A 427,473-nucleotide genomic window follows, 5' to 3' on the forward strand; every position below is an offset into this window, starting at 1 on the left:
ACACATAACTACACTAATGAATTTTTTGTGTGTTGATTTCATATCCTGTAACTTTAGTAAACTTCCATATTACTTCCAACAGTGTTTTTGATGAAATCTTTAAGGTGATCCATATACAAGGCCATGTTGTCTATAAATAAAGCAGTTTGACACCCTCCTGTCCAATATAGATGCTCTTCCTTCCTTTCTTTTTTCTATCTGCTCTGCCCAAAAACTCCAATGCTATACTGAATAAAAATGATGACCATGCTGCCTTTTTTCTCTTAAAGCACGCAGCATTGTGAAAACTTTGGATGGATACATTGCTGTATGTTGATGTCTTATGAGTTGGAAAACATTATGATTGCATTACTTTTATTGTAAAATTAGAGGGGTTTTCCCTTTAGAGTCAATCTTGTTTTTATAGCTCTTAGAATTTCTTATTTATGGAATTATTTATTGTTCTGTTCTCAGTGTTTTTACTTATTCTTTGAGAATTTCATACAATATATTTTGATAATATTCCTTCCCCCAACTCTTCCCAGATCCTTCCTTCCTTCTTATACCTTCCCAACTTTATGTTCTTTCTATCTCTTAAAACAAAATAACACACACACACACACACACACACACACACACACACACACACACACACACACACACACGAAGTCAAATTTGTGTGACCAATTAATTGGTTCAGCATGGAACCCACCCTGGAGTCTAGTAAACAGCTGATACATCTAATGTCATTCTATTGGAGAAAACTGAAGGTTTCCCCTCTCCTGGAAGCTACCAATTAAAATAGCTTCTTGGATAAGGATGGGACTTCATGCCTGCTTCCCTTCCTCTGTGCTGGGATTTTCTCTAGCTTGAGTTTATGTGGGTCTCATGCCTGCTGTCACAGTTTCTCTGAGTGTGTACATGATTCTACCCTGTTGTGTCTGAAAAACGATGTTTTCTTGGAGTCATCCATCACCTCATACCATCTTCCACATAGATCTCTGAGCCTTGAGGGGAGAAGTATAATGGAAATATCCCATTTAAGGCTGAGTACTCCAGGCAGGCCCTCACTCTCTGAATGCTATTCAGTATGGATCTCTGTTTTCACTACTGTCTACTGAAAGAAGAAACTTCTCTGACATGGGTTGAACTATACAGTGATTCGAAGTTCTGGCTGGAACTCCAGTTTAGACTCCAAGCTATTTTTCAGTGTTTTTTGAGAGTTTCATCATACATCCCAGACTGGCCTGGAACTCAAAATCCTCCTATGTCAGAAATCCAATTGCTGTTATCACAGGCTTCCAACCACTATGCCATCAAACAAACTTCTTCTGATATGTATGACGATATATCCCATAATATATAGTACTCAAGTTATTCAGACATAAAAATGTATGAGAAGCAAATTGGCTGTGTATTACTAAAACATCTTGATGTTTAGAACTCAACATCTCTGAATCAGTCTTTATCAAAGAGTCAATATTTGATTCACAAAACTGCAGAGCTGAAACAGGATATTATATTGTTACAGTAAAAATTTTATTCAAGTATTATAGAATAAAGAGCATTTACAATAGTCTGGATGCATGTCACTCTGATACAACCTCGAAATTCAAGTAAAATGCTTTTAATTTCCAAAGAAAGTTTAACCAGTTCAAGTTAATTTTTTTTTGTAAACCAGCCTTTTTCATCTAAAAACCATAAAATGGAATGGACCATCTTTGTCACTCTCCAACCTCAATGTGCCAATAAATGGCCCCCTAGGTGCCCCTGTATATTGTTACAAAACCTACATCCTTTTCACCTCCTTTATAGTCCTCTTTTATGGCTATTAATTTTTAATTCTAGAGACATAGTCACTAGACACAGTCACTATTTCTTGTCCTCTGGTGGGAGATAAACGTGATTTAGATGCTGTTTTATGTATGCTTAGGACTGATGGCTCTGATTGTGTCTATTCCCCAAGAGAAAAATTGCTGGTTTCCACAACCCTTTCTTTGCTGGCCATAAAACAAATATTAAACAATGGCAATAAGCTGTGAGCCTCCTAGAGTGCTCCAAATTTTAATTAAATGATTGCTGATAAAATATGACCCAATACAGTTTGTATGGAGAACTCACTTGATGAACCTTTATGTTGACCACACACACTACTTAGCCCCTTGAGACCAAGTGCACATACAGAATCCTGAGCCATTTTACAACTTGTAGACTTCTGATGTGACAGCACAGTGGCTTAGCAAGTTGAGTTCTTTATAAACTGAATCTCAGATTCCCAACTAGAGTTGGTTATTGACTCGTAAATAAAGCAAACCCCTTATCTCTATTACCCTTAATAGTTTGTATTAGCAGCCATCTGATGTCAAGTCTGCAAAGAACCTACAGAGAAAAGTGATGAGTCTTAAAGTGCACATCTCTAGGATGATCTAGAACTGTTAGAAGCAGCCTCCTCTTAATCACTCATTGTTTAAAGAATGGCAATTCACCGGGTGTTGCCTGGTCCATCCTCCACAGACTGCCAAGGTTCTAGGGAAGGGGTAGAGAATCCTCTTAGGTAATGTCTACTTTTTTGTGTATGCTTTTCAGACTTTTTTTTTTTAAGAGAACTACTTGGTGTTTTTTTAGAGAATTGTCTTCTCTAATTCTCACAACTTATTGCTCCTTCAAAAATGCTTTTTTTTTCTTTGTTCAACATGTTCAAACAAAAATGTCCAAAGGCATTAGTGCACGGTTAAGAAGTAAGTCAAAGCTGGGGGTCTGCCACCTAACTGTGCTCCTGACTGCTACAGTGTAAACCCACTCTCCATTCTGTCTTCTATAACATGAACCAGACTGAGTGATGAACAGTCATCAGAGGCAGGGTTACAAAGATGGGTTGAAATTAACAATTTGCAAAATATCATGAGAACTGATTTTGTAAATAATTAATTTGTTGACTTCAAGCATTCTTGGTGATAGCACACTTTTGAATCCCAGTACTCAGGAAGCAGAAGCAGATGGATGTCTGTGATTTCAATGTCAGTCTGGTCTCCATAACAAGTTTCAGGCTAGTCAAGGTTACATAGTGAGACTCTATCTCAAAACCAAAATGGACATCCTGGGCATCACTCGCATCCTCTGGAGACCTGTGCTTTTCAAATTTCAACATCCATCCAAACTACTAAAAACTTCATGCTTGTTAAAAGTGTAGGTCTGGTGTGAGGTTCAAGATTCTGCATGTCTACCTAGTTCTCAGGTAAGGCCAGGGCTTGATGACCCTACTGGCTCTTGGTAGCACTAGGAGAGGTTTCAATGCTTCTATGTGCTGAACACACATTATTTATTGGATCACAGCACAGAGTTGTAAGTGCTGCTGCTGATGTCATTCCAGTTTCTCCTTTGGTGATAAATATATCCTCTGGGAATGCTTGTAGCCAACAAAGAGGACTGTAAACTGAATGACAGGATAAAACAAGCGGAGGGGAGAGTGATCCTAGAAAGATCTGCTGCACCCCCTCTCTTGGCTGTCACTCTTGATAAATGGCTCTATGCAGAAAGGTTGGACTCAACTGCAGTGATGACTTGCAATTAAACCCTCTATGTGTCCTCAGCCCTGCTCATTAGCATACTCTTCATAGAATAAACCATAACTACATAATACATGGCATATCAAGGTGGGGTCAAATCTTCATTTTGGTAGATGGTACAAACATTGGAGTCTACCTCTCTAGATGATGAAATTTAGTTTTATATCTTAAAGCTTACGTTTTTGCTTCATAAGGTCCACTTGAAACAAAACAGCAAATGCATATCACAAATTAAAATAAAAAGTGTGGAAACAATATCATCTTCTCCAAAGCCATCTGCTCATCATGTTCTCCTTTCCTTCATTTGTCTATTCATTCAACAACATTTACCAAGCCTGTACAGTATGGTCAGATATTGATTTGTGTTGTAGGGTAAAGCAGTGAACAAACATCACATACACACACACACACACACACACACACACACACACACACACACACACACACCTGGTTTATATATGCAGACTAAAACTTGGCAGGCAGAAGAAATTAAGGAAACAGCAAAGATAAAGCAAAGAAAGGATTAAGGGATCACGAGTGTGGGAGACATTTCCTATGGAAGAGGTGGGTGGTGATGAACACACAGGGCAGGGTGGGCAAAGAAGTGGGAACGGGTATTCGGGTGTACAGCTAAAGAGACAAGAAGCCAGAAAGAGGGGGATTAAGAACTGCAGTACTTTTGCCCAGAGCAGCTACAAGAATCTGGCCACCATTTTTCATTCAGTTTAAATTTATTTTTAAGACAGGTTCTTGTATACAGCTTGAGTTGGCCTCACTCTCACAATCTTCCTGCCTCAGCCTTCTGAGAGCTAGGGTTACAAGTACGTGCCAGCAGGGACCACTTCAGATTCCCATTTTAGTAAGGGTTTTATATAAGCAGTGAACAACCAAGAAGTAGAATGGGTGCTGGGTGCTGTTCTTCTAAATTCAATTTTCAGCTTATAGGGATAGAGAAATAGAAAAACAAGCACCATTATCTATGTGAATCCAACAATAAACAATCCTTTTAATTGTGTCAATATTTTCTATTATATATGAACCTTAGCCTTTAAGCTTTAGATATGTATGTATCAATCTGAATAAATACAGAAGTTAGATAGCTAGTAGGAACCAATGGGGAGGAGATGATCTCCCAAGGAAGGAGAATTAGGATATAGTGTTATGGAGTGTTAAAGGGAAATTAGAATAGAAGGATTTAGTAGGGAGGGGGATAGGGGAGAAACGTAAAGGAGGGAATATGGGGAGGGGCAACTAACACTAAAAGGCTTTTGGAAAAAAAGCATATGAAAACCTACTACTGTAGAAGCTTCCTAAAATACATACACATGTGAAAGGAATTTACATGCGGTCATTATATAATAGAAGAGACAATGTCCCAACTAGAAATCTTATGCCATGGACTAAAACCTCCAGTACCAGGAATGGGTTACATATTGAGTCATTGGCCGAAGGGGTCCCATAGACCACCCCCAAACACCACAGGATAATGTTAAGGTAATTGATTACTGTCTACAACCTAATGGTAAGACCCTATTGCTGAGGACAGAACTTGCTCTTGTCATCGAACATGAAGAACAAGAGAATAAGGGTTTTGTATATGACTTGGCAATTATACTTTTCAGTGCCCATGGCTATGAGGTAACAGGTATAGCAAAGATCAATTGGATATACACTTGTGGCTTCCTTAAAAGAATTTTGTGTAATTTGCTATAATATAATGTGAATATAATAGATTCCTATAATCTATTATATTCACATTTTACATTTTATTTTAGAATATTTTATCCTTTATTCATTTATTGATTTATTTTAACTCTTATTTTAGCATATAATACATCCACAATTCAAATCAATACATCAAAACTCACCAGAAAGATTATCTCAATAGATTTAGAAAAAGTTATGATAAAATGTACCACCAGAGAAGGACAACTTCCAGAATAGAGTAAAAACACTACTCCCTGCTCATCCTGCCAAGTACAGCTAACTATCCTGGCTGTTATGTGTTAAATAAAAGAAGACATGACTCTGGAAGCAGGGAGTGAAAGAGACTGGCTAGGAATCTTGAAACCAAAGGAATGACCTGGGGATGAGTCTCTTGAATTTTCTTTCTGCCATTTACATTGCAGAGTCAGAACTAAAGAAGAGCCTATGACCCAGAAACATCAGTAGTCAGAAGGAAAAAAAACCACCTCTCTAGCCAGAGTGGTTCATAGGCAGCCTAAGAAAATAGGAAGAGAAAGGTTGAGAACCACTCTACTCTGACCAAGTACAAAAAACAAAACTATGGTCAATCACAGCCTCACGGCAAAGACTGAATGGGAATTCTCTACTTCTATCCTTGAAAAGCTATAAACAAGTGCTTCAACACCTCACCATGATAGTGTCTAAGAAGGCCAGATAAAGGTTTGGAGCTTTCACTCACAATAGCTGCTAAAAAGATCTTTTCTCTCTACTTTCCTGCATCTGCCCAGACAAAGCTGGGAACCTGGACCTGGACCTCACACTGCAGGAATAAGGAGACCCTTTTGTCTCCTCACATTAGAAAGTATTACTGTCAGGACATATGATGAAGAATCACTACTCAGCTTCTATCCAGTAGTTATATGGCCACCTCAACAGTGTTATCAGTGGAAACCACGTGAGGAGCCCAAACTCCTACTTCCGCCCAGTAAAAACAAGAAAGCCTTCCAACTCAATGTCAGCAATAGGGTAATGTGGCTCTTTCTCACATGGCCTTATACTTATACCCTTCCAGTCCCCCAGAGTAATGCTGAAGAAAGGCAGCTATCTAAAATGGGGTTTAAATAAGATTCAGAGTCTTGTAATTTAAAAAACAAAACAAAACAAAACTGGGTCTCAGCTGGAAAAAAATCACTCTTCATGCCCAGAACCAGAAGGATTTCAAAAATTATAGATAAAAAAGAAACATTAAAAGTTGCTGACAGATCCATAGTCACACATGCTTGAAACATGAAAAGGCAGAAAACTCTGAGTGTGCTGGCATATGCATTTGTTCCCAGCATTTGAGTGGCAGAGCAGGTGGATCTCTATGATTTTAAGGCTATCCTGATCTACACAGTGAATTCCAGGCCAGCCAGGGCTTCACAGAAAGACCAACTCTAAAAATATAATTGGAACACTGCCTCAGAGAGCTAGACAAGGTCAAGAGGAATCAATTAGAAATTTTAGCAATGAAAACACTGTCGCTGAAATGGAAAGTTCAGCAAATGAGTTCCATACCAGAATGAAGTAAACAGGTACATAGGAATAGGGAAGTTGTTAGTGAGTGGCATAATAATAGAGAGCAGGCAGAAACTAGACTAAAATTCCTGAACAGATTCTATAACAAAAATTTAAGATCATGCAGTCAGTTTTTTCTTAGTTTTTGAGCCAAGGTCTCAACATGTAGAAGTGGCCAGCCTGGAATTTGCTATCTAAACCAGGCAGGCCTCAAACTCACAGAGATTCACCTAGTTTTGCCTTCTGAGGGTTGCAATTAAAAGGCATGAGCCACCATGCCAAGCTAGATTTTTGTTAGAAAAGAACTGAAAAAGAAACTGAGCAAGTAATGGCTATGAAGTTTACAAATTCAGCAAGCAGCATGGGATAGGGAGATGGCTTAGTCAGTAATGTGTTTGCTACGCATCATAGAACCCAAGTCTAATGCCCAGAATCCATGTAAGAAAGCCTGGTGTGGAACTGTACTCCTGTGACTGTACTCCTGTGATCCCAGAACTGGGAAGGTAGAAATGATCCATGGCATTCCTGGCCAACCATCTTACCCAAATCAGCAAGTTCCAGATTAGACAAGTGACCCCATCTCAAATAATAAACTGGAAAGCATTCGAGCAAGACGCCAGGAATTGAAATTGAATTTTTGGCTCCCCTCTCTCTCTCTCTCTCTCTCTCTGTGTGTGTGTGTGTGTGTGTGTGTGTGTGTGTGTGTGTGTGTGTTTATGTGTGTGTAAATCAAGAGAATTTCAGTCAATGCTGTAGATGTACTGTAATTAAATTCTGAAAAGGAAAGATAGAAAACAATTCTTATCCACATACACAATACATAGAGAAAACATTTTAAAAGCTGTGCAAATGGGGATAGAGTGATGACAGCTCAGCAGTTAAGAGTACTTCCCACTCTTCCAGAGGACTCAAGCTTAGTTCCTAACACTCACATTAGGTACCTCACAACCACTTGTAACTCCAGCTTCAGTGGTATCTGATGCCCATTTCTAGCCTCCTTGAACTATACTGACGTGGCATATGCTCACACAGATACAGACACATTCACACACATACACAGAAAAACAAATTTTAGAGCTATGCCAAAATAAACTAAAACACTATAGAACAATTAAAATAGAATTCTGGGGGGAAATGTTTATGTAACTGGAGTCAGAAAAGACAAGACAGAACAACCAAAACCAAAGAACAAGCAAGGTAAACCAACAGTGGCAGATTGAAGCTGTATTGGTTACTTTTCTTGTCACCAACAAATTATCTGTCGGAAGTAACTGAAGAGAGTAAGTTTATTCTACACTTGATCTTAGCCAAAAGGTCAAGAAGCAATGTAAGATTTACTTTGAATCACTGTTTTAAAAGTTTCTGTCCATCATGTTAGGAAGTAATTGTTATTTTCATGAATGATAAAGTGTGTGGCAGAGATTTCACAACATAACAGACCAAGAAATAGAGCATGGATTCAGAACTAGGAGTAAGTCCTCTGTTGATCTACTTTCACCAGGAAGGCTCCACCTCCTAAAAGTTCTTCAGCAAACTGAGGGCCAATTGATCAAAAGCATAAACCTGTGGAGAATATTTCAAACTATAACAGAAGTGAAATATCAATACTGACACTAAATATAAATGATACAAGTATCCTAGTCAAAAGATCAACAGACTAATTAGAAAATATAATTCAACTACATACTGTATGCAAGAAACTCACTTCAAATCCAATAGCATGGCAAATTGAAAATTAAATCACAGGAAAAGGTAAATCATATAAATATTAATCAAGTAAAACATGATTATACTGGGACCAGAGATATTAGAGTTCAGAAAAAATTACCAGAGTCAGGGAAGGCCATCATATGATGATAAAACTCCATCTTTTAAGAAAATAAAACTGATCCTAAATGTGCATATATGCCAACAACAGAGCAGAAAAATATGCAAAGGAAACTCTGATAGAACTTTCTGGTCTGGTAACTCATTCATGTAACCTGAGCTACTTAAGATGCTGGGACAAGAAAATCTTGAGAGCTCATGAGTTTAAGACAAACCTAGTCAATATAAGATCCTGTCTCAAATGAAAAAAATGAATAGAGCTGACTGACAAACAAGTCTATGATTTTAGTCTTACATTTATTGATTATTTATTAACAGGATATGTAGACATAAGTTATATAGATTAATTATATATAATTACTTGCTATACTGATCTCAACAACACTCTCTCAATAATGGGATACAACAATTAGACTAGCAATCAGCAATGATAGAGGACAATTCAGTAACACCATCAACCAGTATAAGCAAAAAACTATACTAATTCAGTTAATACCACCAGCAAGACACATCGTGTTTTTTGTGACCATGAAAAATGTATCAAGGTGTACCATAGAGCAAAAACACAGATACTCACATGTAAAAGAATTGAAATACTACAGAATGATTTCTCTAATCATAACAGAACAAACTAGACACCAACAACAGAAAAATAAGAATTCTCCAAATACTTAGAAACCAAAACACATAACTGCTAAATAATCCATGGGTCAAATAGGAAATCTTGAGGGAAATTTAAAAATACATAAAAATAAAAATATAGCATATCAGTGTTTTATGACATTAGTAAACCAACACTTAAAAGGAACTTTCTGATGTTAAATGCATAAGTTTTTAAAAAGGGAATGGTCACAAATTTTTAATCTGAAATCCTATCAAGGAAAAAAAGCAGACTGTAAAGAAGGAAATGTTAAAATAATACCAGAAATGAATGAAATTTAAGAGAGAAAAACTAGGGAATAATCACTGAGACAAAATGCTAGTTCTTTGAAGATTGCTAATAGCAGTAAGCCTCTAATGTCATGGGAACAGGAGGGGAGGGAGGACAAGAGAGAGGGGAATCACTATTTTCAGAAATTAAGAGGGGATAGCACTGCATACTCCAAAGAGTTTATGAACAAAAACCACATACATGTATTTAATAACATACATAATACACCAATTCCTGGATAAACACAAGTTATCAAAAAACAACTACTTTGAAAAAGATTTAGAAAAGTCCTGTAACTGTTAACAATAGTGAATCTATAATTTACATACTTCACCCAGAGAAATTTCTAGATAGTTTCACTGAGAATTCTCCCAAATGTTTAAGTGATTCACAGTTCTACACAATCCTCTCCAAAAATAGGAGCGACTACTTGATAACTCACTTCATGAAGCCTAGTATTATCTTGTCAAAGTCAGTGAAAAAAGAAAATTATTAAACAATATCTTTTCGAATTATAGACACAAAATCATTGTGATGCTATCAAAGGACTATGAATTAGTTCATGGTTAGGGCCCCTGTCTTGCACTCACATGGCAAAGTTTACTACCTATTCATGCAATACACACACTCATAATGCACACACTCACACACACACACACACACACACACACACACACACACAAATTTCACACTACATAAGAAGATTGATACAACATGAACAAGAAAGTGTTTTCAGCCCTTTATATCTATAAAACACAAGCATAGGTACAATTATTGCATCAACAATCAATTGAAAAAATATAAGTACAGTTCTTATGGTAATATATGCTTGTATACCTAACGTTGGGAGGCTAAAACAGAAAGAATAAGTGTCGGAGGTCATAGTGAGAGCACAGAGACCCTAATGGTAAAGCTGGGGAACCAGCATTGGACCGAACCAAGCCCTCTGAATGTGGGTGCCAGCTAAGAGGCCAAGACAGTCTATGAGACCTCTAAGAGTGGAGCCAGTGTTTATCCCTAGAGCACAAATGGACTTTGGGAGTCCATTCCTTATAGAGGGATACTATTGCAGCCCAGATACAGGAAGGAGGGCCTGGGCCCTCCCCAAATGATGTGAGAGACTTTGATGGACTTTGACAGCCTTTGTGGGCTTCATTATCCCTGGGGAGGGACTGGGGGTGGGTTGGAGGATTGGTGGGGAGCATGGGAGGATGGGAGGGTGAGGGAATGGAGGGATGGATATGTTAATAAGAGTGCTTCTAAAATAAAAATAATTTTTGAAAATTTTAAAAAGCAAGTTGGAGGTCAGCCTGGCTAAATTGTGAATTTCAGGTTATTTTGCCTTATGTAGCATGAACCTATCTTAAAAATAATAATAATAATAATAATACAATAATAAAATAAAATAATAAAATAAAATAAAATATAAAATAATAAAAATAATAAAAAACACAAACAAATAAATGCTTAAAAACAGAAAACATTACATGACTACAAAAATTATTTCTTCTTTTTAGTGTAATAATTTTATTAATTGTTGAGAAGTTCATATACACTTCTAGGGGATGCTGTAGCCTCGCCTGCTTAGGGTCTGGCTACAGGTGTGCCTGACCACGCCTTTGAGGGCGTGGTCAGGGAGACATAGAGTGAGGGCTGCTTTGGTGGCAGGATGCTTTCACTTTCATCTCTGGCTTGCTGGACTGCTGCCCTGCCAGCTGGCTAGGTTGCTCTGTAAGTAAGGCTTTTCCCTATTAAATTCCCTTGTATTTTTACCTGGCTCCGTATTGGTAATTTCCCACATTACACACTTACAATGTATTTCAGTCATATTAACCCTCCGGTCCACAGACACTTATTCTTTGTCCTTTGGACAGTTGTGAGGATCTATATTTAGCGCCATCCACTGCCTGTGAGTCTAGGGTGAGGTCTAAACAGTGCACTGATATATGAATATAAAGATAAAAATTTAGAGCGTAGTTTGACAATCTGTCCACTTAGCACCTTAAATCCAAGCAGTGTTTGGTTACCTGATAATATTCATGCCATAATTGCACCAAAGGCAGATCTCCCCACACCAGCCTTTCTTTTAGCTCATAGGGTTCACAGCTGGGCAAGACTGTTGATGACTCCTCCCCACCTCACCCCTGCCCTGGGCAGCAACAGAGTGGCTTCCTGTAAGTACTATGAGAGCTTGCCAGCAGGTCAAAGCTTCCTAATCAGTACCAATTTGATTTCTCCATGTCCTATGACCAAAGTGTACGGCATTTCAGCAATAAGATCTTACCAAAAAGTACCGGTGGACAGCTAAAAGCAATGGCAATATCCTGTTGTTTTCAGGGTCTCTGAGGCCCTGCTGACCAACAACTTAAGGAAAGATATTCCACATCTGGCACTAAGCTTTTTATTTGAAAATTCTAAGATTTCTGTGAGGAGGACCAGAGTAGCATGAATGAGAATGGTCCCCCATACTGAATTCTTGGTCCCTAGTTAATAGAGCTATTTGGAAAGGATTAAAAGGTGTGGCCTAGTTGATGTCCCTGGAGGGTGGGCTTTGGGTTTTCAAAAGACTTGTGCAATTCACTGTGCTCTCTCTTCCTCATGTTTGTGGATCAAATATGAGTCTTCAGCTGCTCCTTCAGTCTACCATCTAGGACTTTAATCACCTGACACTACGAGCCAAATAAAATGCTTTTGTTTTATAAGTTGACTTGGTCATGGTGTTTTATCACAGCAATAGAAAAGTGATAAAGACAAACATTATCTACTATTTAGGGTAACTAACTAAACTCTTTTATATGAATATATAGATAACGTAAGTATATCTATATATGAAGCTTAAAAATTGTAAGCTTCTGTGTAGTTTTTTTCTAACATTTTTAGTGTTAATTATCCTTCCCCGCCACCTTTCTCTTCTTCCCTACTCTCTCACTTAAATGGACTTAAACTTCCATTTTACCTCCAAGGTTATTGGACTGAAATCTTTACTCCCTCAATACATATAAGCCAAGGCTATCCAAAGTTCTTTGCCATAAGGACCTTTCTACTACACTAACTTATTCTATCATAGTATGAAGGCTGAAAAGAAAATAAACAGTTTTTTGTTCTTTGAAATATCTTAATAATTAGAAGTAAATTACTAGATTTTTGCACATGTTCAAAGATCACACAATACAGGAGAACTTGAATATCTGGAAATGGATGTCATCATTATAGTCTGAATACCACATTCCTAGTCATTTGGTCATGAAGTCTCTTATCAGACTCACCAAGATACCCAAATACCACCAGAATCTTGGCCAAATAAACCTCTTTTTTTATTAGCTAGTATTGGGTATTGTTAAGCAACAAAAGATGAGCATATGCTTTTAAGACTTGCCAATTAAAATTTTTAAAGAAAATAAACTATGATTAGTGATCATGAGTATGATTCCAGTTGTTAGAGACTGAGGCAGGAGGATTGAGTTTGAGGACACCATGAGCTCCAGAGAGCAAAGAGAGTGAGAGCAAGAGAGAGAGAGAGAGAGAGAGAGAGAGAGAGAGAGAGACTTCCAAGTAGATTAGTTTCACAATGTCATTGTCTTTTTTTTCTGGTGATAATTTTTTAAAATTCCTTCCCAAAATGAAGCTGTTTTTCTCCTCTATGAGATTAATTGTTGTTGTTGTTAGAAGCTATATGTAACATCAATCAGGTGATCAAATGTATCAGTTCAATGTTTTCTAGAATCTTTATGACTTCTACAAGGTTCATCAAACCTGTTTTGTGGGTAATAGCTAATAAAACTTTTGTTTCTCTGTAATCACTTATTAGTGTTCATCTTCAACATATTTCCAAACTAGAGAAAACCCTTCTTATCCTATACTTTGAGAACTAAATTGGGTATCTGGCTTCATGGTAGGCTAACAACTGAACATCTTTTCTGTGGTCATACTGGTGATCTCCATTTCATAAAGTTAAACATCATATAAAGATTCCTGCATATTTTAAGGAAAATAACAAGGAACCAAAACCTTCTACTGGAAAAGCCTCAATACCTGGAGCAAGCAGCCACACCCCTTGTAATGGCAGGTAACCATTTAGTGTGTTAGAGCTTCCATGACAAGTTAGGGACTGAATGGAGCTTGCATATATAATACATATCACGTATTATATTACATATATGGTGCTATATAACTATAAATATTTATGTAGACAGATGAAAAGAGCCTATTTGGTTCTTTTGATTCAAAGAGTCATTTGGTTAAGACATAGCAATAGTTCATGTGATGTTTCTTACAGTTCTTTTTTGTTGTTGTTAGGGTTTTTTTATTTTTGTTTTTTTGAGACAAGGTTTCTCTGTGAAACAGTTCTGGTTGTCCTAGAACTCACTCTGTAGACCAGGCTGACCTCAAACTCAAAGAGATCTGCCTGCCTCTGCCTCCCAAGTGCTGGGATTAAAGGCATGCAACACCACTATCCAGCAGCCACACACCAGACTTCCTACAGTTATTTTAAGGTTTCATATGAATTGTTTTTTAGGGATAGCTTGAAACTCCACCTTTAAGTCAAATTATCTAAGAGCAGGACAAATAGATTTTTGTTGTGCTTCAAAAATACCTCTGTATATATTTTTATTTGTTTCTGCTTAGCTTTGTCTGGTCGGTGTTTCTAAAATTATTTATTGGCCAGTGTCTAATTCTCTCATAGTGGTACCCTTCATCATGTTAACTTAGCTAAAATGTGTGCTTTCCAATAATTTTCTTCAAAAAGAATGTCTTAGTTAGGGTTTCTATTGCTGTGAAAAGCCCCCATGACCATAACTACTCTTATAAAGGAAAACATTTAATTGGGGTGGCTTGCTTACAGTTCAGAGGTTCAGTCCATTATCATCATGGTGGAACATGGCAGCTTGTAGGCAGACATGGTACTGGACAAGGAGCTGAGAGTTCTACATCTTTCAAGAAACATGACATGGCATGAGAGTCACACTGATTAAAGCTTAAGCAAAAGAGACCACAAAGTCCACCCCCACAATGACACACTTCCTCCAACACGGCCATATCTACTTGAACAAAACCATACCTCCTAATAGTATCACTCCCTTTGGGGGCATTTTCTTTCAAACCACAACAAAGAGTAACTTCAAAAGTGTTAAAATTACATGTACACATTTTAGCTGCTTGCTTAAATGAGACAGGGTTTTTCTGGGCTTTAGAGCCTGTCCTGGAATTCGCTCTGCCAACCAGGCTGGCCTTGAACAGCTAAAATGTGTACATGTAGCTACTGTTTAAGGACTATAAGGTAACTCTATGCAGTTTTAAATTCAGCTGTGCTAAGTTTCAAATATTTTACTAAGTTAAAACCAGTTACAGTCAGGCTGAAAATTAATTACAGAAATAAGACCTTACCTAGCCACCTGTATGCTTCTTGTGTGCTTAAGACAAGTAACTAAAACAGACAGACAGACCTCTAATGCTTCAGAGACCTGCAGAATATTTAAATTGTTATCTTTAAAGTTTATCAGAGAGACTGCCAGATCCTGACAGTGACCCAAAGTCTCCAAAGAAGATTATGAGGCACCCCAGTTCCTGCACCTGGACCAGTGAGCAAGATGCTCAGATGTGACACCTGCTGCCTGCCAGGACTTGACCAAGACTGTGGACAAAGCTGCTGGACACTGGAAAGTTGATTGCACCCCCTTTGCCTAGACAAAACAAGGTCAGTCTTTTCCATGTCCCTCTTCCACAGAGAGAAAAAAAAAACCCTCTCGCCTCATAGGCCTGGTGAAGATTGCTGTTCTTTGAGACATCTGCCTCCAGTGGTAATGGAGAGACTTGGGTATGGCTAACTGTATATGGACTGGCTTCTAACTGGCTTCTGTCACTTTTTAGTAGATTCGGATAAAATATATCCTTCTCAGATCTCTGAAATATTAATGGTTGTCAGCTTGACAGCATCAGAGAGTCAGATCCACTATAGGCTATCGTCAGCATGTTAGCTGATAAAGTAATGACTACCTACTGTTTAGTGACAAGTTCAAGGTTTTTAAGTTTATTTTGGTTGTCATTTAGGTATAAACTTAAAGGGCTTTTCATCAGGCCAAATGCACCTCTGTCCAATCCATACATGGCTCTCTGGACAGAAGAAAAATGTACATGCTTCTAGCCCAAATGTGTAGTCATAAATTATAAATATGTTCCTGCTGTTTGAACAGATATCCAGATATCTGCTTTTTCTGCACTGTGGGCTTCAGTAAATAAGTTTTAACCTCTGTTCCTAGTTTAAACATGTCTTAAACAGGTTTCTGCTTCTGGCAGACAACTCAGTTGGCCAGCAACTGAGTATCAGTTGCTGACTACAGGCTGTTCTAAGTAGACTGCGAGCCCTGGATTTACTGTGGATGTGAACCAGTCCAACTGCACCCCCTGTCTTTGCAACAGAGTCTGCCAACAGCCCCTGGTGGATTCCCCATTGCCTAAATTCCTTTTTTTTTTTTTTTTTTTTTTTTTTGCTTTTGACTAGCATTTCAACCTTCTGGGGTCCCTAACTTCATCCCAAAGTCAGCAGGAAGTAGCATGGGAAAGAATATGCCGTCCATTTTCCCTGGTTAAAATGCTAAGTCAGAAGGGACTCCCTTGCATGGGGATGCCAATATCTCTCACTCCCTGATGGGGGCGCTAGAGAGTCAGCAATTCCATGATTGGAATTTCAAAAAAAAAAAAAAAAATGGGGGAATGAAGGGACCAGCTTCCCATTTCGGCAGCCATAGCAGCTTGTCTGACCTTGTCCTAGAAAGTCAGATCCCTGCCTTGTGGCAAGGAACCAATCAGAAGTTAGCTGGTGGTGCTATGCTTTATGCCTCTGGGTGTGCTTTATAGACAAGTGCACAGCAATGATGCACAGAGTATAGCAACCACCCTGGGAGGGCCTATGGGCCATAACAACCAGTTGGCCAATCAACACAGAGCAAGCCCTCCAAGCCTGGAGGCACACCAATCCTGAGCCTGTGCATACCCCTAGACACTCCCCTTACGCTGACCTACAAGATCTCTATGCAGCCCCTTCCAGCTGTCTTTGCTAGCCATCCGCCATGGAGGGTGGGTGAAAGACCGGAGCTAACATGGGGTTAGCTCGTTAAACAACAATAAAGCCTCATGCAGTTTGCAAAAAAGAAAAAAAAAAAGTGTTAAAATTATTAGACACTCTATGATGAAGACTACATAGCAGAAAGTCAGATTTTATTCCTAAAATGAGAGTTATTGTTCTAATGTTTATTACAAAAAGAAAAACAAAAAGTCATTTAAGAAGCTTTTTTCCTTAAAAGGACAATTTTAAAGGATAATTACCTATGTTTACCTGAGTTATCCTTAAAAGTCAAATTGGAATCTCTTCATATCATCATCGTATTTCATTTGTCAAAGATTGACATTTGTTAATATTTTATGTAATTCATTCTAATTATGTATGCATGCCAATTTGTGTGGGACTTTGTTATTTCTCATTTTTAGCTATTTTGGGATTCCTATTAACAGACTACAAAGAAGAATGAGAAGGATTAGCAAAATAGGAAAGACGGATATAGTGGTGCCCGTAATCCCAAAATGCAGGAGCAGAAGGCAAGAAAATCATAAGTTCAAAGTCAACCTGAGACATATTACTAGCCCCCACCCCCGCATTGCTCCCCCATTCAAAAGAAAAAGAAAAAAATGAGAGAGGGAGAAAAGAATGAAAATGGGAAAGTAAGTTTAGTTCACTCCCTGATGTGTACTTTATTGTCCTTTTTATTCACTGGCTTTTCTTAACTGGAATTGCAGTGGTTCTCAACCCTTGGGGATCACATATCAGATATCCTCCCTACCAGATATTTACATTACAAATGTATAACAGTAGTAAAATTACAGTTATGAAGTAGCAATGAAATAATTTTTGCCTGGGGATCATCACAACATGAAAACCTGTATGAAAGGGTCTCAGCATTAGGAAGGTTGAGAACCACTGACTTGGAGGAAAGATGGACTGGTTAGTGAAGTTGAGAATGATGGATTAGTGAGGAACTCTGACATAATTCCAACTTTTGGTTTTCTATTTCCTCTTTGTTTTATGTGGTTATGGGCATGTCTACATTCCTTCTGGCTTTTTGTGACTGCTGATAAACTGAGATTAAAACATTAAATGTATTTCCAAAGCTACCAGGCAATAGGGTGAGAGCACTGTGGATGTGTTGGCTCAAATGATGTAATTGTCACTCTCATCAAAGGAATTGTCTTTCATTAGATTTAGCTCCATTCTCGATAAGACATCATCATAAATATGATATAGGATTCATTTCAAAAGATCAGACCTATTAAATCAGTTCTGGAGACTGCTGGAAGATATAATTTTAAAGTACATTAAACACTCTTAAACACACGACCTTTCTTCCCCCAGATACCTCTGAGAAAATGTAATTAAAATGTCTGTTTTTTTCCAAGAAAAAACTCATCAGTTCTTTACTACATTAGAATATTGCATACCACAAGTGTTTGACTTTATTCCACCAGACTCAACATTAAGTACTTATGTCTGCTTATAATGGAGAACCTGAAATGTGTGAAGACATGCTTCAAATGATGAAGAAATTGTAAATGCATCTAGTTTGAAGGGAAATAGACTATCTGCTAATTGCTTCAAGAATTGAGTGATTTGGAAGACCTCAGGAGAGGCTTCATTTCTCTGATTTGCATACACTTGGCTCCAGCTACCTGGCTTACTGTAAATGCTTTGATGATGCTGTGTGTGGAGTGTTCCTCATCAGCACCAGAGATTGAGAAGGACTCTGTGGCTCTGGGGACCAGAGGAATTCTTCCCTTTAAAGAAGCTGCTCCTTGTTGTTATCCAGCCCTTAGGAGAGCGGACTTCACATTATGACAAATGATCTGGTTTTCTGAGTCCATTGTTTTATTGTTGCTATTGCCAATAATTAATTGGCTTAATTTTCATGGTAAAGCCAGTTAATATAGCACTTCAGCTCTTGTGGAGATTTTCTCTTAAGCAGGCTAATATAAAAGGATAGGAAAAGAACTAACACTATTATTTTTGTTTCCTTTCAGAGATTTTAACACCCAACAATGTTAATAACCAAGGACTCTTCTGGCTGCAAAATGAAGTGGAAAGGTAGCTTGTAGCCTGACTTTTACACAAGTTGAAAATACAAACTCTTCCGAAGGAGATGAATGGTGGAGGAACTGGGGGGGGGGAGAGGACAATAGAAACAGTGAAACTGTGTTCCCAGACAATGGAAACAAAGGGGAGCTTCAAAAGAGGATAAAATCAAAAGGCAAAGAAAGAATCAAATTGGGGTGGAAGAAATAAGGCAGAGAAATTGAAGAGGGAGAAGCTAAAATAAAAAAAATGGAGCAGAGAGAAGAAAAAGGAAGAGCTACAAACATACACTGTGTGATACAAATCACACATTATACTACTTTACAAAATAAGCCCAATGACCAAGTCTTTGTGTTTGCCACAGTTTGCCTATGGATTACAATGAAAATCTGCCTCCATGTTCTAATGCATGAATTCTCAACTTCATATACCTGGACCTTCCACATAGAGACTATTATTGAGGCTTTAGAGGATTAGCTACCTCTGCCCATGGCATACAAAGCATAATCTTTATAATTTAAAACTCACCCTACAACCAGAGTTTCTGGGTATGTATGAGGATAATCAAAATGTTAGGATTTTTCATTTGTCTTGAGTACACAGCTATGATTTTAAACCATACAAAGGGTTACTAAGCATGTCAAAGATGAGATGCAATTTAAAAATTACAAGATTCATAAGGTTAACTTTAATTTCAGAGAAATCTGTTCAATATGAACGCAAAATGAATAAAATATAAGGTCATCGGAAAAATCATCCTGTTTTCATGAACCTTGATCACATAATAGACATTACATTTGTTACTGAAATGTGAATGAAAATAGAATTCTAGATAAGTTATTAATCATAATTAGAATGACTATGACAGGTCTGCGGTGACAAATACTTAACAAGTAGTAAGAATGCTTATTCATAACAAACCTCTTAATTCATTAAATTCTTCATTAAAAGGGCAACCTCTTAATAAGTTCAACATAAAGTTGATATAACACGCTATTTGCATTTCTCTCTTTTTATTTTCATTTTAGGGATGTATTGTTAACAAATTGAGATAAATCACTTAAAACATATAATTACTTGGATATGGTGGCATAGTAATTCCCTAAGCAATTGCACGGTTATAGGTTGTCAGTGTGCATATTAATCCATCATCCCACCAGCCTCATCTTCACTGATTTGCTACTCGCTGTTAGCAAAACAGATTAAGAAGCACATGCTGCCCTGCTCTGGAAGTTTCATTGAGGCACAAGTAGGGCAAACACTGCTTTCCAATTAGGATCCTGCTGTTTGCCAGGACTTGACAATGACTAATTACAGTCCTAAATGACTTATTATGTCTGTATGCATGATTATTTATAAATACATTTTAAGAGCTGTGTAAAATAATTGTTCATGGTTTAAAATATGAAAGGCTACTTTTGCACAAAGGGCAAAGACCTGTTGAACACCTTGAGGTCGAAGGAAAGAAGGCATTTTACTGTTGAAGTTGGGGTTTGCTGAGGCTGCCATTACCTCGAGATGGAGGAAAAAAGTAAGTAGTTTCTGATCATGAAGTTTTTAGAGATTCGGTGCTAGGTTTATGGCTCAACCCTACTGACTACCAATCTTAACATAGGATTTGGGAAGGCATTCACTGTTCTTAAATATGAAGTTGTCTTATTTAAGTCTTTTTTGAAAAAACGTAACATTTTATTTGTTTACTTAGTGTGTGTGTGTGTGTGTGTGTGCGCGCGCGCGCACGCGCGCGCATATGTGTGCATGCATGCATACATGCCATGTCAACACTCAGACTGGTGCCTTGACCACTGAAGAAATGGTTCTTTCCATTGTTGATCCTTTGCCTCTCCAAGTATGAGCTGTGTGACAGGTTCTGACAAGGAATAAAAACTTAAGATAAAATTTTAAAATATATAACTGTAGAATTTTGAGGTGTTTGGGAAAGTCATTTGGTCATTGATTATTCACTGTCTAGGCAGGCGATGCAAATAAAATGAACTCCATGTACAACTGCTGAAATGGGCTCCATAGTACAGTAAGTCAAACATATGGTAAAAATTGAGCAGAATAGGGCCTGGAGACATGAATTCAGGACATCCCAAACTCTCTTCCTGCTTCCTCAGGTAATCCCGAACATATATACGCATAAATTGAGATAATAAATCTTTGGGGCTGGAGATATGGCTCAGGGGTTAAGAGCACTGACTGTTCTTCTGAGTTCTGAGTTCAATTCCCAGCAACCACGTGGTGGCTCACAACCATCTGTAATGTGATCTGGTGTCCTCTTCTGGCACGTACTGTATACATGATAAATTAATTAATTAAAAAAGATAACAAATCTTTGAAAAATAAAGCAAAGTGGGACTATGGGTTGTAAATTTAAAACAATCTGAGTAGAAAAACTACTATGTGAAATGCCATGAGAATATAACAGCACAAGTTATCAAGTGCCATCTTTTTTCATTTGTTTTGCTTTGTTTTTCAAGACAGGATTTCTCTGTGTAACAACCATAGTTGTCCTGGAACTAGCTCTGTAGACCATGCTGTCCTTGAAGTCACAGAGATTCGCCTACCTCTTCCTCCTGGGTGTTGGGATTAAAGGTGTGTGCCACCTAAAGTCCCATCTTTTAAAATATTTTTACACACCCATATGGCAAACAACAGGAGCCACTGCTGATGTCCACCTTTGCACCCATGCTCTGGTGTAATCCTCTGCCATGACACAGAGGCAAAATTTGTGACTTCCTTCTAGTAAATGGAATATAGCAAAGATAATGAAGCCCCACCTTCAGTTTATGTTGTAATGTCCATCTTAGCACATTAAAGTGGATAATGAAGCAAGCTGTCATATTTGAAGAAACCCAATGACAAGAATCTAGGACCTGAGGGTCACTTTGAGAGATCATCTAGCAAATGCTGGGGCCCTCAGTCACACAGCCACAGCAAATAAATTCTACCACCACCTACGTGAGATTGAATTCAAGTACTTTCCCAGTCGAACCTGTAGATTAAAACATATTCTATCTGATATCCTTGATAGTAGTCTTATGGGTCTCTGAACAAAGAAGCCAGTAGGTTATGTCCAACTCCCAACTCTCTAGAACTGTCACCCAAGCCACTGTGTGACAATTTCTCGATAAACAAAGACAACCACTAATTCTAATGGTATTAAAAGTGCCTAAAGAAACAATATGGGGGTGGGGAGATGACTCAGTGGGCAAACTGCTTGCTGCACAAGCATGAGGACCCAAGTTCAGATCCTCAGTACCCACTGCCTGGCATGGCAGCTAATGCCTGTGATCCCAGTACTGTGAGGCCGAGACAGGCAGGTCCTAGAGGGACAGTGGGCTCTCTCTCCAGCCAGCCTAGCTACATTGGAGAGCTACAGGTTCAGTACCAGACCATCTCTCAAAAAGTAAGGTGGAGAGAAATAGGGGAAGCCAGCAATGTTGACCTCTGGTTTCTGCACATGCATGAACGCCTGCAGTACACACACACAACTAAAAGACATTATGGTTCTTATTGGCTGCAAGCTCAACAGTTACTATAAAACAGTTATTTAGTGTGTTCTCTTTGTCTTTAGAGAAAAGACGTATATAAACTTACAGAAATGTATCAATAACATGAAAAATGACTCAAAACCTTTTCAAAGAAATGAACATTCAAGTGTTGAGTGTATCCCACCAGCAAATAGATTAACGTGCTATGTAATCTACAAATTAAAAGCTACTTAATTATAGTCTAGGATATTTTTCATTATGGTTGTTTATTTATTTCTCTGCCTCCTCCCTCTCTTATCCAAACACGTGTGTGTGTGTGTGTGTGTGTGTGTGTGTGTGTGTGTGTGTACGTACACTTGTATGAAAATGAAACACTTATTCTCAAGAGTCACGTGTGGCTGATGACTACTGTAATGGGTAAATTTTAACAGAGTGAAATAAAATAAAAACTTCTCACAGAAAACAAGATCAAGTGTCTGTACCTTTGTGATACAGAAAGATATCAGTAATCTACAGAAAGAGCTCCCCCAAAAATGGGTACATAAATTAGTCTACAACAATATTAAAATTTTCTTCTACTTTTCAAAAGATACAGTTAACAAAATAAAAAGACAGATCCTTCTCTAGGACAGCATTATTCGTGACTCATGTGATTGACTAAGAGCTTGTTTCTACAACATACAAAAAGCATTTACTGGGGGCTGGAGAGATGGCGCAAAGGTTAAGAGCACCCACTGCTCTTCCAGAGGTCCTGAGTTCAATTCCCAGCAACCACATGTTGGCTCACAACCATCTGTTATGAGATCTGGTGCCCTCTTCTGGTGTGCAGATATACATGGAAGCAGAATGTTGTATACATAATAAATAAATAAAATCTTTTTTAAAAAAAGCATTTACAAATCAACATGAAGGAAAACAATCTAATAACAATTTCCTGTTACTAACTGTGGTGGTTTAATTGAGAATGCCCCTCATAGGATCATTTATTTGAATGCTTAGAACCCAGTTGGTGGACTGTTTATGAGGGATTAGGAGGTGTGGCCTTGTTGGAGGAGGTGTGTCACTAGGTGTAGGCTTTGCCTTTTCAAACACCCATAGCAGGACCAGTCTCACTCCTTTTATGTCTCCAACTTTTTTTTTATTCTTTTTTTTTTTTTAGATCAAATTAAGAACAAGTTTGCTTCACATGTCAATCCCTTCTCCCTCTCCCTACCAACCCCCATCAGCCCTCTCCCACCTGGCCTCTCCACTCCCCGTGGAGGGTAGGGCCCTCCAAGGGGGCTCCCCAAATTCCACAACATCATCCTGGGCCGGGCCTATGCCCTCCCCCATGTGTCCAGGCCAGAGTGCATCCCTTCATGTGGGATGGGCTCTCAAAGTCCCTTCTTACACCAGGGAAAAATACTGATCTACTGGCAGAGGCCCCATAGAGTGCTGAGGCCTCCTTGTTGACATCCACGTTCAGGAGTCTGGATCAGTCCTGTGATGGCCTTCCAGACAGCAGTCTGGGGTCTATGTGCTCCCCCTTGTTCGGGCCAGCTGTTTCTGTGGCATTCACCAACCTGGTGCCTACCCCTTTGATCTTCATTCCTCCCTCTCTGCAACTGGGTTCCAGAGTTCAGTTCAGTGTATAGCTGTTGTCTCCAACTTTTTGATCAGATGTAAACTCTCAGCTACTGCTCCAATGTCACGACTGCCTGCCACCATTCTCCCCACCTTGATGATCATGGAATTACCCACTCAAGCTGTAAGCAAGCCCCAATTAAATACTCTCTTTTATAAGTTGTATTGGTCAACAGAACAGTGAGTAAGACACCAACAGTTCCAGTCTTCTCCAGAGTTCTCTGCTGGGTTTGCTTGTAGGGGGGATTAGGCATACTAGGTTTCTATTCTCTTTTTAATTTAAAGTTGTTTTATTGTTTTTTTTTCCTCCCATCTTCTTTTTGCTCTTATTATTCCAGGCATTATTCTCTGTGCCTTTTAAGTGAGAGTAGAGATAAATGCACATGTGTTTAATTAGCTTATGAGTGCCCTCAACAAAATATTTAATGTCTTTATCTACCTACCTGTCTGCCCAAGTATTATGAGCTGTTCATGATCAGTAAGTTATTTTACTATCCTGTCTCCACTGCTCCACACACACTGGCAATGTGATGCCTGTTTGTTAACTGAAGGAACAAATGTCTACTTGAGGCACATGTGTAGAATGTCCTCTCCACGCCACAAGTTTAGCAAAAGCCAGGGTCTCATAAGCATTGCTTTGCCAAGGCATCCGTTTTTCCTAGTATGGTAGAGACTTACTTAGCATGCATAATGCCCCAGCTTCAGTGGCAGTACCACAAGCTAAATAAAAACTAAACAAAGCCCCAGGAACATTTGGCTAAAATCAGGTATAGATTTCTTATTGTTTAAAATAACATACTGTTGGCCAATAAAAGAGACATATACACACAAGGACTTCCCCCATCAAACATTCGGTTATAGTAGGTGTAATAAACTACATAAGGATGGATGAGCAGATTAATGTTCATGTTTATAAGCCTCAGAGTATCATATTTTCTGTCATATTTACTAATTATGCAATTAGCAGGGAATATATATTATATGTGAAAGGGTGGCCGGAACTTAATCACATCTATCAATAAAAGTCCCATTCACTACTTCTCAATTTCTGAGACTCCATTTATATGCATTGTCATTTTAACTATGTGGACATCACTGAAATCCCGAATGATAAGGGCCAATGCAGTCAGTTTATTAGTTTGATTCAAATCATTAGACATCAACTGGTGGAGAGCAACAATTCAAAAGTGGGAATAAAAAAAGAGAAAGAAATAGCAAATGACCTATCATTTAGTCATAGTCATAGGACCTTAGACGTGTTGAGAATTTAGAGTCCTTACCCAAACCAGGCAGGTTTGATCAGTATCTACTGCAGGCTGAATTGAGTAGCTACTCAATCCCATTGCCCGATTGCTACTAAGATTCCCATCGCTTTCACCAACTTTCTGCAAGCCTCCTCCATGACTTTCTTCTGAAATTTCTCAGAAAAATGAGGGAACACCTTTGTCTGTATTAAATCTCATCTCATCAGACCCCGTTTAGGAACTAATACATTGAATTCCATTTCATTTTTCATACATATAAGTCCTCAAAAGACAGATTTTTAAAAATGATATAAGAATTGCCTGTTAAGTTAAAAATCTCTAAACACAGCTGATGAGATGACTCAGTGGGTAAATGCTCTTGCTTTGCAAGCCCTACAGGTACAATGCCAACTGACTTCCCAAAATTGTCCTCAGATCTCTACACATGGGGCTGGAGAGATGGCTCAGCAGTTAAGGGCACTGGCTGCTCTTGCAGAGGACCTGGGTTCAATTCTCAGCACCCACATGGCAGCCCACAACTGTCTGTAACTCCAATTCCAGAGGATCTGACACCCTCACACAGGCATACATGCAGGCAAAACACATAAAATAATGCACATAAAATAAATAAATAAATCTTTAAATAGCTGGGGAGATGGCTCAGCAGTTAAAAGCACTGGCTGCTCTTCCAGAAGTCATGAGTTCAATTCCCAGCAGCCATATGGTGGCTCGAAACCATCTGTAGGGTGATCTGTTGTCCTCTTCTGGCATGCAGGCATACATAAAGCAGAACACTGAATTCATAATAAATAAATAAATGAATGAATAAACATTTAAAGAGAGAAAAAACAAAATCTCCACACATACTGAGTGGCACACATGCATCTGTGTGGTACGCACGCACACACATACACACACAAATGATAATAATTAAACTTTTTTTTTTTTGAGACAGGTCTCACTGTGTAACCCTGGCTGTCCTGGAACTCACTTCATAGAGCAAACAGGCCTGGAACTCACAGGGATCTACCCACCTCTGCCTCCCAAGTGCTGGATTTAAAGGTGTGTGCCACCACTGCCAGTCTCAGTTTTAAATTCTTAAACACATTTTACTTAACGCAGAAATGATGGTCAGCAAATAAACATTTAGAGAAGGATCTTTTGAGAAACAAAGACAAGCAGAATTTTGCTGCCTTATGTAACCACACAGGCATGCTTAGGAGACAGCTCAGTTCTGCTCAGTAGGAAGAATTGGCAGCTAGCTCCTAGTGACTGGACTTTTAAGTTAGGATTCTGTTGGTTTTGTTTTACTCAACAATTGAGCTATGTGGAGTTTAGAAACCAAAAATGAACCAGATCATATTAGAGGTGAGGGAGATGGTTTAGAGTCCTAGATGTATTACTCGTGAGTTGGAAACTTTCCTTCCTTTTGGGAATATTTTCTTTAATCCCAACGTGAACTTCTTACTGAACTTGGCTGTGAGATGATATAGGATTTTAATTAGTTACAAAGAATTTTTTGCCAAAAAAATGTCTGATATGATGATACACACATGTAATCTCAACACTTGGGAAGCTGGAGCCAGAAGATTACAAACTGGAGGCCAGTTCATTAAGAATAAAAAACCCCAAAAAACAAAAACAAAAACCAAATCATTAAATTAATGCTCATTTTAACTCAAAGACAAACCAAAGGCTCTCTCTTATATAACCCAGGCTGGTTTTGAACTTTTTTAAAATTATTTTTTTATTAGTTCAAATTAGAAACAAGTCTGCTTCACATGTCAATCTCTGCTCCCTCTCCCTCCCTTCCTTCCCCACCCTCCACCAATCCTCCACCCCATTCCCCCTCTGCTCCCCAGTGAGGGTAAGGCCCTCCATGGGGGACACCCAATGTCATATCATCCTGGACAGAGCCTAGGCCCTCCCCTGTGTCCAGACTGAGAGAGCATCCCTCCTCGTGGGATGGGCTCCCAAAGTCCTTTCTTACTCCAGGGATAAATATTGATCTACTACCAGAGGCCCCATTGAGTTTCTCCTCACTGACATCCATGTTCAGGTATTTGCATCAGTCCCATGATGGCCTCCCAGACATCAGTCTGGGGTCCATGTGCTCCCCCTTGTTCAGGTTAGCTGTTTCTGTGGGTTTCACCAGCTGGGTCCTGATCTCTTTATTCATCACTCTTCCCTCTCTGCAACTGGGTTCCAGAGTTCAGCTCAGTGTTTAGCTGTGGGTATCTGCCTCTGGCGCTCCACCTCCCCACTGCTGGGACTGGAACTCAGTATTTCACACATCATAGACAAGCACCCAATGAACCAAGCTATATTCCCAGCCTCGAGAGGGGTTTACAACTGAGGAGCTTTGTATCGCCCACACCTGTGCTTCTGTTAGGACCAGGCCCCTATTTGGTTGGGATTAGATTGTGCCCTCAGAGCTCTTTGTCAAAATTAATTAAAAATAAAATAAAATAAAAGGCTCTCTGTCAAATCTGCTCCCTTGGGGTTTATTTTAACTTTATGGCAATTTCCAGAATGCAAAAAAAAAAAAAAAGCCAGCCTTTGTTCTTAAATGCTTTCCTGTAATCTAGGGAACCACCTTTGTACCTCAGTTAACACACATGGTTGCTTTCTTGGTTGATTTTCAGTTTCTTTTTTAAAGAGAACCTTTGCAGGTTCGAGGCTTTGCTGTGCAGTATCCGGAAGCTGAGGTGGAAACAATGAGCAAGTTTGGTTTTGGTTAAAGAAGCTTTGGTGTATAAATGTCTCAGGTATCTCCAATAAATTGGAGGCCACCACAAAGGAACTTAGGGTAATAAATGCAGCCTCTGAGTACGCACACCCTCTGCCCAGCGGGGAGCCTCTGGGGATCGTTTGTCTGCTGGTCATTATCTTGTCTGCATTATTCAACAGCCCTGTTCTTGCTCAATGGGCTTCAGAGAGCCTTTAACAGCTGCAGCAGCTTCCAATTTTTACTTAAGTTCCCTTTTTGAAGGGGGAGGGAAAGCCAAGAAAAAAAAAAAAAAAAGATAGTGTGTCTTTGACAGCTAAGAGCTACCTGCGTGCCTGCATCCATATCAGAGCTGTTTGCTTGACTATTTTGCAGTAAATGTATCGTTGTTCTAGTGTAGGATTTGGAGGACCCAGAGAGAAAGCCTCCATTTAAACACTAAGAATATGAGGATAAAAAAATAAATAAATAAAAAATAAAAGTACCCATGCCACCCAAATAACAGAACAAGGAAGGTAAATGTAAATAATAAATGCTGGTTTCTTGTAAACACTAAGCTTAATCTCTTTTTAAATCTACTGTCCTATCAAAAGAGAGTATCTCTGAAGAAGGGAAGAAAAATGGTTTATTAGTCTACCCAGAATTTGATTTGTTTCAACTAGGACTTGTTTAGCTGATTCCCAAGTAGGCTATTTTTCAGAAAAGTTAGGATTATTCATGACACAATTGAATAATCGCACTCTCTTGGATCTATTCTCAAGCTGTTATGGTAAATAAGACTGAGAATGGTACTTCCTTTATGAACCAGATGATGGGTAAAAACAGTTTTTTTTCAGAGACTGGAAGCAGAGAATCCACTTACAAAACTGAAGGTGCATACAAACAGAAGTGCTAAAGATGGCTGGCACGAATAGATTGAGCACGGATTAAAACATCAAAGAAGCTAATGGGAGGATGTCAGGGATTTACCAAATGCTAACTTCACTTATCTGAGGGTCAGAGAACTAGTGAAAACTTTCTAATCGAGACTATGGGGCACTGTTTCCTACATTTCACGGGAAAAACTATTAAAAATCCAAAGATGGAAGGAAGACATCCATCCATAAAGCAGCATCTAGAGTTAGCACTGGTCTGTCTGTGTGTCTCATACAGAACCACGAAGTCACACCGGGACAGTGTTATTTGTTACTAATATAAACCATTCTTTAGTTTTCTATAAAGCCGTATGTTCGGCTAAAATGTGCAGGGTGGGAGTGGGGAGAAACACTTGCAGACAAAATATAAAGCCTTTAAATTTGCTCCTATGGCTCCTGAATTTTATCAAGAGAATAAAGTCTTCGGAGGTTACAGTCCGTGTGTAATAACAAGGAACTGCAATTTCTTAGCATTAGATCATCGAACTAAAAAGCAAGGAGCTTTTCGGCACCACCATTTTTGATCAGATTAAGATCCTTAGTTTTGTCCCAATCTCAGCCTGAAGCTTGTTAGCCACCCAAAGTCTGAAAGCGGTCTTTAAAGTGTCATAGAAATGCTAAGTAGTCTCAGGCACCTGAACAATGCCTGACTCCAAGGAAAATGAAAAGCCATCTCAACTATCAGCATATTTGTTACTTGGGGAGGAAAATCGAGATAATTAACTGAGTCTGTGATTGGAAATATGTAAATAAAGGCCTGAAACTTTTATCCAAATCCTTGATTTGGTTTTATATGCACATTAAGTGTTCCTAAAGCAAATATGACCTCTGTCACTTGCTCTCTAAGACTTAAGATGTCAGTACAACAAAACTACAGATGCTGTACACACGTGTGTACATGCACACACGCGCGTGCGAGCGCACACAGACACACACACACACACACACACACACACACACACACACACACTCTTTCCAAAATCTTTCTGAACTCTCTGAACTGATAAACGCCCCAAACTTGGCTGCCCTTCAGTCTTTAAATGTCAGTTTGTGACGGTTGAATTTGCTCTTGAGTGTCTGAGCCCATGCTACCTCTGCCTTATGTGTTAATTCCCTCCCTTAAAGGGCGTGTTTTAAGTAACTCCAGTCTCAGGATACAAATTCTGAGATTGTGTGAAAGTAAGTTCTCTGTCGCTGGGTATGGTGGCATATTTCTTTGATCACAGCACTTTGGAGGCAGAGACAGGCAGATCTGTGAGTTCCAGGCTAGCCTGGTCTACAGAGAGAGTTACAGAACAGACAGAGCTACACAAAGACACCCTGTGGGAAACCAAAAAAACAAAAACAACAACAACAACAAAAAAAGGTCTGTGTCTTGATTTTTGTTTCTGCATTTTTGTTTGTTTAATTTCACTACATCTTGAGTCTCAGGTTTCTACTGTAAGGGTAAAAAGAAATAGTCCTTTATTTTTTTAAATTTCCAAATTATTGATAATCTAGACAATAAGGAAACCCCAGACTGTCCTGAATGTATTATTTATACCCATGATTTCTTTTAAAGGAGATAAAGCTTACAATGTAAGAAAAGCTAAGCTGACTGATTGCATGTAGTTATGAAGACAGAACAGTGGAGAGGGCAGAAAGACCCTGGGAAGAAACCCTACCATGCTAAACTAAACCTTAACTCCACAGTTGTACCTGCCCCTCTCTGACCTTCACACCCTCTCAGAAAAGACGGTCTCTGACTTCATAGAAACTGCAAGCATTTTTTGATCAGTTAACATTTCCACAAATACTGCAGTAGTGTCTGCTTCACTTCTACTTCAATCAGTACAGGACAATTAAAGGGAATTTAGGAAAGGTGAAGAGAGATCAGGGAACTGTCCTTGAGGTAGTTCATGCTTCTTTTTGTCATTTTGTTTGTTTGTGTTTATAACACTGGGGATTGAACACAGGTCTTGTGCAAGCAAGCACCGTGCAATTGAACTAACTATACTCTAGCTCATGTTTCTTTTCTTCTTCTTTTAATTCATGTTGTATTTTTTCTGTGTATAAGTGTTTTGTCTGTATGTACGTCTGTACATCATGTGTGTGCAGTGCCTGCAGGGGCCAGAAGAGGGTATCAGATGCCCTGAGATGGGAGCTACCATGCAGGTGCTGAGACTAGAGCATGGGTCTTTTAACAGAGCAGCCAGTGTTCTTAACCACTTAGTCGTCTCTCCAGCCCCTGATGCTTTTTAACTGATAACTTTGGGCAGAGAAGTATCTGTGTGTGAAACAAATTCTCTCTCTCTCTCTCTCTCTCTCTCTCTCTCTCTCTCTCTCTTTCTGTGTGTCTCTGTGTGTGTGTGTGGTATTGTTGCTTCAGGATTCAAACTAGGACCTGTGTATACTTGCCAAGTGCTACAGCACTATGCTATACCTACACCCTTAGAGAGAAATAAGTTGTTAATGAATGTAGGTATCACTACAATTAAAGCTCAGAAGTTTGCATAAAGCTTTGCTGAGTATAGTTCAATTCCTGGTCTCTGTGGCCATCCATACTCACTGAGAAAATAGAGCATTTTTAAAAAGGAACTCAGACACAAAAAGACATATCTATCACATACTACACCTGGAATCTGCAAATGGTTACCCAGGAATCAAGTACAACCCATTGGCTGTATCACACAAAAAGTAATACAGTTTTATAGTTTTGTTTAGTTAAAGCTAATAAAAAGAAAAATATTCATGACCCATAAAATCAAATAAATCCAAATTTATATCTACAGTAATGTTTCATTGGGACATTGCTACATTTACTCATTTGCATATTGCTTTTGTACAACGTCAGAAGAGAACAGCTGCAACAGATGTCATCTGGTCAGCCCCATCTAAAATAGTTCTTATCTGGCACTCTACAGAAACAGTCAGTGGTCCTTGAGCTGGACACTATACTAGCATATACATATTTGTGTATGGATATGCATATATACAGATGTTTATATTTAAATATATGCACACATCTGAGTATTTATGTTTAAATACATGCATGTGTATATTTGCAGCTAAGCAGCTGTAGTTCCAAAGCATTATAGAATTTGAATACCACTATTGAATCATTCATATAGTTTAATTTCATTTCCCCCAAAGGAACATATTGTCAGGGCAAATAATTATTAAATTTATGATTACTAGAATAGTATAAAATACATACTTCCCTGTTTTTTATTTCTTGTTTTTACAATAATTTCTTTCTCTTTCTTCCTACTTCTTTATAGGCTTTATAAAATTGGTCTCTATAATAGTTGGAAAATTCCACAGCCCTCAGAAATAGTTGTTTTGAGTGTAGCTTCCTCTCAGGCAGGTGGCACTAAGAGTTCTGTAATATATATACTTTCCCAAACAAAGCTGCAAACTTGGCCACTGAAGCAGCTGTAAAAATGGAAATGCAATCACAGGAGGAGTTATCAACCTTATGAATTGAGGCGCCTTGACACTACTTGACATTCATTCTCAATTACCAAGTTCAGGCTTCCTGCCTCCATTGAGAAGCACTACAGAGTACTGCACATACATGAGTGGATGCTGGGCGGCCATGATGGTGCCAGGAGCCTGTTCTCCTCTTCAAAGGGCTTGGCTCAGCCAACAAAGCTCTAAGCACTAAATTATGTCTGACAGCAGCCACTGGCCTTTAGAATGGATCTCACCTCTCTCTTTCTGATGTTTATCTTTCAGTGAGAAACCACTCACATCTTTATTGCAGTCATAAAGTCTGTCGTGATGATAAAAATAAAAGGCATTTAACCTGTACCTACTCACTGGAGCAGAGCTCTGGGTATAACTGTCTCCTCTTTGACTTTCTTCACTTCTAAGTTACAAGGTGCCTGTGAAAGGTTCAGAAGGAAGCTATTGAATCTATGCAAGATTCCAGGATGTGACAAAGAAATTCTGCCCCCTGGAATATCAATGGAAATGAATAAAGAATGCTGAGCTTTAGCCAGACATTCATGGTTTTGTTATAATGTTTATAGTAACTGCAACAATTATAAGATGCAGAAATCTTCATGGCTTCTTTGGAATCTGCCACTTCATAACGCTACGCAATGCTAGAACCCCAAAGAACATTATGTTTCAGACATTATGTACAATTATTGTGTTCAATGATTTTAAGGAAAAGAACACAGTGATTTGAGAGAATAAGAATGACTGTTAAGAAGTAAGCAGTGTGGCTGTCAGCCTGAAGGGATTCTCTTGAATCCAACAACATCATTGCTATCATTGTCATTGTTGCATTGCTGTGGTCATCATTGGTCAACGTGTAAGGGGGGGGCTGCATGCAGGATATTTACCTACATAGAAGTTTCACTCTCCAAAGAGTAAGGTATTTACCTCTACTTTATTCTACTGGGCAACCCTATACCAAGGACTCCCGTCATCCATTAATTGAGCATCCTACTCCTCTCCCTGACTCTGACTCTCTGTGTCACAGTTCTTTACCAAAATCTACAAAATGCTGCATCCTGAATTTCAGGATGGTTCTGTCTTCTGGGAAAGTGTTTAATATTTTTTAAAGAAAATCCATCACCACATTTTAATTGGCCATATCCCAGACCTAGTATAACCAAAGAACAAAGAAACATTTGAGATATCCCGCAAATAATGGCCATTCAAAGAGGCATAATTATTCCAACTAAAGCTTAATGAAGGATGTGGAAGAGGGCAATGTTGCATGATGTAATTTGACTAAAGGCCTCGGGTTCCACAATTCCTTCCATTTGTGGCAGGAGGAACTTGGCAAAGACATCCAACCCAGGTGCCTCATCAATAGCATAGGGTCCATAGCTAGGGGCTGGGTAGTCAAAACAAACTTTTACAGAGGCCATGGCAAACAAACAAGGAGTGAGTGGTCACTTTGAGGGAAAGGAGAATGGGAGCTTGCTTTGTGTGGTTTGAATTTGAAATGTCTCCTGCTGGCTCATGAATTTGAATGTTTGGTATCCACCTTGTGGTCCTACTTTGAGGGCTGTGGAACCCTAGGAGGTAGAGCCCAGCTGCTTAAACACAGGTCACTGGGGCCCTTTGAAAAGTGTAGCCACCATTGGTTCAGAGTCTTACGCTCTCTGCTTCCCCATTTATCTCAGGTGAGGAAGCTTCTCCCATGCATTCCTGCCATCATGACTCCTAGCAAGCCTTCCCCTCTGTGATGGACTGAATCCTACCAAAACTAGTAGCCAAATGAAATCTTCCCTCCCATAGGCTGCTATCTATCGGGTGTTTTGGTAACCACAATGTAGAAGAAGACTAATAGAGAGTAGATGGATGCTTTTGATCTGAGAGACATGGTAAAGCCGCACAGAAAACAAGCCCAGTAGTCAGAAGGCAAAGGAATGTGTTGATAAATGGAATGTAATTCAGTTAAAGATAAAAATATTCAGACAGAAGGTATGAGGGTGCAGGAATGCTGTTTTTATAGTGTTCTGTGGCAGGTTCACAAAGTTACTGAATGTGTTATAGAGGGAAATGAACAGCATTTCTCATTCAGATGATTGTTTTAGAGAAGAGAAACTGATATCCAAATAGCTGGCCCAATAATATCACTTGTTGCGGACAGATACATCAAGCAAACATTGGAACAATTGAGTCTTACTCTGAGGTTGTTAACTTGTTTGTTACAGCTATTAACTGTAGCTGGGCAGTGGTAGTGCACGCCTTTAATCCCAGCACTTGGGAGGCAACGGTAGGCAGATCTCAATGAGTTTGAGGCCAGCCTGGTCTACAAAGAGAGTTCCAGGACAACCAGGACTATTACACAGAGAAACCATGTCTTGAAAAACCAAAAAGAAGGAAAGAAAGAAAAGGAAGGAAGGAAGGAAGGAAGGAAGGAAGGAAGGAAGGAAGGAATAAAACTAACTGTAAAGTAAGAGTATACATAAAGAAATAGTGAGAATAAAGTGTGTTCCTGGTTTGGAGACCTTAAAAATGGTGAAGAATAGATGGAATTTAAGAAACATCAATTCTTCAAGCCTAAAAGATGAATCTATAAAATGTTGGATTGCATATGTAGGTTGACATGTGTTAAAATTACACATGATTGTGTTTGGTGGAGATAGTGTTGATTTATTCTCTGCTAGAAGTAAGTCTGGAAGAGAGGGAGTGGGGAGGGTAGATAATCCCCCAGCTTGTTATGTAGGCATTTCAGTCATTTCCTTGGAATAGGGATGTTTAGTATGCTTAAAGAACATATTAAAATGTGAATTATATACCTACTTTCATGAAGACAGGTGGTATAACAGAACCCTATAGTGTCAAATTTCAATGCTAGAAAAATGAAATAAGTCCTACAAACCTCTTGAGGCTCAAGGATATTATTTCCCTATGTAATAAATAAGGTTTGCTATTGACACAAAAGACCTGAAGCTATTCATTTCTCAAGGACATTATTATGGGGTTTGTTTTATGATGAAATGTTTAAAGCAAGATTTTGGAAAATAAATAATAGACTGGCCCTCAGCTTCTACACCGTGTTCTTATTTCTTCTGTCTCCACTGTCTATTATTAAAAATGCATATTTACCTCTCTAGTTCAGATGACTATCATTTTCCACTTTTTCAATGTTGATACCAATAAGTAGCGTACATAATAAAATAAAAACCAGATTACTTATATGGGTTCAAAAATTAATATTTTTAAGATGTATTTTATTTTTGTTTAGGTGTGTGTGTGTGTAGAGGTCAGAAGAGCGCATCAGATCCCCTGGAGCTGGAGTTACAGACAGTTGTAAGCAGCCCAATATGAATACTAGGAACTGAACTCAGATCTTTTGCAAGAATATCAAGTACTCTTAATCACTGAGCTACTTCTCCAGCTCTTCTACCCAGTTTTCATAACACATAATGTTAATAGAGTTTAGAAAATACTTTAAAGGCTCTGCCTGAAATTCATGCCATATGCTTAGTTTAAAACATAATTTTGCAACTGGAGAGATAGCTCAATGGTTAAAAGCACTAGCTGCACCTTTATTCCCAGTACAGAAAGAAAGCTGAATTACAAATGAAAGAAAAATTGAGAAAAACTTCACTGAACTAATGAATTAATGAGAGTTAACATTGTAAATGTTGAGCAAATTACAATAAAACTAAGTAGGACCTAGTACAGAGTCTTGACTGAGCTCACTTCCTGAAGTGGCACATACTCCGTTTTCATTGAACACACACACACACACACACACACACACACACACACACACACACACACAGCTTTTAGAACCAGAAGTAACTTCCTATACATTTGGCATCTCAGTCTTCTTTTCTAGTTTCTGTTTGCTTGTTTATTTTTATAAAATAAGTATATCTCATATGAAATCTGCATTATTTAATCAACCTAAATCATAGGACTCATGAAAATTGAGGAAATGTGTCTATAAATTAATGAAATACGTTAATATTTAACTATAGGATACCATGGCTTCTTTCATGTGTCAGAAAAAGTCATTGTCTTATTACTTCAATTGCTTATTTTATGGACATAGAAAACAAGGCTCTAGAGGAAACTGCCAAAGTTGGAGCTAACTGTGCCTTCCTTTGTTAGCAGAATATATCATTCACTAAACTGTGCTGACATCCTAAATTTTGGCACTCCACTCAATAGATTTTTAGAAGCATACTATGTGGCTACTCAATCCAATATTTAAGCATGGTTCCATTTGCAGGGCTTGAGGGAGTGTCCATTCTGGCTGAGATACTCAGCCATTTGATTTTTGTTCGTTTTATTCAAACCTATATAGAAGCCAGTATCCAAATTTGTTAAAAGACAACAGGGAGTGATGATGATTAAAATACATTGAAAGTATATATGAACTTCTCAAAGAATTAACAAAAAACATTTTTAAATGAATAGTGAGGACAACAAAAACTTACTTTCATATCTTTAAAAATAAATTAAGACCATCCAGTTTTTCATACACCCAAAGTTAACATCTTTTATAACTTGCAATAAATACATAAAATGAACAAAAGGCTACAGGAAATAAATCTACTTTGAAGGCTAGTTGCATAATATAAACCTTAATCATGTGATTTCCTGAGACATATCTAATGAAAGATATCATTGCTGAGTAACTTCATAAACATTGGACAGTCTCCATTATTTGACCTTACTACACAGTAATTTTTTTATTAATCAGACAACAAGGTGATAAAGTGAAGAAAATTTTATCTTCCAAATAAACATACTTTATTGAATTCTATATGCAATCCTGAGATCATGTTTTACACTCATGCTTTACATGGTTATAAACATTTTTTTTCTTATTACTTCAGTTTTATATTCTTATTATAATGGTTGCATATTATGCTAACAAATATAGTTTTTAAGTATGACTTTAGCTCTTTAAGATGAACTGCAAAGGCAATACAGAAACATTGTTGGTAGTCCTTGAATGTTTGAAAGTATTCGATTCAAAGTCACTAAGAATATTTTCCAGATAGGTTTTTGCTGTTGTTTTGAGACAGAGTTTCTCTGTGTAGCCAGGCTCTGTAGACCAGGCTAGCCTTGAACTCACAGAAATCCACCTGCCTCTACCACCCAAATGCTGGGATTAAACACTCAAATCATCACCTGGCCCAGATAGTTATTTTTAATCTATGCTCTTTTAAAGCATTGTGATCCCAAGAGGTGAACTAACTGAATTAATCTTGGAACTCAGAAAGTACAATGAACAGAAAGTTTAAGTTTACAATAAACAGCAAATGTTTTGATGTGCTTAACATAAAATTAAGTTAGTATGCTACATGCTTGTTTAATAGATATTTTAATCCTTTACTTCTATAAGAAGAGATTAACCTTGGTAAAATCAGAATATTGTCAATTTTTAATGAAAAGAGTGAATTCCCTACTCATGGACATTATCATACTACATATGCTCTCCTAGTAAGATATCTAAATATAGCATCTGTGTGGTTCTGCAGCCCTGGGTTTTTTAATGCTTTCATTGCCACCATTGCTTCAGTCTAGATAACAGTATGATTTCATCCTGAGATCACACCCCATGTAAGCACACACTGAAGCAAAATTTCACATCTCCCAAGCACAACCCATTTTATTGAGCTCATTTGTACCAATGCAGATCATCTAGTGTATAATTGGCTATTCCTGTGCAACCCGTGACATTCTCTATTATTAGCAACAGGGCAGTGTTTGGAAATCCAAACATATAATTACATGCTGCAGAAGATAAACTGTTTTGGTAAGAAAGGATGTGTGAAACAAGTTCCTGTTCCCCACTTCGAACAGGTGGTGAGCAAAATGCAAGAGCTGCCATCCACTTCTCTTCTAGACAATTTGGAAAGACAGGGAGAGAAGGAAGGGGTGAGAGAAAGGCAGGGGGAGAGAGGAAGAGAACGGAGGGGAGAGGGAAACAGGGAGAAGAACTGGGAGAGGAAAAGAAAGAGAAAGGAAGGAAGAAGTGTCTTCTGTTTGCGGAAGGCAAATAAACAAAATATTAAAGAGACCCATAACCCACCTAATATTAGAGAAGATGGAAAATGAAATCAAAATATAAAATGTCAAAGGAAGACACTAGGAATAGATTAGGAAATTCAAAGCTTAGTTTTAAAACCATGTGAACCAATATGAGATATATTTTTTGCCTTTACCATTATCAAGATTAAAAGGAAATTTATTTTTCAGTGTGAGCAGTTCAGAGATAAATCATTTTTTGCCTGTGGGGTTTTGAATAAGAATGGTCCCCATAGGTTCCTACATTTGGATACTTGGTCCCATTTGGTGGAACTATTTGGGAAGGATTTAGAGCTAGCTGTGTCTTTGTTTGAGGAGGTATATCACTGGGGTGGTCTGTGAAGTTTCAAGACTCCTGCCATTCCCAGTACACTCTCTGACTTTCCTTGTAGACCAAGGTGAAAGATCTCAGCTGTTTCTGCCACAGTCATGAATCTATTTTTCAGAAATCATAAACCCAATTAAGTGCTTTATTTATAAGTTGTCTTAGTCATGGTGTTTTATCACAACAACAGAAAAGTAACCAAAACACTATTTTTTGGAGAAAATATAATCTCTGAGTGGAACTGGAGAATAAAATTCCATTGTTCAGACTCATGTAAGTATAAAATACTTATATAAATATGAAAATATGTATATGAGGATGCTCTTCGTAGATAGTTAACAGTCAAGAAAAGTTCAGGACAACCAAAATACATGAAACATTAAATAAATTGTCACATAGTCATACTGCAAAATAGCATGCATAAATCAGAAATAATTTTTAAAAATCATATAAAAAACTGTCTTGTAGTAGGAAGTTTTCTCTCCTGCCCATCAGTTCCTGCAGCTGCTTATGAAACAACACTGTGAGGTCTAATATCAACTACAATTGTTTGGCCAATGGCTCAGACATATTACTGGCTAGCTGTCTTTTATAAATTAACCCATTTCTATTAATCTATCTATTGCCATGAGGCTGTGGCTTATGGGTAATACTCTAGCATATTACTCCTTCGGTGGCTACATGGTGTCTCTTTGACTCCATCTACTTTTTCTCTGAAACTTTGTTTGGATTTCCCACCTATCTATATATTCCCTGGCCATTGGCCAACTCAGCTTTATTTATCAATCAATAAAAGCAACACATATTCACAGCATACAGAAGGACATCCTACATCACTCTCCAGTACTGGGCTGTAGAGATTGTTCAGTAGTTAAGAGCACTTGCTGCTCTTGTAGAGGACCAGGCTTTGGTTCCTAGAATCACATGGCTGCTTTTAGCCAACTGTGACTACAGTTTCAGGGATTCTAACACTCTCTTAGTCCTCCTCGGGTACCAGGCAGATGGTTACACACATTCATGCAATCAAACACTCACACACATAAATGCAAATAAATAAACCTTCTGCAAAAACAATATCTGGCATTGTAACCATGATGGTGCCATAAGTATTATAATAATGATGGTACCATGAGCCTACCCAGTACTAACCATGGTGGTGGGTACTTGTCATTGTGCATTTGTCAAACCCATAGACCATACAACAGCAAAAGTGAGTCCTAACATAAACTACAGACTTTGAGCAGTAATGATGTACCAATGTAAGCAATGGGCTGTAACAAATGTATCAGTCTGACTGGGGTGCTGTTCCTAGGGGAAGAAGACTGTGTTGGGGAACAAGGAATACAGGAGAATTTCCTGGAGTTTCTACTCTGCTATGAACTTAAAACTGCTCTAATTTTTTTAAACAAGTAAATCTCTAAAAATTCTTTTTTAAATCAAAGAATTATAAATCAGTAGTTTTAGAACTTATTTTCCATGCTGTACTAAGTTTACTCCTACAAGTGTTATAAGGAAACAAACTCATTTTTCAAGACTTTATTATGTAAGTAATGTTTTCATCTGAAGATGAGAAAACCTGAGTTGGAGACTAAACACATTGTCCAAGGATGCTAGTAAAGGCCAGACCTGAGTTCTAAACCCAACTCCTAGCTTTCAGAGTCCCAGAGTACTTGGAACTTATTAAGCCCCAATGCCAAGTGTTTTGTTTTTTACCTTTCTCTGTCTTTTTTCCTCTTTCTGTCTCTTTCCTGCCCTCCCTTCCCTCTCTTGCTTGTTTATTTCTATTTTTAATCTTGAGACAGAATCTTGCTATGTAGCCAAGTCTAGCTTTGAATTCAAGATCCTCCTGCCTCTGCCTTCTCAACACTTGGATTATAGGTATGTGTCACATTGTCTGGTCCAAGGTCAACTCTTAATCTAAATACTCAAAGTCTAAATTTTCAAGGTATAAAATGATCTAATATTAGAAAGAGGAATAACTTAGTAAACACACACAGAGAAAGCTATAATGTGTTGACCAACTGCTATCCTTTACCTGTATAAGGGGAAATTAGGGTCTTATGGCATCCTCTGTTTCTAGACTGTTCATGTTTTTTTGCAATAAAAGTCATTGTTTTATAATAAAATGCTTGCTGTCTTTAAAAAAAGGTTGCAAACAAGCACTCCAATATGACTGACATGCCTTTAGTCAGTACTGGGAACCTCTAAATGCAGGGATTCTCAAATACCAGTCCATGACTTCATTACATTCACCCAAGGAATATGTTGTTGCACACGCCTCGTCTTTCACTTCAGTGCGCATCCTACACAGTTCAGCACATCTGGGACAAAGCTCTGAAATTTATATTTTTTACAAAGTTCCCCAAGTGACCCTGATACTCAGGCAGGCATGGGAATCACTGTCTAAAGGAACATGATTTATGTAGATCAAATGAAGTAAAAGAAAACACACCATATGGCATGTTAATTATTTAATCACATTTCAAAGGTAGCTCTATATGAAAAGAACACTTAATTTAACACACACCTTGAGCATAGAAAAGGTGACTACAGTCTTTTTCATCTGGGATGTGTAATAGCTCACCTTTACCTTGCAATGGAGGGGACTTGTAAAGTTCACATAGGAGGTGACATAGGCCTAGGGTTAGACATTTAGACTAACACAGCAACACAAAGAGCACAGAAACATCACCTAGCATGGATCGGAGCTTGGCTTAGTATAGGAGTGGCCATGGATGGATGTAGAGGATGGCACTGTCCATCCAGTAGTCTCACTCCATAGGGAGCTGATATCAACATTTAGCAGAGTGTCTTGCATCACTTTCTCTCTCTCTCTCTCTCTCTCTCTCTCTCTCTCTCTCTCTCTCGTCTGTCTCGTGTGTGTGTGTGTGTGTGTGTGTGTGTGTGTGTGTGTGTGTGTGTGTCTGTCTGTCTGTCTGTCTGTCTGTCTGTCTGTCTGTCTCTGGGTGCGAATGCATGCATAAGTGTGGATTCCAGTGTGTCACGGCACATATGAGGATGACAAATTTGTGTGTCAGCCTCCACTTCTCACATTATTTGAGGCGAGCCTTCTTGATCACCACTGGCTGTCCTGTGAATTTACAGGGATCTGAGCTCAGGTCCTCATCCTGCACTACAAGAGCTTTACTAAGAGCAATCTCCTTAACCAAGTAGTAGCTTTTTCTAAAACAAAACCAAAACAAAACAAAAACCACCAGTTTCCTTTCACATATGACTTCATCTGGTCCTCCTTAGATGCTACCTCTCATTCGAAGTCCCTGTTCTCTGTCCTCTTTCCTCGGTTGTCTTTCATTTTCTGCATACCATCCTTACCATCATGAATGGTCTCACCAATTATCATGACTTTAACCACCAAAGACAAGAATCCTCAGGCCTATGACTTCCAGTGGAAGCCCTTTCCTGAATTCCAGACCCATATTTCCAAATCTTATGGTATAGGAATGGCATCTTGCATCAAATATATCTTCATGTAATCTTATTTCAATACTTGCTCTGTTGTAATTAATTATGAATGAAATCAATGACATCATGACCCAACAAATTCCCGAAGAACAAATTTGTGCATCTTTTATAACTTTATCCTTTCCCTGTTAACTGACCACCAGATTCTACAGTTTATACCTAACATATATCTGACAACTCTCACCCACATTATTGTTGCCTTCCCTGAGGTCCTTACCATTTTCACTCTTTATCTCTAAGCTTCTATCTCATCTCTCTGCTTTCTTCAGCCCATGGTCCCCTTTATTCATCACTTTCTAATATAGAATGATTCACCTTTAAATACAATTGGTTGAAAAAAATCAAGCCATATACGTTACTATCCCTCTTAAAAATTGGCTCATCAATCTTTCATAATTATGTCCAAGTTCCTTATGTGAGAAAGGATAATAACAGAAGACAAATTTGTCTTATTTGGGGCTCTTTGTGTTGTGGTTTTTGTTTCTCAGGACATAAAATTTGTTATATAGCCTGGGCTAGCCTTGGACTCCAAGATCCTGGAGCCTCAGAGAATAGAGAGTATGCATGGCCACAACAGGCTACTAAGGTGATTAACAGTAGCAAAGCTGGGGTTTGAATCCAACCCTATGGCCCATACTTGGTTTGAATGCCACTTCCCTGACATAACCCACACATTTACAGATCTGTCCCAAAAGTCGGGAATGGTGTCATGGTCTTACTTGTGTCCTGTGGCTTGCACAGAGCTTAGTGTGCGCTCATTTTCAGAGGTGGATGAAGAAGCAATGAAAGGATGGAAAGAAGTAATTGGGAAAGCAGTGAACGTGCTTAGAGAAGACCATGTTGCTGTTTAAATGTTGTAGGAATTGTCACATGAAAGCCTGCTTCTTGGCAGAGCAAGGGGACTTCACCAGGGAGCTGGGGACACAGTGCATTTCTCTGGGATGAAAGCCTGTAACTTTCATGAGTCTCATGAAGCTGTCTGTGATCCACCCTAAACATGTCAGAAATCATCTCTCCAGAGAAGCCAGTGAGCAGCTGTTACCAAGAGACCAATTTCAGATCTCTGAAGGGAAGAGATCAGTTAAAAGACAAAAAAACCTTTAAACAAAATGTCAAAAGTTCTGGACCCTGGAAGCAGTCAAGCAGAGGCCAGATAAACATAAGGGGGAAAATAAAAAGAAAGGGATTTCCATAGATAAGCAAGGGAGGAGCCAGGTGTAGTAGCACTGGCCTTTAATCCCAGCACAAAGGAAGCAGAGGCAGGTGGATCTCTACGGTGGTTGTCAACCTGTGGGTCACAACTCCTTTGGAGGCTGCATGTCAGATGTTTACATTACGATTCATAACTGAAGTGAAATTGTAGTTATGAAGTAGCAACGAAATAATTTTATGGTTGGGAGTCACCACAACAGAAAGAACTGACTGTATTAGTGAAGAGCCTCTCTCAAACAAAAAAGCATGATGGGTAAAGGCTACCTTAAAAAAAAAAAAAAGAACAACAACAGCAACAACAAAGGCCAATGAACTCCTTCATCCTCTAAGATTCCACTAATTCTATGATGCAACCTGTCTTAGTTAGGGTTTCTATAGCTGTGAAGAGACACCATGACGATGGCAACTCTTTTAATGGAAATCATTTAACTGGGACTGGCTTAAGAGTTTCAGAGGTTTTAGTCCATTGTCATCATGGTAGGACACGGTGGTGTGCAGGTAGACACAGTACTGGAGAGGGAACTGAGAGTCCTATATTTTGATCTGAAGGCAGCAGAAGGAAAAACTGCCACAAAGAGCATGGCTTGAACATATATAAAACCTCAAAGCCTGCCCCCACAGTGACATACTTCCTCCAACAAGGCCACAACTCCTAATAGTGCCACTCCCTCTGGATATATTCAAACATGAGTGTACCAGGCTTTCTTTTTTGGACCACCAACCAGCTCCCAAATCTTGACACAGATATCTTGTTAGTTATAATGCTCGGCCTAGCTTAGGCTCATTTCTGGCTAGTTCTTTTAACTTAAATTGACCTGTTTCTCTTTATCTACCTTTTGCCTCGGTGCTTTTTACCGTTTCTTTCTGTATGTCCTACTTTTCCTGCTTCTTCCTTGTCTTACTGGCTGGCAACTGCCTGGCTGGCTGACCCCAGGCATGTCTCTGTTTTTCTCCCTCATTCTTTTCTTCTTCTCTTCTGAGCCTAGATTTCTCCTTCTATTTATTCTCTCTGCCTGCCAGCCCCACCTATCCTTTCTCTGCCTAGCTATTGGCCATTCAGCTCTTTATTAGACCAGTCGGGTACCTTAGGCAGGCAAGATGAAACAGCAACACATCTTTTCATAATTAAACAAATGCAGAAGAAACAAAAGTAACACACCTTTACCCAGTTAAAATAATGTTCTGCAACATATACAAATATAACACATCTTCACGTAGTTAAATATTCCACAACACATGAGTCTTTGGGGGCCATGCCTATTCAAACCACCACACAACCCATAATAAATTTGTCTTTTGTCCCCCAATAAAGACTTTAATCTTTTCTAAAGTATCGTGGCATCATTTCAGTTAGTCCTAATAATCACTTTCAGGTTCCTTTGGATTTCTTAGTAAACCCAAACAACTAAATGTAAATTTTGCTGAATCTAAAGGGACTAGTGACTTGGTAATTTCTACTTCTTTTTTTCCTACAACTATAAACACAGATTAATTGCACAAACAAAAGAGAATTACTGCAGTATTTCTGTACAAGTGCATGCATGCGCTACCATGTCTACCTTCTCTCTCTCCTTCCCCCTCCTCCTTGCCAGCCCTGTTTCCAGTCCCTAGTAGTCCCTTTTCTACTTTCAGGCCTTTTCCCACAGATAGAACACAGGCTGTTCTTGCCTTCCTGCATCTGACCAATTTCACTTAACACAATGTGCCCCCTCCCACCATTTTCCATGAATGACTGCATTTCATTGTAATTTCTCTTGTTGGCACTACGTCATACTCACTCTGTATCCTGCCTAGCCGCCTGTCATGTTTCTTACTTTACAAGTTAGCAAGAGTTAGTTTATGTTATATTTATATCTATTAAAGTTTTGACTCCAAAGCACAAAGTATAAAACTAATTGTTCTATAGACCAAATCCAGTCCAGGTTACTGTACTAGGTGGAGCTTCTTTTTCCCCTTAAAAACAGATATTTAGCTCATAATCACTGGTGATATAACAAAACTCCCAAAACTTTTTATGTTTATTTTCTCCAAATTTTGCTTCATAGTACATAGGAGTTTCCCCAATAACTTCTGCTCATATGTATTCCATTTTATTTGCTTCCTCAGCAGTCAGCAGAGCCTGGCAGCCCAGGACTATGATCCTGCTCTTTGAGAGGTTGAGGTGGAAAATAGGAAATTCAGGGCCTGCGTGGGCTCAGCAAGAGTCTCTTTTAAGATTAAAAGAGGAAAGGATGGTGGGGAGGAGGGGTTAAAACATTTGTTTAGCAAGTGCAAGGCAGCTTTGGGTCAATCCTGGTTACAAAGGAGGGCAAGGAGGGAGGAGAGAGAGGGGAGGAGGAAAACGGGAGGAGGGAGAAGGGAGAGGAGGAGGGAATGGGGAGGGAGAGGGGATACAGGAGAAGAATAGGGATAGAGGAGTATAGAGAGGAAGAGGGAGAAGGAAAAAGAGGGAAGAGAGGAGGAGAGAAAGTGGAGGGGGAAGGGGAGGGGAGGAAGAAGGGAGGAGGGACAGGAGGAGCACCAGCAATAATACATTTTAAGATGGTGGATTTAGGTGAATATGGAAGTTATCCAGAAAATAATGTAAATATTTCACGTCCGTTTCTTCATGTCCTAATACTGCTACATCTTTACCTAAAGAGCAACAAGTACCTGTAGTTTTATCAGGGAGCAGCCTTCAGAGTAAAGAATAAAATAAATGATCCTTGTTTGGCACACTGTATAATCATGGAACACATTAAACCTTTTCCTTTGCTGTTTCACACAGCCAGCCTTTCATGATCATCCTTCCTGGAGGACAAGCCCATGCGAGAAATAGTGAAGGAAGCCAGTGGAAATTTCTTCCACTTCTTAGAGTCTTTTTTTTTTTACCTTTAGAAATATTTTATCAGGTTGGAGAGGTGGCTCAATGGTTAAGAACACTGTCTGGTCTTTCTGTGAACTCGGGTTCAGTTCCCAACACCGACATGGCAGTTCACAAGTATCTGTAACTCCAGTTTCAGGGGCTCTGGCACCCTCACACAGACATACATCAAGGCAAAGTACCGATAAAATAAATAATTAAAAATTGTTTTTAAAAGAAGCAAAAAAAAAGATACGTTTTATTGACCTATAATTATCATATACATTTGTAGGGTCATTGTGATAATTTGAAACAAAGGTCAGATACGGTAATTATCATTTGATCTATGGTTGTGGTGTGTCTTCTCTCCTAGTTTTTTATAAGACATATGATAATAACACTTGAAAAGCTGATGCAGAAGAACCACACATATGAGGTTTATCCAGGCTAAATAATGAGATCTTGACTCAAAAAAAAAAAAAAAAAAAAAGTAGTAAGTTGTCACTCTACTATTCTGCAGAATATTAGAAAAGCAATTCTTCCTATGCAGCTTCTTTTTCAGTACCCATTGCCTAGGCTCCCTCAGGACCTCTCTGTTTTCTTCCCCTCCTTCATTGTTTTTATTTACGCAGGTCAAAGAAAAATCAAAATTCTGAAGGTGTAAACTGGCTATCTTCTTGCCAATACTTGCTGCCACCTGCTGGCCAAAGCAGAAAACTGCAAAGAATGACTAAACGACTAAAAAAAAGTGTAGGTATGGTGAATTTTGTGATAGCCTTTATATGTAGCTGAAAGGGGCTAATTAAACAGAATAGAGCCTTTAAAAATACTGATATTCCACATTTATAAATAGTGCTAGTTGACTATTATAGAAAAGAAAGGAGTACATAGCTGATTGGTGTCTGCCCAGGGAATAAGTACTTTTCCTGTTCAGCTACTTCTTTATTTCAAGATTCCCCCTCACCTCCAAAGTTTCAAAGTCATAGAGAACATTTCCTAATTATGATGATCATGTTTCCTAAGATGTTGCCTCAAGGAAAAGTGGTTCCTTTTATGGGATATTGAAAATTGGAGGATTACACCACACCAGGGCCTAGACTTAGCATTTTATAAAAATGCAAGCATTAGTTTTAAACTAGGGAGCTCATATAAAACCCAGATTGATATATTCTGTAAGAGAAGTGGAAGACTGGACCACTGTGGACCCTGTTTCCACATGGCCATGACAGGATATGGCTGAGCTCAGGAGAGACAAGAGTTTTTCTGCCCACCACAGTCCCTACCACTTCCCGTTACCTCCATCCCAGAAGCCATGGTCATTTGCCATTCATCGTTCTTTTCTTTTATATTAATTTTTTAAATGGAAGCTTTTCTTTTAGCCCAGGAAAAGCAGCACCTACTAGTTCCCTAATTTTGTGTTCTACTTTTTGTCAGTAACTGACATCCATTGTCATGGGATGATACTGTTCTGACTAAACATTCTATTTCCCACCCTTTTCACACATTGGTAACTAAGGAAACACGATGACAAGACTTCTGAAGTAGTCTCTAAAGATGACTAACTTGATGCTAAGGAAATGACTCCCACAGACCCCCAACACATCCTTTCTTCGTCCTTTGTCTTCCTGCTCAAAGAACAGATTTGTATGATGGCAGGAGTTTGGGCAACTCTCTTGGATCCTAAGCATGTGATGATGAAGGCCCAGGGCTCAATTTGATGAGGAAAAATTGCATTTGTGGAACTCTCTACACAAGTTACAGGCAGATGGGCCAGCAGGATAGTCTTCTCTCCTTAGAAACTGTTACTGCTTGTATAACCTCCTGGAGGGCCTTTCTGGATCTTGTGCATTTTAGGAGCTTTCTGAATCTTGTAAGTTTCATTTACTTCCTGAGTCTTATGAACATCCCTTTCTTCCCCAGAGAAGGGAATGTTTCAACTCAGAGGAAATAGTTACAAAACACTCTAACCTGTCCTATGGCTCTTGCATTCATTCCATGCCTTTTTCATAAGGTGCTCTTGTTCTTGGAGTGAGTGATACAAATGTCTAATTTTCCTTCATCTATACCTGAGCATTGGACCCCAGTGTCTACAAAGTCACTTATTCTCAGAAATTTGAGTAGTTATGAGTCTCTGCAGTAACTATTGCCCATTGCAAATAATAAAAACAAACCTCCAAGCATGTTGCCCTTCATGGCCAAGATTGGCAGCGACAGTAATCTAGAGGTTTAGACACAAATATTTTAGATGGCAGTTTAGATACAAATGTTTTAGAAGGCACATCACATCAAAACAATAGCAGTCACTACCTTGCTGGGATCTATGATCTACTTAGTCATAGATTGTTGCCCTGTTTACAGAATCAGTTGTGAGTTCCCTTCTGTGGCACAGACCTTGAATCCAGTCAGCATGCAGTTAGTTGCATCCACAAGAGTTATGCTACTATTGCCCCAGTGAACCCATCTTCCCTGGTAGATTGGCACCATGGCATGCAAGGCCCATAGCCAAGCAGGACTTGTAGTGATAATTCTCCCCAAGAAGTCTGCATGACACCTCTTTATACTGTGAAAGCCTGTCAGAATGGATGGAGCCTCCAGCTCAGTCTCAGCCTTATTTTTTCATGTCCTATAGCCAAAGTATGGTGGGTTTTTAGCAAAAGAGACTCACCATCTAGTTCTGGAAAACAAAGTTAGCAATGTCCTCAGGGGCCTCACTGACTCCTAGGGAGGTAGCACACATGGCTCACTGAGGTTTTCATTCAATTGCCTTATGTATCTTGGAGTGTATTTTTCATGCTTACAGGTATATTCATTCAAACTCTTTCACTTCTCTTTTACTTTTATTTCAAATGTTTTTCCAAGTCTGTAAGACAGTCAATGCTTAGTATTTATTGTATTATATAACGAAACTTTTTTTTAAACAAAGCCTGGCCAGCATCTCTGAAGACCCACTATTGGTCACTCCAAGCAAGTCAGTTGCTCATGAATGGCTAAGCAGATAGAATACATCAGTCAATAAATAAGGATAAAGGAAGGAAAACCAAGTGTTAAAAGGATGAACACAACATGAAAACAAATTCCATCACATGTATCAAATGTTTGTTATTTATCACTTCTGTGAATTGTTGCTCAGGCTTTCAAACTTTCCAGAAGCTAATGCTGCATTTGGGGTTTTGTTAATTTTCCCCCAAGGAACTTCAGCTCTAGACAAAGCTTGCCACACTTGTCTTTGAGTGATCCAGGCAGACCTGCTCATATGCATTACCGTTATCTCACCTGCCTCTTGCTTGCCTTAACATTTCACAAACTTTACATTCCAATCTAAATTGTTCAGATCCACCAAAGTCTCTCCTACCTCATAAAAATCATGTCCCTCCATGGAGCTTAGCAAAAGCCACTAGATCCCCATTCTACTCCTTAGATCTTTACTGGGTTAGCCCCTTCTTCAGTTCTCCTATCTGACCCAATGAACTGGGCATCAAATACAACCTCTATCATGTCCAGTTTGGTCAGTAACTCCAGGCTTTCTTCTATTGTCTTCTAGTCCTTGGCATTCATAGAGGCCTCAGCCAGTGGCTTGCCACGTGTTCCTAGTGGCTCTTTTGCACCAGTTCATCAGAGACCAATTTCCTTTATAGCATCTCAGGTTATTCACCCTTTGTCTCATAAGGAGTGCACAGTTTTGCTCATTTTTTCCACTTTCTTACCGTCTACCCCTATTACTTATAGCATCACAAGCCAGGATATCTCTTTCATTGCTTGTTTAAAAGTCTTGCCCAATTCAAGTTGTTCAAGGGCAGAGTATTCCCTGATTACCGTGTTTTCTTGCACTGCTGTTATTGAGGCCCCATTTGCATGGTGAATCATGGGTTTTCCTCTTTTTCCCTACTGAAGGCTGGGACTGAGGAGTTTCTTCTATCACTTCTACCACGTTCAGTTCTTCCTCCTTACTTATGCCCATGGGTTCTGAGCTTTTGGATTCCAGGAGTGGCTCTTTAGCACAGATATAATTTGCACTCTCTTTTTTTGAATTCTGCCAGGATAAGAAATGGTAAGCCAATACCTCCATCCCCTTCACCCATCTTCTCCCTTCCACTGTGAAACCTGATGCTAACGCAGTGGGTAAGTTCTTTCTGGGAAGATAACTGAGCTTCAACTTCACATCTTGTCACTCACAACAAAGGCCACACACAAGTGATATGCTAGTCATCCAGTCTCATACTTGCCACCTTCAGGGACTTCCATATATTCTCCAGTCCATCAAAGACTTTGGCTATAATCCATACTGGGTGGTAGACCTCACTCATTGAGTAGGCATGCTATGAGAAAGAGGGCTAGCCTGTAATTCACTACAAGGTTACTCCATTCTCAGATGGTCTGGCCTTGGGTACATATCTTATTACCCCTTACAAGGAGTGCACAATCAACACTACAGCAAGCAGGCACACCATTCCATATCCATATGGGGAAATATAGCCATAATTGGACTGCCCCCTGGACCCTCCACCCTCACATGAATCAACCTCAGTTGTATAAATCAGCACCCACTGCAGGGACCATACAACCATTACTCCCCCATTCACCCTTGGTTTCCTCAGTTCCGGTTGAGGGGCCAACTGCTTGACTTTTCTGGAGGATGGAGTGGAGGGTGAACCAATGTCTATTCACCCCATATAGGACACCAACAACAGAGCAAAGAAATGATTCTAGCCAAGTATCCCTTAGTGAACCAATGAGTTTTATTGGGACTATTCACAGAAGAAGCATGAGCGAGAGATTAGTTACATGAGCATGCATGATTCAAAGGCGATGGCACTGTTGTTTCAGTTTACTTTTCTCTTGCTGTGCTAAGACACCAAGACCAAGGCAACTCATTCAAGATATAACCAATTGGGCTTATAAGTTCCAAGGTGGGTTTGTGACCATTATGGTGGGAAGCAAGGCAGCAGGCAGGCAGGCATGACACTGGAGCAGTGGCTGAAAGTTTAAATGTTGAGGGAATAACCTTAAGGCAGACAGAGAGAGATGGGGACACAAACTCCACCTCCAATGACACACCTCCTCCAGCAAGGCCACACCTTTTAATCCTTCCCAAACAATTCTACTAACTGGGAACTAAGAATTTTACTATATGAGACTATGGCAGTCATTCTCATTCAAATCACCACATACTACCAAAAAGTCCACACCAGCACTAGTGACAACTTACCATATGTAACATTGTCTGACAATCCACAGGCTCAAGGCAAAAGAACCTCAAAAAGCAGACTGCTGATAAACAAAATCCCTGGCTGAATGAAACTGACAGCTGGATCTCTAAAGCATGGAAGCAGCAAGTGTAGCAGACAAAGATCACTGTGGTAACCGGGAAGGAACAAAAACTTCTTTACTAATTTCCCCATCTCTGCATAGACAGAGACATGTAGATCTGACTGTGAACTTTTGACAACTTTTGGTAGGCTTGTTGTTCTTCCTCTCTACCACAAGATTTGACAGCTTTTCTCTAATTGGTTCTATTTTTTTTTCTACTTATTTAACTACATTGAGTCTATTAGGACCCATCTGGCTGACACCTTATAAATTTGGACACTTTGTGGTTTCAGAGACAGAAGCACCAAGAACTTGAAGTAAGATAAGACAAGGAAGCCTAATGCAGCCCAAGAGTTCTACTCTTCAAGGCCACCTCCAGGGTATTACAAAATATTTCAATACTTTCTGTCTTCTTTCTTATCTTTTTTCTTTCTTTTTTTGATCAGCAGCAATATTTAGTACATAGTTAACAGAAAGATATGAAAGTACCTCAAATTCTCAAAGAATGCCTTTTTCTCTTTTGGTCCATGTGCTGTCTCCAGTTCCACTGGGGAAAAAAATGTGAGATGTAGCTTTGCTTGCAGGAAGTTTATGGGGCATTATCTTGCTTATCAACTTGCTTATAAGGGAGCTATGGAAGGTTACAGGGCTGAGAGAGAAGGTTAATTGTTGAGCAACTGCAGCCAAAACATTTACTGGGCCAATCAAAGTGTTGAAGCTGGGACACTTTTCAATAGATATTCTCCATCAAAATGTTCCATTTGAACCTTCATGCCCTTGTTTTAACCTGTCAGCAGATGTAGGCTCTTCCTGGGGAGGGAAGTCATAGGCCTGGAAGAGACAGCTCTCTTCTGCCCAGGGGAATAGGCAATGGGCAACTCATTTATAAACCATTGGCGGTTCTCAGAAGCTAGGGGATACTCTTCATCCAGAGAGGAAAATGGACAGTTCCCTGCAGCATCCTCTTGCTATTACCTTTCTTTCTCTTTTCCTCCTATCTTCCTCCTTCCTTCCTTCTTTCTGTCCTTCATTCTTTCATTTCTATTTTCTGCCTTTTTGTTTGTGGTATGATAGTTATTTCCATTTCCTTCATGAGTCATAAGTAACTATTCTTGGTCCTTTGTTTCAAGTTCTTGGATCAAATACAGAGCTGAATTTAATTACTAGGATTAGTTACTGTGAACAAGCCAAATTAAATAGTAAGTTCTATATGTTCTACCCTTTTGTATAAAAAGAATAATGGTTATGAGTGAATAAACAAGGATTAGTTTAAATATTGTATTTGGAGGGCCAGGTGTTCAAGACAGACAGATACCAGTAATATGAAGCAACCAGGGACAAAGGAATGTTTTTTTTTTCCTCAAGAAAAATGCCTGCTGTGGTTCCCACAAGGCTTTCCTAATCCCTGACACATCCCTCACCTCCCATCATGATGACTGACATGCAGCCTCTGGCTCGCCTTATAATGCTCTCAGCTGTGCTACCTCCTTGCCTTCCTAATGATTCTCATATCGAGAAGAAACATGATTGACTTTCATTCATTTTGAGGCCAGAGCTCACAGTAGTAGTTTGTATTTCTAGCCAAGGTAAGCTTCCCCACCATATGGATGTTAATTACAGACTCATGTTAGCTGATTGATTTAAAGTGAGGGCAATTGAATATATCCATGGTTTTCTGCCGGTCCTATGCAATGCCTTTTAATTGCCTGCATAAATGTGTTTAATGGCCTCTTTAATGCAGAAAATGAAGCTTTAAAGTAGATCATTTGGGAAATTAGAGAGTTAAAGATTGAGGTGGAAATTATGGTTGAGTTCAACAGTGATTAAGAACCTAGTTTCTTTAATAGTATTAAAACAGAACACTTAAAACAATCTGTATATTAAATTATATATCTATTGCATCTATCATTTAGTTAGGGGTCCAGTGAAACAGATAAATAAATTCAGCTAAATACTGTTTATTTACAACCACATCCAAACATTTTTGCAGATTCATAGGATGAAATCTTTTAATGAAATTCCTGAGGGAAAAAACACTGAGATAGATGAAGGTATATTAAAATAACTAGCAGCACATTTTATCAATATTGTTTCCTTTATGAATCATTAAGCAAAACAGTGCCTCAGAGGTCCCATGGATCTCTGTCTTGCTTCAACAGTGTTTGGACAGAATGAACCCAAAGACCCCCTCTGCTAGCTTCCAGCTGCCTTTCCGTCTTCCCAGTCACAGCCTCTGGGACTATCTCCTCACCACCTTCGACTTTGAGGACCCGCCACACAGTCCCTTTACTGTTTGCTCCATACTGAAGATCAGCCTTGACTTCCCAGATTCATCAGAATGATTCCATTGAAATGGAAGCTGCAGTGAACTGCCTGGTCACCTTAGCCCTGTGGGCCTCCTACACCTATCTCTGGGCTACTATTTTGATCCGCATGACGTGGCTCAGGAGGGTGTAGACCACTTCTTCTGGTAATTGGCCAAGGAAGACTGTGAGGGCTCAAGTTGCAGACCAATCACAGGGGCGTGCGTGCACTCTCCCAAGATGTGCAGTGCACTCTTCCAGGATGTGCAGAAGCCATCTTAAGATGAGTGGGGGTAAAAACCCCACTGTGATGTCTTGGAAAACCACTTCCTGGATGAGGAGAAGCTCATCAAGAAAATGGCAACCACTTGACTAACCTCCATAGGTTGGCTGGGCGACAGCCAATGCAGACTGATGTGCCCCAGCCATCTCTGGCATAGGGTGGTTCACTCTCATGCACGTCTAGAAGGCCTCGCCTTCCAAGGGGCTCCCCCTCCTCTGCTCTGCTCTGCAACAGCCAGCCTCAGGACCTCCACCTGAACCTCTCAAGTCACTAGGCAACTTTGTGATCACCCTGGAGCCCCTCCAAAGCCTCGGGCCAAGTAAAAATAAAGCTTTTTGAAATAGAAAAACAACAACAAAAAGAATCATTAAGCATGGAGAGGGACTGGGAAGAAAAGAGGGAGGAGAAACTGAAGTTAGGATGTAAAATAGATAGATGATGGATAGATGGATGGATAGAGATAAATAGATAGATAGATAGATAGATAGATGGATAGATATTTTAAAAGAATCATTAAGCACACCTGGAATGTATGTACACTAAAAAAGATGGTGGTGATGGCCCAGTGAGGAAGGGCACTTGCAGTGCAATCCTGACAACCTGGGTTTGATCCTTGGGACCCATGTAAAGGTAGAAAGACAGAACTATCTCCACAAGGTTTTCCTCTGATCTCAACACACACGCAATGGTACATGTCAGTCACACACACGTCACATACCACACAGTAATAACTAAAATTAAAAGAAATACTTGATCATTAAGTGTTGAATGGTTACTGACTTTATTAATTAATAAAGTTAATTGTTACTGCCTGTGACTGACATCAGGAAGGCAAAAAGCATTCACTGAGAGCAGGACTTTTGTTGGTGTCCCAAGACCCCAAACAACTTCTGGCGTTCAGTGACAATTCTTATAAATATGTATTGAATGGGTAAATGGAAGGATGGCAAAATCAAGTACATAAATGCCAAAAGCCTTTGAGATCAATCTCTGGAATGTGACCAACCTGCAGCCTGTGGACCACATGAGGCCATAACCAGGTATAAATGTAGCCCAACATAAAATCCTGAACTTAATGTTTTTGAAGGTATTTTGTTTGTTTGTGTAACTCAGTTGTATGATTCTCAAGCATAAATTTCATGGATGACAATGTCATAATGACATGTCAAACAGTTGAACATGCTTGGATCATGGGAATAGCTGTGAAAGCTTGAAGCTGAGAGGGCGAACAGAACGACTGACTAAAAGCAATAATATAAGAACTGACACGAATGTTCAGCAGTTTGTTTGTGGTGGAGTCTTACTATGTAGCCCAAGCTGACCTGGAACCCATACTGCTCCTGCACTAATATCCCAAGCACTGGGATTATAGGACTGTGCTATCAAGCTCTACTGAAGGTTGTCATCATTGCCTTCCTCCTCCTCCTCCTCCTCCTCCTCCTCCTCCTCCTCCTCCTCTTCTCCTTTCTTCTTCTTCTTCTTCTTCTTCTTCTTCTTCTTCTTCTTCTTCTTCTTCTTCTTCTTCTTCTTCTTCTTCTTCTTCTTCTTCTAGATTTATTTATCTTGAAGGGTGGTGGTGAAAATCCAGCACTTGGAAGGCAGAGGCAGGCTGATCTCTGAGTTTGAGGCCAGCCTGGCCTACAGAAGGAGTTCCAGGGCAGTCAAGGCTACACAGAGAAACCCTGTCTTGGAAAAAAAAAACCAAAATGAAAAACCAAAAAAAAAAAAAAACCCGAAGATTTACTTATTTTATGTGTATGTGTGTGCCTGCTTGTCTGTATGTACATGCTGAGGCTAGAGGCACTGGATCCCCCTATAGTTGGAGTTACAAGCTATTGTGAGCTATCTAATATGGGATACTGGGAACTGAACTTTGATCCTTTGAAAGAGCTGCAACTGAGTGATCTCTTCATTACCACAACTTTCTTGTAAAGTGAAATCTAAAATTCCTGAATTAACTGAGTTTAGCTAATTTTTCTTTTTTCTTTTTTTCAATACAGGGTTTCTCTGTGTAACACCAATATCCTGGAACTTGCTCTGTAGACCAGGCTAATCTCAAACTCACAGAGATCCTCCTGCCTCTGTCTCCCAAGTGCTGAGATTAAAGGCATTAGCCACCACTGCCTTGCAGTTTAATTTATCTTTAATCTATAACTTTCCTTTATTTTTTAAGGTTCTAGCACTTAGAGCTTATGATAATTTCACACTGAAGGCAGGTGTCTTCCCAGCCTACAGGATACCTCCCTACTATGATTTCAAGGCTGAGATCTCAGTCTTGTCTATTGTGCATGTTGACAGGGATCAAGCTCCTTCCCGACAACCCCTTAACATCAGCTGTATATGATCCCTGCAATCTTGTAGAATGCCAAATTGTGGCCATATATCTTAAAGTTTTAATTAAAGTATGTATTGCATCTTGAGTGTATTGTCCAGGCATCTCCCACTCTTACTCCCTCATTCTTCCCCACTTTTGTTCCTTTTCTTCCCTGGACAGTTTCACTACTATTTCAAGTCATTTGTGATCATGTGATCATGATTGTATTCATCTACATAACATCTAGGAATGACAATGAGGGAACAATGGCTTAATTTGCTGAATATGACCATCTCTAATTGTATTCGTTTTCCTGCAAACAACATAATTTTATTTTTCTTTATGGCTAAAAAGATTCCATATATAAGGCACATTTTCTTTATCCACTGGACACTTAGGTTGTTCCAATACTTAGCTATTGTGAATAATGCTGAAGTAAACACTGATATGCTTAAGGGAGCAGGCAAAAGAATTCTGACCTGAGAAGGGAACCTGCAAAGGCATCTTGGCTTGAGTACGGCCATTTTGACTTCAGACTCCATTTTACCTGCAGGGTTAAATAAAGTTCAGGTTCCCAAGCCCTAGTGGAGTTGAGAACTTTCCAATGGCTGACCAACCCACTCCCTAAACTATAGAAATAGTCTTTAGTTCTCTAGAAACATTATGGCTCTTCCTAACAACAGAAGGAACATTAGATTCTGACTGGTTGGACTGAAAAGCTTGTGTTGTATGTCGGTTAACAGTTATGGAACACACAAGTACCTGATCTTTGATTTCTGATTAGTGAAAATAGTAACTGTTACTTTGTAACATGAAAAATAAAAGACCCAGAGAAAGATATTGGGGTTCAAGCTGAAGATCAGGAAAGCAAAGCAGCTGGCCACTGCTCTCACCTTCGCTCAGGCTGAAAGAGCTGATCCATGCAGCAGCCCTTCATCAAATCTTAAATTGCTGCCTCTCCTCAGTGTGGATGGAGAACCAATGCCTCATACTGCTTGCTCCTGTCTTATGTAATTCTCTAGTTCTGGGATTAAAGGTGTGAGCTCCCTTACACTTTTAGACTAATTCAATCTCATATATCCCTGAATATTCATGGACATGCTTCTCTTACTCCTAGTTTTATTGAAAATGATTTGAGGATTTCTTTTCCCATTTAGTATAAGCTTTGCTATGAAATGACCATATAATTTCTACTAAACTCAAAGAAGAGTGCAAATGTCTAACATAACCTGTGAACAATTAAAATTTCTTTTAGAAATTAATACACTAGCTATACAATATTGAAGTAAAAAATAAAGCCAAAACTAAGTTGCAATCAACTAAGACATTCCTTAATTCTACATGAGATATAATTCTACTTGAGAAGCATAAAGGTTCAAAGAAGAAAAAAAGAACATTATGCAGTAAAAATTAATTAAAATATTATAAATTAATATTAGCTTTGGCTTTCTAATCTGAAGTTTAGTTTTAAAAGATATTTTGAATTTATTTTATAAAGACTAAGAACTTATTTATATACCACTATCATTTAAAAAAGAAAGTTTAAATTGGTGATTATAGCCAGGTATGGTGGTATAAGCCTTTAATCCCAGTACTCTTGAGGCAGAGACAGGTGGATCACTGGGAGTTCCAGGACAGTGATGGATAAGTAGTTGGACCCTACCAAAATTATAACATAATTATAATTACTAATTTTAAAGGTGATGGCTTCAGTGTGACGAGGTGGAAGTAGTTTTATAAAACATTCCACTAGGCGGTGCTCTTTTAACTTCGTGGAGGGAAAATCTGCAGCAGTTTGAATCAGTAGCTGATGTCTAACATTAAATGAAACCAAGTTAGTGGATCTGACTCAGAATCTCCTTAAATATAAAAAGGAGAGTAGGGAATCTGAGAGTAGTATAAATGTGGTAATTAATTGAGATGGTTCTTCTGAGCAGTAACAGCATATTACCCTCAAGGCAGATATTCTGGGTCTATGTATGTGTTCCTTAAGAAAGACTTTTATAACATATCAACAATGGGGAGTTCTAGACATTAGTAGATTTTACTTAATTAGACTAAATCATTCCAGAAAAACACACTAAATGTATTCATGAGTTTCAACTATATCAACAGCCCTTTTTTATAATTATGAATACATCCTCTATGTCTGACATTGCACATGAATTACATAAAAGACAAAAGCTACCTCTACACGATATAGATTGCTTTATTCTTAAATTATCACAAAGCAAGGAACAAGAGCAAGGAAAGGAAATTGAGTTTGTTGTCAATATTCAAAAGGATATTGAATCAACAGAAAGTTCATTTCTGGGAAACCTCTCATCTGGATAAATTAAAATTGATGCAAATGTGGAGGCTGGTTAGACCAATGGCCAAGGCAGTCAGTATGATCATGGATTCAGTTCACAGAGGGATTCTGAGCACCATGCTCTTTGCCACATGACACTCAGAATGAGTTTTAGTACCTCCGATGTGTGGCTTACCTTCTTCATCCTTCACCTTCACATTCCTCACTTTGGCGTCTGATTTTTGTTTTTTGTTTTTTATTAGAAAGAAAATTATTTTACATGTCAATCCTAAGTCCCTCTCCCTCCCCTCCTCCCTTGCCCCCCCAACTAACACCCTACCTACCCCATACCCTTTCTGCTCCCCAGGAAGGGTGAGGCCTTCTATAGGGGGTCTTGGTCTGTCATATCCTTTGGGCTAGGGCCTAGGCCCACCCCCTTGCATCTAGGCTCAGGGAGTATCCCTCCATGTGGGATGGGCTCCCAAAGTCCATTCCTATGGTAGCATTAAGTACTGATCCACTACAAGAGGCCCCATAGATTTCCAAGGTCTCCTCAATGAGACCCACATTCAGGGGGTCTGGATTAGTCCTAGGCTGGTTTCCCAGCTATCAGTCTGGGGACCAAGAGTTCTCCCTTGTTCAGTTCAGCTGTTTCTGTGGTTTTCACAAGGCTGATATGGACCCCTTTGCTCATCAGTTCTCCTCTGCATCTGGATTTCAGTTCAGTTCAAGGTTTAGCTGTAGGTGTCTGCTTCTACTTCTACCAACTGCTGGATGATTTTTGATTCCCAAGTCCCTGGTCCTTTGACTTGCTACCTATTTATGTGCTGACAGTTGTTTTCACCTTTTTTTTTCTTTTCACCTTTTTAGATAAGTGTCTATGCTTATAATTGCTAGTTTGTGTGGACATCCTTGCTGAGATTTTGCAAAAATGGCCTAACTTTTTCAGAGTGACTACCATTTCACATTTTCATTGTTAGAAGATGAATGACCCCGATTCTCCATACTCTCACTAGCATTTTGAGATTCTATTTTAAAAAATCACTAGGTTAAAAATGGAAAGATATTCAGATATGTGATTGCATCTTTTTCATTTCTGCCATTTATGTCAAATAAGTTTTTATTCATTTATCTGTTGTCTTTAGTAAAATATCTGCTCAAATCAAGTCTTTAGGCAGACTTTTGAGAGTTCAAATCCATTTTTTCCTATCAATTTTCCAATGAGGTTTGACTATGCTTAGAAATGTCACTTGGCTCTAGTTCTGAAGAGACCATTTCCAAGTAGTTTTCCAAAGAGTTTATCAAACAGCACATGAATCAATAACAATTCTGGCAAATTACTCCACCAGTTTAGAAGGACAAATTCATATGTACCATAAACCATTTCAACTTCAAAAGAAAAAAAAGAGAAAATCACATTGTCAAAAGCTCTGTCATCTAGAGATCAGCATTATTGATGTTTGGGGAGTATATTTTCAGACTTTTGCATTTTCTGAACAATCAAAATAAGCTGACAACTCATGATGCCATTTTGTACTTTCAAGTTATGATCAATAACCTTTCATTTTATTTATCTTCATTACCATTTCAAAGCCAGCATTGTTAACCTAGTGTATGTGTGTATATCTTTACTATTAGTAGCTTCTCTACTAATAGATATTAAGTTTGCTTCTATTAGCAAAGGTTTAATAAATCTTATAAGGATTGTTTTAGGGATTTTTTGTAATTCTTTTCTTAGCTTAAATATCTGGAAGGATTGCTGAACCAAAATTCATACACATACATGTATATAAGTATATATACACTAACATGCACAAACATAGTTGTATTAGTTTGTTGATATTTACAAGTTGCCATTTATAAAGGTTGTGTCCATTTATATTCTACCAACATTGACTGTAAAATTCTAAAACTTCTCTCCTTGGCTTGCCTTTCCAACAAGCTTTAATTTCTTCCCTTTTAAAGATGGGGACACAGCCACATGGTGGTTATGCACACCTTTAAACCCAACAAGTGGGTGACAGAAGCAGGTGGATCTCTGTTCAGGGCCAGCCTGGTCTACAGAGTGAGTTCCAAGACAACCAGAGCTGTTACACAGAGAAATCCTGTCTAAAAAGAAAAAAAGAAAAAAAAAAAGAGATGGAAACACATAAGTCAAAGCAACTTATTATTATTTTACAATATTTTCAACCACGGTCTGAGGCAAGTTGCAGAAGTCAGTGAGGCTGGGTCAGTAAAAGTCTTGTAAAATGTTCAGTACATTTCCTGAGAATGTGGTGGCTTCAGTGACTTCATAATCTGATGGTCTGGCCTCATCACTAACAATGTTGACCTTGAACAGGGAATGAGAACAACTAATACACAGATGGCTTTTATCTGTGGACGGAGAAAGCAAGACTTCTGAGAAAAATGAAGACCATTTTCTGTCATATGTCCAAACTACGCAGATGGAAGGTTATGACATACAAGTTGAGCATAAAGCAAGTCCCACTGGCAAAAGTTAGAAGTTGATTGTAAATTGGAGGCTATTGAAGTTTAGGATCATTTGAATACTCCCCTCTTTTTTGATTTGACCAAGCAATGGAATACATCATTTAGATTGTGATATGGAGAAAAAATGACTTACATTGACACATTTCCAAATTTGAAACTTCAAAAAAAATTATCGTTAATTTGAGCTTATTTTTTAGTGCCCAACAGAAATTTGACTTAATGCACATGTCTATCTTTTTTTCCAAATGACATTCGTATATTTTTATTTATAAGTGTCCCCAGATGGATTAAGCAACACAATGACTAAATGCAAATTGTAAACTCTAGTGATTAGGAAATATTTATCATTTGCCACCTAAATTTAGACAAAAGTTTCAGTTACAATATGCATTTTGTTTCTTTCTACCTTTTTGAGTAGATTTTTCTCAATGCTATTTAGCAATTTAACTGCTCCCTTTGCCCCCGTTTTAAATCAGTATCCTCCAAATTTTTCCTTGATTGTAGAAAATGAATTCGAAGTTTTTCAAACTGCTAATTTGTTTTTTGAGTTCTGAAAGTTTTATAACTTTCAACTTTGGTGGGTGTTAGGACTCACAGTGGAAATTTTTAAGTACTGTACATTGGTGTCTTAAAAGTACAATAACAAAATGCCTCATAATCTGTGGCTTTGGCCTCTTCTAGTCTAGCCTCATTGAGTTTCTCTGCACCAGTACAAACTCTGAGGTAAATTTCCAAAGTTGGCTACAGAAAAAGGTGAATCAGGAAGTTCCAGTTCAGTTGTAACTTTGGAAAAATTGCTATTATCTTGGTATCTTTAAGATCAGGAAGTTGACTTAGAAACTTCATGAAGGCCCCTCAAATACAAAATTATGTGAAAATAACAAATGGTGTATCAAATAATCCAGGTGTGGTGAGCATTGCCTTTAACCCCAGCAGGCGCACCTTCTTGAGTTTGAGATCAACTCCGAGTTCTAGGCCAGCCACAGATACATTGTGAGATCCTGTCTCATAACAAGCAAACAACATGCCCCAAATAGCCTTGGAGTTTGTGACTGTCGTCCTAGCCAAGCATACTCCATCAAGTGGAGTTCAGCTATACTGTCTTGTAAAAGGATTATCTCAGCAGGTAGAGGGGTGTTTCCAGCTGCTCCCACCTGCTGTGATCCTGCTCATGGCCTCCTGGAGGGACTAGAATAAATACTGATGGAGAAGATGAGAGGAGTGGGGCTCCATCCATGAAGCCACAGCAGAGAAGCCTTCATCCCTGGTGGGCAAATGCTTTCCAGGGGTGGCCTTTTGGCAGAGGAGCACACACAACCCTTTAAGACCTCACCTATGCTCTGTAAGGAGGCCCAATAAACTCGTTGGCTCTCCAAAGTCAACTATGGTGGAATCATGCCTCCATTTGTCCTTGGGGACCCTAGGAAAAGTGGTACAGTGGTTTATATTTCCCCTGGGATGAAATTTAAGCAATAGGCTCAAGAGATGACTCAGCGGTAAACATCGCTTGATATTCTTCAGAGGACCCAAGTTCCAGCACCAGCCCGGTTCTTTGCTGCAGCTTTGGGCAATAAAACATGATCCACCAAACTCAACAAACCCACATGGAGTTTACTGGGAAAGGGAGCGAAAGGAGGGGGTAGGTATTAACCGATTGGGAGCAGAAATGGAAAGAGTGAGAACAGGCAGAAAGCACTTGTTTATAAAGGGAATGGGAGCAGTTTAGAATGAGTCTCAGCAGTTTGAGCTGTTGAAAGCTGCTGTTGGCCCAGCTCTGCACGGCTCCAGTTCAACATGGTTTCTGCATGCAGAGCCCTTAAGTAGCCACCTAACGCATGCACAACACAGCCATGCTACTTTTGACAGCTTTTGAGCTGTCAGTGAGGAGTGTTCAGTTCACCTGTCAAAGATGGATCCCTGGGTGAGGGAAGTTAACCTGGAGAAGAGCAATCCCATGGTGGGGAGAGAGCCGGAGGATTAGAGAGGCCCTGTGAACAGGAAAGGTTCTCTAAGAAGGCCCAGGCCCAGGAGAGGGCTTGTGCTGAGTGACAGGCAGGTGCTGAGGAGAAACCACTGGGGCAGGAGGACAGGAGTCAGGAGCAGGAACAGGGCCAGGTTGCCCAGAACCCAGGAGAGGGAAAAGCCACGATATCAACAGCAATCAACGTGGAGGCACACAACCAACCACCTGTAACTCCAATACTAGTGAGTTATTTCTGATGGCACCAGGCATGCATGTGGCACACAGAGAGACATACACTTATATACATAAATAAAATTCAAAATTGTGTGAAATAAAAATCTATACTTTTAGAATCTCGACTAAAAAATTCATGAAAACAAAAGGGGCCTATCTGGGATGAGGAAGGGGATCAGTAGAATGGAAAAAAAAAGGGTGATGGGCAATGAATATGACAAAAATATATTATATGCATATACTAAGATGTTATAATGAAACCCATTTTTGCATAATATATGCTAATGCATTATTTAAAAGCTAAAAAATATTACACTATTTTTGTTAGGCATTTTTCTTACAATCTTAAGCCTAAAATTTTGAAAACCCTGGTGACTATGCACAAAAATGTAGTCAGGATTTGCCATGCAGAAGAAAAAGTTCAGAGTATTTCTGCCTCTGAAATCCTTAGAGGATTAATTCTCTAAGCCGCACATCTGTCTTGTGAGCCTTTTGTCTATAAGCCCAAGAGTGGAGCGGAGAAGGCTCTACTTATTTTACATTGGCCACTCAGTGAAGGCTCAAAGGTGTCTAGTCTCTCCCATACTTTCTGGCAGGTTCTCTTTTGTCTCCGGACTGGCTCTCAAAGGTGCTACTCTTTGAAATGATCGGCTGCTTCCACATAAAGGGCTGTACCAACAGCAGTTGCATGTTAGGGTCTTGGAATTTCTCTTCCAACTTTACCCTCTTTCACCTGGCTCTAGCACAGATTCGCAGCTGGGGTAGGAAGTGAGTGAAGGCACTCGAAGGGCCATTTAGCATCCTTGTCAGAAGCTGGGGGAACTGCAGGAACAGCCTGAGGCGCCCCAGCACCAAGGCTGGCCGAACCTCACAACCGATAATGATGGGGGAAACTGCCTCAGGAAACTCCCCGCATCCGCACACCCAGCCGCACACCACCGTGGTCTTCTCTGGCGGAAAGGGCGTTCCCGTCGGTTAGCACCACGCCCCGCCACCGGCCGCGAGCCCGAGGCAGGTGCTCCGGAGGTCATTGCGGGGCGGGATCTCGAAAATCTCGCAGCTCTTGACTGGTGTCCCGTTGCTACGCGACATGTAGAAGGCGGGGCCGGCGGGAGAGGCGCGGCGTTCGGCCCTCGGGGCCGGCGGCTACGCAGCCGTCGCCCCGCCCTTCCTCCTCCCTCCCTCCCTCTCCGGGCCGGCCGCGCCTCCTGTTCCGCGTCGGCCACCCCCTCACGCACAGTTTGAGCTGCGCACGCGCCGTGCGAGCGGCCACCTTCCCTGTGAGGGGCTCGCGGTGAGGCTGAGTGGCCCGGCAGCGCTGGCGTCGCAGCTGGAGCCGGCCGGGAGCCGGTTAGCCGAGCTGTCTCGAGGGAGGAGCAGCGTGGGTACTGCCGCGGTGCCGTCCGCGGCTGAGGAAAATGGTCTTCGAGTCGTTGGTCGTCGACGTGTTGAACCGGTTGCTGGGGGACTATGTGGTGAACCTGGACAAGTCTCAGCTCTCTCTGGGCATTTGGAAAGGTAACGGGGTCGCCGCAGTCCCAGTGTCGCGGGAGATGGCGGCGTGGCTTCTCGTGGCTTCGGTCCGTGACCGGCCCGGCGCCACCACCTGCAGCTGCCCGCCTCGCCCGCAGCTGCCCGCCTCGCCCTTCAAGTTATGTAAAGCGGGGCGGCGGTTTTCGGGCGGGCAGCGCGGCTTCAGCCTCCCGTCCCGGTGTGGCCAGACGCTGGTGACCTCTGGCCTCTGCCGGGCGAGGAGGCCATCCCTGTCAGTTTCCCCACCCGGGGCTGTAACGAAGGCTCCGCCGAGCCCGCGGCGTGTCACACGCCGCCCCACACGTGAAAGGCCAGGCGCTGTCCGCGAAGACTCCCTTCGTCCCTTCCCGACTGCTCTTGGCCGTGTTTTCTAGGCGAGTTCCGGCCACTGAACTTGGACTTGGGGGTTGCTTAGCCGGGGTAGGCTGATAAGGAGGGGGACGGGAAAAAAAAAAAAAAAAAGGAAATCACCTTTCAGAGTAAAACAACACAGAGTTAGTTGCTTCTGTGTTCAGGTCGCAGCTTAACCAGGTGAGAATGTGGGTGTTTGTGGGCCCGAGTAAAAGACTGAATTAAAAAAAAAAAAAGGAAAAGAAGAAAAAGAAAATGCAGGAAAACAGACGGTCAAAATCTAAATGGGAGTTCGATATCTCGGTCAACTTGAAGAAGACATGAGCTTTCTCTCACCTCTGGAACTAAGGTAAAGCACTTTACTGCAGTGCTTTGCCTGATCTAGTTTCTTATTTTTAGTGCCTCCTTCTGTATTATGCTCTTGTTTATGTAGCTACTAGTAATTTTTGAAATGAGTGTTCCAGGTTAAAATTAGGGCTAATTATTTGTGTAAATGGTGTGCGCATTCTCGGATATGCAAGTACTTCCAGCTTTCTAGAAATACTCGTTTATCTTGAGTGTTCTCATTTTTGAAATAATGTAAGCAGGAATTTTAGTTTTATTAAACAAACACACCCTCTTGTAGTTTTAGTTACCTTCTACCATGATAAAGTGGGCGAACATTGATCCATAAGTGCTAGCACAGCCTTTTTGAGACCAGCCGCTTGCAGATTGCTTAATCTGTGCTGCTTCTCCGGTGCGAAGGGAGAATAACAAAACTGGCCTCTATACCTCAGGGAAAAAAGCCTTTAAAATACTTTAACGGGGGACTGGAGGCTTGGTTCCGTGTTTAAGACCAGTGGCTCGTTTTCCAGATGACTTGGGTTCAATTCCTAGTGACATCTCACAACTATCTGTAGTTCCAGTCCCAGGGCATTCGCCTTCCTCTTCTGGCTGGGGTGGGGTTGGGGCACTGCATGCAAGCATGTGGTGCACAGATATACACACAGGTAAAACACCCATACACATAAAAATAAAGGAAAAAAATAAAAAAGAACAAGAAAAAAACCTGCATGAACTGTGGTTTGATTTGTAGTGAAATGGTGCTTTTATATTCAAGGTGCAGGTTTGTGTAGAATACAGTTTTATCAAATTTATGTATTTAAAGTTTACTTAGAGTAAAATTCACCCTTGTTTATAGTTGTTTTAAAAATAAATGTTAAGCATATATCCACCATCCCAGTAATGATACAAAAAGGTTCTACAAGCCTGCAACATTTCCTCTTTTATTTCTTTGAAATTGATCTCTGGTCCAGTGGCAACTGCTGATATCCCCATCTCTATTTTGCTTGTTCTAGAGTGTCATAAATGGAATCCTTTGGCTATGTAGCTCTTCCTTTTTGAGATAAGATTTTACTGTGTATCCCTGCCTGGCCTGGAACTCACAGAGATCCTTTTTGAGGCCTGTGCCCCCCCACATTTGGCTTCGGTGTAGCCTGTTTTTGTTTTTCCCAGACAGGGTTTCTCTGTGTAGCTTTGGAGCCTGCCCTGGAACTAGCTCTTGTAGATCAGATTGGTCTCGAACTCTGCCCTCTGAGTGCTGGGATTAAAGGTGTGTGCCACCACCGCCTGATTTGGGTAGCCTTCTGAGCTAGGCTTCTTAACAGAATGCAGAGAAGTCATCCATGTACTGCTTACATCAACCTTGTCCTGCCATCCGTTTACTTCTGAGTGGTGTTTCACTCCATGGCTGTGTTACAAACATAGGGTTGCCATTTTTGAAGTATTTCCTTTTTGGCAGTTAAAAGGAAAGTTGTGTTAGGTTTTAGTGTGAACATAAATTAGTTTTTTGGACTAAATAGCTAACAGTGAGGTTGTGATTGGTAAATAAATATGTAACTTTATGAGAAGGGACATGTTATGATTTGGTTATAGTCTGATTGTATCTCCTGAAAGCTCTGTGTTGGAAGCTTAGCCCATAGTCAGGTGATAATAAGAAGTGGTAGGGTCTTTTAGAAGTAGGTCTAATGGGGCGGTTGTTATAGTGACCCCTTACTGACTTTTAGCTTCCTTTTGTGAGCTTAATCTACCACAGTGGGTGGGTCAAATATATTGCTTTTTCTGTAAGAACCAGTCTCAAGTATTTTATTATGGTAACCTCCCCCTAAGAGTCCACCCCCTCAAACTCAACTAATACACCCTGACACTGGTTTCTGAAATGGTTATATTATTTTGCACTTTTATCAGTTTTGTATCAGGATTTAGTTGTACATTATTCTCATGAACATTTGATATTTTCATTTTGATAAAGGTTTTTTTTTTGGGGGGGAGGGGGGTATGTGCATGTGGTATGCATGTATATATGGGTGTTTGCATGTGTGACCACTTGGTCCCTAGTTGGTGGACTGTTTGGGAAGGATTAGGAGGTATGGTCTTGTCACTAGAGCCTGACTTTGAGGTTTGAAAAGATCCCCAGCACCTCTGCCTGATGGTTGTGGATAAAGATGTGAGCTCTTAGATGTTCCCTTGTTCTCCCACCATGGACTCTTAACACATAAAACTAACCAGCTCACCATCATCTTAAATTTTTTTCTTCACAATCTAATTTCCATTATCAAAATTTTCAATAATTTTTTTAAAGCTTAGGTTTAACTAGAGTTGCTACTTTTGAAATTTTCAGGAGACATTTTTTTAAAGCTTTAATTTCATTTATTAAAATATAACTGATGTTGTGCATGCCTTTAATTCCAGTACTCAGGAGGCAGAGGCAGGCGGATCTCTGTGAGTTTGAGGCCAGCCTGGTCTACAGAGCAAGTTCCAAGACAACCTCCAAAGCAATACAAAGAAACCCTGTCTCAAAAAATAAAATAAAATAAAAATATAACTGATTTCTTACATCACTACATGACCTAGAAACTCCATTTATATATATTTACCACTGGGAGTTTTGTTTATTATTTGTTTTTTTTTGAGACAAATAAATAAAACTCCCATTGGTAAATATGTATAAATGGAGTTAAGATGATGGTGAGCTGGTTAGTTTTATGTCAATATGACATAAGCAAGAGTTACCTGAAAGGAGGGAACCTCAATTGAGAAAATGTCTCCATGAGATCTAGCTATATAAACCTGGGGGCGGTGGCACACGTCTTTAATCCTAGCACTCAGATCTTTTTGAGTTCTAAGGCCAGCCTGGTCTACAGAACAGGTTCCAGGACAGCCAGGGCTACACAGAGAAACCCTGTTTTTTTTTTTGGGGGGGGGGTGGAATCCAGCTGTATAGCATTTTTAAAATTAGTTATTGATGACAGAAGGTCCCAGAAGGTTGCTGCTGATGGGCTGGTGGTCCTGGGTACTATATAAAGCAGGCTGAGCAAGCCATGAGGAGCAAGGTAGTGAGCAGCACCCCTCCTTGGCCTCTGCATCAGCTCCTGCCTTCAGGTTCCTCGCCTTGTGTGAGTTCCTGGCCTGACTTTCTTTGATGATGAACAGTGATTTGGAAGTGTAAACCAAAACAAACCAAAACCAAACAAAAAACCTTTCCTCCTCAGATTGCTTTTGAATACAGTGTTTTATCACAGTAATAGAAACCCTATGACAGATAGGCTTAATATTTTATGTTCTAATGTCAGAAGGGCCCATTAATGGCTATAACTATGGTTTCTGTGTAATCCAGCTAATTTTATTATCATGATGCTACTAATTAGTTTTGAGGCAGCAGTAAATATTGCTTTGATATTTGTTTCTGAAATGGTTCCTTGAAGGCCAGAACCTATCGTCTCACAGAAACATTGTAATACAAGAAATAAGAAGCGTCCAAACAATTATTACAGAGTAGGAAAGGAGTGCCTTAATACTGGATCAACTACAGTAAGTAGACTGGACTGTCTTAGAACCATCTATTTGTATAAGGGGAAAAAGGAATTGAACTTCATTGCTACATTGATTCTTGGCAAATTTTTATATTGCTGTAGTTTTTATATGCTCATTTACATTTCTTCACCTTTCCCATGTATCATTTAGTTAGGAATTATTTTATTTCTTAGACTTGTGCTAGAGTCTTTGGAAATCTAGCATTTTGCTTGTTTCTGTCAAGATCTAGGCTGTGTTAGAATCAGCCTAGATGCTCCATAGAGTACACAGTTTTAAATCCCCCCTCAGCAATTATAATTCATTTGGAGTCAGACTTTTTTTCTTTTTCTTTATTTTTGAACAAATAACTGTAGAGTCTGTGATAAGAACTAACTGCATTTAGCTGGGCGTTGGTGGTGCACACCTTTAATTCCAGCACTCGGGAGGCAGAGGCAGGCAGACTCTGTGAGTTCGAGGCCAGCCTGGTCTCCAGAGCGAGTGCCAGGATAGGCTCCAAAGCTACCCAGAGAAACCCTGTCTCGAAAAAACAAAAACAAACAAACAAACAAAAAACTACCTGCATTTAAAAATTTGATTTAATTAATTTTTTATTTAATTTTGTGTATGAGTGTTTTGCCTGCATGTATGTATGTGTACTATGGGCATGCCTGACGCCCAGAGAAGGCAGAAGAGGATGACAGATCTCCTGGAACTGGAGTTACAGACAGTTGTGAGCCCCCATGTGGTTCTGGGAATTCCTGGATCCTGTGCAAGATCAACAACTGGTCCTAACCTCTGAGCTAGGTCTCTAGTCCCCCAGCTGCCTGCATTTTAAAAGGACACTGCAGTAAGGGTGGCTTCTGTTTTAGAATGATCATTTATAGTATATAAGGAACCAACAAATAATTCTTGAGATACAGGGAAAGCTTCCAATTCTAATTCCTTAAAATTTATTATTTCATGTATGTTCTAAGATGTTTTCATAGAATTTTAAATTATAACTTAATAAATATTAACTAATTGTATAAAAGAATGGGATTTATGGTGACATTTCTATACACTCATACCTCTCTTTTTCTCTCTCTCATAACCACTTCTCTTGTATATCCTCCCTTCTCCTTTGCTAATAGTCCCGCTACTATTCTCAGGCCTTGTTTTTGTGTTTTTCAGTTTCTACCTATGAGAGAAGAGCATATGTCATACTTGCCTCTTTGGGTCTTACTCTGCCTTATGAAGTCCTCCAGTTCCATCCATTTTCTTGCAAGTAACATGATTGCACAAGTCTATTTTCATCTATATTTATATCTATATCAATTTTCTTATAACTTATCTGTTGATGGATATGTAGGCTGATTCATACTTGGACTTTTGTGAGTAGTGTAGCAATGAACATGATTATTTATTTAGGCCCTTCTCATATTCTGGCCTCTTAGTTTGAATGTATTTGTTGTATAGCTGGTTCATATAATAATGCTATATTTAGTGTTTTTGAGAAAGTAACATATTGCTTTCCTTAGAGGCTATCCTAATAGACATTCTCACCAACATTACTTTTGTTTGTTTTGAGACTGAGTTTCATATATAGCCAGGGCAGCAATTTCTATTTGTTTGTTTGTTTGCTTGTATAACAGCCATTCTGGTTGAATCTCAGTATAATTTTTATTTGTATTCCACAATAGCTAAAGCAATTGAACACTTTTTATTGTATTATTTGCCATCTGTTCTGCTTAAAAGAAGTGTGTGTTCGAATCATTTGCCCAGTTTTGGACTGGATTACTTTTTGATTTGTGTGTGTATGTGTGGGTGTATGCATGTGTATTGTGCAGATGGGTGTACAGCTGTCCTTGCACTCCTGTGCCTTTGCTTCTAGAGGCCACAGGTAAACCTTTTGTGTGATTTAGCCTATGTCCACCTTTGTTTTTTTGAAACTCTTTGGGCCATCTCACACAAGATGGCTCCCTGTTGTTAAGTGCTGTGAGAATGTGCAGAGAACTTCTCCAGACCCATTTTGCTGTGTAGATCCAAATTACTTTGTCTGTTCAGGCTGTATTAATGTTAGGTGCCAGATGCCATGCTGAGATTCTCCTCCTTTTTCTTCCCCCACATTCTGTCTCTTACTTTATCTTGCACTATCCAAAATCTTAAGTTTTTCCTCTTTTTGTTTACTATTGAACGTCAGCATTCTCCCACATCCACCCATTATGATAAACCACTGTTTTTCAGTTGTTTTGATTGTATCTTGTGAAGTAATATGGTGAAAGGAGCAAGTATTGGTTAGCGATCTCTAATCTTTTATTTCCACATTGACTCCACTTTAAACTCAATCAAGAAATTATAGCACTCCACTTTAAACTCAATCAAGAAATTATAGCACGAATAATAAAAACCTAGAGACTGATGTTAGGGTTCAAGCCAAAGATCAGAAAAATAAAGCAGCCAACCACTAGAAAGTTCTTTTCATCTACCAAGCCTGGGGTGATCCTCTCCTCAGTGTGACTGAAGACTGAATACAGTGTACTCCCGTCTCCACCTGCCTTATATTCTTCTCTAGTGCTAGGACTAAAGGGGGCAGTGCCCAGCTTCTATGGCTAACTAGTGTGGCTGCTGAGATTAAAGATGTGTGCCAGCACTGCCTGGCCTCTATGGGCTGGGGCTAGCTTTGTCCTTTGATCTTCAGGCAAGCTTTATTTGTTAGATCATAAACAAAATATCACCACAAGAGATAGAACATGATTGTCAACAGGAAAACAATCTCTTCTGACCCTTTCCCCCAAATTGCTACTAATCCCCTGAGGCAGTTACTATTTAGCTTCTTAAAAACAAGTCATACACACATCTATTTTATTTTATTGAGACGGGGTTTTACTATGTAGCCTAAGCCAGTTCCAAATGAGCTTTATAGCTTGGCCAACCTTGAATTCATAACCACACTCCTGCCTCAGCCTCCTAACGGGATGTATATAGGTGTGCCTCATCAAATCTAACTTCTTTTGTACTTGCTTTAAATTTTTTCTCTTTGAAGAATATTCGTTGGATTTTGACAGACTGTTGATAAGATTACAGGATTTCTTCTTTGGCTTGTTGATATTATTATATAGATTATTTTCCATAGGTAGGACATTATTTTAAGGTGTGTTATTTTTGTTTATGCTGCATTTATTTAACTCTGAAGCTGTGTTACTGCTAAAGCTTTCTAAAGTTTATCTTTACTTACATTTTTTGGTAAGTTGTATTTCCCTGTGGTTGAAAATATTCAACAATTCCTTTCATGACTTCTTCAACCTAGACTGATTTTAGTTTAGATTGTGATTTCAGTATAATTTCTATTTTTTTTCAGACTTGTTCAGATACAGATCTGTTTTATAGACTGGAGTAAATCTTATCTTGTCAATGTTGCATATGTGTTCCAGAAGAATCTGTAGTTCTGCTATTGGATGAAATAAATGTTCCATAAATGTCAGTTAGATCCAGGGTTGGAATGCTGTTCAATTGTGTCTGTATTTTGCCCCCTAAATATGTGTATAACTCATACTAGTTATCTGGCTCTCTGCCGGTAATACTGGATTTGCCTTTCTCTAATTGTACTTCTGTCAGTTTTGATTTTGACTCATGTATTTTGATAGTATTGTCAAACAATGCAAATTAAGAAATGTGCTACATAATTTTCCTTGGGAGAAGAAAATAAATGCTTATTCACTCCAGATATGGCACCAGTGACAGTGACAGACTAAAGAAACGAAACAAGTCCACCCAAGTCTGATGTTCATGTAACCACAGTTCTTACTTCAAAGGGAAATATGAGAGATTATTCTGAGTCAAATATGAGTGACCATGGCCTTCAGAACAAAGACTTCTGGTTGCCTCAATGTGTTCAGTGTGAATGCTGTCATGTGAATTTTTATGGTTCCAGAACAAAAGAAAGTCATAAATGAAGGCGTTTGCAGTTGAGAGGTAAGGGTGTCAGTGTCAGATAGATAGGTAACAGCAGACTGTGAACAGTTCTGCTACAGATTTTATTTTACTTTAGTTTTAAGCAGAGCAAAGGTAGATATATTAAGGGAAAGGGAGGAAAACTCCTGTGAGTGGGAGGGGTTCTAGAGGATAAACACCTTCTGCTAGAGATTCTAGATTTTATCTGATGACATTCTCAGTTTTGGGGTTAGTAGAAGAAACTAGTGGTCCATAAACTCACTGGAAAGGTTGTAACTGGTGTTGAAAGGATCTTAGGTCAGGCAGAGGTTAGCAATTAATGACATTTAAGATAATTTACCTACTGATCTGCAAATTCTAGCTGTCTATTCAGCTTCCCTTGCAAAATCTTGAATTCAATTCAAGATTTTGAGTTTGTGACCTTTTTGAGGCACAAATTCATGTGTACAGTTCTGCTGTTGCCCACACATTGTCTCTGGGCTCTTGTGCATGTGAAGGCTGCCTCCAGCAATTGGAAAACCCATTCCTAGGATTTGGTAAAAATTACATTGAGGAGGCAGGAAAGAAGTCTTCAGGATAGAGAAAGGCTTGTAACCTTAATGGAACAGGCCCCTGGTGTCATAGTAACATTACTAGGAATTATGACCTGTGTCTAACTTTTTTTTTTTTTTAATTCTTTAAGTCTGACATAGCATTTATGTGGACATATAGGAGTATTACACCTAAAGTTAATCTTTAGTATGACCTAAAGAAAAACAGGCAGTTCAGGCAACCAAGAAGTCATACACCTTTTATTAGGCTGCATGTTTTTTTTTTTTTCCTGTGTGTATTGCTATTTATATACTATGAAATACTTGCTGCTTTAAAGTATTTGAAATAATTTGTTATTGTTTTAATTTTGTCATTCTATTGGACAATTTCATTTCATAACCAACCTCATGTGGTTTTAACTTAGGAAAGATTTTTTTTAAAGATTTTATTTAGTTATTATGTATATAACATTCTGCTTCCATGTATATCTGAACACCAGAAGAGGGCACCAGATCTCATAAGGGATGGTTGTGAGCCACCATATGGTTGCTGGGAATTGAACTCAGGCCCTCTGGAAGAGCAGTCAGTGCTCTTAACCTCTGAGCCATCTCTCCAGTCCCCAGGGAATATTTTTATTGTTCAAATTATTATGGTTGCTATTTGTGACTAACAATTTCATCTCTTATATTATTTTGGTATTTTACCAGATTCTAGTTTGGGGAAATAATTGTATAACTAAATTGTAGAAGAAATCAGATACTAGTACAGTGTCATTTCAGGTTTTTTTCCCCCAATAAAATTGACCTTTCTCCATACACCAAATATTATAGCAACAGGAGTAGAAACAAAAGGCTAGACTTTTGGGAAATCAGGATTACACAAAATTTTTCAGCATAATGAAATCATAGTTCTTATTTTACTGATAGAAAGGGAAATGGGACTCTGTTAGAAATTATTTTGTATAATATCCATGTACTTCTCATTGTTTATGACCATTTAGTATTTTGTCACCCTTGCTAATTGTACCATGCCCACAAGACTTGTGAAGTTGGGGCACATGGGCTCATAAGGTATAGTCTCTTGGGTTAAAAGTTCCTTAGTTTTGAAAAACATTTTCTCTATTTGTTCAATTTTTAAACAGTAATACTTTTAAAAGTGTATCTTTGTTATGACTAATAGCAAATTTAGCTTGTTAAGAAATTTTTAGATCAGTATTAATGCATCCAGAGAAGTTTGTTTGGGCTCTGGTGTCTGACTCGTTTTGATCCATGAATGCTATTGCCATTGGAGACTGTTTTTGGATAAAAAGGACCAACCCAAAATCCTAATAAGAGTTAATGTAGTTAGTATGAGATCTGGATAGGATACATGCTTCCCAGAGCCCTTAATTTATTGTCTTGTAACATTTTAATAGTGTTTTGCCAAGTTCGTGAGACCCCAAAAAAGACCACCAAGGAGCCAACTCACTGATGCAAATGCATAAGGTTTAATGTTAAGTTACAAGACTCGGCAGGGACCCTGTCCAGCAAACTGGCACAGCAGCTGCAGGAAAAGGGTGCCTGGCCTCAATTGCAAGGGGTTTTTAAAGGAAAAAGCCGAAAGCAGGGTGGTACATGCCTTGGCTGTTCAGGATTGGATAAGAGTAGGATAAGACCTTTGGATTCATTGATGTGGGGACTAGTGGAATTCATATTTTGGCAGTACAACCAGTTATCTTACATATTTTTATTGGTTGTCATTGGGAGGGAACATTCTATGGTTTCTGGGCTGCACCATGACCTTTTCACTTTTCAGGAAAGTGGTCTGGGATTTTTTAAATTTCTTGGAACAGGGTGGAACTGGGTAACTTCAGAGGTCAAGGTGGAGTTACTCTACTCTGAAAAAGTTGCTGAGGCTTATTTAATTTTTAACCCTTTCAAATAGTTTAAGCAATGTCATAATGTTATGTGCAGTTAATATTCTTCCCTTTTTCTTAATAGGAAGAAATTATATTGTTTTTGGCTGTAGTAGTTTGGATTTAGAGGTAACTTCTCCCCTCAATATAATTCCTTTTGAAAGATTTAAAATCTTAAAGTCAGTCTCTGTCAATCTGATAACTGGATTTAAAACTCAAATTACACTAAATATGACAATCTTTTTGTGGTAGTATTAAATAATTGGGATATCTTTAAATAGAAAGATTGCATTCAAGCAAAGTAGGACTGGTTAAGACATTTGTCATAACAAAAACATGATTAATGAGATTAGTAATAGTATAAAGCTTTTTTTTTTTTTTTTTTGGTTTTTCTCTGTGTAGTTTTGGAGCCTATCCTGGCACTTACTCTGGAGACCAGGCTGGCCTCGAACTCACAGAGATCCACCTGCCTCTGCCTCCCGAGTGCTGGAATTAAAGGTGTGTGCCACCACTGCCCAGCAGCTTACATGCACTTTTAATTCCAGCACTTGGAAGGCAGAAGCAGGTGGATCTTGGTGAGTTCAAGACCAAGGCCAGCCTGGTCTACAGAGCCAGAGCCAGATCTCTGTGTGGTTACACAGAGAAACCTCTTGACAAAAAAAGTATATGTAGCAATCTTTCTCTCTCCTCCCCCCCTTCTCTCTGTGTTCTCTCGGCATACTTGTTTATGTGAGTGTACCTGAAAGGTGGAAGTTGATGCTTTATTGATTGTTCCTGGGCCAGGATCTCTGATTGAGCTTGCAGATTGCTGATTCTGGCTAGTATAACTAATCAGTTAGCTCTGTAGACCCTTTTGTCTCCTAAGTGCTGCGATTCCAGGTTTAGCCTGCCTAGCTTTTTCGTTGGTTCTAGGGAACCAAACTACAGTCCTCATACTTGTACAGAAAGCACTTTCCCCATTGAGCTATCTCCCCAGTCCCCTTGTCTAGTTTCAGAGTATACCTAGTAGTTATTTTATAAAAAAATAAACATATTTTACAAGTGGGGTAGATCTTAGATTTAGAAGGATTAATAAGAAGAGCTTCAGTTAAGGAACCTGAAATCTTTATTTTAACAATTACAGACATTTTTAAGTGCCATTTGTTCATAACCACCAGTGTAGAAGATTGAAGACTGTAGGTACTATGAAAATTTTGTTCAATAGGCTAGATTTTACAAACATTTTAAACATTTGTCAATTAAAATTAATTCCATGATTATGTAAGTTAGTAGGCATGCCCCCCTTTTATCTGACAGTTTTTCTCCCATGTCAAGGCAAAGAAAACACAAGGAAAGATGTCAACCCAATAGGAGAGGATATAGATTTAGTATTAAAATTCATTTGTATTTGTTGGAGTATGATGGGGAATGTTCTTCTGTCTATATGTTTCTCTTATTGGTTGATGAATAAAGCACTGTGAACAATGAGGCAGGATAATAGGTGGGACCAGGAGACAAAGAGGATTCTGTGAAATGTAGGCAGAGTCAGTCATGATGTAGGAGGTGAGAGGAGTAACAGCTCTGGACTAGTAGGTATACATAGATTAGTAATTATGGGTTAATAATTAAGACAGAGATAGCCAATAAGAAGCTCTAGTTACCAGTCAACAGTATTCATAACTATTATAGTGTCATGTATTCATTTGGGGACTGATGACTCTGGGACCAGGCTGGTGAGAAGAAAACTCAAGTTACAGGAATAGGTGTTTGCAGCCATTCTTACTCCTTGCTTGTTGTCTTTGGTTGTTGGAGTCTATATACTCATGACAGAAGGGAGATTGCATCATTAGAATGAAACTCATGAGATTTTTGTGAAATTGAGTTAATGAAAATATAACCATTAAAGTGAAGAATGGAATTCATGTCCATGGAACAATCACAGGTGCAGAGGTCAGCATGAACATAGAACTTAAAAATATGAAAACAGGGCAGGAGAGATGGCTCAGCCTTAGACAAGATTTGGTCTCAAGTATTATGTTCTGGTTCTACAAGGTTGTCCTAAGAAGTCCTTGTGGCTTGAAATGACAATCGGGTCGTGGAATGGTTACTTCTGCCTGAAGATACAGACTTGTCCTGATGAACAATTCCCCTTATAATAGGGAGGCTTTGCTGTTCCTGAAATACATGATGGCAGCAGGTTTAGGATCATGATTTTTTTTCTGTTCCTGTTGCGTTGAAAGGAGATGAAATAGACTGGAATAACACCCTCCTTAAGAGATGCCCATGCGGAGTGAAGTGGGAATTGACACAGAACTAGAGCTGTGGAGTTAAACCATTTTTACTTCTCCCTCTGTTCAGGGAGTGATCCCACCAACATGGAATGCAGGTGGATCTCCTCACAGTAGTCCAGTTCTGTCAAGTTGATAAGGTTAAACTATCACAGCTGCTTAATTTGGTTAGGCTAAAAACTCTTGTTGGGGTTCTGCATCTTAAAGTAGAAACTTTTATATATTGTAATCTTAAGAATGTCAAATAATCCAAAGAAACTAGCAGCTAAACTAAGCAGGCACAATGACATACAATTATATTTAGAGTGTACTCTTAGAAACTAAATTTTGAAGACAGGAAGCCTAGCCTAATCATTAACAAAGCTTAAGGGGGTGAAGGTAGGTATGCAGAGGTAGGGTAGTATCTTTTCCTGCTTTAAGAACTAAATAACAGAGATGGAGACATGCTTATAAATAGAATTTTTTGATGAAAGTCAGAAAATCCTGTGTTTTTTTGTTTTTTGTTTTTGTTTTTTGTTTTTGTTTTTGTTTTTGTTTTTGTTAGTGAGATGGTAGAAAACTTACTTAGTTAAACACAGAGGTCCTGACACAACTCAGAAACCTTATGAAGTCTTTAACTCAAGTTTTTGTCCAGGGAGTACAGATAGTACAGGACCACTTCCCTATAGGTTTTATCATTAAAGCCCTTCATTTTTCCTTGGACAAAGCCTTTTGTTTCACTTTGGAATTACTAGAAAATAGAAGAACAGGATAAAGAAAGTAGAGAAGGCGTGGTTGGTGTTGGGCAGACACAAGTCAATAGGGATTGAGAACAGATTCTACAGGATTCATCTTTAGTTCTGACAAAGTCTTAAACACTTTTATTTCCTGTTCTTCAGAATCTTTTTAATAGAATATCCAAAGTAAACTAGTAATGTTATTATTTCTTCCTAGTTGTTCTTAAATTCCAGTTTGTAGTGATTGCTCATTTAGAATCTTTAGTTCTGTTGCATAAGATTTTAGTTTAGCTTGAAAAGAAACAAGCCAACCAAAAACAAAACAAAAATTAAGTTTGGGCATATCAGACATTCCTCATGTTTTCTAAATAACTTGCAGGTTAAATTACTATAATTATAAAATATAATACCTGCTAAAGTACTAGACGGTGTGTGCTCGTTTTTGTTGCCCCCCACCCACCCATCCAGCACTTTTTCCTCCTCCAAATTTCTACTTTCAATTTTGGTGTCTATTTATTTATTTATTTTCTTACTTTTTCTTCTCAGAAACTGTAATCTATGATAGCTGGAGAGGTTTGTGTTTTGGGTAAGATTTATGTGCCACTTAGCTCTGAAGAAGTTTTCTTTCATTCCATATATAGTTTATGCTGCACATTTATGGGAATATACCTGGCTGAGGCAGCAAAGTTTCATCCAAACTATGAGTGGAGTCTGTTGTCTTGGGCTTCCTGTGAGTTAACTGTACATCCTTTGGAGATCCCTGACACCGATGAAATGATCCATGGGAGATAGTTATTGTCTCTACAGTTAACCCAATTAAGAGTATAAGAATCCTTTAATAATGGCCAGACCAAGAATAGCTCACAGCTTCAAAATGTCTCTTGGTTGCAAAGCTCAGAGTTACAGTATTTTAAAAGACAAACCCACAAGTATATCAGTACTTGAGGGGGCTTACATAGTGAGAGTAGTAGTCCAGTAGCATCTGTTTTCTTTCAGAGCTCAGTAGTATTCTTCAGACACTACACTGCAATTAATTTTGATTTACCATTCCTCCTAGTTATTTTAACTCTATGTTTTATCTTGCACAAACATTATTTTGATTAAACACCTGGACCATGGTGAGGGTCATGGACATTCCCCCAAATGTTGCCAAGGTGGATGTGACATTGCAGGGTGGAAGGCTGAGGGGCATCTAGGAAGACACAAAATAGAGTTAAGACAAGGTAGTGTTACATGAGTAGTTTTACCACCACCATCTTGTGCAAAGGGAATAAGTACCTTTTGAAGATTCAGTATCCTCATAGAATGGGTGAGAGTGCAATGACACACAGGAAGAAAACAGACTTACATGTTGTAGGGAAGAGAGAAAATAAAGATCTAACAGTAACAGTCAAATGCTAGGGAAGGAGAGGTAATCCTTTATCCAAATACTCTGAGAGGATGTCCAGCCACCAGTTCAGCAGATCAGTAGACCATCAAATAACCAAAGGGGAGGTTTGGGTCTCTGAAAGAACTCACCAACATACACTTAAGCAAGCAGATTGAATGATTGGGCACAAAAGGCTTGCACAGGTACCTGTTGCCAATCCAGGTGACTTGTCTGGTGAAAACAGATTGTCCTTCCTTGGGCCCTTATTTTCAGGCCTCAAAACTGTTAGTTTATAAAATACAGCTCTTAATTGAAAGAGAAATAAGTTTGTTCTTAGCCAAGTATAAATGACCATGTCCTAGGAACACAGATTTTAGTTGCCTAGAATAACATATTCCAGCAGAGACAATTACATGTGCTTTTATCACACAACAAAAGTTATAGATAAGACATTTTATAGATACACTAGTGGGGACATGGTGTGTGTGAGCTCAGAGGACAGAGGAGGGCCTTAAGCATCCTTTCTTATTGCTTTCTGCCATTTTCTCTTGAATTTCATGGAGTCTGGAGTGTTTTTCATCTAGGTTGGTGGTAGGCAAAAGATTCTCCTGTCAGACCTTTTTAGACTGTCAGACCTTTTTAGACTGTACAGAGGAATGAACATGGGCTAGCAAAAGCAAAATCTAATTTATGTTATGACAATTATTTTTCTGTTGTCATATTTAAAACAAAGTATATTTAATTTAAAATTAAATACAGTTGAATACATTGTTTTCTTTCTTTTTTAAAGGAGCTGTGGCCCTGAAGAATCTTCAAATTAAAGAAAATGCATTGGTAGGTCTTGCCTATGAAAATTTATATTAGTGTATTTAATTAATACATTCATCTCTAATTTAATATGCCACCTTAAATTATCTATGAGAAAAAATTTGAAAGTTATTTTCATAAAATGTGAATTTGGCAAAGTAGATCTAAATTCTTAAAGATAGAAACTGACAGTGTAGTTTTTTCTTATTTAAAATATTTGTATTTTATTTATTTCTATATGGTAGTATATGTAGTGTTTAACTTCTTGTCTAATTTTTTAGCATCATTTTAGTATATTAAATTCCATGACATGAATTATATTCACAATTTTTTGCAACTCTTACTGCATCTATTTCCACAACTATTTCATATTGCCAAGAGAAACACTGTCCATATTCAACAATAGCTATTGGCCTCGGGAATTTTTCTTCACTGTACACTGACACTGTATTCACCAAATAATTTTCTAAGCCTGTTTTTCCATCCCCATAAATTACTTCATCAAATGGTACCATGTCGTATTTGCACATTTCTTCTATATTGTTTCACTTGGTGTAATGTTTTCTTGGGTCATCTATGTCATAGCATGTACCATGGTGTCATTTCTTTTTATGACTGATTATTCTCTATGTTTACCACATTTTTGAGTTTTCATTCAGCCTTTTTTTCCCCTCTGGTTTTTGATGAGCATTTAGGTTGTTTCAACCTTTGGGCTCTTTCAAATAGAGCTGCGATAGATACTGATGTTCACATATCTATTTAAGAACCTGCTTTCAGGTGTTGAGTGTATATTTAAGACTAAATTTCTGGTTTTTCTAATACATGTAGCCTTTTTCAGAGTGAGCCAAGGTGTTTTCTTTCTTTTCTTTTCTTTTCTTTTTTTCTACAGCTGTGAAATCACTTTGTATCCCTCCAACAAGTTCTAATGTTTTGACATCTCCCAGATCTTCAAAAAATTACTATTTTCTGTTTTACATATTAACTGCCATTTTAATAGATAAGAAGTAGTATCTCAATGTCTTTCTTGGTCAGCACTTATTTCCCAAATAACTATTATTTCCTGAATAGCTAGCTAGTGATGTTAAACATCTTCTCATGTACTTGTTTCTGTATCCAGATGTGCTGAGTTTAAAGACATTAAAGGCATGAATCATCATACCCAGCTTGCTTTTATTCTTCAAAATAGAAGTATAAAATTTATTTAAAACAACCCACAAAATTTTGCATAATCAACAATGATACAACTTGCAAATACTTAAGCAAATTCATGACAAAGATTTAAAATATATTTTCAATTACAGTATTGATTTAGCCTTATTCAGTTAGAACAGTTTTTTTTTAAAAAAGAAATTTTATGTTCTAAACAAATAAGACTCACAAAGTATAATAGACAATTTCCACAACTATTTTTGCATTTATTTTTTCAATTCTAGTACATTTCAACAAAGCATGGTATTTTAGTGCATTTTGCTAGTTACATGTGAAATCATTTACAATGACTATGCATCAAAATTTAGCTTAATTGGTCTTTAAAGTAACATGGAGTTGCAACTCATGAATATTTAAGTACTAATAGTGAGTGTTCTGTTGTATGCAAAGAATTCAATATTGATCATGTATTAAAAATAAATACACAAATCATCTATGATTATCTCTGCATTTTATGTGGTGAAATGCTTTCTTTCCCTAATTGTTTCCTTCATCTGTGAGTGTCCCAGTAAGGGTTACTATTGCTGTGTTGAAACACCATGACCCAAAGCAACTTTGGTGAGGAAAGGGTTTATTTGGCTTACACTTCCATATCTCTGTTCATCTTTGAAGGAAGTCACGGCAGGAACCTGGAGGCAGGAGCTGATGCAGGGGCCATGGAAGAATGATGCTTACTGAATTGGTCCCATGGCTTGCTCAGCCTACTTTTTTTGTTTTGTTTTGTTTTTTTTTTTTTGTTTTTTCAAAACAGGATTTCTCTGTGTAAAAGCCCTAGCTGTTCTGGAACTAGCTCTGTAGACCAGGCTGTCCTCAAACTCTCAGAGATCCACCTGCCTCTGCCTCATAAGTGCTGGGATTAAAGGCCTGTGCCACCACTGCCTGGCCACTCAGCATACTTTCTTATAGCATCCAGGACCACCAGCTAAGGAATGGCACTAATGACAATAGGCTGGGCCCTCCCCCATTAATCACTAATTTAAAAAAATGCTCTACAGGATTGCCTATATCTCCATCTTTTGGAGGTATTTATTCTACTTGGGTTGCCTTCTCTCAGATGACTCTAGCTTGTGTCAAATTGATATAACACGAGCCAGCATAACTGACCTCTTGTCAACTTGATGTAAAACCACGTCCCTGTTAACCCACAACCTTTCTTTTTTTGTTCACCCCCCCAGATTACACATTAGTAATGACATCACAATATAAAACCTAAATGAGTGAGAATGAGTCAAATAGAAATTCATGTTGATCTCTAGTGGAATCATACTACTTTCTCCTTAGGGAACATTTTATGGTTTTCTAGTAACTCAAATATATCATCATCCACTCACACATCACAATGCAAAAGTTGCCCATAGTTTTTGCTACAAAATCGTTTCTGGAAAAATCATTTATCTTAAAGGACTTATCACAATGTTAACTCTATAAAGGCTTAAAAATGACTATACATTACACAATATAAATAATTTATTCTTTCTTACATTGTAAAGTCAAATAGACATTTTATCATAGCACAAATAGGTATTGGTGAAGATACCAACATCATCCAGAATGGCTTATCATTTGAATATTCTGCATTATTTGACCAGTTCCCCATTTTCTTGTGACAAAGAATGTATTCACTAATAGTTAAAATCTACTACCTCTACGTAGAAAAGGTGATAAAATAACCTATACAGAGAGGCTACTAGAAATTACAAATATATCTCAGTATTCTTATATTTTTGATTGTGAGGCTAGCCTTTAATGGCTGAGCCATCTTCTCCAGCCCATATCTTAGTATTCTTAACTCTATAGGCAAAGATATATTTGCTCCAAATATTTTAATGTGGCTACAAACAAAGGCAAAAAAAATGACAAATGATCTAGAAAAGGTACAACCTATTGAAGATAACAATATTCATATTTCTCATGGAGGGCTAAGAACTAAATGTTCACCTAGCACCCATTTCTTCAAGAAACCTTCCTTTGAATATAATATAATATATATATATATATATATATATATATATATATACACACACACTTAAACACAAATAGATATTATTTTGATCGCAAGGAATTGACTGCAGTCTTCTTATAAGTCCTATTTAAAAACCAATTTGAGAAAAGCTTATTTTGTCTTTCTACTTTAATAGTGAAGGCATATTCTATTTTTTGTTTTGTTTTTTTCTCTCTCACTGAACATGGTGGTTCACACCTGATATCACAGTGTGAACCTGCCTTAAAAAAAAAAAAGTTTGGGCTTGGTGTCTCATGACTTCAGTCATAGTACTCAGGAGGCAGAGATCTGAGGATCTTAAGGAGTTTCAGGTTCCAGCTTGGATTTTTAAAAATTAGGTTTTGTTGGTCTGATTGAAAATTTTGAGATCTTTATTTATTCTGTATACTGGCCCCTGATTAACTACTTGATTTACAGTATTTTTCCTCTTCCAATGTATGGCTAATCTGTGATCGTGTCCTTTGATGTATCAGTGTTTTCCATTGCCTATGTTTTGTTTTCATTTCCATGATATCTATCATAAAGATTTTTTTCTTGTGTTTTTCTTTAAACCATTGGTTCTCAACTTTCCTAATAATACAACCCTTTAATACGAACACCTCATGTCACGCTGACCCCCTAAAATTATTTTGTTGCTGCTTCATAGCTGTAATTTTATATTATGAATCATAATGTAAATATGTGATATCTCCAATGGTTTTAGGTGACCCGTGTGAAAGGGTGTTAACCCACAAAGAGGTTGTGACCCACAGGCTGAGAACCACTGCTCTGAAACAAAGTTTTAGATTTTCTGTTTAGTTTCGATTTGTGTTGAGTTTTACATATGGTATAATACAGAGACCCAACTTCCTATTTTTACTATTGGCTATTACATTCCCCAGCAATGGTTATTGTAAAAACTGTTCTTTCTCCCAAAGATCAGGAAAAATAGTTTTGAAATTATTTGGTAGACTGCCAATTTTGGGAAATGAAGTCTTAATTTTTATAAAAGCTCTTCTGTTTAGTAATAAGTATATGCTTAACCATTTACTTTGAAAAGAGAGTCTTTTTGTAATTAAACCACTAAATTTAAGTGAATATAGGAGATAAAAAGAATATGCAAGGTAATTAAAATACCCATAAGTGTTTTTAGGAAGTAATCATCTATATTGTTGAACTTTATATGGATTAATTAATTTTTTTTTTTTTTTACAAATTTACTTTTCTGTATAGAGTGAACTGGATGTACCATTCAAAGTTAAGGTTGGTCATATAGGTAAGCCATATTTATCACTGGAGTGTTGTCATTGTTGGGCATGCTGTAATGTGATCTTCCTAATGTAGCATTAATTTAAAATATAATATTTGTATGTTTTTGTTAATGTAGAACTTAGTTGTGTAACTTGAAAATATTGTGGGTTAATGTACTACTTGAACAGTAGGTCTTGAAGTTGAGTTCAGAATCAAACAGCATCTAACAGACCTAAAGGAACTATGTTAGTTTCTGTGTTTCTGACTAGTTATGTTTGCTATTAAGTGATAAGTACGAAATGCATAACATAAAGGGTTTGGGTTACCTGGACACTGTAGCTAGGGACCAAATGAAACCTTAATTATGCTGTAGAAATTGTTCCAGGTTTTTTTTTTTTTTTTGGTTTTTCCAGACAGGGTTTCTCTGTGTAGCTTTGGAGCCTATCTTGGAGTCCAGGCTGGCCTCGAACTCACAGAGATCAGTCTGCCTCTGCCTCCCGAGTGCTGGGATTAAAGGCGTGCGCCACCAATGCCCGGCCTAAAGTATGAATTTAAATAAAATGTGAACGTAAAGTAGTTCACGTATTGGTAGAACAGAAACAAACTAAGAATTTAACATGTTTAACAAAGTCTCTTTGGATTCTTAGTTTGTGCTGTTATGCATTTATTTAAATGTCATAAAGGTTGATTGAGAGCATAATAGTGTCTTAAATCGAGTATTTGTTTCTTCCTTTCTGTCTCTTCCTATAGTAGAATTTATATAGTGTTGTTGAAGCTGTGAGAAACAGACATTCTCAAAGCTTACATAAAAGTACTGTGATGATGGTCTTTATAATTTCGTATATTATACTTATAGTTGGTATTATACCATATTCCACAGAAAATTTTGACATTTCTAGAATCTAAATTCTGCCTTGTCCCTCTAACGATAGTTTAGCATGATTAAGAAGTAGAAAATACCACCAGGTATTTTCCTTTTGACATCTTAATTATTATATGTTTCTGATAGTTTGGAGTGGTAATTTTTTTTAAAGACTTGTAACCATGGTGTAAGAATTTTTCATACCGACTTCATTTACTTCTTTACTATAACACAATCTGAGGAATACATAGTTGGGTGGAATAATCTTATATTGTAAGACAATTTTATAATAAATTTCTTGTATGTTGCTTTTAGACATTGTCCAGAAGTAACTTAAGTTTTACACTGATTATAATTGAATTTCAGTGTATGATGTCAGTGTAACCTCAATTCAAGAGAAAGTTAAAACTATACCAAGAGGGTAGAGAGTTTCACTTGTTCCTTTTTTCATTGCTATGACAAAGCGCCTGATACAAGCAAGTGAAGGAAGGAAGAAAGGGTTTATTTGGTTCCATTTCAGGGTGCAGTTCATTGTGATGGGAAAGGGATGGCAGCAGGAAAATGAGGTGGCTTGTCAACTTAGTAAGGAAAGAGAGGATGCTGGTGCCAGTTCTCTTTCTCTGTTATTCAATGTGGGACTCCAGCCCCTGTGGTTGTATTGCTCACCTTTACAATAGGTCTTCCCTCTTCTGTTAAACCTCTTTGTTTCATAGGTGATTCTAAATCCTGTCACATTGACCGTGAGAATTAATCATCACAGGTTTGATTCCAGCACCATCGAACAAAACTATATAAAAACAAGTATTTTATGTTTGTACACATATATAAGAAGAGTAGATAGACCCATTTTCTTTTAAGTTTGCCGCCTTTTGTTTTTCCTTTTTAAAGGGCAATAAGTTAATTTTCAGTTACTAGAAAGTTCACTAGACAATCAACCAACTAAGGTGTTATTTGTATTTTTCACATAGTTCCTGTCATTTTCTAACATTATATTTGTATGTTCCTTTTATTGTGTTTTTACTATTTAATATATTTCCTGATGTATTTGTTGAATGAAAAAGTACCCATTTTAAATGAGTTATATAGAAGTACAGTCAGTTTTATAGGACTGTATGATTCCTTTACACTGTTGCTTGATTTACTGATCTTTCAAAGATTTCTTTTAAAGCGTTATAGAAAGTAGATTGGTAGATGTATGCTTAATGAATGATATTGTTGTCTTTATTATTTCAATGTAGGTAGTCTTAAACTTAAAATTCCATGGAAGTACCTTTATACTCAACCAGTTGAAGCTGTTTTGGAAGAAATCTATTTACTCATAGTGCCTTCTTCTAGTAAGTCATTTTAAAGTTTATAATTTAAATTATTCTTAGTTTTAGATAGAAAAATCTTCATTATATATTTTTACTTCAAGTACTTTTGGTGGAGATAATTTAGAACTTTAAGGTTCAAATTGAATTGCTTTTTTTGTTTCAAATTTCAGTAAATTTTGTTTGGATTATTGATTATTTAAAGGTTAATTTTTGGAATGAGTATATTTAAATTTAAGGTAATTGAAATTTTTTCATGTTTTCTGTAGGAATAAAATATGATCCTATCAAAGAAGAAAAGCATCTCATGGAAGCAAAGCAACAGGAACTAAAAAGAATAGAAGAAGCAAAACAGAAAGTAGTTGATCAAGGTAAAATATCAATAAACAGTGCTAATAAAGGATGTAAATATTGTAGTAGAATATTGCTTTCCATTTCCACTGGATGTACTAAGATTATGGTTTTTTGTTTTTACTTTTTGTATGTTTTTTTCAAGATGATGTTTCCTTGTGTAGTCTTGGCTGTTCTGGGACTAGCTCTGTCGACCAGGCTGGTCTCAAACTCCGAGATCTTCCTGCCTCTGCTTCCCGAGTGTTGGGATTAAAGGCGTGCGCCACCACCCCTGGCTCTGAGATTATGTTACAAGTAGGAAACCATCTTATTACCAGGAAAATTACGTGGTTTGTGTGCTTTGTTACTTGTGCAGAAATTTTACCTTGCAGAAATTTAAGGCAAATAGTAGTTTCTTGTGAGGTAAAGTCAGTTTTTAATATTAGCAAGTTTATCAAGTACATCTTCTTAGCTTCCTAGCCTTTGCCTTTGTGTATCCCCCTTAATATTGATTATTTAATCTTGAATATACTCAGTCCTTTAATATGTTAATATTTGCTTTAATCTGCACCCCCCCTTTGGCTTCATTTCAGCCTAGGTCACATGGCTCATTATTACAACCCATTGATCATCAGTGGAAGTGTGTATATGGGAGGGAGTGAGGGAGGGAGGGAGGAAGGGGGAGAAGGGGGAGAAGAGAGAGAGAGACAGACAAGACAGACAGACAGACAGACAGACAGACAGACATGGTCTCACTATATATCTCTGGCTAGTCTACAACTCATGTATATTTGCCTGTCTTTGCCTCTTGAGTGCTGGGATTAAAGGTGTGTGCCACCCTGCCTGACAAATTTTTAAAAACCTTACCTTTCTTCTTTACTTAGTGAGTGAATACAGATGTGACTTCATTAGGAAGCCTTTTACTTACCTCTGTTTTTGTGTAGTCTCATCCTGTTCCCCATATACAGTTTATCAGATTTTGGAGCCTGTTAGGTCTGTTTTACCTGTGATAAACTCTTACACATGTTTAGTAGGCTGAACAACAAGGGATAGTTTCTTAGCCACTGGCTGGGAAAGGGTGGAGTCCTACACATTTGACTGCTTACTATACAGATATTAAACCAATAAATTTTAAATTTCTATTTTATGTGTAGTAATATTTTGTCTGCATGTATGTTTGTGCACCATTTGCCTGCATATGTCAGAAGCATTGGATCTTCTGTAACTACAGTTACAGTTTTGAGCCAATGTGTGGGTTTGAGCATTGAACTTGGGGCCTCTGGAAAAGCACAGTGGTTTTAAACACCAGTTGCCAATCCCCCTCTTCTGTTAAGGATACTCCTTGATTGCTGTCTCTGTTCTGTGTGACTTCAGGTCCCTGAATCTTTCAGAATCCTGGTTTTAAACTCTTATGATTGATTGACAACCCTATCCTGGGTTGTTTAGGATTTAAGTTTCTTCAGTGTGACTGAAGCCACCTGCTTTTTGTTGCTTTTCCCCAAGTCTTTTACCTTCTTCTGGCCTTGGGATTTGCTTGTTTTTTGTTTGTTTTTTTGTTTTTTTCTTTTACATTCATTATTTTTTCTTTAATGAGGCCTTACAGAGGAAAGGTAATGCATCCAATATAAACCATGTTTAATGGGAACTTTTTATTTGTACTTAGCTTCAAAATATGAATGTTTAGTCATGTATAAAATTCACTGGTGACACCTGACACCTTATTACTGGATGAAGTTTAAGTGCTTCAACAAGATAGATTAAAAGCTTATATTGCAGTGCTGTCTATTTCCCCTCCTTTATAACTGGCTCTGAATCCTATTGCATTTTCTCCCAGGCATATTGACTACTTGGTTGTTTACTAAATGTGTCAGAGTCTCATCTCCCCACTCTGCATTGTACTTCTTCCTTTGTTTATTATTGTTGTGAAAGTTTTCAACATTAGGGTAGTAGTTAAATATTTTAGGATGTGAATGAGGTTCTCGGCAGCAACAGTATAGAATGAGAAAAGAAGCAATTCTAGGATTGAGTTTTAAGGAAACCTGTCATCTAATGATTGAATAGAGGAAGAAGACACACAAAAGACTATTAAAAAGGATGGTCAGATAATAAGAGGAAAATTGAAGTTTATGGTTTCATGGGTAAGAGGCTCTATTAAGAAGCAAATAGTATACCAAACCCTGATGGAATATCAGTTTAAGGTGAGGATTATTACTTTATTCTTGATATCTGGGTCATTGGTTACCTTAACAGTAGTTGGAATCACGTGATGATGATGACAAAGGAGTTATCTTATAGTTTTACTTACAGATTTGAAGGCAAAGTCTGCCAGAAAAAGAGAGCTGTGGGAGTGTTTTTTTAAGCTTTGAGAGAATGGATGGAAGTGATATGCAGTTCATGGATGAAATTTTCAAGTAAATTGACTTTAAACATTTCCAGACCTCCTTCAGCTCTTCTTATGTTCCTTGTACTCCCTCTCAAATTCATGATCACTTTATTATTATTATTATTATTATTATTATTATTATTATTATTATTATTATTGTGTGTGTGTGTGTGTGTGTGTGTGTGTGTGTGTGTGTGTGTATAAATCCAACCTGCTGAATGCAATTAGTGTTACTCTGAGGTACACATGTTCAGGGCTGACCCCTTGAGATTGGATAACCTTTCATGAGGCTTGTCCCTGGAAAAGACCAATTCTCCCTTTCTTACCAGTCATTAATTGTCTGTAACTCCTCATCTAGGGGTAGGGCCTTCTGAATTTTCCCCTGTCCATGTTGACACGTTTAATGGTGTCATTGTGCAGGCTTTGTTTAGGTAACCATATTGTTAGAATTTTATAGCTGCAGTATCTTGACATTTATAGAAGACACTGCCTCATGGCAGATGCCCTTGTCCTCTGGCTTTTATAATCAGGTTAAAAAATTTAATCCCAATGAATTTAGCATCGTTGACTCTAATCTTCTGAGACAAGAAACTAGCTTTTAAACATTGTACATTTAGTTGCTTTTGTAAATCATTTGTTATGAGAGATTTTGGAAATCTCAAGTGATTTATTTAAAACATTATACATTTTGTTTATCAAGGCAATATGTTACTTTAACATATTTATATTATAAATTAGATATTTATAGAGTATGTGTTTCATTCAATTTAAAAAGGTTTATTTGCAATTTTAGAAAATCCTCCAGAGGAGAAACAGGACACTTTCACAGAAAAATTAATTACTCAAATCATAAAAAACCTTCAAGTGAAAATTTCCAATATCCATGTTCGTTATGAAGATGATGTAAGTATTTTTTCCTCATGTATGTATTTTGCTCTGTAGTGGCCAGCCTAGTAAATACTGGGAGATGGAATGACAGAGAACTGAAGACCATACGATCTTTTATTGTTACGTTTTTAATGAGTGCTTGGTTAAACTTTGCTTATTCAACCTTTGGGTTATGAAGGCAATGTCTTGGGAGTTAATGAATTTCACAGATTTTTTTTTTTTTTTAATCTCCAAGAAAGAATACTGGTTTAGGAATAAGTAGAGCTAACTTAACTTTTGCTCTTCAGTAGCGTATTGTTTTCTTAAATGTGTAATTAGTTTCTGTTCTAGGTTTTGGTTTTTCTATTGCTGTGATAAAATACCCCAACAAAAACATCTTTAAGGGAGAAATGGTTTACTGGCTATAATTCAGGTCATAGTCTATCATTGCAGAAAGTCAGGGTAGGAATGTGAAGCAGAGACTCTCATCCACAGCCAAAGTAGAGAAAGAATGAATGTGCATGTCTGTTCTCAGCTTGCTTCTGTCACTTTTTACAGCACAGGACCCAAACCTAGGGAATGATGCCACCCACTGAGGGCTGGGCCTCTGCATATCAGTTAGCATCATCAAGACTTTTCATTCGCCTTACACACACCTCACCTCCCTGACATGCCCATAAGTCAGCCTGATCTTAACAGTTCCTCATTGAGACCCTCTGCTCAGGTGATTCTATATTCTGTCAAGTTCACAATTAAAGATACCTCATTGAGACCCTCTGCTCAGGTGATTCTATATTCTGTCAAGTTCACAATTAAAGATAACCATCCCATTTGTTTTAAATGTTATCGAATCCTTTTAAAAAAGCATACTTCTGATAAATTCATCTACTCCTGTGTTGTAGAAAAGGCACAATTCCAGTACATGTGCCATAGAAAATTACATCATTAACCTGTTTTGGTCTTGGTTCTTGGAAGAAACAACTCCTTTAAAGAGCCTCCTTAGCTTCAAAATTATTTTTTAACAGTTAAAAACTTAACAAAAGGTTGGATTTTTACAATGAAAATATACATAAATCGTTGAGTGTATGCATCCCTTTTCCCCTTTAAAATAAAGTTATGTCCATAATACAAGTTTGTTGAAATAATGCTGCCACACCTTTGAGAGGTACTCAACATCTGTGGATGTGAGAGAGCTTACAGATACTGCTTAAAAGATGACAGAAGAGCCTGAGATTGAAACAAAACCAAAACCAGTATATACATGGGAAGCCCAAGTCTATAAAAAAAATGCTCAAAGTCGGTAGGTCTTTGAGCCCAAAGTATTTACTGTTATTTTATAGTCTAAAGTGCATAGGGGTTGGTATTTTTAAACACATTGCCAGAGAATTTATGTAAAAATAGAATATTTTTTTCTTTCTGGCAAAAGTTGGTGCTGGAATGCATTGGCTATTTCAGTTAAGTTTCAGTCCATCTCAGGAAGAGTCAGGGCCTTCTGGACTGTGCCTGTGCAGGTGATGATGCTGAATTCCTGTGTTTGCTTGGGTTTAATCTAGTGCTGCGACTGGGACCTTACATTTTGCCTTATTTGTCCTTAAGGAGAAAAGTAGTTATCAATACTGAGCCACTTACATATAAGAGTCAAATGTCTCCCTGGAGTAAAGGATTGTCCAAAGTTTCAGATTAAAGCAAAATAGGGCTGCACTTTGCCTTTGATACCTGACTTTCTCAGTGACACACAACTCAGTTTCACTCCCATTTTAAACAGATTACTGTATCAGTTTTAATGCTTTTACAAATTTAAAAACATTCTACAAATAAAGTATTTTATACAACACTAATACATTTTTTAAAATTAATTAATTAATTAATTGTGTGTGCAGCATTCTGCTTTCATGTATGTCTGCACACCAGAAGAGGGCACCAGATCTCACAGGTGGCTGTGAGCCACCATGTCGTTGCTGGGACTTGAAATCAGGACCTCTGAAAGAGCAGCCAGTGCTTTTAACCTCTGAACCATCTCTCCAGCCCCCCCCCATCATCAATACATTATTATTTAGCAGTTTGTTTTTAGAGAAAATAGAACAAAACTTATTCTGAAAATGTTTTTCAATATTTGAAATAAGATACTTCTCAGGTATTTGACTTTTTCTATGAAGTGACTTTTGTTCAACTGATAAACCATCTAAGTAGTTTACTTTGTTTTTCTTTAGATCACAAATCAAGGCAAACCACTCTCATTTGGTATATCCCTTCAAAATCTCAGCATGCAGGTACTTTGTTCAAAAAAGAAACATAACTTTTTACATTGTGTAGTAATGATTCTAAGAAATATACCAGGAATGTGTTTGGTTGATTGTGTAGAACTGGTCTGGAAAGCTATCAGACTGAATTTGGAGTAAGTACAGGCTCATCTTTGAAACTGTTGATTTTTTTTTTTTTAAAGTGGATTCAGATATTTTATATGGTTCTTCTGTAAGTTACCCTTTTCATTTTACTTTGTTTTTCACTTTTATCTTTGTAGCTACATATAGTACAATTCAACTGTACTCCAGTTCAGTATTACACCTATTTGCTTTTATGTATAGTTTTCTTTAAAAAAAAACATGGTTCTACAAGTGAAAAAGAAAGGAGGGTGGGAGAAGCCAGAGATATAAAGGTGGTTGGTGTCTGTTGTCAGTGCTGCTGGCCAATTAAAAAATGTAGAGAATCATTGTTTATTTTTGGTAATGTGAAAATCATTGGCACAATAACAACAGTGGTTTTATTTATTTAAAATACTTTCTGTGTATTTCTGTGTGCCTCTGTGTATTTATGTGCACCACATGCACATGACAGGAGCCCACAGAAGTCAGAAGGGAGTGTTGGATCCCTTGGACCTGGAGTAACAGGTGATTATGAGTCACTATGTTGGTGTTGGGAACTGAACCTTGCTCCTTTGTAAGAGTCATGCTTGTTTCTAACCACTGATTCACTTCTGAAACCCCACAAACTGTGGCTTTAATGATTACCTTTATCAGTTCCTGGAAACTTGTCTGCTATACCAGACACACAGAGCTACTCTTGTGTTGGCATCCTGATATATGTGTTTTTGCATTTTTGTTATCATTAGTTTTTGCAATGCCGGGTCTTTGGTGTGTTAGGTAAGCAGTCTACCACTGAGCCATATCTCCAGTGTGAAATCTGATTTAAAAGTCACTCTTGGTGATCATAATTCATGCTGAAGTTTGGGAACCACACTTGCCATCAATTCTTTACAGAGCAGTGTAACCATTTTTCCAAAATGAAGGATCTGGTGAATTCAGCATTCTAAGAGCTGAGGTAGTATCATGATTCCAAGTGCCTCTGGGACTGTTTGGAAAGAAAAATTCATATGCAAATAAAGATTTGATTACTGTAGTTCCCATTTTTTATTTTAAAAATTTTTAACTGTTTTGATTTGAAACTGGGGCCTTCTGCAACATTCCTTGATAAGTATTCTTTATTATACACTTGTTCTTGTCCTCAGTGACTTTGATTACCCTTAGTTTAAAATCCATATTTTTGTCTCTATATTGTGTATAAAACCTTTGAAATCTGACCCTAAGTAACATATTTGTTTTTTTCTGTTTTCATCCTGTGTTTTATTCTTTGACCATATCTTGGGCCTTTGTAAAAAAAAAAAAAAAAACCAAAAAAACAAATCAAAAACAAAACAAGCAAGCAAATGAACCAAACTGGAATTATAACCTTACAATGAGTATCATTTATTCATGGTATATGAACTTCCATGATCATAAGGCTGTTCTTTCTCGAGTCCTCTCAACAAGTGTACTATTTTATCTGGCATACCTCTGAGTTGGAATTTTTTTTTTTTTTTTGCCATGTTCTGTATGCTGTATATTGCTCTTCTAAAATTACCTGTTTGAAATTATTTGTGCTTGTTTTTCACCAGTGAGTTCCGTGAAAGTAAAGGGTAAGGGTTAGTGGTCTGATAGTAGTATTTTTTACTAAACGATATGTTTTCAAAGGCATTTTAGTGAGAAATTGGCCTTAAGGTGTGATAGATAATAACTTGTTTATTGTGTATATAATGGTCTCCTTTTTTTCCTCTGCAGACAGCTGATCAAAATTGGATTCCATGTTTACATGATGAAACTATGAAACTAGTTCGGAAGGTAAAATAAATTCTAACCCATAAAACAGTGAAAGAGAATTTTGGGAAGATGTCATGGTGATTATGATGATGATGATGATGATGATGATGATGATGATGATGATGATTTTGTGTGTGTGTGGTTTTTTTTGTGTGTTTTGTGTGTATGTGTGCATGCACAAACATGTAAATTATATCTATTTGCTTTATTTAGGGTAAGACTCAATTACTTGAGACTTGTGAGCATAGTAAATGTCAAAAGTTTTCAAAAAATTAAGACATTAATAAACTTTATTTGTTTTCAGCTACTCCGATTAGATAATCTCTTTGCTTACTGGAATGTGAAGTCTGAGATGTATTATCTGAATGATTATGACGAATCATTGGTAAGTAAATATTTGTATGTATACTTGTTGTATCATATTTTGTATAACATTTAACTCGAAGTCAATAATCCATCCTTATAATCAGTATTGCTTCTAAACAAAATCCAGTAAGATTTTTAGAAACAGAATCAACTGGAACCTTCTTTCATAGTAGTTAATAATACATTGCTTAGCCATTTTAAAATTTTATCCTGGTGAAGTGTGAATTATTTATTTACTTTTCAATGGCTCTTAACTATTCTTATAGATAATATAAACTTGTAGGATTAAGGTATATTTGTATAAATATAAATAAAAACAATTTATCTTTCAATAGGAAGCCTTGAGAAATGGTATTGTCAATGAAAATATTGTTCCAGAAGGTTATGATTTTGGTAAGTTATTAGATAAGATAAAAATATAATTAGCAAAATTAGCACAAACTATTACGTTAACATGGTTAATATACTGCATTATTTTATTTTACATTAAATTTTCTCTAGTTTTATATATATGTGTTTCTGTGTATATGTGTATGAAAATCAAAATATACTTTTCAACATATTTTTATTGTTGGAATCTTTGATTACATTTCAAAACTGTAGGAAAAATGTCTAACAAAAGAGAATGTTAATGAATCATATTAAAACTTTATGATTATCATTATCAATTATAGTGATGTTTATTAAGACATTTCAGGGCTGGGTGGTGGTAGCACACACCTTTAATCCCAGCACTTAGGAGGCAGAGGCAGGTGGATCTCTGTAAGTTCGAAGCCAGCCTGGTCTATAGAGTGAGATCCAGGATAGCCAGGACTGTTTCACAGAGAAATTCTGTCTTGAAAAACCAAAAAAAAAAAAAAAAAAAAATCAGAATCACAATTACAGTTTAATATAGCTACCTGATATAGCTGTAGTGGTATGATCTTTGTGTTTATAAAGTGTCCTAATAATATTTTTTTTCAAACGAAGGTCTCATTCATTAGCCAAGGCTTGCCTCATATTTATGACAATCCTCCTGCCTTACCCAAATGCTGAGATTAAAGGGAGGAACTACCTTATCTCACTTAAAATTTTTGGTTTTTTACTGTTCAGTTATTTTAAATGAGCATATATTACCCCCACTCTGTAGCCTTGGCTGTCTTGGAACTCACTGTGTAGTTCAGGCTGGTATCAAATGCACAGTTGATAGCTCCTCCTGCTCCTGCCTCTGCCTCCAAAGTGCTGGGATTAAAGGCATGCACCTATGTGTCTGGCCTATATATTAATTTTATAATGACAAGATAACTACTAAAATACAGTAGAATGAAATGATTTTAAAAACATTTTTTAGCCTTGAGATCAATTTTTAGTAGTTGACATCAATAAATGTCAACTGTTGATTCTTAATTTAGTTCTTGAATTTGGCTTTCTGACATTATAAGGCATAGAATATTCTTCTCATAAGTTTTCTTGGCATCAGTGAAAGTTTCCTTATGTAATGCTATTTGTTATGTGTGCTATCTAACCTTTTCATAATTTCCCCAAAGGCTGTTTTTGAAGTTGTCTTTATTTTTTGTTTTCAGTGCTAGGGGTCCCAGGCAGTCACTCTGTAACTGAGTTACATGCCCAGTCCTTTGTACCCAAAATCTAATTTTCATTATTTTGAAGTTGGCTTTTGTTCCTAATTCCTTCTTAGAGGAAATAGGAGGTCAGATAACTATCATGTTTCTGATTCTCAAATATGTTTAGATTTGACTTATATTTTCTGTGTATTAGAGTATATTGAAGAAAAAAATAATTTGTTAGAAGGGGATTGAAATAACAGGTTCAACCGCTTGAAAAGTAGAAAGAATGCAGATGTAGGAATGGTAAGATGAAAGGAATAAACCCTATGTTTGAGTTAAGGGTAAGTTTCTAAAAAAGACCCTCTGCCTCGTGGGACTAAAACTCAGACTTTGTTGAAAATGACATGAACATTATTGAGGTTCAGAATGTCTCTGTACTATTGTGTTAGCAAAACTTGTTGCAAATCCAACTGATGAGACTCATGGACTGTGTCTCCCTGTCTTTGCTCAACGTTGGCAGGGTCCTGGGGGAAGTTGTTTGCTGGCTAACATTAGTTGCTGTGTAGTACAAAAGGCTGAAGAAGTCCTTTATGCAGTAGGAACCAGACACTGGAGAGGTCATCTTATATTAGGGCAAGGTGTTAGTGAACTTTGCCTCTGTAGAAATCTGTTAACTGAACACACTGGGGGACCTGACAGTGTAACTCCCTTCTGTTGATTCTCTTAACATAGCATTAGGCCTGCTGGTAAAGGGGGAAAAAAATTCTAGAATACTAATGGCCTAAAACTGTGTTGTTTTCCTTTTCTTTTTAAAGCAAGTATTGAAAAGTGAATTTGGTGTTCGTAAGTTGATAGCTGCATACTAGGGAGGCAAGGAACACTGATCTGGGTCATTCCTTCTTGCAGTCTACTTCCTCTCCTTTCCTTTCCTTCTAGTTAATGGAAGAAATAATACTTTTTTATATGCTGAGGTAGGAATGATACAATGGAACATGAAAAATTAATGATACAAGAGATTTGGGAGGTTGTCTGTATTGATGTGGGAGAAGGGGTTAGTGTCTATTGCTTAAATGCAGAGGGTTTTTTTGGTGGGGGGGGGCAGGACATAATCAGTTCATCTTTAAGACAGTTTTGTTGTAAGAGACAATAGTATTGACTAGATCAATAGGGATGATAATAGGAGTTAACAGTTTCGCTTCAGAGTATGTATGCATGCATTTTTAAAACGTCTTAGGTGCCGAAGGCATTTGAAGAGAGAAACTATGAAATCGTGTGTAGAAGAGAGAGTAGACTGAATTCAGCATTGTTTTTGGAGTATGGTTCAAATTAGCAGCATTATCATCACTTGGAAAATTGTTTGAAGTACATATTTCTAGGCCTTTCCAGGGCCTTTTTACATCTTACTCTGGGGTGAGACTGGGCACTGGAGAGTGTAATAAGCTCTACAGGTGATTCTGATGAGTTCTCTGGTTTGAAAACCATTGGGCCTAGAGTAGGTTAGACACACAAAAGGTCATGTAGTCAGATATTTTACATTTTTCAGGCCAAAGATAATCTGGCACATATACTCCTTTGTTTTTCTAAAACAACCCTTTAAAAGTGGAAAAGTCATTCTTGGCTAACTGGCCATCAAGAACAGGCTGTGGCATGCATGGATTTGGTCAGTGTCAATAGAAACAAGTCAACCTTAAAAACAAAATTTAAAAATTAATTGGTGATGGATCTTTAGCAGTGTAAACATGGGCACAGGAAGTGCTGTGTTATCTCCCTCCACCCCCTGTAGCATTAAGAATTCACTTCATATTTACAGTATTAAAGTGAGAATAGTGAATATGATTGTGATCTTTTCTAGCCACATTGTGCTATTAGGTCCAAGTGTGGGTTTTGCTGAGTAAGTACTGATGTAGTAAGAAGGGCATACTTGTTGAGGGAATGGTTAAAATAACTGATAAGAGAGTAGAATTGGAGAAGAAACAAGGAAAGGATCATCATTGGGTGCAAAGTTACATTTAGTTGCAACTAAAGGTCCTGGGGTGCTATTCCACAGTAAACTGATTATAGTTAACAGCATGTGTATTTCAGAAAGCTAAAAAGTGAGGCTAGAGAAATGGCTTAGCCTGGTTGAGAATGCTTGCTGTTTAGTCATGAGGACTAGAGTTTGGAACCTAGCACCTGTGTGGGGCGGCTTACAAATGCCTGTAACTCCATCTCTACAGGACCTGATACTTTCTCTCAGCCTCCCAAACCCCTCAAATAATTTTTTTAGAAGTGAGGAAAAATACATTGAAATTTTAAATCATTATACCAATGTATAATTGTAATGTATGCATGTGTGAGAACAGTACATGGATCCTATTAATATGTGTAACTTTTATATTTATAGCTATTAAAAACAAGGAAGTAATAAAATAAGCTTTATTCTTAGTAGTGTAATGTTAGAACTGGGGAAACATGCCAAAGGTGAAGGGTGGAGGGGAGATGGCAGATCAGTGACCTTTTTTTAGGTCCATAATGTTTAAGTATTGATTTGTTTTCAAACAATATTTATGCTTAATATGTAAAAGAGGTTCTAGAGGTGGTTAACACAAACACATTATGTTATCTTTATATGCACCTTAGTTTATAATTCAGTAGTTGATCCTTGTATAGCTCTCCCTTTGCACATTTATTACTTCTGCTTGCTATCATTTGATCCAAGCAGATAATCCTGGACAAATTAGTATTCTCCTATCTACTTGTGCAAATTGAAAGTAGGACTAGTTTACAGAGAAATTGTCATAAAATGGAGTCAGTGATAAATATAATCTTAACATTTCTAATATTTTTAAAACAAATTAAAATAGAATTAAAAATTATTCTTCTCTACTAATTCCTGAAGAGTTTGTCTGATCAAACTCTTAGCATTGTGGGTATTTGGGATTGTGGAGAAGCTGTGAAAGAGGAGGTACAAAGGAGTATTTCTGGTTGGTCTCTTTAGTGCTTGAACATGTTTGAACTAAAACTCTAATTTTTTTCAATTTGTCTTATTTCCTAGTTTTTCGACCTATATCTGCTAATGCCAAACTTCAGATGAACCGGCGATCAGATTTTGACTTTTCTGAACCCAAAATAAACCTGGCTGTTGAGTTACATACCATAGTGCTTGAGCTTAATAAACCACAGGTGATTTTTTTTTTTTTTTGATGCCATTTAGACTGTGAGTTATTGTTTGAAAAGAGCAAAGTTAAGCTTTAAGTGTTTTCTGAAATTCTAAGTTACATAACATTCCCTTAAAAACTCAGCAATTTAACTTTTGCCTTCAGTAATGAACAGGAACCCTGAAACATTGAAAGGTTTATTTAACTTTGTTTCTCTAGTATTTCAGTCTCATGGAGCTCCTTGAGTCAGTTGACATGATGTCACAAAACCTGCCATACAGAAAATTCAAGCCTGATGTGCCTCTTCACTATCATGCCAAAGAATGGTAAATGCTTCCATTGGTTTGAATCATCTAAAAAATGTGAATTAATTTTGTTATTTCTAATATTTAAGATTGTATCAGAAAACTAAATTTACTATGCTTCTTAAAGCTATTCTAAGATTTAGTGAAACTGATTTGTGGCTAGGAATATATGTTGCTCCAGAAATTTTTAAAAATGCAATTTATGCCTAAAAATCTTAAAATACTATAGTTTTCACATACTGTAGAAGGATCAGTATTTTTGAAATGATTAAACTTAACTTGATTTGTTTTCTAACAGTGTCCCACCCCCTATCCCATAACTCTCCTTTTCTTCCCCCAGAGTTTCTTATTTGACTTATTAGACCTGTATTGACTCAGCTTGAATTCTAATACATGAGACAGATCTGGGAGACTTATCCATGTAACCCCATTTTTAAATTAAAAAAAAATTTTTAGAGTTGTAGTTCAGTTTCTAGAACTTGTAGGACTTGTTTTCCAATTATGCCTTAAGTTGTGCAGAGCTAATTTTTTAACAGAACTTAATGTTTTGTTTATTTTTATGTTGTAAGATATAGTGATAATTGATGAAATGTTGCTATAGAGTGTTCTGATAGAATATTATTTTAATAGTCTACTTATTGTAGTTACTCATGTTAGAGAAACAGAATCAATTGTTTTAGTATTTTTGATATCAATGTAATTATGTTATCTTTTTTTTTAAATAGGTGGGCTTATGCTATTTACGGTATTCTTGAAGTAAATGTTATTCCCCATTTACGGATGTGGTCATGGAAGCATATTAGAGACCATAGACAAAAAATCAAAAAATACAGAGAATTTTATAAGAAGAAATTAACAAGTAAGAAGCCATCTCCTGAAATTCTCATGTCTTTGGAGGTTAGCATTTTAAAACAATCATTGAATACTTTGCTGTGAATAATTTCTCCTTAGTTTTTTTTTTTATTTTTAAAAAAAATTGTGTTTGTGTTTGCGTGCTCACTATGGTGTTTGAAGGGAGGTCAGAGGACAACTTGCAGTCCGTTTTTCCTTCCCACTATGTGAGTTCAGGTAGTCAGACTTGGTGGCAAGCACCCTTATCTGCTGAGCCACCTCTTTGGCCCTTTTCCCAAGTTTTTAGTGACTGCCTCTTTTTAATTACTTAGTCTGCTTTTTAATGACTCTCTCTTATTTGGATATTTTTGTGCTTTTACTCTTTAGCTGTGTAATAAAAGGCCCGATGACATTCTGCAGTGAGCTTTTGAATTTAGATTATTTTCAGTTCAAAAGGATTTGGGTTCATGTACATCGTAATGTGAAGATTCATGTTGTATCTTTTGTAAGTCACAGAAGTGATTGCTATATCACTATTGATGATCTGGTCTATGATATTTCTGTTTGTATCATCTTACTGTGCCTTAATGGAGTTTGTTCTGTATGTGTAAGCTCCTTCTTAACTATGTGCCTGTGTAGCCCTGCTTAGGTGTGTCCTGTTGTCTCAATGTACTTTTACCTTAGTCTATCATCCTTACACGAACTTTCCTGATTTTCCTCTTGTACAGATAATTTGTATCTTACATTTGTAGTACGCATAGTTTTTATCAGCAACATATTATCTGCCTTGAGCTATAATACTTTTTTGTATTACTCTTGTCTTTTAGCCTTATTGTGTAATCTAAAAGGAACCTTTAAAAAAAAACAGATAAAGTATAGTTTGGACAGACTGGGGATAACTAACTTTTTGAATGTAGTGTAGCCCTTTTGGAGTCTAGCTGGATTTCTAATGGAAAATTCTGAAAAGATTGCATTTTTACATTTTCCTTTCAGTTTTAAGATAGATGACTTCCTGAAGACTAGGGATAATGAGGAATTTTGGAGTCTAGAGCCCTTTTGGGTGCTTTTGTAATTCATTACTTAGTTATGGTCCTAACCAAAATCCTCTGAGTGTACTGGGTAGCACAATTCTGAGCTATGCTGTTTTCTAGAGTAATAGTAAGTCCTTGTTGCTTCTTCTGGAGGAGAAAGTTTGAACCTAAAACTTGAAAGTAATCACAAGAAAGTCACAGATGTGATAGAAGTGTAGCTCTCAGATTGTGTTCATAGCTGTAACAATTTGAAAAAGCAGAAAAGTTAGAGTATTTTTTTTTAAAGATTTTTATTTATTTATTATGTATACAACATTCTGCTTCCATGTATATCTGCACATCAGAAGAGGGCACCAGATCTCATAACGGATGGTTGTGAGCCACCATGTGGTTGCTGGGAATTGAACTCAGGACCTCTGGAAGAGCAGTCGGTGCTCTTAACCTCTGAGCCATCTCTCCAGCCCCGAGTATTTATTTTTTTAGCAGATTTCAAGTACATATAAGCCTACTTGAAATATCTTAATGATATAAACTATGCATATAAGATGGATTTATTACATTATTAGTTAAAAATGGTTATGATATATTTACTTTTGTAATTAAAACCCTGATGAAAGAGATTTTAAACAATGCATGTATGTATCCTTTTGAATGTATCTCTAACGATGTTTATAGAGATTATAATTATATTCATTTGTTTTGGTTGTGAGCCTAGCCTTTAACGGCTGAGCTATCCCTCCAGCCTTATAATTATATTTATGACAGGGATGATTTCTCTGTTTACAAGTTACTCTGTTCTAATTTCCAAGCTCCTACATGTGTATATGTGTTTATGTAAGAAATCATTGCATCCCAGAATGTAAGAGATAACATATTGATGGTGGCCTGTTTTGTTTTTGTTTCCCACTGTATTTCCTTAATGTAATAGCTTATATTCTATAGTTGAATATGTAACATTACCATACATTTAATACCTTTTTTGCTTATATTTTTAGGAGCTGGAGAAAACCTTGGATGTTTTTAATATAACCATAGCTAGACAACAAGCAGAAGTTGAGGTAATTTTAGATTATCATTAAATTAATAAAAATAAATCAGATGTATTGATATGACAGGTAACTATCAATATTGTGTAAAATACTGTTTTATGAAGAGTTCAGATGTGCTTTTTGTGTTAAGAAAATTTGATGTATGTTTTTGTAACACTTGTTTAAATAGGTTGAAATTATTTGTAATTGAGCCTATGAAAATTTCAGAGTTCATATGTAGATGCAAAGCTAATACCCACAGCCTGCAGTTTGTATATCTTGTTAAGTCACAAGAAGAATCATCTGTTATTCCAAAGTCTTGTTTGGTAAACGTTATAGTTACCATGTTATGTTGTTAGTACGTACATTTGTTTACATTTATTCAACACAAAACAGATTTGTTTTGGAAATTTCCTGCTTCCATTTCTTTTGATTACTAAAACAATTTGTCATCTATTGGAAAACTTATTTATTTTAGGTAAAGAAAGCTGGATACAAGATTTACAAAGGAGGAACAAAAGATCCTGAGGATAAGGCAGGATGGTTTAGCTGGCTGTGGACTTGGTCAGAATCAGATGCTAAACAACAACTAGAAGTTAAACCTGGAAGTATGTTCTTTTCATTTTACATTAGTATAGTTAATCACCAAGTGCATAATCGTAAAGCTTTTAAAAAAATCTAATTAAAACAGGTTAAGTATATATTCATAATGATTAATTGATTAATTTATTATCAAACTTATAAAGTTACTGTTATTTTCAAATATATGTTCATAAATAGTTGAAACAATCCTCCTGATGCTGCAGAAGTACTTTACACTGGGAGTAGCACATGTGGCATAATAATTGGTAACTAGAAATCGCAGAATGCTTTAAGCCACTGGAAATTTTTCTTGAAGTTGCTTCTTGGAAGGATTTTTTTCCTTCTTCTCTTTTTGGGAACTGTATGAGTTTCGTGCCATGGAGTAAGCCCAGACAGGGTCTTGCTTATATTCACCACTGAGTTGCTGCTTTAACTCCTTTTTTTTTTTTTTTTTTTTTTTTTTTTGCAGATTTTTAAATTTGAATTAGAAACAAGATTGTTTTACATGTCAATCCCAGTTCTCTCTCCCTTCCCTCTTCTCCTATCACCCCCCACACATACACACTAAAACCCTACCTATCACATATCCTTTCTGCTCCCCAGGTAGGGTGAGGCCTTCCATAGGATGTCATCAGAGTCTATCATATCCTTTGGGATAGGGCCTAGGCCCACCCCCTTGTGTCTTGGCTCTATGTGGAATGGGCTCCCAAAGTCCACACCTATTCTAGGTCAACTCTTAACTATTTTAAATAAACAAGCTTTTTTTCTTTTTTTTCCTGTGAGGTCTCTCTGTGTTGCCACAGCTGAGTTTAATCTCTGTGTCTTTCTGACTCAGACCATGGATAGCTGGGATTACAGACAACATGCTATGGTGCCCAGTCAAGACTGTATAGCCTTGGATGGTTAGGACTGGACTTACACATCTTGGATTTGTCCCTTTTTGGTAGTGTGGCAAAGTTAGGTGTGCTAAATCTGTTTTATCCATCTGTAAATTGAGAGAAAATTAGGATAGTATATCTTTTATTTTGTATTGATTAACGTAGCGCCAATAAGTTCTTGCTTTATACAGAGACTGAAAAAAAATTATATTGTCAAAATTTGGTTAGTAACTTACTCAAGAATCATTTCTAAAATTGCCAACACGAATCTGGTAGTTATTACTTGTAAAAGATTCTACACTAACAATAAAATTTGTGGGCCAGCAAGATGTCTGAGTGGTTTTTGTTTCCAAGTTTGGCCAGCTGAATTTGACTCTTGGGTTCCATGTACTAGCAGAGAATCAGCTTCTTAAAATTATCTTTTGATCACCACTTAATATGTAACACATATAACTCCACATAATATACTTTGTAATATGCATGCACATATACACACTAAATAAAACAAACTATTTTTTGTTTTTTTTATAAAGCCAGGTAAATTATATTTGTTAGTAGCAAAACCATAAAGACACTTATTTATAATTTCTAGTTCTTGAAGAAATGTTGACACCTGAAGAAAAAGTTTCACTTTATGAAGCAATTGGTTACAGTGAAACAGCAGTTGATCCAACCTTGCCAAAAACAGTAAGATATTTTCTTGCTTTATATCTTTTCATGTTAGATGTGCCTGCTGTAATTCTTTAGAAATTATATGTTGCTAATTTTTTTCTGTGATTTTTTGGGGGGGGCTATAAATAGAGCATTTATCTTAATTCCAAAAATATGAATAAAAGTATTCTTTTAATTTTTAGGGCTATTGTAGTAATTCTTTGGTAAATGAAGGATTGTTTTAGAATTATCACTGGATTTGGGAATAAAGGAGTTGAATGAATAAGATAGCTTTGTTTATATATATACCCCGCCTCCACCCATCCTCACCTCTATCTTATTCTGGATATTCTCTAGTTTGAAGCCTTGAAGTTTTTTGTTCACTTGAAAAGTATGTCTATTATTCTAAGAGAAAATCACCAAAAGCCGGAGCTGGTAGACATTGTAGTAGAAGGACTTAGTACTTCGATTGTGCAAAGACCAGGAGCACAAGCCATAAAGTAAGTATAAATTTATTTTCTTTCACAGGTTAAATAGCGCTAATCTCAGTCTGAAATAGAGAATTTCAAATGTTTTGACTATTGACAGGAAAATCCACACCTGCCTTGGTGTGATGGATTGCAGTACAAACACAGGCACACTAAAAATATTGTATATGATTACCATTAGACTATATAAAGTATAAATAAATTCATGTTTAGATGTGGGTCCTGTCCCCAAGAGATCACATCATCTGCACACAAACACTCAAAAAATCCCCCAAATCTGGTATCAGGTTCCAAGCATTTCACATAAGAACACTCAGCTCGCTCTGTCTGTCTGTCTTTAGTCAGCCTATGTGATGAGGTCAAGGGAGGACGTCCATTTTGTGTACCTCAGGAGTACAAGTTTTCTAGCTTGGATCAGTTCACAGGTGGCACAGTGGCGACTTTAAATGGCATAATTATGTCATGTGCTCCTTTAGTGGCTAGAATGTAGCCAAAGACTCATAGGCTGGAGGTGAGGCCTCATCCATGTCTTTGTTCAGCTTATCAAGGTTTTCACATGTATATGTACCATGATCATTCTGGCCCATTCAGTGTAGTTCTGGTGTTTAAACATAGAAAAAAATTTCTTATTTTGTGGGGGCACTTAGATTTTTGAAGGGTCATTTAAACAACATGAATATTTTAATTATAGGTTAACTTTGAATCATTTTAAGTAGGGTAAAATGACTTCACTATGCCACTAACAGAGTTCTCAAACTGGTCAGCAATTTAAAAAACATACAAAACAACAACAGCAACAAACATGGTAGGTGCTGTTGGGCAAACAGATTAGTTGCCAAAGTATGCTGCACAAGTGGAAGGACCTGAGTTTGAGTCCAACATCTTGGAGAAAGCCGGGTGTGTTAGCAGCAGCCTGAAATCCTAGTGCTGGGGAAGAGGAGACAGGAGCATCCCTGAAACTTACTTTCCATCCAGCCCCATTTACTTGGTATGCCTGCAGTGCCAATGAGATACCTTGTCTCAAAAAACAAGGTAGATAGCAGTTCACGTTTTGTCTTAAAAAGCTTCACTCTAAGGTTGTAATTTAGGTTACAGACTTTACAGTCTTTTGTGCTGTGATTTAATGCACTCTTTGTGTGTCTAGGGACTTAGACTTTCCCCCATATTATGTAGTTTTTTTGGAATTGTTAATGTATTATATTTAATATAAAGTAGCATGTTATTAAAACAGAGCACTAAAGAAAAAATTAAAATTAGAATTTGACCCTACATAAAGAAACAACAAATGTTACCATTTCTAGCACAGTTCCATGGGCAAACCTGACTGGGGTGGTGAGGGAATGAAGAAAAGGCAGACACAGACAGACAGACAAACTGGGGTTGGGAGGACTGGACTCTTTGGAGAAACTGCAGCACCCCAGCAGCACATTGTGTATATTATATATAGTTTTTTCCCTTTTTCTTTTTTTTCACTTAGCATGATGTTTTCAGGGTTCATTCATGTAGAATGAATTTGTAATTAATTTTATTGCCTTTGTTCTGTTATTTGGAGACACTGTATTTTATGAGTCCATTATTTAACTGACAGATACTTGAGTTGCTTCTACCATTTGGCTGCAATGAATACTTGATATGAACATGGACAAAGTTTTATTTATAAATGGATTTTAAATTTTGGGGTTATATACCTAGGAGTAGACTTATTATCTTAAATGGTAACTGTTAATGTTTAACTTCAGTAGGAACTACCAGACAATTTCCAAAAGCAGGTACATTTGAAATTCCTACTACCAGTGAATGGAATTTCCAATTTCTTCATATTCTCATGATACTTGCTATTATTTGTTCTTCTGATCATGCTATCTTAGTAAAAAGTGGTATCTCACATATGGGGCTAATTTCTATTGGTGGTTAATGATTTTAGACTTTTTCTGTTTTTGTCCATTTTATGTTCATATTCATACCTTGTTTAGAGGAATGACCTTTAAGCTTCCTCTCCCTTTTGATTAATATGTATTGATTTGAATTCTTAACAATTATACATTCTTGATATGTGTCTTTTTCATAATCTTTCTGTGGTGGGGATCAGATTCAGGGCTATGTTTATGCTAGGCAAGTGTTTTACAGCTAAACTATAACCTCTCCCCATTATTTTATATGTATGTATATGTATATGTATGTATGTATACACACAGACACACACACATAAATATGTATATGTATGTTTAGGTGTGTGTGTGTCTGTGTGTATGGGTTTGGAGGTGCTAAGGATTGAACCCAGGGTACTTCATATGCTAGGCAGATGCTGTAACTACCCAACTATATCCTTACCCTTGCAGTTAAAATATTCTCATTTTTTTCTATTTAGTATCTTTTCTTTCTTTTATTATGTCCCTCGCAGCAAAAATATTTTAAATTTTGACCTTTGATTTACTTAGACTTTTTGTTGTATATGCATTTTAGTGTATCTAAGAGGTTTGCTCAGCCAAGTGTTACGATAAATCTTTTTCAAAAGCCACCTGAGCCCCATCCCACGTGTGAGCTTTATGCCAGCTGCCTGCCTGAGTTAGGGCCCAAATGAATACACAGAGAGACTTGTATTAGGTTCAAATGCTGCTTGGCCAATGACTAGGATTCCTCATCTGTTAGCTCAGTCTTAATTATCATAAATCTATATATTTTATAAGACTTATCTTATTGGATGCCTTATTGGCGTCCATCCTTGCCAGTGGCTCACATCCTGCCGCTGGAGGAGGAAGGGGAAAAAGAGGACACTGACTGTTTCCTCGCTTAGATATGAGTCGCCTTGCTATGTCACTTCCTGTCTGGATCACCACTTCTCTACTACATTTCCCAGAATCCCCTTTGACTCCTAGTCCTGTCTAACTTGCTGCCATTGGCCAAACAGTATTTTATTCAACAATCAATAAGATAAACATACACAGTACATTCCCTATCAGCCAAGGGTATAATGAATATCTTATGTATTTCTGTAAGTATTTTATATGTTACCTCTTTAAATTTAGTTTTGTGCCCTGCTTCAAGATACCAAATACTAGCTATCATAGCTTTTTAATATAAAATTCAATGTGAATATGACTCTTAGTGAAGTAATCTATTAAAATTCATAGGAATTGTATATTTTCTCTCAAATGATTTGAGTTAATATGAATGCAAAGAAAAATATGTTTACTGTGTTTTATAATTTTGCTGTTTGAGAAATTATTTATGATTATATTGACTCCCAATTCCTGTCCTTTTCTCTTACACAGATTTGAAACCAAAATTGATGCATTCCATATTACTGGTTTACCAGATAATTCAAAAAAACCCCACCTATTGTCTTCATTGGATGATATGTCCCTCTTCCAGATTACATTTGAGACCAACCCTTTAGATGAAACTGTTGCTCAGAGGTGTGTCATAGAGGCTGAACCTTTAGAGATAATATATGACGCGGTAAGCTTTTTCTGTGTTACTTATATAATGTACTTTCATTTGCTTTGAGTTTGTGTTTTATGTTAGTGGTGCTTATTTTAACAGAGGACAGTCAATAGTATAGTGGATTTCTTCAGACCTCCAAAAGATGTCCACCTAGCACAACTCACTTCAGCAACTTTGACAAAACTTGAAGAATTTCGAGATAAAACAGCAGCAGGTAAAGTAATTTGTGAATTACATAAAATATTAAAATTTTACTTTAGATGTATTTCTAGACTGGGCATAGTTCACCAGAAACTAATCTGATACTTTTTCAGGTAGATACAATAGTAATTATTTTGTATACACAGAGCTTATATTTAATAATCACATTTAAGTTAATTGAAAAATTTCATTTAGTTATTTAGATCTCTTTTTATGATAGTGGGCTTCCTGTTTTGATTTTTTTACTATGAAATCCAGAGTTTGGTAGATAAGGCTGAGAAATAAAAGTTCCATCTCCTGTCCTCAAGGATACTGAAAGGTGTTATAGATTTATAAAATATCTTTTAGTTTGAATTTACTAATACATTTTCAAGTTTGCTTATTATTTATTTGTGCTTATTCTTATAGTCTTTCCTACAATATCAGATTCCATTTGTAATTCAAATTCCTGAATTCCATTCCAGCTCATGTACTGGTGTTTATACAGTAGAATCCCAAAATATATATTAAGTAAAACCTCTCTTTCCATCAGTTCCTGTTATATAGACACACAGATACTTACAAATAAATGTGAATTCATTGTAATTAAATCCAGTAGTTAGTCAGATTGAGACTTTTTTTTATATCTTCAAGACATTTTTCCTAAGTTCTTATTACTCAACAAAAAGTACTAAAACAGTAAATGTCTGCTGTATTAAGTTCAAATGTTATAAAAAAAATTGTATCTTAGAAAGTACAAATCTCCCACTTTTTTAAACTTATTCATGGAATGTTTTTCCTTCTCCATCTATTGTCATTAAAATTTTTGCAGACAGAGCCTGGGCTGGCATGTGTGGTGTCTTTAGAGTTATATTATTCTAATGGGTTTGTCTTTGTTTCTTAGTCTTTTTCTCTTAAAGCTCTTAATATTCTTTTGTTCTGTATGATAAATATTTTGAATATTATGTGTTGTGAGGAATTTTTTTTGATCCTGTCTATTTGGTATTCTTGATGCTTCCTTGATTGGCACCTCCTTTTTTATGTTAAGAAAATTTTCTTCAGTGGGATTTTGTTTAAAATATTTTCTGTGCCTTTGAGGTCAGTTTCATTTCTTTCCTCTATTTCTGTTATTCATAGATTTGATCTATCATAGTGTTGCAGATTTCCTGAAATTTTTATTCCTGTAGTTTTTTAGATTTAACATTTTTCTTGACTGAGGTGTTCATTTCTTATACCTTGTCTTCTACCTGAGATTCTGTCTTCCTTGTCTTGTACTCTGTTGGTGAGTACAAACCTTGCCTCTGAGATTTTTGTTTGACTTCCTAAATTTTCATGTCCGTCTGGGGTTTCTGTAGGGATTCTATTTATATTGTCATGTCTTGAATTGTTTTCATTATATCATTCCATTCTTTGTGTTTTCACAGACTCTGTTAAGGGACTTATTCATATTTCTTTAAAGTCCTTGAACATATTCATAATTGCTATTTTCAATTCTTTGTCTTATTTTTCAGCAATACAACATTTCTCAGGTTCTTCTACAATTCTCAAGGTTCTGTTGGAGATATGGTGTTTTGGTCATTATTGTGTTTTTGTGCTAGTGTCTAAGCATCTGGGGTTGTAACAACTTGAGATAATTTTAGGTGTTGAATCTTGTTTTGTCTTTATTGGGTGGTTCTGTTTTTTGATTTCTATTGCCCTTTCTGGATCTTAGGAATGTATGATGGCTGTATGTGGTGATGTATTATTTATGATTTAATAAAGCCACTGAGATCAAAATGCAAAGCTAGCCACAGCCATTGAACCAGGCAGTGCTGATACACACCTTTAATCCCAGTAGTCATATTAGCTAGCCATAGAGATCAGGCAGTGGTGGTACATCCTTTAACCCCAGGACTCAGGAGACAGAGGCAGACCACGGATATCTGTGGGTTCAAGGCCACATTGAGCTACACAAAATTGATTCAGTCTAAAAGAGAAACAACTCACACAAGGGTGATCTCAGCACTTGAATTCACATGCCTTTAATCCCAGACAGGAGTGATATGGCTAGATGGAGAGAGCAATATAAGACAGTAGGAGACAGGAACTCAGAATTGCAGTCTGAGGCTTGGTGGAGAGCAGTGCCATCTGAGAATTTGTGGAGATAGGATGGCCATTTCAGTCTGAGGTAGAGGTAAGAGCTAGTGGCCAGCTGCTTTGCTTTTCTGATCTTCAGCTTGAACCCCAATGTCTGTCTCTGGGTTTTACTATTCATGTTACAGCTGTATGTTGCCTGATGGAGGGTGCTTCCTCAGGTCAGTGGGTGGCAGAGAGGCATAGAGATCAGCAAGTAATAAGGCCTGGGCAGGGCATCAGGAAGTAGCTAAGGGGAACTCGTTCAGTTCTTGAGGTAGGGTTCTCAGGGAACTGGGGGTGTGATGAGAAGAGGGAATTTTATCAGTAGGTTGCATTAAGGCCCAATTGTCCAGAGAGACAGGGAGGAAAGAGCCAGGGGTCGCTGGGTCTGACACAAGAGTTTGGAGTCTCCAGTGAATGGAGTTTAGATTGGAGGAGAAGTACCTGTAAGAAGTTATTTGGCTGAGGGTGACAATGAAGACATTGTGATGGAGGCCAGGAAGGATAGTTTGATTCACTTATGTATATCCCTGCCTGATGTGGCCACTGTGGTTGTCTGGCAGAGTGTTTCTGAGTACAGATGACTGACACAAAGGAATGAATGAGGGAGTGAGGAAAGCTGAATCCACAAAAAGGTTTGGAGGGGTACTCAGGGATTGTAGTGAGGGAGGAGAGGCTTGGATGAGCAGGCTGTCTTAGGACTGAGGAAGAGACTGGGGAGATTGTAGTAGAGGACAGGAAGGAGAGTGGAAATCACCTACTGGAGTCCATGTTGAATGTGGCTGATGTGATTCTTAGTTTTTATCAACTTCACAATTCCATACTTTGGGCAGCTATAAAACTGAAATGTATCTACTCCATTCCATAGACAGAAGCTGAACAGTAATTGGAACAGAATGAATTATTAGCAATAATGAGGGATTGTCTTACTCATTTAAAAAGTAACTTTAAAGGTAATAGGAAGGGCACTTACAAAGAATATTACAGCTGAACTAGCAGTATCCAACCTCCCAGCCTGAAGACCAGGCCTTATTGGAGAAAGTAACAGCTGTGACTTCCTAAATGACATTGTGGTTTCACGTTGGCAAAACTTTATGGAAATCTATCCTCAGGTATGGGAAAAGTGTTCTTGAGACAATGTCTTATTACATATATTTTATCCATAACTAATTTAGAAGGTCCAGAAGACAGATGCTTTTGGTTCTCCTATTCTGCCTGGTCTAATGTTGGAGAAATCCTCACTGTTGTGGAGGGAACACACTGACCCAGGAAGTGATACTCTTTCCTTCTATGGTGTGGTGTCTTGGTTCTGTCTTGAGTGCTAAGGAAAAACATTTACAATCCTTAGATGCACCTTTATAAAGCAAGCAAGTATGTGAATTTGGAGCTGAGTTAGGAAACAAATCATTAACAGATCCAAATGCTGTCAGAGCATTGGGATTGTTGGTGAGCCGGATTTAGTTTTAGAAGTGAGACTAGAGAATTGTCTCACTGAAGTAGTGTGAAGACTAGAAAGATTTATATTCATGGTACACCTAGCTAGCTTAAAGAGTCTTTGAGGCAGTGGTAAACATGGGAATATTCTAACTTGGAAAATGATTGGGGGAAATATGAAGGACTATGTTTTGATTCAGTTCTTCTACTATTTCCCTAGTTAATTAGATGATTGTCAGAATTCTTTGATCTATGGTCTGCATCATCCCTGGCCTTCACTTCACCTCTTGCCATTTTAAGAACTTTTTACCTGAATCTGTTTTATATAAGTTACTGGAAATGCAAAGACCCTTTCTTCCCCTCTCTATATAGCAACCTAGAGAGGTCCTTTGGACTTTCTTTAAAGTTTTTATAGTTTCTGTTTTTTTTGTTTTGTTTTGTTTTTTAAGGAAAAGCTGTTCCCAATAATGGCTACTTATTCTATACATATATAAGTATATATTTTAAGGTGTTTATCATCATCATCATCATCATCATCATCATTTTGAGACAAAAATCTTACTGTGTAGCACAGACTATCCTAAAACTATCCTTTATTCTCAGTCAATCTCCCAAATGGTAGGATTATAAGTGCACCACCATACATAGAAAATTATTATCAATTTAATTCTCTTTTTCTTTCACATGCATATCAAGCTAATGATTGCTGTATTTGATATTGGGTATCTGCTTTTTAAGCTTTATTTTTCTCTGTCATTGTATATATAATACATATTTACTAAAGGTACTGACTTTATTTCAGACATTCTTAGTAAATCCATAGTCTTAAAAAATTAAGTATGCTGATGTACTTTTTACTTTAAACCTTCATAATGATAAATATGGTATTACAAAACATTTAAATGATTTTTTTGGAGTATTTGCTTTTGAGAAAGGAAGTAGATCATGATAATAGGAGATAAAGGAGTTCCAAATACCAATGTGAGCTGCTCAAGTATTGAGCTTTTTGAATCAGTTCTTTTACGAAAATTGTACGACATATCTGAAAAATGCTCTGTGATTTAATGATTTTTCTTCTCATCTCATATTCTGGTGATATTTCCAAACCTAGGCATACTGTGACAAAAAGAAATTAAATTACATCTAATCTGGACCTGAGTACCAGGGCTTACACACTAAATAATCTGGATCACATTATCCTTTTCCATATATTATTTTTCATTATAATTAAGGTGAAAAATCTGGTTATGCTGGCTAGTTTTATGTTAACCTGACACATGCTAGAGATAGCTAGGAAGAGTCAATCTTAATTGAGAAAGTACCTCCATAAGATTGGCCTAGAGGAAAGTCTGGGGGGGGTATTTTCTCAACTGATGATTTGTGTGAGAGAGCCTAGCTCACTGTGGATGATGCCACACTTGGGCAGGTGGTCCTAGGTGCTATAACAAAGAAAGATGAGTTAGGCATGAGGAGCAAACCAGTAAACAGCTCTCTCCATGGCCTCTGCTTTGGTTCCTGCCCCAACTTTACTTCATGATGGCCTTTGATAAGAAAAATAAACCCCTTCCTCACCAAGTTGCCTTGGTCATGGTGTTTTATTACAGCAACAGAAATGCTAACTAAGACATCAGTGAAATATTTCTGTTGTAGTTTTGTCTTTGTGAGATAGGTGTCTTTCTACCTGTCATATCCTAAATTGTTAAAGATCAGAATGTGTTTTATTTGCTTAAGCTGACTTAATGACTGTTTGTACATAGAATATAAATAATTAGGCTTACAATACTTATAATATGATCCTGGCCTTAGAAAAATAAATCACATGAATTTAGTATGCTAATTAGATGCATAGGAATGAATTAAATTTATTAGTATACGATGACCTAAGTGAATGAAATATCTAAGTAATAGAGAACTGGGTTTGTTACCTTTTCTGGTTTACATGTGATTTTGTTGAAGATGACTTAATGACTGAGGGTTTTTCGCTGTCATAAAGTCATTAAACTTTGTATTACTGTTCAGTATGGTAGGTGTAAATGTTGTTAGATTTGTGAATTGGGAAGAAACCATACAAATTCTAATAGATACCAGTAAATGCTTTTTACTATCTGGCTTTATTTATTTATTTATTTATTTATTTATTTATTTAGGTGGCTATAGATGTGGATCATTTGATTCACAAGCATGAGGACATGTGTTTGGATACCCAGAACTCATTTAAAAAGCCAGATGTGACTGTGCACCCCTGTAATCACGTCAGTAGTGAGATGGGGTAGGGAAAAAAGATTCCCCCTTAGGATCTAGCCTAGCCCACCTGGTCATGATATGGGCCAGTAACAGTACTGTCTAAAAAGTAGAAGTTGTCGGTGGACCAGTAGCAGAAATTGTCCTCTAACCTCTTCAGTGCACATGCTGTACACCCACCCATCCCCGTCCCAGTGCCTCAGAGGCTAAGAACACTTGATGGTCTTCTAGAGGACTTGAATTTAGTTCCCAGCACCACTTGAAACTCTAGCTACAGGAAATCCAACACACTTTTCTTGCCTCTGTGGGGACCTAGAGACACACATTCACACTGACATATAAACACAAGTAAAAATAAAATATTTTTAAAATCCCTTCCCAAAGCCTCCATTTATTGGAGGTGAAGGATGCTCCAGTTCTGTTCTTTGATTTAATTAGTTTGTGAGTATATTGAACAGTAAAACTGTAAACTTATATTGTAAATTCTTTGCTCTGGGGTATTTTTTGTTTGCTTGTATTTTTTGTTTTTGGACATTGGAGCCTTACTGTGGAGCCCACAATGGGAACCTAACTTGTAGAGCAGACTAACCTTGAACTCACAGAGATCAGCCTCAGTCTCCCCAATTAAAGCCAACACACCTGACTTTTGTCTAAGGTATGTTAAAATCAGTACTGACTTTATGGATTTTTAAATTGCTTTTTTCATGTTTGTTGATTCTCAGCTTTATTTTCATAATGTAAGTTATGAAAAGTACTCATTGCAAGGATTTAATCTTTTTGCAGGTTTATTGTATATTATTGAAACACAGAAAGTTCTTGATCTCAGAATTAATGTGAAGGCTTCATATGTTATTGTCCCACAAAATGGAATTTTTAGTCCTACATCAAATCTACTTCTCTTGGATCTTGGTCATCTAAAGGTATACACTAATAATGTTTGATTGATGATAAGCCATTTGTGATATTCTTTTATTTAAAATTGATTTTATTAAGATTAATTTATATTGATTATATTGATTTATATTTTATATGTGAGTGTTTTTCTGTGTGTATACCATACCAGATTTGTGCACTGCTCAAAGAGGGCAGAGGTGGGTCCCAGATCTCTTGAAACTAGAGTTACAGGCTGTTGTGAGTCACCATGCAGGTTCTGGGAACTGAACTCAGGTCCTCTATAAGAATAAGAATAGCAAGTGCTCTTAACTGCTGAGCCTTCTCTCCAGCCCCTGAGTATATGCTGGTTTTAGATAGTTTGATTAGGTTCATTGATGTATAAATGTATAGCGGTACTAGGATCTGAGAAACAATCCTTGTGATTAGTGAATCAAGTTTCACTTCATCAGGTAGTTTTTTTCCTCCCTGTATTTTCTAAACCCAAAGTTTCATTTTAGCCTTACAAGCCAGTGATAAATATTAAGAATTGTATTTATAGACTTGAAAGTCATACCTAAGTTTTTTACTCTTCATTTTAAGTGTTATTTGATCAAGTGTATATAATGGGGACAGTTCTGGACAGAATCATCTTTCTGAAGTTTTTCATATATAAGTAGAAACTTTTTTTTAGACTTCTGCATCTAAACCAATCATTATAGTATCCATTAGTGTCATGTAATTATCAAAGTTAAAGAAAAATCAATTTAAAATAAAAAAATTCAACTTGTGTTGAGTGTTTACTAGTCAGAGCTGGTTAATGGTTGCTGTGATGGACAGTCCAGATGCAGAGTATTTCCATCATCGTTACCATTCTGCTCCTCACAGATGTTAAATGTAAAATACCTACAAAAGTCTGGATACCTTCCGTGCCTTTTGTCTGCCTAAGAACTTTGTTTTCCTGTTACTTTGCACTTGGTATTTATTTATATTATAAATAAACTTAAGTTTACATAGATAATTGCTTATGTTTGATTTTGACTATGAAATTATTTCAAGGGCTATTTAAAAAGAATGTAAGGATTAAGATTTTAAAGATTTAGTTTTGTGACATTAGCTAATTTGTCTTGCCTGTTATCTAAAATATATTGCCTTTCATAGATAATATTTTTAAAAAGTTTTAAAATTTAGTTTTATGTGTATGTATATTTGCCTGCATTATATATATATCTGTCCACTATTTAAGTACCTGGTGCCTGTACAGGCCAGAGAGAGGCATTGGAAAGGATTGTGAGCTGCCACTTGGGTGCTAGGAATCAAACTCATGCCCTCTGGAAGAGCAGTCAGTGCTGTTAACCACTGAGTCATCTTTCCAGCTCCAATCTTTTTTATGTTTATCTTTGTTTTTGAGACAGAGTCTCACTATATTGCCCTGGTATCCTAGAACTCACTGTGTAGACCAGGCCAGCCTCGATCTCACAGAGATTATCGGCTTATCCTCTCCCGAGTGCTGGAATTAAAGGCATATGTCATTATGCCTGGTGAGATAATCATTTTTGACAGTCTACTCCACATGAACTGTATGAAACAGAGTAAGAAATGTTAATATATGTGTATGGATGTATTTACATTTAAAGAAAAATTTGTTTTGGAGTGATCTCTGGAATATTTAAGAAAAAAAAATAATGTGCACAGTATTCCATGAAAGGGAAGATTAAAAAATATAGTGTGCTTGGAGCCACATAACAGACAGTAATAAGCCTTGTTCTTTTATTACATAACTACTAAAAATCTGTTGGACCAAACAATAGATATAAGCTACATTTTTCTCGTCCTGATCCTAATGGCTTTTCTTTAGATTTTAAGTTTTTGTAAAGATGTATTATTTTCTAAGATTATCTTGGTTCCTCTCTTTTGATATAAGTAAATTTAAAAATACAACTCATTTTATGAATGTCATCTTATACCCGTCTTTGTTGCACATCTGTTTTTAATAACTGTATATATCTGTCAGTGTATCCTGTCCTGTTAAATTTTTATGTTATAGAGCTAAACAGTATTTTTACTTTGAAGAACTTTACATGGTCTAAACTATTAAAATTAACTTTAAGGTGACAAGTAAAAGTCGATCAGGATTACCAGAAATGAAAACAAGTGGGGCCAGCCTTGAAGAGATAATGCATAAAGCTTATGATTCTTTTGATATTCACCTTACAAGCATACAGTTGCTTTACAGCAGAATGGGTAAGTACAAGAGATGTAATGGTTGATTTTTTTTTTTTTTTAACTAGTGATTCATTAGGTTTTTAGGTTCTCTGAAGATATGCTTGAAGACTTTCCCTCTATGTGCTTGGAACTTTCGTATTTGTATTAAAATTAACAGTAAATATTGCATAGTGAATGCAAGATAGTTGATAGTGAAAGTGTGAAACCTTAAACACAACTCCAGTGCTTCAGAATAGCCATTTACTAAGATATATAACTGGGCCCATGTGTTTGATTGGCGCTGTTAAACCAGCTGAGTGATTGATATTTTTATTTGTAAGATAATTACAATGATTTAATTTAAATAAGAAAATAAACATTGACTACTAACTGAACAAAAAAATGACTACTAATGTTTTCCTGGTTTGGAACCAGGAAATTTTGTTTCCCAGTCCATCTAGATAAAATTTTGTCTCTTACTGGGAACTGGGGCTTGCTCATTTGGCTAAGCTGGCTGATTGGTGAGAGCTCTAAAGATCTGTCCATTGCCACCTTCCTAGTGGTGGGATTTCAAGCATGAACCGCCGTGCCTTTTTTTTTTTTTTTTTTAAAGTGGGTACTGGGAGCCGAACTTAGGTTCTCATCCTTGATGGGCAAGCACTTTACAAAATGAGTTCTCTCTCCAGACTGGCTCCATCTATTTTGAGGCTGTAAATTAACTATTCTTTCACTCACTTGTAGCTGTTAACATTACAGTAAATGTTTCAGGTCATGTTTTGTAGGTCTACGTATGAATTTCAACTTTTGCATTTTAACTATAGGAAAGTTTTGATCCTGTTTTCTAAAATGAAATGATTACGATTCCTGGGAAAATTGAAAATCTTGACTAAATGGTGCCATTTATTAGTGGCTATCAAATGCACTTACACTTTTCTGCCTTTTTCATTGCCTTATAGTGGCATTATTTTGGTGGTAGAATATCTGGTTGGCATAGTGATTGTTAATAGGTACACTGTATGTTTGACCAAAACTATGCTACCTTTTAAAAAAACAGGCCTTTTTCTTTTGTAATAGAACATAGTCTGGTAAAGCAGTATGGGGGGAAAAATGGAAATGTAAAGACTTCCTTTAGATAATTTTAGGTTTTGTATGTTATAAAAATTAATGCTAACAATAAATATGAACTGTTTCTCTGATTAGGTGATAATTGGAAAGAAGCACGAAAGCTCAATGTATCTACACAGCATATTTTGACACCGATGCATGTCAATGTAGAACTCTCTAAAGCCTTGGTTTTCATGGATATCAAGATGCCCAAGTATGTATTATATGTCATCTGTTACACGTAATTGTGTATTTTCTCAGTAAATCTGTAATGAAAGAAACATTCTATTTCATTGACTTTATTACATAGAATGCATGTTACACCATTTGCTACTGATGCCACTTTTAATAGGTAGTTCAGTGGCGTCTTAGTAAATTCACATTATTATGCAGCCATCACCACCATCTAGCTCTAGAACTTTATTTGACAGTCTTCGAAGTTGAATGTTGTACTCACTAAATAATAACATTCCATTCTACTCTGCCTTTTGCCCCTGGCTACCCAACCCCCTTACATGGTATCTTTATGAATTTGATGGTTTTAGGTACTGGAGAGAAGTAAAATCATATAATTATTTGTTATTTCTTATCGATATTACTTCACTCACAGTGTACTTGGGATTCATCTATGAAATATATGAATAGTATTTTCTAGTCCTCTTTTAAGAACAGAATTTTTACTGAGCCCTGCCTGCTTCTTTCTATCCATTCTTGAAAGTAGGATGGAAGTTTACTACTATTGCTAAAAGTCCTTTTCTTCACCTTAGTTCTTTCAGTATTTAATTCATTGAACTCTGTTGTTTGGAATGCATATGTTTTTAATTGTTACTGTTATTGTTTAATTTGTCCATTTACTTCATTAGATAGCATTCTTTTTAAAATCTTCAGTAATAGTTTTTGACTTGTAATCTTTTTTTTACTGCAAGCATCCCTCTCTTTTGTTGATTGTTTAGGATATCTATTTTAATTCTTTACCTTTTGACATATGTATTTTCTTTAAAGTGAATCTTCTGTAATGATATCATATGGTTGGATCTTAATTTTTATTCATTCTGTCAACTTTTATGTCTTTTGATTGGGAAGGTTAAAACACTTAGGTCTATACACTGATATGGTCCCAGGTCCATCCCTGAGTGGGAGGTACTGGACCAGGAAACTCTTAGCTAACCAATGGTGATAAAGACCAGACACAGGCATCTTGCCATTTCAGGAGGGCTCTCAGTCCATGCTGGAAACTGGAGTCTCCAGTTTAATCTAGCATCCTCCTAAATAGCTTACCAACAGGGGTGGGGTGACCACAGAAGGCATCTACTATCATGTATATACCTGATAATCAAGTAATTATTTTAATTCAGGAGTCACCTAAACAGTCTCTAGGCACATAAACAAAGTTCTCAGCACAGGTGCAGGCACACTCAGGGCCTAGGTCTGTTGTAACTAGGAGACATTCTCCACTGAGGCCAAGCCATCTGGTGGCAATTTAGCAAGCATCTGCAAGAAAATTGCAGGATTCAGGCTCCTGGAAAATGGAGCTGAGGTTTGGACCCTGAGAAACTTTATAATCAATAATTTTGGTCCCTGACAACCATATACTTATTTTTATGTCTTAATTTCTGCAGAAAGTGATGAGTAGTCAAAACCCAAATCATAGCCCTTTTTAAATATTTGTCCATGCAGTTAACTGTACTGTGATGGCTAACTAGACAGATTTAAGATAATAAAAGGAAACTTGCTATTTAGTAAGTAACATTTTGAAGCCTACCCTCTTCACATTGTACATCTTGAATATTTTAAGGAAGGAAAGGTTTTGCTGCATTAATTGAATTGTCCTCAGCTGTGTAATTAAGTTAAACTACAGTGTGTGGAAATAGTTACAAATATTTAGGTTATTAGAAATAAAGCTTAAGATTTTCTGAAGGAATTTAGGTAACATTTTTAGAGACCAATGTTTGACAACAGTAATGTATCATTTGAAAAAAAAATCAGTTTTAAGGAAAAGTGGAGGTAAAATCAATGAGCTGAAACATTCTGTGTGAGGGCCATACCTTTTAAAAAATTCTTGTGTGAGAGTGTGTGCTCATGTATGTTTGTACATGTGGGCATGCACATGTGTATGGAAGCCAGAGGTTGATGTCATGAACCCCAAGCACATCGATTGGCTGGACAGTGTGGGAGCTCCACAGATGCACTTGTCTCCCCTCCCATCTCTTTCAAGTGTTGTGATTACAGGTGCGTGTCCCTATGCCCATCTTTTAGTTGGTACTGGTATTTGTGTCTGGTGGTAGGCATTTTTCCAATGGAAAATTTTTCTCAACCTCTCTTCTTTTTTTATTTTTAATTTTTGTATATTATGTGTAATTTTTAATGTTTGTATATTATGTGGAGGCCTTTCATATTCAGGCACTACCGTGTGCATGTGAAAGTCCAAAGGATACCTTGATGGAGTCAGTTCTTAACTTCCACCATGTGGGTTCTGGGGAATCAAACTCAGATCACTGGGCAAGTGCCCCTTAAGGGTAAGTGCCTTTACCCTCTGAGCTATCTCTGGGCCTAGCCCCCCTTTAGTTTTTTATCTTATCTGTAAGCAAAGGAGATTGGCAAGACAGAAGAAAAACAAATGAAATTTTGTTTTGAATTATGGTTTGGGATATAATATCTATAGTTACTTGAAGTTGGTAAGCTTCAGGTTTTCTTGTAGGAACCATGTGCATATAAGAACTTACACGTAGTAGGGGTTAGAAATAGGCTGTGATCCACATAGGTATGAGTACACAACAATGCCATATAAATACTGTAATGATAGTAACATAATAAATAATTGATAATTAATATTGTCATCTGTATTTGGCAAACACTAGAGAAACAATAAATGAAATAATAATTGGAAAATAAGCCTTTGAAAAGTATTAAGGCTGGTCCATCTAGAGTTTATAAGGTAAGCTCTAAATTATAGTGATTTGTAGTTTCAAATTTTTATTTTAAATATTAGTTGAATCTATTCTCCTTTATGGTTGTTTGGTTTTTGTTTTGTTTTAGCTAATCATTGAACTCAGGACCTCCTGCTTGCTCAGCAAGCCTTCTTTCACTGAGTCACCTCCCCAGTTCCCATTTTTTGTTAATTAGTGTACTTAAGCCAGAATGAAAATTACTCTATATATTCTTTATTCTCCATATACTCTATAATGATTCCTGTGTCTATAAAATAGGTTCAAGATTTCTGGAACATTGCCTCTTGTTTCATTACGAATCTCGGATAAAAAACTTCAAGGGATTATGGAATTGTTTGAAAGCATTCCAAAACCTGAACCCATAACTGATGTATCTGCCCCTGCCAGATCATTCCAGGTAAAAATCTTTTTCAGAATTAATGAAAGATTAAATTGAAAAGTAGATTTCAAAGTAGTAGATGAAATTACCACAGATGAAATTACTTAACAGTCATTTGAATTTTAAGCAGAATTGTAACTTTTACCCAACATCCCCATGGTGTCCATTTACATTATGGATATTTAAAATTATGGGGAAAAAGACTACTTTGACTTCATAAAAGAAAATCTGAGGAAAAAAAGAGACACTAGAATATGTGTGCACAGCAAAGACAAGTGAGGATGCAGCAAGAAGGTAGCTCTTTGCAGGCTAAACGTAGATGCTTTGAAACTAGTTTAAAATACCTTAATCCTTGACCTTCTGGCCTCCAGAATTGTTAGAAAATGCTGTTTGTAGTTTTAACCATTGATTTTGTGGTCTTTTGTTATGGTAGCCTTGGCAGTTTCATGCAGATTTTGATACCAAGAAAGTGGGGTTGATGCAGTAGTAACACTTAAAACTGACATTAGAACTGTATTACAGGTAAGATGGGAAGAATTTCAAGGCATATGTTAGAACAAACCTGCATTCTCCTCTGGAGGAAATTATTTATAGACACATGTGTTTTAAAGCTCCTTCTGGTGAGAACTGTAATAGAATCTACAAACATAGTTTTTTATATCTTAAAAAAAAAACTTATTCTGAGCTATCTCCCCCCCCTTTTTTTGTTGAATGTAGAACTTGTGATGACCTTGAATAGTTAGCTGATATGATGTCTAAACTATGAAGGGTGCAATATGTTTTTTCTCTCCATTATTAGAACATTTGAGAGGTGTAATGAAGGAAACTAAAACAAAACCACTGTGACCATTGTGCAGATGAAAAAGGAACCAGAACTTAGGGCTTTAGAAAATGGTTAGTTTATCCATAATGCAAAAAATAAGAGCATGTTATTTGATGGGGCATCAGGAGTGTTCTGAGATGATGATTTGATTAAAGAATTTTATGTCACAGATTCAACCATTCATCTCCTAGCGCGTGGACTAAAGGACTAGAAAGGGAAGCAAAGTGAAGAAAGGTGTTGCACCTTAAAAATTATATAGAATATGAGAGTACTGCTAAATAGCTGCAAGCACACATTATCCTTGAGCAGAAGAGGAAAGTAATGTCCTCTAGGTGATTCTGAGATCATGTGTCACAGCCCTTTGGTCTGAATGGTTCAAGATTCAAGGGATGAAGCAATCTCATTATCAGTGGACTGGACTGCTGCTGACCAGGACCTACAGACAGGGCTGCATTTAGTCTTTTCTTACTGAGTATGATAATGTAGACTTTTCTTAGACATCTTTCACCAAATTAAGAAATTACCATCTATTTCTAGCTCCCTGAGCATTTCTCTTCAATAGATATTAGGGTGCTATTTCTGCATCTATTAAGATCTTATCATTTGTTCCTTTAGTCTCTTAATATGATGAATGGATTAGTTTTGCATTCTCAATTACTATCTCATCTTTGATGGTATATTATTTTTCTGTATATTACAAGGTCTATTTGATAATATTAAGGTTGAACATCTCTTATCCTAAGTTGGTTAGGATTAGAAATATTTTAAAATTCAGACTTGGTCTTTTTCTTTTTTCTTTGGATGTTGAAATATTTGTTTAGACTTTTTCAGTTGAACATTCCTACTCTTAAAAATCTAAAATGCTTCAAAATCTGAAACCTCTTTAACATCATCTCACTGCTCAGAGAGTTTCAGATTTCAGAAGAGGAAAGCAACTAGCAGGAGTGTGAGGTATGTAGGAGAGGATAATGGGAATGAAAAACATCAAAATGTATGTGACATATGTGTCTATAAAAATATAATGATATTCATAGTTTTTATGGTAAATATACCCTATAAAGTGTAAAAATCTGTACTGGCTTATGCATTTGTTAGTTACTTAATAAAATTTTGAAATTTCTAATTTTAGGCCAATTCAGATACTACATTTTTAGATTAGCATCAGTGTACCTTATCTGAAGTACTTGTGGCTCGAAGTGTTTTGAACTTCTTGGGTTGTTTTTGTTTTTCCATTTTGGAATATTATAAATATCTAATGAGGTATTTTAGATGTAGGACACAGGGTCAAAACACAGAATTTATATATGCTTTATAGCCACATTATGTATACCTGAATGTAATTTTATGTAATGTCTTATTGTGGCTGAGTTTTGACTATGACACATCACCTGAGATCAGGTATAGAATGTTCCACAAGTGGGGTTCTTATTGTCTTCATAAATGTTTGGATTTTGAAACATTTTCAATTTCAAATTAGAGTTGCTCAATATATTTTGTAGGCATTGAGGCTTTAGTGTTTGTTCATGACAGATATTGGATCCTATTTTCTGTGGGTAGTTTAGTAATATTAGTGTCATGAAGTGAGTTGGGAAATGTTTCCTAGTCCCTGAGGTTTGGTAATATTGAAACTAGACCAAACAATAATGATATAATGGCCTCAAAAATATTAAATGATGCTCATACTTCTTTTTTAATTTTTTTATTTAAATTAGAAACAAGATTGTTTTACATGTCAATCCCCATTCTCTCTCATTCCCCTCCTCCCCTGCCTCCCACTGACACCCTACCTATCCAATACCATTTCTGCTCCCCAGGGAGAGAGAGGCCCTCCATGGGGGTAGTCTTCGAGTCTGTCATATCCTTTGGGATAGGGCCTAGGCCCACCCCCATGTGTCTAGGCTGAGGGAGTATCTCTCTATGTGAAATGGGATCCCAAAGTCCATTTCTACGCTAGGGATAAGTATTGATCTACTACAAGAGGCCCCATATATTTCTGAGGCCTCCTCACTGACACCCACATTCATGGGTTCTGGATCAGTTCCATGATGGTTTCCCAGTGATCAGTCTGGGGGCCAAGAGCTCCCTCTTGTTCAGGTCAGATGTTTCTGTGGGTTTCACCAGCCTGGTCTTGTCCCCTTTGCTCATCACTCCTCCTTCTCTGCAACTGGATTCCAATTCATTTCAGTTTTTAGCTGTTGGTATCTGCTTCTACTTCCCATCAGTTGCTGGATGAAGGCTCTAGGATGGTATATAAGTTAGTCATCAATCTAAGAGCAGCAAAGAAAAAAGACCAAGTAACATATAAAGGCTCATACTTCTTCCTAAATAAAAGCTTGGAAGTTACTAAGTTTTATGAAGAAGACATGTCCAAAGCTGATAAGCTGAAAGCTAGCCGTCTTATGCCAGTCAGCCATTCAGATATTGTTATTGTCTTAGTTACTTTTCTACTGCTATGACAGAGTACTATAACCAAGGCAACCTATAGAAGAAAGAGTAAATTGGGAGCTTGCTTACAGTTTCAGAGGGGTTAGTCCATGACTGTCATATCGAGAAGCATGGTGGCAGCAGGCAGGCATGGTGTTAAAGTAGTAGCTAAGAGCTTTTGTCTTGAGACAACGACCACTACCATTATTAGGAACAGAAAGAGACACAGAATGGCATGGGTTTCCTCCTCCAACAAAAACAACACCTTCTAACCCTTCTGAAATAGTTCTTTCAATTGGAGACCAAGCATTTAAACCTTAGAACATATGGGGCTATCTCATTCCTACCACCACAGTCATGTTGGACAGATCCAACATTAAGTTGTCCTCTGACCCACATAAGCATTCTGTGGTGTGAACACACTTGTGTACACACACGCAATACTTTTTAAAATTAAAACAAAAAGCAAGGGCAGGCCTTCTACCTTTCCACATATGAAAGAAAAAAATCCTTATAATGTTTTTATCATACAAATTGCTTATATCCAAAATACGTAAGGAGATCATCAGCTTAACAAATAAGGAGGGAAGTAAAATAAAAAGATGTCAACTTCATTAATTATTTGAAAAATGAATCCATATTGAAATACCACTAAACAATGATTAGGATGGCTAAAATTTTAAAAAGACACCATGGTGAGGTATGACATGATGAGAATTTATAACCTTTCATTGGTGCTATCTGTAACCCCTTTGGTAATTTTGTTTAAATAAACTTAAATATATACTTATTGTATGACTTAAGAATTCTGTATTTTTACCTAAAAGAAATGAAAATGTATGGCTACACAGAGATGTGGGTTAAAATGCTCAGTGGAGAGTTATTTGTAATATTAAAAAGTTGTGAAAATATAATTGTCAGGAAAGAACTGGATAAAAAATACAGTGGAATTTGTGCTGGTTAGTTTTTTTGTCAACTTAACCCAAGCTAGAGTTATCTTAGGAAGACAATGAAAATGCCCTCAGCAGCTTGGCCTGTAGGCAAGACTGTGAGTATATTTGCCAAAGTATCATTGAAAATTAACAGTGTGTGATCCTCAGTTCTTAATATCAGGCTTTGAGCTTGCTTCTCAAGATATCCTTGAGCTGGATTCTGGGCTAAGTACATTTTCAAGTTAGAACATAGCTCAGAATCCTAACAGATTCCCAAGGAATTCCCACAATTACACTTACCAACAGACTTCAAGTAATTATCACACTGGGTTATATGTAGCTGTTTTTATACAACTATATAATATACTTTGAACATATTACCTCTGTAAAAGCACTTCATTTTTTTTTTTTTTTAAACTGGCTCTCAGGTAGCTCAAGCTGGCCTAGAACTCTCTGTGTAGCCAAAGATGGCATAGATTTGTTATCTTTCTGCTTTCCTATAAGAAATGTTAGGATTAATGGCATGATCTACAATGCCTAGCTTTATGTGGTGTTTGGGAGTGCAGACCTAGGGCTTTTCAGTAAGCACTCTATACCCATTGAGAAACAATTCAAAGCACTTTAGCTTTCATACATCTTATAATTTTCTTGCTTTAGACCTGATTTCTTCTCGGAATGAATTAAGTAGCTTTTGTCAAAATTACCATATAAATTTGAATAAAAGGTCTTTATTCTGATTGACAGTGAGTTACTTTTGTTTCAGAATCAAGCATCTACTTCTTTGCCAGTATCACATATTTCTCAGAAGTTAATCCCTTTATTGGAACAGCCTTGTCATTCTGAAAATGGTAAAGTGAAACTGCTTAAGAGAATGTCCTTATTTACACATGCATAGGTGAAGTAGTTTACATTTGAGGAATGTTTACTTCAAATGAGTATGTTTAGGGGTAAAAATCATCTTTTAACATCTGTTTTTCTGTAAAGAGAATAATCAACAAATTTGTTAAAGTTTATGTCACGTGTTCAAAGGAGACATTCCGAAATGAGTCATTCAAGAAGTGATTAAAAGTTGGGTTTATATAACAGTTTTCATTGAACAAAAGAACTCAATACTACTCAATTTAAAACTGTTTTGATTGTTTTGAGCAGTTGATTAATGGAATCTTTATGTAGTTTTTTTATACTATGATTGAATACTGGTAACAAAAAATTACATTAAATGAAGCCATAGTTAAAGGGGTGCTTTATTAACATTTCTGGGCCTGGCCTCTGTTGCTAATATTACAGAGTTGTAAACTGAGTTCTGTTACACTATCCAGCTACAGGGAACATGGTAGCATGTTGCTTTCAATATTCATAATGACACAGTCATTGTTTTCAGTACATGGTATTAATTTTTGCTATAAGTACTTATTCAATTTTGAAATTGTCTAATGATTTTTTGAAAGTAGTTTTGTTTTTTTTTTTTTCATTTTTGAGTTGGGAGAGATAGCTCAGTGGTTAAGAGATCATGATGTGCTTGCAGAGGATCATAGCTCAGTTCCCAGCATCCACACTGGGCAGCTCACTGCTGCCTCTTACTCCAGCTCAAGAAAATCAGTTGCTCTTCTTTATACTCTGTGAGCACCTGTATTCACATACCTGTACACACATATATACATAATTGAAAATAAAAATTAATTTTAAAAAATGATTTTATGCCAAATATTAAATATTTTATCATTTCCATACTCATCATTTGCAATGTTATTAATTCAAAAGGAATTTCTGTATTCTTGTCTCTAGCTTTTGTGTTCAACTTTTAATATAAATCCATAGCATTTTAATGCTTACATTTATTTCAGAAAAATTACAAAAATGTTAAACATAGATTACTTCTGTTGTTGACTTAAAATATTTTGTGAAATTTAGACTCAGAGGAGGAATTTTTTGATGCACCATGTAGTCCCTTGGAAGCTCGTTCTCAAACTGTATGTAGAGGTAAAAGTTCTCGACAAAAAAAAGATTGTTTAATGAATTTAACTCAACTTGGGATGCGATTTGAAGTAGCAGAGGTATGTACTATGATTACGTTAATGTGGGTTATGTGAATTGTCATTTATATTTTGTGCAGTTTACTTACATAGTTCTATTATTAATAGATACTGTTCAAAGTATATGGAGACTAGGGATATGATTTTCCTCATCTTTTTTTTTTCAAGATTATTTTTCTTAAGAATTAGTATTTAAGTGGTATATTGCGGGCAGTTTTCCAATACATATTTTTTGTTGATGATTATGCAATGTAAGTATGCATTGGATGTGTGGGGAAATACAAAATCAATATTAAGTTTAAATTCCTAACATACTACATATATATCTTCTGTATTCATATATTGTTACCATATAGGTGACCTCTGTGTTTTGCCTTTCTTCTGCAGGTTTTGATTCAGTTTTATCACCTTGTGGGAGACTGTGAACTACCTGTGCTAGAAACGGGTGCTTTAGGATTGGGTACAGAAGTTGAGATTAGAACATTTGATTTGCAAGCAAATGCCTTTTTGAAAGAGTTGTGGGTAAAATGTCCAGAATACTTAGGTAAGACTATTAAAATATATACATTATTTTTATAATTTGACTACCTGTTGTAGAATTTTCTGTTCCTTAGACTTTGAATCAACACATTTATATTTTGAAATAGTCACAAAAAGAAAAGACTATTAAATTTAGGTTAATCTATTTTCTTAATACATTTTAAACTAAAATATACCACTTACCCTTTCCCTTCCTTCTCCAACACTTCCCATATACCCTCCACTTTCAAATCAATAGTACCCTTCTTTCTTTGAATATAACATATATGTGTGTATGCACAAATACGTAAATATAATCTGCTGAGTCTTTTTGTTGCGTGTGTATGAATGGCTTCAAGGCTGACCACTTTGTATTGAGTAACCACCATGGGGGATCATCCCTGGGAGAGGCTAATTCTATTTCTCTTTGCAGACATTGGTTTCCTATAGTTTTTTTTTGTCTAGGGTTGGAACCCTGTGAAATTTCCCCCATTCCACATTAGCATGTCTACTGATACTGCTATTGTTCTGGTCCTCTTCATGCAGCCATTTCTAGAAGAGACTCTTTCACAGCAGACTTCCTGGCTAATGTAATCTTTCTACTCTCTCTTCCATGATGTTCTCTGAGCCATAGATGTAGGAACTGTCATATCCATGCATCCATTGATCTCTGTGTTGTGATTTTCTGTGATGGTCTTCATTTGCTATAAACTGAAGCTTCCTGCTAAGCAGTGGTGGTGCAACCTTTAATCCCAGTACTTGGGAGGCATTCAGATCTCTGTGAGTTCAAGGTCAGCCTGGTCTACAGAGCTAGTTTCAGGACAGCCAAGGCTACACAAAGAAACCCTGTCTTGAAACACCCCCCACAAAAAAAATAGGAGGAGGAGAGAGGAGGGAAAAAAAAGGGGGGGTGTATCAGCACTTAAATCTAGATATTTGGGGCTTGGAACCACAGATGAAATCTTGGCATTTGGAACAAGGAACCACAGATGAGAGAGACCATGCAATATTTGTCTTTCTGGGTCTTGATTACCTCATTGCATACAATCTTTTCTAGGTCTATCCATTTAACTGCAAATTCCATGATTCACTTATCAACTTCACCAACTGTGTGATATGCTTGTTACATTTGAATGTATTCACATTGTTATCACCCCAAATCCATTTTTTAGATTTAAACATTTGTTAAACTTTTTATGTATTTGAAAAATATGTAAAGGGAAGTTTCTATGGTGGTATCATGATAAGCATGGTTTCACTGTGCTGAATATCTGCTGTCCTCCACTCCTTCTTCTATGGTACCTGGCATAAGATCATCTCTGTGTCTTCCATGCTTTACCCTTTTATCTGACTGTATGATTGGAATAATATAATATACATCCTTTTAAGGTTCACTTCTTTTAGTAATCTGTGTTTAAATCTTTCCTTTTCATGGCTTGACAGCTAGTTACTGTTGACCAACAAATCATATTCCTTTGTCTAGGAACATTATTATTACTTATCCACTATATCCATTATTGTTACCTATCCACCTATCCATAATAGGTATCCATTATGGGTACTTATCCACTCACTTTATAAATGACATTTTGATTTCTTTTCAGTTTTGGCAACTTTGTGTAAAGATGCTATAAATAACTATATGAAGATTTTGGTGTAGACCTAAGCTGTCTGTTTCTTTGGTTAAATACTAAGGAGCATAAGTGGTGGATTATATATTAAATGTATAACTTTGGTAATGAACCACCAAACTCTTCCAGTGGTTATATAATTTTTCATTTTTGTTGGTAATAAGAGTGATTATTGTACATTCTCGTCAGCATTTTGTTAGTGTCTGGGCTTGAGTCCTTCTAGTAGCTATATAATGGCAGTTTAAATTTCCCTGATGATATATGATGTAGGGAATCCTTTCATGTGCCAGTTTGTCATAGCTTTTTGGTGAATGGTATTTACCAAGTGCCCCAGATTGAATATCTGTTCCTATCTTATATACTTCCCTAGAGCTGGGATTAAAGGTGAGATTGCAAGTGCTGAGATCTCCTTTGTGTGAGCTGTTTCTCTTTTAGACTGATTCAATATTGCATAGCCCTGGGTGGCCTTGGACTCACAGAGATCCATCTCCCTTTGTCTCCTGAGTCCTGGGATTAAAGGTGTGTGCCACCACTGCCCAACTTCTGTAGCTAACTAGTATAGCAGGCTTTGCATTCTGATCCTTCAGGTAATCTTTATTAAATCATGAAATATCATCACTAGAAGTAGTATTAGTCATTGTTAATTTTTGTGTTTATGCCTTTTTTTCTTTCTCAAAGGTAAAGTATAAATAAAAACTTGCAAACAAAAAGCATTCTGTACCTTTTCCTAAAACAGTTTGTTCTTATTTCTAAAAATGAGTGAGTAGCAGAGTTTTGTGAGAAGCAAATGATCTGTTAAACAGCTATTCAAGAAGCTGGTAAATGTGTAAATGAAGTGTAGATCTTAAGGTTGAAAAATATAGTTAATACCTAAAATAGGAAGCTTGTTCATGTGCTTATAGTTTTTAAGTTTGAAGACTTGCATGGACATTGTGCCATATTTTCCTCTGCAAGACCAGTGTAATTAGTTTGTAGTCCTTTTTAGCACCCATAAGTAATTTGGTAATGTAGCATGAATTCTAATTGGTCTTAAATAACAAAAACTGAGAGTCAACTATCAGGGGATGAAAGCTGAAGGATCAGAGAAGCACAGCAGCCAGCCACTAGAGAGTTCTTACCTCTACCAATGCTAGAACCAAAGAGGCCATCCTGTCCTTAGACTGCCTCCTCAGACTTCTTCAGACTGACTTCACTGAGCTCCTGTCTTCCGCCTAGCCATATCACTCCTGTTTCCACTTTCCTACTGCTGGGCTTAAAGGTGTGTAATCCCAAATGCTGTGATCACCTTTTTGTGAGCTCTGTTTCTCTCAGACTAAATCAATTTCATGTAGCCAGGGTGGTCTTAAACTAAAGGATATCCATCTGCCTCTGTCTCCCGAGTGCTGGGGTTAAAGGTAGTTACCACCAGTGCCTGTCCTCTATGGCTAGCTAGTGTGGCCACCAGCTCTGCACTCTGATCCTCGGTTAACCTTTATTTCTTAGATTATAAACAAAATATCATTACATGATAATGATAGTTTTAGAAGCTATTCAGATATCTCTTCTCTAGCAGTTCTCAAATAGGATACCTTTTTGAACAGAATCAGTAATGTAACTAGTAAACTGCTCTGTGCTGCTAAGACAGATTTTTATCTAGAATGTAGAGAAATGTAACACTTTCTTGATGCATCTCAACAACTAATATTTTTAGAGATACTCACTGCTTTTTTTCTCAAGGCATTGTTATGACTCAATTCTAGAATTTTTAATGCTCTTTTATTACCACTAAAAGTGATTTTGTTTCTTCAACAGCTTGTTAGTTTTTGTCACTGCCTTGTCTAGATGTAGGAAGGTTTGAGATTTAAGGAAAGATACATTGTATGGAGAAATAATACTTCTTGTGTTTAAAAACAAAGAAACGACTTTATTGAGTAGAGTCTAGGGAAATCTTTTTCAGTCATAATTACTAATGCCTTCATTTATCTTAGTATAATTTTCCTACTAAGCATTAATCCTTAAACTATTTTTAGATGAATACAAGAAACCAATTTATTTGGTCACCACCCTGGATAACACAATGGAAGATTTGTTAACATTGGAATTTGTAAGGGTAAGCAGTTTTGGCTTCACCTAATGGGCATGCAAATGTGCTATTGAAATTTATAATTTAGTGTCCTTAATCCTTACTCTAATGTAACTTTGTCAGTTCCTCTGTTTTAAAGGTCTTTTTGTTTTGTCATTATTGTCCTGTAGTCTTGATTCACAAACACTTCATACACCACACAAAGTACCCTATGTTCTAAGGATCTCTGGGCTGACATTTTCAACCAGACTATTGAAAAAGAAACAAATGTTTAGTGTTGATGAAATTTCTTATTGTATGGGTGCAAGAGAATGAACTCACTTCATTTCTACTGTTGTATGGTTATCTACTGTTTTATGGTTTAAGTGTTAATGACTCCATTCCATTTATATTGATTTATAATGTCTTTTGAAATTTTACCAATCTTCTATGTACTGTGGCTTCCTTCTTAATTATTCTTTGTTTTAATTTGGCATTGTGTGTGTTACAATTATTTTGTAATAATTATGCCAAGAGAATATTACCATTACTTAAGACCATTTTTGCTTTCATGATTGTTGGAGATTTTTAAAGATTTTTGTTGTTTTATTGGTATCATGTTTTAGTATATACAAACTCTAAAGAAAATGAATAAAGTAATTGTGTTATATATGCATATTAAATGGATTACTATTCAAAATGGATAAATTATGCCATTTGCAACTTTATCAGTTTACAGGCCATAATGTTAACTGAAATAATCTACTCATGGAGAGAAAAATACAAGAGGATCTTACTTATATGTAGACTCCAGTAAAATTGAACTCATACATGTGTAAAGGCAATGGTGGCTGCTAGAAGATGGGACTACTGTGAAAGGAAAGAATGAGGAACTGTTAACAAAAGGAAATAGTTTTAGATAAGAAGGGGAAATAGATTTGGGATCTCTTGGATAACAGAGTAACTATAGTCAATAGTAATGTATATTTCCAAGGTAAATTTCAAATGTCTTGCAGCAATATATGGTAGATAAGCTAATTGATGGATATGTAAGTTACCTTAAATTAAACTTTTTACATTATATGCATTCATCAAAATCTCTGGTAGTGTACCTATAAACATACAATTATGTCATTGTCAAAGAGAATGTATAAATATTTGGAAAGAAAAGTGGATACTTCTGGATAATTCTGCCACAAATTTTGTTTCAAATACAGGAAAAATTAGGAAGTACCATTTAGAGCTTTTGAGGACCAAATGATTGCTCTCTATACTTGATACTATGAAACATTTTTTTTTGCCAGATAAGAAAAAGCGCATGTAATCTTAATTGAATACTTGCTATATACTAGAGAAGTCCATATTTAGCACGTTTTGTTTGTTATAGTAAAGCAGTTGCCTTGTTCTGGTCAAATAGTTGCTTGTTTGAGTAAATATATGTACACATATAGGTGTGTGTGTGTATGGATATAACATGCTAATCAACTCATCTTGAAAAATTTACAACTGTCATGCAATTGTAAACATAACATGTCTTCCTAACATATTCTAATAGATACATTTTCTCTTTGGATAGGCTGAAAAAAATGCACCCAATTTAAAAAGTACCTATAACAATGTTTTACAACTTATTAAGGTATGAGTATATAATTATTTATTTTAAAATTAGAAACTGTATTTCTATGTCTAGATGTCTTAACAGTCACTTTTTTTATAATTGGAATTATAAGATTCCTGGGGGAAAAAAACTTAAGATTTTAAGTCATGTGCTTTTTACTATAAAATATAGGGTATTTTAAAAGACCATCCAATCAGATGTTTTCTTGGCCTAGTACTAAAATCAGTTTTGTTCCATAGGTGAATTTCTCCTCTTTGGATATTCATTTGCACACTGAAGCACTTCTCAATACCATGAATTATCTTAATAATATCCTTCCACAATTAGGGGAACAATCTGTCCCAGTGTCTGTTGCAGAGACTGAAGACAAAGGAGATATCATTAAAAAACTTGGTATATTTCTTTAACATTTAAGGGGTTTTTTGTTGTTGTTGTTTGGAATTTTTAGGGTTTTTTTGTTTGTTTGTTTTGGTCACTAACTGGAACAGTAATTTTGGACTCTGGTGTTGGTTTTAATTACACAATTACCTAAAATGATTCATCATATGTCATGTTAATTTTATAGATTAGTGATAAAGGAAAATGATTACTGCTAAAGAAAAGATGTTTATTATGTAATAGATTTGAGTTGAAAGTTAGACAAATATTTGATTTAGATTAAAATAGATTTAGATTGATAAGACATTATATTTGGTTAGAAAAACTGTAATTGACAACATTTGAGTATTATCATGGTTGTTTTTTAATCAGTGCACATTAAGATTTGAGATCCTTCAAATCCAAAACTTCTTGAGTATAATGGCATCACTCAAAAAGCATTTTGGAGCATTTTGAATTAGAGATGCTCTCAGTTACCATTTAGAACTGTGGGTATTTGTGCTTTCTATAACGATAATTATCTCAAAGATTCATAGCTATTGGTTTAATTTCTTAAATGATTAGTCACCTCTAAGAGCAGTCTGATTTGTTTTTGTACTCATTAGATAACTCCTTTTTAGAGTTCTCAATTCAGTAGGGAATGTTCTCTCTTTGCTTATAGTTGAATTGTAAATCTGATGTTATAATTATTTGTGGTGATATTTTAGCTGCATAGGTGTAGTGTGGTAATTACTAAACCTTTCTTTGTGTTACAATATGATTTTTGTTTTGTAGCTTTAAAGCTACCCACGAATGAAGATATTATTACCTTACAGCTATTGGCAGAATTATCTTGTTTACGGATTTTTATTCAGGATCAGAAACAAAACATTTCTGAAATTAAGATTGAAGGTAATACCATCTCATAAAAATACATTTAAAATTATCAATTTGAAGATTAAGAAAAGCAATTATTCATTGTTTTATTCCCTTAGGACTTGATTCTGAGATGATTATGAAGCCATTAGTCACTGAAACAAATGCAAAACTAAGGAATATAATTGTGTTGGATTCTGATAAAATGGCTATATACAAAAAGGTGAGTTTTTAAAATTATTTTTACTGTTATTTCATGTGAATTGGTGTTTTGTGCATTTATGTCTATGTGAAGGTATCAGATCCTCTGGACCTAGAGTTACAGACAATTGTGAGCTGTCATGTGGGTGCTGGGAATTGAACCCCAGTCCTCTAGAAGAGCAACAAGTGCTCTTAATTATTAAGCCATCTGTCCAGCCCTGAGATTTTGTTTTTATTAAGTACTAACATATCATTAAATATGTAATTTTCATATCAGTTACATATGCAATATCAGTGTCTTATGCATAATGGATTTTAGAGTTAAACACAATTGATTTATTAGTTTTGATACTTAATATTTGTGTGATCCTTCAATTACCCAATCTAGTCTTTTATTTGTAAAATTAAGATTATGATTTTTCTAAGTAAATAATGCTCCAGGAACAGGTAGGCTTTTTGGGTGGTGGTTGGATGAAGGGTATTGATAATAATGCTTCTTTTAAGAACATTTAAAAATAGAAGTGCTCTATTCTTTAAATATCACGAGCTGTCTACTTCAGATAATGTTATTAGAGGGTGTGGTACATTTCAAGTGTATTGTCATGGATGCTTGCCACTCTACATATCTGTTAAAAATAAGAGAATCCTTTGAAGTTGATATAATTGGATAAACATTTTGTTAGTAATTCTCGATTAATAAGGAATTTAAGTAGAATGATGTATTGAAAGAAGTGATGACAAAATACTTACGTATAAGATCAGGAAAATCTGAAGGGCTCTTTGAATCAGGAAGTGAGCATTTAGAGTTTGACAAGAAGAATGAAAATTCTGTACATGACTGGTCCTAGTCTGTTATCAGTATTGTTAAAATTTTTATTTATTTATTTTTATTCTACATATATGAGTGTTTTGCTTGCATGTTTGTATATATACTGCATGCATATATTAACAGTGTGTCTTATGCATAATGGGGTTTGTGCTGCATGCATGTCTTGTGCCTGCAGAGGCCAGAAGAAGATGATGAATCTCTTGGAAATGAAGTTACAGATAGTTATGAGCTGCCATGTGGGTCCTGGGAACTGAACCCAGGTCCTCTGGAACAGCAGTGAGTGCTCTTAATTGCTGAGCTATATCTCTAGTTCTGTCATCATTATTGATATAGTTATCAGCTGAGTTTTATGTGAGAAATAAAAAATATGTTTATATATACATATGTAACAATAAAGAATAATTTACCACAAAAGTCTCCAAATATGCATGATTTACAGAAATAAGGAACAAGGTTATTAATAATACTGATGACAATTTCCAAAGTTATTATTTGCTCCTTTGTCACTTTTACTTTATGATTTATATATAGGACAGTGAGGGATAGGGCACAAGTTTTTATTTTTCTAGAAAGTGATGCTCACAGAAATAAAATTGTCTACTAAACGCTATACAGATAGTAACAGAAATGAATTATATCCCCGGGCATTGATTTTTTCCTTCTGTTTTTTTTTTTTTTTTAAATATAGCCAAATTAAAATATAGCTTAAAAGAGGTACAGATTGAAAAGTTTCTTTCTCCTGTAGTCTTGCTCCATTATCATTGTCCTTTAATTTTCTTTGGATTCCAGTATAGGTAGTTTTTTAAATGAAGTATGCCATTCACTAACTAGAACATCATAAGTTGTTATTTTGTTTGTTTGTTTGTTTTGCTGTGTATTAAAATGTTGTAATCATTATTCTGTGTTATACATACACTATTGATTGGGTTGAGGTTGGGTTGTTATTGATGAACTAAACTCATTACTGTTACAGATTGTAACTGTCAGAGCAAGTCATTGTGTACTAGAACAGCATTCTCCATTTACTAGTTTATTGCTGTTAAATACTATAATTACTGAAGACAAAAAGCTTCTGGCTTACCAGCATTTTGCTAGTTTCTTGTTTCTTTTTATATAAAGACATTTTGATAATTAAGTTTTTTTAAATACAGTTTTGATTGCTTGTTAATTCTGGGTGACAAATATAAATGTAATTTTAATTAGTTTTCTCTGTTTCTATATTTGTTATCAGGTTAATTATGACTTCATAAAATTAGTTGAAAAATGTTTTTTTTTTTTTAGATTATAGTTTTCTCTTACCCACACTAGACCATTCCCCTCGTAGTCTCTCATTAGTTCAGACTATTAAAAAGCATTTACTTGCTTTGACTGTAAGAAAACTTCAGCCTCAACCTCTTGATTCCCACACTGAATGCAACTTGGAATTACAACCCTACCCATATCTGATTTCTACCGGACTCCTCTTCCTTTGGTTAGATCATGTGGAATGCCTTCCCTTTTGTACCCTGTCAAACTTCACTGAAATTCATCGTGACCCATTATTCTTGGAATTGAGGCCTCATTTCCTTCAGGACCATGCCATGCCATCCACAAAGGCTATCTGTGTAATGAAGCTCCTCTTTGGACATGAAGGCTAGGCCCTCCTGCTTCTGGGCCAGATCATGGTTGCCTGTGACTGTCATGTTCCATCTCTTTCTGAATAAAGGTTTTCGGGACCTTTATTCATGCCAGCTACTTTTTACCAGAAATTTGTGAGACATATATGCTATTTTGTTCTTAAATGTTTGGTATGCATCAACAAAGATTGTGTTTGTTTAAGGCTAGGGCTTAATTTTACTTTTTTCATACATGATTAATTTTCTATTACTGCTTACTAGTAACTGTTATTTTAATTCAAATAGTTGTGGTGGTGGCATACCATGATACCCATGTTGAAGTCCTGGGAAAACTTGCAGGATTCTTTTCACTTCACAGTGTGGGTTCTGAGGATCAAATTCAGTTCATCTTCCTGGCCTTGTCCTAGGTATTTTTTTAACTGGTGAAATTGACACCTAACAATAACCATCTCAGAAGACTTTGACAGTCAGTTCTGGCTAAGCATTCTTTATTCTCAGGAATGGGATTTTCTTGAGGATCTGTTCTTCCTTGGGGAATCTTGATTGCTGTGCTTCTTGACTCCTAATGTAAGACTGAATGATTACCTTACTGAATCCAAGCTAAGGAGGACTTCTTGTGGCCTGCTTTAATGAAGGCTTCTTGTCTTCCTTTAGGTAGAGATTTCTTTGTCCTTATTTCTAAGATTTTGTATCTTGCTGCCTGAGGTCAGCAAGGGTTATTGCCTCTCTTTTTGGTCAGAGAATAATTCTGGTGATGCTTTGGGCCTTTGTAAAAAATTCACTTATTTATTTTTATGTGATGGATGTTTTCTCATGTCTTTCTGTCTGTGCACCATGTCCATGCCTGCTGCTGAGGGAGATCAGAAGAGGTTGTTAGATCCTATGGAATGGGAGATACAAACAATTTTGAGCTACCATGTGGGTGTTGGGAATTGAACCCCAATCTTTTAGAATAGTAGTAAGCGCTGGTATCACTGAGCCATGTCGCCAGCACTTTGGGCCTTGTATGGGATGGAAATGTTTTTCATTCTTCCAGAACTAATACCAAGTGAAACTCTAATTTTACTCTTACTTTTTTCTTGCACATTCTCAAGGGAAGATAACAAAAATGCAACTGAGGAGGTACTGTGTTTGTATTTCCCAGGGACTTTGTCTCCAACCGTGATGTTCAGTCAACCTTTATTTTTTAGCTGAATTGTTCTTACGTAACTTATGTGGTATTTGGTATCCCTTCCTCTGCAATCTTGTAATCATCTCTCCTTGAAGATACCTGATTTTTCTTAGATGATAGAGTACTTTTTTGTTATCTTCTTGTTATCTCATATTTCTAGTAGTGTCAAGAAAAAATTGTGATAGTTCATTAGCTGTTAATTTTAGTCTACTCTCTAACTTTGTGCTTCACATCCAGAAGTCTACACTCCCTTTCTTCTATTTTTTAGCCTTCAAAAATCTCTCCTATACTTTTGTTTTCTTGGGAACTGTGGTTGATTTCCTTGGTGGTTTTTCAATCCCTGGTTCTTGCTTCTAGAATTTAAGAGTTAAGAAAACTGTAAACTTTACGTTAATACTCTGTTCCAAATTAAAAAAAAAAAATAGTTTCCTGTTCCTTGTACTTTTAACTGACAGATATGAGTTATGAAGGTGGAAAGTGTAAAACCCTCCCCAATTCTTTACTAGTAATTAAAATGATTCTTAACCAACTAATGAAGAATGGGAAGTTTAAAATTGTGATATCCTACTAAAGAATATGAAAAAAAATGGTTCAATGTCCTCAGATATAAAGAAATGAGACACTGAGTTCAGGTAAATTGTTCATGTGGTGTGTTTTAGCTGAAAATTACTACAGAAATTTGTATTATGACTGCCATTGCAAGGCAGAAAATCAAAGTGAAATGCATATGCGTTCTCCCCCACTAAAAACATAAAACCTGGTCAAGGTAGACCTATTTACTTTCATGAAGTTCAAAGACGACAACAAAAATACATGTTAGGTAACAAGTTCTAACAAAGCAATTGGAATGGTTGTCTCATTGACTCAAGTACCTGGAAGATTTTCCAAATGCTAACATTTTATTATTATTTTGCTCTATTTTATTTTGATCTTGGAGTATACTACTTCAAAAATTGATTGTAATATTTGTGATTCTTCTCTCATTAAGGCTGTTTATATCACTGGAAAAGAAGTTTTCAGCTTAAAAATGATTTCTTACATGGATGCCACTGCTGGATCTGCATACACAGATATGAATGTGGTTGATGTTCGAGTTAATTTAACTGTTGGTTGCATTCAAGTAGTGTTTGTCACAAAATTCCTATATTCTATATTGGTAAGTATTTTAATAAATTATTTTTAATTCTAGGTATAAATTGCTGTTAAGCATAGAGACCCTATCTCAAAAAATTATACATGTATGAAAATTTCAGACTATAATATCTATTTAAAAACAAAACAAAACAAAGCATGGTCTCTGAACATGAAAATGGCTGACCTGGAACTTGTAAGTAGATCAGGCTGGCCTGGAACTTACAGAGACCCACCTGCCTCTTCCTCCCAAGTGGTGGGATTAAATGTATGTTTAACCATGCCTGGCCTAATAAAAATACATTTTACAAATTAAAGGATACTTATTCATCTTTGCTTTTTATTGCATAAAATTGATTCTTAGACAAATTATAATATATCTTCAGGCTAAAAATCACATTAGGTTAAAAGAAGTGCAAATAGAATAGATGTCAAGCTGGTTTTCCAGCCCACTTTGGTGGCATGAGAGAAAATGGCCCTCATAGACAGTAGCACTATCAGGAGGTATGGCCTTGTTGGAGGAAGTGTGTCACTGTGGAGGTGGGCTTTGAGGTCTTTTATGCTCAAGCTATACACAGTATAGCACACAGTTCACCTCATTTTGCCTGGGAATCAAGATGTAGAACTCTCAGCTCCTTCTCCAGCTTGTCTGCCTACATGCCACCATGAGGATAATGGACTAAACCTCTGAAATTGTACACCATCCTGAATTAATATTTTCTTTATAAGAGTTGCTGTGGTCATGGTGTCTCTTCACAGCAATAGAAACCCTAAGACACACACACACATTTAAAATAATTTGTTGAGTACCATTACAACCAAAATGTTTACTACCTTGTTTGTATAACATTTTGACAAATATTTTAGTTAATTGAAAAAAACATTCTTGGGGCTCTAGATATGGCTCAGTGGTTAAGAGCACTGACTGTTTTTCCAAAGGTCCTGAGTTCCATTGCCAGCAACCACATGGTGGCTCACAACCATCCATAATGAGGCCCTCTTCTGGCCTCATTTGTCATTTGTGCAGTCAGAATGCTGTATACACAGTAAATAAATCTTTTTTAAAAAAGAAAGAAAATTCTTTACATGTTAACATGTTAATATATAGTGTACTACATAAAATATATGAGTATATTATATATGTTATATGGTGTGCATTGATTGAATTTCTTATTGTTTAAAATCATTTGCATTTGGGCTGGAAAGATGGCTCAGAGGTTAAGAGCACTGACTGCTCTTCCAGAGGTCCTGAGTTAAATTCCCAGCAACCACATGGTGGCTCACAACCATCCCTTATGAGATCTGGTGCCCTCTTCTGGTGTGCAGATATACATGGAAGCAGAATGTTGTATACGTAATAAATAAATAAAATCTTTAAAAAAAATCATTTGCATTTTCCATCTTCCAACACAAAATATTTACTAAATACAGATGAAGTCACCAATAAGAAAAGTATGCTTTTGGTTCTAATATAATTCTATAGATAAAATTGACTTTAAGAAATTAGATTGAATCTTGAAATGTCTTTGCCCAAGTTTTTTTCCTTTCCTACTGTACCCTTGCTGTCAGCTATTTAATTTGTCTGGTATCATACTGATCTGTAGTCTCTGTTGTTGTTGTTGTTGTTTGTGTGTGTGTGTGTGTGTGTGTGTGTGTGTGTGTGTGTGTGCGTGCTTCTGTTGCTCTCTACTTTATATATTGGGACAGAGTCTCATTCAGCTTGCATATTTGGCTAGCTCTGCCTACTCTAAGCATACCCTACCCACTCTTCCTGACTGTTGAGATAAGGGAGCACCATACCTTCCTGGCTTTCTCAGTGGGGAGCTAAGGATCCAGCCTCCATCCTCACAGCTATGCTACCTGTGTTTTACCTTCTAGAACATCTCCTAGTCCTGTCTGTTTTGTGGCATCACTAATCTTCCATAGTACTGTTTCTGATGTATGAACTCTATAATCAAATCTAAAACAGTAGCATAGGCCAAGTATGGAGTTATTTTAAAAGAAAGAAGGGACTCATGTATTTATTTGACAGTGAGGAGCCCTCTTTTATTACTTAGGAATTTAGAACTCTGTCTAACTTGATGTGACCTTTGAAACCGAAGTTTCCATGAATTTTCCCCCAGAAGTTTTTTGTACAGCAAAAGCAAAGATGAACACTTTTTAAAAATGTTTTGAGAATTTCATAATTGAGTGCTATATTTACATAATTTTTATCCCTCCATCTCTCCTCTCCAACTCCTCCACACTCCCTTTCTATTTCATGACCTCTTCTTTATAATTGCTACTGAAGTGTGTGTGCGTATATTTCTGTATCTGTTTGTATCTAAAGAAAACAGATTCTTCTCTCTTAGCAGCCAACAATTGTAGCTCTTCGTCTAGAAGTAGGGCTTTGTCACAATCCCCTATCCACACTAGCATGTCAACTGGAGCTCTTCATTATGCAGGTCTTGTATAGGTAATTATATTGTAGAGATATCATGGATGCAGCTTCTTTGTCATCTATAGAAGACAACATTTAACAGCAAATGTCCTGGTCCTCTATCTCTTAGAATCTTTCCACCCCCTCTTGTACAATGTTCCCTGACACTTGGGTGTAGGAGTTTGCATTATAGATGTACCAACTGAGGTTGGATCCCACACCAACCCTTCAACTCTGCACTTTGGCTAGTTGTGGATCTCTATAATAGTCCCCTTGTATTGCAAAAAAGAAGCTTCTTGATGAGAAGTGAGAGATAATGCTATTTGTGGGTATAAGGCAGGTATTTAAAATATAGTTAGAAATTGCATTGATTTGATAAATTGGAGGGGCTGGGGTGATTGATCAGCAATTAACATCACAGACTGTTCTTTCAAGGGACCAAGATTTGGTTCCCAGCACCCACACAGTAGTTAATATCTCTAACTCAAATATCTGGGGATCAGACATTCTATTCTGGCCTTTACAGACACTGTTTGCTCTTGGTACACACACATACATGCAAGAAAACATCTATACATATAAAATAAGTTTTAGGTTTTTGTTTGTTTGGTTGGTTTTAAGAAAATTACAATAGTAGGTTTTCTTGGTGGGTCTATGACTTCTCAAATTTATGACTAGAAACACAGTATTAGGTATTCCCTTCACTTGGGTGGGCTTTAATCTTGAGTGCAACTAACAGCTGTGTAGTTGGATTACGGCCTGTCAATAGGAGGCAATCTGTGCCTAATATTGTGGTTTTGGCTCATAGACTTTGCCATTGGTTAGGACGATTGATTGCTTTTTCTCTTTAGGCGTCTTGCATAGCACCTTCTAATTCTATGAGAGCAAATCCTGAGAGCAGAGGCATATAGATCAGTTTCCGCTTGATTTCTTCAAGTCTTAAGTCTGAAATGTATGATTTCTTCCACAATAGAGTCCTACTGTCTTCAAGTTCTGAGAGGCAACCAAAGGCAATAGCAATAACATATTTGTTCTGGGAGTTTCTCAGACTCTCTGTGACCAGCAACCCTGAGGAAAGTTTACTGTGCCTGGCACTGGATTTTTTGTTAAATAAGCCATAGCTCTTGGAGAAGGCATTATCATGTCTTGTGGTATGATTCCATTTTAGTTAGATACACATACACTTAAAAGGCTTATCAAATAATGTTTCCCTATGACTTTAAAAATCATCATTAGTATTATTTAGCTCTTCTTCCTTCCTTTCTCTCCTTCTGTAATGTCCTCCTTCTCCTATTCACTTAAACACCCACCATCAATAATTTCCCTTCCCTTTCATAATATATATATTGCACTGTCTTCCTTCTTCCTGGTCCAGTCTCTTTATACTTCTGGCTTCTGAAGTTACTTGCTTTTATGTCATTAAATCTAAAGATTCAGAGATAGGATTGACAAATACAAGAGAACATGGAGTGTCTTTATGTGTCTGTGTTACTTCACTCAGTATAATATTTTCAAGTGCCACACATTTAGTTGTAAATTTCATTTTTTTACAATTGAGTATAATTCTATTGTATATATTTACCACATGTTCATTATCCATTCATCAATAAAGGACCTTAAGGTTGGTTCCATATCCTTGCCCTTGTCTATAGGGTGGTAGTGAACAAGGCTGAGAAATTATAACTATAGTAGGATATGGAGACCCCTCTTTTTCCCCTTTTCCCTCTTCAGATCCCATATGCCCAGCTATTCCTCTCTCTATTTCTCCCCCTACCCATTCAGTGCTACTATTATACTTTCCTAGTTTCTGCAGTATATGCTTTACTTTCCTGGTTTCTCCAGGATTTGTATTTATATCTGAAGATTTAGAGCTAGGAGCCTCAGATGAGAAGAGAACATGCAGTGTCTGTCTTTCTGAGTCTGGGTTACCTCACTCAGTGTTATCTTTTCTGGTTCTATCAATTTACCTGTGTATTTCATGATTTCATTATTCTTGATAGCTGAATAGTATTCCATAGTATATATGTACCACATTTTCATTATCCATTCAGCAAGTTGAAGGACATTTAAGTTGTTTCCATTTTCTAGCTATTATCAATAGAGTGCAATGAACATGACAAGTATTTGTGGAGTAGGATATCATACATATATGTCAAGGAGTGGTGTAGCTGAGTTTTTTTTTTTTTTTTAGTCTTTTTGAGAATTTTCCACACCAATTTCCAAAGTGGCTGTACCAGTTTGCAGTCCCAACAACAATAAATAAGGGCCCCTTCCCCCTCATCCTTACCAGCATTTGTTTTCAGTTGTTTCCTTAATCATATCCTTTCTGACTGGTGAAGTAGATGGAATCTACATTTCCTTAGTTGCTGGGGTCATTGAACCCTTTCTAAGATTTTTTTTTTTTTTTTTGGCTATTTTCATTTCTTTTGAGAACTCTGTTTAGAGCTCTACTCAGATTTGTTTGTTTGTTTGTTTGTTGGTTGGTTTTTTTTAAATTGGGTCTTTGAGTTGTTATTAGCTTTTTTGTTTTGTTTGAGTTCTTGGTATACTCTGGATAGTAATCCTTTATTGGATGTATAACTGGCGAAGATTCACATTCTGTGGGTTTCAGCTTTACTCAGTTGCTTGTTTCCTTTGCTATACAATTTTTAGTTTTTGGTCCCAGCTTAATTTTAGGTCTCAGTTGTCAGCTTTTGGCCACCTTTCCAGACCATTTCTTATCCATGAAGCTCCTGGAGACTGAACTTGGATTTTTACATTGGTAGCAGGTCACTTCTACACAGTGAACCATTGCACCAGTCCTGACAGTTCTTAAATATTTTATGATTTTTTTAAATCCATACTGTAAACTATAAGAAGTTCTTAGGTCTTAAACATTTAAGTATCATTTTTGCTTTGTTATAATGACCAGATTTTTTTATCATTGTGTCATGTGTTATTTTCCAGCAGAAAATAATAAGTATATAATGGGCTTTGTTGTAAGAAGTAAAAGTTTTACTTTATGGAGCTAAAATTAGTTAATTAATATAATTTGTAAGTAATACATTTAATGTTTTATTAAATGTGATATTATGTCATTTTTATCATCTTTATAGGCTTTTATAGATAATTTTCAAGAAGTTAAAAATGCCTTGGCTGAAGCAACTGCTCAAGCAGCAGGAATGGCTGCTGATGGCGTAATGGAACTGGCTAGAAGAAGTTCTAGGTTTGCACTGGATGTTAACATCAAAGCTCCTGTTGTGGTCATCCCACAGTCTCCATTGTCTCATAATGTTTTTGTTGCTGATTTTGGATTAATTACAATGAAAAATACATTTGTTACTATAACAGAAACCCAGAGTAATCTCCCACCTGTAATTGATTTGATAACAATAAAGTTAAGTGAAATGAGACTATACAGGTAAGCTTTTCAGAATGTATTTGTGTAAAATAATCTATTAATTCTTAGACTAAAGACTTGATATCTTTAGAATTCTCCTTATAGTGTGATTTTATTTTACTATTACTGTACTTTTTTTTTTCAAAGTGTCTTCTAGCTATATCACTTACTGTCTTTTAAAAAACAACCTAGAAATATTTGAAAACTGTTCCTTTGGTAATGATGAATACTATAAACTTATCTGAAGGAATTTATTTTCATGCTTTTGTAATTCTTTATAAGAATGAAGAAGAAATGGGGAAATTTGACATGAAATTCATATTCACTTTGCAACACATAGTTTTGCTTAATCTATTCTGTCAACATTGAATATTTTTAAGCAACTATTCTGAGAAATAGTTGACTTATAAAACATTTGTACTTAACAGCAAAAGTTGTTCAGAGTATTTAGTCCCTTTTTAGTCATTAATGTTCATGATATTCTCCCATTTCTTTTCTTGTTATATCCTTTTGCTCATCAGAATCAGTATATTAATTTTATGATTTCAAGGTTCCCGCTTTTTACTTCATTGTTTTTTCTTTTAATTATGTTTTATTTACTATTTTTCCATTTGTAAACTTTAGGTTCAGTTTTTCTCTTTGTCTGATTTTCTTTATATGGTAACTAAGATTATTTTATTTTGTTTTCAATCTAAATCAAACTTCCATAAATTTAGTTCCTCCCCAGCATTGTTGGTTCCTTTGGATTCTCATGGAATTCCCTGGCTTTGTCTTGGTTTAACTCTCTTTTTACTGTTGGTCTGTAAGTCATCTGAAAGCAATAGTAAATTGAAACAAGTCATAGGAGTAGCACCACCCACACTTCCCCACCCCCAACCTTCAGTGGTTTTCCCCCTCTTTTGGAAGGCATTTACCACAGGAATGTGAGTTCATCTCCATGGTTTTGGATAAGAGACTGCTTCAGTTGAATATTTAAGCATTTCTTTCAATTCTTAATGTGTATGAAGGGATAGGACCAAGTATAATTGTGAAAAAAAGTCTTTATAAGGGATCAGTAAGTAGTGCCTACTTGATTGGAATGTTGTAGTACATACTATTTTAGAGTGCTGGGAAAGCTGGTTAAAAGGAGACAAAACTGAAAGTCACACACCTAGGTGTCTTGTCTAGTGAGATGGAACATTTCATTGTGATAGGTAATTATTTTTCTCTTCACACAAACAAGTTGTCAATGTCTCCTATTTAATAAAGAACGATACATTAAAGTTAATCATACATCTGGTTTCCTGCCTGAATGCATACAAAGCAATTTAAAACAATTTATATTTCCTAATAGGTCTCAGTTTATGAATGATGGATACCAGGAAGTGCTGGACCTGCTACTACCTTTGAACCTGGAAGTGATTGTTGAACGAAATTTATCATGGGAGTGGTACAAGGAAGTTCCTTGTTTTAATGTAAAAGCCCATCTAAAACCCATGGAGGTAATGTTTTCATGGATTTTGATTTCTCTGTTACAGTTGACAGTATTATCTTAGCAACATAAAATTTCTTGGCTAGAATTTAGGAATAATCAGGTTGGTCAGAATTTTAATAGTAGCTTGTACACTAGAATTCATTTAATGTTCTCCATTCATTCTCTGTCAGATATTTAAGTGACTGATATGTGCTAACATTTATGCTAGATGTTAAAGATACATACAGTGACAGAAAAGCTGTGATGTCTCTGTCTTCAGTCTTTACCACCATGAACAGGCTTCATGGTGAAGGTAGTCTGTAATATGTAATATATAGCAAGGAAGTAAAGAAGGTTTAGGGAAACAATGCAGTGAGTGAAGCACTTGTGGTATAACTGTAAGAAAAGTTTTGTTCCCTAGACTCAGTGTAAAAAGAAGCTGAACAAGTACTGTGGTCACCTGTAATATCAGCACTGAGCAGGTAGAGACCAGACTATTGGAGAGCAAATTATCTGATTGGCAAGTTCTAGGTTCAATTAAGATAACCTTACCTCAGTAAATAAAGAGGAAAGCTGTAGTTGGTAATTTTTACTCTTTGGCTCATTGCTCTTCTTATTGGCTCCTGGTGTCTTCTCTCCTCCTCCTTCTCTTGCTCCTTGATCTTTTCCTCCCAGATTTCTCCTCCTATTTATTCTCTCTGCCTGCCAGCCCCACTTATCCTTTCTCCTTCCTAGCTATTGGCCATTCAGCTCTTTATTAGACTAATGCGGTGTTTTACACAGGCAGAGTAACATAGCTTCACAGAGTTAAACAAATACAACAAAAAAGAATTCATCATATCTTTCTATCATTAAAGAAATATTCCACAGAATTAAACTGTTAGGATAAGTCTTTACTCCATCTGCCAAAGCCCGCCACCACATGGGCTCCCAGAATAACATACACAGTCTTACATTTGTTTACAATGCTATTGGCCAAAATGACTAGGATTTCTTAAATGCTAGCTCAGTCTTAAGTATCAACCATAAAGACTTATCAGATGCCAGGTGCAGGCATCTTCTCTTGCCAGGATCACATGGCGGCTCCAGAGCAGACAGCAGAAGGAAGAGAAAAGGGAACGACTTCTTTCTTACCCTTGCTTATATATGAGTCGGCCTGCTATGTCACTTCCTGCCTGTATCACAAGACTTCCTTTTACTACATTTCCCAGAATCCTCCTTGACTTCTAGTCCCACCTATCTTGCTTTCCTATTGGCCAACAGTACTTCATTCAACAACCCTATACATATACAGAGAAGGACCTCCCCCATCAATAAACAAATGAAACACATCTTCAATTAATATTCCACAACAAAGAGCAATTGAGAATACACCTAACTTTGGACCTTTATATATACATGTGCACTTGTGCTTACATACACATGTATACCAAACATGTACAAAAAAACAGATATTTAACTAAAATAATTATAACTTGTAATAAATTACATGAAGGAAATATATTCTAGTTGATATATATGTCAGTCAAGAATTTATTGAAAAGTATGCTTGCAACATAAGCTGAGGAATCATGAGTGATATTTCACACTATTGTAATGTATGGAATGACTTAGCAAAGGAAGAGAAAGTTCTAGAATAAAGAAGTTGAATGTAGATCACCTCACACATCACTTTTCTTCCAAGTTGGTTGACATTGCTTCACTCTTATAGAACAGCTTACATTTGTATTTTTCCCTGTCGAACAGATGGAAATCAAAACTATTACAAGTTTTACTGAAATGATAGCAATATACAGTCTAGAATGTTTAAAAAACCTTAAGTTTACTCTGCTCCTTGAAGCTACAAATTCACTCTCTGTTTAGTTTTTATTCAGAAAAACATTTTAGAAATTTTAGACTTTTAAGTCAAAATTATATTCAGATCTTAAAACATGCTAACTCAAAATCTTTAAGATCTTAGCAGTAATGAGAGCTTTAACTTGAGTGGTTGAAGAGAAAAGTTTTTAAGGTAAATACCTATAAGTCTCTATGCTGGTAAGACATCAGAAGTTTATAAGTAACATCTTCCACTTACCAGTGGGAGAAATCTATGCTCTTTGATCAGTTATACGCAGATTTTTGTGTGGCAGTAGGATTGCTGATGTCCTTTACTCTCTCCCTGGAAGAATCCACATAAAATGTTGAGGTGATGCTACATCCTGCCTGTTAACAACTGGCAGTCTTCTGGAAGAGACTGATGAGGAAGATGCGTCTTCCCTCTGCCCTAATTCACCAATTCATTTAGCCGCTGTTGTCCTACACTCCAGAATAGATAAATATAAATCACTACCCCGTGGATCTTGAATGTCATAAAGAGCATAGAATTGAATTTGTTAATCTAATTCATACATACCAATTACTTCAATTTGTGAGTGTTCAGCTTGTGGTATTTTTTAGCGTTGTATTTATAGCTTACTCTCACATGTAGGAGCCTAGGTGATCATCAGTCCTATGGTTCTTACAGTCTTTTCAACATATCTAGCTGGTTGCTTCATAGGACTATAGAATGATGATGGTACTATTTAAGAGATGTAGTTTGTGATTGTACTAGTTGTTATTCTTGTTTTATAATAACCACAAATTAAGTGTTGTACTAGAAAAAAAGGAGTGCAAGTTTGCAAGCATGGGCTGTATAAATAGGTATATGTGGACTTTTTGAAAAGTAGATTATATCTTTGAAGTTCAAAGGTCAAGTGCAAATAACAGTTAAATTTCATGAGATTAAAATTACCCCATTTGAAAGTAGAAATTAAACATTTGGCAGCTTAACAAGTGAACAAAAATTAGTTAAGAAATAATTGAATTGAGTTCAGATCCCTAGAATTCATGCTAAAAAAATGTTTGTAATTTCAGCTCCAGGTTCCATGAGACCTTGCCTCAAAAACAAACAAACAAAAAGTATGATGTGATTAAAGATACCTAGTGTTAATCTCTCTCAATCTCTCTCTCTCTCTCTATGTCTCTGTCTCTCCCTCCCTCCCTCCCTCCCTTCCCCCCTCTCTCTCTATATATATATTATATGATATATATACACATATGCACCTATCTATACGCACACACACACGCACACGCACACACACACACACACATACATTTATCCCATTGCACACAAACCTATCTATCTATACACATACACATTTATATATATATATACACATTTATCCCCATCACACACATACACAGGAATGAAATGCTCAGTTCCTTTTTACCGTGTGCTTTCATATTAATCTCAAATCTCAAGAGAAGCTGAAACAAAACAAAAGTATGTGAGTGAAAAGGTAGTGTTTGATATAAGGTATTAATGTATAGATTATGAAGTTCAAAATTGGCAAGATAAGTCTCTAGGACATTTAAACAGAGGAAGTAGGTATTGCAGTCTGTTAGCAGAATTTTTGCTTGGGAGAGGTCAGGTTTTTTTCTAAGTAAATGCCTTCATATGGTGTTTTGAGTAAGAATGGCCCCCAAAGTCTGGTATATGTGAATGCTTAGTCACCAGGGGTATAGAATTCTTTGATAGGATTAGAAGAATTAGGAGGTGTGGCCTTGTTGGAGGACATATGTCCCTGGGGATGGGCCTTGAGTTTTCAAAAGCCCATTCCAGATAGTATCTCTCTTGGCCTATGGATCAGGATGTAGTTCTTAGCTAGTGCTCCAGCTGCATGCTTGCCTCCATGTCTCCCACCATGATGATAACGGACTAAACCTCTAAAACCGTAAGCAAGCCACAATTAAGTTATTTCTTTTGCCCATGGTGTCTTCACAGCAATAGAACCCGTGACTAAGGCACTTCACTTCAGTAGATTAGATGAGGCCTATTCATACTGTGAAGGGCAATTGAGTTTGCTCACTCTTTTTTGTACTAAACATTAACCCAACCTTAAAAAAATAACTTTAATAGAAACATTTTAAGTAATGTTTGACAAAACAAAGCCACCATGACACAGTTATCCCTCATACCGCTTAAGATAGGTGTTTGTTGTTGTTTTCATGCTATGTTCAAAGCAAAAAAGTTAACGTGTTGAATTAGTTTTTAGTCATTTATACAGGTAAGTATTTTATCCATATAGCCATAGCTTTTTATAAAATCAGAATTGCTTCTTTATATATGGAACTTTTGTGAAGAACAAATAAAATAATTTATATAAATCCTATTGTAAACTATATTTTTCATTACACAAATATATTTTATTCTGTATTTCAAATGTGCCTTCTGATTAAAATCAAAGTCTAAATAGTTAGATGACTTCACAAAAACAAAAGCTCATTTTAAAACTTTAAACTGACTGAATTACATACATAGTACATCCATATTAGTTCATTATAGGAATTGACATTAATCTATATTTTATAAACTACTAGTTATCACTTGGGCTGCAGATGACTGAATATTCAGTCAGTAAAAATATTTACAGCCTTAAAATTTGGTTTATAGAAAACCAAATGCAGGATATAGGACTTTAAAGAAAACAAATCTTGGGGGCTAGAGACATATCTCAATCTTATGCACATTTCACACTTCCAGAGGACCTGGAAATTCCTATCACCCACATGGCAGATTATAACTGATTGTAACTCTAGTTCCCAGGAATACAGTGTCATCTTCTACCCTATGCTGGAACCAGGCATGTGTGTAATGCACAGACTAAACAGTCACACACACGAAATAAGTTTTTTTTAAACCAATCCTTCTTTTAGGTGTGTAATTTCTTTTTGTAAAATCTTACTTCGTTTTTTTAACAGTTCATTCTTAGTCAAGAAGATTTAACGACAATTTTTCAAACATTGTATGGCAATATATGGTATGAACGAGATGTTTATGTCCAATCTAATGTAAATAAAGACCAGGAGATCGTGACTGGTGGAACAACCGGTGTTTCCTACCATTTGGGAGGTTTGTGTTTAAACTGCATTTCTCTCTGGCTTCGTTCTCCTTTCTCTCTTGCCTGTCTGTCCCCCAACTTTGTTTTCTCTAGTTCTTGATAAAAGAGGACTTAATAATTCTCTAATTAACAAGGCTCACTTAGGCAATTTTAAATGATCTGTTTTTGTTACTCTGCTGATTTTGCATGTATGTATTTATGTGTATATTGAATTGAAGTTCTTAGTCCGATTGTGATAAAAATTCTTAGGATTCTTGTTTATCTTCTCTATATGTCCTTATTTTCTGTTTTGCAGCATATATAATAGATGACTTATCTATTGATGTTTTAGGAATATCAGAATACTAGAAGTAAAACAATTGGGTAATCCTTGTAGATGATGAATTTTAACAAAAGTTGGAGGGTTGGATGGAAGAAAAATAATAAAGTAAATCATAATAGGAAAGAAACTTGTTTTCGTGTTGGTGGCAAGGTGCTATTTGAATGTGGCTGGTTCTAATGCAGCACTAGCACATGGAGAGTGGGCTTAGTGAGGGTGCTAAGCTGATTTTGAGGCTCATAAATAAAATTATATCCTCATTTTAATTTTTATAGGTGATCCCAAATTTGCCACTCTTAAAGTGAAATCTGATAATCCACAATGCCTGCTTCTCCAAAGCCCTGAAATATTTCACAGCTATACTACTCAGAATCCTACACAAAAGTCAATATAATATGAAACCCCATCCTCACTTGGTAGGGTAATCAACCCCATCTTTTATTAAATGTGAGTGGTTCAAAATGAAGTAAACCAATAGAACACAGGCATGAAAGAAACAAAACACATATTATTAGTGAAAATGAGGTGATACACTGAATGCAAATAAAAGCAGTCCAACAAATAAAACATATTTTACAAGAATTTGCTAAGAAATGAAAATAGTAACTAAATGGATCCTGCTATTACTGTCAATCTTCCCCTTTCAAAGGTAGAGGAAAAAAAATCAAAGGTAGAAAAAGAGTTCTTGGAAACTAAAAGTATAAAGTACATGATTACTGATTTTTAAAAAATAATAACACTATAGTGTTAGAATTTAAGTATTCCAGAATATGACCTGAGATAATAGCCTATAGTATAAAGAAAGAAAACAATAGGGATGGAAAATGAGATTAAATTAAGAGTGCTGTTTCAGTTTAGAAGTTCCAGTCCCAGTATGCTCGGTTTTAATGATAGAAATAATTGAGCAAATGGAAGAAAAACTGGAAAGAAATAACTAGGTTCAACCCTCCAGATTTATGAAGCTCGTTCTCAGCTATAGAGCACACACAGTTTCAAGCAAATTGAATAAACTAAGACGTATGTAAAAACAAATTCCTGAAACATTAGACCTAAAACAGATAGATATTTTTTAAATTAAAGAAAAAAAAAAAACAGGCTGCCTATTACAGACTTATAAAGAACTACAAGGATAATTGTTTTTGTTGTTATAAAAGACAGTGGAACAGTATTTCAAATTCTAAATGTGATTTTGAAGCTAGGATTGTATACATGGTAAAATATCACTCCCAAATGTGAAAACAAAATAATTTTTAGTAACTCATAGTTTACTCAAACCTTTTCAGATCCTCTCCTAAAGAAATTATTCTAAAAATATACTCCAGCAAGATAATTTAAGAATCAGAAAAGAAGAAACTATGATATCAAACAACAGTAGTACCCCAAAAGTACACTTCCTAGGGATCCCAAAATTGTCCGAATGATTAGGCTAGAAAGTCAGTTTCTTTGAAAAGGAATTCACAATGCTTTATGGCTTCAGTAGTACGAGGTTGGGTTACACATTTGCCTCACTGAGAATGCATGGGTGGGATATAAGTGAAATTAAAAGATCCCCGGAAGCTCAGGCCCCCAGGATCTTTTCCCAGGACTGCGGCCACCCCAGTCACCAGGCAGAGGCGGAAACTTGATGCAAACAGCAAGAGGCTTTAATGAAAGGTGAACGTTTGTACAAATGGGCCTCCTCAGTATGCAGGCTAGAGAACAGCTCCGTCCCCCAGGCACAGGCGTTTTTAAAGGCAAAAACCATAAGCTTAGGGAGGAGCCGAGACTCTCTGTCACTTGAATAAGTGACCAGAGTCCTGGGTTGCTAGGAGGCCCTTAGTCTTGAGGGGAGGGCTGGGAATCAGATGGCCTCCTGACCCACCAGTTATAAAACCCACATACCTCAGGATGTGCTAACTAATCTTGCCTGAGCAAATGGTAGCTATCTCTTTGTTTCATAGGGACCCTAATTGTTAACTATTGAGACGTTGGCCAGTGGGGCAATCTGTTTCCTTCATGAGTCCCTGGAGGAGGGTGGCTATCTGAGAATTCTTGGTACCCAGCTATCTTATGGCCTGTAAGGGAGTAATTGCTGGCCGCTGGTAAATTCCAGGCACTAAGTCATAGTAAAGGCCTTGGTCAGTTTCTGGGTCAGGCCACTCTACATTCCGTTTGGGAAGTTTCCTTATCTGGGCTATATTTCTTTGCTAATTTTTAAGTCTTTGAAAATAATGTCTCCAGAAAAAGACTTGGAGTGTTGCTCAGTGATTGAGTGCATATGTAACATACACAAGACCCTGGCTTTGATCCCTAAAATGAAAACAGAGAATTGGGGGGGGGAGCATAGATTTCATAAAATATGTATAAAAAAGCAACTACATATGTACATGATATTGTAAAATAGCTTCTGATTTTAAATATCTTCTGTAATGTGGTATAGAACTGAAATACACTAAAGTTTACATGATTTAATATTAAATTATTCACATGCAAAATAAGAGAACATGTTTGTATTGGAGAGATACCTTAGTGAAGTTAGCAGAGGCAGTAGTATAATGAATTGCAACATGAAGAAGTGTAAATACTTGATTGAAAACTGTAGTCAGCACATGAAGAACTATGCATGATAAACTCTTTGTAGATGACCTCCTCTGGACCAACTCCTGTTTACTAGAGCTGTTTTTTTCTCCCTGTCTATTGTTTGTCACACAAGAATGTGGGGAATGACAGAGAAAGACTGAGTAAATTTGAATAAATAAGAAAATAAAAATCACTATAGATCAAACAGGTGAAGAAAATGACAGAATTTTTTTAATAGTTTTTAAGGGTCCACAAGGTGTTAGATCCCAGGAAAACTCAGTCCCCCAGGGTCCCAGCCAGGACGGCCATCACCCCAAACACCAGGCAAATTCAAAAACTTGCTGCAAACTGCATGAGGCTTTATTGTTGTTTAACTGTTAGCTCAGGTCTTTCACCCACCCGCCATGGCTGATGGCTAACAAAGACAGCTTGAACCAGCTGCCAAGAGATCTTGTAGGGCAGCATAAGGGACTCCCCTTATGCGTTTAGGGGTACGCACAGGCTCAGGATTGGTGTGCCTCCAGGCTTAGAGGGCTTGCCCTGTGTTGATTGGCCAATTGGTTGTTATGGCCCACAGGCCCTCCCAGGGTGGTTGCTATGTTCTGCGAGTCATTGCTGTGCGCTTGTCATTAAAGCACACCCAGAGCCGTAAAGCATAGCGCTGCCAGCTAACTTATGATTGGTTCCTTGCCATGAGGCGGGCATCTGACTTCTAGTGACTAGTACAAGGTCATGGCAAGCACGTGTTACTGTCATGGCTGCCGAAATGGGGAGCTGGTCCCTTCAAAGGTGGTCTAGTGGATAGATGCTTGCCAAGCAAGCCTGGAAACCTCAGTTGACCCAAATTCAGTGTCCAGAAACCAACATGTACACATACACACAAGAATGTCAAAACCGTAGTTTTTTTTTTTTTTTTTTTTTCTTTTTTGAAAGTCTGGTAAAATTAATAGTCTCTCAAGCAAGACTAGTCAAATGAGAGAGAACACAAATTCTTAGATTTTTATTCATTTTACATGGCATCCACAGTTCCCCCTCCCTCTTCTCCTCCAACTCCCCTTCCACACACCCCTACCCACTCCTCAGAAAGGGTAAGTCCTCCCATGGGGAGTCAACAAAGCTTGGCCCATTAAGTTGAGGCAGGAACAATCTCCTCCCTACTGCATCAAGGCTGATCAAGGCATTCCACCATAGAGAATGGATTCTAAAACCAGAGAGCACAAATTCTGAATATCAGTTTTCAGTAGAAAAGTACAGACCACAAGCAGGAGAATGAGTAAATATGACTAGTGATGTGAATAACTTTATGAAACATACATGAAATGTAGAAATGAAAAGGGCTGGAGAGATGGCTAAGTTGGCTAAGAACAATGGCTCCTCTTCCAGAGGATCCAAGTTCAGTTTCCAGAACCCACATGACACTCACAATTCTGTAACTCCAGATCCAGGGAAACTAACTTCCCTTCTTGCTTCCATGTGCACATGTATATTGTACACAGACATACAGGCACAACACTCATACACATACAATTAAGAAGATCTTTTAAAGTATTTCATTACATATTTCACTTTATGTAAGTTTGTCTCAGTAAATATAAATTACCTGACATGGTGGTACTTTTGTCTGGAGTTAGGTTAAATATGAATTGTTGTGTTTGTATTATAAACCCAATTAATATATGCATGTATATATATTTTCTGTTTAAAATTGGAGTATGTAGAAAATAAAAATTTTGAATACCAATTAGAACAAGTTTTAAAAATGACAACTAAAATACATTGTCTTAGTTTCTTTAAAGAAAAAATTTGAATATAAACTGTTAGATGCTGTGTGTGTGGGTACTACTCATTTTATACATTAGTTAAACTCTAAAATGAAGCCCTTGTTCATGATTCCAATATTTTGAAAGTTGGATGTCAGGAGCCAAGAAAATTCTTTAGAGAATTTCCAGCAGTTCCAGTAATTGGAGCTCTGGTCTGCATTGAATTGGGGATGCTAGCTGATTTGCTATTGAATAGCATGGCCACAGTGGGGAATGTTCCCTAGTTTGCATCTCTACAGAACTAAGCATTTGAATAGGCCTGCACCAGAGTTAGGAGCTATCTAGGAGGCAAAGGGGTGGCCAGGGGCTTGGTGGCTTCAGGGTCAGGGAAGCATGGTTAGGAAACAGCCTGGAAAATGCTGAATAAAAGAAAGACTCCAGTTTTGCAGCATGGAACTGAGAGCTCTCTAAAGATGACAAGATGCCTATGTTTGGTCTTTATTGCCGCTGGGTTACTAGAAATTCCCCAAGTCCACGGTCCTCCACTCAGGCTGAACCTCGTAGCTTGGGGCTGAGACCTGCTGGTCCATGACAGTTGGACTGCAGTATCCAAGAGGAAACAGAAGCTCTGAGTATTTAGTTCTTTTCTCTCCAGTTATGAAAGAATGTTAATCCAGACTTTCATGTCTAAATTTTCTAACCTTTTGAATTTTCTTGATTACCATTTGACTGTACTCATGTAATTAATAATTTGGTATATCTCATGGATGCTTTAATTACCTGCTTTTATAATTGTTTTCTCTTATTCCTCACTTTTAATTCTGTAGCATCTACTGTGGTGACAGCTGCTGTGGTGGAGGTACACCCACAGGCATCTCCAGTTAACACGACACTAAATCTGAGTTTCAAAACTGATTATCTCACCATGGCACTTTACAGTCCAGGGCCTGAACAGGTAAGATGAAGAAGAAAAACTCTACATTTGTAAAGAAATTAAGTAAATAAAGTATATATAACTATTAAATAATAGTTTTAATATCTTGTGTATATTTTATCGTGTATGTTCTGAAAAAATACTGATATTTTTAGTAGTTATTTCATGCATTTTCATTTTTAAATGAGTTATCTTTCATATAGCAAAATCAGAAAAACAAAATTTGAAAATAGTACTTATATTTTTTTGGCCTTTTCTTCAGATAACCCTTTGAAAACAGAGAATTTTGGGCTTACAGTATTGAACAGTAAAGTCCCGGTTAGCATGCTGAAGGCCATGCACAGGGTTCACAGTCTAGCATCTAGAAAAGAATAAAAAGAGAAGGGCCAGGTATCATGGCACACACTCTTAATCTCAGCACTTGGGTGGGAAAAGCATACAGGTCTGTAAGAATTCAAGGGTAGCATGGACTATAAAGAAAGTTCTAGGACATTCAGGGCTATACAGGTGACCCTCTCGCAGCAACCAAAAAATAAATACATAAAAATTAAAAGAGAAACAGAATAGAGATTTTGATGTTTCATAAGCCAATGTCATAACTTGGAGATAGTCATATCACAAAGTATACTTTAATACTATGCTTCTGTGTAATTTTTATGTGAATTTCTTTTCCCTAGGCCTTCTTTACAGATGTTCGTGATCCTTCTCTGGAACTTGCTGAATTTAAATTGGAGAATATTATAAGTAGTTTAAAAATGTATACAGATGGCTCTACATTCTCTTCTTTCTCATTAAAAAACTGTGTTTTAGATGATAAAAGGCCTCATGTCATGAAAGCCACTCCTAGGTTTGTATTATCCTAATTTTGAGCTATTGAGGAAAGATTGCTTCATTCTTATAGAACTTATACTCAAAATTGCCTTTATGTGTATTCATGAGGGGTCTTGAGAACTTCAGTTTAATACATCATGGTTTCTGTTCATGTTTGAAGTGTTGATGGATTTATTGAATACATAGAAATAAATAGTGCAGTTAGATGGGAAATGTATGAAATCAAGAAGAAAATATAAGCTGATGAACTCTTATAATTTCTTAGACACAGATTTTTTTCCCCATTGTGAAACAACTATATGCCAGAAGTTTTATAAGTTCATTATTCCCAAGAGACATGCTCTCAGAATATTTGTTTGCTGTCAGTAAAAGGATAGACAGGTCTTTAAGCTTTATTGGTATGTTTGGTTATTTTCAAGTGACCCATACATACAAATTGTCATTGTATTTTTCAGAATGATAGGACTGACACTTGGGTTTGACAAAAAGGACATGGTGGATGTAAAGTATAGAAAAATCAGAGATACTTGTGTGACTGATGCAGTTGTCCAAGAGATGTATGTTTGTGCAAGTGTGGAGTTTCTGATGACTGTTGCACGTGTCTTTTTTGATGCCTACATGACTGGTTCGGAATTAGAAACCAATGTTCAAACATGGACTACTAAAGAAGGTTAGTTACCAAATAAATATTTTAATGTCTGTATTGTTGCAACTGTATTTGTCCCGGTTAGTCTTTTCCATGCTCACAGTAAACACATTAATAAGTTAAAAGTCCATATGTATGTATGTAAATAATAAAAATTAATAATAAATAAGTTAAAAGTGTACACATACACACTTCTTTTTTATTTTTATTTTTTATTTATTGGATTTTCCAAGACAGGGTTGCTCTGTGTGGCCTTGGCTATCCTGGAAATCTCTCTAAAGACTAGGTTGTCAAGAAATTCACCTGCCTCTGCTATTGGAGTGCTAGGATTAGAGACATTCATCACCACCACCTGGCTGCTAGCAGTTCATAGTGTTTTTAATTTGTATTTTTGAGGCAGGGTCTCATGTAGTTCTTGATCTCCTAAAACTCACTTGTGAAGCAGAGGAACTCCTCATCCTCCTGTCTGTTTCCTCCTCACTGCTGGGATGAGCAACATGTGTCACTCTGTTGGCCTTCATTGTTTGAAAGTGTGCGTATGCGATTTGAAATTATAAGACTTGAGTAAGTAATTGTTCTCAGCAGTTGAGTGACAAGCTGGAGAGATAATGAACCAGACGTTCTTCATGTTAAACATGGTCTTTTAATTTAAAATACTCATTAACTTTTATATTCACTTCTAGATTTTAGTATATAGTTTTCCTGAGTTTTTTTTTTACATATTAATTATAATATAGTTGAAAGAGTGTTCAGAGTTGGAAATTGATTTAGAGACTTTTCCCCAGACTAATTCATGTTTCTATAAGTAAATGGAGGTTTGATGGTGGAGCATGTGCATAGCATATACAAGGTAGCTAGTTCTGTTTCTATCCCTGTGTGACAGTGGGCGATATTGCCTATCTCAAAAGAAAAACATAATAAATGCCTTTGGGATAGATGATTTTTTTTATTGTATATTTGACTTTGTTTGTTTTGTTTTGTTTTTTTGAGACAGGGTTACTCTGTGTAGCTTTGGAGCCTATCCTGGCACTCGATCTGTAGACCACCTGGCCTCGTTCTCACAGAGATCCGCCTTCCTCTGTCACCCGGGTGCTGGGATTAAAGGCGTGTGCCACCAACGCCTGACCTATATTTGACTTTGAATGAAGTAACTTAACTGTTCCTCTTCACTCTTCATAAGTAATGAGTGTATTATGTATGTGTTTATTTCTATTTTAGCACCTGTACAGGGTTCAGAGACGTACGAAATAAATATTCTTATAAAAAACCCTGAGATTGTGTTTGTGGCTGATATGACAAGAAATGATGCTCCTGCCTTAGTCATTACAACACAGTGTGAAATTTGCTATAAAAGTGACACTGACAACAATACAATGACTGCTGCCATTAAAGATCTCCAAGTCCAAGCATGCCCATTTCTTCCAGTCAAGAGAAAGGACAAAATCACCACTGTGAGTTCATTGCCTAATTCAATTGCAAGTTATTTGGGGGTTATTGTAACCTCTTCAGGAAGCAACTACCTTCTTCCCAGTTTTGTTCATGATAGCTGTAGCTTTCTTTCTTAATGGAGGGCAGAAGTTAAGAGTACTGTTTCATTTTCCCATATAGTCTTCATTTAGAGGAATGGTCTAAGGAGTTAACGTCATCTTTATACTTTTAAATAACATTTTATTTTGAGGTTCTAAATATGTTAGTATGAAGATGCTGTTTGACCTTTAAGTTAAACCTTTTAGTTTTAGTTTTTATTGTTTCAGTTTTATTATTTTAATTTGGGGATGGGTTTTTTTTCCTCAAATAATGTGTTTTTACTTATAACTTACTTCATCTTTCCACCATTTACTTTTACATACTTGATATTTGAATTTTACTCTCTAATGAGTTGTTTGGTTTTCCAGTGTTGGAAATGAAATTCAAGTACTAGGCAAGTATTCTTCTACTGATCTGTTTCTACAGACTGTGAATTTTATTCTCTTTGTCTTCAAAACTCTTCAAATACTCAATAATTTTAAATATACCCATGCAGTGTTTAGGCTGCTAAAGGAAGAAGGAAAGCATAAATATTACTAATATTATCAACCAAAAATAAAAAAAAACTTATTGTAGGAGGATCTTATCACATAGCCCAGGGTGGTTTTGATCTTACAGGTCTCCTGCTTTAGCTTCCTAAGTGCTGGAATTGCTTAAATGTTCTGCCATACCCAGTTAATTTTAAGTCAATGTCTATTTAACAGATTAGAAGTTTGAGTCTAGATTTGAATGTTTGGAAGATAATTTACAGTACAGGGCTGACAGATTACATAGGTCCATACGGTCGATTGCTGAGGACTCAAAATCAGCAAATCATGACCTGGAATCTAGACTCCAATACCTAGAAGGCAGTTTCCATGCCATCCAGATGCTGTCTAAGGATGATCATATGAAAGACCTAAAAAAACGTGTAGATGAGCAGTTAGAGCAATTTACAGATTCACTAACGTGCTTGGAATCTTTTATGATTAAAGAGATTAAAACTTTTCAAAAGGATATCATTGCTAGGCTTAAAGATCAGTGGGATGCCTCAGAAGCAGAATCACTCCAATCCCAGGCACCTACTCCACCCAGGTATCGTGACTGTTCTTCTAAGGTTGTTACTCGTACACCATTAGTGTACCCAGCTACCATGGTAGAAAAGCCAGCTTCTAAGAAACACCCTCATGGACAAATGGTTTATAAATGGCAACCTATACAGCCAAAGGATCTTAAGAATATTAAAGAATCAGTTGTCTCATATGGTCTCCATAGCCCATACGTAAAACAGCTATTACATTCATGGACAACCTTTAACAGGATGACACCCACAGATTGGGAACGATTGGTAACAGCTGTACTTGAGAATTCATGCCAAATCCAGTGGAAGGCATTGGTAAGGGAAGAGGCAAAGCTCCTTAAACGTCAGGGCATAAAGGAAGGTTTTAAAGCGCCTCTAGATAAGCTTCTTGGTCAGGGTATTTATGCTGACCCACAGGTTCAGGCTAAATATGATGACGATATACTGTCTCTTTACAGGAAAGCAGCATTAAATGCCTGGGATAAGGTTCATGAGCCAGGAGAACATCTAGAAGCTTATACCAGAATAGAACAGGGACCTACAGAACAGTTCCAGGACTTCTTACAAAGGTTAACTAGGGCAGTAGAATTACAGGTAACAGATCCAGAAACAAGACAATCAATTATATATACAATAGCTTATAAAAATACAAACCCTATATGCAAAAGAATACTTTTGCCTTTAAAGATCAGATCAGCTCCGTTAGAAGAATGGGTTTTGTATGCAGCCAACATTGACTATAATGTGCAAGATACTGGAGCTTGGGTAGGAGAAGCCATCTCCAAAGGTTTAAAACGGCAACAGGAAATTAAAAGTTCTAGAGGTGAGGATGTAAGGGCTTGGCAAGGAGAAGCACCTTACAGAGGTCAACATAGGTACCAAGAGGCTAGAGGTTACTACTACTATGAACCAGAACCTTGGGGAGGAAGAGCCTTCCCCTTGATCCCACTTTTGACACCAGATATAGTAAGAAATTACCAATACGGAGTCAGGTAAAAATATAAGGGTATTTAATAAGGAAAAGCCTTACTTACAGAGCGAACCAGCCAGCCGGTAGTAGTCTGTACAACAAAAAAACAAAGAGAAACCAAAACCGAAAACACAGTCCCCCTACTCACTCTGACCACGCCCTCACAAGCCCTCAGGTACTCTTGTAGCCAGCCCCTAAGAAGGCGTGGCTACAGCTTCCCCTACAGACTGTTGTTATAGTTCTCAGTCATCACTAAGAAAAAAGGAAAAACAGAAAGTGGAGTCCATATTCAATTCTCATTAAATTATGGCATAATCTTCTATTCACCATGCCCTTTTTGCATGGATATAGCTGTATAATCTTAAAGGACTAGGAGTTAGACAGACTACCTCGTAGGAAGGCAGATAGGAAGAGGGTTCGTGACTGAGTAGCCCTCACCCTCTTGACCTGAGCAAAAGCCTGGCAGCAAAAAACATGAGCCCCCTGCTTATGGATTGATTCAGTGAGTTTAAGACCAGATTGGTACATGTTTATACAATACCTGTGGACCAATCTAGTATCTGTGAAAGGGGAAGGGCATCTACAAATACTGTGATCCACACTGCAGCTGGATTCTAACATTGCATTCCTACTCCTTGCTCATCCAGTCAATAAATGAATCACAGATAATTTTGACATTACAGAAGTGTGGAGCTTGAGTTTTAAACATTAGGATACAAAATAGTCTGCTGTTAATCAAAAAGCCCATCCTCCCCTGGTATTAAACATGCTAGAGATACACCTCTTTCTAGGAACATGATAATGATGCTTACTGCTGAAGCAAAAGTCACTCTTGGTAGAACTTTCACTAAGAACATCCCCCCCCCCCAACAAAAAAAAACGTATATAAAGAACATGGTATAGGAAAATTCAGGGAGAATGAGCTCCATTGCAGAAAACTTGCAATATATATATATTTCACTTTTAAGTATAACTTGTGACACACTTCTTGTGTCTATAGTTAGGGAAATTGCCAACAAGTTGCCTGGTTTCTTGATGTGAACAACAAGATGCTGAGGGGTGGGGAAGATTTAAACAGAAAAAAAAAAAAAACAAGACAATGCTTTAGATAATTCTCAGCTTTTTCAAGTTGCAAAAACATCTGAAAATCATAAATGGATGCACAAAGTGTAAGGATATAGTGTAGAGAAATGACTGTATAACTGTGCAGTCCTTTGCTAAAATATAAAATATGAAATGATCAATAATGTTCAGTCACACAAAAGTTGCCTTTAGAATATTAGTGTGTGTTGTTGAAGGCAATGTGGAAATAAAAGAAAGTGGACAGGCATCTTCAAAAAGAGTTATTCTTTACTTCGAACTACTGAAGGGCTGCAGTCTCTCTGAGAGTAGACTACTGCATGTGTGTTGGGATGTATATTGGTAGGAGGGAAGCTTGGATATTTTGTAGGGTGGTGGAATGGGTGATTTGGGCTGGAAGATTCCATATGCAGGGCAGTTTGCCTGCATCTCAAAGTGTTAGATATCACTGGAGTTATCTTGATCCTATTATCAGAAATGTCCCAGAACCTAACAACCTAACAACCTTACCTGTCCTGAATTTCTTAGTCATTAACCCTTCAAGGTGTTTTGCACACATCCTAATGCATTCAAACCTTCAAGAAGCGTAAAATGTTCCCTTACTCAGCTTATCATACTGTCAAAAAGATCAGTAGAGGGGACTTTTTAACTGACGGAGTGATTCTTCATGGAATACACATAAAGCCTTTAAGATTCCTGTTTAAATTATTTTATCAGAAGCACTGCCACCTTGGACAGATAGATGAGGGTACAAAATGAAGAGGGACTCTGGAATCTTCAGGATTTCATGGGAAGTAGGCTGTAGTTTTGCATTACCTCTTAATAAAAGGGGATAGAGGATAATTTAGAGGGAAGAACAGAGATACGAAAAATTATTCCTACGATTAGAATTTGAATCAAGAAATGTGTTTGACATAAGAGTCACTTTGAATTGAACTACTTGTAACTATTGTCCCTGTATCTTTCCACCATTGTTTATTACTAATAATTAAGGCAGATTACCCACTCTTAGTGTTACAGTTCCATAGAGAAGTTATTCCCCCAAAGTCACACCTAATGTTTGTCCAGGAATTATTAAAAGATAATTGAGATTTTGCATTTAGAGTAAAAGGAAAGGTACAGATGAAGGTATATAATGAGATATCATTAGATCTTTGAAGAGATTTGGGTCTTTGTGTTAGAATGAGACCCTTAGGAAACTTCCAACATGGTGAAATATCACTTGGCAGAGAAGTGACAATCAAGGGTCTAGTGGTTACAGTTCTGCTTTCCATCATTAGGAAAAAGTTCATTTATAATCTCAGAATTTCCTAGTGATTATTTATACTTATTATTTTTCTTAGTGCTTTGCAGTTTTAGCTTTTCCTATAATATTGGCCTTTTCACACTTATTTTACTGTATGTAAAAAGTACGATAGACTTTTGGTAAAAAAAATGACGTACTAAGAGCTTCCTATGTTTTTCAAATATTTAAGCATATTTTTTAAATGTTAAGGTAGGTTTGTGTTTGTGTGTGTACATATGTACACTCCTTATCTATTGACATGTGATTACATGTGCTGCCTAGGGACCCTGCCAGTAAAAACATGTCAGCATTAAAGCTCTAAAATTCTTAGAGTCAAGTGATGTTTCATGGGAATTGTCAATACATAAAAAAAAAAAAAAAAAAAAACCCACGACTCTCAAAGGGAATAGGAGATAGTTTATTGTAGAGCCAAACTTTCTTTTTATAGCAAATAATAGTGTATTGATTCACTTATAAGTATGATTATTTACTTTTAAATGTTATTATCTATTACGAGGAAAGACTTTAAGTGGAAACATTTTAGCTTAAATATCAGTTTAATAATATTTTGTATTTTATAGGTTTTACAGCCTTGTGACTTATTTTATCAGGCTACTCAGATTGGAACAGATCCACAAATGATTGACATATCAGTAAAATCTCTTACACTAAAGGTAAGCTAAAAACATAAACATTTAAAACTGATTTGATGGTAGATCTGTCTTAGCTGCTCAAGGGGCTAAAGTATAAGAATCATAAGTTCCAGGCCTGCCTGAAGTACAGACCACTGAGGTGTAAGCCAGCCTGGGCAATTTAGTAAGATCCCGTCTAACCGTTACCATTACCACCAGAAAAAAGACTGAGCTCAATGGTAAAGCACTTCTGTAGGCATTCACAGGGCCCAAGTTAGAATCCCTGTCTCACAAAATGAATAATTATTTGGATATATATATATATGAAAAGTTTCTAAGATATTGTTGTAAATTTTATGATGAATGCTATAGTTTATTGACATACGACTTTTGTAGCGGATATCTAGGATATATATAATTGTAGTCATATTTAGTTGGTTAATAAAAACAATATTTACAAATACTTTGACAAATTTATCTAAAAATTTTTGTAGTAAAAAATTATGGTAGGCAAAAAATAAAAAAAAAAAATTATCTATTGTCCTGTAGTGCTTTTCTAGTTTGGCCTTAATTCTTCATGTTCATTCAGCAAATATATGTAATCCATTTTAAAATTGTTTTTTCTATTTAGGTTTCACCGGTTATCATAAATACCATAATAACTATTACTTCTGTGCTTTATACAACTAAAGAAACCATCCCAGAAGAAAAGACTTCTTCTATAGCACATTTATGGGACAAGAAGGATACTAAGAATCTGAAAATGTGGTTTCTAGAGGAATCAAATGAAACAGAAAAAGTAGTTCCCACAAGTGAATTGATGCCAGGAGGAGAGACACTGAACTTGAATATTGATTCTATTTTCATAGTTCTCGAAGCTGGAATTGGTCATAGAACAGTGCCGATGCTATTGGCAAAGTCACGCCTTTTGGGGGAAAGCAAAAACTGGAGTACTTTAATAAATCTCCACATTCAGCTTGAGCTGGAAGTAAGTGTGTATATAATTTTTCAGGTTTAAGATGCTTCACACAGAATATTCTGGGATCTTATATCACTATTTAAATTTAGTTTATTGTAAATACTGATACTGGCTTTATACCTTTTAGAAGAAAGCTTACACATTTATGCCCTTGAGCGGTTGCTTATATATTACTTTAAATTTCAAATTACATACCCATGCTTTATGTTTCAGCTGATTTTTACAAACCTCCAAGGTGGTACATTAGGGTCTAGAGAGACAGCCTAGTATGTATGTGTAACAAGAGGTTCTTTGTCTCGCAGATCCTGCTACCCTTGAGCCCCACAATAAACACACAGAGACATGTATTAATTATGAAACTGTTGGCTGATGACTAGGGCTTCTTATTGACTAGCTCTGTCTTAATTATTAACCCATTTCTATAATTCTAAGTATTTCCATGTGGTCTTGGCTTACTGGAGAATGTCCAGACCTGTTTCTCCTCTTTTGGTGGCTACATGGCGACTGTGCCTACCTACCTTTCCAAGAATTCTCCTCTTCTCCTAGTCTTGCCTATTTTCCTGCCTATTGGCCAACAATGTTTTATTCATCAACCAATAAGATCATCAACCAATAAGAGAAACATATATACAGAAGGACATCCCCCATCATTTAGGGGCTTCTTGATCTTCCAGAAACCAGAATCTGTTCCCAGAGTCCATATCAGGCAGCTCACAACTGCCTGCAACTCTGCCCTATCTCTCTGGGAATCTAACTCCCTCTTTGGACCTCTGGGCACAGGCACACACATGACAGACAGTCAAACACATATATGCATATATAAAATTAAAAATTCTGATTTTTAAGATCTAAAATTGATTTTTTTTCCTTTGGAAAGGTAGATTAAATTTATGAATACCTGAGTAAGCTCTTTCAAGTTTTAAAGAGTCTCTAATGAGGATGTTCTTGAAGTGTATAGTTGCTTAGAATGTGTGAGACATTATACTCAAATCCCAAACTTTCCCAAAATTTTAAAGAGGAAAAAAAAGAATCAGAGTAAACATGTTTTCCTCAGAATTTATAAAATTATTTCCATGGATATTTCAGATAAAATTAATTTAAGAAAGAGACTGGGAATATAGGTTAGTAATAGGATGTATACCTAATGTGTGTATAGCACTAATTTTAATACCAGTACTGCAGAAACAGAAGAAAGTCTATACAATCTTCTCCAATGATACTTAAATAAAATTATTGTTCTTGATATTTTTTGAAAAGCAATCTGGTTATCTACCTTAAAAGAGTGAGAGTTGATATTTAAAAGTTTCTATTTTTACATGAAATGATAAAGAATTATGTACTAACACAATTGTAATTGATTTTGACTACTGCACATTTTCAAATTGTGTTTAGAATTATGTGTATTTTGTACAGGACTTTATCTGAGGCATCCAAGAAGTGCCAGGCATTCAAACACTAAAATTGTGTACAATGTAGGAAAGCTCACCATGATACCACCAAGTTTGATGGTGCCCGCCATCAAGGGATTTTAGTCACTGGTAGTGGATTGACAAGTTTTCAAGTGTCAGTAGTATGTGATAGATGAATGCAGGATTTGCTGTTTGGTTCAGGAGACCAAGGAAAGGTGCTTTAGGAAGGGTTGTAGGGTCTGCAGGAAGGCTCAGTGGATAAAGATGCTCACTACCATGCCTGCAACCAGAGTTTAATTCCCAGAACCCATATGGTAGAAAAAGAAAGAACTGACTCATACAAGTGCCCTCTGATTGAAATATGTGTACACATTTGTAAACAAATATATAAATGGAATTATACTAACATGTGAAGAAAGAATTTGATCTCTAAGCCAGATGAAGAAAGTATGTAAGGAGTACATATAAAAAACTATTAATTGACATGAAGAATAGTTATTATGCAGAAGAAATAGCACAGTTAAAAGGCATCGTAGTAAGAGCATCATTTAAAAAGTCATTTTAGATAGTAAAATGCTTTATTTAAAAAAAAAAACTAAAAATTCTCTTTTTAGGTTCACTATTACAATGAAATATTTGGTGTTTGGGAACCTTTACTGGAACCCTTAGAAATTGATCAGACTGACGATTTTAGACCATGGAATCTTGGAATCAAGGTATGTATGTGTGTATTATTTTCTTAAAGCAGTTTTAGGTTTACAGAAAAATTGATGATGTGTACTTTCTCCATATATCCTCTGCTTTTGTGTGTGTGTGTGTGTGTGTGTGTGTGTGTGTGTGTGTGTGTGTAACTTTATTATTAACATCCTCAATCAAAGTATATTTGAAGTGTGAAAAAGAGTTTAGAAGAAAAGCTTTCCAGCGTTCTTAAGGATATCCATACTACATTATATACTTCAACTTATTTATTTATTTGTATGTATGTGGCTGTTTTGCCTGCATGTATGTCTGTACACCATATGCCTGCCTAGTGTCCACAGAGGCCAGAAAAGGACGTCAGATCCCATGGTACTGGAGTCACAAGCCATTGTGAGCCACCATGTGGGGCTTGATAGTCAAACTCAGGTCCATTGCAAGATAGAAAGTGCTCTTAACCACTGAGTCATGGCTCCAACCCCATGTAGTACCAGAAATGTAAAAGTGAAAGCAAAAATCGTGACCTGAGACTGAATATCAGAGATCCCATTCTTAACTGTTACCTCACACTATGGGGATGTTCTTTTAGGTTCTTATGTTCTGTGAATGGACTCCCCTCCCTCTCCTCCTCCCTCCCTCCCTCCCTCAACTCCTTCCCCTCCTCCCTCTCTCCCTCCCTCAACTCCTTCCCCTCCTCCCTCCCTCCCTCCCTCAACTCCTTCCCCTCCTCCCTCCTCCCTCCCCTTCCTTTCCTTCCTTCCTTCCCTCCCTCCCTCCCTCTCTCCCTTCTTCCTTCCTTTCCTGTTCTTCCTTCCATACCTCCAGTGAGTAGCTGAATTCTAGAAAGAAGCAAATAGTACTTATTCTTAAAAATTCCTGCTTCATAGTGTTGTTCTGCCACTTTTATTGGACTTGTTAGTAGCTAGTTCTATTTCTGTTAACAATGATCACTACACTAAACTATTCTTCTTTACTGATTGTGAAGTGTATACTTTTGATTTACCTGCAAATTGCCTATATTCTTAGTAATTTTCAAAGGTTTTCTTTATGGAAGAGGATAGAATTTCCTTTCCTTTAGTATTTCTTCTTCTCAGCTTTGTGACAGTACTTGGCACATCCAAGAAATTTCATTGGGCATATAACCCATGGAATTCATAGCTCTCTACATCAGGCCATATAACCCATGGGATTCATAGATCTCTACATCAGGCAGTGTAATTCATGCAATTCATTCTCTCTCTCTCTCTCTCTCTCTCTCTCTCTCTCTCTCTCTCTGTGTGTGTGTGTGTGTGTGTTGTATGTTGTAGGGGACAATGTAGCTATGGTGTGCCCTACAGAGAGAGAGAGAGAGAGAGAGAGAGAGAGGAGAGAGAGAGTGTGTGTGTGTTTGTTTTTACTTTGCAGATAAGTTATACTATTAAAAACAAATTCTTTTCTTTCATATCTAATTTTTTTCATTTTAGATGAAAAAGAAAGCAAAAGAGTCCATTGTTGAGTCTGATAGTGAAGAAGAAAACTACAGAGTACCAGAATATAAAACTGTCATAGGTTTTTATTCTAAAGACCAATTAAACATTACACTATCTAAATGTGGCCTTGTGATGTTAAATAATTTAGTTGAGGTAAGAAAAAACAAATATTTGACACTTTAAATATTGAAATATTTTACATTAACCTTTATATGAGTAAAGTTGTTGTTCATCTAGTTACTTTTTTCATATACTATAGTGTTATTCTCATTTACTACAAATGTTCCCTGTTAGGCATTTACTGAAGCTGCTACTGGATCTTCAGCTGTCTTCCTAAGGGATCTAGCACCATTTATGATTTTAAATTCTCTTGGACTTACTGTATCTGTTTCACCAAGTGATTCTTTTAATGTACTCAATGTTCCTTTGGCAAAATCATATGAACTGAAGGATAAAGAGAGTTTAAGTATGGATTATGTACGAACTAAGGACAGTGATCATTTCAGTGCAATGACCAGCCTAAGCAGCAGACTCTTCTTCATTCTACTTAGTAAGTGATACATTTACTTTCTGGGGCATTGTGAAGTTGTTCTGTGAAAGCAGTCTTATTAATTTGTAGTACTGTAATAGCTTTAAAAAATAATAATAGGTTTTCTAGTACAATGGGGACTACATTAATTATTATTCTGAGATAAAACGCTATGACCAAGGCAACTTATAGAAGAGTTTGTTTGACTTATAGTTTCAGAGGGTTAGAATCTATGAATGGCAGAGTTGAGGAAGCAGACATGGTGGTTTGAATAGCAAGGGGAGTACTCACACCTTGAACTGCAAGCAAGAAGTAGAGAACAAAATGAGAATGGTTTGAGTCTTTGAAACCTCAAAGCCTATGCCCAGTGCTGCACTTCTTCCAAAAGGCCACACCTCCAAATCCTTCCCAAACAGCTCTGCCAACTGGGGAGCAAGTATTCAAATGCTAGAACCTATGGAGGGACAATCTCTTCAAGCCAACATGGTAACAATAGTTTCCTCTCCAGTGTGTTAATTTCTTTGGTTACTAAGTCTTGGTATTCTAATTTCTGACTTCACTTATCCAGAGCATGGTAATATTAGAACTTGGAGTAAGGATGCAACATACTAGATCTTACTCAGCTTTTCCTTATTAGTGATAGGTGTGTCAAATGTTTCTACCATGTTTGGTCTGACTAAATAGTGCATTTTACAAATGTTTTTAGGTGAGTGAATTTTTAAAAGTTTGAATTAATGCAGATGTTGTATTTCTCTCTGATTTTATGTTTGATTTATTTTATGTGTAAAAATGTTTGCCTTTTTGAATGTTTTGCACCACATGCTGGCTTGATTCCGTGGAACTTGGGTTTTGGATGATTGTGAGCTACCATTTCAATGCTGGGTATTGAACCCACGTTTTTTGAAAGAGCAACAAGTACTTGTAACTACTGAGCCATCTCTCTAGCCCCTTGTAAATTGTTCTAAATCTTAAAAGTACTGATTTGGAAATCATTTCTGCTTTCCACAAGTTTTTCATATTTATTGGAGGTTAAAAAACTATAATTTTTTAAATAGCCATAAAATCTTGTTTTCTTACCCATATTCACTGGTACTTTAGTCAGATACTGGGGGCAGTGTTTGTACTGTCAGAAAAGCTAACTAGACACAGAAGGCTACTAATACATTTCTCATCCTGAAATAATAAGTTTAACAGATGGGTGTTATCAGGACATTGTCTATGATGTGTACTTACTACTTTTACTCACTGTGAAAATTAATTTTAAAACTGGGGAATTAAATTTATATAAATTAATTTCACTCCCAATATAATATGTTCATGTTTGCTGAGTTTATGTGAAATTTTCTTTAATCAAATCTAAGTTATATCTTTAAAATGACATAGAGAGTTAGAAAATTAACAGTGGAGGTCTATACTCACCTTGGTATCTTCTGTGATTATTATGGCAGTACTAATAATTACTCTTGAATATTATATTCCTCCCATTAGTCTGTTTTCTTAATTTTGATGGTTTTAGGTTATTTAGACTCCTAAGTGAAAAAACTTTTTCAGCCATGTTTTTTATAAATGCTTTGAAGGATTTAGGTGAATAATATCCCATAATATTGATTATATTCAAAGACTTTTTTTGTTTAGAAGACAATCATCTAGTGCTTAACATACGTTTGAAATTATTACATATGAATTCTAATTAACTCAGCAATGTCTATATTTGTTTTAGCGCCTGTTAACCACTCTGCTGCTGATAAGATTCCTTTAACAAAAGTGGGACGGCGTCTGTACACAGTAAGACACAGAGAGTCTGGAGTTGAAAGATCTATCGTTTGTCAAATTGACATGTTTGAAGGAAGTAAGAAAGTAACAATCCGCTCCCCAGTGCAGGTATGAAGTAAAGAAATGGGTAGAAGCTCTATGCATATGTTTGAAGCGGCCCAGGGATGTAGCTCGGTTGGTTGGAATGCCTGCCTTGGATGCAGGAAGCTCTGACTTGATCCTCCATACCACATATATATTTAGTGGCATACCTTTTTAATCTTAGCACTCATGAAGTGAAGGCAGGAGGGATCATTCTTGCCTGTACCATCTGTTTAATGCCAGCCTGGGATACATGAAACCCTACTCAGAAAAAAAAGAAAAGAGAAACATTCAAGCAAATCATTGCCAAAAGAATACAAAGTGTTGCAGAAACAAATACTCTCATCAATAGTAACTGTACTCCTGTGACATGAGCACTAGAATCTCATCATTTCTTGTAGAACTGCTTCATACAGTGCGTATAGTATTTTATAAATATATGCATCGTATTTTACTTAGTCTTATAGCATGTTTATATTTTTAGTAGTAAAATTATCAAGAAAATTACAGACTTATTGAAATACATACATGTAAATAAATAGCATGTAAAGTTTGTTTTGGTATAAAGATACACTTAAGAAATTTTCATAGCCACCAAGATATTGAATGTGTTTACTATTCAAAAGCTTCATTCTCTTTTTGCTTTCCTTTGCTGTACATTCTCTTAGCCCACAGTACATTAGTTACACAGTCTTGTTTTTCATATAGACTTAATAGAGAACAGAATTTGACTTTTCCATTCAATCAGCAGAGTATGTAGCTACATAAGGTTACTGAGAAGTAGATCTGGTGTATGGAGAATACCACATTTTCATTTTGAGTTAGTCTTTGTGTATGTAGAGGCCAGATTTGAGATTCAAAGTTTTCCATTTGGTTATCCAGTTGCTGCAAGCCAGATGATATTTTCGCCTTAGATTGTCCTCATTGTCCTTGTATATTGGTGGCTTATTTCTGAACTCTCTTTTTGATTATTCTGCGTCTAAATCATTAATCATGGTATCCCTCCTTATTTTTTCCTGTTTGTTTTTAACTGTTATAAGTGTTTCATTTTTTAAAAATAAAATGATTCTTCTTATTAAATAACTTTATTTTTGATTACCATTATTATCTTTTAGAATACAGATTATTATAACATTCACTATTTTTCATTTTATTAGACTCATGTGCTTGTTCTAATAGATTTCAACAACTATACTTAAAAAAAAAGACATTGTACTTTATATATTTTAGTTAATTTTCCTTGCAATTTTTTTATCTTTATTGAAAGGATATAAACAAAATTGTTAATGTGATGAATGACTTTGGTTTTCAAACATTAAGCAACACTATTCCTAGTATAAATCTTTGCCTTAAAATTGTTAAACTTCTAGAAAACTGTTAGATATGACTTAAATTATGTTTAAGATTTTTGCATTTATATTCATAAAAGATCTTGATCTAAATTTTTAATGTGTTTGGGGAAAGTTTTAAACTATAGTTTGAGTTGATCTAAGAAATTGGTTGTTAAGGTTATACTGTTCCATTTAAAAGAGTACTTACACTAATTCTGAGCTTCTTTGGAAATTTTTCCAATTGTTGAATTTATTTTTTAACTATTTATGGTCCCCTTTTTTAAAACATGTATAAATTTATAATGAGTGTAAATCACTTACTTTATTTGAAGTAATTCAGCTATTTAAAATATTTTTATATCTATTGTGAATAATATAATATTCTTACTAGTCCTATGAGATTTATACAATGTATCTTGATAACATTCAATCCACATTCCTCCTCTCATCGTCTCCCTGATCCACCCCTTCTCATAATCTCCCCTGTGTCTATTTTTTTTTTTTTTAAGAAGAGACTATCTTGAAGCAAATGTCCTGAACCTCTTACTCTTAAAATCTTTCTGCCCTTTTCCTTCTAAGTTTCCTGGGCCTTAGGTGGACATTGTGTTATAAATGTATTAATTGGGTGCAGGAAAACAGTATAACTATCTAGTCTTCAGTCCTCATCAGATACCCAAGAAGGTTAAAATATTACCTGAGTAAATAGGAAGTGCAAAGCAAACAACTTCCAAAACTGTAGAAATGTTAAAGATAGCTGTGTGCCTCAACAGTCACCCAAGGTTTCTCTCCACTGTTGGGGCATCCATCTTTGGCCTACAGACCTAGAATATCTGACAGACTTTTCTGTGAAGCAGGAATTTTGAAGGATTGTTCTACCTTGTGTTGGCAAAGTTTGGCAGTTGTCTTCTTTTGTGTCCTGTTTGTCCAATTTGCACAGCATACTGTCAGCAGTTGAGGCAAGGGAGGTTTCTTGCCTAGTGGCTAACTTTTGCCACAAAGAAAGCAAACTCCATATGGAGATTCTTCTATGACCATCATCGTTTTTTTTTTTTTTTAAGATTTTTATTTTTATTATGTATACAACATTCTGCTTCCATGTATATCTGCACACCAGAAGAAGGCACCAGATCTCATAACGGATGGTTGTGAGCCACCATGTGGTTGCTGGGAATTGAACTCAGGACTTCTGGAGGAGCAGTCAGTGCTCTTAGCCTCTGAGCCATCTCTCCAGCCCCTATGACCATCATCTTCATTCAAGTAGATTGGTACTGCTAGGAGCATAAAAAGCCTTATGTTATAGAACCATCTTAAATGCCATATTCTATAGATCTCTGAAGTGTTTGAAGACCATCTATCTATTTAGCTAAAACATCTCTCTGTTTGACCTTGAAAACGTATCTAACATGATCACAAATTTGTTAGATGACTATCTACTAATCTGTATTCCTTAATTATTGCAAATTGTTTGTAATAATAACTTTCAAAGATTCGAAATTTATATTACATTGTTAAATGAGTTGCATAAGTACAATATGTTAAGAATAGAACCATATATACAGTATGATAAAAATAACCAGTGAAAGGGAAGGCAGAAAGACTATAAGAAATGGAGGAGGGAGAGTTTTGTGAAATGTCAGTGTCTGGATAATGATATGAACTCATTACAACTATAGTTGTTTTGTTTTTGCCAGTTTTGTTGTGAAAAGTTTGTCTGTGGTTATACTTTATATTTTCTTGCTTTCTAGGAATATTGAATATCTTTTTTCTCTTTTTGTTAGTAGTTAGCATTTCCGTCTGTGTATTCCCTGTTTATTCTGTTCCATTTTCATTGTGCTTGTAACTTCTATGATATTCAAAAATTTTTGTGTATGCATTCTTCTAGTCCTTTTGTTAACTGTGGTAATAACATTTCCCAGTCTGACATTCTGTATGTTGACATAGTTGATTTGCTTTTTATTTTTGAAACCATTCACAATTGTCTCTTAATCATATTGCATCCTATTCTTTCCTCTTTCCCTGCCACTTAATGTCCTTTTTTTTTTTTTTTTTTTTTTAAACATCCACTGACTCGTTAGTGAACAGAGAACCTGCCAGTATCCACCTTTCAAAAAAAAAAAAAAAATGACTCCCTCTCCTGGTCAGTAGCTCCCTAAACACTCTGCCTTTTTATCCTTTTCCCAATTTCATGCCTTTTTGATCTTTTAATAGCACACCGAGTCCAAGTAATGGTGCCCTTAATGCCTCTGTGTGGGGCCATCCACTGGAAGATGGGCAACCTACCAGGGAAAACCCTTCTGAAGAAAACTGACTCTCCCTCCCCCAGGAGCCATCAGTGGCAAATTGCTCCCTAGCTGGTGTGGTGCCTTACACATCCTTCCCTCATCTATGCTGGGATGTTGGCTTACTTAAAGTTGTATTTTTCAATAAAATATAAACCTGGATAGTTTCCTTTTGTTTTTAAAGATTTTCTTCTAATTTATATGACCAAGCTGAATGTTGCCTGGTAGATTCTATGTTAATATATGTACATGGACATATTTTTAAAATACTTTTCTTATATTAATATTAAATATGGTTTGCTTTTTCTCAGATTAAGAATCATTTTTCAATCCCAATTTCCGTTTTTGAGGGGGATACTTTATTGGGAATTGCTTCACCTGAAAATGAATTCAACATACCTTTAGAATCTTACAGGTAAGGTTTTATTTTGTTATCTTTTTACTTGCCCTGAACTGTTAGAGATTTTTAGTTTCAGATTCTTTATAGGTAATGTTTTTAAATTATCAAACTTTGATCCAGTCTACACTGTTAAGTATCTCATGTACTCTAGATTTCAAGGTATCTAGGCATCTTTTCACAACTAAACATTAACTATTGTATTTTAAACTGTGTATTATTTATACTTTTAATAATTAATGTAGTTATTACATGCTTACAGTGTTCCCATCAGGACCTTACACACATGTTCATGTGTTTTAAAATATCTAATTGGATATTATTTGGATTCTGCATTTATAGAATTGTTTTATAATACAAGTTTTAGAAATTGTTTTAGAAAACAGCGTCATCTTTTGTGTATATGTATTTTATTTATTTATGGGTAGAATTGTAATCTTAAATATTTAAAATACTTGAAATAATTAAACTTGATACAAATATTATGCTTTAAGAAAAGATAAATGAAATGATGGTCAATTAAGACATATTATTTTTATATCATCATAAACAATGATCAGGGTATTTAATTCAAAGTATTCCTTTATGGAGATTGAACTTTAACTGGGGATAAAATGTTCTGTAGAGTTCAGCACTCTAGTTTACTATTTCAGAAGGCACACTAAAGTTGACAGAGCAGTGATACAGGAGGAGAGAGGCAATAGTGTAAGCAGATTCATATGTCCCTTAGTTCTAGTCACTCTGATCTGTGGTTGGAAGTTGAATATGAGATTTGTAAAACTGAGAAAACAGGTTAGCAATTTGTGGCACATATTTTCACATAAACAGACTGGCCAACTCTTATGATCCATTTATCTTAGTTTAGACATGCTAGGGAAAAGAATTATATTGTTACAGCCACAACAGAATTACCATGATATCTGACTTTGTTTTAAAGATGATTTCATTACAAACTTGCACTAAAAGGTAAAATGTAAAATATGTTTAAAACTTTAATTGTAGTCTTAGATGATGGAAATTAATAGCATTCTGCTAAATTCCTTTATATTTTATAATAGTTCACAGTAAAGAAAACAGTATAATTACACTTTTTTGTTCAATTAGTTCATTACCAGCCAAAAAAATCTTTATAAATTAGTTATTATATGACTCTTATGTGTGAATTTTACATTGATCTAGTGTTCAGGTAGATGTACACTTAATTATTTAAGCTTTAAGATCTTAAAGTAGAACATGGTTATTTCTCTGTATAATTTGAATATGTTGATTCTTTAATTTCTTTACTGAGTGGCAACTACTTTCTTAATATATAAGACACTGTATGGTACCAAAATGAATTGAGTTTTTCTGTTGCTGTTGAAACTCTGATAAATATGTAAGATAAGAGACAGTTGTAAAGAATTACAAACAGTATTAAAATTACAGGAAAGCATGAAAACACAAAAAGAATGACTGACTCTGGATGAAGGTACATGAAATTTAGTTAAATAGGGTTTTTTACCTCTACAAACATATAGAATGAATACATACATATTCATTCTCTTTCTATATATAACTTATGTTTTAATATATAGTTAGTAGTAATAAAGGTGATTTATTAGGATGACTTACAGGCTGTGGTCCAGCTACTCCCAACAATGTCTGTCTACCAACAAAAGATCCAAAAAATGCCAAAGAAGGCTCTAATGCCAGTGAAGGAAAGGACTTACTCATGAGAGGGAGAGAAAGCAGGCAAAGAAAGGGCAGAAAGTGTGGCCCAGATTGAAGGTGGATCTTCCCACCTTGAACATCTAGATTAAAGGTGTATTTTCCCACCACAAAGATCCAGATTAGAAGTGGGTCTTCCCACTTCAAATGACTTAATTAATTAATTTTGAAAAAAGCCTTCACAGGTATGCCCAACTATTTGGGTTTTAGTTAATTCCAGTTGGAGTCAAGTTGCCAACCAAGAACAGCCATAATAATAGGTAAAGGGGAACATTTTACCATGGAGAATTTGTGAATAAAGATGACTCCGCTTAACAAGATGAGGCTTTTGTGTAAAGGAGTGAGAATTTCTTCTAGACAGTACTAGGGGAGGTGGAATTTGAAAGAGCTGCAGTTCTCAGTGAACTACTTGCTGCTAGCTTTATACATTTTTTTTGTTATGTCTTTCTCAAGACATAAGTATGGGGGCAGCTTAGGGTACACAGGGAATTTTAAGCCAGCCTGGACTACAGACGAAAACCGGTTTCTATATTAACAGAACTTAATTTAAATAAGCTAATAAAAGAAACACTTACTTTGACAAGCTGCATGAGTTTGTTGGCCTTAATTTGAGGGGAATTAATTTTATGTAATAGTAGAAATAAGATGTAAAGTAGAATAAAACTTATATGGATACTATAGAAGTAGCAAAGGCAAAATAAACTGTTTTCACATTAGTTTTGTGTGTTGGTCAGAAGACCATCATTTAATGTTATCTCTAACTCCAGAGCACTAGTAACTGAAAGTCACAAGAAAGGACAATAGGTGTGAAAGGGTCAGTGTCCAAGTGAGCCAAGTTACAGTAGCATCACATGTAATACAGAAATTCACAGAGGATATGTAAACTTTTAAGACTAAATGTTAGGAAAGTAACTAAGGGATAAAGATTGTTTTGACACCGGGCGTTGGTGGTGCATGCCTTTAATCCCAGCATTCAGGAGGCAGAGGCAGGCGGATCTCTGTGAGTTCAAGGCCAGCCTGGTTTCCAGAGTGAGTGCCAGGATAGGCTCCAAAGCTACACACAGAAACCCTGTCTCAAAAAAAAAGATTGTTTTGACAGTTCATCTATAAGAGGTAGTTAGAATTATAACTAGTTTTGCAAATAAAAGATACATACAGAGGATTCCTTCAGAAGCAAAGTGCTTGCCTGAAAAGTGTGAGGGTCTATCCCCAACAATGAAAAATGGTTAGTTAATTAAAAACAGTATGTCCATACAAAGACTATTTCTTTTTTAAAATTTTTACATAATTCTTTATTGACTCTTTAGAAATTTCACATCATGCACCCCAATCCCACTCACGTCCCCCTCCATATCCACCCCTGCAGCATGCCCTCCAAAGTTAATTCAAAACAAAGCAAATAATAAACCCACCTTGATCCTCCATCTTTTCAACATCCAGTAGCATTGGGAGCTGCCTTGTGCCATTCAGTATACCCATTTGTCAAATCAGTCCTATCTGCCAAAATGTTCATTGCATTGAGTCATCGGTCTAGTTCAGTGCCTCTGGCATACCACCATCACTGGACTCTTATTGAAACCCCTCTCAGATATTCCACCCTGAGTCATGGAGCTCCTGCAGCTATTGTTCCACCATATCAGTCGCTTCACGCACTCCAACAGGTCATAGATGGGGCAGATGTTAGAGTGGGCACAGGATGTGGATCTTGGTGATAGTTGAGTTGGTCGGTCCTGGCCATTGGGACTGTTCCTCAGGCAAGAGGCAGAGCCAGCTCTCCTATGCCTATGCTACTGGAGCCAGTTCTTGTAAGCCTCTGGTGAAGGGTGGGGCCATCTCTTGTGAATGCAGGGAGTGGGGTCCAGCTCTCCCATGGGGGAGCAGGGCCAGCTCTCCTGCAGTGTCCAGCAAGAGGCAGGACCAGCTATCCCAGGGCCAGTGAGGGGCAGGGGTGGCTCAGCATAGCCCTCAAATTTTAACACGCATGGTTCTTATGACCCCCACCCCCTTGTGGTAACAGAAGCCATGGACATCAGCCCAGACCCTGGCTGCTGTTTGGCCATGGACCTAGACATGGCCTACAGCAGTAACCGAGGCCCTGACAACACCATGGTCCTGTATGGCTGGACAGGCCACCCATATTGGCATGACCCCGGTGGCAGCACTGCCCTCAAACACCAGTATGGCCACAGGTTGCAACCTAGACCCCAGGTATCTGCGTGGCCTTTGGTACGTGGGAGACAGACATCAACATATACTTGGGCTGTGATAGGACCACACACACACATACATAGACCTTAGTAGGAGCCCAGGCTTGGGTGTCACCATGGCCCCAGGTGGCAGCACAAGCCTCTCAGATTGGCATGGCCCCTGCAGCAGAGTGGCCCTCAAACACCAGCATGACCCTAGGTGGCTGCCCAAACCCCTGGCATCAGCATGGCCTTCAATGGTATTGGGAGCCACAGACATCAACTCAGACCCTGGCTACAGCAGGGCCACAGACTCAGACATGGCGCTCAGCAGTAGCCCTGGCCTGTATAAGACCATGGCTCCAGGTGGTAGCAGGGACCACTCAGAATGGCCTGGTCCTCAAGTGCCAACATGGTCACGGGTTGCAGCCTAGACCCCAGTCATCTGTGTGGCCTTTCATGGTACCATGGCCATTGAAATCAATGACCCAGGCTGTGTTAGGGCCATGGACCCATTATGGCCCTCAGCAGCAGCCTTGGTCCGGATGATACTATGACCTCAGCACTAGCACAGCCCTCAGACACCAACATGACCAAAGGATGCAGCCTAGGTAGCCTGGGTCCACACATGCCCCCTGATGCCATGTGGCTCAGGCAGATGAAAGACCCACAGAGCATCCTGGATCCTTATAGTCTCGCCTGACTGAAGCATCCACATGCGTGTCTGGCTCCTTGTCACTCAGGCATGTGAAAGATAAATATTTCATAAGGATAATTCTTGGATGTAGCTTAGTTTAAAAAAAATTACACTTAGGGCTAGGGAGATTGATCAGTAGGTGAAGTACTAAGATTTGAATTCTCAACAGTCATGTAAAAGCTGTGCATGGCAGTATGCCTGTAATCACAACATTGGGGAGGACAGAGGTGATTCTGGGGCTTGTGGACCAACTAATTTAGCCGAATTAAAACTCCAAATTTAGTGAGAGACTATAGTCTTCTCATGCAAATGCATGAGCCCTCACATACCACATAGAACAGTATGTTTCAAAAATACTGAAATTTAAACACATATTGAGATATATGTATTAAAGATTGTAAGAATAATCATGATCAAAATAAAACTTGGTGAGCCTCTGGAAAACTGGGGTTGTGATTACATAGCTCTGAAACATAACATATGAAAATCAGCACTCTTTACAGTAATAAGCAGTTGTCTTCTAGTTTAAGGTTTTTAAAAATGATTTTAAATTATATTTAATTTTTTGCGCAGATCATCCCTTTCTTTGAAGCCAGAAGATGAGGACTATCAGATGTGTGAAGGAATTGACTTTGAAGAAATCATAGAATATGATGGACAACTTCTAAAGAAGAAATGTAGATCTATATACCCTTCTAAGAAATCGTTTGTTATTAATATTGTTCCAGAAAAAGATAATTTGACTTCTCTGTCGGTATATTCAGAAGACGGCTGGGACTTACCATATGTAATACACTTGTGGCCACCTATCCTCATTCGGAATCTTCTTCCCTACAAAATTGCTTATTATTTAGAGGTATTTAACAGTTTCTGAGTGTCTTCTTGTCTTTGTAGCTTGATTTATTTAAAGTTATAAACAAAATTTTTTGAAGCTGTAACCAAGATTATAGCATTACTTAAAAATAATATAAATACTTATCAAAATGAAAATTTTAATATCATGCTTAAAAAGATAATTTCGGGCCTCCAACCCTCACAGCCAGAGTTGCACCTCCAGAACTCACAACTCCCATAAGTTGTTCTCTGACCTCCATAGCAAGCCTTAGCATTCTCTACCACATACAATAAACAAAAGAAGTAATTTTCAAAGAAGATAATTTAAAAAAAAATGTTTCATTAATTTATCTTAGAAGTCTACTGAGCTGTATATAATTATATACAAATAATATATTATTTGCATAACTATAAATAGGCTTATACAATAAATAATATATAGTCACCATCTGATAGTACCATTTATTTTATAGCCCTTTCTCTTCATATGCAGTTCATATATTGTATGTTTGAATGATGGATAATGAATTATGAAACAAGCACAGAAACTGGTATTGAAATACCATTCAAGTACAATACCTATATAATTAAAGTTTGTATTGTTTTCTATTAAGTGCTCAATTTTAGATTAAGTAAGGGGTTTCTCTTTCTAAGATACTTTTGTAAATATTTTTACTTCAATGCTTATCAATATAAAATAATTCTTCACTGTAATCTATTCATTGTGGGTTTATTTAACTTTGTAAGTTGCAATATGTTTATGGTTTTGTGATTTTTTTTTCCTTTTTTAAAATTTAAATTAGAAACAAGCTTGTTTAACATGTCAGTCCCAGTTCCCTCTCCCTCCCCTCCCCTCCTGTTCCCCACCAACCTTCCTATCCCATCCCCTTTCTGCTCCCCAGGGAGGGTGAGGCTTTCCATGGGGGAATCTTTAATGTTTCTCATATAATTTGGAGCAGGGCCTAGACCCTCTTCAGTGTGTCTAGGCTGAGAGAGTATCCCTCTATGTGGAATGGGCTCCCAAAGTCCATTCATGTATAAATACTGATAAATATTTATATAATATCTGGCCGTGGATAAATACTGATCCCCTGCCAGAGGGGCCCCATAGATTAACCAGACTTCCAAACTGACATCCATGTTCAGGGGGGTCTGGAACAGTTCTATGCTGGTTTCCCAGCTATCAGTCTGGGGTCCGTGAGCTCCTCCTTGTTCAGGTCAGCTATTTCTGTGGATTTCTCCAGTCCTTTGCTCATCACTCTTCCCTCTCTGTAACTGGATTCCAGAAGTTCAGCTCAGTGTTTAGCTGTGGGCATCTGCTTCTGCTTCCATCAGCTACTGTATGAAGGCTCTAGGATGGTATATAAGTTAGTCATCAATCTCATTATAGGCAAAGGGCATTTAAGGTACCCTCTCCACTATTGCTTAGATTCTTAGTTGGGGTAATGTTTGTAGATCTTTGGACATTTTCCTCGTGCCAGAATTCTCTTTAAACCTATAATGGCTCCCTCTATTATGGTATCTCTTTTCTTGCTCTCCTCTATTCTTCCCCTGACTCAATATTCCTGCTCCTTCATGTCCTCCTCTCCCCTCCTCTTCTCCCCTTCTTTTTCTCCTAGCTCTCCCCACCCCATGCTCCCAATTAACTCAGGAGATCTTGTCCCTTTCCCCTTCTCCAGGGAACCATGTATGACTCTCTTAGGGTCCTCCTTGTTTCCTAACTTCTCTGGGGGTATGGATTGTAGGCTGGTAATCCTTTTTCTCTATGTCTAAAATCCATATATGAGTGAGTACATACCATGTTTGTCTTTTTGTGAAGTAGGAGGAATTAACATATCTGTGGTTATGCTTTAACATAATGATAAGTAGTTGGTACGTGGCCATCATGACTTGGAATTGTATCCTAGCTCTGCCAATTACTAAGTTTTTAGATAGATTAAACATTTTTATATTTTATTGAATAGAAATAGTGATAAAAACTTATATGGTTAAGTCGTAGGAAAAATCAAATTAGTCAAGTATATAAAGAATTTACTACCATGCCTCACAGGTACATGGTTGTCATTTATTAGCCGCTTTAGCACCACCAACACTACCATCATTGTTTTGTGGAATAGTCTGTTCCATGTACAAGTTCACTAATTGATATTATTTAAAACTCAAGAAATTCTGTTGTAATGGTAGGAAGGATCTGGGGAAAAGACAATAGAAAAGTCTTAGAGATAAGAACAGGTAATGAAGGTGTGAGTGGAAAAAATTAGTGATTTTTTTTGAGATATAATAAACAACATGGGCTGGAGAGATGGCTCAGTGGTTAAGAGCACTAACTGTTCTTCCAGAGGACCTGGGTTCGATTCCCAGCACCCACATGGCAGCTAACAACTGTTGGTAACTCCAAGATGTGACACCCTCACACAGACATACATGCAGGTAAAATGCCAATGTACATAAAATAAGAATAAATAAATTATAAAAAATAATAAAATAAACAACATGAACTGATAATAGATGAATGAATAAAGGCATTGTTTTTAAAACTGGCAGACAATGTGTTTCTTTTTTTGGATTATAACAGCTTTCTTTTTTTTTTAAGGATTTTATTTATTATGCATACAGCATTCTGCTTCCATGTATATCTGCACACCAGAAGAGGGCACCAAATCTCATAAGGGATAGTTGTGAGCCACCATGTGGTTGCTGGGAATTGAACTCAGGACCTCTGGAAGAGCAGTCAGTGCTCTTAACCTCTGAGCCATCTCTCCAGCCCCCTATAACAGCTTTCTTATATATTTTTTGTTATTTTTAGTTTTAAAACTACAATAACTAGTAGATAAATTGGAGCTTATTTTAGTTTTACTGATTATGGCATTATAGTTACAACTTTCTATGAAGTTTCTCTTGTCATTTAATGTTAGCCTTTTATAGGAGTTTATCTAGAGCCTTTTAATAAGGACAGTTACTCAAATGTAGGCCAAGCACTAGGGTAGACTTAAAGCTTGAAGAACACTGGTGACTAGATGACAGTTACTTCAAAAGAGTTTTGTGTAGTATGTGGAAAGAATAAGTGTATTTGGGAGTGTACTTTTTAGAAGCATGTTTAAGTTTGTTTATGTTTTTGCTTCTTATTCTAGGGCATTGAAAACACAGTTTTTAATCTAAGTGAAGGACATTCATCACAGATTTATAATGTTGAAATGGACAAAGCTAAGCTGCATTTAAAGTTGCTTGACTATCTTAATCATGACTGGAAAAGTGAATTTCATATAAAACCTAATCAACAAGACATCAGTTTCATCAACTTTACCTGTCTCACAGAAATGGAAAAGACTGATTTGGATATTGCTATCCATATGACTTACAATACTGGTCAGACAATTGTTGCATTTCATAGTCCATATTGGATGGTCAATAAAACTGATCGGATGTTACAGTACAAAGCAGATGGAATACACCGAAAGCATCCACCTAATTATAAAAAGCCAGTTCTCTTTTCCTTTCAGCCAAATCACTTTTTTAACAACAATAAGGTATGTGTCATTTTTTCTAACTTTTACTCTTTAGATAAACAATTCTGTTTCAGTTTTTAGAGCTCTAAACAATAAAATATAAAATTTAGATAGAAATAACGTTTGTTAAATATTTGAGATTAAAAGGTTAGTATAGCTGGCTACAGTAGCATGTGCCTATAATCCCAGCATTTGGGAGGCAGGAGAATGTTGATTTTTGAGGCCTATATATGTTCGTAGTAAGTTACATCCAACCTGAGCTATACCCTGTCTCACTACACGCTGTCTCGGAAACATCTAGCCAAAACAGTAACCATTTAATGTTAAAGATTTATTACATTGTTAGATAGTTTTGTTTTTTTTTTTTTACATGCAAAGCTTTGAGTTTGACCTTCCATACCATACACAGAGAGATGGTATCTAAATTGTAATTTATCTCATTTCTCCCCCTAGGTTCAGCTTATGGTAACCGATAGTGAGCTCTCTGATCAGTTTTCAATTGATACTGTTGGTAGTCATGGAGCCATTAAATGCAAAGGTCTGAAAATGGAATACCAAGTGAGTTTCTTCTGTGCTAAAGAAACTTTCATCAAAACTATATTTGTTGGATACTTAAATTTTATAAGTGTACAATAGTAATAGTTTTCAAACAGTCTTAATTGTTTCCTTAGGTTGGTGTTACTATAAACCTCAGCAGTTTTAACATTACTAGAATTGTGATATTTACTCCTTTTTATATGATTAAAAACAAAAGCAAATACCATATATCAGTGGCTGAAGAAGGAAGTGATAAATGGCTCTCTCTTGACTTAGAGCAGGTATGTAAATAAACTTCACACTGTATTTGTATTTCTATGTTGAGTGTATATGATAGAATATGTGAAAATACCACAGTGAAACCCAATTTGTAAAGTTAATATATGCTAATTAAAATGTACTTTTTAATTGTGTTTTACTTTTGATGTTACATTCCTTAAATACACTGTTTTAATTCCCTCATGTCCTAATTTTGTTTCAGTTCCATAAAATTTTATTGACTGTTTCTTCTAGGTTTTTTTAATTATTAAAACTAGTCCTTTGCTCTCTAGCTTAATCAGGATAATACATACTGCCAATTCTAACAAGTTTGGTTAAATAACTGTATTAGAAATTTGGAAATAACAGCACTAGTAGTATAAATACCATTAAAGAGCAGGAAGTTATTAGTTTAGAATTTAAGCTAATAATTTAAACTAATAATTTAATAGTTTAGAAATTATTAGTTTTAGAATTTCTATTAGGGTTGATTTTGAAATAAATGACATCAGATTTTTGTCCACTGAAGTTTCATTTTATTTTATTTTATTCATTGTTGATGAAAGTTAAATTTATTTATTCAGTCATCTTCAAATATTTTTTCTTTTTTATCATTTTTTATTTAAAACAATCTTTTCTCATTTTACATATGAATCCCATTTCTCACTCCCTCTCCTCCTCCTGTTCTCCCCACCTTCATCCCCCAACCCCCATCCACTCCTCAGAGAGGGTTAGATTTCCCATGCAGAGTCAAGGAAATCTGGCACATCTTCAAGGCAGGACCAAAGGAAGGCCCTTCCCCCCTATATCTAGGCTGAGCAAGGTATCCCTCCAAAGAAAAGAATGGGCTCCAAAAACCAGTCAAGCACTAGGGATAAATCCTGGTACCACTACCAGTGGCTCTACCGACTACCCAAGCCATATAACTGTCACACCCATTCAGAGGGCCTGGTTTGGTCCTGTGCAGTTTCCTCCACTGCCAGTCCAGAGTTAGTAAGCTCCCACTAGCTCAGGTCAGCTGTCTGAGTGGATATCCCCAAAATGGTTTTGACCCCTTAAATCATATTATCATTCTTCCCTCTCTTTGACTGGACTCTGGGAGGTTAGCCCAGGGCTTAGCTGTGAATCTCTGCATTAATCATTATTTCTATAGCAGTGTTTTTTGTTTGTTTTGTTTTTATGTCAAGTTGTGGGGGTGTTATTTTTTTGTTTCTGCTTTGTTTTGGTTTGTAATGTCTTATCTTTCCCACCAATATCTTTGGTTTCCTTTTTCTTGAAAATTATGTTACGATTCTGTCATTTCTTTGCAAGTGACTGGTCTTTCTTCTTTAATTGCATTATAGGTCTTTTTTTTCTGTTATTAATTGGTATCACATAACTGTATCAGTACATGAATTACTGATTATTTTCTGAGGTACTTATATATCTGTGGATTACTACTACTTTCTATAAAACTTGAAACTAATGACTCTTTTAAAAATTAATTTTGCTTCATTCTAAGGTGTACCAAGTTAAGCTTTTCTATTACCTAAATCTTCCCTGAAAACTTATGTTAAGTATTGGGACTGACCTCTCAGCAATGTGGTTATTTAGGGAGTGAGCATGAGAGACAGAATATAAACAGACTCTAATGGAGGAGTTTTTGAGATTTTTGAGAGATAGTCAAAAAGACCAGTATTACTGGAGAAGGGAAAATTAGAAGACAAAGCCATAATGGGAATAAGGGGTAATTATGTAGATTTTTGTAGCCGTCGAAAATATTTTACCTTAAAATAAAATGGGGATTTGTTAGAAAGGTTTTATCAGTGATTAAAAATGTTAGAATTTTCTGGCAGTATACTGTAATGGCTAGCAAGATATAAAAACAATTTTAATAAATTAGAGCCAGGAGTTATGATTGACATCTTTAATCCCAGCACTTGAGAGTCAGAGGCTGGTTCCTGTGAGTTAAAGCCAGCCTGGTCTACATAGCATTTTCTACAACAGCAGGGACTAAGTGGACCCTGTCTTAAAACACAAAAACAAAACAAAAAAGATTTTGATCGGTGATTAAACTTAGTAGATTCTCAGTAAATGTTTTCCAACTTAACTTTTTTGTAAGTTTTCAACAAATTCTCAGTAAGTCTCTTCATAGTTTCTCTCTGTACATCCTGCCAGCTCCCAAACCAGGACAAAGAGACTTCTTACTATGAAAGCTCAGCCGATAGCTTATGCTTATTTCTAACTAGTTCTTGTAAAATAAATTAACCCATATTTTTTAATCTACTACTTTTATGTGGCTCGGTTACCTTTACTTTGTAAAACCCATGCTGCTTGCTCTGCATCCCTAGCATCCCCTTGACATTTCACCTTCTTCCAAGCATTTTCTGTCCCAGAAATCCTGCCTAGCTATTGACCATTTAGGTTTTTATTAAACCAATTCCAGTAATGGGTCTTCACACATTGTAAAGGATTATTCCACATAATAAATAAAAAGGAACGGTTTTAACTCTAGTACAGTAAACCTATATACAATAAAAACAATTATCAAGTAAGAATTACATTCATTATATCCAGCCCATTAGTATTTGGAGAATTTAGAGAAAATATTTCATTATCTATACTCTCTTGATGAATCTAAAGTTTTGTACCTAAGTTGCCTTCTATCATAACTAAGGAAAACTATAATTATCTAGTCTTCAACTCCATCAAACACCCCTAAGGATGTATTACCTGTGTAAAAAAGAAGTGTAGTGCAGGCCACTTCCAAAACTATAGAAATGACTGAAACAACTATCTGTCTAGACAGTCACCCAAGGTTCTTCTGTAAATTTGGGGCATCCAATCTTGGGCTTATAGGCCTAGAATATCTGGCAGACTCTTCAGTGAAGCAGGAATTTTAAAGGACCGGCCCACCTTGTTTTGGCAAAGTTTGACAGTCACTTTACTGTGTGTTCTGCTTGTCCATTTGTGTAGCATGCTGTCAGCAGAAGAGGCAAGGACAGTTCTTTGTGCAGTGGTTAACCTTGCCACAATGAAAGGAAACTCCATATGGAGATTCTTTGATGCCTATCATCTTCTCTGCAGTAAACTAGTGCAGTCTCTGAAGTGTTTGAAGAGCACCTGTCTATCTAAACTATATCTCTGTTTTACCTTGAAAACATACGTAACATGGCCACAAATTTGTTAGAAGACTATCTACTAACCTGTATTTCTTAATTATCCTAAATTGTTTGTAATAATAAGTTTCAAGGACTAGAAATTTATATTACATTGTTAAATGAGCTGCATAGGTACAATACTTTAAACAAGAGTAGACATATATTACAGTATAACAAAAATAACCTGAAATTTGTATCAATATACAAAAATCCATATCAATGTAAAATAATTTGAGACTAGTGGTTGTTTAAAAGTAGACTCAACAATCCACCCTTTTATCTCATTTTTATACTATATCCCCCTTCAGAAAAAGATCCTTGACTCTAACTCCTTTGTTTAGCTTTTTCCTGACTATGGCCAGTAATAAGTTTTAACCAAACCCCCTAAATGATGACAATCATCAATAACCCACTAAATGACCAAAAAGAAGAAAAAAAAAAAAACACCCCCCCATTCCTTGGGATTGTGGGTGTTGTGTTCTCTAGATTGCTTAGTGTTGTCTGGGGGCACTGGCATCTTTGGGGACTCTGAGAAAATTATGATAATAGTTAAGGCCTGGCTAGAATAATCCGTGAGGCTGGACCATCTCAGCTAGCAGCCTTGAAACTGTTCTGGATGCAGAACTCTGAGGAAACGACGAACTTTGAGAGGCTTGGCCACCCGTTTTATTGGTATCCAGTCTCCTTGCTCTGAAAACACACAAACTTTCAAAGGTAACATATATATTATAAATATATATATGTTATATATGTTATATATGTTTTTAATGTATATATATATATACATTAATAAAAGCATAGATTTACACAAGCCAACCAAAGATGATTTTTTTTTATGTTTGAGCAGGTAAAATATGCATTACCTGTCTTTTATAATTTTTTAGGTTTATTTATTTATGTAGCCAGGATATTGGGGAGTCTCACCTGATCAAACCTGATCTTCTTTAACCTTGAATGAATCCACAGCCTTTCATTTTCTGTGGAAACAAAAGTTTAACATCATCCCCAAAGCAAAATTGACTTATATTTTAAAGTTACAGCATTTCTAAAGTATCTAGTCTGGTTTAATTCAGCAGTCCCTTTCACAATCCCATGTGTCCCAGAATCTGTGGTTTCCTTTCAACATTCAAAAAATTCAAAGACAATACAATAACATACCTGTGTATTTCCCATCTCTACATGGCTTATTTATTTTTTAATTAATCTCTCTTTAAATACTCTATTATTTTGTTGGTTTTTTTTTTCTTTTGGGGGGGGCATTTCGGGACAGGGTTTCTGTGTGTAGCTTTGGAGCCTGTCCTGGCACTCGCTCTGGAGACCAGACTGGTCTCGAATTCACAGCGATCCGCCTGCCTCTGCCTCCCGAGTGCTGGGATTAAAGGTGTGCACCACCAACGCCCGGCTCATTTTTAACGTTTTTATCTTGTATGTTTTATCACTCACAGATAATGTTGAGTCCTGATTATCTTTTGAAAACTACATCTGTAGACATTTTTTCAATTTTAATTTTTCTTTTTCAATTTCATCTAAGATAAATTTTCTTTTGCTAGCTTAAAATTTTTCATTCTTATTTGATGTATAATAATTACTTTAAAATGTTTGATCATGACCATTATGTCTTGTTAAGCTTAGACTCCCTTTCCAACTAAAAAGTTTAAAAGAAGCTTGGTGTATTTTCCAGTCTCCAGAGATCCCATACATAACACTTAGAAAAGATACTGTATTGTTGTTTTATATGTTATGTAATTAAACATTAAAAATATGGTCCGAAACTGGGACTCTAAAGGAACTTCAGGCTTGGGGTGTTTAGAATGGGCATCATTTTTTAATATAGTTGGTTTCTCATTGAGAAAAGGTTCTATGAGTATTGTTGCTATTTTGAGCCTTGTAGTTTCTAGGGTGATGACAGCAAATGAGAGCAGAATAGTTTACTTGCTACTCTCTAAGACTATTAAATGACATAAGTATTTATGATGAGTTCTGTTTAAATACGTGTAATACATTTTTAGTGTATCCCCTTTTGGCCTGAGACTGCCTCCAATATTCTTCTTATTCGAGTTGAAAGGAGTGAAGATCCTCCCAAAAGGATACATTTTAACAAGCAAGAAAGTTGTATTTTATTGCGACTGAATAATGAGGTGAGTGCTTTCTCTTGGTGTTCATATTCATTATCTTGTGTGTATCATCAGAAAAATGAGTGTATGTGTGTGCACACACACTACACTTTTCTTTTTGTAACAAATAATTTCCCAGTGATTTTCCTCCTTTATTAAAAATTAGTCACCATTTCTTTTTATGAAAAAAAAGTGAAACAAATATAAAATAATTCATTATATAGAAAGTTAGTGGGCACGTTTAGAATAAACACTGGAATATACTCAAATTTCATTTGTATACGATAGCTAGAAAGAAAGAAAGCCAGAAACGAGCATTTATAACTAATAATCTTAAATATCCATGTCATGATTTGAGAGCTGGCTGGTGGCCCAAAAAAGAAAAAGCCTGCTACATTTGGCACCCAATGTGGCATAAACTATCCTATGAGTAGTTTTAGTATTAAATGTTATCAGTTAATATTCTTAGCAAGATGATCACATTAAATTTTTTTCTTTCCTTTAAGCTTGGAGGAATTATTGCGGAAGTTAATTTGGCTGAGCACTCTACAGTTATCACATTTTCAGATTACCATGATGGAGCAGCTACATTCCTAATAATAAATCATACTAAGAATGACCTTGTTCAGTACAAGCAAAGGTAAAGTGATTGTCACAATATGATTAGCAGATTTATTTGAGGAAATGTAAATTCCTTCTAATAATTCCTTAAGAAATTGCCGTTAATTTTATTGAATTTATGTTAAAGCGATTCTCTTTTCAAAACATCACACTCAGTTATACAGGAGTAGAACTGACTTGGTATTTATAATTATTTTTAAAGACACATGGAAGAACTAAAGCCAGTGTCACACATATTAGTCATTTTGAAATCTGCTGAGGAATACATCAAAGCCAGTCATGAGTCCCCAAATTTTGTGTCCTCTCTCTCTCTCTCTCTCTCTCTCTCTCTCTCTCTCTCTCTGTGTGTGTGTGTGTGTGTGTGTGTGTGTGTGTGTGTGTGTGTGTGTGTCTGTACACATGGATGTTGTATTTGCCTAGAGGCTAGAGGAAGATGTTGGTTATCTTCCTCTCTGGCTTTCCACCCTATGGATAGAATCTGTTACTGATTCTCATGATTGTAGCAAGCACTTTACCAATTGAGCCATCTCCCTAGTCCTGAACTGTTTCTTATAGTTTTTAAAAATATGATGTGCCTAATTTTCAAATTTTTGTCAAACAATAGATGCTGTCTTTTCCTTGCTCCCTAATACCATAACCAAACATAAGTCAATTAGGATGGCTATTAACATCATTTATTTTGATTTTCTATGAAGTTTTGTCTTTTAGTGCTGCTGAAGTTTCTAAAACTGTGTTTTCCTCTACTTAATGACTCTAGGCTACCTCAAATTTGCTTTTTCTTGTTGTTTTTTTTTTATTTTCATTTGTTTAATTAGTTTCAGTGCATTTATGCACATGTCCTTCCTCTGATGTTTATTTCTAATTGTTGATTAAATAAAAAAGTGTTTCTAGACTACCTTTCTAAGTACTTCTCTCCCTGGTGTGGCTATTACACTACGAAGCTACGGTCTTTATTTCCTCAACATTCAGAGTCTGTCTCTGGTTATTTCCCTGTAAGAAGAGCCTGACTGCTGAAGAAGCTCTTTGTGACCTTATAATTGCTATGCATAGGCTTTTATTGCACCTTTGCAAGGTCCATTTCTCCATGTTTAAGATATATGCAAATACATAGCTAACATTCTTAGTTTTCTTTTTCTTTGAATCCTCATTACTATCAAAGATAAGGCTTGATTAAATTTTTATAAGGAATGTTTTGCATTTAAACATTAAATCTTTCCTTTAAAGACAAAGTTATCAGCTAATCAGCACATTTACATTTGTTTTTTTTCTCTGTTATATGAGAAACACCAGTGGGGGTTCCCTCTTGGTGTCTTCAGTTCCTTTTTAAAAAGTGGTAAGATAGATTTATGAATATTTAGGAATTTGTTAAATACTTAAGGCTATTATGTCCTGTATATAATATAATAATTGTTCATTTTAATTCTCTAGTAAATTAGCTTTAAAAAGAGATAATCTGTCTAATCACAGCACTTCCGTATTTTGATGTATTCCATTCCATGTTCCTTTTCTCTTTTACCTACCCATTTACCGATTTAATTTTTAGCACTATGGCAAACATAAATTGTTTCAAAACATGATTTTTTCGTGAACATATATTTAGAATTTTGTTCATTTTCCAAGTCTATAATGTCAATGTTTTTATTTAGTGTTTTTCTCCTGGTGTTTAAACACGAGTTTTATTTAGTGGCCCAAGCTAACCTTAAATTCAAAAATATCTTGCCTCTTCCTCATAACTACTGGGATTATGGAGTGCCATTAGGTTTGGTTGTTTATCTTTTAATAGGAATATTTAACCTGTTTTAGTAGTTATAACTGAATTTTATCTCTTTGCCTTGTTTGTTTTTGTGCTTGTGGATGTCTATGAGTGCATGCGTGTATGTGTGGTGTTCTCATGAGTGTGAGTGCATGTATACAGTGTGTGTATATGGGCCCAAAGTACTGCTTGGCGTCTTTAATTTCTCTTCATTTTATTTGTTGAGGTGGATCTCTGGCTGTGCCAGGAGCTCATAGATTCTGGCTGGTCTTGTCCCCGGGATCCCTTGTCTCTGCATTCTGAGTCTGGGTTTTAGGAAACACTTATCTGGGGATCCAAACTCTGTTCCTTACACTAATGCTGCAAGCACTTAATCCATGGAGTTATATCCCTGTCCTTTACCATAATATTATATCATATATATTATCTAATAATTTGGAAAATAACTTGTTCTGCTTGTGGATATGTGAAATTAGCATCATATCTAATTAATTTTCACTTTTTGTTATTGTTGACTAGTTTTGAATCTGGGTATTAAACCCAGGGTCTGCACTACTTTTGAGTTCAAGTACTTTATCTTTGTGTGTATGTGGGTGTGCATGCCGTATTTGTACAATTGCCCTCAGAGGCAAGAAAGGGGTTCAGGCTCTCTAGAACTAGTTACAGGTTGTTGTAAGTCTCCTGAGGTGAGTGCTGGAAACTGAGCCTGGGTCCTGTAGAAGAGTGACATGTATTTTTCACATCTGAGCCACCTCTCCAGCCCCTGTTTAGTACTTTTAGAATATTTTTCTATAATTTAAAGTAAAACAAGAAGTAATTTCCTCAGAAAAATGTTTACAGTGAAATATTCTTGTTTTCTTAGAGAATACATTTTTCATTGGAAGAGGTATATCATTCTGAAAGGAAATATAGATGTGCTCTTTTCATTGTGTAAGGGGAAAAAACCTTTTCTAGTCTTAATTAGAATTTTTTACAAATCTCAGCTAATGGGATAACAATGAAATATTATCTAGGATTTTTATGTTTTTGTCAATTGCATTTAACTTATTCATATTTTTATTACTTACTGTCAGTTCTCTCAATGAAATAGAAGATTCCCTTCCTCCTGGAAAAGCAGTATATTATACATGGGCTGATCCAGTGGGCTCTCGAAAGCTGAAGTGGAGTTGTGGGCAAAGCTATGGTGAAGTAACACATAAGGATGTAAGTACTAAGTCGGTCATTATGGAGTTCTTAGCTGCCTTTCTGTTTTTTATGCAGGTGTTCTTTTACTCCTAGTTGATTTTAAGGGCTGTTTTTTTGCTGTTCTGTAAAACCTAACAAAGATTTTTTTAAAGCGGTATTAAAGTTATTTTTAACTTTTGCCAATTTTATTTAGGTTTATCTTTTTTCAAATTCTAATCAGAAGCTAAGTAGAAATGGAAACCAGTGACCAGTCTGTCCTTTCTCTAAAGGAGTATGCAAGGCCATAGCAAGAGTTGGCATGTACCATGTTCTAAGAACATCAAAGATAATTCCTGTCTATGGGCTTAGAGTCCATTTTTTTTTTTTTTTTGGTTTTTTCGAGACAGGGTTTCTCTGTGTAGCTTTGGAGCCTATCCTGGCACTCGCTCTGGAGACCAGACTGGCCTCGAACTCACAGAGATCCACCTGCCTCTGCCTCCCGAGTGCTGGGATTAAAGGCGTGCACCACCAACGCCCGGCAATAACTTATTTTGTATACATTAATGTGAGGGTGTCAGATCCCCTGGAACTGGACAGTTGTAAGCTACCATGTGGGTGCTGGGAATTGAACCTGAGTCCTCTGAAAGAGCAGCCAGTGCTCTTAACCACTGAGCCATCTCTCCAGCCCCTTATTTTACTTTTTATCTATGTATTATTATTATATGTGTAGATTTGTATATATGTGCATACATGCACACATGAGTAAAAGTGTACCACAGACAAACTTGTAGAGGTCAGAGGATGGCTTGTGTGAATCAGTTCTCTCCTACCATATATGTTATCAGGCTTGGCTACATGTATTTTTACCTGCTGAATCATCTCATTGGTGCCTAACACAGTGTTTATAAAGGAGATTCCTAAGTAATTGTTGAAAAATCAGTGCTTTATTTTTTTGTTGTTATATATGACTTTTATTTGTCTTATATTTTGATTCAAGGGATCCCACTGTAGCCCAGGTTAGCTTAGCTCATGGCAATCCTTTTGCCTCAGCCTCTCAAGTCCTGTAATTGTAGATGTGAGTTATTGCACTCAGTTGCTTCAGTGCTTCATAAGGCTTGCAATCGAGATTACAAATACCTTTTTCTTACTCTGCTATGGAAGGAAATGTGAAGTTGAAGCTTAAACAACCTTTAATATGTACTGCATTTTCCATAGAGTTAAAATGCAGTAGAAAAAAAATACTATATTTTGTGTTGTTAGTTTAGCTTATAGGACTTTAAACTAGTTTTTATTGTGATCTAAAAGTACTTTAACAACTGATTTTAGTTCATGATTAGCAGTGTCATTATCATGTAGCAGCTGACATCAGGTTATTTTAGTGAGGAAATCTTCCAGGTATTGTACAAATATTCATTCTGTAGATTGTCATGAATTGTCTGAAATTGCTCATATGAGTAATAACTCTCTCCAAGTGTTATACAAGTGTTCATTTAGTTTGTTGCCTCAGCTTTAGGAAGAAAAGCTATTCATATACTCATATAAATGTCAAGTATAGACTTAATGTTTGTTGGATACAAACTGATTCCCTATTTTTTGGTTCTTTTCTTTTAGGATATGATGACACCTATAACTGTGGGGAAAAAAACTATTTATTTAGTTTCATTCTTTGAAGGCTTGCAGCGTATTATTTTATTCACTGAAGATCCAAAAGTGTTTAAAGTAACGTACGAAAGTGAAAAAGCAGAGTTAGCAGAGCAAGAAATTGTATTGGCATTACAAGATGTTGGGATTTCACTTGTCAATAATTACACAAAGCAAGAAGTAGCCTATATAGGCATTACAAGGTTAGATGCATTAATATTAGAAGTAATGTTTGGAATAATATTTCAGAAATAAATCTCAGAGTCTGTTCCTAAAAGGCTTTACCTTATTTGGCTTCCCACTGGCTTCTGTTATCTCTGTGCCTAGTGTGTGCCTACCATAATGGTAGTCTCTTTGTTCTTCATGCACCACAATTGTCTACTGCTCTAGGTCTTGTTAAAGTTGATAACGTGTCTGAAATGTTGTTAACCTCTTTGCCTCCCTAAAAGTTGCAGAAATTACACTTCTCAATTCGGCCCTACTGACTGTTTCATCTTAATAAGACGTTTCCTACCACTTCTGGTAGCCAAGACTGCAGATCTGTCTTATAACATCTACATTTTCTTATACCAAAAGCATTTTCCCTTCCTACATAGTCAAACTGATTTTAGTTCATGATTAGCAGTTTTATTTATTCAGGTTTATTTATTCAGGTTTACTATTATCTGTAACTCCCTAGTGAAAATGAAGAATGACAGGGAAGCTCACTGGTATTTTCCTTCAACTTGCAACACTATAAAAACTAAAAAGCATTATTTGAGTAAATTTATGTTTTAAATTATCTGTGTGCTTACATATAGCTGAGGCTGTTGGCAAAACTTGGGTAGAGGTTCTGTAGTTTATGTGACACACTACTTTAATTGTTATAAATTAATACTGTGATTTCTGCTTTTATATGTAAGTTCTGATGTTGTTTGGGAGACAAAACCAAAGAAAAAGGCAAGGTGGAAGCCAATGAGTATAAAACACACTGAGAAGCTGGAGAAGGAATTCAAGGAATACACAGAGTCTTCACCTTTGGAAGACAAGGTTATTGAGTTGGACAATAACATTCCGGTAAATTTAAAAAGTACTGGTGTGAACTTTTAATTTTACATTCTAATTTGAATTATTTCTTTAAGGAGAAACTGACTTCTTACAAACATATCGAATGTAATTAACACTAATGTACATACTTCATCTGACCTGTTTTTATATTAAGAATGAACACTCAAGATACCAGTTACTAATTATTTTTAAAGTAACAAGAAGCAAGTTTTTTTTAAGATTTGCATTATTTTATTAAAGTCAGTTTTAGTAATTACATACAAAAAGTGATACAGCCAAACTATAATGTTTATGTGAATATTTATATTAATTTTAATAGGAATGAAAAATTTGAATATTAAATCTGTATTTTAAAAGCTTTCTTTTTGTTTTGGGTTTGGTATGGTTTAGTTAGTTTTGCCCTGGCTGGCCTAAAACTCACCATCTAGACCACGCTATCCTTGAGGATGGCAATCTTCTGTGTATGCCTCCAGAGTATGAGATTACAGGCATACACTAGCATGTTCAGCTTTAATTTATTTTTTCTAAGTTAACATATAAAGTAATGAATTCCATGAATATATCATTTTACTTTGCTCCTGCTAATTCCCCTGACCCTACCACTCTCTTCTGTAGATTTTACATTTTAAATTACTGTATCCTAAAGTTATTTTCATATAAATTTATAGTTTTAATCAATGGTTGAAAAAGAAACATCTCATTGTTGGGAGTGGGTTGATTTTTTTTTTTTTTTTCAGGTTCGCTTAACACCTAGTGGCAATGACATGAAAGTTCTGCAACCACATGTGATAGCTGTACGGAGAAATTACCTCCCAGCACTAAAAGTAGAATATAACACATCAGCACACCAGTCGTCATTGAGAATTCAGATTTATAGAATACAGGTGAGTCTGGAAATGAAGGCAAAACAATGAAAGTCCAAGTACATTTCCCTGGTCTGTTTTATCTAGCACAAAGCCAAAGAAAAAGGTAAGATGGTAGCCAATGAGTAGAAAGCACACAGAGAAACTGGAAAAGAAGCCAGGGTTACACATGCCTATAATCCCAGCACTTAACAACCTGAGGCAGGAGGATCACCATGAGTTCAAGACCAGCCTGGGGTACAGAATGAGACTCTGTGTCTAAGAAGGAAAGAAGGCACAGAGTAGGGAGGGATAGTTTGGGAGAAAGAGGGAATGAAAGAAGGGAGGGACTGAAGTTGGAGACATGAGGGATGTACTGAATCCTTTTCTTGTATCAGCTGTGTGTTGACTAGTCTGAATCTAGTTCTAAAATTCTGTTATTGTGGTGGGGTTGTATATGTGACCTGCTATATACTGATTCATGTTTCATTTTCTTAGATCCAAAACCAGATTCATGGTGCTATTTTTCCTTTCGTGTTTTATGCTATTAAACCTCCAAAGTCTGTCACAATGGACTCAGGTGTGTGTTTATTTTTAGATTGTAGTATAGTTGTATGGCTAATTGTTTTATTGTTGTTTTGGCTATAAAGATAGCATTCTCAAGTTTAGTTTTTCAAGATCATTAGATAATAAAACTGCTTACTGACGGACTAGGAATTATTCAATAGAGCATCCTGTGAATGCTGAGGGAAAGGTTACTTAGAAAAGTATGTATTGGCGTTTTATTTAGGAATAGGAAGTTTAAACCATATTGCTGATATGTAAACTAAATAATAACCTTAAATATTTAAAATATTAGAAACTGAATTAAACAATAAGAAAATTTAGATTTAATTTTTTTTAAGATTTTATTGTTTAGTTTATGTGTATGCATGAGAATGTGTATGCCTGAGAGTGTATATGTGTACTGTGTGCATGCCTGGTTCCAGAAGAGGGCATCAGATGCCCTGCAACTAGAGTTACAGATTGTATGCTGCGTAGCATTGGTGCAGGGAAGAGCAGCAAATGATCTTAACCCCTTAGCCATCTATCCAACCCCCGGATTCAGCATTTTTCTGACTGGTTCTGTGTTCTCCAAATGAGAATAACTGACATTCTTTCTTCAGCCCTTCTCTCCTCTTCTATGCTTCTTCTGTCTTCCTTATTGATCCTTCTTTACCATCCTTTGTCTTTGCTCCCTACCACCATTACATCCACCTCTCTTTGCCTCCCTTTTCTGTTGTTCTCACCACAGACCACCCCATATCATGAACTTCACACTTTTGAGTAGCTTTTCTTCATAATTTCTTGCAAATCTTTTAACCACCTTACTTGTATATGCTAATTCCCTTAGAAGCATGAACCATTCTCTAGAATATGTTTTCACAATTTGCTGATGATTCTAGTCCATACCTCTAACTTAAAGTCATTAGTTTTTGTAATTAGTTATCCTTAAAGTGACTGCAGATAACTGAAAAGGTAGCTCTGGGATCTGAAATTAAGACTAAATGACCTTGTAGATGTCATTAATTTTAATTGATGCTGCTGATTTACTACATTGATTGATTTTCCACTGACGTGTATATTAAATTGAAGGGAAATGCCTAATCTTTGGCTTAAAATGTGATAAGCATAATTATATTTTTAACCTTCACAGCACCAAAGCCCTTTACAGATGTTAGTATTGTTATGAGATCTGCAGGACATTCCCAGATATCACGCATTAAGTAAGTGTTTCAGATATTTCTTGTGTGTTTAATTTTTTATGTCTGACATTTGAATATTTTTGTTCTTGTTAAAACTAAATTTCAGTCCAAAGCCACAGAGAAACACTGTCCCGAAAAACCAAAAAACAAAAAAAAACAAAAACAAAAAAAACCCCTAAATTTCAGGTGAGTAAAATATTTAAGTATAGGATAATAAATTTTAAAGGTAAAATGAAATCTATTGAGTATTTGATATTCTTAGTGAGAAGATTTTAATTATAATCTACCTAAAGGTTAACAATAGCTGTTTCTGGATCTTGGGTATTTTATTTTTATATGCATTTTTTTCTGTTTTAAGTTATATATAATGACCATACATTACTTTGGAAACAGCGATAAAAGTAAGATTTGCATCTTTACCCACAACTTACTCATTCCCAGAAGCAGATTATGGACCACAGCATCAATCTAAGTGATACTCCTCCTTTATTTCTTCCTTCTTATCATTGAGATAAATAATATTCATTCTCCTGCTTTAAAAAAATGGAGTATTATAAAGCTGATCAGAAGTTTTAGTGGATAAAGACAGTAACACAAGTCTACTATAGCCTGAGTTTTATCTCTGGCACCTTCAAAATGGTGGAAGGAAAGAACAGCCTACACAATGTATTGTGGCACACATCACACACACACACACACACACACACACACACACACACACACACACACACACACTGATAATAAGATAAAATTTAAAAATAAATAATATATTGTTACTGTGTATGTATGGTTAAACTGCTTTTATTTTTATTTTCTGATTTTCTTTAATTTTTTTGCCTTTATTTCTACTTTATAAGTATGAGTGTCTTGCCTGTATGTATGTCTGTATACCTTTATACATGCCAGGTACCTGCTGAGTCAATAGAGAACATGGAATTCCATAGGACTAGAGTTACAGACCCTCAAGTGGGTGGTGGGAATCAAACCCAAATCTTCTGGAAGAGCAGCCAGTGAGTTCTCTTAACCACTTAGCCATCTCTCTAGCTAGTTAGATGTCTAATTTTCTCAGAAATTTTAAAACTATAAAAGACTTTTAGGACTTGCTTTTTTTAATTAAAATTTTTATTTAAATATAATGTTTTATTGCATATCGTTTTTGTTTGCTCATCATTGTTGCTATGAAATGGTCTGTCTCATAACTTTTTGTCACAAGTCAATTTCTTTTCTGTGGCCACTTTGCTATTTTTGAGTTTCTTGCTGTTATAGCATGGTTCATTGCTTTCATTCCTTTAGTCCCAAGTTTCAAAGTTCTAATTTATTTCATCTAATTCCCTTAATGTATTTACTTAAAAAGGTTTTTAATGCTTCCTACATTTTAATGTAGGTATTTCAAAGTGTTGATTCAAGAAATGGATCTCAGATTGGATCTTGGATTTGTGTATGCCATAGCAGACCTTATTCCAAAAGCCGAGGTGACTGAGAAAACAGAGGTAAGACTTGCAGCATTTGACAGGAAAGGATATTAAAAGAGACAGTCTAAGAAAATATTACCAAACTTTGTAGATAAAGTTGTAGTCATTACCTGGTCAAATTCAAGAATCTCTCATTACATATTAAATGTTTTAATTTTGTACAAATGTTAATGTGCTTTCTGTCTTTAACATTTATATCCACAAAATCATACTATATAATGTTGGCTAAGGACATACTTCTTAAGTATTTATAAGAATTTCATACATGTATACAATGAAATATATTCATCCCCATTTCCCCTTTAACTCCCCTTGAATTCCTGTCACTTGGCATGTTTTTAAGGCTTCGTCATGTTGTAACATATATATTAGCATTTCATTCTTTTTTATGGCCAAGTAATAATTCATTACATAGGTTTGGAACACTGTACCTATTTATTTGTCAATCAATTGAAATATGAATTGCTTTTGCACATGGACTAGGATGATGATGTTTATTGTGTACATATTTTTCTGTTACCTTATGCTTTTTCATTTCTCTTATATATACATTTCTAGGAGTAGAATTGCTAAGTAACATGGTAATTATATTTAATCAAATTGAGTCTTTTAAAAAATTCACTCTCTAATATTTTCATATGTTTGATCATTTCTACCTGTTTTCATTCTTACTGATTTTCATTCTAGCATGTGTGAGAATTGTGATTTCTCAACCTTCCCTACAACAATTACTATTTGTGGTTTTTTTGGTTTTTTTGGTTTTTTTTTTTTTCTGACTATCCTAGTGGGTATGAACTGGCTTCTCACTGGGGTTTGTACAACTGATAAGAATGCTATTTTTTAAACTTTTATTTACATGTGGGAAATAGGAGTATGCCATAGCATACATGTGGAGGTCACTGGACAGCCCATGGGAGTTGGTTTTCTCCTTCCTCCATGTGAGTGCTAAGATCAAATTTGGATTGTCAGGCTTTGCAGTGACTATACCCACTGAGCCAACCTAGTCCACTGCTGAGAATCTTTTAATGTGCTAGAGATGTGTGTATCTTTAGCGGAGAGTGTCTGCTCAGGCTCTCCAGGCTGTCTTCTTACTGTTGAATTTCCAAAGTTCTTTGTGCATTCTAATTGGTCTTTGACAAGCCATATGATTTTCAAATGTTTTCAATTGTTTTGGTAGTTTTTTGAAGCATAGAAGTTTTTAATGTTAATGAAGTACAAGTTATTTTTTCTTTTATTTATTACTATTCATGCTTTTAGTATGCTTCTAAATCATTTGTCAAATCCTGTGTTAGGAATATTTTAACATTTATCTAAGTCTTTAAAGCTTAAACTTTTACAGCTAGGTCTTTGATCCATTTGTCTCATTTCTCTTATGTGTAACATAAAGACCTCGGTTCTTCTGGAAGTGTTGTCAGCTGTCTCAGCAGCATGAAACACTGTTCACTCCTCTATTGCATAGCTAGCTTCTTTTGCGGAGGCAGGGGAGGGGAGGTTAGGGGGAATACATAATTTTACTCCTGAAACCTGTGTATGTATTTTTTTGCCAACCTTAATTGTTATCATCAGTGAATTTTATAATTGAGGTATGATCCAGTACTTCACTCTTTTTCAAGATTATTTAGGCTAACTTGAGCCCTTAAAATTCAATAAGAATTTTTAAATTAGCTTGTCAAGTTCTTCAAACAATACATTGTAATTTCCAGAGTATTGATTTTGTAATTTACATTTTATTCTTAGGTATTTATTTTTGTTTGATTATTATGCATGAAATTGTTCATATTATATAGTGTCAGTGTGGGGTTATAATACTACTATAAACAGAAATACAACTAACTGTTCTTGATATTTGCTCTTGTCATTTGCAACTTACTGAGTTCACTTGTTGCCTCTAATTATGTATCTTCTTTTGGCTTTTTGTATGTAAGATCAGATCATCTGAGAAAAGTAGTTGTATTTCTTTGGTTTTGATGTGTGTGCTTTTGTTTTTTCATCCTTATTTGCTTTCCTTGAAGCTAGTGAGATGTTGGACAGCCATGAGAGCAGGCATTGGTTGGTTGTTTCTGATTTATAGGGTAGATTTTCAGTATAGGTTACCCTGAATTCTTCCCTATTTTTTGACAGTATATTTAATACCTACATTTATATGGTATTGTTCTTATACCTTAGACAGACAGATTTGGTTACCTATTATTTTGCTAAAGACTTTTATGTTCATATTCATTAAAGATACTAATCTGTGGTTTTCTTGTGCCTTTTTTGGTTTGGTTTTGCTGTTGGAATAGTAATAGCTTTGTAGTATGGTTTGAGAAATGTCCCTTCTTCCTCTATTTTTTTGGAGGCATTTGTGAATTTTGATACTCTGAAATGTTTACTAGAATTCTGTGGTGGTAGAGTTGTATGAGCATTTCCCTTCCAGACAGTTTTGGAATCACACTTCACTTCTTAGAGATAATTTTAAATGATCAGTTTCTTCTTGAGTCAGTTTCACCACTTTTCTGTGATTTTAGGAATCTGTCCTTTTCATCTGAGGTTTCTAGTTTATTGGCATAAATTATGGATGGCATTTCTTTATAAGCCATCTACTTGGTAAAGTCAGAAATAAAGTTCCCTCTGTAGTCCTTTCAAAGAATCAGTTTATCATTTTCATTGTTTATTCTTTTGTTTTACTGTTGTGTTGCAGAAATGGAGTTCCTGTCTTCCCTGACTGGAAACTAAATCTCACATGAGACCCTTTGCTTCTTCCATATATACCTTTCTAGTGCTTGGATTAAAGGTGTGAGCTCTGTTACTCTTTTAGACTGATTCACTCTCCTGTGGCCCAGGGTGGTCTTGGACTCAAAGGGATCCATCTGTCTCTGTATCCTGAGTCCTGGGATTAAAGGTGTGTGCCACCACTGCCCAGCTTCTATAGCTAACCAGTGTGGCTGGCTGACTTTGCATTCTGATCTCCAGTGGCTTTATTAGATCATCAGCACTATATCACCACAATTCCCCTTTTTGTGTAATACAATAGGAAGGCTATAACTAATATAAGAAAAACCATGGGCAATAAGTACAATAACTATATACAATATAGACAGGCAATAAGTACATCAACAATGTCTAGTCCATTTGGATTAGACAAATTCAGAGAAAATACTCCATTATCTATCCTATCTTGGTGAGTCCAGTCTTGTACCTAATTTACTTTCTATTCTAATTTGCATTATCAAATTGTCTTTTAATGTCTGTTAACATGTTGCTTTAATTATTCTTAAATTCATAGCCCCCTTCCTCCTGCTCGTGTGTTTGTTCTTTTTAATTTTCTAAGCTAGATTAGGTTATTGCCTTGAGATCTGTTCACTTCCATTTTTAGTTATTGGTGTGTACATATGTGTGTGCTTTCACAGATGTGGCAGGGTGTGTATGCACATACCCGTGGATGCCAGAGTTTGGCAAATCTCAAGTGAGTGTGGTGTTCACTCATTGTCTTAGATTGACTGACCAGCAAGACCCAGGGAATATCCCCCGATCTGATATTCCAAGCACACACCATCGTACTTGGATTTTTACCTGGGTTCTGTGAGAATCAAACTCAGCTCCTTATGTTTGTATAGCAGTCTCCTTTTGATCTAAGTATAATAAATTACTTGCTTGAATCATGTATGAAAAGAAATGAAAAATATACATCTATGACAAATAGATGACTGATTGCTCACACTTATGAGAAAAAAACTTGAGATGTTTTGCCTTTCTCCTCTCATTGCCCCCTCTTGTTCTTCCTCCTCATAATTCCTCTTCTTTTCACATATAATTATATAATATACTTATAACATGTAATTAAAGTTATAGTTATATTAAATCTTGAATCTGTATATGAGAAAAAACGTAATAATGCTTACCTTTCTGAGTCTGGTCATTTTATACTCATCATTTCCTGGGTCTTTTTCTTTTTCATATGGATTCAAATTAAAGTCTGAAGTCACGTGGTGACTAATTTAATTTGTCAGCTTGACACAATCTAAAGTCACCTGTAAAAAGAAGTCTCAATTGAGGAACTGTCTAAATTAGGTTGGCCTATGCTGTCTGGGGTTTGAAAGGTGTCTTGATAACATGACTGATGGCAGGAGACCAGCCAGATTGTAGGAGGACCATTCCCATCTTTGGGTTGTGTAAGAGCGGAGAGCATGCCCTCTCTCTGTGCAGTCAACTTGCTGCCTGTCTGTGGAGGTAACTCCCTGCTTAAGTTCTTGCCTTGGCCTCCTTACAGTGATGTGCTGGAACCTAGAACTATAAGCTGAGTAATCCCTCTTTCCCTTAAAATTGCTTTTGTTGAGGTGTTTCATAGCAACAGGAAACAAAACTAAGACAGGTCACTTGCTTTCAGTTTCAGAAACTTCCATTACTACTTTTTTGTAGCTAGCTAGTAGGTTGGCTAGCCACAGATTCTCAGACTTTGATTATCTTGGAATATTCTTTATAACTTCTTCACTTCCAAAAGTAGTTCTGTTGTATGTGGGTTTTTGGTCTGTTTGGCATTGCAGCACTATGAGTATTTGTTACCTTACTATCTTTTTACAAAAATCAACATTTATCTTACTGGCATCTATATAATGAGCTTTCTGCTTTTAGGATTCTTCTGTATCTTTCAGCATTTTTAGTATTATTTTTATTGTAATTCGGTTTGCATCTGTTGTACCTAGACTGAGTTCACAAATTTCCTGGATATGTATTTTATTTTTCAGTAATTTAGGAAAAGTTTCAGGCAGTATTTGGAGAATTGATTTTTTTTCATTTTTCGTATACAGCTATAATTACCATGTGAATATGTTTAATGGTATCCAGCTTATCATAGAATCTTTTCAGTTTTTACTTTTTTTTAGCTGCATAATTTCTGTAACTTCAAGTTCTTAGGACTTTTTTTCAGCACACAGAAATAACTTGGGTCTGTTCATATTTGAAAAAGAAGTGTTGGTGATTACCAAAAATAAAGTCAATACTACCCTATGAAAAATTATTTAGTACCTTTTCCTTTAACATTTGTATTACTGGCCTCTGTTTCAGCAGACTGTTATAGAATTGTGTTTAAAGAAGCAAATTATCCACAAAAATTTGTTGCTGGAATGTATTGGTGCTCTTGTAAAATAGAATCTATAGTCACATGAAGAAAAGCTGGGTACCATTTAATAGAAACTTAAAAGATAGTTTATCATGTGGTTTGTGACAGACTTTGTAGCAGTAACAAGTTACTTCTGAAGCAGTAATTTCCTATTAAGCATAATGCTGACTCCAAGTGTTAATAGTTTTCTTCAATCTGTGAGGCATTGCCTTTAAATATCTTACATAAACAAGTCCTCTTGGTGTTTATATTCCTTGTATAGGTTGAATATTTTAATAAGGATGTAGAAACGTTTGAACAGGAATATGAAACAGTTTCATCAGTAGATCAATCCCAAATCAATCTCTTTGAATATTTTCATATATCTCCTATCAAGGTAAGGAAATACATAATTTTTGTTTTATAAATTAGTTACAAATTGATCATTTTTTTGAGGGAATTAGTATCTAAATTATTTTCTGTAATAATATAGTAGTTGTATAGTTTTACAGTTACAGATAGAAATAACAGAGGAATTGATCCTTTACTTTTTTTAAAAAAGTATATTTTACTATTTGGAAATAATATCGAAATCACCTACATCCTGGGCCTATACATCTTGACTTTTTGTTACTTAACTTTATCTTTTTCATAATTGTGATAATTTTCAAAGTTTAATATAACGTGGATGATGTAGTTATAGGTTAATTCATAAAGTGGACTTAAGTGTCACAGGGATATTATCTACTGACTCCCACATGTGTACACATGTGTGCATGCACACAGGCATACTGCAACACAAAAAAAGTTGCACACAGAATTATCGTTTGTACATATATGAGTACATGCCTGCCTTTGTCACAGTGGATAGGAGATTAGAGGATAACCTCCTCTCCTTTCACCATGGGTTCTGAGTTTGAACTTAGTTTGTAGGCTTGCATAGTAATTTTACCTGCTGAGCCATCTCACCAGCCTAAATCTAAGTTTTGATTTTGGTTTTAATGTGTGTGCATGTACTTGTCACTGTGAGCATGGAATCAGTTTTGTCCTTTGGCCATGTGGTTTCCAAGGATTGAATTCAGGTTGTCAGACTTGGCAGCAAGCTCCTTAATTTATTACTAAGCCATCTTGCTAGTGCTAATCTAAGTTCCTAACATAATTTCTGCAAGTTACTTATTTAATAGCACATTAAATTATCTCACAATTATATGCATATGTGTATGCATGCACTAAAACACAAAAGTGCTTTTAAACTGACTTTATTGTGCTAACTTAATTCTGATAATTGAATTGTAAACTTTTGGAGATGTGTGATTATTATTAACAACTGCAAAATCTAGGTTGTTAATGATACTAACACATATATTAAAGTGAACATTTTCCTAGGTTCATCATAGTGCCATGAGAATAGAGTTGCAGATGGGTGTAATAGTGTTTGTGAGATCAGCATTCATGATGCTAAGGCAAGAATGATTCCAAGTCCAAATAGCCTGGGCTATGATACTGTCTCATAAAAATAAAAAAGGAGTAGAATTCAATTATGAATATCAAACTGTTGAATTTTAAACATTGCTATGTTAATTTTGACTTAAACTCTTAGTTACTAAGTTTTGTTAAACTGTTAGTTACTAAGTTTTGTCATAATTCAGGTAACTTTGAGATCTTATCTATGTTTTAATGAACTTAGTATTAAACTATTTTCTAAAAGTTAAAGTTTCCACTATGGGGAAAGTGTTTCAATGTATTTCTTTATCTCTTCAGTTGCATTTGAGTGTTTCACTGAGCTCTGGAAGAGAAGAAGCTAAAGATTCAGGACAACGTGGAGGACTAATTCCTGTTCATTCTCTCAATCTTTTGCTGAAGAGTATTGGTGCCACCCTTACAGATGTACAAGATGTAGTTTTTAAGTATGTTTAATACTTACATCTATAGACAGATGAATGGACCATTTATGTTTACCAAAAATTTTTGTAAATTTGAAAATTATGGGCAAATTGTTGTTCCTGTCTTTAAGTGTGTTATAATCAAAAATAATACCAAGTATTTTATCTGTCCTTAATGACCTAGTTAAGAATAATTTTTAAGTAATTTCCTTAAGAAAAGAAGATGTAAGATAATTCAGTTTTATGTACTTTAGAAACTCTAGGCTGAATCAAGATTCCCCAAAAGAAGTGGATACTTAAATGTTATGCTATTTAAAAGATAGAGCTTTCAAGCCCATAAGATGAAAGCTTTTCAATGAGTATGTGACTAGACAGAATACAATGAAATGGACAATGAAGGGATCAATTTAAATGAATTATAATCAAGCATTTATGTGAGACTAGACATTGTGGGACACATATGTAGCCTTGGACTTGAGAGGCTAAGGTGGAAAGATGACTAGAGTTCAGGAGTTCAAAAGGAGCACATACAACATAGTGAGAACTCATCTCAAAAGCAGAGAAGCAAAGCCCATATTTATATTTGAATGGAGTTGTAATGGAACTAGTTGAGTATCTGGCCAGTAACTCAACATGTCTGAATAGAGACTACTTTAGAAAAGAATGGTCTTCCCAGGTAACATGTCTTAGCTTGCCTGCTTAGTAAAAACAACATGAGAATCAGAGGCAGTTCTGAATCCTAGTGTTTGACTAGGAAACAGTCAAACACAAAAACATGGGTCTGATGGCATCAGAATAAAGTGAAATGTACATTCCTGGTCTCATAGTCAGCAAAAAGAGCCTTCCCGTTAGTGAATCAGTTACTGCCTCTGCTATAGTCCTGAAAGAAAGACCTGTAGAGACAGAAGCAGCCCCTTCAATCATTTCAGCTTATCAAAACATTTTGTTTTGGGGCCTTTATAGGGCAAAGTTGGGAAATGGTTCTACAGATCCATGACTGAGATCTTTGTTTCAATCTTTGATAAGAGTTACAGATTTTATGAGGTTATTAGAGAATTTCTTTCACTAGAATGTGCCAAGAATTAGATTGGATAAATGTACTGGGAGAGATCTGGAGAAGAAAATTCTAAAGAAAATGAAGCCAGTCATCAATATTTAAAAAAATATTCTTTCCCTCCATGCATACATACGTATATGTATATGTACATGTATATATAAATGTATTTGCTAATATGTGTTTTCAGGCTTGCCTTTTTTGAACTCAACTACCAGTTCCGTACAACATCTGAACTGCAATCTGAAGTAATAAGACACTATTCAAAACAGGTTAGTGTAAGATTGCCTTACAAAGTCATGGAAATATATAAGCTAGTCAAACCTTATGTATGTCCATGCATGTTGTACTATAAATTTATCAGGAAAGCAAATAGCAAGTTTTAAAATTTTAAACATTTTTTCCCCCTCAGATTTTCAGATTTATTCACATGAACTTCAGCCCAACCACCATTTTATTTTTTTGTCCTTGTTCTTAAAAAACATTTAGTATTTTTTTCTGAATCAGTGTGGATTAGAAACACATAGATTATTAATAACATGTTAATTTATTATACTTAGTTTCTTGAAACTGTCAATTACTGATGAGCACAAATATTTTTAGTGTGGAGTTACTGAGTCAGCTACACACCTTGTTTTTGTGGGTCTTTTCAACTCTAGAGAGATTCCTCTATGTCAGGATTTGTGCTTGAGTTCTGGACATGCATCCCACCTTTTTGGTTTTTCAAGACAGGGTTTCTCTGTGTAGCTTTAGAGCCTATCCTGGCACTCACTCTGGAGACCAGGCTGGCCTCGAACTCACAGAGATCCGCCTGCCTCTGCCTCCCAGGTGCTGGGATTAAAGGCATGCGCCACCAGCACCCGGCTTGCATCCCACTTTTGCCATGTACTTTGTGACACTGGGAAATCTATAAGGTGCTGATAGTAGTAACTCAAAAGTAATGCAACACTGAAGACTTTTTCTGTATTCTAGAATCTAGAGTTTCATTCACAGTAAGGCCAAGTTGCTTTGCAAAACCTAAGTATAGTAGGCTGTCTGAAATGGCTCAGTCACTGAAGTGCTTGCCTTGCAAGTTTGATAACCTGAGTTTGAGCCCCAGAACCCATATGAAAATGCCAGGTATGCTAATATGTACTTATAATCCCAGCACTGAGTAGTCAGAGACCAGATCACTGGGGTTTACACGCCATCATTCTAGGCTTATAAGACCCTGTCTCATGGAAGAATGATAGTGTTCCTCGAGATGATACCTGAGGTTGAAATCTGCCTTCTACAGTTACCCAAATACAGTATGCACTTCCACACACATTACACAAGTATGTATTTTTAAAAATAATAATTATATTTTTAAATGAATACTAGACATAAGGAGGCTGGAGAACACTTGCTGCTCTTCCAGAGGACTGTGGTTTTATTCTCAGGCCCCACAGCCTTCTGTAACCCCAGGCCCAGGGGATCTAACACCCTCTTCTTGTCTCTTAGGGCACTGCTTGCATGTGGTACACCAACATGTATGCAGGCAAAACACCCATACACATAAAATAAAATGAAAACAAAAGGAATAATGATAAGCTTTGGGCCTTGTAATTTGTAGTAAATATGTTAGCCTGAGCAAACTGGATGTATAAGGATGTATAGTAGTCTCATGATGTTAATTGATACTCATATTTCATTTTTAGGCTATTAAGCAAATGTATGTACTTATTCTTGGACTTGATGTTTTGGGAAATCCCTTTGGCCTAATTAGAGAGTTTTCAGAAGGCGTGGAAGCATTTTTTTATGAACCTTACCAGGTAAAATATTTATCTTTGTATTATGTAATGAATAATATAATGCAATGATTTCTTAATTTATAAAACATTGCAATTGTTAACTTGAGCTGTACATGTAACAAATTTTGAGACCCACAAAATTACACCTTTCTACCTTTTCCTTCAAAATTTCAACTTAAGATTTTGTTAAGATCCCTAACTTTAAGAGTTGTTTTGAAGTAAAAACTGTGAATACAGTTTAGACTGTAGGAAAAGGAAGTTCTCAACATGTATGATAATTTTGTTTTGCACAAAAGTATGACTGTAAAAATAACCATATAAGTTGTCATTGTGCATAGCAGTCTTAAGGAATAGAAAAGAAGAATTTGTTCTACATCTTTTCATAATTTCCATAAGCACATTTAGAGTTTACCCATTTATGAAATGCATAACTAAAACAAAGTAGAACTAATTTTTGTTCTGTACGTGTGATATAAAATCAGAAATGGTAAAAATTTTCAATTTTATTTTTCTAAAAATATATCAAGAATACTATGTAAACTGTGCATGCAGTTTACAGTGCAAACATCTTTTCTGTTCTCCTTTCTTCATCTGGAACCAGTTCTGTTGTACCCTTTAGACTTTGAGTGTCATGAAATTACTCTGAGAACTGAATGTGAAGTTTTTGCTGGTATCATTCCCTTTGTTCTTTCAGTTGCCATCACATTCCATATATCAGTGAGCTCATCCTTTTATTACCACTCTTTCTGTCACCTTAGGGGGCCATCCAGGGTCCTGAGGAGTTTGTGGAAGGAATGGCACTAGGACTGAAAGCACTGGTTGGCGGAGCAGTTGGTAAGCAGCAGAAAGCACAGTGGCACTGCTAGAAACCAATGACAGTTGAGCCTTCTCTTAACATATTACTCTGTCTGTTAGGTGGGCTAGCTGGTGCTGCCTCCAAAATCACCAGCGCTATGGCTAAAGGGGTAGCAGCCATGACGATGGATGAAGACTACCAGCAGAAGAGAAGAGAAGCGATGAATAAGCAACCAGCTGGCCTTAGAGAAGGCATTACTCGTGGAGGAAAAGGCCTGGTTTCTGTAAGAAATTTCATAGGGTTATGAACTTGTGAGGGAATAGCTTTTAAACCAACATTTTATGAATAAAGAAGTAGGCATGTAAGTCTATTTAAATTGCTTTTGAATATTGTAATGTGGCATATAAAATAATTAATCTCCAAAAAGATTTTGTTGAAATAAAATACTTAGGAAATAAGTATGTTAATTATTGTCGTCTAAAAGAAGAAAAAACTTGAAATTTTTTTGAAGCAACATGGTCTTGTAAGCATCATATGGAAATGTAACTTTTCAAATGTGCTTTCCCTCCAGGGTTTTGTAAGTGGCATTACAGGGATTGTTACAAAACCAATTAAAGGCAAGTATTGTAGTTGTTTTGGCTGTCACATAGCTCACAAGTTGCTTCTATTTTCATTTGATCCAATTGCTTAAATTGGCTATGTTTTATAGGTGCTCAAAAGGAAGGAGCAGCAGGTTTCTTCAAAGGTGTTGGGAAAGGTTTAGTTGGAGCAGTGGCAAGACCAACAGGTGGCATCATAGACATGGCCAGCAGTACCTTTCAGGGGATCAAAAGGTAAAAACTGTTTGTGAGTGACAGATGACTAATATACTGAAGCCATGAACAATGAAGTGTATCTACTATTGATTTTCAGGCTCTTAGTTAGGAATTCTGTGGTATGGCATATAGCTTCCTAATTTTGATTCCTCCTAAGTTATTATGCGACTTCAGCATTGTAGAGTTCTCCTTTGTAATCTGTTCCTAGCAGTTGTTGTCATGAATGACCCCTTTTCTGATATTCATTATTTTCCATTTTGCCCAGGATTCACCACCCCTCCCCCCAAAACACTGCACTACAAGGATTCTAGTTCTTTGTATAAAGTAGATGCACATTCCCTTTTCAGAAAAGCCTTTGATCCCCATTGGATACCCTCAGATGAGTAGGTGAAGATGCCATAACATTTTGAGCTTGGCGGTTGAGGTAGTGACTGAATGACCAGAGGTAAAAGATTAGGGCTAGATAAGTGTGGGAAAGCAAGAAGGGGCATACAAGGGAAGTACAGGACACTGACTCATTGGATTAGGTTTCCCCTCCCCAGACATCGAACACCTGTAAGTGATTATATAATAATATATTAATTCCATTGGAGAGTTAGCAAAATTGTAGATCCTAAAACCATGACAGAAATATTTCTGTTATGAGCAGGAAACTAGCCACAGATTAACTGGATTATATACTTCAACATGAGGGTGATAAATTTCCCTTCAAGTAACATTGACTGAGGAAAGTTACATCCCCAAACTCATGGAAAGACAAATCCATCTACTCAGTCAGTCACTTCCTTCTTTTCTGTTCTTTTATAAAATAGTCCTGACAAAAGCAACCGAAGGAGGGAAGGGTTTCTTTGGCTCTGTCATGGCACATTCACGAAGCAGACATTTGTCACCAGTACAGAGCAGGATTTCTTATGTCTTTTGACCTTGATATGCTTCCTTATAGAATTTTTTGATTTTTGTCTGGTCCTGGCCTTCCTCACCTGTGCTCAGTGCATGCTTTTTAAGTATAAAGTAGTATCTTATTTGTTTAATGGCATATGATGGTGAACATCCATGTGGTTTTTGGTCTCGTGTATCTCCCACTTAAAAAAAATAATGTTTTCTGATTATCACTACAAATAAATTTCAAGGGGATTGATTTTTTTAATAGTTTTATATTTTTCTGGAAAATTTACATTAATTGTATCATAAAAACATTTAAAATAGAGAAATTATATGGTATTCTTATCTAAGATTATTTTACTTTTATTATTTTATTAAGATTATTTTAGTAATTGTTTTATACTGTTTTAAGAGGTTTTTGATAATGTTTTAATTGAGATAGCTACCCTCCCTCAAGCTCCTTCCATGCCCCCTACTGTCAAGTTGATAACTTCTTTTTCTTTGATTGTATTTTTTTCATACATATGTATATGTATGGAACAAATAAATATAAATAGAACTTATTCAGTTATTTGTATGTATATGGTTTTAAGGCTGAGCACTCTGTATGGATAACCAATAAAAGGGGCTTATCCCTGGGAAAGGTTAATTTTCCTCCCAGCAGTCCCCTGCTGTCAATAGTTGTCTGTAATTCTTTGTCTAGGAGTGGGACCCCCTGAGAAATCTTTCCTCTTCCATGTTAAGTCCATTGAAACTGCCATTGTTCCAGTCTTTTTACAGCAGTTTCTAGGAGATACTGTGTCACACAGTAGACTTTCGATGTTCTGACTCTTACATTCTTTCCATATCTCCTTCCATGATGTTTACTGAGCCATATGTGCAGGCTTTTGATAATTTTTAAAATGTGTGTGTGTGTGTGTGTTTGTGTGTGTGTAAATTTTATTTTATTTTATTTTTTAGAGCTACAGAGACTTTTGAAGTAGAAAGTCTGAGACCTCCTCGGTTCTTTAATGAAGATGGAGTTATCCGACCTTACAGGCTGAGGGATGGTACAGGAAATCAAATGTTACAGGTAAGTGAAGAAATGTCCCACAAACTAAATCAAATATCACAACTTAGGGTGTTTCAAAATAGTTACACAATACTTTAAAAATAAATTAGGCTTTTATTTATCTTATTTAGCTTTATTTATACTTAGGCTTTAAAGTACATTTATTTACTATAAGATTTTTTTTTCTTTTTTACAGGCCTCAAAAAGTTTGATATGAAAACTGTTAATGCATGACTTTGCAAGTGAAAGCCAACACTAGATTTTAGTCTTAAACTTTTACAAACTCTGTGCAGCTGTTTCAATATTTGAATATAAAGAAAAGATTTTGTATGGGTAACTTATGTTAGGATGTGAGTCAATCTAACCTTTCCATAGACTATTCTTGGTTCTGCTTTGGGTATTCTAGATCTGGTGAAAACCAATATGCCTTGTTTGCCTTTAGCATTGATAGTACTTACTTAGTTAGTTAGGTTTTTCTGTTTGGGGTATTTCTTCTTTGATATCACTGCTAGTTTTTATATTAATATAATCATCATTTCAAATTTATTGATGAAGGAAGGAAAAGCAAAACTCAGGAACACTGCCACTGTAGATCATCGGTGGTTCTTAAGCATTTTTGAGAATGTCATGTTAGTATGTGTAGAGCCTCGTGGGATTTGATGCACAGTTGCAGCAAGCAGTGTCTTTTAGTAAGGAAATACAATTTGGGGGACAGTAGTCTGAGGCTGGAATGATTTGTCAGTTCAGACAACTTCATTCCTTGATAACTCAAGTTTTAAAACTTAGATTATGGTAGAAGTAGCAGATCATACCCCAGGCCATCCTGTTGTAAAGTTGTTTGGTGTTTCAAATAAAATAAGCCATTTATTTGAAAATAAGGAGTTGGCGTTTTTATAGTTTTGAAAATATTCGTGATAATAATAAACTGTTGAAACATGGAGCTTCTCAAGTTTAAAATAGCCAGGGTAAAAATTTAAAACTTTTACTATTTTACTACTACATGTAGAGTATATATTATTTCATTAAGTGTACTTTATGTCTTCTCTGGATCTTCTATTCAGTGTTAGAATGTAACTATAGCATTGAAATATAGTAAAGTAACTCTTACCTTGAATTTTAATCTTATTAACATGCCAAAATACTGCAGATTACAATAGAATTGGCAGTCTCTTGGGAGGTTGGACCTAAAGGACATGTTCTGCAATCTCTACAAGATCCTATTGTTCTTTAGAGACATAAATGTTGTAGACATTAACCTCTGGCTAATCCAGTTGAAGCATTTCCACCCTATATATGCCTTCCTCTTTTAAAGAAGAATTAACATGTTAACTTTTTACTATCTGAAAGTTGAATAGTTTGCAAAACATAATTAGAAAATAAGAATATTACTCAAGAACTATTTAATACAGTTGCTTACAAAATAGGGATTTGTAGTGAGGAGAATTTAAAAATAAACTATCCTCATTATCCAGGAACAGATTATACCGAAAGTTTCTCATGATTGATAATTGGATTTCATTGGCAAGGAAGTTTATTCCACACCTCTTTTGAATTTAAAACCATGAATTTCTACTCATATTTAAACATACATATATTTTTAGGAGACCAGTCTTTGCTGAAGGTTCTGTTTCTGTAAATAAAATCTCATGATCTTTGTCAGATTTGTATATTTTTCAGCAAGAGTGTTAAATTATTAACTTGAATACTTACAAAAAGTTTATAAGCTGTCTTGGAATATTTACAGTTAGCATTGTTTGTTTACAGATGTAAAAAGTTAGTTCTGATAGTAATAGTGCTTTTCTAAAATAAAACTGCTATATTTTTAGCACATTTGTTAAAATACTATATAATATAATACAGAATAAAAGTGGTAGGTTTCTTCTATAGCAAACAGGAATCCCTAAATTTGATCCTGAGCACTGCCTAATCCAGCATGGCGGTGCATGCCTGTAATCCATTGGTTGGGAGGTGGAGGCAGGAGGATCAGAATTTCAAGGTCTTCTTAAACTACATAGCAAGTTTGAGGTCAACCTGGGATAATGAGACACCCTGTCTTAAAACATGGGAATGTAATCTGCCTAGATTTCACCTAAATGATTTAATGACAGAGCTTTATAAGATGCTTGTTACTTCCTAGTTTCTAATGTTTATACTTTTTTCTGTGTTTCTACAAAAAAGGGTTATCTGTGTTGACTAACTGACATATGCTTATGCATAATAGTTAGATATAAAAAATATTCATTTTATGCCATTCTATCTAAAAAGTAGGATATTATTATTTCATTGCTTCCTAGAGGTCAATTAAATGACTTGTGAAGAAGTAGAATACTCTTAATATATTCCTAAAACACCTTATTGATAAATGAAACCATGTCTGACATGAGTGTATATGTGGAAGTTACTTTTAAGCCTGTTAAGTTATAAAGTATTATATCCATAGTTACAGCATGAATCACAGATGAAAACTCTGCTTTAAAATTACTATAACACCTAAACATTTCATAATTTTAACATGTTTTCCCTGCAGTTTTCCATACTTAACTAACCTTTATGCTTCTTTTTCCTTTACCATGCTGACAGAAAATTCAGGCCTACAGGGAATGGATTATGACTCACAGTAACAGTAGTGATGAGGAGGAAGAGTCTTAGCTAGGGCCCAATTGTTAAAGTTCATATGCTCCTTATCATTTCATTGGAATGTTTGTGTGACTGCTGTCATCACACCCATATGTCCATTTTTAGGAACATTAAGACTGTTTCCTTATAAAATGTGTTCTGAACATCATGATGGAACAAAGTAACTTATTTACACACAGGAAAATGTATTTATCAGTCAAAGTGTAGAGTATATCATATATTATAAATTTACTTTGATATAAGCTTTGTATTGCACAGTTTGTCATTAAGATCTGAAACTAGACTTAAATGAGGTTTTAATGTTCATGAGTTCTACTCTAAATTAACTGCCTGGTAGCAAAACACCTTTTTAAAATAAAAATGTCATATGAATTTTCTGGGCTGTAATGGAATACCATTGTTACAAGAAACACAAGTGGGAGAGAGGAAGAACAGGAGTACCGTTTAATGTTTTGTATGTATTTAGCACTTGAAAGTATTTTTTGTCGAATTTCTTTTCATAATAAACATACACAACTTGAAGCTGTGTGGATTTGTTCTATTCCAGAATCATCTAACTATTATATAAAAATCCATAATTTGTCATAGAAGATTAGTTATGAGTATAATATAAAAGTCTTTAATAGTTATTTTATTATTGCTTATTTCCTTGTATACTTCTGAAACAGTGAACAAAGTTTATTGAACAGTCATTTATTATCTAATGTACATATTTATATATTGTATCTCTATTAAAATATAGACTAATTCAGAACAATAGAATTTGCATAATAAATTATAAATTTAGACATTTTTCTGAATGTAATAAATAAAGAGTATCTTTGTCTCTGAGTTTTACAAGCAAATCTATTTTATGTTTGGGTACTAAATTTTTATTTTAAGCAAATATAATTATCTTGTCCTACTTTGAAAGACTATTAGATGTGGTAATAACAACAAAAAACAAATGCCCTAAAATGGTGAATTATTAGTAGTCTTTGTAATGCTTAATCACTTCTGACTGCTATGTCTTTTGATCAGTAAAGGAATAAGGAGTATTTACCTTAACTTACAGTAAACACTTTACTTATATTGAACTTACATTAGGTTGAATGAGATAATTTTCTAATTTTTGAGGTTTCTTTTCAACTCATGCTTTGATTTCTGCATTTAATTTTTGCACTTACCAAGTTTTCATTCCTATAAACCATTATCTCCTATGCTCTTTGAAAATGGCCATCTTGCAATAGCAGAGAACGACAGCTAGCTAGTAATCACCTCTTTGGAGATTTGTCTTTTCCAGCATTTGGTCACATTAAAACAAAAATCAAGGGCATGTAGAGCTAGCCCTAAAAATAAGCAAATGTCAAAGAATTTGTTGTTTTTATTACATTAATGCTCTTGAAAATATGTAGATTAAAATAGTGACTATAAAATAATGACCACTAAATCACACTGAATTTGTCTTACACCTACTGTTTTCTAACCCGTGGCCAACATCACAAAACTACCTCTTCTGCTAAAAGCTGGAAGAACACAGTTGTCATACTGTGTGTACATAAGGAAGGAAAGGTAGAAAAATGTCTTGATTTCGGGTGTTGTAAAGCATAAAACCTTTCTCAAACAGAAAGTGCCAAAATCTTGGTTTGCAAGACATTTTCTGAGTTTTCCTGTGGTGAATACCTGATGCCTATTTCTGTAGTCCCAAATTCATGGAAATGTTCTTAACTATTAAGAATTTATTGGACTGGAAATGCGTCTCAGAAGTTAAGAGTGCTTCTATCAGTCCCGAGTTCAATTCTCAGCAGCCACATGGCAGCTCACAACCATCTATAATGATATCTGGTGTCCTCTTCTGGCCTGCAGACCAAACACTGTATACATAATAAATAAATCTTTAAAAAAAATTATCTAGAAAAATGTTCTGATTATTTTGGCAGTGGCTTGCCATTTTAATTAAAAGAATTAGAAGTAGAATCATATTTATTTAAATCTTTTCAACAGTAAGATCATGACAGTCATGTGTAAGTTTTATTGAGTGTTCGTGGGGGTTCCTCATTACTTGGTTTAGCCCTTAGGAGTATCATATGTCCTTAGCAATGTAATTGCCCCTTCCTGGTTTTCTGCCACCATTGAACATTTTAAAACATCTTTAACCACAAGTACTAATTGGTTTTCCAGTTTTGCTTTTTAAAAAGCACTGCTTTTATCAGAGAAAAGTTTCACACTGAAAATTGCTCTGTTGTTTTGTACTGTTGTCATCTTGGTTCAAGTATAGAATTGGAGACAAGTACTTTATTGTTCTGCACCTACCCAAAGGACAGAAAAAGAGTTCACATTTGAGAGTCTTATGATGTAAATAGTTCCTTTCTTTATTTATGACTATACTTAGCAAGGTTTTAAATGGTGTCTGTCTAATAAGGAAGTCTGTGGAAAAGCAATATTTGGAACTTATTTTGTAGTAGTGTACCTTTTTATGTAGTTTAACTTTATATTCTAAATTTCTACATGATCTTTGCTTGTGTGTGTAAAGTAGGAATAGTTTCTCTTCCCTGAGTAATTACTATTGGGAATTCTTTATTTCTAATTGTTTCTCCCTTGTACTTGAATAACATACTGAAATCTGGCAAAATGAAAAAAATTCTAAAATTGCATGCATCATAATCATGTGTAATTGGCTAAATTTCTAAGAGCTTTTGAACGAAATCAGTTAGCACTCACGTTATAGTTAGATAAATAGAAATCCAGAATAGCATTAGCTTTAATATTCATTTGAACCAAGAAACCAAAATAAATCTTAATTTAGTCAAACCCTTATAAATTTCAGCCTTGGGACCTGCCAAGATGTCTTAGTGACTAAAGGCACTTGCTGCCAACCCTGATGACCTAAGTTTGATAACTGGAACCCACATGGTGTGTCCTCTGATTTCTATACATGTACCTGGGCCTACACAGAAACACATAGGTAGACACACACACACAAGCAAATAATAAACTTTAGCTTTTTTGAAATCATTAAAAATATTTTTCATTGATGTTTGTTTTAAGGTCATGTTATAAAATGTACAAACTAGAGCCTTGTAGATGCCTTTTGACTGTGGCATTTCATACATGATATGAAAATATTGTATTTATGTCTCAGTCATGTACATTGAAGAATATTACTATCATTGCTACTATTTTGTCTAACTTAAATTATATGGTAAAAATTCGATATTTAACTTGGTTATACTAATGGAAAGAAGGTCAAAACCAGCTACCCTGTTACTGAGTCTTTTTCTGCTGCATCTTCAACTGCATCTCAGTTTTGTTATAAATTTCCTTGGAAATGAATGTATCCTAGCCTCCAAATATTAAAGACCCAAGAGTTTTAAATAAAATGTTATCAAGTACAGACATTTAGATAAGTAATGATGATCATGTAAGAAGAATGCCTGGTTTATTCATGATTCTCAACTAGCTCCTTTGTAATAAATGAGGTCAATTAAAAACATGTACACTTAATTTAATCTAAGTTCAGTGAATGAAGAAGTAAAAAGCATCATAGGAAATTTTGAATCAAAAGATAATAATAAAGTACATGAGTCAGAATAGGTCTGAAATAGAAAACAGAGTAATTTATGGTTGTCATGAGTTTATGGTTTTAGTTTAATGTGGTAAAGCATTTTCATATCCATGATTATTTCTCAGTAATGGTAAAGTCGGTGTGGAGGATATTTAGCAATTATTCTCTGTAGTGTGCCTTCCAATATCAGCAAATGTATAATGCTTCTGTAATACTGGATTTTAATGTAGTTCTCAATACTTATGCATATTATAAATGTGAAATAACAACAAGGAATCTCTCTTAATTGAGCTATGTCATTCTTGAGGATCTTATGTGGTGTTCAAAATTTAAGCCAGAAAATAGTAGATAGTATGTTTTTAAAAATCATATTATAAATTGTATTTATCAATAATCTGTTACCTATATTATATCTACAAAAATTTTCTTACCATATTGAATAAAACTTGCCAATTCTATGAATATTCAGTCTTAGAGACTCTAACCAGGTGAGAGGCATCAGAGCCTATGTAGTCACAGCGCTCAGGAGGCCAGCCTGGCTAATGAATGAGCTCTGGACTCACTCTTGATTCAAAAATACCAGGCTGGTAGGTAGGAGATTCAATTATATTAATAGGTTCTTTATGTGTAACTGAACCTATAAAGCCCAAAGTCCTGCTCATGAATGATTTCACCAACATTGATTCTGATGTAAAACTGTATTTAATAATTGATATAGAAACATTCAAAAATTATGTTTTCACATTTGTTAAAATAATCTTTGTTCATTAAAGACAATTGGGGGATGGGTAAATAGCTCAGTGGGTAAAGGTGCTGGTTGCACAGGCTGGCAACCTGAGTACAGACACCTAGAACCCACAGAAAAGCTAGAGACAGCAGTGCAAATCTGGCATGACTCAACAAGGTGGCATAAAGACCTGTGTTAAGCAAGGCAGAATGACAAAAGCAATACCTTGAAAGTGTCTTCTGGTCTCCACACACACCATGGCACTTGTCCCTCCCCCAGACAGTATGTGAACACACTTCTAAAGTAAGAATTGACAGAAAAAGGTTATCATTTGTATTCTTAACCATATATGGGTTATTTCCTTTTTAACATTTTTATTCATAGAGTTATGATTTAGATGCATGAATTCTATTTAATTTTTATATTACAAACTTTTATAAGCAAGATTATTAACTTCTAAAGATTAAAAAAAAATTCTACTCATTGTGTAATTCCCACATGTGAAACACCTAGACTTAATACTTAAAGACACAAATGGCCATTTGACATTTCTGTTTTCCTTTTTCGTTGAATGTATTTTCACCTTTTAACATTTCTTGTTCTAAAAAAAATTTCTTCCCCTTAAAATTAAATCTCCTGAACTGTATCTGTGAGAGTGCCTGTGAGAGTTCCATTGTATATAAGCATTGAGAGCTGAGTTGTCCCAGGACAATAGCATGTTCTTTACTATTTCAAGTGTTTTTAATTTGATCCATATTGTCTTTGAATTCTTTACAGAGTTATAATAGTTGCTATTGTGCTAGTTGTAGGAGGGAGACTGCTTTTGTTTGTTGTCTTTTCTTTCAGAAATTACAGGTGTTTAATTAGCTTCAAACCCTGCCTTGCTAGCCATGGAGGATAACTACCTTCAGCATCGTGGTCTTTCATTTTACTTCAGGAAGAGAAGGACAGTTTATCTGGAAAAAAGGGCTTAAAAATAGCAGTCAGACCACAGAATAGTACTGGACACTCTTCTTCTGGCTTCATCTAAAGTTTTGAGTAAGTGGACAAGAAGTAGGAGACATAGCTTATTTAATTCCCACTCTTCATTTTGTAACTTTCCCTCTCCAGAAAAATACTTCTGAATGGAAGGAGAAAACTGAAGATAGCCACATTTATTTATTTATATGCAAATTTTAATTTATAGTGCCTCAGAAAAAGCAGAGCTTGTGGGAAGGGCACTGTCTCTCTTGGATGGATTCTGATTACTACTCTAGCAGATTCTTTGTCACACCAAGTGATGGTAAAAAGTACTTTCTGAACAAGACTTTGAAGTTATTTGTGTCTTCTTCTGAAGTGATGGCTCTCCTTAGGAATTGTTCCACTTTTGTTCATATTAATTGAAAATTTATTAATTAAAATTACCTTTTTAAATCCAGAAAGTAAAATAAGACTATTTGACTTCTAAATAATTTTTAAAATTTGTTACCACTACAGTTGTTACATTTGTAAATATAATAGTAGGTAAATAGCATTATAATAGAAATTCAGTACATATTCATATTTTTAGACCCTTGAATATTAAGCTCAGATAGGCTCCATTTGAACTTTACCCTCTTTTTTTTAACCAAGGAGAATATGAATATAACACACACACACACACACACACACACACACACACACACACACACACACACACACACACACACACACACACACGGTTAAACACTAGAGTAAGTGCTAGTTTAGAAAATCTTCAGCTCTAATTAAGCTAATTGTGCTAAATTTTGAGGCCAGGTTTACAGCCCATGAAGCCACTATTTACTTGCTAGAACTTTGCCTTTTATTCCCTAGTTTCTGTGAACAGATTCTCACATGGGGGAAGCTACCAGTGTTCTGGTTATAAGAGCACTAATATTATGAAAGGTATTTTTGTTTACTGAATAAAATAATTTTTATATGGGCCTCTTTTATTCATTTCAAATTTTTTCATATGTGAGAAGAAATACCATTTTTTTTATTTTTCAGTTAAGTCTTTAAGAGTCAAATGATACTTTACAAAGTGGTACTGGTGTCTTAGTCACTTCTGATAATTCTAATGGATTATGTAACAACCTACCACATACAGGAACCTTTTGGAAGTACTGTTGAGAAATACACACTTAAATATGTCTGAGGCAGTTACTGTCATTAGAGATGTAGTGTAGTCAATACAAGGATGAGAGACTGGATATTTCATGTGAAATTAACTTTTCTGGATTAAATTGCTAAGCTACTCTGAATCTTAGACTTTCTCAAACAAACAAACAAAAGATGCTACTTACATATAATTGGATTTTTCTCAGCCTGATTTGGGGCCATGGTTTATGTTAAACTACAAACCATGGTTTTAATTGCTGTTCGTTTGTCTTTGTTGAATCCCTGTTACTAGTATCTTAGGGTTTTGGTTTTTGGTTTTTGGTTGTTTTTTGTTTTGTTTTGTTTTTTTGCTTTTGTTTCCTTGAAAGAAATTGGGGTTACAGTGCTTAAGACAGTAGTTAAGTTTCACTCATCCCTCATAAACTTAATAATTTAAGTGATAGGGATTAAGTGCATACCATGGTAGAGGCTAGCTTTATAGCATACGGTCCCTCACACTCCCCCTTCCTCACTGAAATGCAAGGCTCTACAGAACTACAGGAACTGAGCAAAAAGTACCCATCTCAAGAGAATTTTCCCAGATACTTACAAACTCAAAACTAAAGAGACCTTTCTGAATTTGTAGGGTATCTAAGCTATATTTTAGTGAATTGCCCAAATGAGATTCCATAGCATCTGCTGTAATATCTGTAAAATACATAAAGTCATCCCTCAATATCTACAGGGGATTGGTTCTAGGACCCTCAGGGATACCTAAACCTCTAGATGCATATGTGTAATATCAAAGTATTTACATGGAGTATAATTATATTCTCCTGTATATTTTAAATCATCTGCAGATTACTTATAATCCCAAATTCTATATAAGTGCATTGTAAATAATTGCAGTTTTTAAAAAATACTTAGAATCCCAAGGATGACTGGGTGCTGAAACCACAAACAGAAGGTTAACTGTAGTGCTGTGGTTACTCATTTTGATATTAAAAATTGTTACTTGAGATATAGCAAGACCTTGTGGGTCAAGGCTTGGATTCTTGAACCATTTAACCTTAATTTAGTTTTAACTTTACTAACTTTAATCGTTTGATGCCTGTGTGACCTCTGTTCCAAAAATGGATATAATTTGTAGTTTCACTTGTCTTGATATTGTTGTTAGGATTAAAACAAGTAAGATAGTAGATGTGATTATTATTAGTATGCCTAATAAGAACTCTATTGTATTTTTATTATTCCAGATGAATACCAATTTATGCTAGCTCTTGGCCACCATTAATAAACTATGTATTCCTCATTTGTCTCCTCTTTGCCAAGATAAAAGCATCATTAAATCTCATCCTTTTTCTTTCCTTTCAAGGTTAGTAGAATAGTTATAATACCATGATAATTTCTACATACTAATTGTTGAACATAGAAACAATAAACTCATTTGGACTGTTTCTTATTATACAGTATTGGAAGAGAAATGCTATTGTTATTTCAAGTATGTATAGGAGGGATAGATAAATACTGATGCGTAGATGTCCTGCTTGAAATTCTTTAGTAACTGCACTTCTTTATATCCATGCACACACACTATTTTTAGACTGTGTTAGGTGGGCTAGTAGTCGGCTGGGAGCATAATTCTTTGCTTTCTCCAGTCTCTTTTTTTGGCTGCACTAGTTGAAAAGAGTTCACATCTCCTGAGATTTAACTTCTTCACTTGATTTTATAGAATAGGGTTATACTCAGCTTTCTTACATAAGCTGCCACCATACCTATGTTTATGCTTCAGCTGGCAGTCAGGATAGCTCATGGCATATGAATAGACAAAGGTATGGGGCTTAAATACTTTCCCTTCAAACCTAATGACAAAGCATTAAGATTGGACATTTTAACTGCCTTGCCTTTCTGTTCATTGTGTAAGAAAGCACTGAGCTTTGAGGTTTTTGCTCCTACTATGGTTCATTACAAAGCTTGATTGATACCTTCTTTAATCATGGATTTAAGTTGCAACTAAAATGACTTAGTAAAACTTTTTTAAATTGCTAAATGCTTAATAATTCTTAACAATTGTAATAGTTACTCCAATTTTCTGAAAAGATACAGTTCCTGCACAGCATCCAGTTGCCTGTGTCTTTCTCCCTGTTCCTTCCCCTCCCTCCCTCTCCATTCTTTCCTGGGACAGTCTTACTATGTAGTAGAGGCTGGAACTTGTGAGGAAACTCAGGTTAACGTGCATCATCCTTTTAAGTGCTAGTATTACAGATGTACACCACCTGGCTCATTTTAATTACACATGTTACTATCTTTATTATGTATTTACTTATTTAGGTTTTTTAAGGCAGGGTCTCTTTGTGTAGTTCTTGGTGTCCAGAACTCACTGTGTAAACTGGGCTGGTCTCAAATTCACGGAGATCTGCTTGCCTCTGCCTGCCATTTTTCCAAGTGTTGGTATTAAAGGCATGTGCCACCATTCCTGTCTCACATGTTGTGTATTTAAAAACCAAAACACAAATCTCATACAACTAAGAAACACTGTTCTAGGAGAGACATGTATTTTGATCATATTTTAACTTGGAGTAGATTTATTCATTTATGTTTAGTAAAGTACCATAGGAGCTTGTCTTTTTCCAAATTCAGACAGGAACTGTTTACCAATAACCATGTGAAATGTTGCCTACAGATTGTTTCTTACACAGTGAATGCAGTTTTAGTTGTTTCTATTTCTTTTATAAACTCCCTTAATGATAAGTAATTCATATATACTATTAATGAATAAAGCAAAATTGTTTTTCATTTATCACTGCACTACATAAAAATAAGGGTCACATGTCCTAAAGGTACTGGTTATTGTTAAGTCCTTGGTACTTCAGCCAAATATTTGGTGTATAAAGCTTCCATATATTGATGCCTAACCTTTATTGTACTCATTCTTTTATTTTACATGGTATCTGAAGTTAGTGTAGTGCAAACTTTCAAAATTATGATATATTTAGAATAAAAACGTTGTGGAATTTTGACCTGTTGATCTAAAATAGTCACCTAAATTCAACTGCTTAACAGCTTGCCTCCATAACTGGCATCTGCCAGGTTTATCAAAGACATTTTTAAGGTAGCACAGAGAAAGTGTGACTGACACTCTAAGAAGGGCCATGTCACAGTGAAAAATACGCATTAATGGTCCAGAAAGTCATAGTGTTCTAAGCCATGTTTGTGGTTAATCCCAAGATAATCAGTTAGCTGTAATGTCACTACACAACTGTGGAGGGTGAAACACCTGATCCTCAGTATGTAGATTGTGTTGGATGAACAATTACATTTTCGTCAGAGTCGGAGTTTTGATGGTATTTAGAAGTGCATAAATCTTCATATAGAATGTGTTTACAAAGTCAAATAATGAGCCAGAAAATTGTGACTAAAAGTGCATTTCTAGACTGCAATGTGGTTAGTAACCTATCAAATTCTCTCCTATGCTTCTGCAACTTTAGATTCAAAGTTTTAGACTCTGCCTACACCGTGCTTACTCAGTTTCACAGGTTGATAATGAAAGTACCTGTCAAGCTATAAATGCATGGTGACTATTTATTCAGAGATATCAACTGTAATAACAGGGACATGGTTTATGTTTGGAAACATACTGTTATCAGAATGTCCATTTGTTTTTTCCAACGTTGCATATGAAGAATTAACAGAGAACATTGCACCATTTACATTTGTAAAAGATTTGTGACTTGCTTATATTAGATGCTGTTGTGACTATTGAAATTGGTTTAATTATCAGGCACAGCTTAGAATTGTTTTGTCTTAAGTGAAAAACAATGAAAGATTCGACTGCAATACCCTGTCTCGAGACTGACATGGAAGATACTGGGAGCTGAACACTGGCTTTATGTGTTTTGAAGGTTATACTTTATTAATGAGCTGTATAGACTTTTGACTTTTATACTGTGGTCTGAAGAAAATCAGTATTTGTATTCTTGGTTTCAGAATTTGGCCATAAAAACGAGGAGAACACTTTCATAAGCTTATTTATTTCAGATGAAAGACAAATTGAATTAAAGTGTGTATAGTGTATATAGTAAGATGAACTACTTCTGCTGTCATCAGTACTCTGCCCAAGCCCAGACAAAGAGGAAAGGGAAAGAATAAGTAAAAGAAGGAAAAGAGGTACATGGGGTCCTCACAATGAGTGATAATATCCAAAAATAATGTGTATATTTTCACTTTCAAATTTTTCATCAATAAAATAACTGCTGGGCTTGGTGGTACACCTGAGGCAGGAGAATTGGGAGTTTGAGGTCAGCCAGCATTGCAAAGTAGAACTTCATCTCAGAGCTTTGTAGCTTTATCAGATAGGTTGTACATAATAGATAATTTTTCTTTACCACTGTGAAAAGGGTTTATTTTCCTTCCATGTTGAAATGAGTTACCAAGTTTTTCAGATATACTACTATCTGAAAATACCTTCTACTCCTCCTCTGTAAAATTTGATGCTGCTTTCTCTTGGCTTGCATTTATCTGTTTCATCTAAGTTTTCAAATATACTTACATAGTTTATAAATTAATAATCCTCACTAAGTTCTTCTCAATCTGTGACTATTTCCCTTCACTTTGTGTTTAACTGTTCTACATATTGCAATGTAGAATAAAGATGTTTTCCATAATATTTTATAATCTCGAAGTTAAAAAATGTGCATGTCAGTTACTTCCATGAAAGTAATCTGTTTGCCTCACCCTGCTTCCTGGTGTTTTATTTGCTTCCTTTGCCAATAAAGGTATAAAGGTGAATACTCTCCTCCTAGTCTTCATCTTGGTACAAAAGACTAAGAGGAGAGTATTCACCAAGATGCTTAGGAAGTCACAACGTTTTTTCTAAACTAAATGATTTTTTTTTAATGTTGCTTCATAGGATGCAGGGGTTTTTTAGCTATTTAAGATCTCTTGGAATTTCTCTCCATAGCTCCTAATATGCCTAAATTTTCTCCCCACCCCCCTTGGGTTTTTCAAGCCAGGGTTCTTCTGTGTGACAACTCTGACTGTCCTGAATCTCACTTTGTAGACCAGGCTAGTCTCGATCTCACAGAGATCACCTGCTTCTGCCACCATTGTGCTGGATTAAAGGTGTGCGCCACCACTCCAGATTCCTAAATTCTTCATATGCACCGTTTTTTAGTATTCTTAGTCACAAATTTTACATTACTTGCCTTCAAAAGATAGTCTGCTTTTATTTTAAATATCCAAGGTACTTGCATCCTAAAAAAATAATGTTGAAATAAATAATAACTATATGTATAGTTACATTTGTATTTTCTAGAGCAAAGAATTGTTAACAAATGTTAACAGTCCTGGAAGTGAACTTACACATTGTTAGTAGGCTTTGGGTTTGTCCAGAAACTCTGCTTCATGTTTTGTTAGTCAGTTATGAGACTGGCAAAATGATTTTTAAAAACAGAAAGGAACCTGTTATTTCCTAGTAATTCCTACATTTAAATGTGTATACTTACATGTTTCTGTACAAGTGTGATAGGATTCAAAGATAAAATGTCTAGGATGTTTTAATCCCTAGTAGATTGAGTTTGAACATGTAAGCTAACATCTTCTAAAAGCCTACTACTTAAAAACTGTCATTTCTATATTTGTGTAATCTCAAATCAGTGTGATAAACACTTTTACAAAGAAAATAAACAACAATTTCATGCATATTTAATTCAATTTGTATGTGTAGTTACTATATTAAGAATGTTAATGATTTGCCTCCACTACAAAATTTTTTGAGAATAATAAAATGGAATATTTCAATTTTATTATTCTTTTTTATAGGTCATGGAAAATGGAAGATTTGCAAAATACAAGTATTTTACCCATGTCATGATCAATAAAACAGATATGTTCATGATAACAAGACGGTAACTTCTTTTCCTTCTCTAATATAATTGATAAGGGTGACAGGTTCATCATTTCCATATAGCCACACTGATTGCTATAAATTCTGGTCATACGTTTAAGTTCAGTTTTGTGTATGCTTGTAGATAAACACAATCATAAATAAACAGAATTATAAGTTAGTATTTCAGCTATTTTTGGGGGGTATGGAAATTGTGTAGAGCTGACCTCTCAGGTAGACTTTGCCCTCTAAATATCACTCAGGTTATTCCAGAAGTCAGCAGTCTTCGTAATGGCATTTCTTCATAAGAATGCAGAAGTTTACTGTCGTAACTGGGTACACCAATGTGAGTAGGACAAGATACTCCCAGCTATGACATCTTCAGAAAAGCCTGTAGACTTAAGGACCAATGGGTGTTTTTCAGCATCTCCAGCAATCTCAGACTGGTGTACATGACTGAGAGCAAGGGCCTTTCTGGCTTGTGTCTCAGCCACATGCCATTTATAAATCAGTTTCTGAAAGTGTGTGCTATCAGTTTAAAATTGGTGTCTCAACTACAAAGAGCATCTGTGGGGAAATGGCCTTTGAATGAAGGATTAAGTAGAATCATAGATGAAATGCATTTTTCTTATTTCCCCCTATGAAGCCGCAGATGTTGTATTTTTTTAATTTCTCTCTGATTTTGACAATGACAGGACTTGATTTTTCCCTGGAAACCCCCAAAGATTTTCAATATGTTGATTCTGTTCAGTGTTGTTAGAAAAGCCTCTTTCTGGTGGCGGGTGCAAAGTATATTATTGTAACATGTTACATGTTCTTGAATATTTTCTGGTAATTGGTTCTGTAAATGCTTACCATTCCTTAAAAAGAGCTCTATTTATTATGACTTCAGCTCAGTTTTTCTAGTATAGGTCATGCTGTACATTTCCCACTGAGCATTGCTTCAGCTACATCCTACAGATGTTATAGTTTCATTCTCACACTATTACAGTTGTTTTTCCCATTTGAGATTCTTTAACTCATAGCTTGTTTTAGAAATGCCTTTGTTTCCAAACATTGGGGAGTATTGTCATTTTTTCATCTTTCTGTTAACCAGTTTCTAATTTTGGTCCATTGTGTTCAAAAAACAGATACTTTTATGGTTTCTATTGTCTTAAATTTGTCTCTTTTGGGTTTTTGTTGTTGTTGTTGTTGTTGATGTTTGTGGTACTGGGAATCAAGTCATGGCCACATACTTTTTAGGGAATCAGTTTACCATTAAGCCATACCTCAAGCTCTAAATTCATTAAGGTTTTTTGTGGGGCTATAGAATGGCTTGGCTGTTAAGAATACTTGCTGTCCTTGGAGAAGATCCAAGTTTAGTTCCCAGCATCTATATGGGCTGGTGCACAGTTGATAGAGGAATGTCCTTTTGTATGCTGTGAATATATGTTTCTCTTATTGCTTGATGAATAAAGCTGTTTTAACCAATGGACAGACAGGATATAGCCAAGCAGGAAGTATAGGCAGGGCTACCAGACTAGGAAGATGCTGGGAAGAGGGACATAGGGAGTGAGTCTCAAGGAGATGCCATGTAGCTACCAGGAAGATAGGATGCCTGGGCATTCTGTGGTAAGATAAGGCCACATGGAGATACACAGATTAATAGTTATCAGCTAATAATTGAGAGAGCTAGGCAATAAGAAGCCTGAGCCACCAGCCAGACACTAGACAGCTGCAGGTCCCCGTAAGATAGAAACATCCGTCTACACACAGTCACCTATAACTCTGGTTCCAGGGGATTCCATGGCCTCTTCAGGCCTCTCTGGGGACCTGCACACATGTACACATACATACACATTACATTTTTTTTGAAAAATAAGATTTTAATATGACTTAGTATCTATATGACTATTCCATGTGTGCTTGCCAAAAAATAAAAACTAAACATAAATCTTGTGTTGTTGACATAAGTTCCTCAATTCTCAAAATGAATCCTTTCGTCCCCTTCCCCTAGTGGTGTGTTGTTTGTAACAAAAGGAACATTTGGGCAGCTGACATGTGAATGGCAGTATACTTTTGATGAATTTACCAAAGAGCCATTTATTGTCCATGGAAGAAGATTGCGCATTGAAGCAAAGGTATGTAGAACAGACTGTTTTGATATTTATATTTCTCTAATAGTGCACTAAAGTTGACTCTTTGATTTGTTTTTTATGAATGCTGCTCTGTCTCAGGATAGCTTCCCTGAGACAATGTAATTGTAGCATCTGTAAGGGGGAGAAGTCATTTCTTTATTGTATTTCAGCAATTGGGTTTTCTTTTTAATGAAGTTATGAATTCTGTTTATAGGAACGGGTGAAATCTGTATTCCATGCCAAAGAATTTGGAAAAATAATTAACTTCAAGACTCCAGAGGATGCTAGGGTAAATATAATTAATCTTTTATTTAAACCACATAGAAGCATCTCACTTTGAAGCCATGTTTTGCAGCAGGTAAATTTTGTTTAGGGCTTTTGTTTTTAACAGCTTTAGTACATATAATTAATGATATTTTCTTCAAACATTTTTCAATATATCCAACAGTCTGGCTTTTCAAATCAAATTGCTCTTCATTTTTTGAGACAGGGTCTCAATATAAAGTCTAGGATATCCTAGAACCCACCATTTTCCTGCTTCGGTCTCTTAAGAGCTGAAATTACAGGTTTTGGCATGTTTTGTTAAGTGCTAACTGTCATACAAACACCAAGAATCATTCTGTTCTAGTGTTAATCTGTCCACTCCAGCAGAGAAAGTGTAACTAACTCTGTATTGCTAACTTCCTTACTGCACAGTTGCAGTGGTGTAACAAAACAAGTAAGAAACCAAGGCTGTAGTCAGAAAGGGTAGGTTTCAATATTTCCTCTCTCACTCACTAGTAGAACTTAGTGGGAAGTCATTTAACCCCAGTTTCTTTGAAATGGGAATGGTCTAAACTAGAGAGCAGTGAACATGCTTTGGGGATCACGGCAATTATAAGAAAATGAAGCCTATGAACTTACATCACATTAATCATAGCTAAGACACTGTTCTTGATAAAGCATTGTACTGTTTAGGGTAACTCATTTTAAGAGCACTGGACCTTTCACTTCATCCCTGTGCCTCCTGCCTTCTTATATTGTCCATCAAATATGACTACCAGTGTGGACAGAGGTTTCTGTCCATCTGGTCCCACAGCCACCAAATAAACACACAGAGGCTTATATTAATTATAAATTGTTTGGCCGATAGCTCAGGCTTCTTATTGGCTAGTGCTCTTGTAATTATTAACCCCTTTCTATTAAACTATGTATTGTCATGAGGCTGTGGCTTACCTGTAATACTCTTGTTACTCCTTTGCCTGCTACATGGCGTCTCCCTCTGGTGACTGCTTCTCTGCCTTTCCTCTTCCCAGAATTCTCCTAGTCTGGTAGCCCTGCCTGTATATCCTGCCTGGCTACTGGCCAACCAGCATTTATTCATCAGCCAATAAGAGGAATATATATTCACAGCATGCAGAAGGACTTCCCCCATCATACCAGTTCACTTGTCACATCTAGACTCTGATTGCTCTCCTCCTACATGCCTTGGACCAGTTAGGGTATGCTATGCAATTTCTATCAAGGTAGTGTGATTAAAGGCAACATTGACATACTAATCATAGGAAAGGGGAATGAATTACCAAAAAACGTGGACTAAAAACACTGAAATGTTTCTTCCAGGAACTAGGAGACAGAATAGAATATGCTAACTGGGCTTTTCTTTGAGGATAGACTTTTTACTGTTTCAATTTCATTAAATTTTGGGGCTGTTTTGTGTGTGAGCAAATGTGTGTCTCAGTCTTGGCAAGGTGCTTGTATCTAGAATTTGTTCATTACCAATATTTTGGCACTTAGCTATTCATAATAATCTGATGATCTTTATTTCTGTGGTGTCATTTTGTAGTGTCATTTCTGGTTCTGAGTCTTTTTATTCCAGCCAAGAGGATTGTCTCATTTGTTTATCTTTTCAGAGAGTTACAGCTTCATTGGTTTATTGGTCTCCTTGTCATTTATTTGTTTTGATTCTTACTCTTTCCCCTAATTTGGAGTTTGGTTTGTTGTTTTCCTAGTTCCTTAAAGCACAGTGAAATGGTTTATTCTCTGTGCCTGTTGCTTTGATTAAATTCTACTCTCTCTACAATTTTTCTTCTAAAGTTGTTTTCTTTTTTTTTTTGGTTTTTTTTTTTTGGGGGGGGCGGTTCTAGACAGGGTTTCTCTGTGTAGATTTGGAGCCTATCCTGGCACTCGCTCTGGAGACCAGGCTGGCCTCGAACTCACAGAGATCCGCCTGCCTCTGCCTCCCAAATGCTTGGATTAAAGGCGTGCACCACCAACGCCCGGCCCTAAAGTTGGTTTTCTATAAGTATGGCTACTCCTGATTTCTTCTGCATTCCATTTGCATGGGATATCTTATTAGTCCCTTCACTTTTAGTTCATATTTGTCCTTAGAGATAAATGCATTTCTTATAAATCACATATTAAGTTTGGGTTTGGGGTTATATGGGTTCTTAATCTAGTCAATTATGCTGTCTTTTACTTGGAATATTTAATCCACTTATATTCCACATAATTATTCATAGGTGAGGTCTTAATGCAGCCCATGTAGAACTTGAGTTTAACTCTGTCTTGGCCTTGCCCTGTTCCCCAGCAGGTGGTATCTTGCTCTGTGCTCTGCTGCCTGGAATTAGGAGAGGGTGGTAATTGTAATCAGCCTCTTAGCTTAGTTCCATTGGCCCAGTGACCAGGAGTTGGTTGGGGTTTCACTGTGGCATGGCATGGCTGGATTTCAAATCTAAGACCTGTGCTTAATCAACTGCCTTGCCCCTCCGGGGAGGGAGGGGGCAGGAAGGGGGGACATCCTTCCATGCTGATTTGCTTGAGGTTGAGTTACAGTGTGTTATGAACAACTCTTACCTTCCTTCTTAGATGTCTTTTTGTTCTGACAACTCAATAAGCAGGATGTGATCTCACCTGATTTCCTTAGCTCTTGTGAAGGCAGTTTGATACATTTAGTGAGGAGACAGTCACCAAAGCATCTCATTTAGCTACCTTCTAAATCTTTTGGAAATGGTACACAACTATATCACAGCTTCACTCATCAGGCTGATCCCACAATCATAGACATTGTTGATAGAAAGGTTTGTATTCATTTCATTTTAATAATTTCTAGTCCTTTCAGCATAAAAAATTATCATGAGAGGAATAAAACTGCTCAAAGATGTTGCTATGCTACTACCAACTACAAAATTGTAATTGTTTCTACTCAAACTGAATACCTATATGCAGAACTGGTGCAAGATGGAAAGAGTTTTGCAAAACTGACTTTTCAGACAATGCCAGTTATTTAATCACCAAAATATCCTTTTTCTGGCAGACTAGTTCATTGTACTTTTCTTATTCTCAAGATGATTCTTTAATTCCCAAAGTGAACTTCTAATTCCAAGGACCTTAGGGAAATACTATTCCTCTGACATCTGGGCTATGTTGGTGTTCTCTTGTACCATATGTAGGCTATTAGCTAACAGTTTGTCTAAACTTAATGTTGGCTTTTAGATTTCCATTCATTCTACTTTGTTTAAACACAAGTTCATTGAAATTAGTAAGCATTGCTGTATTTCTCCCCAACAGTGGATCCTTACAAAGCTGGAAGAAGCAAGGGAACCATCTCCTAGCCAATGAAGAGGGAACACTGCCTGGAGGCACAGCAATCCAATACTACAGTTCCCATACTGTACCTTCTAACCCCTGTGGAAAATAGGAGTCATTTCAGGGAGCATATGCTTTTAGATGCTTAAAAAAACAAAATCAATCAATTGGGCAAACAGTTGTGTGATTAAACTACTAGAAGGTCCATTCAGTTTCCTAATCTGGATCATGCATCTGATATGATTCTTAATATTTTATAAAAAGAAGTGTTTACTCCAGGATATTCTCAGTAATGGTAGAAAGCTTGCTCACAGTGTCCCTGTCAAACAAAGTATAGTTTCTCAGTTAACATTGTAAACTTCTCTCATGTTTACTTTGTCTCCCTGTGTAGTGGAAAATGATCAGATTAAGCACTGCCTCAGTAGTGACACAGAAAACTTTGGTAATTTCTTCAGAATCATGAAGTTCTTTTTAAAAAAAAAAAAAAAAAAAAATTTCGTATTTTCCTTATTTTTCAAAAAAAATGATTTGGATTATACTAAAATGCATAGTATAACTGAAAAACAATCTTTTTTGAGATTGGACATAATACCCCTTGGATCACAGACTTAAAGGCTTTAAAAACTGAGTATGATACCCAAAAAGGTAAAGTCCCTCCAGGTCTTTATTTAGTTCCTTGGAAATACTTCCTCAGGGAAACTCCATGGATTAACCCGGTTTGTGTTGTTAACAGACAGTTGTTTTCAAAGTAAAAAATTAAAGCCTTAATAATGCTTACCTTTGTTTACTGGTAACAGGAATTTAAAAATACAAAAAAAAGAAAAACTTTCTAATATCTTAGCTGTAATGAACTGTGTTCGAGAATAAAGAGTTCACCTCATGAGTTAAAGTGCAAACCCTAAGACCTAACCAGTAATCTATCCTATTGCTTTGGATTAAGAATTTGAGGTTTGCCTACTCTGTAGTTATTCAGGTGATAAACACTTAAAAATACAGGCTCATCACTTCATCACTACAAAAATTCTGAACTCCATCATAGTAAAAAAAAAAAAAAAAAAGTTACAGGTTTTCCCCCTTTGGTTTTTTGTCCAACATCTTTGCTCTTTACTATTAATGGACTATTTAAAGTGAAACAGAATGTCTTAATCGGTTATTGAATAACACACAGTGTTCAATCTATATTGTGATGTTACCAACTTGTTATAAACTTGTGATGAAATCTAAGAGTTCGTTTGGTCACTGGGTGTTTAATCTGCAGGGTTGTTAAGCCTCCTGCTTTGCTGTAAAAGCTAGAATGAACAGCATGTCAGACTGTAACTGCAGTTGTTGCTGCTACTGTTACCATCTGATTTCAGAGAACACATTGATTGTTTTTGGTGGCACCCCAAATGCTTTCTTTGCTAAATGTAACTTGAATGAAAAGATGACACATCACAAATTTTTGTAGTTGTGCATCCCCAAGATGACCTTCTTCAAGGTAAGGTACAAGCTTTCTCTTGCTGAGCGCCTCCAAGTTTGCAAATTAAACCTGTGAAGAGAAGTCTTAGAAGGTTGGTATTGTCTCTGTATCTGGAATGTTGCTCTCCTGGCATCCCAGTCATGGCCAACAGTTAACTACCTCATTAGTTACTTCTTTCATGAGTTCAGAAAAATTAGATTCCTAATTCCCCAGGTTTGCCATAATAAAGTGCAAAAGTAATAGTTAGCATAGCAATTCTGTATCTTCTGGCAGTTCGCAGGATGGGTTTTATTACTAGTGCACATACATAGCTAATATGCCTGTCCTCCTTGTTCCTGCATCTTCTTGTTCTTTATGAATTGTGGACCCATCACCTCCTCCCATTACTTTCTGACTATGCAGTAGGAAGACACAGGTTGTTCTATGTCTAAACAGTGAAAACTAAGAACATTAACCACCGTTAACATAGATGAGACATTAGCATAACATTTTATAGTTTACGGTTACATGTTTTATTCAGTAGTCTTTCAGAATCCAGACTCCTTTGAGAAAAATCATCAAGGAATCATAGTGTTCAGATTTCTCCAGTAGCTTTGCTTTCATAGTGTTTGTATTTGGGGGGGGGGTCTTCCATAATTTCTTTCACAATCCATTTTTCAAATAGGTAGCAGCAGTGGTATCCCAGTGAATATTACTGTGCCAATATCTAATCTCTAAGAAGCACCCACAAGTTGGTGCCCCATTCCTACCAAGTTTAAAAAAAAACAAAAAAATACTCAACATTGAATTTCCTGTACTTTGGTATCACCATGTTGACTCATTCTTTAGCCTGTGCCACTTGCTCCCATGTATAGGCCTCTGCATTAATCAGATCAAGACAAAAGGCATGTGCCGTATGTACTTATAGGTGTCTAAAACTAACATACCTGCCTGTGTGCCTGATCTTTGCTTCTTATCTCTGATGCAACTAAAATCCTCAGTGGCGGTGTTTTTCAAATTATAGATCTTAACCGTTGGTTCGTGTCTTTAATAGCTAAAGACAACCATAATTCAAAAATGGAATAGTAAAGAAATACAAGAACAAGAGAACACATAGGAACAAATGCTCTATTTATAATTTAAAACGTTAGCACTTTGTAGTGTTAAATTTTTAAAAAATGAATACAAAAAGCCTGAAAGACTAGGGCTATCCATAACTGCTGGAACTGTGGCCAGGATTAGGGCCCTGATTCCTGGGAACAGGGTGGTTTAGGTTGTATATTTCTTAGGTAATGAAGAACAGACTCAGAGCACAGTGGTCATCTTTAGGGTGAGAAGTCAGGAGAACTCTTGTTCTAGTGTATCGAATGTTTCACTTCCCTTTCCTCATAGAAGACCAATGGAACCAGGAAATGCATAAAAATTAGCTCAGCAGACGACACCCAAAAGACCACAGGCTGTGGTAGAGCCCTGTCTCTACAGGGCATCTTACTCCCATCTGCTTTCTGTCTGGCTCATACATGTGGCAAAGATCCTGAAAATCAGGTAGCTAACTATGTAGGGGACATTATTGTAGAACCGGAGCACTTACCTGTTGAGGGTGCCATACAAATAAATAGAAGTACATTTTAACTAAAAATACTGCATTTCCTCATTTCCATTAAGACCTAAGTAGAAAAGGAAGACTGGATTGAATCTGATATAAGAAATCCAAAAGTACATCCGTCTGATTTCTGCTGGTGCTGCATAGAATCACATATCGGTCCTCACTCTGGAAAAGAACCCTTTGCCTGTTCCTTTGGGTATATTTTTGAAGTCTATACTTCATTGTTAATGCTAACCCACCTCAGTTTACATTAGTTAGCTAAATTGTGGTTTTTATGATCTGTTGTGTGTAGCATGGAGGGGTGAGCATTATAACCAATAGCATGATTTTCCCCACTAATCTAGAAGGAGGTGCTTGGCTAAATGAGAAGAGGCTGTGTCTTACTCAGAAGCCCCGTTAATGTTTCTTCAGTTAAAACTTTTTCTACTTTATTGCCTCTTTTGTAAAATAATCTCTTTGTCATTTAAAAGTATGTTTACTTTAGCATTATGGGTTCTTGATTTTTTTTTCTTAAACAGTATAGCTTTTTTTTTTAAAAAAAAGAGGAAAATTAGAGTTACCCAAAGCTTGACATATAAGAAATGTAACTTCATATTTTATAGGTCAATATCAATATTTTTTCAAAATTGAGTTTTTATACAAATACAAATTTTAGTCGTAGTTTAATACCTGCTGTAATCCATATCAAATTGCCTTGATTTAAAATCTCTGTCACTGAACATATTTCTGTGATATCAGTGCTTTCTTCTAGTAAAATCTTTGTAACAAGGACCCTTCACGAAGCTGTTAAAAATGCCTAATGCTTATAAGTGTTACCTCCAGCAGAGTGATGAAAGCCTCAGTATTTATGATGTCCTCTACCACCACTATTTCAAAGTCACCAGTATTTGGGCAGAAAGCATTTCAGAAAGCAACATACTATAGCTTAGAATAGAATATCCTCAGTATCAATGAAAATTCCCTCAAGATCACCAATAATTATAAATTATATTTAGAACTTGTTAGAGCATATGTGTAGAAAGTTTTAAATGCCATCTCTGTATACAAGTGTAATACAATTAACAAAGTTGTTGGGGAAGGTGTGCTTTAATAAAAAATACCTTCTCTTCTTAGTTTTTTAATTGTACAGTTCCATTTTTATGAAATGACCAGACTAGTATCTTAACTATTTTTATATTGCTTTAATAGCCTGTACTTCTTTGGAATGTTTGTTATTTGGTGAAAACATGGCCATTGGTTATTACGGGTTTTAAAAGTATTCTTCATTGCATCAGTATTTCCTTTGCTTTACTGTTCCTACTGTCTATCTCCTGTATGTAAACATGACCTAATTACCTATTACACAGTGGCTGCCTTAGTTTTGTGTATTTTTATATAAATAGTCTATTAACACATGTGTTTCAAATCTGGTTCTTATTCTTAAAACTGGTCTTAGTCTTTCTTTCAAAAAAAAACCTGCTGGAAATACTAACACTTCAAACTTATTTCTTGGAGGTGGTAGATTTTGATCGCATGCTAAAATGGCTGCCCAGATTAACAGTATAGGAGTTCAATAAAGCTTTCTGGTCTTTGGTCTGTTTTGGTTGTTATTGAATAGAACCGGGAACATTCACTTTCTCTTGCCTGTCTAAAATCTACCCTCTGTGGCCTAAGTCACTCCAAGAGATCAGTGCTCTGACTTTTTAGTTGAAGTGGACTGGACAGCCTTCTAGCCAAGCATGCTCACCATTGACTAAAAGCTTACAGGAATACCTGGTGAACTCTTAGCCACCAACTTCAGATGGGGTGAGTATATTTTAAAAAGAAAGGCATGGGGGAAATTTCTGTAGAAAGAATTAATATTGACAGAAATCACTAACTCACCTCTGATGTTGAGAGTTAACCTTACTGAAACTAAAAAAGGTATTTGTTACCACCCTTTGATTTATTCCATACCCTTTTTGCCCTGAAAGACATCACTTTCTTGTATATCAACCAGAGATTAAATTGTTAATAAGGTACTTGAAAAGAGAATCCCACGTTGTTTAATATCCTTGATTGTGATTCTGTTGATATGCTACTTTTTAGATTAATGGGCTAGTGAGATCCAGTCAGTCACCTTTAGCCATAGTTTGTGATGGGGAGGGACCACAATAGTGGATGTTGTCTTTGATTTTAAATATCTTTAAGAGCTACTACCCCTTTGTCTTGATGGCCAGTTGTTTAAAATAAGATAAAGCATCCATTTATCCAGTTCATGCCTTAAGTAAAGACTGACTTTCAAAACCTAATGCTACTTTGGTAGAATGGGTTCACGCTTGGAATTTGTTCCAACAAGTTGACAATCTTGAGGTCCTTAACTGGGTGTAAGAAAGGCCTAGTTCAGATCTAGGAATTCCAATCTGAGAGTGTTTATACAGACTCAAGGAAGTAAACCCACAGTGACTGAAAGCATTGAGGCTGAAAATGCACATACTATACTGACTCTAGAACATCAAATCCAGAAGTGCACCACAGAGAAGTTACTGCTTTTCCTCATGATGGTAAGGCTGACTGGGAGCTGCAGCTTGCCACTGCCCATCATCTCAAAAGAGTACCAGACCAAAGATTATTAGCCTGAAAAAGGATCAAAATTCCAAGTACAGTTTCTACTTGATGTATGTCACTTTCTCACTGTGGTAAAAGCTAGACCATTTTAAAGTTGGAGACCCTTTGAAGATTGGCGAGAGGTAGAATACATGCTAAGTGCACACATACCTCCCAATGAGCAGTAGAAACAAAACCATCCTAGGCCTTTAGTCTGAAGCCTAAAGGGATTGGGATCTGCACTTTACTGAGCCAGCTATTATGGATCTCCAACATACAGAGATGGATCAAGATTTATTTCAAAAGGGGGAAAAAGGAAAGCTGCTGAGTTGTTAAGGTTGTAGGATTTTTCTTTTGAACAGAACCATCACCCATGAATACCAAGAAACACATCATCAGTATTCCTGGTAGAACAGTTATATTCTCTCAGTATGCAGAAAGGCACAGTGTACACAGTTCAGACAGCAGGTTTGTGATTACATCAGAGTTTTGGCAAAGCTTACATGACATTTGGTAAAAAAAAAAAAAAAAAAAGTTTAGCTATTCCATAAGTTTATAAGACCTGGTCATATGCATTAAGATACACACATGCACTATCTAGAGCTCAGATATCATCTGTCTCAGCTTTGGCTTCACCACCAAATTATGGCAAAATTAAATTAGATATTGGGATAATATTAATTTGGCTTAGAAAGTTGACATGAATAGAACTATTCTTTTAAAGAAATCTTTGGCTGGGGGTGTAGTTCAGTTGGCAGAATGCTTGCCTAGCATGCACAAAGCCCAGGGTTCCATCCCAAGTACCACATAAACTGACTGTAGTGGAACATGCATCCCAACACTAACCTGTAAATATCAGTGTCAAAATCATACAATTTGAGACCTCTTAATGCCAGGAATAACTAGCAACAGGGTTCGAACTCTCCTGTTTTAAATAGTTGTATATATGAAGACAAGAGAATCAGAAGTTTAAGATCATCCTCAGCTGCATGCTATGTTTGAGAACAGCAATAATGGAGACCCTGTCTCAGAAAAGAAAAAAAAATCTTAGCTGAGCATGGTAGCATACACAGCAATTCCAACAAACACTTGGGAAGTTCAGGCAGGAGGATCAAGGCCATCCTCAGTTACGTAGCAAATGTAGATTGGCAGCTAGTCTCAGCTACTTCAGGTCCTGTCTTTAAAATTAAAGAATTAAAACAACCAAAGATGGTTGGGGAGGGGGGGCATAGAAAGAAGTCTTTGGTTGTTTGATAGAATGTTAGATGAGGGAAAGAGATGTTAGCAATGTCTTTAAGTTTTTCTTTTTCTTTAAATCAAGCCTATTAAGATGTTTTAGTCACCCAAATTAATCCTAGACATCTGAAGGCATGATGTGTAAATTGACAAGGCCCCTCCATTATGTGGCAGGGGATCACAGTGGCCTTTTAAAATTCAGTAAAATACCAAACTCAAAAATTATACCTAGTCTTGCAGCCAAAAGGTAAGAAAAGACAATCAAGAATTAAAGACACTTAAGAGGATTGGTAAAGCAAGTAACTTTGAAGTTACACTACCCATGTCTGTTCTTGTGGTCTACATAATGTCCTTGGATCCTGGCCCAAATGGTCAGAAGCACTTGTAGGATAGGCAGGAAGAGCTCAGATCACCCTCTGGGAGGAGTGGACTAAGCATTTACACCAAGTTGAATTCCCGTAGGTTTAGCTGTAGAATTGTGTCTTTGACAGCAGCAAACACAAAGCGAATATTCTCAGTGTCAGTAGCACAGGTGAAGTGAGAATAGATGACTTTCTCTTTGTCAGGGTTCTGGTCTTGATACAGCTTCAAGATAAAGTCCTTGGCAGCTTTCACATCTTGCTTTGGCCCTGGTCATGAGGGGATAAAGAAAGGTACAAACTCACCACCGTGTCTTTCCACAATCCATTTTTAATGTATTTTCGTTCTTATTTGGAATCCTTTGATCAATCTTACTTATATCTAAGTAAAGTTTACCTGGAGTAGTTATTACAAATCATATGAACCTATGCAATACTTTTAAGTATTTTTCCATTTTATGCAGTGTGTGTGCATGTGTGCATGCTTGTGACCAGAGGACAATTTCATGTTATCCTCAGGAATGCCATGTACCTCCTTTGACTAAATCTTTCATTGGCCTACAGCTCACTTGCTGGCTGGCCAGCAAGTCCCAGTGATCTGCCTGTCTCCCCTGCCCTGACTTTGTGATTACAAGTTCTTACTATCATGCCTGGCTTTTTTAGGTGAGTTTTGGGGATTGTTTGCAAGGCAAATGTTTTTACCAACTGAGCTATTCTCTAGCCCAATGGTCTTTTTAAAGTGTCTACTGGTATCTAAAAATTGTACTGTAAAGCACTTTGTCTAAAAATAGTGGCCTAGTTTTTGTTTTCTAACCACTGACTTGTACAGACAGGCAGCTGTGGACTGGGGGAGGGAGGTGTGGTAGAGAAACTAGTGTTACTAGGTTGGTTTTAAAGCCTGACAGTTCTAAACCATACTGCCAGTATGTTTAATCAAAGCAAGGGGTGGGGGGAGTATGTTGTAACACTAACATGTAAATATCAATGTCAAGAGCATACTGTTTGAGACCTCTTGTGCCAGGAGTGATTAGTGAGCATGAGAACTGCCCTGCCTTGAGCAGGTTGCATACATGGAATACTTCAACACCAGCCCTGTGACTGAGAAGCAGATAATCTGTAACCTCACAAAGCAACAGGTGTTAGAAGCTGTGAGCTAGCTTTGTCAAGGAAAGCTGAGTGAATGCATATGCAGCAGAGTGACCAGGCTGCCAGGGCAACAGAAAGGAGAGGTGGCACACTAGTGCACGCTGTAGACAGGTACAGGAGGGTAAGAAGGGTTTCCTAGGTGAGGTGCCTGAGCTGAGTCCTCACCAGCCAAGTGGAGAAAGCCAAATAACTTGGCAAATGCATTCAGGCCTTGTAGTGGAGGTGTCTAGGTGTAAACATCAGGGACAATGAGAAGTATAATTTGAAGTGAAAACGTGAAAGCCTATGAGGGCTTCCCCAGAAAACCATACTGGACACTGGAGACTGCTGCAGGTGAAGAAGAGGCTAACAAGGTTGGTGTGAGAGCACTGTTCCCCCAGATACTTACCTGTGTATTCTGGGAAATAGCTAATTAGATGAGAGTACATGATTTTCTCTTCCAAAAGATCTTTCTTGTTTAAGAACAAAATCACAGATGAGTTCAGAAACCAGGGGTAGGTGATGATGGTTTTAAACAAGGCTTTACTCTCTTCCATACGGTTCTAGTGAGAAACAAAGTTAGGATAAGTCAGAAAGAAAAGCAAGACTTCGCAAACACATGGGCCCACCGGACCTGCTTCCATTTGCCCCACCCCACCCACACACACATACCCCTGATTAGTTGACTTTCTCAATATCATTTTTGGAGCACTTAACAGTTCTCTTGCCCTAAACAAGGCTTCTGTGTAACTTGGAGTAAAAAGTTTATTTCGTTAGACAAGGTGTGTTCTGTAACTGTTTGATTAACAGGTCAGGTGAGACACTAGCTGCAAGTGGGTGTGTGCTTCTGAGCAGTGCCTCAGGGGTATTGAACACAGGATGAAGGAAAGCACTCCAGGGAGGACCACAACCCTGAGCCTTCAGGCATGCTAGACTGGTCAGAACAGAACTAACACTGCAGAGCACCAAAGACATGCTTTACAAGTGGGATGTTGTCCCAATTTGCTGGATGAGCAGAGCATCCTAAAGATTTAACTTTCCCAAACCCATAAATACATGAGCCCTGTGACAATTGTACTCACGAACTGTTATTTTAAACAACACATTTCAAAATAATAATAAAAGCTCTCAAATTTGAGTGGGCAGATAGCTGAGAAACATATTGTATCTCATGACAACTACTGTTCTTCACAGTATTTTCTCTTAAGTATTTCTAAGGGAAAAGGCAAGAACTTTCCTTTAAAGGAGGAAGCAGCCATAAAAACATCCAGGCTTCACACATGCTCCGAAGGGATGCACCATGAATCTACTACTCTACAAGTCCACACCTGGGCATTCTCCCGCTCTGCAGGCTGGAGTCCAGAATGTATTATCAGAAAAGTAACTCAGCTACTTTTAGAGATTCTCTAAAGACGAGAATTATCTTAATCTCCAAAGGGGCAAAAATTTAAAAAAAAAAAAAATCTGTATGGCAGAGTAAGTGGACCCAATGCATATCTACAACTGGAAGGAATGTGTGGGAATAGCAACCATTTATGTGCTCTCCAAACCTGTGGTTCCTGTGATTTTTTTTCTTTTTTAGGAAAGATGAATATATTTATTTTCTAAGAATATTGGATTGGGCTCCTGGTCCCTTGAGCACCCAATCCTTTGACTCTTCTCCTAAGAATTCCTGTTTTGTTTTGTTTTCTTATGTTGAGAACTGTATCTCTTGAAATTCCTTTTGGGAGAGCTAGACAGCAGCCACTGTTACTCTGATGGCAGAAGTAAATGAGTTCACCCTCCACCAATTAGCTAATATATTGGCACTCCTCAAAGAGAAGCTTTCACTCAAGAGGTACAAGATATGGTTTGTTCTTGGGCAGTGCACTGATGATTGATAATATGTCATTGAAACAAGAGCCAAGAAATCTTGCATATATATTCAGAGAAAAGGGCCATTAGGAAGATACTGGTATTCCTCTAAAAAATAACCTCACAAGTGGCTGACAGTCCTGGTACTTTCTATCAGAGCATCTAATGGAACTAGACCCAGCCAGCATCTTGCAGCTTTGCACAAGGCACAGTACCTGACTGGGCTGCATCTGCCCAAACACCCTGAATGAGACCCTTGCAGGGGAGTCAGGACAGATGCAATCTCAGGTAGCTCCTGAGTTGCTCCACATGCTGGGCACCTCTGCCCTAACAACTCAGCTAGGAACCTTGTTTGGGAGTGTCATTCTCTGGAGGCTGAGGAGTCGGTTCAGATAGCATCTGTTACAAACTGTCACATGGGCTGTGGATGCCTAGTATGATGAAGCTGTGGGTTCAATCCATGCAGTGCCACACAGGCATAATCTCAACACATATGAGGTAGTGTGAGGCTGGGGGATCAGAAGTTGAAGGTTACCCTTGGCTTCATAGCCAGTTTGAGGCCAGCTTCGGCTACACAAGACCCAGTCTTGAAAGGGGTGGGATTGGGGGAGAATTGCTAGACAATATTGTATGCATTAGGGTCTCTGAAGGGACTTGGAAATGAAACTATCCCCATTGGAACCCAGTAAATATAACTGTAGTTCGTGGCAGTATTTTTTTTTTCCAACATGCCACAGCAGTGAGAATCTCTGCTTTGTGTGTGTACAGGTTGAATTTTACATGGTTTCTAAGTTAACTGAGCTCCCAGACCCAGTCCCAGGACTATCTGCTTTTTCCTGTTTTCCACCATTCATGACCCATTACATTACCTGGAAGAGTTCTCAGGCCATGGCCACCATGGATCAACTAGGTGAAAGTCTCTGGTATTTGACCTGGGCACTCAACGTTTTTCCTACGGCTCCTTAGGAAATTCTACTGGGCAACTAACTACATTAATTAATTAGATCCGGGGTTCTGTTTCAACTCTTGGTATGCAGTAAACTGCGCCATCAAAGTCATACAAAGATGAAGTCTCTTCTGTTTCATTGGTTTGTCTTGGGTTTTGTTGTTTCTTGTCTTGTTTTGTTTGGGTCTAAGACTGTAGCCTTAGGTAGCCTGGAACTCTCGGAGATCTGCCTGTCTTTGCCTTCTGCGTGCTGTGATTAAAGGCATGTGCCATCAAACCTGGCTCTGAAATCTAATGATGTCTATCTCAAAGTGCATTTTGTTGTTAAGTAACATGTGACAGTATTTAAGCTACAGGGGACTTTGTAAATGGGCCTGCAGTGTGCCAGTAGGTTGCATTAGTAACAAACGCCTGAATGTTAGCTGGAGAGTCTAATTTCCTCACCTAGCTAGTGAAAATTGAAGAAATAAGAATGTCTTCTACAGTTACCACACTGACTCCCACCCCAGCAGCATACCTCCAAGTTCCAAACCCTCAGCATACCTCATTGTCACACTCAGCCAGAACCTGGTCATATTCACTCAGAGCAACCAAGAAAATGATGGAGGTGACGCTCTCAAAGCAGTGAATCCATTTCCGTCGTTCAGATCGCTGGCCACCAACATCTACCATCCTACTCAAAAGAGGTAGATGATCAGAGCCATTGCTCCCTGGAATTAGTAGCCTTTGGGGTCCTCAACTTTTAGAGGGAAGGTGCTCTTAAGGTTAGTGTGTTAGAATATGCTGCTGTGGGCAGTGGAGAACTATTGGTGGTTTCCAAGCCTAGGACTCAGATGGAGCCTGCCTGGAGCTATTGGGTAAGAACCTGCTGTAGAAGTCCTTTACTCCAGCCACCCACATGGAGTCCTACGACACAAATGGACAACAGCAAGCCGTCATCCTGGTATCTCATTTGTTCTCTCTCTCTCTCTCTCTCTCTCTCTCTCTCTCTCTCTCTCTCTCTCTCTCTCTCTCTCTCTCTCTCTCTGTGTGTGTGTGTGTATGTGGTGGGGGGTCATAGACACGAGTGCAGGTGCCCCAAGACCAGAAGAGGTAGTGGATCCCTGGAGTTAGAGTTACAAGTAGCTATGAGACACTCAATATAGGTGAGCTCTCTTAGCCACTGAGCCACCCCTCTTCCATGTCACTGATGCCACTGCTACTAGGCAGAATGCAGGCTCATTATTTCCAGGTCTGTGGATATTTTAGGGAAATTGAATAGATTTTAAATAAAAAGTGTTGTTGTAAATATTTTTCCTAACACTATGACAGACTATATGGGTCAGACAGAGCACATAACCTGCCAGGTCACACCTACCACCCCTACACCCTTACCCCATCCACACACCAATTTCTGAAGACCCCAAACCAGTGTGTCTAGATGGTCCACAGGCTCACTGGCTACCATCTAGAAAGGTGCTTTGGAGCCAGGTTCTAGGGGTACAGACATGCCTGCAATGCTGTATGCATGCTGCTTGCCTCATATTGCAGAGGGAAACAGAGCTAGGATAGAAAGCACAAATATTAAGGGACTTGATGTGAAGACATGCTACAAAGACCTCAACTTCAAGCATCAGAATTCTTCATCCAGAAAGACTGCACAGGGGAGATGCCACGGGCTGTAAGGTATCATCCTCAGGCTATATTAAACCCAGTCCTAAGGCTCTGGAAAGGTAAAACCTCCTTATCAAAGCTCTGGCAAACTCATTTCTGAGATGTTTGGGAGGTTGCAAGCAGCCTTCAAAGTTGAAAACATTTAAATCCACAGGTCAGCTCAGGAAAGAGTGACCATTAAATTAGACATATGTAACAAAACTGCAGAGTACTTTCATACCACTCCATGTAACAGCAATGAAGGAGTGCTAAAACAGAATTGTAATATTGTATTTGTTGTTAAAGGGCAAGAAATGTATAAAATGATCATCATTAGAAAGAATAAGGGGAATAATATTCAAGTGCTTTGAGGGGTTGGAGAGGTGGCTCAGTGATTAAGAGCTCTTACTGCTTATGCAAAGGGCTTGAGTTCAGTCCTAGCACTCACATAGTGGTTTACTACTACCTGTAACTCCAGTCCCTGGGGATTCAATTCTCTCATCATCTCCAAGAGCTCCTGCATACACCTGGTACACATACATACACACACACAATTTTTAAAGGTGCCTTGAAATCTTCAGTGTTTTGTAAATGACCTATATTTATTTTTCCAATACAAAGTTCAGTAAAGAGCTGTTCATCCTTAGAGTGTTGTTACATAAATTGGCATGTATACATTTTGCGCGCGCGCACACACACACACACATTTTTTTCATGGTTTTTCTCTAAGGGTATATCCCAGACAAGGTAATAAGGGAAAGAGAAATCTTACTCAACATTAGGGAAAAGACATCAGTAGACTATGTTATCACAGAGTGCACATCTGTGTGACTATACATAAGAAGCCCTTTTCCTGGTAGAAAGAGCCCAGAAGTCCCTCTGTTGAGGAGCGTGAGACCCCAGGTTATATTGACTTAAGAGCTGCTTAGGAGCAGCATGTAATACTCCACATCAGGATGTGCCCCCTGAACAGACTGATCTTAAAGGCCTCCATCTGGGAGACACTCACCGGAAGATGATGTTTTCCAAGTCAAATGGATACTCTATGATGCCAGTGGTGGGCACTCGAACACGAAGCACATCCTGTTGTGTTGGCACGAAAGAGGGCATGGCGATTCGGTCAATGTCAGTCAGGTAACTGTAACATTAAAGAGTTGAGAAGCTGAGGCTCCACTGTGAGAAAGGGAAATAGCCTTCCTTGCTCAAGGGAAGTCCTGACCACAGGCCCCAACAAGACTTGGAAGCCAGAAGTAACATTCAGAGATGACCAGGCCTCTATCCTCCCAAGACCATCCTGAATGGATCAGGACTCATAAGCACATTTGGAAGCCTTCTGAGAATGTAGGTCACTTGGTCCGGTACCCAGCTGCATATCACTGTGGCCATAAGGAAAGCAGCAGCCTAGCGGCAGAGGAGGTAGGTAATGACACTGGCCCATTATCCAACAGACCTGCCCACTTGCCTTCATCCAAGAACATTACATAAAGTAGACACTGTTCTCTGAAGGATCTGATCAGTGAATTAAGAGCCATTTCTATAAAAATACACGGCTGTATGAGACATCTAAAATAATCCAAAATTTGTTATTTGGGGCTGTGTCCTGACTTTGAAAGAATGCCTTTAAAAAACACTTCACCAGGCGATGTAGCTCAGTTCTTCAAAGTGCTTGCCTAGCATGCACTTAGCACTGGGTTTAAACCCCAGCACCATCTACAACAAACATGGTGACATGTGCCTGCAATCTCAACACTCAGGAGGTAAAAGTCAGAGGCTCAGAAGTTCAGGGTGCTGCTGAAACACATGGAGAGTTCAAGGCCAGCCTGGGCTAGACACTGTATCTTCAAAACTTGCTTGATTAAGTCCTTACAAAAGACCCTAGCTAGCAATGGAGTTGATGGCTTTGCTACTTTCTGTAGCACAACCTAAATATCCAGGGCTGAGCAGGTCAGCCTAGAGATGGACCTCACTGACTTCAAACTGCTGGGCCCACTCCCATGTATTCCTTTTTCCTTTATAGCCATCTTCTCCCTTTATCCAGTGTTCTACTCCAGGGTTTCAAATACCTATGGTCATTTATGGTCCAAAAATAAGAAATGGGAAAATAATACCAGAAATAAGTAATTCATTTTCTCTTTGTATTGCTTTGGCAAAGCTACAGACAATTCCTAAGTTTTCAATTCAGTACCATTCTGAGAAGCTGGATAAAATCTGTCTCTGGTCCTAGATGTGTAACATACTTCCTAGTGTCCCCTCCCCACCTGCTAGTCACCCGGTAGCTGTCCCAGTTACCACACAAACTGTCATGGCATTCTCCATGTGCTCCAGGTAATCACCTTATTTTCGGTTTCTATAAAGCTGTTACTATCACTAATGTTTAAGTTCATCTTATCATGCTTAATGTTCATATAGAAAAAAACAGAATACAATGCCATCTGTAGTTTGGAGTATCTACTGGGGACTCGGGAAAGTGGCCCAAAAGTTATAAATGGGAGATAAGGTGATAGGTTGATTGATTGAATGATTGATTGGAACCAGCAGACCATGCAGTTTCTGAGATTAGAGGGCATTGGTTGGTTGCCACATAGCCCTTAGCATGCTATCTGGTATACTCATTTAGGTAGTATAAATGCATATCTAAAAATGCAGACATTACTAGCAGACGACTGAAAACCGAAAGCTGAACCAAGAAAATACACAAGTAATATATGTTTTGTCTTTTAAGACAGGGTCTAGCCCAGTTTGGGTTGAGATCCTCCTGCTCTTGCCTTCCCAGTGCTAGTATCCCAGGAATGTGCCACCACATCCACCTACTCTCAAGACTGGCAGCTATGGGGCTTTATTAAATACTACCATCTTCTGTGTAACTGTTTACCTCTGCAGTCACCCCTGGCATGCCTCTCAGTGAACTTGCTTCAGTTTTCAAGATTTATACTGAATTAACCCCTACAGCAGTTCTAATGAGCTTTCTCCAAATGGATGTAAACCCACAGCACTGTCACAGAGCCAATAAAAGTGGGCTGCTTCTGGGAGGGAATGTGTGGGGGGGGGGGGGAATGGACACTAGCAGCCCTGGACTCCCTAGACTTTCTTCCTCCCCTGTCCATTGCCAATGTAACATCTTACTGGTTTCTTTTCTTCTCCTAACATCATGCTTTTCTGCTGATATAGTTGGATCAGTTGTGCCAACCTACAACAAATTGAACACTGTGCCTGGGACAAATGTCTAGGGAAAGTAAAGGCTACATGAAATAACAATGCCTTTCCTGACAGTTGCTTTGACCTGTTGGAACTAGCTCAGAAGAAGGCCAACACTTAAGCAGAATCGGATGGTTTGGGTGTGAGGGTGTCATGGTCCTGGGAGGAGGGACAGTGATATGGGGGAAGCAGAAAAGACTTAGCTGTAGAAGCACAAACAAGCAACAACCCAAGAAGAAATAATCCAGCCTAGTCACCTGGATGGCACACACAGTCCTTTGGGGACTCTTAGGAAAGGGAAATGTTGCAATCTCTCCAAGGTGGTGTGCAATATAAATTTGGTCGGTTGATGGATAAAGCTTTATGGATACAAAATATGTAGGAGGTAGACTTTCTGAGAGGGTCAAATAAGCCATGGCAAATAAGCCCGCTGAGCTCCCTGTGTGCTGCTCTTGCAGATACCTATGTCCATCACTAGAGGGTAGCATAAGACCAGTGGCTGATTTAAGCAAGGCCTACACCTGCCTGTGGTTTGCAAAGAATATGGTGAGAAGACAGTGAACCGCCATAGGCTTATATGTATTCTTTGCTTAATATAATTAAGCTTAATTTAATTTAAAAATTTGCTTAATAAAATTAAGCAAATATATATTAATTATAGATAATTAATATAATTCCAGCACCAAAGCTTAGGTAATTCTGCTAAGGGACTTTCAAATTTAATTAGGTGGGAGCTGACTCCAAGGCCTATCTGGGAACCCACAGAAAATTAGGAGAGAAGATGCTAAGAGTCAGAGCCAGAGGTCTGGAAAGACCACCTCCTCTCCTCCAAGCAGGGAGTGAAGTCTTGCAGAGTCAGCCTAAGCAGTGTGGCAGCAGCTGCAGTGAGCAGGCAGGCAGAGTACTCACTACTTAGCAGAGTCCGACAGCTGGTACTCCCTCCTCCTGTCATAACACTCCTGGATGCCTGGATCCAGCCACAGCTGCTTGATGGCTGCCACCTGGTCCCTGGAGAGTGAAGAGACTTTATCTACTTCCACTTCCCTGATGATCTGGGCATTTTCCTAGTCAAAGGAAAGAAAACATTGCATTAAGTGAAGGAAAGGCTAGCAAATATGGGGATAATCTTGTCGTAGATCCTGGGTTGGGGGCTCTGATAGGTACAGGGCTATGCACAGCCAAGTCCTCAGAAACTGGAAGAGTGAGTAGGACAACTTGATTGCTCAGTCTGAGGAAGTGAGCTCCAGATGACACCAGACCTGTACCTCCAGTCCAGCAATAACAGAGGCTATAATAATTTATGTTTCCCATAACTCCCTTCTACGTGTTTCTGGATTAGAGGTAAGAATGAAAATCATTAAAAAGTTTGAGACACAGAAGGAAAACAGCAGCCACTGGGCTTGAAAGGCCAGCTATCTGTTCCAGCTTGCACATACTATGGCTGGCTTTCTAGTCAACCTTACAGGTACGAGGTGACATTCCCAAGCTCCTGCTTAAATCATGCCCCATTTCTCCAAACCCTGGTTCAGAAGTGAGCAGGTCTGTGGGAGAGTGTCTGCTCTAACAAGTCACCTGTGCTGTCAAGGCGAGGGACAGGGCAGGTGTGGGTCTAGGCTCTCCTCATGGAATTGGGTTCACCTGTTTCCACTGCCTCTGTTAGCTCTGCAGCTCCCTAGCTTCACATCCAGCTTTTCTCCCCAACTACCAGCCTTGCTGACCCATAGAAACTTCACACCCACCACCAGATACACAGAAGCAGCAGCTTCCCAGGGCCTTCCTCTCCATTTCACAGTGACAGCCTGTCCCTGTAATTAATTTACCATTCTACAGTACTCTCAGAAACTGGTTCCTCAGTCAAACCCAAACTGATATACCAGTGCCTCCATTAAAGTTCTCCCGGTTCTAATCAGGTTAAAATCTCCTATAGTCATGGGTCCAGGTGAAACTAACACCTTAGACATCAGCCAGGATGGCCTAAATGTCTCAAATTCGTCTGCACAACGACAGCCAATCTCACTGCCCCTTCTGTGACTGGTCCTCCATGCTGAATGGATGACCAAGACCTTCTCTAAGATGTCACAGCATCTATGTAGGACCTATTCACACCCTCTAAACCATCAGTAAATGCTTTGTAAATTTGTTATACAGTCTTTCTTAGACACTTGTCCAAACTGAGGCCTGAAGCCCACATGCAACCCAGAACAGCTATGATTCCAGCCTGACATAAAAATCCCAAACCCGATGGCATAACTCATGAGCATGGTCTTTGTAGAGGATGTCATGTCACAATGTCAAAAAGTTGGGCACTCCTGGTAGACAATGACTATAAGAAAAAAGTCATTCCGTGGCACACAACTTTAATCCATGGCTCGGTAGGCAGAGGCAGGCCTATCTCTGAGTTCAAGGTTAGCCTGATCTGAAGAGTGGGTTCCAGGACAGCCAGGGCTATACAGAGAAATTGAATCTCAAGAAACTGAGACAGACAGACAGACATACACAAACACAGAGGGAGAAAGAGAGAGAGATTTGATTTTTCAAGTATTTTAAACATAAGGCTATTAGAATCATAACAGTGGAACCCACCAAGAGGGAGGACTCACTATGTGGTGGTGTGTGATATTTTGATCTAATTCTGACAATAAAATTTGCTTTGAATTGGAGGGCAAAGCTAACTACTAGCCAACCAAAATAAACCATAGTGGTTTTAGAGGACTGAGGACAGATAGAGAGACGGGAAATAGTACAGCGAGGCTTAGAGAGGATCCCAGCCCTTTTGGATGGAGGAATGAGATAGGTCACTGGTGACTTCTCCAATGCTTCTCTGATCATTCAGGTTCTTATCCCAATATCTAGCTCCCAAGTTTTTATTGATAAAGAATAATTGAGTAAACACTTCGATGTAGCCTGTAAAAGCTGCCCCTTGGGTGTTGGTTGAGTCACATGTGTCCAGAGACCTTGTGGTGTAAACTGCAAATGGGGTTTCCTGCCACTCACTTGCTCCTCCTCGATGTTTTCTTAACTTCAGCTTTGTTTTACATGAGACAGTTCAGCCCAACAAACATAAGATCTGCCCTTACTCTTTCTTCTCTTTCAGTGTCTGTTCTTTACCCAGATTTGTACCCATGGCCTTAGAAACACAGACTTCTTTTTTTCACACCCCTTCTAGGGCCAGAAGGGCAGCTTTGTAGTTCTTGACATTTGCTCTTGTTGCTTCACTGCCAATAGGTCTTAAGGGTGTATGTTCTTACTTTTCCTTCTCCTAGTGCATACTTGATATTTGCTATCTTTATATATAGTTTTATATCAAATATAAACCTTTTTCTTTAGACTAAAGGGGGAATTGTAGTGAGAGATCCAACCAGCCTCACCTGTGGCCCATTTGGGTGTAGTCACAGGTGTGTACGTGAGCGTGTGGTGTTTGGTCTGGGGTCCGAGATAGGCTTGCTCTCTTGGTTCTGGTAGGGTCACAGAGAGCAGCTGGGTGTGGATCCTTGGAGCTGGAACTTGCAGGTCATTGGTTTCTTATGTAAGTGACTTCTCCCGGAATAAAATTAACCTATATTTAACCTAGTCCTGTGTATCTTAATCTGTACATCTACACAGCTTCACTGTGCACTGTTATTCATGGATCATACCAGCTCAAACCAGTATGTGGCTTTACAAATGTCTGGGGCCCTGGAGCCCTCCACACCTGCAGAAGAGGGAGAAGAGCATGGAACAATGGGCATTGTTCTATGAGCATGTCTGGGTGGAGAAGACATCACTTTAGTCACAGTTCATTGATCAGGATCAGTCAGTGTCCACTGAGTGTAGAGGAGGCAGGGAAACCTGGCTTCCTGCACTCAGATGGAAAAGGAAATGGAACTGTATGAAAACTGAGCAATGGCTGTGCCACTTACAGACTCACAAAACTTCTTTGCTAAGGTGACTTCCTGTATGATTCCTATGTAGCCAGTCAAACTACAACTGGTGGACCAAATCCAGCCCTCGACTCAGTATGTGAACAACAATCTTCTGGAATTTAGCCATGCCTGTCACACTGCGTCCTTTCACACTGAACACAACAGTGCCAAGTTGCTGGATCAGAGCCCAGATGGAGTAGGGCTCTAAACATTCCTTTAGCCCCTCACAAAATGATGCTTGCTAACCCCAGAAACAGCTGGATAATTACATACATCCACATAGCACACCACTGTCCCTCCCATTCCTGAATCATTCATCTGGGGTCTGTTTCATGAAGGAATCATTCTGCCCTGGGTGCTAACAAGTACAAGAATGTGACTGTAAAAAACATCCTTAGCTGCTCTCATATTCAACCTTACAGTCCTGCAGAGATGATGCTAACAGACATCCACAGTGTGGGAAAAGAACCTTAGAAAAATGAATTCAGTGAATATGAGGGGAGAGCAAGAGGAGGAGGGGGAGGGAGGAGGAAGGGAGAAGAGAAAGGGAGAGGAAGAGAAGGGGAGGAGAGGGGGAGGGAAAGGAAGTGGAGAGGGAGGAGGAAGAGAAGGGGGAGGAGAGGGGGGAGGGATATTCTACCTATACAAATGTATCCACTCCAAGACTTCCAAAGAGCAATGGCCAGCCAAGGCTACGTTAGACTGGGGCCTTGCCCTGAGACTAGAATCCTGAAGTGAAATGCAACAAAAGTACCACCCAATGGGAAAAGCTGTGAGTTTTCTGATTTTGATTCTTTTTACAAAATGTAGAGAATTTTCTAATTTTCCCCCTTAATTACTTCCTTAAGCAAGCCATGATGGTATGTACTAGTTGCCCAGAGGTTTAATATCACATTGCTTGCTTTTTATAAAGTCTGTATGTTTGTCAATAAGCTCTGGGCCAATGACTCATTGTTCCCATAAAACATGAAATCCCAGACATCATGCCCCAATTCTACCTAGAGCACTGTCCATTCACTGGAGGACTTGTATGCAATTCTAAATCCTTCCAAACTCCCTAAAGCAGGTTTCACACACAAACAAAGGCAAACAGAGGTAAAGACTTCTGTTGAGCAATTACAACTAGCAGACCCCCCCTCCCCCCCCCCCCCCCCGCCCAGCCAGCCACATTGAAGCAGTAGCATTGAGAAACACAGGTCTTTGATGGCACCAGCCAGAGCTCCTATCTGTACTTCTGTGCTTCGAGCCCACCTTAGGGCCACACACAGTTCCTGAATTCTTGTGGCTGATTTCTTAGTGCTTCTGAACATTTCCCTCCTGGCCAAGCAGCAAGAAAATGCAGGGGCAGGGCTGCAAACAGACTGGACCCTGGGGCTGGGCAGGAAATAGTATTCCAGCAGTCCATGGCCCTTTACATCTGGAAGCATTGAGAGAATGTGGTAATTCTGGTTCCCGCTGGTCCCTTCCCATCTTCAGTTGGGTTCATCTCACTGTTCCTGATTTAGAAAATAGGATACACTGAGAAAAGTCTGTGGGTTTCCATTTTCCTAGGCTGTAAGCTGCACCAGTAAATAGAACGTGCTTAGCTCAGGTATGGACACAAGAAACTTTGAGCAGAGAACAGAATTACTCTTCATAATACATTCCCTTCCCACCTCCTAAACACACATCCTCAAAGGACCCAAGAAGTCTGCAAGAGCCTCCTCATTCGTGGATTTCATTTTTGTGAATTTACCTCCTTACCACGATTTATATGTAGCTCCACACCAAAATTTATGGGTCATGTGAATGAAGAACAATGAAAGACAATGAAAAAAAGAAAAATAAAAACAGAAAACATCATGTGAGTGAAGAACAAAAAGATAATGAAAACTTACGACATTTCCATGGTTATCTTTGTGCAAGTACAGAGTCGGGTTAGTGAGAGCAAGCAGGCAGGGGGCAGGGAGGAAGGGGGGGGGGAGAGCGAGCTTCTGAGCTTCTTCGACTTCCCTGTCCTTTATACAGGCTGCCAGCAGAAGGTGTGGCCCTGATTAAAGGCAGATCTTCCCTCCTCAAAGATCCAGATTAGTGGGTCTTCCAACTACAAATGATTCAATTAAGAAAAAAATTCCTCACAGGTGTGCCAAGTCACTTGGGTTTTAGTTCATTCTAGATATAGTCAAGTTGACAAACAAGAATAGCCATCATAGTTACTTTTTAGAGTGGATGGGGAAGTAATGGTCAGGATTTCAAGGAGGATGAGGGAGCTGCATTTAGTTAGAGATCAAAGCATTGGCACCATTGAAGATGAAGATGAACAGAGCCATGGAGGATAGGGTTATATCTGCTTCTGGGACCAGGCTCAAAGCTAGCTCTAAAAACCATCAAGAAATCTAGGATGTTGTCCTTCCTCCCCTATGTCTTACAGACCTTCACAATAGCCAGGAAGATAGCCACAGGTACCTGCAGAAGACCATAGCACCCCAAACTGTCTGCCATATGCAGGTTTCCATGCCTACCTGCCACAAAGTTGCCGGGACACTCTTCTATGCTGGGAAATCATATTCTCACTGGCTCTTGTTATTGGACTCCCAGGATTTTATTCCATAGGCATACAGGTTGTGGGTAGGATTCAGTTCTTTACAAGGGAGGACACTACTGTTTTCTCCTTGGCTATCACCAAAGTTTTCTCTCAGGTTTTGGCAGCTTCCCTCTCCCATTATGGTCACTTTTCAAACCCAGCAAGACATTACTCCTGAACTCTAGATCTTTTTTCAAGGGGGTGGGGAGAGGATAGCATTATCTCTAACTTAAACTGGTGACTACCTGGGGCCATAAACACCCCCAACAGACAGGAGTCATATTCCTTTGGTGGGTTCTTGGAGGTCTTCCTCATAAAAACAAGTGATCCCTGCAATTCCTACAGAGCCCTTCTTTTATCTCTGAATTCTCCTTCCTTACTTTTGAGAGGGGACCCCCCCCCCATCTGCTCACACAATCCAGTCCTGGGAGAGATAGCCACCATGGTCCTCACGCCCTAAAGAGGAACGATCCTGCCCAGTGCATGATTTTGTCACAGTTATGAGGAGCTTTGCTTCACATTCCTTACTGCTCAGCTTGTATTAGACAGGAACCACAACACCTCATACAGGACAGAGGTCAGTCACATTTGCTGTGTGATGGCCCCAATATTAAAAAGATACACTTTTAGGATTAAAACCTAGAGCAATTAGGCTTTATGGAAAAAGTGATAAGCTTTGCCTGTGACCTATAGGAATTATCTAAAGGAACTGGATTCTCTTTTCAGTTTAGCTAGTGTGGAGCATGAGAATAAAGATGTTTTAGCAAGTCATTAGACGTTCAGGAGGACTCACATCTCACAAGGCCTCTGTGTGTTCTGTTCAGCTAAGTTTCATTCTTTTGTATTAGGGTCACTATTTCTGTATTGGCTGCCTTTGAAAAGCAGACATTTTTATGGTTCCAGTGTATTGTGTAGGAAAATAAACTAAAAAGAAAACCATAGCTAGCACAAACAGAATAATTATTGTGTGACACTCTAGAGTCTATCATGAGCAGTGTCCCATTTGATCATTACAACCCTAGGGAAGTTAATAACTTAATATCTATATAAGTGAAGCCTAACAAAGGCAAGAGATAGTACTGTGTCTGACCACAGGGCCCAGGCCATTATTAGCCATACCATGCTTATTTAAATAATTAATATTTTAAAGGGAGGAAGTTGTATGGAGGTGGTTGCCTATTAAACTCTCCAAGCTGGAAAGAGGTAGTCATGTTTGACAGGACTATGAATGTGTGGACCAGAGAGTCGTTTTTCTACACGACGTGTCTGTTGACTACTGCATTCTAGTTCTCTGAGGACAAAGCTCAATTTCCCTCTCAAAAGGAGGGAGGGGGTCCAGAGAGGTGGCTCGGCACTTTAGAGCAATACTGCTCTTACAGAGGATCCAATTTCGGTTCCCAGCACCCCCATCAGGCTACTCACAGTGGCCTGTGACTCCGGCTCCAAGGGATCCAGTTCCCTCTGCTGGCCTCTTTGGAACCTGTACTCACATGCACATACAGATATACACAAACAAAGAATCTTTCCTCCTCCTCCTCCTCCTCCTCCTCCTCCTCCTCCTCCGATTCCTCCTCTTCCTCTTCCTCTTCCTACTCCTTTTAAGAAAGGAAGGGACATTCAGAGATAAAAGAGGGTCTCTACAGGAGTGGGAAAAAAAAACAGTAAGGGATCATTTGATACCTGCTGTTTTTATACAGAAGACTTTCAAATATCTACAGGAGAGAAATACTTTCTTTAAAAGAGGGTGAACAGCAAGATTAGCTTGATGCCAGCCCACACAAGTCTTTAACTCTTACTCTAAAGAGTATGAACATGTGGTTTTCTTGTTGTGTTTGTTTCAGTCTTACTGTGTAGCCCATGCTGTCCTCAAATGTGTTCTTATTGCCTCTGCCTCCCGAGCTCTGAGCAGAAGGCATGCTATGCTAACACACCTGGCTCAAGAAACAGCCCTTCATATCAGTCACTAATGTTAATTACTAGTTAATATAAACACCAGTATCAGTATGTTTGCAGAACAATAAGCCTCAGTGACTACCTGTGACCGTAAATAGTGCTGACAGGCAAGAGCACTGGGCTCCAGATCATGGTCTATGACTCATTTCTCCATCTAGTGGCCTCTTCTGTAACTGCAAGTCTGCTGACAGAAACAGTACTCCACGGTGACAGCTTTGTGGCTGCCTATAAAGAAAGTCTCAGCCAGAACTGCATGGCTGGGTTCTACATTACAGTCTCTCCCAGAGGCAATATTAGCCAGATGACCCAGACAGTCCCATCCTTTAAGGAAAGAATGAGCTAGATTTTAGTGGAACATATTTCACTTGGGCCAATTTTGAAGCTAACAAAACAATCCCCCAGATTTGAGAGTCCCTTGGAGAACCAGCTCAAACACCTCTGAGGTATTTGAAAGTGATGAGAAGGTCTGCTAGTTGTGAAACACTGAGGTACAGGACAAGAAAAGCTGTCCCTGGAACTAAGGCTTCAGGGCAATACAGGTAGCTTTTTGCTGCTCTATGTAAAGCCGTCTTTTCACAGTATTTAGCATTGTGTTCCAAACAATTGTCTTTCCTATTGCATGTCTTCCATTGTGAAAACACACTCACATCTAGGCAGTAGACACGGCACCACCCTCCATCCTTCACTCCCATCCCTGCCCAGTGACGGCTTCAGCTGGGTGGGTTCATCCTCCACAGCAAAGCTTGCCTTCTTGAAAAGAAGATGTTGCAACACATCTCCAGTGAAGCATCCACTGACAACTCCACCCTCAACCCCCCTTATTTTCTGGTGTTTCACTTTTTCCAGTCTTTTCAATAGGTTGAAAACCACTTAAGCAGACAACAAATATGTGGGTCACAGCTTGCTTTAATAATGTGCTTTGGAAACGGTTTCAATCCTGGATGCATGTTTGGTGCTTGTTTTCCTTTTGCACTGAAAACCCACAGGCATTTCGGCCTAGGAGCAGAATGGAGGAGTGGGGGGTGGGACTTGTTTCCCAAGGACCCCTAGTCCTCTGCTCCACGGGAAGCCACTATAGCTCCACAGCCCTGCAGACCTCAGAGCCCAAGCCTTGCCCTCGGTCTAGATAGATCTTAAAAAGAGCTGACCTCGAGGAGCAGCCAGCTTTTCCTCTGCCAACCACTGCCTGCTGTCCCGTAATGTCAAACCAGCTCAAAGGGCACAGCACTGAAAGGGTGAAGAAGCTTCCAGGAACTCCAGATGCTCTGAAGCAAATGAGGGCAGTGGCTGTCTTGGTCAAGTGCTGGCTGTGATTAGACAGAGGGTCAAGGGCTGGGCCAACTAATGCCCATGAGGCTGTGGTGTCTCCAATGCCTATGGAAAGAGACCCCATGGTCGCTCAACAAGGTTAGATCAGGGTCTGGATTTAATTAACCAAGCAATCAAAGGCTGGTCGGGACACAGAACATGAGTCTGAACTTGAGATACATAGTGAATACTTTTTAAATACAAGTATGTCACCTGTATTAATAAAAATCCCATAATCTAGAATGAGTTCAAGTCACTGCAGTGTCTTACTGCAGTGGAGACACTGAAGAGTCCCTTACTCTGAATTGGGGGTTGTTTATCAACTACAGCATTTTTTTGTTTGTTTGTTTTCAAGGCAGAATGACATGGGTGAGGACATATCGTGCTCACTTGTCCAGGAAACAGCTTCACACACTTGTAGTGCTCCAGGAAGTCCACTAAGCACCTTTTTTTCCACGTTTCCTCTCTCCCTTTCCCCCATCCAGCCTACCTCCCCTCTTTGGGACTCTGTCACCACCAACAAGTGCAGAAGTTCCTCCCAGTCAACAGACTGGGAACTGAAAATATTGGAAAATAAAATCCCTACACCTGTACTGAACATATACCATGGCAACTTTCTGTGTCGCTGAAGTTACCACCATTGTGTTCTGTGTGCATGGCTCGACAGGAAGGACATCAGGGCTGCTGGTTCCTTGAAGGGGGATTAACAGTGGCTCATCTGGCTCTCAGGGAAAAACTTCAACATTCCATACAAACAGCCTTCAAGGCTCAAGGGACACAGGTCCATTAACTGTGATAAGTGGCAAACCTCCAGCCTATAGCATTCACCAAGCCATGGTCCTTCCTGGGTCCTGAGGCACACCCTAAACTGTCCTCACTGTGTGCTGGGTGTGGGGCTGTTCAAAGAGAGATCCTTGGAGCAGCAGGAGGAAGACTGCTCAGAAACACAGAACATGGCCAGCATCTTTCTATGGGCTTGGTTCTTGGACTGAAATAAAAAGAGCTAACATTTCTCTCTCCTCTCTCCTCTCTCTCTCTCTCTCTCTCTCTCTCTCTCTCTCTCTCTCTCTCTCTCTCTCCTTCCTGAATGTGGGTGTCATGTGAGCAGATGCCTCACAGTTCTGTTGTCCCACCACTATGGCCCATACCTCAAACCATGAGGGAAAAAAGAAAAAACCTTCCTTCATTAATTAGCATTTGGCAGGTATTGTCACGGCAATGTGAAAGTAATACAGAAGTTTGGTACCAGGAGTGGGAACACTACCATGATAAACCTGACCGGGAGGTTCTTAGACCTTTGGGACTGCTTTGGGGTGGGGGCAAGGGGCTGTGGGAAAATTTAGAACCTAGTTGTGATGAGGGATGTCCTTCTGTATATGTTTCTCTTATTGGTTGATGAATAAAACATTGTTTGGCCAGTATCCAGGCAGAAAGGATAGGTGGGGCTACAAGAGGAAGGAGTGAGGAGACAGAGAGAGGCCACAGAGAGAGGCCATGCTGCCCAAGGAGTAACATGCAGGATTACAGGTAAGCCACAGCCTTGTGACAATACATAGATTAATAGAAATGGGTTAGTAATTAAGACAGAGCTAGCCAATAAGAAGCCTAAGTCATTAGCCAACAGTTTTATAATTAATATAGCATCTGTGTGTTTATTTGGGGCTGAAATGGCTGTGGGGCCAGGCAGGAAAGAAACTCCAGCTACAACCATGACTGCAGCCTGAGACCAATCCCCTCCAGACACTACCTCCTGAGTTGAGCCAACCTGTTTCCTCATTCAGCCATGTAATTCCTGCCATGGTGTACTGTATTCTCAAGCTATGAACCTACTAAAACCTTCCTTAAGTTGCTTTTGACCTCAATGACTTTATATCCATCTATAGCTATAGCTATAGCTATATCTGTATCCCTCAGGTGACAACTCAAGGGTCTTAAGACACTGGGGTTGAAGCCCACAGTGAGAGATGAGTTTTCAGTCATGATTTTTTTTTTTTTTGGTGGCTATCATAAATCCACTGCCTCAAAGTCCACACTTGTGTTGGTCACCAGGTCACCAGAGTCCACAGGGAACTGACAACAGAAGGGGACTCTAATACAGTCTTAATAAGCAGTCTTTACTTGTGGTGTGGATGAAGAAAGCATCTGTGAGTTCTCTTTGCAACCAGCACATCAACAGTGTACCCCCAAACAGCTGGCATGCCGACACCCAAAGCCCTGAGACTGTTAATGAAAACAAGCTGGTGTTGCTCGATGCCTTTTTTATTCACTTCACATACCAACCACAGTTCCCCACCCCTTCCTCCCGCTACCCCCCTCCTAGATGTCCTTTTAAAATCCTGTCTCACACATGAACTGGTCAGTTCTGTGTAGATGCTGACCTTTGCTTTTAAACCCCCTACCCCCTGTAGCTCCAACAGAACCAAGGCCAAGAAATTACATGTAAAATAAAATGAACCTTTATCCTTAACCTTTAGTTGTTAACTCCAGCCAAACATTTCTGTCATTTAGAAAGTGAGATTTGCTCTTAGATAAAGTTTTTTTTTTTTTTTTCTTCCACAAAGAACACTTCCACAATGAAGCTTCTCTGGTGACATCAAAAGCAATCAGAAATGCTTCAAAATGATCATTTGGTTTCTATTTCAGTGGTGAGTGGTGGCAGAATGATGCCAACTTCAAAAGCAAAGAGCCCACAGGACCACCAAGGCCAGGAAAATCTAGGATCAGGAGCAGCTGGCCAGCCTGACAACCCCAGCCAGCATGCGAACCCTCAAGAGGGAGCTGGGCTGCCAGCATCGCTGGGGAAAGCGCGTGTGCAGATTCTCACATCTCCAAAGGGAAAAAGGAAAAGAACCCACACCAGTGTCCTCCACATCACATTCCCCAGACTCCTCCTTTGCACGAGCTTAAATTACTGTTCGCTGCCACTATGCATGTCCAAATGTGTGTGATTACATATATGTGGTCATGTATGTAGGTAAGGATTTAGTGCTGGGATCAAACTCAGGCACACAGTATACTAGGCAAGTGTTCTACCAAGTCCATAATCTTTCTCTTAATTAAGGGTTTCTGACTACAGGGTCTTTGTTTCATCTTTTTAAAATTGTGTAACATTCTCATTTCCCTTTTAAAAACCTTACTGATATATGCTTTACATACAATTTACTCATCTGAAATGTGTAATCAATATTTAGAGTTATACAACTATCACATCTACCTTTAGAGCGTTTCTGCTACCCCCTAGAAAACCAACAGTAAACTCCAGGTTGAACGGTGTCCTCTACAAGGATGCACTGAAGTTCAAATCCCTTGCATCTTAGATGTGACCCTGTTTGGAAATAGTAACCGGATAACATGAGGTCATTGCAGTAGGTCCAAATCTAGTCTGACAGGTCCTTACATATGTCCCCATTTTCAGCTCTGAAAACCACTTATAATCACAAATAAGTGGCTAATATGGTTCTCTTTTCTACCTCAAGAGTGCATCTTCCAACACCTCATGTGGCTCTGCTGCCTACACACAAGGCTTTCTGTGCAGGGTGACTATTTCTAGTATTTACCAATATTCCAGGGCTTCTTTCCCTGGGAACACAGAAAGACCATCTTTCATTGGGGATGTGAGTAGTTTACAAGGCCAGCAGAGGCCCTTACTTCCTTTCTGTTTCTCTACTTTCTCATCTGTTGCCATGAGTCACAGTGTGATGATCATAAAATGGGCAAGTGCCTGTTAGCCTGGAAGCCAACTGATAACTGTGGGAAGCAGAGCCCTCGTCCCTCTGGGTAGTCATGAGTTAGTATGAGCAAAGCTTTTGTGTCCTAAGCCACCAGAGCTGGGAACTCTGTTTTTACCTACTGCTCATCTTGACTGATCATAAATCATGAGAATTCTATGCTTTTTTTTAAAAAAACTTTGACTTCATACAGCATGTGTGCATGCTCATGCGCGCGCGCGCACGCACGCACACACACACACACACACACACACACACACGTGCACACACACTCACACGCATGCACGCACATGCCTGATTCAGGCAATTTCATCTCTCAGTAGCCACATAAAATCCACACTCCACAGCAAGTCCACATGGTATCATGTGACCTATACACACCCTGCCAGTCTGTGTGTGCCCCAGCTTTTCAAATGTGTCCCCTCATCTTTTTCTCTCTTATGATAAGGAACTGAAATGAGGCTGATACCCAATACACGCTACCTGTTTCCATCTTCCCTTTGCATGAGAACTTGTGTGCATCCTTCCAGACTCAGTGCATGACATGCTTGCTGTCGGGGACATAGAAGGCTGAGCCAGGAGGTCGGTGGACAGATAGAAGTGAAAACTTACATGCAAGTTGTCAGGAGAGAAACTCAGATTGTTTTAGGATGGACCGCACTTTTTTTTTTTTGCATTTGGGGAGAAAATGGAATTACAGAAAATCATTTACAAGCATGTGTCAGAGTTCTATTTCATGTATTTTTTATTAGTTCAAATTAGGAACAAGCTTGCTTCACATGTCAATCCCTTCTCCCTCTCTCTCCCCTCCCACCCAACCCTCCCCTAACCCCCCACCCCGTCCTATTTCATGTATTTTTGAAGGCAAAATTAACAACCAGGAAAAGAGCCAGTCTGGTTAACAAGTATTACATTGAGTGAGCAACAATCTCTCTGGAGGCATGCCTTACACAGAGTATGTTTGCATTTTGCAACTGCCTGGTATGGCTAAGGCACCCCCCCCCCCACCCCTAAATGCCCAAATTTGCAGCTGATGGCATCATGTCTCCCACTGCAGCCTCACAACCTCCAGGCTGCCCAAGCATTCTTGTAACCTGACGGTCACCACACCATGGAAGAGTACAACTGGGGAATTTGGCCCCATGAAGTATTATAGACTGTGTGGCTTTAGTGAGGTCTTAAATAGTAGGCCTGCCATTTGTGTAGATTTAGTGAAATACCATATCCAGGTGGACCCCAAAAGTACAAGGACATAGTTCACAGATTCTTGGGTAAACTCAAGGAGGGTGGTGTTCCTGGTTTGACTAAGGGCACGACTACAATTTTCTCTGGCCACTCTGTGCCAGAGCTCTGCAGAGCAAACATAAAGCCTTGTGCAGCCACATGTTTGAGGATAACACCTAACCCTGGTGAGCATGGCTGGTTTTAACTGCTTCTGTCAGGGCTGGATCCGTTGCTGACACTGCCCTGGCTCCTATGGAAGCAGCCAATTTTCAGATTCAAAGCCAATCAGGATATGCTACCACTTTAAGGGATTCAATTCCCAGAATGCCCAAGAAATAAGGTAAAATTATTCTACAGGAATGATGCTTCTCTATGGATGACACAGACATCACACTCTACAATAAAGCTGACCTGCTTTGAACATACAGTTAAGGGTTACCCAGGAGGACTACACAGAGAGGGCAGTGGAAGAAAGGAGGGACGAGGAGGGAAGACAAGGTAGAGAATACAGGGAGGGGCAGCTAACATTGGGGACCATTTGAGGGGTCGTACGGAAACCTAATAGTTTTAGAAGCTTCTGAAAATATATACATATATGAAAGGAATCTAAATGGAATCAACAAATAACAGGGAGACAAAGCTCCAGCTAGACATCTTTTGCCACCAAGTAAAACCTCCAGTTCCAGGAATGGGTTACATCTAATTGAGTTGTTGGCCCCATGGAAACCCTCAAATAACTCAGGCTATTCCCAAGGCTATTGGTTGCTTCTCATAAACTGATGATAAGGCCCTATTGCTGATAACAACACATGTATCTTATTGAGCACAAAAAGTTAAGCTGGTGCCTAACTAGAGTCTTCACTGCTACTGACTAGTGTCCATGGTACATACAAGGAGGTACTCACACTACTAGGGGAGCAAAGTAAATGCCAACCCTGCTATAAACCCTTTGATCTATAAGGGTTACCTGCCTGTAAGATACTCTGGTGTAATAGTGGCTCTGAAGTTGTGAGAGTGACTAACCACTCTCTGGATCTAAGGCCAACTCTCTGAGGTGGAGCCCATGACTAACTATTTGGATGGCCATGGATCTGAGATTAGGTAAACTAGGGACCTAGGGGAAAACCAAATACTATTGCTCTGCTGAAAAAGCATCACAATAAAATGATTCATCTCTATGAGTTCAAGGCTAGCCTGTTCGGCATAATGAGTTAAGCCATATAGAAAGACCTTGTCTTAGGGAGGAAGCAAGGAAAGAAGGAAGGAAAGAAAGAAGGGAGGGGAGAAAGAAGAAAAGAAAGGCAGGCAGACAAGCTTACAAAAGCTGCTACAAATGTGGTCCAAGAAGGCTATGTTCCATCCCAAAATTGTACACAAACGTTATATGAAAAGAGGCAAACTTCCTTTGTGTTAAGGCACTGAAATTTAGGAGTTTATTGTAGGAACTATTAGTTAATATGGCTTACCCTGACTGTGGACCACATGAGAATCAATGATTTATAAGATGGAGTATTGAGCAGGAAGGTATTCTATTCTCTACAGTTTGATGTGCATATAATAAACAAGAGGCTAGAAATCTCCCTGAATCTAGGCATTTCAGAACCCAATGTGGGGTAAAGCTGAGACAATGTAGCTAAACTCAAAAGAAATGCAACTGCCCTGCTCAGTAAGTAGAAATAATATTCTTTAACAGACTGGCTTTATTCCTGGATAAGTTGTTTCATGAAAGGAGTAGGGAAGTGTCCAATGCCAGGGAAGCCCTGGGCTTGCTCTGCAAGAAACTGTGTCGAGACAAGAGATGTGATGACAGGATGGGCTGCTCTATACTGGGATGCTGTTATGGGGAAAGAGCATGTCTACTCTGCTCTTGGAATCTGTTAGTGCGCCCCCTGAAGATGAGTGCATAGGAAGGAATTTCCTTATTTTTCCATTCCTTTAGCAAAAATGACATTTCAAGCTATGATGATGGAAAACTACCATTTTTGAAAAACAGTTGTCTGCCAGGGAACTTGCCTGTGATCTGTCCATGGAAGGTGTGGCCGGTGACTTCAAGACTTTCACTTTGACTGATTCACTGGGCATCATGGGTCTCGGTGCCAGGCTTTCACCAGGCATATGAAAATGCTATAGCCCTATTATTGAGCTACAGAAAACCTTTGAGCTAGAATTTCCTGCTCATTTAGAGCCCTGGCCTAGAGTTTTTGTTTGGTTTTGGTTTTGGTTAATGATGTTGAACTTACTGAGTTTTACTAGAGATCCAAGCAGCCTGTATCATGCTCTTCCAATGGAAACCCCTTTGCAGAACACAGGATTTCAAACGGAAATTTAAGGGACAGAATGTTTCCACTTTCATAAGCAGCTTGTGGCACAAGAAACTACTTTCCTGCTGTCCTATAGAACACTAAAACTCATTCCTTACCATGTAACTGCAATCTAGCATCCATTATCTAACCTCCACCTATGTTCCAACCCATGTTGCCTCTAATGACTGTGGTTCCTCAGTCCATCTCTATGAAAGTAACTTTTCATATAGTCTTTCTGTACCTAGCTTATTTCATTTAATGCAATGCCTTTATGAACTGTCAACTTTTTGAAGATAAGGCCATGCACCTGTTACATAATAATGTCCTAGGAATATTGGAGGGGTCAAACTTGAGCATAAACAGATTAATGATATATTATACTCAGGTATTTTATGACATATAAAACCCAGAGGCAAGTAGTAGATGTAACTTGATTTGCCAACACAAATGAGAACAAATGGTGCTGGCAGCCAGTGTCACCACAGCTTAGAGCAATACTTCTTCCACTTTTATGCCTGTAAATGTGCCTCTGATAGTGACAAAGTCACTGAAAGTCTTCTGGAGTCAAAGTTAAGCACCTAATTTGCTTTTCACTGCAAATCATTTCTCCTATTTATTTCTAGGTTCTCATCTGCAAAGTAAATTTAAACAAACTACAGCTAGGCAACAATTTATTCTCTATTTTCACAACATACCTTTAACAAGCCTAGACCCATGACAGAGACTTAAAGTATAATACAGTTATTTAACAGTGAATTGATTTAGAAACTACCCCCTAGGTTTATGGCAGAGACTCTGTGACTTAGCCATGCTTAGCAGGATGTTGAGCACCTTTAAAACGACAAGCTTGAGAGACTGTGGGACTTAACAGTGCTTAGCATGATATTGGGCACCGTTAAAATGGCAAGCTTGATTACTATTTTATGACTGAAGAAAGGCCAATGTATTAGTCAGTCTGTATTTGGTCTCAATATCCAGGTCTCAGCTGAGCGTGCCACTGGAATAGACTTTCTCATGCTGGGATGATCAACCGTGGAACCACTGATGGGTTATTATGGTTTAAATGTGGAATGTCCTCTATAAGCCCATCATGTGTTAAACATCTATCACTGATGGTGTTGTTTGGGCATAGGCCTTGGGGACTGTGGAGCTTAGCTGGGTGAATTTCTGTGTCCTGACTCACAGCCATGCTACCAGACCCTGAGTTCGGCCTGACAAGCATTCCCTGCAGTGCTGAGCCACAGATACTGAACTGGGATGCACTGGGAACCCCTCTTCCTGTAAGATGCTGACAGGCTTTTGTCACAATAATGAGAAAAGGAAACAGGCTTTGCAGAGAACACGATGAAAGACTTGGGCCCCAGGGAGTAGGTCACTGCCTCTGCTCCTTTTCTACTCTAAAAGGTTCCAGAGCACAGCCTTCTACAAATCCACAGGCTGCTGGAGAATGCTAGCAGCTGCAGGAGATCAGAAGAGTTCAATTTCTGGCACGACGTGGGAGGAGCAAATGGCAAGCGTGCTGTAGATCAGGGAAAATGATAGGGAAAGGGTACCTGGTGAGGGATCCCAAAAACATACTGAAAGGCAAGGATGTGGGACAGATTAAGTTAGCCTTTGGGTAGGATGTCTGTAAACAGCCTATGCCAACCATGGCTTTTCTAAATAGTGTTTGCCATTTCCCTGATTTCAAAACATTTCATTTTTTCATGATTACAAAGGTTCATATAAAACTCTGGAAAATACCAGAGGAATGGTGAGATGTAAAAACTTCCCCCCTGCCAGACATAAGCATTCCTCACATCTTAATTCTTTTTCAAGGTACTTTACAATTTAGAAATTACTAACAGCAACTTGTGACCATATTACAAACAATTGAGTATTGTTATCTTCACCGCCTATAATAGGTACATCTTAACATTTTAAAAACTTATTTGAATGGAGGTACACTACATTGAGGTCTAATGCTCTTCTCAGAAGTCCTAGATTATTAAATAGAAATCTGTAACACTCCCACACCTGCTCCAACCTCTTAAAACTCAGAGAACACAATGGGAGAGGTGGCAGGATGTTGGCAAGAGCTGCAGGTTGGCAGGGGTTGGGGGCTGCTGCTATTATTGTCTTATGGACTTGGCAGTGCTATTGACTCATGGGCTCAGGACAACTGTAGGTGCCTGTATAAGCTCTGCACAAGATCAAGCCAGTCAAAATTCCAGCATGTTTGGGAGAGGAATACACGAAGCCCCCACACCTTGCTGAGGAGCTATTGGCAGCTGATGGGTATTGAGAGAGGGAGAATCATTTTTTCTTCAAGAGTGTGGCTCCTAGTAGGCTGCCTATGCTCCATTCAGTGGCCACACATCCTGCTCTTATGAGCACCAATTGGACTTGATGGATTTTTTTTTGGGGGGGGGATTTTTTTTTAATGACATGAAGTTGGGAGGGAGCTGGGTTGGAGAAGGTCCAAGAGGAGTTAGAAGGAGATGGTAGGGATAATATAATCAAAATATATTCTATACACGTATGACATTCATGAAAATGTCTTTAATGCAAGATAATTTAAAGTAAGAATGAAAAATGAACACATGACAATGTAATGAATAAAAATGCTTGTTGTAAAGACTAATTTTCAGTAATGTGGACACTGGGATGTTATGCTCTGCAACAATCTTCTCTGGTGGATTGACTTTGCCCTGTATGGAGAGGGATACGGTGTGGAGTCAACTTGTAACCACTAGGGCTCCTTATTCCTACTCAACTTCCAAGTCACTGCCATGTCCAGCTGCAAATCTAGAATACACAAGGCATTAAGAACACCCTGTGAGTTCATAAAAATGAGTTCTTGGTTCCTGAGGCTTCTTCCAACCTTCCTATCCCTTCTGCCTTTCAAACCTTTTAAACTTTGTATTATGTATAATGCCTAGATTTTGGAGTTGTACTTCACTGGAGAAATGGGGAAAACTGTATACAGTCCATCGTTCTGGCAGTGGAAGCCCCATTTGCTCTTCAGTGATTAAATACAGCACAGCCTATTCTAGAAGTCAATCCCGGTTGAACACTGTACCCATTGGGTTGTGATAAACACCAGCCTCTTGGGTGATCCTCAAGGTGATTTAGGAGAAATAAGGATGTGAACAGTAAGGAACATAGACTGGAGACAACAAAATGCCTCCATAGTGAACAAAGCAGGGAGATGAAAATCATTACTTCAAAAACTAATTTAGCAGCCAATAGAAACAGCTAATTGCTAAAAAGTGACCTTAGGAAACACGTGATGTCAATTTCCTTCCCACCTCCCCACTCCTCTTCCTGTGGGCTTTTTGCCAGCGCTGATTTTTAAAACTGCTTTGTAGAAACCCAAAAACACCTGATTGGCTGAGTCAGTGCATAGGGCCACACATCCCACACAGGCTACAAGGCCAGGATTCCAATGAGAAAACAGCAGATGGGCTATGCATAGAAACAAGTATGCATGCTGACCTCTGACAAGGTTCTGTCACCGCCCTACCCAGTCTGGCCTCAAAGTACCCACTGAACAGACTTCATCACCCACTTTCCTTAAGTGTACTGCAGAGAACTGAGAATTTAAACTATTTCCATCATAGCCAGCCTGTGTTATGAGTAATGGAAACAAATCTTTTTCACCACCTTCCATGAGGAATTCTTTTCCCCGGCCCTAATAAACATCATCATTTTTTAAACCCTTAAATATTTGACCATTTACTCCAGACTATACAAACGACATTTCTGTTGTGCGGGACCTGCTCTCACAGGGAACCTGCTTTTTTGCAAAATTCCAGTCTGCTTGGCTACCTCACAAGACCACACAGACTGCTCTTCCAAAAGACAAATCTCCTGTAGAGGCAGGAGCTCCACAAAGCCTTTTCATCGAGTTTTCAGCCCGTTTCTAATCAAGACAAAGAGCAAAATATGCCCCTCCGCCACTACCATCACAACAACAAACAATATACATCAAGCTCACACCCACTTCCATGCCTCTGATGGAGGAGCCCATTGGCTCTGAGCTATGGAGTCCTGGAACAAAAATTCATTGGATTTTCAAAAGCCAAAAGCCCCTGATCATTTGTGCTCACTGGTGCCTGAGAGGATGCATCATTACAGATGTAGGCTCAAAGTAGAGGGTCTCAGGGTACCCTGTCCCTGACGTCAGCCAAGCTCCAGGCACAGCATCGATCCGTAGTGCACACTTAGTTGGAAAGTCTGGCTAAGGATGTAGTTTAGTGAACAGACTATATGTGAAGACATTCAGGTGAGGGAAGATTTTTTACTTATAATAAAGTTCTTTTGATATGGGCTATTTCAATGTTTGTATTGGTTATTTTTAATCTCTTTAAGTAAACTTGGCAAAGCCTCTTTGAACAACATCATGAATCATCAATTATAATGATTATGAATTTTGAGGTTATGAATTACCCCCAAACCAAGCCAAGTATTAGTGGCCTTTCTCCTGGCCTAATTACATTTTGCACAGCCCTCAGACTAAGGCTCATAGCAGCGTATTATAAATCACTAGGTCTCTGAGGCCAGCTCTTTCTTATCGTTTATCTCCACACAGACTAGGGATTTTAAAGCCAGGATAAATCATAATTCTTCCTTACACTATGAGAACACAGAAATATGTATGAATTAAAAATGAAATGTTGAAATGTTAAAATGAATAAATGAATGGGTGAATGGATGAACCAATGAGGAATGAGTGGCAAATTTTGAGTCACATGTCAGTAATCAGAAATCTTCCGATCTGAAAGAGAGGGACATAAGCCACTATGTGGCTTCCAACGGAGAAATGACTACAGTGGGAGGAAGGGGCCACTATATCTGCCTTATATTTTTATGTAGCTTTGAAATATGTCTTTCCATATGAGCACACACTACCATAGTAATCCCCTTCCTTCCTGGAACTAGGTGAGAGATCCATAGTAACAAACACATTTTCTTTTATTAATTTAAAAATATTTTATTGTATATGTGATTGTGTGTGTGTGTGTGTGTGTGTGTGTGTGTGTGTGTGTGTGTGTGTGGTTATGCTTTTGAGTTCTGTGCTTGCTGAAGTCAGAAGAGGGCATCGGAGCCCTTGGACTGAGAGTTACAGGCAGTTGTACACTGCATGTGGGTGCTGTGATCTAAACTTCTCTCTGGAGGAGCAGCTTGTGCTCTTAACCAATGAGCTATCTCTTCAGCCTTATTTTTCCCCCTTCATGTGAAATAGGTTAGGTCAACTCTAACTGATAAAAATGTAATGAGAGCCATTTGTTAAGCTTAAATTTTTTAAGCCAGGCACTTAAAGATATAAAAAGAAATAAGGGAATTTATTTTTAATAAAACATTTAATTTCAATATATCTAAAATTCCCAAAGAAAACCAATGTAAAAATTATTCATGTGTATTTTTTACTTTTGTTTATATTGTCTTTGAAACCCAGTTTATATTTTATACTTACAACAAACCCAGATTAAACTAGGAGCCTTTCTGGGACTCAATAGCCGTGTGGAGCTGGCAGCCCCTGGGCTGGACAGCAAAGAGCAGAGACAAAGCTAGGCCTCATCTGATGCCTGTCCCTTGGGTTTGGGATGTCTTCCACCCATTCCTAAGACTCTTAATCACTTATCCTGACATCACAGCCCTTATAGAAATATTATTTTTATAAGTCACCCAAAACCCGTTCTGTAGCTTACACATTTTAAATGAAGCGACAAAAAAGTGTGCTCATTCCCACTTCTCAGTTGAATGGTGTCACGTAACTGCCAAGTTTTCAGGTCATAACTACCACCCCTATCTTTAAGGACACCTCCCTGAATCCCCTGTGACCATGGCTTCCGGTTCACTTTCCTCTTAGAAATCACAGTCTGGTGCCTCATAACTGGAGAACCAGTTCTCTGAAGTCCCCAGGAGGAAGCCTGCTGCTTCAACTACTCTGTGTCCCAATGGCTCCCTGGGGTGACAGAGAGGTTAGGTCTCAAAGGGAAGCTATTTCCACAACTTGAAAGAGATTTCTGGTTCTCGGCCAAAGGCAGGAGAACCTTTTAAAAATAAATCAATTCCTCATTTCCAAAGAACAACCATGTAGAGCATGTATGCTGGATCAAATGCCACAACTGAGAAAATGTCACCATCAAAGCCAAGAACAACTGAGCCCCACCCCCATACCCCATAGAAGCTTACTGAGATTCATAAAAAACAGCTGTCTTTCCCCTGGTTCTCACTGACTCTAATCGCATGCACTGTTTCTTACTTCAGGAAGCATACAAAGCATTATTCCAACAATTAAAAAATTATATTCTGCCTTTTTTGTCTTTTTTAATGTTTTGTCGCTTCCTCAGCACCCTCATTATTATTTAGTGGATTTAGTCAAATGAAAGTCCCAAACGTTGGGAAAATCTCTTGGATCCCGCTCATCCCTCTTGTTCTGCTCTCATTGTGTCCTGACCATCCAGTCATTACAACTCCCTTAGTCTCACCCTCCATACCCACTAATTAGATAAGGGAAATAGAACCAGAATGTACATATAGCATTGCTGAGAGTCAGAAAATGTGATGTTGTTTCTCTTAGTTTAAAAGTAGTCTGTGGTGATGGGGGTGATTAATTTGAATTGTCTTGCTTAGTGAAGGTCTTGTGATCTAGGTTTCACTATAAGAGCGATAAATATGGTCTGGGACAAAGCTAGGTGGGGAAATAGTGATGCTGTATTTAAATAAGAAGTGTCTAAGATGTATACATGTATTTCTTTATGTATGAATGTATTATGTATGTGTGCTTGGGTATATGCCCTCATGTTTATATCTTATCTCTGTCCATAGAAGGGGAAAGAGATATGTAATAGCCATGAAGCTATGAGTTCATTGAGACTTTGATTCTTGCATGTCCTCTGCAGGAGGAACCAAGTCTCCTTAGAGAAACAGCTGTGTTTAAGACAGGGCAAAGGAAAAGCAAAGCAGCCTGAAACAGCCTGTGCCCAAAAGCATGGAAGAATTTAAAAAATATTCAGAAACATATGAACAGTTTGACCAGGCTTCAACTGGCTAATGCTTACTACCAAAAGGATAACTAAAGAGGAGAGAGAGAGAGACAGACGAGAGAGAGAGAGAGAGAGAGAGAGAGAGAGAGAGAGAGAGAGAGAGAGAGAGACCAGTCAGTAAAGTGGTTGCCTTTCAAGCAACAGGAGATAGTAAGAAACTGCCCTACCTGTTCATTCTATAATCAAGCTCTGTTACTAGCAGGCAGTAATCCCAAGGGTATGCATAGAAATGAAATTTGGCAAATGGATGTGTTTCACTTTCCAGAATTTGGAAACTTAAAATATGTACACCATACTAACCATACTATAGACACATTTTCAGGATTTCAATGAACTACTGCTCTTAGCTCTAAAAAGGCTGATTCTGTTATCACACACCTAGTAGAGGTAATGGCCATTATGGGTATACCTGCACAAATAAAAACTGACAATGTTCCAGCATATGTCTCCATGAAATTGGAAGAGTTTTTCAAATATTATAACATAAAGCATGTAACAATCCCCCAGGACAAGCAGTAGTAGAGATCTAACCGTACTCTAAAAGAAATGCTCCAAAAACAAGCTGGGGGAATGAAAACCCTTAAACATAGGTTATGTAATGCTTTATTGACACTAAACTTTCTTAATGCTAATGAGAAAGGACAAACAGCTGCAGAAAGACACTGGACTATGGAAAAAACTTCTGAACTGAATCAGCTGGTGTACTTCAAAGATGGATTGACCTCATTAAGGAAACCAGGACATGTGTTACATTGGGGAAGGGGTTTCGCCTTTGTTTCTACAGGAGAAGAAAAGCTTTGGATACCATCAAAGTTGATCAAGATTCAGATCGAACAGGAAAAAACCTCTCGATGAGGAGAAATGACAGGTCATCCACCAAGGTACATTTCACGAATAGTATAGAAACCTCACAAAGGAAAGGGGAGTGTTTGGTTCTTGTCTTCACAGGAAAACCCATTTCCAAAATGCAAGAAGACACTGAATGTGTAAATACCTAAAAAAAGAGAGGATAGCTACCCAAAGAGAACCATCAAACAAAGGAGAATCTATCATGTGGTAAACTTTAAAACTATTTCTATACAAGAATCTATTTCTCATTACTTCCTACTACTCTTTAGTCCCAATTCACACTGACTTTAGAGTTGGATTTGGCTCTCCTCCTCTAAATCCAAGTATGTTGTTAAAACAAAATTCAGAGTTTCTGTATTATATCAAGAAGCCAATTGATGTAAGACAGAAAAAGAAAAAAATCAAGGGACTGTCATTTGTGTATTCTCGGTTCTTTCTCTGAAAGTCTAAATTCCCTCATAATTATTATCTTCCCTACTGTTGCCCTTTCTGGTATGCATACCTCTAAAGGTTGAAACTCCAATGCTGATATTAATGTTTAGGTTCCCTACAGCGAACAAAGAACTTCCTAACAGCAATCTCTGAACTCTCCCGAAAGAAAATGGGGCCCCACCTCGTCGATTCCACTGGATCCAACTTGACGCATTTGAACTGACAATCACCACTCTCAAACGGGGCTGGGACTACACCACTCTAGACAACTCCAGAAAATCGAGTTGAGATGCTGCATATTCTAATTACACTCTGGCCAGAGCTTCAGATAAGAACTTCTGTCAAAACAAGGACTTCAATCAAGATAAGAACTTCTATGAAGAACTTCAATCAAGCATCTCCTGCCAAACAGAGACTGGGTACAAATGTTGTAGCTAGTTCACTCAAGACTTTCACTATTCTAACATTTTCTTCCTACAGGACCCCATGAGGCTATCCTCATCCCATTTCAGCAGGAAGTAACTCCACCCCACTCCCCCACTGTTGACACTAAGGATAATGTACACCTGGTTAGGGTTAGTTTTTCTATTATTTAGAGTTGGTTTTGGAAGAAGGTGTTCAGGCCTGGATGTCTCCCTCAGATGACTTTAGAGTTTAGATGGGATAGATATGGTTAGGATGAGATATAGGTAGATTATATCTTCTTGTGATTCAACTTAGTGATTATTAACTATAGACAACTTAAACTGTTATAGATCCATGTATGATGTAACTTAAGTATAATTTGTATATCAGAAGTCGTCTTACTGTGTAAAGTCTTCTCTCTACTTACGATGATGTATGCTCTTACATATATGCTAAGACATTTTGTATACAATTTAGTTTTGTTTCAAGTTTAAATCTTTTTTTTAGACAAAAAGGGGAATTGTAGGGAGAGACCCTGGATACCTGTACCACTGACCACACCCATTTGGGCATGGTCCACAGGTACCTGGGGGTAGGATAAAAAGCGGGGAGGAGAGTTGCTCACTGTCTCTCAGGGTTCAGGCCAGGTCTCGGAGGCATCTTGGGACTGGGCTTCTCGGAGTGCCAATCTGGTTATCGGCTCTTTGTGTGAGTATTCTTTCTTAATAAATATACCATCTAATAACCTATCCCATGTTTGGTTCTGTTTCTTTTCAGTCCCTCACAAGCTTGGGCAGACGTTTATCTCCTAAGTGATTCTAGAGCTGGTCAATTCAACTATCAATTTTAATCAGTCACCACAAGACCACCCCTTTTAACTTGACACTGAAATATGTTTAAGCCAAAAGCTTCTACTCATTGTCTTCTAGGCTCATGACCATCTATCTATTAATGCAAGGTGTCCTTGCAGAAAGTCTAATCCTGCCACACATTGCCTGGCCTCAGGTGCTCTCTGAAATTATAGACATCTTTCACTTTCATCTTTCGTGCTTGCAAAATCAGCAACACATAAATGACATTGCCAAGTTCTGCTGTTTTGGACCACAGCAGTAGCAGCCTCTGAACACCTTAGTGGCTCAAAGACAAAATCAGTTTCCTGAGCATTCTTTTGAGAGCAGGAAACTCCTGCTATGGTATTATCACTTTGGGCTTTCTCCTTTTACCTAAATTTGCAGTTTTATAAGGGGGAGCCTTATATGGGTCTTGCCTTTGGAATACCTACCTTTCTTACTGTCCCAGTGAAAAGTGTGAGGTTTCTCTTTAACCATTGCTGGTGCTTTCTAATCTCCATGCTCCTTCCATAAGTTTTAAATTTGCCCACACAATTTTCCTCACTAGAACCTCCTCCACCTTCACCCCTACCTCCACCACACCGTGTGTTGCTCTCTCAGTGTAGATCTGAGTAAGAATACTGGGCAGTAGCCATGACAGCCCGAGTTGTATCCTGTTTTGAAAGTTCTTTTCCCAAAGAAATTATTACACCACTCTTGAATTCAGCCTCACTTAAGTTCTCCAGAGTTGAGCAGATTAACTATAGTCAGATTCTTTCACCACGATATCAGACAAATAGCCACTAGCCTAGTCCTCAACAGTCTTTGTTTCCTTCTAAAAGTCCATGGATTATGTCTCCATGGTCTGTGATTCTTTTGACATTCTGGGCTTCTAAATTCCCACTTGAATGGTCCATTCTACTCTTCTTATTGGACCACAGGGCATCTATAGCCTGAAGTTCTAAGTTCTTCCACATGCCCCCCATAAAATAGTTTCAAAAACAAAGGTGTAATAATCCAGGCAGGCCTGGCCCCACCCTTAGGAACCTGGCATAGTGCCTCTGTGCATGCAAGCTCTGTACGCAGGTGCGGGGAGGGGGGGTCTCTTTAAGGGAGAAATTGCCCACTCTCTCTTCTCTCTTTTCTCTGAGGAGGCCGCTGTCTTTCCCTGTCTCTGTCCCTGTTGATCTCTTTCTCTCTTTCCCTTTCCTTATTCCAAGACCTCCTCCCACATAAGTTCTGTCTATCGGTCTCTTGCCTGATTCTCACCCATCATCTGTCTCTCACCCACAGCAGGACTCGCCATAGTCCCACCTTGCGCTGTATTATAACAAAAGGAAACATACAGTCGGGTCCCTCATAGGACCAGCCCCAATCCTGTACAAATTTTCTCCTAGTTTAGTTACTCTTCTTGTTACTATGACAAAATACTTTGCAAGAATCAGCTTAATGGAAGTAGGACTGGTTTTGGCCCACAGAATGGTCCATTGTGGTGGTGAAGTCAGGACATCAGGAGCCTGAGGCAGCTGGTCATGTGGCATCAGCAATCAGGAAAGTTCACTTTCTCCTGTTTATTCATCCAGCATTTAGGAAAGGTCTTCCCGCCTCACTTAACCATCTAAATGATGCAACTTACAGACATGTGCAACTTAATCAGACACTCTGTACAGGTACAACCAGAAGCATGTCTCCTAGGTGAGTCTAGGCTCACCAAATGATGACCCCTCCCCCCCAGAGATGTTCAAGACTCCAGTGAGACACGCTATTGCCATGTACTTGTCTTTATTCTCTAGTGAAGACAACTGTTTAAAGCGGTGATTTACCACCTTTACATATGCTCCTTACAATGTATAGCATACAAATTATTGATTTCAGAACATTCACAAAACTGATTAGCCACAATGATTTTTTGTTGTTTTTTAAAGATTATTTTATTTTTAGAGACTATAGTATAATTACATGATTTCCCCCTTTTCTTTCCTTTCTCCAAGCTCTTCCACTTTGTCTTTTTAAAATTCATGACCTCTTTTTTTTAGTAATTGTTCTTATATTGTCATGTATATACACATACATGTGTACATATGCATACATACATAAATAAACTCAACCTGTTAAGTCTGTACAGTGTTATTTGTATGTATGTTTTCAGGGCTGATCATTTGGTATTGGATAACCAAATGGTGTGCTCTTCCCTCGGGAAGACTATTGAAGAAAGAGAAAAGAGTATAGAGAAAGAAACAGAAGAAATGAGAGGGACAAAGACAGACAGACAGACAGACAAACTGACATGTTACAGGAATTGCCTTGTGTTAGGAAAATCAAGAAATCCTATGGTTTGGGTGTCTGCAAACTGGAATCTGGAACCGAATCAGTGGCGTGATTTAGTCTGTCAAGCCAGAGGGCACAGGGGCTCAATGACTTGGTTTCAATCCACAAACTGATGTTTGAGGGCAACAGATGGATGTCCAGCTTGCTGTGAATTCACCTTTCTGTTATCAGATGGCACCTCCCCATATTAGTGGCAGAAATCTTAGTCTAGCAAAGCAAATGTCAGTCACTTCTGAAAATGTGCTCACAGGCTTACTTAGAAGTCATGCTTTTGTTGCTACTCTGTCAAGGTGCTGCATAAAATTAACCACCAGCCAGGTATGGGTGGCACATGCCTGTAACCCCAACATTAAGGAGGTGTGGAACAGAAAAATCAAAAGTTCAAGGTTGTCCCTGGTTACACAGGAAGTCTGAGGCCAGGCTGGTATACATGAGACAAAACAAACAAACAAAATTTTACCACTACACCACCAATAATATATGATGTTTCTCACATATAGTTTTCCTGTAAATGCTGAATTCCTATAATAATACAATTTCTGATCATGAGTTTCTGTAATATAAATGATCTGAATGCCTCAAAAATGTCTACACCAGTAGAGACAGAAAGAAAAAGAGTAAGCACGCATTTTACATTTACAGGAAAATAAGTAGAAATCACAACTGGACGATTGCAGGATGCTTGCTTGGTTACTGGATTGAAAAGAAAAACACATGGGGATTTCTGGCTGTTCAAATTGTATTAGAAAATATCATAGCTATTACCTACATTTTTTTTAGGTTTATAGAGCATTTGCGGTGATGCAGGACAATGCCCTGCTTCTAAGGAGGACATGGCGGGATACTTAGGGTGACATTGTGATGTTCACAGCCAATTAGTACTTAGGTTGAAAAAGTATGGATGTATTGTATATATGTACATGTGTGTGGGAGAGAAAGAGAGAAAGAAGGGCAGAGGGACATATGGACAGAGGGAGGGGGGAAGAAAGGGGAGGAAGAGGGAGAAGAGAGGGGCGGGGAAGAGAGACCAAAAAAGAGGGAACCACAAGATGTTAACAGTGAGTTCATTGTGCTTATAAATCTTTCTATAAAAGAGCTGAGGGGAAAAGTAACTAAAAAAGAAAGAGAAAAATGAACACCCTTAGAGAAAACATGAATTAAAAACATTTTAAACATGTGTCTTCCATAACTTTGGAATGCTCTGCCATTCTAGGAAGCTCCAGTGTATACATAAGGCCTTGTCACTTGACTCCTGACAGTGTAAACACAGCACCTCATGAGACGCTGTCCAGTGCTCCTCTTCACCTGTCTAGAGCACATCCCCAAGCTCTTCAGCCTTCATCTGTCATAACCATGCATGACAAGAGCTGGCTTGACCTAGCAGACACTCCAGTCCTTTATGCTTCTCCAGGGTTGCTCAGGAGGCAGCAAACCTGACAAACACCTTCTACATCCTTCAGTCTCGCACTTGAAAATATTCAGCAAAGAATGTGTAGTGAGCATTATATAGAACTTTTTCTTGCCATTATTCTGTAAGCAATACAGTCTAAATTGCATCTAAATCATGTAAGCGATACTGGGTAAGATTTAGAGTATGGAAAGATGCATGCCTGCAGCATGCAGACTACTCCATTTGCATAAAAGACTTGGGCGTTTGTGGATTTTGGTTTCTGTGAGGGGGATTCTGATTTCTCTAGAGAAATATATCTATATCTATATGATTTCTGAATTAACCAAAAATCTTTAGACACATTTAAATTGATGAACCAGAGCACAGTACTGATGTCCCGTGTTCTTCTGCCCACAGCACACTGTCCTCAGACCTGTCCTTCTGAAAAGTTAGGCTTAGTTCCCACTCTGTGGCCCCTGGGCATCTCACCAAAGAGTAAACCTCCTTCCCTGATCCAAGATACTCCTGGGACAGCATAAGGAACAGAGATGGAATGTTCTCTTTGGTCCTTTCTATATCAGGCTCACAGGCTATAATTAGTGGTTATGTGGGGAGTGAGGCCGAGAGCATGCAAGGAGAGCAGCAGGAGAGAGAGAAAGGCCATACTGGGGATGCTAGAGGGTTCCTAGCAGATCTGTAAGTGATAAAGGCCAGCCCTTAGTGTGTGTGTGTGTTTGTGTGTGTGTGTGTGTGTGTGTGTGTGTGTGTGTGTGTGTGTGTGTGTGCTTTCAGAACCACCAAGATGAAGGAGTGCTAGGTTCTTGCCATATTGACAAGATTTCTCAGGGTTGGAGTTATCAACCCCTCAGTTTCGAGAGCACTGGCTGTTCTTCCTGAGGACCCAGATTTGATTCCTAGCCCCCATGCAGCAGTTAACAACTGGCAGTTCTAACGCCCTCTTCTGGCCTCATTGGGCACTACACTCACATGGCACACAGACATACTTGCAGGTAAAACACCCAAACACATAAATATATATATATAGGAAACAAATATCTTTAAAGGATTTCTCAGAAAAGTTGAAATCAAGCTCCAAGAGAGAGTGCTAGATATTTAATTTCAAGAAGTTCTTTTTCAAGCAAGAAAGAATAGAGGATATCTTCACAAAATGACCCTAATCTTACGAATTCCCAGATTATTCTAGTTTTATCATTCTCTAAATCTAGGATAGAATCTCCATTTCCTAAATAGGCAAAGTTCAGACCAACTGGTCCAGTTCCTTTGTTTATAAACAAGGAAGCAAGATTTGAGAGAGGCAGTAACTCAGTTGAGTTACCCAACTTCATAGCCAAAGAGAGGCCCAATTCCAATTCCCACTGTGCTCTCTGAACAGGCTTCGGGAGGATCAGTAACAAACCTTCTGTATGTGGGTCCATTTGCTGGCCCCTTGTGACTTAGAGTCTCTGGGAAGATGGAACACCCACATTAGATAGTCCAAATTTGAGGTCACTGTTGAAGCATTAAAAGGATTTTAGCCACTGTGATTAAATTTTAAACTATTGATGGTTATTATGTTAAACCTAGGTCAAATTTACTTTCCATTTTTAGTACAAAAGAAAGATTTTAATGCAGAAGAAAGGGGATTTATGTAATTCTGCTGAGATAAATTTAATTTACATTTTAGAAGAAATTTGAATGATGGAAAATTAACAGGGAGATTTCCTCTTCTACTCCACTTGTTAGGCACACTCCCCAAAGTTAATCATTTCCACAATTGTTTGCTCCTTCATGAATAAGTAATATAGAGTAACTATTTTAGTACTGGGGACAGAACCTAGGGCCTTGAGCATGCTGGCCAAGTGCTCCACACTGAGCACATTCCCAGCCACCATCTCCATGCTGTTCGTTTTAAAGCAAGTTCTCATGAAGTTATTCAGATTGGCCTTGAACTCAAGCTGTGACCAAGGAAGCACTGGAACTTGTGAGTCTCCTGCCTTAGCCACCAGACCAGCTCTTGTCACTTTATACACATGTGTAGGAGGAAATGCTGACCATGCCCGCTTGGGGGCTGGCAACTGACCACGCACGCTTGGGCGTGGTCAGAGTGATGTAGCAAGGCTTTGAGTATCAGGGACGCACGCATGCGGCTCTCTTTTCTCTCTTCCGCCTGGCTGAACAGGACTGGCTCCGTCGTGTGAGTACTTTCTTAATAAACTATCTGTGATCAATCTAGTTCTGACTCCATGTGTTCCACTTTACACGTGCACGTCCTACTGCTTCCCTTTCTCGTGCCTGCTATGTTGTGCAATCGTTATTGCCAACTTGATACAACCTAGAGTCACCTGGAAAGAGGGAACATCAAAGGATGGATTATCAGGGTCAGACTGGCCTGTGGTCATGCCTATAGGAGAATGTATTGATCAATGATTGATATGGTAATGTTCGACCTGCTGTGTGTGTCAGGGTCCCTAGGCAGGTAGTCCTGGGCTGACTAAGGAAGATACCTGAGCATGAGCCAGAAAATGAGCCAGAGGAGAGAGAGAACCAGTGGGCAAATTCCTCCATGGTTCCCCGTAAGTCCCTCAGTGACAGACTGTTACCTGGAAGTATAAGCTGAAACAAGCCCTTCCCTACCCTAATTTGTTTTTGGTTAAAATGTTTTATTACAGTAACAGAAAGCAAACTAGAATGTTGGCTATATTCTGATGATCACTCTATATAAATATATACAGTCCCATCTCACTCTCTTAAAAGCAGGCATTTGAACAACCAAAATGAGCCCTTTTTATATAACTGTCAGAATATACTCTTCCAGTTTTATTGTATCATTCCTGTCACTGGCTAGAAATGCATTGTCATGCTTTGTTTGTTCCAATTTGGAAAATAAATCTCCAGGAATGCCCAGCGAGTTGAGTTCTCTCTTAGGAAAAAGAAAGAAGAGACATTCTCTACTCAGACATGCCCATCCTGCTCCATGGAAAGCTCCTCAGTCCTCCCCCTGTGCTCATACTCTTGGTCCCTTGACTATATGTACCCTGGTGGGAGCACTGGAAGAGACAGCTATGGAAGGTGGCCAGGTATCAGCTAGAGAGAAAGGAATTCACCAAGTGGGCTGGCAATGTAGGTCTTGAGATAACCTACATTCTCATCACTGGCTGCTTCAGTCAAACTTTATGGGAGCTAATGCTTTGACCAACACTTGAGAGGCATGAAGAAGTTGTGAGAAGCCTACCAGCCAATCAAACCACCTGGACTCTATTCAGCCCCGATGAGTAACTTTGGAGAAGTTACTCAACTTCTATAAACCTTAAGGTCTATTAAATAGGGCACCTGAGAGAATCCACATTAGGAGATTCAGAATCTGGCATACCATGCCTGGCATGGACTCACCTTCATCCTAGTGGCAGAGCAAATAGGGTCCTTGTGATAGTTTGAATGTAATTGCACCCAATATCCCATAGTCCCATAATCTCATAGAGAGTGGCATGATTGGAGGTATGTCTTTGAGGATTGCTATGCTCAGGATACAGCCCAGTTGACTTCCTGTTGCTTGTGAAGATGTAATTGAATGAGGGGGCCATATTCCAGTCCAGGCAAGCAGCAGAACTTGGCAGCTTCAGCTACGTGATTCTGGGTTTAGTTAAGAATAGAAGAAAGGGGTTATGGAATAAAGCTGCTGAGGCCAGGCATCTGTCAGGGGTATCCATGAATGGAGGCCTTAGTGGAGAGTTCATTGCATGAAGCTGTGAAGTTGAAGCTTGGATTGCCTTGGGGAACCCAAGATGTTAAAGATGCTAGAATATGGGATACCTGGTGAGGAGAGCTGCTAACAATGAGTGGAACCAGCCCAAGAGGAAGACGTGTGTTGCAGTCAACAAAGCTGAAGGAGTTGGAGACCTGAAGAGCATCAGATATGGAGATGCAAAATTTGGAGTTTGCCAAGCTGGTTTTCGGTGTTGCTTTGGTCCAGTATTTCCTCACTATACTCCCTTCCCTATGTTTTGGAATGGTAAATTATATCCTGTGCCATTATATGTTGGAAGCACGTGTTTTGATTTTGATTTTAAAGGGGATTGCAGTTAAGAAAATGCCTGAGTCTCAGAAGAGACTTTTGACTTTGAAACAAGTTTGGGACTGTTCTTGACTATGGGGACTTCAGAAGTTAGACTAAATACATTTGCATATGATATTGTTACAACCTTATGGGGGTCAGGGAGAGGAATGCGGTACTTTGAATGTAATTGGCCCCCATAATCTCACAGGGAGTGGTACTATTAGGAGGTGTGGCTTTGTTGAAGTGGGGATGGCCTTGTTGAAGGAAGTGTGTCACTGTGGGGGTGGGCTTTGAGGTTGCCTATGCTCAGGACAGCGGTCAGTGTTTCAGTTGACTTCCTGTTGCCTGAAAAATGTAGCACTCTCAGTTCCAGGACCACATCTGCCTGCACGCCACCATGCTTCCTGTCACAACGATAATGGACTGCATCTCTCAAACCATGAGCCAGCTTCAATTAAATGCTTTCCTTTAAAAGAGTTGCTGTGGTCATGGTGTCTCTTCACAGCAATAAAAACCCAAACTAAGACAGTCCCCAAGCACAGGCATATGGAGCGGTGGAAAGTGTAGCTATGACCATGGATGCCACAGCTGACACCAAAGTGAAGGCATGTCAGCTGACAAACAGTCCTGGCACTTCCACAGCTACCCTGATCTTCTATTCTGTATGGGCCTGCCCCTGTGGGTAGCAAAGGTCTAGAACCCGTGAAACCCCTTTGGGCTTCTGGGATGGGGACAGCAGTCTAGAAACAGCAGCACTACCCAACATGATTTATTCTGATGACCGCATGATTCACTTCCTTGTCTTATTTCTCAATTACTTTAGAACTTGGTTGGCAAAGAAACCATCTTTTTTTTTATTATTATTAAGTTTCCCTTCTAGCTCATAAACAGGCTGGTGTGTGTGTGTGTGTGTGTGTGTGTGTGTGTGTGTGTGTGTGTGTGTGTGTGTACACCCATGCATACATATGGAGGTCAGAGGCTGATGTCAAGTGTCTTTCCTTAATGACAATCCATCTGAGGCCCATCAGTAAAGCTATGTTTGCTGACTGATGAGACAGGTGCAGACCTGTCTCCATCCTCCAAGAACTGAGATTATTGGCACATACCACCATGTCAACCTTTTATGTGGGCTCTGGGGATCTAAATTCAGGTCCTCATGCACATACCATAGGTACTTCAGTGACTGATCCACCTCCCCAGGCCCATGGGCTTTTCCTCCTTGTGCTTCATCCTGCCTGGCCACTCAACTTGAGAGTCATTGCCATCGACTTAACTTTCACAGAAAGACATACTAGTTCCTCACCAAACATAGCCTAAGGTACTGGCCACAATCAGTCTGCAGCTTCCCACACTGGAGCCAGAGCCCCTGGATGCACAAGGTCTCTGGGTTATCTTGCAACTCAAAAGCCATATTACCAATTACCAAGTGTTTCTGTGGAGGAAGAAGCTATTGCCATGTGAACTTCCAGGTACTTCTTGCTCAATGTCACAGTTCCAGGGTCAAAGCATGAAGTTATAATGAGCTGGAGGGCAGCAGAACCCACCTGAAGAGTACACATACCACTCTTTCATCAATGGAGGGAGAAGACAGACATACTGAGGACTTTGAGGACTGATGTATGTATAGATGATGGCAGGGATTTAATGTCGTGCCAGCTGATGTCCATTCTAGTACATCAAGAGTTAACCTGACCTAGGAAAGTAAGACTTTCTTATTTAAGGGTAATTATTAACACTGCAGAGGGCCCCACACATCAACTACCCAGATCATGAAGAGAAGAAAGGGAGGGTGGAGGAGGAGAGGAAAGGGGAGAAACAATAGCAAAGTGAAGGAATCTCTCAACAGAACCCAGCAGGAAAGGCAGAGGGTCCTCACCAGCACAAAGCAGCACTGAAAAGGCTGGGGCAGGTGTTCAGGACCCGGGGGGAGAACTTTTGGTCTCACCAATCAATCACTTCTACTGACTTCAACAAAAAGGCAAGGGAGCTAATAAAGAGCCACCTAAATGGCAAGCAAGGCACCTTTTGCCAACTAACCCCATTTTAACTACACAATTATGCAAGTAAATATGATGATTAGTTTTAATTGTCTGCAACAGGACCTAGAACCTCCTGGGATGAAAAACTGGAGTTTCCTAGGACCTTGGGCACACCTGTGAAGGATTTCTCTTACTTGAGTTAACTGAGATGGAAAACCCCACTTTGAATATGGGTCACATCACTTCTTGAGCTGGGTCCTGGACTGTGGATGAGTTAATAAATGAGGCTCCCTAGTCAGGGTGCACACATGCATCTTTCTCTGCTCTAGGCTGTGTCTGAGATGTGACCAGCTGCTTCAGGTCCCAACTCCCTTGACTTCTTGACACAGAGGACTATAACCTGGAACTGTGAGCTGGAATACACCCTTCCTCCCCTCAGCTGCTTTTGATCAGGGTGTTTTCTTTCTTTTTTTTCATAGCAAAAGAAATAAAACTAGGGCAACAAAGAGCCACTCATACAAATGATTAGGAAACCAGAGGTGCTTAAAAAAAATCAGAAAAACCAGTTATCTCTTTCTGTCCTTGATAAATGGTATGCTCACGCACAGGCAAATGGTTTCTAACCAGACACTATAAATGGCCAAGTTAGACAAAGGCATCCATATCTTTTTTACTAATTACAGGAAGAACATGCCAAAATAGTTTAAAAATTGAAGAATACAAAGGAATTGATAAATGTGAAAATTATTTTTATATTACTTTAGAGTGTTCTAAATTGTGCCTGACACAGTTTAGGGGTCAGAAATCCCAATCAATAATTTGATTTCCTTGGGTTCATTACTATGTCCCATTTGAAACAACCCTTCTCCATGCTGTTGCCTTGAGAAAAGATTTTAATGCAGAAAGAAAGCTTTCTAGAGTCTTTTGCCTGAGATGCACTCATTTAAATTCAACATGGGCAGGACTCCAAACCAACCCTAAGCAGGGAATTTAGCCTTTGTCTTGTGTTCATTAGGAAACCACTAGGGTTCAGAGAAGACAGCCCTGTGGAGAGCACTGACCCCATGACCACCAGCACCCACCACCACCACCACCAACCACCAAAACCTCCAGTACCAATCACACCACTCACCACCAGTCACCACCACCAACCACCTTCAGCCCCCAGCACAACTCACCACCACCACTCATCACCAGCCACCAGTACCCACCTCTACCAACCACCAACCACCAACCACCAGCACAAACCACCACCAACCACTACCACATACCAGAACCAAGCAGAATAACTCTGTCATGAGAAAAGCAGCTGCAAAGAGCTTGGGGCTGGCATGTTTTATGGTCATCTTGAATATTGCCATTTTCATTAAATATTATTCAATAGTGAGGCGAATTCACATGTTCTCCTTCATGCCTTGGATGATAGTAAATTAGATTAAAATCATATGACTATCATCTCCCACACTAGTTTGGTCATTTGTAACCAGGCTATCAAAGTATTTTAAGCAACTTTATAGAAGAAATTGCTGTATCCTACATTATATAAATCAATGCATCAATGTTTAAACAACACTCGCTGCTCGTCATTGGTCCTCATACTTCTTTGCTCACCAATCAGGCTTAAAAGGCTGTGTGGTTTAGTTGTAATGAAAAATGCAGAGAGAGCCACTTGCTATCATCTTTTTCTTTATTGCCCAAGCTCCCACATTTCAAATGACAGCCATGCCCATTCTAGGGAAAGCATGGATTAATCTAATCCTCTGCCTGGGATTCCAGTGGAGAATTTCTTGTTCTTACTATACACCAGGTAGAACTCTGAGTTCTCAGGGAAAGTATACTGTGTGGTTTTTAATACCCAAGGGGACATGGGAAGCGGGGCCCTGAGGTTAACATTTAACTGAAAACCAGCAACTCTGGGCCGCAGCCCAAGTCAGAACATCAGCCTTGCTGTTCCCAAAGGTTTGCAGAACCCGACTTTTCAAATTGGATGAGGAAGTGGGACAGAAAAATATATTTAAACAGATGTTTTAGAAATTAGAAAATAAGATCTTAAAATACCCTGAGCCCTGAGAAACTATCCCGCTAAAATGTGACATGAATCCACCATGTTCCCTGACTGTGCCTCGCTTCCTCACACAAGCTTTTAGGGTCTGAGACCTGGAACTGTAGGTGGGGGATACATAGATATGTATTTGTATTATGTATGTACAGTGTGTGTGTGTGTGTGTGTGTGTGTGTGTGTGTGTGTGTGTGCACATGCATGTGCATGTATGTCGGTCATCAACAGTTAGGAAGATTTTGAGGTCAGCCACTGTTTCTGGTGAGAGGTTGATGCCTCCCTGTAGAGATGTTGGGCTCTGGATTGTGCATGTAGAGTTTCTACTTACTGAAATAATTGTTTAGTTAAACCAAGGACAAAGAAAACCTTAATTGGCTTTTAGTTCACAGCAATGAAGCCTTTCCTTAATTTATTGATGAATTTCTATTTTCCATTTCTTGGGGTGTATGTGTATGTTTCCATAGCTGGGAATTTCCATGAGTTTCTATGAGTTTCCCCCTACTGCTTAGTTATTAACTCTCCCTATAAAACTTGTTATTTATTTATGGCTCTGATGAGCTCTAACTGGAGGTAAGTTACAGGAGCCTGGTACACTGCACAGTTTTCTGTAAGCCAGAGGGCAGGGAAGCGGCTGGGACCGGCTTCCGGGGCAGGTGGCAACCTTCCGGATTCCTAGGAAGCATCACATCTAGAAGCAAAGGGCTCATGAGAATCTAGGTGGGTTGTCCTGTGGGAGGCTCAGTTTCTAATTATCCACACAGGTCTGTAAACCTCAAGGATGAAAACATTTGTGTGAGTCAAGATGGCCTGTGAGGAGGGCTCTAAGCTCAATGCCATGGGCTACAAAAAACACGGAACCCGTCTGATTTCACTGAAAAGTCAAGAGGAAAATAAGCAAACGCCTGTGGACTATTTAGTTCAGGAGTCACATGTCCTAACATGTTTATAAAACATGTCCTAACATGTTTATAAAACACGAAGCCTATCAACAGGGTGAACAAAGGCATGTGACTCATGTCCCTAAAGTGTGTAAGTTTCAAGAAAGTAATCAAGGCTATCTCTTAATCTGAAAAACAAGTTGGTTAAAAAATAGTAATCTAAATTTCTTTAATAAGCCATCTTTCAAGCACTAAACAAAGATTTCAACAAACCTGAGGTACGATGATGTCACTAGCACTCAAAACGCTCTGCAGAGGCCTTTGGTTCACATCCACAGACTTTTAAGCATTCCCAGCTGTGAAAACACACACACACACACACACACACACACACACACACACACACACATACCACACACACACACACACACACACACACACACACACACACACCACATACACCAAACACAAGCACATGTACACACACCACATATGCCACACACAAGCACATGTACACACACCATATACGCCACACACAAGCACATGTACACACACACACACACACACACACACCACACACAAGCACATGTACACACACACACACACACACACACACACACACACACACACACACACACGATAGGCAACAAGAAATGGAAAATATTCATGGAATATTCATCAATAAGAAATGAAAGCTAAGGTTTTTTTCTTCGTCCTTGGTTTAACTGAGCAATTATTTCAAGTTATCCAGTATTTTGTAGAGAAGATAGCACATAGCAACTATCTATTTCTTTTTCTTGAGATAGGGAGTTACGTAGCTGAGGCTGGCCTGGAACTTGCTATGCAGCCCAGGATGACCTCAAACTTAAATCTTCCTCCTTCCACTTCCCAAGTGCTGGGGTTACAGGCTTGTACCACTACAGCCAGCCCAACCAGTTCTTCATTTTATGTCTTAAACGTGAGTACTTTTTTATGGTTTCATATTCAGATTCAGGACTAGCTCACAGAGAAAGTTATTAGAATTAATAACAGATAAGAGAAAAGCAATAAGGAAGGGATGGAAGAAAATGACCTAAACAAATAATAAACAAGAAGCAATTTTTGGTTTCAAGTTTGCCCACTAATCAGCTTACATCACTTGGGTAAAGTTTAACCCGGAAAGTCTTTATTTTGCTCATGTGCCCTGCACACAGGGAAGACTGCACTGCTGAATAGTGTTGCCACTAAATTTCATGTCTACCTAGACCTTCAAAGTGCAATCTTTTTTTAAAAAAATTGGTAATTTCTTACATTTATGTATTTTTACATTCATTGGTGTTTTGCCTGTTTGCATGTCTGTGTGAGGGTGTCAGATTTCGTAGGACTAGAGTTACAGACAGTTGTGAACTGCCATGTGGATGCTGGGAATTGAACCCAGGTCCTCTGAAAGAGCAGGCAGTGCTCTTAACTGCTGAGCCATCTCTCCAGCCTCTCAAAGTATAATCTTATTAGGAAATGGTGTCACTAGGAGGTAATTAAGGTCATCCTTGGTTAGAGGTGGCCTTGTAAGAGGCAGATTTGAACACAGAGAGGACACCACTATGTAAGCACACGGATACACAGGGGCTCCATGTGCTGATAGATGCAGAGACTGGAGTACCATGTGGACAAGCCAACGCAGGCCTTGGACTTCTAATAACCAGACCAGGGGGAAAGCAGGAAATGGATTTCTTTCTAGTGCCTCCAGTTGGTGCCAATTAACCTTGACTTTTAGCATCCAGAGCTGTAAGAGAATAATCTTGTTTGTAGGCACCCTGATGGAGGTACACAGTCGACGCAGCCTGAGGAAATGAATGGAGACCATAGACACACAGAGATGGCCTATGGAAAAGAGTGGAGACCAAGTGAGCAGGATAAAGTGATGGAATGTCAAAGCCTCACACAAACTTTTTGTTTCAAATATAAACTCAGAGCACTTTTAAGAGACCACAAAGGAAAACCAAACAAAAACTGAAACCTAGAGGTCTTGACTACCAAATTTGATTAGGCTTCACAAGCACACATCAGCAAGGGAGGCAAAACTGGTTTACACTTGAGCCTTCTCATCAGTAGTTCTATTTATAAACCCACTCCTGAATCCCAAGCTTCACCAGCTACCCTACCATGACCAACAAAGAAACTGCAGCCTACAGCCAGGGAAAACAATATGAAGGAAATCACCAGCAGGCCATTCCCATCTCGCTTCCTCTCTGAAAGAATCAGAAATCTCCATAGAAAGCCTGATTTTAGGATGCTACATAGGGTAGCATGGACTGAAACTTGTACTGAAGGGGGCCACGGATGTGTGAATCTTCACAATCGTGTATGTCTACAGCATCCCAAGTGGCTTAGCATGCACCTTGCACATGTATTTCTGCATATTAGTTCACTCCACATGCTTCCAGTATGACTGCTGGAAGTTGAACTACAGTTAGGACATAGTCCTTCACACGACCTTTGAGACTATAAGGAAAGGATGGTAAATACGTGAGTTGTACCAACAACGTGACGGTGTCAACAATCTGGTGCATATTGTATCCTAAATAAAGAATTGCCAAGAAATAGGCTTTTAAATACTTCAGTTGCTTTGAAACGTTCTCCGTTGTATACAGAAGATACACATGAGTACAGGTGCCACCGTGCTGATAAAATTATCCATCCTGAAGCACATACAGCTCTGCACTGTTAGCATCGACATCATTTTTAAAGAGATTCACGAGAGGTTCATTTGACATAGAATTATTTCGTCACCATGCCATTCATCATACAGTATTGATTATTTGAAATAAAAACATTTTTTTTTCATTTTTAAAAGTCAGGGTGTTGCTATGTAGCCCAGGCTGCCCTTAAACTCATGATCCCACTGTCTCTGTCTCCCAGCTGCTAGAATTATAGGCACCTGGCTAAACTCTTATGTCTAATCTGGATTCTTAGTAAACTCCAATTTGTTCCAGTGTAGCACAGGCAATTCTATTTGCCACCCCCACCCTTCTTGCCTTTTCTTTTCCCTTCATTGTTAGGAGATTTGCATCACTAATGACCAGTGACAGAAAGCAAGTATCAGCTTGGCATGCTCGCATCATGAGAGCACTTTGCTAGCTGGGACACGAGAACTGCTTTCATAAAATGTCACTTAGTTCCCAAGAAGGGCCAGCTCCCAACACAAACAAACACAACTGATTCTCTCAGTAGTCTACAGTGCATTCGTGAAAATGTTTCCTGAGACTCAGAACTCTTGAAAAGCTAGATGCTGTAAAACCAAGCAATGGTCTCTCGGTTCAAATGGAAAAGGACATCATCTTGTAGACCCTGAAATGAGCAACCTCAACAAATGCCCTAGTTTCAGATTCCCTGTATCCACATAACACCACAACCTTATTTCCTACAGAAAATTTCTAGCAGACATAAGATCAACAGGATTAACTAAATCCATTGCATGCCCTAAGTAGCTCTTTCACTACAGATGCCTCCACCAAAGCACTTAGCAAACCTTTTTATTCAAAGATTTTCATTGACCTCAATAGGAAGGCGTGCATTCACACACAGAGTCAACCCTCCCAACCACCCAATAGTAAGGTGTGCATTCACACAGAGTCAACCCTCCCAACCATCCAATAGTAAGGTGTGCATTCACACAGAGTCAACCCTCCCAAGCATCCAATAGGAAGGCATGCAGTCACACACAGAGTCAACTCTCCCAACTACCCAATAGGAAGGTGTGTATTCACACATGGAACCAACCCTCCCAAGCATGGTACCTTATTCTGCTCACACACGTATTGTATTCTCAGGGTGTCCATTGCTCTGATCATGGATTGCATGGCAGTGAATATGTTTTGGTAAACCAGCTTCGTGAAGCCCTTTCTATCTTCATCACTGTAGCCAGACCCATGGATTATCCTCATTTGCTTGATAAAGGTGCTTTTCCCACTTTCACCAGTTCCTAAGAGAAAAACAATGAGTGAAAGAACAGTTAGCAGACAGACTCCCAATCTGGAACCCTGGTAGCACCAGTCCACACCATGGGTAACAGGGTGGTGGGATGGGTTTCCAGAGAGTCTACCAGAAGCTTATGAGGCACTATATTCTGAGCCCCAGGAAATGCCTTCCCATCTTCCTTTCCTCTAGACTTTGAAACAAGAACCCTGTGTCTAACACGAAGGTCTTGTTGCTCATCATGACATTGGCAGGGGTGGAGCCTCTTCAGTGTGCAGGAAGGATCTGAGCAGCAAAAACACTTGGAGAACATAGCTAACTTGCCAACATGTCCTTGGTCCTGGCATGATGAAGCATCATTCTCAGTAATGCCAAGTGTCTATATGCTTGTTGTTGTTAATGTTCCAATCTATATTTCAGGAGGTCTCCTCAACTCCTGACACTGGCCTGGGGCATCAAGAAGTATAAATCATTGAACTATACCATAGATCTTTAATATAATTTTTAATCTCAGATTGAGGTTCTGCTAAAATGGCAGTAAAAATATCTATACAATGAAGCTCAAATATTTTCTAATATTGACTGTGATAAATGGGATTGATGATATGAGATACTCAGGGTTCATTCCAAATCTATGTGCTGCTTGAAATTTTTAATTAACAGTTGAGTTAATAGGGTTTCCAGTTGAAATGAAGGAGAAACTATCTCCAAATTGAAATTACCACAATACCCTTAAAATAAATGTACTTTACAGAGTGTAAATTACATTTCATAATTTGTTGCAAAAAGAGAATAAATATCTAATAGTATTTCTGTCAAAAGAAAATGTTATGTGAAAAATATCAACCAAAACATAGAAATTTTGCTATAACAAAGACTGAAGATTATTTTTCATGAAATGATTGTCACTGTCTATAGTTACTCACTTTCTAGTTCTCAACAGAACACTCAGATTATATAATTGTCATGAAATTCTATCATCTCTGGTACTTTATTGACTCTTAGTCACAAAAACCATGTTGTGCATATCTTTTTACAGTTTACTTATAGAGATGTGTTTTCCAGAGTAGGAGGCTAGAATTCATGATAGTTACTAACTTGATTAAATTTAGTGACTTTTAAGCTTATATGGCCTTTCCCACACATCTTACCAGGGCTCTTATAGCAAAGGCCTGAGTGTGACAAAACTTTTAAGGATTTTATGATTCTTCTGATAAACATATCTAGGATTGATTTTGTCAAGCACACATTTGCTCTTCTGTTTGTGTCTTTATTAAACCCTCACTGTATCCCCCTCCTCTCAAAAAGACAAACATGAGCAAGAAGGCCTGGTGGTGTGGGCCCACTGCCCTCAGCAGCCCTCCCTTCTCCATTCTACACTCCAGTCATGTTGGCCTGCTCTCATACTGACCCTCCTTGAGCCCTTCACACAGGCTGATCTCTCTTCCTGGACTTTACTCTTGGCCTTGCCTGCCCTTTCTGATCAGGTCAAGTTCAGTACTCAGGGAAGACACTTACCCACAATTATGATGGATTTTCTCACATGAATTAAATTAATCAAGATACTTCTAGCCAGGCATTGGTGGCACACGACTTTAATTCCAGCACTTGGGAGGTAGAAGCCAGCCTGGTCTACAGAGCAAGTTCTAGGACAGGCTCCAAAGCAATACAGAGAAACCCTGTCTTGAAAAACCAAATATATATATATATATATATATATATATATATATATATATATATATATATATAAGATACTCCCTCACAGCTGTTATCACAGGCTAGCCTCAATCTTGACAATCTCTCACAGGTATATCTGAAGGCCTGTCCCCTCGGTGTCAAGTTGATAATACTAACCATTATACACCAATGCTGGCACAACATCTATGCTGGCTCTCTTTGTGCCTGGTATGGCCCCTGCCATTTGGTACCATATTTATTAAGATAAATATTGAGCAGTGCTTGATGTAAGTTGTCTTCCTCTCTCAATCTCCACCCAATTGTCTGAGTCAGGGTCTCTCACAGAATCAGAGATTCCTGGAACTGGCTAGGCTAGCTGGTGGGCCAGTAAGTTCCAGAGATCTATCTGCCTCCACCTTCCCAGCTCTGGGATCTTAGCCATGTGCCACCATGCTTGGCTTTTACATGGGTGCTAGAGATATGAATCTGGGTTTTTATACTTATATAGCAAGTATTGTATTGACTGAATAATGTCTCCAGATCTCTTCTTAATTATCTTTAACTGTACAGTTCAGACCAGTCTTGTTAAATAATTGAGTGCTGTGCAATCAATTGTCAGAACCCTTTTAATCTTACAAAACTGAGCCCCACCCCAGCCTTGGTAAAACACCCTTCCTTTCTGCTTTGTCAATCTGACTATTCCTGACACATACTCTATATGAAGTTATACAGCCTTTGTTCTTTTGTGGCTGGTCTATTTCAGTTAGCATCCTCAAGGTGTGTTCATGTTAGCATACTCAGCAGTCCTTTTCTGAATAGAATATCTCTAAATTTTTCAAATACAACATATGGGAAAATAGGATATGCCAATTCTCTGTGCCCAGCCCTGTGTTCTATGTGTGTCAAAGGACTCCAACCAGATAGACAAGAAAGATAAACCCTTTAGAAGAACCATACTCTGATAGTCCATGCCCTCTTCTGAGTGCTACTTGGATGCTGATACTGACAAATATTAGAGTAGTCACTATGGCTAGTTACTCTATCCAAATCATCATCTCTAATCTTCAGACCACTCTGAAGTAAGTACTGTTGTCTTCAGTACGCAGGAGAGAAACCTCGGAGATAGACTGGCTATGGTCTGCAAGCACACATAGTTAACAAGACCTGAACTTGATTCACTTGTACTCCACTGACAGTCTCTAGCATCAGAGAAGATCTGGCTCATAAACCAAAGGACCTGGTGATACTGGCCTAATAAGGGCAAATTGTAAATCCAGTTGCATACTATGTAAACCCAGCCAAGCCACCATCTTACAGATATATCCTGCTCAGATCCTGCTGGGATGTGCTCCGATCCTTCTTGGGAAGCTCCCCATGCACATGCAGCGACAGTTTTAGTATTTTTCTTCCTGCTATTCAGCTCTCATATTAACTAGATTCTTCTATCTCCACCCAAAGAACTGAATAAGACTGAACAGAGTATAGACCATTCTCCTAAAGTTTACTATCAAAGCTTGGTCCAACGTTCTAGGCCAGATCAGATCTCCGTTCCCACAAAATTCTGGGTTGCCACTCCTTGATATTACAATATTCTCTTCCTACTAGTGTTGAGCCTCCAGTTCATCAGTTCATCCCTAACAAACATCAGTAATCCTATGTATTACAGATGAAGAAGTAGATGTGAACATGGAGATTATGTAACTGCTTCAAGCAAGCTCTAACTGTGACCTTGGAACCAGAAAACCGACTCAAGACAGCCTGAAATTCTGCCGGGAGATAAGGAAGCTCCCAGTAACAGGGGTCATTCTCTCACACAAGGACAAGGCCAGTCACAAAAGTTTCAAAAGCCACTGATTTCTTTCATTAAAAAATTGTTTAGAAGAGTTTTAAGATTAAATGGGAAAAGTGCATAACAATATCATTATTTTAAAATACTCTTTGAATATTTGGTTTCAAATGGCAGTTGTTCAGTTAAACACATGTACACACATAAACTCGCTCGTGTGCGTGCACACACACACACACACACACACACACACACACACAGCAAAATAAGCTAGTTTAGAGGGAAAGAAGAGACTGAATGACATCGACTACTGAGAGCCAAGACCAAGAAGACATAGAAACCACTTGGTGGGCATGCTCTCACTCTCACTGAAGCTGCCAAACAACCTAGCTGGTGCCATCTTTCTCCAGAAGAGAAACTGAGAATCATAAAGATGAAGGAGGTTGTTTAAGTTTGCCCAGCATGTTAGTGTTGGCCAGGGTCTGAATCTAGGTCGGTGCTGGTACATGCTCTTCCCATGACAGTTTGGTATTTTCCTGAACAATGGGCCTCGTTTCCTACACAAATTGAGATTACAACAGCAGAGGCTTAGCCTTTCAGCCCACAGAACTGCCCTAGAGCTGAGCTGGCTCCAACAGCAGGGGGCAGCAGGCAAGAGGGAGTGAGGGCACGTAAAGACATCCTGCTTTCTAAAATGGCAGCTGTGGTGAGGGCTGCAGGGACTGGAGCTCAAGCCAAGGATCTGAGCTGATCCATTTATCTATGACAAACAGGAACTCCACATGGGGGCTTCCAGCATTCATTCATTCATTCCTTCATTCATTCATTCATTCATTCATTCATTCATGCATTCATTTATTCAGGAAACATAAAAAGAACACCCAGAGGCATGATCCTGGGCATGAAAACTACTAGTCGTTTTTCTTGGGTGGTTTTAAACTGAGGAGTGGGTTGCTTATCCCCCGAACCACCACCGACTTAGCCAGTTACCTTCCAAAACATGGGTTTAGGTCCATGTTGCTGGGCTAAATGTGCCCCTCCAGAATAAGCCTGCTGGAGCTCCTCCTGAGAATGCAGAAGAGAAGGAACCGGCAGTCCACAGCAGATCTTTGGTCTAAACATGGGCCAAGCATTTTGGTTGGGAAATGAATTATGGTGTCAGATTACCAAGGATTCCTTCAGGTCTGATGAAGGTCTCATCCTAAAAGGAGGCTTTCCACCCAGACTCAGCATGTAGCAACACAGAAGAGGGAAAGAATCAAGTAGCAATTCCATGTATAGATTCAGTTTTCAATACAACTAAGGAAAATGGTGCTTCTCCATTTGGTTTCCATTTCTCCATTTTCCTATTTGAAAATAAAATCCAATGATGGCTATTAAGTAGAGGCATAAACCACTAAATGACATCCCAGCCAACAAAGGAATACCAGTGTACATACACAATGGGTGTCATATATGGTGAACTAAATCAAATACCCATGTACACAACAGGCTCTAAGATTATAACAAAAATGAAAAATTCCCACCATGCTGTATTGTCACTATTACAATTGAGAAATGCTCATTTACACAAATACCACTGTGCTACAACTACCAGTGATACAATTGCCAGGACAGTGATATGTTGCATAGATTTGCAATCTGTGCACACAGCCTAGGCATGCAGACACTGTATCATCTAGGCTTGTGTAAGTATACTCTATTGTGTTTGCACAGTGGTGAAATTGCTTAATATGCTTTTCAGAACATATGACCATCATTAAGTTAGGCATGTCTGCAGATCTCAATTCTTACTGGTGTCAAGAGCCTGCTTGTGTGAGCTGCTTGTTTGTCATCATCTCACTGCGCCTGTGGAATAACCCTCTGGACACTACGAAGATTTGTTGCTCTCATTGTTAATAAAGTGAGATCAAATTATTGGCTGATGACTAGGCAGGATTTGCAGGGCAGAGAGAACGCTGGGGAGAAGAAGGGCGGAGTCAGAGGAGATGCCATGAGATGCAGAGTAGGATGGTAAGCACATAGAGGAGGTAAATGAGCCTCATGGCAGCACATAGATGTGGAAGCCCATAGTGACTCCATTCCATCTTGACTTAAGGTAGAGAGTTCAAGTTTCTTCTTGCTCCTCAAGGTCAAATAACAGGATGTTTGGCCAAAAGTATGGTTAGTAGATGTTTTGAGAATTAAGGAAATTAAGGAGGTGGTTACACCTGTTTGTCTGTTCCTTGAACCATGAACAGGAAGATTTTTTCCTCCCCTGCCCCCCCCTTCTTTTTTTTTTTTTTGCTTTTAGAGACAGGGTGTCTCTGTATTGCTTTGGAGCCTGTCCTGGCACTCACTCTGTAGACCAGATTGGCTCAAACTCACAGAGAGCCACCTGTCTCTGCCTCCCTCATGCTGGGATTAAAATTGTGCACCACCAATGCCCAGCTGGACAGGAGGCCTTTTGCCCCCCATTTTGCTTTGGGTATAAAAGGGCTCTGTGGCAGTATTTACTGAGAGACCTCTATTTTTTTAAATATTTTATTTATTTATTATGTATACAACATTCTGCTTCCATGTAAATCTGCACACCAGAAGAGGGCACCAGATCAAACTACAGATGGTTATGAGCCACCATGTGGTTGCTGAGAATTGAACTCAGGACCTCTGAAAGAGCAGCCAGTGATCTTAACTATCTCTCCAGGCTGAGAGGCCTCTATCTTATGTTTGTTTGTTTGGTTGGTTGGTTGTTTCCTTCTCAATCCTCACTCCCCTTTTCAGGTACATTTCAACAGGTCAGCTGGCCCAGACACACCATGTGGGATCTCTAAGGACAGGACCTTATTTTTCTTGACAGAGGGTACACTAGTAACCTAAAATCTATGCTTGAATGGATATTTGTGGATCCTAGACCTCCGTGTTGATTCCCTTTTGGAAAGCAGTAAGGTGGGGGTCACCTAGAGTGGGAGGACCTGTTGGAGAGACACAAGCAGCTCTCCTAAGCCAGGTGCCTGCGTTATGGCTTTCTGATGAAGACTTGGTGCCAAGCACACTGTGGAGGTCTGTGTCAAGTCTTTTGTGGAGTCCAGATAAATCCACTCAGGAAAGACCTTTTGTCCTCTTTAAGCCACAGTGTTCTCACCTGCAGAGACCTGCCCAGAGGACAGTGTTGTAACTTTGTTTGCTCCTCTCCAGCTTGGGCTGACCTCAGGCGGTGGAAGTTTCTGCAGCTGAATGGGCTGCTGTGCTGAAGTTTGTCATTCAGCACATGGGGGTTTATGACAAAGGCTGGCAAATCCTGGGGAGAGCTAAAGAACTCCCCAAGTGAAAAGCAGAATGCACTGGCAGAGGACTCAGTCAAAATGTAGATTCTTTGCCCCTCCTCAGCTGAGTTTCACTGGTCTCAGTAACAGCCTGGGAATATGCATTTGCGGCCAGTAGTGTTTTAGAGGTTTCTGTGGGCTGGACAGACTGCTCCAGGGCCCTTCGGAAGGGATTCCTGATAGGATCCACCTGGGACAGAAACGCCCCAGCTGCTGCTACATCGTGTTCAGTTGTGTTCATGGATTTTTCTATGAAGTTCCAAATTCATTACTTCATGAAGAAATACCCTGGGTCCCAAGCTCTACTCGTCCTTTTCCAGGGAGAACATGTTTTTAAAGAATCAATAAGATTCACATACTCAATTCTGCCCAAGCCTCGTGTCATCATAAAAACCTGACACCTTCCCTAGCTTCTGATCCTACACTTAGAGGACTCTCTGCTTTTAACTGTAAAAGGAGGTTACAACAACTGAACTGGAAGCAACTGCAGACAGATTCATGGCCACTCTTTGAGCAAAAGAAGTTAACACGAGGCTTTTAAAACAAAAAAGGGGAAGTTGAAAGAAATCAAGTGATGAAATCTAAAAGATGTTTTTTTGTTTGTTTGTTTTTGCTGTTTTTAAATGGAGAATTCAGAATATACTGCATCATCATACTTGATGATCTTTTGGATTTATTCAAATGCCCCATTATCTTTATGGACTAGACAAGAAAAGCCATCATTCTAAGCTCAGCAACCCTTCCAGAGACAGATGTCATATCCGTGGACTCAATCAACTATGGAGGAGAGGTATTTTTAAAAACTTCTTTTAGGACCAACAAGATACCTGCCCAAAAGTAAAAAAGTACCTGACAAAAAGCTTGATGACTTTAGTTCATTCTCTAGGATCCACACAGCAGAAGGAGAGAACTGACTCCTTCAAGTTCTCATCTGATTCCCCAGTCTGCCCAGTGCCACATGCACAGCTCCACAAAATAAACAAATATGCAATGAAAATCTAAAAGACCCCCCAACCATACTGATATGTAGACTCATTTCCTATCATCAGTTCCCAAACACTGCCATGTAATGACTAGCTCACATTCCCACCTTATCAGGCGATCATTGGTAATACAGAGATGAGCTAAGGCACATGAGAGCATGCAAACAGGTTTACACAAACACAGCACCATTTAACTGCAGGAGAGAAGTGCAGTGCCTTTTGATAACCTAGAGGGGTCTAGGAACCAGTCCCTCAATGGATATCAAAAGCAAGCATATAACCCTTTATTTACTTGGTGTCATCATGGATATGACTTCAAGTTCAAAGTATCTTTGAGAAGTTCTTTTTTAAAAAAGATTTAAATAAAATTTTATGTGTATGAGTGTATGTCTGTGTACCACATGCATGTCTATGAAGGTCAGAAGAGGGCAACAGATCCCCCGGAACTAGAGTTAGGGATGGCTGTGAGCCACCATGTGGGTGTTGGGAATTGAACTTGGGTCCTCAACAAGTACGGTAAGTGCTCTTAACTGTTGAGCCATCTATATAACTCCCTCACTTTTGGAGCAAACAAAGCTAAAGGGCCACACTAGTGAGCTTGTAAACACAAGTACTTTGAATTCTTAGTTTTTAAGTGTAAGGTATAGAAAAGAATGCACTTTTCACATTTGCTGTCAATGCATTTAAGAGTTCAAATAGAGAGAGACTTCATAACGTTGCTTTTGTGGCACAGTCCTGTGATCCGGGTATTCAGGAGGCTATCATAGGAGAGTTGGAAATGTAAGGCCATCCTGGGCTACTTAGTAAGACCCTGGCCTCCACATCACCTCCTTACCACGCCAAAAGGGATAAAAGAAAAAGCTATACAGTATGACTCATTCTGTGTCAACAGCCCATTTATAAGACCCTTTGCAACAAAAACTCCACTTTGAAGCATTCTCTAGACCAATATTCATTTTCCCAAGAAATGAATGGATCACATCAATGATAAGGCGAGTCCTACCCCTGATGTGTTTTATGGCTAACAGATAAAATACCAAAGACTCCATTAGCATCACTCATTCTTCTTATAAGATCATGAATTCGCCTTCTGCTGAATGAGACGGACTCACGATGGATTTATGAAAAGGGCAGACATACACATTTTCATGAATAGTTTTAGAACCTCCCACAGTTCAGTGCTGCTTCTGAAAATTAGCACCTCCCCCCACCCTTACAGTAACATTCATTCACTGGTGGGCAGTGGCTCTCAGGCTGTGAGCTGCTGAGGGTGCTCTAACACTAGAGGGCCGACTCCAAGCGAGCCTGCAGTCAGAACTGCCCTTGCCCATCATGACAGCTGCTTCAAAGCTGGACATTCACTCGTGTTGAGAGTGGAGAAAAAGTAGAACAAGGCATCAAGGAAAAGACAGAATCCCTGAAAACAATCGAGAAATGATATCCTTCAGTCCACATGAGTGATGGAGATGCAAGGAGATGAAGGAACCATTTTGAAACATCATGAGATTCTGTTGAAGCACAGATGCTCAAGGAAGCCATAGTCCTCACCCCAGGATAAATTCAAATCACATGAAATAAACACTAATCAAACACTGCTACCTGCCTGCTGGTGTAACTAAACATGAGGTGATAGCAACAATGAAAAGACAAGACTCTCATTATGGCAGGTCTATAGAAGTACAGTATCCCATTATCCACCTTGGAAATGTTAAAGAGATTAAAGTTCTCCTTGGAATTCTGGGAAAATTATGAAACAATTTTATTCAGACTAATACCTACACAAGTAGGCATAAAATTTGCATTCTGCCATTGTGACCAAACACATGAATTTACCTTTGACATATCCAGTATAAGAACTGAGCAGCTGGGGAACGGCAATGTAGTACTATTTGCCAGACCACGCATCCATGTGAGGCATGGCCCTTGCCACTGTTGGGTTTATCTGACAGATAGCTATTCACATCCTGACCAACTCATCTAACTCATTCCCATACTGGTCCAGCACTACCATTCACAAATGCTCCCAGACTCCTGGAAGACACTCATTCTCGTATCCCTGTCACTTCTCTCCCTTATGTACCATTACTGTGACCTTTGTCATGTCTTCTCATTTCATTCAGGAAACATTTGAGAATTATTCAACATGCCTCTCATTGATATCCAAAAACTCCTTAAATATATTTATTCTATTTTCAAAACAATCTAAAGATTTATCTTTGACAGTTAATTTTAGTTTATTGTTCTGACTTGATTGAGTGGAACCTGGAAAATGGGTCCACCAAGGTGTAGGATTTCTGTAAATATATTGGATGGTGTGGGAAAGTGGTTTTGGGGGGATTAATTGAAGTTTGGAAGAATGGGATAGGAAAAGATTAGAATGCTAAAAGTTAAGCAAAAATGGATGATTCTAGTGTTCTCTCAGAAGAGTATTGATGGAAATACAGATAATAAAAGGCATCCTGGCAAAGCTTCGGATGAAAGCGAAGACTCTATTGGCTGGTCTAGTGTTTGCTCTAGTGTCAGCATGGCGGTGGCTCTGGCTCCTTTTTTGGCCTTTTTCTGAGTCTTCTGGGAAATGATGCTTACAAGTAATCAGACTGATATCACAAGAGGCACAGATAATACTAGATACTTTCCTTCTTTCATTTTTGATATTATAGTGGAATCGTACCTTTTCCCACTTACTATTCCTCCCTCACTAGATGCTTTCAGCCTAATTTGCAAAAAGAATTTGGAGCAAAGATGAACAGAGAACAAAGCCTTGAAAAATGCACAGCTTGAGCTAAGGAAACATCCTGAAAGGGAGGGCAAAAGAAACCCAAGAGCCAAAGGATAGGAAAATGTGCAGCAAAAATGTCTTCCAGATATATCACGGCTATTGCATTCAGGAACTCACCTCAAGTCTTTATATAAGAATTTCAGAACATTGGGGCCTATCAACATTTTGCTGTGGGTGGTAGAGGGTCCATGAAGCCCTCCCCTACCCTGAGGGATTGATTATTGGTAGTCAATGGTTGTAAGGTTAGGAGTGTCATTTTCTTCGTCAAAGTAGCCACTGCTAGGCTGTCCATGACTGGTAAATAGTGTCTCATCCATGATTATGCAAATAGCTCTAAATTCACCGGGTCACATACAAAGAGAAGACATGGAAGTGTATTGGGAAGTAGAAGGTTTGCAGGACAAGGAGAGAGAGGAATGGGGTGAAGATGACTAAAATTCATTATATGCATGTATGAAACTGTCAAAGATTTTTTTTTAATTAATTCACATGGTCAGAAAAGCAAGGTATATAGAGGTGCATCCAGAACACTATGGATACTGAAGAAGTGTGAACCATTGAAAAGAAACCACATGTTTTGCATTGGTGCAGTATAAAAACACAACAGATGAGTGGGTCTCAGAAATCAGGGGGGAGCTATTACAGGCTCCAGGGTATCAAAATGAAAAATTGTTTCAAAGACCTCCATTTGAGAAGAGAACCTGGAGGTATAGAGAGCACAAAGTCCTGGTGCTCACAGATAAGCTCTAGGGAATCCAGTAATGTTAAGCACACAGGGTTTCTCTTCAAAGGAAGGAGATGTGTACCTGGTTTCTGCCTGGATAGCTGGGAATGGATGTTGTTAACAGCCTGGTGATCTGTGTTATCTACAGATATAACAGAGTCAGGCCACACCTGAATCCCCCAGACTATTACGTTTGTTTATCCTAGACTCTTCTCCGCCCTGTACCTTTATCTTGAGCATGCCTTCTCAGTCAACAAAACCCATCCTTATGAGAGATGTCACATGTACTTTACAAAGGCCTACGTAATTTCTGTGCTATCTGTAGGGCCAGGCCACTCCTGACTCCCACAGACGACTGTTGTTTGTCTCAGTCATTCTCCCTAGACCCTTATCTTGAACATTGAGTCAACAGAACCCATCTTTATGGAAGAGGACAGACATACTTTGTTAAAGAGTTTCAATGTAAACAAGTCTTAAAATTTGTTGTACACACAGGATTGAGTTTCTATCATCATGAAACTTCTTTCCAAAATTATTTTATGCTTAAATATAGCTAAAATAAACTACCTGGGGTTAGATTCTAGAAGTTTGAACAAACACTGCTAAGTTGTGTTGACCTGGAATTCCTACTTGCCTCATGTGGATTGTTACTCTGGTATTTGCAGAGACCCTACATACAGAGGTGGCCCTGCATAGTGCCAAATACCCAGGGATTTGTTTCCTGATTTTTAGCTAGCACTAAAACCATGGTTCATGTTGGCCCATGTACAGTTTGTACTGGTGGCAATCTTTGGCATTATCTACATGACTAGTTTTGCAGACATGCACAGTGGAGTTATAATATCATAAAGACCTCCACCTAGATTTCAAAGGAAGGCTGGGGAATCCTGATTATGTGTGATAGTTACTAGTTCTTGCAAGCAGGCCATGACAGGGACACTGTATGGAGTTATGACAATAAAGCTGGAAGTGAAACAGGGGCCTTAGAAAGAGCAAATGCACTATGCTTGTCAGAGAAGGATACAGACAGCAAGCAGAGCCAGCCTCAGAGAGTGGGTTAGGTTACAGTCAGCAAGCTTGTAGGGGAGCAGCTGCCTGGGCCACATCATACTACAGTATATGGGCATGGAATCAAGAGATATGATGTCCTAGTATTACAAAAGCTAACCAGCAGTGAGGGTGTTTCCAAGCAGCCTCCAGTTAGATTTCTCCACATCTTGCAACCAGGGTGTATAGCGTCTTCAACCGCAGAGTCTTATCTTCTAGCTCTGTGAAGTAACCAAGAGGAATGGCAAGAGCCTGGACCATGTTGCCTGCTAGATTTCATGAAGGTTATTTTATCACAACAACAGATGGCTACTAGCTATATTAATTATCTATCCAGTGGTCCCCTAAAAGCGTGTGTGTGGGTGCTTTCCACTGAAACTAAAATTGATGTAGCCCTAAAAGGCCTCTAAACATAAAAGAAATTTTATTGTCATACAGATTAAGCTCTTTATTTTCAACCCATCATTTGGTGGGATTCCCTCACTGTAACAACAAGATGTTTAAGGAAGCAAAGAATGGTCTGAGGAGTCTTCTTTCATTTATCCCTATGATACAAATGTGTACTCATGGCCCACTCCTCAGGAAGTCAAAGAAACATGGTGTAGCACGATAATGACCACAAGGCAACGGATTTGAGAGTGTCAATGTTTCAGTGGAGCTAAGGACGTATGTGTATTACAACCTCCAACTCTTCTTTAGCATTCTAGTATAGCCTTAGATGAGTTGCTTAAACACTTTGAAGCCTGATTTTGACAAGTCTTTAATCCCAGCACTTGAGAAGCAGGTGAATCTCTGAGTTCGAGGCCAGCCTGTCTACAAAGTAAGTTCCAGGTCAGCCTGGGCTACATAGAGAAATCCTGTCTCAAACAAACAAACAAAGGAATGTATAATAATACCATCCAGTCAGACTTACTGTGAGAATTAAAATCACATTTTAAAGTAGAAATAAGAATTCATACACTAGTTACACCAACTTATAAAGGAGATGATTGTGGAAACAGAGATAAAGAAGCCAATGTATATTAGCTTGGGAGAGACTGCATTTAGGAGGCAAAGATACAAGCAGGAAGGAATTACAATCTTTGAGATTAGTGACTTTGAGGCATTTTTTAATAACAATGGAGAAATTTTAAAAAAATGGTTTTAAGCTGTAACAAAGAACTACAGCCAGTGGCTTAAAATAATGGTGATTTGTTCTCCCACAGAGGGAGACTACAGAGTGAAGAAGGATGTGCACACAGGAAAGGTGACCTTACAGAGGCCAGAAGCCTGGTCATCAAGCACAGTGAGATATGCTTGTGAACAGGGGAGAAGCAGACAGACAGCCGTCTCCCTCTGAGGGAGAACAAACCACCAACCAAATTTACTCTGAGTACTACATCATTAGTCACACCCACAAAGACCTTCCTTCTGAAGAAGGTCACACTTGTGCATTCTAAACCATCATGAATTTAGGGGCTACAGTCTACGAAACACACTAGATTAACTATTAGTTAGCTAGAGTAACTATTAGTCATGGTAGGATTTTTTACATAAGTGGCAAGAGTGATAGGGGATTCCTATACATTTTATAAGTGTAATGAACTAAAAAAATGTGTTAATTCTTTGAGAATTTCATATATTTTGATCATTCTTTAGCTAATTCCTCCAAGATCCACTTCACCTCCCTAGTCCCTAGCTTGCGGTTCCATTTTTTAAAAAAACAATTGACTCAAATTTGTGCTGGCCACACTTTTGGGTGTGGGGCCATTAGATAGTACACAGAGAGACCTCCCAGGAGCCCCAGCATTTAAGGAAACTCACTTTCCTTCCTCCAGATATCATCTAGTGCCTGTAGTTTCTCACTTAGGGGCTGTGAATCCCTTCCCTCCCCCATTGTAGCCAACTTTTCTGTTCTCCATTATGGAAGAAGAGGGAGTCTCACATGTCCTCCTGACAAGCACCATTTGGACTTTTTCTAGCATGTTCAACTGTCTCTTTAACTTTTCCTCTCATACTTTGTTTTATAGACAGAATCTCACTCCTGCTTGTCATGGAACTCACCATGTAGAGCAGAATGACCTCAAACTCACAGAGATCCATCTGCCTCTGCCTCTTAAAGTTGGGGTTAAAGTTGTGCACACCATGCCCAGATACATTCCTTTTCTAGGTGATGTTTTCTTAGCTAAATTATTCGAGGGATAAAGGTGAGCCAGCATCGGGCTTTAAAAGCTTCTGCACCAATGTAGTGGTGCCAGTTTAATTTCTTTACCAGCGATCCAAGTTTGGACTCCGGTATCCAATTTCCATTTAATTTGGTGGAAGCATCATTCAACTCCCTTAATTTGAAAGCCTTCTGTTAAGACATACATTCTTCTCCCGCTCAGCCTATGTCTCCCTCACCTGCCCTTGGTCTCTGCTGTCTTGTGAGCTTATTCACACATTTTTGGAACTGCTCGAGCCCAGACAGCATTTTAGATTCTCCCCTCCCTTCCAGGACCCTGAAACCAGCTGCCTTCCCTTCAGTACCACTTTATTCCATTTCACCCCCAACTCCCTTCCTTGGCAACTATGAGCCAACCATTCTCTCTTAGTTATCAGTGGTTTTGAAAAATCTCACCTCAGCTTCCATTTTTGCCACAACTAGATTAAAAATAGTTTTGTGCTTTGTGCCCTCCCTAACACCTAGCCCGACCACCTGCAGAGGACAGACATTCAAAAGCTTGCTGGCTGCAAAGTTCAAGTTTCAGAGAAGCAACAGCAGCCTGCGATGCTCCTGCATGCCAGGGTTTGTCACAGTGTAGTTAGGGAAGGGAGCTCAAATTCAGACTGCCTGACTGTGGTCCTCTTTCATATTCTCCCCACTCAAGAGAACAAAGAAACTACAGAGCTGAATGGACATGTGGATGTGTAGTCTATACTATCTCCTCAGCTTCCAGCCTTGCTCTGAGGAGCTCAGGACCCTGCAATCTAGAAGCCACGAGCCCATCTATGGGGCTTATACAGGCTTGTCTCCAACCTGAGGAAAAAAATGCCACTGGGGTACATTTCCATAGGCCTGCAGACAAGATGGATGTTTGTGAGGCAGTGCAGACTGGGCTTGAACACGCTAGGCCAAGTGTGCATAAAGCTGTGTGGGTGGAAGAGCCAGTGGGGACTCCAGCCAGGGCTCACATCACTCTTCTCCAGCTCCTGCAAGTGCCCAACAGGCACTCAAGCTAAAGAGAAAGTAGCACTAGCCAAATCCACTTGTTTCCAACATCTATCCAGGCCATGTTTTATAGTCTGAGTACGTTCTAGTGTAGATGTACTCAGCTAATTAAAAAACGACACACTAAAACAGATCAAATCTTCACCTTTAAGTCCAGAATTTTAAAAACTGAAAGAGACTTTGCAAGCATGTAAACATGGTACATATTGCTGGTTAAATGCACTAAGATTATTCTAAGTTAGCTAATATTTCAGACTAGCCAAAATACCCAGGAAAATCAGGAATGATGTCCTGTGGTTACATACAAAACAATATCCACCACACAATAACCATTACCATACTGTAGCTCTAGCTTCCAAATGCATTGCTACAAAGTGTGCCATCAGTTTGACAGTGCTAATAAAAGTTTACACTATCTTGAAAGTAGCTATTTTATGTCCTATAATTGAACCATAGTCTCCACATTGAAATCCAAACAGAACCAAATGCAAGAGTTTGGCAGGATTTCTCCAAGGTCAAGTCATCCTCAGTAGAAACAAAATGAGTTCCAGGTTTCAATGCACATAATAAAATGTTGCCCCCACCATCGGCTTTAAACACTGGACTTTTCTTTTCCTTCTCCTTCTCCTTCTCCTTCTCCTTCTCCTTCTCCTTCTCCTTCTCCTTCTCCTTCTCTCATTCTCATTCTCCTTCTTTTTTACAGAGAAACTGTGTGTGCTGGTACCATGTTGATACATTCAGTAAGTGTCATTTCATTGCACTGAAATTAGATCTTAGTCATAAGAGGGGGGTAAAAACCACCACAGTCCTATATGGCATATGAAAACAAACCTCAAACCAAAGACTGATCTACAAAAAAATAAATGATCAACAGCTTCAAGAATTTGAGTGTTTAACACTGCACTGGAGATATTCATGTTATTTTAATATAAACACATAAAACTCTCCATGAAAATACAAAGACCGTATTAGAGAAGAAATTTGACATAGTAAAATATTTATATTATTCATGCAAAAAGCAATTGATTACAAATCAAATTTTAGGAAATGTTTGCTACCATGTCAGGCTCTGACATAATTTCTGGTCAAGAATGTTTGTAAAATGAAGAACTGGGTGCATTATGTCTCCTTCCTAAATCATTACAAAATGTAAGTATCCTACTCCAAACTGCTCACATACCTAGAGTTTATTACCCTGGGGTCTAATTTCCATTTTAATATACTTGAGTTACATATTTTTGTGGGTTTTTAAATTTTTCATATTATTTTATATATTTGGGTGTTTATCTGCATGTATGTCTGTAAGCCACATGTATGCAATACCCACAGAGGGCACTAAATGGATCTCCTGGAACTGGAGTTACAGATGGTTGTGAGCTGTCCTCTGAGTGCTGGGAATTGAAGTCAAGTCCTCTGGAAGATGACCCAGTGCTCTTAACCACTGTACCATCTCTCTCCAGTTCCGTTTTTCTCTTTAAAAGTACGAATGTGGATCCAGTAAGATGATTCCGTAGATAAGGAAGCTATCACCAGGCCTGATGGCCTGGGTTCTATCCCTAGAACCCACATGCACGGTTGAAGGAGAAAACTGACTCCAACAAGTTGTTCTTTCTGCTTTCTGGTCCCATTTATTTAAATGTTCTCTTGTTTTTCCTTGTGGTTTCCTTGGTTCTTGAAAAGGCAGGCTCTCCCACATGGTCCCCACACACATTCATGTACACACATGCACACATAATAAACGTAAAAACATCCTTTTTTCCTAAAGAAATTCAAATAATTCCTAACCCAGAAGCTGTGCTCCATTGATAACAACTTGCAAATGAAAAATTAGTATCCCTCACCTACCAGTGGTAGTGCACACCTTTAATCCCAGAACTCTGGAGGCAGGGGCAGGCAGATCTCTTTGAGTTCGAGGCCAGCCTGGTCTACAGAGATAGTTCCAGGACAGCAGGGCTACACAGAGAACCCTTGTCTCAAAAACAAAGTAGTAAAGATTAGTTTTCCCTCAGGGAGTCTCTCTGGGAAAACAAACTATTTTTAAGGGTAGGCTACATACCCAACAGTAGGTGGCCAATAGAAAATGAATCAATAATATATTTGGATGCTTTCCAAAGGACCCAAAACCCATTAACTCATAATGTCATCAAGGCTTTTTTTTTTTAATTTTCATTTCCCCTTTATTTTATTTCTTAATTTGTTTTTTTTTAATCTACAGGTTTTGTATGTATATTTTGGCTTCCAGCTTTGTGGTTTTATGGGATTCCTGAATGTGTGAACAAGTGTGTCTCTGCATTTATATCCTTTTTTGTGCTTTTTCTTGGGCTCTTTTTCTTCTGTTTGTTTTGTCCTAGTCCTATTTCTTTGTGTTTTATTTTGTTATATTAAGTTTTATTTTTATCCCTTAGGTGCCTGTATATTTCCTAAGCAGAGACACAAAGTGGGGGGCAGGGTGATGCAGAGGGAAGGTAGGGAGGAACTTGGAGGAGTCGACAGAGGGGAAACTGTAATCAGGATATGCTGCATGGAAAATAGTGGATTTTCATGGGCTGCAGAGATGACTCAGCAGTTAAGAGCACCCAGTTTCAATTCCCAGCACTCACATGGCAGCTCACAACTGTCTGTAACTCCAGTTCAAGGGGATCTGACACCCTCATACAGACATACAGGAAAACAAAGCACCCAATGCAAATAAAAATAAATAGTTTTAAAAATAAAAAAAATCTATTTTCAGTAAAAAAAAAAAGGAGAGAGAGAGAGAGAAATACAAAAGTGTAGCACGGATAATATAAACCTAGAGACAGATATTGGAATTCAAGCTGAAGATCAGGAAAGCAAAGCAACCAAGTCACTAGAGAGTTCCCACCTCTACCAAGGCTGGGGCAATCGATCCTGTCCTTAAATGTGGCTAATAGCCTGTTCGGAGACTCTGTTTCTGTCTTATATTCCTCTCTAGTGCTGGTATTAAAGGCTTGCACCACTACTGCCCAGTTTCCATGGCTAACTAATGTGGCTGCTGGGATTAAAGGTGTGTCCTACCACTGCCTGGCCTTATGGTTGTGGCTAGCTTTGCATTCTGATCTCCAGAAAAGCTTTATTAGATCATAAACAATATCTTGCCACACAAATGTAAAAATAGATATTTGTATGCACTTAACTAGCAAAAACTTACTTAAAATGTTGGTGGATATCTGGGGAAAATGGTACTTTCATACATTGCTCTTGGGGAAAAAATGAGTCAAGTGCTTTGGAGAGAATTTGGTGATTTTTTTAAACAATAAAGTGGCACATTTCAGAATACCCATAGAGGTTAGGGTAACTAGTAAGGCACTATGGGAGAGGAAGGGACCTTCCAAGGGAAGAGATGTAGAATACAGGGGTATAAAGGAGGGGAGGGGAATAATACAGCAAGAAGGATTATGCCATTTGGGAGCCACGGAGCCAGGGAGAGGGAGGAGTGTGGAGAACAATAATTAACACTAAAGGCCTTTTGGAAAAGTCATACAGAAACTGACTACTGTAGACACTTCTTAAAAGATTTTAATGGACTTATCCTATAACAGGGGAATGCTACTCTAATTAGACACACTATCAGATTTAAAAACAAAAGTACCAGGAACACAGGAACAGCTTACCTTTTTTTGAGTTGTTAGCCAATGGGGTTGCATAGACCTCCAAACAGAATGAGTTACTGACAGTGGTCTTGATCACACTCCAGAACTTGATGTAGGTACTATTGCTTAAGATACAACATCCTTGAGTCATAAAATATTTAAAAAATCAATATGACACTCACCTAGAAACTTCAACCCTGCTGGCTAGTTTTCACACTGCTGGAAGGTGCTATACATGCTACACAAAGAAAAAACCATCATCAGTCTCATCCAACTGTGAACCCTGTGGGCTCCAGTAACAACTGGCCTGGCGAGATATACCCAGTAGTGCAATAGTGGCATGAATGCTATGGAAGGAACCAACTACTTTCTGATCTAAGGCTTACTCCATGAGATGGAGTCCATAACTTGGCATTGTTAATGGGGATAGGAATCTGTAGTGGATAGGTTCTCTGCTAGGGCCTATGCCCTAATACTATTATTCTGCTAAATAGATGTATAATTAAAATCAGTCCTAATGACTTATTTCTATATTGATACATCAATGCATCTTCCAACCCCCTTCAAAGAAGCTTATTCTTGCAGTAAATAGCAATTAATACAGAAGCCCTAACTGGTCAACCTGCAGAAAATAAAGAGATTGTGGAGTGCTCAGAGCTAAATGAGATGTTTCCATCATACCACTTGTCCCCAAAGCTCAAATATCTTCAAGGAAAATTCTAAGATCCAGAGGTAGTAGATAATTTCCAGGAATTTGTATTTTTCTAGATACCAAATGGTGTTGCATACATGAGCTCAGTGATGGTGATAGCATGTATAAGACATGTGCAAGTTCAAAGCAGGCAAAGGGGGAGGTAGGGGTGAAGTCTCACTCCTAACTGAGTTACTAATGGAATTTGATAGTTGCCAGGAAAAGCAGAGTCAGTCTTTTTCAACGGTATGATCCTGGTAGGTTGACCACACTCCAGGGCGTGCCCATACCCAAGAGTACTTGGGCAACACAAACTGTCCTCAGTGGGTTTTATTTATTTTTTTAAATTACAAACAAGATTGAATTACATGACAATCCCAGTTCCCTTCTCCCTCCCTTTCTCCCCTACCACCTCCCCAACTAAAACCCTACCTATCACATATCCTTTCTTCTAATCTACATCTGACTCAACCTTTCCTCAATGGGTTTTAAAGAAGAGAACTTGCAGTCAAGTGCTGAGGGAAGTGAGGATGAATCTAAGAGGAGTTGGGGGTGTGTGAATATGATCAAAATGCATTGCATGAATTCTCATAGACTAAATGAAAAATAGAAAGGCATATTCCACAAGAGTTACTATGTCATGCTATAAAATTACTCATTTGCTAGACATGAAAATAACTTTATGATTATATAAATGAATGGTTGGTAGGTCAATGATAAAATATTTAGAAGTTAAATCTAAACTTAAAAAGAGTCTGTTAAAGATATAAACTCCCACATAAAACCATTCTCTCTTTCCCAAACAGTTCCACATTTTACCAATCACAGATTGCTTAAGCTTCATTTTTATCTCACTAGTGAATCATACAAACCTCTATGGAACATTTTTGGTTTTAATCATGACTAGCAAATATGCTTTTAAAGGCAATAATCTCCTTGTAGCTCTTCATCTTGAGGGGAGCTATTGGTGAGATAGACATTAGCCATGGGACCTTGTGAGTCCCAGCTGCAGCCATCCCACCAGGCATGTAGTACCTAGGTAGACCAGAAGAATGCACAAATGAGAAAGGAAAAGTGGGGGAAAGAGAAAAATAGGAGTATAAGCACTAGGGGGAGGAAGGGAAGGAAAGAGTGGGGAAGGGGACTAGAGATCTCTCAATCGTTGATTTAGTGGACTATAATGCAGTGCACAACCAGAAACATTCCCTAAGTATCTTCTCCCTGGAACAATGCTGGCTTACTGGGAGATAACACATCGAGCATCAAAGTATGCCAGTGAGATCAGAAACCAGCGCCATGCTCTCTCCAGTGTTTTTATATTCTAGGACAAATTCAGATACTCTCCTGAACTCTCTCAATTCAGAATTACTCAAGTGATATTCTAAGAACAAAATACTAGCTAATAAGGAGTATGAATGGCCCACATCAGATAGTCTGGCAGTTAATAGATACTGTCCCATGGGAGAAGGGGGAAGCACCATAAAACAGCAAGTACCTTCATAACTTTCATCACAAAACTAGACAATCCATAGTCAAGAGTGGACAGAAAAAATACTTTCTCAAAATAAAAGGTATCCACTGCAAATACTCATCATTACATTTTAAAGCCAGCATCGAAACAGCCCTTAGAAACTACCTTGCCCCATCCCTTCATTTTGCCCATGAACTCAGAAAAGCAAATGACTTGCCTTTCCCAAGGCTTTAATACCCCACGAGTTACAACCCAGAACTGCAGCCCCATATTTTCCAAACTCTACTGTTTCATTCTTCCCTCTACACTCCTCCATCCTCTGCCTCAGCTTCTGTGTGTTCTGGGCTTCTTTAGGGAGGCATTTTTTTTTTTAATTCTTAAAACAGTGTAGAATATTTGAGCATCAATTGGATAATACATGTCATTGCAGAAAGGCTACTCATGGTCTTCAGTGTGATGTGGCATTTTGTTTATGCAGAGGAAGGTTCTTCACTGAGGAATATTTGAAGGTATCATGCCATGAAGTCTTCAGCTTACTTCCATACCACACCGCAAAACAAGACAGATGGATGACAGACGGGCAGGTAAGCATATGGGAAGATGTTATAACTATTGAATGTGAGGGGGGAGATGCTCATAGCTATTGTTCCACATTTTTATGTTTAGAATGCTGATGATGAAAATGAGAGACTATGAGATGTATTTTTAAATCCTATGTGGAACAGGTCTATACCAAGCACCATAGATATCCCATGTGAACCATTCAAGTCAAATGTCCCAAGGAGAGGGCCTAGGGGTTGCCAGATAATTCTAAACCTAATGGCAACAAGCCACTTCTTACAAATATGTCGATGGGTGACAGAAACTAGAAGTTCTTGGTACAGACTAGGGAACCTTGGACCCTGCTGTCATTTTATGTTACTCTTTCCATTAACAGAACAGGGAAAAAGGAAAACCTGTTATATAAAATCTGAACAAACTACAAAAACAGACTACAGACAATTGCTTTAAAGAAGAAGAAAAAAAGCCAGCCGGCCACTGCCTTTGTTTTCCCTGCACTTTAAAACTACGTCTCTGAAACGTCTGATCTAGTGTCATCTCCCTTAGGAAGCATCATCAATGGAAATGGGAATCCCTCACCTGGGAAGAAAGAGGTGACCAGCTGGCTCTTCTCCGCTGTTAACTGGCCTTGCTCTTTCTCCCATTTTGGGCCTGATTTAAATAAAGCCTATACTCCTTTAGCTTTGACATAAACCAGGAATGTACCTGGTACATATCTCCAGATTCTTAGCCCTAGATCATAAACACGCTGATTACAGATGAGAAATGCCACGTGTTCCTTTATTTCCTCTTAGCTATTTAAAAAGCTCAATTCTCAGAATGCAGTTGGTCTTTCTGGAGGCAAGCCTCACAGGGCCCGATCCTAAGCCCTGCTTGCTACCTGCCAACAAGCACAACCCCTGGGAGGGCTGTGGCTAGGGAGTGGCTGGCTGTGCTCAACAGATCAGGGGAAGAACAGACATAATACAAGCAAGACGTGGCTCCTGCTTTCAAGCAGCTTATTGTACATAGGAGGTTTGACATGTCATTGACCATGACGTGGGGTTCAATGAAATGAGACAGAGACTGGGTAAGTTAGCGAAAAGGACTGACAACCCTTCTAGATATGGCATAGTGACAGAAGCCCATGGGTGTCTATGTCCTGATGCTTTCATGTATGCAGACACGTGTGCTCCAAAAGAGGAGCATAGCTTGCCAACAGGCATGTGGGAAAGGCAGCACCCATAATGGATGGTGTACAGTATGTGTGTACAGGCTAGGTGTAAGCCTCTACTGGGGAAAACATGTTAAAGTGAAGGAAGTGGCTGACGCAATACAATCAATTCCCTTGGCCATTTCTTCCCATCAGATTTATACAAAACCCAAAAACATCCATTAAGACACAATAGCATGTGTACGTTATTCCCATAATCACTTTGTGTTATGAAGCTGCACAAAAGAGCCTTCCATTCCCTTCCTCTGGAGGCTTGGTCATGGCTTAAGAGTCCACATTTTCAATCCATTCAACCAAACTTGTAAATGGAAAATGTTCCCAAAGACATCCTTGTTTGTGTGTGCACTCTGGAGCTAAATTAGAAGACTGTTATCATCTCAACTAAGTGAGCCACACCCCTGGATGCCACAACAATTCCCTAGAGAGCACTAAAGTGTTATATGATGCCAGAGCTCAATTCTAGAAATTTCCTGTAATGATTCTGTTTTCTGGGTTGATATAACTGAAGTAGAGCTATTCTGTTTTTACAGTTTAGTTTTAAAATCCTCTGAATGAGCTACAGTATAATTATAAGGAAATCATGTATGTCAAAACAGAAGTAAGATATTTTGGTAAAATCAGTTAATAGTTTGATTTTTTTTTCCTTGAAGAGTTTCAGAAAGTTTGTTTTCATTCCCTGAAAATAGGAGCTTGCTATAGAGCTCTGATGGCCTGAAATTTATTCTGAGCAATGCTGAACAAGGAGAGGATGGGACATGGTTAAATTTATTTCAGCTGCCCTTCCAGGAAGAGCAAAACTAATTGTTATCTGGAATAAACAAATCCTTTTTTAGAGACGGGGGGGGGGAAACAAAGAATGAGAAATATTTGAAAAGAGCATGAAGAGTAAGAAACTATTAGATGGTATGCATGTGGTTATAATAGTTAAAAATAGTTAAAAATCTGTGTTTATCAAGCGATGATGACATATGAAATGTGTACACACACAGTGGAGCATCACTCTGCCTTAAAAGGGAAGGGGTTTCTGGTCGATGGACTTTGAAAATACAAGGCCCAGTGAAACAATCCAGACACCAAGGGCAAATATTATTTAATCCCACTTATCTAAGACACATAGCTAAAACAAGCAGGATCATAGAAACAGAATAAGGCTGCAAGGTAGTGGGGGATGTGACGATGGGAGCAGAGGGAATGAAGGGTGACTTTTCATAAAATTTATTGAGCTTTCTCTCTAGATGGAGAAATGGATAGTGGTACAGGAGTACAACATTATACATGTGCTTAATGCAAATGAATGCACACTGGGAAATGGTTACGATGGGAAATTTCACTATATGTTTATTTTGCCACAAGAAAAACTTGGATTTAATAACCAAATTAATTTAACTAAAAAAAGTATTCAGCACAAAACGCAAGAAGTTTGAATGTAATTATTATTTCTTTAGGTGCTTATTACTGGATTAATAAACATCAACTCCACTTTTTATTTCCCCAGTTATACAGTTTATACCAAGAAGCTATTGAGAGCCTCTCTTTCTCAGGCAACACCTCTTCCTTCTCCTTCTCATCTTAGGCAAAGTGTAAACCACCTGGTGTATTCTGACCGGAGGTTCAAACATCTCCAATCCATGGTCAACTTACAGCCCCATGAAATTAGATGCATATATTTAGAGTGATTGATTTCCTCTAGTAGTCTGTGAATCTGGAGAAGTTTATGGACAAGATGCTTGTGCTTATGGGATTTCATTTAAAAACCTAACAGTTGCAAAACACACACACAAAAAACCCCACATTTTAACAATATGGATTCAGAAAACATAGGCACCACTTCAATACAACTTAGCAATGGCTATTGACATAGGTAACATGAATGTCTTTATTTATTTATTTATTTCCTTTATGTGAATAAAGACATTATCAGTGGACTAAAGTCCTATTTCCAGGTTGATGGGATCAGAAACTGCATAAAGCAAGTTTCACATTTTCTAGACTTTCTCTTTCCAACTATGAATGTCTTTGTGTCAAGATTTGGATGCACCCTAAGCTCCTCTTCCACTAAAATTTTATGAGCAGGTAAGGGCTGAAGCAATCTGTTACAGTTTGCGAGATGCCTTCCACAGGTTCATACGTTGAATACATGGTCCCCAGCTGGTGGCGCTGTCTGGGGAGGTCAAAGAAACTTTAGGAGGCAGGGCCTAGATGGAGAAAGTGAAGTCACCGGGATTGTATCTCTACTTGGTTCCCAGTCCCTTCCTTTCAGCTTTCTGTGTAAAGATAGACTACTTCCTCTAACACATACTTCTGTCACCATGATATCTGCTCAAGCTCAAGGGGCCAAGAGACCTTGGACTAAGCCCTCTAAAACCAGGAGCCAATATGAATGTTTCCTTCCCTTAAATTGCTTCTGTCAAATATCTTGTCACAGAAATGTAAAAGAAACTAATGCACAATTCATCATTTAAATAAGGCGGGAAGTAGTCTTGCTCACGTGTGAGCAAGTGCTCTAGGAAGCCTAGGCAAGGAGGAGAAAAGCCTGCCTAGTCTTAGCAAAGATCAGGTTCGGGTCCATTCACCACGCCCAGCTTGTTGACTTTTTATTAGCAGACACTGCTGGTTTTATGGAGATGGCAGTCATTTAGCTTTGAGATAGTGTTGTGACATACCACTTTAAGAGAAAGTTAAATCCAAACTACATACAAGGGTAAGGCTAACATACGGTTAAACTATGGGGCTTTGTAAGTTCCCAGACAAATCTTATGGAAAAGATAAGAAAGTCCAAAGAATTGTCTACTATAACCATGCTTTTGGTTTTGAATGGATGCAAGTAGCAGACAGAGAAAAACAGCAATATACGGTAAATCATCAGATTGATGTTTCAACACCATAAATCCCCCTCCACACATTTAATTTCCTCCAACTTGCAAAAACTTTAAGCAAATATTTTAATCTTCCAGGCCTGGTAAAACTTTTGTTTATGCAAAGGAAAGGCCCCAGTGAATGGATTCTGAGAACACACTGCCCTGAGCAGCCAGCCCCTCTCTCCTTTCCTTTGTTCTGAGTCTTGTAAGATTAGCGATCTTGAAAGACTGTGAGGTCAGACCCCAGCCAATGGGTAAAAGACACAGTCACCACCTGTGTAAGAATAAAAACCAAGTGAACTTTCTGCTTTGTTGTACATGCTATCCTCAGTTTGGGGTGCATTTTTTTCCCCTTCCAAAAAGACATTGGCTTACTGAGCTTTAATAGATGAACAATAGATAGATAGATAGATAGATAGATAGATAGATAGATAGATAGATAGATAGACAGATGATAGATTTGGAATCAAACAGTTAAATTAAATGACAAACGGGGACTAACCTTAAGGGTGGTATGTGACGCGTGCACAGGGACAGGAATAAAAAAAAAAATCACATATGGGGTACAGTGAAGGCACAGAGGAGAGCCACCAAGTTAGAGTAGAATTTATTCTAGGAAGTAGAAAGCAGTATGGAAAGGTAGGCTACTGTTATTTGGGCTGGCGAAGAAGGCTTGAAAAGTGTACTCATCCTTCCCAAAGTCCCATGTGCTGGAATGTTGGGACACACTCGTGAGCTATTACATTCTGTCTCCAAATTACAACAACAAAACCCAGTACTTGTTTCATGCTTGACTAAATCTACATGTCCAACCTTTTTAAACATTGCAACTTAAGATTTTGAAAACGTAAGATCAAGCAACTTTATGCTTATAATGTATTCTTCCAAATGGAAATTTCAATTGTTTCCCCCACTGCAGTATTTTCAGTGAAACGTTTCAATGAAATGGACCCTGTTCTCAGCAGACTCATTTTAAGTGGTCTTTGTCTGGATTAATTAACTTCAGATCTCTGGGCCTCCTGCTGATCTTAACTAGAGTAGCTCTGCCCCTGGCAGAGTCAGATCTCAGTATTCAATCTTCCAACTTTTAAGAACAAAAAATATGGGTACCATTATCGAATATCCAATGTCCAAATGAAGCCAATCCAACATTTGGATTCTTCCCACAGTGGCAGAGGATCAAGGCATCACACCAGCATTCACAAATACACAGTAAATGTAAACCCGAGAGCTAAAAGCAACGGAGGTGAGTCATTTGCTAGGGAACACTATCCACTCACAATGGATTTCAGTGCAAACTCATTGTCCTCATGCTATATGTTATCATTAGGAGGGAAGTGCTGGATCCATTTCCTTACAATGGTAAGTCTGTTTCCATGGTAACCAGAAAGTGTGCCTTTCACTCCGATAAATGAACAGAACACCCACTAAGTCATGCATTTTCTGGTGGTTTTAGGACCAATAGCAGCTCTAAATCCTGACAAACACCCATTTGTTTCCTTTCTTATTTTTATTTTTCTTACATACAAAAAAAAGAGACTGATGACAGAAGTGTAAGCGACCTGCAACTTGACTAACACTAACCCTGGATACAGTACAAAACATTCCCCATTCTGGACAGGCTTGTCTTGTCAAATGAAATGAAGCTGGCCTCACTTGCGCTGACAACAACACTGTAATTGCTACACACACAAGCAGGACAAGGCAACAGGAGAAAGTAGTGGAGCTTTCAATATGAGATTTTTTTCATAGTTCCCCTAGGGTTCTAATCAAATTCCAGTCAGTGGGCTGGTGGCACACACCTTTGATCCCAGCACTGGGGAGGCAGAGGCAGATAGATCTCTGTGAGTTCGAGGCAGCCTGGGTCTACAGAGCTAGTTCCAGGACAGTTAGGGCTATTGCACAGAGAAACCTTGTCTTAGAAAACAAATTCCAGTCAGGAATCTAAGTGAACAACGTTTGAGGTCTATACTTTGTCTTTAGCCTGTGGAATGCAACTCCAGGATCTTGCATGCTTGCACTTTGTCAAGAGTTTGTCCAGACCAGCTGTAAAGAGCAGCATGACTTGCAGACCATGGCCATCCATGTCATGATGTTGGATGGCTCTGGATTAGTCAACACCTTCACACAAAGCTTTCAGTCCCAAAAGTTCTAATGATCTATCTTCGCTGTAAACTATAGGCCTGCCCAGGTTCCACAACAAAAGCTCTTACCAAGGTGCCCCTTACTTCCACTAGGCTCTCATCCAGTTACCTCTGTAAGGCCCATCCAGAGTTAATAGAAGACATATCCTAACTCTGTACTTTCTTCACAGTCGCACCTCTCCACCCTAGCCACAGTGCAGAATCACCCGAAGAGCTTGGCATTGAACTCTTGGATATTTCCTCTTACTAGGTCAGCGTGGAGCCCAGCGAGAACATTTGAAGATGTTCCTCTAAATGACTTTGGTGCACAGCTCCACCAATACCCGGGGTCCAATAGACCTGTGCACTAACCAATCCAAAACCTTTATTATACAAGTTACACGGAAACACATTCCTTTATTTCTCTGCTGGCCGCCACCCACAAAAGTCCTCCAAACTCTTTCTAATCCTTTATGCACATGCATCCTCACAAACGTATCAGTGAGTATACACAATGTGAAAATCCTATATTGATTTCACTTTCCAAAACAACCTCCAACACTCCATATTGTTCTGCTGTTTTCACTTAACAATATCCACTTGGTCCTTCTCTGCCTCATTTCCAGTTGTTGCCGAGTACTAGCCTATCCCAGTTGTACTTAAATCCCACCCCTCTAAGTCTCCACTGTCCTCTATGGTAGCAGAAAGTCACATCTAACTTTGACTGGGATTGATATAGAATGTTCTTTAGTCACAAGCCAGACCTCAGATTCAGGTTTAAATGTACTAGACTGGAGGGGGTGCATGTGTGCGTGCCTGTGTGTGTATGCGTATTTGTGTGTAGAGGTCAAAGGTCAGCCTTAGGTGGTGTTCCACAGAAGCCATTCACCTTGGTTTTGCTTTTTTGGTGTGTGTTTTTCCGGATAGGCTCTCATTGGGCCTGGGGTTTGCTGTGCACCCCACAGATCTGCTTGTGTCTGCCTTCCCAGTGCTGGGATTATGCTCACGGGTCGCCATGCTCAGACTTTCACATGGGCGCTAGGGATTGAACTCAGGTCTGAGTGTTTGCATAGCAAGCACTTTACCAAGTGAACAATCTCCCCATGCCCCACTCCAGATTTTTAAATTCTTAATTCTGAAAAATATGTAAAAATATCTCATTTGGTAACTTTTATTGATTACCTACCAAAGTGATTATGTTAGACAGTTGGGTCAAATAAAGCACAATATTAAAAATAGCCAATTTCATCTGCTTGTTTACTTTCATAACTGCAATAATTACAAAACATAAGGTTTATTGTATGGTTCTGTTTATGTTTCTATGAAATGGCTCTGTTCTATATGATGGCCACTATAGTTCATCTGATATTTAAAAAAAAAAAACCACAAAATACCATAGTGGACATTATTCTAGATTGCGTGAGCATTGATGGAGGCTATTTGCCTCCAGTACAAAGTACAGAAGCATTTTAAGGTGGGGCCTTAACTGTCATCTACTGCACAGAGTGGCCAGGATGCTGCATTTCACAGGACAGCATCTGAAGACAACAAATTAATTGGCTCAGCATATCAACAGCACAAGGTTCAAAACCCAGTTCAGCAAGAAGCATTCACGGCAATGTTCTCCAAAGACAGAGTTTAAGTAATGGGATCATTGAGCTCTGGAAACTTTCACACACAGACTAAAATACAATAAATTGGGTGGGGGTGGGGGTGCATACCTTAAGTACTCAGGAGGCAGAGGCAGATCTCTGTGACTTTTGGGCCAGTCTGGTCTACAGAGACCAGGACAGCCAGGGCTACACAGAGAAACTCTGTCTTTAAAAAACTAACTAACTAAATGAATAAATAATAAAATTTAGCCTGAAAAATCTGAAAGGTCTTAGATAGCACCCAATACACATTCTAAGTTCACACTACTACCAGAAGCAACAAAACAGCTCAAAATCCTAGAGTTCTAAGTAATACTTAGAGGTTTAAAGTGCCCCCTACACTTAAGAAAAATGCCTATGATTCCAGAATACAGTGTACATTAATTCATAACCATTAGTAAAATTCTGCTTTCCATGCCTGGCCAAACCATGAATCCTGGGAGTTGTTCTTCAATCATCTCAAATGTTTTTTGAGACTCAAAAGTTTTTTTTTCTAAAAGATTTGTTTTCTTCTAAAATCTAAGGGCCCAAAGTTGCTAGCCAACATGATTCCCAGAATAACTTTTATGTACAAAAACTGATAGTTCTAAACCATGTGACAGTCCCATGTGTTCACTCTCAACCACTATTTCTTAGTTACTAAAAAGCTTTCTCCAAGTAGAAAGGGTAATGTACACCCATAATCCCAGCTCTCAGGAGGCTGAAGTAATTCCAGTCCAGGCTAGACTACACAGCAAGATCCTGTCCCAAAGATAAACAAACATGCATATACATATTTATCGAAATTAAATCTGTTATGCAAATCCAGAGGTAGGATTTATATGAAATTCAACATCATGCCCAAGTATTTGCATTTTATGTAGTGGCATCTTGCTTTGCCAGTGAACCTGCGGTGATGGCCATATCCTATGGATGTGGCTTCGGGTGTTCAGACATGGCCCCTTATAAGAAAGAGGAGAGACTGGCTCTTGCTCTTAGGTTATGGTGAGAGCATGGAAAGGGTAGAGAAGCATCTTCAGGAGCAGGAAGACTGTGGCAGTTATTTACTGTTAGGCCTCAAAAGGCCCGGACGCAAGGCCTAGTGGGAACTTCCTGAGCCTGGCTAGAGTTTGGCGACCTGTCTTTGGCTTATCACTTCCAAATAGGAGTGACTCAGCAAAACTGCCTCTGCCCAGCTACTGCTAACATGGTGAAATATTATTGGCCCTTACACCTCACCCCATTCTGAGGTCCCCACTCATTATATATACCTGCCTGATGCAAGAAAGAGAGATCCTGCTTCGATAGGTCTCCTGACTCAGTGTGGTTCTCTCTGGTGACTAGGACGGGGTCTGGGTTGTTGACATTCACCATCCCGCTCAGCCCCAGGAAGAGACCAGTTGGACCGGCCCTTCCCCAGTCCTACCTGCCAGAGGATCCAGCAATTTACTACTATTTGTGTAAGTGCTTTCCTAATAAATACCTGTTTATCATTTACCTTGGGTCTTGTGGATTCATTTAAACTCCACCTTCAGTAGCCCTTTTAGGAAACAAGATTATTTTCCTATTTTTGATTCAGTTTCCATATTTATAATAATTCAGATTTCACTATCACGGTTCACATTCTGAAGTTTCTTTCATGGCATGTTAGTAAGGTCCCTTCCAGGCAAAAGTTCTGTAGGTAAATTGTGACTCTCCCCAGCTTCTCCTGCTATGAATTTGTAATGAAAAACAAGTTTTAACTTTCTTAGTGGGGTAGATTTGAATCCTGAATTCACTCAATATGAATAGAGCGTGTAAAATAAGATGGGAATACAAACAATTAGCTCTATCTAGACAGAAACCAAAATGCTGTCCCACTCCCTTTCCCCATATTTTGTGAGGCAGTTTCCAAAGTTAAAGTATTCCAGCATGGCTAGCAAAACTGGTGATGACTTCTCTATGTCTTGACCTAAACTGTACTTTCTACTTTCATATTTTGAGCCTAAAAATTTTAGATAATCAAAGGGGGTCAGGAAAGAATAAAGAAACAGAGGACCAGTCTTAATAGTCCTGTGTTTGATCAACAAAACACTCCCACATGGAAGGCTGGCAGGGGCACTGCAGAAGAGGGGGATTGGCAGGGCCAGAGGACCATGGAGTTTGCTTGAGATGGATCTCCTGGTAATGTGAGAAACTCTACTTGTAAAGACTGACCAACATGACCACCCAAACGTGAGCTGAGTAAGGAGGACAGCAATGAACACGCCAAACTGAATGGGGAAAAGCCCTCAACCCTATACAAAGAACAACAGACAACAGAGTAAAGCCAGGAGCAGGGCTAGAGGACCTCCCCACGGAAGAACACACCATTGGTTCTCCAGTGCCAAACAGTCAGCCTTGAAAACATACATACAAGTAACACTATATAGACTCATCAGACTATGTTTAGGAATATATATGTTTCAACAAATATATATACAATAACAGTTGATGGTGAAGAAGCCATGTGTTTGAAGGAAAGTGGGTAGTATATGGGAAGGTTAAGAAGGAAGAAAGGTAAAGGAGAAATTTTGTAATTAAAATACAATCTTAAAAATAAATAAAACCCAAACAACTACTACAAAGAAACAGAGGCAAGGAAGGAAATGCAAGCCAGGCCATCTTTGTTTATTTGCTGGCCTAAAGGGCTCTTGGCACACAAACATACTTTAAATACTTGCTTAGAAAACACACGATGGAGAGAAAAGAAGTCACCCAGTTTTTAAGTAAAGCATTGAAGGTTGACCAAAAGTTTCATTCAGAAACAGAAATGAGAACCTGACACTTGTGTGGCACTGGACAGGCCCACAGGTGTATGGGCAGCGCCCCTCTCACTAGCCAACCAAGACCTCCTGAAAAGCACAGGTAGGGGGCTGGTGACATCTCTTGGGGCAATCAGGTGCTCTCCCCTGTTCTGGAATAGAACTCAGAACTGAAGGACAGACTGCAAAGAAACAGAGCCTTTGCAAAACCCTTCAGCTGGCCTAGTGAAGGATGCTGGGGTACCAGTTAGATATTGCCTGTGCCTCAGACAGGGATATATATATATATATATATATATATTATATATATATATATATATATATATTTTTTGGTTTTTCGAGACAGGGTTTCTCTGTGTAGCTTTGGAGCCTATCCTGGCACTCTCTTGGAGACCAGGCTGGCCTCGAACTCACAGAGATCCGCCTGCCTCTGCCTCCCGAGTGCTGGGATTAAAGGCGTGCGCCACCAACGCCCGGCAGTCATATATTCTTTTACATTATAATTCATAATGGTAGCAAATTACAGGTATGAAGCAGCAACAAAATAATTTTAGGGTTGGGGGTCACTACAACATGAGGAACTGTATTAAAGGGTCGCAGCGTTAGGAAGGTTGAGGACCACTGCCCTGGGGCATCTAATAGGACACACATTGGGCTCATGTTAGTTTTACCCACTCAATAACGGCACCTGAGGTAGCCATGGAAGACCTTTGGTTTATTTCTTCCAAACGCCTAAAAGTTCTGGACCAAATGTGATAACATAAAAACAAATTAGCCCAACTCAAAGCAGGAAAAAGGATTCACAGCTTCCACAGACAGAAGGACTTACGTGTCAGAGCAGCAGGCCAAGAAGCTGCTAGCTCAGGAGCCATGGATGGGAGCTTTAACTAGGGTGAGGCAGTGTAGCTGACCCTGTGAGCTGCTGTCCCAGCTTGCTCTCCATTGCTGTCATAAAACATTCTTACCAAAACCAATGGGTAGGAAAAAAGGGCTTATTTGGCTTCCAGGTTAAAGTCCATCATCCAATCTGGGCAGGAACTCAAAGCAGGAAGTTAGAGATAGGAACTGAAGCAGAAGCCATGGGAAATGCTTCTTACTGGCTTGCTCATGGCTTTCTTAGTTTCCTACACACACACACACACACACACACACACACACACACACACACACACACACACACACACACACACACACACGAAATCGGGACCACCTGCTGGGACTGAGACTGCTCACAGTGGGCTGGACCCTCTCACATCAATCACTAATCAAGAAAATGACTCTCACAGACTTGCCTACAGGCAATCTGATGGAGGTATGTTCTCAGTTCCAGCCTGGGCTTCATTAGCAATGAGGGAAATTCCAGGCTGGCATGTTATAAGGAATTGATGAAGGGCAGAGTGACAACATTCATGTTCTCAGAAAATAAAAGATGAAGGGACAGAAACAATGCACTTAGCCTGCAGAGAAGAGTCATAAAATCCACTGACCAAAGATCAGGCTGAGAAGTAATTCCTGGAAAATTTCCTGGTCCACCCCAATCTTTTTCTGTCCTGATCAGTTAGTCTGCCTTCCAATATTTCTCTTGCCTCTACTCCCCCAGGAAGTAAAATGTATATATCAAGATTTTTCAGAAAGTAATTGAGTCTATCAAAAAATAAATAGTTTTAAAGGCCAACAATTAACCCAAAGGGTGTTTCATGTCCTAAAAATCTGCATAAACATGCTGTCTGTTACTTGGGGGATTCTGCATATTTTAAAACAAGGTCAGGTCAGATCCAACTAGAATGTGAGCATTTTGGAGTCATGATTGCTTTAGCAGTAAATTTCTAAATATTGCACTGTGACTACATGGAGATAATGCTGCAGGTAGACAAGCAAAATCTATGGAACCAGATAATTCAGAATTACAAGAATAAACCAGCATAAACCAACTCACTATTGCTACTTGATAATTATATTGTATCATCAAACCATGTCAGCTACTATTAGATCATAGATTATAGCTATCAGAAGTTCAAGGTCATCCTCAGCTACAGACTTTTGGGGCCATCCTGGGCTACATGAAACTGAGGAAAGGGGAGGGATAAAAGAGTGGAGAAGATTGTGAGTCCCTCCTCAATCAAGCTGTTAATGCTTTTAAGCAAATCAGCTAAGCTGTTGCTTCTGTATAAAGGAGGTGGGGTTGAAGGAGAGAGGAACCCTGGGATCAAAGTTCCAGGCTTCTGCTTCCCCTGGAACGTAATCTATGCTCAAAGAATCGAATATAAATAGGGTAGCAGGATTTCTGGAGCTCCATGATGGAGTGATAATGGCAAGATGGAAAACAAGGGATGACCCTTGTGTGAAAACCTATAAGCAGAAACCAGGATGGCAGACATCAGATTAAGAGCCATTAGCAACTGAAACACTGGGACTTTTGTATCACACTACACTTGGGATTTTAAAACCTCTATCTCCTTCATTGTGGTTACTAAACCAAAGTTGGGCAATATAACTAACTCCATCACAGATAAAAGAACATGCAAAGAGCTTGGCAGACCAGGGGACTATAGAAACATTACAATGGCTGCCACTGAAGGCAAATAGGTAAGTCTATAATGCCAGCCCAGGCTCTGCACAGCAATCCAGCTTCACCTGAAAGGTATTTAAGGCAGGAATAGAAAGGCCATGTCCCATTTAAAGACATCCTTATGGTATTGTCAAGTGAAATGAATTTTTTTTCAAGTTGCTTTGGGTCCATTATTATTAGAAAGGAAAACATTTCTATGAGTTGGAATTTATATACATAGGTGTATATACAAGGTCTCATTTTCTTCTCTCACTTTGAGTGGGAATAAAGTAATTCTCATCTTTAAGAGTCTCTCTGTTTGCAGCTAACAAAAGCCTTCGCACAGGATAAGCTCTGAGGTCTCAATCACATGCCATAATAAAGTGTTTTCTTATTGTTCCATCCTTTTGCTAAGGTCGATTGGCATCGAGACAGATCTCAACCACAGAGTAACATCTTCATCTTATGCTACTAATGGGTTCTCCGTGAGAATCTTAATTTGATGAATTTGTCTAGCTTTTCTGAAAACATAGGTTCATGTGGCATTTCAACCCCAGAAAGTGATCCTTCTCAGCTCCCCCCACACAGCATTATCACAACCAAGGCAGTCACTATACAGTCGGTAATTTATCTTCTCCCTGATCTGAAACCTATCTCACCCTCTCAGGTCTTTATGGAACTACATCCAACAAACAGCTTTGTAACAACACTTGGATGAATACTATAACCCTCCCTTGATTTGTGGCTGTCCTTAGAAACAAAGTCAATGTTTGCCAGTGTAAACGTTATGAGGAAAATATGAGCTCAATCTGCCAACCAAAAAACATCAAACATGTGAACCCCACCTTAGCAGCAAACTGCTCAGAAACAAGTTTCTTCCTTGTTCAGTTCCAGCACATGTGATGGGGCAATGCTATGCTCATGCACAGAAAGCTAACAAATCCCATGGGAACAGCACAGCATTGGCAGTTGGGATCCTGATCCTTGGCAAGGAATCATAAAGTAAGGATCTCAAACTAGGACTGGTGATATAACCCACTGCAGAATGCTTGCCTAGCGTGTACAGGTGAGGCCCTAAACTCAACCTCTAGTAGGAGGAGGGGAGAAAAGTGCTTTAGACTAGACACCAGGGCACTGTGGATATGCATAGTCATAGACTGCCTAAATAGGTAAGGTGGATGTGGGGGTAGTCATGCAACACCGAAATTACTGAAGAACATATACACTTAGCCAAGCTATGTGAGTTTGGACACCCGAATTGGCTGATTTGGGGATAGGAGATTAAGTATCTGCTCCATAGTTTCTTTAACACCCGTACTTCAGGGAAAGAATTTTGATAAGTCACTTTTACTCCCCACTGAAAGAGTTTTGCTTTTGATTAGTATAAAGAAACAGGGGCACTTACAGGCATTAAATGAGTGTAAGGATTCAGGCATTATGCTGGCCTGCCCCTGTCACCTTTATCATAACACTTTGTCGTAACAATGAGAGTTTCATGTACTCAATCAAGGTGTTCCAAAAGCACACCAACCTGGCCATTCTCTCAAAAGTATTAGCCACCCTTCCCCTAGGACTGTCATCAGTGGACAAAGCTTCTAGCTCCCAAAATACCAATCACCAACCAAGTTATGGTATTTTTTAACATGGATTCCTTAAACACCCGATGTTCCCTACATACAGATGAACACCCCAGAACCTTCCTACTTACTATTCATGTTCAGAGCATAGTCTATAAATCTAGAGGGGTGCTCTGAAATTGTGCCTCCTCTGCAGTCCTGGGGTCAGGGCTGTCTTGATGCTCAGGCTGTGGCAGACTCCAGCACAACAAACGCTCTGTCTGAAGTACAACACAATCCTGCACTAACTTGTTTTCCCTGCCACATGATCTCAAAATGTACATCCTTCCGACAGCCGTGCATGGAAGTCAACACAGAAAGCATAAGCTTCAGTGTGCTCAGTCACACATCCAAATCACCCCCCTCCCCCATGCCCTCACTTCCTACCCCCACACCCAGGGTTCAGGGACCACTGGGGAAAAGGGAGAAGATCATAAGGCCTGGATGTGTCTTCTAAACACAGTACCACAGCACTAAACACAGCATTCACAGTACCACAGCACTCACAGTACCACAGCACTAAACACAACAGTACCACAGCACTCACAGTACCACAGCACTAAACACAACAGTACCACAGCACTCACAGTACCACAGCACTAAACACAACAGTACCACAGCACTCACAGTACCACAGCACTAAACACAACAGTACCACAGCACTCACAGTACCACAGCACTAAACACAACAGTACCACAGCACTCACAGTACCACAGCACTAAACACAACAGTACCACAGCACTCACAGTACCACAGCACTAAACACAACAGTACCACAGCACTCACAGTACCACAGCACTCCTAAACACAACAGTATCACAGCACTCCTAAACACAGTAGTACCACAGCATTCCTAAACACAACAACAGTACCACAGCACTCCTAAAACCACAGCAGCTCGGATTGCCTGCCCCAAACCAGGCGGGACAGCCTTCTAGCACAGAGGACTAATGATCACTCCCCTCCAGAGACTGAAGGGGGAGTCAGTTTTCCTTAAGGGTGTGGCCTGTGGTAGGCCAACCATGATTCAGTGGATGGCCCCACACCCACGAGTATATATAAAGCCAGAGAGTAGGGCACACACCTTTAATCCCAGCACTCGGGAGGCAGAGGCAGGTGGATCTCTGTGAGTTCTAGGCCAGCCTGGTCTACACATCGAGTTCCAGGACAGCCGCCAAAGCTAGAGAAGCTCTGCCTTGAAAAACAAAGCAAAACAAAAAAGTGTATATGGCCAGCACCAATTGGACTCAATGGATTTTTTTTTTTTTTTAAAGACATAGATTTGGAAAATGGGCCAGGCGTTGGTGGCGTGCACCTTTAATCCCAGCACTCGGGAGGCAGAGGCAGGCGGATCTATGTGAGTTTGAGACCAGCCTGGTCTACAAGAGCTAGTTCCAGGATAGGCTCCAAAGCCACAGAGAAACCCTGACTCGAAAAACAAATAAATAAATAAAGTAAATAAATAAATAAAATAAAATAAAGTAAAAAAATAAGATTTGGAAAATGGATGGGAAGGAGTTGTGGATTGGAAGAAGTTAGGGGAAGGAGCAGGGATAAATATGATGAAAATACATTGTGTTAAATTCTCAGGGAATCAATAAAGATACATATTAAAAAGAAATCATGAAGTGTTCCTTCCTCACCATTGAGTATATATTCTGTAGTGTGAGTTTGTCAGAAGCTACAAACAATAGGCAGAGGGTGATGGGAAGAACAAAGCACAGTTGTGGCCATCAGATTGAGACTCCCTAGCTTTTATCTGAAACCTACTGGGCCTGCTTTGCTCCACTGACTCCTGTTTTATCTGCAAACCTATGCTTTGTCTAGGGCGGTTGTTCTCAAACTCCCTAATGCTCATGTTGTGGTGACCCCATCCATAAAATTAGTTTTGTTGCTACTTAATAACTGTACCTTTGCTACTGTTATGAATTGAAATGCAAATGCGTGTGTTTTCCGATGGTCTCAGGTGACTCCTGTGAAAGCACCATTTGACCTCCCAGGGAGTGGAGGCCCACGGGTTGAGAACCACTGCTCTAGGCTTAGCTCTTGATCTACATCATGCTTCCAGCACAACTCAACTGCTGCAACTGACTCGATGATGAGCAAAATCAGTGTGAATGTTAGAAAAACAAAACATAGTCACCATGCCAAAATCTGAAGATGCAGACAGGCACAGCTGCCTTAAAATGCATAACATTTTCAAGACTCTAGTAAGAGTAAAGACAATATTCCCATGCCGCTCTACCCAGACCCTCAGTTTAAACAGAGACTACTGTCCTAACACCTCTCACGTCAGTCTAAAGCTTCCTGTTGTGTAGTGTAGAAGTGAGACCCAAACACTTTTGTTTTTAAGATTCTAATACAATAGCATCATTTCCTCATTCCTCTCCTCCCTCCACACCTTCTCACATACCACTCCTTGCCCTCTTTCAAATTCATGCCCTCTTTTTTCATTGTTACTACATTATATATGTGGATATACATATATTCCTAAAAATAACCTGCTCAGCCTGTATAATGTTATGTGTATGTATGTTTGCTGGGTTGACCATTGGGTACTGAATAAGCCATTGGCAGTCTCTTCCTTGGTAAAGCCTTCCTCTGGCTCTCAGCACTCCATAGTCGCCTGTAGTTCTTGTGTGGGATGAAGGCCTTTCGGTCTTTCCTCACCCACTTTTGCTTGTCTGCTGTTGATGTCCTTGCTCAGCTCATGTTTAGGCATGGGGGTGAGGACTATACTACATAGTCCAACATTTTCATCTGCACAGATTTCATCCTTATGAAAGAACAGGCTGAAAACGCAAAGAAGATTCATTGCCATGTGTCCTAGTTTGCACCATGACCAAGAGTAACTTAAGGAAGAAAGGATTTATTTGGCTTCTGTGGCCTAGGGTCACAATCCATCACCAAGAGAAGTTAGCCAAGGAACTCCAGGCAGGAACTGAAGCAGAGGCTTTGAAGTAACGCTACTTATCAGATTGCTCCTTATGGCTCACCCAGCCTGCTTCCTTACACAAACCTGGAGCATGTGCCCAGGGTGGTACCACATACTGTGAGCTGGTCCTCCAACAACAATCAAGAAAATGTCCCCCAGACTTGCCTACAGGCCAATCTGATGAAGGCATTTTCTCAATCAGGTTCCCTCTTTTCAGAAAACCCTAACTTTTGACCAAAACCAACCACCACACTGGGGCAGAGTGTGAGGGACAGATACTGTGAGTCCACCTAAAAGACTGCAGTGAAGCTAGAGCTCTATAGTCTTGATTGATAATAAATCCTTTGAAACTGAATTGTACCCTAAACAGACCTATGGGCCTAAAGGATGCTGTGTCCCTTACCTCACTCTATACTGTGACAGTGGCTGTCATGCCTGGAGTAATCTCGGGGACAAATCTCTTGCTCCATCCTCTGGGCCATTCAGTCCCAGCAAGTCGGGACTGAGGTCCATAAGAGGGGAGGATCTCTACTCAGGATCTCCGAGACAACAGCCTTTCCTTTAAAGCCACTCCTTTAAAGTGCAATACCTGATAATGGCACTTGAGGGCTGACCATTAGGTAGACTACTGAACAGGAGTCTTCACTCTAAGGCCGGGTATGGCTGAAGCAAGCACAAAGCAAGGAGAAGGTGGTCACCCTGAGCCAAGAATACTCTAGCTGATACTAACAACTCACACAGTGCCATGAACCCCACTTACTCTCCCAGAGAATACACTCCTGGGTCTAGAAGCTCTAGAAATTGGAGAGAGGCACCCCAAGTCCTGCCTCCTCTCCACAACAAAGATGTCCAAGCAAATAGCAATGGCTTATCTAAGCCAGAACTTGGCTGCTCAGTGACCTCAAGAGGCACATTCTTTCAATTTCTCAAAATCATCTCCTCCACTTTCATAAAGGGATGTTAGTTTTGTAAACTGTAAAGGAAATCTTGATGCCTGCAAGTCCTCTGCTCCTGGGGCTTTCAAGGGCTGATTTCTCTGCCCTTTAGGGTTGCTGTTCCTGGCTTATGAATAGACCCCAAGTTCTCTCCCGGTCGGAAGCATTTCAGTAACAGTCTGTCACACAGAAACAAGCTGGACTTGCTGATTGCTTTGGGTCTACTGACTCATTTCTGTACGCCCACAGCAAGAAGTAACTTTTTCCATTGTGAAGTGGCCTGTTTGCCCTGTCCAGCTCTGCCATTCCTGGATGCTGTTCCCCTTTGCAAGGTGATTCCATATACTGTTGTGACACACTTGAATCCAGTTATTCATGCATTCAAAATTGATTAAGAAACTGTTTAATGAAGCAGGCCTTTGGGGAAGTTTGCCTTCATTTGACAATATTAGGTAAGTTAAAAATACTATGACTTGGGGGCTAGAGAGATGGTTCAGCAGTTAAGAGCACTGACTGCTCTTCCAGAGGTCCCAAGTTCAATTCCCAGCAACCACATGGTGGCTCACAACCATCTGTAAGGACATCTGGTACCCTTCTCCTGGCCTGCAGGCATATACTGTATACATAATAAATAAATCTTTTTAAAAAGTTCAGAAATATTATGACTTAACTTCCTGCTCCCTTCATTTATCACTTAATATAAAGTGACCATGTAGCTCACATGTCCCTCTGTCGTGGTTTGCTGTGACACTCCTAAGTTGACACCTGTGGTGCTGGGCAGCTGTTAACATGCCCACCCACAATAGTGCTAGTGCCCTCTGAGGGTCATTAGCTCCCCCTGCATATTTCACAGAGTCTGTAGCATTTCGTGAGGGAAAAGCTTACAGGAAAGAAAGGTCCGTCATTTCCAGGGGGGCACATGAAACCCTTGTCCTAAGGTCAGTTGTGACAGCCTGCAGGAAGAACTGGTAAAGTATGGTATGTCCTTTCAAGAACTGCTCCTTTCAGGGACAACCTGACAGAGGGATGAAGGGCCCAGGTACACAGCCAGACTTTATACTGCTCTCTTGACTATGTACACATCAACAAGGTAGTTAGCTATTGTGTGCTTCACTTTTCCCATATGGACAATGGATATAATAACAGTTCCTACTTTACGAGGTTGTGGACAGTACAACATGAGTCCCTGCCTGGCACATTCAAAATGCTATGAGGTATTTTCCACTACAAATGCTTGGATGTAAGTCCTATTACCAGACAGCTACATACAGGACAGACCAAGGAAGGACCACTTTCAAGGTAAAAAAGAGGTGAAACCCTTTGGTTCTGGGGTTGGCAGAAGCTATCCTGTCTCTAAAGAAATAAATAATTAATGAACAAAGTAGGTCACTAAAGCTGAATCTCAAGTGACTGGCTCAGGTCTCATGGTTTGACCCAGTGGTACAATCCTTAGGGTCCAGAGTGCCTGAACACCCAGAGAAACAGCTTTGTGGCCCACATTCCTGTGAACTCTTGTCTTAAGCCAGTCAATTTCAACTAATGGTGGCTCTTCTATTCCATATTTAATAAATACAAAGGACAAGTTTATTCACAAAAATGTGCATAACAGACATGAGACCCCAGACCTTGAAGGACACTGGAAACTTCCACTTTCTGAAATCTTATTCTGTGACAATGTACTCTCTAACCGTAACTTCAGATCAACCCAACCTCCCGGCATTCATGAATACCTTGGGTTTCTCAAAGCCTCCTCTGCCCCCACCCTGCATTGTTCAACACAAGATTCCTCCCTGGCACACTATCCAGATCATGTGTCCTTCCATTTTACATCCTCTCAGCAACACTCACTTTTTGTATTCACTGTTCAGGTGCTTTGATAAAACACCAAGGAACCTTATAGAAGGAAAAGTTTATTTGGGGCTTACAGTTCAAAAGGGATAGGAGTCCTTCACCATCCTGTTAGGGAGCATGGCAGAAGGCAGGCATGGCACTGGGTAGCAACACAGAGCTCACATCCCAGTCCACAAACAGGAAGCAAAGAGACAGCCCTGGCAGTGGCATAAGTTTGAAAGTTTAAGCCCACCCCAATGACATATCTCCCTCCAACACTTCATGCTCCTGATCCTTCCCAAACAACCACAAACTGGGAACCAAGTTTTCAAATGCCTGAGACTTAAAGGGAAACATCTCATTTGGACCACCATGCTTTCCCTTCCTAATGTTTGCTCATGGTACCCAAAGCTTCCAATCCAGGACTGAGCCTACTTGACACAAAATAAGCCACCAAACAATCGCAGGAAATGTTTGATTGGTTCTATCACTCAGTTACAGTGTAGAATTGCAGCAGTTGCAACTTCAGCTTCTGTTTCAAATCTACTTGCCTCCCACCCTCAACAATTGTATAACCTTTCTCTCCCTTCAACTAGTTTCTCTCACAGACACAATTATCCCACTTTGCCCACCAGAATAAAATCTAATCTGGGACTGTCCATCTCAAGTTCTGGAGATCTTGTCTATCACCTTGAACTTGACGTTTGCCATCATCTAACAATGGTTTACTACTCCATCTTTTGTAGTATTCTCTCTGGCACACTAGACATGGAATTTTTCCATCACAGCTCTTTATTTGTTTGTCCCAATTACCACAATATTTGAATCCATTACTCCACGTTTATCACTGGATACCTCCCTCATACTTCTACTGTTGCACAGTGTCTCCAGATTGCCTAATATTTCTGTATCTCTGGAGCCATCACAGGGCATCAAGGAAGGTAAATTCAGAGGCCTTGTCTTGCTCATCTTTGTATTCTCAGGTTCTGAGCAATCTTCAGGATATACTCAAAAGCCACTGGCATAGAACTGGAAAGGATGGCTCAGTGATTAAGAACACTTGCCGCTCTTGCAGGTGATCTGGGTTTCTTTCCAGCATCTACATGGTAGTTCACAACTGTGCGTAACTCCAGTTCTGGGAGGTCGACATCCTCTTCTGACTTCTTTGGGCACCAGGCAACATGTGATGCACATACATACATTCAGGCAAGCACTCACACATATAAAAAATTAATTAACTTATTAAAAAGCCATTTGCTGTGTTGATGGAAATTCCACTAACTACCAGACCTGGGTTTTCACACTTCTGTCAACCACATTAAATTAGAATACTCAGGGGCCCCCACTCCCCTATACTAGCACCTGAAACTTGTTTCCTCCAATTACACATGAATGGATGCTCAGAGATTGCCAGGCAGCACTCAGGAATCTGAGAAATGCTTTTAGAGCCTCACCCCATCTCTAATTGGCTTACTTCCCCAAACACGTGGAGAGACAGCACCTTCTTTGTCTTGTGATTTTGCTCAGAAAACAGAGGCAAGGCCTAACCATCTAGGTGAGGTTAGCACAGAAAGGAAGCAGTCAAGGAAGGAAAGGAAGCTCAGGTTACAGCCAAGGCCAACAGGAAACACAATCTGCTAGTGCAGGGACCCTAGACTCCTCTCTTCCAGATGCCAAAGTAAGTGACTCTAAGTTAATAAAGTTCCTGTAAACTTCCATTTTTTATTTTCATCATCTTTATTTTATAGCTAGTGGAAAGGGTGGAGATTGAAAACAAAAAGGCATTTCGGGTGTGACCACAGTTGCCTTCTGTGTGGACAGATGTTGAACAGCCTAACCACTCTGTCTGTGTCCACAGGGTTCTGAGGAGACCCTCATGACCTCCTCTCCAAAATTCCTAGTGGTTCTAAAAAGTCAGCCTGCCTTCCAGTCCCTAGAGGCTCTTGCTGAAATGTAGGCTCTGCCATAGTAGGTCTGCATCTCCCACCAGATCCAAGGTAGAGCCTCTGGGCTGTGCCTAAACCTGCATGTCAAGGTTCTGTCCCTCCTTCAGTGGCCATGTTTATGTTGCTGTGATAAACACCGAGATAGCTAACATAAAAACAGGAAGGATTTATTTTGCTTACAACTGTCTACATTTCTATAAAGGATAATCCTTCCTGTCTTGGGAATGTGGAAGTAGAAAATACGTAGCAAACCGCAGGTAGGAAACTGCTCACACCTGAAGGTAGCTCGGTTGGGGTGGGGTTTGGAAGAGATCCCTTCACCAAATCTCTGAGGACACATGCAACATGAACTGTTCCCACTAAAACCTCCCATTGGGCCCCACCACCTCTCAAGAGCAACAATCCAGAAGCTCATGCCTTTGGGGGCATTTTAGATCCCTCTTATAGCTATGTGTCACCCGGGGACAGAGGGCTGCCTCACTGAGCCTTTAAAGTATTACAGGGCTGGAGACATGGTTCAGCAGTTAAGACTGCTCTTCCAGAGAACTTGGGTTCACTTCCCAGAACCCACATGGTAGCTCTCAATTGTCTGTTCCAGGGGACCTGAAACCCATGGCAAAACACTAATGCACATAAAATTAAAATTTAAAACAGAAGTATTACAATTCCACTTCCAATTCTGTTTTCTGTAAGAATGTGAAATGAGAAACACAGATACCACTCCTGATCCATCTTTCAGATCATCTCCTTTGAGCGATGTGTATATGATCCTGAGGCATTCAGGAAATGAAGTTCTGCCACCCAGAGGAGCAGACCATTTGTTTTCAGTTAGCTACTGCAGCATGCTGGAATGCTGATGTTGCAGGATTTATGGAGTGCATTATCCAGTTTCTAAGCTAACCCTCACACAATGGACCTGCATCAGTCACTTTTCCTGTGGAAAATCCATGACCCAACCTACCTAAGAAAGGTGGTTTTATTGTAGCTTACAGTTCAATGGTACAAGTCCACATCAGGGAAGTTCCGAATGCAAGGCATGGCATCCAGTCAGGAAACAGATGACAGCCGGTGCCCACCTCACTTTCTCCTTTTCATTCAGTCCAGGCCCAGCCTATGGATTGGTGCTGCCCTCAGTGAAGGTAGGTTTTCCTACTTTAAGCTAATCTAGATAATCCCTCACAGGTATGTGTGTCTTGTAGGTGATTCTAGATCCTGCTAAGTTGAGGGGATTTGCACAAGAGTACAAATATTGTACTAGGGTACAATCACAGTACAAGAGGCCAAGACAGTGACAAGAAACTGTTGACTAAAGATGGCATTAAGGGTTGAAGAGAGAGGCCCATGGTTAAGGGCATTCACTGCTCTTGTGGAAAACAAGAGTTCAACTCCCAGCACCCACTTCAGGCAGCTCATAACCACCTGTAACTTCAACTGCAGGGGATCTGACATCCTCTTTTGGCCTCAGTGGGTATCCACACACATGAAAAGCAACAACAATAATAATAATAGCGACTAACCCTAAAAAATACCCCACAATATCGAGGGACCAAAACCCCTGTTAAAAACACTTGTTCTTGCATATAACTTGGGTTCCGTTTTCAGTACCCACATAATAGCTCACAGCTGACTGGTACTCCAGTTCCAGGGGAGCCCAATCCCCTCTTCTGAACTCCATGAGCACCAGGCACACACACTCGTGGTACACATATGTGCATGCAGGCAAAACACTCATACACATAAAAGTAAATAAATCTTTAAAAAAAATAAAAAACTTACATCTGCCAGCCAAATTTGGTCTACAAACCCAAAATTATAATGTTGTAAATGGACTTAGAGTCATCTTTAATGATGACTTTGATAGCATATTTTATCTGAAAATCACAGTATACACATACATCTTTAGAGAAATAATTCCTACTTTGGGGGTGAATATACAAACATCATTTTATTAATGAGAACATAAAGTTCAGGGACAACTGCTTTGTCCTACTAGTGGGGCTTTGGCTGCACTAGAGAACATTCTGAAAAATTTTGATCAATCTCCCACAGGAAAACCTTCTTTAATCCTGTGACCCCCTTTCCTCACCATTTATGCCATGCTGTTACTGACATGGTAGCAGAAGATCCAACAACCTGAAAATCAAATGCCCAAGAGGGCCAGAAAGACTCCTGATGTCTTAGAGGGACTAAGAGGCACCAAAGCCTAAGAGCCCAAGTTAGGGCTGCATGCAACTAGAAGATGATAGCCCCCTAATACCCCTCTTTTGCATAATGGTTATTTTAAATTGAGTGTTTTGAGGAACTGTAAGCACAGAAGTCATGAAAACAAAGCAGAACTCCCCATCTTCTCATGAAGGAAATCTACTGGTCAGAGAGTCTTTAACTCTACATCCAGGAACACAAGGATCACTCACCATGTCAGACACTGGTCACTGTGACTAAACACCTGTGCAGATCAACCTGAAGGATGAGAGTTCATTTTCCATTTGGTTTCAGTCTAGGCTCAGCTGGCTCCCTTTCTTTGGGACAGGGTATCCAGGAATGTCAGGGCAGAGGGTCCCCTGGAATTCAATTGCACACCATGACAGAAAGCAGAGAGGGGAAGCGTTTGGTGACAGGATATACCTTTCAAAGATGAACCACAGTGACCTACATCCTCCAGAGAGGCCTCATTTCCTAGGATTTCCTTAATGGATGATCCTATTGATGAAATCAGAGCCCTCATGCTCCCATCACCTCTACAAACCCACCAGCTGGGATCTGAGAGATGACTCAACGGGTAAACAGAGAGACCTGCCACCCTGTTTGATTTCCCAAGTTTGATCCCTAGGACCCATATCATAGAAGGAAAAACTGACTCCTATAAATTGTTCTCTGACTTCACAACTATACCTTGTCATGTACACACACACACACACACAGAGAGAGAGAGAGAGAGAGAGAGAGAGAGAGACAGAGACAGAGACAGAGACAGAGACAGAGACAGAGACAGACAGACATATACGGAAATGAAAAATTAGCATCAGCTGGCAAGCAAGCCCTTAACCACGAGCCTCTGAAAGACATATTTGTATCTGGATTTAATGGGTAACACTGACCAATGGAGCAGGTGCTTACTTAAAGCTGTGTGACTAACTTTCCCTTGCTGGCCATGATTTTTCTATAATTTGACTTCACAGTCTTCTTTCTCACTGCCTGACAATTGCAATTTGCTACAATAACATAACTCCAGCCTCCTGATTTCTCACCTCTGGACCTGGCTTACTTTATCTATGCACTTCTTAAGATAGAGAGCACAAAACAGAATTGCTTGTCCAACATGTGGTGTGATCAGTGCAGGACAGAATAGGGTTGTCAGCATTTTTCTCTCAAATGGTATGCCCATTGATACGGCCTATGTCTGTCCATTAAAACCATGTATCCTTTTATTGGTACTTGTCCTCTGTTTCATCATAATTCCAGATTTACCTGAAGACTGTTAGACATGGCATTGTTAGATGCATGCATTACCTTCTTTGTGTGCCTTTAGTGCATTGCCGTTGTCTATTTGCTGTAAAGCATCTTCTTGCTCTAGGTGCATCTTTGTGCCTTTTGCATGCAGTCATAGCGAATACTACTGTTCAAAGTAATTGCCCTTCTTTAGACCTAGTAATTAGACAAGATTCATGGAATACCAGTCACTCTACCACACTCAAAACATAGACATGGGAGTCAAGCACAGCATACAATTAATGTCTGCTCTCCAGTATCCCAACATCTGTGAATTTCAATAAATTTCATAATCCTCCAGGATTTGCTTTCTATTGTAGCTTAAGTTACCACAAACTCAGTGGTCTGAAACAGCACAAACCAAAGGCATTGCATTAACTCAACAACAGGGGGAAAAAAACCACAAGAAAAATAATCTGAGACATTTCTTCAAAGAAGAAATGGCCAAAGTGGCCAAAAAGTGTTCAATGAGGAGGTAGCATTTCACTGCTCCTAGAAATTGTCAAGACCAGAAAATCGATTACCAGCAGTATTCTTGCTACTGCCCAACCCCCCCCAAAGCCAGGCATTTGTGTAGAGAAATTTGACAATTTGACTCTTTGTATATTGCTGGTGGGAATGTAGATTATCTATCATGGAACGAGTTTAAGGTTTTCGCTAAAGGTCATCATATAGTCCAGCAATCTTACTCCCAAATTCATAACCCAAATAATTGGAAACAAGTACTCAAACTAGTACCTGTATGTTTATGTCAGTCCCATATATAATAATTAACATAGAAATAACAAAATGTATATCAATAGATGAATAAATTATGTTTGGAATATTTTCAGCTACAAAAAGGATGAGGTACCAGCCTGTGCTACAATATGAATTAATCTTTAGATGCACAAAAGGCCATATATTATACGAATCCTCTTACACTAAGAGTACAAATGTGTAAATACATGGAGTCAGAGCATTGATAGATGATTACCCTGGAAAGCAGGAAGCCACTGCACAAACCATGGAGCTTCTTTCTGAAGCAATGAACATGTCTTGAACCAGCTAGAGTGACGATTGCACAACATGATGAAGATGCTAAATGCCACTGAACTATGACTTTAGAGCTCAGAAGTTGGGGGATCAAAGATTGATAGGGATGTGTTATTTCTTGAGCCCTAGGGAAGGCACCCATTCCTTGCTTTTTCCACTCTACAACCACTGGCATTCTTTGGCTTTGGCTTCTTCCTGTAGTATTTCCAAAGCCATCCTCATACTCAAATCTCTACCTTTAATGTCAGTTTCTGCCACTGCAGCTCCTTCTCCAACACAGCCATTTCCCACCCCCCACACCCCATATATGGGCCCTTGTGAGAACTTCAGCTCTGCTTCTATCAGACACATTCTCACATTCCATAGCCTCAATGTCCCTTTTGCCATGTAGAGTAACAAAGGCCCAGTCCTATGATTTCAGTGTGTCCCTAACAGTTCATGTGATAGAAACTTAACACCCCAATACATATGTTAATGGAATTTTGAGGTGTACAGTTTAGGGGAAATAACTAAGGTTAGACCAGTAGAATTCCTTTGGCTCTCTTTAGTCATTCCCCACTAGAGAAAGAAAACATCTTGCTTGAAGCTTGCATGCTCACTGACCACAACTTTCAGAAGCATCCTGAGTGAAACAGTGACCACGAAAGCTTCAAGCAAGATATGGTGTTTTCTTACTCTAGAGGAGAGTGACTAAGGGAAGTCACCAGAGTTTTACATATAGCAAATGACTTCTCCAGGAACAGGGCAGTCAGCAGAGGAGGAGCATACAGAGTCTCTAGGGTTTAAGTGAATAAAAAGCAGATTAAAAAGATAAAAAGATAGAAAGTCAACTATAGCCTTTGGCCAAAGGACAAAGGAGCAAGGATGAGACCACACAGAGAAGGAAATGCAGAACGTGTAAGAAAGGGCATTCAGATGACACTGCAATGGCTGAGCCTCTTCCTTTTAAAGGATCTCTCTCTCTCTCTCTCTCTCTCTCTCTCTCTCTCTCTCTCTCTCACTGTGTATGCACGTGTGTGCGTGTGCGTGCGTGTGCATGTGTGCGAGTGCGTGCATGCGTGCGTGCGTGTGTAAGTATGTATGTACACTGTCAGAGGACAGCAGAAGTTGATTTTTAGTTCTTTGTTTCTACCATGTGGGTCTTTGTGATTGAACTCAGGTTATCAGTCTTGACATCAGATTTCTTTACCAGCTAAGGCATCTTATTGATCCATCTCTTGGGTCCCAGTGAGCCTCTTCTGAATCAAGTGATTTCCTTCTTCTGTCAATCCCAAGACCATACAGAGATTACCTCAACTCCAAGATGCCTTTTTGATATGCTTAGGCAAACTCTAGCTCTCTGTATACACACGCACAGACACAGACACACACGGACACAGACACAGACACAGACACACACACACACACACACACACACACACAGAGAGAGAGAGAGAGAGAGAGAGAGAGAGAGAGAGAGAGAGAGCACGTCAGCATTGCCCTAGACAGATGCAGCCACAGCATAATGAAGGAAAAAAGGGAATGGGAACTTATAGGATAGCCTCATTAAGAAAAATTAAGAGTCTGGCATACACCTGTACCTGTAGCAATCCAGAGGCTGAGGCAAGTGGATTTTGAGTCTGAGCTAACCTGGGCTACCAGTGAAACATGTCTCAAAAAGCAAAAAGCAAACAAAAAACAAGAAGAAGAGGAGGAGGAAGAGGAGGGAGGGGTGAGGTGCCAGAACAACTTAGATGGGTTTGTTTTTAGACACTAGCACCTAAAGACTCGGTTCTGTTTTTAAAATCAAGCTTGAAATGATAGAACTTTCAGTATATTGTGGATCTATTTGATTCACCAACTTTTAGGACCAGTTTACCAAAACTGGGCATTGATTTCCACTGTGCATTTCTTGCAAGCTCAAACTGGTCTGCTGAGCAAATGGATCTCAGTCTCAGGAAGCAGCTGTGTAGGCCAGGTCACCTCCTTCCTGGGCCTCTTAAAAGAAAGATCATTCATTCAACTGCCTGCCTTAAAGAAACTGAAAGCACTACCAATTAATGTTACTTTGACCCAGAACTCTTATTTATGCAAAACACAGTAAAGTATTTTATGAGTGTTCAGGGGTTCCTGGAAGAGCAAAGAACATTCTTTGTTTGATGCCTGATCCAGAGTTGAGGCATCAGTTGATATTTCATCCTCAAAAACTGTTGCCTGAGTCAGCCACCTTTATTGGTACATGTTTGTTGAAATGGGAGGGGGTGTTTGTTCGTCCAGGGTGGAGAAGCATTGAGGGTAGCTAGATATTGCCTTTTTCCTCTCCTCTCAGGTTATAATCTCTCACCAGTATACACAGAGTAAACTGTACGTGACCTGAAGCAATGTGGAGGGCTGGAGTTAGCTACACAAGCACACTGTTCCTTGGTCGGCTCATACTGGATTTTAATTATGGGCACCCAGAGTTATTGCCTTCGGTACCAAGAAGTTCCTTTTCTAAAATGCTGTTCTGCAGCCTGTCTTGTGTAACCAGGAAACACTAAATGGGAGAGAAAGCAATGTCTCCACTCCTCTCAAAGGTTGGGGAAAGTGGTACAAAGCCAATTAGAAACACAGCACAACGTCCCGCCATTCCCCAGCCATTGCTGTCCAACTGACTAAGAAATCTGATATGGCTGCGTTGTCTAGGGAGTATGGGTATGATTCACAAATGCAACAGAACTAAGGTTGAACACTGTCCCCTGCATTCTGTGTGCCATGGACCCACCCTCACAGCCTACATTTCCCTTGAGAGCCCTGATGTCACACATTCTTTCCTATCATCCCACAAGGTGACTATCAGTGCCCCAGCCATGAGAAGCAGTCTCTGGTCCAGAATGAGGGGCAGATAAAGCCTGGCACAGAATGAAGGAAGTAATCTTAAATCTTTTTTAATTTTCAAAAATTAATTGTTATGGGTATGGGTGCAAATATGCCCATGTACCACCTGCATGTGGTACTTGTGGAGGCCAGAGGTATCAGGTCTGCTGAGACTGGAATTATGTACCCAAGTCCTCTGGAAAAGCAGTACTGCTCCAGCCCCTCAACAGTTTTATTTATATATGTGCGTGACTGTGCACATGCATGCGGTGCCTTTGGAGGAAATTGTCAGACCCTCTAGACATGGAGCCTCCAGATGGCTGTGAGCTGTTACATGGGTTCTGGGAACCAAATTCTGATCCCCTTCAAGAGCAACAAGCACTCTTGGCTGCTGAGCCATTTTTCCTGCCCCAGGAGGAAGCACCTCCTTGAGGGATCATTGATTAACTCATGAGGCAAGCAAACAGCTCTCAGATGGTACACATGTTCATTTATCAAGATGATATTATTGTATATCAATACAAACCTCCACGTGGGCTCATTTTTGGAGAACTGCTTGTACATTCAGCTGTCCTTTTCACTGTTCTGATTAGAAAACCGTAAGCCAGACACCCTAATAAGAATGGCATACTAGCCAGGCATGGTGGCACATGACTTTTATCCCAGGACTCAGGAGGCAGAGGCAGGCTTTGCAGCCATTTCATCAGGTCAGGAGGATTGGTCAGGCCTAGTGGATGGGGCTGTGATCCCAGCTCTCAGGAGGCAAAGACAAGAAGATTGTACATAGAGACCAATATGCACTACACATGAGACACTGCCCCAAGGAACTAACAAAAGCAAAGAAGGCTGGTTCATCCAAGATGCTGCTGCTGCTGCCTCTGTGATGTGAGATCATGGGATTTGTGTGAGCCTAAAGGGATAATGTCTGAGGACACTGTGTGGTGTTGCTGGATACATAGCCCCATCCTACTGTTTCCTACTGTATTGACATCTTTATGTTTGCATTGCTGGTACCATGTGACATAGCCTAGCAGTCTGCAGCTGACGCTTGGTGAACATTTGATAAATGAAAGCCTCGATTTATTCTTGGGCATACCTTGTCAAGGATTTGAGGGGCCCATGTGAGTGAATTACACTTCTGGACTCTAAACAGGTTGCCATAACGTAACTGTGGGCATAGAGGATGAATCTTCCCAGCTCTGTTTCCATTTAATGGCAACAGCCTCTCATCCAGGCATCCCATGTGACATGTGGTGCACAAGCACAGGACACACACCTTGCAGAGGATGTGACCAGCGACTATTGCATTTCCCTGACCTTAAGGTCTCACAGGGAAGCCAGAGTAGTGGGATTCTGGTTCAGCTCCTCTGTCCCTATCCAACCCCTCCAGCCACTCCCTTCCGGACTGTTGTTCCCGAAGTTAAATACCGATGATACGATTATAAAACACAGTGCTTCTCATTTCCCTCCTGCTGCCTGCTGAGCTCAAGAAACCCACGCTATCACTCACAGGCATGTGAATGTGATAATAATGTAAGTCCGGGCAGCTGTAGACACAGGAAATGAATTTTACTGCAGCAAAACGCAAATTGCAACCATTTTGACAAGGCGGCTAGGAAAAGACATTATGGGGGCTGCTAGGGTGTGTCCACAGACAAGAGCCTCTTCATCGCTTCATCTTTTTTTCTTAGAGAGAAAGGGGGGCAGGGGGCGGGGGGGAGTCGTTTGGAACATTGTTGAAGCATGGAGCTATGTTTATCTCCCAGAACAGGGAAAATGGAAAGTGCACACCCAGGCTCCCTTACACCCCAGTAAGGAAGCTGCTCTCTCTTCAGTGAGCCTGCAGTCCATGGATGCCTTGCCAAGTGTACTGAATATAAGAATGCCTGGCATCACAGAGTTTCTAAACATAAAATGCAACAGGACTCCGTGTCCTTCTGCATTTGACACGCTCCTCTCTGAAAGCCAGCAATGTGTCAGCTCATCACCTACAGTGCCACTAAACAAATGCTGCTTGTTGCACCAAATATTAAGCTAAGTGTTGGGGATAATAGAAGGATGTGGTTTTTCTAAAGACTGGAATCAAGCCTTATTTTTTTTTAAGCTGATTACAAAGGTCTTCTGAAGGAGGGCAATGATTGGCAGTAGCTTTTGTCCAAGTAAAGACTTCTAGCTGTTTGGGGGCTACTTTACCAAGGATTAGAATAGAGACCTAAGTAAGAAATCATAAAGGCTTTCTTTCATCATACAGGGCTGCTCTCTTGTAGGCCTCCTCCCAGAGCATCCAAGACCAAGAGCTTCTGATGGTAAGATACATTGTAGATCAAATGCCTATTGGGGCACAAAGATACATTGTAGATAGATCAAATGCCTCTGGGGGCTGCTTCCTGCGCTAGCGTGGGGGAAGGAATAGAAATGAGATAAAGCTTCCCTCAACTCCCACTATCTTATTTCACATCTTGAGCTTCAGTTCTGGTGGGTATGCTGAAGGACAAGCCGGAGCTTAGCGTGTTGCTCCTGACAAGCAGAATTCCACAGGCTAACATTCCAACCCACTGCAACTGCTCTGAGGACCAATCCTGTGTCCAGCCCTCGTTCAGTTCTCTCCATGATTACTGTGTTACTCTCACAGCTTCAATGTCTCTGGGGAACTGATAGACAGGTCTAGCAGAAATGACTGTAACTCAGCAGCCTTGAATGAATGCAGGATAACTGAGGTATCAGGATGATCACGCTGAGAACAGATTCTATGAACAGATTCTCCCTCTTCTTCTATCCCCGTTTCAGACAAAAAAGATTTGTATTTTTAAAATTGTATGTATATGAGTGTTTTGCTTGAATGTATGTATGTATGTATGTATGTATGTATGTATGTATGTATGTATGCATGCATGCCTGTATTATATAGTGCCTGGTGCCCACAAGACCAAAAGAGGGCATTAGATCCCTGGAACTAGAGTGACAAATGGTTGTGAACTACCATGTGGGTGCTGAAAACCAAGCCCAGGTCCCCTGCAAGAACAGCAAATGCTCTTAACCCTTGAGCCAACTCTCCAGCCCCTCTTGGTCTTTACCAAATTGTAAAATGTTGGTCTTCCCTACTCTTACATCTTTGTTGCTCTTCTTGGTAGATTTTTTGTTTCCAAGTGGAAAGGAAAATAAGATCATCTGAGAAAATTCTATCTCTAATAAAATTTTGTATTAAAAAAAGGTTTCATTTCAACACATGAAAACTTTGGTGTATGCTGAAGCCTGAGATGTCTTTCCTATTAGCTAGCCCATTTAGTCATTCGATAAAGTTTGGCACTGTATTGTAGGACCAAGCAAAGAACCCTACTGCTTTTTAGGAGGGTGACCAAAGGTTGGAACTAATCTGAGCATGCTCTTGATGAAGCAGTCTTTGTTTCCCCCACCTAGGGAAAAATGGGGAATTTCAGATAAAACGTACTCCTTAGTTTCGATTCCACTCACACCTGTGAAGACCTAGAACCATGAGTCTTTGGTGGTTTCTGAACTCTCAGGCAGTTTTTTGGGTTTTGTTTTGTGTTTAGTCTTTTTTTTTTTTTTTTAAATCATGTTAGACATCTGTCTTCCTAATCCAGTCACACTCTTCAGAGATGGTATTGGGTACTTCTTGGCACCTAGAAACATCTATCTATCTATCTATCTATCTATCTATCTATTTCCTTCCTTCCCTTTCCTTTCTTCCTACTTTAGGTGCTTGAATCCAAGGCCTCACTCATACACCGCAAGTGCTACTACTGAGCTACATCTGCCTCCCAACAACAAGAATCTGAGAAATCTAAGATACAGGTGTTCCTCAACTCCAAGAAAGCACAGGGTTTTCTGTTGTGTATGTGGAGAGTCCCATTGCTCCTGAAACTTAAGGAAGAAGCAAAGAACTAGGATTCGAGTTTTCAGGCATTCCTGCTTTAACCATAAATGAAATGCACAGCACAACTGGATTCTAGGCAAAGGCCAAGAGGATCCCATCCTTCTGTCTGTGCACGCTCTGATCAGCTGTTTAGTGAGTAGCTTCCAGAAGCCCCCCTTTCAGTGAGAAGGCCTGTGGTTGGCACTAAGTTTCACCTACCAATTCATCCAAAACAATGAATTCATTCAAAACAATGAATGAGCTTCTGTTTACTTACTTTTGACATAATTTTATGTAATTATTGGAGAATTTCAGACAGTATATTTTGATCATATTTACTCCCTAGTGCTTCCCCTAACTACTCCCAGATCCATCCTCAATTCCCTACCCCCACAACGTTGTATCCTGCTGCTTTGCCTTTAAATAATCCTTAACATCCCATCTATGCCTTCCATAAACTGCTGGGTGTGGAGACATCAATTTGAGCATAGTCAACTTACCAGGGGTAATACTGTACTGGCTAGTTTTATGTCAACCTGACCCAAACTAGAGTCAGAGAGGAGGGAGCCTCAACTGAGAAAAACGCTTCTGTAAGATGGGATTGTAGGCAAGCCTGTAGGGTATTTTCTTAATGAGTGATTGATGGTGGAGAGCCCAGCCCATTGTGGGTGGTTCCAACCCTGGGCCAGTGGTCCTGGGTTTTATAGGAAAGCAGCTGAGCAACTATGAGGAACAAGCCAGTAAGCAGCACTCCTCCATGGCTTCTGCAGGTCCCTTGCCCTGCTTGAGTTCATTTGCCTGGCCCTTGCCCTGTCCTGACTTTCTCTGATGATGAACTGTGACATGGAAGCATAAGATGAATAAACTCTCTCCTCCCCAAGTTTCTGTGGTCACGCACGGTGTTTCATCACAGCAATACTAGCCCTCACTAAGACACATACCGTAAGGAAAACTGACTGTCCTTCTAAAAGTCATCAGTTGTCCATACCTCCTTGGTTGGAGGTAGGAGCTCCTGAATCCTGCCCATGCTAGGATGTTGACTAGCTTGATCTTGGGCAGCTCTTATGCAGGCCAACCTGGGCTCCATGAGAGCAATGGTCCTGCCATGTTCAGAAGATGCTGCTCCACTCCAGACCTCTCTGGCTTCTGTCTTACAGTCCTTCCACACCCTCTTCTGTGATGATCCCTCAACACTGGGAGTGTGTGAATATAGATGTCTCATTTGTGCTCGAGTGTGCCATAGCACTTATTCTCTGCACTTGGACTACATGTAAGATCCTGAGTTAACTGCCAACCATTGCACAAATAAACTTATGTGATGAGGTTTGAGAACTACCCTAATCTATAGGCATAGAGATATACATTTAGAAAGCAGTTTAATATTACATCCATTTAGCAGAATAACAATAATACAGTTATCCCTTGAGCCTATTATTTCCCAACCATGGGTTATTGGCCAGATATTTAGTACCAGGTATGTGTTTCCTCTTATAGAGTGGGCTTTAAATCCAATCACCAAACAGTTGGTTGTCCCCATAACATTTGTGCCACTATTATATCAGTGGGCATATCTTGCCATAACAGTCATCATCATAGTTCACCAGTCTCTCAGCTAGGTAAGACTGTTGATGACTTTGTTTCCCTAATAACCTATATCACAACTTCTGGTCTTATGAAAGCTCTCCATCTTCTTGACCAATATCAACTTGATTTCTCTATGTCCTGTGAACAATGTATGTGGTGTTTTGATAATAAAACAGGGTCTTACTATCAAGTGTTACTGGGCAACCAGGAGTAATGGCAATAGTGTGTATTATTTTTTGGTTCTCCAGGACATTTCTGACCAACAACTCATGTGGAGTTATGTCACACTTGATTTGGACTTTTTCTTTGTCAACCTTTCTTTTAGGAGGTTCGTTATCTTCTGTGTAGGGTAATGGCAATTAAACTCATTTATATGAATATATATATATATATATATATATATATATATATATTCCTAAATTCACAGACCACACACACACTTAAAAACCTTATAACTTAGTAGGATTACATATAGCTTTTTCAGACAGCCTTAGCCCTCCTCTGCTCTACCCTGTCATCCCCACTTAAGCCTGTCTCCCAGTTACTTTCCTTCCAGTTACTTTCCTTCCCCCTCTCCTATTTACTTCTGAATAATAAAGTGTGAGCTGGGATAGAAACAGGAGCAGCACTACATCTGATGTCAAGGAGTGATGGTCTATGAAACACAGACAGGTGAATTTGTATTAACAGTGTAAGACACATGACAACAGACACACCAAATACATCAAGAATTTAGAGAAATAACTCAGGTAAGATGGTCTGGAAGTGTTTCACAGAGTAATCACTATTAGTGATAAGAGTTTTCCACAAAGACTTAGGACAGTAAGGAAACAACATTCCAAACAGTGAGAACAACATTGGCAATGTCACAGCAGGCCTGGCATAAACTCTGCTGTTAGCATCTTAATTTGAATTTATTTATCAAGTTGTTAGGTCACTGGAGGAAAAAAAGAAGGTCCTGGGAAAAAAGGGCAACAGAAAAGGAGCTTTGACAGAAGGACGATACTGAGTATCCTGAGGGACTGTCAGCCATTCATACTTGCAGCAGATTTACTTTGAGGGGTAGCCTTTTTCTAATTCCCACAAAGGCACTATCAAGGCTAGTATACTAGTCAATAAATGTAGGTTGTCATGCAGAAGACAAAGCTGAGTGGGAATAGATGTCGTAAGTTCTGAACTGAGATAAGCAAGTGCCAGTCCTGGGAAACCAGCCATGATCTGTTTCTAGTAATAGCTTGGTCAAGTCCACATGTATTGGCCAAGTAAATGCTGAACCAGGAGCTGATGGGTGCATCCGAACCTCCTTCAGTCTAAGGTGTCTCCCAGTGAGACATCCCTTCCATTCTCTATTATGTCAAATTACAGAATGTTAAGTTTATAGCTACCCAGGACAATAATGCCCAAGAACAATAGGGTTGGCAGTTAAAATTTAATTTTTTAAAGTTAATTGACATAGAGCGATTATACATAATAAAGAGAGGGAGAATTAATAGCAGGGGAATTCTACACTCTTCACAGGTTTTTAATCCAGTCTGGGCAGCTGGTTGTTCTAAGAACAATTGCTTTTCTCCAAAGAAGAAACTCATAATGCCCTCCCTAGCCCCCATATCCAAACTGCTAGACCACCATCCTGATTAAGCCTCCTGACACCACCTGGTCTTGGGCCTGTGCATGTTTTAGAGTGGAGGATACACCCTCTCAGCATCCTGAAGCTTTACAACAAATGGCCACTGTAGGTAGAAGCCCAGTCCCTACCTATTTGCCCACCAGAGCTAGGAAATGTCTCTGCAGCCCACAGCCTTGTGTCTACAACTTTTGGGGAAAGGTTCCAGCTTCCTCTATGTCAACCTTCTGGGTCTTAGGACAGTTTTACCATAGCCTGCAGCTCCTAGATTATGGCAATCAGTTCCCCACACTTGGAACTATTGAACTTGCCATCTAAAAACTAGGGCAAGTCCTCGCCCCACCTCAATGCTTTGGAATTACTCCAAAAAGCCCTGGCATCCACCAAAATTGCCTCTTAATGATGGAAGACAATCCCTGTAACTCCAGGATGGTGGCTGTCAATGCTAGGAGCTTGAGCCCCACCAGCACTGGCTTTGCATAGCCTAGAGGCATTCCCACCTGCCTCGCACAGCTCCAGAAGCACAGGTACCGATATCTGCCTACTGTTGGAAGGGTTCATTCATTGGGCATGAGCTGTCCCTTAAGCCTTCCGTTCAGTAACAGTTTTTTGAGGACTCCCAGGACCACAAATGGATCTCTGTGCCAGTGTGATTCCTGTGACTCATGGTTGCACATGGATAGCCTGGCAATTAAGTCTTACCTCCAGGCTCACCTGGCTCAACCCTACACTATTGTAGAACTGTGAGGCTCTGAGGGCCTCTCAGCAGGCCCTGTGTTCTCTCTCTTGCTTCATCACCTTCATTCATCATTGCTCTCACAGGTGCAACTTCCCTGGCTGCCCCTGTTTAAATGGGACTTTGGTCTCATGACTGAATTAGTGACAATGCCTGATTTAACACATAGACATTGCATTTGATTCCTGCCTGCCATAAGGCTAACTTGTGTTCACAGCCTTTGTTTCCCTGAGGTTCAATTGTCTCTTTTCCAAACACTGAAATCTCCATCCAGGTCATTGCTTACATCCTCTTTCTGCAATAGACTAAATATTTTTCAAGGGAGACAAAACCAATTCACCATTCTCTGACCACGGAGCAAATGCAACTGGTAACAAGTTTTTGGTGATTTGTGTGAAAGAGAAGCCCATAATTATTTAACCAAATCATTCTGTGTCTGTGTGTGTGCGCCTCTCTAGCCTCTCAGTGTTACTCAAGCACGCCCAGGAGGGAGCCGGTTTATAGCAGAGATCTGTTTCCTTCACTCTCCTCTCCACGCAGAGCCAAGATTTTTCTGACTGCATCCACAGGAAGACATTATTTCTCTTGTGAGCCTCATTTCCTTTTTTCTTTCAAACACTCTGTCTCCAAATTCTTCATAATTTCTACACAAGAACCTACACATTGCATTTGTACTATTTGAGGAAATGATATTTCTTATTCTGAAGATACTTAACCTACCACCTAACTTATCAATGAGATGCATGTCTTAGATGACAGATCTTCAGCTCTCTCACCTTCTATAAAGTAGGAAAAACATCCTGCCATGTCAGGTTCCCAACAAACACAAGGTTGCCAATGCATGGCCTGCAGCGCTTCTTCACACAGTAGCCTCCCATGGAAAAACCACTACATTAATGTATCTATAGTCTTTGTTCAAGAAAATTCTGCTCATATTAAAAACAAGACAGCACCTGCTACTTCAAAGCATCAGCCTGCTTCTTGATTATTATATCTGTTCTTGTGAATTGGAATGAGGAGTTGGTAGGGCATGAGATGTTTTGGTTGGATGACTACAGATGTCTAATATCCATTAAAGCAGACCTCTAGCCATACCTATTTGTGCTATCACAAAAGAGTTCCAGGTTCCAACCAGCTGGGGGAAGCAAGAAGACTGCAGGGATTGGCCTGAGTCTTTGGTTCTTACCCTGAGAACAACAACTAAAGGTGGTCAATAGCATGTCATCAAACACAAAACCCACAAAATATCTAGACTCACTAGTGCTAATTATACACCATATAACATGCTATTCTCAATATGGGTTAGATATTTTAGAGAATAATTAGTCATTAATTTTTGTAAATGTAAACTTTCAGATCTATTTACTACTGAGACAGTATTCCTAAAACCCTGTCTTAGTTATGTTTAGACTGTTGTGAAAAGAAACCATAACTAAGACAACTTATAGGAGAAACAGTCTATTTGGGGCTTACAGTTTCAGAGGTCTGAAGCCCATTACCATTATGGTGGGGAGTATGGCAACAGACAGGCATGGCACTAGACCAGTAGCTGAGCATTTACATCTTGAGATACAAGCAAAAGTCAGAAAGAGCTAAATGGAAATGGCTTGGGTTTTTGAAATCTCAAAGCCCACCCCCAGTGACACACCTCCTCCAATAAGGTCATATCTCCTAAACCTTCCCAAACAGTTCTACCAACCAGAAACTGAGTATTCAAACATATGAGTCTATGGGGGCTATTCTTATTCAAACCAACGTAAGACCTCTGTGAGGAATGCTTTGATGAAAACACTTCCAATGTGGCTTGGTTTGTTGGTGGGAGCGGGGACTGCCAGTGGCACCAGGACTTATTGAGGGTGCATGAACTGGCTTTTTGGAACCCATTCCCATTGGAGGGATACCTTGCTCAGTCATGATATGGGGGGTGGGGGTAAGGAGCCTTGGCCCTGCCTCAACTTGGCATGCCAGACTTTGTTGACTCTCGAAGGAAGGCCTCACCCTCTCTGAGGAGTAGATGAGGGGTGGGAAGGAGGGTGATAGAGAGTGGCAGAAGGGGAGGGAGGGGTAACTGGGGTTGGTATGTAAAATGAAAAATAAAGTTTTAAATAAATAAAAAAGAAAACATTTGCAAAGCTCTTCTATGTCTAAAACCAAAGGCCAACATGGCAAAGTTTTCTAAGATGACAGTCCCTCACTCTCACACACCATCCCTCATCCTCTGGATGAATATGGACATGGACATGTGGCTAACAGGTAAATGGACTTGCTCTGGTCACATACCCACAATGCTATTGAAACAAATGTGAGACACACAGCATCTGCCTTGTCTCTCATTCTCAAGATCCCAGTAGTCCTGATGACCCAGTTATGAATCTTTACCTTGGAAGTTGATGGCCTGGTGAAAAACACATAATCCAGAGACCAAAATTCCAAGCTCAAATCATGTTTCCATCATTAGCTAAATGCATTTGAGCATTTACAAATGAAAGCAGGAACCAATAACTGACACTACAGGGTCATGATGAGAAGCAGATTAAATAGAGAGAGAGCTCCATGTCCACTCTGAGGCATCAGCAATTATTAGATCATGTATTCTCATTGATTTCGGCATTGCCAGTCTAGTTGCCTCATAGTCAAGGGGAAAATATACCCTTTGGTCTCCGCTTTGTCTTAAGCTTTGTCTTATTCTTCTAGTGCAGCTGTTTTCAACCTGTGGGTTTTGACCACTTTGGAAGTTAAATATTAGATATCCTGCATACCCAATATTTACATTTTGATTCTTAACAGTAGCAAAGTTACAGTTATGAAGTAACAATGAAATAATTTTATAATTGGGGTCACCACTGCATGAAGAACTGTACTAAAGAGTCACAGCCTTAGGAAGGTTGAGACCCACTGCTCTAATGCAACTTTACAGGAACTCATTATATATTTCACGGACTAATGCTTCACCTTCAAACATGAATGAAAAGCACAGCTGGACTTTGAACTTTGTATTTGTGTCCCTGGAAACTTAGACTTGGTTCTTAACTATGGTAACTATATAAATAACCTCAATATTTTTTTCAAGACAGGGTTTCTCTGTTAGCTCTGGCTGTCCTGGAACACACTCCATAGACCAGACTGGCCTCAGACTCAGAGATCTGCCTGCCTCTGCCTCCTGAGTACTGGGATAAAAGGTGTATACCATCATTGCCAGGCAATATTAACTTTTTAATTAGAATTTTAGGGCTTTGTTTTGTTTGGGGTTCTGGGCCCTTAACTCAGGGCCTTAGAGCTCGTAAGGTAATTGATTTACCATGAATTATATCCCCAAGCCCTAGAAGATATAAATGAAAACCCAGCCTGGCAAATAGGAGAATCAGAGTGACTTTGTTGTATACAAGTTCTTCCAGACACCAATGAGAAAGAACTCATTTTGGGCCTCAGCTGTGTTAACTGAAGAAATTAGAAGTAGAAAATCCAAGAAAATTCCTTGGGCTAAGTGGGAAAATGGTCAACTCAGCAACTTGTCTGTGTAGACCCACTAATAGCCCCCTCCTTCATATTTCTGCACTTTAAGGCACAGGAAGGCTGTATTGTTTCCCCATTGCACTGAGACTATCACAGACTAGAGCCACTAGCAGAATGTTCCCTACTTCCTTCTTTTCTTTCTTCCTTTCTCTTTCTCTTGTCCTACCTCCATTCCTTCCTTTCTTAGAATCTAAACAAGTGTCTTCTCTTTCCATATTGGTCACTGGCTACCATGGGAATGCCAATTTTGGGGAGATAAGGTGGCTCGTGAGTGTGAGTGTGAGTATGTGTGAGTGTGTGTGAGTGTGTGTGTGTGTGTGTGTGTGTTTGTGTAGAGAAAAGAGTCAATGTCTGTGTCTTCATCAATTACTTCTCTACTTTACTTTTGATAGGATCTCTCATCAAGGCTACAACTCACCAACTGGCTAAAGCAGCTGGCCAACAAGCTTCAAGGGTTCTCCTTGGTCCCAACCTTCCCAGCACTGAGATTTCAGACTGAAATTAGAGCGTTGACATGGTGTCAGGGATCTGAACTCAGGTCCTTGTGTTTGCATAGTGAGTACTTTACTGTCTAAATCAGCCCCGAAGACATGCCAGTTTCTGATCCTGCAAACCACACAGTGTTTGGCAAAAAGAGATGCATGCTGGGTGTTTGTGGAACTTTTCAAGGGTCCGAGGTCTCTGCTTCATAGTGATGAAGTTCATGTATTCTTGCATCCTAGAGAAGGGTCAACAGAGAGCTGTTGCCTAATGCTGCAGTGGTCTTGCTTGATCTTTGTTTCTTTGTCATTTATTGTGGCTGCAATGACTTGAAAGAGCCAATCAAGTTAAAAAGAAGGCCAGTATTATAGGCTGGAACTAAATTGGGAGCCAGAGTGCCCTGATTCCAGTTCTTACTCTTTAAGTTCCTCCCTTTGCCTCAGTTACCTCTGTTTTCTGTAATAAGCCTTGAGATGCCCACATTCTTTTTAACTTCTACTACTACTACAAAAAAGTTGTTTTTCACTATAAAGTCAGACTACATAAAAGATTATCGACTGGCACAGAGCGTTTCTTGATAAGTTTAATACACTGTGCTGAGAGATGTCTCCCCTTCCTGTTAATGGGAGGAACAATTCAAACAATGGAGTAATTCAGGAAATGTTTACCAGGGTGAGAAGAGCTGCATTCCTACAATGAAACACTGTATATGTTTCACTATTCCCTGAAAGGAAGGCAACCGCTCTGCCCTGGCAAGGCCTTGACCCAGGAGCCCCCTGCCTAATTGATTTGAAAGAAAATCTACTACCAATTCAAAATGTTTTCTTTTTTTTAACAGCTGTTCTATAGAAAAAGTTTCTGGGAAGGTAATTTTCTCATTAATAGACTAATGGACCTCATTCTTATTAAATCTCCCTGGTCTTTTAAGTGAGTATATCTAGGAAAGCACATTTCTCCCCATAAACCCATTAACTTGCTAATTATTTTTGGAGGAACTAGTTAATGACTATTATCCCCCCAGTTATGCTAAACCAGATTCTCAACCTCTTTGGCTCCTTTACCACAGCTGAGATCTGAGTTGGGTATTGTCCCACGTGATTCAACATACCCACGGAATCCTACCAAAGGGTCCAAAGAGAACTGCCTCATGGATACTGCCATCAAGTGAGTTGCAATGGGTTTCATGAGCAAGAGGCCACAGGGAGGCCATTTTCCAGGTGGATGTAAAAACACTGAGGATAGATATCCTTACCACCCCAAGTCTGCTGGTTTTCACGGGATGCTTTTTTCTTCTCTCTAAGTCAATTCCTAAGCTGAAGCTTGAACCCACCATGTGGTTGTGTGAAGAAGTAGGACCTTCAGGTTATTTGAGGCCATGAAGTTGGAGCCCCAGTGGTGGGACTAATGCCCTTGGAGGAGGTTGAGACAGCAGAACTTCCTTTCTGTCCCATACCCGGGGACAGAGTATGAGAGAACAGTCATACAAGCCAAGAAAAGAGAACTCACAGGACACAACCACACTGGCACGTTGACCTCAGAGACAGAGAAATCAATGTTGTCTAAAGCACTTAGTACATGGTATTTTGTCATAACAGTCTGGGCTGATGAGAGCTGCTTTCATTTCTGGAAAAGAATTGCTCTACATGGGGTGACACAAAGACCTGAGTTCAGAATCCAGAATCTACATCAAAACAAGGTGTGGGGAGATGGCTCAGCAGTTAAGTGCACTGACTGCTTTTCCAGAGGATCCAGATTCAATTCCCAGTACCCACATGGTGGGCTCATAAACACTTTTAACACCAGTTCCAGGGGATCCATTACTCTCTTTGGCCTCCAAGGCACCAGGCAAGGAGGTAGTGTACATACATGCAGGTAAACATCCATACACATTAAATAACTAAATCTTTTCTTTTAAAAAGGGTATGTGTGCAGTGGTAGACATCCTTGCTCCACACTCAAGGGCTAGGTATGTGGAGGCAAAGAATATCCTGGGTGTTCACTAGCCAGTTTCTATAATGAAATGGGGAGCTGCAGATTCAGTAACAGACTCTGTCTCCAAAAAAATAAGGTTGAGTGATAAAGAAAGTGCCCTCTGTCAACCTCTAGCCTCCAAGGGTGCACATATGTGCAAGCACACAAGAACACACAATATGAGAGACACAGAGAGAGAGATCAAATGAGAAACTGCAAAGACATCCTTAGGAAGCCTGAATGAGTGACGGGTGTGAATCTTGGAAACACACCGTGAGCCCGAAGCAGAGAATGGCAGGACAAAATCACTGTGACTGTAGATGAGTCATCTGTGTGGATAGAAACTGCAGTAGCTGAGTGTAGCATAGGCCTTCCAAACTCTCCTTCTCAGCTGCAAAGAGAGCAGAAATCTCAGAGCCTCCCAGGCAGGATTTCCCACAAAGTCATGTTGGTGAGGCTGACCCCTCACTGGGCTCAGAAGACCAGTACTAAACCAAGAAAGAAAATTCTCAAGCCTTGGGTCCAATGCACTTGCCATGTGAGGCTTTGAACTTGCTACATGCCACCATTATGTTTTCCCCAATTTCCTCTTTGTGCCTGCCCCAGGACTGCACTTTGGAAGCATAGAACTTGCCTGGTCTCACAGGTTTACAGTTGGGAATTCTTGCCTGAGAACAATTCTTGGCTTGAGTCTCATCCACACCTGAGCTACATGACTTCTAGATGAGACCGAGTGCTCCAGAGCTGCCCAGGCCTGACTTCTTCTCTGACCCTATCAGGCTGACAGACGGGTCTGATCCTGTAGCTTTCTGTGAAAGAAGCCTCATTCCAGAAGCAGGTACTGGTGAGGGGCAACCAAGCCCTCAGGAACTGAAGAGATGGCCACCTCAGGAAACTGGCCTGTGACCAGAGCAGCAGTCCTGATGATCTCCAAGTTGCTTTTAAAGTCATCTTTCTCTTTTTCTTGAAGGACAAAATGTGTTCACAGCCAAACATCCCCCTCATCCTGCCCTGTAGAGTCTAAGCAGACTAGCATCCTTCCTTTAACCTTCTTTCCTGCCTCCTTTGACATTAGGTGGCAGTATTCATTATAGGACAACCATATTTCTATTCCTGGCTTCTGCAGAAATATCTAATGAAGACCCCACAGGTCTCCACAGCAAGTAGTATCCAAGCATACCGTTGGTGGTGTTTTTAGAAAAATCCACTGCTCACAATTTGGTTTTCCTTAGAAATTCATTCTTCAATTTCTCTGCTCTCTGGTTTCCAGTGAGAAGCCTGGAGAAACCCACCAATTCCTTCAACAAGCTGATTAGAAACCTCCCCAGCTGAATATCAATTTCATCGATTGCAAATTCTGCCTTCCACAAAACACTTGAAGATGACCACAACCCAGAGAAGTTCTTTGCCCCTCTGTAAGGGTCATTATTCCCCATTTCCATCTGAAGTCTCACCAGAATCACCCCTTGTTTCTACCAACGTTCTGTCTGTGGTTATCGAAGTGTTTGCTCTCTATGATGATAGTGGTTCTCTCTCTCATTTTTTTTCTTCCTGCTACACACCAAAATCACCTCTGATGCCTACCTACATTTCTATCTAGTACACAGGCCAGAATTTTCCATGATCTACCTACTATCCCTTTCCGAAGCCAATTCCACATTTTCAGGTTATTTGTTACACCAGTACTCTCCTGGTAACAAAAGTCCTAATAGTGTATTAGGATGGGTGACCTAACAAAATACCAAGCAGTTGCTTTAGACAACAGACAGAAATGCTCTCTGAACCAGGTACTCCATTGTAACTGTGGACCAGACTCTAGAACAGCTTTACCCAAGTCTATCCAGTATTTAGGGATAATTCTATTACAAACTGACCATGAGTTTAACATCTGTTTCACGAATGGTGAAGGCATGCCATAAGGGACTATCACTTCCTTGAATCTCCTTAAATCTAACATTGGCACAGGAGTCCAATTAGCTCGTACAGAGCCTCTATCATTTGACAATTCCTGTAAGGTTACTGGATATATTAAGGTTGGCTGTTTGAAAACCTTAGGCTGTTCCTCTCTAAACTCATAATGCAATGCTGAAAGTGGTTCTACGTTAAATTCTTCTGTTTGTACATAAATATCTTTGTGATCCGTTTTATTATTAAGTTTTCCTAAAACTTGTATCTTAGCCCTCTCATTAACCAACTTTTTTAGTGATAAAGCAAAAACTGATCATCCTTATAATTGACCTTATTCTCATCTAAATTAGTTATCCCCTCATTTAATTGTTCCTTTTTCAAACTGTCCAGCATATTATCTCATAGAGACCTAAATCCCTCCATTGTAACAGCGTTTCCCATTTTATAATGTGGGAGGAAAAAACCTCTCTTTCAACTAATTCCTTCCTTTAAGAATTCCCAAATTCTTACCAAATCTGCTGACGATGTCAGTGAACTATGAGACATAGCACATCTGATCGGAGAATTAGCGTGTAACTGTGAGCTGAAAATGGCAGCCCAAGGAGAGGAGCTATAGGGAAAACCCTCAACCCACGGCAGGGGGGCAGGTAGTGGTGGGGGGGAGCGAGCCGTGGTCTGAAAAAAATTATGCACAGGGGATTGTTAGGATGAAACACGTGTGGTGGGAGTTGCCAGAAGGCAGAGCCAGCTGGTCTAGGGCGAGTAATTCCTGTGGCCTTTGGAGCCCAGGTGCTTCTGGAGTGGCAGCTGGAGACTGTTTTAGAAAGGCTGCAACAGAAAAATCCCAAACTCACTCAGAGAATTGGGGAAAAAAAAAAAAAGAAAGAAAACCTAGCGGGCTGGGTAGTGGCTCCAGCCTGTGCTGGTGGCTGCAAAGCCACAGGCAAACTGTTTTTTTTCCCCCTATTTAAGTTGCATGCCAACATGAATAATAAAAACCTAGAGTCAGATATGGGGCGAGTGGGTGAGCTAAAAGATCAGAGAAGCAAAGCAGCCAACCACCTGAGAGTTCTTACCTCTATCTGCACTGAGATCCTGCCTTATATTCCTCTCTAGTGCTGGGATTAAAGGTGTGAGCTCTGTTTCTCTTTTAGATTGATTCACTCTCATGGAGCCCAGGGTAGCCTTGAACTCACAGAGATCCATCTGCCTCTGTCTCCCTAGTGCTGGGATTAAAGGTGTGGCCACCACTGCCTGTGTTCTATGGCTAACTGGTGGCTTAGTTCTGCACTCTGATCTTCAGGCAAGCTTGATTTGTTAGATTACAAACAAAATATCACTACAGAAATGTCTTTCTCATAATTCTGCCATCCATGAGTCCAAGATACAGGCACTGTTCACTTCCAGTTGTCATAAGGCCCTGCTTCCTGGATTTCAGGCAGCTCCCCCGCCCGCCCCCCCCAAAAAAAAACAGCACAAATTCTGTTTTGCATGCCTAGCAGTCACAGGTAGTAGAAATCTACTTTCCAATCTTCCCCTTCTGCCTAAAGCACTGTAGTTTCACGCCCCCCCCCCCCCCCTTTTAAGTTCTTTTCTTCTCACTTGTGCTTCAAGGATGCTTTCGCTCTTCTCAAACTGGGGCATTATAATATGGAGTAAGATTGAGGGGGGAAGGTTAGGTGGGTAGGAAGTGTGTGCTTTAAAACACATTTGGAGTGCCTGGAGAGATGGCTCGGTGACTAAGGGCCATGTTAACTACTCATTGGCTTTCTTCCAGAAGACCAGAGTTCAATTCCCAGCAAGCACCTGCCCACATGGAAGCTCACGGTGGTCTGCAATTCCAGTCCCAGGAATCCACTACCTCTTCTGGCCTCTACAGGCACCAAGTACACATATGGCTGCATGGACATACATTCAGGCAAAATACACATTCACATACAATAAAAATGATACTAATTAGACTACCTTGGCTAACTTTATAATATACCTTGCTTTCAAGTGGCCTTAAAGCAACTAAGAGATTGGTAGCCACACTACAGGTTGTCAAGAATGAAGACAGGTCTGCAATTTTACCTTACTTACCTTACCTTAAAGTAATGAGTTAGCTCACCACACTTTGCAAGAATGCTAGTAGAGGCCATGAGATACCAGGGTTCAAAAATAGAGACTTTCCACATCACATTTGCACAGGAAGCGGCACTGGGCATCAATAGATTTGTGTTACTTTCCTGCCCCAAGTTCCCATGGTGGTTTCCTGGCTCTGGCAAACACCTGAGTGCTCAGGGGCTATAGTATGGTAGGAACTCTGAGCTTAGGAAAATGGAGTCTTTAACAGTGGGCAGTAAGCTGCTCGTCTTTTCACTGTTTCATATTATAAATGTATATATTAGATACATATGTGCCTCTGTGTGTGTGTGTGTGTGTGTGTGTGTGTGAGTGTGTAAATGAGTGTGGGTGCCCACAGAGGCCAGAAGAGGGCATCAAATTCCCTGGAGCTGGAGTTACAAGCAATTGTAAGCCATCCAACAACATGGATGCTGGGAACCGAACTCAGATCCTTACAAGAGCAGCAAATGTCCTTAACCACTGAGCCATCTCATCAGCTCCCAGCTTTTACTCTCAGGAAACACATACTATTGTTGCTATACCAACATCCTTGAAGAGAAAGTCCCTAAAAGGAACAATTAGCATGCATTTTACTTACAGGACCTGCAGAAGCCTGAGACCTGCCACCCAGTGGCAGCCATGAAGGTGGGAAGCAGAGACCTCAGATGTACAGAGGTGACTGTACATCTGTGTTCACATTGCTCCTTTTGTAGCCCTTTTACTCCACATCATCTCCAGAGGGAAACAAAATCAGCCAAGCACAGCAGTAAAAATGTTCAAATGTGTGGTGGATTTGAACAAAGTCTGAGAACCTGCCACACCTAACTATTCTGAATGATCCCAACAGCATTTAGCCTCTGGGTTTCTACACTGTGCCACCTTTGTAAAGCATCTCATAAATTGGTAGTTTCTAACTATCAGTTGCTCACAAGCATGCAAGCACTAAGACCTACATGCAAGGCACAATGCAAACCATATCAACTAGGTTTGGTGATACAGACCTGTTACTGAGGAGACTGAGGCAGATGGACAGTCACCTAAGCTCTGCAGTTCAAGGTCAGCTTGAAAAACTTAAGAAGAAACACTCTCAACTCTCTCAAACTTTTGTGGGATTTTTGATGTTCTTGTGTGTGTGTGTGTGTGTGTGTGTGTGTGTGTGTGTGTGTGTGTTGTTATTGTTTGTTTTTTGCTAGGCAGGCTGGCACACTCCTCTAATCCCAGGACTCACGAGGCAGAACCAAGGGGATCTCTGTGAGTCTGAGGCCAGTCTGGTCTACAGAGCTAGTTAAGAGGCCAACCAGAGCTACACAGTGAAATTCTGTATCAAAAAAAAAAAAATCCTTTTTAAAGGATGCTATCTGTGACTGTAGTTCAGTGGCAAAGCACCTGCTTAGCATGCTCAAAAACCTGGGTTCAATTCCCAGAACCACAAAATAAACAATATCAACATAGGAAAAAACTAGAGAGGAAATAAATGACACCGCTACTAATAAAACCAGAAGTATTTATTATTGCTGAATGGTATAATATACCAAAACTATGAAAAAAGATCTATGTCTAGAAGATACTATGCTAAAGTGAAAGAGGCCAGGCACAGAAAGACATATACTGCATGACTTTACATGTGGAAGCTAAAATAGTTCAATCTCACAAAAACTGAGCCAAATGATGGTTGCCACAGGCTGAGAAAATGGAGAAATGGGGGAGGGGTGGGCAAAGGGAATGATGTTTCATTTTATACAAGTCCTGGAGATCTACCAAACAGCACAGTAGCCATAGCTAACAAGACTACATTGTATTCCAAGGTAGCCATGGTGGCTCATGCCTGTAACAGTACTTGGGAGATGGAGGAGGAAGGATCAGGTGTTCAAGATTACCCCCGGATAAATAGTGAGTTTGAGGCTAGCCTAGATTCCATGAGGCCCTTCCCAAAAAGAAGGGGAAAGAGGTGAGGTGGGAAGAGGGGAGCAGAGGGAGTAAGAAAATAGAAGGGAGAGGAGGAGGAGGAGGAGGAGGAGGAGAGAGGAGGAGGAGGAGGAGGAGGAGGAGGAGGAGGAGGAGAAAGTGATTACTACATTGTGTACTTTAAAATTGTCAAGAAGGTAAATCCAGAGAGAAGTTCTTTAACCACCAGTGATAATTACAGAAGCAGGAGGCAGCTTTAAGAGGAGTTATACTCACAGAAAGTTCCCAGTTTCCTGAGGAATAAGGACAAATGTTTAGCTGTTGAAATAAACAAAATAGCAATGTTGCTACAGATACTGCACCATAAGCAAGCTGACCAGCCACTGGATACCTTGTCTCTAATGTCAACATCAACCTTTGAGAGAAAAACAAGTTCCCAGTACCTTTCAGAAACTATCCCAAATCTACTGAAAGGTCAGGAAAGAATGCTTTGTAAGCCAGTAGAGGAAATTGAATCTTGAGGGAATTTGTTTACTGGGCAGAATAAGGTAGTGCCCTTGGAAGCCCAGACACTGGCCACTGGAAGATATCTGTGTCTTAGGGTTTCTATTGCTGTGACGAAACAACATTACTAAAAAGCAAGCTGGGGAGGAAAGGGTTTATTTGGCTTACACTTCCATATCACTATTCATAATCTAAGGAAGTCAGCGCAGGAACTCAAATAGGGCAGGAACTTGGAGACAGGAGCTGATGCAGAGGCCATGGAGATGAGCTGCTTACTGGCTTGCTCCTCATGGCTTGCTCAGCCTGCTTTCTTATAGAACCAGGACCAGCAACCCATGGGGTTGGGCCCTCCCTATCATGCCTTACAGAAAATGCCTTAAAGGCTTGCCTACAGCCTGATCTTATGGAGGCATTTTCTTAATTGAGGTTCCCTCCTCTCAGATGACTTGTGTTAGTTGAGATGAAACTATCCAAAAGTGTGTGAAGACCAGTCTTTCCAACTTCACATAGCATGGTTAGAGTCTACTCACGGATAGAACGTGGGTAATACTCAAAAGATTTAACAATGTGGTCTGGGCACTGACCAATCAGAACATGATGATGGCTGGACCACCACCAGGGAAGGTAAGTGCTAAGCAGAGAAAGGCCTGGAGTGTGCCCAGGGTAGGCCCCATGGCTCAGTTAGCAACAAGAGGAGGAAGTGGCACTCAGACCAATGGCTTTTCACCAAGAGGCCACTTCAATACTTAATAACTAACGCAGGCATGCCAATTAGCAGCTGATGGCTCACCTCAGTAACAGTACTTTCCAAGCACAGACCTAAGATCTTTCGGCAGTACGGGAAATATTTATATTTGCTCACAGATTTCCCTACCTGAAAGTCCACTCTGCATCTCTCTTCACCGTCACACTGAAGCACCAGCACCATGACAACAGACATTTCTGAGCCGGTGGGGGGGGGGGTGCAGATCAGGACCCAGGCCACAGTGAGATCCCAGATGCTTAAAGGATAAATGGTTCTAATTCATTGTGCTCATCTGAAAAACCTTCCTCTGTCTTGAATACATTATCTCAGCACTCCAGTGTCTTAGGGAATCATTTCATCACTAAATTGTTACCTTAGAAGGAATTCTCTGTGTTGCTGAAGCAGAAATGAACTAGCCATGCAGCAAAGCACCTACTGAATACAGCTGCTCACAGCACTGAGTGGTAGAGCTAAGCAGGGATTTTAAATGTCACCGTGTCTACAAGTTGCAGAGCCACCCAATATGGTAAGCTATAGATATGTGAGCTATTAGGGGTCTGCACTTGGACATGCTGTAAGTATAAAACACAGCAGATTTCAGAGACCTTATATATCCTGGAAACAGGAATATAGAAGATAGTCTGAACTGGGCCTGGTGTTGCAGGTTTTTGACTCCACCTACTCAGGAGACTAAGGTGGGAGGATCACAAGTTCGAATCCTGTTCAGACTACAGAGTACACTCAGGGATAGGTAGGACAAGTTAGTGACAACCTTCCTCAAAATAAAAAAAAATCCAGGGTGCTGGAGAAATAGAGATGCTTCAGAGGTTAAGAGCATTGGCTGCTCTTCCAGAGGACCTGGGTTCAATTCCAATCACCCAAATGGCCGCTCACAACCATTTTAAACTCTAGTTCCAGAGGATCTGATGCCCTCTTCTGGCCTCTATAGATAATGCAGGCATATGGTGCACAGCCATGCATGCAGAGAAAAAAAAATAATTTCTTTTTCAAATTTTAAAAATAAAAAATGCAAAAAAGGCTGGAGATATAGGCCAGTGGTAGTGCATTTGTGAGGCCCTGGGCTCAATTTCCAATACTGTTTTAAAAAAACAAAAGATGATCTCTCACTGACAAATTTTATTATAGAATATACATTTTGATATATTTAAATATATTTGGTAAAATATTGAAATAAACTTCATCCATTACTTTTTAAACCTTTAAGCATTCAGCTACTTCAAATATGTTAATAATATGCATAGCTTCTATTTTCAGCTTACATTCTGCTTTTATTGGTTTGCATAAGTTTGGGGAAATTAAACAACCTTCAAAGTTCTGGTGAACTACCATGTTAGACCCTGAAGCACATTCCAGACCCTGGTCTTCACTCTCTTTTTGTGCCCTGTCCATCCCAAGCCCTGGAATCCTTGGTGTGAACACTTCAGCACTGTTGGTGTGAACACTTCAGCACCGTTGGTGTGAACACTTCAGCACCCCTAGGTGGGAACACTTCAGCATGAGCAGCAGTGAGAAAGGACAGCAAGAAATCTCTAACAACCGGCTCCACACTGAGTGTGACTGTGGCCAGATCTTTAATCCTTCTTTATTTTGATTTTCTCATCAGCAAAATGGAAAAGTGTAACCCATACCTCGGGAACTTGTAAGGATGAAATGAATTCTTAGATACCAAATGTTAGAAGGCCATTACAGGCTTTTGTCAATACTACATAAGTTCAGTGCTGTTGTTCTTATTCAGCTGTTTAAAATTGAAGGCCAGAAGACTTCTTAGTAATGGTAAGTCATTTATGTTGACAGGATTTCTAAAATCACAAGTACTAGTCTGACTTCCAGTTCACTTCTGTCCCCAGGAAATCTGTTTTGATGCACTGAGAGTGGTGAGCTTATGAAGACTGTGCCCTGTGAGAAATTGAAACACTGTTAGTGAGCAAGGGAATATGAAGGACTTGGGCTTTTGCCACTGGTCACCTAAAACAGCAACCTGATCTATTTCCTCTGTTGTGCGGGAGGAGGGGAGGCAAGAGTCATCAGCCCCTCAAATGAGCTTCCGCTATCACTGGAGAGTTACCATGGAAACTCAGGACAGCCTTAATAAAGACAGCTGAATCTTATCTCCTCAGTTTACTGATGAGGAGTGGATCTCTTGATTTGCCAAAGATTACTGCAAATTAGAAGCCATGCTGGGACTTGTACCAAAGTGTTCTGGCAACTTACCCAGAGAGCTTAGATGACACCTAACTCTTTCAGGGGTTGGAAGTTAAAGGCACTAACAGAAAAATCAATCCATTCAGCAGATGATGCAGCAGTATCAAGGGGAATGTTCAGAATTCTGGAAGAAATATGAATTATAAATAATATTTCTAACACAGCCCCATTGAATCTCATAGTATAATCAATACAATCTGAGTTTCTCACTTATCATAATTTAGGCAGAAAGACTTCAGCTTTGGAAAACATGATTCTCCTTCAAGAAAAAAATTACTTCCCACAAATTTCACATGCTCAAGTTGAACACTTTGAACCAATAAATACACTTTGTCTCGATGGCATGTTTTTGGACATTCTATGGTTTAGCACCAAGATATAATCACATTGTCGTAGAATTAACTATCCCAGTAGCAAATTCAAATCACTTCGTGAGTGGTAATCTCACAATATCTGTGGAGACATGCATGCATACATGTGCACACTTGGGTGAACACACAGAATCGGCCTTATTGGGCTGTACTGAAGTGACAGCCATTGTCTTTAGTGTCTAATCTCATTCTGGTGTGCTGTGTCATACACCAACCAAAGCCCCTTCCTTATTCCTCCCACCTGCCAATCTCCTAATGTAGACACATATTAACGATAAGCAAGGAGAAAGACTTGCACATTGAACGGCAATTTGAATGTGGACAGGGAAAGTTTAAGCAGTATTCTCACGCATGAATTATCTTCAGCTCCACATCTCCAAAGGGAAGGCAGATGGCAGATGTTGAAAGGTATGAGTCAATGGCTTGTAGAATGAAGAGCATTTGAATGGAAAGCTTGCTGGTGGGAGAGTTTCCAGAAGGCTTGTGCTCTGTGATAAAGGCTTTGGGGCTGGAGGTGTATCTTGGGAGATGAGTGCTTCACTAAGCCAGACAAGGTTTTAGATTTCAATCGCTCTGTTTACTCTTGTTCTTTAATTTGTTCTTAAATAGCCTAAAAGCTCAAAGGAAAGGGAAGAAGCATAGAGTATATAGAATATCAGACTGAAGATGGGTTTAAATACAAAATGGCCAAAGCAGAATAAAGGATGGCCATTCCTAATACAAAAACCCAAAATCAAAACTGTTCCAAAATGGGATTTGGAGAGCTGGCTCAGCAGGGGTTGCTCTTGCCAGGGTTTGGATCCTGGAGTATGTGGTGGTTCATATCCATCTATAACTCCAGTCCCAGGGGATTTGATCTCCTTTTTTGCAGGCAAAACACATAAAAATAAATAAGTCTGAAAGTATTTTAAAGTGTTCCAAACTTGGAAACTTCTTTAGCGATGACACAGTGCCACGAGTGAACAATGCGACACCTGACTTCACAGTCTAAAGGCAATGCCCACAAAATGCCTTCAGACTTTGTGCATGAGGTAACTATGGGACATAAATATGCCTTAATGTTAAGACAGGTTTTACCACCAAGTTATAGTATCACATACATGCATATATTTCCAAATCTGGGAAAAGTTCAAATCTAAATCATTTCTGCTCCTACATATTCTGGAGAAAAGGGGGGCACTCAGCCTGGGTAGGCAAGCATTTCAAAAATTACCTTATATCTTTCATATCTTGAATCTGAAATTAATTTTTTTCTTTTTAAAGTTAATGGCTTGACATGACAGCTCATGCTTATAATTCTCATCTGGGAAGATCCTGATTTTTTAAAAGCAAAATTAAATTAATTAAAGTGTTAGCAAAAGAGTTAGAAATGATAGTCCCAAGAGTACTTAAGAAACATAGAATGAAGAGACTCCAGCACAAATCAGAAAGTAAAAGAGACACACTGCTAGGACAAATAGACATAACAATTGGCAGTGAGAAAATTAGTGGGGAAAAGAGAAATGAAGAAATAAGTGATGTTTTGAGATTTAAGAAAATGTATGGGCTTAAATCCTAACTCCAGGGTCAAGGTTTAAATCTCTTTCTGGTTGATTGAATTTCACAAGCCCCAAAGAGGTTAAAGAGGAGCAAGGTCTACTAGGCATCACCACAACACTTAGATCCTTTTTTCAAAAAATATCTCCATGTCTTAATAAAATTAATATTTTTAAAATATTTGGAGATACAGAAGTTCTTAAAATGCACCAATGTCTTAAATCCTTAAAGTTATTAATTGAATTTGATAATTCCTTCAATTCCTTAATAATTATTGACTAATTCAGTGAATTATTAAATGACATTAATTATATTATAAGCAGATTGAAAAATGATCAAATAATTAAGTGAAATCCATAGATTTAAAAAGAATACTAAATGTTAAAAAAATAGGCATTTAAGGGCTTAGAAAAACTCATTTTTTATGTTTTTCCATTTAAAATTCAACATCAATTAAAACAAGCAGTTATAAATGTTGCTTTGCTCCTAGGAAACTGTTTCAAATCCTTGAAAACTGCACTGCAGAAAAACAGCAAGTACATGATTAAATGGATGATGTGAGGATCAGAGGCCCTGCTCCACGTAGCCCACAGCCAAGAATATGACCCTACTTCCCTGGTCCATGTTAGATGTTGGTTTTTGTATCTTGGAATTCCTGGTGATTTGGAGAGAACTCATGGATATATTGAGTACTGATAATCTAAGAGCACAGCTGAATGGATACTATCTTTAAGTAGATATCAGGCAAATTGCTATTACAAAAGAGCCCAAACCTTTATAGAGGGGCTCTGTTTCTTCCTTGGGATCATTGGTGCATTGGTCTATGAGGGTAGAGGGAGCAGAAGTGGGGAACAGGCTTCTGATGGCTGTGGGTACATGGAGACAACCATCCAGGAGATGACTTGAGTGATGCAGCTCAGTTTTATTCCAGAGTATGGGGGATATACAGGGTTGGGAAACCTGGGGACAAACCCTACTTTGCATTAAGAGGAATGTTCCTATCTTAAGTCTGGGTTAATGGCAGCAGGGTCCTATAGCAAAGCTCCTAGTACAAGTCTTAGTTACCATATGTGCAGCAGGGAAGGCTTCTAGCCTCCCTGTGACAAGGGTCATGCTACATATAAATCAGGCATTCTGGCTTACAGACAGCTTTCAGGTAAGGTCAGTCCTCCGGGCCCAGGAACTTTCTCCAGATAAGGAAAGGTAGAGAGTAGGAAATAGGAAGGCAGTCCCCATGTCCCTGAGCTTTGGGGAAAGCTGCCAGGCTGACAGACAGCAACCTCAGACCAGAAAGGCCTTCCACCATTATAGGTGCTAGGCTGACACGAACAGACCAGTTCATGGTTATCAGAAACATGGGCTTTTCCAAACATTGCCTTCTCATTTCAATATCCTACTTCCTCATGGTAAAGACAGCTGCTGCAGCTCCTACTATTAAGACCTTACCCTTCCCTAGAAGGGAAGGATCACTTCCTATTAAGGAAGCAACTCGGAAATGGCCTATATTGATTCCATTGATATCTTGATGTCTGTAACTTAGCTACACGGCTACCTCTAACAGCAAGGAAAGCTTTGAAAGTTAGTCTTTAACTAGGAGTGACTGGATGAAATTTTCAGTATTGGAGGAGGAGAAAGTAATAGATATCTGTGTGACATCTAGTCTCCCTATGCCACTTTTAAAGCTGAAAGATAAACATCATGTTCATGGCATCTGTTCATACTCCTGCATCAAGAAAATTTGATAACCCAGGCAACAAGATGCAAACGATAAATGGTCCCTCTGGAATATCAGTTTGTCATCCAGTGTCAGTGCATAAGGAAGTTTGCATCCATACAAATGGAGAATCAGTCATGGATTTGTGTTTCTTCTATTAACATGGTGCCTTAACTCACTATGCTTACTCTACTTTTATAAGTCAAAATACCCCTTCTCTTCTGCAACACTAGAAACATCAAATGGCAACATTTTATCTCATTGTGTAAGTATTTATGGAGTTCAGCCACTATACAAAGCATTGAAGATCTATGGTAATAAAAAGTCTCTTCTCCCCGAAAAGTTTGATGGTAGCAGGGGAGATGGGTGGTAAATAGAGCCTATCCCAGAATGGTTCTGCTCTGTTAATGTAGAAGATCCCATAAAGGATATTCTCAGAGACTTAATTTGAATGAGGGAATCAACAAAAGCTTCTAAGAGGAATAGATATTTAAGATGCATTCTGATAGATGTCCATTAGCTTGGACTAAGAAGAAAGAATTGTAGGAGTAAGGATTGGTATTGCAGAATCTAGTACGCTGAGAGGGGAGAGTTTAAAAGTTCCAACAAAGGTTCTGAGCCAAAGCTAAGTCCCCTGGAGATAATGGTGAGGGGGTGGGGAGGTCATCAGAGGAGAAAGAGAAGGTCTCAAGTACTATGTGCAGGTTTCAGATCTGTGCCCATGGGCAATAAAGAGAAACAGAAAGTTCTGTAGCAGGAAAACAGCAGTCTCACTTATATCTCTAAAAGGCTACTCTGATGGCAGGGTAGAGAGTGAACTCCAGTCTGGGTTGGAGATAGCATAGAGAAAAGCGGTAGAGGAAAACAGCCTAGGACAGCATGGAGGGTACAGTAGAGACTAGTTTACTGCATAGACTTTGGTGAGATATTGGTTGTGGGAGACAGAAACAAGACTGTAAACAAGACCAGAGCTCTGAAGTCAAGCCATGTGGGTTCAAAACCCAGCTCTATCATGAGCATTGAGCCTGGTCCCAGAGCCTCAGTTTCCTTGTAGGTGGAATGGATAGGAATACATTAGTGGCATCTCAAACTTGCATGGGGAAGAGTAGATGGTACCATTTAGTTCAGGTGCCTGGAATAATGGCTACATAAACTTTACAGCTTTATCAGATGGTCCTATTGCCACTGTTAATTATTATAGAAAAAAGTGGATTCTGGTTTGAATAAGTTATTTCAGAATAAAGCAATAGAAGAATTGAAAAAATTCTCAACTACAATTCTAATTACATAGCAAAGTCTTACTATATACAATCACCAGGGAAATTATTTATAGAAACACAGGAAATACATTTCCCAAATCTAATCTTATTCCTGGGGGCTTGGGCTCAATTAAACATAAATGTATATCCAAAATGAGCAAGCATCAAGATATTGGACATGTAATATATCTGGAGTTTTCTAATTGTTCTTTCTTCAAGGCTCAGCCCAGGTCTGTGTTCTTTTGTAAACTGTCTAGTTCATCTAGGACCACAGAAATCTTTGGCTCTGGAAGGAATTCCTTGTATCACTCAGGTGGGATTTCATATAAACCAGTTTAGAAGAGGAAAGCTACATATAACTGAAGCAGTGTTCAAACTCAGCTCTGGTGAGTGACTGGGGCCTCTGGGATCAGCACTGTCCTCCCTGTAGAGTTCAGGGTCTCATGTGAAGCTGCTCCTAGACCCATCCATTGCCTAGCTGTAACTTCTCCATGGTTGTCTGGACAGCAGAGACTGGATAATATGTGTTGGAACGTGAACATGCCGTTTCTCCTAATCTAGAGTCTTTTATATACTGTACAAATCCACAAAGCAACTCTTTAAGGTCCTGTGTGATAAGACCACTTGAGATAGATCTCAGTGGGCTGATGGCACAACAGACAGGCCTCTTCTCTAATCTAATTTCAGCACCAAGAAAGATCTAATTGAATCAAATACTGTGTCGATAACCAGAGCATTTTCACTGTTTTTATATTTGTACTATCTGGTTAGAGGAGTAAAGAGAGGGGGGAGAGAGGGGTACAAGTCAGGGAGGGAGGCAAGGAGGGAGGGAGGGAGAGACAGAGAGAGAGAGAGAGAATCTTGTGCTCTGAATTCTAAGATCTTTATACAAAACAGTGTCTTAGCAGGGACACAACTTAGAATCAACATTGCCACAGAAACCATGAAGCATGAAGATGAAACCATCTTCAGCATGGAGACCTGAGGGAAAGTGTAGGCTGGCCCTGGCCTACTCAACTGGGCTCTTCTTCCAATTCACAGAGATGACCCAGTCCTTTGACACCTCCCCACTCTTCCAGATCCTTCTCACCAAACCACATGAAGAAGTTTTGCAGACTGTACTAAGGAAGTAAGCTTTTGGGGTTTTCCCATTAGTAGAAGACTGACACATTTGTGAACAATAGATACACGATGCTACAGAAACATGAGTCTCTAGATGGTTGCTCTCTAGGCTGTTCTGTGTATGCAGCCCTGCTTGGGTAGTTTGAGAGGTACTCTCTCACTGTTGTTAAGATTAGATGATGTGTCTACAAATGCTTTATCACCTTTGTTTATATGATTTTGGTTAGTAGTACAATTATCTTATAGCCCCAATTCCACAGTCACGGGGAAACAAATACAAAGTCCTATAGATAGGTGAGTTCCTCAAGGCCTTATGCATGACCGGCTGAGAACACCCATGGACACATCTGAACCATGTGATGGTGACTAACATGGCAATACAGAAAAGGCCTTTCGAGTAAATGAATCTTACCATTTCCTTGCATTCATTAAAAATCATACAAAATATTATAATTTGCCAGCCACTGGATTTTGAGAAAAGCAGAATATATATGCCAAGAATCTCACTCTTCACCTAGAAATAACCAACCAAAAGTCCATGGAAGTGGATTTTCAAAGAGAAGATAGATGGTAGATAGGTGATAGATAGATAGATAGATAGATAGACAGACAGACAGGCAGATAGATGATAGAGTTCATTCTAGAATATGCTTCCTTAGCAACACTAAATTCATTTTAGAAAAAAATAACTAATGTCTATGAGCTACAACAGACATTGCAGCTTACGAGAACATATCTTCTGGGCCATACATCAAAATTCAAGTAGCCACAAAATGTGAGTGCCTCGATGAAACAAAGATTACAAACATACATATGTGCTTGCTTTTTCTTTTTGGTCATTGTCTGGCAGCTGGACAAAGGCAAAAAAAAGCCCCATATGTTGCCTGTATCATGGAGTTCAGTGGCACAGATCCATAATCTCAACTTGGGAGGCAGAGTCAAGATCATGAGTTTGATGACAGCCTGGACAACATAGTAAAATCTGTCTCAGAAAACAAAATGTCCCACTTAGATTCTGAGGCCCCTTTATCAAGAAGATGAAGGGGAAATTGCTTCGACTTCAAGACAGTATCTCCCTGGGTAGATCAGTCATTGGTGCCTGGGGTTCTATAGAAAGGTTGGCTTTGGGATTCCAGTGGCCCTCAGAGACTGTTCAGCTCAAGAGCTCCAAGCTGAAGAGTTCAAATAAGCTTAGCAAGTGTGGGGTTCACCCAGAGGACTTATTAATACATGGATTGATAGCTCTCCTCTCAAAGTTGATTCAATGATCCACAATGCAAACTGCAGGCTGGCACTTCCGCCAAGGACTCACAAGGTACTAATGCCAGCACTGCCGATCCTGGGAAGTCACAGGTAGAGAACTGCTGATAGAAAACATGGTGGCAGAACTGCTAAGACTATGAGGTCACATTTCATCTTACAGGTGAAGGAGGGCTCTAGGTTCAGAGAAAATGTCATATTTGTGGTATAAACCAGTACTCAGTCTCTTGTTCTGTACACAAAATAAATGAAATTTCTAGGGTTAAACCAATGATTCATCTCATAGTTCCTTACCCTCAGAAGACACATTAGTAATGTCTCTCAGTCACAAATGGGCTACCTGTGTGACATTAGTCCTACAAGTTTATATTAGAGCTGACATTGATGCCTATCCTACTCTACTTTATGTATTTAAATATGTTTAGACGCACTGCTGCTATCTATAATATTCAGGGTACTGGCTTACCATATGGATTCACAGCTGAGAAGCCACAGGCTGTACCACACAACCTACTGTGAAGCAGGTTAGACCAAGCAATTTTGGCAAATACCCAAGGATGCATCTCAGAGTGTTTGCCACCATGTGGTAACAGATGGCTGCATTTCTAGTGCACAGTGGGTTGCTTTTTTCTAGGAATAAACACCAACAGCAGAGAAATAAGCTGTTGGCCCTCCTGCCCCAGCAGGCAGCAGGATGGGAACCAGAGGGAGTGTGGGTTCAGGATGCATTTCCAGATTCCCAGAGTCCCACCTTTTTCAGGAAAACACTAAGACATTTTCCATTAAGAAGCAGAGGGTCATGAACTAGCCAAATTCTTTTCCTGGCTGTAATTCTCAATCTCTGGTCTTATCATTTCCCATTCCTCTTTGCTGTTAATTGCCTCTCCCCACCAAATTCCAAGAATATTGTTTAGTCCCCTTCATAATGATTCTTTTTGTAACAGACTCCTTAACTCTTAGGAACATGCTGGAAGGGAGATGGTAACAGAGAGGTTTGGCTCCCTGGGCCCCATTCTGACTGTCCATATCTGAATGGATATCAACTTAACCTTGCCCAAAAATCTGTGAACAGGTATATGTGGGGAAAAATACATAAGAAGTTAATTTCCATGACAGTAATCAACCTCAATAGATTTCTTAAATATACCCTCCCCTTTTTTTTGACAGAATTTCTCTGCATAGCCCTGGCTGTCCTGGACTCACTCTGTAGACCAAGGTGGCTTTGAATTTACAGGGATCCACTTGCCCCTGCCTCCCAAGGGCTGGGGTTAAATATCCTTTTTATGTATATTGGAACCTGCTTGGCCATCGTATCCTTAAAGTTGCTTCTGTTTCACTATTATTAACGGTAAGTGCCAGCAGGGACCATGCCCATGTGTTCACAATCTGAAAGCATCAAGCATCTTTGATACCTTTCCTTTGTCCTTAAGAAATTATTCAGGAAAAGAAAAAACACTAAAAACAAGATGAATTTATTAGGTTATGTGGCCTAGTTTTATTACTAAGCAACAAGATCCTTAACAGTTATGAGGCCTTGATTTTTTTCTATCTATAAAATAGCATCCCAGTTTGGGTTTCTATTGTTGTGATAAACATGGTGAATAAAAGCAACTTGGGGAGGAAAGTGATGTTTTATCTTATACTTTCAGGTAATAATCTAACACAGAGTGAGGCCAGGGCAGGAACTCAAGCGGGGCAGGAACTTGTAGACAGAAACTGATGCAGTCAAACCAGGGGTGCTGATTCCTGGCATTCTCATGTGACTTACCCAGCCTGCTTTCTCATACAATCCAGGACCACCTGCCTAGGAGTGGCACTGTATAGTAGCTGGGCCCTATCAGACACACCTATAGACCACTATTACAGAGGCATTTTTTTTTTCAATTAAGATTCCCTCTTCCCAGATATGTCTAGGTTTGAGTCAAGTTGATAAAAAAAAAGAACAGTACAATGGGCTTATCAACAAGTATTCCTTGAAAAATATTTGATATATTATAGCCAAATGTACAGGTTTCAAATGTATGGAAAATTATGACAGCTTGTCTGTGCTCGGTTGCTACCTTATAGCAAGGATTCAGAAACCAGACAGGACAGCTCTGGTCTTAGGAATCTGTAATCTAGTTAGCGGGTGGCGGAACTGCAGCTCTGTTTCAAGATGAAAGCAACTGAACTGGGTAACAGAATCAAGCATCTAGGAGCCAAGCCTGCAAAGGCTGCTGACCAAGACCGGCCCTGCTGTGGGATGAACTTTGAGCAGAGATGCGGAAGATAAAAAGGAAACAGTCAATGCACTAGAGTGGGGGTGGAAAACAGAAAAGAATGTTCCAGACAGAAAAAGAGCCAACCTCAGAGACTCAGAGACACATGACAACAAAAACTAGGGTGTTCAAAACCAGAAAGCTGGTGAATGTTGGCCTGAGGACGGTGAGCCAGAGAAAGAAAGGGCAATGCTATTTGCATTCTGAGGCATTGAAAACTTACTCCAACTTTAAGACCATGGATTGCACTGATGTAATATGATCTAAGTTTAAGATAGACCATGGAAGGCAAATATGGACAGCAGGACTCAGGGAGAGAGCACAGAGATCCAGTAAGGCTGTGACAGCCTGGCCTGGCCTCCCAGCTTCAAAACTTTGGAGACGAACTTTAGTGCCAGAGACAGGGCTGGCAATGGCTTGTGAGAGTTTCCTGGGATAACAGGATACATGTGTGACATGTTTATATCCCCATAAAATAAACACAATAAAGAAGAAACACCAGAAACGACTGCAGCCCTGTTAACCGTGCCTTCAGATTTGAAGACATCTGCTTCCTTTCCCTTCTATGCTTCCGGTGTCCGATGGTTTCTATCAGATTTTCCTTTCAGTTTGCATTTACCAGCCCACTTAGAGAGGACTTCCTTCTTCCTTTATGAAAGTCTCACTTCTTGGTTTTTGGACAATTATCATTTTGGGCTGTACAGTGCCTAAGCACCCACTTTTGGTGGCACCTTCTTTTGGCAGCAGGAGGGGAATTCCAAAAAAGGTAGCTGTCTCAGGTCTCTTCCTATGATAGAAGCCCAAGACTAGCACACTGCTATTCAATCAGTGGCAGTTTTATTTTGTTTTGTTGGAGACAGGGTCTCATTGTGTAGCCATGGCTAGCCTAGAATTCATTATGTTGACGAGGATGGGCTTGGACTCACAGAGATCCACTGGAATCTTAATGGCATGTGCCAGCGGGTTTGGGAAACTAGCACTAGAAGTAAATAGCACTATGTGACAGGAGCTAAACATCATAAAAATAATGACTCATTCTGTTGAATTATTCATAATACCATCCACCTAGAGTGTTTGCTGTTCCCATTTAATGGATGAGGAAATTAGATTAATTCAAGGATGCAAACAGTTCATCAGTAAAGGAACCTAGATGTTGAACCCAGCAAGGCTGACTCCAAAAACATATCCTAATCATCAAGCCTACCCCTAGCAACCTAGTGGTTGGGTCCAATCATAGCCTGTAGCTTTGAAAAGTGATACATGGATGCAGCAATGGTCACCGGTGATGTGCAGAACTGCCAAAAAGCTACAGGTCTTGTGTAGAGTACCTGGCTGTTAGTGGCAGGCCGGCCTGATGGCAGGGCCCACTATGTCAAGCCTTTCTTAGAGCCTTCCTTTCTGCTGATTCTGCTCTCCAATTTTCATTAACTCCCAGCTTTCTACTTTCCTCGTACTATATTATTCTTCTGCTGAAACGATCTGCAACTAAGAGCCCTGGCCAGCACAGTTCATTTACACACCAGCAGGCAGCCAGCCACTATACTGAAGGTAAGGGCGCCAGCCTTTGCATCTTCTTCTTCCCTCAGAGTCCTCGGATTCCACAGCAAGCTTCCTTCCTCTGACAGTGTGCACAGTCAAGCTACCTAGCTCATAGGAAGCCCTACTTTGGACCATACACACTGGCAACAGCCATGTGTCAAAACTAAGGGTTCCAGAGGGCACCCTGCCAGAGGTGCCCCTTGTGCCTTCAACTCCCACAGGGCAAGGAAGTAAACCCAGAGGACTCTGCCACTCAGGAAGGATGGTGGTGGCAGAGAAAGGCCATCCACACCAAGCATCCTGGCCAGTGCCCTTTGCCAATCTTCATGCTTCAAATCTGGGTTCAGTTCTGAGAGGTTGAATTCCAGTCTCATCTTTGGAGCGTGGTGTCTTTGCTACAGAGGTCTTGGAATCCATCTTCCCTGCTTTCCTACCCCCCTGCATGTCACAGAGGGGAATTCTTATAATAGCTTTCCTTTGTGATTCAAAAGGTAACAGGGGCACAGATAAGGCAAACTATTATATAGATTAGGAGGCATCCTTGAAAACTAGGGTCTTTCTCGTGTGTGTGTGTGTGTGTGTGTGTGTGTGTGTGTGTGTGTGTGTGTGATATAGTACAGGTAGTGCACACAAGGATATTGGAAGGTAACAGCAGCTATTGACCTTCACCTTACACCATGCCTGAGGCAGCCTCTTGTTCACTGCAGCATATGCCAGGCTATTCGGCCTCAAGGCTTTTACAGACTCTCCTGTCACTGCCATCCTGCAGGAGCACTGGGATTGCAGACACATGAACTGTCATGGCCTCCTTTACTAGGTCTGCAGATTCAAACTCAGGTCCTCATGCTTGCACACCAAGAGTTTCTCCCACTGAGCCTTCTCTCCAGCCAGGAAAGTATATTTTAAGGTAGAGGGTTGAAAAATAAGATAATTTTTGTGGCTTTTTGCAACTCCACTGGTGGTCCTTCCTATTTTGTATCTACTCACAGTTTAAGACTCATGAAAGTTTCAAAAATTTCATCTCCTAGTGGCATGGCTTAAAAACTTTACTCTTCAGGATTTTGGTATTAGACATGATTATTTTTGTCTCAAGTCCTTAAGCATCTGAAAATAAGGTGAGGTTTTCTATAGGAGTAATCAAGGTCCTTTTGGAAGTGGCAAGTGGCTAACAGAATGGGCATGAGTTGAACTTGGAAGATCTTGTTGTGCCAGGAAGAACAGAACCAAGAAAATAATGTTGGCATGTGACCATGCCACAAAAGGCCAGCTTGGAAGGGATCTCATTGCACAAATCTTGTACACCTGAGAACCAAATGATCCCACATTATAATAAATAAATGAAGGAAGACAGAAGTAAGTAAAAAGAGGTAATGGGAAGTCTCTTTAGCAGCATGCCAAGTGCCCACCCGTGAACAATGAGAGACTCCTGGAGATGGGAGATAATTTTACAGGCATTAAATAATAGAATTGATCAGCTAAGAATAAAAAAGTGATAAGTAAATTGAGAATATTTTTGGTTTGAGCATGTTGCTTAACGTGCAAGGCCTGGAAAAGAATGTTTACTAAGAAGGACATTTTGAGAAGGAACAGAGTGATTCAAGAGGTTAGATTAGCACCATCTTGACCAGGTAGTCAAAGTTAAAGGCATCAATGAGAAGCAAATAGCCTCCTTGTAACTCAGATGTAAGTTCCTCTGAAAGGTGTTCTAGCCATGAATGGCTAGCTGGACTATAGTCATAAGAGAATCAGATAAAGCCTGAATAAGGGATGCTTGGTTTGAAGAAGGGCAAGAGGGGTGTGTTCTTCAAAACTCCAATGTCATGAGAGACTTAAAATGTTCTAGTTAAAGAAACAAAAAGGCATGAGAATCAAATGTGATATCTAAGCTGACACTGGGCTTTGGGCTTGGAATAAGGCAATGCCTCTTGGGACATTGCTGGGCTGACTCACAAATCAAGGATACAAGAAACAGACTAGACACAAATATCCTGCCATGGTTAAACTTACTAAAGTTTCACAAATGAACTGTGCTCATGTAAGATTTGTCCTGATTTAGGAAGAATGGATAGATGAAGTTAGAGGTAAGGCTACAGTGCATTTAACACATTCTCTCCGAAAAGTGGAGAAAATGCACAAATAAGAACAAAAAGAGGTACAAGTTATATAGCAAGTGAATTAGGAAAGTAATCTACCCAAATAGTTTGTAAATTCATTGTGTGTGTGTGTGTGTGTGTGTGTGTGTGTGTACACATGCTGGTGCAGGTGCATGCACATACAGACCCTGGAGAAATGTCAAATATCTTACTCTAGCAATCTTTGCTTTATTTTTGAGACAGGGTCCCCCAGTTGACCTGGCCCACTCTTTTGGCTAGGCTGACAGGCTAATGAGCTGTCAGGATCCATCTGTCTTTGTCCCACAGTACTGAGGTTATGTGCACAGGTAACCATGCCTAGCTTCTATGTGGGTACTCGAGATCTGAACTCAGGTCTTCTTGCTTACCCAGTAAGACATCTCCTTCGGCCCCTTGAATTCTTACATTGTGTCTTTCAGACATTGAAAAATGTTTCCATATAAAAAGTAAAAAATAAATGATTTGGGGGCGGAGAATAACTACAAAGGGGCAAGGGAAACGTTTAGGGATGGAGAAAATGTTTTAGATTATGTTTATGCCTGTGTTTATACAATTCTCATGTTTGCCATCTGTACATCTAGACTTGGTAGGTTTTATTTTTTTCAACTTTTTTATTTGAATTAGAAACAGGATTGTTTTACGTGACAATCCCAGTTCCCTTCACCCTCCCCTACCACCCCCCTCCAACTAAAACCCTATCTATCACATATCCTTTCTGCTCCCCCTGGTGAGGCCTTCCATAGGGGGTCATCAGAGTCTATCATACCCTTTGGGATAGGGCCTAGGCCCACCCCTGTGTTTCTTCGCTCAGAGAGTATTCCTCTATATGAAATGGGCTCCCAAAGTCCACACCTATGCTAGGGATAAGTACTGAACTACTACAGCAGAAATCCCGTAGATTTCTGAGGTTTCCTCACAGAAACCCATGTTCCTGGGGTCTGGATCAGTGCCATGCTGGTATCCCAGCTATCAGTCTGGGAAACAAGAGTTCCCCGATGTTCAGGTCAGCTGTTTCTGTGGGTTTCACCAGCCTGGTCTGGACCCCTTTGCTCTTCACTCGTCCTTCTCTGCATCTGGGTTCCAGTTCAGTTCAGTGATAAGTTGTGGGTGTGGTTGAGTCAGGGGAAGAATAGATGATAACAAGAATGGAGATACCATAATAGAGGGAGACATTTTTGGTTTACAGAGAAACAGGCACTAGGGAAATGTCTGGGGATCTACAAAGATGACACCAGCTAACAATCTAAGCAACAGAGGAGAGGCTATATCAAATGCCCTCCCCAATAATGAGATTGATGACTAACTTATATGCCATCCTATAGCCTTCATCCAGCAGCTGGTGAAGTAGAAGCAGACTTGGTAGTTTTTACTGCATGTAAAATACCTCAAAAGAGTTTGCTTGAAAAGTACAGTGTGAAAAGTCAAAAGGCTGTCCTGGACAGACAGAAGGAAGATGGGTACCTGCCTTTGCCCCTTAAGACGTCTTTAGGGACTGATATGCTATGGATGGAAGTGGGTCGTCTATCTGGTGGGTGAGGCTCATTTATTGCAGGTACAGAGAGAACCACACTATCTTTTGAAGCATATTTTGACCTAAAACTACTAATCATCTTCCTATTAACATCTATTTTATAGTGAGCACAACACTCTGATGAAGACTTAAAGCATAAAAGCTCAATGAAATCCTGCCCAAAGGGTCATGCATATTATCCCAGATCCTGAGAATGCCATCCACTGTCCACACCAATTTCCGTTGATAGTTTGTGCTCTCTCCCTGGCTTGTGGACCAGCCAAGACTTAGCTTGTGAACAGCCTGTCACAACCATTCTATGGTCCATGCATCATGAAGCCCCTCCAGAGTAACCTCTGCTCTTTCCTACTCTGCTTTTGTGACATTAGGCTTTTGTGACAATCTTCCCATGCAGTTCCTTGAGAAAAGGTTCCTTGTACTGAGTGCCAGGCCTGGTACTCTGGAGAAATCTGCCAGACTAAGCTTAAAATTAGGAAATGAGGGGATGCTTGCTGTCATGTTTCTTTTCTTTTTCAGAAAACTATCACCTCTACAGAGAAAGCACCATGCAGCATTGTCTCTAGTGCTCTCCTACCCAGAAACACCACACTTAGTTTTAAGGGGAGATTTTGTTTTATCTGATCCAATAAAACCTGTTTGGATCCAGACTTTCTATTAATTAGTATAATTAGGGAAAATGACCAAAATCAATTTACAGTCTAGGAAACACTGAAAGAAATGAAAAGCAAAGTGTCCCTGTTAAAATACTACTTGGAAATTTTAAACAAACCACTATGCAACCAGTAACTGGTCAGCTGAAATGGGAGATGTCACCTCCCTGATGCCTAAAAAAATACCAAAAGATGGATCAACAAGCGATCACTGTACCCAGTGTGCCAGACAGAGATTAAAGGTCACATTCACAGGCAAGAAATGGCAGAGCCACGGTTTGGAAGCCGCTGTCTAGACTACATTTTCAGCTCCTACAATGTTACCAGGGCAAGACAGAAAGACATGGAGACTTCGAGGACACAGGATAGAAAGAAGCCTCTCACCCCATGATCTAGTTTTTGTTTCTACTGGCCAAGATTCAAGGCCATCAACACAACTGATAACATCAGAATTTCCTACAGAGATAGTGCTAGCCTTCCTAATGACATCTCCAGCAAAGATGTTAGAACAACAGGCCATGCTTACTTAGGGCTGGGGCCAGAATGTTCAGGCCCAGGCCGCACATCTTAGCTGTATCACGACTCCTCTCTCTTCCCTAAACCCAAACAATAAACCTTATAAAACCACCCTCATTAACAAAAAGAATTTTTCTTAATTTGTAAATGTAATTTAATTTAATTTTAAAACAGGGACTCTGTAGCCCATCCAACTTACTACAGAGTCTCCAATATTGATTCTTCTGCTTCCATCTCCCACATGGGATTTTAATTGTAAGCCACCTTTTCCACAGTTAGGAAATCCTTTAAGCAAGGAGAAATAAACCAACATACATTTTTCTACTTCATTTTAAAATGTGGCTTAAACCTTGTAAATTGCCCATGTTTGAGTTGTACAGTGTCCTTTTTTTTTTTTTTTTTAAGACCTGTTGTGGTGTTATTGTTAATTTGACAGGATCTGGGACATCTTTGAGGAATTATGTATAGGTCACTGCACGAAGCTGACTGAGCACAGTTGGCTGTCACTCTGCGTGAAACTGACTGAGCACAGGTGATCATCACTCTACATGAAGCTGAGCACAGGTGGTCACCACTCTCCATGGAGCTGAGCACAGGCGGCCATCACTCTCCATGGAGCTGAGCACAGGTGGTCATCACTCTACATGGAGCTGAGCACAGGTGGTCATCACTCTACATGGAGCTGAGCACAGGTGGCCATCACTCTGCATGGAGCTGAGCACAGGTGGTCACCACTCTACATGGAGCTGAGCACAGGCGGCCTTCACTCTACATGGAGCTGATGGACCGTGGATGCAATGTGACCAGCTCCTCATGCTCCTGTCACTGGAATTTGCCCACCACAATGGAACCATGAGCCAAATGAACCCTTCCTTTCTGACATTGCTGTTGTCAGAACATTTTATCACAGTAATAACAAGTGACTGTGACCTCCTCTTCCTTTTGAACTTCGGTCTGAAGCATGTATTATCCCATGTCTCTACTTAATAAACTCATTAACTTAGCTTCACTCTGACTTGTCCTGAAATGCTGTTCTGTGCTGTACCTGAGCGAAGAGGGCTAGGAAGGGAATTCACGGGCAGTGGCAGCAGCAATAGGGTGTATCTTCCCACCTCATGTGGATATTGTGGGCTGAATTATACCCTCCTGTCAACATTTATTTGTTTAAGTCTCAACCACCAATACGTTAGAGAATAACTGTACCTGGAAATAAGGTCTTTAAAAAGATGACTCATATAAAACAAGGCCTTTAAAGTCCAATCTACAAGGACTAGACTCCCTGTGGGAGGAAGAGAAAACACCAGGAATGAACATGCCTGGCTGAAAGGCCACGGGAGGACATGGCAAGGCTCCTATCTACAAGCCAAAGTGAAAAGCCTCAAGATTAAACAAACCTGCCTGCACCTTGACCTGTGGACCTGGAAGAAAATCAATTCCCATTGCCTAAGCCTCCCAAGATGTAGTACTTCATCATGGTGGCCCTACCAGAAGAATTGATTTAAGTTAAGTACCACATCCCCTTCCTTCCAGAAAGTTCCAAGATGAAGTCTATGTTCAAGTTTAGCAGTCAGGGTGACTGGAAACACTCAACTCAGTTTCTAAGCAACCCTTCACCAAGCCTCACAGAATTCTAACATCAAATGAAGACCATTCTTTCATTTAATTGCTATTGTCTAGAAACAAAGTTTTTGGTACTGGCAATACTACCTATCAATGGTGGTGTTTGGTTGCTTTACTTTTTCTCAGAAATTTGCTGCCATGCAATTCATGTTCATTCTACAAAGATTAAAAAACATAGAGCTGAAAACTCTGTCATCATTTTAGCTGGTTTTATATAATTAGTTTCTGTCAACTTGACCAGGCAAGAGTCATTTGAGAGGAAAGAGCTTCAGTTGAGAAAAATGCCTGCATAAGATCAGGCTGTACATAAGCCTGTAAGGCATTTTCTTAATTAGTGATTGACAGGGAAGGGCCAGGACCTTTACAGGTGGTTCCATCCCTGATCTGGTGGTCCTGGGTTCTATAAGAAGGCTGGCTGAGCAAGCCAGTAAACAACACCCTCCATGGCCTCTGCATCTGCCTCTGCCTCCAGGTTCCTGCCCTGTTCCTATCCTGACTTCCTTCAATGCTGAGCAGTAATATGGAAATGTAAGACAAATAAATCCTTTCCTTTCCTTCCCAAATTGCTTTGGTCATGGTATTTCACCAAAGCAATAGTAACCCTATAAGACGATCATTTATGCAGAGAGCCATTGTCTTGGGATCTGCCTCCCATGTACATGAAGTGTAGATGTTTTGTTTGGGTGAAATGGAGTGATCACGTCATGCCTATAGACTCCTCACGTCCATGTGGTGTTAAAGCAGGAACAAACTCCTGGTCAAAAGAATAGAATTGCCAGCCTGAAGGGAGACCTAATATTTCAATTGGGTTGGGTAATTCATGTGGCCAAGGTAATTCATGTGCTCCTAAGAAAGCAGGCTCACCTTCAGCCACACTACAGAGATGGGTGGGATAATTAGCCCTTTGATGAGATGCCACCTTCTTCCCAGAATCCCTGTGCCGCTTGTAAGTCAGTTCACTTGTTCTGATTACTCAGGAAAGCATAACTTGCCTTTTCTTTCTCTTTTGAAGCATGTTCTCCTCAACTGTTTGAGCTTCTTTTCTCAATATTGTGGGTTCATTTACTGTGTCCAGAGCAGCTGTTCTCAACTTGGGGTTTGCCACCGCTTTGGGTCAGACAGCCCTTTCACAGGGGTCGCCTAAGACCATTAGAAGACACGGAGATTTACATTACGATTCATAACAACAGCAAAATTACAGTTACAAAGTAGCAACAAAAGTAATTTTATGGTTGGAGGGTCACCACAAGATGAGCAACTGTATTCAAGGGTCACAGCATTAGGAAGGTTGAGAACCACTGCTCTAGAACCTCCCCCTCCCACCCTGTGGTGGTTTGTCTGCCTGTGTCTGACCTCCATGTCAGCTGAAACACAACTGGCTGCTTCCCCTATTTCCTCCATTCTCCTCTGGGCAGCTGCTAAGGTTTTATAATTTGTCTATCCTGGTTTTCCTTTCCCTCTCTACCCTTTCCCTCCCTCGTCCTCTCCTTCTTTAAACTAAATAAACTCATCCCTGAGCTTGTTTGAGTTCTTTTCTTCCCCCTGAGACAGGGTTTCTCTGTATAGCCCTGGCTGTCCTGGAACTCTCTCTACAGACCAGGCTGACCTCGATCCCCAGAAATCCCCCTGACACTGCCTCCTGAGTGCTGGGATTAAAGACATGTGTCACTACCACCCAACTTTGAGTCCATTCTTAAAGAGGGGAGCCCCCATTTCCCCTGGCTCAGCGTTGTCCAGCCAGATGCTCAGCGTGTGCCCTGTCAGAGATGAGCACTCTGGGACTAAGGCAGCAGGTACTAGCCAGCTGCTGTGTGCTGTTCTGCCCATGCATGTATATTCATCTCACAGAACACATTCTTGCAGTGATTGCAAGAAGTCCCAGAAATGCTTACTCAGTCTGCCTACATGTCCTTTGCTGTTCCTGAAATGCTGCAACTGCCCCATAGCCCTAGGCTTCAGTCCCAGCTTCAGGAAGCAGGAGGCTGGCCTGTGGGCTGGTCTCCAAAGTGAGAACCTCAAGGGAGGCCCTCAGTTCCCCAGGAGGAGCATGTTAGAAGGTGGCCACAGGCCATTATCAGACTGTAATCACATGAACACAAGTCCCAGAAACCTTGGCACACAGAAGAACATGGCAATGGGAAGCCCTGTAAGCTACCCCCTGTAAGCCATGCTAGGCTATGGCTCAGCTGACCAGCTTTTGCACAGACCCTCACTGCAAGGCAAACATCTTCTCTAGGTGAGAGCATTTCTTCTCAGTAAGGCAGCTCTGCTGTCTCACTTGACAGCTAACATGGCCTGTGATAAAGGGAACTTGGGATCTGTGTCCAGGCCTCTGTAGTCACAATCACCCACTTCCATTCACCAAGTGCCTTAAAATCCACACTGTCTGTTAACCACCCCATCTTCTATTCCCAGGCCACTGCTTCTGCCACTGCCCAGCACCCTCTCCAAGAGTGGACTATGAGGATGGGGCCTGACCATGTGGCTCACCCTATAGGCAGCTGGGGAACCATCCTGGGTGTCGAATCATCCCAGATGTAGAGTGGAATATGGGTCAGCATAAGCAGTGAGGCCTAGGAGTGCTGTCTTCACATTTCACATCCTGAGAACAAGCTCTGTCAACACACCTAATATTTAACATGAGTCTATATTGCCATCCCACCAGGAAGCTACAAGCCAGACCTGTTCTGTCTCCAGTTAGGATCATTTCACAGGATCATAAGAGTGAGTGTATGGCAGGAAACAGCCTGAGTGTAGAGCAAGCCAGAGCCACTAGACAGTGCATCCTGGCTGAAGGCAGATTGTGTAAGAAGCAAGGGGTAAAGGAAATGGGGCAAACAGAGGCCTGTCAAGCTCCTTGGTACCCTTGGTGACCCAGGGCAGTGGAGTGGCCCCCCAGCTGGGGACAATCCTCACAGGGCTGCTGAAGTAACAATGATAGTGATGACCTGTGAAGGAGCTTGACCAGGCTACTGGGACCAGGATCCCAGAGGTAGGTAGAAAGGGGTGTTGAGGTCTCAAAGATAGAGCCCCTTGACAGCACCCTACTTTTACTCTGAGGATTCCTACATCAGCAAACCACCCCAACTCTGCCCAGTGCAGGGTCCAAGCTAGGGGCAGCAAAGTAGGAAAGCCAGTTGTGAAGAGTCACAGAAGTGAAGTCACAGAAGGGTGTCAAGCCACAGAGGCCACAGTCCATAAAGAACATATTTGTTTCTAACTGTGGTTCTCCTCTTCCCCTAGGTTTAAAGCCTCAAGACTAGCAAAGGTGCCACTCAGCCTCAGTATGGGATTCAAGGCTACTGCATCTCTACCTACAAGGGCATCCCCTGGAGCTCACAGCCCAGGATGCCCTGGTCAGAGCTGGTGGCTGCTTCCCAGTGGCAGCTGATGGAGCAGCAGGGAGCTAGCTGTGTAGCAGGTCCTGGTCCTTTCTTTCTTAAGGAACTGCTGCTGCTATCTCTGGACTGAGTTCATTGAGCTCTACTGACCTGGGCTGATGAGTCAACCCTGTCTGCAGCCACAGCTTTCATGGAAGTCTTGGTTTCTTCTTAGGCAAAATGGCCTGTGGCTGTGCATCTGTCTTTAAGAACACCACACTCCTTTGGTCCAGCCCCAGCCTCTGCATCAAGGCAGTGGGAGGTTTCATCTGTGGTCTGGCAAGGATGTCAGTACGGAGGAATGTCCATTCCTTTCCCATTCCAACCACAGGGGCCCGAAGAATGGTGAGCTCCCAGGCACATGGCTCAGAGGCACAAGTCCAAGCTATACCTCCCCACTGGTGAACAGAACACATGATGCCATCACTTTCCACCAGTGTTATTAGAACTATTTGCTTTTGCCCAATTAGAAGGACTTACTACTAAATTCAACTTTACCCTTTATTGTCTTCATTTCTTCCTGTTGAAAAATCATTCCACCAGCATCTTGCAGCCACCAGCTGTAACCAGACAACTTGTGTCCCTCAATTCTGTATAGTGACTTGGACTTTTACTGAGCCCAATCAGGACTCTGCTCCTCCACAGTACACTTCAGAAACACCCTTACCACCCCCGGCTGCAGACACATTCATCATTGTGAGAGCCTGTGGCTTCTCAGAGCATACTCCACACAGGATCCCAAAGTCCCATATATGAAGTGGGGCTTTCAGGTCTGAGACACGTGACCAGTGAATGATCTAATCCAGACACTGTAGAAACTCGGGTGACGTTTCCACTTCAAGTGATTTCAGACAGGATAGCACATACCCTTCCCTGACTGCCCAATCTTTTGACTCACAGCCAGTTCCTTTAGCTTGAGACTTGGTCTATGCCATAACCCTCTAAAGACAGAAAGAACTTGGGTTTTTAAGCCCACCCTTAAGGCTCTGGTAGCTCCATGGGATTTGGAGCTGTACCTTGAACGGGAAATTTGCCACCATAATGATTGAGAGAAGGGGTCAGGAGAAGTAGAAAAGGGCTAGAACAGCCTGAGGGTTTTGTTACATGGATTAAATGGGACTTTTAAGGCAGATGACAGACATCCCCTTGAACATTCCTTCTCTACTTTGTGTGTCTAAGTGTATCAAATAGGCCTATTAGCAATACAGTATGGCTCAGCTTACAGCATAATTTGCCTAACAAGGAGCCAGCATATGTCCAGCTCTTGGTATAGTCTTAATAGTACTTCACACATTGACACGAATCTAAATATTTCAAAGTGAACTAGAGTTTAGTCTACCCTTGACAAGAAAAAGCATGCATATAAAGTTGAAGGAAGGCATAATTAATTACCTTAGTATTAATCAAACCACAAACTGTGACACAGTACTCCACTTGACAAACAATGCTTGATGACAGCCTGTAGGTTTCAGCTAGAGTTCCCAGGCTCAGCCTAATTCTGGATGAGCATCTCTGGCCCCAGGGGGTATACAGAGTTCCTTCCCACCCACCCCCCATAATCTGCCCCCTTAGGAACTTCTTAGGTATACCTGTGGGCCCCAGGCCACAGGCCTGAGTTCCTTCCCAGCCTCAGCAAACAGCCTCCCTTTGGGCATCCCTCTGGGGTCAGGTCTCTCCTCCTCCCCGGAGAAGACCCTAATGGTAAGCTAAGAGTCCTTTAGACAGGGAATTTCCTCTGGCGGTAGAGGAGAGGCAGGTGTGGGAAATCTGGTGGTCAACCCTTTGAACTTAAGGGTCTGAGGAAAACCAGGGGATATGCCCTTTAAACCCAGGAGTACAGACCAGGCAGGCCCTTTAAACCCGGGAGTACAGACCAGGGAAGTCCTTTAAACCCAGGAGTAGGGGTTACATAGTAGAGGGTGTTCTTGCCCAGGTGTGAAGGCAGAACTGACTAAAAGGCCTCTCCAGGTCAATCTGTCTTTCTTTTGTCGTTCTTGAAAAGTGACTACTTGAAGATAGTTAAGCACAGTAAGAGATGGAGGAAACAAGTTGAAATGCTTACAGCTGTTTAGGGAAAAAAAATGGGACAAAAGCCAGTATTCACCAGTGGATGGACTGACGGACATTATAGACAAGAAGAGACAGATGCTTGCCTTGGGGAATGAATCGCGCCTTAAACTCTTCGTTTTTGCAACATTTCTACAGAGACCTTCGAAAAGTCGCGGAGGCACTGATAGAGGTACCAAGTTGAACAAGGGTCGGCCAAGGGAGGGTTAAGCCTGCTCTCTCCCGTGGCCTCTAGGAGGTCACCGGCAGAAGTCATTGCAGTCTCAAGAGAGAACAGCAAGCAGTAGGGGCTTCACTTCCGTGGCTCGGTTTTCTCTTTCCTCAAGTTTGTCGGTTGCTAGAGTTTTCTTTGTCAGTTCTTACTGTGAGGACAGAGCCTTCCTACACGACCTCACCTGGCAGGTAAAATCTGGGCTGCAGGTAGCACCTGCAATCAGAACCCAAGGAGAGCAGAACCTAAACCGCATGCCAGGCGGTTCCCCAAACTCAGGTTGGGGTGCTACAGCAACCACCCGTGCTGCTGGGAGCTCACAGGCGAACGGGACAGTGCGAGGGGGAAAACAGACAAGAGCCCAAGGACTGAAGCCCAGCCCTGCTCGGAGATGTGGGGAGTCTGGGGTCGAAAGTCACCCAGCCCCAGGTGAAAAAGACCCGCGCCTAATTAAGCCCGGAGGTGGCAGCATCTGTGAGCCGCGGAGGGAGGGAGGGAAAGGACAGCACCCCACCGGCCTTGCTCGAGTCCCCGGGACGCGAACATCGGAGCTGCCCGCCGGATAAACGCAGCCACTCACCCAGCAACAGCAGCTTGAGCTCACGGCGCGCGTCCTTCTTGTCGCGGCGAAGCTGCCGTTCGATCTCCGCGCTGATGCGCTGCGACTCTTTCTCCTCCGCAGACAGACAGCAGCAACCAGCCATGGTTTGCCACTCCGACGGGGCGACAGGGACCCCGCGTTTACCGCCGGGCCGCGCGGATAATCCGCGCCAGGCGAAGGGTTTGGAGAGGAAACAGCTGAACCTACTACGGTTAGAAGTAACAGGCCCGGAGCTCCTGGCTTTTTAACCTTTTTCGAAGGCAGTTCCGCCGGAGCGCTCGTTCGGTCCCGGATCAGGCGCCCAGCCCTGCGCTCCTGCGGAAGAGAAAGAGCGAGCTGGGCTGTGTGAGCCGCGCTGTCTCCAGAAGATGCGCGGCCTCCCGGAGAGTGTAGCTGGGCAGCCAGGTAGGCAGTGCAGACCGCAAATCAGAAGTTGGGGCTCGGTGCCGTTGGGAGAATAGTTTCTCCGGGTCTGGGAGTGTCGCAGGCTAGCAGCAGGCGTGGCGTGGCTTGCAGGCAACGGACCAACTAGCCTCTGCCTGCAAAGTTCCGAAAACCTCTGCAGTTACGGTAGACTCTGGCCGAAGGGAAGGTTCGACCAGCACTGATGGCTCTAAGTGGTAGGAGGAGGCGGGGCGTCTCGAACCTACAGCCCTGGAGTCTGCGGGAGTTGCCCCTAGGCCTACCCCAAGACTATGGTGCCTGGGGACAAAGGAGAAGGACGAAGAGGCTAGAGCGCGGAGCAACCTCACACCTGCCTCTTTGGCGGTGGCGCCCTAGTGCAGGCAGGGCCACTTGCCAAGCTTGCTGTAACCAGCAGGCGCTGGCTGCCAGGCCCTTCCCGCTGCCAGATCCGGGTTCTGACAGGTGAGGGAGTTTCGCTTACTCCCAGCCTCAGTGCCAGGGGTGGAGGCAGCGCATTAGCAGACTGGAGCCAGGCGTCTGCAGCCAGGACACACACTGGTATTAGCAGCTAGGCTCTGGCCTCCGCTCCCATCTGAGGCTGAGCCTTGCTCACCAGCCTCTCCACCGCTCACACTTGGGGTTCCTCGACCAGCTCCCTCCGCTTCCCGGATGCCCCAGTCCAACCTGGGCTTGGCGCAAACCCTGATTTAGCTTGAAGCTTGCCTGTCTAGTGCAGACCGGCCGGGTGGCTCTGCTAGGAACCGCAGCCGCCTCTGGGGTCCCGTAAAAGAGCAGAGAGCGAGTTAATGCCTCCCAGCCCGTCCCACCTCCAGGCACCAGATGGGGGGCCGGGGACTGGAGGGGTGAGGGTGAAAAAACGTCTGGCTGCTTTGCATTTGGTGATGAAAAAGACTCCTGCTTTGTAGAAAGAGTTGGCACCTTCCGGACACACCTGGTAGTTCCCTGCTCAGCCCTGAGGCCAGACTGCCGCCTTAGGACAACTCCTGGAACACCGCCAGTAAAATCTCGCACCCTCGACTGCTCAAAAGGAAAGACACAAAGCAAATTACCCTCGATGATTTTTGTCTGTGCAGATTTTAAGGTGCAAAGCGAGAGCAGAAGGGATCCTGCGGACCACAGCAAAGGATCTTTTCTTTCTATTCAAGTCCGCACAGGACGTGTGCACACTTAAGGAATCCAACACTACTGTCTGTAAAGAGCAATTAACTCAGGAGTGGGGCACCGTGGTCATTATATAAGAACTTGGCAGCTAATGTTATCTGGCTGCAAAGTCTTGTTTACTTTACAGTTTAAGAAGTGCAGGTTAATCAGGCTTTAAAATACTCTAGTATTTCGGTTTCCTTCCAGGCATAAATTGACAACAACAGTGACCTCTGCAGGAACACTTCTGGATTTTTCTTCAGCTGTCACCCATTTTTCCTTTGGCTCCTGTTTTACACCACCAAGAATGACACCGCTTGACTCCTCAAACTAAAGCTTCAATCACAATTTTTAGTCGTTCATAGATACTGAGTGCAAACCAAATCTGAATGCCAAGTTAATTGAAATAACTGATAGTCAGTCTCAAATTACCAGCCATCAAAAACAGATCATGGCAAACTGTCCTGAGTGAACTTGGTGGAACCTACCAAAAGCCCTCAGTATTTCCATCTACTTTGATAAAACTTGCAATCTTCCGGCAGGATGTGACCCCGGAGCCCCAAAGTTTTGTAGGCAAAGTTTTTTTTTTTATCTTCAGATAACAATAAAAATTCAATGATGGAGATGTTAACAACAGGGAATAGGCCAAATTACACATGTCTTGTCTACATAGGGTGATATCATGTAGCCATTAAGGTATCTATGAGGAACATTATGTCACAATGAGTAACAACACCCTGTGATGTTTTGGTGAGTGATGGTCCCATGTGTCATGATGGTCCCACCATCTCCCTCAGGGCTGGGGATGTAGCTCAGTGGTAACCCACTTGCCTCCTATGCATTTAACATCCAGCACTGAAAAGAAAAACTACATCACCAAATAGTATAACTGTCCTAGCTCATATAAGAACACTCAGCAGTACCCTTGCATTAATGAAGGTGATTAGTCACGTATCCCTTAAACTGTATTCCTATCATTCGTGCAATACTACATAAGAATAACAAACTGAGACAAATCCTCAAAATACATTCAGCAGAAAAGACGAGGCATACATACATAAGCAGTAAAATATAAATGGTATGGTGAGAATATACACCTGCATTTCTAAGAGCCTAAAGTACATATACTAGAAAGGTTAGTTGCTCTGAGTCAAAACCAGCTGGCTGATTATCTAACACAAGTATCTCTAATTAACTGACAGTTACCTGTGGCCCCTTCCATCATATTTAGATTGTACTTTCCTTAACTGTAAACAGAGCAACCAACTACAATTCATTCAAAGGACTCACCCAACTCCAACTTTCAATTGTTTCCTTGATAATTTTCACACTTAGAAAGAGACATTAATGGACTGGAGAGGTGGCTCAGCAGTTAAGTGTATTGGCTGCTCTTCTAGAGGACCCTGGTTCGAGTCCCAGCACCCACGTGGCGGCTCAAAACTCCAGTTCCAGGGAATCCAACACCCTCTTTTTGCTTCTGCAAGCAAAATGTGGTTCACAGACATATATGTAGGCAAAACATTCATACATATAAAATTAAAAATTAAAAACTAATTTTAAAAAGATGGTAAAATAAATGTAAAATTATTGGGCATCATAAGCTCCCAAGAATTGTACAACAGGATAACACAACACAATTAGTTTCCCATTTCTGTATTTGACTCTCTTTTCCTTATCTGTAAGATCTAGGGCATAAAATCAGAATACTTTTATATCATAGTATTTGAAGCATCTTTCCAGGGAAGGCTAGCTCTGAAGAAAGGGTTTACTAACTGAGAATACTTTTCCTAGCCATCCTCAGTCTGTTACAGTTCCACCTGACTCCTCATGGACTCCAGCTGGACTGCTTCTGCCTGCCAAGTGCTGGGCTCTTTAGGTCAGATAACTGCAAGTCAAGCCCCTGCAATCCTGTTTCCCAGGAAAAGCCATTACTCTGTGACAGTGTCTCCCTTGTCTGCCATGCTAATGGAATCTCAGACAAATGTACTGTTGTCTTCTACAGGCCTTGGTGCACCCTGTCCCCTTTTCCAGGAATGCCATCTCTTACCTCAGGCAAAGTTAAGTCCTTTCTTTTCCAAGCACATCCCTTCTGAGAAGCCATATCCACTCCTCCATTAGAACCAAGGCCTAGAGCTGCCCATGCTCATCCCATCCTACCCTAGTGTGCCTATTTCTACTAATTCCTGTTACTCACAGGTAGTTTTTTTTTGTTTAGCTTGCTAGTCTTATACTAGCAAATCTTAGTTTACTGCATAAAACTGAAACCAAGAAAAAATATCATCTAAGAAGAGAGAAAGGAAGGCTCTCATGGTAGAAGATGACAACGATGATGATATGAAGATGGAAGAGAATGTCAACCAGAAATGAGCACTTGATTTAGGAAGAGCCTGAACGTGTTTGCTGGCCACTCTTCAGTTATACCCTTAGGAGAGAATGACTGCCCTGATTCTAATGCAGAGCTGCAAGGGTAGGTAGATCAGAGGGCTGGAAAGATGATCCTCTCTTTGGGACATATATTATTTTAGGATTTAAGAAGTTCTGTGTGATTCAGCTCTACTGTTTCTAGGGATATGCCTGGGGCACGCTGTTACTGTGACAGAAACTGCACATTGGTGTTCACTGCTGCACTAGTCACAATAGCCAGGTCACAGAATCCAGACAGTGACACAGAAATAGCACATTTGCTCTTGTTTGTGAGTCCTAGAATTTGACATGTGTAGTGAGAGATCTTACTATGTACCTGTGGTGTGGTCACAGGTGTGTACGTGAGAGGGTGGGATTTTGGTCTGGGGTAAGGGACAGGCTTGCTCTCTCTGGGTTCCAATCGGGTCTCGGAGGGCAGCTGAGATTGGATGCTTGGAGTGCTGATCCTGGGTTATCGGTTTCTCATGTGATTTCTCCCCAATAAAATTAACCTACATCATCCCAATCCCATGTATCGTAATTTGTATAGCCACAGACGTGAATACCTAAATACACAGAGACAGAGACAAAAAGACAGAAGGGGGAGAGGATAAGAGGAAGGAGAGAGGTGAGGGGATTGGAATAGGGGGACAGAACATGAGAGAGGTACATGTGAACACAGTACATGATGTATTTGGGGGGAAAGTGTCTTGATGAAATGCAACATTATGTATGATGAATATATGTTAACAAATACATTTTGAGTTAAAGAAAAAAGAGAATTTAGAAGAAAGAGCATAAAAAAGCAGCCCAGTAGAAGTGTGCAGAGCTAATGGTGTTCGGCATCTTTGTGTCAGTTTTCAAGCTGGGAATGACCATTATCCCTTTAAAGGAAAAAGAGTTAAAGTGTAAACAGACACTAGTGAAGTACCTGTCAACTACATCCTGCCCTGGAACCCCAGGAGAGTGTACCTGTATGTGATTATCATAAAGGTGGCTTGAGTGTGTGTGTGTGTGTGTGTGTGTGTGTGTGTGTGTGTGTGAGAGAGAGAGAGAGAGAGAGAGAGAGAGAGAGAGAGAGAGAGAGAGAGAGAGAGCAGCCTCTAAGCAGTGAGTGTCCATGGGGCTTGCTCATCCACAGCCCACATGGCTGAGAATAACTCTTGATTTTCCAATTCATTTTTCTGGGTCTGATGTGTTTCCAGTTTTTCATTCAGTCCGTTGTGTTCTCCAAAGCGGCTTGAGTCTCCTCCTTACTCTGTGGTCCACTCTATGATCAGCTGCAGATCAGCAGATGAAAACAGATGGGGCATTGGTGGCCTTATGGATGAGGCAATAATAACACACTGCTACACACAGCACCTGTTTTTCTATGGCAATCAGCATGTCAACGTTTTGCTCCAAAATACCCTCTGTTGGAAGCCCAGAAACTGTTTATTAAATAACTTTAACTGGGATGGCTAGAACAATGGGCACAAAAATCTGTCATCCAACACATATGACCGTGAGTAGACAGGCAGGGCTATCATTTAGTGTTTGAATCTGAGTTTTCATGAGTTGAGGATCTCAAGAACTTAAGAAATAGAAATCTTTAAGAAGACAATCCGGAGATTTTTATTTTGCTTATTTTCTTTTCAATTTTGCTCAAGTTTCACATTCATTACCACTCTTCTCCTGGTTGTCAACAAACATTGACAACCTAGTATATATGTACCCTTCTCTATACCTTTGTGCCCTTAAAGTCATAGACAAAGCATGAATATGAACATACACAGAGAAGCGTTGTCACCACTAATGGCAATATGTTATCTCTTTTCTTCCTCCTCATTCAGGAATACCTTGTTTGTAGCTTCGCTGTATTCCACGCTGTGAAGACGGTATCCATCATTCAGCCTGTCCTCCTTAAACATCTTTACTTTTGTTCAGTTTTGGCCAATGAAACATTCTGTAGCCATATCTCTGTTTATGGATCTTCATGCACTACTGTTTTTATAGGTTAAATTCCCAGAAAAAGGTTGCTATGTTATATATACGTGTGTGTATAATTTTATGTGTGTGACTACATATAATTTTATACATATGTATATATGTATAGACATTCATTTTTTATTTTAATAGGTGTGGCCAGATTCCTTCCAAAAAATCTTTAATATTCTCATCTGCTGGCAATAATATCAGCTCCCATCTCCTACTTCTCTGCCAGCGATAAATACTGTTACTCATTAACTTTTGGCAGCTTGAAGGGAATAAAGTGATGTTAAAGAGCTGTTTCCTTTGCTTCCTGTGCTTGCCCTTATCTGCCTCCTTGTGACTTGCCCATTCATGCCCTTTGCTCATTTTTAAAAATTGGGTCATTTGTCTTCTCCTTGACAACCTACAAACTCTTCAATAAATGCATGTTGGCTCTTTGTCACCCAAGTGACAAATATGGCAAATATGGTATTTGCCTCCTTCCCCTACTTTTTTATTTTAATTGTTTGTCTGTTCATTTTTGAGACTCTGTAACTTATTATGTAGACCAAGCTGGCCCTGAACTCACAGAGATTCACACCCATCTCCTACATCACTAGCCATCAATACATATTCTTGTGCACTGGTGTTTATTTTTGTGGAATGTGAGAAATAGAAGATGAGTTTTGTTTGTTTCTAGCTGGATACCAGGCTTCGCTAACTAACATACCATTTCACTGAGCTACAAGCTCAGTTCTCTGTCAATACCATCGTGGTCTGATTGTAAAGGATTTCAAATGTTCTGCCATCTGAGAGACAGACCCTCTCAGTGTCGTCACTCTCTTCCTGCTGTATATTGACTTATTTTTCCATATAGACAGTCATGTATCAATGTCACTCCCTCAACTTCACCCTAACATTGACCTCAACTTCCCTGCCTTCTGGACACATCTATTGGATTTCCAATAGACATCTGAGACCAAATTCTGAATTTATTAACCAAGTCTCCCCTTTCTGCCACCTTTCCCATCTCAGCACCACCAGACATAGCTCTCCGCCAACCTACCCTTAGCAGTTCTGGTCTCTTTCTTTAGTTGTATCCTAACATGTTAGAACCCTTCCAGCACCAGCTCCAAGATGTCTTGCACTTTACATTTTTGTTACAGGGGGTTTCTGAATTAACCTTAGACTGTCGCACGTGGCTGCCAAGGTATAGTCTTTCCTATTTTTGTTGCCACCAGGTCTAAATAAGCTACCACCATCTCTACCTAGACTAAAATAACAGTTTTATGACTGGACTTCTGTTTCACTCCTTGACTATAAAATCCATCCATCGTGAGACAAACAGGATAGTCAGAATGCACACCCTTTAGTTCCTACGTTCAAATTCTTCTATGAATTTCCTTCAGAAAATAAAATCTTTCTCTAGACCATGAAGCCCATGCAGCAGAGTCATTGCCTGCCTCTACCACGGATGCTAACAGTCACCATACTGAGTGTTCTTGACCCGCACCATGCCTTACCTCTCTGGACAGCTGCTGACCTGCAGCAGCTGCTCTGCTGTTGGTATCAGGCCTCCTCCAGACCGTGAAACAGTTTGTCTATGCTTGTCAATGCATCTCAACACCAATGGGATTCACTAAGCATGGGCTTCCCTGACAACTTGGCTTGACATGGCCTACCTTACCACCCATGCCTGTTTGATACTATTGTTGAAGCCCTGTATTTACAGTAGGGTATTTAGCACTTCCTTCTTCCATCAGAAAAAGAAGGTAGTCTCCACAAGAGGCAAGATGATGGTCTGCTTATTTGAGGTTAGGGCAGCCACCTCATCTTAAAATTGTATCTTCAAAGTTTCCAGACCCCCTTCTCAGTGAAAAGCTTGGAAAAACCAGTAGCATCCATTCCAACATTGTGGTTGGAATCTGAAAGTGTGTCCTCCATATTCTCAGGTTTTAGCACTTGCCCTCAGGTAGTGGCAATATTTTGGGAGGCTTATGGACCTTTAGGCAGTGGGGCCTAGATGGCAGAAGGAGGTCAATAGAGTGGGCCATTGAAGGTACAAGTTGACCACACTCCCACCACCATAAAATCCATCACAACATCTTGGTCATGTCTGAGACATTCTTTAACTATAAGCACAAATAAGTCTTTCCTCCCTTATGTGGTATATGTGAGGTGTTTTGGTATAGAGACATGGAAGTAATAACACATATAGTATTTTATGATTTTGTGTTTGTCTATTGCATACTTCATTTCTTATATATTTAGAAAATCACACCACCAATGACTCTGATCTATGGATACAGGTCCTGTTGATAGCAAGAAATAGAAGCTAGATATAAATTGGCTTCAGCTAAAAGTACTATTTATTGGACCTTGGGATAGTCTTGATTTGAAGCTCTGTTGGATCCAGGCTCTTGAGTGATGTTACAAAGAGGACATCTACTGGTTAATAAGCATTTGTTGAATGAAACAATAATTCCCATCACATTTGATTCTTCTGAAGATTTGCAAAGGTACCATGTCTAAGTTGTTAGCCCTAAGCCTACAGCTAGAAAGCACTTGACAAGAGATGAGAATTATTGTTCTGTGATGGTTAAATTTGGCTGTTGATTTGATTGGATCTGGGATCAACTAGAAAATAAACTGCTACAAGAGAGTTTCATGATCAGGTTACTTGGAATGGCAGGACTACATTAAATATGGCCAGTATCTTCTGACAGCAGCCCAGATGGAAAAAGAGATTTGAGGAAAAAAGCTTTCTTTGCCTTTTGTTTTCTTGCTTTCATGACTTGCTGGCACATTCATCTACTCTTCTAGTGAATTCATTCTGTTTGCTCCTGCTGCTGCTGCTGCTATCACTGCTACCATCACTGACATATTCTTACCTAACTTAGAGTCACAGTGGATGCCCCCAAGAAGTTAGGATTGACCACTCATCCTCTATAAATCAATTAAAATTGGAAAGCAAAGGTGGGTGTGATATTGCAGGTCTTTCATTCCAGTACTTGGAGACAGGAGTGGGTGGATCTCTGTGAGTTTGAGGCTAGCCTGGTCTACATAGTGAGTTCCAGATGGCCGTGGCTATATAGAGTGACCCTGTCTCAAATATAGACAAACAAATAAATAACAAAAAGTGGAAAGCAGAAAAAGAAGATTCATTCAATGTGGCCACATTGGGAAGAGGAACAACAAGACACAAAGAACAGTCTCCTCCCCCAGTGCTTCAAGCTCCTGAAGTATGATCAAAGTTTTAATGAAGGGCCAAGGATATGCATATCTCAGCAGTCCCAATCAAGGTCTTGCCCACTGTTGACTCACCATTGTCTGGGCTATCTCATCTCTAAGGTGGTCTGACAAGATGTTAGAACTACATGAAACCCCTTCCCAGGAGACAATTGCCCTTCCAGCTGGTACCTTACTTCTCCCAGTATGAGATTCCTGGGGAAATTCCCATTTCTATGGAATACACAGTGTCTCTTTATAATGTCATCATTTTGCTAGGCTTGCTACAAGAGGAAGGGATAATTCATCCTGCATGCTCCTTTGGAGTGATTCCAGCATCTGGCAGCAACAGCAGATAGAGATAGTGCTTTCACTTCCTAGCAAGGACAGAGCAGGGACAGAGACCTACCCTGACCTGTCTGGCCAATATCAGAATGTAACCATTGAGTCCCTCTGAAAGTAAACATGCATTTTAAATGTCTGAGTCAGATATGCAGATTCTGTGAATGAAGCATGCATCCTACAACATGCTCTGCTTTCCTAAATTTAATATGCATTCAATAATTTCCTCCGCCATTTAAAAGTCTGTGAAGCTGGCAAGTACTAGTTGGAGATTTATTGCTGTAACATTAACGTGAAGCTGTCTTCTGTCTTTGTAGGTGTCTGAGACACATCTTGAAGACTCATGGGCTCCTCTGCCCTTTTCTGACATCACTCGGAGACTAGAAATAGCCAGAAGTTCTTGGGCATTGTCTTAGTTAGGGTTTCTATTGCTGTGAAGAGACACTGTAACCATAGCAACTCTTATAAAGGAAAACATTTAATTGGGACTGACTTACAGTTTCAGAAGTTTAATCCATTATCATCATGGTTGGAAGCAAGGCAGCAGGCAGATAGACATGGTGCTGGAGAAGGAGCTGAGAATTCTAGATTTTGATTCACAGGCAACAGGAAGTGAATTATCCTCCACACTGAATACAGCTTGAACATATGAGACCTCAAACCTTCCCCTACAGTGACACACTTCCTCCAACAAGGCTACACCTACTCCAACAAGGCCACACCTCTTAATACTATTCCCTCTAGGCCAAGCATTCAAACACATGACTCTATGGGGGCCATACCTATTGAAACCACAGGCTTTCCTCCCTTTGGGAGATGAGACATGCATCCTCTCTTCAGGTTTCATGGCTGTTTGGGATGAGAAACTTCCAGTTCCTATCTCCTGAATGTCATGAGGCCTCTTCAACTTTTTTGCATGGGCTCTGAGCTCTTATCTGAAGCAGTTCTCTTCCACCGTAGTGACAAGATGTCACTGGAAACCCCATGCGTATTCATGTCTGCTGACAGCTCCAGTGAAAAGAGCACTTCCTTTTCCCCAGTTGAGCAAATGCTAAGACTGACTCTGTATGACAACGCATCCATTGCCCTGCCTGAACCGACATGTGATGGCTAAAGCAACAGAATACTTAAGGGACCAGCCCTGGTTAACTCTAGTTATACAGCTTATTTAACCCAAGATACCTTAAGTATTATCACTTGCTCAATATTAAAATTATTAATAAATTTTTGTGGCTTTAGGATACAGTGTGTAATTTATATTGGCAGCCTGCTCCTCTTGGATCACACTCTTGTTTGACAGCTATGTAGTGGCTATGGCTATAAAAGGAGCAGAGTACAACAGAATAACACTAAGTAGACAGATAGAAGACATGGGCACTTCAGCAGATTCCATAGAAAAAGGACATCATGACCCAACAGCAGCTTTGAAAAGACCACGTAGAGACCACTGTGGGCAGATGGATCTGACCTCGACCTGCCCTCCATCTCCTCCTGGTGTTGAAATTTAGACAAAAGCAAAGACATAAAAGACCATGAGCTGATTGGGGAAGCTTTGAATAGAGAGTTGACTCTGCATTAACATGTACAGAGGGTGTCTCAAGAAAAAACTCAGTTCAGGTTAGAACCCGTTAGATATATTACATGCCTGAGGTTATTGGCCTGAAGACATCAAACCCACGATGAAATCTCAAAAACAGTGTGTGACTGGCAAACAAAGTCACATTCCAAACTCTAGGAAGTGGGGCTTGGCAGTGGCCCCTTCCCAGCAATAGTTGGCAAATATCTGGAAACATTTTTCATTGCCACAACCCAGGGAGAGATGCTACAGCCTCTTGTGAGTAGAGGCCAGCTTCCCCCAAGACAGACACATGCACAGGGGTCCCCAGCCTAATCTCTACACCGAGTAACCCGGCGGGGAGGAACCATCAATCTAGATTTCTTAAGACAAATGCAGAGGAAGAAAATGAAAGATTTATCTGTGTTAAAATTAGCTACCACAAAAGGCAGGCACAGCTGAGGCAGGCAAGCCTAAGGAATAGTTAGGTAACTATTAATAACTAATAGTTAGGTACTGGGACTCTACTTGTCTTGGGCTGTGCACACCTCTTCTTTTAATACTTCATTTGGGAGGCTGGCTTTTTTACCTGAATATGCTATGCACACACACCACTTTCCAAACAATACATCTATCGACCTCAGACCCCACCTGCACTGGGTTTCAAGTACACCTCTCTCTAACCAATGGAAATAAGATCCTCCCCTCATAACAATGATCAAACTTGGACAAATCCTTCTCATTCTTACTCTCGTCAGATCTGGGTAGAAGAATGAAGAAGACCATCTGGCCTGAATTGGGTTCAGGTACATTTATGATAAGGCAAAGCTATGTTCTCAACTGAACTGAATCTCCTATGTACCATCTTAAGCCATCATAATTAGGTATGCACATAATTAAAGTCAAATGCATTTGGGGGAGAGACATGCGCAGTAAAGAAATGATTCTATCTTCTAACCTATAAATCAAAAGGGAACTACCATCATCATTACACCTCCTCCTGAACCCCATAAAAGGAAGCCCTGAATAATATTCAGGGTTCTTGAGTACTACCACATTTGTGGGCGCTGACAATCTACAGTGTATTTCTTCCTAACCTGCACTGTTGCTTTGGTTGGGAATAAAGCTTCCTTGCTTCATTTGCAATTCTGTGTGGTCCTTATTTCAATTCTTTAAGCAAAACACCGAGGAAATGAACACTCTGGCTTTGACATAGACTACTGGTAACACAGCCTCAGACTGCATTAGAGGCAGTTCCTGTGACACTGGAGAATCAAATACTGACTCAAGACTCTGGGGGAAATTATAGGATGAGGTTGACCAAAGGCTGCAACCTCTCGGGGATTCCTGCTTTTCTCTCCCCTCATCCTCTCCCTGTCTTAACCTGTCACCCTTTAGAGGGATGTCACTGAGGTGACAACAGAGTTTTCTCATCCTCTGTCCTCTGCCCACCAGCAGCCAAGCTCCCTTGCAAGGCCCAGAGCACGGTAGAGTTGTTTTCACACTGCAAAAGCAGCTGAGAGACTGGCAGAATGAGGGCCATGCTGGCCAGGGTAATAAATCTTTTTCCCACTATGCTCACACTATGTCCTTTCTCTATCTCTTAAAACTCCCCTAAGCACCACTTGGGGAGCTGATTGAGGAACAGTGCCCCAGGCTGACCTCCAGGGATTCAGAGGCAGTCGGGTGTGGAGCCTGCAGTGACCAACACATCCAGGTCAGCCTGGGGTTTGCCCACTGATGGCACTAGAAGCCCTGCATCCCAGATAGCACAGCAGATTGGATACCCTGAGGAAAGCCTCAGAATTGGCACTGCAAATGCCTCCCAGTGGTGCAGATGCCCGGAGAAGGCCACTCTTCCCCGGGATGCTTGTCCACTCACAAGGTCTGGGATTATCACGGACCTTCCAGGCCAAGCACAAAGGACATCGTCTCTAGACCAGGATCCTAGTGATACTTGCCTCCCTTCTGGAAGTTGTAGCAATGCATTTGGGTCTTTCTCCTGGTAGGCACCACTCTTTCCCATTGCCATGGGAATCTCTGGCATCAAAAATGTGGAAGATAATGATTAGATTGGTTATGTGAACAGAGCTAACATTGGCTGAGACATGGGGCCCTTTACTAGCCCTCACAACAGAATTCTGTGGTAAATGTTCCTAATCTCCCAGTTTACAAATGAAAATGAAGATTACAAATTGAAGCAGAAACAGTTATGCAATGTTATCGCAAAGTTCAAGGCTGACTGATCTGAATTCTTACTCCCACCTAACATCAGAGCCTGTATCTTGCCCATTAAGTGTCATAACCAATGACTAAGTGAATCCATAAATGACTAGGGGAGGGAGACCTTACTACCCAGTGTATTTCTTCTCTTCACAGGGGTCCATGTGCTTAACTATGTTTGTGTACTTAACATGCACACAAACGTAGTTGAATACGCTCCTCCTGGTAGTAATGCTGGAAATTTCATTTTAACTTTGAATCTACTGAGCCCTGGTTAATCAATGCAGCAATTTTCATTCTCAGTAGAAGTAGAAGAAGCTGCTCTGGGTAAAAGACAGGTTTGTCTGCCCAGGCTCCCTTGAGAGATATTCATCTCTCATTTCACAAAAACACACTTCATCTTTTGTGATTCACAGGAAACTGTTGATTCCTTCTGGCTCCAAGGATAAGCACATGACCCAGCTGTGGCCTAGACAAACACTGCATATTCTCAACCATGACGACTAGTCCAAGGACATGTGCTTGCTCCAGGTTTGGTCAGTCAAAACACTGCACCTCTTTAATCCAGAGGCTGGCTCACTGGCCAGCTAAATAGAATTGCCCCCCCACACACACACACAAAGAAAACTTCCCGGAGTCCTTTGATATGTCAACCTGTGGGTCCTAGCAGCCCACAGTCTGTATGAGGCCAAGGAAAACAGAATGAGGCCCAACACAAAATAGTAAACACACTTAAAACATTATGAGTTTTATGTGACTTGTTTATTTTTGAAACTCAATTGTGTGGTTCTCGGGTGTGAACTTTGAGGATGACAATGTCCCATCCCATAATAATACCAAAAGGTTGGGCATATCCAGAAGTATAAGATGCCTAACTAAATAAAGAGAGAAAAAGAAAGAGCCTAGAGTCCCAATTTCCCCTTGAGGACACACCAGCAGTGATCTAAAGGTTTCTCACTATGTCCTACTTCTTAAAGCCAGTGTCACCCTGGAGACCAATCCAACCCACTGCAACATGAATCTTCATGGGACACTGAACACCCAAACTAGAGTACCCCAACATTTCAGCATTGTCAGAACTTTGGTAAGAATGCTAATGGTAAGGGCTATCAGACCCTCCTTTCTGAGGCAGGAGATTGACTCAGTGACTAGGAGAGAGAGAACACACTGCTTTTGCAGACGACCCACATTCAGTTCCAGAAGCCACATCCAGCAGCATAGGACCTCCTGTAACTCCAACTCCAGGGAGGTCTGATGTCTCTGGCCTCTGGGGGCACCACAGATCAGGATGTGGTTATACTCATTAAAAACCAGGAAGTAAGGTCTTCTTAGCCTTGGCCTGGGACTATGCTTTGGCTTGACTTTCTTTCCTGGATGCTATTGAATGTCCTCAGCCACTCTTTAAGGACTTGTGTTCAGATAGGATTTTTCTCCAAGGCATGCTTTAGTCAACTATTTAGATGCAGCACACTTGCAAATGTTTTGAACACATAGAAAAGCTGCCTGTTAATTACCCAAGTCAGTTCTCCCTTGCAGCTGTCGCTCTCTAACGAGACAGCAGCTGATTAAAAGCCAACTTGCCAGAAAGAGCTGCGCCAGGATCAAAACTGTTTTGTTGAATCTGAGAAAAAGTAAAAGAAACAAGGACAATGTCGATAAGGTTGAACATTCACACATTTGTTCAGTGGAATTTGGAGAGCTAAGAGAATCTGATAATATCATCAAACTAAAAGATGTCTTCAGTCAAGGTTTTTTCTTTCTGATTGGAAATGGTTAGTCAAATGGTTCCCCTCTGACCATTGACTCTTTGTTTATTTGGTACATAAGGGATGCTGTCAGGGCCCCTGAACCTGCTAAGTGCTCCAAAGGATGTGCCAACAGCCCTGACAGGTTTGTGCAATCCTACCCCCAGCCCTTCTCCCTAAGGCATTGTCTTAGTCACTATTCTGTTATGGTGAGGAGACATCATGACCAAGGCAACTCTTCAAAAAGAAAGCATTTAGCTGGGAGCTTGCTTACAATTTCAGAAGGTTAGTCCATGACCATCATGGCAGGAAGCAGACAGGCATGGCACTGGAGCAGTAGCTGAGAACTTTACATCCTGATTGAAGTCAGCAGGCAGAGAGACTTCAGAGACTGGGCCTGGCATGGGCATTTGAAACCTCAAAGCCTATCCAAGTGACACACCTCCTCCAACAAGGCCATGCCTCCTAATCCTTTCCAAACAGTTCAGCAACTGAGGACTATGCATGCAAATAGATGAGCCTATGAAGGCCATTTTCATTCACACTACCACAGGCACTAAAGGAGCTAAGCTGGGGCTCCTGTTCTGAGGCATGCCCCCCTCTCCCCGGTCCAGGATTATTTTCTGACTTTAAATCCTTAGCTTGGCTTCCATCAAGGCTGTCTTCCATCCTGTCCTGACATGAACTATCCGTCAGTTTCGACTTTCTTCTTTTGTAAATGTTTATCAGATTCTGTGGCAATCAAACACAGTAGGGCCTGTGTTCTTTGCTGATGGAACTTGTACCCTTCAGGGAACCGGCTCTATGATAACTCGACATGGTTATGCCAGACACATCCTACGAGTTCTCCACTGAGTCCCTTGAGCTCTGTGATCACAGTGGCTAAACTCTGTGACAGATAATGTTTTTTCTCTTGGAAACATTTTCTTGACTAGTTTGCTATTGTGTAATTCTCTTCCTTGCATGGTCATTTCTCAGAATAGTTGTAAGTAAAAGAAAAAGTTGTGTTCTCGGCTCCCCTCATGACTAACATTTTCCCTCTTTTTGTTTTTTTTTTTTAAATCTGGGACCTTTCCAGACATAACAATGAACACTTGTAAATTCTTTACCTAAATTTACTGCATGTCAATATATACTTGTTTTATTGTCTCTCTTTCCCAAAACTATGCATTTCCTAAACCATTTGAAAGCACACTGTCAGCAGTATGCCTCCTCTCCCCTAAACAGTTCAACTAGCACTGCCTAAATAAGGACATTCTCTCATAAGAACAAATAGCCAGAATGATTACACCTGAGAAACTTTAAATTTCCCAACTCAGTTTATCAGACATTCCATGCTCAAATGTATCCAGTAACTTTGGTAGCTGTTTCTATTTTAAACCCAGGTTATAGCAAGACTTTTAATTTTTTTTTAATTCATGCCACTTGTTATATTTTAAATAAGCAAGAAAGAGTCTGCTTCCCTTCATAGTTGAGGATCTGCATCACAATGGTTTCCCCAAACCTCTGCAAAGGAATCCTTTGAATTGCTTCTAGTTTTAAAAATATGTGCATGGATCCTGAAGTTCATGTGCAATGTTCTTATTTCACCACACTAATAGGCATGGGGTGGACATGGCTGACATTTTAAATCCTCACTAAAGTAAAATGCAGAAATAGGTAAAAGAAAATGAAAAGGAGAAAAGTCAGATGACTTTGTTTGCAAATGCTAAGAAGGCCTTGATTTCTGAAGCAGCTGTTCACAGGGGTCAGCAGACCTTAGAAATAGCAAAGAGCGATAGGCCCCTCCTGCCAAAAGACTAGACCTTCTCTTCCCCTGGCCTCCTCTCCCTCCAACACCAGCAAGAATTGTGGTGAACATACCAATGGAGCAGGCAAGTAAAAATGACAACACACTCTCTGAAAATCCAGAGAAAAAACAGAAACCAAAGAACAAAACAAACACCAACCCAACAGAGACAAATCCAGAAATCAGCACCTACACCAATAATCATCCCAAACCCAGATGCCTAGATGCCAGTGTAAGAACACAATAACAGCCAGGGCCATATGACTCCACTAGAGTCCAGCTATCCTACCACAGCAAGCCCTGAATATTCCAACACAGACGAAGCACAAGGAAAAGACCTTAAAAACAACTATATGAAGACGATAGGTCCTTAAAGAAGAAATAAATAAATACCTTAAAGAAAAACAAAACCAATAGCAGAAGGAAACAAATAAAACTATTCAAGACCTGGAAGTGTAAATAGAAGCAATAGAGAAAACACAAATTGAAGGAATTCAGGAAATGAAAAATTCAATAATGCAAACAGAAACTACAGAGTCAAACTTCACCAACAGATGGAAGAAAGAACCGTAGCCATTGACAATATGATAGAAGAAATGGAAACACTTTCTTGGGAAAGTGTCAAATCTAAAAAATTCCTGGCCACAAAACATTCAGGAAATCTGGAACACTATGAAAAGACCAATCCTGCCAATAATAGGAATAGAGAAAGGAGACAACTGGGTTAAAGGCCCACAAAATATTTTCATCAAAATCATAGAAGAAAATTTTCCTAATCTAAAGGAGGAGAGTACCTTCTTGTACCTACCTATGCAGGACACCAAATAGGTTGGACCAGAAAAGAAAGTTCCATCACCACCTAATAATCAAAACACTAAATATACAGACCAAAACAGAATATTAAAAACTGCAGTGAAAAAGACTAAGTAACAATAAAGGCAGATCTGTGGTGATATCTTGTTTGTACAAATAAAGTGCATCTGAAGATCAGAGGGTGGAACTTGCCACTAGCTAACAGACAGACAGGAAGTGAAATGGCTGGGCAGAGACAGGAAGTTAGACAATAGGACAGAAAAAGGATTATAGGTGAGAGGAAATAGGAACCAATAAAACAAAGAGTTGATTCTTTGACAAAATCAACAAAATAGACAAACCCTTACCTAAACTAACTAAAAGATGGACAGAGAATATCCAAATTAATAAAATCAGAAACAAAAAGGGGAATAAAACAACAGACACTGAGGAAATCCAGAGAATCATAAGACATACTTTACAAACTGTTTTCCAAATTGGAAAACCAAAAAAAAAAAAAAAAGGATAATTTTCTCAATAGGTACCACTTATCCAAGTTAAATCAAGATCAGACAAACAATATAAATAGACTTATAACCCCTAGTGAAATAGAAATAGTTATTAAGTGTGTACCAACCAAAAAGAAACAAATAAATAAATAAAACGAAGCCCAGGTCCAGATGGTTTTAGTACAGAATTCTACCAGACTTTCAAAGAAGAGCTAACATCAGTATCCCTCAAATTATTCCACAAAACAGAAACAGAAGGAACATTCCCCAGTTCATTTTATGAGGCCAGTTACCCTGATACCATGCTCACCTCATTAGATGTTCCAAAAGTCTTTAACAAAATCCTACAACTCTCATGCTAAAAGTCCTGGAGAAATTAGGGATACAAGGTACATACCTAAACATAATGAAAGCAATTTACAGCAAGCTTATAGCCAACATCAAATTAAATGCAGAGAAACTCAAAGCAATTCCACTAAAATCAGGAACAAGACAAGTTTGTCCACTCTCTCCATATCTATTCAAGGTAGTACCTGAAGTCTTAGCTAGAGCAATAAGACAACTGAAGGATATCAGGAGGATCCAAATTGGAAAGAAAGAAGTCAAAGTACCATAATTTGCAGATAATGCATAAGTAGCCCCAAAAATCACACTAGGAAACTCCTATAGAGCTGATAAACACTTTCAGGAAAGTGGCAGGAGACAAGGTTGGCTCAAAAAAATCAGTAGTCCATCTACATACTAACGTCAAACAGACTGAGAAAGAAGTCAGGGAAACACCCTTCACAAAAGTCTCTAATATAAAATATCTTGGGGTAACTCTAACCAGCACGTGAAAGATTTGTGTGATTAAAAACTTCAAGTCTTTGAATAAAGAAATTGAAGAAGGTATCAGACGATGGAAAGATATTTCTATGCTCTTGGATTGATAGGATTAACATAATAAGAATGGCTATACTACCGAAAGCAATCTACAGAATCAATGAAATTCCCATCCAAATTCCAACACAATTCTTTTTTTGTTTGTTTGTTTTTAGTTCTTTTGGTTTTTTTGTTTTTGGAAACAGGGTTTCTCTGTAGCTTTGTAGGCTATCCTGGAACTCAGAGATCTGCCTGCCTCTGTCTCCTGAGTACTGGGATTAAAGGTGTGTACCACCATCCCAAGCCCAACACTATTTTTTACACACCTAGAAAAGACAATTCTCAACTTCATATGGAAAAACAAAAAAAAATTAGGATTGCTAAAAAACAATCCCTGAACAATAAAAGAACTGCTGTATCACAATCCCTGATTTCGAGTTGTACTCAGGAGCTAAAGTAATAAAAACTGCATGGTATTAGCATAAAAACAGACATGTTGATCAATGGAATGGAATTTGTGTTTGAAGACCCAAACATAAATTCACATACTGATGGACCCTAACTAATTTCTTTTACAAAAGTCAGAAACACACACTGGGAACAAAGAAAGCATCTTCAACAAATGGTGCTGGTCAAATTGGATGCCTGCTTGTAGAAGAATGCAAATAGGCCCATATTTATAATCCTATACCAAACTCAAGTCCAGGTGGATCAAAGACCTTAACATAAAACCAGACACACTGAACCTGATAGAAAAGAAAGTGAGGGATAGCCTGGAAGGCATTGGCACAGGAGACAACTTTCTGAACAGAACACAGATAGTGCAGGCATTCAGACTAACAACTAATAAATGGGACCTCATGAAATTTATAAGCTTCTGTAAGACAAAGGACACTGTCAATAGGACAAAAAGGCAGCCTACAGAATGGGAAAAGATTTTTATCAACTTCATATTCAATAGAAGTCTAGTATCCAAAATATATAAAGAACTCAAGAAATTAGATATCAAAAAACAAATAATCCAGTTAAAACGGGGCACAGATCTAAACAGAATTCTCAATAGAGGAATCTCAGATGGCTGAGAATCACTTAAATAAATGTTCAACATCACTAGCCATCAGGGAAAGGCAAATCAAAACTACTTTGAGATTCCATCTTGTACCTGTCAGAATGGCTAAGATCAAAAACACATGCGACAGTTCATGCTGGAGAGGATGATGCAAGGGAACACATTCCTCCAATGATTTTGAGAGTGCAAACTTGTAAAGCCACTATGGAAATCAATATGGTGGTTCCTCAGAAAATTGGGAATCAACCTACCTCAAGACCCAGCTGTACTCCTCCTGGGCATATATCCAAAGGATGTTCCACCATACCACAAGGTCACTTGCTCAACTATGTTCATGCAGTTTTATTCATAATAGCCAGAACCTGGAAACAACCTAGCTGACCCTTAAATGAAGAATGGATAAAGAAAATGTGGTATGTCTACACAATGGGGTATTACCCAGCTGCTAAAAACATTGATTATCATGAAATTTGTAGGCAAATGGATGGTACTAGAAAAAATCATTCTGAGAGAGGTAAAAGAGACCCAGAAAGACAAATGGGATAAGTAAATGATCATCAAAGTATCATCCACAAACCCAGTGAGGTTAGGAAAGAGGAGGGCTCTAGCAGGAACACATGGACCTCCTTGGGAAGGGGAAACAGAACAAATTTTGCAGGCAGTGTGGGAACTATAGAGGAAGGGCTCAGGTTGAGGGATGGAGGGAGAGAGACAGCTGGAATTGGGAAGCATTGGGGTATTGTGGTGAGGAAACCTAGTGTAGTGGAAACTTGCTGGAATCTATGAGGGTGACCCTAGTGAGGACCCTAGTAACAGGGAATACAGAGTCTGAACTGGCCATGTTTTGTAGCCAGGCAAGACTTTCAGTGGTAGGCTTGGGTTGTATTCAGTTGAGTTGTTGGTCAAAGAGATACTGTGGGGATCTCTAAACAACCCATGCTGATGCTAGGACTGAAAACTGACAGTGGGGTCCCATTGCTAAGGACAACACCCACACAGCTCATTGGACATAGAGAGGTCAAGCTAAGCTAGTGCCTGTGTAGAGCCTTCACCCATACATTCTAGTGTCTTTGGCAAGGGAAGGTACTCTGTAGGCTGCAGAGAGAGAACCCGGGACATCAACCCTGTCACAAAACCTTCCACCTACAATCTGTCCTGCCTGCAAGATGTTATGATGGTTAAGAACTTCCACTACACAACCAATGCCAGATTTAACTTGAGGCCCATGCCCTACCCTGCCTGGATGGCCAGAAACCTGAGATTGGATAGCCCAGAGACCTAAGAGTAGAACCAAACACAACTGAAAAAATACCATTCCTAATGATATTCTGCTGTACTCATAAATTGGCACCTTTTACAATTGCCATCAGAGAGGCTTCCTCTAGCAGCAGATGGGAGCAGGAGCAGAGACCCATAGCCAGACATTATACAAAGAGAGGATCTAGGAGGTCTCCATCAGGTCCCTCTCCTCAGAGGTCGTGAAACCCTGTGGAAGAGGAGGACAAAAGACTAGAGGAGACAGAGGGGATGGAGGACAGCAGGAGAACACGGCCCACTAAATCAACTAAGCAGGGCTCACAGGCTGAAACCAGTTAGCTTGGCATCTTTGTGGGACTCCTAACAGTAGGAGTGGGTGTGTCTCTGACTCCTTTGCCTGCTCTTGAGACTCTTGTCCTCCTATTAGGTTGCCTTGTCTTGCCTCCGTATGAAGGCTTTTGCATTGCCTTATTGTACGTTTCATTGTCCTGTTTGATTTTTGTCTCTCAGAGACCTGTTCCTTTCTGAAGAGGAAATGGAAGGAGAGGGGATTTGGGGGAGAAGAGGAGTGGGGGGATAGCTGGGAGGAGTGGGAAACAGTGGTCAGGATGTATTGTATGAGAGAAGAATCTGTTTTCAATTTTTAAAAAAGTAGCTGAGAGCAGACTTCCCCCTAGATCTACGGACTCGGGCTTTGCACACAGGATGATAACCAGACAATGGTCCTGGCATGTGGTTTTCCAGAGGAAAGGATTATCATACTAGACACTTTTAAGACTTTTCAGCTTCTTTGAAAGCAGAAGTTGCCATGTGACAGGGCAATACAGTGGAAACAGAGCAAATATTCTGCGGCTGCACGTATTCTGTCCTTCCCTATCTCTTGCCGGTGCACGGACCCTGTTAGGAGAGAGGGGTGAGCGAAGACTCATTCTGGGTTGCCAGTGCTTTCTCTCTCCTATAACAGCAGTTCCAGTCATCTTCAGTGTGTACCACCTCTGTGAACTTCTTCAGAACCTAACGAAAAGAGAGATATGCATACAAATATGCATACAAATACAAGTACATGTTACTGCATACATCTCTTTCTGAAAATAATTTGAGATTGTTACTGTCTCTCAGTTTTTCCACCATTTAACCTTCTTGGAGCTGACAATGTAGAATGGATAGTAGAGTACTTGCCTAGTATGTACAAAGCCCTGGATCCATTCCCTAACACCACTTCACAATGCAGACACTCAGGAGGCAAAGGGGGATTAGGAGTTCAAGTCACCCTCTGCTACTTAGCAAGTTTGAGGCCAGCATGAACTACCTGAGGCACTGTCTCAAACATAAATGAGAGAGAGAGAGAGAGAGAGAGAGAGAGAGAGAGAGATCTTCACACTGAGGAGTTCTGAGTTCCCAGTATCTGCCTTCTTCTGTTCATCTAGAGTTGGTTTGGTTCATTTTCTCTGCCAATTAAAAAATTAAAAAGCAGGGGAAATTTTGAGAACAATCACTAACAGTGGGAAAAGTCTGCCAGACACAGCAGGCCATTCTGCAGTTAGCAGGTGAAAGAAGGCTTTCATTAGAGATGAGGAAACATACACAGCGAGGCGGGCAGAGAGAGGACCCTCTGTCAAGCACTGGAGAAGCGGAAGTCACCTCTCTCCTTGAGTGCTGGGTTTTTAAGGTTCCTGAGGGAGTCTTCATTCCCTAACTTAGGGTGTGTCAGTTTGAAGACAGATAGGGTAAACAGGATCCAATGTGGCTGTGTACTTGCTGGACTGGCCCACAGGCAGGAGGGCCCTCCTTGAGGGAGAAATGGTACACCAGGCCTATGTTTTAAGCTGCAAGGCTTTAGCCTCAGGTCAGGAAGGAGCTGGCCGTCTTAATTGTTGTGGCCCTTCTCTCTGTCTGTCACCTATCAGAAAACTTTTCTAGCTCCAAGTCCCTCGATTCTTTGCTAGCAGTAATTAATTCCTGCTTTGGTCCAACACGCTGAATAAAAGACTTACTAAGCTCTTCTCTCCCTCACCCTCAATGCATTACTGACTGCTTTGTATGCAGTGGAAGGTTCGTCAACAGTTGGTGAACGACTGCACCCATTAAACATTTATTAATTACTCTGTTTGCAAAGACTGTACTAACCACACAGTTTGCCAAACTTTCTCAGTCAAGAGCCAGATAGTAAATATTTAAGGTTCCATGTGTCAAGATGGAGATCTGAGTGTGTAATGTATATGCTTATGTAACCATTTAAAATGTAAACACCAAGACATTCTAAAACCATCCTTACTTCACAACTATACACAAAAATAGCTCAAAATAAACATAGAATTGAATAAAAGGGCTAAAAATACGGAACTCTTAAAAGAAAATGGAGGCATAAACCTCCACAGCCTTAGATTGGGCAATGTCTATTTGACACCAACACAAGTAGATAACTTAGCCTCCATCAAAGTAGCTTTCATGTACTAATCAAGAAAATGAAAGGGAGTAGACAGAATAGGAAAAGGTATCTCATAGGAGTTTAATATCCAGGAAAGAAAAAAACAATATAATTAAAATTTAAAAAATGGACAAGGGACTTGTATAGACTTCTCAAAAAAAAAAAAAAAGGCAGATGGCCAATAAATACTTGAAAAGGTATTTAGTATTATCCCTCACCAAGAAAATGCAAATCAAAGCCACAATGAGGTACCAGTGCACATCAAAGCCACCAGGAGCTACCATTTTAAATCTAATACAATAAGTAAATAGATACAATAAAGGAAATGAGAAGTATTGCTGATGGGGAAAAGCTGAAACCCTCATACATGGCTAGTAAGAATGTCAAAGGGTACAAGAAAAGTTGGATAATTCTTTAAAAAGCTAAGCATAAAACTGGTATATCACCCAGAAATTACACTTGTAAATAAAAGCCTAAGAGAATTGCAAATGGGAACTCTGATAGATGCTTGCACACCAATGTGGCATTAGTCATAATAGCCAACAAACAAACTAGTCTAAGTGACTATCATTCAGCCATAGAAGGGGAAGAAGTTTTGACATGTGCTATGTGGTGGCTAATTTTAGATGCCAACATGAATGGATTAAGTGATATGCAGACAGAGGGGAAAGTATTATGTCTGTATGTCCAGGTTTATGTCTAGGAGAGTGTGTCTAAATGAGATGAGCATTGGAATCAGTAGAGTGAGTGTATTAGTTACTTTTCTCGTTGTGACCAAGACATATGGCATGGGCAACTTAAGGCATGAAAAGTTGATTTGGTTCAGTTTCAGAGGGTATAGTCAGTTTATCGTGATAAGTAAGACATGGTTGCTGGATGGTCTTGGTCTATGATGGCAGGAACCTATAGCACAGCTTGTTTATAACTCAGTAGATCAGGAAACAGAGATGAGAAAAGAATCTGGGTCAGGGTATACCCTATAGGTCCACTGGTAATCTATATCTACCACCTAGGTCCTATGTCCCTGGAGTTCCACACCCTCCCAAAACAACAGTACAAGCTAAAGATACAGTTTAAACACATGAACCTATGGTGAATGTTTCATATTCAATTCATCACACTGAGTAACTTTCAATATGAGAGGGTACCAAATCAGCCGAGGGCCCAAATAGAACTAAAGAGCAAAGAAAGAGTTGTCCTGTTCACCCCTCCTCTCTCCACAGATAGATATGTAGACAGATAGATAGATAGATAGATAGATAGATAGATAGATAGATAGATAGATAGACAGACAGATAGATAGAGACATACAGAGATACAGAGATACAGAGAAACAGATCTAGATATTTTGAAGCCCAGGTACTCTTTCCCTGCCCTTGCATACTGGAACTCTAGCTTTCCAGTCTTCTCCTCCAGGACTTGATTAGAGAGGCCTTCATGATTCTGTGGAGTAATGGATAGCTAAGCCACACTATTGCTTCCTTGTTCCCTCAGCTTGTTGATGGCAAATTGTTAGGCTCCATAATTATATGAGACAATTAGTTCTACTAAATCACTTTTCATACATCTATTTATACATATATAAATTTTTTGAGACAGGGTTCTCTGTGTGGCTTTGGAGCTTATCCTGGCACTCGCTCTGGAGACCAGGCTGGCCTCAAACTCACAGAGATCCACCTGCCTCTGCCTCCCTAGTGCTGGGATTAAAGGCATGTGCACCAACACCTGGCTATACAGACCTATATTACTTAACATTGTGGTATGGTCTAAGAAATATCATCAGGCAACTTTGCTAATGTACAAGCATCATAGAATGTACTCACACAAATCTAGATGGAGTAGTCTATTACACCTAGGTCCATGAGGACCAAAAAGCAACGCAAGATTAAATCAAGCAGCACAGAAAACAAAACCATCAAGTTATGAAGTAATCTTGAGCTATGTGAAGCTGTTGCCAGTATGGCACACCAGTTGATCTGACTTATCAAGATTCTTGCTAAACTTGAGAACTGAGATAAATTCTGAGGCCCAAAACAAGGGTCTAGTTAAGAAGAGATTAGAGAGCCTTCGTTTGGTCAAGGAGAGAAAGTCTGTAAGAGAGGCTGGAAAAGGGAGAGACCAAGACTGAGAGAAACGTGATACTCAGAGAGCAGAGGTCCCATGGACTTCTCAGTGCTGATGTCACAGTTTTGAGCTGGTCTTCATTGGCCTCTAAGTACACTTAGTGAGCAGGGGGCCTGATTCCTGCCATTCACATGCCCGGGCCAAGCTGCATTCCTCTTGGCTCTGTAGCCATTGGCCTCTGGATTGTTATACTGTGTCCCTCACTGTCCCTCATGCTTCTGATCAAACCACTAGGAAACACTGCCCCTGAACTTGCCCCTGTTTTTAAATCAAAGACTGGAGTATCTGCTGGTGGTCTGTAACTAAGTTCTAGAAGCTTCACTCTTTAGTCCTGAAGGGCCAAGATGATGGCTCTTTATGTTGCTAGCGTGGTGATCTGCACCACTTTTGAAAGTTTTCCTTTATGTGGGTGCAACCCTAAAATCAGTAGGCCCATGACATGTGTCTAAACCAAGAGCCATAGGCCTTTGACCCAAACTTATTCATCCTAGCCCAGTGCTGTAACACTTCAAGAGGGTCCACAGTCAGCACAGTCTCCAAATCCATCATATTTTTTCCCTTTGAGACACAGAATAACAGTGCTGTTGGAGAATAAATACAGGAGTTGGGCAGGAAACACAAGGTGTAGGTGTTTGAGGCATGGCCTGTTCCCACATGACTACGGCTACTCTTCCATCTAGTTTGATGGTGTTCTGATTTCCTTTAACTTTCATTAAACTCTCCTGGGTTGACCCATTTGAGCATCCTGTGTTGCACAGTGGAACCCTGGGTGAGACAACTGTGCTTTTATCACATTTGACCCAGGAGCCCCAGGCAACAAGCAGTCTCTTTCTAAAACACTTTTGGGTCCCTGGCTTCCTCTTATTCTCCCCACACCCAAGGCTAAGGGCAGAATGGGAGCTGGAGCCAGATCTCCAGCCTCCCTCCCAGTGCCCTTTTATCCTGTCAGAACCTCACAAGGGGCCAGACTCAGAATAATCACAGGCTTTGCTGTTGGAGCTAACATTGCCAGGCCCTGGCCAGAGTCAAGGACATCCTCATTGATGGAAAAAGCTTCTTCAGGAGAAAGCAAATGCTGAGGACACAATCCAGAGACAGTGAACAAAGAAAGAAAGGCTGCTATGCTTTATTTGATTAATGCCTAGAGAGAAATCATACGGTCACTTCCTTCTCCTGTCATGTATGGGTGTGTGTGCTCGGGCATATATATTTGCAAATGTACACCCATGCATATCATGGCGTGGGTTAGAGGTTAGAGGACAAGCTCTGGGATTGGACCTTGCCATCCATGATTTTTGAGACAGGGTATCCTGTTTGTTCACCAAGATGGCTGGCTGGCCAGTTTCCAGGGATTCTCTTGTTTCACTGTTTTACCGCCCATCTCACTCTAGAAGCTTTGTGATTGTAGACACATGCTACCACATCTAGTTTTGACTTGGAAAGTCAAGTGCTTTCCCCACTGAGCCATATCTCCAGCCTGGTGTGGATCTTTCTCAATTGAACCAGTAAGATATCAAACAGACCCTTTTGGTATTTGCTACTGTTTTAGTAAAAACTAAATTGAGAACAAGCTGTAACAGCAGTCATAGAACGTCACATATGGGCTGGGCAAGATGGCGGCACACCCCTTTATTCCCAGCGATGGGGAGGCAGAGGTAGGGTGGTTTCTGTAAGTTTGAGGCCAGCTTGGTCTATATAGCAAGTTTTAGCCAACCAAGGCTACATAGTGAGATGATGTTCATGAAAAAAAGGGCGGGGGGGGTGCAGTGGGGTGGAGGAAAAGCCTACATATTGTTGCCATCTTTTCAGCTCCAGCTTGATATATTTGATATCTCAGTCTTCCTGGTGATTAACTGATAGTCAATATATATTTCATATATTGAATCATTCCAGAGAAACCAATCATTCTAAAATCTGATCCTTTATTCCCCAGAACATTTCCATGTCATCATGGCTTCTTGAAAATACTAGCAATACTTAATAGAAGCCATGTTGGTTTTGTGCTGGGATTCCATGTTGCTATGCATTAAACAACGGCTGTTTATAATATAGATGAACAAGAATAAGAATACAGAGCCATTGCTCTTCTGGGCAGGGAGAGACATCATTTTCGGACTGACAATGAAGGGATTCTGAGAGCAGAAGGTTTCAGACTTCCCACATGATTTCTTTTCAATTGATCGTCTCCTGGCACCAAGCAAACATTTTAAATTGCCAGTTGTTCTCTGAGGTTGACAATAAATCCAAGCAGGAATATATTCAATATCCACACAGAATTTTGATGAGGGTGACTTTTGGTTCTCTGCTGTTCCTATAAAGCCAAACAAAGTTAGTTTTCTGATACTGCTGTTTCTTTTTGTATTATAAAAACCAAAGCAAAAAATCAAATAACAGAGACAAGACAATAAATACAGAAATTGATGGAATTTCAGAAGGATATGATTCTGTTTCAGAAATAAGAAAACTGAAGCCAAGAGATGTGAAATGAGTTCTCGAAGGTCAAAGAGATCAGAGTGGCCTGGAAGGGGGTTTCTGGATGCATTTGAATACATGACAGATCATTAGATGAAGGAGACTTTGTTATTCATGTCATCAGACCAACAAATATAGCGATATTGGATAATGAAAGGGGGGAAATATACCAGCTAGCACAGAAAATAGAGCAGTACCCAAGGAGGAAGGCCTGGTAGTACCTCTGTGATTGATGGTTAATCTCAGTTGTCCACTTGATGAACTCAAGAATCACCCAGGAGACAGGTTCTCTTGCCATACTTGATGGGGATTACCTTAATTAGGCTAATTGAGGTGGGATGGGAAGATCCACCCACTGTGGGCAGCACCATTCTCTGGGCTGGGAACCAGGTTACAGTGGATGCAATATGACCAACTGCCTCAAGCTCCTCCTGCTACAACCTCCCAGCTATGATAGACTGGACCTTTGAAATGTGAGCCAAGATAAGCCCTTTCTCCCTTAAGTCATTTTTGTCAGGATAGTCTTTTATTTATTTTCGTTTTAGCAATAGGAAAAGTAGCTAACTCCCCCCCACCACCCCAACTGAGTAACAAAAAACGATGTAGAGAGAAGATTGAGTAGATGCCTACAAAATGTCCCACATCTTTCACATCAATCATAACTTGGTCTCAAAAGCTAGGATGGTAGAAAACACTGAGAGGAGCAATAAACGATGGCTTTCGGACTTGGTAGCATTTTAGAGTCACAATGAAGCTTATGAAAAGTCTGAATATCCAGATCACAGCCCAGACCCATTTTATCTACATGATTTCAATGTGGTCCAACTTGTATACTAAATTCAGAGCCATTGCTCTGGACAACCCTAGGATAGGACAAGGAAAGGAAAGGTAGAGACAGGTTTTCCTAGATTCTTGAGGCTGACACTCTTATTTCCTCTCCAATATTCCTTGCCTTGGAGCGACTGCTTGAAACACAGTCTCTTGTCTTTTTATTAGCTAAATGATGACATATTGGGCACTGCTGAGTTTGGACCATCCTACCATTGACTGTTTTTATTTTTCTTTAATTAATCACACTTTCTACCAAATCACCCCTAAATTTAGTGATTTACATGAATGGTTGTCCTGTGGGTCGACTGGATAATGCCACTGCTGACATTCTGGGTTCACTTTCACAGTTGCAGTCAGCTATGCTGAGCGATGAGGGGCGGACTTACTCACATCTACAGCTGGTGTTGGTGATACATGGGTCTTCTAGATCCCTTTCCTTGTGACCCTTCATCTTCAGAAACTAGACTTCCTTGAATGGAAGTCACATGAACATTGCAAGAGAATAAAAGGGAAATCACAAATCTCTTAAGAAAAGACCTCAGAAATAACTATAACATCACTTTGGCTGCATTTTGTTGATTTTAATAGAACAGAATATGTCTCATATACCTCACTACAGGAAATGAATTTGCCTGAGGGCCTCAGGTGCTATGATTCACAATGCATTCTTGTACTTGTACAGAGGCCACAGATGAGACAAGGTACATCTTTACCTTGTTTTAGCTCAGATTTCTTCCCTACTTTTGTTCTAGAGGATTCTCTAGTGGCTTTGCAAAACCTTTCTTCGATGCTTCTACCTAACGTCCCCTCTCCCTTTTCACACATGTTGAATTTATATCATGACCTTGTGGCTCTCCCAAATTTCTCTTAGGATTGTTTCACATAATCTCACTCCCACACTCATCAGATCTGTGCACATTTGCTCTGCCTTGACACCTTTAGGAGGACATGGGTTAAAACAGTGTGGTAGTTAAACATCACTGTCAACTTCACTGGATTTAGAATCTCCTAAGAGGATGAGTATTTGTAAGGAGGATTAGCTTAGAGGGAAAGACACACCCTGAATGTGGGCAGCTCCATCTTATGGGGCTGAGAATCTGAGAACCATAAAGGGAAAAAGGAGAATGAAGGGTATATCTTGATGGGACAGCAGTCACCCAACAGAGGAACATGGAAGTTCCTGCCATCTTTGAAAATAAATAGCATGGTTTCCCCCTCAAAAAAATGGCTCATTTTTCACTCATATCCCATGCATTGTGGGTGAGTTGATTTCCACTCCTAATACCATGATGTACACGTGATCAATTGCTTGCCAATGAGGGATCGCCGTTGGCTTATGGATGTATCCTTGTTAAGACTAATAAAGCAGTGAGGCTTTTACTGGAAATTTAGGGATGGAGATTGCTTTTCTATTGGACTTAAAGCAGGGAATTGTGGGGCTGTGGCTCTCCACATGGGTTCTAGTATTTCAGTTTCTCTTAACCATGCCTCCATCTATATTATTTTTGTATCACTGTATAAGAAATTACCATGCGTTAGTGGTTTAAGATAATATATGTGTTAGTTCACTGTTTCAGGGGCCAGGGCATTCCTATATAAATTTTTTTCAGAGTTTCATGAATTTGAAAATCAAGGGTGTCAGGAGGCCTGAGTGCTCATTTGGAGGTTCACATGGGGGAATAATTGCTCCTGGGTTCATTTAGGTGGTTGGCAAATTCATTTCCTTCAAGTTATTTGCCTGAAGGTCCTGGCTTTCTGCTGGCCATTGGCTACAGTTCACTCTCAATATCTAGCCGCCCACAGCTCTTACCATATATTCCATAATATTTCAATTGCAGCCTGCAGGAGGAAGTTACAAAATGGTTGGGCTAGTATCCTGCAACCTTTGCCATATTCTATTGGCTAGAGGCCAAGTTGCAAGCTTCACCAGTATACAAGACAAGGGGATTTTACAAGACTCACCTATTCCAGGCCGTATTAGTATGTACCTGACTCTCCAAGAACCAAGACACACTAAAGAAGGTGGAATATGAAAGGTTCAGGCATTATGCTGGCCTGCCCCTGTTACCTGGTGGAACAGGCAGTACCCTGGTCAGCCCAAGGTTCCATGGCAACTAAGTCTGCACGCAGGTGCAGAGGACCCCTTTAAAAGACAGGTCCCTGCCCATTTACGCTCTCTGTTTCCTCTCTCTGTTTCCCCCGCTCTGCTTTGTCTCAGCTTTCTCTCTCTCTCATCTATGCGCTCGCTCTGTCTCTCTATGGCGACCGGCCATGGCGGTCAGCCATTATCCTGTTCCTCTTCTCTTAGTCTCCCTACTCTGTCGGGCTTATAATAAACTTATAGTCAATATGTCTCTTGTCTCAGCATTTCTCCTTTTCTTCTTTTTCAACAAAAGAATAACAGAATATGGGCCATTCATTGATGGGGGGATTCTTTAGCTCTGTCCCTTCTTTCCCAGTGCACCACACCACAGTCTGTCTTATTCACCTTCTCTAGCAAGCCCTTCCAAGTGAGCAATCACTTAAATAAAATATCACAACTGAATCGGGTACTTTTCAATTTTATTTTTTGTTCAAATGTTGAAAACTGTGTGAATTTGGAGTTAGTCAGCTAGACTAAGTTAAGAGGATCCCAACTTCGTTGGCAACATTTGAATCATCACGATCAGGAGAGAGCTGAACATGTAACTTCTGACCGTTAAGCCCAAGTAGGGTCTTGGTCACATTCGTGTCACAGAGTTTCTTTCTAGTCTTAAGAGGTCCTTTTGGATCTGTCCCACAAGTCCACTAGCTAGATGATGTCTGCCTCTGCCTGCTTCCAAACTGCTAAAACACCCCCATCTGATACACAAGCAATAAGAGAGAGGGCAGGTGTTCACAGGCCTAATTTGTTTTTGAATAGCAATAAGAGGAGCCAAACAATGACTACAGAAATGGAAATAGGGGCTTGGTGGCATGCTGAAAAGCACACAGTCCCAACACAGAAATGTTGGACAGTCTTTTGTGTTTGTTTGTTTTCTTGCTTTGTTTTTCTTTTTAGTGATTCTTTGAGATTTTCACACCATCATGAACTATAATCCCACTCATTTCCCCGTCCTTCCATATCCATCCCTCACTCCATAGAGTTTCCCCCAAAGAAAAAATTTAAAAATATTGATTAAAAACAAAACAAACAAAAGACACGTCACTCCTCCATCTTTCCTGCCTCTCCAACACCTCCTTATTCATCACAGGGGCATAGGGAGCTGCTGTGCCACACAGCATACACTTTTGTCCACTCAGCTTTAATTGCAAATGTTCATTGTAATGAGTTGTTGGTCTGGTGTAAGCCCCTCTGGCTTCTGGTACACCATTAATATCAGACCCTCACCAAAACTCCTCTCAGATATCCTGTTCTTGCCCCAATCATGGAGATCCCGCAGCTATGGTTCCACAGGAGCAGTCCTTTCACACACTCTATCAGGTCATACATGGGGTAGATTGTCATGGCCCAGGCTGTCTCAGACCTAAGCCACCTCAGCCTGAGTTGGGGAATGTGGACTTGAAAGCTCCTAGCAACCCAATGGCGATAAAGACCAAACACAGGCATCTTGTCATCTTTAGAGAGCTCTCAGTTCCATGTTGTAAAACTAGAATCTCTTGTTTATTTAGCATCTTCTTGGCTGTTTCTTAACCATGCTTCCATGGCCACGAGGAGGCCATTTCTCTCCTCCTGACCCCTCTCTGCTCCATGGCTCCTAACTTTCCTCCTTGTTACTTACATACCTGCCCCTCCACCCAGGTGCAGGCCTATTCAAAAGCTTAGTTCTGTAGAGATGCAAACTAGGAGACAATCCTACACTGAAGCTATGCTAAACAATAGCAGACTTGCTCGAATTAGCAATAGTGGGCCGGAGCACCCATGTGCTCTGTTTACTGAAACCAGAGGCTGGACCTTTAGACATTCCATAGTGGAACTATTTTGGTCCCCAACAGTAGATGATGGAGTGGGCCAACTCAAAGTCCTGGATGCCGGGCTGGGTGGTAGTTGATTAGGTCA

The 427,473-nt window shown here is 39.1% G+C and overlaps 2 protein-coding genes across 4 annotated transcripts; one reads left to right on the forward strand and one right to left on the reverse strand.

The window, feature by feature from the left end:
- Nucleotides 1-64,451: 64,451 nt before the first annotated feature.
- Vps13a (vacuolar protein sorting 13 homolog A) lies at nucleotides 64,452-237,842 on the forward strand. Of its 3 annotated transcripts, XM_027406577.2 has the most exons (72): nucleotides 64,453-64,735; nucleotides 80,430-80,473; nucleotides 84,870-84,912; nucleotides 86,988-87,083; nucleotides 87,329-87,430; nucleotides 90,566-90,675; nucleotides 92,850-92,909; nucleotides 94,734-94,793; nucleotides 95,077-95,157; nucleotides 95,474-95,531; nucleotides 99,717-99,844; nucleotides 100,039-100,145; nucleotides 100,850-101,021; nucleotides 102,982-103,044; nucleotides 103,493-103,622; nucleotides 105,067-105,161; nucleotides 105,483-105,625; nucleotides 108,886-109,072; nucleotides 109,157-109,271; nucleotides 115,811-115,947; nucleotides 118,009-118,141; nucleotides 119,303-119,420; nucleotides 122,413-122,551; nucleotides 127,476-127,560; nucleotides 128,624-128,766; nucleotides 129,133-129,289; nucleotides 132,905-132,984; nucleotides 134,513-134,572; nucleotides 134,794-134,947; nucleotides 135,707-135,823; nucleotides 135,907-136,010; nucleotides 140,593-140,760; nucleotides 146,250-146,554; nucleotides 147,867-148,014; nucleotides 152,766-152,916; nucleotides 158,371-158,498; nucleotides 159,155-159,324; nucleotides 159,764-159,978; nucleotides 161,173-161,405; nucleotides 166,458-166,550; nucleotides 167,140-167,496; nucleotides 169,511-169,612; nucleotides 171,056-171,214; nucleotides 171,356-171,611; nucleotides 173,311-173,471; nucleotides 177,366-177,469; nucleotides 182,615-182,897; nucleotides 186,007-186,402; nucleotides 186,835-186,939; nucleotides 187,053-187,199; nucleotides 192,326-192,454; nucleotides 192,937-193,070; nucleotides 195,878-196,007; nucleotides 197,580-197,812; nucleotides 198,512-198,665; nucleotides 199,394-199,540; nucleotides 199,997-200,078; nucleotides 201,195-201,264; nucleotides 202,628-202,733; nucleotides 208,076-208,189; nucleotides 209,554-209,699; nucleotides 210,920-211,001; nucleotides 212,409-212,522; nucleotides 213,260-213,335; nucleotides 213,417-213,580; nucleotides 213,869-213,914; nucleotides 214,007-214,130; nucleotides 215,955-216,066; nucleotides 230,871-230,956; nucleotides 232,931-233,054; nucleotides 233,266-233,340; nucleotides 236,601-237,842. In XM_027406577.2, the coding sequence occupies exons 1-72, from the start codon at nucleotides 64,636-64,638 to the stop codon at nucleotides 236,649-236,651; spliced, it is 9,501 nt and encodes a 3,166-aa protein (XP_027262378.1). In that variant the 5' UTR covers nucleotides 64,453-64,635; the 3' UTR covers nucleotides 236,652-237,842. The 3 variants fall into 3 exon arrangements, with proteins under 3 accessions (XP_027262379.1, XP_027262380.1, XP_027262378.1); XM_027406578.1 differs by lacking the exons at nucleotides 230,871-230,956; nucleotides 232,931-233,054; nucleotides 233,266-233,340; nucleotides 236,601-237,842 and adding an exon at nucleotides 216,242-219,204 and having other exon boundaries at nucleotides 64,452-64,735; XM_027406579.1 differs by lacking the exons at nucleotides 230,871-230,956; nucleotides 232,931-233,054; nucleotides 233,266-233,340; nucleotides 236,601-237,842 and adding an exon at nucleotides 218,626-219,204 and having other exon boundaries at nucleotides 64,452-64,735.
- Nucleotides 237,843-242,773: 4,931 nt separating this feature from the next.
- On the reverse strand, nucleotides 242,774-394,393 carry LOC100762675 (guanine nucleotide-binding protein subunit alpha-14). The gene is made up of 7 exons (XM_027406580.2): nucleotides 394,270-394,393; nucleotides 295,570-295,754; nucleotides 253,484-253,638; nucleotides 250,389-250,517; nucleotides 248,291-248,420; nucleotides 245,357-245,510; nucleotides 242,774-244,092 (listed from the first exon to the last, which is right to left on the reverse strand). Exons 1-7 carry the CDS (start codon nucleotides 394,391-394,393, stop codon nucleotides 243,902-243,904), a joined length of 1,068 nt encoding a protein of 355 aa, XP_027262381.1. The 3' UTR covers nucleotides 242,774-243,901.
- Between the last annotated feature and the right edge of the window lie 33,080 nt (nucleotides 394,394-427,473).

This window comes from Cricetulus griseus, chromosome 3 (assembly GCF_003668045.3).
Source record: "Cricetulus griseus strain 17A/GY chromosome 3, alternate assembly CriGri-PICRH-1.0, whole genome shotgun sequence".
Classification (NCBI taxonomy): Eukaryota; Metazoa; Chordata; class Mammalia; order Rodentia; family Cricetidae; genus Cricetulus; species Cricetulus griseus.

Excerpts from the sequence above, each read along its gene's own strand:
- Vps13a (XM_027406577.2), top strand. The coding sequence starts at position 64,636 with ATGGTCTTCGAGTCGTTGGTCGTCGACGTGTTGAACCGGTTGCTGGGG. Across the intron at positions 161,406-166,457 it reads GAAAGGACAAAATCACCACT|GTTTTACAGCCTTGTGACTT; the intron begins GTGAGTTCATTG and ends TGTATTTTATAG. Across the intron at positions 230,957-232,930 it reads ATGTTCATGATAACAAGACG|TGGTGTGTTGTTTGTAACAA; the intron begins GTAACTTCTTTT and ends CCCTTCCCCTAG.
- LOC100762675 (XM_027406580.2), bottom strand. The coding sequence starts at position 394,393 with ATGGCTGGTTGCTGCTGTCTGTCTGCGGAGGAGAAAGAGTCGCAGCGC. Across the intron at positions 295,755-394,269 it reads GCTCAAGCTGCTGTTGCTGG|GAACTGGTGAAAGTGGGAAA; the intron begins GTGAGTGGCTGC and ends TTTTTCTCTTAG. Across the intron at positions 253,639-295,569 it reads ACGTGTGTGAGCAGAATAAG|GAAAATGCCCAGATCATCAG; the intron begins GTACCATGCTTG and ends TCCTTTGACTAG.